Below are 561585 nucleotides of genomic sequence, written 5' to 3' on the forward strand. Positions count from 1 at the left end.
GTTTTCACTATAGAGATCTTTCACTTTGTCGATTAAATTTATTCCTAGGGCTTTGTTTTTGCTTTGGTAGCTAGTATAAATGGGATTGCTTTCCTTTTCAGATTGTTCTCTGTTGACATATATAAATGCTACTGATGGCCAGGCATGGTGGCTCATGCCTGTAATGCAAAAACTTTGCAAGGCCAGGGTGGGAAGATTTCATGAGCTTAGGAGTTCAAGAACAGCCTGGACAACAAAATGAGACTTTATCACTATGAAAATTTTTTTAAAAATTAGCCAGCTGGGACTTTAGTCCCAGCTACTTGGGAGGCTGAGGTAGAAGGATCACTTGAGCCTGGGATGTCTAGGCTTCAGTGAGCTGTGATCCTGCTACTGCATTCCTGCCTGGGTGACTGAGCAAGACCCTGTCTCAAACAAACAAATAACAAATTCCACTGATTTTTGTATATTGATTTTGTATTTTGCAACTTCACCAAATTTGTTCACTAGTTCTAACAGTTTTTTGGTTGAATCTTTAAGTTTTTCTAAATGTAGAATCATGTCATCTGTAAACAAGAATAATTTGACTTGTTTCTATCCCATTTGGATGCCCTTTATTTCTTTCTCTTACCTAATTGCTCTGGCTAGGACTTCCAGGATTATATTGAATAAAAGTGGTGAAAGTGGGCAACCTTGTCTTGTTCCAGATCTTAGAGAAAAGGCTTTTGATTTTTCCCCATTCAGTAGGATGTTAGCTATGGGTTTGCCATATATGACTTTTGGCCATATAAAAGTCATATGGCTTTTATTGTTTTGAGATATATTCCTTCTATACTCAGTTTGTCAAAAGTTTTTATTATGAATAGATGATAAATTTTATTGAATGCTTTTTCAGCATCTATGGTAATTATATGTTTTTTTGTTCTTGACTCTGTTAATGTGATGTATCATGTTTATTGATTTGCATATGTTGAACCATCCTTACATTCCTGGGATACACATGATCATAATGAATGATCTTTGTAATGTGTTGTTGAATTTAGTTTGCTAGTATTCTGGTGAAGATTTCTACATGTATATTAATCAGGAATATTGGTCTGTCATTTTCTTTTTTTGTTGTCTCCTTATCTAGTTTTAGTATCAGATTAATGCTGAAATCACTTTGAATTAATTTTTATATATGGAGTGAGGTAAGAGTGCAGCTACATTCATTTACACATAAAAATCCAGTTGTCTCAGAACCATTTGTTGAAAAGACTACTCTTCCCCCACTGAATGAACCTGGCACCTTTATCAAAAATCCATTCACCATAGATGTATGACTATCAATTCCATTTTGGCCTATATGCCTATCTTTGTAAGTATCACATTGTTTTGATTACTATAACTTTGTATTAAGTTTTGAAATCCAGAAGTGTTAGCTTTCCAATTTTATTCTTTTTTTTTAACTTTTATTTTAGGTTCAGGGGTACATGTCCAGGTTTGTTACATAGGTATATCGAGTGGCATGGGGGTTTGGTGTACAGATTATTTCAGCACCCACATAATAAGCACAGTACCCAATAGGTAGATTTTTAAATTATTTTTCTTTTTCAATATTGTTTTTGTTATTTAGGGGCCCTGTGCAATTACGTATGATTTAACAATTGGCTTTTTCACTTCTGCAAATAAGGCTGCTGGGGAAACTATTTTTCAATAACTAAACTGAAAAGATCTTAACACCTAATGTAACTTTTTTTCAGATACTTATAAGTTTTCTGGAAAACCTAGTGACTGTACATGAATAATCAAGTTAATCAGAGAGCAGATACTACCCGTGACAAAATGTCTAAGTAATGAGACTATTCCTACTCAGGAAATAAAAGCGAAAAAAAAAAAAAACCTGTCTCATTTACATGTTCAATCAATCCAATCAATCACCAGTGTTTATATTTCTATTAAACTTCCGTAAAAGCCCAAAGCAGAGTTTCATTTTTACTTTTTAAAATTCTAGTATCTTTGCTAAAAACAATGCCTATGAAATAATGTCTTTGGGAACGATGTCACCCAAGCCGATACAACCAAATAAGTTTTGATCCCAAAAGTGGTCCCATGGGGAAGAAAGTATATTCCCAAAGAGGATGATTTTACCCAAAAATTCTCTATGGCAACTGCTGCTCTCAGAATAGGCTTAACATATGCATACATACATACATCCACACATCTACACACATGCATTCTAATTCCAATCCGGTCACATCTTGGTTTGGAGTGAAATTTTTTACAAGCGTATTAGCTACTTGTTTATTGTTTCCCACATCAGCTTTGTTGTCTTATATATGAGACTCTGTTTCCAGTCAGCTTGTTTCTGCACAGGCCTTCAGAGCGCCCACCACAGCCCCAAGCTCCTGTGGCAGCCTCACCAGCTCACCTGTTCTACCTGCAGCCTTAGCTTGTTCTGCACCACGGCAACAGTTTTTGTGCATCAGAGTTTGAAAGCCTGAGAAATGGCCGTGCGTGTTGGCTCATGCCTGTAATCCCCGCACTTTGGGAGGCCGAAGTGGGCGGATCACGAGGTCAGGAGATCGAGACCATCCTGGCTAACACGGTGAAACCCTGTCTCTACTAAAAATACAAAAAAAGTTAGCTAGGCATGGTGGTGGGCGCCTGTAATCCCAGCTACTGGGGAGGCTGAGGCAGGAGAATGGCGTGAACCCGGGAGGCGGAGCTTGCAGTGAGCCGAGATCGCGCCACTGCACACCAGCCTGGGCGACAGAGCGAGACTCCCTCTCAAAGAAAAAAAGAAAGAAAGCCTGAAAAATCCAGCACCACCATGTGTTATCTCTACATCGCCCCGGGTGTGTTAGCCAGGGTCCTCTAGAGGGACAGAACTAATAGGATAGATGTATATATACAGGGGAGTTTATTAAGGAGTATTGACTCACACCATCACAAGGTGAGGTCCCAGAACAGACCATCCGCAAGCTGAAGAGCAAGGAAGCCAGTCCAAGTCCCAAAGCCGAAGAACCTGGAGTCTGATGTTTGAGGGCAGGAAGCATCCAGCACGGGAGAAAGATGGAGGCCAGAAGAGTAAGCTAGTCTAGTCTTTCCATGTCCTTCTGCTATTTTTTATTCTGGCCGAGCTAGCCCCTGATTAGATGGTGCTCACCTAGATTGAGGGTGGGTCTGCCTCTCCCAGTTCACTGACGCAAATGTTAATCTTTTCTGGGAACACCCTCACAGACACACCCAGGAATAATACTTGGCATCCTTCAATCCAATCAAGTTGACACTCAGTATTAACCATCACACTGGGTCATAACCCAAAATGTAGTTCCCCGCAATCATCTGACACCGCCTCTCTCCTTGTGTTCTTTCTGCTCTGTGCCCTTTGCTTCTCTTCCTCCCAAATCATCCCCTTGTGCCCTCCAGGATGTTCAAACCCTGATGAAAGGCCGGCTCCATCCTCAGGCTTCATCACGTCACTCACTTCCATATTGCAGCTTCCTGGGTTTGCACCTAACTGAGTAAAGCCCAGCACACACATCTACATTCCAGTTGCAAGGGGTGTGTGGGAGGCCTGGGAAAGGAAGCTGACCAGATTCTACCTTGAGAAAGCAGGACAATGCTCCCGAGGTGAGACGCTATCTATGCAAGGAGGGTGTTCAACATTTGGACAGCCACGGCTGGAAGATGTCCACTACCCAGGTTTTCATAGTCATAGGCAAGGGGAAGTTTTGGCAGTAGAGGATTCAAGATAATTTTTTTTAATTATTTTTATTTTTTTTGAGACAGGGTCTTGCTCTGTCACCCAGGCTGGAGTGCAGTGGCGCAATCTCAGCTCACTGCAATCTCCACTTCCCGGATTCAAGCCATTCTCCTGCCTCAGCCTCTCGAGTAGCTGGGATTATAGGCGCCCACCATCACGCCTAGCTAATTTTTGTATTTTAGTAGAGATGGGGTTTTGCCGTGTTGGCCAGGCTGGTCTCGAACTCCTGACCTCAAGTGATCCGCCCTCCTCAGTCTCCCAAATTGCTGGGATTACAGGCGTGAGCTACTGCACCCGGGCTAAATTTTACAGGAAGCAGGACTCAGTGATGGATTGGATGTGGACTACAGAGAGAGATGACTAGTTGTCCAGCCTGAGCAACCTGAGAGAAGGTGAGGCCATTTACTGAGATGGTGGAAGAAGATAAAGTGAAGGTGGAAATGGTAAGTTCAGTTTGGGACATATTGGCCTTGAGGGGCTTTGTAAATTTTCAGGTTCTGAGGCTCCAGTGGTGGCAGCAGCAATCACCCGCAGCCTTGTGTGTGGCACCCAGCATCTGTTCTAATTCCATCCATCACCAGCTGATTCTCATTTCCCAAGCCTTTGTTCAGGCTATCGAACTCCAGGGATCTGGGTTACCCTCTCCTATTCCTAAACACTGTCCCCAGCCAAACCCCACTTAACCTAATTACTAGGCATGTGAGCCTGGGCAAACCGCTTCACTGCTCTAGGCCTCGGTTCCTCATCTCTAAAATGAGAGGGTTACAAAATATGACGTCCAGGGGTCCTTCTAGGCCCATTCTGGTTCTAAATAAAACGCGGCACTTTGCTGATCCACCGCGAGAGGGCACCAGAGAAACGTCCTCGCACAGGACCGCGCTGAAAGTGCCCCCAGCCAGCCAGGCACGGTACCAGGTGGGATGCTGTGAGGGAGGTGGAAATAAGGTGGAACGCCATCCTTCCGCATCCTTCCTACTCGGGCAAACCCTTAGATTTGGGGAAAACGTTCGATAAGCAGCAACCGCAGCCAACATTCTATTTATCCCCTTTATTTCTTTATCAAGACAAAAATCATCGTCCGGCTCTTCACTGCCAGAATCTGTTAGTTAAATGCATGAATTTTCAAGGTAAATTAGATCCAACTGGCACATTACAATCACCTGGATGCTCTTAAATACATCGATGCTCCGCTCCCAACCCAGAGCAGGGTGAGGGGCCACAGCCCTCCCTTTAGCTAAAAGATGAACTTGGGACAGATTCCTGCTTGGGACGGGTTCCTGCTCATCTCCCACTCCTGGACCCCGGAAACTCACAGCCTGGTTGCTAAGTCAGATTTAACTCCTTTGTGGACATTGCCAAAAAAGCTTGAGACGATCCAACAGGTCTCCAGCAGGGAGCACGGGGGTACACGTCGTACCCTCAAAAGCTAGTTCGGCAAAAAGCCCTTGATGCGTGGCGAGCTTGCTCTGTTATCCTTACTACGAGAAGCAGGGTGGCATCTTGCTCCTTGGATTTCTAGCATACAGTCCTGTTATGATAGCTAATCGATGAACTGTCTGGCTTGGAAATGCACGGTCTTCCAGTCTTTCCCTCTGTGTGCGGTCTAATCCCGGTCATGAACACGAAACACAAAAGCTGCTGTTTGTGGTGTGAGCCACACCTTCCTCCCTCACCTCTAAGATAGTGAGAAAAGATAAGCATATCCGCCCAATTCATCTGACAGGGTTTGGGAGGACCAGATACATGTATATGTACATGTTCTGAAGTGTATAATACAAATGCAATCTCCAAGTGGAATTATTTTAAAGGTGTGATTAATTTTACCGTTGATAATGTCATTATACAAGGGTGTCATTATTTTCAAGGTAATGTTCACATCAAAGTGTTTTATTTACAATAGCTAACATGTAAATGATCTAAATGTCCAACATTATCAAATATCAAGTTGAGACCCTCCCTTTGTTAGCAAGTATTTGAGGACCTATAGCGTGTTAGTCTGTTTTTGCATTGCTATAAAGGAATATCTTGGCCAGGCTCAGTGGCCCACACCTGTAATCCCAGCATTTTGGGAGGCCAAGGTGGGCGGATCATGAGGTCAGGAGTTCAAGACCAGCCTGGCCAATATGGTGAAACCCTGTCTCTACTGAAAATACAAAAATTAGCTGGGCATGTGGCGCATACCTATAGTCCTAGCTACTCGGCAGGCTGAGGCAGAAGAATCGCTTGAACCCAGAAGGCAGAGGTTGCAGTGAACCGAGATCATGCTACTGCACTCCAGCCTGGGTGACAGAGTGAGACTCTGTCTCAAAAAACAAAAACAAAAAAGAAAAAGAAAAGGAATACCTGAGGCTGGTAATTTATAATAAAAGAGGGTTAATTGGCTCATGGTTCTGCAGGCTGTACAAGCATGGCTCCAGCGTCTGCCTCTGGTGAGGCCTCAGGAAGCTTCTAATCATGGCAGGTGGCAAAGGGAGAGAAGGTGATGTCACATGGCAAGATCCAGGGTTGCCGGGAGGTTCCAGACTTTTATACAACCAGGTCTCATGTGAACTCACCGAGCAAGAACTCACTTATCACCTGGGGATGGTGCTAAACCATTCACGAGAGACCTGCCCCCATGATCAAATCACCCCCACCAGGCCTCACCTCCAATATTGAGAATCACATTTCAACATGAGATTTGGAGGGGGCACACGTCCAAACTCTATCATTTGGTGTGTCATCCCAAAGGGAATCTTTGTAACCATTAAAAAGTATGTTATAGGAAGATGCTTAATGATAAGGGGAACTACTCATGATGGATAATAAATGAAGGCAGATAGTACAATAAGGTACAATATGATTCTATTTAAATATGCATTTATATATGTGTATAAGTTAGACACGTGTATACATATGAAAATATAGGAGCAATACCCAAATGTTAGCAATGGTTATGTAGAGGCAAACTGGATCTGCCATATATGGGTGGCTTCTTGTGTCATTTACAGACAGAAGAACAGCTAATATGACAACTAAGTGGGTTTCCCTCCATTTAAATTTATTACTAATTAAATTGTGACCAGGTACAATGGCTCATGCCTGTAATCCCAGTACTTTGGGAGGCCAAGGCAGGAGGATTGCTTGAGGCCAGGAGTTTGAGACCAGCCTGGGCAATACAGTGAGATAGTTTCACTACAAAGAATCTTTTTAAAATCAGCCAGGCATGGTGGCATTTGCCTAGCTACCTGGGGTGGTGGGGCAGTGGGGGGCGTGAGGTGGGGGGGAAGTGGAAGGCTGAGGCAGGAGGATCATTTGAGCCCAGGAGTTTGAGGTTACAGTGAGCTATGATCACTCCACTGCACTCCAGCCTGGGTGACAGAGTGAGACTCTCTTTAAAAAAAAAAAAAAGTGTGTGTCTGTGTATAAATGTGTGTGTATATGTATATATAAGCTGTAAAAATTTGAACTTACATTAATTTTGGAATTTAAAAAACAAAAGAATAATTCAAGCAAATGTACTTCAAAGAATGAAGGACTTTTCAGTTTTACAGCTCTGAAAATCCTCATGTTGCATCTTGCTTTTCCATTCCTATTTCAAATACTGAACTCCTTTCTAGCTCAGAAAAACAATTATTTTCCCTCTACCTATCTTAGATTCTCTGGCTGGTTCTCTAGCCCTGTAACTTAGACTAACAAAAGACAAGTTAACAAAAGAAAATATACAGATTTATTAGATACTGGTTTTATGTGACACGAGATCCTTCATTAGGAAATAAAGACCTAAAAAAAATAGTTAATTCTAAGTATTTTTTATATATACCAGGTTTGATGAAGAGTAGAACCTGGGGTTTGGGGTTTATATGGGTACAGGATAGCGGGATGTAGCAGGCCAAATGGCAACATCTGGCTGTGAAAACAGGAATGTCCCCATTTAGGGCTGCAGGTTTCCAGGCCTGGGGGTGGGGCCTTTGCCAGGGAACTGCCCTCTTCTACCCAGTATTTCCCTGTCTCCTGTCTGTGTATCAGCTTGTTCAGAAGCCCATCACCTTCTCAGGAAGTTCTTGGAGGAGGAAGATAAAACAGCTCTCAGGGAACAGGAATGCTAATGACAGGTGTATATCAGGGGCAGCTCATACACTTGTATCTGCCAGATTATAAGCACCTTTAAACAGAAATCATGCTTATCCATATTATGCCCCCCACCTCTTATATATAATAGGTGCTCAATAAATGTTACATGGATACGTTTCTCAAATCACCAAGGTAAATTAGATCTAAATATTTTCAATACAATTACAAGACAGAGAAGGAAAAAAGGACTAAGTTTCTTGTTAGTCATCGATATTGACCTATAGTTCACTGTTCTACTGGCACATTAGAATCACCTGGAGGAAGCTTTTAAATACAGTGGACTCTGGAACAACATAGGAGTTAGGAACAACTCCCCATGCAGTCAAAAATTCATGTGTAACTCTTGACTTTCCAAAGACTTAACCATTCATAGCCTATTGTTGACCAAAAGACTTATCAATAACATCAAGTCAATTAACACATATTTTGTATGTTATATGTAGTATACACTGTATTCTTACAACAGAATAAGCTGAAGAAAAGAAAATGTTATTAGGAAAATAATAAAGAAAGAAAATATATTTACTATTCATTAAGTGGAAGTGAATTACCATAAAAGTCTTCCTCCTTGTCATCTTCATGTTGAGTAGGCTGAGAAGGAGGAGGAAGAGGAGGGGTTAGTCTTGCTGTCTCAGGGGTGACAGAGGCAGAAGAAGATCCACGAATATGTGGATTCACACAGTTCAAACTTGTGTTGTTCAAGGGCTAAGGTATGCTGATGCTCTGATCTCACCCCCAGAGATTGTGATTTTCTTAGCATGAGGAGGGTCTTGGCATCAGTATATTTTCAAAGCTACTCAGGCTTGAGCATATACAACTGATGTGTATGATTTCCTAATTTCACTGTCCCTCAACACCACCAGAAGAAAACATCAGCTACCTGGAAGCCAAATGGAGGCCATGTCATATTCTGAGCATCTGTCTACATGCACATTAAGCTATCATGTGCTTCCCTTAGACAAAAGGTTGCACCTCTTCTGCAATTGCAGGAAACCCCAAGTGAAAAGGTCCTAATGAGCACAACAGGGAAAGAGCAAGGGTGGGACCTTCCAGTTACCGAGTCCCTCACTATCTATGCATCACTGCCCGCTCCTTGCTCCTAAAGACCTAGGAGTTCCTCCCACTGCCCCTCCTCTTCACCACTGCCACATCCCAAGTGTGGTATCAGTTATTAGTAGCAGAGACACTGAGTACATATCTATGGAACTTTATTACTCTTCACTTTATTGCTGTCCCAGAAAATATCTATGGAAACTTATTTACTCCGAAATCTCATGTCCTCACATTTCAAAACCAATTGTGCCTTCCCAGCAGTCGTCAAAAGTCTTAACTCATTACAGCATTAACTCAAAAGTCCACATTCCAAAGTCTCATCTGAGACAAGGCAAGTCCCTTCACTTATGAGCCTGTAAAATCAAAAGCAAGTTAGTTACTTCCTAGATACAATGAAGGTACAGGCAATGGGTAAATATACCTGCTCCAAATGGGAGAAACTGCCCAAAACAAAGAGGTTACAGGCCCCATGAAGTCCAAAATCCAATAGGTCAGTCATTAAACCTTAAAGTTCCAAAATGATCCCCTTTGACTCCATTTCTCACATCCAGGTCATGCTGATGCAAGAGGTGGGCTCCCATGGCCTTGGACAGCTCCACCCCTGTGGCTTTGCAGGGTATAGCCCACCTCCCAGCTGCTTTCAAGGCCTGGCATTAAGTGTCTGCAGCTTTTCCAGGTACACGGTGCAAGCTGTCAGTTGATCTACCATTCTGGGGTCTGGAGGATGGTGGCCCCCTTTTCACAGTTTCACTAGGCAGTGCCCCAGTGGGGACTCTGTGTGGGGGCTCCCACCCCACATTTCTCTTCCACACTGCCCTAGCAGAGGTTCTCCATGAGGGCCCTGCCCCTGCCGGAAACTTCTGCCTGGACATCCAGGTATTTCCATACATCCTCTGAAATCTAGGCAGAAGTTCCCAAACCTCAATTCTTGACTTCTGTGCACCCGTAGGCTCAACACCACGTGGAAGCTGCCAAGGCTTGGGGTTTGCACCCTCTGAAGCCACAGTCTGAGCTGTTCCTTGGCCCCTTTTAGCTATGGCTAGACCAGCTAGGACAAAACAGGGCACCAAGTCCCTAGGCTGCACTCAGCAGGGGAGCCCTGGACCTGGCCCAGAAAACCATTTTTCCCTCCTAGGCCTCAGGCCTGTGATGGGTGGTACTGCTGTGAAGGTCTCTGACATGCTCTGGAGATATTTTCCCCATTGATTTTTGGTGATTAACATTCAGCTCCTTGTTACTTATGCAAATTTCTGCAACAGGCTTGAATTTCTCCCTAGAAAATGCATTTTTCTTTTCTGTTGCCTCATTAGGCTGCAAATTTTCCAAATGTTTATGCTCTGCTTCCTCTTGAATGCTTTGCCACTTAGTAATTTCTTCCGCCAGATATCCTAAATCATCTCTCTCTAGTTCAAAGTTCCACAGATCTCTAGGGCTGTAGCAAAATGCTGCCAGTCTCTTTGCTAAAGTATAACAAGAGTCACCTTTGCTCCAGTTCTCAACAAGTTCCACATCTCCATCTGAAACCACCTCAGCCTAGACTTTATGGTCCATATCACTGTCAGCATTTTGGTCAAAGCCATTCAACAAGTTTCTAGGAAGTTCCAAACTTTCCCACATCTTTCTGTCTTCTGAGCCCTCCAAATCCCTAGGAAGTTCCAAACTTTCCCACATTTTTCTATTTTCTGAGCCCTCCAAACTGTTCCAACCTCTGCTTGTTACCCATTTCCTTTCTTACTCTTCCCCTCTGTATTGAGACTCCATCTCAAAAAAACAAAACAAAACAAAAAAACAGTGTGTATCACTTCTCCTTTTGCTCTCTTCCTCCTGCTCCAGCTGGCTTCCCCTTTGCCTTCCACCATGATTGTCCATGCTTCCTGTACAGCCTGTGAAGCCGTGAGCCAATTAAGCCTCTTTTCTTTATAAATTACCCAGTCTCATGTAGTTCTTTATAGCAATGTGAGAATGGACTAATACAATTAATAAAACGTTTCAGAGTCATTTCAGAATCTAACCAATGACTTGGACTTTTCCAGCTTGAGATGCCAGCTTTCCTCTTGCCTCCCCAAGACAATTTTATTTTTGCCATGTCAAAATTTCTTAAACATAGTATCTACCAAGGTACAACAGGAACATTTCCTTGTAGAAAGCATGACCATTTCTTAACTTATAAAAACAAGCTCCATGGCAGAGAGGGATCCCCTCTGAGGCCCCACCACATGGCAGTGGCAGCCTGGGATCCCACTCCCGGGATTAATGATATTGCTGGAGTCTGTAGATCTGAAACATAAGAATTATCCTGGACCAGCTGTCTTCATAAGAGAGCTCTTAATAAATAAAAATCAGACCAACTTTTCTGGGCTATTACAGAAAAATGAGCAAAAGAAAATAACAACTGAAGGGTAGCAAATATAACACCTCAAAATATGACACTTTGGCATAAGGAACCTTTCTTTTCTTTTTTATTTTATTTTATTTTATTTTGAGACCAAATCTTGCTCTGTTGCCCAGGCTGGAGTGCAGTGGCACAATCTCGCCTCACTGCAACCTCCGCCTCCCAGGTTCAAGCAATTCTCCTGCCTTAGCCTCCTAAGTAGCTGGGATTACAGGCATGCACCATCACGTCTGGCTAATTTTTGTATTTTTAGTAGAGACGGGGTTTTCCCATGTTGGTCAGGCTGGTCACGAACTCCTGACCTCAAGTGATCTGCTCGCCTTGGCTTCCCAAAATGCTGAGATTACAGGCGTGAGCCACTGTGCCCGGCCGGCATAAGGATTCTTCTGGGATGAAGGCAATTGAGAAGAAGCAGATAGGAGAAAAGCTCTCTGCCCTTCCCCTATTTGCCTAAAAGCAAAACAGATTTACATCAGGGTCCCTCCTCTCGTCTCTACCAAAAAGAGATGACTTTACAGCCTTATCAACCTGAAGATGGCACCAGAGGAATCCACATGACAAACTAGCCTTTATCCACCCTTAGTTTCCTTTCTGTTTATTTGCCTTCCCACAATTTGCCACCCCTAAAGACTGAAGGTCCTTTTCCTTGTCTTGTCACTTCTCTAAAGATGTACTGCTCTTTGTTAAAGGTACTATATACAGCAAAGTTCTCAGCCACCTCTTTGACAGTTACTCTTTCTCTGAGTTTTCTCCCATGTGTATATGAAATATACTTGTTAATCAGCTTCTCTTTGCTTTTAATAATCTGTCTTTTGTTACACAGATCCCAGTTAAAAACTAAGAAGGATAGAAAGAAAAATTATTTTCCTCTCACAGGCAATTACAAGTTTTAAAACTCAAATATAATTTTTTAAGAGAATTTCAAGATCAACTGCTTAAGAAAGAGCAGTATCAATAAAACTCTGGTAGAATTCTCAAGTGTGTTCCTTATAAAAATTGAGTGAATAATATAATTTTAAGTAAAACAAATTGTGTATGCCCTGAACAAGATTAAGAAAAATTTAAAAAAAAATGAAACAGTTGATGGAATTTCATGTGTATTTGTACTATAGATTTTTTTCTGGTGTGCAGAGTTATAGGAGAAATCTGAAATTCAACCAGAAAAAAATATTTTAGTAAATTTTTCCTATCTTAGCTAAGATATAGATTATGGGTTTTAATTCCTTTTTAATTCCCAAACTGGGGTACTTCAGACTCAGCTATCTGAACATGAATTATTGAGTAATACAGCAGTGACACAGGGCTCACCCACAAATTGCTAGTTTGATTACAGCTTCCATATTTGCTTTAAAAATCAGGCCGGGCGCAGTGGCTCACCCCTGTAATCCCAGCACTTTGGGAGGCCGAGGCAGGCAGATCACAAGGTCAGGAGTTCGAGACCATCCTGGCCAACATAGTGAAACCCCGTCCCTACTAAAAATACAAAAATTAGCCAGGCATGGTGGCATCACCTGTAGTCCCAGCTACTTGGGAGGCTGAGGCAGGAGAATCGCTTGAACCTGGGAAGCGGAGGTTGCGGTGAGCCGAGACGGTGCCACTGCACTCCAGCCTGGGCAACAGAGTGAGACTCCGTCTCAAAAAAAAAAAAAACAAAAAAAAAAACCGGTACAAAAATTGAACACACTTTCAAGGTAGCTTTTCCATTATTTAAAATTCAATACGAAAATGTTTATTTTTATTCTAATCACTTAGATCACTTTTAAGTCAAGATTAACTTTTATATATTTAACAGGGTGGTGAATAACTTTACAAGTGGATACAAAACTGTAATTAGAATAAAGGCATTTTCCAGCTTGTTCTCTACAAATGCCAATTTTCACTTGATTTGTCAAAACCAGAGCTAGAAGCTTCCAAAGTGAACTTGGCACCATCTCATCATCTCAGAACACTGAGAACATTGAGGCCCTGTGGCTTTGTCGATGTGGGCTGCAGGAGGGAGAGGGAGACACAGCAGGTGGTGACCACTAATTGGTCACAATGATAAAGTAGGTGTTATTATACCCCACTGCAGAGGTGCAGAAAGAGACACAGAAGCATTGGTGTTTTGCCCAGGTTCACACAGCTGGTCAACGGAAATGTCAAGGTTCAAGCACACAGGGGTCCCACCCCAAAGCCCATGCACTTCCTCTCCATTCAGACGCCCTGTTCTCAATACAGAGGGGAAGAGTAAGAAAGCCTGGACTGCCCTCGACAATAACTCCGACTTCTCTGTAAAAATTTCCAATTTCTTCTCAGAAACTCCCTAAGATAATTTTGAAAATATATTCCTTCTGACAGCTAAATGTCATAATAAATGTTTTTATTACCAATTTAAGGAGTTTCAAAGGATGCTATGTCTGGCTATGGTAGATTACTGCAGTAATGGTCCCTAAGGAGTCACACTTCCCTGGATCCATGACCCTGGAGAGTTCCTTCCCAACTGGACACACGGCTTGCTTTCGCCAAGGGTTATGAAAAGGTGAATCAAGAAGAAGCCTGAAAATCACTTGTGTTCTGGGGCTTGCTCCTGCTACTCTTTGGAACCTGCAGTCACCATGTAAGGAAGCCTATGCTAGTCTACTGGTGGAAGAGAGACCACGTGAAGCTGTCCTGGCTGAGGTTCCTAGACCAAGCAGCCTTCCAACTGACACATACGTGAGGCCACAGGGTGTGAGAACATGCAGCCCCAGCTGAGCTGAACCGCCAGCTGACCATGGAGCTCCACCAACCCAGCCAAGTCCAGAACTACCCAGCTAAACCCCCAGATTCATGAACATCATAAATGCTTGTTGTATTAAGCCACTAAGCCTTAGGGTGCTTTTGTTACCTAGCAATTGATACACTAACATATTATAAAATTTGATATTTTCAAATAAAACTATTATGTCAGTTTTAATGTATCCAGTGTATCCAAAATCCCAAATCAATTTGATGCTCATCATCCATTCAAAGGATACATTTAAAAACTGAAAAATTTCACATCGTTCCTTTTTTCTTTTAGCCCCATTTTCTAATATCCTATTATATCCTATTACCCTATCAAACTTCTCTAGAACAAAGATCTAGATAAATGTCTATGTTAAAAGTTTTGTCATTTCCTATGACGATAAAGCTCCAACTATTTTTTTAAAAAATCACTTATGGATTGTGTTACCACTCCAATTATTATTGGTAGACGATTGACCAATATAAAAATATATCAGCTAGGCACAGTGGCTTATGCCTGTGATCCCAGCACTTTGGGAGGCTAAGGTGGGAAAACTGCTTGAAGCCAGGAGTTCCAGACCAGCTTGGACAACATATGGAGATCCTCTCTCTACAAAAAATGTAAAAATTAGCCCCAGGGGTCATGGCATGTGTCTGCAGTCTCAGCTGTTCAGGAGGCTGAGGTGGGAGGATCGCCTGAATCCGGTTTGAGGCTGCAGTGAGCTATGATTGTGCTCTTGCACTCCAGCCTGGGTGACAGAGCAAGGCCCTGTCCCCCTCTACCGCCAAAAAAAAAAAGTGTATGTATATATATATATATATTTTAGTAAAAGGTACCAAGGTTTATTTCAAGTGAATAACACTCCATCCCTACCTTGACTTTCTATCCATTCCCCAAACTAAACAACTCTGTTCCTGGAGCCATTACCACTTTCCCATCTGCTGGAGTTTATATATATATACACAGAGAGAGAGAGAGAGAGTTTATATATGGGGATATATATATATATATATATGGAGAGAGAGAGAGATACATAAAAATATCAAATATAAAGAGTAAAATTTCACTGGAAATAATCTCTTAATGAAATGGATATTTTTATTTTTCAATTAGTTCATGTATCCAAGTCAGTGGATCTTATTTTTAGCTAGACAGAGTTCTGCATCAATTCTATTTCTACTTTTCATTTTTGTAGATGCAAGCACAGAAAAGCCTTGTTTGAAGACTACTGGCAGTGAAAGAAGTTTAATTATGGCAGTTTTATGTGTCACTCAATTCTCTGACCTCTTGAGTTATCTGCACCAAATCAGAGATATCATCTATAATTAATGATTTATCACCTGACGACTTGATTAGGTCCTTCTTCAAACTGATTAGGAGCAAATAATTAGAAACCACCTGGCTTACCGAAGGATTAGCTCCCTGGTCGGTGGTGTCATTTACTTTCCAAACACACCACTTCTCTGTGACCATTTGTTTGGTATCCCAGAGGTTCTTCCTCTAAGTACAATCCAGGACAGCTGAGAGGAGTCTCTCTCTTTTTTTAATAAAATGGGAGCAAGATGACTGTCAAAAGGGAGGGAGGGAAGAGAATGTGCAGTTTATCACAAGCACATTCCCAAGCAGATCAGTTTTAGGAAAGGGCACTTGACATTGAGTATCTAGATAAGGATTCCCCTTAAACCATCTGCACCCTTGAACCCTTGGAAAGTCACATTTTGGTTCAAGGATCATTGCTCTATCGGGTCTGATGCACCTTACTCCAGCTGGTGGCGAGAAACTCCCTGAGACTTGAAAGGTTAATATGAGACCTGCCAGTCATTGTCTGTTTCCCCTAGTTTTCCACAAAAACGCATCTTTTATGCAAGGGCCCTTAGTAAAAGGTATCAAGATTTGTTTCAAGTGAATGACACTCCGTCCCTACCTTGACTTTCTGTCCATTCCCCAAACTAAACAACTCTATTCCTGGAGCAATTACCACTTTCCCATCTGCTGGAGTTTAGGAGTGAATTGTAAGATTACGGTCACTTGAGACCTAGTCCTGTGACATCACTGGTCCAACTACTGAGTCTATTCAAACCTTAAAAAAAAAAAAAGTCAATAAATCCTTATTCCTCAAAATGGCCATGTCTGTCATATAAAACTGATTTCATCAATATCGTAAAAAACTCAACCTTCATTTAAATCTGGAGGCAAGACATCAGACAGCATGTATGAGGTAGGGGAATGTTTAAAATCTCTGAAACTTTGAAGGGGAGTGCATGGATGCTCAACTCCTGTCACCAGAAACACCCAATACCCTTAAGACTAACAGTAAAACAATGTGCCTGTAATCCCAGCACTTTGGGAGGTTGAGGTGGGTGGATCACGAGGTCAGGAGATCGAGACCATCCTGGCCAACATGGTGAAACCCCGTCTCTACTAAAATACAAAAAAATTAGCCGGGCGTGGTGGCACATGCCTGTAGTCCCAGCTACGCAGGAGGCTGAGGCAAGGGAATCGGTTGAACCTGGGTGGCGGTGGTTGCAGTGAGCCGAGATCGCCCCATTGCACTCCAGCCTGGCGACAGAGCGAGACTCCATCTCAAAACCAAACAAAACAAAACAAAAAAAAAAACTGAGTGTGAACAGAGAAAGGAGGACAGGAGTGGGAGAAGTCCCAGCTCACCAAGCATATCCGGCCCAAATAATCGAAATACAAACTCAGGTGGAAAAGCCATTTCTGTCAAAGTGGACACACTAGACAGGAAGTAGGATCTTGACATCTCATCAGAAGCCAAACAGGAATACAGCATCTTAGAATTTAGAAATGGCAATCAAGATCTTTAAAATGTATATAAATGTTCCCAAAGCTACCTCTTCAGTATTCCCTCAGGAAGCAACTGGACCAGTGCACAGAAATATCCAATATGGGTGTTCATCATGTTTTCTTAATAACGAAATAAAACCCCTGGAATCCTTCATGCCCATCAGCAGGGAATTGGTTATGAAAATTACGGTGAACTATGACCATTATGATGGATGTGGCCATGACTTACAGTGACGCAGACCTTTTTAGAATGTCAAGAAAATGTCTACAACTTGTATCATTAAGAGTAAAAATCAGGTTAACAAAACTGTATGTTAATAAAATATAAACTCATTTTTAAGTGTGTGTGTGCACACATGCACAACCCATGCACATATTCAAGAAACCAATCAAGGACAATCAAACGTTACCATCTTGATTGAAAGTCAGGGGCCTATAATTAACCAACCATTAATGTCTAAAATACAAGGTAATGGCACCACGCAGAACACACAAGCACAGAGTTGAGCAGAACAGAACACAGGACATCCTGTAACCAAATCATTCTTGGGAACAGCCCAGGAAGCCCCAGGTGGTGTTCAAGACAAGAAACTAAGTATCGAAGTTAAAAAGGATGAAGCTGGTGCCCAGAAAGCTGAAAGTAATCCCACTAGGGCCTCATGGGCTAAAAAAAATCTAACTTCGGCTTGACCTGGGTACGAAGTATGTTGAAGAACATGGAAAAAAATTCTGAAGGATTATGTGATTCCTGAATTTTTTAAAAAATATTAGGGACCCTGGATTTGGGTTTTTTAAAAAAGCGTCATACCTCCCCAACCTGAGGGTAGTTGACTGCACAGAAAGTGCAAGGTGTGCACATATAGTCTAAATCCCTTGTCATTTTTAATCCCAAGGGACTGCCTGTAATCACAGCACTTTGCGAGGCCAAGGCAGGTGGCTCACCTGAGGTCAGATGTTCGAGACCAGCCTGGCCAACATGGTGAAACCCTGTCTCTACCAAAATATACAAAAATTAGCTGGGCATGTGATCCTAGCTACTTGGGATGCTGAGGCAGGGACAACTGCTTGAACCTGGGAGGCAGAGGTTGCAGTGAGCCGAGATCACACCACTGCACTCCAACCTGGGCGACAGAGTGAGAAGAGAGAGAGAGAGAGAGACAGACAGACAGACAGACAGACAGAGACAGACAGACAGACAGAGAGAGAGAGAAATAAATCCCAAGTGACAACAGCAGAGGATCCACTGCACACAAGTTAGAAGCCGTCAGCCCAGTTTGACAGCAGTGACATGAAGATGTGCATGACTCACATCTCACTCAGGAACACGGTCGAGGTGGTGGACTCAGTGACAGCAGAAATTGACTTACTAAAACAGTAGAATGTATGGGCTAAAGGTTGCTTCAAGATGTAGAAAGAATAGACCAGAATAAACTCCATTGTCGACGAATGAGGTTTTCTATGGAATGCATTCTATTGGTACATGGTGGAGGCGGAGAGGCATATGACAGGCAGAAGAATGGAAACAAGGTGATCCCAGGAACACGACCTGGGAGGGTTTCTACCCCTGCACTGTTCGGCAGAAGACAGTATCTTGCCAACAGCATCCATACTCCATGTGTTTACAGAAGCCTTACACATTCATGATTTGTGTTCTGAATACTCCTTTTTCCTTCTACCAACAATGACTTCCTTTAGAGAAGCCTAGGGGGATTGTGACACTGCCTTTGTTTTTTTTTTGTTTTTTTTTTTGAGACAGAGTCTTACTCTGTTGCCCAGGCTGGAGTGCAGTGCGGCGCGGCAATCTCAGTTCACTGCAGCCCCACCTCCCGGGTTCAAGTGATTCTTCTGCCTCAGCCTCCCAAGTTGCTGGGATTACAGATGTGTGCCACCACGCCTGGCTAATTTTTGTATTTTTAGTAAAGATGGGATTTCACCACGTTGATCAGGCTGATCTGGAACTCCTGACCTCAAGTGATCCACCCGCCTCGGCCCCCCAAAGTGCTGGGATTACAGGTGCGAGCCACATCACCGGCCATGACACTGCAATTTTGATCTCACACATTCTCTATGTAAGTGGCTGAATATTTTGAGTATTTCTTTCTCTCCTTGTATTTGCACAACTTCCCCCCAACCTGCTCAACACCTCCCTTCTAAGGCAACTGTCACGGGGATTCCCTATCCCAGAATAGGTTTGCATCAAAAAGCAGAACTGCCTATAAAACTTGGGTATCAACAAAAAGTTTGCAAAAAAACACAAGGTAAGGGCTCCCCACTGCAACCCAGCTTCTCTGTCCTCATCCCCATAACCACACACACACAGAAAAAGCAATAGCCAGCAGGGCACGATGGCTCATGCCTGTAATCCCAGCACTTCGGGAGGCTGAGGTGGGTGGATCACGAGGTCAGGCATTCGAGACCAACCTGACCAACATAGTGAAACCTCGTCTCTACTAAAAATACAAAAAAATTAGCCAGGCGTGGTGGCGGGCGACTATAATCCCATCTACTCGGGAGGCTGAGGCAGGAGAATCCCTTGAACCTGGGAGGCGGAGGTTGCAGTGAGCCGAGATCACGCCACTGCACTCCACCCTGGGTGACAGTGTGAGACTCCCTCTCAAGAAAAAAAAAAAAAAAAGGCAATAGCCCCTGGCTAGGGATACAGTCAGGAGAGCTCTGTGGAAGGGGAGGGGCCAGCACTTGGGCGAGGCATCCTGGCAACGTCCCAGAGAGGAGACAGAACACCGGGGACCAGGCTGCAGAAGTATCCTGGGTGAGCAAAAGGATACACTAGAGAGCCCACCATCACGCGTGAAGGAGCTCGTGGATGGATGAGGACACTGGTCACTGCTACAGTTATCTTTGCAGAAGGAAGCACCCCGCCCCCAAACCTCAAGAACAGAAAGGGAGAGGAAAACTGAGGATGTTTTCTGCCAGCCTGGTGGGAGGGAGATGAGCCTGAAAATAAATGAAAACTAGTGGGGAAAGGCATGATTGTTCCTCTATAGTTGACTTTGAGCACTCATTTCCTCTGCACACATAGGCTCAGCTATTGGTGAGGAAAGCAGCCCAAACTGCTAAATCTCATTTACACCAGAGTGCAAACTGCTGGAATAACTTCCTGGAGCAGGTGTTAAAGCTGGCTTCAGTCATCCCCCAAGACGGATGCACTGGCTACAGAGAGACATCTTGTGTCTTAAAGATGTACATATTGTTGCTGTAATGCCTGAATATATTTAAAATAAAGAGGAATGTGCTCCAAATCACTGCTCAACATCAAAATGTTTGGAGGCTACCAAACGAATGTGACTCAAACATGAACATGGATGAGTCATCAGAGGATCCTGTTAAGATGGAAGTTCTGGTTTAGTGCCTCTGGGTGGGGCCCAAGTTTCTGCATTTTTCTTTTCTGAGACAGGGTCTCTGTTTCCCAGGCTGGAGTGCAACAGTATGATCACAGTTCACTGCAAGCCTCAAATTCCTGAGCACACCTCCCACCTCAGCCTCCTGAGTAGCTGGGACTAAAGGTGTGAACCACCAAGACTAGCTAAGTATTTTATTTTTCGTAGAGATGGGGTCTCACTATGTTGCCCAGGCTGGTCTCGAACTTCTAGCCTCAAGTGCTCCTCCTGCCTCCCAGTTTTCTGCACTTCCAACAAGCTCCCAGTGACACTGACGCTGCTGGTGTCAGGACCTCCACGCGAGGAGCAAGTAGCTACACCACAGGGCTCCCCATGCGCCAGGGAGAGGCTCTTCTAGTGACAGGAGACAATCTTTTCACTGAGGGCAGGGATGGATGGGGTAACACTGATGGGTAAGGTTTGTAAGGGACTCGAGAGGCTCAGATCTGGGGACTCTGACAGGAAGAGAAAGGCAGCCCAAGACTGTATTTACCTTGTTTGGTGATTCTGTGAAAGACTCAGGCAGCAGGCCCCCGGTGATGAAATGTGGAGTGATTCAAGAGCTCAGTCAGGCCAGTCGGAGCTCTGCACTTCACCCCAATATTTTCACAGGAACCCCCCCCAGCCTGCTCCCATCGGGATAGGCAGGAGACTGGAAAAGAAACAGTGCCCAGTAGGGGCAACGTTAGGTCAAGATGCCATGCAACTGTAATGCACCTTTTCTTGTTGTTAAAACTTCAAGCGCTACCACAACAGCGTTCTCCTGATGATCACGAGTTATTTCAATAAACGGCATTCCCAGGAATCTTCTCCCACGGCCCCTCTCCCGCCAACAATTCATACTCATCCTCCCATCCAAAAAGGCATAGAACCGCCCAGACACTTTTCATTATTTTTATTGTTTGACAAGCATTTACAACGTTCCATTCATAGACCTAAAAACATAAAAATAGACCTTCTTTCAGCTTATAAAAGAAATATATAAGAACTTCTGACACAGACACGTCATGACCTTATGTACAAGAGACAATGGCACCCTCTCCAAGCACCAGACTTCCGAGTGTTTTCAGATGGATGTGTTGCACTGGAGCCAGTAAATGCGACGATTAGAAGCCTCTGCTTCCGTTTTCCATCTGGACGCGATCAAACCGGAGATGATATGGAAAAATGCAGTGATACAAAGGGTATAGAAACCATTCTAAAGCTTTTTCAGAAAACCGAAGATATAGCAAAAATTTAATAGAATAAAACTTTCAAAAGATCAAGCTCGAAGCCCTGGAAACCCGAAAGGCGGGGGGAATACAGGGTGGGAACGCAGGAAAAGCAGGCAGAGGCACAAGAGCATGATGTACTGAACTCTCTATTGTCTGGAAATATAAAGTCATAACTGATTTTTATAAAATATAACTCCTAAAGCTACTATAAAATTCAGGTCTTTAAAGTACCTACTGATGTGTCAAACACCAAATAGATATTTTCCCCAAAAAGAAAGTTTTCATAGTATTTTAAACCCTTCTTAGGAAGTGGACACTGTGACATGGGAAAAGAAAAAGCTATAAACCTTTTTTTAAAAAAAAAAAAAAAATTGAAAGTGCTATAACTTGTTTTTCTTCTTAGTATTTGGATATCTGTTTAGACTGTTAACGTTTTGAGCATGTTTACCCTGTTTCGTTGGCATGAAGAAAGTGTTAAACACAAGAGAAGTTTTTAAAGAGGTTGTTCTGTTTAAAGGTTTGGTTATGGACTGTCAGGGAAGGGGAAGGTAATCTATGGATGAAGATGCAATTTTGATGGAAAAACCAATGATCACCATGGCAACCCCATGAGAAGGAGGCTCCCCTCCCTGCCATGTGCAACAGACACACACACCGCCCACTTGGGTGTCATGTTTAATCCAACCAAACTCCCATCTCAAATATAGATTCAAACATTAAAAAAAAATCCGCTTTTTGGAAGAAAAGTATATCCTTAGCATGAGCTTGTTGGCCTTTCATATATAAATATAAAACCACCACGCCTCACTCTCTCTGTAAAAGGTTATATCCTCATTTTTTAGGCTCAGGGATACACTAACACTGTAAAATTCTCATCTATTTGTGCCCCTGTATCTCAGGTAAAATACAAAAAATAGTGTTTCTTTTCTTTCTCTCAAGCGATAAATTTGGATCTCTTTTCAAAGAGTTTGGCATCTCTATAATTCTATGCAAAACTAGAGCTTCCGAACATGGACACAGAGTAAGACCAGCCATAGACCAAAACAGGAAGGAAAAAAAAAGAGGCTCATTGAAACATGAATCGCCACCCTCTCCTCACACATTCTTAAAATACACAGAGATTCTCAGACATGGAAGAGGGAAGGGTACAGTCAGAACACTGCAAGCTGTACACATTTCATTTTGTGTGTGAAAGAGGTTTCCCCAACTAGGAGACTGATCGCAGATAGAAGGATCGTGTGTGTGCTACTATCCCTTAAATTAATCTGTTGTACATCCGTTAACTCCTGGGGGTGATTTGCTTTCCAGTGCTATAGAATCTTTTTTCTTTTAATTGTTCAGGCCCTGATTTATTGAGAATAAATAAAAGCCCTTAGTAATATACAGAAGATAGGACTCAAGCTTATTTGGGATTCTGAGGAATTCTTTCTGATGTTGTTGAAAATGACAAAGTTGGGTGGCTACATGGCTTCAGAACCAAGTCAGCTGCCAAAACCGTGTGTGCAAGAGCGCGACCTAAGGGGACATTCTTGTCGACGGTACAGGAGGGTGGGCAGAGTTAGGGCAGGAAGTATCTACACACATTCTCTACGGGGCAGGTGACGCAGTCAGATCTCAGTGTTCAGTTTCCTGGAGGGGGCAAAGTCTTCGCGCCTAACCCAAATGACTTCCTCGCTTGTGCTCTCCAGGCCTCCATTGATCCCCGACAGGGCAGCTTGCTTCTTGAGCTGTGCCATGCGGGACGCGTGACTATCCAGGGTTTTCCGGCCTCTTTCCTGCTGACTGATGGAGGTGGCCTGAAGCCGCTCCTGCAGGTCTCTGTCCACTGAGGCGCCCTTCACGGACTCACAGAACTCATCATCGTCACTGAGGATGTCTGTCTCCTTGATGTCATCTTGCTCCTCATACTGAGCAAGATCAAACTGCTCCTCTACCCATCGGTCAGTGTCCCCACCACCGGGGGGCTGCTGAGACTCTTTCTCCGGGCTGCTTGCGGAGACGGCATCAGAATCAATGGTAAACCTGTTTCGAGCCAGCCGCCGCCTCCTCCTCCCAAGAGACTTGCTTGGGGCAGACACTGCACACACACACAAAAATATAAAAATAAAACCCCCACATGCTTTACGTGAGATGAAAATCCAGAAAGCAAAGGACAGGAGAAAATAAAAACCAAAATGGTATGCATTGACTGCCTTGATGTCTTTTGGGGCTTAAAGTCTACATATCACCAATCTGTCATGGAGCATTTACCTTGTCGAGGTATCTGGACTTAGAGGATGTTCTAGCAACTGATGCAAGGGCAAGGGGGAACCGGGGCACACAGGGGAGGTTGTAGGTTATGGGCAAAGGGGCACTCAACTCCCTCTGAAATAATCTACTGTTCTAGCCTGTGCACCTAAGAGATGGGTAACACAGACAGCAGCTGCTCTCAAGTAGACAGACCACTGATTTGGGGATTAGTTAGTGAGTTAGTGTCCTCAATCCTGGCCATATCCCATGGCCCAGTGCTATGAAGATCCCCAGGGCTGTCCCAGGGTTGTTTAGCTGGAATAGGTCTTTAGTAAGGGTGGGGGTGCATCTATGGTTTTGCTGTCTTTATAGAATATGCATCAAGGAGGCAGAAGCACCGGTCTAAGTTACTTGTTTTCTGGGAACTGGAACATAACATTTCTTGGGATCTGCAGTTAGATTAAGGGCACCACGTCCCTCTTAGAGAGCCTATGAAAAAGAGTGGCTCTCAAAGACATGGGATCTTCAGTTATTTCCCTGTCTGCTTTCTGACAAAGTCCCACATGAGCTAGGAAGCTAAACAAATGTGTGCCTTAGTCTCCCCCAATTACAGTCTGTGTATCACTCATTCTTCTCCAAAGCAATTAACATATCAGTGCCTCATTGGAATGAGAAATAAAAAACCGATGACATCCAAGCAGTTTGATCAACAAAGTGCTGTATAAAGTGACTACCAGTTAAGAAAAATTCATTCTTTCACCTACTGCCCTCTAGGAAGCCAGAATTAAAAACAAGTGAACAAAAGACACCATCCGATCAAGCCAACAATCCCACCACACACATACACGAGACTGCTCACAGGGAAGGCTTCTGCTTCTCCCTCGAGAGTGAAGCGGTTGTTGCATTAGACACGAAAAGGTGAAATGCAACTCGGGCTTTCCAGTGGAGGGAAGAGTCTCAACGCCAACTGGGAGCTGCTTTCCTGAAACCTAAGCCCCAGAACCATCCAATTGCTTCAGTGCTGCTAGAAGATGCCTCGTGTCTCAATTACTGCCAAATGCAGCCTTGACTTCAAACCCAGCAGGCACAAGGTTAGAGTGGTCAACGAGGGGCTGAATTGGCTCTCATGGCAGCCATCCTCTGCTTCAGACCCCTGCATGTCCATCACTATTCCTGAGTGTTCCGCCATCTAAAACTATGGAACAAACGGACACTACTGTTGGTTGAGGATGGGAATAAAAGCCATTTCCAGGCAAAATGGAAAAAGGGAATAGAAAACAGGAAAAAAAAAAAAAAAAAACACTGACTTCTATTAAGAAGAGACAAAAATTCTTGTTCACTTTTATCTCAGTACCAGCAAAATACAGCATCCCTCTCTCCAATCACCACATTAGAAATACCCCAACTCAAAGCTACTGGAAATATTTGTTAATGATTTGCATGCTGAAGTATCTAGGAGTAAGGTGTGTTAATGTCTACATTTTTGAAATATGTCAAAAATAAGATGAGGTGATGGATGACAGATGGATTCTAACAGATGAGTGATAATGAGAATATAGAAAGACATTATAGAATATAGATGGTAGGTATGAATTCTTTCAGCTCTTCTATAAGTTTAAACATTTTCATAAGAAAATAGATAGAACAAAGAAAAATAATTTTAATTGGGTTATGGGCAAACGTATAGTACTTTAGGCTGAATATGGAAGCAGAGTATTTGGCTTTACTATCCTAGCCAAACAGAACAGAGGGAGAAATAAACTACCTGAGTATTCAAGACAAAGCAAAATGAAGCATGAGTATCTGTTCCTAGTATGCTTAAGAACCCGGCTACCATTACTGGGTTCTTCCCAGTCTTTCAGGGACGCAATCTTTGACTATTTCCAGTGGTCACTGTTAAGACTGACCAGCTATGCTGTGCTGATCTACTCAGGCACCATTTTAAAATCCTCTGACATGAAGATTCTGAGGATAGTGAGATGCCTCCAAACAAAGTGATACAGACTTTCTTCAGCCAAAAATGAGCCATCAGGCAGAAAGATCTTTCAATCAGCTAAATCCAACAGGCTATGACATCAAGGCTTTCTCTTGGTAATCATGATGACGGACGATGGTGTTAAATTGTGGGCTGGTTTTGTTTTCTTTCCAAATGGATCTCAGCAGGAAAACTTCTGAGTGACAGACTAACCATGCTTAGTTTCAAAGTAAATGCAGCTCTGAATTTAGGTTCATTGATTAACAACTGAAACAGGTTGAGTTCCCTGAGGTTGAGACACATATTCCCAAACCTTTTTAAACATTTCCCTAGCAAACAAGAAGGGCAGATAAGACAAATCCAAGATAAAAATCTCTAAAGTGAGTTATAAAGGACCAATAAACTATTCTTCCATGGCGACCCCATGAGAAACTGCACATATGGACGTATGAAAGACTCTTAGGATACCTCAGAAAACTTAGCAAAGTGCTGGGTGTTCACTGCACTAAGTTTTCAATAAACATTTATCAATTGATTGGAGAAGAGGTTTACAATAACTAGTCCCCTAAATTAGTTGAAATTAAGGTGCTTAAAGAATGTAATATCCCATGTCAAGCCAGGTAGGTTTTGTCTATGAAAACCTTCAAGCATTCACACTTCTGTCCATCCCTCTTCAATAGGTAGGATGGTAATGGGTACAAAGGCCAGAAACTTTTCTGGCAAGTGCAAAGGGGGCCTTCTTTTAATGAAATCCTCCCTGCAAAATTCTGGGCTGCCTCTTAAGAAAGGTTTGATAAAAATGTTAGTATCTTGATGTCACTAAGTCCCTAAGTATTAAAACAGCCTTCTTCCTAGATACATTTTGCTACCATTGACAGGTGGTAGTATTTATTTTATTTCTCTATTGCTCCACTGTAATGGATTAAGTCCTACAAGAATATTTATGCTGGGACCATTTAAACTCTAGATTCTTGTTTCCAAGAATAGCTCGAGCCTTCTCCAAATTAACATGGAGACTAAAAATAAAGTTGCAGGCACAAGGGCAGGATAAAAACTGGAAGTGTCATGTGGGCTACCAAACCTAGAATCCTTACTACTGAGAGCAGGCATTGCTGTGCTGCCAGGCTGTGAAGCCACCAAGTTCTCAGAACAGAGGGCTGTGACCTTGCTGAAATGTGACACACGGCTTTCTGCTAGACAAAGCTGGCTGTCATGCAAAGCAGCGACTCTCATTCTGCAAGCAGGCTGAGACAGCCTCTCCAGAAAGAGGATGTGTCTGCAACCCGACTTGGCAAATGAGGGAGGAGCTCACCAGCCAAAAGGAGAAGGGAGGCAAAGGGAAGGCCTGAGGGACGACAAGAGGAATGTAGATACAGGGCGGATCCCCAGGAGCCACTGGGAAGGAGGCAAGGGCAAGGAACCTCACACCAGGGAAAAACCGTCCTCCTACATCAGCCCCCACCAGGCCACACCTCACCCCCACTCAACAAGGAGGTCAAGCTCACTGAAGTTCTACTGCGGAGTGGGGGTGATGGGAATCTTGAACGTCCGAATCCCCACAGTACCTGCCCTGCTCATGGCCGGCCTGGCCCCCTTCAGTGCACACAATCTTTTGCCTCCAAAAGGGACATATTGCTGGGATGAGGGAAGGCTCTCGGTTTTGAGGAGCTGTCTTCTGTGCTTATCGCGCAGGATTGAATGCACAGCCTTTAGGAAATCCTTTCGGCTCTCTGGGGAGCTAGGAAAAGAAGATTTACAGATGTTAGAGAATCAGGGCTTAACACATGGGGAACTTCTAAGGTTATCAGGTGCAACCAAATAAATATCCCTTAGGGCCAAAGGCTAACGACTGAGGCCTTGACTCCAATTTCTATGCTGAGCAGTGATTTCACACCAGTGATAAAGAGCACATAACTCCTTTCCCTTCATGCTTTGTGATCTATCTCCTGGCGCTGATGTGGGGCAGAGTAGCCCATTAACGAACAGATCTATGGACAGTGGGAGTTTGCACCAAGAAGCTGCCAAATTCTGCTCCTGGCACTCAAGGCAGAGTTTTTCATTATAAAATGTTCTTGAGGGCAAATGAACCACAAGATTCTTGTGGCTCTGCAGAGCACCCAAAGGCCGACGTCTCAACGTCCTAATGTCCTCTAGAGCTGAGCTCCCTCCTGGTAAATATCAATGGTTCCCATGACACATTTCAACATGTATATATTAAGGCTGTGAAGAACTATAAAATCTTCCCAAGTCCTAATTCTCATGGTTAAAAAAAAAAAAAAAAAAAGTGCTTCCTAGGAAGAGTTATTTTTGTTGTTATATTCCCAATATTTTTACCCAGGTAAGTTTCACCTGGTATTCCTTATTAACAATAAATACGGCATCCGTGTAGGCAGGGCTACTAAACCCCATGGACCTTACCAACAAAATTACAAACAGATGAGCCAAAATAGACGGTAAAGGTGGTGCTCAAACCCCACGAGGTTATACAAACAACATTTCACTTGTAGTCCTGACAGCTTCCCGGGGATCTGCCTTTTGTTGACCTCTGTCACCCAACACAGAGAGATCTGATGTAGCAACACAAAACATGGGTTTTGAGGTTAAACCTACCATTCATTTTCTTTTTCTTTCTTTTTTTGACACAGAGTCTCGCTCTGTCGCCCAGGCTGGAGTGCAGTGGCATGATCTTGGCTCATTGCAACCTCCACCTCCCAGGTTCAAGGGATTGTCCTGCCTCAGCCTCCCAACTAGCTGGGATTAAAGGCGCCTGCCACCAGGCATGGCTAACTTTTGTATTTTTAGTGGAGACGGGGCTTTGCCATGTTGGCCAGGCTGGCCTCGAACTCCTGACCTCAAGTGATCCGCCTGCCTTGGCCTCCCAAAGTGCTGGGATTACAGGCATGAGCCACCATGCCCAGCACCAGTGTTCATTCTCTATAAGGCCTTAGGCAAAGTACCATCTCTAAGCCTTGCTTCCCCGTTTGTAAACTGGAGTAAGAATTGTATTAGGTTGGTGCAAAAAATAATTGCAGTTTTTGCCATTAAAAGTAATGGCACTTTTAATTACTTTTAATGGTAAAAACTGCAGTTTCTTTTTGTACCAACCTAATACCTTGGTCTGACTAAATGAAATAATGAATGTAAGGTGTTTAGCATAGTCCATGCTTGGTAAAGGTACCTTCTTACCATACTAACATTATAAAATATTGCTAACAATCATAATATTGATTCTATTGTCTTTTGTAGGTAACCCATAGTATATTAGTACTCACTGTGTGAGGTACTGGGTAATTACTGAGTAAATCACTGAGTATCTACGATTAAATTAAAGTTGGCCAGACGTGGTGGCTCATGCCTGTAATCCAAGCACTGTGGCAGGCCGAGGCAGGCAGACCACAATGTCAGGAGATCGAGACCATCCTGGCTAACACGGTGAAACCCCGTCTCTATAAAAATACAAAAAATTAGCTGGGCATGGTGGCACATGCCTGTAGTCCCAGCCACTCGGGAGGCTGAGGCAGCAGAATGGCATGAACCCAGGAGGCAGAGGTTGCAGTGAGCCGAGATCATGCCACTGCACTCCAGCCTGGGCGACAGAGCAAGACTCTCTTTCAATAAATAAATAAATAAATAAAAATATAAATAAAAGCATGATTCAATACGGGCACATTTAAAGCCAAATATATTAAACGCCATCTGTTGGAGTCATCTATCTTATATTTTTAGAAAAATAAAAGAATAGGTTTCATATGGGAGAAGACCTCAAATTCTCATGAGGGAGGGAGAGAATAGAAGGAAGGGCAAAAGAGGGTGGCAGGGTAGAAGAAAAACAACAAGAAATAAGTAGAAGCCCACATCATGAACCCAGCTTCCCCTCAAGACGTGCAGGTGATCAACACAGGCTGACCTCCGTATGTGCTCCAAATGATCAGGAATCCCGATAACACCTTCACAAGCTGTCAGCTCCTCCCAGCTGACTCTCCATTTACCGCATCTCAGCGATGTTACAGTACAAACAATGTACCAAACACCAGAACACAACGTAAGACACCAAATCGTTCCAATCTGCAGAAATGTCAACACGGCCTCGACTTTACAGGCCCAGGCTCACCTGCAGCACAAGTGGAAGACCCTCTCCGGCCTCCCTTCAGACTCGGATTTTACATGGACAATTTCACACACGGCATTTGCCTCTGCATCTAAAGAAATTAAAACAACAATGAATCAGGGTATGTTTCAAGTGGATTTATTTACATGTTTGCAAAAGCATTTTTCAGCTGTGATAGAGGATTAATAATGCAGAACTGTATAAGATCAAAGATATTTTCCTACTATTCCACAATCTAAAGAGATGAAGCGACTGAAAGCTTAATGGATGCAAAGAAGAGAACACTTGGAAAATTTCCAGTTGGTAAAATCTTCTAGATGGTCTAAAAGGTCAAGTCAATCATACGGACTGAACTTTTTTTTTTTTTTTTTTTTGAGATGGAGTCTCGTTCTGTCATCCAGGCCGGAGTGCGGTGGTGTCATCTCAGCTCACTGCAACCTCTGCCTCCCGGGTTCAAGTGATTCTCCTGCCTCAGCTTCCTGAGTAGCAGGGATTACAGATGTGCACGCCACGCCCGGCTAATTTTTGTATTTTTGGTAGAGACAGGGTTTCACCATGTTGGTTAGGCTGGTCTCGAACTCCTGATCTCATGATCCACCCGCCTCGGCCTCCCAAAGTGCTGGGATTACAAGCGTGAGCCACCGCGCCCAGCCTGAACTCACTCTTCCAGCCATGCAGTCTGGTTAACTGAACTGTGCATTTCAATTAAATGATTAGTTGTTTTGGCAACAGTTGGACTCAGTGGAGCCAAAGCCTCCTATGCAGATTTCATCCAGCCAGGGATACGACAGGTAAGCCTTTGCTGTCTGTTAAGGGAGGCTTCCCCCAGGTGGCTGGGCCTAAAGCCCTGGAGACCTAATGGGGTTTCTCGTCCCCAGCCTACCCCTGGAGTCTGCTTTGAACACAGCAGAAAATGGTATATCAAGAAGGTAAGGGACAATTTTAAAATAATTTTGAAGCTCTGTAGTGCCTATAATAGCACAGTGCTTTAAGTCATGAATAAAGTGTTTGTGAAAGGAACAATTCACTGCAGACATTCAGGCCATACATTGTGAAGTCTCACTTTTATCCAGTTGTTCAGAACCCTGGTCACAAACCCTCACTGTGGTTGGTTGCATGATTTAACCCTAACCAGAATCTATCTGCAAAAAAATTGTACAAACTTTCCAAACTAAAATAAAAACCTAGAAATTCCACATTCTGATTCTCAAATCCACTAGAGTGGATTTCATAATGAAAGACATCTTGACTAGCCTTTATAACTCAACTAAAATAAGCTTTTATCTTGATGGTTTTAAACTTGACTTGAATGAAAAATAGAGAGTGAGAATGGAATGTCGTATTACAAAGACGGCTTTGTCTTCAAAATTTGAAGTTTTTATGTGTTTACTCCTCAACGCAGGCGAAATTCCTGGCTTAGAAGCTGTCAGTTTGCTACAGAAATAAACTTTCCCATTTGTAAACCTGGCATGAGGAAACAAAGGAACTAGATAATTCATAACCTACGATTCTAAGTAAGACTTTAGTATTTAAGTGCTCAAACCTCAAAATGCTATGTGTAGCTGCCCTAGACTCACAACTTACAGGTGCCTGCAAATTCATGTATAAATCAATTTTGCAAATCACATCATAAGTAAAAGGGCATCCGGCAAATCTCTACTGGAAGCTTAGAGAGAAACCTTCTAAAACAAATAATCATTCCAAATATATTTGCCCTACATGGTTTTTGCATTTGAGTTTTCCTACTGTAAGGCAGAAAAACTGTGAACGAAGAGATGCCTCATTTAATTTGGAAGAGTAACTCAAAGTGTGCAAAATATGGCAAGAGGGTTCTCCTCATGACGTTGGACTAGGGTGGGTTGGTTTTCTGAGGATCAGATCCAGTTTTACTGCTTATGACAAGTGGAAACAAGGAGAGGCTAAAAAACAGAAATTGGATAGTAGGAACTTGTAGATGCCAAAAGCATAAAATAGAAATTCACTTGATCATGCACCTGCAGGTCTCTACCGCTAAGGCTTTTCTTTACCAAAGCTGCACCTGCTGTCCAAGTGCGACAGGGAACAGATGTGGCTAAAGAGTTTCCATTTGACTCTCCAGAGATGCTCATTCCAGGATGTGCCTGGGAGAGCCACACAGTCCATTCCTCCTCTTGAGAACTTGGCTTCAAATTAGGCCCAGAATGGGGAGCTTCTGGGTCACAGAAATATCACTTTTCTTAGTCAGTACCCTGCTACTCATGTGTTTCAAGCATCGTCTAATTATATTATCAAGTATACTTATAGCTACCCAACAACTCACTTCACTGCTATGTGGATCACAGAAAAAGAATCAACATTTCAGGTTGGGCATGGCAGCTCACGTCTGTAATCCCAGCACTTTGGGAGGCCAAGGCGGGAGGCTTGCTTGAGCCCAGGAGTTCAAGCCTAGCCTGGGCAAAATAGCAAAACCCTATTTCTACAAAATATTTAAAAAATTAGCTGGGTGTGCTGGCACATGCCTGTAGTCCCAGGTACTTGGAAAGGATAGCTTGAGCCTAGAAATTTGAGGCTACAGTGAGCTATGATAGCACCACTGCTCTCCAGCCTGAGCAATGGAATGAGACCCCATCTTTAAAAAAATTAAAATAAATGTAAAAAAGAATCAACATTTTAAAAGCCTTCACACTAATAGCAAAGATAAAGATTTGTAATACTTCAGGGAAAAAACATGTGTAGTCGATACTTTTTAGTGCTTTTGGTGGTATTTTTGGATCTCTCAGCTGAAAGGCAAGTGAGTAGTTTACGTGGGCTTTGTTTGCTCAGTCTCAAGGATTCTTTCAAGAAGCACAGGCTCACTGTACTCAGATGGTAGTCACTATAGTATTAATCTATAGAATAGAATAACTAGAATCTTTTCCAGGAATTTTGAAGACATTACACATCCATTCACCCAGTTCATTCATTCACTTGGTTCATTCATTCATTCATTCAATATTTAATCAATGGCTGGGTAAATAAGAGGCAACAGAGAGACCGAGAGACAAGAGAGTTAAGCATAGGAAAAAAAAAAAAAAGACGGTAGAAGAGTTAGACCAGGAGTGTGGATTCAAACAAATAATTCCTACACACATCAGAAATACGTGTGTGAAATACCCAGCACAGGTGAGAGTTTACCTGCACTCGCCAAAGCTCGAACCTGCAGCGCTTCCGTGGGGATCATGTGTCGAAATCTGAAGGGGTCCCAGTCCTCATAAATGGAAAGCCTGTGCGATCCTACCTGCAGAGGAGAAGGAACCAGCTGCATAAGAAGAATCTAACCTGCCCCGGACCAGTTCCCTGCATTTTCTAAACCAGCGACAGACTCTCATGCAGTAACTCCAGGCGTGCCCAAAGGATCTTCACCCCCATGAGCTCCTGTCCATCCAGCAGGAAGTGAGAGGCTGCGTGATAAATACGTTGAGGGGAGGGTGTGCAAAGAAGTTTGCTAAGCAAATGCAGTGAAGAGAGACACACAGAGAAGAGGAGAAAAGGGATCCCAAAAGAAGAACAGGGGCAACAGAGAAGGGGAAAAGTAGCGTTAGGAAGGTTCTGGGCCATGGCAGACCCAATCACCAATTGAGTCCAGTTGGTTCCAATTCACAAAAATGAGACCAATTCATGTTTGTGCTCTAAACATAAGCCTGCCTGAAAAGATGGCAGGATGGGTGATCTCAAGCATCCTTAACAACGCTTAAGAAAGAAAAAAGATCATAAAAAGGCTCATACTGACAAAATGGTAGAATTATGCAGACATAACTGATAAGCAGATAGAGAAATAGTTTCAAACCATGGGGTGACATAAGATGTCTTACAAGTTTCTTCTTCTGTTTGGAACCATCTTTATACACAAGGACCACAGCAGTTTTGAAGACTGGAAAAAATAAAATAAAGACAGTTATGGTATGTCATGTGTAGGGTTTTTCCCTTGACATCACCAACTGGTGGTAATAAACACTACAGTTATGAAGAGGATGTTGAGATCCCAGTTAACTGACTCCCACCCACCTTCCATTCATTCATCACATCTGTGAAAATCAAAAGCCTATTGAGACACAAGTTTCCAGGTTCAAAATAAACATAGAAAGCCTACATAAATGGAATTAACCTATGGCCCAAAAAACTTTTGCGTAAAATATGTTAGGTATGATACCATTTCAAGGTTAAAACTTCAGCTGATACATATTCAACAAAAATGTACTAATTCAGTAGATGGAGGAATAATATAAACGTCTTTCACAATAACAATGCAATTGCTGAAGATGATTTACATTTATGCAAATTAAGGTAATAGTGCACATAGACAGTGATAATTTAGGAAATATAACTCATCTTTTGACCTAAAGAAACAAAAATGGGTTTATGAAATAGAATTCAACTGTACGTCTTCCAGAATGACTGAATCAGAGTAAGCTCTCTAGGAGTGGTAAACATGTAGTTTCATTCTTATATTCTTTCGGGGGTGGGGAGATACAATGGAGTTATGCATAATCTTCCAGAGAATTCGTTAAGCAACGCCAAGCACATTTAACCTGCAGTGATTCTGATTCTTCCTAGAAGGGTAAGTAGAGTTGGCACCCAGAAGGAATAGAAGGGTGACTGACTCCTGCCTGTCCTTTGTTCTCTGTGTCAGCATCTCTGCTATGGTCCAAATGTTTGTGTTTCCCCAAAATTCATACCTTGAAATTAATCACCCTTGTGATGGTTTCAGGAGGTGGGCCTTTGAGAAGTGATCAGGCCCTGAGGACTCTGTCCTCATGAATGGGATAAGTGTCCTTATAAAAGAGACTTGAGAGAGATGCCTTGACCCTTTCACCATATGAAGCCACAGCTAGGAAGTAGGAGAAAGCAGGATCTTGGACTTCCAGCCTCCACAACTGTGAGAAATAAATCTCTGTTGTTTGGAAGCTGGCCAGTTTATGGTATTTTGTTATAGCAGCCCAAATGGACTAAGATAGTCTCCATTATCCCTTCATACTGACCCCAAGGAATAGCCCAGTCACACAGCAGCTGAAGTAGGCACAGCCTTGTACACCAGACACAGAATTACAAAAGGAACAAACATTCAGAGAATTCTCAGGGATGGGCCACCAGGCTCACAGGCCCTTTGGAGGCCAACCGGAAGTATCTGGTTCAATTTCTATCCTACGTAGGGCAGGTCGGTCTTGTCTCCTCTTTGTGTAAGATCACGCTAATCTCCACTGCAGGGAAATAAGCCCTGAGATGCAAAGAAACTGACTCTAGCCACTCGGTCTAGACTGCCCATAGCCCTTCACACCTCACAGCATCTGACCCCTCAAGTTTCCCAGAGCACAGACTGGCAGGTTCCCTCCAAAGGTTCACACTGACCCAAGGAGGCCACACCAGCTCTTCACAGCAGCTGAGCACAAGCAACCTGAGAAGGCCCTTCATTCCCACTATGAAGCCTTCAGAAATCACAGAGGCTGGGACAGCTAGGTCCTCTTAGACATGAAAGAGCTCTACCCCAGTGACTCTAATCTCAGAAGCGTCACCATGCCACTGGGACCACAGCTCAATGCTATGATTCCCTTGATTTCCCTCAATCTTAACCATTGTGGATCACAGCAGGAGGGCCAGAGAGTGAGCTTCAGCCTGGTACCGGGACCTCAGCCTCTCCCTTAAACTTTCCCTAATCCTCAGAGCTAGTGTTACTCAAGTGACTCCACAGTGTTGCCCGATCCCTTCAGACATGGCCTTGATGATCTCCAAAACTCATGCTACCTTTGCCAGCCTAAAGCATCCGCTCTGTGCCCCAAAACGTGAAGGTCAAATACCCTTCAAGGCAGAAGCCTATTTCTATTTTTGTTTGTTTCTGTTTAAGGCAACGATCACCAACATTTGGTACACATGAGCCATCCTGTGAAACATCAAGGTGCTTCGTTGGCAGCAAGTCAACTTCGGTTTCAGAAGAAAGCTGCACTATTTCCTGAGGTTAGAGGTTTAAACCAAAACAAGACGACAACCACATTTTAACCCCAAATCTGCCGACTGAGGGTAACCATGATCCTTCCTTCACAGCACCTCTTCCTTATTTCAACTCCTTGCTCAGCCTTTCTGCTAGTTCTGCCTTGCTACTTGAAATCACACCCAAACCATCAAACTTGTCTCTTTAACGACTGGGAATCCACGGAAGCTCATCATGACTACAGCCTTTGTTCATAATCCCAATTTTAATCCTTCCCCTTCTCTTTCCTATTACTCTGGAGAGGATTCTGAATAATGATAAACACGTCTTGTATCTCAGAGCCTTCAGTTTTTCTCTTATGAACTACAGCCCCTATTGAGTTTGCTGACAGTGTGATGCCCTGAAGCTGGAGTATGCAGTCTCCATTTACACCAGGGACAGGTGCTGTGGGCCCGCCTTCCTGGAAGCAGCACCCACACCGACTTCTCATAAACAGTCCAGGAGGCAGGGAACAGAGTAATGCAGAGTCCACTATCAGAGCCTGTGCAGAAAGTGGCACCTAAATCCCCAACCTCAAAACCAGCATTTTCCTGAATCACTTACGCCATGGGTTGGCAAACAAGGGCCCTCAGGCCAGACCCAGGCCTGCTGCCGCCTGTGTGGTGCAGCTGCTGATCCAGCCATCTCATTCATTTACATGTTATCTATGGCTGCTTCTGGCTCCAGTGGCAAAGCATGTGGCTTCTTGGCCCAAAGCCTAAAATGTACTATGTAGCCTTTAACAGAAAAGAGGGTCGGGCGCGGTGGCTCACACCTGTAATCCCAGCACTTTGGGAGGCCGAGGCGGGCAGATCACAAGGTCAAGAGATTGAGACCATCCTGGCCAACATGGTGAAACTCCATCTCTACCAAAAACACAAAAATTAGCTGGGCGTGGTGGTACGTGCCTGTAGTCCCAGCTACTCGGGAGGCTGAGACAGGACAATCGCTTGAACCTGGGAGGCAGAGGTCGCAGTGAGCCAAGAACGCACCATTGCACTCCAGCCTGGCAACAGAGCGAGACTCCGTCCCCCCCAAAAAAACCAAAAAAACAAAACAAAACAAAACAGAAAAGAGTTTGCCAACCCATTTTCTCCTACTTAAATTATTTTCTTATTCTAAATCTCTTGATTTCTAACTACAGCGAATCTGTAAAACTGAGGGCAAAGCCATGAAAAATCTAAATGTTGACCTCTATGACTGCTATTCTGTAGTCCCACATCACTGTGTGGGTCATTTACATCAATATCCTGCATCCCATGAATGACCCATTAAGCAGCATCCAGGAGATGCCAGACTCCTCCAAGAAGAAATCACTATAGAAGAAACACAAGTGGTGATGTTGAAAAGAAAGCAAATACTACTCCCCCCTCCCCCAAAACACCTACCCCATCAAAAACCAACTTGTTAAAATACCCCCAATATTCCTTTGAATGGCCTATTTAGTCACATGCTTTCTCTGCACTTACATTTGTTTTGTTTTGTTTTTTTGAGAGAGTCTTGCTCTGTCACCCAGGCTGGAGTCCAGTGGAACGATCTCAGCTCACTACAACCTCTGCCTCCCGGGTTCAAGCGAATCTCCTGCCTTAGCCTCCCAAGTAGCTGGGATTACAGGCGCCTGCCACCACATCCACCTAATTTTTGTATTTTTAGTAAGGACGGGGTTTCATCATATTAGCCAGGCTAGTCTTGAACTCCTGACCTCAAGTGATCCGTCCACCTTGGCCTCCCAAAGTGCTGGGATTACAGGTGTGAGCCACCACACCTGGCTTCCTTTGTTAATTTTAAATGAAATGACATCAACAGCTACAGGGGCTCTTTGGAAATTTTGGGAATATCAGTAACTTTTCAATGAAGGCTAAGTGATTGAAATACAAAGTCCAATGGATCTTGCATTAAATACTTTGATTTTAAAATCACTAGGACATTCCATTTGGGGATACTTTGTTCACATCATGGAGGAGAAAAAAAGTTTAGTTAAGAAGGAGAAAGCAACCTCCGTTCCCAGCAAGCCCACAAAAATAATATAAGGCAAGAGAATAAGCCAGATTTCCATTATTATGTTCCTACCCATGAGTCTTTTAGCAAGAGGCTAGGACAAAGCGCAACCTAAAACAAAAGCATGGAGTGTTGATGGTTTTATATTCATGAACAACACAGCAATATGCCAATAAGCATTTACATTGCAACAACAAGCTATGTTTCCTAAATTATATGCTAACCCATGTTTTTTCTCTCTCTCAAAAAGCCTATTACAATACAATCACATGAGATCTCTAATTGTGGCAATTGCATCCATCTAAACTGGTTTATTAAAAAATAAGTCATTCGCAAACATCTCTAATTTCACTAGTGTTGAGTGGCAATGTGATTGAGATGCACCTCACAGCTGATCCAGGCACTCCAGAGTTGCCACAACAGCTCAGCTGAGAACCAGCATCCTAAATCCTGGTCTTAAGACCAAACAGCAACAAAGTCAGGAAGCAAATAAAAGATCTAGGATTGGGGGGGTCTCAGAAACAGAGGCCATTTTGTCTTGATTTTTCACTTTATTTTTCCTTGGTTTATAATTAACCCATTATTTTGAAAAGACACGCAGAGCAGCAGCCAAAAAAAAAAAATTCTTTTCCTGCCTCTGTGTTTATGTCTGGGATAGACTTGGGCACAGCCATTTCCACCCACCCATGTGGCTGAGTGACCACATAGGGCAATTTAACTCGAAGGTTTCATTTAGTGTTTGTGAGATGTTGTGGCTACGGCAGGAAGACCGATTCAAGTAACTGCAATTAACTTTATTTTTAATCAATTGGGTCTTGAAAAAGAAATGTTCTTGTTTTGAAAAATAAGCTAGACTTTTCCCCCTCCATAAAATGCTTTTCTGATACACACCGAATGCTGCCAACTCTGGTTCCTTTTTCCACTTGCCCAGCGAGGCCGGCGGGTTCAGCCAGATCACGGTGGTGTGCAAAAGCAGGTCTCCCATGCTCAGATCTGCAACCTGAAAGCCAGAGACGTGACAAAGCTTACTGGGTGGTGTTATCAATACTCAGATTTTCACGATGTTTGAAAATTCAGCATGCTGATATTAATTTTACTTCAAGAAAATACTGCTCCTAAAAACATTTGCTTAAATATGTGAGATAATGCTAAGTTAAACTGCTGGATTTAGCCATTCCACAATGTAACATATCAAAACATCATGTTGTACACCATAAATATATAAAATTTTTACTTGTCAATTTCATGTTTCTGAGAAAAGAAATCACACCAAAATGACACCTTACATTTTTAAAAAATACTTTCGATTTGTGACTGTCTCAATAAACACCACCTCCCATCTAAGCAGGCTGAAGATACAATATCCAGTTAACCTTTCCAATGGGAAATAATAGTATAATTATGTTCTAGCCAAGTTTGAGCTAGGAACAATACAATGAAATTTTAACGAAAAAAAAATCGTTTAATTCATATGAAATCTCCTAATTGAAAAATAAATCCTCTCCATTCCCAAAGAAACACATGGAATACAGGGGAGAGAAAAGGCTCATCTTTTTTTTCCCCCTTTATTCCATGCTTGTCTACTAGAATTTCAGAAAAGGACGGCAAATAGGTACAAACTGGGGCTCTGAAATTCACATGCAGTTAGTCTGTCAAAACTGATCTACAAAACTGGAGATGTTTTGTGTTCAGAGACAGTTTCCCAAGGAGATGCTAATGGCCGTCCATGACAAAGATCCACCCCCAGATAACTGCAGACATTTCCACCAGTGAGTATCCACTTTTGGGAAGTGTAAGCAAATTATTTCTTCTTCCAATCCATTTCAAAGACGACTTTATTTCACTTTAGATGAGGGAGAGAGAAGCCAATAAAGAGTTTGAAGATTCCTCTATTGACACAGGCAGCGTGAATGCTGGAATCCCAAGAGATCATGAGGTTTAGTCACTCACCCCCAGTGGTCACATGCTAAACTGTCTCAGACAGACAAGTGCTGGTTGCAGAGCCATCTAGACACGCTGATCCAGAGAGTCTGATGCAAGTTCAATGTCTATGCCTCACAACAGTCCCGTCTGCTTTTCTCACTGGAGTCACTGAGCTCCTTCCAAATCTAGCTGGGTATCCTATACAGCAGCAACCTGGCAACCCTCCACTGAACGCAGTGGAGTTGGGATTGCCCTTCTCGAGCCACCAAAACAGGCTACCGTGCTGAGATGTGGCTCCAGCAGTACAGGATATGGAGGTATTGTTGCCTCCCTTGATTGAAATTATTATAATCATCACTGTCATTATTACTAAGCTATAGTACCATTAGTACAACCAAGGGTTAAAATAATTTTTAAGCAGCCATATTATTTTGTCTATAGATATTAAGTAACTCATCAACCAAACTCCCAGGATATGATCAGCCAAGGTAATGACATAGTCTCCACTACCTATCCCCCGAAGACCCACATAGAGGAGGAGGAGTTATATACAAAAGTCAAATTCCCAGAGGCCACAGCCCCTGGGAGTACGTCTTTAAAAGTGATTAAAGGCCAACATGGTAGACTGTCCAAACTCTACTTCCTCCAACAGAATTACATTATCTGCACCTTCTGCCATGTGATTTTCCAGCACCTCCCACTAGACTAGGCAGGGTACACACATCGCTGCCCGGATGACTTTGGGTGTAGGCATGTGACTTAGAGCCCACCTTCCAGCCTTGGGAAGGACTTGCCCAAGACAGCCATTGCTGCTTCAGCCTGGATCCTGGAAGGAAGAGACAAGGAGCACACCAGAACCTTCAGAACTGGAGCTAACCAAGAGAAACCAAACCTTGATTGACCTACAAAGCCACATACGAGATAAATATCTGTTGTAGAGAACCACTGAGATTTCCAGTTATTTGTTACACAACTGAAAATGGGCTGATGCTGTTCCTGTGCACAGGGTTTTTCTCTGGACAAGCTTCCCAGGGCAAGTGGACTAGGGGGTCAGGGTGCTCCCTCTGGCCACAGCCTCTCTCTGGGGCTTCCACTGGTTCCCTTCTGAATCCTCCTCCCAAACCCCAAGAGAGAGTTCTGCTGGGAGGCCTCCACCTTACTAAGGACTGGGATGCCCGACTGAGTCAGCATTTTTAAGGACTTCTTTTAAGGGGAAATGCCCTCTTGCATTCTTCTTCCTCCTAGTTAAGCAAAAGGGATTTCTTAGCCTAACTCCCCAGAGTTTAACATGGGGGTAGGAGGTTGAAGGCCCAGTTTCATCAAAAAGCTGTTTCTTTGCCAGCTTTGTTCTCTGTGAACCTATTTGCCTTCAGAGATATCTTAAGGAATGTTGGTTGAAGACCCAATTCAGGTACCTTGTGTTCCTAGAATGTTACCATTTCACAATAAACCTGCTGTTACCAGCAGATACTGATAAATGTTCCTATTCCTCTTTACAAACTTCATCAATCCATTCTAGGCTGTTACTTCACATTGCCACTAAGAGGGAACCACAAGGATCAGGAATTACTTTTGTGAAAATCTGAATATAATTTGGGTACCTCCACAATCACCCGCCTGAGTCTCCGTAATTCTTCCAATATACTGCTGAGAGCAGTGGAACAGAATTGTCATTGATCTTGGCATAGACCATAATCCTATTTCCCAAGACTCATTCTCCCTAGGGTTTTGTTCTTATGGCATTGAGGCTGCTGCATCCTTTCCAGTTTAAAGGCCATTCTCCTCAATGGAAGAAAAAGAGATGAAATGGGGCTTAAGACTTGAGTAAAACCAACTGCCTTTGAGTAATTGATTCCCACTGGGGGTCTATTTCCTGCTCGTTTGTCTTATCCTTCCGCAACAATATCTTCTCTTGCTCTCTTTGGCATCTTTTCCAAGCCAGAAATTCTCTGGGCTTTGCACCTCCTGGTAAAAGTAGGATTTTCCTCCTCTTCAGTCCTGGTACTCAGCCAGTGTCCCTCCTTCCATCTTTTGCACATTTCTTTTTACAATCTCAGCCCACAAAAAATACTTTGTATAGCACTATATCGCTTTGTTCCTCACTGGAAAGATTTGTTACATATCAGAATTTCATTTTAAAGGACTTCCAGGTTCACTGAAGCCATATTCCCTTTTATAGTCTCTGACTTCTGATCATATTCATCTTTTTTTCTTAAATTCTTTGCAACCCACTATCCATTTCGCCTTCTAATCTTTGGCATCATGGTCATTTTCTCCTAAGGTCATTACAATCTAATAATTAATTTGGCATATAAAGAAAATGTAATATGACGTAATGAAAATGTTCATTTCCATGGCCCCGTAAAATGCACTTCTGTCAGAATGAAATAAACCAAAGGATGGGAGGACTTCTTATAATAAAAAAAAGTTTACAGTATTATTCATATTAGTCAATAACAAAAAGCATTAAAATTCTGTGATCAACATAAAATCAAGGTATAAAATTACCTTCAAGAGATAACTAAACATATACATAGATATTAATTTAAAACAATCAAAATCAACACCAAAATATGGTAAGTTCTATGTCTTGAAACCATAGTTTTCTTCTTGCCTTTTTCTGTATTTTGCCCTCTTCTTTAATAAGCATAATTTTTTTCTTCTTATAAAGTTTTATAAGAAAGTGAGAGCTAAGTCCAGGGTGGCAACCTTCATCTTTTCTATACTCTGATAGATTAAATTATCTGCCAAATAGTCTCAGAACATTCTCATGCTCTGCTTGTAATGTTATGTAAAAACAAAATTGTGTTGCAGTTGAAAACTACATATCCTCTACAGCAGACCTTCCTGGGCTATCAGATCCCGACTGTACACTGTCTTTGAGAGCCTGTGCGATTCTTTGTAAGGTGTAGGTAACAGGCAGATGTGTAAATTCTGTCCAGTCTGATACTGGCCTAGGTGATTTCCTCCAGCTGTGGAAAAACCAGTTTGTCTCATTTACAATTGACCTCAACATTTCTTCACTCCATATGTAAACTTCTGTGATTGTGATTTTTCCAATGAACCTTTACAACACCTGCCTGGGTCCTTCACATCTTATGAGTAAAATAAATTATGAGAGGTCATAATTTTGCCTCTTTCAGAAAATTATCCTTTAACAGCCTGAAAACTTGTTTTGTTTCATTAAGGACAAAAAAATGAGCCTGGATAATGGCCTTTAGTATCTCTGGAGATAAGGTGCTTTCTCTAGCCTACACTAAACAACCAAACTTTGCCCCACCCACACTGCTTTTAACCCTGCTGCTAGTCACAGCAAGAGTGTTTTTCCTCTAGGTTCCTTCCCACATTTTCTCTTTTTTAAGGTGGAAAGAAAAACTGAGTCTAATCTCTAGTTGAATTTCAGCATACAGAGGCATTGATGAATGTTACTATATATCATATCCCTATGATTCCTCTAAGTATTATTGGCATTTTGTAATTGAAAAATAATAATTGTATGTATTCAGGGGTACACAGTGATGCTTTGATATATGTACTGTATAACCCATCAGATCAGAGCAATTAACTTATCCATCATCTCAAACATCTACCACTCCTCTGTGTTGGCAACATACTTTTATTCAGGTAAGTGCTTGTTAATGACTCAGGCACAACTTTTAGCTCACCTTAAGTCTTTCTCAGGTGTATCTGTTCCTGCCACTGCTCTTCTAAGTAGGTTTTTGGGTAGATTTAACTGATTCAGAGTCATTTGAAATTTTCATTCCTTTGACAACTATTTTTTGGGCACCCACTATGTGCCTGGTGTCATTCTAATCTCTGGAGGTAGAGCCTTGGACTTTCATGACACTTCTAGAAACAGCCCAGATTGTGGTAATGGAAGTTCACTTTCACACTTAACACAGAATAAAGCCAGAGATCCCCAGGGTGAGGAGCTGAACATCAGGAAAACATTTCCTACAGGAAGAAATAGTCCAGCTGAGGAAGAAAATTCACATTGCAGCCTTGGATAAAGCACAGATGTTCCACTAAGAAAAACAATAGCATCCTAACTATTTTAGTTACAAGTAACACCTTTTTAAAAAATAAATAAATAAATAAAAGCAAACTCAAACTCGGCTTTCCTGACAGATGTCCTGAGAAGACGGGGACCCTCACCTCTTTTTTCTCACCAGTCTGTTCAGCGATCAGCTGGTCAAACACAGCCCCAAACTCTTCATGGATTTTCTGCATCTCATTGATGTGACTGGCAACCTTGTTCATGGTCTTGATGGCCACTGGAAGAAAACAGGTCGTGAAATGAGAGGCTATTTAGAGACCCTCATGGAGACTCAGGCCTGCCGGGGGTCCCGGGCCGAGGCCTACCGTCCAGGTGGTAGTGCTCCTCGCTCTCCGCATCGGTCAGGGCGAACAGCTCCCTGAGCAGAAGTGGGTACTTGAGGATCCTCTGGATGGGCTTGATGAGGTACGACTCCAGCGTGGATGAGTGCTGCTGCTTCGGGTTCTGGGCATCCAAGAACGCCTTGAAAGCCGTGTCTGTCTTGGCTGGCAGGGTTTAAACACACGTCATGGGGGTGGAACGCCCACGTGACTCCCTTCCCACAATTTCCCTCCCTTCCTCAGTGACTCCAAGGTGCCTTTTTGCAGGACTGAGCAGAGAGTGGGTGGCAGGAAGAGGGACAGGTACGGGAGGGGCAGTCAGGGAGACCACAGGCAGTCAGATCTATGTATTCATGTGTTGGGGGTGGGGTGGGGAGAAGCCTGATGAGTTAAAGGGTGACGGAGTGTAGACTGCAGACACCCGGATTTCCAGCGGCTGCTCTTTATCCTCCTCCTATTACACATGTTTTTTTATCCTGATGTTTTGACACCTGGGGCCTTACTGTCCATGGGGAGACTGCCCCGCCCACGCTGGCCAGTTCCTGGAGATAGTAAAAGACTTGCCAGGAAATGTGCCTTTTATAGAGTCCCCACACACTGCCACCTCCTGTCTGAGGCTCTTACACCCTGGGCCACCATTCCCCTGTCCTAATCATCTCAGGGTGGGGAGCACACATCTCGGCTTCGAGTGCACCACAGAGCCCGGCCTCCCCAGTTCCTTCCCTCAGAAACCCCAAGAAAGGCTCTTGGCCACATTTTCCCCTCGCTCCCTCTGCCTCCTGACTGACACTGCATGTCCTCATCTGGCCCGCATGGCATGGGGTGCCCCTGCCTCTTGGGAACTGTGAGTGACAAACTAATAATCATCCATCCCCTGAGCTGTTGGCCCTGTCATCCCAAAATAATGATAAACCTACATTCTGAACACTCCTTACCCTGGTTTTCCTAATCTTTCAAGCATTTCACTGCTGGAAAAACCTCTTTTGAAAAAGGCAAGCATGCCGTGCACAGTGGCTCATGAATGTAATCCTAGCAGTTTGGGAGGCAGAGGCGAGCGGATCACTTGAGGTCAGGAGTTTGAAACCAGCCTGGCCAACCTGCTAAAATCTCATCTCTACTAAAAATACAAAAAAAAAAAAAAAAAGCCAGGCTGGTGGCAGGCGCCCATAATCCCAGCTACTCAGGAGGTGGAGGCAGGAGAATCACTTGAACCCGGGAGGCGGAGGTTGCAGTGAGCCGAGATCGTGCCACTGCACTCCAGCCTGAGTGACAGAGGGAGACTCCATCTCAAAAAAAAAAAAAAAAAAGAAAAAGGAAAAGAAAAAAAAGGCAAGCAGATGCAGAAGCAGCAGCATCTCGCAGTGCCAGTGAAGCAGAGAGAGGCAGGATCTCCCACAGTGATCTGCTCAAAGTTAACTCGGTGGCACCACCTGTGGGCATCTGTGGGCTCTGATCTGATGCAGCTCAGGCAGCACTTTCCTCACCAGCCTTGCCTCCTTCCTCAGTGTCCCAGCTGGTTTGGGAAGCAGCCCTGGGGAGTTGTGGGACCCCAAACAGAGGTACCTGGCAGGGGATGACAGGAAGCCGTGGCTAATGTCTTCCAGGTGCAAAGGAATGTCAGGGGAGGGCAAAATATGGGAAGAGGAAGGGACAGTGTATCCAAGCAATGTAACAGTGGACACACGCTGCCTCTGGGCTGGTGAGCACCTGGGGGTGATGGGGGCTGTGGCACGTCCAGCGTGGGCACTCTGGAGGTTTCCAGTGTGGAAACTCCACACACCCCTCCCCCATACCTCGCCCAGTCACCTCTCCATTTGGCTATTCCTGAGCAGCATCCTTTATGATAAACCAGTAAATGAACACAATCAACATTGGAAAAAGCACATTCTTCACATTCATCTGGATGACTTTCCCCCATTGGAAATTCATTTCCAGTGAATATTCATCTGGATGACTTTCCCCCACTGGAAATTTAACATGGCACTCCAGTGACTCGATACTTTTCATAACAGCACCTGGAATGTCACAGGAACTCAAAAATCTCTTCAATAAATAAATACCCTCTCCCCGCAAAAAACAGTGGGAGTGTATATATAATTTATATATATATACACACACACGTATATTTTATTAGAAAGTTTAAAATATAGAAATTTAAAAGTTTAATGATATATATATTTTATTAGAAAGCTTAAAATACAAAAATTTAAAAGTTTAATGATATTTATAGATTTTATTAGAAAGTTTAAAATATATAAACATTAAACTTTTAAAATGTCTAATAAAAATGTCTTTCCATCCCCAGTGGTTAGGGGTATGAGCTAAGACTAAAGATGCTATAAAAGGGCATCAGAACATGATTCTTCTGTCTTTATTTTTTTTTTCTGAGACGGAGTCTCGATCTGTTGCCCAGGCTAGAGTGCGATGGCACACTGTGGATCACTGCAACCTCTACCTCCCGAGTTCAAGCAATTGTCCTGCCTCAGCCTCCCGAGTAGCTGGGACTACAGGCATGCACCATCAGGTCTGGCTAATTTTTTTTTTTTTGTATTTTTAGTAGAGACGGAGTTTCACCATGTTGGTCAGGTTGGTCTCGAACTCCTGACCTCAAATGATCTGCCCACCTCGGCCTCCCAAAGGGCTGGGATTATAGGTGTGAGCCACCACACACGGCCCTGTCTTTAATTTTAAAACACAGCAATCATGGGGGAAGACCTCATAAGACCACAATCTTGTTATCCCTTTTAAGCCCCATTAAGAGAACAGACTCCCTGGGTTGGCATCATTTCTTGTCTTTCCAAAGCACAAAATCCTGAAGAGAAAGGACACTGGGAAGAGTGGCCGACTGGCCCCATGTGACAGGAGAGCTGGGCCGGGCTGGGGGCCAGCATATGGGGAACTGATGGATTTTGTGGGGCATCCCAAGTCTAGGGCCACATCTAGAAGGACCTAGGAACTCTTCCCCAACAAAATATTCTCGTCCAAAAATATGGCTGTGGGTATTTCACCCATCGACTGAATTCCATATCAGAGCAAAAGACTGCACAGTTCACAGCGCTTGGCGCAGTCCAGGAGCGTCACTCCTCCAGGCCAGCTGTGAGTCCGCGATGAACATGAACATGCACTTTGTTGTTCTCAGAGTTATCCTGACACTCTGGGCTCATTAGACAATTAGAAAATATGGGTCAGCTGGGCACGGTGGATCACACCTGTAATCCGAGCACTCCGGGAAGCCAAGGCGGGCAGATCACCTGAGGTCAGGAGTTCAAGACCAGCCTGGCCAACATGGTGAGACCCCCGTCTCTACTAAAAATACAAAAATTAGCTGGGCATGGTGGCGTGCACCCGTAATCCCAGCTACTCAGGAGGCTGAGGCAGGATAATCACTTGAACCTGGGAGGCAGAGGTCGCAGGGAGCCGAGATCACACCACTGCGCTCCAGCCTGGGTGACAGAGTGAGACTCCATCTCAGAAAAAAAAAGAAAAAAAAAAAAGAAAAGAAAAATATGGGTCATTCCCACTGTTTTAAGGGATAGTTTTGAAAGATAATATAATTTTTCTTATTGAATTAAGAAAAAATCCATGGGGGCAGAATTTAATCTAATTGAGTGATTAAAAATAACACAAATTGCTCAAGGGCCGAGATGGGTATATAATTTCACTGTGGAGCAAAGCAGTCTAAAACTGTTACTTTAACAATCTCATAACAATTAGCATTCAATAAAGGTTTTAAAAGAAACACACTGCACACAGAGCCATATGCCCAACACAGCACACGGGAAAGGTCAGGCAGCATGACAAGGAGAATCCCAGGTCCCCTTTTCATTTGAGGTTCCACCAGAACTCTGTTGCACAGACCACCACTACCGTTAAGACTGTTTTTATCTGGGGCAGGCTCTTTGTTACCCAGAGATCTGTATTGTGCTAATACTTCCTATAATAGGTTTTAAATTAAGTCAAGCTAGTTCTCTTTGGCAGCAAACATAAACACAACACAAGAACATTATTTACATATCCGGGGACCTGATCAGCAGCTGTTTACTTGGCAGCTACAGTGAAGTGTTAAGGAACAGCAAGCTGATTTCCAGAGATTCTTTAAAATCAAACTTTCTGTTGGTGCAACTGTTTGCCAAGAAAATGTTTCCTTAATCCTTTTACCATCAAAAACCACCATATGCTGAACTATGGCGACATAACCACTTTCTGGAGACTCTGAGAATGTTCCACCGTCTTCTCAGAGCACTTAAGGAAAAGCAGCTTACCCATATAAAAATTCTACTTTGTCCTGCACAAAAATAACTACAAATGCAGCAATTTTCAAGGATAACTGAGACAACTTTAGAAGTGCTTTTGGGAGCTGTTATCACACTCCCAGGAACAAAAGTAGGTGAAGGAAAGATAAAATTCCACAAAAAGGTATACGGTAAGTCCTCACTTAATGTAGTTATAGTAAGTTCTTGGAAACTGCAACTTTATGCAAAATGACATACAATGAAACCAATTTTTTTCCTCATCAACATTATAACGAAATGATGTTGAACAAAATGACGTTAGTTGGGAACCTGCTGTACATCGTGTCACTTAAAAGTCACAGTTTCCAAGAACCTATCAACAACGTGAAGTGAGGACTTAGTTATGAAGTGTGGTAGGTTATAATCGAAATTAAAGAAAAACAGAAATAAAGCAGGGAATTTCTAAACCCCCTACGTTTTCATATAACTGCAAAATGACCCATCAATTCTGGCCCCAAATAGCAAGGTAAAACTTTCATTACAAGAAAATTGACAAAACCATTAATTCAAGATATTGGCCAGGTAATCCCAGCACTGTAGGAGGCCGAGGTGGGCGGATCACATGAGGTCAGGAATTCAAGACCAGCCTGGCCAACATGGTGAAACCCCATCTCTACCAAAAAATACAAAAATTAGCCAGCTGTGGTGGCAGGGGCCTGTAGTCCCAGCTACTCAGGAGGCTGAGGCAGGAGAATCGCTTGACCTGGGAGGTGGAGGTTCCAGCCCAAGTGACAGAGCAAGGCTCTGTCTCCAAAAAAAAAAAAAAAAAAAAACAAGGCAGGGAGCAGTGGCTCACGCCTGTAATCCCAGCACTTTGGGAGGTTGAGGCTGGTGGATCACCTGAGGTCAGGAGTTCGAGACCAGCCTGGCCAACACGGCGAAACCCCATCTCTGCTAAAAATACAAAAATCAGCCAGGTGTGGTGGTGCACACCTGTAATCCCAGCTACTCAGGAGGCTGAGGCAGGAGAATCACTTGAACCTGGGAGGCACAGGTTGCAGTGAGCCGAGATCGTGCCACTGCACTCCAGCCTGGGCAACAGAGTGAGACTCTGTCTCAAAAAAAAAAAAAAAGAAAAAAAAATGAATGCATTACATTGCTCAGCACCCATATCAGTGGCTTGCTGGAACATCTATCTGGCAACCAATGACTCTTAGATTTCTGCCCAAAAGCCCCCAACCACTGTCAGCCACACAGCTGACAAGCAACACACCCCCACCTCCACATCCTCAGAGGCCTTACCTTTCACCAGGACCTTGGGAACTTTTGTGTGGCTGGCGCAGAAGGCACTGTAGAGCTTGAAGCGGTCAGCATAATACAGGAATGATCCCCCCAGAGAGAACAGCACTTTCTGGATTTGACGAGAAAAGGCACAGTTGGTTGTTTCCTTCCTCCACTGGAAATATCAGCAGGTTATGGCAGGGAGCTCACATCTGCCTGGCCCACCCTACAAATCAACATCTTCCGTGCCTGTCAGAGCCTTTCTTTGCTATCAAATGCCCTAAAATTGCCCATTACAAAGTATGTGCTTGTACAAGTTTGTGTAAAAGGTGTTGGACTTTTTGTCTTCTTAGTATTTATAGGGGAGATGTCCCTGGTTTTCCAGGTCTGTGTCTTTTAATAACCTATCCGGGCTGTTTGAATGTTGATGAGAAAGTATATATTTTGGAAAAGTCAGAAATCTCAATTCTCTCATTAGCTCCTGTTGGCAAACTAAACAAAGGCAGGAAATGCTCATACCTCCCGCCCCCGAAGCAGAAAACATGTTCCTCTGATCACTATCTTCATGCCTTCCAAAACCACCCTCTCCTCTAGCAGCTAAGAACATAAGCAATATTAAAGGAAGAAACACGCTCAACTATGGAAGTCAGGTATCATCTCCCCAGCCTCTCTGCCCTGTCCCAGTAGGATCACAACTGGGTAGAGGCCTTCTCATTAAGATTTTACTATGCCTGAGAAGATACTTCGTATCCCACACATTATATATAGAGATATGTTATATATAAATATATAATATATAGATATATAAATATATTTTATATAAAATATATATTTATATATTTTATATATTTTATATAAAATATATTTATATATTCTATAAAATATATATTTTATATAATATATATAATATATAATATATATTATATATTATTATATATATTATATAATATATATTATATATTATATATATTATATATAATATTAATATATATTGTATATTATATAATATATAATATATAATATATATTATCTAAAAATATATAAATATAAATTATCTAATATTATCTAAAATATAAATTATCTAAAAATATATATATATTATATATATAATATAATATATATAATATATATTATCTAAAAATATATATAATTAATATATAGTATAAAATCTATATTATATATAATTAATATATAATATAAAAAAATATATATATGGCCTCAGAAAAACATCTTCTGTGAGTTTCACACTGAAAGAGTCTTGTTTAGAGAGGGACCTTATTTAGCTTATTGAGGCTTAGAATTAAAAGGCAGGGTTCAAGCAAAGAAATAAGGTTTTGAATTTGAGTAACAAACTAGGTTCCCCAAAGTGCAATTTATCTAATGAACAATGCAGAGGATTCTGAGTCTGTCCATGACCAAAAAAAAAAAAAAAAAAAAGGTTTATTTTAAACCATACATAATTGGTAATTAGATGCCTCACTACTCTTCTTAGGTGTTCTCCTTTTCCTCCTTTACTTTCCAAGCCCTCCGCAAATCTCCACCCTGGCTTGGAGGGTGTCAGCAGGAGTACCCTGGGTACTGCCGTCGGACTCTGTGAGGGAGTTATCCTTGGAGCCTGATATGGTTTGGCTGTGTCCTCACTCAAATCTCACCTTGAATTGTAGCTCCCATAATCCCCATATGTTGTGAGAGGTAACTGAATAATGGAGGCAGGTTTTTCCTGTGCTGTTCTCATGATAGCGAATAAGTCTCAGGAGATCTGATGGTTTTTATAAAGGGCAGTTCCCCTGCACACGCTCTCTTGCCTGCTGCCATGTAAGATGTGAGTTTGCTCCTCCTGAGGCCTCCCCAGCCATGAGGGACTGTGAACACATTAAACCTCTTTTTCTTTACAAATTACCCAGTCTCAGGTATTTCTTCATAGCAATGTGAAAATGAACTAATACAGAGTCATACCCAAGAATTAAGCAAAAAAAGTTGTGGAAGAAAATGTGCTAAATGTAACCCCTCCCTTTAGCCATCTAAAGCCATTCATTTATTTAACTTAATATTTACTGTTTATTTACCGTACCATAACCACAGATGAAACACTAAGGTATTCACTTATTCCTCCTGCCTTAAAAATTGATTCTCAGGGAACAATGTGCACACAAATATGAGGGTTTATACACAAAGACTCCACTTCCCCAATGTTTCTGTTCTGTAGGACTTCAGAACGCTTCTCACAGGCTGACGTACATTGCAAATTTCCAAATGAAAATTTTATCAAAACTTATTTGACATCAGAACTAATTATTTCCTTCTGATACTACCTTGAGACTAGTGCTCTATGCAACACAGTTTGAAGATTTTAACAAGTTTTTCTTTTTTTTTTTTTTTTGTCAAATATACAATGAGGATTTTAAAAAGAGCAGCAATTGTGGAAATCAGCAGCAACAGGTTTGGGAGCAAATCTGGAAACCAACTCAGAGAGCCTGGAGAGAATCCTGCAGGCAGGCACACTAGTGTTCATGAGCCATCTCACCTTACAGATGGAATGGAGACAATCAGATTGTGCCATAAACAGCAAAGTGAAGGTATATGAAGAGGGTCCCACTTATGTGGAATTGAGAAGAGTGATGGTTGAGTATGGAAGTACCGGTTTGGTATCCTCGATCCAAAATACTTGTGACCAGAAGTACTTCAGATTTCATATTTTTTCATATTTGGGAATATCTGCATTATATTTACTGGTTGAGCATCAAAAATCGAAAATCCAGAATGCTCCAATGGCCATTTCCTTAGAGCAACATGTTGGCACTCAAAAAGTTTCCAATTTTAGAGCAGTTTGGATTTCAGATTTTCAGATTTGAGATGCTCCACCTGTCACTAAAAGAAGCAATGTACCTGCCTCTCCCTAGAATAACACTGCTCTCAGTACACTCAAGTCTATATCAAAGTTCTGGTACCCAAAGCCTCCTTTTTGTGAATCTTTTTAGTGATTAACTGGACCCAAACTCAAAGAACCAGCCCCACAGCAAAAGACTTATAAATGAATATAATGAATGTTAGCTACTTTAGGTTAAAACGTAGTATTTTAAAGTATGTCTATAACCATATTTTAACCAACCCTGGCCTCCAGAATATATCCATTTTTATTAAGCAGCTTTTTTGTTTATCTAACTACCAGGCCACATTATGTGTTCTACTGTGCAAATTATTAATTTACTAATTTAGAAAACAGGTATCACTACAATGAACCTAACTTATTTCAGATGAAGAGCATAACCACCAACAAGCAATTTTTGAACACAAAAATGAATTATATGGAGTATTTAGGGTGAAAGATATATTATTGTGCCTACAACTTTCTCTTAAATGGTTTTGGAAGAAAATATTTTATATGTACACATAGACAACCATACATGCATAATGTACACACATGCACATATGGATACATATACACATAGGAGACAGGGAGGGAAAGAAAGAATAAAGCAAATGTAGCCCAATGCTACCATTTGGGGAATCTAGATGAAGGGTATTCAGGAATTCTTTGCACTATTCTCGTAACTTTTCTGTAAGTCTGAAATTATACCCAAACAAAAATGAACACCTATAATATATACATATATATTCACATACTTATGTGTGTTTGTATGTAATTCTTAGTAGCTCCTGTTGCAGAGAGGCAATGTAAAGAGATAACACATACACAAAAAAACATATATTGAGGTAGAATATCGAGGTGAGGCAGTCTTTACCCCAGCTCCAAAACTTGGACCCTAACATTACACAGCTAGATTCCTGCAAGTCTTAGAAGGCAAGCAAAGTGTATGGGGGCCTATACACATATGAACAGCTCATTCTTAACACAAACGCAAAAGAAATTGAGTGGAAAAAGGATCAAACGACAGCCATTGCAACAAACAGGATTAGAAAAATTGGATATTCATACACACAAAAATTAACTTTGATTCCTACATTAAACCATAACAAATTTAAGTTCAAATAGATCAGAAGTCTAAATGTGAAACTATAAAACTTCTAAGAGAAAACTACAAAACCTCTAAGAGAAAACACAGTAAAAAATCTTTAGGCAAAGATTTCATAGATAAGACTTTTACCAAAAGTGTGATTCAAAAAGGGAAAATTTGAAAAACTGTACTTCATCAAAATTAAAAACTTCTGCTCTGTGAAGGGCACTGTCAAGAAAATGAAAAGACGGGCCTCAAATACAGAAAAAAATATTTACAAATCATGTATCTGATAAAGGACTTATAAAGGATATACAAAGAACTCTCAAAACTCAATATTAGTAAACAAATAACCCAGTAAAATACATGAGCAAATTATTTGAACAAACACTTCACCAAGGTGGATATACTGAGGGCAAAAAACAAGCACATAACAGAAGACGCTCATCATCATAAGTCATTAGGGAAATTAAAATTAGAACCATAATGAGGTGCTACTACACACCTGTTAGAATAGCTAAAAAGAGAAAGTGACTGTGACCTCAGCAGAACAATGAGGAGGAACTGCTGGAGGGAGCTGCAATGGTATAACCACTTTGTAAAACAGTCGAGCAGTTTCTTAAAAAGTTAAACATACCCTTACCATATGACCCAACCATTCCCTTCCTGGGTACTTAAGAGAAATGAGAGCATATATCCATACTAAAACTTGTACACATATGTTCACAGCAGCTTTATTTGTAATTACCAAAAACTGGAAACAACCCAAATGCCCAAGAAAGGTGAATGGATAACAAAGTGTGGTCTATCCATTCAATGGAAGACAATGCAGCAATGAAAAGGGATGAGCTCTTGATACACACAGCAATATGGACGGATCTCAGTACAACTACGCTGAGTGGAAGCAGCCCCAGAAAAACGGGTACTTGGTATGGGATTCCACCAATATAAAATTCCAGAATGCAAACATACTTATCATAACAGGGAGCAGAGCATGGAGCAGGGGTAGAGTGGGAGGGCAGTAAGAGGCAGGAGAGAAAAACCACAAAAGGGCAGGACAAGACTTTCAGGAGAAATGATTATGTGCATTGTCCTGATTGTGACTATGGTTTCATAGGGGTGTGTGCATGTGAATTCATCAAATTCCACACTAAGTATATGCGGCATATTCTACTGCACAATTATACCCCAATTAATCTGTTAAAGCACATGAGGGTGACATGTAAGCCAACACATGAAGCAATGTGCTTTGTTAATTGGAGGTGCAACACAGGAAATCTGCAATAAAAGAAAGCCGAGCAGGGGAGAGGAAATAAGCATCCTTGCTAAGGCACTAGTCATAAATCCTCATTAGGCTGCAAGGACACCGTGTGCTGGAAGATTGTCTTTCCCCTGGATAATGATAAGCATTTCCATTAAGCAAAGTTTCCCAGAACAGGATAAATTAATTTGTTTACTGGGTAACCAGAAGTGCCTTTTTTTTTTTTTTTTTTAAGACGGAGTCTCGTTCTTGTCCCCTAGACTGGAGAGCAGTGCCGCAATCTCGGCTCACTGCAACCTCTGCATCTCGGGTTCAAGTGATTCTCCTGCCTCAGCCTCCTGAGTAGCTGGAATTACAGGTGCCCGCCACCATGCCCAGCTAATTTTTATACTTTTTGTAGAGATGGGATTTTGCCACGTTGGCCAGGCTGGTCTCAAACTCCTGACCTCGGATGATCTGCCCGCCTTGGCCTCCCAAAGTGCTGGGATTACAGGCGTGAGCCACCATGCCCAGCCAGGAGTGCCTATTCTAATTCACTGATAGCTAAAGCATTAAAGGCCCCCACATAAACCAAACAAAAGGTCAAGGTTGGTACTTCTTCTCACGTAAAAGCCAGCAGCTGCACCAGTTTAATGCAAATTGATGGCACTGGTCTTCCCTCAGCCAGACCAGCAAGACACACTCCATTCCCCTCCCTCTCAGACACCCTTAGGAACGGACGCCACTGTGGCCCTCCAATGAAGACATCAACACGATCAGGGGATTCAACTTGAGCCACACTATAGCCCTGACGCTGGAGGCAGCTTTGCACTATTTACCTTAAATTGATCAACCTTCTCAAGCTTTTCCAAATCAGGTACCAGTCTCACTCCATCTTCTAGAGTTTTAAGGAATTCTACTTGAAACTCTACCATTTCCGTTAAATTTCCAAAAAGCACGTCAAGCTAGAAACAAAACAGAATTTAATGCACCTCATATCTCATTAGTCTTCCTAAACGTTATTTATATCTGATTACAAGGTTTTTCTATCAATTCTTATCAATTAAGAGAATAATCCCACTACCAGAGAGCGGGGCAGTTTTTTACTCTTCATGAGCACACCAAAGCTTAGCAGGCAATAATTTCAGCTAGTTACAATTAAATAAATTTAAAATGTTTTCAGTGTTACGCGTGTCCCCATTTTTACTTTTTACCAACAAGTCAAACCACGGTATGATGGTCACAAAGTTGAAACCATTTCCAGCATACCTCATCCTGGGTGAGAAAAGTTTCTTTTTGAAGAGGCTTTAGGTATCTCTCCATAAGACAGTTTAAATCCTAAGAATTGAAAAGAGAACTCATTAGCTTATGTGTTTTCTTTTATTTTTTATTTATTTTTATTTTTTATATACCCTAGAACTTAAAGTATAAAGCATATGTTAATGTCTATAAAAGGATCTAGAAGAGAACAAACAGATCCTGTCCCGAAGGCTAACATTAGAGACTTTGGGTCGTTAAGGTCCATTTCATGCAGGAGTAAGCCAACCTTTTCTGTCAATATTTTAGGCTTCGAGGACTAAAATACGGTCTCCATTGCAACTTCTTCAACTGTAGCACCCAAGCAGGCATAGACAATACGTCAAGGAATGAGCGTGGCTGTGTTCTCATCAAACTTTATTTGCGAAAACAGGCAGCGAGCTGGATTTGACCTGAGAGCCGTCGTTTGCTAACCCCTGATTTAAAAGACTAAGATATAGATACTTAAACAGATCACCCTGCTTTCGCATAGGAAATGTGACCAGGTGTCAGAACAAGTGATAACACAAAGACAACAGACCTGACACTCTTCTGGCTAGATTCTAATTAGATTATGAAGATCATACCCTCAACTTTTAAAAAAATTAAATTTAGCTTTCTTATTAGGTCAACAACACATACATATATATATAAATGAATTGCTGTGAAAATCGCTAGGCTTCCTTAAAAATCACAAGAAGGCTGGGCGTGGTAGCTCTCACGCCTATAATCCCAGTACTTTGGGAGGCCAAGGTGGGAGGATCGCTTGAGCCCATGAGTTCGAAACCAGCATGGGCAACATGGTGAAACCCCCTCTCTACAAAAAAAAAAAAAAAACAGAAAACGGGGCTGGGCATGGTGGCATGCACCTGTGGTCCCAGCTACTCAGGAGGCTGAGGAGGGAGGATTACTTGAGCGCAGGAAGTAAAGGCTGCAGTGAGCTATGATCACACCACTGTACTCCAGCCTGGCCAACAGAGTGAGACTATCTTAAAAAAAAAAAAAAAAAAAAGAAGAAAAAACAAAAAAACAACTCAAAACAAGCTTTTAACATACAGAGTATAGGCAAAATTCCAGGAGAAACCAAGACACTCTTCATGAACACAGTTTAAATCAGCTGTTAATGAAAACCAGCAGACACACCAACTTCACTCCTTTACGAGGCAGAGGGAGGGCAGGGGGAGAAAGAAACATACCTTCACGTAGGTGCGCTCCGTCTCCAGGAGCTCGCAGATCACCTTGCGCAGCTTATCTGCATCCGAGAGTTGTCTCATGGTCGCCAGCTGAGGCCCCGTGGAGTCCTGAGGAGATGGGCTCTGGTCAGAGGGGTTCATCTCATGCAAACTGCGGCAAAATGCGGCCACCTGTTCTGTACTCTTCGGAGCACAGTGGGGAAGGGAAGGCAGAGGTCATTATCCCTCATTAGACGCACCTGACACCTGGACCGCCTAGAGGTGTTCTCCCTGGTTAATGAACTGTCACATATGAATGTCGTCTTGTGTTTCCACAAATTGCTCCACATTTAGGAGAGCTTCTTGAATGCTCAAAACAACCAGGATAACAATTGCTAACATACACTAATCGCTTACCACACGCCTAGTGCCGGTCTAATGCATTTCATCTGCCCACACGGTAAGGACAACGGAAGCCCAGAGGGGTTAAGTAACTCATCCAAGATGATGCAGTACGTAAGTGGCAGAGCTGGGATTTGAACCAGGCAATCTGGTTTCAAAGCCTATGGATCTTAACCACTCCCCAAGCAAAAAGTTGATAAATCAGGAGACATAAAAGTTAGCTGCATTTCACCCAAGGTACAAGCCTCATTAATTATCAGACTCCCAGTTCAGTAAACTATCTACTTTGCAATGTCGCAAAGATGATTTTACAAGCTAAGGTTCTTCCTGTTAAAAATGGACACTGAGTCAACTTTCTAGATTAAGAAAGATACCCATACTTAAATAAAAGTTTCTCCCTCTCCAGCTTCTCCAAAGGCAAAAAGATACCACTCCCCTTTAAGAATAATGAAATTAGCCCTAAAATAGGCCTCAATGGGAGATCCCAGTCTCCACATCTACCAGGGACGAATCAGGTGTAGACCATAAAGGTTGCACACGTTTTGTCATCCATTTGAAACGTAGGATTCCAGGATTCTAAAATTCCAACTCTTCCAGTTACACAAACAGTTCTCCAAAGCAAGGGCTGCTGTAAAAACCCATGAGACCAGTAGTTCTCCAACTTGGCTGCTTATGAGAATCACCTGGGGAGCTTTTCAACCTCCCGATGCCCGTGCACACCAGAGATCAATTTCATCAGAATCTTTGGGGTGGGATATGCAGATATCAATATGTTTTAAAGCTCTCCGTGTAATTGCTCTAGAGGCTATGTAGCAGCACAAAATTTAATTCACTAATATTTGTTCCAAAGCACCACTCAATGAATGTTTGATGGAAATTTTCTTTTTTTTTTTTTTTTTTGAGACGGAGTCTCGCTCTGTCACCCAGGCTGGAGTGCAGTGGTGCGATCTTGGCTCACAGCAAGCTCCACCTTCCAGGTTCACGCCATTCTCCTGCCTCAGCCTCCCGAGCAGCTGGGACTACAGGCGCCTGCCACCACGCCCGGCTATTTTTTTGTATTTTTAGGAGAGATGGGGTTTCAACATGTTAGCCAGGATGGTCTCAATCTGACCTTGTGATCCGCCCGCCTTGGCCTCCCAAAGTGCTGGGATTACAGGCGTGAGCCACCGCGCACGGCCCCGGAAATTTTCTTGAAGCTAGTGGCTGTCCTTCTCACGCTTCTCTCTCTGCTTCTATTGTCTAATTCAACTCTAGGCACAAAGCATTTCTAGTAAATACTGGTGCAAATAAAGAATAACTTCTTCTATCACCCACCTACCTAGCAAGAACATGAGAATATCCTCCCAAAAACAATCGTTGGTGCACAGAGCTAAAAGTCAAGGCTGGTGTTTTGTGTAGGTCAGAAAAGCTAAAATCAAGTGTATGCCATGGAGGAGTTTTAAACACAGAGGAAGGCAGCCAACACTGAAGAGCCTTTCCCTCATTAGCATATCCAAAAGGGAAGGAAGTCCGGAATAAAGATGAGGCAAGGACAGGGAAAATCAGAACCTAAGAAGGATGCATTAGCTGCAGTGGCATGACAGGACAGAGGAGAGCCAGGACCCACATCCACATAATTATTATTCTAATTCTCTTACAATTACCACAGCTTATTCGTTGCTAGCACTAACCCTGGTCTTATATGCCAGAAGGTGTCAGTCACCTGTCAGTGGCACTATTCAATGTTTTCTGTGGAAATGCATGTTTCTGACACTGAATAACCCCACAAACAATTTTCCCTTAGGTGACTGACTGGAAAAATTGACCAAAATGGGCTCAGCTGTATGGTATGTAAATTATATCTCAACAAGGCTGTTAGAAAAGAAAAACTGTGTTTTTCATCAAAGCTTGTTTCAGTAGAAATAAACTAAACAATTTTATTCAGTTAGCTAGAATTTCACTAACTCAAAATCATCATTAAATATACAGTCAAGTAGGGCTTTGTCTTAAAAATTACAAAGGAACAAATACAACCATTTTAGCAAAAATCTTCATGTGTCTTTTAGATGATCCAGTGATAACTGTAATAGAAAACTCATTATAACACAGTCATAATGAGAAAGAAAGCAAACCCTTGCCAAAATGAAAATCCATGGACAGACAGTGATAACAGCTGACAACTAACTGTGCCCTGTCCCTATCTTATCCCAAACTCTCCTTGGTTGCTTTGATTTGGTACCTGGCAAAGGCACCTAACACAACAAATGTATAATTGGCACCTCGCTTTATACCATCCTTTTCTAAAGCTTCCAACAGTAACCACAGCTGTCTGTTTTTCACAGAATTAATAGGAAAGCTACTGCTCATAACAAATATATTCTTCACTGCAGTCTATTACAGTGAGTCCTCACTTAACATGGTTTATAGGTTCTTGGAAACTGACTTTAAGCTAAACGGCATAAAGAAACCATTTTTACTGTAGGCTAATTGATACAAACAAGTTAAGTTCCTACAGCACATTTCTGGTCACAGAAAAAATCACCACACTTCTAAATAAAGACCAAAAGACTTCTAATATTAAACACTGAAATAAATGTAAGCCAGATATCCATTTAAGTAAGATAAATAAAAACAAGTGAAGAGAACTATTTACCCAGCTTTTGGTGAACTGGTGAGTGACGGTGTTCATAGAGGTAGTGTGTTAAATCAAGCAATAAATGTTTGCAAAGCAAAAATTGTTAAGGGGCACCTCCTACCATCATGCAGTTCAAAAACTAGCAAGAACAACTTTGGCAGGATCTCTGAATACTTTTGTACTGCATAGTTTCCTGCTATGCATTTGTATGATTGTATACTTTACAAGTTTTTATTTTATAATGATTTGTATTCATTTATTCACTCATTTTCCAACCCACTTATTCCAGCTCAGGATCATGGGTGACTGGAGCCTATCTTGACAGCTCAGGGTGCAAGGCAGAAACCAACCCTGAATAGAATGCCATTCTATCACAGGGTGTACACACATACACACTCACTCAGGGACCACTGAGACTTGCCAATTCATCCCATGTGTGCGTTTTTGGGATGTGAGAGCAAACCCGAGTACCCAGAGAAAACCCACGAAGACCTGGATTTAACATGCAAATTCCACGCAGACAGTGGTCCTGGCTAGAAATCAATTTTTTTCACATAAACGGTATGATGAAATGACATTGAACAAAACGTTAATCTGAGGAACTGCCACAGAGGCAGAGCACACCTTTTATCATTTAGGCAAACTGTGTGAAATCGGTGATTCACGAAAGGCAAACATGGGGATCTGACACATATCAAAGGCAGGAAATTCCAAAAGACAAAGGAACCTAACACATTCCTTTGTGCTTCCAATTCACACCTCACTACCTCTGGGTTTTCATTCCATCTGTTCTACCATAAATACTTCGAGAATTCCATTTTTAAGAGTGTGAACAGGGTTTCTGACTTGGTCTATGTAAGTTTACCACGCCTGAGGTTTGGCATCCTTAGTTTGAAGCAGGCCTGTGGGGTGAGCTCAGGTTAGTAGGATGCAGGCTAGGGCTTCAGTGCTCTAAATTCAGCTGTCTCCTACCCCAACCTCACCCTCAGACAGCCAGAGATAAGTTCTGGCTTATATTAGGGAACACCTTTAGCATCTCAGGGGACAGCTAAAATTCCCTTGGGTCCTCTTTGGACATTTCACAGCCTTAAGTATCCCTTCCTTATTAGGTATGACCTAGGCCTAGGATAGACTTAGCTGAGTGGTCTCTCAAGTTGAGCAAGGGGCAAAGCAGTTTCCCCACTGGCAACCCTATTCAATGAATCAAGGCACCAACCCTCAGGTGTAGCACAAGGAACTGAGTCCAGATGGATGTAATCTCTTTACTGTCAACTGCACGTTATTTGAATAAAGAATAAAAAGGTACCATATGCATCATTACAAGTTATAATGCACATACATGTTATTAAGCGGTGTTATATACAAGCCTCTTAAAATTTGCTTGGAAACAAATTAAAAGGATGTCATCAAGTTTGAAAATTCTGTTTTATTAAAATAACACCCCCCAAAATTTTTTTGGAAGGAATTATGAAATGCAGGTTTTCTTTAGAATACCTCTAAGCTAGAGATTTTTCCATACTGTGGGGCTCAGCTTTTAAATCCCCCTCCCTCTTTACTGTGGCCAAACCTCTTTACATCAAAATCCATCAGGCCCTTCTCCACACAGCTTAGCCATGATGTGGAATGCAGGAGGAGTTGGGTTCAAGGCTTTGCCCTGCTCCACCACTGAGTGTTACAGATGGCATCCTAGTCATTCCCACACCAAGCGCTGTAGCCACAAGTGCCAAGAAATGTCGCCTCAATGGGAGCTTCTCAACATGCTCCCAAAAGCCAAGTATCCTGGATGTGGGACAAGCAGCTTAGGACTCCAGCAAGGGGAAGGCAGACCAGGTTTCTCCAGTGGGGAAAGTAAAAACCTCTCCCCTACTTGAGGACCGTAATCAGTCACCCTGGAAACCAAAAAAGTACTTACAGGCATTTTGAGAGTTTAAAACTGTTAAAGGGTAGCAGAGCTTTTCCACTGTCAGGACTAAGAATTATCCAACCAACATACAGACAAGGAGAGGACAATGGCAAGAGGAAATGGGCCACTTTACTGAGACCAGCGTGATGCTCAATGTTTATAATGCTGCTTTCCTCCTGTGGAAGATGAAAAGAAAGTACAAAAAGAGGGGGTAGACTTTTAAGTACACACTATCAACTCAAGCCACCCAGCTGTTTAAGCTCTTCCTGTTATGCAACCACCAAAGGCAATTTCTAACTCTAGATGAGTTCACAGTTCTAAAACTGTTCTTTGAGTCTGACCGATTTAACACATCCCACAGATTTAAAAGGGGCCAGAGTGGCCTAAAATCTTATAGCCTTTACTTAAGCTTTTTTTGGGGACAATGCGCTCCATAATTTCAGAGACACTATGTACAATGGTAATCCCTACAGTTCTCGATCACCTTTTCAGTTTCCTCTTGAACAAACTTCAAAGAAGAAATATCCAAGAAGGAAGAAGGCTTATTTGAGCAAATCAGGTGTACGCATTGTAGAAGTTTAAGTTTGATTAAATGACACAACATCTAATAGTCGACAGACTGAGCTATTAATAATAAACTATTAAAAGGTTGAATCTGATTTTGCTAAATTATTTCTTGCCATTACCCCACTACACTTCCTCATTGGAGAGTGAATATTTACTGTAGGAATAGACCTGTTCAAATAGGTCAGTTGCTGTCAAACCAGTAACACGTCCCCTGAGCCAACCCTTCTATATCTATCTCCTTCTCAAGGAAGCAGAAATAAAGTCAAAAACACCTCAAGCCTTATAAAAGGAAACAAGTTGAACATCCTATTTCCAGACCTCCCTGCCGATCACTCGGACAGCCCGTTCTGAGGGGGGATGGGAGAGTCTCACCATGCACATAACGCAAAACACAATCAGAATCTCAATAACCAAAACAAAGGCAAAAAATGCAACTGACCATTAATTAAACAAAAAAATGCAGATTACATCTTTCTGCCATTTAAGTATAAAAGAGTAGAAAAATGTAAAGATGCTAGGCAAATTCAACTCCATACCAACTCCGAACCTCCCCACGTCCCCCACCAAAAGCCACAATACAGACTTTATGAACAAGGGTATCCAGAGGGTAAAAGGACAGAATACGGGGAAATGGGAAAGGTGTAATCACTGTCATTCGGATTGAAAAACAACTGAGCTAGAAAGTCATAACATAATCAAACCTAGCAAGATAGGATTCAAACAGCAAAGGCGCTCACCAGATGAAGTGTTCGATACATAGAGTCACCGGACTTGTCATTGTTTTCAATCCTGGGCTTGCGCTTTATTTTCCACAGTGCAGACATCATCAGGAATGTATTCTCATGGTAATTAATTCTACCACCTGACGTGTTCAGCACGGAGACAGAAGTTTCTTAAAATATTCCCAGAGCACCAAACGCCTCCTAGCTCTGAAGAGAGCATCCTCTCATATGGACGTCCCATGCTGGTTTTCCCATGCAAATCTACGGCCACGTCTCAACGCAGCAAGGACAGCGACGGTGAGACCCCGGAGCTGCACTCGCTTCCCACCAGTGCCCTCTGGGAAGCTGTCAAAGGCTAAACTGTGGACCAGAACTCAGGCTTTGATTTCACCTGGCTAAACAACAAAAGTTCCAGAAAGGGAGAGCTGAAACTGGCAAGAAAACAAAGCATAAAATGCCTCCCCGGGATGTAAGCGTCTCTGCCCTGCAGCCTGAGATCAGCTGATTGGCCAGCATCCTGCACTGCTCAGGAATATTAAACCTGCCCGGCTCCGACAACTTTCAAGGCATTCCACACTGAGTCAAGAGCAGGCAACTAAGAAAAGTTGTGTGTGTGTGTGTGTGTGTGTGTAACAGTTGATAATTTCACATTTTTCCACTCATGCTTTGTTATAAAAGCAGACATTTCTGAGACAAAAACAATATGGATGAGAAAGAAAAAGTCATTCCTAATGGAAATGTCCTGAAAATTTTTCTAACACATTTGCTAAATGGAAAACACAATCACAGCTGCCAGGAGGCCTGGAATGCATGACACATGACCGCACTGCCCTGAAGCTAATTAGCATTCATCTCCAGAAACAAGAGTTTTCAATGAGAAGCAGAGAAAAAAGTAGCCAGCGATGATGAGGCTTTTGGAGGTTGTCACCCACAGTCACAGGAGAGAGGAGGCGGCTCAGAAAGAGAAAGGCTGCTAGACTGTCCCTGCAGTGTGACGTTCCCCTGCCCCTCCCCAGCGGCTGTGACATTCCAGTACCACCACGCTCAACAACAAGCATACAATTATTTACTTGCTCAACTCTAAAAGGCCACACATAGCAAAAACTGCTATTCAGTACAAGTGCAAAACATACAGAACTCCAACATGCTTTTTCTTTATGCTGACCGATATTATGTAAAACAGTCCATTTAGAAAGAAACCAAGAATATTACACAAAATCAACAGCTCTAACATATTCAGCTGGAATAAAAAGTGATTATTTGTTTCTGTTTATTTAGTTATTTACACATTTACATCTCTACACTCAGCCTCGTGCATTCAGACAAGGCTAAATCATGCTTCCGAGTTTAGACAGCTAACGATTGAAAAATTAATTTTCAGCTTATTCTCAAGAAAAGCTTCACACTTACATAGGAGACGCATCAAAAAATATTTAGCCCTGATCAAGAAACTTAAGGTGTTTGCTTGCTCTTACTTTAAATCATAAAAAGAGACACACAGAAACATTAAGCATTAGGAAAAAATTTAAGTGGTTTATGGCTGTATATATAAATGGCCTACAGCACCACTAATAAATTAATTCCTTCTTTTTATGAAGCCCAGTATTTAAAACCAGATGTTAACAATCTGGACACAAGGTAGTTTTAACATAGCCACTAACAAGACAAGACCTGGAGCCAAACCAGGTTTGCATCCCGGTTTTGTCATCACAGAGCTGTGTGACCTTCAGCAAGTCGCTTAACCTCTCTGTTCCAGTGCCCTCATCTATAAAATAGGGCAAATAATAGTATCTCTCTCAAGAGTGTTGTGAGGCTAAGATGAGTTAATATGGAACAGTGCCTAATATATATAAGACCTTAAATAAGTATTACTTCTCATTTACTATTAATAACACACAGTAGAACTCAGTCACCAAGAACTGCTCATTTAAGCTTTTTGCGTTCAAATACCCTAAGTGAGAAATTTAATTGACCAAAGGTTATTTTAGCTAACTAATTTGAGTTGCATGACAAAATTTCAAATAGAGAGGATGAAGTCTGAATCAAAGCAAAACCAGGAAGTATTTCGGACACAGAATTACACAGTGCTCCTCACATCCAACTTAGCAGAATGAAATACGAACTTATGGTTTGAATGCAGTCTACTGCATGATCTTTAAAAATATTCAAATCATCACCCAAACTTCTTAATTTTTTTTTTTTTTTTGAGATGGAGTCCCACACTGTCTCCCAGGCTGGAGTGCAGTGGCGCGATCTTGACTCACTGCAACCTCTGTCTCCCAGGTTCCAGCATGCCTCAGCCTCCCGAGTAGCTTGTCAATAATTTTGAGAAAATTCTGTCCCTTTTTAGAAAGCCCACTAAGAATTTCTACAAGAAAATCTTCGAACAGCACCATCTATTTCTATATTTGACCCTTCATGTTCCAGATAAGTTCAAGAGCCTTGTTCTCTGGAAAAAGAACCACGGAGTCAGAGCGACACATGGGACCAGTCAACAAAGCCCTGGAGCCTCTTCCGTCCTCTCCACTGCCAGAACCTCATATTATACAGGACTCTGTTTATGACCTCATGACTCACTATATTTAACACGGAAACGATCTCTCTCAAAATCCACAAGGAGATGAGAACACTGACCTATCAAAGTAAAGTAAAAATGACCTAATCATTTTGGATCCAATACTTTTTAAGTGTTCAGAAATAAATGTTTTAGATACAGGAAAAATAGCTATTTGCCTAAATCGAGTTAGAAATTGAAAATTAATATTTTTAGTTCTTATAATACTGTAACTTAATAGATACCCTTCAAATTGTCTTACATCAGTATGGAAATATCTGTTTCTCCTGAGGACAACTGACCGACCCCACAAAAGTAAGTGGGTAAAAGAAATGTAAGGGTCACCTAAATAAAAAGGAACTTTAAGCAGTTGGTTTTTTTAATTTGCCTTAAAAGGAAACATGTGCATTTCCAATGATCTGCTTTTTAATTAACAACCAACAACATAATGCCTTTCAGTCTATAAATATTAATGTTGCTTTCAAATATTAAATTTTATATTGTGCCCAACTTAAAAAGACAGTGAGAATGAAGATCCTACAGTCAGGAAAGAGAAACAAATATGGATAAAAGATACTGAAGAATCAAATATGTGCACACAATAAAGTCCTACAGAATATACACATCCAGGGGGAATCAAAACAGGAAATGTACAAACGTAGGTTTTCAAAATAATAGTTCATGTTTGAAAAGCATTTTTCCATTATCAATGTGCTTTCTCATAGTTATATTATTTGACCCACCCAAAAATCCAATCTCCAAGCAAAGGTAAGAATCACCCTGATTTTGCAGATGAGAAAACAAAAGTATACAGTTATGTGATTTGCTTAGGTTAAGTGACTAGTAAGTGTCAAGCAAAAAAATGAGAGATCGTAGAGAAATATAAATATCTCAACAACATTATAGAAAAAGATGAATAAGTATGGAAACAAAATCACACACAATTGCTTTTTTTGGGGGGGGCAGTGTCGTTTGGATTCAGGTAACACAGAGGTTTTAAGTTGGGTTGTGTTTTGAAGACTGTGGTAAAAGAGGCTACTGACCCATGGAACTCTTTATGAAGTGGAATAGAAGCATGATAAATTATGGGCAACAGGCCGGGTGCAGTGGCTCACGCCTGTAATCCCAGCACTTTGGGAGGCCAAGGCAGGTGGATCACAAGGTCAGGAGATCGAGACCACCCTGGCTAACACGGTGAAACCCCGTCTCTACTAAAAATACAAACAATTAGCAGGGCGTGGTGGCGGGTGCCTGTAGTCCTAGCTACTCGGGAGGCTGAGGCAGAAGAATGGAGTGAACCCGGGAGGCGGAGCTTGCAGTGAGCTGAGATCATGCCACTGCCCTCTAGCCTGGGCGAAAGAGCGAGACTCCGTCTCAAAAAAAAAAAAAAAAAAAAATTATGGGCAACAATTTCAGTGTCTTGCACCAAAAAGTCAGGAGAACGTTCTTACTATCTTCAACTAAGGGAAAGTGTATTTGGATTAATTTTAAAATATGGTTTCTTTCCCTTTAACATAAAAGTTGCTCACTTTTAACAAGAGCTGAATGCAGCTAATTCAAAAGGAGTTCATTACAGAAACCCTAAGTAGCAAGAAAGCATAGCTGACTCAATCCCACATACTTTGGATGCTGTTTCATCCTACACAAATGAAGATGTAATAGGGAAATGGAATAAAATTATGGCATTAACTGGGAGCTCCAGCAGTGGCAGAAATTTAAGAAAAGGGATTTTATTTCATTACGAGTGATTTCTCCCCTATATTCTCACATACAGGTTTGTTACCAAGGCTATAATTTGGATTTCATTTCCTGCTATTCAGCAACATCTCAGAAGCAAAAACACTTCGTCCATGGAGAGGCCTGGTAACCACATACAGCTGTGTAGGTGACATTGTCAGCTGTGATTCTTCAGTGGTTCAAAGCATGGGATGCGAAAATGAAAATCTCTCACCTTGCTGCTGTGATCAGTCTCATCTGAGGATTCCAAGTCTGGCCCCTCGGTCTCCTCTGGAGCAGTCTCAGCACTGCTGCCCTGCTCACTGCAGAGGCTGTGCCCTGTCAGATGAAATCAGAGGAAAATGTGGGTCAACATGGATAGTAATTGCTAAAAGCCACCCCTGTGTGAGGGGGACAAGGAATCTCGCTCATGACATGTACATATACTGTAAGACCCTCCAAGTACAAGCTCCATCACCTGGGCTCAATCAAATTAAAATGATAGTTGTTACTGTTACTACTAGTATTATTACTTTATATTTTTCATAATAAATAATAATTGTTGTGGATTGAATGTCTTTGTCTCCCCCTATACAAATTCTTATGTTGAAGACCTACCCCTCAATGTAATAGTAGTTAGAAGAGGGATGTTTGGGAAGTAATTAAGTTTAGATGAGGTCATGAGGGTGGGGTCCCCATGGATGAGATTAGTGTCATAAGAAGAGATAGAAACCAGAGTTCGTTCTCTCTCTACCATGTAAGGACACAGTAAGAAGGCAGCCATCTGTAAGCCAGGAAAAGAGCCCTCACCAGGAAACTGAATTGGTTAGTACCCAGATGATGGGGCTTCCCAGGCTCTAAAACCATGAGAAATAAATGAGTGTTGTTTAAGCCACTCAGTTTATGGTATTTTGTTACAACAGCCTAAGTTAAGACAATAATAATTTATAATAAAAGAATATATATAATATACTAAAAAATTAACTGATTTTGTTGATTTTACAATTAGCAAATTGATGAATTAATTCATTAATTACTAAAATAATTAAATAAGCCATACTGAGAACAGTACAACAAAAAAAATGACTGTCCCATATCCATTACCTGAAAAATCCTGCAACGTCTGGTTTTGCCAAGTCTGGCAAACTATAAACATCTTATAATACCTGCTCTTCCCATGATATTCTGTGCAAAACTACAAGCAACTTTCTTCCTTTGCTATTTACTGAGTGCCCACCACAGTGGTTCTCTATAGTGGTCCTCTGCATTGAGAAGAGAATATGAGGATCACTTTCCCCTGGGGTGCTTCTCAAACTGACAGAGCATCTGGATCCCCATGGGAACATGTTAAATGCAGATTCTCATTCAACAGGCATGGGGTTGGGCCTAAGATTGTGTGTTCCTTACTAGCTCCGAATGATACTAATCAAAACTGCAGGTCCATGGACCACACTTGGAATAGAAAGACTCTAGAACATTAAAAACCTTCTCTAATTGAATCTGAGAAGACAGTGGATTGAGTACCACTGTCCTAAAATATGAGGCACTGGATCACGGACTAGAGCACTATCAATATAACCAGACAACAGAGAAGGAAAGAGAAGAAATGGGAGCAGAAGGAGCCTCTGATGCTTTAGATGAAAGATTCCGTCTGCAAAGTGGCTACCTTGCTCCAATGACACCATTACAGCCGTAAGCTGCCTGGCAACACTTTCTATTCAGGTCCAAGCTGGCCAGGAAAGTTAGGGAGGAAGTGGACCCCTGAGCAAACTTGGCACCAATGCTGCCTCCTACCATCCCTTTCTTCTCTGGAATGAAGCACCAACTAAGTGAGTGTACCCTGAATGGCTTAGAGGTTTCTGTGTGTTTCCCCACCTTTTGGCTCTGGCTCTTGGATTTTCTTGTGTTACTTTACAGTATTTGATCACTCATTACTTGCTCTTAAGGTGGCAGTGGTCAAAGAAGGAAGCTCAGTTAACTTGGCAGATATCATCTATGCCAACTGCCATTGCCAAAGCAAAAGTGCTTGAATATTTTGCACAGGGGCAATGACCTAGGTACAGGTATTGATCCCTGATGTGGAACAGCTGGGAACACAATGGCAACAGCACTCAGTGCTCTGATCACAGGAACCACAGCATCCTCAGTGGGACGTCGGAGCAGCCAGGAGGCACGACTGACAGGGGCCCCCTTCACACTGTGGTCTGCAGAATCACAACCTCCTGGAGTTGAACAACCCATACACTGTGCAGTGAAATGCTGTAACCCTGCACATCCCATTGCTCACAATGCCTAGGATAGCTGATGCTCATAAAATAGTGGGAAAGCAAATAAAAGGATTTCCTTTTTTTTTTTTTTTTGAGATGGAGTTTCACTCTTGTCACTCAGGCTGGAGTGCAGTGGTGCAATCTCAGCTCACTTCAACTTCTGAGTCCTGGGTTCAAGTGATTCTCCTGCCTCAGCCTCCCCAGTAGCTGGGATTACAGGTGTGCACCACCACGTCTGGCTAACTTTTGTATTTTTAGTAGAGACAGGGTTTCACCATGTTGGCGAGGCTGGTTTTGAACTCCTGAATCCGCCCACCTCGGCCTCCCAAAGTGCTGGGATTACAGGCATGAGCCACAGTGCCCGGCTGGATTTTCATTTTTAATAATACTGTTGAGAGCCAGGTTTCCTGAAGAGCAAACAAATAAATCTACAAAACACTTAGAAATGCTAAATAAAGTAAAACAAAGGTCCTTTTTAAACAAAGCTGAGCTCCAAAAACTCTCCAAAGCCCAAATGAAGAAGATAAAGTTGATAAAGGAAGTGGGGTAGTGTCCATGCTATGGCAGCCTAAGTATATCCATCAATCCCCAAGCCCTAAAACAGCGTTTCCCACAGGGTGTGAGAACCTGTTGGTGTTAGCAGGGGGACAATTCTTTTGGGACAGAATTGTGCACTTGGTAGGTACACTTGGCACTAGGCTCCCTGGCTCCTGAGCACCAAACGATTAGGACTTGATTGCCAATGTGACAATCAAAAATGTACCCACACATTTCCCAACAGCAGCACCACCCAGTTTGAGACCCACTCCCTGAAGCCTTCGGTTTTAACCGTCAGCCCATGATACATGATACAGAAAACAGGGCTTGGGTCAGTACAACTTCAGGAGTTAGAAGTGAATCTCCCACATTCATATGGTTCCCCTGAGGGGCTACACCCCTCAGTCTAAAAAGACATAGACTAAAAGAAAAAAGTGCTCACTGGCAAAAGAAAAAGAGATGGAAAAAGAAATTCTGCCTATACTTTGGGGTAGGAGGGTGGAAAAGGAATACAGCAGGTTTCTTTCCCTGAGATTCTTTTTTTTTTTTTTTTTTTTTTTAGAGACGTAGTTTCACTCTGTAGACCAGGCTGGAGTGCAGTGGTGTGATCTCAGTTCACTGCAACCTCTGCCCCATGGGTTCAAGTGATTCTCCTGCCTCAGCCTCCTGAGTAGCTGAGATTACAGATGCCCGTCACCATGCTGGCTAATTTCTGTATTTTTAGTAGAAATGGGGTTTTGCCATGTTTGCCAGGCTGGTCTTGAACTCTTGACCTCAGGTGATCTGCCTGCCTCGGCCCCCCAAAGTGCTGGGATTACAGGCATGAGCCACCAGGCCCGGCCTGTTCCCTGAGATTCTTTTTCTTTTTCTTTTTCTTTTTTTGAGATGGAGTCTCGCTCTGTGGCCCAGGCTGGAGTGCAGTGGTGCAATCTCGGCTCACTGCCAGCTCTACCTCCTGGGTTCACACCATTCTCCTGCCTCAAGTCTCCTGCGTAGCTGGTACTACAGGCGCCTGCCACCACGCCCTGCTAATTTTTTGTATTTTTAGTAGAGACAGGGTTTCACCGTGTTAGCCAGGATGATCTCGATCTCCTAACCTCGTGATCCGCCTGCCTTGGCCTCCCAAAGTGCTGGGATTACAGGGGTAAGCCACTGTGCCGGGCCCCCTGACATTCTAATCATAGGACTGACTTCATGTGTTTGTATTCCAAGGCATCTGGTAGGAGCAAAAACAAATCTACTTTGGAAGAATTCACTCTTAATGATGATATCATATAATACCCAGCTTTGTCAAAGAAGAACCCATAATCCCATATTATAAAACACAAGAGGCAACACATCACTATGAGCAAGAGGCAACAGACACAATAACTGACAAAATCAGACCCCCAAGGAATGATACTGTAATGATCAGATGTAGAATGTCAAATAAGTATGCTTAAAATATTTTTTTAAAAGAAGAAAGGGGGCTGAACACAGTGGCTCATGCCTGTAATCCCAGCACTTTTGGGAGGCTGAGACGGGTGGATCACCTGAGGTCAGGAGTTCAAGACCAGTCTGGCCAACATGGTGAAATGACATCTCTACTAAAAATACAAAAATTAGCCAGGGGTGGTGGCACATGCCTGTAATCCCAGCTACTTGGGAGGCTGAGGCAGGAGAATCACTTGAACCTGGAAGGCAGAGGTCGCAGTGAGCCAAGATCGCACCACTGCACTTCAGCCTGGCAGACTGAGTGAGACTCCGTCTCAAAAAAAAAAAAAAATAATAATAATAATAATAATAATAATAATAAAACAGAAGAAGAAAGAGATAATTTCAAAAAACACCAAGTAAATTAATAGAATTTTTAGAAATAGAAACTATAACCAATGAACACTCAATAGATGAGATGTAAATTGACGAAATGAGAGAAGACTGGAACATCTATCCGAAGACACTGACTTACTAGAGTTCCTAAAGAAACCTTCAAATGTTAAAATTATCAATATGGAATTGCATTTTCAGCTAAAATATCATCCACGAAGGAGACTTTAAGACTTTTGAGAAACAAAGAATGAGAAAGTTTATCATGAACAGAATCTCACTGAAAAAGTTCGCTAAAGGATGTACTTTCAGGTGGGGAAAGAAAGAAAAAGATCTGGTGTACAAGCGAAAATGATAAACAGCTGATACACACACAGGTAAGTCTTAGTATATATGACAAACCCCCCAACTCCCCAAAAAAGGTACTTGGGGGCAAAAAAAAAATACAAACTGTAACTAAAACAGTGGTGGAAGTGATTATATTTAAAGCCATTTCATAATTTTATGCAAGAGGGAACTAGAAACACTAACTTTGGTTTCTGTTAATAATCATCTTAAAATTTTAAGATCAAACACTAAAAGAACAGAAATAGATTATACAGGTTGAAAGGAGAAAGCAGAATTTATAAATGCAACCTAGAAGAGGACAGGAAAGGAAAAGAAAAACAAGCAAGACAAATTCAGCAAAACAAGATAATAGAAACAAATAAAAATACATAGATATTCTAAATAAATGTAAAACAGGCTAAACGTAATACTTAAACTTCATGTTTAGATTATAGAAAAAAACTGCAAAACAAAGCCCCAGCTGCATGCTATATGGAAGCAATAGACTTAAACACAAAAGACACACAAGATTAAAAGGCTGGAAAACTATATTAGGCAAACATAAAGAAAGCCTCAAAAATGTCAGACACAATCGATTAGTCAGGATACAGAAGATGTAGAAATCAGTAATTATACAGCTTGATCCATGAATGCATTTCAAACCTATTCCCAAGAAATTGGTGAATATACATTTTCCATAAGAATTAGCAATTTATGCAAATAGGCCACATATTAGGCCACAGTGTAAGTTTCAAGCAATACCAAAGAATCTGTATGGATGCAGACCACACTGGCAACATTTTTCTTGGAACTAAATATTTTATGAAAGAAAAAAAGGCCAATAACACCCAAGACAGTTTTAAAAAAGAAAAACAAGATTAGGGTACTTTACCTACCAGATCTCAAAACATATTATAAAATTACAGTAATCTAAAGCAGTGCACAACAGGCTAACAGAACAGAGAGCTCAGAAACAGAGCCTCCATCCCATGCAGATGTTCCTCAACCTATGATGGGGTTATGTCCCAATCAACCCATCATAAAGTCAAAAAATCATTAAGTCAAATCATCATAAATTGGGGACCATCTGGCCAGGTATGGTGGCTCACACCTGTAATCCCAGCACTTTGGGAGGCGGAGGCATGCGGATCATGAGGTCAGGAGTTCGAGACCAGCCTGACCAACATGGTGAAACCCCATCTCTACTAAAAATACAAAAATTAGTCAGGCATGGTGGCACACACCTATAATCCCAGCTACTCAGGAGGCTGAGGCAGGAGAATCGCTTGAACCCAAGAGGCGGAGGTTGCCGTGAGCCAAGATTGTGCCACTGCACTCCAGCCTGGGTGCCAGTGTGAGACTCCATCTCAAAAAAAAAAAAAAAAAAAAAAAATTGGGGGCCATCTGTATATGGAAATGTGAAATACAGCAGTTGTGCCATTGCAGACCAGTGAGAAAGGAATAGAATATTTGATAAATGATGCTAGGACGGTAGATTACCCACGTGAAGAAACATAACATTGGAACCTAACTCACACCATTCACAAAAATCAGTACCAGAGATATAAATCAGTATATGAATAGCCCAAACTGTAAATCTTTTAGAAGAAAATATAGAAGACAGCGTTTATTACTTCAGGGGAGAGAGAGATTTCTTAAACAAGATATAAAGAGTACAAACCGTGTAAGATTGAAAATTCAGATTTTGCTGAAATTAAACACTTTTGTTTGTAAAAAGGCACCATAAATACAAGAAGATATGTCACAGACTGATAAAAGTTATCTTCAATACATATAACTAACAAAATGTTAACATCTAAAATATAAAAGAACTCTTACAAATCAATAATTGGCGGCGTATCTGATTCTAAAGCATATATTTTTTTATCCCCATATGTCATGTTTTCTACCCTTAACTGAAGGTAAAAATCAATAAAATGAATTAAAATGGGCAATGCAGTTTGCAGCAGATCGTTTGCAAAGATGACAGTGATTATTTCTTTCATCTCTTTAAGCACAGACTTTTATGTCTATTTCGCCACTCCATGAATTTGGGCTGGTGTTGTGATTTGCTTTGATAATATGTTAATTGTGATCCAAGGCCTCAAGTGACTTTGCAGTCTCTGGTCTTGCCCTGCTGGGAACTCTGAGCCTACCATACAAAGAAATCTCAAGCTAACCTCCCATGAGAGACCCCAAGGAGAGGAGGCCCAGCTGTTTAGTCACCATACGTGAGAGTGAGTAAGGACATCTTAAACCCTCCAGCCCCAGTCAGGCCACTGGATCACAGAGCCACATGAGTGACTCCAGGGAAGGTTAGCAGAATAACCAACCAGCTGAGCCTGGCCCAAACTGCTGAGCCACAGAACAGTGAGCAAGTAAAACAGTTGTTTCAGAGTGGTTTGTTACGTGGTAGTAGATAACCAATAAGTGGTGAGGGGGAATTTCATGATACCAGAAAGCCAGAAAGCAGGAGGTGACAGCGGTACGCTTCAAGGAAGCTGAGGAGAGACACCAGCATGGCAGGAAGAGGGAATTCAAGTGGGAAAGGGCATTGTTCTCACTCCCATACTTGAGGGCCTTCTCTAAACACTCCCAGCTTAAGAAGTGTAGACAACAACATGGTCAAGTTTGTTTGTTTTTTTTTAATCCCATACAAACAGAGTTTTGCAATTTCCTACTCTAGCCTCCCCTGTGCTACCCACAATAGTAGTAGGTGAGCGGCTTTCCCCTAATGATAGAAATTGGAGGAATTATCCTCTTTGTTCTGGACATTCCTGTCCCCACCTACTTACCAGGAAACAAAGCACGACAGCTCTGCTACCAATCAGAGAGAGAAGAAAGCTGAAGATAAGGCTCAGTTGTGGCCGGAGAAGCAGGCAGAGCCAGCAGGATGCCCATCCACATCCCGGTACTGAGCACACTGCCAGGCATGCAGCAGGTGCCTGGGGAGAGGAAGAGGGCTCGGTCTAGAGAGACAAAGTCTCAGGGAATGAAGAAGCCCAGAGCAGGACTGTGGACTCTCTCAGACAGGGATCACAGGCCAAGTCAAAAGCCGCTATAGAGCCCGGCGCAGTGGCTCACAACTGTAATCCCAAACTCTTGAGAGGTTAGAGCAGGAGATCACTTGAGTCCAGGAGTTCAAGGCTGCAGTGAACCATGATTGTGACACTGCACTCTAGCATGGGTGACAGAGTGAAACCCCAATTCTATTTGAAAGAAAGAAAAAAAAACTGCGGTAACGCTGTAAATAGAATTGATTGTTGTGAACAGGTAAAATCAATGCTTTGCCTTTTAAGTTACCTACAGTAATATTTTTGTGACTGCGAAAACGTTTGCAGTCAGTACCTCTGACGCACCATCAACAGGACAGACAACGAGGAGATCTGGGGAAGTACAAACATATTAGTGCAGTTTACATTGAGATTTACCTTTCATTTACCCAGATTACACACATCTACTTTGGTTTCATTCAAGTCCATGTGGGACTTAAGCTTAAGGAGGAAGAAAAAAAATTCTGGCCTCGTGAGATGTCTTAACAATGTGCTCTAAGCAGACCCTCCAATTCAAACATTGACAAAGAGAAACAATTACAACACTAAACTTTTAAAAGGTCTTTTTAATGCCTGAGTTTAAATCCCTGATGGAAAAAAAAACGATTGGGGGTGGGGGCAAAAGAAAGCTTAGACACTGTCAATAAAGATATTTAGCTGGAACTCAACTGTTAGGATATAATTTTATTTTGCGTTTCAGTCATTTTACTGTTACAAGATTTTAAGAATTCCATCTAAATACCCATAATAACATCAGCATAAACACTCACCCCTCCAACAAAGCTAAAAAACAAACGAAGAAAGAAAGAGCGAGAGAAAGAGAGAGAGAGAGAAAGAAAAGAAAAGAAAGAAAGAAAGGAATGTTACAACTTGAACTTGGTAGACAAATAACTTCTTTTTAATCAAATCTCAGTTTTTGTTTCCTATAAAGAGAAATTTAAAATTCCATTAAAACTGTAGATTTAAAATAGTACTTCTTTTTACTCAAATGTCACAAAATCTCAGTCTTTGTTTCCTATAGAGAGAAATTTAAAAATCCATAAAAACTTACTAATCCTGTTAGCTTGCTGTGAAAGTCAAATATACATTAATAATCTTTAAAAATATCAAAATAGAGCATCTCAGTCTCCGAAACATGTTTTTTTCACATGCAGGATTTGACGGTGTCATCAATCAAATCTCACTGGAAGTAACCCCGCCCCCGGCCATAGCAGGGCCCACACAGGCAGGCCATGTGCTGTGTGACAAGAAGCACAGCAGGCCGACAGTTTACGAGGCGCGCATGTCTCCAAATGTTATCGACAAACAAACAGAGGACCATGTGCTGCCGGGTATCTGTGAGACTTCAGAGAATCTGAAGCCCTGGACCATATTTGTTTGTGGGAAGAGAAATCTGTGCAGTTCCTCTTCCTTTGCCGCCCCTCCCTGCCGCCTGACTGTCTTCGGTTTTCAGAATCGAGCTCCAGGCCATCTCCATGGAACATCAGACCAAAATAGAACCTCACACTTCACGGGTACTGCACAGAGGCACGTCCTGCCCATGCAGACCAAGCGGCTGTCCGTGCTCAGCACTTGGCAATTCCTCACTCTGAAGCAAGTGCCTTCGACTTTCACGGCTATCACAGAGGTCTTTCCTGTTCAACAAATGCTGCTTAATCTACTTCCTGCAGGAGGGACACTGGTCTGGACTGCAGAGCACAAGCTTCCACTTGGCATCAGACAGACACGCCTGAGGTTTATCAAAGGGTCTGACTCTGCAACTCCAGCGTTGGCCCTAATTGCCTTTAACATGCCATGGGCCTGCTGTTAGCCACACGCACTTGGCTTTCTCCAACACAGCAGCAGGAATAACCATTTTTTGAACAAGAAGCAGCTCTTGGAATGCTAGAACTTTTATTATTTTTAAAATTGTTACCTTTTTTTTCTTTTTCTTTTTTTGAGAGAGAGTTTCGCTCTTGTTGTCCAAGCTAGAGTGCAGTGGTGCGATCCCGGCTCACTGCAACCTCCACCTCCCGGGTTCAAGCAATTCTCCTGCCTCAGCCTCCTGAGTAGCTAGGATTACAGGCACCTGCCACCACTCCCAGCTAATTTTGTGTACTTTTAGTAGAGACAGGGTTTCACTGTGTTGGCCAGGCTGGTCTTGAACTCCTGACTTCTGGTGATCCACCCTCAGCCTCCCAACGTGCTGGGATTACAGGCGTGAGCCATCGTGCCCAGCCTGTTACTTTCTTTTTTAGAGATAGGGTCTTGCTTGTCTCACAGGCTGTGTGTAGTGGTATGATCAAGGATCTCTGCATCCTCAACCTTCTGTGCTCAAGTGATCCTCCTGCTTCAGCTGCCTGAGTAGCTGGGACTACTGGTGCACACCACCACGCCTGACTAATTTTTAAATTTTTAGTAGAGACAAGGTCTCATTATGTTGCCCAAGCTGGTCTCGAACTCCTGAGCTCAAGTAATCCTCCCGCCTCAGCCTCCCAAAGTGGTGGGATTACAGGTGTGAGCCACAACGAATGCCTGGCCTCTGGCACTTTTATTGTAATCCTGTGGGCTACTCATTGAGGTAAACCAAGGCAAGGCACCTGCTTCGCCCCAACTGGTCAAGTGGAATTCTAGGGACAATCACAGCACAGCGGTATGAACCACAAAAATAAAGTGAACGTGAACCCAAAGAGAGAGATAAACAGGCGTTTGAAACTTTGGAAAGACACTAATGGTGTCACTTGAACTATGATTCTTATAATTTGCATAAAAGCTGAGGTTTTGCATAATTACTGTTACATAATTCCATTTATTTTTTCTTGGCTTTCTCCTTGATGTAAAAAGGAAAAACAAGGCCATAAATGGGGATTTGTGTTGGAATTCTCTCAATAAATGCTTTATAAAACTTTTTTTTGAGACGGAGTCTCCCTCTGTCGCCCAGGCTGGAGTGCAACGGTACGATCTCGGCTCACAGCAACCTCTGCCTCCCAGGTTCAAGAGAGTCTCCTGCCTCAGCCTCCCAAGCAGCTGGGATTACAGGCGCCCGCCACCACGCCCAGCTAATTTTTGTATGTTTAGTAGAGACGGGGTTCCACCATGTCGGTCAGGCTGGTCTGGAACTCCTGACCTTAGGTGATCCACCTGCCTCGGCCTCCCAAAGTGCTGGGATTACAGGTGTGAGCCACTGCGCCCGGCCTGTAAAACTTTTTTTAAGAACTGTTTTACATCTGGATTTGCTTTGCTTTCCTATATTGATGTTCCCTGCAACATTTCCCTAACAGGGTGATAGAGCTATACCTTTTAATAAATTAGGCCAGTAGTTCTCAACTGGGTAAGATTTGGCTGCCCAGTGGCCTTTTGGCAATGTCTGAAGATATGTTTGATGGGCACAACTTGGGGAGGTGGCGTACTATTGTCTTGTAGTGGCTTGCAGGGGTACTGCTAAACATCAACACACAGGACAGCTCCCCACAGCAAAGCATTACCTAGCCCAGATTGTTAATATTGCTAGATAAGATCAGTATTCAAAATAAATCACACAAGAACACAAGAGAGACTTTTTTGAAACCTCATACAAATACAGTTCTGCAACTTCCTATTCTAGTTTCCCCTTTACTGCTAAGATCTTTTTATAAAAACAGCCACTGAAGGAACTATCTTTTTGTCCTAGACATCCTTCCCTTTTTTTCCTACCAATACGTATGAAAACAAATGCTTAAAAAAAAAAAAAAAACAGATTAAAGTAGCTCCAGTAAGACTGCAACCAGAACTCAGGGATGGCAAACAGCCAAGGATAGGAAACTGAGTCTTACAGAGAACACTCAGCATAGACTCTCCTTATGCAGATCCTGGCTTTCTAAGCCAATGTGGCAACCCATTCAGCAGGCTTCCCTCATAAACCAAGGAACGGGAGAATGGAGAATGTACTACAGGACCACCTAACAAATTTTCATTACAAAAAAATCTCAATGAAGCAGATCACAAAATGTGATCAAGAAACTATAGAAGGTTTGCATGTCACCGTAAAATTCCAATTATCTTATGATTCCATCAAGACAAGAAAAAGGACAGGGAGCAGTAACCAGGAAGAGTTGGTGACCTAAGGCAGTGGCTCCCAACCAGGGCTGGACATTAGAAGCAACCACCAGAACAAATGCAGACCCAGACCCCATCCCACACTAGGTGACTCACGAGCTCTGAAAAAGGGCCCAGGAACCTCAGCATTCTAGACTACAGCATTCAGTTCTTTCTACTCGAGAAAGGAAAATATAAACAAGCTGTAATTCACAAACTTAGTTATCAGGTAATTCACCTGTTGCAGACTGAGGTGGCGTAGAAGGCAGGGAGAATACTGAAAAAGAGCAATCTCTGGTCATAGGCCAGGGAATCCTCATTTCCCCCATAAGAGAATGGCTTCAGGTACAAAACATTTATTGAGCGCTTACTGGGTAATATTCTAAATGCTTTACTTTTATGCCTCATTTGGTCCTCACAACAGCCCAGTGAGATGACAGTGTGGCATTATCCCCATTTTACAGGTGAGGACACTGAGGCACAGACGGATTAAGCATGACCAGGTCAAGGTCATGAAGCTGATGAACATAGAAATGGACTGATTTCTGGCCAGGCATGGTGGCTCATGCCTATAATCCCAGCACTTTCGGAGGGTGAGGCAGGTGGATCACCTGAGGCCAGGAGTTTGAGACCAGCCTGGCCAACATCGTGAAACCCTGTCTCTACTAAAAATACAAAATTTAGCCGGGCGTGGTGGCAGATGCCTGTAATCCCAGCTATTTGGGAGTCTGAGGCAGGAGAATCAGTTGAACCTGGGAGGCAGAGGTTGCAGTGAGCCGAGATCCTGCCACTGCACTCCAGGCTGGGCGACAGAGTGAGACTCTGTCCCCCCTACCAATGACTGAGTTCCAAAGAAATGGACTAAGTTCCAAATAACTTGGTTCCAGGCCCTAATCTTAGCCAGTAGGCTGTGATGCTTCTACATAGAAGAAACAAACCTCTCTATGAGAAAGCAGTTCAGAAATAATCCAACTTTGAAAGCTAATCCCATACTCACTCAGGGTCCTTAAGGGAGGACCTGGCCAAGTCTGATCACTTGAGTTTGTGAGACGGTGGAGCTCTGCAGGACAAGCCTCCAGCAGCCAGGCAGCAGCCAGCACTCACGTGGACCCCAGGGTCCCTGAGACCCAGCAAGGCTCTCTGTCGAGGACACCAATCATCCACCTTAACTTACTCCCATCAAACCTCAAACCTGCCACTCAGGATGTTTCCTATTTTTGTTACTTCTAAATTTAGACTAAGGCTGTAGTCCATCCTGCCCATTGTACAAAATTTTCTTGGTTGTTTTCTATTTTAACTGCAGCGGTCTGCTGATACTGCTTTATCTCTGCCCCATCACAGAGCAATCTTTCAGTTATTTTATCCTGTTTATTTGCCTCCATTTTTATCTTCCACTGTTAAGTGGGGACTAGGAAGCAGAAGCAATTAGAAGGCAGATAGGCAGAGACTCAGCTGGAGAAGTGAAATGCCTTCTCCCCACCAGCAGGTCCAAATGGGCTGCTACTTGACCAAGTATTCAGGAATTCTTTTTTTTTTTTTTTTTGAGACGGAGTCTCGCTATCACCCAGGCTGGAGTGCAGTGGCGCGATCTCGGCTCACTGCAGGCTCTGCCCCCTGGGGTTCATGCCATTCTCCTGCCTCAGTCTCCCGAGTAGCTGGGACTACAGGCACCCGCCACCTCGCCCAGCTAATTTTTTATATTTTTAGTAGAGACGGGGTTTCACCGTGTTAGCCAGGCTGGTCTCGATCTCCTGACCTCGTGATCTGCCTGCCTCGGCCTCCCAAAGTGCTGGGATTACAGGCGTGAGCCACTGCGCCCGGCCAGGAATTCTTCTGAAATTTACTAATTTTGAAGCCAGTTTTAGAAACTTTACCAAAAACAAAAACAACAAAACAATACAGTGGCTTTACTTTCATGCTTTATTCTAGAGTCAGTCTGATTACCTAACTTGACAAAGCAGACTCTGTTCTGAAGGATTTTTCTTTTTTGATGGAGTTTCGCTCTTGTTGCCCAGACTGGAGTGCAATGGCACAATCTTGGCTCACCGCAACCTCTGCCTCCTGGGTTCAAGCGATTCTGCCGCCTCAGCCTCCCTGGTAGCTGGGATTACAGGCATGTGCCGCCACACCTGGCTAATTTTGTATTTTTAGTAGAGACGGGGTTTCTTCATGTTGGTCAGACTGGTCTCGAACTCCCGACCTCAGGTGATCCGCCCACCCTGGCCTCCCAAAGTGCTGGGATTACAGGCGTGAGCCACCACGCCCAGCCTGAAGGATTTTTGATGATCGTAAAACTGCAAAATTTTAAGAGATAAAGCAATGTGGCCGCGCACAGTGGCTCATGCCTGTAACCCAGCTCTTTGGGAGGCCGAGGCAGGCAGATCACCCGATTTCGGGAGTTCGAGACCAGCCTAACCAACATGGTGAAACCCCATCTCTACTAAAAACACAAAAATTAGCCAGGCGAGGTGGCAGGTGCCTGTAATCCCAGCTACTCAAGAGGCTGAGGCAAGAGAATCGCTTGAACCCAGGAGGCGGAGGTTGCAGTGAGCCAAGATGGCGCATTGCACTCCAGCCTGGGCAACAAGACCGCAACTTCGTTTCATAAAAAAAAGATAAAGCAATGAAAAAACAAAAAGCTACACTAAAACATAAACTGGAGAACAAAATTTGAGTCATAGTTATTATCAAACTTTCAGCTCCATGCCTGGCGGCACATAGTGAATACTTAAAAAATATCAGCTCCGAGTTATGGCCGCTTAATTGAAAAAAAAAAAAAACCTTCCAAAGATGATCCCAAAATTGCAGTTTTAATGTGTTTTAAAATAATGGCAGGGTCCATGGATTTAGCGCACAGCCTCCAAAGGTGAGCGGTCTGAAGGAGGTAACGTGGTCAGTTGTAAAGTCCAGTTGTTTAGTTTAAAACTCCACCACACAAAAGACCAGACAGCAACTGTATACACAGAAATACTCAGATATTTCTAAAACAGATATATATAAAATGCATTTTAAAAATCTTTTAAATGCATTCCAAGATTTATTCAATGCATTTTAAACTCTATTAAATGTATTTTAATAGATTTTTAAGCAAACACACGTACACGTACATATACATACACAGATTTTTTTTTTTTTTTTCGAGACGGAATCTTGCTCTGTCGCCCAGGCTGAAGTGCAGTGGTGCGATCTCAGCTCACTGCAACCTCTGCCTCCTGGGTTCAAGCAATTCTTTTGCCTCAGCCTCCCGAGTAGCTGGGATTACAGGCGCCTGCCACCACGGATGGCTAATTTTTGTATTTTTAATAGAGGTGGTGTTTCACCATGTTGGCCAGGCTGGTCTCAAATTCCTGACCTCAGGTGATCCGCCTGCCTTGGCCTCCCAAAGTGCTGGGATTACAGGTGTGAGCCACTGCGCCCGGTAGACTTTTTTTTAAAAAAGAAGAAAGAAATAGACCAAAACATTAACAGTGTCTATCCTTAAAAAAACAAATTGTGAGCAATCTCAGTCATACTTTACATCGGGGACAGCGAATTTGCCATACTTTTGGCTTTGCAGACCCTAAGTCCTTGTCACAACTACTCAACTCTGCCATTACAGAAGGAAAACAGCCAGAGACAAGGTGTAAATGAATGGCATGACTGTGTTCCAATAAAACTTTATTTACAAAAACAGGTGGTGGGCTGCTTTTAGCCTATGGATTATAGTTTACCAACCTCTTTTCTTTTTTTTTTTTTTTTTTTTTTGTATCTGTAACCCAGAAGAAGGGCTCAGACAGAAGAAAAAAATCCAAAGAAAGTTGAGTATACACTGTTGCTTATAGCACATATGTGCAAGCTTATAAAATCCTTTAAATAATCTAATCTAACATAATATGTCTCATTCAAAGTCATATTCCAGAAACAACTGTATCTGTGAACCATTTTATGGGATCGAGCCTGCCATCTTGTGGTCACATGAAATAACAGCCTTTATGGTCTTCATTCTCCTTTATTAAGGGTACACAACTCACTGGAGCCACTTTTCAAAAATTTGATTGGGATGTGGGGACCACAATAACATAATGAGTCAAGGAAGTCAACTGTAACTGAGAGCAATCAATTTTCTGAAGCTTCAACTTGTCAAAATCTTCCAAGGAGCCAATGAACAAAAGAATGAGGGGTCCAACTTCCTTAGCAAGCCAAGCTTCAGAAAATGACTTGAAAAACAACAATAGCAGGGCAAGAATATCCAAGTACCCAAGAGCCTTCCATTTCAGATTTTGAACGGAACGCTCCTTTTGTATCCCAAGCTTTGAAAAGAGAAAATAATGACAAAACCCCTACTTACTAAATCAACCCAAACCCGAGAACCCGGTCATGGAGAAATAAATGATAGTAATCTATGCTGTTCATCTGTTCCATCATTCACTCACTCTCCTGCTGAACAAGAAAGGGCCACCCATGTAGCGAACCACATGTAAAGAGCCGGGAAGACAAAAATGAGGAATATAAACCCAGTCTCAGGAAACACATTTAGGCAAAAAGAGAGACATAAGCAAGTAAGAATCGCATGATCTAATGAGGGCCCATATGGAAGTCAAATTTGCAGGGTTGTGGGGGCCCAGAGAAGAGAGCTAACTCTATGGGGTCCCAGGAAGACTTCGAAAGGCAGGTGGCACTCACGCTGCTTCTAGTAGAATGAGCACAGGTTGCCAGAAGGAGGGGGAGAGGAAGGAAGGGCAGGGCAGGGGGGTCACTGAAGCGCTTGGGTTCAGTCTTCAGGTTGAAAAAGTCCAAAAGACAAACAGAGCTCTGCACACATTTCCACTCTGGGCCTCTCAGCATCTCAGCTCACGTCCTTCTCTCAGACAGCAGGAAAGCAGGGCTGAGTGGTGGTTTGGAAGATGACGATAGAGAAGGCAGGAACAGAGGTAGGACTTAGTCTCAGCATCTTATGTGATTCCCAGCACTTGTTCTTCTTCTTCTTTTTTTTTTTTTTTTTAAGAGACAGGCCTCTGTCTCCCAGGCTGGAATGCAGCAGTGCAATCACAGCTTACTGCAGCCTCAAACTCCTGGGCTCAAGAGATCCTCCTGACTCAGCCTCCCAAGTAGCTGGAACTACAGGTGCTCTCCACTATGCCCAGCTCTTTTTTTTTTTTTGGAGAGATAGAGTCTCGTTATGTTGCCCAGGCTGGTCTCAAACTCCTGACCTCAAGGTATCCTCCTGCTTCCACCTCCCAAGTGCTGGGATTACAGGTGCGAGCCACCATAAGTGGCCCAATTCCCAACACTTCTGTGCCTCTGTATCTCTATCCACAGCAAAGTCTTCTAAATATTCACCTTTCCCCAAAATGAGAAACAGCAGAAGCATTATAAAGCTGCCCATGGGTGACAGGTGGATTTGTAGCAAAACAGTTCTATGAGAAAATAAAGTTCCCTGCGCCTTTGAAATTTCAACAGGAAATGCAGGGCCAGTCATCAGCCCATCTTGCGCACACATTTTATACCACCTGCCAGACAGAGGCACTCACTGAAACACACAAGCCGCATGATAAACTCCCCGGGTCGTGGCACAACGGAGTTCAGACTCGCCCCCAGCACCCTGCACAGCCATACCTGGGTTGCTGGTGAGAAAGGCGAGGGGGCTCTCGCCAAGGTCGGCAGGGCCGTCCACTCGGTGGGGCGGGCTTTCCAGCAGCTCCACTCCTTCCTCCAGCTCGGGGTAGGTCCTCACCAGGAGGCCCAGCGAGGGCTGTGAGAGGAAATCTTTGAGCATAGAAGAGTTCAGGGCGTCAGCAGCACGATTATTGATCTCAAGAATCTCATCTCCCGCTTTCAGGCCTGCCAACGCAAGATGGAAAATTTTTAATTTCACACACATAATCAGAACACAACAGCTTAGGAGCTCTGCTATAAAGGGCACACCTGCTGTGGGTCTCACAGCCCCAGGTGCTGCTGCAGACAGGCTGCGGTGCTCGGGAGTGATCCTCAGGAGAGGACAGGGGCCTCAGGTTCTGAAGGTTCTAGATTTGCAGGTTACAACATGCCTAGCCGGTCCTTCATACATCAAGCAAACAAACTTACTCCTTCATTAATCTGTGTGTTCCAAGCATCTGCAAATTTCTCACAAATGCTAATTAATTCCAGTTATCTTCCTACACTTTTGGGGCGGGGCGAGCGGGGAATGGCAGTGCTCTCTGATGACTGCCATCACTGTGTTTTGTACATGTTCATGCCTCAGTGCACACTTAAGTCACAGCCAGCTAATATCTATTGATTATTTCCAAGGAACCAAAATGCAGGGCGTTCACTCTGGCTTTGAGGGCAGAAGTAAGAATGTCTCATTCCAAATACACTTAGAGATGACAGTTTCAACAACCCAATGCAATCATTTTGTCCTTTTTTGTTTTGTTTTCAAACTACATCTGAACCTTGGGATGAATCTCTTTTGGTAGATCCCCAAAGGATCTGCTAGGGAAATTGCCAAAGTTTGGGACCCAAGGGAACGACCATGAACAAGCCCAACCTAGAAGAAGAGGAAGTTGAGACACCGAGGTGCAGTTCAAACTGGCACTGGAAGAACATTCCAGCAGCCTGAGAAATGGAGAGGTTGGGAAGAACATGAAAGAAAATAAAATAATCCTTTCAGCTAGAGAGAGAAAAGGAGCCCAACTTCTAATTTTATACACCAATATAGAAAAACCAACTTGAAAAAGGGAGTGAGCGAAGGGCAGGCAAAGACAAATGATAAATTGCAGGAACGAGAAGCCTCCCAGACCCTCAGGCATCCCACTCAGATTCTGCAGAAAATGACCCTACAAAGAAGTTCTCACTTCCCAGCTTCACAGAGTCACACGCCCTGGACATCCTTATTCAGGTTTCTAAAATATCTGAAATCAGTTTTTTTTTTTTTTTTGAGACGGAGTCTCACTCTGTTGCCCAGGCTGAAGTGCAGTGGTGCGATCTTGGCTCACTGCAACCTCTGCCTCCCAGGTTCAAGTGATTCTCCTGCCTCAGCCTCCCAAGTAGCTGGGATTACAGGCACTCACCACCACGCCCAGCTATTTTTTGTATTTTCAGTAGGGACGGGGTTTCACCATGTTGGCCAGGCTGGTCTGCTGACCTCAGGCGATCCAAATTTTTTTTAATTTTTATTTATTTATTTATTTATTTATTCATTTATTTATTTATTTATTTATTTTTTCCCAGATGAAGTCTCACTCTGTTGCCCAGGCTGGAGTGCAGTGGCACGATCTTGGCTCACTGCAACCTCTGTCTCCCGGGTTCTCCCATCCTTCTGAGTAGGTGGGACTGCAGTCACATGCCACCATGCCTGGCTAATTTTTGTTTTGTTTTGTTTTTGAAGACGGAGTTTTGCTCTTGTTGCCCAGGCTGGAGTTCAATGGCGCGATCTCAGTTCACTGCAACCTCCGCCTCCCCGGTTCGAGTGATTCTCCTGCCTCAGCCTCCCATGTAGCTAGGATTATAGGTGCGCACCACCATGCCCAGCTAATTTTTGTATTTTTAGTAGAGACAGGGTTTCACCATGTTAGCCAGGCTGGTCTGGAACTCCTCACCTCAGGTGATCCGCCCACCTTGGCCTCCCAAAGTGCTGGGATTACAGGTGTGAGCCACCGTGCCCAGCCAATTCACAGCTAAATTTAACATAAAACACCCCCAATGTCTTTCTAGACACACCAGGTGTTGGGATCGTGTTTGTGGACCAGGAGGACAGAATGGACATCACTCTTGCATCTGTTGAGAACAGAGCAATGGGGTTGGTACAGATGACCGTTCATCTTCATTTAACACCAGGGCTCTCAGATTCAAAGAACTAAAACAGGATGTGACTGAAACCAGAGTGGTAGATTCCCCACCCCCGTGCCACGCAAACCGGCACACTCATTGTGATGAAAGAGATAAAAATCAGTCTTTGGGCTTGAAGGGGAAGAAATCCTGTCATCTCTGCTCTTAGCTGAGATACAGCTCAGTCACTGGGTCAAACTCTGGCCCCAGGCTGCCTATGGCCTAGAAAGTATAGAAGGAAAAAGAAGGAAAATGCTCCTCTGTGACAGTCAGCAGCAGATAAATTATCCTGACTTTATTTCTCACTCGTCACACCTTTGCCTTTCCATGCATAGCCAAGTCCGCGGTTGTGCTTTTCCAGTGTTTACAGGACAGGTCAATATAACCTGCACAGGTAGCTTTGCAAGCCATGAACTACCCAGAACTCAGCTGAACCAGGACAAAAAAGGCAGTGGCGAAGATCAGCACTCAATTTCCCTTCTCTGCTCCATTCAGCAGTAGTTAACACAACAGATGCAAGGTAAGTACATCTAAGCACAGTTGATCTGGATGTGTTGATCTCTGACGTTCAATACGTATTATTTTGCCACTTCTTGGATGAAACTACAAATCCCATAGCAAGAAGAAAGAAACAAAGGTGGATTTCCAGCCCTACCTACCTGTCCCATTTATTTACAGCGAGTATAGTGGGTCGAATAGAGTCCATGTCCACCTAGAATGTCAGAATGCAACCTTCTTTGGAAATAGGGATAGATATATATCACAGATGAAATTGTAATAATATAATCATTGTAATTATATATAATTACACATCATAATTATATATAATTATGCTATATAATTATATATAATTATGTTATATAATTATATATAATTATATTAACGATTATTATATAATGTATTAATATATTCTATATTTATATATTATATGCTTATATTTATATATAATATGCTAATATAATATATTACATGCCATTATATATTATATATTAATATAATATATTATATATCATATAGCTATATATTATATTAATATATTATATATCATTATATAATTATATTATAATAATTACAATATCATCATTATAATTATATAATAATTACACATAATTATATACTATTACACACGAAAGTTACAATGAACTCACAATGATTTAGTGTAGGTCCTAAATCCAATGACTGGTGTTCTTATAAGAAAGTCATGTTAATGACACAGAGACACACACAGGGCAGAAGCCATGTGACTTCAGGCAGAGATTGGAGTGATACAGCCATAAGCCACAGAATGCCACGTGCTGCTTTCACACCAGAAACCAGAAGGAGGCATGAAGCCATTCTTCCCTCAGAGGCTTCAGAGAAATCAATCTTGCCAATACCTTAATTTCAGACTTCTGGCCTCCTAAACGGTGAGAGGATAAATTTCTGTTATTTTAAGCCACCCAGTGTGTAACAGTTTATTGCAGTAGCTCTAAGAAATTAGCACTGTGAGCAAATCATCTAGGTTGCAAAGACTTTCCAGGGGTAGAAAAAGGATGGAGAGTTGGGGTTCCCCAAGTAGCCCAAATGCATTATGGGCCATTTAAGGGCTAAAATGAAACTGGCAGGATGTAGCGGGGAAGCACTCTCTAAGGAAGGGGAGGGAGGCTGGATCTCAAATCCCTAGGTTCTCAACTTTCGCAGATTCTTCTATGAACGGAAGCAACAGAACAACTGGTTTCAAAGAGCTCTGCAGGCTCAGGCAATAGCCAATGTCAGCTTTGACCAGTGTGGACCAAAGTACAGAGGGGTCTTCCCCCATGCTCTGCTCCAGGAAGAACCCCCCCAGGATCCCCACACCATCCGAGAAGATGAAGGAGGACGACCACATGATTAGAATGGAATTTCCCACCAGCCCCATGGTAATGGGCTCAATCAGTTTAAAATCCAAAAATGAGTGACTTGAGAGGCTGAGACAGGAAGATCGCTTGAGCCCAGGAGCTCAAGAACAGCCAGGGCAACACAGCAAGACCCCTGACTCTGAAAAATAAATAAGTAAATAAATTAGTCAGGTGTGGTGGCATGCACCTGTACTCCCCTAGCGACCTGGGGGGCTGAGGTGAGAGGGTGGCTTGAGCCCAGGATTTCGATGCTACAGTGACCTATGATTGCACCACTGGACTCCAGCCTGGGTGATAGAGCAAGACCTTGTCTCTAAAAATTAAAAAAAGAAAAAAAAAGTTCAAGAATATGACCTTTCTGGTACACTTAAGTTAATGGAATAAAATGCATATTCCCTGGAAGGGTTTTCAATGAGAAAATGTTCAAATACTTTCCACAGATGAATCCTTTGGGCATATCTCTCCTTCAAAAACTAGAGAATCCCCAAAGGGCATTTAAGACAGACAGACCAGCCCTCCTTCACTGACTTACCTTTCTTGGAAGCTAAACCGGTTTCCTTCACACTATTCACGTACAGCCTTCGAATACCATCTTCTTCCACAGAAGAAAGTGAAAACCCTGTGAAACACAAAAAGACAGAATGGCAGGGCTCACACCTTCTGAATGTTTAGCAAACAACAGGAAGTGCCTGCTGTGAACTAGGTATATTTCATGTTTGTCATCATAGTTTGGACTGATTGTTTTTTCTTGTTTTACAAAGCAGAAAAGTGTATTTTTAGATCACTCTGGAAGTCACTACTTGTAAAAATAAAGATTACTAGGTACGTCTATCTTCATATTACCTACCAATCAACTCAAAGGAAAGCAAATTATTTTGTTTAATCTTGCTTCCTGGTAAACGCCATCATTTTTTCTTTTCCATACTCTCCTCCAAAGCAGAAAACAGAAAGATTAGCTTACCTCAGAGTCCCCGGACATTTTTCATCAAATCTATGTCCTAGAATATGTTAACAACTGTACTGTTAGAGGGTGTGTGTTCATCCATATGTATGACTATATGGACACTGCTTTAATACAATTCTGCAAACAGGAGCAAGATGCAACTCACATTACGAATCTGTAATGTGAGTTACACATTACCGAAACTGTACCTGATTTCGCACTCTAGCAGTATCTGATCATAAGATTATCTTATACTTCTCTGGGCTCCCAGAGCTCAAAGCCAACTTGCTAATTAACCCTGGGCTCTGCTACATACTTCAGAGAGGAAAGCAGAGTGAGGCCGAGGTATTCTACATGGCTTGAGGATCCTAGGTACCCAAAACTCTGTGGTTACAAGTCCTGGTCACTCCTGTTTCCAGACTGCCTCATGTAAAACTCTTTCCTAATCAATTACTTTGCATGTCCACAGTGAATACCTACTTTGCTAAAGGAAAGAAATACCTTTGCAGATATTTCTAAAAAGGGCAATGGGAACACATGTCATTGTATATATCTGCAATAATTTCAGCTCTGGGAGAAAAATCATCCCATAATATAGATACCCATTGTAATGCTGAGGGGAGAGCAGTGGTTGAAAAAAAAACAAGCAGGCAAACAGCAAAACAGAATTTTGTAAGGTTCCAGGGAGTCATTGAGCCTTTTTAGGACATGTCATGATGAACACATGGTTTTTTGTTTAGTTTACAGGACCAGGAAATGGATAACCTCACATAGGCAAAAAGGCTAATTGCCATCGCCTTCTCAAGTACCGTAACACCCTCAGATAGGGAACGGCAGAGGGCCACCCGTGAGGACTTTCCAAAGTCTTCATTTCATTCTCTTATTTTAAATTCTCTTCTTTCAGCAACTTCTAACTTTCAGATTAAGTGTCAAGAAGCCCTGCTGAAATCAAAATATTTTTACACAAGAACCATTTAAGTTACATTAGCCTTAACACAGGTGTATTTATCTGCATTTTAGTGGAAATTAAAAAAAAAATCTATTAGGAGAGATAGAATCAAGGGCTACGTCATAGGAAAGAATGAATAGGATTCATCTAAATATTGGAATTTCCTTTCTGAAATGCCATCATTCTACTACATTTTGAGACCAATTTTTTTTTGTTTGTTTGTTTGTTTGTTATTAAAGAGACAGGGTCTTGCTCTGTCCCCCAGGCTGGAATGCAGTGGTGTGATCATAGCTCATTGTAGCTTCAAACTCCTGGATTCAGACAATTCCCTACCTCATCTACCAGAAGACCTGGGACTACATGTGAGTGCTACCATGCTTGACTGATTTTTAAATTTTTTTGTAGAGATGGGGTCTTACTATGTTGCCCAGGCTGGTCTCAAACTCCTGGCCTCATGCGATCCTCCCACCTCAGCCTCTCACAGTGTTGGGATTACAGGCGTGCACTACTGAGCATGGCCCCAGTTTTTTTTCTATTAAAAAATTAGCACCCCTGTGGGGTACCAGGAAACGCCTTTGCTTAACTGGAAGATGGCAGGAGAGGCAACATGGTGACAGCCTGCTGCAAGTCACCTGAAGCCAAGTAGATGGAGACATGGAGACACCTCAGGTATGATTTGCTCCATTCCCTTTTTTTTTTTTTTTTTTTTTTTTGAGATGGAGTCTCATTCTGTTGTCTAGGCTGGAGTGCAGTGGTGCGATCTCAGCTCACTACAACCTCTGCCTCCCAGGTTAAAGCGATTCTCCTACCTCAGCCTCCCTAGTAGCTGGGATTACAGGCACACACCACCACACTCAGCTAATTTTTCTAATTTTGGTAGAGATGGGGTTCCGTCATGCTGGCCAGACTGGTCTCAAACTCCTGACTTCAAGTGATCCACCTGCCTCGGCTTCCCAAAGTGCTGGGATTACAGGTGTGAGCCACCATACCCAGCCATTCCCTGTTTTCTTGGTCCTCTTTTTGTATAATCAAAACGTTAAATAGAGGAGACTTCCAGTCTGAGGACTGCAATTGATTATGTAATTTGTACCAAACAACTGGGTGAAAAGACTAGGTCTGAGAAACAGATCAGACATCTCTAATTAGTGGGGAAATCTCTATGATAGGAAAGAGGATGGAAGAAACGATAATGGGCCTAAGTTCCTCTTCTGAAGATCACCCAAATGAAAGCCAAAAATTTACAAAAGTGAATAGCACATTAGCTCTGTACTGGAATTCATATTGGACACCAGTTTAGGGGCCAAACAGGAGCCCCTTTCACTGTTCCAGGAAGGCAGCCCTCCCCACACCTTGCCTTGCAACAAACATGTGAGCGGCTTCCATTTAAAGATGCCAATACTTTGCACACTGGGGGAAAACCTTATAACCATCTTCTATATGAACAAATATAAAGAAAATTATGAAATATCCTACAGCTAGATTATGTGGAGCTGAATGAAGAACATAATGATTTTAACAGTTAATCAGCAAAGTCAGATCTATTTCTTTTAAATAGGACAGCAATGTTCTAACTCTCAGCAGACAACTCTAACATCGTCAAAAATGATTGCCAACAGGGGGCAGAGGGAAATTATTCAATATAAATCGATGTATCCACCAACTGGAAGGCTGTTAGCTTCAAACACAGGAAGGGATCATGAGTGGCAACTGGAATAATGATCAGGAGAATGAAGGAAGTGCTTAAAACTAAGTGATGAAACTAAGGTCGGGCATGGTGGCTCATGCCTATAATCCCAGCACTCTTGGAAGGCTGAGGTGGGAGGAAAGCATGAGCCCAGGAGTTCGAGACCAGCCCTGGCAACACAGTGAGACCCTGTCTCTACAAAATTTTTTAAAAAAAATTAGCTGGGCGTGGTGGCATGTGCCTTGTAGTCCCAGCTACTTGGGAGGCTGAGGTGGGAAGGATGGCTTGAGTCTAGGAGGTTGAGGCTGCAGGGAGTCATGATCCCACCACTGCATTCCAGCCTGGGTGACAGAGTAAGACCCTGTCTCAAAAAAGAAACTAAGAAGAAACTCATGAGATGAACCACCAAAAGATTCCTCACCCTAGAAAAACCATAACATGAAAAACAATAGAGAATTACTCAAAACTAGAGTCCAGGATACAATGAAAATTCAGATAACAAGCACAGGCACCTATAACATGAGAACACACGACTAAAATATATAATAGTACTAGAAGTACCCAGAGAAAAGGAACATTAAGTTGCTGAAATGACGCATCCTTCTACTTCAAGGCAGCCGAGGGTCTCATGCTTAGTCTAAGTATCATGTAACTGGATATGTGAACTAATTTCAACAGTAAGGTGTGGGAGTGAGCTGAGGGCTGAGATGGAGAGAGAGGCAAGAGAGAGAAATTAAGTAAATGTTCCCGCTTTAAGTGTGTTCAGTCAGTTGGATTATTAAACTATATTCTCCTCCCTAAAGTGTTCTAAAATAGAAAGCAGCATATGATCTGTATTGTGAGGTGTTTCTGTGTTTGTGCCGGTAGCTTTTACTTGTACCGAACTCAGTATCTAACCGGAAGCCACTTAGCTAGGTGTTAATATTAGATACAGATGGGCTGAATTTCGACTCTGCGGTAGCTTTTAATCCAGAGGCAATCAGATCTCTGAGGACTGGGGGAATGTTTCACCTCTTCAATCAATACGCTGTTGGAACATCAAATGCCAAAACCAACCCGAGCACAGAGAAGAAATGATTTAACTGAGCTTATTAGCCATGAGTGGCAGGCTTTTCTTTTCTTTTTTTTTCTTTGAGACACAGTCTCACTCTGTCACCAGGCGGGAGTGCAGTGGCACAACCTCAGCTCACTGCAACCTCTGCCTCCCGGGTTCAAGTGATTCTCCTGCCTCCTGAGTACCTGGGACTACAGGTGCGTGTCACCACGCCCATCTAATTTTTTTATCTTTAGTAGAGATGGGGCTTCACCATGTTGGCCAGGATGGTCTCAATCTCTTGACCTCATGATCTGCCCACCTCGGCCTCCCAAAATGCTGGGATTACAGGTGTGAGCCTGTGTCCAGCCTGTGGCAGGGCTTTTCAAAGTGAAGTCCAGGAACAGGTGCCAACTGTTTGCTAATGGCAGTAATCTAAGGACAGAAATCAAGACTAAGCATTGAGAACCTCTTGTAGCTTTGACATTGCCACAACCTCCAAGCATGGGATTTTGTATTTCACAAAAGCAGCAGTGGTCACAAAAGAGTGGAAATTAAAACAAAACAAAATACCTGCTTCTTTACATCGGATGAGTTGGGAAGCACTGTTTGTAATACTCTCAAGATTGATGCCTGGTGCCCTGTCATACCGTCCTCAGGGGGTAAAAGTAAATGGGTTCTGTGAGTAATTCAGTGACTTTAATAAAAAGTATTAAAATGTATACAAACGATAGCAGTTTTATGCCCAGTTCCAATTTCTGAGTCCCTGAATCACTCAATCTTAGAAGCAGAGTCCAAGAGCTTTGAAATTCAGCCTTCTGAACTTGATCTTTGCTAGTTTATCCTTACTCAACAAAAATTAAGTAAACTGAAGAGAAAAAGAATAATCATTATGGAGCATCTAATTTTGGAGGATCCAGGCACTTCACTGCTACCAATTACAGCTCTAATTACTGAGGTCGGCTTTTTGCTGCATAATAAGCCGCTCATAAACATTTATTCCTTGCCATGAGAAATATTCTCCTGGCTTTATTATGTCTTTAGTTTTAAGGTCAAGAAATAAACAGCATAAAGTTATAATGCAAGTGGCCAGGGTTCAAAATTGGGTTCTCTTCATTAGGCCCAAATCCTCTATTGAGTATTCCGAGATGAAGACTGGTGGCCTGCAGGGTAAGGTGCAGAAGGAATATAATATCCCAGCGCTCAGAAAAGAGTTTAAAGATTTTCAAATACTAAAAAGCTTAATAACCCGGGCCAGGCGCAGTGGCTCACGCCTGTAATCCCAGCACTTTGGGAGGCCGAGGTGGGTGGATCAGTTGAGGTCAGGAGTTCAAGACCACCCTGGCCAACATGGTGAAACCCGTCTCTTCTAAAAGTACAAAAATTAGCCAGGCATGGTGGCACACGCCTGTAATCCCAGCTACTTGGGAAGCAGGAGAATCACTTGAACCTGGGAGGCAGAGGTTGGAGTGAGCTGAGATCGCACCACTGCACTTCAGCCTGGGCGACAGAGGGAAACTGTGTCTTAAAAAAAAAAAGAAAGCTTAATAACTTGATTCAGAGATAAATCTTAAGTGAGCATATGCGGTAGTCTTTATGTCTCTCCACCAGGAACTTTGTTCTCCTTCTACCAAACAGTAGAATCACACTTCTGTGCTCCCTCGTAGGTAGGTATGGCTGTGTGACTTGCTTTGGCCAATGAATTAGGAATGGGACAACACCTGCTTTCCCACCTCCCCTTCCCCCTCTGCTGAGTGACAAGCACTGTCCCAGGAGGCAGCTGCTCCAGGCCTGGGTGTGGAATGAGGACAACGTATGGAGTCCCAGCCAACCCACAACGGATGCGTGGTGAATGTGAGAAATAAATGTCACTCTTTCGAGCCACCGGGCTTTGGTGGCTGTCTGTTACCTCAGCTAACCTCGCCTCTCCTGACTGATATAGCACAGTATGGATTTTCCTCACTTAATTTACTCAGGCACCAACTCTGTTACTATTCAAGCCATACAGTGTAATGCTAAGTAAAGAAGACTGGTCTTAAACATATGGAAAGGAATATATATTTAACTCCGCCAGAATGTAGACAACCGCATAGGAAAGCGTTAACACAGCAGGCACGACTGCTATTCTTCGAAAGGCCCGCTTACAAATTTGAACCTTGGCTGGCATCCTGAGAACTTGGATTTTGGGAGGGTTCCCAACACCCTGAGTGGCTCACAGTGCCTAAACTGTGGTACAAACAATGGGATTTATGGTGAACGCCTACTTTCCTCCTGGGAGTCTGGAATTTTGGTGCATGCTAGGCAGAGGGTGCCTAGGGAACCAGCCTCCCCAGAAAGGCCCTGGGCACTGAGTCTCTAACCGCCTTCCCTAGGAGGGAGCATTTCTCAGGTGTCCTCACAACTTGGTGCTGGAGAAGTTATCCTCATTCTACGTGACTCCACTGAAACAGGGCTCGCTGAAGCTCACACCTGGTTTCCCCTAGACTTCACTCCATGCGCCTTTTCCCTTTGCTGATTTTGCTTTGTGTTGATACAGGAGTTAAGATGAAATGATTTAGGCAGAGAGCGAGGAGAAGAAAATCCTCAGTAACATTTTCCTTTTAATGAAAAGCAACCCCCAAATAATTTTTTTTGGTAACAAAAAGCAGCCTGTAAAATCAAGCTGCACACATAGACGAGCAAGCTGGAAGCTTACACCGGTGAATGCCGGCAGTTGTGCCAATAGGAAAAAGCTAGCTGGGACTAAGCATGTTCAAAATGGCGGCTCCATCCTCTCTTCTCTTTGCCAGCCACGCGTACAGTAAGAAGCAGTGAACATGGCCCCCGCCAGGCAAAGACTCCATTTGCATAATAAAGATTAGGATAGGGCAGCCAGCTTCCATGCGTGCTGTGTAGACGTCACACCTGGTTCAAACAATCTGTGGGCCTTATGTAAATCAGACACCGCCTCCTGAAGCCTGGCTATACAATCCAGTGCATTCCGCCGCTGGCCGGAAGACCCACTCGGGCACCCCTCTCTCTCTGCAGGAGAGAGAGCTATTCTCCTTTCTCTTTTTTTTTGCCTATTAAACCTCTACTCCTAAACCCACTTCTTGTGTGTCCGCATCCTCGATTCCCTTGGCGTGAGACAACGAACCGTGGGTATTTACCCAAGACAACGAAGCTGCTTCAGTATAATTTGCTATTAAAAAAATCATAGTTGTGAGTATGACCAGAGGCTGAGCTCTGTGGGTCTTCCTAGTGAATCAGCAAACCTAGGGATGGTCTTGGGGACCCCCCTACACACCACCAAAATAGTTCCTTTAACATTATTTGTATGGGAAGGGAGGATAATGTAGGATAATGGCTTACTTATTTTGAGATTTCTCAAAATTTATAGTTTTCGGGAGAGGGATGTAAAAGAATAATTCCTGCGTTACTAAGGTACATCATCGTATATGTTAAACAAAAATTATGGGAGGCCACTGTTGTGAACTGAGTTCCTGCATTATGCCCGAAAGGCCAGATCAAATAAAAGTGGAATCACTTATGCTGGATGCCACATAATCAAACTAAAACTTTCAGGAAGCAAGTAGATCCCCAAACAGACCAGTTTTTCCTGAAAACATGAGATTCCAGTCTACCTGAGTCAACAAAATAAGTAGGTCCCCTCTGCTTTAACCCTTACAAAAAAGTAACCTGAAGTAAGCTAAGTTAAACAATCAGTTTTCTTCTTCCACTGTTCTGTTTCCTTGTCACCACCTTACAAAAATCACTGTTCTGCCACTGCCCAGAGGGAGCTCTCATTCTATTTTGTAGAATGGAGGCTATCCCATGCATGAGTCACAAATAAAAGCCAGTCAGATTTATAATTAAACGTTGTAATTTTATCTTTTGACATATAAAATAAGCTACCCACTTCCTTTTTAGGACAGTAGAATCCCAGTAATTAAAGTTATGAAATTTAACACCAAAGTCTACATCGTACCCAGAGTAAACATCCCTTTTATTCCCTAGTGTGGCTGCCCTCCACAGAACAGGAGCCAGATATACTATCTGTTTTAGATAGGACTCAAAGGCATTTTGCTGAACTGTAAATAAATGCATGCTTATATAAGAAATACTTTACCTTAAAACACAAAGAAAAATAAACTTACCGTAAGTATCAGCAGCTGTATCTGACTTCTCAATGTGGATGCTCTGAGTGACTTTTGGACAGATTTCAATTTCTTTGTACAGCTGAAAGTTACAAAGGGGAATCTAATTAGAATTTCATTATAACTAACTTTTAAAAATGGTCATCATTTCATAAATCTATTTTTTCACAATTGATACTTATGTGAATTTGCACTTCACAATCTTATCATTAAACGAAACTCATTAAAAGTAAAAAGTAAAAGTAAAAACTTCCAGCTGTCATCCTCAAACATAGCCACAGTTCGGTTTCTAAGTATTTCCTCCACATCACTCTGTCTGTCTATTCCTACCCAGTGTCCATCACAGACCTGAAAAATAATGCTAAAGTAATGGAGATCTCTAGTTGTGGGGAGAAAAAGTTTATTAAAATCAAGAAGAGGTTATAAAGATCTTGGTATGGAATTCATGGAAATAAGATAAATCTCTATGCTTCCATTCAAAAAGTTCATCATAGTACAAATAAGTAGAGACAAATGATAACATTGAAACAGAAAACAAACTACGTAAAGGAGGATATTCTTTTTTTTAGCCACTGAACTGTATCGAAATTAGCTAGAAAACTGAAGTACACAAATTAATCAGCCCTCTAAAAGCCCAAGAAAGGAAATAACTTATGACTAAGTCCTCAAAAGCAATTGCAACAAAAATGAAAATGGAAAAGTGGGACCTAATTAAACTAAAGAGCTTCTGCACAGAAAAAGAAACTGTCAATAAACAGACAATCTACAGTATGGGAGAAAATATTTGCAAACTGTGCATCTGACAAAGGTGTAATATCCAGAAACTATAAGGAACTTAAATCAACAAAAAGTGAATAATCTCATCAAAAAACGGGCAAAAGACATGAACGGGCACTTCTCAAGAGAAGACATATATGTGGCCAATAAACATATGAAAAAATGTACACATCGCTAATTATCAGAGAAAGGTAAACCAAAACCACAATGAGATACCATCTCACACCAATCAGAATGGCTATTACTAAAAAGTCAAAAAACAACAAATGCTGGTGAGGCTGCAGAGAGAAGGGAATGCTTTTCTTTTCTTTCTTTTTTTTTTGACACAGAGTGTTGCTCTGTTGCCCAGGCTGGAGTGCAGTGGCGCGATCTCGGCTCACTGCAACCTCCATCTCCCAGGTTCAAGCAATTCTCCTGCCTCAGCCTCCTGAGTAGCTGGGATTACAGGCGTTTGCTACCACATCTGGCTAATTTTTTTTTTTTTTTTTTGTATTTTTAGTGGAGATGGGGTTTCGCCACGTTGGCCAGGCTGGTCTCGAACTCTGACCTCAAATGATCCGCCCACCTCAGCCTCCCAAAGGGCAGGAATTACAGGCATGAGCCACCATGCCCGGCTGAGAAGGAAACGCTTATACACTGTTGTTGGGAATGTAAATTAGTTCAGCCACTGTGGAAAGCAGTTTGGAGACTTCTCAAAGAACTTAGAACTACCACTTGACGCAGCAATCCCACTACTTGGGATATATCCAAAAGAAAATAAATCATTCTACCAAAAAGACACGTGCACTGTATGTTCATTGCAGCACTATTCACAATAGCAAAGATGTGGAATCAATCTATATGCCCATCCGGGGTGGATTGGATAAAGAAAATGTGGTACATGTATAACACAGAATACTATGTAGCCATGAAAAAGAACAAAATCATGTTCTTTACAGCAACATGGATGCAGCTGGAAGCCATTATCCTACGTGAATTAACACAGGAATAGAAAACCAAATACCTTCTCACTTACAACTAGGGGCTAAACAATGAGTACTCAAGGACATAAAAATGGCAACAATAGATACTGGGGACTACTAGAGGGGGAAGGCAGGAGGAGGACAAGGGTTGTGAGACTAACTGCTGGGCACTAGGCTTACTACCTAGGTGACAGGATCAACAGTACCCTAAACCTCAGCATCATGTGATATATTCAGGTAACAAACCTGCACATGTGCCCCTTGAATCTAAAATAAGAGTTAAAATTATTTAAAAAATTTTTTAAACAAAAAAGGCTGGAAAAAGAGCTTTGTACAAAGTCAAGATAAGAATGATGCAGAGTTCACACATCATAAATGTTGTTTAAATTAATCGATATTTCATTTTCTTTTTTCTTTTTTTTTTTTTTTGAGACAGAGTCTCGCTCTGTTGCCCAGGCTGGAGTGCAGCGGTGCGATCTCGGCTCACTGCAAGTTCCGCCTCCCAGGTTCACGCCATTCTCCTGCCTCAGCCTACCGAGTAGCTGGGACTACAGGCGCCCGCCACCGCGCCTGGCTTTTTTTTTTTTTTTTTTTTTTTTTGGTAATTTTAGTAGAGACAGGGTTTCACCATGGTCTCGATCTCCTGACCTCGTGATCCGCCCGCCTCAGTCTCCCAAAGTGCTGGGATTACAGGCGTGAGCCACCGCGCCCAGCCGGATATTTCATTTTCATATGTCAAGATCTATCATCAAGACAATAACTTACGGAGTTCTGACCATGTGTCACGCCTCTCACACTAACTCCATGAGACAAGCGTGATGTCCATTTTACAAATAAAGGCAAGAGCCTAAAGAGAAAGTACTTTCCTAAATTCAGAAGACCAGTTCATACACAGCTGGGATTATGAACCCAGGTCTCACTGGCTCTAGAGCCGCGTTCTTTCCACTACACTATGATGCCTCCCAGATCAGCCTTCACTGGAACACAGGGTATGAACGCAAAGGGAACCTACCCTCTTAGGTCAGTCAAAGGTTCCAATCCAAAATTTATAATAAAAACTCACAAACAAATAGATGTGTCAAATGCTCATATAGATTTTTAAAATTATTACTCTATCTTAAAATGAAAACCAATTTTGAGCCAAGGTCAATAACAAAAAATGTGGCCGTTAGCACTAAAGAGAAGTCTTGATGATTATCTAAACTTGCCCGTATCCCTGACCACACAGCCATTCGTCCAGAAACGATTTTATTCAGGCAGGTAGAAAAGAGTGGCCAGTTTCCTCTCTTTATTTGCTTGGGGCATTTGAGAGGTCAGCATAATACTTGTGACTCAGGAGCCTGAGAAAGCGTTTGCTATAATAGAATGCCAAGGAGTGTGGGGGATAGGAACGTGGACAGGACAGCTTGGATCCTTTTAAACACCTCAATTTAATGCAATTTCCACCAAATGCAACATGTCAAGGGCATGACTGAATGTGGTTTTAGTGTTATACTTTAGAAATGTTTCACACCAATACATTTACAAATGAGAAGAAATCAGTTATACTACTTTTTCATTCAGAAAATAGCCACCAAAACTCTAAATACTAAATTCAATAAGGTTTACAATATATAACCTAACACCACAGAATGCTCAAGGAAACGTTATCAACTACGTTCACTTCAACTTATTAGGAGCCTTACTTTTATTTTTTAAAATTTTAAGAGCCAAACCCTTCCTCCAGGTGGCAGTATATAACTCTGTTTTAATCATTTCCACAGGATCTAGTGGGACTAGAGCTTTGTGCATAATCTTTCCTATATTTTCATAATACTACTTCCTAGTTTTCTTTGAAATTAGTGTGAATATCACTGTGTCTTTTGCTGGTCTCAGACAATAACTCAGTATCATAAGACAGGCCTGCTGGCCACAACATCCTTAGGCTGGTTGGACTAAAGCCAGGTTTAGTGAACAAAACTAAAACTATATTTCAAGAAGCGTTTGTACTTTAAAATATATTTTCAATGCAACCACAATATCTGGAACTAGAAATCTGGAAATTCAGTAGTTTTATACATAAATGCACTTAATGATGAAATAGCTCACATCTTCCCTTTCTTTTATTAAATCGATAATGTTGCAACTTTCCCTGTTTTCAAAAACTGGATGAGAAGATCACCAGATTTTAAGAAAAAAATTGCTTACCTAGGGCTCTTGAGTTCTCACAAAATCAGGATCATTTCTTTCTCTGTCTCCTTTGGGTGGCTTGGTCTGAGCCACCGTCACGCTCTTGCCTGACGATGACTCTCTACAGCCTTCTATGGGCCCTGGCTGCTCATCCTCTCATGCCCTATGGGCCCACTCATCTGCCATAGTGAGCCTTTCGAAGCCGACAATGCCCTTTCTCTCTGGGGTTTCCTACGACACTTAGGCTCTACATGGCCTATCCTTTTTCCCTCCCCCCCACCATCTCCTGCATCCCCTCTTTCGGGCCCTCTCCGCCAATCCTCCTCAAACACCAGGTAAGCCACCTCCACCAATGGCCACCCTCCCCCTGCCCAGGCCTTAGCCAGCTTTGTTCTCTCAGCCTAGAACTTTTTTTTTTTTTTTTTTTTTTTGAGACAGAATCTGGCTTTGCCACCCAGGCTGGAGTGCAGTGGCACGATATTGGCTCCCTGTAACCTCTGCCTCCCGGGTTCAAGCGATTCTCCTGCCTCAGCTTCCTGAATAGCTGGAACTATAGGCGTGTGCCACCATGCCTGGTTAATTTTTGTATTTTTAGTAGAGATGGAGTTTCAGCATGTTGGCCAAGCTGGTCTCGAACTCCTGACCTCAGGGGATCCACCTGCTCAGCCTCCCAAAGTGCTGGGATTACAGGCGTGAGCCACCGTGCCTGGCCAGCCTAGAACACTTGTCTGCAAAATACCTCTATGATTCCACTCCCTCTCTTCACTCACTCACCCTGTTCGAACATCACATTAAAAAAAAACACACACAAAAAAAATAAATAAAACAAAATAGCAACAAGACCCACTGCAGATGTGCCATCTCCCTCTCTCTACTTGCCCCAACTTCTTGTCTCTCCAGGCTTTGAACATTCCCTGACATATTACACATTCACATGTATTTTTACTTGTTTCTGCAAACTTGAATACAGGTTCCACCAGAAGCAGAATTGTTTTGGTGTATCCCCAGTGCCTAGAACAGCTAGAATAGTGCCAGGCATACAAATGCTAAATAAATATTTGCTAGATGATAGCTGGGTGTGGTCATGGGCAACTCTATTCCCAGCTACTTGGGAGGCTGAGGCAGGAGAATTGCTTGAACCAAGGAGGCAGAGGTTGCAGTGAGCTGAGACTGTCCCACTGGACTCCAGCCTGGGCGACAGAATGAGACTCTATTTCAAAAAAATAAAAAATAATTAAAAAAAATTTGCTGGATGAGTGAATAAATAAATTGATCAGTGTTTCTGTAAACTTTATTTCTACCTGTCACTTTATAAAAAAACACATTTAGTGTGGGTTTTTGAAAAGAGCTTCCATAGACTACAATCAGGTATATGATCATTCCGTGGACCGGATCCAACAAACAAGTCATCATGAAAAAGTGGCCAAACAGGTATTACTTCTATTAGAAACACAACCAGCAAAGCGGATAAATCAACGGCTAACTATTCCTGGTTATTCATAAGCAAGAGAATCCCCTGACCCCCAAAATAAACACACTAGATCCTCCAAAAAGATCTTTAAAATACAGTACATACTTTTGCTAGTAACTACTGGTCTTACTACTAAAGACTGTTTGACAAAACAATGGCATAGAATAAAATAATTTGGGAGAGTCATACATGAATGAGTCATTTATAGGGAAATGGCTTGTAACACTTGAAGTTTCCCATGTCCATCAAAATAAAAATGGAGGTGAGCCAGGGAAACCAATTAACTGTGTGTGGTCTGATGCATATTCAGTAAGGGACAAGACACTGAATACCTGCAGACTCTCAAAAAGCATCCAGGAATGCTGTTCAGAAACCCCCTGTCTCAGAATGATGCTATGCCCAGCTTAATGGCCTAAAGCAGGGATTCAAAACCAGGGACCCATGGATAGAGTTCAAGCGATTTATGAATGTGGATCATAAAAAAACAGTGATATTGGCTGGGCGCGGTGGCTCACGCCTGTAATCCCAGCACTTTCGGAGGCCGAGGCAGGTGGATCACGAGGTCAGGAGTTCAAGACCAGCCTAGCCAAGATGGTGAAACCCCGTCTCTATTAAAAATACAAAAATTAGCCAGGCATGGTGGTGGTCGCCTGTAATCCCAGCTACTCGGGAGGCTGAGGCAGGGAGTTGTTTGAACCTGGGAGGCGGAGGTTGCAGTGAGCCAAGATCGCGCCACTGCACTCCAGACTGGGCAACAGAACAAAACTTCATCATAGAAAAAAAAAAGTGATATCTTTATATTTACAAACCTTAAACTGAAAATCAGCATTTCCTTTTATCCTAAATGAATGTAGGCAACAAACATAGTAATAGTAGCAGTGCCTGTGACTCCGTCACGAATAGAAATCACAGTTATTTTCATATCATGTTTTAGCTGCTGCTAGTGTCTCAAAATATTATTTATGCTCATCATTACCTCAGAACAGTGGTAGCTATTAGATCTACTGCTAGGTCTTGTAATTTAATGGTCTAGCTATTAGGTCTATGTCTACCTATTAAGCCTTATAATTTAATAAGCTAATAAATAAGAATATATATTACCAATAATTCAAAAAATATTTTTGAGAACTATTTCAATATATTTAGGGCACAGGTAAGCCTATGTATTCTATTTTACACGATTGAAAATATCATTCTGGGAAGGGGTGTGGAGGCTCCACCAGGCTACCAAAAGTATCCAAAGGACAAAATAATTAAGAACCTTGGTCGAAACAGAGGTTTTGCAAGACTGTGGCATTTGCATCCTTACAGATCTATGGGCTGGAGACCTTCTGCAACAGGCCAAGAAATAATACTGTGGTCTCCCTGTACTTTAGATTCTTTTAAAATACATATATAGCTATCTGCATACAAAAATTGTAGATCCAAACAGACTAAGGAGACCACACAATGGGCAAGGCTTAAAAATAATAAATGAGTCCATACAATTTCAAAAACTATGTCTGAAGTACCTATACCTCTTATGTGTAAAATATGAGGAACATGGAACCTGGTTAGGCATGATCCCTATAATTCAGGATGCAAAATACTCATTAACCCCAAGATGCAAAATATATAATCTAATAACTCTTCCAGTGTTAGCAGGAAAGCACTTCCCTTTTTTAAGTAAGAAAAAAGGGTTTTCTTTCCTTTAGTCATACAGCAGCACCAAGACTGGCCTTTTCCCCAGGCCAGAAAAAGAATACATCAGCCCTATCTGTTAAATGTACTGAACACAGAACAGTTACTGATTTAAGTGATAGTTGGAAAAGGGCTCATTATTTTGATAATCTTCTATTGCATAACATGCTATAAGTGTTACAAAAGCACACGCTCTCTTACATTTCCTTAAAAGCCCTTAAAGGGGCACAAGGTAACTTTTCAGATAACAGAAATGTTCCAAAGCATGATCACAGCAGTGGAAACAAGACTGTATACATTTGTCAAAACTCATTGGATTGTGTCCTTAAAGTTGGCGAGAGTTTTCTTAAATGTAAAGTATACCTCAATAAAGTTGACTAAAAACACAATTTCCTACTCATTTTTAAATCATGCTTCCCTTTTCCAAAAAGAGCATAATACTTGGGTTTAAACGTTCAGTTCCGCTTTCTGTGGTGAAACCCTGCCTGAAGTCACTGTTATTCACACATCCATGGCAAGCAGTCAGAGCCCCCAGAGGAATGACTAAGTACAGAGAGAGCACAGGAACTCCAACATAGAGGAGCCTTGCTCCCAAAATGTTTCTTTCCTGGAACTGACAAACGCACCACTTCACTAAAGAGCAAAGAGCTTGTCACTAGGCTTACTGCAATAACAAGCATTGTAATTTACCAAGTAAGCATATTATCTCTAATCTTTGTAAAATCCTAGAAATTAAGTATTAGCATTTCATTTTTTTTTCTTGGCTAGTTCCATATGATTAGTAAGCAGGTCTGATTCAGAACCCCAGTCCCATAAGTATGTTCAAACTCAAATATATGTAAATGTCCCCAAGAAGCTATATAAATACAGTTCCAAAAGACTAGGACATAGATGGCAGCTTTTTTCACCCAACAAGATTTGATCCAGCAGTTTCAACATGGCTACGGATGTCACACAAAATTAGAATTAGCACTGTTTTCTGTAACAACAACCAGCTGATTTTTAAGTCATCAATTAAAATAAAAGACTGGCCGTGCGCAGTGGCTCACGCCTGTAATTCCAGCACTTTGGGAGACTGAGGTGGGAGGATCACTTGAGCCCAGGAGTTCAAGACCAGCCTGGGTAACAAAGCAGGATCCTGTCTCTACAAAAAAAAAAAATATTAAAAAATAAAAGTTCGTCAGCCATGGAGCTGCGTGCCTGTGGTTCCAGTTACTCAGGAGGCTGGTACAGGAGGACCACTTAAGCCCAGTAGTTCAAGGTTGAGGTGAGCTATGATCACACCACTGTACTCCATCCAGCCTCAGTGACAGAGTGAGATCCTGACTCTAAACAACAAAATAAAAATACTAAAATACAATAAAATAAAAGATTGCCAATGCAAGGAAAGCTAGTATTATAATAACGACTAAAGTTCTATCTAAGAGATAGCTCTAGATTTTGATTTTTCATGATAGCACTGCACTGCTTCGTGCGTAAACAAAGGTGATCATTCCACCCTGGAATACTGAGCTAAGTAAGGCCATCTCCACCAACTTAAGGGCTATGAATGAAGCTCATTTATTTTTGAACTCGTTCCACTCCACCAACTACAATTAACACGAGAACACTCAGAATTTGAAGATAATCTCCCATAAAATGTGCCTGGACAACAGTCATAACATTACCAGCTCATAGATGTCTTCCTCGGGCTGTGGAACATAGTGCTGCATTTTGTTTTCTATTAGAAATTTCAGGCGCAGATAATGAGCAGAATGATCCAGTTGATGTGTCTGGGACAAAAAAAGAAAGAAAGAAAGAAAACGTCTGTTCAATAGTAAATAGGCACAATTAGTTCTCCACCAATATATGATGTATTCCCATGACCAACAGAGTTTTTTGTTGTTGTTGTTGTTTTGAGATGGAGTTTCACTCTTGTCGCCCTGCCTGGAGTGCAATGGCGCAATCTCGGCTCACTGCAACCTTCGCCTCCTGGGTTCAAGTGATTCTCCTGCCTCAGCTTCCTGAGTAGCTGGGATTACAGGCGCCCACCACCACGCCCAGCTGATTTTTGTGTTTTTAGTGGAGATGGGGTTTCACTATGTTGGCCAGGCTGGTCTCGAACTCCTGACCTCAGGTGATTCACCCGCCTTGGCATCCCAAAGTGCTGGGATTACAGGCGTGGGCCACTGCTCCCGGCCCAATAGAGATTTGATACTGAATGGGGTATAAAGTTTCTACACTTTTTAAAAAGTTAGCATCGTAAATGCAAAGTTTTAAAATAACTTTCATTGAACACATTGGTAACATTCCAAGGGTATCTTAGGATTCAGTGGAAACAACTGACTCACATCTCCACGCCTCCTTATTTGATTCATTGTGCTCTCTAACACTGGTAAAATTTTCAACAAAACACAGCAGATCAAAAAGGTTCTTAAATATAACTTCATAGATAGGTGATTAAAGAAAAGGGTAACAAGAAAGGTAAGAAAATACTGTATTTACAATGAGAGAAAAAAGCTGTGCCCGGGCAAAGTTGTTTTTTTAACCACATAGAGACAGTGGGACAGTTGTTAACAGTTCATTTGCAAGCGAGTCAGTGTGAAGACAAGGCTTTTGGACTTCAATCTTATTTATATACTCCCCAAGTGAGACTCCCTCCGGGGGCAGTGCTAATAGGCGTGTGTCCAACTATGGAAACACACTGAAAGACTCGCTCAAAGAAAACAATTCTAAAATTGAAATTTTCAAGGCTTCTCCTTTAGTCCAGGATGGGACAATAGATTTTTTTTTCCTGTCTAAAAAGTAATCTTTGAATTAATTTTGAGGAATAAGTAATAATACCAACATGGTTTTATAAATCATTCTCAGCAGACAGTCAAGAGGATACAGGGAAAAAAGAAAATGCTCTCCGAAAGTTACACAGCAACATGAAAATATATTGCTAGAGAGAAAATGTTTAAACCAAGTGATTTTTTAAAGCATTCTTATCTTTTAGGGATACATCCTAAAGCGCTAATAGATAGAAAGGATATAATGTCTGGAATTTGCTTCCAAAATAAATAAGAGTTGGGGGTGGGAGTGAGTGAGTAAATTGATAAAACTTAATTTGATCATTACAGATGCTAGGTGATAGATACATGAGAATTTATTACATTGTTCCCTACTTTTATACAAATTGGACATTTTTCACAAAATAAATATAAAACCTCTTCACATTCAAAGCTCTGCAGGTGAGAATTATTTCAAAATAAATAAAATTAATTTTAACTGGTTCAGTACTCTTTCTACTTACCCCACCCTCAAAATAATATTTTTAAAGCCAAACTAACAGCATTCCAATAACCATTCCAGTAATATATATTCAGTTACACTTAACGAACTCTTAGATACGCCAGACACCATGTGCAGTAGTGAGAATACAGAAACTAATACAACATAAATGCAGTCTTCAGGAGTGTCTGCAGCTGCAGGTAAAAGCTATGTAGATGTGGGAGGTGAGGCAGCAGTGGTTTAGCATTTTAAATAAATACGTACATGCAGGACAGGCAACCTGCTTTCTTGCAAAAGCACATTTCCAGAAAGTGGAAATGAGTTCACTCTGAACACATAGCAGAAGGATAAAGTTTTCTATCAGTGATTCTTGGGAACCCCAACCTTTCTCCTCTCCTGAGTAATATGATAGTTTGCAGCCTGCTGTGCCAGACACAGATGCCATTCACCGAACATGTCCCAGTGCACCTGGCTTTTGTCCTTTCACTGCCTATATTTGAGACCAGATGCTCAATGTCTGACAGATCCAAGATTGTTGATGTCAAAGATAATAAGGCTGGAGGCGAAAGCCCAGGGAACATAAAACAGCAACTTTTTAAGTGTGCTACTTACTGCTGGAGAATCAAGATAAATAAACAACAACAAAATACTAATATTTAGGGTGATGTGATGAGCAAGAAAAATTTTCCTAAGAGAGATCGAAGCTGCAAATGTTTCCCACCTACCTGGGTCCTCACTGAAATCTTTAATTAGAAGCAAAAATTTTTGTTCACCATCTGTTTCCGACTGAGGCGGAAGGGAAAGAAATGAAATTTCATGGGTTCTTAGTAACAGGAACAAATTCACTTGGAAACCTTATCATCATCATTAATAAACACTTTGTGGGCACTCCTTAATGAGACTGCCACTGAAACAGACTGTCTTCCAGAAATCAGGCCAAAACAGCAACCTCACCCAAGAAGTTCTGGTTCCTGAAACTTCAGTGTGAGAGACAGCCCACTGTCAGGCACAAATAGCCTAAGGTGGTCCTGGTGTGGACTGCGGAGAACTCCAGCATCCCCTAAATGCTACAGTACTGAAAACATTTATACAAACATGCAGAGAATATCAAGGCACCTCACTTGAATTGTGTAATGCATTGCAGAGAACTAAAGAATGATAAATATAGCAATGGTAATAAGAATGATTCTTGGCTGGGCGTGGTGGCTCATGCCTGTAATCCCATCACTTTGGGAGGCCAAGGTGAGCTAGTTGCTTAAGCCCAGGAGTTTGACCAGCCTGGGTAACATGGTGAAACCCTGTCTGTATCAAAAATACAAAAATTAGCCACGCATGGTGGGGTGAGCCTGTAGTCCCTGTAGGCTACTCAGGAAGTTGAGGCGGGAGGATTGCTTGAGCCTGGGAGGGCAAGGCTGCAGTGAGCTACGACTACACCACTGTACTTCAGCCAGGGGACAGAGTGAGACCCTGTCTCAAAAAAAATTAATAAATAAGTAAAAGGAAAAAAAGATTATTGCAACAAACCATCATATTTTTCAAACTTCTTTAAGTTATAATAATGTCTTGATAACTTTAAAAAATAAAAATCAGCACAAGCAGCAAACATGAAAATTATAATGGTCTTACTTGTAACTTAAGAGCCCTAATTTTGGTCAGTAAATAGTTACTCTCAAAACAGGACATTGGATCAAAATATATGCCAGTGTGTCTTATTATTTTGGTAAAAGTTTCTGAATTATGAGCCCTTGTTAATCACGGCTGGTCTAACATAAAAATAAAATCCTAATGAATTAATTAAATCAGATCATCAGAACGATCAAGAAGAATTTTATGCTCCTTAGATACCTGTTAGTCAATATCAAAGCAAGTCAAACAACTAACCATGTTCAGAATACATCTTTGTGCAAAGGAATTTCAAATGTTAATGAATATTTAAACATAGTAATTCTAAATGTGTGGCCTTGCTTTAGACATAAAACATTCAAGTGAAAATTCAAAAGAAAATTGAGACTCGTAAAACATTCAAGGAAAATTCAGTTAGGAAAAAATTTAAATGGTATAAATTTGTTTTCCAATGTACATGTACTTAAGTTACTTAGCATTTGATTCATTTTGAGGCAATGCAGCCGCAAATTATACCCTAAGTATTATGGTACAACAATTTTTAGTTTAGTTGGCATAATTTTTTAAATTCGCATCTTACTACGACTATTTCAAAGGATGAAACAGCAAAACACAATGTAGATATTTTCAGTAAATAGTTTGCGCCAATTAAAATAGATAACATGTCTCAGAATTTACTGCCTTAGAGCTCCTAATCCATTATGTTTTGCTCTTCTATTTTTCTTCATATTCTTCCATTTCAGTCAAACTTCTAGAAGACATACAAACATGCAATTACTGCATACAGAAATGCAAACATGTAGTCACTGCATACAGAAATATGTATCCACACACACAGACACACACACACACACACACACACACACAAAGTGCTACTGTAGAATTTCTGAAGATATTTTTCCTCCCCTTCAAAGTAACCTTTTCTTTCTCTAAACGCCAATGGTTATAGCATATCCAAAGCCACAGCTGACGTAGTAAAAGCATGAAATAAAACTGACACATGGTCACATGTGAATAATATCAGTAGGTATAAACGAATGAAAATATGTTGCAATTATTTTTGTAGTTGTAACGATCAGAATATATCCAAAACCTATAGGGCAACATGGTTACCTGCTATATTTAGCAACAATCATTCCAGTAACATCTCTGACATGAATTGTATATGAAATGAAGATCTTGAAACATTTACTATACCAGAACTTGACTGGTGCTCAGATGGCAGATGGCAAACTGATGTGAAATGATGTGGATCAGATAGAATAGGAAAGAGAATGAGCTGAATGCAAGAGACAGAAGAAACAGATTGATTATTAAATATTAGAGAAAGCATCTATCACCAAACATTGAGAATAACAATAATGAAACAAAAGACAGGCATTTTTACAATCATCTTTGTTTTCAATGAGGAAAAAAAAAACCACTCGCCATTATATCAGATCGTTAATAACATGGGACACTGTTTTCCCCATTATCTCCTTCCCTCTTAAGAATAAAATCAGATCCACTAATTACAATAAGGTGTTTTCCAAGGAAGAAGCAAGCTTTAGAAGGCACCTGGCCCTGAGCATACTATATCACTTTTCCTACATGGGTGCTTTTCCAAAGACCATCAGTTTCTGAAATGCACACACAAGTCTTCCAGTTTTAAACTCATGAGATTTTTTATGTGTGTGTATTTTTAGTACAGATGGGGTTTTGCCATGTTGGCCAGGCTGCTCTCGAACTCCTGGCCTCAAGTGATCTGCCCTCCTCAGCCTCCCAAAGTGCTGGGATTACAGGCGTGAGCCACCATGCCCGGCATAAACTCATGAGATAGAAGCTTGTTCCACACCACGTTGTTTTTGCTTTTATTTCTATGTCTTGGGAAAAAGAACTGAAGGCCCAGGGAAAATTGGACAGGACTAACTTTTACTGTTGAAGAAAGGGATTTTGTACCTTAATGATGCCATCAGAAACCTTTCAGGTGACAGAAATAAACACTTTAAAGGGGATCAGGTCCACTACATTATCTAGATATAGTCTCTAACTGGCAATGACAATACTATTCTTCATTCCCCTAGTTTCTTCCAAAGCAAAAGCTTGAAACGTACGTAAAGTGGGCCAATCGTTCATTTCTTCACTCACTGATCAATCTTCCACCAATCAATGGTAATCGGAAAACTTTGGCTTAACCTTCGATTCCTGATCGAGTTTAAAGCCAACGTGCACAGGATGCTCCAAAGCCATGTTATTCCTCTAGAAACACCTGCCAGAGTTGGGCTTATACAAAAAAGCCAGAAAGTTCTACTTTTAACACCTTCATCTGCAGATCTGACAATAACTCTTCAGCTCTGCAGAATGTTAACGGGTCTCTAAAGAATTGTGCTAATTATAAATAAAGGAATGCAGAAATCCTCTACAGACCAATTTTGTTAAGTAATTAACAAGAAAAAATTGTGAACTGAGATACCATTATCTCCAAAAGCTAGAACCCTCGTACATGAAGGATTCAAAGCACACAGAGAGGTGATACCATTTATTTTTAGCATCCGTGTCAGGGCTGACTTTAGTTATGGCCCAAAACAAGTGATTCTTCTATTTTTCCTCCACATACATAAGACATTTTAAGAGGCTAATTTGAGCTGAACTGTCCATTTCCCTGATTCACATGAAGAGCCATGTTTTTTTCTTTAAAAAGCCGTCTGTGATTTGCTTTTTTGAAAATACAAAAATTGCTGATAGTAGAACTACAAAATTGAGGTACTTGCGGAGGTAGTGAAAGTCATTCAGTATTTACATTGTGTTGAATGATGAGATCTTTAAAACGTCATTTCATCCATCCAACTTCTTCTAGGATAAAATTGTGATAGAAAAGTTTTTCATTTTTTTTTTAGCAGCCCCAAAGAAGACCAATTCACTCCCCTAAGAATATATTCTAGATTCTTCTGAGCCTTACTGACTGTCCTTCCTGAAGACTAACCCAGGTTCCGAGAGTTCTTGTGGACACTCGGCACTGCAGGATGCACCCAGCTGTAGAGAAGCCAGACGTGGGTTTAGTCTCTCCTTTGCAACTGACTGTGATGTGAGTTCAGGCAAGCAGCTAAGGCCCTCTGAGCTTCACTTCCTCCATGTGTACAATGGCAAAGTCTCAGCTCTTTCTCAGGCTCAGACCTGATACGACTACGACATAGAACTATTAATGCTATTCATTATGTAAAAATAAAAACAAGCATGCAATTAAAGTTCTTCTTTCCTCTCTCTCCCCTCACTCAAGACCATTCACCTGGCTGCCCTTCAGGGGGAAAAATGAAACCAGGTTCACTTTGAAAAAGATCAAGGCATTTCTTCCATGGTTTAAGGTGAAAGTAGAGAAAAGGAGCTCAATCATTTGTCATATTTCTAAAAAGGCTAATTCTGTGTTCACAAAAGAAGAATTTCCCACCAATGGAGGTCAAACTTACATTTCCTTCCATTTTCCCCAATTCTAAAGATGCCCATAGTGTTATCGGTTACTGATTAAAGAGCAGGTGACAGAACAGTACCCATAATATGATGCCATTGAACACATGTATCTGTATGTGTGCGGAAAAAGGAATGAATGGTCAAATGCCAAAATGTTTGCAATGGTTATTTCTGGATTTCGTGAATAAGAGTGGCCTTAATTTTCTGTTGTGTTCTTCACCTAGATTTTCTAAAAGGTTTGCAATGAGCACGTGATACGTGCATTAGAAATCAATCAAACACACACATTGAAAGATGCTACTTAGAAGAGTTCCTCTCCTCCCAAAGGTGAAGCATTCACTAATATAATTTTGAATATTATCACAAAGGAATGCAATGCTGCTCCGAAATGAAAGGCAGGTGTGTTTTAAGCACCTTCCTCTCCCACACGGCTCTGGGTTTCCACATGCGCCTTAGAAGATTCCTACACCCCATTCTGCTCTTCTTGGAGAAACAACCCAAAGCAGCTCCATACCTTGCAAATCAGCTCCAGGGTGTCCCGTGCAGTGTCGCCTGGCCGGACGACCGTCAGGGCAGGCTGATTATTGGGCAGACAGAACCAGGATGGAGTGAAATACTCGTGGACCCAAATGTCGCAGTCAGGATTGTGCTGGTGAACGTTAGGTAAGACCACTTCTTTCTCCCTCTATAACAAAAAATAAAGTTAGCAGGGCAGCAGCAGTGGAGCTCTGACAACCCTAGATCCCCAGACTGCACACAGGAATCACCGATTCCCATGAAAACAGCCCAGGGCAGAAGCGGAGGCAGTGATGGGAGGCAGGGGAACCCTTGGAGAGAGAGAAACTACTGAGAAAGCAGATTTATGGTGCAGTGGAGAGATTTCAAACTTCAGCTGTGAGGCAGGCTTCACAACTGGCCCACAGCATCCATAGGTGATCACGACATGAATGAGCAGGTATCAAAATTTGGAAGAAAAGAAAGAGAGAGAGAGAGAGAGATAGGGAAGGAAGGAAGGAAGAAAAAGAAAGAAAGAAGGAAGGAAGGAATAAAAAGAAAGAGAGAGAAAAAGAAAGAAAGAGAAAGAAAGAAAGAAAGAAAGAAAGAAAGAAAGAAAGAAAGAAAGAAAGAAAAGAAAAGAAAAGAAAAGAAAAGAAAAGAAAAGAAAAGAAAAGAAAGAAAGTCACCATTCAGCTCAGCTTTATGGCTCTTATTTCTTCCACAAACTCATTTCAAGTTTCAAGCAGGGAATTCCTACAACAAGCACATCTGCCATGAGAACTTTACAGTTCAAAGCAATGGTGAAGCCCCAATCATTTTTTTTTTCAAAAAGATCATGTTTTAGCACTACATATTTAAATTTATAGACAGCATCATTTTTGTGCTCTCCTTGGACCTTCAGCACGACCCGGCGCCAGAGACAATTCAATTTTCTGGAGGTCAAAGAACTTGACGGATAACATCATGGCACAATGTAGCAAAAACAAGCCTCCTTTGCTGCCATCACTGTATCCTCTCCATCACTCTGCCTGAGGACCAGGGAGTGGAATGAAGTTTGTGAATGTGGGAGAAGGGTGGGAAGTCCTCCTTTAGCAGCTGGGTTAAACCTAAGCAAGCTAAGCAGATGAAGCAGAGGATGTTCCTTAGATTGATACAATGTTACGTTCCTTAGATTGATACAATGTTACGTTCCTCAGATTGATACAATGTTAGGAGCCCCGCGAAATAAGCAAAGAAAGAATGATGTTAGATTTCAGCAATGTAAACATAATATTGATGCTCAATATATGCTAAGTAATAGGCCTTCATTATTGATTTATAACCAGGCCGCTAGTTGGTAAATATGTATCTACTGATGACCAAGAACAAGGCTGGTATCAGCAAATTACAAGAAGGAACAAATTTCCCAATGAAGGCTGAGAGGTGGTAATATAACCTCCATTCAAAAGAAGAATGGAATCCAAGAATGGGGGAAACGTTTTCGTAAAAGCCATTCAACTAAATCCAGCTGGGGAAGATAATTTCAGCCTCGCCTTTGAACAGAGTTGCTTTAGCAGATAAGTTGGACTCCAGGGAAGGAATTGTCAAAAAGCAATCAACATACCTAAATCCCATTAACTATAATTGGAATATTCAGACTCTGCTCCAGTGTGCCACATTAAATAAATGCCCCTTAGCACTGGATCAACCCAAGTTTTGCATCTAAACAAGGCATTCTAGCCAGGATGTGGGAGAAAGACATATCTTAGAAAAATGGAAAACCAAAAATGCTACACAGAAATCCAATGGAAAAACTTTTGCAGTTTCCAAGTTCTGTGGTCTAGAGAAGATATCTCAGCATTAAAATTGGACTAATAATGGTATGCAAGATGAACTGGCCAACCTCAGAAATGACCGAGTTAACATCAAAAACTATGCTTGGATTGCACATAGGCCCAAAAACTGAATTTCTTCAAATTTCATCATAGAGAGATGCTCAGACAGTGGCCATGGATGAGTATTTCCAAGAACAGTGGACTTTATATCCAGGATAGCATCATTCATGAGTAGTTTGGGTAAGAAGGAAAGAAAAGGCCTTCCCATGGCCACTCTTCTCTCTTCCCCTCCAACAGCAGAACTCCCCATGGCACTCTGGATTCTGAAGCTCAGCTCCATCTACAACATGGGGCTGAGCCACTGATGACTGACACTACTTGGTTGCATGGCAACTGAGGGCTGAATTCTGTCATATTGATTCTGAGCCCGAGAACCAGAGGATCACACCAAGGTCACATTATCAACATCAGACCATCCCCCATCCCCCACACAAACAGGCTCCCAGTATCACTACTAGGGTCTTGAAAACGAGAGACGTCTATTTATTTAGAGGCTGAAAAAAGTGGCCAATTAAAAAACAAATCAGTATTTTTATGGGCTTTCAATCAGAGCAGTTAGAAAGCACCTGTTAAATTCAAGCACAAGGCTGAACCAAGTCTGTGAATCTTTTTTTTTTTTTTTTTTTTTTTTTGAGACAGAGTCTTGCTCTGTCACCCAGGCTGGAGTGCAGTGGCTCCATCTCCGCTCACTGCAAGCTCCGCATCCTGGGTTCACGCCATTCTGCTGCCTCAGCCTCCCAAGTAGCTGGGACTACAGGTGTCCAGCTAATTTTTTTTTTTTTTTTTGTATTTTTAGTAGAGACAGGGTTTCATCGTGTTAGCCAGGATGGTCTCGATCTCCTGACCTCGTGATCCACCCACCTTGGCTTCCCAAAGTGCTGGGATTACAGGCGTAAGTCACCACGCCCGGCCAAATCTTTAATTGAATACTTGACTTGGGAGGCAAATGCGTTTTTGTTGTTTTTCTTTTTTTAAAGAACACGCTATCGGAACAGTTCTTTGAAACTAATGGAAGCAAAACAGCATGTGTGGGCAGAGAGGGAGAGTAGTAAGAACACACCTCTTGGGAAGAGAAGTTGTACATGGAAAGAAATTGGCAATGGCATAAAATATTCAGCTATTCAGAACCCAAATTTCCTCTTACATTCTAGTTAGAAACTCACACATCAAATGGTAAGTATGGGAAATGTTATGTCAGCAGGAGAATGTTCCCTCTACCACTCAGTTTTAAATATAAAATGATTTTCCATCTCTTGTTGACTTATTACATAACTTTTAAAAACTGATTTCAGTTTTTAATATTGAGTTTACTTAATTTTAGTAGCTCAAGACAACACTGCACCATGTATATGTTGATGCACTTGTGGTACTTTTAGAAAAGAAAACACACGTTTATTTTTACCTTGCCATCTGGAACAATGTCATCAAATATTCCCTCTAAAGATTTCTTTACAGCTTCGGTTCCCTCTCCAAACACCTGCATATACAAAAGTACCATCTTAAAAAGCAATCTGGGCAACAGGGCAAACGAAACGTAGGAAGGGGGAAGGAAATGGGCATGGCTATGACAAAACCTTATACACGTGTTCAGATACTCCTACATCAAATCCCAAAGCAGGTACAATAATTTATGGGAGCAGACCTGGAAAAACACATCCCTCTATCTAGATCACTTCCCTACGTGTTTGACAGTTGGAAAAAAAGAAAGTTTGCTCTCAAATCTGGATAATTCATCTCTACTTAAAGAAAATAGGCTGGGCATGGTGGCTCATGCCTATAATCCCTAGCACTTTGGGAAGCTGAGGCGGGAGGACTGCTTGAGCCTAGGAGTTTGAGACCAGCCTGGGCAATATAGTTAGACCTCATCTCTACAAAAAAAAAAAAAAAAAGAATTACATTAAATTAGCCAGGCATGGTGGTGTGCACCTGTAGTCCCAGCTACTCCTGAGGCTAAGGCAGGAGGATCACAAGATCACGTCACTGAACTACAATCTGGGCAATAGAGGGAGACCTTGTCTCAAAAAAAGTAAAGAAAGAAAGACAATAGGCTAGGCGTGGTAGCTCATATCTGCAATCCTAGTACTTTGGGAGGCTGAGGCAGGAGGATTGCTCGAGCCCAGGAGTTTGAGACCAGTTTGCTCAACAGAGTGAGACCCTGTCTCTATAAAAATTTTGAAAATTAGCCATGCATAGTGGCATGCTCCTGTAGTCCCAGCTACTTGGGAAGCTGAGGTGGGAGGATCACTTGTGCCCTGGAGGTCAAGTTTGCAGCGAGCTGAGACCACACCACTGTACTCCAGCCTGGGCAACAGACTGAGACCTTGTCTCAAAAAAAAAAAAAAAAAAAAAAAAAAAAAAAAACCAGAAAGAAAAAGAAAAATATAAATAAAAGAAAAGAAACTAGCAAAAGCAATGAGCTAGATAAACTCACAATGAAGCATTTCTGCTATAGCCTCACATACCTGACCAGATACTTATAAGTAAAAATCTGCTTGCTTTGTAATACATTCTTAAGTAGAATGTGAGAATATTATAGCTTTTTACCTCAACATGGCAACATAGGGGTTTTTTTAATTAAAAAATAGAAAATTATCTCTTCCTTGAAATGTAATCAATCCTGCTAACTTAAAGATGCCATGAAAATTAGAATAGGGTAACAATGCCACTAGGTAAGGAAACTCATGGACATGAGGAATTTTGTGATTATCCCTAAAACAAGAATGTAATATCAGGATAATGTACACAATTAAGAAAAAGCCTTTCCTCCATGCAAATCAAATATACAAAAACATACAATGTTTTTAACTTTTTTTCGGTAGAGAAAGCATGTTGCTATGTTGCCCAGGCTGGTCTCAAACTCCTGGCCTCAAAGAATCCTCCCACCTTGGCCTCCTAAAGTGCTAGGATTACAGGCATGAGCCACCACCCCTGGCCAAAAAAACATAATTTTTGTCCATTTCAAATTATAGAATTAATGACCAAATTCCTACTGGTATGTTTATGGCTAAGCAAAAGGTTCTTAAAAACTCATACTTTTAGAAAAAATACAAGAATTGTTTCTAAGACATTACATTGTGCTTTGATTTTAGAAAAATGTTAAAACATTCTCTTGAATTCATTTAAATTCAGTCATATATTTCAGTAGAAATGGGCGGTAACATAACCTGGTGCCAATCAAGCAGAAGCACATGAACAAAGGGTTTTGTTAGAAAACAAGTCCAAACTGTGAAGTCCAGAGGCAGTGGGCCGAGCCATCTCTCAGGGCAGAAGACACATACACAATGACACCACCACCTCCCGAAAGAAGAAGAGAAATGGGCCAGGCGCAGTGGCTCAGGCCTATAATCCCAGCACTTTGGGAGGCCAAAGCAGGCAGATCACAGGGTCAGGAGTTCGAGACCATCCTGACCAACACAAAAGTTAGCTGGGTGTGGTGGCGGGCGCCTGTAATCCCAGCTACTCAGGAGGCTGAGGCAAGAGAATCGCTTGAACCCAGGAGGCAGAGATTGCAGTGAGCTGAGATCGCGCCATTGCACTCCAGCCTGGGGCAACAGAGTGAGACTCCGTCTCAAAAAAGAAAAAAAAAAAAAAGAAGAAGAAGAAGAGAAATGCTGATGGTTCATGTCCTCCTTTTGCAGGTTTTAACTGAGAACCATCAAGTCTCTTTTGCGATTTTTCTGATGAAATGTTGACTTTCCTCCACAGTTTTTTCTTTAGATTTACATAAAAGTAAAACCCATGGAAGCAAGCTCAACGATCTACTCTCCCCAAAGATCACAGGACAAACTGCGAAACTGCTTCAGTCTCACACTCGCTTAGCATTTGCTCATCTGCTCTCCGCAGGTTCCATCAAGGATAGGGAAATGCCACATTAAAACAGTGAGTATCATCCAGGCACGGTGGCCCACGTCTATAATCCCAGCACTTTGGGAGGCCGAAGTGGGCAGATCACTTGAGGTCAGGAGTTCGAGACCAGCCTGGCCAACATGGTGAAACCCCATCTCTACTAAAAATATAAAAATAATAAGCTATTAGCTGCACGTGGTGGTGAGTGCCTGTAATCCCAGTTACTCAGGAGGCTGAGGCAGGAGAATCACTTGAACTGGGAGGCAGAGGGTGCGGTGAGCCGAGATTGCACCACTGCACTCCATCCTGGGTGACAGAGTGAGACTCCATCACAAACAAAACAAAACAAAACCAAAAAACCAATGAGTATCACAGTCAGCTAAGGGACTCAGGGCATCAGCTTTCAGGACTAATCTCTTTTCTAAAATTCATTTCTTAAGTAAATTAATGGCTGGAACTGTCCGAGCAAACAAGGAGAGATCATTCTATCAAGTCAGTCGATGACGTCGTCTCACTTTTCACAAGGGCATGGGGTGAATAGGTCAAACTAGCAGTCTTAGTCATGACCTCCAAAATGCTGAAGGCCTGACTTTCCAGCCACCGCAGCCCACAAACTGGACATTCTTCTTCCGAAAGACTACAGATGCTCATGTTCCTTTAGTCCCTGAAATCTAAACAAGCAGTTCTGGAGCTACTCATTTCTCAAAGCCGAAGGACAGGGAAGACAATAACAACAGACAGTGGGCTTCACGGAAGTAACCCCAGCAGGAGACTGGCCTTGGCGAGTGAAGAAGTCAAATTTAATGGGCAAGAATTGGGTGGCTGTACATGGTCAGTGGACACCTGTCACGGCACCAGGCTATGTTGCGCCCTCAAGACATACCGAGATCCCATTCCAGCCCCTGGACCTGAGCAGAAGGGGGCTGTGGCAGTGGGCGAGCTCTCACAGATTCCTGTCTCCTCATTCCAGTAGGCAGAGGATCTGCCCATTTAATGTCAGCTCCAAAAAGTCAAGGGCAGAGAATAATCAGAACTCCCTGGAGGCTGTCTTTCATCCAGTGCCAGAGGCAGCTTAAAAAGATTCTGCATGGCCAGCTGCAGTGGCTCATGCCTGTAATCCCAGCACTTGGGGAGGCTGAGGCAGGTGGATCATGAGGGTCAGGAGTTCAAGACCAGCCTGGCCAATATGGTGAAACCCCGTCTCTACTAAAAACACAAAAATTAGCCAGGCATGGTGGTGGGCACCTGTAGTCCCAGCTACTCGGGAGGCTGAGGCAGAAGAATCACTTGAATCAGGGAGGTGGAGGTTGCAGTCAGCCAAGATTGTGCCACTGCACTCCAGCCTGGTGACAGAGCGAGACTCTGTCTCCAAAAAAAAAAAAAAAAGACTGCACTCAGGTACCCACTTGGCTTCATTGCAGAGCCCTGCTTTTTCCTGAAGACTCAGGGTGAATTGTGCGCTTTGAGTAGGTCTGTAATTAATGAAGGTTTGGAAAGGATGCAGGTGGGAAACTGCAGCTTGGTGATAGACTAATAGCAGAGTTCAATGTTATGGGTATGCATTATCTATTAAAAGTGTCTAGCACAGCTAGTTTCTTTGTGCCAACTAGTTGATTTTAAATAACACTCGGCCTCACTGAAGAAACACACACATCCCAAATTGAGGTGGCCACAGAAGTGATTTGTGCGGGCTCGCTTTTCATCTGCTCTGGAACCTACCTGATTGATGCTTGGCCGTCCCTGCTTCTTTTTGGAGGTAGTATCCAGACCCCACAGAGAAGAAAACCTGCTCCTTCGCTTGCTCGCGGATCTGGACATGGCCTGAGTACGTCTTCTCACTCCAGTTTCACCAGTGCGTGCTGCCACCTGAGGATGGCAAGGACAAGCAGCCACAAGGGAGATGCGTCAGGACCACCCACTTGTGACTTGAGGTCCCCATAAGTCCCACCCTTCAAAAAACCCTCCTCCATCATGCCAGCCAACCCCGACCCCAATGCCTAAAGTATTCAATCCATGACCCAGACATATTGGGACTTTGAGAGCCCTTCATGGATTCAGAATGGAAATGAAAAGCTGGCAAATTCAATCCTTGTTTGAAATCATCAGCAAAAATATGTAATATAGGAATAAAATATATGTTCTGTTTCCAAAAATGACATGTCCTTCTGGTCACAGGCTTGAACTACAGCAAGAGAAATGAGCCAGGCTTTCTCTCCAAATGCTACAGAGCTGTTTCTGCATTCTATTGAAAAATGGTGCTAAAGCGTCAGCAACAATAGTGGAAAAACAACAGATTTTGGTTCCTGGGTTTCCAGGTTAAATCTAAAATTACCAATCTCTACTATTTTGTTTTCTTAGGATATATAAAATCACGTTTTAAAATCAGACAAGTGATCACTGGCCCCCAATATCCATTCTCTATTCCATCTTAGTCAGAAAAATCTCAAATGTAGGCCAGGTGCGGTGGCTCCTGCCTGTAATCCCAGCACTTTAGGAGGCAGATGCAGGCAGATCACCTGAGGTCAGGAGTTCGAGACCAGCCTGGCCAACATGGTGAAACCCTGTCTTAACTAAAAAATACAAAAATCAGCTGGGCACAGTGACAGGCACCTGTAATCCTAGCTACTTGGGAAGCTGAGACAGGAGAATTGCTTGAACCCAGGAGGTGGAGGTTGCAGTGAGCTGAGAACACGCCACTGCACTCTAGCCTGGGCGACAGAACGAGACTCTTTCTCAAAAGAAAAAGGGGGGGGGTGGGGAATCTCAAATGTAAGTGAGCATGCAGCCACTAAGTCCAAGATGACTTATTTTCCTTGCAGTAGGGCATGGATTGGGCTTAAGTCCTGGTCAACGGCATACAAGCAAAAAAACTATTTGCAACTTCCAGGAACTGTGCTCAACGGGAGGGGGCTTTCTGTTATCCTTTCCTCTATCCTATCTGTTTTCTTTTTTCCTGATAAAAGGAAGGTCTGTGTTGTGGTCTAGGATGTCCCTACCTAAGCCTTTTCAAGGATGGCAGAATAACAAGACAAAAGGGACTGGGCTCACTGAAGATGAAGGCACCTTACCAGACTTGCATCACTTACATGTCCTATGTTTAGGTAAATGGGAAAGAAAACTTGTATTTTTTTGTTAAACAAAAGCTAAACTCTGTCGAGGTATTACAATGTGCCAGCAACCCAGAGAAGCATTTCCTTTTTTTTTTTTTTTTTTTTTGACGGAGTCTCGCTCTGTCACCCAGGCTGGAGTCCAGTGGTGCGATCCCAGAGAAGCATTTCACAAGGGAACACCCTAAATGTAAATCTGTCACCAGGATAATTGCTCAAGTAGAATCTCCACAAGGACTCCAGAAAGTCCTCCCAGGCAAAACATTCAGGCTTGAACTTTATCCTACAGGTGGCAAGCAAAGTCCCAGGAACTTAAGGGAACTTCTGCCAGAAGGTCTCCATGGGCCACCCACCCGCTCGCCTTTCAAAAAAGAGAGTGGCAGGAGGAACAGCGAGTCAGACTTGAAATGAAACTTCTCCACCCACTCTTTTGTTGCCAGAGGTGAATGTCTTGGAACCTACTTGTAGATTCCCACACAGGCAACTCCCGATGTGACAGATGCCAATTGGCAGCAATGCAGGGGATGAGGCACTGTTGGTAACATGAGGGGCCTCCCCAGCAGTCAGCGTGTTGGTTGGAAGGCACGCCCCTCTGGGGCTTCAGTACTGACAATGTAAACACCGCAGAAGCCCCACGGGTGGCAGGGACCCCTACGTACATTAAAAACAGGAATCAAAACGGCTTCTCTACAAGGGTATTAGAGGGAAGGTTTTTGGACCCAAACAAAAATAGGAAGATGAGGGAGCTGAGAGGTCTTGCATTTTGCATTTTCTCAGCTTAGCATGTTAAAAAAAAAAAAAAAAAAATCCCAGATCAGGGCATAGAAAAATGTGGTATCCAAGACACTGGTGGGAATTTTCATGAGAAAGATTTTAATCTAAGATTACACTGGAGCTGTCACAGGGAACAAAATCACAAGACAAACACACCGTAAAATATGTAAAAATTTTCTCTTCTCTATTTTCATCACTTTCTCAGTTAAAGGTAAACAAAGGTTGTAAAAGGAATAAATTATAACATGCAGACACGCATATGCTCACATGACTATGTCAACACTGAATAGATGGTGTTAAAAAATTTTAAATTCTAGAGGAAAAACATGTCCATTTGGCCTCACAGTCATATAGTCATTTTATAAATAAATCCAGTCATTAATAGTGACACATACATAGAGGCAACCGTATAAAATACGTCGACATATATTACTGTTTGCTTTCTTCATACACACAGCAATACCTGTACTTACCGTGTCTAGTTAATTGTTTACTTATTTCTTACCCTTCTCTCCCACAAGAATATAAGCTTCAAGAGGACAGGATCTCTGTGCTGTTCACTATAGTCCTAATCACAAGGATAAAACTGACGGATGCCAGGCACTTACATATATTTGTTGAACAAATAAATACATAAATACCACAAAGCAAAAGCACATCCTATATAACACGGTGACAACAATGGGTGCATCACACCAACATGGCACATGTATACATATGTAACAAACCTGCACGTTGTGCACATGTACCCTAGAACTTAAAGTATAATGCAAAAAAAAGAAAGAAAAAAGAAAGCTCTTCAGTTTACAATTTCCGGACAAAGACAGCATGAAAGAGAAATTCATACACCCATAAATATTCTCAGTTATCAGCTGATTAGTTAGTTTAGTCTGTTTAACAAACACTTTACTTAAGTTTCTTATAAGCAGTAATTCTAAATTGCTTGGGGCCTTGTAAACTGCAAAAGTAACCACTATCCCCAAGACAATAATGACTCAAAATGAGCAAAGGGATTTAGAAAAAGGGCTGGCAGAAGAACTGCTGGACCAGAGCTCAAGAGTTTCTCAATGATCTTTGCCCAGACAATGCCTCCCTTTGTGGCCTGAACCTGATTACTCTATCATTCTGCTCATCTGTGCAAACAAGAACAATGATAACCTTCTTTCAAAGAGTACAGCGAGGACCCTTCAGTTAATTACTGCAAATCACTCAGCATTATGGGAAGCTTTCTCAGTGAATGCTACTTCAATTGTAGCTCCCCAATCTACCCAGCCCTGTTACCCTCACACCTCCTCCTTCCTCCTCCCCCACTAAAAAGAAGAAAAAAATGTCTGGACAAAGACTAAATTGAAGAATGTTTCAACCCCAAGGAGAAAAAAAAATCCCAGGGGTCAAATGACAAGGAGAGGAGGGAAAGAAAATAAGAGTGCCTAATAAATCAGACTGCAAAATTCCCTGCCCGGGATCTTCCACAGGAGCTAAAGCAACAAATAGGAACAGACATCCAACAGGCTCGCCTGACTTGTTCCAGCTGAAATGAAACCCCTCATAGAAAAGAGAAGTTGCAGGAACATATTGAAAACACCCAGACTTGTATCACTGACAAAGTGAGCAAAAACCCAAGAAAGGAACAGAGAGTTGAACATATGGACTTCAATGTTCTTTAAAACCACTGACCAAAACACCTCAGAGTAACTAACTCTCCCATCCCCATCTTCAGCTGGCCAAATTTTAATAGCCTGCCCCCCGAAAGAAAAGTACACACACATCACAGACATTGAGACGAAGGAAATTAGAGGGTCCGAAGATGAATTATGGAAGAGTAAAACGGTAACCTTCTCAGGGAGGCTGTGCCCAGTGGCTTTGAAGAAAACAATGAAAGCATACAACTTTTAGGGAGAAAGCAAAATTATTTTCTCCAAAATCTAGCAAGGTACAGTACGAGGAGGAAGCCACTTTGATGCTCAGGGTTTGTATTAATACAGATGGTACCTCGATGACATCACGAGTTCCCTTCATAAAAATGCGTCCTCAATGGATGATATTCTGACAAGGAGATAAAGAAGAATTTCTATCCTAGTTTTTTTGTTTATTTTTGGTTTGCAGAATAGGCGAACTGAGATTTGGCTAAGTTAAAAATTGGTGTCCAGGTCTCCGAGAAATAGATGTGGAGTCAAAAACTGAAAACCTTTTGTAAGTTTATTCAACACAGCACTTTGTCCCACCACTACTGAAAAAACAGGATTTAATAGCTGTATGGAGAGGTGGTAGCCAGGGAGACCAAGAGCTGAGCTGTAATTAGCAGAACAAATCAGGATGCCAGTTTTAATAACTCCAGAAATTGGTTTAAGACTTCTTTAAAAATGTAAATCTACCCCTAATTATCTGAATGATGATGCTAATCTATTTATAAAGAATACAAACGCCTCTGACTGAATTATAGCTCTGAATGCAATTGAAGGGTACAGCTGACAAAGCAAGAGAAGAACAGCACAGCTAAGGTTTTACAAAGCAGTTTCTGGAACCTGAGACTTAACATTTAATTCTCTAGCAAATGTGCTAAGGTGCAGTACATTCTAAGTGGGTGTCGACTTGGATAGACTAAAACCATGTTACTCATACAGCAATTTTTGAGAAGGAGCCAAAAGTACACAAAGCTGCTCGCAATTTAGCAAGTACATGAAATTACAGATTATAAACACACAACACAACTATACAATCTGCCGCCCTAGAGGTCAGATGGAAATTCCCTTCCTCAAGCAATGCATATATGTTCAGCTGGCGAATCACAGAGTTCTTCGCCTTGCTCTAATGCATCGGGTATTCGTGGTCATCAAAACAATGGTAAAAATAAAGTGAAATGGAGAGCTCCAAAGAGATCTGTGTTCCATATATGGTGTATGTGTATATGTATATGTGTGTGTATATATATATATATACAGACATATACACATACAAACATATATATATATATATATATATTTTTTTTTTTTTTTTTTTTGAGACAGAGTCTCAATTTGTCGCCCAGGCTGGAGTGCAGTGGTACGATCTTGGCTCACTGTGACAACCTCCTCCTAGCTTCAAGCGATTCTCAGGCTTCAGCCTCCTGAGTAGCTGGGATTACAGGTGTACGCCACCACACTCAGGTAATTTCTGTACACTTAATAGAGACAGGGTTTCACCATGTTGGCCAGGTTGGTCTCGAACTCCTGACCTCAGGTGATCCACCTGCGTCGGCCTCCCAAAGTGCTGGGATTACAGGCATGAGTCACTGCGCCCAGCCTGAGAATGCATTGATGTATGAGAGTGAGCACTCCACTCACCATTCCCACAAAGTTTATATAAAAAATACGTATTTGGGTTCCAAACATGACACTGCCTAAAGATGACAAGAGCTATCAACAAATACTACACGTGAACAACGCTGAAGATGGTACCCTTCATATTTTCTTTGCACAATAGCTTAGGCCCCCCCATCAAGAGATGCTTAAGTAATATATTTCACACAGGTTTAAATGGAAATTTGCATCCACTGCAAAGGGAGGGCATTTCAGAAATCCATACACAGCAGGAAGCTCGAAAAACACTTAGGAGACTCTTGTCAAGTCCTGCTCAGGATTAAGCGTCAAGCTTAATGTTTTTCAAAAATTCATTAGCTTCTACTCACCAGGGCATGAAACGATGATACCGAAAAGATTCCAAGGCGGCCCATGGCCACTTTCGTTGGTCGACTTGCAAAAGCGAGAAGCCTTTTGGGGTTTGGCAGCTCCCCACCCTGAAGGCTGGCTAAATAACAGCGGAAACGAAACAGGTCCATTTGGAACTGCTCGAGATTTTGCTCCCAGACAAAGATCTATGGTAGTGAAAACACGGGAAAAGAAAAAGTGAGAAAATGGGAAACAAATGCTAATATCTTTATCCTATACAGATCTATATGTCGTAAAGGCATTCATTATAATCCTAAGGAATAAACAACAGGTACCTAAGTTTCTTAGTTACTTATGTTTCTTCTGCAAAGATCTATAGCCATAAATTCAGCATCATAAATAGAAAGTGACAAGTTCCTCTGTTCCCTCCTATCTTGGAGTTCGTACTGGGGACATGATAGGTCTATCAACTCCAAGATCTGGGCCACAAACTCTAGACTCCAGAAGTAAAAATGTAGAGATTTCCATCACCAAAGAACTATATGACTTAACGAGATGTAGGTTTTCATACAAAGAAACGTGAGACGAATGAAAGGCTAGAAGCAATCAACCAAGTGCTTTTGGGAAGAGGAGGGTAGCCCAGAACACAGGGTAGAAGTGGAACACAAGATGGTGGAGACCCAGACTCTGGAATACAAAGTTCCAACTGTAGCATGTCTCTGAGACATTCCCTTATTTTTCAAAGTGGCAAAATAATACCTACCTCCTTAGGCTGTTGGGATGTTTGAAAAAGATAATACAAGCATAAGTACAAGGTCTGGCATAGAGTGAAGGCGCAGTGATGCTGACAATGGTACAGATAATGAGGAATGGTTGAAATCTCCCTTTTTGCTTCAACAAAATATATATCACTGTACACACATGTTCATAGCAGCACTGTTTGCAAAAGGTGGAAACAGCTTGAATGTCCATCAAGAAATGGCCAATAAACAAACCATGGTGTATACGGACAACCAGAACCCAGGAGTAAACTGCTGATGTATGCTACCATGTGTATCCACCTCCAAAACATGAAGCTCAGGGAAGGAGCCGGACACAAAAGGCCACGTACTGTGCAATTCCATTCATATGAAATATCTAGAATAGGCAAATTCATGAAGACAGAGTGCCGGGGGCAGAGAGGAGCAACTGCTTCACAGGTACAGGGTTACATTTTGGGCCAGATTAACAATTTCAGGGCTAGATGGGGGAGTGGTTGCACCACATGGTACACGTACTCGATGTTACTGAATTGTTCGTGTTAAAATGGTTGATTTTACATTATGTGATTTTTGCCTCAATTTAAAAAAATACAATGTCAGGTAACAAAGGGAAACCCCAGAGGGAGAGAAATGTGGAAGGCCCATGTCAATTGTTCAATGATTTAAATATCATTTATTCATGCAATTATTTCCTAAGCATTAGGACAAAGTGTCAAAGCACTACCAGATGGCTGTTACTGACAGCTGAATAGCAGGCAAAAATGTGCTTTGTTCATTTCACTAAATATTTTTTCTTTAGCATGAAATATACTTATGCACATATAAAGCAATTATATATCTAGATCTAGATAGATAGATAGATATATCTCTCTCTATATATATATCTAGATATATATAGAGAGAGTCTTGCTCTGTACCCAGGCTGGAGTGCAATGGCACAATCTTGGCCCACCGCACCCTCCGCCTCCCAGGCTCAGGCGATCCTCTCCTCTCGGCCTCCTGTGAGACTACAGTTGCGGCTAATTTTTGTATTTTTTGTGTAGAGATAGGGTTTTGCCATGTTGCCCAGGCTAGTCTTGAAATCCTGGGCTCAAGCGAATATGCCCACCTCAGCCTCCCAAAGTGCTGGGATTACAGGCATGAGCCGCCACACCCGGCCAGATATATTTTTTGAATGTACGTTACCTTTTCCAAATTAAGAATTCAAAATTTACTGAGGAGTCAGAAATGAGTCCCCACCACAAGAGAACTCCAAGTCAGTCTGATAACACGGGAAATGAAATTGCAAACTTTCTAATTACACAGATCCCCTAGAACAGCACATCATTGATGGGAGCCAGGGCTCCTCTATTGGGTTTCTGTCTTTCATTCAATGTAATATTGTTCCGCTTAGCTGTTAACAATCAGCTATGAACAAAGGGTGAAGAACACTGACAGTCACAATAAAGAACTTAGCATCCTGGATGACAGGCTGTCGAGGAGATATCCAATGATGTTTCACGATTCCAAAACAGCAAAAAAAAAAAAAAAAAAACCCTTTTAGAGACCTAACAATTTTGTCCAGACCTAAACACGGAAGAATGATTACCTGATCTAATATTGTTTTCTTTTTCTTTGAGTCAGTGACTGAAGACAGCTGCATTTCACCCATTTTCTTCATCTTTTCATCCATGTCAATCTTCTGTTCCAGTTTTTTGATCTCTGATTTCAGGAGTCGGAGCGTGTCTTCCTTGTGGTGGTGCCTCGCGACCGCAGTGGCGCAGGCAGAGTGGATGGCGGTGATCCAGTTTTCAAGCTCCGTCTGGCTAGTGGTCTGTACCAGGAAGAAGGGGCAGGAAGAAAAAGGCACCTCTTAGGAACTTAAGAGAAATGAACCGGAGCATTTCCAGAGAAGCAATGCCTGGGAGTCGAGGTGACAGGTCTAGACACCCATGGATAAGACTAACCTGACCTCCTCTTCCTTCAGGAAATCAGTAACAAAAAATGAGTCTCAGGTCAGATGCCCACTCTCCCCTCCTCCCTTTCAAGGTCTGTCCTGAATGAAGCCACCATGTCTGCTCACTCAATGTACTTACTGAACTCACTTGTGAAAGTGATACTCCTAACACAGACAACTTGGTGTCTACTCACGAGGGTTGCTGTGAAGCAAAGGTCAGTTTCCAGATAGGATCAGTCAGTTACAGGACATGAGTGGGACTGAGGGACATTACTGACATAGGAAGCTACAACAGCCCTGCCCCTCGTGAACCACTGCAACCCAAATCCGAAGGTCCTATCCTGGTGCTAAGCAGCAAGACAGAACTAGGGTTGGGGAAGTGGTCAGGTAGCTAGAAGAAATACCGTCTTTGGGGACTCTATGGGACCCTCTAAGAATTGCAGCCGCCCAACAACACTCCATGTGCTAAAAGTGGCCTGTTTGAGAAGGGCATTAAGAAAATGGTGAGTGACACCCACCAATGGTGACCTGCATGGGATTGGTGTGACTCGGTGTTCTGAAAGGCAAAAGTCAGAATAGTTTTCAAGAGACAGCACATGTGATAACTCGCTATTAATGATTCTTTAGGAATTCAATCAGTGAGTTTTTACAAGTGAGGAGATACTGGACTTTTCCAGATACTCTCTTAAGCCCAGAGAAGTGAAACAAATGCTCAGAAGTTAGCCCATCTCAAGAAATAGTCTATTCAGCCACTACAATACTAAAGGAGCTACTAACATTCATTTTTCATGCACAAAAACACTTCATTGTTTTTTCTCCTTTGAAGCACCTTCTTAGTTTTCTAACTAATTTGAGTGATGGCTTGTATACAAAATTCTGTTTTGTTTTGGTTTTTTTTTTTTGAGACAGGGTCTTGCTCTGTTGCCCAGGCTGGAGTGCAGTGGCGCGATCTTGGCTCACTGCAGCCTCTGCCTCCCAGGTCCAAGCATTTCTCATACCTCAGCCTCCCGAGTAGCTGGGACTACAGGCGTGTGCCACCATGCCCGGCTAAGTTTTATATTTTTAGTAGAGACAGGGTTTCACCATGTTGCCTAGGCTGGTCTCGAACTCCTGACCTCAAGTGATCCACCCACCTCGGCCTCCCAAAGTGCTGGGATTACAGACGTGAGCCACCTTGCCCAGCCACTTGTAAACAACATTCTATTAACAGGAACCCACCAGCACATGACACTGTGCTGGCTGGCAGCTGGAATTTAAGTCAAGATAGTACTTTATCTTTATTATTTCTGAATCTGATCAGTTTTGTATTCCACAGAAGAAACAGCATCAAATATTAAAAATGGTGTCAGCCAACAAAGTCACCTCCCACTGGGCAAACCTAACTGGTCCAGCAGTTGTTATGTGGATAACAAATATTTTGCCTATGGATAAAGATTTCAATATGCTAGACAATCTGAAGAAGAAACAGCAGAAGTACCACCTGACAAAGCAAATGGAATCACTTTGTAAAGACTGAGTGGGAGGAGGAGAGGCGATAAAGACACCGGAAGCCACAGGTGAGGACTTGTAGACCGAGAAACTTAGGAGGAAAAATGCATGTCTATTTATGAGATTAAATTTGCTTCACTTTATTTTATAGTTGTCTCCTCTTTGCAGGTCATTATCTTATAGTTTGTCCTTATGTATCATCCTGAAGTTCCACCAGAAAAAGAGAGGCCCTCCTGCATCTAATGAGAGCACCAAGCTTGCTCCTGCTGGTGTACTGTACAAAGCTTGATCATTGGATCTCCCAGTGCCTCACAATAAATGGGTATCTCGTCAGGTGGGGCTATACTCCCAGCCCTTTTTTTTTTTTTTTTTGAGAAGGAGTCTGTCTGTCACCAGGCTGGAGTGCAGTGGCACGATCTCAGTTCACTGCAACCTCCGCCTCCCGAGTTCAAGTGATTCTCCTGCCTCAGCCTCCCGAGTAGCTGGGACTACAGGCGTGTGCCACCACGCCCAGCTAATTTTTGTATTTTTTTTTTTTTTAGTAGAGATGGGGTTTCACCACGTTGGCCAGGATGGTCTCAATCTCTTGATCTCATGATCCACCTGCCTCAGCCTCCCAAAGTGCTGGGATTACAGGTGTGAGCCACCATGCCCGGCCTCCTTTTTTTTTTAAAAAAAAAAAAAAAAAAAAAAGGAGAAATAATTTGATAAGGATTTTTCCTTAAAAAAAAAAAAAAAAAAAGGAAGGAAAAAAAAAACTTCCAAGATGAAAATACCCAGTGTTGGCAAAGATATGGAGTAACCAGAACTCCTATGCACTGCTGGCCACTGGCTGGAAAGTAAACTTGTACAACTGCTTTACAAAGCTGTTGGATATTACCTACTAAAGTTGAATATATGCATACCCTGTGACCCAGAAAATGCACTCTGGGTACACACTCAAGAGAAATGCATTCATATGCACAGAAAAATATACACACAAGAACATGCCCAGCAGCAAATCATGGGTGAAACTGGACACCATCCAGATTCCACCAATAGGGCAATGGATGAATATGTGGGATAATCACACAATGAAATACTATACAGCAAGAATGAAGGACCTATAACTATAGATTAACACATATAAACTTGGCACACATCTTGTTGGGGAAGGAATCAGATGCACTGCAGTATATACTGTAGGATTCTATTTATATAAAGTACTGTATTAGTCCATTCTCATGCTGCTAACGAAGACATATCCAAGACTGGGTAATTTATAAAGGAAAGAAGTTTAATTGACTCACAGTTCAGCATGGCTGAGGAGGCCTCAGGAAACTTACAATCATGGCAGAAAGGGAAGCAAACACATCCTTCTTCTCATGGTGGCAGCGAGGAGAAGTGCAGAACAAAGCAGGGGGGAAAGCCCCTTATAAAACCATCAGATCTAGTGAGAACTCACTCACTTTCACAAGAACAGTATGGAGGTAACCGCCCCCATGATTCAATTACCTTCCAATGGGTCCCTCCCACGACAAGTGGGGATTATGGGAACTACAATTCAAGATGAGATTTGGGTGGGGGCACAGCCAAACCATATCAAGCACCAACACAGATAAACTAATATACACTATTAGAAGTCGAGAGGGCAGGTTTTTTTGGTGGGATGAGATGCAATGGGTAGAATCTGGTAAGAAGCACAGTAAGGTTTCTGGGGTGCTGGCCACCTTCTGTTTCTTCATCTGGGTGCTGGTTACATGGTGCTGGGTGCTGATGTACGACAGGGGTGTGTTCAGTTTGTTAAACACCATCAAAATGTGCCTTTTCTGTGTATACGTTAAACTATCATAGAAAGTTTCAAAGAACATCCTTCCAAGGTATATTATCCTAATATTTGAGTATAATTTTTCTATAACTATGCTAAAAATATGATACCTCATATTCCAGTTTTCATTAAAAATTGTCCTTACAAAACTACAAAGGAAGTTCCAAAAAGTTTCACCCTTCTCCACCATTTATTTCTTTGCCCTCCCAAGTTGCCTGGTAGTACCTGATAAAAAGCTGGTTCCTTGACCCGAAACATGCTTTCCATTTTGTTTGTATCGCTCAGTGGAAATGAGGAGCTTTTAGATTTTAGGGGAGTTCGTGTCTTCACCCCCTTTTTTTTTTTTTGAGACGGAATCTTTCTCTGTCGCCCAGGCTGGAGTGCAGTAGCAGTGCAATCTTGGCTCACTGCAACCTCCGCCTCCCAAGTTCAAGAGATTCTCCTGCCTCAGCCTCCAGAGCAGTTGGAATTACAGGCACCTGCCACCACGCCCAGCTGATTTTTGTACTTTTAGTAGAGATGGGGTTTCTCCATGTTGGCCAGGCTGGTCTCGAACTCCTGACCTCAGGCGATCCACCCACCTCGGCCTCCCAAACTGCTGGGATTACAAGCGTGAGCTACTGCGCCCGGCCATCTTCACCCATTTTTAAAGGATAATGTGTGGGCATCCAGATGCAATCCCTGCAGAGGCGCACACAGCACTAAGGAGATGCTATGGTTCCTGCACAAACACCTGGCAGGTGGAAGCTCAGGGGCGGTCCACATCCATCTCTTCAAGGCAAACCTCTCTCATCTCTGCCTCAGTTAGAACCTCCCAGCCCCTACCCTCACCCCCTAACTCACAGAGTAAGAAAAGGAAATACCTACAACCCTGACATAATACCAGAGTAACGGATAGAAAGATCTGAAATTTCTGACAGCAAGCTCGGCTGAATATATGTTATGAACTTAAGAATTTAAATAAAAATATTTATCCAGAAGGGACTCAGATGACCATTTTTCACAGATGGAGGAAAAAAGCCCAGAAAAATTAGGAAGAACACAGTCATTTATCATAAATCCCAATCTCCACCAACCCCGTTCTTAAAAAAAAAAAGTTTCGGTTCTGTGTTTTTCTTGTTTAATATGACATACTGATCCTGACCCCCAGCTCTTGTTAATTGCTCTGAAAGCCAGGCTGCAGAGTCACAAGCATTACCCATTCGATAATTATTATTATTATTTTTTAGACAGAATCTCACTCTGTTGCCCAGGCTGGAGTGCCTGGGCACGATCTCAGCTCACTGCCACCTCCGCCTCCTGGGTTCAAGTGGTTCTCCTGCCTCAGCCTCCCTAGTCCCTAGCTGGGACTACGGGCTACTAGGGAGCCACACACCCAGCTAGTTTTTTTGTATTTTTAGTAGAGACAGGGTTTCACCACGTTGGCCAGTCTGGTCTTGAACTCCTGACCTCAAGTGATCCGCCCGCCTCAGCCTCCCAAAGTGCTGGGATTACAGGCGTACACCACCAAGCCCAGGTAATTTTTGTATTTTTAGTAGAGAGGGGTTTCACCGTGTTGGCCAGGGTGGTCCTAAACTCCCAACCTCAGATGATCACCCTGCCTCAGCCTCCCAAAGTGCTGGGATTGCAGGCATGACCATTCAATATTTTGAGCTCTTCTCATTCTAGGAATATGGGAGAACAGAACTTTCTGGCCCCCTCTGAAGCCAGGCATGGCCATAGCACTTGGCTTTGGCCAGTAAAATGTGAGTAGAAGTGACATCACTACTCAACAAAAGCCTGATTCGCCCCATTCTTGCCCCGTTGCCACAGTCACAGAAGCACTGTGTCAAGATAGAGCTTCTGTCTGCCTGGATCCATAAGAGTCTAGGATGAGTACGGCTCTGGAGCCAGCCTCGATCATGCCAGGAAGGAGAAAGCATGTTAAGCCGCTGAGATTTAAGTGCTCCTTACTTCAGCCTAATTCTATCCATCCTGACTGATCTACCAGCAAAGTAAGAATTCCATTGCAAAACAGGGGATGCCTCAAACATAACGGAGTCTGTGTAGTGCACTTGGAACCCCAAGAAAGACCATAATCTGGTATGTTCTGTGGAACAGCAGCCTTTTGCTCTCCTTATTTAATGAAAGTGGGTCTTCTTTCCCCTGTGAGGACCCCAGCCAAATTCAGCCAATAGCAACACAATCCATTCTGATGTCAGAGAGTTGACGTTTGTCTTCCACGTAAGAAGGAAAAACAAAGGAAGCTGACCAAAGTTAAACACCCTTTGAATGGTATATATTTAATTTTGGCAAAGCAGCTATCCTGGAACTTATAAAGAAAGACAGTGGTTGCTAGGGGCCGGAGTGAAGGGGATATGGAATGTTGTTATGTAATGGGGACCGCATTTAAGCTTTGCATGATGAAAAAGAGTTATGGGCCAGGCGGAATGGTTCATGCCTGTAGTCCCAGCACTTTGGGAGGCCAAGGTGGGCGAATCACTTCAGGCCAGGAGTTCGAGACCAGCCTGAGCGTGGTGAAACCCCGTCTCTACTAACAATACAAAAATTAGCTGGGCATGGTGGCACATGCCTGTAGTCCTAGCTACTCGGGAGGCTGAGGCACAAAATCGCTTGAACCCGGGAGGCGGAGGTTGTAGTGAGCCGAGATTACGCCACTGTACTCTAGCCTGGGCAACAGAGAGAGACTCCATCTCACAAAAAAAAAAAGTTCTGGTGATGAATAATGGTGATAGTTGCACAACAGGGTAATTGTACTTAATGCCACTCAACTGTCCACTGCAAAATGGCTAGATGGTAAATTTTATGTGTGGTGTACCTCAATTTAAAAGAAAAAATAATTATAAAATAAAAAGAGAAAAAGCATAACAATCCCCAAAACCTAGAGAAGCATATATAGAAATGTGTGATGACAGCTGTATGAAACATTTAGCCATCAGCCCTTTTAACTATTAAGTATGCCTCAGCCCCCCAAACTTTTTAAAAACCTGTCAATGGCTGAAGGCAGTTCCATTAGAGAGAACTTTTGCTCCCACTGTCTTGTCTAAATAAAACAACAGTCCCTACCATTCTCTATCATGAAGCCAAATCAATTTCTCAGAAGGACAATTCAATAAATGAGCTTTTCTGCAGTTTGTCCCTTTGCAGTGGCACACAGGGAGCTATGTGTCCATAAGAGAAGACGAACTCTCCACTGACTGCTTTCAAAAGCTAGTTGGGTGGAGAAAAGTCTTGCAACATTTCATGACCATTTACTGGCCTAACACCTCAACTGCTCACAGTGGACTCCTGACCTGACACAATGTTGTTCCTCAAGGTCTCTCCAGGATTTAAATTCTGACATGCTAGAAAAAGCCATCCGAAGCCACTAACCTTGCCTCCCCTTCTTGAACCGGGTGAGGTTAGTTAGGGACATCAGATTCATGATGGGTCCCTTCGTCAGAATTCAGAGGCCAAGAAGGCAGGAAGGAGAGACCACCCAATGGTGCCCTCTCAACTTGCTAACCATAAATCACCTTCCATTAAACAAACAGCAGCAGACAGGTAAAGAGAGAGTGAATTCTGTGATTCTTCCTTTGCCTTCTGGAGATGCTATAAATACTGTATACAGTTCGGTGAAGGGAATAAGCAAAGTTCTTGCCAACAGACAAATATAATCAGCAAAAAAATGCATTTTGTGTAACAGCCCCTTTGAGTGCAGAGATAAGATGAAGCTCAGGGCTTCATTATGTATTTAAATAGATCCAGCTTCAATTATCCAACGGCATGGAGGACACTTGGTGATTTCAGATAATCAATGGTTTATGTAAGTGGCAGGAAAAGGGAAATTCATTTTAAACACGAGAAATACTAGGGAATATATGCCAAATCTAGGAAACTAAAATTTGAGATAATTCAAGTTTATAGAAGCACAAGAATAATTGTAAAGTAGGTCAAATGCTTTCATTTTAAAAGAGAAAAAAAAGAAAGTTACCATTTTTTAAGAGGCTAGATAGGAATAAAGCTCCAGTGTGAATTCTGAAAAGGCTTTTTTCTTGTTGATTCTATACTCATCATATTGTGTTTACATAAGACTTATTTAAGCTATTATTTTTAATATCTGTAAAGAGAACTTAAGGCCAGGCATGGTGGCTCACGCCTGTAATCCCAGCACTTTGGGAGGCTGAGGTGAGATCACTTGAGATCAGGAGTTCAAGACCATCCTGACCAACATGGTGAAAGTCCATCTCTACTAAAAATACAAAAATTAGCCAGGTGTAGTGGTGCATGCCTGTAAACTAAGCTACTTGGGAGGCTGAGGCAGAATTGCTCGAATCTGGGAGGCAGAGGATGCAGTGAGCCAAGATGGCGCCACTGCACTCCAGCCTCAGCAACAAGAGCGAGACTCCGTCCCCAAAAAAAAAAAAGACAACTTTAAATTTGAGGTTTCCCTCCCCCACTGAAAACAGTGATATAATGGATCCCTCTCACCCTCACCCACGCCAGGTTCATTCTTTGGAGAAGAAGGGAAGCTCTGGACTCCAGGAAGACAGACACAAGGAAAACAGGGGCCATGTGCTGCAAAGAGACAAACAGATGGCAGCCTGCCTGATGAAGGGCAGTGGCAGGATTCATCTCTGGCAAAGCTCAGTCGCCTCCAAGAAAAGACTCACAAATAATCATCAACCGGAGTCTCTCCACAAGACCGCTTACTGTCTGTCCATGCTATGAAAGGTCCCAGTACTTCTAATGTGCACAGATGATATAAGCAGCTTTTTCGTATCTCACATGTAAATATGACCAGTCAAGGATCACCAGACATCTGCTGAAAGCCCCCAGCATGAAAGGCAGAGACTAAAGCACACACGAGAAAATGTACTAGGAGAAAGGAGAAGCCATGCCTGAAACAGAGAAAGCTTCCCTAAAATCTACACAACCCTTGGAGATGCAAGGGAATCTAAAACTATAAACAAGTGAACAAAAAGTACAGGTTACAGTAAAAAGGAACAATGAGATTGAAAAGAGAGCAGGAGAGGGGAAGGGAGGGAGGGAAGGAGGAAGGGAGAGAGGAGGTGGGGAAGGAAGGAAGTAAGGAAGGGAGGGAGGGATGAAGGGAAGGAGGGAGAGAAAGCTTCTTTTAGGAATTAAAAAAAATAACCAAAATTAAAATGTCAACAGAAGGAAATCACTATGAAGGATCAGAACACCAGCAAGGTGCAGTGGCTTAAACCTGTAATCCCAGCACTTCGGGAGGCCGAGGGAGGTGGATCACTTGACCCCAGGAGTTCAAGACCAGCCTAGGCAACATGGCAAAACCCCGTCTCTACAAAAACCACAAAAATTAGCAAAGCATGGTGGTGTGCACCTGTCATCCCAGCTATTCAAGAGGCTGAGATGGGAGAACCACCTGAGCCTTGGGAGGCTGAGGCTGCCATCAGCCATGATTACACCACTGCACTCCAGCCTGGGCGACAGAGTGAGACCCTGTCTCCAAAAAAAAGAAAAGAAATTGTGCTTGCTTTGGCAGCATATATACTAAAAAAGGATCAGAACACCAGTGATAAGGAAATGATGCTAAAGAGAAAAAAAAGAAAATAAAACACAAACATGCTAATCAGAAATGGGAACATTATCAGAAAATAATTAAACCAAGGGGAAATGATCTCCAAGCCAAAATTCCAAATTACTCAAATCTTATGCAAGTAAAAGGTAGAATGAAGACATTTTTAAATGTGCATCATTTTATAGGAAGTTACTCCAGGTTATTTTCATGAAAACGAAGCAGCTGGTAATTCTAGGGAGGCTGTTGTACATGAGGCCCGGAGAGCAGCCATATGGGAGCAGGACAATGTGCCAGGGGAGGGCAGGCTTCAAAGGAAAACATCACTGATGAACAATCTAACACGCTGGAGATTTAGAAAATATCACTGCCACATAACCAGGAAAATAAGCAATATGAGCCTTCCTCCCAAAAAAAGGGAGCAGTCATTAACTACAGAAAAAAAAAAACAATTAAGAAATTGTTACAGAAAAGAAATAAGATTACAGTACACTACTTGACTCAGCAGCCAATACTATTTATATGGTCATAACAATGTAATAACACTGATTAGTGCTTTAATCCTAAATGTTCATATACCTATATGGGAAGATGAGGAAAGAAGAATTTATAGCTAACACAGCTAAATGTTCATCTATCATAATAGAAAGTCAGTAGTATCTAAAATCCATTAGAAACAGCAGTATAAACATGTTAATGAGGGCAAATACAAGAAAACAAAAACATCAGCTAAAGTAGTTTTGTATCGTTGCTTCTAGGGAATAAGCTTCATGAGGCGAAGAGGGCAAAAGGAGGAAAATAATTTCACTTTAAGCCTTTTAATGTTAGCTGAATTCTTTTAAACTATGCTGATATTGATTTAATACAAATTTAAACTAATGTAAGAAAAGGAAGAATACAGTTAGTAACATAATTTGCATGATACATAACAGTATAGAAATTGTATAAGAAGATCTAGCTCAACCACAATTATACCTCTGCAGTGTGGGGAAACCTCTGAGGCACCCACAAGAAGGCATAAAATCTAGCTGATTTCCAGCCTTGTATATTCATTTTGCACTTCAACATCCACATTCTCCATTAATAGTCTCCTAAGAGGTAGGCAAGTGGGGCCCCTGCCAGGGCTCTGCACTTCAGGAGGTCCCACAGTTTGGAGGGCTTTTCTTGAAATTTTCCAAGTCTCCCTCTGTCTCCTGGAAGGGGAGGTTTCAGGAGGTTTCTCCCCTTCAGGGAGCTCTCTCACCCTGTACCAGCTATTCAGTGTCAAAAAGATGCCCGAAGCTCTTGAACTTGAGTCTGTGGCTAGTGAGTCGCACCCACCAGACCGTGTGGTATTTCTTTCACCAGATTGCTTGAGATTGGGCCACCAGAATGGTGCTGACAGTTGATCTGGAGTGAGCCAAATTCTTTATATAGATAAAGCCTCCATAAAAAAATATTTGCCTGGGGCTCCACATATCCTAGAGTTGGCCCTTCTCCACAACTAATTCATGCCAAAATCAAAGGTAAATATTTCTACAGTGGCTGGCTAGGGGCAGGGATATAATCTATGGTGTGGGGAAAACAGGACTTAGCTACAGACTAAGTCAACACGGAAACCAACAAAGAGAATGAAGACCTCGCACTCAGCTTGTCATATCAGTGGATAATGTGAAGTTAAGAGGAATATAAACACCAGGGAAGATCAAATAAGGATCCCAGAGGATTTCAACAGTTTATTAGAAGGATAAAAGCCACAAGGATAACATATCAAAGAGGTACATTTAAGTTCTGAGTTGGGTTTTTGAAAAAAAAAATCTATTAAAATAAGATGGGGAAGGCCTTGTTGGGTAAGAATTGATGTTGAGGGTTTAAGATACCACGAGCTCAGTCTGAGTCAACAGTTTGATGTGGCTTTTAATAAAAGGAATTGACTCTGGAGGAAACAAGGACAACGGGAACCTCACTGCAGCCTGCATGGGGCAGACCACACAGAGGCTCACACAGGATGCTGAGCGCCTGGGCACGCTTACAAGTAAGAACAGGGAGAATGGCTTGGGAACCTTAGGCAGGGTAGCCCAAAGAGACGTGGCAGGAGGTAAATGAAAGCCATTTTTAAGTATTTAAAAGGTGATGAGTAAGGATAAGCAGAAGACTTGCACAGGACTCTGTGGGTGAATACAGAAACAAAGAGAAATGGCAAGACTCACCAGAAAGAACATATTATCTCAACATGATGAAGAACTTTCTAGGACTTAGGGCTGACTAACAAAACCGATGGTTGAAAGCTGGGAGATCTCCAGGAATGGGAGAGGCTGCCCAGTGGGCAGGCTCACCTGTTAGCCAGGGTCTTGCAGGGACCATACCTCCTTTGAGAGGGGCACTGGGTCAAGATGCCAAATCCCCATTAAAGTCTCTTCTACCACAAGTCCACTTGACACCTCCTTATGAAAGATGATTTACAGGTTTTTCCCTAACTTGGCTGCCCTTGTCCAGGGCATGTGGCCATGACCTTCCTCAAGTCTGACACACACAGCTAGACATGGCTTCCAAGGTAGTTCTCTTGAGCCTGACGAAACTCAAGACCTTAGCCTTTTCACAGTGAAGCCACACTTAATTTTTGCAAAGATGCTTATTTAAGAGGAGCCCACGGAACTAGTCTTTTTTTCTTTATTACTAAAATGGTAACTGTTAAGCATTTGCTATCTATCAGACACTTACCATCATTATCACACTTAATCTTCAACTCAACTTAATGGCATATGAGTCTCTTAATATGCATACAATACCCTTGCACAAGTGACTTTCTAAATGATGAGAAAACTTTCTATGGAAGGAAAAGGCAATCAATTCCTAGAGATAACATTTTCTATACCCCTTTAGATATATAACTGCATATGATTTTCTACTCTATTGTCTTTCTTATTTGCCTGGTAGCTGTGTTCCCAAGGCATTTAACAGACAAATTAATAACTAATATTAGGATATGTTACCATAAAGGCGGGTGAGCTTTTTGGAATTGTATGTGACATCCTAAGGTAATGAATGAATGAAGGCCCAATAGGAAATTGTACTTTGTAGGTGGTAGGTACTGTCTCTGGCTTCAAGTTGAAGGAAAGAACTTAAATTAAAATAGTGCAGACAGCATAGCACTTCTTCCATATACATGACTCCAACATTCCTGCTCATTCCCACTCTCCCCTGGCCTCACACATATAAATTCCTTTTCTACTTTTGTTGGTAACACGAATCTCCTTTCCATGGGTGAATCTGTGGGTATTTGGGTAACAGTGTCAAATCAGCAGCACACAGGCTCTGGAAACTGTGTGCACTGAATTGAGCCCTGGGGCTGGAATAACCTACACATTACTTCCATAATCATGGCTGATCGCCTGTGCTTTAGCCTCACCCCTACAAACAGGTTTCATTCTGATTTGGCTGCTCCAGAGTTATATGGATTTATAATAAGCAGAAGGCAGAGAATGCCTTCATGGTATCCAAACAGCAGTAATTTCCTCCAAAAGCTTCCTTTTGTGCTCTATCCCTCATAAACGGCATAAAGATTTCACCATAGCAAGAAGACACAAAGGTTTTCAAAAATAAGATCCTATGTTGTCACATGCAAAAAAGTTTATTTCATGTGATCTATTGGGTATTTACATTCTACTAGCAATTTTATGGCCATGAAGGTCCTTTCAAAAGGAATTCACATCAGAAATGTATAAGTGAAAAAGAAAACCTTCTGATTCCACTTGAGGGTTAAAAAAAAATTTTTAAGGGAACCTTTCTGAAATCCATCTGAGAATCATCTAACCTGTGTAGTGAGGCAAGAATAACCAAAATCAGGTTTCACTTTAGAAATATTTCCAATGAGTAGCTTAACTGTAGAAATGAGAAAAAGCTAGTCACTTTTTACTGTAGCCACTGACTCTTGCCCATGTTCTTCTTAGGGTCAATAGTAATAGGACAAATAGTATACTCAGACAATAAAAGGCTTTGGAGAAACATAGGCTTGATTTGAGTTGAGTTTGGGTCCAATTACTAGCTTTTGTAAGCCTCGACTTCAACAAATGGGGTATACAACACACATCAATGGATTAAAATGTGGATACATAATCCAACTAACTACTGCTCTAAGAATTACATGTGACTCACATTAAGATGGTGGTACACAATAAGGGCTAAGTAAAACATAGCCACCGATCTCACAATAATGTTACTGTTGCTGTCAGGTAGTTAGACATTTCCTCATTTGCAAGATTTCTAGTTAACAAATAAAAACTATGTCAGATGCAGAAAAACAATTTTTTTTTTTTTAGATAGGGTCTCGCTCTGCCACCCAGGCTGGAATGCAATGGTGCAACCACGGCTCACTGCAGCCTTGACCTCCTTGGTGCAAGTGATCCTCCCACCTCAGCCTCTCAACTAGCTGGGACTACAGGTAGATGCCATCGTGTCCAGCTAATTTTTTTTATTTTTATTTTTATTTTTTGGTAGAGACAGGGTCTTTCCATGTTGTCCAGGCTGGTCACAACCTCCTGGGCTCAGTGATCTGCCTTGGCCCCCCAAAGTGCTGAGATTACAGGCATGAGCCACCATGCCCAGCCAAAACAATTATTTATAACATATATACAAGAAAATTTTCATGACATTATAGCATGTAGATTTAAAAAATAAGATACTCAAAGCATTACCCATTAAGGAAGGCTTAAGAAGTGAGAATGGGCTACAATTAAGTTTCACTGCAACAAATGACACCATTAAGAGAGTAAAAAGCAAGCCACAGACTAGAAAAAGATACTTGCAATGAATATAATCAACAGCAATGATATACAAAATACACAAAGAGCTGCCATAAATCATTAACAAAGAAACTCTGATGGAAAAAAAATGGACAAGAGAGTAAAATAAGCACTTCACAAAAGATGATATTGAAATGGTCATTAAGCGCATGAATATGTGCTCAATTTCATATTAATATCTTAAAAAGGATTTTTAAAAATCTCAATATCAAGTTTGCAAAGATGAGGAATAACTAGAATTCTCCTAGGCTGCTAATGAGAGTATAAATTACATTAATCATTTTGAAAACTGTTTGGCATATCCTGAATATGTGCCTAACCCATGACCCTGCAATGCCACTCCTAGGTATATGTGTTTTTCCAACAGAAATGTGGACAAACATAACCTGAGAACAGGTACAAGAGTGCTCACAACAACATTGCTTGTGATCCTTAACACCTGGGAACAACTCAAATGTACCTATGGAATGGTTGCTATACGTCCCAGTTGGCCTGGGACTGTCCTCGCTTATACCTGGTATATTGGCATAACTGTTAATAGCTTCTACTCTCAAAAGTGTCCTGGTGAATGCCATCAACATCAATGGGGATTGGGGTGGGGTAGGAGGGTTAAGAACTTCCAAAGAGCCATTCCTTCACAAAAGCAACAAGAACAGTGGTAAAAAATGGTCAAAATCAACTTTTTCACAATTCCAGAAATTAATCTAAGTTCTGCAACAATCTGAGCTGCATTTATTAAAGACAAATGGCTGAACTTCAGTAAAAACAGCAAGTTTTGTGATATTTTCAACTGCTCTATTTCCATCTTTGTCTCCTCATCTATACAATCACATGAAAACCAGCTGCGTAGCACCACAGGAGGGAACAACCTTCCTCAAGTCTGACACATGGAACTAAACATGGCATTCCAAGGTAGATCTCTACATCTTCCCCAAAATACCTTTCTCAGAGAACCATCACTAAACGACCTGTCTAGCAGGTCCCAGAAAAACCTCTTCAAATAGCTTGTTGCTATTTGACCTGACTCAGACCTCATTCATGCAAACACTCTTCACTCCAGGGGGTGCTTGTGAAAAACAATTAATGACAATTGTTTAACACTGCAGTCGCCTGAAGCAGTGATAACAGTCGAACAAATAAGAAGTTGACAAAGAAACTTGAGGAAAAGTTGGGGAATATGATTTCCACAAAAGGCTCTGAAAAGCTATGACACAGTCCTTGGAATCTGGAAGGTCACTGATATGGTTTGGCTGTGTCCCCACCTAATCTCATCTTCAATTGTAGTGCCCATAATTCCCACGTGTCGTGGAAGGGACCCAGTGGTAGGTAATCAAATCATGGGTACAGGTCTTTCCATGCTGTTCTCGTGATAGTAAGTCTCATGAAACCTGGTGGTTTTATAAAGGGGAGTTCCCCTGCACATGCTCTCTCTTGTCTGCTGCCATGTAAGAAGACTTTGCTCCTCCTTTGCCTTCTGCCATGACGGTGAGGCCTCCCCAGCCATGTGGAACTGTGAGTCCATTAAACCTCTTTTCCTTATAAATTACCCAGTCTCGGGTATGTCTTTATTAGCAGCTAAGACAGTCACAACACAGTCTTAGTGAATTGACTAATACAGTCACAAATATGTATAAGGCTGTCCACAAGCCCAGACAGTCCCAAGAAGTTCCTAAGCTCACCCTATGACTGACCCTACAGCTTGGTGAAAGCAGAGATGAAGGCTAAGGCAGAGATGAAAGCTAGTTACCTGAGTGTTGATCATGTGCTTGAACTTGCAAACTTCTGTTCTTAGGAAAGACTAGGAAACTTATTGCTTCTGTACATTTAAGGAAATCTCTCTCTAATAATTAGCTGACTACTAAACTAGCTGAGCAGAGACTTCAGTGGGCACACATAACAAAGCCTAAATATTTTACAGATTTTAAGAAAGTCACTAAACAAAGAGGCACTATCACCACCGATAATCAACAACAATAGCAAATCCTGGAGGACGGGAGGTGGATCTGCTTTCAGAGTTGCCACATTTATATTATTTTAAATGTACAATTTAAACCAAAAAAGTATGAGACATGCAAATAAACAACAAACAACAATAAAGTATGGGCCAGGAATGGTGATTCATGCCTATCATCCCAGTGGGTTGGGAGACCAAAATGGGAGGACTGCTTGAAGCCAAGAGTTTGAGACCAGCCTGGGCAACATAGCAAGATTCTGTCTTTAAAAAATATTTTTAAAAAATCAGCCAGGTGTGGTGGTGTACACCTGTAGTCCCAGCTACTTGACAGGCTGAGGTGGGAAGATTGCTTGAGTCCAGGAGTTCAAGGTTACAGTGAGCTATGATTGCACCACTGTACTCCAGCCTGGGTAATAGAGCAAGACCCTATCTCTAAAACAATTAAATAAAGTATGGCCCACATATAGAAAAAGAAGTAGTCAATAGAAACTGTCTCAGAAAAGTCCCATGTTGAGTGTACTAGACAAAGATTTCAAGCAACTATTTTGAACGTATTCAAAGAACTAAAATAAACCATGTCTAAAGAAATAAAGTATGAGGCTAATATCACATTAAATAGAGAATATCAATAAGGAAATATAACTTTTGTTTGAAAGAACCAGGCCAGGCACAGTGGCTCATGCCTGTAATCCCAGCACTTTAGGAGGCTGAGGCAGGAAGATCACTTGAGGCCAGGGGTTTGAGACCACCCTGGGCAATAAAGCGAGACCTCCATCTCTACAAAAAATAGAAAAAATTAGCTGGCTGTGGTGGTGCACACCTGTAGCCCCAGCTATTCAGGAGGCTGAGCTGGGAGGATTGCTCAGCCCAGGAGGCTGAGGCTGCAGTGAGCTGTGATCAGTGCACTACTGACCCTACAGCTCAGTGAAAGCAGAGATGAAGGCTAAGGCAGAGATGGAAGCTAGTTGCCTGAGCATTGATGATAGGCTTGAACTTGCAAACTTCTGTTCTTAGGAAAGACTAGGAAACTTATTGCTTCTGTACATTTAAGGAAATCTCTTTCTAATAATTAGCTGACTATTAAACTAGCTGAGCAGAGACTTGGCAATTTATGAGACATGCAAATAAACAATAAACAACAATAAGGTGGGTTGGGAGACCAAAACAGGACTGCTTCTATTGACATTCTAGTAGTCAATAGAACCTGTCTCAGAAAAGTCAGATCCAAAATCAGTGCACCACTGCACTGCAGCCTGGGGGACAGAACAAGACTCTGTCTCAAAAAAAAAAAAAAACAGAAAAGAAAAGAAAAGAGAAGAAAAAATGGCCAGGTGCAGTGGCTCAGGCCTGTAATCCCAGCACTTTGGGAGGCCAAGGCAGGTGGATTACCTGAGGTCAGGAGTTTGAGACCAGCCTGACTAACATGGAGAAACCCCACCTCTACTAGAAAAAAAAAACACAAAATTAGCTGGGGTTGGTGGCACATGCCTGTAATCCCAGCTGCTTGGGAGGCTGAGGCAGGAGAATTGCTTGAACCTGGGAGGCAGAGGTTGTGGTGAGCTGAAATTGTGCCATTGCACTCCAGCCTGGGCAACAAAAGCAAAACTCCATCTCAAAAAAAAAAAAAATATATATATATATATATGTATATTTCATATATATGTATATTTTATATATAAATATAAAAAAATAAAAATAACCAGAAGAGCTCAACAGCAGATTTGAGTTGGAAGAAAAAAGAATCAGTGAACTTATGACAGATCAAGTGAGATTAAGGAATAGAATGAAAAAAAAATGAACAGAGTCTCAGAGGCTTGTGGGACTTCATCAAGCATACTAATGTAAACACAACAGGAGTCACCAAAGGAGTGGAGCAAGATAAATGAGCAGGAAGACTATTTGAAGAAATAATAGCTAAAAACTTTCCAAATGTGATTTAAATACACAAACACATGCACACAAATCTACAGATCCAAAAGACACTACCCCATAAATATATACACATTGTATTTTGTGGCTACTAGTACCCACAACAATTTTTAAAATTTAAAGGTATTAAAAGATACATATCTGAAAGACGATAAATTCCAGGTAAAGTAAACTCAAAGAGAATGATACCTAGAAACATAATACTCAAACTGTTTAACGACAAAGTCATGATCTTCAAATCAGCAAGGGAGCCTCATAGGATAAACAGCTGATTTTTCATCAAACACCATGGAGGCCAGAAAGCAGTGGGATTTTCAAAGCACTGAAATAAGATGGTCAATTAAGAATTCTATATCCAGCAAAACTATCCTTCAAAAATGAAGGGGAAATTAAGTCATTCCCAGATAAATAAAAGTGTCCTGGCTTGGATGATAAAAGACATACTCAATTCAACTAGTAGGCTGCATTTGTGAGTGGGGTGGGGTTGGGGAAGGTGGCTTAGGTGCCTGAAACTTCTATTTGTTGTCCTGGTTGGTGGTTGCATAATTACTTTATGATAGCTCACTGAGCAGTACACTTATGTTGTGTGCACTCTTCTTTCTGTGTTTTACATCACAGATTTTTAAAAAAGAAAACACAGATGCTTTGTCTTTATATAATCAAAATTAGCACTTTATATTTCTTACTTTCATTGTCCAAATAGAAACAGCTTCTGAAGCCAAAGCCAGAAACTTGGTGAAATAAATTATTTCTTTCCTCTATACCTTTGTTCTAGCCCCCTCCTTGCATGTTATATTCTTACTGTCCTTGTCATGCGATTTATACCTGCTCTTCCTTTAATAGTCATTGGTAGGCTTTACCACATTATAAAGATTTGCTATGTCTGTCCCCTCTGTTATATGTGAACACTTTTAAGAAGACGAACTGTCAGCTGGGCGCAGTGGCTTACACCTGTAATCCCAGCACTTTGGTAGGCCGAGGTGGGTGGATCACCTGAGATCAGGAGTTCGAGACCAGCCTGACCAATATGGTGAAACCCCGTATCTACTGAAAATACAGAAATTAGCCAGGCGTGGCAGCAGGTGCCTATAGTCCCAGCTACCCAAGAGGCTGAGACAGGAGAATTGCTTGAACCTGGGAGGCAGAGATTGCAGGGAGCTGAGATCATGCCACTGCACTCCAGCATGGGTGACAAAGCAAGGCTTCATCTCAAAAAAAAAGAGGAACTGTCAAAATCTTCTTAGTATTCTCAATAGCACTATGCAGAGCACATAAGAAGCACAGAATAAAGGTTTGAGAAAATAATTCTTCAATGGAATCAATAAAGAAAGCCTTCCTACATAACAACACAAAAAAGTTCTTGCAGAGTATATTACAACTATTCCAAACTCAAAAGATTCCCTATCAAAGAAAATGTTAATCCTGAAGCAGTTAGCAGAGAAGTATTTTTTTAAAAAAATGTTGAAATTCAAGGATGCTGAGTAGAAAGTTCTGATCAGATGAGGAAGAGAAACTGTTTAGGTGATGCCAGTCATTTCTGAGATGTCATTATTTTACTTTATGATTAATATGAGAAAAGAACATACTATAAATAAAACTTTTTGACAGCTCAAATCATGTCTAAAAGAAGAAATTCACGATCCCTTTCTTAAATGCAACAGAAATGGTACTGAGACCACACAAAGCTATCCTTCAACTCATGACAAACAGAGCAAGTTTCTCACATCCAACTCATAGCCCTCCTTAGCCTTCACTTGGAAAACTTCTGAATGTACCTATTCCTGGAATTTAGTATAGATGTTTATTTTGTCATTCACTGTTTTTGTTTTTATAATGAGCAACAGATTAACCTCACCACTAAAAAAAAAAAAAAGCAGTGGCGGGAGACTGGGTGCCTAAGCAAGAAAAGAAGGTAGCCAGTTCAGAGGTTTGAAATGCCCTGCAAAGGAAGTGCCCAACAAACCTGAAAAAGGAAGGCATCACCCAGGGAATTGCTGAGGCAGAAGACAAAGTCCTTCTTGGGGTGTTCAGGCACCGCCTGCACAATGCTGTTCTCCACCCAGACAGCGTGTTTGGGGATGCTGTTGTGGTCTATCCCAGACCTGCCGTCGCTCTCGTAGAAAAATAGCGTGCATCCTGAGGAAACAGAACAGGGGTGTGCATGAGTATTCAGTGCTTGGGAAACAAAAGAACCCATAGTTGAACCTAACACGTGCACCCTGTCAGAGGCTGAAAATTAAAGCACGTGGAACCCAGGAAGTAAAGAGAATGGAGCTAGGCTTGGACTCAAGTCTTGGATGGGCCTAAAGAAGGACAAAGATCTTAAATTGTAGCTTCTCAGCCTGCCCGGGATTCCTTCCTGCATGCCCTCAAGTTCTCTCAAACCCTTCCTTTGGGTTTTAGAATGATTCATTACAGGTCCCCTCACAGACATAGGGTCTTGTGACTCCTCTGTCCCGAGGCGAATACAAACGTGGTCCTCCAGGCCAGAACTTTGCCTGGCACTATGTGAGGATCAGAAGTCACTACCGTCCGATTGAAGCCCATTCAAATATGTCTCGTATGATATGCAACCAGAAAAATCTAGAAAATGTATTTAGTTTCCAGACCATGCCCTTGGATAAAACAATATATAATACCAGCGTTAAGTACTTTAAGGATAAGAAAAACAATGATACATTTTTGGTCTAACATCTTATCTATAAATTTTTTTTTTTCTAGAAGCCAACCATGCCCTTGTTCCTACTGAAAGAGGAAATCTATGGCACACATACAAAGGCCTGGGAGAAGCCGGAGTCCTGGTCCATGCATAACTGCACTGTGAAACTAACAAGATAGTAGCAACAGAATATTTTATAGACTTGTGGCAAGATGGCTTCCATAGATTCCTTCCATTATCATCTAAACTTGAGGCTCACTTTAATAGCACTTATGAGCTGAACATTTACTCCAAACTAACTGAAATCAATTTCAGGGGAAGCCAGGGTATAACTTTATGACTTTTCCTCAACTTCAACATAAGCTGTCCATCCATTTTCACCATTTTCCTTACCACAAACAAGTGCCACACTTCCTGTGAACTGCACAACCCTTGAAAGTTCAATCTATTCGGCTACAATGGGAATCTGTCAAGCAAATTTGCTTATATGTGATTAGTAGTGTAGAATGATGCAGATCAATGGAAAGGTCACACTGGTTCAAGGGCAACTTTTCCTAGCCTATAATATTTCACATTACCACAGAATAGCTGTTGAACTCTACGTCCCTCCACACAGATGAATGTAGCATATTGATATGCCCTGCCCACTCATTTCACATTTTTTTTCTCTTGGTACAGTTTGACCATGGGCTCTGCTTACGAGTCCTTATTGCACGGTGCTGCTGAGCATCATGATTTCATACTTGTGGTCCTTGTCTCCATAATTTAGGATTCTCAATTATTCCTTCTACCCATTCAAGTTACAGTTGCTTCTTTTTTCAAAGGTAAAGCCCTATGCTAATGCTTTTTTGAAAGATAAAGTTTGCCAGGCACAGTGGCTTATGCCTGTAATCGCAGCACTTTGGGAGGTCAAGGTGGAAGGATTACTTGAGCCCAGGAGTTCAACACCAGTGTGGACAATATAGTGAGGCCTCGTCTCTACTAAAAATAAAAAAAATCAGCTGGACATGCCTGCGGTTCCAGCGACTCAGGTGGCTGAGCTGGGAGGATTGTTTGAGCCCAGGAGGTTGAAGCTGCAGTGAGCCATGATCATGTCACTGCACTCCAGCCTGGGAAACAGAGCAAGACCCTGTCACAAAAAAATAAAAATGAAAGATAAAGTTTTATATTGCTTACTGTTAAAAAATTTTAGTGGAGTTCTGCAGGGTTATTTTTATTTTTTATTACTATTATTTTTGTAGATATGGGGTCCCACTGTTGCTCAGGCTGGAGTACAGTGGCACAATCATAGCTCACTGCAGCCTTGAACTCCTGGGCTCAAGTGAACCTCCTATCTCAGCCTCCCAAATAGCTGGAACTACAGGCATATACCACCATACCTGGCTAATTTGTGTATTTTTTTGTAAAGACTGGGTCTCACTATGTTACCCAGGTTGGTCTCAAATTCCTGGCCTCAAGTGATCCTCCTGCCTCAGCCTCCTATAGTGCTGGGATTACAGGAGTGAGGCACCACACCAAGCTAATTTCTTTTAGTTTGGGGTTTAAAAGTTGCATGGTATAACTTAAATACATACCTGTAGAGTAGTCTGCCCCAACTCTATTTTTCTCAAATCCCAAAGATTTTGAGGATCTCAAGGCTTTTCAGGAACACTTGTATCAAAAAGCAGAATAATCTGTACCTCCTATTTCCATGCCTTAGGCTAGCACAGATTAGAGAGATAAAGAAATAACAAAAATGGGAGGGGGAAACTGTTTTCCTCTAAGTCAGAGGTTCTTATGATGGGGCAAACTTGGCAATGTCTGGTGACCTTTCTGGTTGTCACAACTTGGGGGAAGGTGCTATTGGCATCTAGAGGACAGAGCCTAAAGAAGCTGTTAAGCATCTACAATGCCCAGGACAGCCCTCACAACAAATAATTATCCACAAAATGTCAACAGTGTCACCGTTGAGAAACCCTGCTCTAAATAGTTTTTACGACTAATTCAACACTAATGAAAAGTAGATTCCTAACATAAAAGGAGCAACACACGTTGGCATAGCTTAAGAAGAGAGAAAGAAGCCTGTGGATAATGAATTAGGGGACACTCACAAATCCTAACACATGCACCTAGTGAATGTTGTATGGTCCCATCAGGTAATTGTTTGTATAATTTTTCAACTTCGATTTAGAATCATCCACAACAAAGCACCACCAAAAGTGATTAAAATCAGCTTTTACTCATGATCAACTTGTTCCAATTTTAAGATGAACGCGAAGCAGCAAATCTGAGAACCACGTTCTCCCTGGTGAAAGTCTGTTTACCTTCATCTTCCCTGGAACATAATCTGTACGTTCTTCCGTTGTCCATGGAAACACTCCAGAGACTAATTCCAAATGAAATCTTTTTTTAAAAAAAATCAATTACTTTGCCTAATGGGAAAGAATCTTTGGGAAAAAATAAAATCTCTATCCCACAGTTCCAACATGCTCTGCTTTTTATTTCCCAATATTCAAGCATTGCTAAGAAAAAGTCAGCTGCAAGTCTTGCTTTTGAGCAGCAAGGACAAAGCCCTGAGGATGTCAACAAATCCTGGGAACCCATCAGGATGAAGCAAAGAACTCGGTGGCTCCATGTTCTGGGCCTGAATTCCAACAGGTTGTGTCACTCAGATCTGCGTCACCAAGAAAGTAAAGACTCCCTTCCCTAAAGGGCCTGTGGGCTGTGCTCCTGGACACCTGCACCCTGACTTCCTGTGTCATTTACTCTCTGAGGGAATGGCAAAAACAAAATAAACCCCTCTGATATGTCCCAAGTAAAAAAAAAGCCAACTAATCATTTTTATTTTACGCCACTAACATTGCTGCTCTCAAACTGAGAGTGAGAATCCCCTGGGAAGCTTGTTTAAATCACAAAGTCAGGGTCTGTTGAAGGCTGAATTGTGTCCTCCAAACATCCTAAATCCAGTTGGCTCAGAATATGATCATATTTGGAAATAGGGCCTTTAAAGAGGTAATTAAGATAATATGAGGTCACGTGAGTGGTCCCTGATCCAATATAAATGGTGCCATTATAAGAAGGAATTTGAACATAGACAAGTAAACGGAAGACCATGTGAAGACACCGGAAGAAGACAGCCATCTCCAAGTCAAGGAGAGCAGTCTCAGAAGAAACCAACCCTGCCAACACCTTGATCTTGGATTTCCAGCCTCCAGGACTGTGAGATGATACATTTCCGTTATTTCCACCATCCAGTCTGTGGTGCTTTGCTATGGCAGCCACAGCAAACTCATCCAGGGCCTACCTCCAAATCTTGTGATTCAGCAGGTGTGGGGTACAACCCAGAAAGACCCTCAAGAGGCTGTGATGCAGGTGATCTTTGGATCAAGCTATTAAGAACTTGGCACTAATTAATAAAATGAATGCTAAGATGGGCTGCTAAGGGTAAGAGGCTGCAGCGTCCAGAGGTGTGCCCATCTAGGGGAGAAGCGGGAAGTGGAAGAGGAAGAAGCCTTTCCCCTCATCTCCTCTCACTCCCCCAGAGCAGAGCAGCTGGTGTGATTCAGGCCCCTCAGACATAACCCTGTAGCACCTCCAAGTTAAGCCAAGGCACGTCACACATGAGAAAGAACACTGCAGTTCTCCAAAATGCTTCCACACGATGCACATCTATGTCTCACAGGCAAGACCACTAAGCAAAAAATAATCAAAAGATAATGTTCTAGGAGGCCGGGCACCAATGCAACTGTAAACCCAAGGCCGAAGCAGGAGGATCGCCTGAGGCCAAAAGTTGGAGATGAGCCTGGGCAACATAGTAAGACCCTGTCTCAACAAAAAATAAAAACATTAGCCAGGCATGGTGGCACATGCCTGTAGTCCCAGCTACTTGGGAGGCTGAAGCAGGAGGATCACTTGAGCCCAGGAATTTGTGGCTGCAGTGAGCTATAACTGTGCCACTGCATTCCAGCCTGGAAGACAGAGTGAGACCCTGTCTCAAACAGAAAAAAAAAAAGAAAAAGAAAAAGAAAAAGATAATGCTGTAGGAATAGCTGAGCAACAAAACTTCAGAAGGAGCCAGGGCCTCTGAGTGACTTCATAGAAAAGAGTTATCACACAAGCCTTAAATCATCTATTTTTGATAGGTGGGAGGGAAATAAAGTTCTGTCTTGCTTATGGCATTGGGATTGGCATTGCGGGTCTCTGGCACATGCAGCAAAACCTATATCCTGACTAATACCCTCCCTTCCTGTGTCATCAGGCATCTGAGCAACAGCTGGCACCAAGAATAATGGGGCCAACCCAAGTCCTACTTGTGCAAGGGTTGACCTGCACCTGCACATCACTGCATAGGCATTTGTGTTCACCTCACTGAGCAGAGCTCTAGGCTGCTCCATGTCTCTAGGATTGCATGTTCCCAAACCAACCACAGTCTGTGAAATCCAGTATCGAACGGTCTAGTTTGATACTGATAAGCCCAGGCTTCTTCCTCCTGTGCCCTTCCATCGATCCTGTTGACCTATCTAACCTAGCCTGCCACGTATTAAACCTGTTTCAAGTCTAGCTTGGGAAGAAAACTCTGTGTGTTTGAGAAGTGTTTTTCTTTTTAAAATATAGAGCTCACAAATATATTACATTTTCTAGGCTACCAGGATGTATGCAGATACGTGCAACAATACGTACATGTACTTCACGAAAATGTGCAAAATGACAACAAATACCAACAAATACAAGCATGGTTATATAAACAGAAAATAAAGTGATCTACACATGCATGTCTGTATCTATATATACACAGTCAAAAACACAAAGTTTGACTATTAAATAGTGACTGGCTTTTTCATAAACATGATGGTCTATACAATCCATTAATATCAGGTTGAATCCTATGAAATTAACATTATTCTACCAATTTTTTCCTTAAAACATGGCAATTTCATAGAATTCAAGCTAATAAATTTCCCTCCAAAATAGTCACTTTGAAAGACAAAAAGCTGAATGAGTCCAAAAAGATTTGGTTTTTTTGGAACTCATCCTTTGAAACTGTCATGAAACCAGTTGCATACATGCCAAAACTAGACATGAGATGCTCCTCTAGCGTAACTGTGAAAAGAGAAAATCAAACATCATTTGCAGGGGTGGGGATGGGAGAGTTACTAATTAGGGGGCATAAAGTTTCACTTAAATCACATGAATAGGTTCTAGCTTATTTATTTGTTTGTTTGTTTATTACGAGCTGGTGTCTTGCTATGTTGCCCAGGCTGGTCTTGAACTCCTGGGCTCAAGTGAACCTCCTGCCTCAGCCTCCCAAAGTGCTGGGATTACAGGTGTGAGCCACTATGCCCAGCCCAGATGACTAGATTCTAGAAATCTGCCTTACAACATTGCACTTGTAGTCGATAATGCCATATTGCACATTTTAAAATATAAGAGGGTAGATTTCATGCGAAGTGCTCTTACTATGATAAATGTTTTAAATTAGTATGATTTTCAAATTCTGTATAATAACAACAACAACAACAACAAACCCACCCATCCCGTGAGTATGTGCACAACGGGGCACCTCTATTGGTGCATTTGGCACATAGCCGGGGCCCTCCCGCTCTCACCTTTCAGGGACACCCAGTAGTGCTTCCACTTCCTCCGGGTGGCTGACTCCACCTTCTTGTTCTTCTTGTGCACCAGGAAGTTCTTGACGGCCAGGGCGCCGGCCTTGCGCACCGTGCCCTGTGCGGCGGTCAGCAGGATGTCCGACTGGCCCGGAGAGCTCAGGGTGCCGCTGCTCTGCTCATCGCTGTGCGCCGAGCCGGCCTCCTCCAGGCTCTCGCTGTTGGTGGTGCTCATCTCCAGCTCCCGCCGGAAGTTCTCGTACACCCCCTGACGAGCCGCATCCCCGGTGGAGCTGCTGCCGCTGTCGCTGCCCACAAAGGCCCGGCCTGTGGTGGGTGAGTAGCTGGAGTTGGTGGCATTAGATCGCCTGGACAGGAGGTCCGTGTCGGTAGTGGCCCCTTCAATCCCACTGTCTGCAAACTCACTGCCCTCGCCTGCATTAACATCCTTGGGAGCAGAAAGAGAGAGCAAAGAAGACAAGCGTCACGTGGAGAAGGAACCCAGGGTCACGTGGAGAAGAGCCCTGGGTCCAGCCAGGGCTCTGTAGCAGCGGGATACGCATAAGGCACAGCCACTCCCGACGGCTCCTGGACCACGTCCTGCTCAACCCTGGACCCGCACAGACCCAGCAGAGCTGCTCAGGAAACCTTCAGCCGCCCTCCATGAGAGCACACGATTTGGAATGTTCAAGAAATATAAAAGAAATAAGGAACACTTCAAAGAGCTTATTATTTCTCTAAGATAATTAACGAATTGGCAAATTCGCGATTGAGATTCTACCGCTGCCATGCTGAGAACCCAGCATCCTCAGCCTCATCAGCTTATCCTGAACTCCAGGAAATTCTGCAGGCAGATGAGTTAATTGTTCCAGACGTAGGGGGTGACAATGAATAACTAGGTCTTTATAGCTGATATCTTTAAAAATAAATAAATAAAAGGCCTGCTTAGGAGTCTCTTTTATAATGGAGTGACTGAAAAGATAGCTAGTGCACCGCCTCACCCACTCACCCAGCACGGCCCCGTGTTCCAGGAGCAGGCAAGAATCCTCATCCTCTAATCAGATTCGCTTCTTGAAAACAAGCAGCCTCTCACTCTGCATTGTGCTAAATAAGTCTGTGGGGACTACAGCTCCACTGAGCTCTCCAATTACCTTGCCCTTTCAAAGCTGGGATGCTAGGAGCCTTGGGCAGGCTACTTGCTGCCCCAGGGCCAAATGACAGCTCGGGGCAACTGCCAAGATACTGAGGGTATCAGTTCCCAGTTTAAAAACATTGGGAACTTCCAAAGCTGCTTCTGCTCTGAAGCTGAACATTTCCGGGACAGACAGGTCTGCTCTTAAATCAGTATCTTAATTGCTCTAAAGAGCTACAGGCATTTCCATAAACAATAATTAAATAATGGCAGTCATCAAGGAAGGATACTCACTGCAGTATTGGACAGACAGCTCAAAGTCTTATGCATAAGAAAGGAGCCTAATTGTTCTCCAAGGAAGAGAACAGGAGGCTGAGTCTAATATAGAAGATGCCAAAGTAATACACGGTTTGGCGGTTTCACCAATTTGGGGGCCTTTAGTCTCACAAATGGCTAATTCTGGTTCAAACATGTAAAAACTAACCAGATATTCTGAATTACCATACAAATGAATGCTCTGGGCTCCTATCTTTGCTGAGAGGCAATGGGGGCAGTATGAGCCATGCCACAAACTAATACTGGCCTATACAAGGCCCCAGACAGACATTGTGCCCATATCTCCACGAACCTCACTTAGTTCTAAGAATTGCTCAAAGTTCACCTTCATCATGAAGAAATACTAAGTAAGCAACTAAAAGAGATGTATAGCAAGACATGGAAAAAAGAGGGTGGTGGGAGTAGAATGGCAGCAGGAGATTGCTGGGTGAGCTTCTAGGGATCAACTCCATTATAAATGGAGCTTAGACCCCTGGGAGTTAGAGGGACTTAAGGGAAAGAAAGAAACCACGAATGCAGCTCAGATGTAGACCCCTATAACTGCTGGTTCCCACAGCTTTGCTATCTGCTATCCTGCTTATTAACATCCACAGGTGGTCATGAAAGACCGCGAGCCAATTGGTAAAAATCCTCTACACAAACAGGAAAACACTGTTATCAACCCACATTTCTCCTTGGCAGGGACATTGACCATATGCTTCCCTCTTGATACAAGACAAAAGAAAATTTGACAATTGTTGATTATTCAGGATAACCAATGAGTTACACAAGATGAGTCTGTGAATTTTCCAAACTTTTGGATTCATTTTCATGTCTCAGTCCTTCTGAGAAGAAGGTTTGGTATGCGTGAAAAAATCAGCTATTAAGCTCTCTCTAAAATGCAAAGAGGTGAAATGCTTCTCTGCAAGACAGGGAAATTTAGCTACACAGGTAACATCCCTATTCCATAAGAGAGACTTTGGTACAAAGGAGAAAAAATGATCCCAGGCATCTTGTAATTCCCAGAGCTCCAGAAGAGGAAGGGACTTGGCAAAGCTATCTCATTAATGGATTAACAGCCTGCGGCTTATAAAATCACAAGTCTGGTTGGTGGCAGATGGGAAGTTGAAACCTATCCTTCCAAGTACACTTTCCACTATTATATGGTGACCTCATGACTCAGCTGCAGGTAGCACCTGACCAGATTCTGTCTAAATATTCAATCCCAGAAGGGCATGGTGGCTCATGCCTATAATCCCTGCACTTTGGGAGGCTGAAGCGGGTGGATCACCTGAGGTCAAGAGCTTGAGACCAGCCTGGGCAACAAGGTGAAACCCCATCTCTACTAAAACTATAAAAAAATCAGCCACACACGGTGGTGCACACCTGTAGTCCCAGCTACTCGGGAGGTTGAGGCAGGTGGGAGGATCGCTTGAGTCCAGGAAGTGGAGGTTGCAGTGAGCCAAGACTGCACCACTGCACTCCAGCCTGGGCAACAGAGAGAGAGAGACCCTGTCTCAAAACAAAACAAACAAACAAATCAATCCCATGCCTTCCCCCTTTTCTTACCAACAATGGCTCTTCCAGATTTTTTCTGCGAAAGCTGAGTGGCTGTTTATCCAGTTGCCTTGACCTGCCTGGCAAAAAGCTAAAACCTGCAAGTGCAAGAAAGGGGAAGGAGGATGGGAAGAGAGGATAAGGAAAAGCGAGGCAGAAACCCGAAAGACCAACTCTCAAGAGCGTGTCTCATAAGAGTTCACTACATTGCCAACACCATCCATCCCTTTACAGAAGGCCCTCACATCTGTCTCTATTTAAACTAAGAGTAAGGCCTCAATGGACACTCACCTCCGTATAAGACCTGAACATCTGCTCATGCCAACTGATGCTGTAGCTTTGCCATGGCCAGACTATGTGTGTTCAACTCTGGGACAACCACTAAACCAAGCAAGGAAGTGATTACTCCAGGTAAAAGACCTGCGGGCCCCAGGTGAGCTTGCATGCTTTGGAAGCACACAGCTCCGTGTCATCACCAGGGAATGCTCTTGTCATCTGTGATCCAAGACAACTCCACCTTGTCTCCTTAAGTGGTTATTCAGGCTCAGTGGTACACATGCCCCCACTGATATGTGACCCAGCCCATTGAGAAACGGATGCAGGTTGCCCAGCCCCAGCCCTTATTCAGTCATGAAGCTTGGGATGTCTCAAATTCCCAGAAGTCCATTCTCCAGCATTGCTGAAAAGGGTGATGACCCAGCCAGAGGTGCTACTCAACACCGTTCTTTCTTTCCTTCATTGTGTTGCAAACTTACTTAGTGGTCATCTTTCAGAGGGGCTCCTCCTACTACCCACCTGAGAATCCGGATCCTCCCCCTACCCCAGAAGCACCTGTAAACCTCCCCAGTCTTCCCAGCAGTGAGGAATACAGAAGACTGACACCACGGAATAGTCCCAGGGGAGCCTCAGCAGTTTTTGTAGCAACTGCAAGGTAGGTTACCTCTTAGAGTCAAATACTAGATTTTAATCAAAAAAGGCAGAGGACATCAAGGGAGATGGTAAGATCCTGGCTAGACAGAGAAATAATTCTAAACATGGTTCATGATCTAGCCGAGACTTCCAGAAAACAGCTCAAAATAAACTCTCCATGTTAGAACCACTCCGTTGAAGAGATTTCCGATCATGAACAACATTCACAGGGCCGAGAGTCTCTTCAATCCTGTTCTCCCAGGACAAATTCTCTGAAGCCAGATTTTCAGGGCACTCACCAGTTTCCATTCCACTGGCAGCTTCCCCAAAAATGAATGTATGCACAAGTGGCCAGCTGTAGCCTAATACATACAACAGCTGTGGGCAAGAGTTTTCTTAGCATTTGAGCTGGGCAACAAATGCTTAAATAAGCTCCCACGCTAAAATGAGGGAGGCAAGAGGCAAATTCAAAGCCTGTTTTTACTGCCTTGAAAACTGGAGGGTCACGCAGCATGAATGTAGACTAATGACACATTGTGGTAAGGCTCCAGTTGTTTTGACAGGAGACTTCAAATACTACCAAAGGGAGAGGTTTTCTGTGCTAATGATGTGCGAACACAATTTTGAAAATGCAATTAGCCAGAAAGTGCAAAGGCTCTGGGACAATTCCAGGACCAGTAGAATCAATTGGCCACTTGTAGTTAAGTTATAAGTCGAATGCAATTAGATACTGTTTCCTTTGTCACTTGAATTTCCCTGATAGATCCAGCTTAGCTTGAATACACCTGTGTTAAGATGCTAACTACAATGCAGAATTCACTGAATTCCAGGGGGTAAAGAAATGTGGACCTACAGAAACCCTGAATTAGAACTGTTTCTGGCTTGTTAAATTCTAACATGTCCTTCCTCTGATTTATCATCTTCTTCCTAACTCCAAAATGTTAAGTACCCCTCACTACACACACACATACACACACACACACACGAATATCATCCTTGGTTCTCAGTATTATCTCCTTGGTATTCTCAGTATACTCTCCTTTGATAATCTCAGTACAGCAAGTATCAATTCTAGGTAAATGACTCTGAACCAATCCATGCCTCAATTTCTTGATATGTATAATGGGGAGAGCAACATATCTACTTTGTAAGACACTGTATAAGACACTGTGAGATTGAGTTAACCCAGGAAAAGTGTCTTAAACTGAGCCCAGCACATAGTACCTGCTCAAAAATGTTAACTATAATTATGGTCATCTCTACCTTCAGCCCTACTTACATCTTGGCCCAAGGAGAGAAGGCATTGCCTGAACTCAGTTGCTAACTTCCCGCGCCAACATGGAAGAAAGGTCTCTGAGAAACCTGGGAAAAACACAGGCATACCAAGGCTGGTGCCAGCTTAATACTAATTAGGCTTGTTAATTGTTCTCACATTCACAAAACAGCACACTAAACTAGGAAAATGGTGACGTTCTCTACATTGTAAATTAGTAACTACTGGTCACTATTACAAAATACTAATAATTGCCATCCCTGATTTGCCAGAATAGGAAATCAACTCTATTTTCCCTCCCCTTCCTTTCTTAGGGCAAAATCTCTATGCCTTTCTTTTTATGTTTCCAACACCCATTCCTTTTCTTCTAACGATTTCCAATGGGAGTGACTCACAATTTCAGCTACAAGCATTGGAACCAAAATTCTTACTGTTACTAAAAAGGGATTCCAAAGTAAGTCGGCAAAAGCTTGAAATGTTCCTTCAGGTAACTCCTGATTGGAGAAGCTTTACGTCTAAGTTAAAAGAATCATTGCCTCTCCTTTCATCTGCTTTTCTATGTATGTGCTTATACCTTACAGTCATCCCTCCCCTCCCTCCTCACTATCCATAATATATCAGAGACTCAGTTTCTTCTCTTCCCTTCCGAGTGCCACATCACTGGTTGAGCAATAAGCTCTCTCTTCTAACCCATCTTCCTTCCATCAATCCATCCGGCACACCACTGCCAGGTAAATGTTCCAGGAGCAATGTGGAGGACTCCTCAGACTGCTGTTCTCCCCCGGTGTCCCACGTTAAAACTTGAGCTTCGATGTCCCCACCCACCAGTGAAATTGAAGAACTCATTCCAGGGCAGACTCCCAACCTTTCTCGCTCCCAAGAATACTCACGTCCCCCCTTTTACTACAACCAGAAGCCTTCTCTGTGCTTCCTCCAACTACCATGCCAACCTCTCCACAGCATCTCCTCTCCCACCCCCACCCCACCCCAGCCACACTGAGCTCCTCCTCCTTGCTCAAATGTGCTGCGCACCCTCCCACATTGCAACTCAGGAGCCAGCTCCCTCCTCCCCTCCTCTCCTTCCAAGTCCCTATCCAGGTGTGCCCTCACCCTGACCACCCTGTCAGAAATTGCCCCCCACATCCCCCACACCCCATCTTCCTCAGCATGCCCTGTCTTTCTTCCACAGCACATCGCTTACTTACTATGCTAACTGTTTTCTGCCACACACACACCCACTTCACCCCAACGAGCTCCACGAGCTTGTGGATCTTTCCTTGTTGACGCATCCGAAGTGCCAAGAATAGAGCCTGGCATGGGGAAGGCACTTCAAAAATAATTGCTGAATGAACTCACTGCTGCTCATTTTCCACCACAATTTCAAAACAAGGAAAACAGTTTCTCATGGAATGCACTGCAGTTGGAGTTAAAGGTTTTGTCATTTCTAAACTCAGCTCATGCTCAACTAAAGTTGAGGTGACAAATGAGTCCTAGCTATAAAGCTTACATTTATAGGCTTCAAGCAGCCTAGTTGGATTATGTCTTGTGTGGATGCAATCGGAGTTCACTCAAATTTTTGTTCTTTAACTCTTTTAAAAAATTGAGGAAGTAAGAAAGATATATTAGGCTGGACGCGGTGGCTCATGCCTGTAATCCCAGCACTTTGGGAGGCCAAGGCGGGTGGATCACGAAGTCAAGAGATCTAGACCATCCTGGCCAACATGGTGAAACCCCGTCTCTACTAAAAATACAAATATTAATGCACCTGTAGTCCCAGCTACTCCGGAGGCTGAGGCAGGAGAATCGCTTGAACCCGGGAGGCGGAGGTTGCAGCGAGCTGAGATTGCACCACTGCACTCCAGCCTGGCGACAGAGCGAGACTCCGTCTCAAAAAAAAAAAAAAAAAAAAAAAAAAAAAAACCAGAAAGATATATTGAACTATCTTATGGCCCAAGCTAGATACTCGGTCACCTCGTGGTCCAAAGCCAACTGGGCCCAAATGACAATGTGACAGGCCGGTCAGGTGTTTCCTAAGTTCTCCATTGGGATCCATGGAGACCCTGTCAGGCCTTTAGGGCAGGCTGGCTTCATGGCCACATCCAACAGTCACACATTTACAGTTACGCTGTAAAAAAACAATGATTACACATTGTTATGACACAATTTGAGTCAAGGGGCTAAACTTTCCTCTATTCTTATACTAGGAATATGATCTTTTTTTTTTTTCTTTTTTCTTTTTTGAGACAGGGTCTCATTCTGTCATGCAGGCTGGTGGAATACAGTGACATGATCATAGCTTGCTGCAGCCTCAACCTCCCAGGCTGAAGCAATCCTCTCACCTCAGCCCACTACGAAGCTGAGACTACAGGCACACACCACCACACCTGGCTAATTTTTTTGAAATTTGGTAGAGACAAGGTCTCACTATGTTGGCCGGCCTGGTCTTGAACTCCTGAGTTCAAGCGATCCTCCCACCTCGGCCTCCCAAAATGCTGGGATTATAGGCATGAGCCAATGCACCTGACCTAAGAATGTGATCCTCAAAAGCTGAACTGGGGGGCATGGTGGTCCATGCCTGTAGTCCCAGCTACCCAAGAGGCTGAGGCAGGAGGATCACTTGAGCCCAGGAGTTCAAGGCCGCAGTGCACTATGATAATATCTGTAAATAGCCACTGCACTCCAGCCTGGGAAACACAGCGAGACCTGTCTAAAAAAATAAAATAATAATAATAATAATAATCCTGAATGTTCCCAACCTGTATTAGCATAAATGACCAGCTCTCAAAGTATGGACTAGGGTTCCCTAAAATACTTCCAGGGAGTCCGTGAGGCCCTTCCTTTTCCAACTACCCTGTGCAAGTCCAGGTTCTGCTCATAGGGTCCAACCAAACAGTATATTGCAAGAGAGTGAATGCAAAAAGTAGGTATGAGACGCTAGTGTCTTCTGTTAAGCTAGAAATCATAGAGATCTGCAAAAATGGAAAACAATGCCTCTGTCCCACATCTTTTATTTTAGAGAATAAAACATTGTATTACTTTAGAGATAGGGTTCTCATTCTGTCACCCAGGCTGGAGTGCAGTGGTGTGATCTAGCTCATGAAAGCCTCAAATTCCTAGGTTCAAGCCATCTTCCCATCTCAGTCTTGCAAGTAGCTGGGACAACAGGTACTCACCATGGCCAGCTAATTTTTCCTTTTCTTTTTTTAGAGGCGAGGTCTCACTATGTTTCCTAGGCTGGTCAAAAAATATATTTTTAATATAAATAAATAAATATATATTTTTATATAAATATATATTAATAAAATATATATACACATATATATACTTTTTTTTTTTTGAGACGGAGTCTCGCTCTGTCGCCCAGGCTGGAATGCAGTGGTGCAATCTCGGCTCACTGCAACCTCCACCTCCTGGGTTCAAATGATTCTGGTGCCTCAGCCTCTCGAGTAGTTGGGATTACAGGCACCCGCCACCACGCCCAGCTAATTTTTGTATTTTTAGTAGAGACAGGGGTTTCACCATGTAGGCAAGGCTGGTCTCAAACTCCTGACCTGAAATGACCTGCCCACCTCGGCCTCCTGAATTACTTTTTAAGAGTATAAAAAGGTCTAAGAATGGCTAACATAAGCTATCTCTCAACTACCTACCCACCTTCCAACTTCCCAAAAACAGATCTTGGCAAAGAAGATATATATTCTTGTTGAAAATGCATGGGTTTGTTTGCAAAATAAATATCTCATTGCTTAACTTACGTGCCAGAAAAAGAAAGATAAAGAGAAAAGAAAAAAAAAAGCATCAAACAGAAGACAGAGGAGAACAGAAAAAAAAAAAAAGACTGTTTTAAAGATCGATTTTACATGAAAAAATTTGTTTTATAAAAACCTGAGGTTCTTAACCAGAAAGAAGCCTCTAGATGGACTTTAGGGGACCTATGGATCCCTTGAAATGATATGCAGAAGGGTGGTCCCTGTCTTTATCTAAGGAAAACGTCCACATTTTTCATCTGATTCTCAAGAGTCTGTGACCAAAGGTCAAGAATCATATGGTTGTTGATGTGCATTTTCAGCCCAGGAAACAAACTTATCTCTGAGTCATTGAAGCTCAGTTGCAAAATAAAACAAAACTTTAAACATCAAGACAATTTTTCTAGGAACTCAAGCTCCTCCTCTGACAATGCTGCACTCTTTACCTTGTTATTAATGAAATCATCAACGCGACTACTTGCTTATCAAAGAAAGCAGCCGTGAGGGATGGCTCTGCTAGAGTTATCCTGGCCATCTCTCTCCGTAATCAGTGTTTTAGGTGACAAAAGTGGGCAGTAATAATTTTCTTTTCAGCCAAGTCCTTTTTTTTTTTTTTCGTATCTGTACCAAAATTGAGGGTTTTGATTTTAAAATCTGAGGATATTGAGCTGAAACCTTTTCAAGCACGGGGAGGTAGTCAGTGTGGGTGTGTGCTTTGGAAGAAAAGGCCCTCCTTGATTAGCAAGTCAGAAAGAAGACTTGGATTTTTGGCCGGGTGCGGTGGCTCACGCCTGTAATCCTAGCATTTTGGGAGGCTGAGGCGGGAAGATCACCGGAGATCAGGAATTCAAGACCAGCCTGGCCAACATGGTGAAACCCTGTTTCTACTAAAAATACAAAAAATTAGCCAGGCGCAGTGGTGCATGCCTGTAATTCCAGCTACTCAGGGGGCTGAGGCATGAGAATCGCTTGAACCTGGGAGGCAGAGGTTGCAGTGAGCCGAGACCGTGCCACTGCACTCCATCCTGGGCAACAGAGTGAGACTCCATCTCAAAAAAAAGAATACCTGGGTTTTCATCCAGTTGTGACACCTCATCTCCTAATCTCTTTATTTTCTAGGGATGCTGCTGTGTCTGAAACTGGCCAGTGAAACTCACAAACCTATTCACCAGCACCACACCTGGCTAGGGACGCTCCGAGAGCCGGGCTCCTTGCTGGTCTCCTGAGGCCGAGGTTCCCAGAGACATGCTCAGTACAACCTGGCCGTGTTCCTTCATCTCCCAAGTGGATGAATGAAGCTCTCCTCACAAGCATGCACAACTGCTCCACGCCAAAGCTTCCCACAGAACACAGAACCTGGCTATAAGGCTCCATCAAACGGCAGGTTTCTCTCTCTCTCCAACTCACCCACTGAAAGTTTCAGAGACACGGGAGAGCTGAACCCTAGAACAATGAGGCAATCTTCACCATCACAACTAACAACTCCTATTTATCAAGCATTTGTATGTGTAAAACTGTGCCACGAGTTTTCCATTCATTCCCTTGCAGAATCTCCAGCCTCATTTAAGAGGCACTGAGATCCATGGAAGTCAAATAACCAAGAGGTAACAACCTCAAAGTTGCAAGCTCGGATATGCTGCTAACTTCCTTGTCTGACACTAGGCAGCCCCCTCCTCTGTCTGTAACCAAAGAAATTCATAAAGTTCAGGCCCAAAGACGAACTAGCCATCAACTAAATCTAAGGAGTAACCTATTAAGTACTTTTACAGAAACCAACAGAAATAAATTCTGCTTCAAATAGCATGAGGCTTTACTCATATTGACTCCCAAGACAAACTTTTCTGCACAGCGCACATGTGCATGCACAACAAACATGCTCATAAAATACATGAATTAAACCAAAAATTGCCAGCAGACCCTGTAGCACATATGTGCCACCATTCCAGACTTAAATGTGAACTCCTGTGACTTCACATTACAATAATCCATCCAACTACTGAAAAAATCCAAAAACAGGAAAAAGGGCCAAAAACCCATTTTTGATCATTTTCAAATCAAATGAAGTTGTTCACATTATTTCAGATAAAATGTGTTTTCTTCCAGGCTTAGAGGTCATGCTCTTGGGTCAAATGTCTGCCAGGAACTCTTTTCTGGGGAGTAAAACTGCTGACAGGATGATCACAGATTCAACTACATCATCAGGGCAGCCAAGGAGACTTTAATATCTATGATTCAAGCTCACTGGAGAGGTCCCCTGGGTCAAAAACTTTTACCAAAAAAAAGAAAAAAAATTTTTTTTAAAAAAGCATTCTTTTCAAGGAAGCTTCCACACCCACTGCCTCTTAAAATACACTGTTTGGAACATAGTGGGCTCTCAAGAAATCGCGTTGGATGAACACGCCAAACTTAGACTAGGAAATGTGGGCGGGTGGATAGTGTTGTGCATAATTCCGGGGTTTGTTTCAAGTCATTAAAGATCCTCACTCAACATATAAAGTCAATACAAAAATAATACTTCCGTGCATTTTATACGCTCCACAAGAGGTTTCCATGCATGGTATCCTATTTGGTTCTCCTAATGGCCCTGTGGGAGGCTGGTGTCACTCAGCCTGGACAGCAACAGATCCTGGGGCACAGAAGATGGAGTGACTGGCCCAAGGTCACCACTGGGTAAGCACACATGCCAGGATGCAAATGCACTTCTTAGGATTCCTGGCCAATGGCACTTCCCATTACATTAAGCTGCCTAAGCAGTGATTTTATGAGACACCACCTTTAGATGATCTCACTTGCATATATTCACAATTTTAGAAGGTGACAAGCCAAAGAATAGAAATTTTGTATAATAATGACACATGAGAGCTTTCAGTGGTACCAGACCTGGAGGGGAGAACTGTCCTTTGCTTTGCTCATTTTCTGGGGGTAGCCATAACTCAAAGGCTCAAATCCCCATCAGCCATCAAGTGTAGGGGAGAGCCATCCCTAGTGTCAGAACCACAGAGAGCCAAAATACAACAGGGCACCCTTCTGAAATCTTACATAGCATATGCACTAACCGAGCACTGTTCAGGTAGAAATGAAAGTCCAAGGTGATGTTCTGTTTTTAACAGTCTGCGTCACTGTATCCTTCTCTAAGCTCCGAAGGCCCCATAGATCATCTCTTTGAATCAGCCTTGCAGTGCCAATCTGATAATGCCTTCAAGACAGCCCTTCAATCCCTTTCAGGTGACTCTTTAATAGGTCACGTATCTCCATGATCTGTCCAATTGACAGTGCAGAAGTAGCCCTCGCAGGGTAGACAGAGGGGCTGCAGGTGGGTTATCTGGTCATTTGTGTCATTACAATCTCAATTCAGAAGAGATGGGTTTAAAATTCAGGGAGTGCATCTGGAGGCAAGCTTCAGGCTTACCTTCTCAGACCACAGATGCAGCCTTGGTAGCAACTTGGTTTCTAGGACACAAGTGTTTTTTTTCTTTCCTTAGAGTCAAGGGGTACACGTGCATGTTTGTTACACGGATATATTATGCAATACTGAGATTTGGGCTTCTATTGAACCCATCACCCAAACAATGAACACAGTACCCAATAATTCGTTTTTCAACTCTTGCTCCCCTCCCTCCCAGCTTTTGGAGTCCCCAGTGTCTACTGTTTCCACCTTTATGAGGTACTCAAGATATTGATCCAAACAACTACCCCGAGTCCTCAACCCATATGCCTCCACTAACAATGATGAAAATTACAACAGCTAACAAAGTTGCCCTTACTGGCTGCTTCCTAAGAACCAGGCACTATGCTTCACATATTATTTCATTCTACTTTCTCAAAAAACCTTATCATCCCCATTTGACAGATGAAGAAATTAAGGCTACAAGAATGTGAACAACTTACCCAAAGTCACTCAGGTAAGAAGACGTGGAGCCAAGATATCTGGCTTGGACACCATCAGCAAAACCTGTCCTCAGGCAGGAACACAGACAGTCTAATGCCAATTTTCTTTTTCTCGGCTTCCCCTACGTCCTCCATCCTATGCCCATTATATTTAGACCCCCTTTCCAGCAGAACATACCCTCGAAATGCCCATTTGACTTGCACTGGAGCAAGGCTGGAAGGTGCAGTACCACCTCCTACTGGGCAATCAGAGTGCTGACTGCAGGGAAGTTTGCTGGTCAACCTTGAGGCTGCTCCGCCATTCAAGGCAAACGGACCCAGTCTGGAATTTTAACCTGAAGCACCATCTACAAACCACCTCCACATCCTCAGCAAAAGCCAAGACTCCCTGAACTCTGCCTCAGAGAACAGAAGTACCAGAAAAGGCCCAATGCATGCAGGATTACTCCACATTTCTTTCTTTCTTTCTTTTATTGACACAGAGTCTCACTATGTTGCCCAGGTGGGACTTAAACTCCTAGGCTCAAAGCATCCCCCTGCCTCAGCCACCAAGCCGGCTCAACTGCCCAGCATTTTATTATCCTAATCTTAATTATCATTGCCAGCTAAGGTAATGGTGCCTCCATTCACTAGGAAAACACTTTCAAAATCTTTTTTTTTTTTTTTTTTTTTTTTTGAGATGGAGTCTCGCTTTTGTTGCCCAGGCTGGAGCGAAGTCTCTTAGTTTCCTCCCCACAGTTTCATGCACTAGACCCCGAAGCAGGCAAGCTGAGCATCTTTATCCCCATTTTTCAGAGGAATGACTAGAAGTCAGGGTTTGCCCAAGGTCAAACAACTAGCTGGTTGCAAAGTAAGAATTGGAAGCCACCCATGTTATTCCTTCCGCTACACCTCCCTCCAGAGACAGGGCTGGCCAGCATCGCACGGAACAGGAAATTGAAATGGCTCCCGGTAAGGCAGCGAGCCTGCCAACCACCGAGAGAAGCTGACAAGTGACCCAAACCCGCCCAGAATTTAAAATGCCTCCTCAGAGGAGTTGCCGACTAACCTCCTCCCACCTGCTGCAGTGAAGAAATAAGTTCCAAGAGTCTGCAACCCACCATGCCTGTTTTTCCACGGGAAGGACCAAGTTAGAAAGGAAGCTTGAATAAGTGGGATGCTGTTGAAGAACTAAGATGTAGAAGCAGTTTCCCAATATGAACTTACTAGCTTTTTTCCCACTCCTATCACATCGCCACTCCCCCCACACACTTCCCTTAATCCCCACCCCTTAACCACAGAACTACAAGAGGGGCAAAGCAGAAGAGAGAGAAATCCTCCCAAAACAGCACCAGCTGCAGCAACTACCAGGCAAACAGGGTAAAACCCGATTAAAAGATGGAAATCTTCTAAGAGCAAAGTCATGCACTTAAAGAGTCATGCACCATTCCCAAAATATTGAAACAAATTTCAATCACTTTACCTGAGTTGTTTTAGCTCTTCTGCCTTGCATGCTGTTGCTATGGCTAATTTGTGGGTTGGTGGCACCTTCAGAGAGACAGTGAGATTTCCTACAGGGAAGTGTGTTATAATTACTGTACGGAGGAGTCTCTTCAGCAGCAGCTGGTGGCATCTTATGGTTTGCAAGATTGGGAATATCAGACACCAAATTCCGACAGTAGCCTGCAAATTTGCTCCCCGGCCCCCCGTTTGCTGTCACTCCAGAGTTTTTCTGAGCATACAAGTCACCCAAGGAATTGGCTCTCTGACAGGCGCTGAGCTGCCGCGGACTCGCCCGCGTTTCCATCCCCCGAGCCTCCTCGCAGTCCTTCTCTTCGGCGGAACCCAAGATTTCTTCGTTGCTTGTTAAATGTTCTTGGCTCAGATCAGAGAGTGAGAATTCCAGGCTGTCCTCCCGCCAGATGTCTGCAGATTTGGAGCGTTTCTTCTTAAAGCTCGCCGTCTCCATGAAAGTGGGCCCATTGGATGTATAGGAATGCTGCCTCCTGCCTCCCTCAGCCAAATATGTAGCGTCATCCCCGTAAAGCCTGCTCTCCTCAGTGTCTGGCATGCTCTGCACAGAGGCTGCTGTGAGGACGATGCTGCTGTCTACGCTGGGAGTGACAGAAGAGTCAGTGTAAGACACAGGTCTCAAGCCCATGTCCACTCGGTCCACCCAGATGGGGCTCCCGAAGTCTTCTAGGGTACCATCTTGGGAGAAGGGCTCCAGGCCATTTTCAGCCAGGGACTGGGGGATGCTGGGGGTGCTGCTGGATCGGGTGCTCACTTCGGAGTTCCTGTGGATCACCTTCCCCGAGGAAGCGTGCCTGGTCCTCCGCGTCTTGTGCGAGAGGCGCAGGGAGCGGGAAGTGTGCTTGCGCCCCAGGCTGGCATGCTTTTCTCCATAAAACTCGTGCTCTACATGTTGACTTTCTGCGTTTCCCATGGTTTTATGGTCTGCAGCAAAGCGGGGGGAAAGGGGAGAATTGAGTCACTATTAGTACAGGTATAGGCATCTTAGAGAAAGCGCTCAGCCTGCAGGGAGGGCAGAACACCTTGGCTCACGGGGGTTGTTAGGTAAGTAACAGCACAACTTCCCATATGCACCTGGTAGGTTCTTGGACTCTTACCTGGGAGCAGGTGAACAGTAACATCAACTAGTGAGACTGCCCCCTGAGATGTGAAATGAGCTCATAAATATGAGCATCAGAGAGTTAGACTTGTCTCTGCCCAGAGAGAAGATGGCCACAGGCCACAGCTGAGAGCGCTGCTTTTGGACAGCCAGAAACTCCGCTGACCTTGTCTTCCTTACTAAACATTTGAAGTTCTGCTCCTATCTATACATTGAAAACTCTGAAAGTACAAACCAAAATGTTCACCAAGGGAGTAATTTCTGTTTGAAATGATACACATATTTCAAAAAACAAAACTTAGAGGTACATTTGGTAACCTCCTTCCCTCCCTGCCAATGGGTACTTTTCGTTTTTTCTTTTTTTTTTTTTTTGGCTCTATTTGAGCTCTAATGATACTTCAAAATCAATCAAAAACGGAAAACCTCAAGGTGTAAGTCTGATCAACTTTTCCTAGTAAATCAAAGTCAAAAATTAAAAAAAAAAAGCTTTGACCTTTAATGTCACAGCCTTCTGAGAACCTGGATTTTGGGGCATTTTGGGGAGGGCTATGGAGGGGTGGTGGGGATGGGCAAAACAAAATAGAAAAAAATAAAACTCCGCTCTCTGCTTAGCAGTAGATTAATGGGTTTATTTCTGGGAGCAAATCCAACCTGTGAACATTAATCTGGTACAGCGTGCCCTGCAAACAGAAATTCACATTGTGAAACCACTAAGTGTGATTCAGCCTTCTGGGGCCCCCCAGGTTAATTCAAGTCCCTCCTTAATATTTTTACAGTCTCTCTCACTGACCTGATGACACAATTCTGTTACCCACAGTGGGAAAGAGAAAAATCTTCAAAGCTCGACAACTGTGACTCTACTTAGCCTATTCTTGTTCCATGAGGTCTCTCTAGCGCACTTCAAATTGTATGCACTTAAGATAACGCACATGAAAATAGCTGGAAAGGAAAGAAGAAAAACAGAGTAACTGGGCATATCTCTGAGGTGGTTCTTTTAACCACCTATAGAGCCATTCATTCAGAAAATACACATTGAGCACCTACCATGTTCTAGAAGCCAGAGATACAGCAGTGAACAAAAGGGACACATCCCCTACTCTCATGAAGCTAATTTCTAGCCAGGGAAGGCACGCGATAGACAAGAAAGTAAAAGCATCGTGGTGAAGCAGGAAGTGATATTACCATGATCATTGCAAAGAGATCGAAAGAGCCTGGAACACAATATACCTTCACACTGATCCTGGACTTACTCTATAATTCCACTGTTCAGGCTAAAACGTTGCTGAAACTCTCACCAGCACATCTTCACTGAAATAAAATTTGTGGCAACACATAGGGAAACCCTCCATTGAATGTTCCAGTGAGTTCAGGGGTAACTCATACAGACACCAGATGTTAAGCTATTCCCAGGCTGGAATATTCCCCACCAGGTCACACATCACAGGAATCTCAGAGGGAATTTTCCAATAAAGACAATCTCTTTTTTACTAGGAGCAAGTAGATTTCAAAGCAATATGTTCACGCTTCTCTGGTATCTTTAAGAAGCAAGAAAAAAGATAAAAACGAAAAGATCAACGGTCTGTGCACAACCATTTATATTATCTAAATTCCTAAGAATGGCACATGCTACATTTCTTACAAGTAAAATAAATAAATATGCATTTCAAAAACACTAAAGGCTTTGACCAATGCCTTGGAGTTCTTTATTTTTTTAAAGTACATATTAAGATACCTGGATGTGCCTATGTAACTATATGTTTTGCCAATAAATAAAGACTTAGAACCAATGTTAGTCACAGCCCCATTTTAAGACTCACGTAGGTTTAAATTTAAAAGAGTTCTAGAACTATGAGGAAATAAATTGAGTAAAAGAAAAGGCAAAACTGTCGCCTCAAATATGCTAAGATTTACCCTCCTCTAGCACATATATCAAAAGTTTGCAAACATAAATTGACACATATATTTTCAACAACAGCTTTCTGGTAAGGCTTGTTTCTGCCAACAGAAAACTCATCAAGTTAAAAGCCTCAGGAGAGGTTTCCTGAAGGAAATGGCCCCAACCTTCAAGAATTACCGCACTCCATGCATCACGCTGATGGGTCTGTTATATTAATAGCATTTTTAGTAGCAAGATTCTTTTCAGCTGGCCAAGGTAGGAAAGAAGCCACTTTTATCTTCAGAACTAGAATGTAGAGAGGAATGCCAAATCTCCTAAATCCTACTAAGAGAAACTCTCAGGGGATGGCCTAAGGAGAGTGAGCAGGAAGTCTGAAGCAACTGAAGTTAAGAAAAATAAGTTTCTAGGGATTGCTGAAACACCCTTCAATTTGAAAGCTGTTCCTGAGAGGTTAGTAAGAACGATGAAAGCTCATGTGGGATCAGCGGAGGACTCTGAAATAACATCAGCGTGAAAAGTTGAAATTGCTCATTGCATACAGGAGACACAATCTCCACTTCAGGGACAACCCCTGCCCCACTGGCAACCCCCAGAAAGTTGGTGAACTTTAAGTTTTGTTTTGTTTTTTTTTGAGACGGAGTCTTGCTCTGTCGCCCAGGCTGGAGTGCAGTGGCGCGATCTTGGCTCACTACAAGCTCCACCTCCCAGGTTCACGCCATTCTCCTGCCTCAGCCTCCCGAGTAGCTGGGACTACAGGCGCCCGCCACCACACCTGGCTAATTTTTTGTATTTTTATTAGAGACAGGGTTTCACTATGTTAGCCAGGATGGTCTCAATCTCCTGACCTTGTGATCTGCCCACCTAGGCCTCCCAAAGTGCTGGGATTACAGGCGTGAGCCACCGCGCCCGGCCGATGAATTGTAAGTTTTAACCTTTCCATGTACAAATGTAAAATGCCAGCTACTTCCATCATCTTAATTTCTTCCTATTCAATCTTACTTAACCCTTTTTATTTTTATCTTCAACAAACAAAACCTGATTTGCATTTTATATTTGTGTGGGTTTTGTTGTTCCTGTAGCCCAAAGAAAGCAAATTCAGAGCAGAAATTAACTTTTACTTTTTTTACGGCTTCCACAAGACTAGAAATATTCCACGCACGATAAAGCATCAATAAATATCGGTGCCTTTTAGTAACAAAAGCAAAAAGTGAAGGACCAGCACCTCACTAACATCATCACACAGTCACTAGGTAGGAGAGAGAATATTTGGGACAAGGAGGACAGGCTGAAATGCAAAAATTGGGATTGACATTGAAAAGATGGATGCCAGAAAACTGGTACTAGATCTCAAGCTTGGAAACATTACCAGTTTTAAATTCATTAAACTCTTAATTTCAGACTATGATTTACTTCTATAGAATGTTAGTGGTCCCAGATAGCTCTCATGTTTAGGGACTAGGTAGGAGGGAGGGAGGACAAGCTTTTAGCCTAAGAACAACTCTCCATATTCAAACCTCAAGTCTGGCTTCTCGTGCTTTTCTTTCTTTCCAATCTTCTAAGTCAAGCTTGTCCAACCCATAGCCCACAGGCCACATGGATGGCTTTGAATGCAGCCCAACACAAATTCGTATACTTTCTTAAAACACTATGAGATTTTTTTGCGATTTTGGTTTTTTTGGCTCATCCGTTATCGTTAGTGTTAGTGTATCTTATGTGTGGCCCAAGACAATTCTTCTTCTTCCAATGTGGCCCAGGGAAGCCAAAAGACTGGACATCCCTGTTCTAAGTTCTGGCTTCCTTAGCCTGCCTCAGGGCCTGTGCCTGTCCCTCTGCCTAGAATGCTCTGCCTTTCTGCCTACTCCACCAAGTTCCTTCAGACCTTCAATCAAATGTCCCCTGGTCAAGGAGGCCTTTCCTGACCCCTCCATCTAAAATGACAACCAGTGCTGCAGCACTCAACATTTCTTACCCCTCCTTCTTTTGCTTCGCCTTCACATTGATCATAATTGTAACCAACATATATTTCACTTACTGGTCTTTCTTATTCTCTATCCTTTCCCACTAGAGCCTAAGCTTCAGGAGGGCTGGAAGTGTCTTGTTTCCTGCTGTATCCTCATTGCCTAGAACCCAGCCTGAAAGGTTGTAGGTGGTCCATTAAAAAAAACACCAAAAACCCAAAAGAAAAAAAAATACTGGAATGAATGAATGACAAAGACACTTTAATCTAAGATGTGAAAACTCATACAACTACAATGCAACATAGGTGAGAACATGACCACAATGCTAATGAGACACAGCACACATCAGTCTTAAATACGCTAGCCTCTTCTCTCAGGATGCCTGGAAGAAACTTCCCAATCAGCTCTCTGCTCTCTGGGTCCCTTCCACCTGCAGGTCTGTGTCAGTCCCTTACTCTGGACCACTGGGTTGAAGGTCATCCTGATCCATGAACTTAGGGGTGAGGGTGTTCAGCTTGTGCTCCAGTGTGTTCCCCTCCCCACCCCCAGTTCTTCCTGGGGAAAGAATTAAGGGCTTGCACCTGTCTAATTCCACTGAACTCTTGCCTCCAGTTCCTATCTTCCTCTTCCTTTTGGAGCCACAGTGCAGAGGTTCAGGAATGAGGTTAAGAGTTGAGAGGGCACCTCTCCCCATAGTCAGGGTAATAAGTGTAGAATTGCTCAGGCCTAGGACGATCCAGAGAAAGTGAGAGCAAAGGAGGCTTAGTGGCATGATGGGCAAGAGTGTCATCTGAAAGTGGTATGGGGTCAAAGCATCAGGAGTTCCTAGGGGAGTGCTCAGGGCCAGGGATCAAAGACAATAGGATGAGTGTGATTTTTCTATTCTTACCAACACCATGATCCCTCTCTTAAAGTGATGAGTTAAACTTTTCAATAAGTAGTCACCTTAAGGGCCTTTAAATCCCATCAAATTAAATGCAGATGCTCCTCCATTTATGATGGGGTCATGTCCTCATAAACCCATTGTAAGGTGAAAATATCCTAAGTCAAAAGTTCACTTAATACACCTAACCTACCAAACATCATAGCTCAGCATAGCTTACCCTAAATGGCTCAGAACACTTACATTAGCCTACAGTTGAGCAAAATCATCTGACACAAACCTATTTTAAGTATTGAATGTTTGTTGAATATTTATTTATAATAAGTGTTGAATATTTCATGTAACTTACTGAATACTGTGCTGAAAGTGAAAAACAAAATGATTATATGTGTACCACTGTAAAGTTAAAAAAACACAAGTCAAACCACCCTAAGTTGGGGACTGTCTATACATAGTAAAGGAGTTAAAAGGTATTTTAAGAAACTTTATCAATATACACAAATACTTATTAGTTAGGGTGGTTCATATATATATATATATATCAGGTATGCGGTCATTTCTCAGGGGCTGCTTTTATAGATTTATTAGGCTACTAAGCCTTTTGTAAAAAAAAAAAAAAGATATAGAACTATACACATACATTGAAACAATGTCAAATTCCTGGCTTTAGTATTTTACTATAATCATGTAAGATGCAACCATTAGAAAAAACTGGGTGATGGTTACATTTCCTGCATACAATTTCCTGTGAATCATAATTATTTTGAAATAAAAAGTTGAACAAACAAAACGAGCCTTAACTAACTAACTGAATATTCTAATGAAACTGTAGTTTAAAGTAAGGGTTCTTCCAAAAGAAATATAGTTGAATCCCCTTTTATTTTTAGCTGAAAAGCATCTAGAATATTCTAACATAATTTCAATGAATTAGGCAACAACAACAACAAAAAAGCAAGCATTTAGCATCATCTAGCAAAATGTGATCAGAAAGTACAAAGCAAACAGAACAGTGGTCCAAAATGAGGTTAAATAAAGAGGTGATGTTGATTATCTGAGGATAAAGCTTCTGTCTTAATAAACTAGTGAAAAAAAAAAAAGTTGTTAATATCTGGTGCCAGCAAGTTGGAGTAAACCAACTAAGGCCTATCTTGCCCCAGCTAATGACAACTAAAAACTCTGGACCAAAAAGTAAACAAAAGCAAACAAATAAAAATAAAAATAAAAAAAGATCAAAACCTGAGGATGCCACCCATTTAAGGGTGAGTTTCCTATTTTGTTTTTGTTGTCCTAATTTCTCACCCAGCCTTATACCAAGGGTGAGTATGGCTCCAGTGAAGCTATGGCACAGGCAACAAAAACTCTGGATCAGACCTTGTTGCTCCACCCAGAGGAATCAAGAACGGTCCCTGTAAGCCAGAGAGAGTGTGGAGATCTTAGAGAAAAGTGAACTGGAAAAGAACATCTCATAATGGTGTGTATATATCTGCACAAGTGCCAGGCTCTCTCCTCAGATGCACATGCCTAGGACTGACCCAAAGCAAGACAGCAAAAGCTTTGAGAACTGAATCATGACATAAACCACAGCCCAACCCTCAGACTAACCCCTGAGTGGCACAAAAACGGGACAAACTCAAAGCAGTATACCAAAGGCTTTGAAAACTGAACTGACATTAGAGCCTCCACCCACGGAGGTGAGACAGCACTTACAATCTGAACCAAGTCAGGTTGACTGCCTGCAAAATAACAACAAGGAAAAATCAATATTCTCCAGATGATGTAACAATACCTGGAGTATCACAACATAATATTCAAAATGCCCACAATGCATTCCAAAGAACCAGGAAAATTTAATTAGCTCTCAGGGGTAAGGACAATCAATAGATGCCAATCCCAAGGTTGCCCAGATGTTGGAATTATCACACAAAGACTTTTAAAGCAACTATTACAAGTGTGCTTCCTGAGTAAATGTAAACACCCTTGAAATTAATGAGAAACTTAACTGCTTGCAATGCCTGTGCAAGATCATTATGAACATCAATGATGATATTAATACATGAGTAAATGCTGGGCATGGTGGCTCATGCCTGATCCCAGCACTCTGGGGGGCCGAGGTAGGTGGATCACTTGAGGTCAGGAGTTCGAGACCAGCCTGGCCAACATGGCAAAAACCCATCTCTACAAAAATACAAAAATTAGCCAGGCATGGTACACACCTGTAATCCCAGCTCTACTTGGGAGGCTGGGGCAGGAGAATCACTTGAACCCAGGAGGCAGAGGCTGCAGTGAGCCAAGATCGTGCCACTGCACTCCAGCCTGGGAAATAGTGCGAGACTCCTTCTCAAAGAAAAAGTACATGAGTAAACAAACAGAACACACATAAAAAAGAAAGGTCAACCCTATATGACCCAAGATACAGCATGTACCTTGCATTTTTAAACCACCTGTACTGCATAAGAAAATATTCCAGTTAATAGAAAGCCACCCTGTGTTCAAAGTCCTGGGCGTAAAGAACATAGAAAAATATTTCCACAACCACAGATTGTTGAGGGAAAACAGGAAAGAAAAAGACACAAAGGAATCTGGAAACAACTTCATCACCTTGAGGACTAAGGAGGTTATAATAATATTTTTATGGTTTAGGATGTCTAATGCCCTCAATTATACCAGCGGTTCCAGTGGTGCTCCTAGCAGACAGCAGGACAGGATGCCTCACCCCCTAGCTGAAGAACAGGAAACTTCCACGTGAACAATGCCCAGCCCTGTGGGTCAGCTGGCCAGGGCCTGCCCCATGTTGGAGTAAATAATCCAAAAGGTGATTCTACCACTGGGGTCAAACATCTCTAGTGCAAAATTCTTCTCATCTTCCAGAATTAAAATCTGAGATTTGAGATGCACGTTCAACATACAGACCTTGAGACAGCTAAAAATTTTCTCCAAGAATATTAAGATGTGGCTGGGGGTGGTGGCTCACACCTGTAATCCCAGCACTTTGAGAGGCTGAGGCAGGTGGATCACTTGAGGTCACGAGTTTGAGACTAGTCTGGCCAGTATGGTGAAACCCTATCTCTACTAAAAACTACAAAAATTAGCTGGGTGTGGTGAGGGCGGGGGGCGGGGGTGCCTGTAATCCCAGCTACTCGGGAGGCTGAGGCACGAGAATCTCTTGAACCCTGGAGGCGGATATTGCAGTGAGCCGAGATTGCACCATTGCACTCCAGCCTGGGTGACAGAGCAAAATGCTGTCTCAAGTTAAAAAAAAAAAAAGAATATTAATATGTAAATATTTCACATGCATATACACATGATAAATCTGCGTAAGAATTTTAAAAAGCAATTATTCCGGATGGATTGCTTGTAGGGCGTTTTAATTTTCACAATTATACCTTTTTTTGGTATTTTCTAATGTTTTTATACTAAATACGTAATTCATTTTAAGGAAAGTAAAATAAATAGAACATGCCAACAGGTTTTTAAGTCACTGAATTTTTTTTTACAGTTGAAGAGAGTAAGGATGTGGGCACTATGCTGACAGCTACAACAAAACGGCATCAAACCCAAACTCTAAAACAGATGGCCTGGGAAAATTACCTAAGATGAGGAAAATACTACCTAGCTTGGACTTATTCTACTTTTTCGCTATATTTCAATGGCACACTGACCTCCTCTCATTGTATCTATGGCAGGGTTATTTGTACACTGGCACATTTGTCTTGTTTTTAAGTACCCTCTTCTCATTTTATTATAAAATCTCAATGGCAGAAACCATCTCTTACTTCTGATGGTAACCTAAATATACGGAAGTTTTCGTCTAGCTCTTCTGAGTGGGAATGTTCAACACCGACATTGCCTTATAACAAGGGCACTTCAAATACATAAAACCTTAGATCTCACTGGTGGGTCCATGATCATCCAATTCATATCATATTCAAGTCAAAAGTTAACTGTGAAAGCAAGGTTTCTCTGTCGTTGGGAAGGACATTGTGAAATCTGACCATAAGGCATTTAACGATGTAAGTTATAATGATTAATAATATAAATTTTCACTCCCCTGAGGTATTTAAAAACTTATTAAAATAAACGTAATCATTACCCTTCTATGACTTGAAAACAGGCCTCCAAAACTGCAGGAGAAAGGATGAAATGTATTTATTTCTAAGTTAAATTTGAAGCGAAATCACAAGACAACAGATTGCAAATGTAAAATTAGATTCTAGTGGGAGGTCTTGGTTTCAAGCCTGTTTTTTCCCTACTGGAGGCTGAGCTTGAAGACGGTGTTGGGGGGTGGGGGTGAGGGAGAGCTAAGATTAAATTGAGACAAAGTTCTGAAAGTTTTCGCTAAATCGTTACAACCCATGAAAAGAGTTTTGCCAAGTCACACACAAATACCCTGAACACCAGAGACTAAGCAGGAAAGTTTTGCAACAAATATAAGATGATCTTTGATTTTGAAAAGATTATTATTTTGACTGTGTTTATTTTTACTTTTCAAAGATTATCCAAAGCAGAAACAAAACATATCATTGTTTTCAAGTCAGATTTTGAAGCTCGGGTTTGCCTTTTTCAAACATAATCCAATATAAAGATGGTGAAGCCCAGGGATAAATTTACGAGATCCTGACGGCAATTCACAGCGAAGAAAGGATTTCATAGGCACCTACTTTGTCTTTTCTGTTTTGTTTTAACGCTAATGCTTTTGAATTGTCAGATAGGTGTAACCCTAATCCAAGGAAGTGATTCCAAATTCTTTTTCCCAGGAGCGACACACAACAATGATAGTAAAACGTATCTGTCCCACCACCTTTGAAGCATTTCCATTAATTCATACAAACATATAGGCTCAAATATACATATGCAAACCTACCTTAAAAGGCAACAGTGGTCCCCAGCCCAACTTGCTCCAAGAGCACTGTGGCATTTAGATATTGAGGTTGGAAATGATGTCCGGATGAACAGCCACAGGGCTGGGGACGATGTCAGCACCTGCCCCCTGCGGTGGCCATCACAGTTTCATCTAAGTCTGTGAGAATGCGCCAAAAACCTGGAGAGGAGCAGGTCAGAGGAGATAGAAAAACAGAAAGAAAATGATGAGGCAGAAGGAAGGAAATGGGCATTTTCTGTCAAACCCATTTCATCAATTCTATGACATCAACTTTTTGTGAAATACTGTCAGAGACGTTTGAACCACAACAACTCCATCTTAAATAGGAGCTGGGTAAAATGAGCCTAAAACCTACTGGTCTGCATTCCCAGATGCTTAAGGCATTCTAACTCATGGGATGAGGCAGGAGGTCAGCACAAGATACAGGTCATAAAGACTTTGCTGATAAAACAGATTGCAGTAAAGAAGTCCGCTAAAACCCACCAAAACCAAGATCGTGACAAGAGTGACCTCTGGTCATCCTCACTGCTACACTCCCACCAGCACCATGATAGTTTACAATGCCATGGCAATGTCAGGAAATTACCTTATATGGTCTAGAAAGGGGAGGCATGGGCTGGGCGTGGTGGCTCACGCCTGTAATCCCAGCACTTTGGGAGGCCAAGGCAGACGGATCACCTGAGGTCAGGAGTTCAAGACCAGCCTGGCCAACATGGTGAAACCCCATCTTTACTAAAATACAAAAATTACCCAGGCATGATGGTAGGTGCCTGTAATCCCAGATACTCAGGAGGCTGTGGCGGGAGAATCGCTGGAACCCGGGAGGTGGAGGTTGCAGTGAGCCAAGATCACACCTTTGCACTCCAGCCTGGGAGGCATGAATAATCCACCCCGTTTAGCATATCATCAAGAAATAACCATGAAAATGGGCAACCAGCAACCCTCGGGGCTGCTCTGTCTATGGAGTAGCCATTCTTTTATTCCTTCACTTTCTTCATAAACTTGCTTTCACTTTATAGACTCTCCCTGAATTCTTTCTTGTGCGAGATCCAAGAACCCTCTCTTAGAGTCTGGATCGGGACCTCTTTCCTGTAACAATATGACATCCCAAATCAAATGATGCAACATTTGGATAGAGGCATAAAATGACAGGCTTAAATCAGATAAATAAATAAATACATACCAGCCTATTTACATTTAGGGTAATACATAGCCCTACAGACTAAGTTATCTTATTATTTTAATCTATCTGTGTATATTAAGGTGTTGGACAACAGAAACAGGTTACTACAGAATGATTCCCATGTCCCACTCAATCTTCAGAGTCTCAAGAAACAGAAATGAAAGGAAACCAGCAACCCTCAGTTATTCTCAAAGTAGTGCTGTATTTATAACAAACATTGAAGAAAATGCTGAAAGACAGTAAAACAGAAGCCCAAATCACTTACATAGAACTTTCCATTGTATACACGTTTTCTTACGAAGGCAAACATCAAATTCAGAGAAAATGCATGAAGAATATGCACAGGAAAAAATTTAGGTAAAAGATCCAAACTGCAATTTAACATGGAAAATCAATGGACAAGAGCTCCAGGAACACGTGGGGTTAATGGGGTTGTTTTATTTCCTTCATCTTTTTAAAGCCTGCTGGTAGAGGTGAAATTACAAATACCAAGGCAAGCAAAAGAAAGGCCTGAAGGGCCTCTTTGGGTGGCTTCATTTTGGTACTTTCTTCCCAGACATTCCCCTGGGGCTGCCCGCTGCTGGTGGTTTCAGCAGGTGGGAACCTGAGATGACAAATACTTTGAGCAGGAATATGAAGAAAACTGCCTATTTTGTAAAGGAAAGGAGCCACATACAGGCAGTAAATAAATATATACATCTATCCAGAATGGAACAATAAGCAAAGACAGTTCTTCCTTATCTTGGAAAATATGCTATTTAACCATGAAGTTAGTGACTCATGCTTGCAGGGAAAGGAGCACGAGTTCTCAGCAATACCCCATTATTACCCCACAATATATTCCCTTTCCACAATTCCCCATTGCTACCCGGTTGGCTCCCTTTCCCTGGGCATCCTCCTTAAACGGCTCTCTGCGAATTTCCGAATTTCCAAAGCAGTTCCTGAATTGCTTAGGAACTGGCAGAAATTAATAAGCAATAGCCCATTTATGCTGAAATGGACTCATTACGGTGCCAGCTGCCAATAATTTGCAAGGCTGGATTCTTGCTGGCAAAGGAGGCCGGCAGGCGGCTGTCCTTCCACCTGCACAACGGAGGCTGATAATGCATTTTCTATACTTTAAAAAAATTACGTATTCAGATAGAATAAAATTTTTTCTCTATCTATATTCTTCTAGTCCCTAAACAAAAAAATATATAAATAAATAAACAAAAATAACTATACAGAGAGAAAGGGCATTATTTGAAAAACACGAAGGAAAGCAAAACAGAGTCGATTTGGTATAACTTCTTTCTGATTTTGGTGGGGAAAAAATTTGCCTATGACCCTGGTTGCGGAACTGATCCACGACATGGACTAATGAAGAGCTCCACAATCAGCAGATATGCTAAGGTCACAATGTGCCAACAAGTACGTATCCATTTCCCTTACAGCAGGTTAATTGTGTCATGGCCTTGTGAATGGATGCCACCATGGCAATTTGGGAACTATCAGTACTCTGCGTTTTCTCCAAGAGCTGCAAAGAACTCAGTTTCACTGGGAGACAGCTATGTACCAAGCTCAGTGTTGGGAGTCCAAGCTGGGAGTCCGGCTGCACGCATCCGGTCATATCTTGGCTTTGCAAGTCAAACCTTTACTTTCAGCGTGACTTGGGGCAAACTCTAAATGTCCTATCCCTCTAACAGGTGGGGATGATAAGATTCCTAAATCGTTGGGTTGTCATGAGCATTAAATGAGATCATCTATGTTACAGAATTTGCCTCGTGCCTATCCCATTATCGTTTCTCAATAAATGTTACCCTATCTCAGGATCGGTTCTCAATAAACATTAGCTATTATTTCCACTACTATTTAAAATGTTTAAACCATAAGGAATGTGCTACAGAATGGGCCAGTATTATGCAGGCTTCCTTAGCAAAATGATACCCAATTCATTGAAACTGAATCATATGTTATAAATTGAATGACATCAGTCACCTTAAATTTGCTGTGGAACAAGGAGAATTAACTAATCCAGCTAGAAGATGCATGCGGTCTACTCAATTGGCTACAGCTCACACAGACACACAGACACACACAGACATACTGATGAAATCCAGCAGTACCAGTAGGCCTGCTTACATTACGTTAAGATGACTCCTAGGGAAGTGAACGCTGAAATTACCAAGTTTTTCAGTCTCACTCTGAGGCATCCTTGATATGGTTTGGCAGTGTCCCCACCCAAATCTCATCTTGAATTGATGTAACTCCCACATTCCCATGTGTCATGGGAGGGACCCAGTGTAACGTAGTTGAATCATGGGGGTGGGTCTTTCTTGTGCTGTTCTCCCAGTTGGTGAGTGAGTCTCATGAGAGCTGATGGTTTTAAAAAGAGGAGTTTCCCTGCACGAGCTCTCTCTTTGCCTGCGGCCATCCAGGTGAGATGTGACTTTCTCCTCCCTGCCTTCCGCCTTGATTGTGAGGCATCCCCAGCCACGTGGAACTGTGAGTCCAATTAAACCTCTTTCTTTTGTAAATTGCCCAGTCTGGGGTATGTGTTTATCAGCAGGATGAAAATGGACTAATACAATCCTCAATTCACATGGCCAATTTCTGTGTCACGTGTCAAATAACCAGTTTTCACAGGAAAATGTGTGTACTGGAAGTATTACAAAAACCAATCTCAGGCTTCAAATACCCGCAAAAATTGATGGGGCTGAGAAGTCCCACTGCTCCACTCCTGTAATATTATTTAAGATGAAAATATGGTGTCAGAAATACTGTGTCCACAGCATTTAATCCTTGGCTTTTCCAAAAATGTCTGCCAAACCAGAACTTTCTTTTTCACCTTCAAAGTGTCAAAGACACTTGGGGGTGGGGGGCAGGGGACAGACACAGTGACTCATGCCTGTAACCATAGTGCTTTGGGAGGTTGAGGTGGGAGGATGGCTTGAGGACAGGAGTTCAAGACCAGCCTGGGCAAAACAGTGAGACACCCACCTCTACAAAAAATAAAAAAAATTAGCTGGGTGTGGTGGCATATGTGTACTCCCAGCTACTTGGGAGGCTGAGGTCAGAGGATCCCTTGAGCCCAGGAGTTTGAGGTTATAGCCTGGGCAACAAAGTGAGACCCTAACTCAAAAAACAAACAAACAACGACAAAACAACACACTCATAAGGGAAATTCTGTCATTTTTAAGTCCTTGCAAGTTCCAGGCATCAGTGTGTAGAGAAAAGGATACTGTATTGTTTTTGCCCTCAAAATACCCAGGTTCAATTACCAGGTGCTATTACTTCATAAATAAAGTGACTTTTGGATAGTAAATTACCCATTCTGAAAACCATCAGAAAAAATGAGGACGTAAATATTATTTGCCTTATCAATACTTACCTCTAATATCTTTTCTTATAGGAAAGAAATTAGATAATCAACATGTAACACTATAAACTATAAAATTTATGTAAGTATGGAAATTCTTACTGTGTTTACTACGATTTAGTGTCCCCAAATTTTCCATAACCAGTAGCTTAATGACAATCAGGAGGTTTTCCTTTACATTGAGCTTAAACAGTGGGGGCAGAGGTCTTGGATCAAAATCCTAAACATGTATTTCATATGCAATAAGCACCAACAGCCTTTAGCTTTTAACAGTCATACTCAGACCCCAAATCAGTACTGACAGATAAATAGGTGGATGGTAGATGGGTAGATGAATGGACGGATAAGTGGATGGATGGATGGATGGATGGATGGATGGATGGATGGATGGATGGACAGACGGTGATGGATAGTAGATATATGGATGAATGGTGGATGGATGGGTGGTGGATGGAGATAGAGATATGGATGAATGGTAGATGGGTGGATGGATGGATAGAGGGACAGTGGATGGTGAATGGATAACTGATGGGTGGTAGGTGGATAGATGGATGGTAGATGGGCAGATGGATGGATGTAGATGGATGGATCTAGCACATCAGAAAATTTTAAGTGGCTCAGGAATTAAAGAAGTTTCATCACTTTTTAAACTGTTACTTAAGAAAAAACTTGGGAATGACTTCTAAGGATACACAATTTAAAAAGTAATAGGAGGAATGAGGGTAACCATGCATATCCTGTTGAGCTACACACCTAGCTCCATTTAACAGTAAGCTTTATAACAGCCAAGTCAAATAGGAAAAACATGGCAGTTGTAAAATTCACAATGTCCAAATCGATGGCTCAAAGGAAGCACAAAAGTTCTTGGTTCTTGGTACTCGGATCCAACAGGCATCTCCACTGGTGGTCCTCTGAGGCCACTGTGATATGATGAGCAATGCTCTAGACCTCATCCTTCCACGGAGGCTCAGTGACAAATTTCATAGGAATGTTTCTTGTCTTGAAAATTATTTTTTTAAAAACCGCAATTCAGCAGCAAGCAGCCGTCTTGAAGATGCAGGATACTGCTGCAGAGTGGACAGACAGTGTTCCTTCCAGGAAATTCTTCTTGAGCACTGCCTGCCCTCCACGGAGTGCAGAAGCATGACTGAGTGGGGGTGACCTTGAGATGGACTCTCTGGCTCACAGCTGATTGTAGCTGGGACATGCTGACAGATGACCACACCCCATCTGGTGTAAAGCCACTGTTTCACCAAGGGTGTGTCTGTCTGGCTTCTGTGAAAGCTGAGATAGCAATAAGGATTCATGCACAAAGCTTCCTACCTTCCCACTGACGGCCCTGGGGCAGGGCCAGGACTCCCAGTGAAAAACCAATCCCTCCGAACAGATGAATGAGCCATGATAAGGGCCCCAAGTTCCTACTCCATAAAGCATGAATGAAATAGTTTTAGCCCCACCATATTTCAAAGGCAGGTATAAAAAGACACCCAAATCAGAAAATTATTAAAAAGTCCCCAGAACTTTCCATATCCACAGACTGCCCTAGTTTTGGGCAATGTTACTTCCTAATGTATCCAAATATATCCTAAATAAACTAAGCAAGAAAACAGATTCATACAATCAATATGTTTAAGTCAACCACAAGTTGGGAACTATCTAAAATCATAACTTTAATTTTAGAGTGGTAAATCTTTGACAATACTTAACCAACAGGTTCAGCCAGGACAGACATTACCATATTTCTTAGAAGTAAAGTCGGTACATTTCAAAGTGAAGTTACTATGTATCTCAACTTAGTGCGAGCTACCATTTATGGAAAGCTTACTATCTGGCTGGCACTGTGTTCATGGCATCAGGCCAAAGTGCTCTTTAGACTTCCCCTAAGTTCTTGGTGTTTATCACCTTGCAACTACACCTTTGACTGACAGCTGCCAACATACTGCAACACTGACACCACATCACTTCCTGCAAAGCTTCCTCCCAACAGGGTTTGGAAGCCACCAGACCCCCAAGGGCTGTGTCACATGGCCAGTGTCCAAATCTCCCAAATACTCATACAGCCTGACTCTAGGAATGGTTCAAATGAGGCCCCAGCTCGCTGAAATGGATGTAATAACTTTCTCAGGACACACCATGAGAATCATGTGCTTTCTCCAAAATCCAAGCAGCATCTCTTTTCCCATTTCTTTCTTTCTTTCTTTTCTTTCCTCCTTTTTTTTTTTTTTGAGATGAAGTGTTGCTCTGTCGCCCAGGCTGGAGTGCAGTGGCATGATCTCTGCTCACTGCAACCTCTGCCTCCGGGATTCAAGCAATTCTCCTGCCTCAGCCTCCCAAGTAGCTGGGACTACAAGCTCACATCATGCCCAGTTAATTTTTGTATTTTTAGTAGAAACGGAGTTTCATCATATTGGTCAGGCTGGTCTCAAACTCCTGACCTCAGGTGATCCACCCTTCTCGGCTTCCCAAAGTGCTGAGATTACAGGCATGAGTCACCGCGCCCATCCCCTTTTCCCATTTCTTAAAGCCGCAAAGCTACTGAACACTTGGGAATTCCACCCAACACTCCAAGAGTAGTTTCCATGGAATGCTAGAACACAGCTTTGGGCTCGCTCTTGGCTCCTAAATTCCAAGTTTCAGTCACATCAAAAAAGCACGCTTACATCGTAAGGCAGGGTAGAACATTTGATCCCCAAAGAAAATAGAAATGGAGCTGAATGTCATTAACTTCTAATGCTTAGATCTGTCCTTTGCTATTTCACCACACTGGCTTAACGTACAGGGTGTTCCCTGTGAGAGAACTAGGTAATCTAAGCTCGTGCAAGAAGACAGCGGGAGAGGACAGTATTCATTCTCAGTGTTTTCATACCTCCTATGAAACATAAGAGAGTAATAATCCTTAAACCGCACACCAAAATAATCGCCTCAAGAACATATCAACACCTTGGTTTAGAAGAGATGTCAAAATCAAATCACTTTATCCAACAACTCATTTTCCAAAATTGAGCCACCCTTAGGTCTCTTCCCTTGGACAGAGCTGCCTCCCACTCCCATGTAAGTTGTAGAAGCTGCAGCAGGCACAGGAGGAAGCCACACTTCCTAGGACACAAAGCAGGGTGGGTGGAGGGTAAACAGAGCTCCTCTTTCACTGTCAAAGACTGAAGTTCCAGGAAAGGAATTTTTTTATTTTGTATTTTTTTGAGATGGAGTCTCGCACTGTCACCCAGGCTGGAGTGCAGTGGTGCGATCTTGGCTCACCGCAACCTCCACCTCTCAAGTTCAAGTGATTCTCTTGCCTCAACCTCCCGAGTAGCTGGGACTACAGGCATGTGCCACCACACCCAGCTAATCTTTTTTTGTATTTTGTTTAGTAGTGATGGGGTTTCACCAAGTTAGCCAGGCTGGTCTTGAACTCCTGACCTCAAGTGATCAGCCCACTTTGGCTTCCCAAAGTGAGGAATTTGGTTCTAATTATCTGTTTTCCAAGCCTGAAGTTCAGCCTTGAGCCAGCCTGGAGACAAGAGAGTCTCCATTCTAAGGGACATGGCCCAACATGGGAAGTCAGGGAAAAAGGCACCGCAAGGGACTCTCAGACTCAGCAGCTTCTGTCTACCTCCAAGACATTCTCCAGACCTGCCCCAGTGACCCAAAAGCACGAAAGTGCAACCTGCAATTTCCCTGATGGCCTCTGACCCCTACAGCCTGGCTTCCCCTAACCTGTTCCCTTACCATGCAGCCAAGAGGAAAGTCTTTCAGCCAAAAATACAGTCAGGATATCAAGAGGTCCCCTTCCTTCATCAGGAAGCAGAACAGGATGTGGTCATCAGCTATGATTTCATTCCCCAAGCCACCCCCCCAAGCCAATTCCCAACCCAGAGCTGCCTTCGCACACAGAGGGGTGTGGCCACTCTGGAATCAGGGAAGAGCTTGTCGGGGGGCGGTGAGGCCATGAACTCAAGAGGCCAGGGTGGCAACTAAGCCTGTTTGCAACAAGGGCTGGGACTGCCTGCATCCAGACAACAGAGAAGATAATCCCAAGCCCTGCTGGAAAGGTCACGGGGATGGGGTGTGAAAATCTGCCTTGTTGTCCCTGGATGCTTTGAGCCTAAAGGGCCCATCCAAAAAGAATCACTCCCCCCATGGACTTGCTGCTTTCACCTTGGGGCTGTCTCTGCTGCTGTTGCACTTGTGTTGACGGCATGAAATTCTTTTAACAGAACATGGTTAAGGAGAGATTTCACGCCAGGCGTGGTGGCTCACATCTGTAATCCCAGCACTTTGGGGGGCCAAGGTGGGTGGATAACTTGAGGTCAGGAGTTAAGAGTCCAGCCTGTCCAACATGGTGAAACCCTGTCTCTACTAAAAATACAAAAATTAGCTGAGTGTGGTGGCCCACACCTGTAATCTCAGCTACTCGGGAGGCTGAGGCAGGAGAATCGCTTGAACCCAGGAGGTGGAGGCTGCAGTGAGCGAAGATCAACCATTGCACTCCAGCCTCGGCACAGAGTGAGATTCTGTCTCAACAAATAAATAAATTAATTAATTAATTAAAATAAAAGAGAGAGTTCAATCTTCCAGATAATGAGAAAGCTTTTAAGGCTATGACATTGTAAGTGGAGAGGAAGAAAGAGAATCTAGAAATATTAAGTATGTAAGTGTGTGTATATCATTGATCAGCAACTTAATTTAATAACTAAAAGGCATTGGGCAAGTATGATAGTTGGGAAATAAGAGTTTCCATATGTAAAAAGTGAAATTGTAATAGGATCCTGTGTTGCACCATTGCTAGGGGTATATTATGAATATCATCAACCTTGATATGTGTTTAGGTAGCATAACCTAACAGAAGGATTTTAATCAAAGACTAAATAAACATCGCAGTGCAGCAAAGAATATTGCACTTTAAAGTTAATGATTTAAAAAAATATTTAAAGGGTCCAGGCACAGTGAGTGGCTCATGCCTGTAATCCTAGCATGTTGGGAGGCTGAGGCAGGAGGACGACTTGGGCCCAGGAGTTCGAGACCAGTCTGGGCAACACGGTAAGACCTCATGTCTATTTCTTTAAAATAAAAATATTTAAAGGACTGGGCTTGGTGGCTCATGCCTGCAATCTTAGCACTTTGGGAGGCCGAAACGGGAAGATCACTTGAGCTCAGAAGTTCGAGACCAGCCTGGGAAACACAGTAAGACACCATCTGTACAAGCAATTAAAAAAAAAAAATTAGTCAGGTGTGGTGGCATGCACCTGTAATCCCAGCTACTGGGATGGCTTGCCCGGGAGGATCACTTAAGCCCAGGAGATCAAGGCTGCAATGAGCTGTGGCTGTGCCATGGTACTCCACCCTAGGCAACAGAGAGAGATCCTGTCTCAACAAATTGTGTGTGTGTGTGCATTTATTTATTTAAAGAAATTCTCCCCACAGATTTTCAAAATACAGATGATTCTTTTGAAAGAGAAGAACTGAGGTTGAAACTTGAGGACTTTGTCAGAGGTACCACAAGATAGAGTGACGTAACCACGGTCAAAAGGCCTTGAGTCCCAAGTCACTCCCTGGGCACTTGGTCCCAAATTCTCCTTTAGTCACTCCTCATTTTAAAATGGAAAAAAAAAATGACCTTAAGTTTTTACTTGCAAATCATTTCAAGTTGTTTCACAGTTATACAATTAAGACTACAAGCTCTAACATGTAAAAACATAATTCTTTATTTCATTGATTTTAAGAAACACTATTTTTGACTCTTAACATCTTTGAAATTGAATATATCTTACAATCACAATGGTGTATTGGGGTTTAGTGGTGCCATTTTCTCTGCTTCTTAGTGGTATGCAAAATAGTGGTGCATTTTACAAATGACAGCATCTTATGAAAAAGAGTATATAAAAATAGGCTTCTAAATAGCTACACTTAGGACTATCTAAAAACTGCTTACGAATTGTTTGGGTAAGGCAGAGTATCTATGTAGAATTTTACTGATGATCACACATTCAGTTCAACTCAACCGACATTTTACTGGGCACCTGTTATATGTTTGGAATGAGGAAATAGACCATTTCTTTATGATGTACATAATCTGGGAAGACAGTGGGCATTTACCCACTCAGACAGGGCTGTAACAGCTAGTCTGGCATTATTAATAGTGAAGGATGTGAAGAAATAGACTAATTCTGCTAGGAGAGGCTCTCGGTTGAACCTGGTCCTGACAGGTTAATAGGATTTGGCTTAGCTTAGGAGGATGAGAGGAAATGAACAGGGATAGGAGAGAGTTTACACAAAGAGAAGGACAGAAATTTCCAGTAAAAGAGAAGGGTATAAGCAAAGACTCTGAGGAATGAAAGTATCATTAGCCCAATGTTGCAGCGAGGCGAGTGCATGGGAAAAAGCTGGAGATGATGAAGCTAAAAAGATGGGCTGGGGCTATGGATGCTACACAAAGGAACTGAACATGATTATATTTGATGGGATTACACGATGAGATTTTATTATGGGAGTTACATGATCAAACATAGTTTTCCCGCCTGGGTAGCTTGGAAGAGAAGGGAAAGACTTATTGCAAGCCATCAATAAGTTGGGATGGCCCAACGGGGACAGTGAGTGCCTTGGAGTAGTGAGAATGACAGGTAGGATCACCAGGACTCGGTGGCCACATACATCCTTTGAGGAAAGAAGGAGGAAGAACAAGGAGGCATAGACTTCTCTGAAGTTCCTGGCTTGGTAACTGAAATGGAAGGTGACAATAACACCTTCCACTCTGAGGTATAATCAAGCACCAGATTCAAATGTTATCCCTGAGAGGCCACAATTCACTCACAGTGATCTTACTGGAAATTTGGTGTCCATTCCATAAAGGACCTCAAAAACAAAGGACTGGAACCCACTAGAACAGCAATACAGTTAAAAAAAACAAAACAAACAAACAAAAAAAAACAACCTTCCTGCTTTAGTATGTTTGGGCTGCTATAACAAAATACCTTAGACTGAGTAATTTATAAACAACAGAAATTTCTTGCTCACAGTTCTAGGGGCTGGGAAGTCCAAGTTCAGGTTGCTAGCAGATTCAGCATCTCACGAGGGCCTGTTCCTCACAGATGGCACCTTCCTGATACATCCTCTCCTGATAGAAAGGGCAAACAGGCTCCTTCAAGTCTCTTTCATAAGGGCACGAATCCCATTTATGAGGGCAGAGCTCTCGTGACCTAATCACGTCCTAAAGTCCCCACCACATGATACTATCACATTCAGGTATTAGGTTCCAACATATGAATTTATACCAACATTCAGAGCATAGCAACTCCCAAAAAACTTAGATCAGGGAGGATATTGGAATGGAGACACAAATAATGGCCAATTCCAATGCAGATTTATGGAACTTAAAACACACACAAAAACAAAACCAAACCCTCTAATTATCCATGAGAGGCCAGAAGTTTCAAACATTATCTCAACCACACTTTGTATGGACTAAATCAATACCTGTAATAATAAATGGATTTAACAGCTTCAATAATTTAATGCAAAAATTAAAATTAAAATATGATGCCTTGGCATCATAAAATTAAAAAGTAAATCAGATTTGGGTTCAGTCTCCAAAATACTCTCAGGCTGCAGGAAACCCACCATGCTGTTGACTCACACCTTGAACTCACTCTTATTATTTAAATAAGATCATTGAATGCAGGCAATGATCAAAGCTGTACAAATCACAGTGCTATATATCTGCAATGCATAAATAAGCATGCCCAAGTGCCACTTAAACACATGTAGTATTTAAGAACAATCATTTAACTTTTCTGTGAGTGTATAAAATAAGAAGTCAATAGCTTTGCAACACCAAGCAGATCTCAGGCAATGCCCTGGTTTATGTGAGTGACCAGACCAGCAAAGGATGAGAGTGGAGCACATGGTGATGGGCACAGAGGGATGGCAAGAAAGACATGGGTTAACTATGGGACACAAGTGACTCGGCCCAACTCTCCTAAGCACCCATTCTTTTTAAAGTTAGGTGGATGGTCTGGAAGTTTTTGTGCTCCCTACGCCTGGAAAGAAGTCCATATTTCTTTAACTTTCTCAAGTCAAAACCCACGGGCATCACAATGGTAACCACCATGAGATTTTTCTCTACTGGGTATTCTTTTTTCAGTATAGGTGATTCAATTAAGGCAAAAGTACCACTGAGCTGGACCCCAGAAAAGTGACCTAAGCTCATTTAAAAGCCAGTGCAAGATATTTTGGCTGTACAACAATTACTGTTCATCCTAGCCAAATGACAAATTGGGAGAGAATAAAAAGCATATGAAGTCATTGCGAATCAGATTTGTTAAGTAGAAGAAAACAAAAATCAAACGGAGCCCATATTCCCCTCCCTAAAAATCATAAGAGGATAATCAGCCTCTTTTAATATAAAGGCAATTCCTGGGGAGTCATGGGAACGTTTCTCAAACAGTGATACATCAAAGTCCCCATGCAGAAAACCGATACATAAAATCACAAAGCAAATCTGTTTCTAGTATGACAGCAACAGGCTTTAAAAGCCTGACATTCACTGCCAAGTAATATCTATGGGACCACACACAAGGCAAGTGAAACAGACACTAGGCTTGCCCTCTAAGAATCAATGAGTATACTCCTGTCCAGGGCACTATGATGCAAATGGTTTTATTGGCATCACCATTCAAAAAAATAGTTCTAAGCATGCCCACCCCGAAGAGTATGCCTACCACTGCTTATTTATTTAATGTATATATACATGAAGTACTGTTCAAATACATTATGCACATTTCAATTTTCTGTATGTATTTATATAGCACACAATTTATTTGAACCAACAGAAATCTAAAGGCAAAAGATGAAACATAAATTTTGAAATTTCCTTTCATGCCCTGATGAATTCATCTTGCACATTCATCTGATATTGAAGGCCAGTGCTCAAGGAAATACAGGGCCGATCTGGGACCTACCAAAAAAAATCAGGAAAGGCAACTCGTGGAGAACTCAGGCTCAAAAAACAAACATTGGCTGGGCATGGTGACTCACACCTATAATTCTATCACTTTGGGAGGCCACAGCAGGCAGATCACTTGAGGTCAGGAGTTCAAGACCAGCCTGGCCAACATGGTGAAACCTCATCTCTACTAAAAAAAAGAAGAAAAAATACAAAAATTATCCAGGAATGGCGGCGCGTGCCTGTAATCCCAGCTACTCTGGAGGCTGAGGCAGGACAATTGCTTGAACCCGGAAGGCAGAGGTTGCAGTGAGCCAAGGTTGCCCCACTACACTCTGGCCCCGGTAACAGAGCAAGACTCTATCTCAGAAAAAAAAAAAAAAAAAAATTAGAAACAGATTGTGGAATAGCTTTTTACCAAAAAGGATCTGTTTTCTGCTGATGGCGACTGCTTTTGCAACTAGCAAACCCCACCTGTGTTTCCTCAGTTTCCCCATCTGTACAGTCAAAATATTATCTACATTTTAGCCTTATTACGAAGTCACACCATGTGCGAGGGCCAAAATCTCCCAGAATCTTCAGGAAGGTAGCACATCACCATTAAGGAGACATGTGCTGATATCCTCTGGCTGCTCTGAAATCATCTGGTGTTAGCACTAGCGCTCACTAGGGACCACTAAATTCAGCTGTGCTTTTGCAACAATGATAATAACAAATTATCCCTTCACCAGTAGTTAATAAAACCGCACCATATGTAGAAGAAGAAAATTATAAGACAGAAGGGCTCATCCCCACCCACCACAAGTCAAGACAATACTGTGTATTGTGATTCACCAAGATGCAGTAAACAAAAAAACACCTTTCCAACCATAACTGCATTTCTCAGTGTGGGTGATTTCAGACACAGCCAGGGTAAGAAGCCAAGAAATTTCAGTTCTACAGTCTGGAAGAATAAAGGCTACAATAACAGGCAATGAAAAATTATTTTTAAAAAAGTTATACAAAACTTTTCTCCTCATAGATAGAAAAAACAACAACAACAAAAAAGCTTAATCTTCCAGAAACCTGTCTCTGGCCAGCTTCCAATACAGAAAGTCACTGCTGATGATGGAAGGAGCTCTCCTTAGGAACTCATATGGCTATGACCTCCCATCTGCATCTGATCCTGCTGATCTGCACCCCCTCCAAAATACACACCCTTCCCTCAAATTCCATGCCTTTATTTATTTATTTGTTTATTTATTTATTTATTGAGATGGAGTCTCGCTCTGTCGCCCAGGCGACAACACAATGGCGCGATCTCGGCTCACTGCAACCTCCACTCCCAGGTTCAAGTGATTCTCCTGCCTCAGCCTCCTGAGTAGCTGGGACTACAGGCATGCGCTACAACACCTGGCTAATTTTTGTATTTTTAGTTGAGACAGAGTTTTGCCACGTTGGCCAGGCTGGTCTTGAACTCCTGGCCTCAGGTGATCTGCCCGCCTCGGCCTCCCAAAGTGCTGGAATTACAGGCGTGAGCCACCGTGCCCAGCCGAATTCCATGCCTGTATAACCCTCAGATATTCCTCTTGCCCCAACTGTAGGTTCTGCCCACAGCCTTCTACATGGCTCCATCTAGTTCCTTCCAGACTCTCCTTCTTCAGCACAAATCCCTCTTTCTCACCTCCTGGGATTATCCTACAGATGATCCACCACTTAGGGTCAAAACCTTTCACCCTTATGAGGGCAGCGTGATTGGTAAATGTAACATAGGCTTAGGATCTGAGAGACCTGATCCTAACCTGCCATTCACTGCATCTGTGACCTTAAGCCAGCCACTTAATATCCCTACGAATCACTTTCTCCATCTGCAAAACAGGATACCTGCCTGCAGGTTTGTGCTGGGAATTAAGTGAGGCAATGTATGTAAACACACTTTTTCTTGGTATTTAGTCGGAGCTTCATGAATATTCATTTCTTTCTTTCCTCTTGTGTCCTTCTTCCCCTTGTTCTTCCCCCAAGGTCCCTGAAGTATCTTCTACATCTTGTCTCTTCTATTCCTACCCTTCTAATCCAGGTCAGGTCACCTTGCTTTCAATTTCCTTTTTTTTTTTTTTTTTGAGACAGAGTCTTGCTCTGTGGCCTAGGCTGCAGTGCAGTGATGCGATCTCGGCTCGCTGCAGCCTCTGCCTCCTGGGTTCAAGTGATTCTCATGCCTCAGCCTCCCGAGTAGCTGGGATTACAAGCATGCGCCACTAGGCCAGGATAATTTTTGTATTTTTAGTAGAGACGGAGTTTCACTATGTTGGCTAGGCTGGTCTCAAACTCCTGGCCTCAAGTGATCCACCCGCCTCAGCCTCCCAAAGTGCTGGTATTACAGGCATGAGCCACCGTGCCTGGCACTTTTTTTTTTTTTAAGACAAGGTCTCACTTTGTTACCCAGGCTGGAGTGCAACGATGTGATCTCAGCTCACTTGCAACCTCCACCTCCTGGGTTCAAGTGATTCTCATGCCTCAGCCCTCCAGGTAGCTGGGATGACAGGTGCGCACCACCACGCCTGGCTAATTTTTGTATTTTTAGTAGAGACATGGTTTCACCATGTTGGCCAGGCTGGTCTCGAACTCCTGACCTGAAATGATCTGCCCTGACCTCAGGTGATCCACCTACCTCAGCCTCCCAAAGTGCTGGGATTACAGGCGCCCGCCACCATGTGCAGCTAATTTTTGTATCTGTAGTAGAGACGGAGTTTCGCCATGTTGGCCAGGATGGTCTTGAGCTACTGACCTCAAGTGATTTGCCCTTCTGGGCCTCCCAAAGTGTTGGGATTACAGGTGTGAGCCACCGTGCCCAGCCAAGATTTACTTTAAAGAATTGGCTCATGCATTTGCGGGGGCTGCCAAGTTTGAAATCTGCAAGGTAGGGTTGGAGACCCAGGGAAAAAATGATGCTGCAGTTTGAGTCCAAGGGCATCTGGAGGCAGAACTTCTTCCTTCTTGGGGACCTCAGTCTTCTGTCTTAAGATCTTTGACTGATTGGATGAGGCCTACCAATGTTATGAATGGTCATTTGCTTTACTCAACCCCTACTGATGTAGATGTTAATTACATCCAAACATAACTGACAGCAACATCTAGACATCTAGACTGGTATTTGACCAAACGACTAGGCACCACAACCTACCAAGTTGACAGATCAAATGAACCATCATTCCCCACACAAAAGACTTTTTCTCCAGTGCCTAGTAATGCCATCAATATTAGCCAAAGGAAGAAAGAGAATAAAATGTATTCCCACAGAATGTCTACAATGCAATATCCAACAGGTGCTCCTGACAGACTCTCTTCCATCCCACAAGGCCACCTGTCCTGTGCTCTGAAGGGAGGTCAGCTCAGGTGTTCCAGGTAGCCACAGTCTCCGGGGCATGAAGAGGTCGCTGCGAAGAGCGGCAAGTCTTGCAGAATGTCTTCCTTTCCATATATTTCAAGACAATTGCAACCATCCAAGCTTTTGTCTCTTGGTAGCCAACATCATCAAGAGTGGTGACTACCTTTTATTTCAACATGGAAAACTGTATTAAAATATATTTACAGATTGGAAAACACACATATCCAGGAACAATGTGGTAGTTTATACCACAGCTTCTGATTCTTGAAACAGCCCCTACTTTTAACCACCCTCCCTCCCCTCCCAAAAAACATAAATTATGGAGGTCCTGGGTCCATAAGCTACCCTGTTGGTGTTATTTCTGCTTTAGTCTTGGATCTGAAATCATCACCCTCTCCCACCTCTAAGCCAAGACTTCAAGCACACAGCATGGTGAGGGTGGGGGGTGTCCCCAGCAAGTCCTCAATTCCAATGCAGCTGGGCTTAAAGTTCAGCATGAAAGGCCAGCAGTGGGGAGGGAGGTTGGAATGATTGTTCAACAGCCTCCCACTCCCTGCTCATGACTAATGCATCATACTGGCAGAGCATTTCCTCCCAGCTAGTAAGAACTGACAAGTCACATTTAAACCAAACCAATCCCAAGAAGGCTCAGGAGGCACTCAGCCCCTCCAAGCCCTAACTATACCCCTTTCTGAAAATATCCATCTAGAGAGAAAGCAAGCTGAGAGTGTTGGCTTAGGAGTCCTTTCTAACTCTGCTTCTCCACCACGGAGCAGGGAGTTTGAATTTTCAAGGGTCAAATCAAAGAACATACATAGTGGGTAAGCAATTGGTATTCCATTTTGAGCACCAGGGTAACCTGTTAACTTGGGGAAAATCAGTTAATTTCTCTGTGGTTTCAGGTTCTTCCTCAGTAAAATTTAGCACCTAGTAAGGGCTTTAAAAATGTTGGGCTTCACAGAAAAGAGAGCCGTTGGGTATGGTATGTAAAGAGAAAAAACAGGATTGTGGGCATCATTAATGTAGAGATTTATTTTTCCAGTAGTGATTTTCCATTCAAAATAGCATCCATGAGAAGAAGGAGGGAAATTAATCAAGTGTATTCACTAAATAGAGCTTGGTGATCAAAATAACATCAGCCTTCTGGTTCTGCGGCTGCCTCACTCACACAAGCACGGGGAAGGGGGCCCCACACACGGCCTGAACGCATGTTGGCACCAGGGTGGCAGCTCTTGAGCCACCTGTTTGGTTCTGTTTCTCTCACTCCGTCCTCACACTCACAGGAACAGCCTGCCATCTGCGCTGCACCACCCAGCACAGCTCGGTTTTCCATAAAGGTAAATAAGATCCTGACGCTAGTTTTCATCTAAAATTTCCCTTCAATTTATGGCTTCCAGACCTCCATCTCAATTCAGCTCAACCCCACTCACTGTCACCATATGCTCAGCACCCCCCTTGTGGATGGCATGGTTCAAGATTCCACACAGCATGGTAGGACAAGGAAGGTTTAAGACTTCTTAAAGGGTCTTAAAGGGCCAGGTGCGGTGGCTTACGCCTGCAATCCCAGCACTTTGGGAGGCCAAGGCGGGTGGATCACGAGGTCAGGAAATCGAGACCATCCTGGCTAACACGGTGAAACCCTGTCTCTACTAAAAATACAAAAAATTAGTTGGGCGTGGTGGCAGGTGCCTGTAGTCCCAGCTACTCGGGAGGCTGAGGCAGGAGAATGGTGTGAACCCAGGAGGCAGAGCTTGCAGTGCGCCGAGATCACACCACTGCACTCCAGCCTGGGTGACAGAGTGAGACTCCATCTCAAAAAAAAAAAAAAAAAGGGTCTTAAAGATTATTTGGGTGGGCAGCAATGAAGAAATGAGATGGGGACCCCAAAAATGTAATCTAAGGCTCAAAAGTTAGGTGCCATACGATAAACTCAGAGGCTATGAAGAGGGAGGCATGCAACTTAATGAAATTCTTTATGATGAACAGTTAACAGGTTATCCTAGTGCTCAAAAGGAATACCAATTGCCACAGTATGGTAATACAGCTGAGAGTCTCTACAATTCAATAGATGCCCTTAACAGGACAAAGGTAAAGAATACACGTACCTTTTGAGAATATGCATATTAGGATTCTGAGATTCTTGACTCTGATTATTATTATTATTATTATTATTATTATTATTATTATTATTATTTTGAGACGGAGTTTCACTCTTGTCGTCCAGGCTGGAGTGCAGTGGAGCGATCTTGGCTCACTGCAAGCTCTGCCTCCTGGGTTCAAGCGATTCTCCTGCCTCAGCCTCCTGAGTAGCTAGGATTACAGGCATCCAACACCGCTCCTGGCTAATTTTTTGTATGTTTACTAGAGACGGGTTTTCGCCATGTTGGGCAGACTGGTCTCGAACTCCTGACCTCAGGTGACCCGCCCGCCTCAGCCTCCCAAAGTATTGGGATTACAGGCGTGAGCCACTGCACCTGGCCAACTCTGAATTTTTAACCTGGATTTGATGATTATTCAGGAAAATAATATGATCATTTTGGTATACTATTTAATGTATAATCCGAATACTACTGAAATCCTTGGGAAAGGAAACATTTCTATTTCTGGGGATAATGAGTATTTGGATATACTTTTACCCTAAAATCCTGGTATAGAAGAGAATACTTATTCCAAAAAAAATATGCACACCTCAAAAGGTTTAAACTTTATTTAAATGAACAAAAACAGATAATTTCAAATTTTCGACTATTTATATTTGAAGTGGATGATCTTCACCTAAAAGTGACAGAGGACTTCCCCAACGGAGCCCCAAATCAAAAATAACCATTTTAAGACAGGTAGAAATGACAAAATACATAATTTTTGAAACTCCTGCTTATGCATGAATCATCTGCAAGATAATCCACAAGAGAAAAAGATAATACTTAGGTGCTGACACTCATGTCTCTTCTATTTCAAATCCCTGGCTGAAGAAGAAACAAAATGAGTCTTCTTATCAGGGGAGTCCAGGGTCCTTTCAGTTTCAATTTGAGATTGGACTGGAATTTTTTTTTTTTTTTTTTGAGACAGAGTCTCGCTCTGTCACCCAGGCTGGAGTGCAGTGGTGCGATCTCAGCTTACTGCAACCTCTGCCTCCTGGGTTCAAGCAATTCTCCTGCCTCAGCCTCCAGAGTAGCTGGGACTACAGGCATGTGCCACCACGCCCAGCTAATTTTTTTGTATTTTTAGTAGAGATGGGGTTTCATCGTGTTAGCCAGGACGGTCTTGATTTCCTGACCTCATAATCCGCCTGCCTTGGCCTCCCAAAATGCTGGGATTACAGGCATGACCCACTGCATCTGGCCTGGACTGGATTTCTGACCTGCATTTCTCAAAGGCATATCCTTGACATCCCTTCTCCTAAACTCATGCTACTAACTCTTCAGGGCTGTTCTAGAGGAACGTTCTAGGGATACATGCACCCTTCCAACTTCATGCTATGTAAAAGAATGGCACTAGGGGTGAGTAAATTAAGAAAATGAATAAAACTCAATTAAAACTTCACATTATATAAAATTAGAGGGTATACTTGAAAACATTATGCTAATTGAATAAACCAGACAAAAGAGGACAAATACTGTATGATTCCACTAATGCGGGGTACCTAGAACAGTCAAACTCACTGAGGCAGAAATAGAAAGGTGGATGGCAAGCTGTTGGTGAATGGGTACACAGTTTTGGTTCTGCAAGATGAAAAGAGTTCTGGAGACGGATGGTGGTGATGGCCACATAACAGTGTGAACGTACTTTCTTTTGAGACGGAGTCTCGCTCTGTCACCCAGGCTGGAGTGCAATGGCGAGATCTCGGCTCACTGCAATCTCCGTCTCCTGGGTTCAGGAGATTCTCCTGCCTCAGCCTCCTGAGTAGCTGGGATTACAGGCACCTGCCACAACGCACGGCTAATTTTTGTATTTTAGGTATCACCATGTTGGCCAGGCTGGTTTTGAACTCCTGACCTCAGGTGATCCACCCGCCTCGGCCTCCCAAAGTGCTGGGATTACAGGCATGAGCCACCGCGCCCGGCCAGTGGGAATGTACTTAATGCCACTGAGCTGTTCACCTGAAAACAGTTACAATGGCCAATTTTGTGTTTTACGTTAGGGTTTTGAGACCCCAAAAATATAATATAATGCTCAGAGTTAAGTGCTACACGATGAACTCAGAGGGCTATGAAGAGGGAGGGGTGCAACTTAATGAAATTCTTTATGATGAACAGTTAACAGGTTATCCTAGTGCTCAAAAGGAATACCAATTGCCCGAGTATGACGATACATATATTATGGCAATAAAAACATTAGAGGGTGTAATAATAACTACTATTTGCAGGGTGCTTCATAATTTGAAAAACGTTTCTATGTACATTAGATAATCTAATCATCACGGCCACCTGGGTGGGGGAGGGCACGACTTACTCTTACACCCATTTCTGTGTAAGTGGCCTGTCCACAGCTGAGCAGATGGAGTGGCTTGACTGTCATGAGAACCCAGGTGGGCTTCCTTCCAAACCTGCAGTGCCCATTTCACCACCCTGCCTTCCAATAACTGTGCATATTTCTGTAGAAATACAGGAATGTTACCAGGTGCTCCAAGAAATATGCATTCTATGGCCAAAGTTGGGCACTCCAACTCCAACAGTAAAGAAATGGATCTCACTTTATTTAACCTAGTGTTTTCTAAACTTTCTTAATCATGAAAACTGATTTTGTAAACTGTCTATTGAAAACCTGTGAAAGAGTTAGTGTGTCATGGTGACTACCGTGGGAAATAATCTTAATGAAATGTGCTCAGTTCTACTCCTACAGATTCCATCTACTTGTAATAATCAAGTGATCAAGGTGTTTACTTAATTGGCATTTCCAAATATCAGTGTCATGGCTGGCCAGCTCTACTCTCATCTGGTATTCTTCCCTCTCTAATTGTCTGTCTTCCCTCATCTAAAACTTTCCATCAACCATAAAAGTACCACACATAATAGACCATGAAGAAGGTAATCACTAACCTGACAGACGTCATCCTTGGCTCCTGTACTTCTTACTCACCAAGCATGGATCAGATCAGATCCAACTGAGGGTGTGTGTGTGTGTGTGTGTGTGTGTGAAACAGAGAGAGAGAGAGAGAGAAACAATGAGAGAGAGAGAGAGAGAGAGAAACAGACGGAGAGAGAACTGGGCCATGAGAAGTATAATGGTATATATCCTCCCCACCTCAAATCCCTTTTCACAGGCCTGCTACAAATGAGTCAGAGAAAGAAGCAAATATATCACTCCGTGTTAAATAAATGTTATCGGAGGAGGGAGGCGTAGGGCGAACAGGAACACAGGTTCAACAACAATACTTAGATTTGGAGTTTAATATACCTCATTAGCAGTTTCTTCACACTAATGGAAACAAAAACATCAGCAACCACAGACCAAAATTTCTAATCATGGGTTTCTTGTCTTGTTTTGTTTTGAACACAGTGCATCCAAAAACCTTTAAGACAAAGCAACAATTTGTTCAAAAATAATTTATAATATGATAGGCATATTTAATTATTGAAAAGACTTCAATAGCTCCTTCTGGGATTCAGTTAAAAATAAATGCCCTCCCTATGCCTTTCGCAGCCCTCCTTTTTAAGTTGTAAACCTGGCCATGCTACCACGTCACCACCTTCTCCCTTCCATGACATTTCTGAGAAGGCATTAACTGCTGACACTGGCCCAGGCTTCAGTGGAGAAAACACTAAACCTATCAACTGTTATTTCTTGTTGGGACTTGCACTGTTTGTTACGTATGTTCAATTTATAATGGAGTTTGTCAGCTTATTTTGTTTGAACTTGACACAATGGGAAAAGCCCTTACGGGTTAATTATTAATCTTGAAATCTGAAACAGATAATGAACAGGTCTTGAGCAACTGTGAAAGAGACCCAACAGCATTAGTCAAAATAGGGACTGTTCCCAGACGACAGCAGTCTCAAGCCCCAAGGCACGACGTTACCCATTACGTGGTAGGGAGTAAGGGATTCGTGCTTGGGGAATGGACTTCAGAGCCACACAGAATCGGTGGGGATTTTGCCTCTGCTGCTTGATGCCCAAATGACAGTGGAAAGTCACTTCACATCACCAAGCCTCGGTTTCCTCACTGGTAAAATGGGAATAATAAGAGTACATGGAACAAACAATCTGTTGGAAATCACAGTCCGCTGCCTGAGCCACAGAAGTGATCAATAAATGGCAGCCCGGAAAAAACAAAAGGTCGGATCTTTCCTTACATCTGCATGTTGATTGGTCATCATAATCTCCAGTCTCCTGAGCTGACAGAGCTTGGATGTTGTCCTTGCCCAAATCTGATATTGAAATGTCATTCCCAGTGTTGGAGGTGGGGCCTGGTGAAGGTGACTGGATCACGGGGGAGGATTTCTCATGAATGGGTTAGTACCAGCCCCCCTTGGTACTGTCTTTGTGACAGTGAGTGAGTTCTCGTGAGATCTATTCATTTAAAAATGTGTAGCACCTCCCCACTCGTTATCTTGCTCCTGCTCCCCTGACTCCACACTCTGCCATCAATGGAAGTTTCCTAAGGTCTCCCCAGAAGCAGATGCCAGCATCATGCTTCCTGTACAGAACTGTGAGCCAATTAAACCTCTTTTCTTTATAAATTACCCAGTCTCAGGTATTTCTTTATAGCAATGCAAGAATGGCATGAGCCATAATAACTGGAATTTTTCAAAAAATAAACAAGTATGGAAAATGCTCTCTGAAATTAGTGCCTGAATTCACAGAATCTCATTCCTTATTGATTACAATGAAAATACACAAACTCTTTCATGGCCAGAGGAAGGCACAACATAGAACAGAGATGGGGGCATCCTGAACCCCTCATCAATGATAAACGTCAAGGATAAGAAGTGTCAATGCAAAGGACCACTGACTTGTAAAGTAATAATACATCAATTCTCTAGCTTCTTCACATCTTTACTACAAGTTTTTGCAAAAGATTATTGTTGCTAAAGATTAAAGTCACAGACAGTTCATCTTCTAAACATAAGTAACTATTGTTGACTAAAGATGAAAAGAAGCAAAAATGTAAGGATCTTGGAAAGAACATTGCCAATGGCAAACATTATTTATTGCTCCAGAACTTATCAGAAAGGCACAAAGCAAATCAGAGTTACCAAATAGAGATATGGTAAAATGCTAATTCTATAATACTTAGATTTTAAAAGTCACACCTTTGAGGCATAATCAAATTCCAGCTATCTCATGGTAGGAGGTGCCAGTAGTAAAATGTATTTGCTGCTAAGTTGACTCAAGAAAGGCAGCACCAAAAACATGGCTTATAGTAGACAACCCCCAGTTATGTATGAAAGTAACAGCAAGGATGAAACTGCGTTGTGAATTTTGGAGCCGAGTGAGATTATAAGATGTGATCACTTTTTCTTAACAACCATACACAACAGCTATTACGAATATTCCCAGTGCTTAGGACAGGGGCGAGAACGGAAGTTGTATCAACTCGAATACAGATGTGCTATCCTCACGAGTTCTCCTGGAAGGACCCAGACCATAACAAGGCCAGGAAGCCAGTGGCCTGTTTCTAGAAGGCCTAATTCCTAAGAACTAGATTAATACAGTGGAATTTAAAATTCTACAATAAAAACCCTGGGTTCAATTTCTCATTCTTCTCTAGATTCTCTTAATAACAGCCCATAACTATGGAACACAGATGAGGGTATTAAAACAAGACACCATTGGGATTCTACAGCACAAAAGTAAGACCAGACAGGAATTACATTCTAGGTAAATTAATCAAAACATAGAATAAATAGGTAGTTATCCATCCATGCAATCTAGGTGGGATTTTGGCTTAGAGAATAAAAACATTATTCAACATATAATGGAGGCCAGGCACAGTGGCTCACACCTGTAATCCCAACACTTTGGGAGGCAGAGGAGAGTGGATCACCTGAGGTCAGGAGTTCGAGACAAGCCTGGCCAACATGGCGAAACCCCCTCTTTACTAAAAATATAAAAATTAGCTGGGCATGGTGGCACACAACTGTAATCCCAGCTACTCAGGAGGCTAAGGCAGGAGAATTGCTTGAACCCAGGAGGCAGAGGTTGCAGTGAGCTGAGATTGCGTCATTGCACTCCAGTCTGGGCAACAAGAGTGAAACTCCATCTCAAAATAAATAGATAAATAGATAAATAAATAAATAAATAAAATATATATAATTATATATAATGTGTGTGTATATATACGTGTAATAAATAAGATATATATGTAATATATATAAAATGTGTGTGTATATATGTGTGCGTGTATATATATATGTGCATATATAAAACATATATAAAATGGAGATGTAAATAGCCTGCAATGCTATCCAGAGTCAATTTTAAGTTACTTTTTGTTTCTCTAAAATTGTATTTTAATTTAAATTACAGGGCCAGCCTGAATTCTGATAAGAAATTCACTTTTCCTCAGGAGAAAATGTTTTCATGGCATTGTTAAAAAATGTATATATCTCCACTTTTTTAAGGGTTAAAAATCACTTTAAGTAACTGTCTTCTATAAAATTAAACCTTTACAACACAAAAAGAAACCACTTCCAGTAAACTAGTCTTGGTAATATGAATATATTTAACTATCATAACTTCAAATGCAACATTTCAACCTTGAATGTTTTCACATTGTTGTTTAAAAACAAAACCCAAGAAGTCTTAATGACCTTCAGATTCCAACACAAGAGCAACACATTAATGCTGTATTAATGAATGCTGTCTTTGACATACCGCAACCCCTCATTCTCTTCCATGTAAAAGGCTCTAGTGCTACAACATAATTGCCAAAGTAGAAGCTGTTGTGTTGTTTAAGTTCTAAGAATGAGCTGGGCAAGAAGACACTTCTTCCACTTAGTGTAATCCATGTTTTCACACTAACTCCAAACGCACAACACTACACCACAAAAGCCAGGATGCTGCATAACGGCCAAGTCTGCCTTCCTAAACATCCAAGAGATTTTCTTTTCAAGGAGACTAGACTGCTTTCACTGCTTTCTGTAGAAAAAGATGAATTATTTCACACAGATTCTGGTAAAGACAGTCTCAGGAAAAGATCATTATGATGTAGACTGCCATTTTAATAAAAATAAAATCTATCTATATTTTCTGGAGCTATTTTCCTAATTGATGTTCCTTGAAGATTTTAAAATCTCCTGAAACAGCAATTGGGAGGCCCATTTTACTGGCCAATATATAATTCCATTAGTAAGACAGACTAGCAAAGAATAATCATATCAATTTCCTAATCAGCTGCAGCCATGCTGAATTTGAACTGGCAAACTCTGATGTGTAAGTTGCTAGCTGTGATCTTCATATCACTAAAATGAACAAGATACCATTCTAACAACTTTACACAGATATAGTCTAGGAGACATTGTTCTGCCATGGTCACAGTAACAAAAAAGTGGTATAAAATCAGTTACTTTATAAATACTGATAATTTGCAGCAATAAGGAACAAGACATTAAAAAAAGTAAATTTTCCCATAGGACACCTATGACTAGGAACTCTTCCTAAGAGAAGCCAAAGTTTTAATTATTCAGTTTCACAACTACTGTACTGGGTTACCTACTCTAAGAAGGAAAAGGTGCTCTACAGAGGTTTCCTACACACACAAAGAATCAGCATTAATTGAGCATGATCTCTGTCATTCACAGATCTGTCAGATTCATTAACTCATTTTAAATGAATAAGGCCAACAGGATGCGGGAAGGTGTGGCTGATTGAGTTCCAGGGCTGTATCTCAGCTTATTGATGGCACCCCATTAGGAAATTGAATACAAAGAATTGGTTTTTTTTTTTCTTGTAATGTTGTCATATTTAAATAACTTTTGAACTTAAACCTTCTGGCTTACAGGGCAGCATTGTCTTCATTATAATTAGCATCAAAATGATTTATAATTTTCAAAATAAAAAAGAACTAGACCTTTAAAAAAACACCCTCAGGGAAAAAAATCACCAAAAGAAAACAAAAAGTGGTCGGGCATGGTGGCTTACTCTTGTAATCCCAGCACTCTGGGAGGCTGAGGCGGGTGGATCACCTGAGGTCGGGAGTTCGAGACCAGCCTGGCCAACATAGTGAAACCTTGTCTCTACTAAAAATACAAAAATTAGCCAGGCGTGGTGGCATGCACCTGTAATCCCAGCTACTCAGGAGGCTGAGGCAGGATAATTGCTTGAACCCTGGAGGCGGAGGTTGCAGTGAGCCGAGATCGCACTACTGCGCTCCAGCCTCGGCAATAGAGTGAGACGCCATCTCAAAAAAAAAAAAGAAAAGAAAAAGAAAAAGAAAATGAGATAGTGAATATGACATAGCTCTGTCCCAAGGTTCTACTTTCAAAAGCAACGAAATAGAAGATGCTGGCTTGGTGGGGCTTCTGAGAGCTCTGGCCTTCATTTGGCTGTGAGAGCTACACACATGTTCATATACTTCACTTACTCCTCTAGCAAAGAAAAAGTTCTTTTTCCAATTTTCTCAGAAACTCCAGGCCAACTTAAAGGTTTCCTATCTAAGTTAGTATCAGAGGCTTAAGAAATGGTAAATATAGCAACCATGCAAATAATGTGTAGTTAGAGGGAAGGAAAACGAAGGGAAGGAAGAAAATAAAATTAAAAAGTAAAAGACAAAATAATCTTGGAAGCTTTTGTCAAAAGGGAATCAGGATACACAGATTAAATCCCAGTCTGAAGTTTTGAAACGCTCTTTATTCATTGGAAGCTATCAGGAAAAGCTGCTTTTAAGAAATCCATCTTACAGCCTCAAAATTAGGGGCCCAGTTCAATTCCACTCAGCCAAACAAGTACCGTATGCCACAGGTAAGAGCACTGTGCTAAAATATGAACGTGGTTAAGATTCTTTTTAAAATGTGGTTGTGGTTGCTGAAAATTCAATAAGACAAAAAGAATTTTTCAGTCTTAGTAAATCCTGACAACAGATTAGAATATTGTATCATTGGTATGTCTTGAATTTTTTATTTTTGAGACCGAGTCTCACTCTATCGCCCAGGCTGGAGTGCAGTGACACACCCAGTGGCATGATCTCAGCTCACTGCAACCTCCGCCTCCTGGGTTTAAGCGATTCTCGTGCCTCAGCCTCCCAAGTAGCTGGGAGTACAGGTGCCCACCACCATGCCCGGCTAATTTTTGTATTTTTAGTAGAGATGGGTTTTCACCATGTTGGCCAAGCTGGTCTCAAACTCCTGACCTCAAAAGATCTACCCGCCTCGGCCTCCCAAAGTGCTGGGATTATAGGCGTGAGCCCACCATACCCAGCCCATTGAATTTCTAAATTCACGGAACTCCTGTCTCCAATAAATATCTTTCATCACACTGTTCTGTAGTAACTGTATATGTGTGCAAGAGACAGACAGACAACATTTATAAAATAAATGGTAAAAATTTAAAATATTTTGCTCAACAAAGATGTGCAACTGGAAGTGTTCATTCGGCCCTCACTCCACTAAAATGCTGACTTTTAAAAAATCTATCTATAAACAATGTTTTAAATTAAATTTGGAGCCAACAGTTTTCACTAATTACTTTCAATGTGATAAATGAGAATAAACCATATAGAAAATTAGATGATACCGAATAAGCGATTGGTTCTACAACTGGCCAAAAAGGCTGGATCTCAGGACTCAGCAGCAAGGGGGTAGCAAATGGATTAGGGAAGGAGCGATGGGCATTAACTCTGAAATAAAAAAAAAAAAAAAAAGCAGTTCTCAGCCTTTTTCCTTCCTTACAGGACCTTGGATGAGAATTTTAAAACAATCTCCAAAGGTTCCACTGACAGCTGCCCCTCACGGGGGCTCACCTCCTTCTCTCTCACCCACACCTCTCTTTAAAAAGCTGCCCTCCTAGCTCCCTGGAAATTCTATCAACAGCCAGTTGCTGACAGAAAAGTGATTACGACATTTTCAAACTGGGGTTTTAACATGACTGAACCCCTCCTGAGTCTTTTAATAATTTGTATGAGAATTTGCCTGGAGGCGCAGAGCTACCCTTCTGTGCCAGTTTATGAATTCTAAACAGGCCTCATTTTTTCAATTTAGGCACAAAAACAATTCTCCCTAAAACCTCCAGGAAAAAAAAAATGTCTATGGCTTATTTAACCCAACCTAACCACAAGATATACTTTTTTTAAAAACGTGGTGACTGGAGCCAGAAGGTGTCTGCTCCCGGGGGTGACTGCCATGGTGGTGTCAGAAGCCCCAAAGGGCAAGTCCCCCAGGGGAGGAACCACCAGTGTCCTCACAATCCAGGCAGAGCACAGGATGGTGGCACACAACGAGACAGAGGAACACACTTGAAGGGGTGCCTGCAGGCCAAATCAGGGACAATTTGAGTACCAAAATAAATAACAGAATGGCCTGACAACCCACCAAGACCTCATCTCTACAAAAAATTTAAAAATAAGCCAGGCATGGTGACATGCACCTGTAGTCCCAGCTATTTAAGAGGCTGAAGGAGGAGGATTGCTCGAGCCCAGGAGTTTGAGGCTGTGGTGAGTTCTGATTGCACCACTGCACTCTGGCTTGGATGAAAGAGCAAGACCCTGTCTCTAAAAAAAAAATCAATAAATAATACTACTAGCAGATTATAACCCACTGAATAAAATAGGAAACTACAAGTCCATATAGAGAGAAATAAAATTGGAAATCTGATGAGAAAGAAGAGACTTATATAATTTCAAAGTATCCCCCCACAAAACATTTACTAACATTTCTTTCCTTCACAAAGAGGAAAAGAATAACTTCACAAGTGGGAAGGCTGGCAATGCTGTCTTAACCAAGTGGCCAAGGTGAGTAGACAGTATCAGAAGTAGGACAGGCCAACTTCGGGAGCACTCAGAGAAGACACAGGAGGAGGACACCCTACATCGTGGCCTGTGATGTGTCTGCCAGTGATGCAACGATCCAATGTGGAGTGAATCATGAGAAAACACCTGGGCAAACCAAACTGAGGGGCATCCTACACAACAACTTGCCTGGACTCTTCCAAAGTATCAAGGTTGTAAGTCCAGGAAAGACTGTGCAACTGTTCCTGACTGAAGGAGTCTAAAGACACGAGACAATCACGTGCAAGGCATGATCCTCCACTGGAAACCTTCGCCGTTTTCCAGCGCCCCAACTGACTGGCAGGAATGGCTCAGCTCATGCTGTGACTCTGACCCCTGTATGGTGGCTGTATAGAACAGTTGCCTTGAAAAACACTAATGTCTTTGGTAAGAGCCATGTACTCTCGAATGATTTAGAGAAAATAAAATTCTTGACACTGCATTGCATCGCCAACTTTTCTAGAAGTTTGTGTCAATTTCAAAACAAAAACAAAATCTTAAACCCGACGGCTGATTTATTCTTAGTTATGAATACAGGTGAAAACAGATATGGATAACTGATATAATGAAATGAGGCACAAATTACCACATCACTTATTCTACTAATGTGAGAATTAATGACAATGTATAAAATTTGCTAATTTTGTATTAGAAAAAACAAAAGGCCCTTTAGCCACTTGGGTTAATGTGCTCTTCTTGTCCTCACCAGAGTATCCACACCCTCAGCCAGCAGGTTGTGCAAATTCAGGGCTTTGCTCTGTCTTTTCATGCCAAGCCACTCTTATGACCATTACCAACCCTCTGAGTACACGGAGGGCTCAGAAACACCTCCTGCATCCAAGAGTCCCAGGACACCATCCAGAACACGGCCAGAACTAAGGAACCAAATAGGAATCCCTGTCAGGTCTTCTGCTTTCAAAGGCCATGCTGTCACAGACTGAACAAACACATGGGTTCTAGTCCCGGATCTACCCCGGAGAACTCTGTGGCAGCATCACACTGGGCCTTGGTTTTGCTATCTGGAAATTGGGGAGGTGGGTGCGATCATCTAATTCTGATCAACTCCACCAGCATTTAATAAAGGTCTCCCCTTTTGCCAGGTCCTGGTTCTGTCTTCAAGGAGCTCAAGTCTAGCAAGGAGGGGCTTGCAAACAGATGCCTCTGGACAACTGAGGGGTAAGGGGAGAGGGGCCATTATCTCATTAGATGGCACAGGCTCCATCCTATTCAGGAAGAAGACACTGGAGAGGAGGGAAGGTTACAGGAAGATGGAGAATCTCAGTTGAATTTACAAGACAAAAAATAGAGGTTTCCCTAAGTGAAATAAAAGGATGGGGAGAAGAGAGCCAAGTTACTTCAATCAGAATCAATACTACACAATGGGCTGGGTGCAGCAGCTCACACCTGTAATCCTAGCATTTTGGGAGGCCAAGGCAGGCAGATCACTTAAGAAACGAAATCGGAATCCCTGTCAGGGTTCAAGACCAGCCTGGGTAACATGGCAAAACCTCATCTCTACAAAAACTACAAAAATTAGTTGGGTGTGGTGGTGTGCACCTGTAGACCCAGCTATTCGGGAGGCTAAAGTAGGAGGACTGATTGAGCCCAGGAGGTGGAAGTTGCAGTGAGCTAAGATCGCGCCACTGCACTCCAGCCTGGGAGATGGAGTGAAATGTCATCTCAAAACAAAAAACTAAAAGCTGCACAATGGTTCGTCTGCATGACCTTAGGCAAGGTAGGTAACCTCCGTCTCATTTCCTCGTTTGTATAAGGAAGATAATGGCATTATCTAACTCATCCTTGGGATGAGGGTTAAATGTTTTCATATATTCTATATGCCTATATATTTTATATATTTAATATTTAACCTATATTTAATTATTAAATCACTAATATATGGTTTATATTATATATTAATTACATATAATTATTTTAAACATTTCATAATTTAATCTACATTTACTATATTCTAAATGCTTCAGTCGCCACGAATGTTTACTATAGTATACTCTACAAAAGGACCTGGCACATTGTATGCGCGCAATAAATGTGTGTTGTAATTTGTTATGATGATATTGATAATATCCATTATAATTTGGTGTGATTCGGGAAGGGGATGCAGTGTGTGCGTGATGGGGGTGGGAGGGTTGCAGCAACTCGTGCAACCAGCTAAGGCCAGATGAGCCAGCTGCCAGAGGCCAACAGACGCCAGGACAAGGAGTTTGAACTTGATTCTGTCAATAATGATCGTCATTCTGTTGTAGTCCCTATGTACAGCCTATTGATTCTCAATTTAACAAGCTTGGTTATCTGGTTTGACAGCCTACAGCAAACTAAAGGCTGGGAGTTGGGGGGGTTAGTGCTGATGCAGAGGAGGAAACAGGGATGAAAAATGAAGCAACTATAGGAAGCAAATGCAATTAGTTTGAAAACTTCACCATTCTGGGCCTTACAAGCTCAATGACCTCCACTTCACCAAATCTCTGCACGATATACCGATCAATTCTGTGGGAGGGGGAAAAAACTGACTAAAGATCAATTTAGAGTAATTTAACATTCTGTGGAAGACGACTAGTAACAGATGAAAGGTTTAAAGGTCTTCCAAAATTAAGCTGGGTGGGGTGGCACAACCTGTAATCCCAGCACTTTGGGAGGCTGAGGTGGACAAATCACCTGTGGTCAAGAGTCCAAGACCAGCCTGGCCAACATGGTAAAACCCTGTCTCTACTAAAAATACAAAAATTAGCCGGGCACGGTGGCATGCACCTGTAATCTCAGCCACTCAGGAGGCTGAGGCAGGAGAATCACTTGAACCTCCGAGGCTGAGGTTGCAGGGAGCCAAGATTGCACCACTGCACTCCATCCTGGGCGACAGAGTGAGACTCCGTCTCAAAACTAAATAAATAAATGAATAAATAAATAAAACAAAACTCTTGCAAAATTATTTGAAAGATGAGAAGCTTTTAAACTTATTGGGAAAAAAATCTTTCAGCAGGAAGAGTCATGTGCCTAGAATTCTAGAGTCCTAGACCGGAGAGTCTGGCTGGCGTCCTTCTGAAAAGTCATGAGAATGCTTCACAAATGAAAAAAATGAAGATGTGGCCTACAAGCCCTGGAAAGCTAGGATCAGTGAGAAACTCAGGACAAACTTAAGGGCATCTCTGAAGTCAGCATAGATCCCTATAAGAAACTATATGAAAAACCCAAATCTGATTTCAACTAAAATCCATCATGCGTGACCAGACATTCATTCTGGCTCTCTGAGCTGGATATAAAGACATCATCAGGCAAAGAAGAAAAGTCTCCAGCATTTTAAAAAGTAAAAAACCCAAATCCCCTTCTTTCCCATCTGTGAGAAGCTCATAACCACCTAAGGCAAAAATAAGTCCAGAAATGCAAATCAAATACCCAGCTACCAAGTGAAGTAAATTCCACAGCTAATGTCTTCCTAATAGATACACTTCACCTTAAGATTAAGTTTAAATACCCAACAGTGGCAGAGATGCTAAATCAATTCCTTTTTCACCTGGGAAGTAAGGAAATGTACATTTCCAGGCCCATCACAGCTATGTGGGGGCCACACGCCTGAGTTCAGGCCAGTGAAATGTGGGTGCAAGGAATGATGGCCACTTCCAGACCCTGTCCCAGTCACGTCCCTGGAAGGCCTCCAAGCTCTATCTCTAGTATTCCCTGCACACCAAATGCAGAGAAGCCAGGTGAGGATTCTGAGAGCTTAGAACCAACTAGATAGAGGAAGCTTGGGTCCTTGTATGACCACATGGCGAGAGAGAAAGCAGTCCCCTCCCACAGCCAGCCAGCTTTGGCCTGTGACATAGGCAGTAAGTAAACCTATAAATCCATGAAGCCACTGAAATTCGGGGTTGTGCGTTACAAGAGTCAGCCAACCTGGGTGAAAAATGGCCTTGGGTTAACGAACTTTTGTGAGAATCTTCTAGGTGTCACAAAGCTACCAAAACCACTCCAATAAAGTCTGGGAAATTTACCCCCATGGAGGTTAAACTAATTTCACATACTTACATCTTGGACACACCTGATTCCTAAAAATCCAGGTCACTCGCTGCCTTTCAGACGCAGAAGGTAACCACTCCCTGATGGAAAATGCTACCTACTGCATTTCCTTCTACTACCAATTTGGTGACCCCAAAATGACAAAGCAGACAATTTAGAAAAGTGCTCTTGTTAGCGTAGCCAAAAACCCTAAAGGAAAGGTTACACAATGCAGGACGAGAGAAGAAGGATGGCACTAACAACCGTCATTGAGGAAAATCATTTAAGGCAGGATGTCAAAATGTTTATTTCTACAGCAAAGCATAATTTGCATTTTCGGATATTTACATTTAGCTCAGTGACTCGCGCAATGCAATCCTCTGACAAAGGGCCGCATTCCAATTTTTCTTAAGAGAAAATAGAGTGCAAACTTGTCTTAGCAAGTCAGCAACACCTGCATTGGCTTGGCAGGACTCTCTCACGATATGTAAATAATGAACTGCCAATAAGCTCGTTCCAGAACAAAGGAGAAGAAATTTGATTCCTCTCCCTGATGTCTCTGCGATCAGGAAATGGTTTTTTTGTTTATTTGTTTGTTTTGTTTGTTTTTGTCAAATTTGGAGGAATATTGTCAAAACTGCTAACTCAAGGAGGAACAAAGACCCTCCAAAGGGGAGCAGGAGGGCCTGGATTGGGCTGCCAGTTTCCTAAAAACGGGATGGACTTCAGTTTGGGAACAATTCATATTACTAAGAAATTGTTTTCTCTAAGACATTACCCAATGAAAGACTAAAGCTTTAAACATTTAAATCAAATCATTTCAAATATGCCCACCATGGGTTCCAGGGATTATGGCCCAAACAGAATGGGAGGTGATTTATCATCACCCTTGTCCAAAGAATTTCCTGAAGACCATCTGACACCTGGGTCTGAGCAAAAATGCCAAAACAGCTCCATTTCTGCCACATTGGAATGTATCAAGTGTGTGATGAGCAGTCCATGAATTGAGGGGGAGAAGAGGATTCTCTACATCTCCTCACTAGCCTATTTATGCCTGGTACTTACTTCTACAAAAGTCTCTAGTACCCACTTCTTCATATGAACTGAGCAGTGATTGAGAATTTAACCTCTGCGGCCAGAAAGACGATGAGAGGTGTGATAGTTAATACTGAGTGTCAACTTGATTGGATTGAAGGATGCAAAGTATTGTTCTGGGTGCGTCTGTGAGGGTGTTGCCAAAGGAGATTAACATTTGATTCAGTGGACTGGGAGAGGCAGACCCACCCTCAATCTGGGTGGGCACCATCTAATCAGCTGCCAGCACGGCCAGAATAAAAGCAGGCAGAAGAACATGGAGGGGACTAGACTGGCTAAGTCTTCTGGCCTCCATCTTTCTCCCATGCTGGATGCTTCCTGCCCTCGAACATCAGACTCCAAGTTCCTCAGCTTTTGGACTCTTGGACTTACACCAGTGATTTGCCAGGGGCTCTTGGGCCTTCGGCCACAGACTGAAGGATGCACTGTTGGCTTCCCTACTTTTGAGGTTTGGGGACTCAAACTGGCTTCCTGGCTCCTCAGCTTGCAGAAAGCCTGTTGAGGGACTTCACCTTGTGACAGTGTGAGTCAATTCTCCCAATAAACTCCCCTTCATATATACATCTATTCTATTATTTCTGTCCCTCTAGAGAACCCTAATACAAGGGAGTTAACCACACTAAACATCAGTTTTTCATCCATATATGAGCTTCCTAATAATGACCCCCTCCCAGGTGAGCCATGAGAGTTAAGCACATAATACTGGTCTTGGAAGGGAAACAATATCACAGGTGAGTTAGCGTCATTAGTATACGCAGCAGGTAGTGACAGATCCCTTACAGATCATGGGAACATGAGGAATAATGAGATTTCAGGAGTTCTAAAAAAGACCCTTCTTGTTCACAAAACACTTTCCCTAACCAAAAATTTCACTGTTTGATTTTTAAATTATTTCTCTTCTTAAGAAACATACATACACCCAAAAGGAAAAAAATCTGAGCCTTATCCGTATGAAGGTGTTTTCACTGAATCCATCCATAATAATAGGGTCACTTTACAATGAGCAAACTGAGGCTTGGAGAGGTCAACTATATGGCCCAAGTTCTCGAAAGTAGCTGAGTAGAAATTCCAACGCAGGTCCACCTGCTCTTAAGTTCACGCTCCTTTCCCGGAGGATTCTGCTAGATACAGTAACTGCATTCTCCCTAAGGGAAGGTTTTTATAGCCAGACAGAATGACGGGAAGAAAAGAAAAAAAGAATATGAAAATAGGTAAAAAAGACGAATGAAAGAGGTTAGGTTATGATACAGAAATGTGTGCCGGGGGGCATCCTTTTAACAAAGGTCAAGCCCTCTGAGACATAGCTCAGCAATCTTCTCCAGCCCACATCACACACAACCCTTAAATTACGGCAGCTACTCACCTGCCTGGTGCAAAAAGAATGTTTCTGTGCATAGTGTGTCCAATATATTATTTAATAAGATACGACAAGCCCAAACATTCTTCTTGCAAATTGTTCAGAGTGGTACAGAAGCAAAGTTTTCATGCGTAATTTTCTTTTCTAAGAATGTGAATACATTTATTTGCAGCAGACATTTGCTTTTAGTATACTTAATAATCCTGTAAATTCAGTATGTTTCTTTCCTTAAAAATCAACATGATACCTACAAAAAGTACTTCCGGAGGGGGATGGGGGTGGGGAGGAGTACACCAGGAAAATTGTTTAGCTCTTTGTGTGTTTTTTTTCCACTACATTTACTTTAATAACAAATCCTTGCAGTTGAGCTTCAATGTTATTCTGAGTCTTCTGGGAGGCTCCCATCTGGGTTCCAAATAATCACCATTTGCAACATTTGTAGGTGAACAGACTGTTGGTTCACAATATAGAGAAAAGAAAGATTGTTCTTTTAATGTCATTCATGATATGTGGGGGCAAAATAATTTATTAAAAAATTCAGGAGTTCAATAGAGCACACTTTATTTTTTTTGAGACAGTCTTGCTCTGTTGCCCAGGCTGCCATCCAGTGCCGCAATCTTGGCTCACCGCAACCTCCGCCTCCCAGGTTCAACCAATTCTCCTGCCTCAGCCTCCCAAGTAACTGGGATTTGCAAGCATGCACCTCCACACCCAGCTAATTTTTTGTACTTTCAGTAGAGATGCGGTTTCACCATGTTGGCCAGGCTGATCTCAAACTCCTGACCTCAAGTAATCTGTCCGCCTCGGCCTCCCAGAGTGCTGGGATTACAGGCATGAGCCACTGTGCCCAGCACACTTTTTTTAAAAAGATTAAACAGATGCTTTTGAAACAAGGCCAGAGTGCCCATTCACTTAGTTAATGCAGTCAGAATGGACAACTTAACAGATTCTCAGAAATCCTAATGGGAGTGTAAGATGTGATTCCTGCATGGTAGACAAACAGTACAACTGCTACTAAGAAGAACAATGTTTATGGAAGAATTACGCTATGAATTTTACATATAAAATCTCATTCAGTCTTCCCAACAATCCAGAGAGAAAAATATCATTATTATCAGGACCATTTCTCACTTACAAATGAGAAAAGTGAGGCCAAGGAGGAGAAGTCTCCCACGTGAAATGGTTAACTAGTGGCCAATCACACTGACCCTTGGCGAGGATATTTTTTTTTTAAGTTTTACTATCACAGAAAATCAGAACATTCAGCAGATTTAAGCTCACTGATATTAGAGGTATCCTGAGAATAACTGTGGATAAATGATGATTGGCAGTAGGATATATTATATAAAATGTTAGTAAGCCCACTAAACTCTTTGACCCTACCTATGAAGAAGAAAAAGGGCCAACATAGTCAAAGCATATAATGAAAAGAAAGCAAATATTTCTTTAAATTGCTCCCACTGCCCTAAATATATAGTAAAACAAGCTGCACATACACCAGTTTTTCTTAAACAGGGACCCATATTTTTATTTCTCAACCCCAGTACACACACATAATAGCTTGGTTTATTTTTTATCCTATTCCAATATATTTTTTTTTAGAAATATTGGCTGCAAACCACTAAAATTATTTTATAAACTCCCAAAAGGTTTCAACCCTCAGTTGAAAAGCGCTACCCAGACGGAAATTACAATTTTGCACACGGAGCTATTTGTATTTTTAAAACGTGCATGCTTGTAAAGGGTAGGGGTCACACAGACTTGCTAATTTCAGCGCTTCTGCATAGGCCCTGGGAATGGACCCAGGACAAGGATGCTTAGCACACGATCCCTGGAGGACTTTCAAAGGTATCTGAACCTTCTGGAATTGAGTGTAAAAATTATGTGCAGGGACGTACCTGCATTTGTATAAAGAGCAGTTCCATGGCTTCTACCAGCTTTATAAAGGTGGGGTCCATCCAAGTTTCACGTATTTATTTATTTAACTACTTTAATTTTTTGGTGAGAGTCGCCAAACCTCGCATCAAAACCACATTTTGGTTAAATATAAATAAAATTAACATGCAATGAGGCTGGGCGTGGTGGCTCACTGTAATCCCAGCACTTTGGGAGGCCATGGCGGATGGATCACCTGAAGTCAAGAGTTGGAGACCAGACTGACCAACATGGTGAAACTCCATCTCTACTAAATACAAAAAAGTAGCTGCGCATGGCCGGGTGCGGTGGCTCATGCCTGTAATCCCAGCACTTTGGGAGGCCGAAGTGGGCAGATCACGAGGTCAGGAGATCGAGACCATCCTGGCTAACACGGTGAAACCCCTTCTCTACTAAAAATACAAAAAAATTATCCGGGCGTGGTGGCGGGTGCCGGTAGTCCCAGCTACTGGGGAGCCTGAGGCAGAAGAATGGCGTGAACCCGGGAGGTGGAGCTTGCAGTGAGCCAAGATCGTGCCACCACACTCTAGCCTGGGCAACAGAGCAAGACTCCCTCTCAAAAAAAAAAGTAGCCGGGTGTGGTGGCGCATACCTGTAATCCCAACTACTTGGGAGGCTGAGGCAGGAGAATCACTTGAACCAGGGAGGCGGAGGTTGTAAGTGAGCCAACATAGCGCCCCTGCACTCCTCCAGCCTGGGCAACAAGAGCAAAACTCCATCTCAAAAAAAAAAAAAAAAAAAGGACAGGCGCAGTGGCTCACTACTGTAATCCCAGCACTTTGGAAGGCAGAGGCAGGCGGATCACTAGGTCAGGAGATTGAGGCCATCCTGGCCAACACGGTGAAACCCCGTCTCTACTAAAAATACAAAAAGGCGGGCGTGGTGGCGCACGCCTGTAGTCCCAGCTACTTGGGAGGCTGAGGCAGGAGAATCACTCGAACCCGGGAGGCGGACGTTGCAGTGAGCCCAGATCGCGCCACTGCACTCCAGTCTGGGAGACAGAGCGAGACTTGGTCTCAAAAAATAAACCTGCGATGAAAGGAGATCATCCCAATCATGATGACCCTGAAATTTTGTCACAAAACAAAGAGTGACAATACGGCCGACTGTCAATAACCTTCACTCATTTCTTCTACATATTGAGTGCCTACCAAGGGTGATCCACTGTATTAAGATTCTGGGTTAAACTGGAAAAGGAGGAAGTTAAATGAGAGGTACCCTGATGTCCTCTGCAGTGTTCTAGTATAATTACACTACAATTCTGAAATCCACAAAATTGAAGATTGTCACCTAGCTATTTCCTGCCTCCCACAGAGAAGCTGACAGAATGCTCTTAAAGAGGATGAGTTTAAACCAAAAATCGTTATCGTTTTATCACTGCTTGTTCCCAATTAACAGCCAAAATATTTCAAGGAAAGGTTTATACCGATTGAGACAATGGTGAGATGTAGCCACCCTCAGATGAAAAGGCATGAGCATTTTTCATAAAGGAGAGTATTTTGTGAGGGCTAAATCAAAAACTGCATTTCCACTTGAAAGACCTTTAAAACACTAACAGTGCATTCTTCTCCTCACCCTATGGTTGGGACACAATAAGCTCTGTCGCTAAGAAGTAATCAGGACTGTGTGGTTTGACCCTTATCGGATCTAAGGTGTTCTGAGCCCAGATAGGATTGTGTGATGGGCATGCCTATGCCTCTTGTTTCCTTCCACATCAAGGATTCGCAACTACAGCAAACTTCCTGGCCTCTCTGAGCCCTCAGGATGGCTCTGGGAAGGTGAGTCATTGATGTCAACAGAGGAGAGAGTTTGGGAGAATGACCCACACATGCCTAGATAAAACCCTTCTATTTCACTTGCTTAGGAATCCAGGCCTCTGGGGAACTCAAGGTTGGACCACCGTGGATCGTGAGGTAACTGGAAAGATCCTGCCCCCCAGGAGGGAGGCCTGTTATCCAGTGCCAGGTCTGCCTAGGTGGGTAAGTCTACCTAACTCAAATGGCCAGGGATGTCCAGGAAACCTACATTGCTGTACCTCTGAGTCACAACCTCAAATCCTATATTTACCAATAATAAAGCTGAGCTTTTGGTCTCCACTTGCTGAACCCTTTGTTTGTCTCAGTTGGTCCAGAAATTAAGCAGGAAAAAGAGCTTCTCAAATCCCCGTAAGCTCTGTCCTCTCCATCTTCTCAATTTCAAGTGGATTGACAACACTTAAAACACTGCTTGGCTGGGCATGGTGGCTCAAGCCTGTACTCCCAGCACTTTGGGAGGCCGAAGTGGGTGGATCACCTGAGGTCAGGAGTTTGAGACCAGCCTGACCAACATGGAAAAACACCGTCTCTACTAAAAATACAAAATTAGCCAGGCATGGTGGCACATGCTTGTCATCCCAGCTACTCGGGAGGCTGAGGCAGGAGAATTGCTTGAACTCGGGAGGCGGAGGTTGTGGTGAGCCAAGATCGCGCCATTGTACTCCAGCCTGGGTAACAAGAGTGAAACTCCATCTCAAAAAAACAGGCCGGGCGCGGTGGCTCACGCCTGTAATCCCAGCACTTTGGGAGGCCGAGGCGGGCGGATCACAAGGTCAGGAGATCGAGACCATCCTGGCTAACACGGTGAAACCCCGTCTCTACTAAAAATACAAAAAATTAGCCGGGCGTGGTAGTGGGCGCCTGTAGTCCCAGCTACTCGGGAGGCTGAGGCAGGAGAATGGCGTGAACCCGGGAGGTGGAGCTTGCAGTGAGCCGAGATCGCGCCACTGCACTCCAGCCTGGGTGACAAAGCAAGACTCTGTCTCAAAAAAAAACAAAAACAAAAAACAAAAACCAAACAAACATAAAACACTGCTTGGTCGGGCACAGCGGCTCACGCCTGTAATCCCAGCACTTTGGGAGGCCGAAGTGGGTGGATGACCTGAGGTCAAGAGTTTGAGACTACCCTGGCCAACACAGTGAAACCCAGTCTCTACTATAAACACGAAAATCAGCCGGGCATGGCAGCACGCACTTGTAGTCCCAGCTACTTGGGAAGCTGAGGCAGAAGAATCCCTAGAACCCAGGAGGCAGAGGGTGTAGTGAGCCGACATCACACCACTACATTCCAACCTGGGCAACAGAGTGAGACTCTGCCTCAAAGAAAACCCCAAAAAACAAACAAACAAGAAAAACCCCACCACTGCTTAACTCATCTGTGACTTTCCAATTTTAGGACAAAAGTACATGTGCCTACTTGATGAGACAACTATAGGTCTTATTCATATTCTCAGGCAGCCCCAACACAGCAGAGAAGTTCCTAGAAATCAAAACATAACTAATGACCCAGCTCAACAGGATTTCAAAATGAAGATATTTTTCTTTAGGTTACTGCACAATCACAGAGTAACAGCAGCTTTGCAGAGTGAGTTAAACAGTAATTTGGGTACAGCTCCCAGGTCTTTGCAGAAAGAGGATCAAATTCTTTTTTATTTTTTGAGACGGTCTCAGTCTGTCACCCAGGTGGGAGTGCGGTGGCACCATCTCAGCTCACTGCAACTTCTGCCTCCCAGGCTCAAGTGATTCTCCCACCCAAGGTTCCCGAGTAGCTGGGACCACAGGCACATGCCACCACACCCGGCTATGTTTTGTATTTTTCATAGAGACAGGAGAAAGGGTTTCACCATGTTGGCCACGCTGGTTTCGAACTCCTGAGCTCAAGTGATCTGCCTGCCTCAGCCTCCCAAAGTGCTGGGATTACAGGCGTGAGCCACCGTGCCCAGCCACAGGATAAAATTCTGTCATTCAAAGTGAATTTCCAAAATAACAATAACAAATATCAAGGGTGAGTGTCCCAACACATTCCCACAGCCTAATAAAATCCAGGATGAATTATCAACAATTTGGTAGTTAGTCAAGAGACTCTACTCTGTATATAGAGCATCCAAGAACCCAAAACCTACTGGTTCCTACTTAGATTTTCTATTTACGAATCTGATTAGCAAAATCTGTCAATTTTATCATGGTAAAGCCAACAAAATTTACTACTTTGGAAATAGTTCTTTTTGGCTTTGAGTCTGGGAGGGGAAAAAATGGAAAGAGTTCTGCACATAAATCTTCCTGATGTTATTTTGTCTTTATCTTGATAATGTTACTAGAAAGATAAAATCTGATTCAGCCTGGTTTCTCATTCAGGATGCTTCCTCCGTAACACAACATTACAAGATGCCCTTCGAGTTGGTGGTTTTTGTTTTTGTTGTTTTATACAAAGACAGGGTCTCGCTCTGTCACTCAGGCTGGAGTGCAGTAGCACAATCACAGCTCACTGCAACCTCGAACTCCTACGCTCCTGAGACCCTCCTGCTCCAGCCTCCCAGCTGGCTACAATTACAGGCCTATACCACCACGCCCAGCTAAACCTCTGAGTTTTGAATCAAATTTTTTTGTGTCTCCAGCACATCACAATTGGGCCTCAGTTTCTACTCATTTGGCTTCCCATCATGAAGTACAGCATAAAGGTTGCCAGGCCTCTTGTTTCTGGAGCTTTACTTTCTGCTGTGCAACAAGCTAAACACCCAGACAGTGACTAACCAGCCTTGAGAAGGGTGAACTGATAAAAAAAAAAAATACATGTTCCAAAGCTGCTCAACTGGTGTACAAGTGCATAGTTGAGTCCCCGTTTTCAATTCTTTTGGGCATATACGTGGAAGTGGAATTGTGGGGTCACATAGTAATTCTATGTTTAACATTTGGAGGAAGCAGTAAATTCTTTTTCACAGTAGCTGTGCTATTTTATGCTCCCACCAACAATGCACAAGGGTTCCAATTTCTCCACATTCCTTCCAATACTTTATTATTTTCCATTAAAAAAAATTACTATACCCTGGCCGGGCACGGTGCCTCATACCTGTAATCCCAGCACTTTGGGAGGCCAAGACGGGTGGATCATGAGGTCAGGAGATCGAGACCATCCTGGCTAACACAGTGAAACCCTGTCTGTACTAAAAATACAAAAAAAATTAGTCGGGCATGGTGGCGGGCACCTGTGGTCCCAGCTACTCGGGAGGCTGAGGCAGGAGAATGGCATGAACCCGGGAGGCGGAGCTTGCAGTGAGCCGAGATCGCACCACCGCACTCCAGCCTGGGTGACAGAGTGAGACTCTATCTCAAAAAAAAAAAAAAAAAAAAAAAATTACTATAACCTTTCTAGTGAGCATAAGGTGGTACCTCACGATGGTTTTGATTTGCAATCCCCTACAGATATTGAGCATCTTTTCATGTGCTGATTTGGCTATGTGTATATTTTCTTTGGAGAAGTGTCTATCCAAGTCCTATGCTTATTTTTTAAATTACATGTTTTGTTGTTGTTGCTGAGTTGTTTCATCACTGTTTATAGCAGCATTATTCACAATAGCCAAAAAACTGAAACAACCCAAATGCTCATTTACAGATGAATAAACAAAACATATGTATATATACACCTATGCTTACATGTATATAAACATATATATAAAAGATACATATATATCATCAACCCAAAACAGGAATGAAATTCTGACACATACTACAACATGAATGAACCTTAAAAACACGATGCTAAGTATGATGTATGATTCCACTTAGACGAGGTACCTGGAATAGGCAAATTCATAAACAGAAAGTAGAATAGAGGTTACCAGGGCAGGGAGGTGGAGGATGAGAAATGGGAGCTATTGCTTGCTGGGTACATTTTCTGTTTGGGATGATGAAAAAGTTCTAGAAATAGATCACGGTAATGGTTGTGCAATTGTTCACTTAAAAATGGCTACAGTGGCAAATTTTATTATAGATATTTTATCAAATGCAAAAAATTCACTTTGTACTTCTGAATATCATTAGTCAAAAAAAATCCACAACATTACAAAAAATAATGGCTTTGGTCAATGACGGTTGAGTCTGAGGTCTCCAAGGCAGGAATGAGCCAGAAAATGGCATTCAGGGTATGTGGTATCAGAAGCTTAGGACAACCCCAGCTGCACACTGACCAGTGAGCAATGGTAGGTGACTCCCTCTACCTCTCAGAGCCTCGCTAAATGTGGAATTGAAGAAAAGGAGAGTTGGGCTGGGCGCGGTGGCTCACGCCTGTAATCCCAGCACTTTGGGAGGCCGAAGCAGGCGGATCACTTGATGCCACAAGTTTGAGACCAGCCTGGCCAACATGGTGAAACCCGTCTCCACTAAAAATACAATAATTAGCCAGCGTGGTGGCACACACCTGTAATCCCAGCTACTTGAGAGGCTGAGGCTGCAGAATTGCTTGAACCTGGGAGGTGGAGGCTGCAGTGAGCTGAGATCATACCATTGCACTCCAGCCTGGGTGACAGAGTGACTCTGTCTCAAAAAAAAAAAAAAAAGAGATCTGGGTACAGTGGTGTGCACCTGTTGTCCCAGCTACTTGGGAGGCTGAGGCAAGAGGATCACCTGAGTCCAGGAGTTTGAGGCTACAGTGAGCTATGATTGTGCTACCGCGCTCCAGCCTGAGCCACAGAAAGAAGGGGAGGGGGGGATGACCTGAGAGTTACAGGACAGATAGAGGAAATTCCCTATGTGCTCAGTGCAGGGACTGGCCAAAGAAGCCATTCAGCATCAGCAGGCCTACACCTCTGCCTCAGACTCAGCATCCTCCACATAATCTGAGGCCGGTCCACATTGCCTTCTTAGAGTACGTTATTTCCCATGCTCTACTGTTTGTTTGTTTGTTTGTTTGTTTGTTTGTTTGTTTGTTTTTGAGACGGAGTTTCGCTCTTGTTGCCCAGGCTGGAGTGCAATGGCGCGATCTTGGCTCACTGCAACCTCCACCTCCTGGGCTCAAGCGATTCTCCTTCCTCAGCCTCCAGGGTAGATGGGATTATGGGCACGTGCCACCATACCCAGCTAATTTTGTATTTTTGGTACAGACAGGGTTTTGTCATGTTGGCCAGGCTGGTCTCAAACTCCTGACCTCAGGTGATCCACCTGCCTCGGCCTCCCTAAGTGTTGGGATTACAGGCATAAGCCACCACACCCAGCCTCTTCTGTGTTTTAAAAATAGTTCAGGACAGAATTTTAAAAGCAAGTAAAAATTGCTCCTTATAACATAAGAAGCCAAACTGATTGAAACTTTAACCCTCCTTGACAGCCTTCAAAAACCATCTCAGGCCAGGCACGGTGGCTCACATCTGTAATCCCAGCACTTTGGGAGGTGGACAGATCACCTGAGGTCAGGAGTTCAAGACCAGCCTGGCCAAAATGGTGAAACCCCATCTCTACTAAAAATACAAAAATTAGCCAGGTACGGTAGCGGGCACCTGTAATCCCAGCTACTCGGGAGGCTGAGGCACAAGAATCGCTTGAACTTGGGAGGCAGAAGTTGCAGTGAGCCAAGATCGTGCCACCTGCATGAGACTCCATATCAAAACAAACAAACAAACAAAAAAACAAAACAACCAACTCAGCAGAGAAAGAAATAAAAATCTAGAAAGAAATCATCTAAATAGGAATAGTGAATACCTTTGATAGTTTTGATTGCCATCTTTTTGCTTAGCCATATATTCTAGTGTTCCTATAATGAATATGCATGATTATCTAAGAATATCATATGCAAAAAGGAAAGAAAATACTAGCTTGGAGTTCAGCTTCTCCCAAGTCTCCTTGCTCCTTCTTCTCCTCCTGGACCACAGTCTTCCCTCTCACTCTGTGTGTTGCATCTGCCTCATAATGATGGGGAGGACAATTCTAGCTCGTATTCACAAAGGTGTACCTGTGGAGAGCACTCCTCTAAGTCATGACACGCGTAAATTCATGTCCTACTCACGATACCTCTATGGGGGGGGGGGGGGTGCCATCATCTGCCATCTTATAGGGGAAGGAACTGAAGCCTGGAGAATGACAGCAACTTGCCCCCTGGGCACCCTGCTCGCCTGTGACAGCCCTGGCTTCAAACCCACACTGAATCCTGAAGCCAGTCTCATGGCCTCAACAACCTGGCCCCTCCTGTGGGTGTTTCTGCTTTTGCCACTGCCTGTCTCTGTGTCACGATGCATTGACTTTTCTGCCACCTCCGCCACACTGTGAAGCAGGGGCTGTGGCCCTACCCGAAACAGCTAACCCACAGTCTGTCCACTGAATTGAGTTATGGCTGAATATTAGGTCCCAAACGCAATGACATTTTAAACCTATCTACACATGCAATTGTATTTCTATTTCCACAAGGGGGTCAAGCAATCACTGGTCACTTCAGCAAGGCGGGGCCCACTTCATGGTTTTCCCACAGAACTCCCACAGGTGAGACAAAGCACCCCTCAGGGAACTCGGTTCCTTGGTGGAGTCCATGGTAGAACGCTGTAGGTGCACTTCAGGGCTCCACAGCCAAAGTAAAGAAAGATGAGAGGCCGGGCACAGTGGCTCACGCCTGTAATCCCAGCACTTTGGGAGGCCGAGGCAGGTGGATCATGAGGTCAAGAGATCGAGACCATCCTGGCCAACACGGTGAAACCCTGTCTCTACTAAAAATACAAAAATTAGCAGGTCATGGTGGTGCCCGCCTGTAGTCCCAGCTACTCGGGAGGCTGAGGCAGGAGAATTGCTTGAACCCGGGAGGCGGAGCTTGCAGTGAGCCAAGATCACGCCACTGTACTCCAGCCTGGGCAACAGAGCGAGACTTTGATTCAAAAAAAAAAAAGAAAGAAAGTGCATGAAGCCATAAAAAAAGTGGTGCTAAACCAGTCTGAAAAGACTACACATTGTAGGATTCCAAGTATATGACGTTCCAGAAAAAACAAAACTATTTAGAGACATCAGTGGTAGGCCAGGCGCAGTGGCTCGTGCCTGTAATCCCAGCCACTTTGGGAGGCCAACGTGGGCGAATCACTTCAGCCCTGGAGTTCAAGACCAACCTGGGCAACAAGATAAAACACCGTCCTTATAAAAAATTTAAAAATTAGGCTGGGTGTGATGGCTCACGCCTGTAACCCCAGCACTTTGGGAGGCCGAGGCGGGTGGATCACCTGAGGTCAGGAGTTTGAGACCAGCCTGGCCAACATGACAAAACCCCGTCTCTACTAAAAATAAAAAAATTAGCTGGGTATGGTGGTGCAGGCCTGTAATCCCAGCTACTTGGGAGGCTAAGGCAAGAGAATCGCTAGAGCCCGGGAGGCAGAGGTTGCAGTGAGCCGGGATCACGCCATTGCACTCCAGTCTGGGTGACAGAGTGGGACTCTGTCTCAAAAAAGAAACAAACAAAAATTTAAAAATTAGCTGGGTGTGGTGGTGTGTGCTTGTAGTCCCAGCTACTCAGGTGGCTGAGGTGGGAGGATCACTGGAACCCAGGAGTTCAAGGCTACAGTGAGCTATGATCACACCACTTCATTCCAGCCTGGGCAACGGAGCAAGACCCTATCTCAAAAAAAAAAAAAAAAAATCAGTGACTTCCTGGAATTAGCAAGAAAAGAGAAGAATTGGTGGAGCACAGAGGATTTTAGGGCAGTGAAACTATTCTGAATGATACTGTAATGGTGGGTACAGTAATGGCTGCTTGACCCCCTTAAAAACAGAACAATGACTGCGTGCGTGGATAAGTTTAATTCATTGCGTTTGGGACCCAACATTCAACAATAACTCAATTCAGTGGACAGACTGTGGGTGGATACTGTAAAGGAGAATCACTTGAACCTGGGAGGCGGAGGTTGCAGTGAGCTTAGATGGCACCACTGCACTCCAGCCTGGGCGACGGAGAGAAACTCTGTCTCAAAAAAAAAAAAAAAAAAAAAAAATTTCATTTGGTGCCTGCTTATGGGCAGAGGGATGCTGTCCATGATGGTGATAACAACAGTAATAGTAATTGACACTTGTAGAGGACCTACTATAAGTCAGACGCTGAAGAAGTTTCTTAATTTTCTAACAATTCTATCAGGAAAGTACTTGTCCCCATTTATAAATGAAGAATCCAAAGCACAGAGAACTTAGGCAACTTATCCAAGGCCACACAGCCTATAAGTGATGGAGCTAGTGATTTTTATTCCCACAGTGCTGCTCTCAGCCATCTTTTCTGCCTGTACCTTTCAGACAGCTGCCTCTAGCCTACCTCTGAATTCTAGGATTCCATCCACAGGGCTCCTAACATTGCCAAAAGCAAAGAGATTAACTGCCCAACTAGAATATGTGACATTCAGGCTGGAGACAAAGATTTTGGCTTGATTTGGTTTCCAAACAACAAAATCATTTCTTTAAATATTTCAAAAATATTTAAGAAATATTTTGGTGGCCGGGCGCGGTGGCTCACGCCTGTAATCCCAGTACTTTGGGAGGCTGAAGCAGGTGGATCACGAGGTCACGAGATCGAGACCAGCCTGACCAACATGGTGAAACCCGGTCTCTACTAAAAATAGAAAAATTAGCTGGGCGTGGTGGCACGCGCCTGTAATCCCAGCTACTCGGGAGGCTGAGGCAGGAGAATTGCTTGAACCTGGGAAGCGGAGGTTGCAGTGAGCCGAGATTGTGCCACTGCACTCCAGCCTGGTGACGGAGCGAGACTCCATCTCAAAAAAAAAATTAAAAAAAAAAGAAATATTTTGGTAATGTTTCCCTGTACTGTACCCAAAGTACAGGGAAATGGTGAATACCTACTCCATACCAGCATCCCTCAGTAGGGCCACAAGGGTAAACAATGAGTACACCAACACTATAATAACCAAAGGAAAGAACAGAAGTATTTTTTTACAGGCCAGGCACGGTGGCTCACACCTGTAATCCCAGCATTTTGGGAGGCCGAGGCAGGCAGATCACTTGAGCCCAGGAGTTCGAGACCAGCCTGGACAACATGGCAAGACGCCATCTCTACAAAAAAAAATACAAAAATTAGCCAGGAATGGTGGTGTGCAGCTGTTAGTCCCACCTACTCGGGAGGCAGAGGTAGGAAGACCACTTGAGCCTAGGAGGTTGAGGTGCGGTAAGCTGTGATCAGTCATGCCACTGCACTCTAGCCTGGGTGACAGAGGGAGGCCCTGTCTCAAAAAAAAAAAAAAAATTAGTTTTTACAGTTTCATACTACTAGAGAAGGAATCATGGAAAGATACATTCTCATAGAGTATGTTTTTAGAATTTACTCAGAAGGGGCCAGGTGCAGTGGCTCATGCCTATAATCCCAGCACTTTGGGATGCCGAGGCAGGTGGATCACTTGAGGTCAGGAGTTCGAGACCAGCCTGGCCAACATGGCAAAACCCTGTCTTTACTAAAAATAAAAAAATTAGCCAGGTGTAGTGGCGCTCACCTGTAATCCCAGCTACTCGGGAAGCTGAGGCATGAGAAACACTTGAACCCGGGATGCAGAGGTTGCAGTGAGCCAAGATGGCACCACTGCACTACAGCCTGGGCGACAGAGCAAGACTCTGTCTCAAAAAAAAGAAAAAAAAAAGAATGTACTCAGAAGAATGTTCATCTAAAATAACATAAATATTCATCATGTATCTGGGGAAATATAGATATGTTTCTACCTTTTAAGTCAAAACGCTGGAAAGAAACCAGCCATCAGTGAGTTAAGAGGTGTCACACAGAGGGGGCATTGAAGAACCCACACTTTTCAATATTTTTCCCCTATACTGTTTACTTTCACATGCAACTGCGAATAAAAGCAGTAGATATACTACACACTACCATTTTAATGGTAATACTACCATTTTAAACATTTAGAAATTGTTTAAAATGGAGCTAAAGACATTACATTTAAAATTGAAGAAGAGCATCCCTTTGCAAACCAACCGTGTTTCTCATGCCCTCCAGACCCTCCAGACCCTGCTGAGGCCTCTGCTTTTCCACTGTCAGGCAGAGTCCCCCTGGAGCAAAACTGCTGTGCATCTGAACACCCTGACCCCAGCGAGACCCCAACTCCCCTCCCGCAGGTGAGCCACTGAATTCCTCACCTATTAATGACATGTCCTGATTTTGTTTTGGTTTTGTTCTGTTCCATTTTTCTTATAGAACGGCCCATTGTCTAGGAATGGAGTTGAGCAGCTGCCACTCTGTCCTCTGATCAAAGTCATGGTCCTCTCCTGTCTTTCTGTTGTCCCAGCTCACCTGAGAGACTTTCTGGGAAGAGACTCTTAGAGGGAAGGGGAGTACCATGCCATTCATGGAGAATTCCCAATGACCAGCTTGGAAGGCAGCTGAAATTTTCAAAGGAACTTCCTGCCTATCTGTATACCAAACTAAAAAGATAGAAAGAAAACAAAACAGCTTTACCAGTTAACAATACCATCCTTCAGTGCACACCATCAGACTCCAAATAATCCATATTAAGTGGTAAAAGCCCATGAACTGGAAAGAAAGAAGGCTTCTGCAATGACAACAACAAAAAGATAGGGCAAGTCCCTAGTATCTCAGGGTATTCCCCACGCCCTGCAGATGTGCGTGATCATACACTTCCCACCAGGTAATACTCGGGAAGTATTTAAGATGCCAGATGAAAGGCATTTGTCACCCAGGGGCAATCCCTCTAAGTTTCTTGCAGTGGTGATTAAAGCGATTGCCCTCCATCCCTTCCCTACCTTCCAGTGATGTGAGGTTTAATTAATGTGCGCTTGGGGTTTTAAGATCCCTAGATGAAAAGAGGACCAGATGTGAAAGTTATTATTATTTTGTTCAAAGTAGACGGGTATACTAACATCTGTGGGCAAGTTTACCACACGCCACTTAAAACAGGCTAACAGGGTCATATGCCAAAACGTTCAGGTTTGCATTTTTGAAAAGCTCAGAGATCTGACAGATGTGTTCTGGCCGCGATTTAACATGCGGCTCCAGTGAAAAGGAAGCAGATATGACAAATGGTTCACTTATTTCTGAACTAAAACCCCAGAGGAGCAGCCTGAACCAAAAAGGGAAGTGATCAATGGAAAAGACGGTCGAATCTGCTCACGGGCAAGGCAAGGGGGCAACACAGAGCATGTGCAGGGAGGAGGAGCTTTCTGTTTGGAAGGTAAATGAAACATTGGGCTGCAGAGAACCCGAAATTATCTTCAAGCATTTTTTAGCCACGCTTGAACTCATTCTAGAATTCATCAGCTAAGTACCCTTATAGGATAAAAAGTCCCTTTCTTCTTCTATAAAGAAAGAGATCTGTGGGCTGGGCGCAGTGGCTCATGCCTGTAATCTCAACACTTTGGGAGGCTGAGGTGGGCAGATCATTTGAGGTCAGGAGTTCGAGACCAATCTGGCCAACATAGCAAAACCCATCTCTACTAAAAATAGAAAAAATTAGCCTGGTGTGGTGATGCACACCTGTGACCCCAGCTACTTGGGAGGCTGAGGCATGAGAATCGCTTGAACCCAGGAGAGGCAGAGGTTGCAGTGAGCTGAGATGTGCCACTGCACTCCAGCCTGGGCAACAGAGTGAAACGCCGCCATCTCAAAAAAAAAAAAAAAAGAAAGAAAGAAAGAAAAGAAAACAGAAAAGAAGAAAAAAGATTTGTGCCTAGAGAAGTTGCAAAAATAAAGACCACCCCACCACCACCCTGCACCAGTGGGATCCAGACTGTGTGAGCAATAAGAAAGTCTAATCGATGCCCAAACACAGACTTACTGAGAACCATGGTCCACATGAAATGGTGCGTAGTCTCCTCCCAACGCAGCTGTCAGGGAGAACCTATGGACCTAAACCAGATCGTGTCTCCCTAGTCCTACCCACAACCCTCAAAGGCTCCCCATCTCACCAGCAGTCCCGCAGACCCTGCCCTGACGACCCTCCTCTGTCTTCATCTCCTTGGCTCTCCCACTTTGCTCTTTCCACCCAAACTTCCAACATGCCCAGCCCAGCCCTCTGCCCTCTGCCTCGATGCTCCCTCTGTCAGCACAGGGCTCGCTTCCTCAACCCCTTGCCATCTTGGCTCCAATGTCACCCACGCAGTGGGGCCTTCCTAACTCCCCTATGTTCAAAAGCTCAAACACCCAACACTTCCTTGCTTCAAGGGCCTCCACTGTAACAATCACCTTCCCACATGGTACATGTTGTAACTACAGTCGCCATTCCCTATCCACGGGTTCAGTATCCATGGCTTCCATATCCGTGGACTCAACCAACCGTAGATCAAAAATATTCAAAATAAATCAAGAAATGATTGTGCCTGTACTTAACACGTACATATTTTATTTTATTTTTTGAGACAAGGTGTCACTCTGTCGCCCAGGCTGGAAAGCAGCAGCACAATCACAGCTCACTGCAGCCTCAGCTTCCTAGGCTCACATGATCCTCCCACCTCAGCCTCCTGCGTAGCTGGGAACACAGGCACACGGCACCACGACTGGCTTATTATTATTATTATTTTTTATTTTGCTCTAAGTTCTGGGATACATGTGCAGAACGTGCAGGTTGGTTACACAGGTATACATGTGTCATGGTGGTTTGCTGCACCGATCAACCCGTCATCTAGGTTTTAAGCCCCGCATGCATTAGGTATTTGTCCTAATGCTCTCCCTCCCCTTGACCCCCACCCCCCGACAGGCCCAGGTGTGTGATGCTCCCCTCCCTGTGTCCATGTGTTCTCATTGATCAGCTCCCACTTATGAGTGAGAACCTGTGGTGAATTTTTCTATTTTTTGTAGAGATGGGGTCTCGCTATGTTGCTCAGACTGGTCTCGAACTCCCAGGCTCAAGTGATATTCCTGCCTTGGCCTCCCAAAGTGCTGGAATTACAGGTGTGAGCTACCATGCCCTGTCCAGACATTTTTTCTTGTCATCATTCCCTAAACAATACAGTATAACAACTATTACCTAGCATTTATTTTGTTTTAGGTATCCGGAGATGATTTTAAATGTGTGGAAGGATGTGCCTAAATTATATGCAAATGCTATGCCATTTTCCAAAAGAGATTAAGCATCTATGGATTTTGGTGTCCTCGGGGCAGGGAGGGGATGTCCTGGAACCAACCCCCCACAGATACGCAGGGACAACATCTCTTGATATTGTCTGTATCCAGAATGTCAGTTCCCTGAGGGTAAGGATGCTTCCCAGCCTTCTGCCCTATTGTCTCCTTACTACCTGCAACTGAGCACGTGAATGCAGTGAACACACAGACGCTGACTTCAAAAGTCAAAGACAACCCGCAAGAAGAAACGCTGAGGTCGGCTCCCAGAAAAATCCTCGTAATTGCTCACTTTCGCGCTAAGGTGCCTGTGCACACAGCCCTGACGACTCCTTGTGGGAAGGGTGATAAGACTGAGGCAGGATTTGACCATTTCTGGTCCCCAGGTCACAGTACTTTCAAATACGACCAAATCCCTGCTGTCCGTAACCACCCTTGATGCAGGAAAGTGTGGCTAACACGGCATCTACCATATGAATCAGCTCACCAGAAAATGCATCCTTAGTGTCCACAGCGCAGCACATGGCCAGAAGGAAGAAAACAGGAACGTGAAGTCAGTGCTTTCACAGCTATGAAGCCGCCAGGGAAAATCCCATTCTTAGAGTATCAGAGCCTCCTGCTTGATGAGGGATTCTCCCCTGCTGCCCAGTGACTGCTGCCCAAGCCGACAGGCTGCAAAGAACTTCAAGAAGTACTATAGGTCAAAAGACACTTTACTAGATGTCATGAGTAGAATGCAGTCCTGTGTCTCCTCAATTCAGTTTGAATGTTGTTGCTGTTTCATAATACCATTTTATAGAGCAGTTTAAGGTTCACAGCAAAATTACGCAGAAAGCACAGAGATTTCCCATATACCTCCTGCCCCACACGCACAGCCTCCTGACTACCAAGATCTTTCAACAGAATGGTCTGTTTGTTGCAATCAATAAACATATATTGACACATCATTATTACCCAAAGTCCATAGTTTACATTAGGGTTCAGTCTTGGAGCTGTAGATTCCATGGCTTTGGATGAATGTATAATGACATGTATCTACCATCACAGTCTCATACAGAGTAGTTTCACCACCCTGGGAGCACCAGTCCTGTGTGCCCTGCCTGTTCATCCCTCTCTCCTCCCTAGCCCCTGGCAACCACCTTGATGGTTCTTCCATGTTCTTTCATGACTAGCTCATTTCTTTTCAGTGCTGAATAATATTCCATTATCTGGATGTACCACAGTTTATACATTCACTTACTGAAGGGCATCTTGGTCGTTTCCAAGTTTCCAATAAACCTGCCATAAACATCCGTGTGCAGAGTTGTTTTTGGTTTTTTGCATGGTTCTTTGTATTTTTTGTTTGTTTTTGTTTTTCTTTTTGGGGGGACAGAGTTTCCTTCTGTTGCCCAGGCTGGAGTACAGTGGTGCAATCTCAGCTCACTGCAACCTCCCCATCCCAGGCTCAAGTGATTCTCATGCCTTAGCCTCCCAAGTAGCTGGGATTACAGGCGTGCGCCACCATGCCTGGCTAATTTTTGTATTTTTGTGGAGATGGGGTTTCACCATGTTGGCCAGGCTGGTCTCGAACTCCTGACCTCAAGTGATCTACCTGCCTCAGCCTCCCAAGGTTCTCTGTATGTTTTTAATAGCAGTTTGATGTGGGGAGACACACCGAAAGAGAAATGAAAAGAATGACCTTAGTGAGTTAGAGACAAAATAGACTTCATACTCTCCAAGAAAGTCCCTCTTTCTAAGAACACTTTTGAGAAGTTAAATTTGCAAAGAATTCTAGTGTTAGTTTTATATACACATGCATCCATTTCTAATACTATGATTTTTTTTCAAGCACTTCAGATGGATTTATAAACTCGGAAAGGTAAAATGTGATTTGAACATTTTCTTTTGTCCCTATTAAATAAACATGTCTGTGGAACTTCGCTGTAGATTCCATTACACTTAGGCTGTGTTTTCCCAACTGGTACTACCAGCCCACGTGTTCTCTGAGGGATCCACTGTTGTGACATACAGAGCCAGTGCTAAAAAAACAAAAATGCTGGGTTGAATGCATTTCAAAGATTCAACCAAGTAGTCAACGAAGATGATGACAAACTTTAAAACAAAGATGCCTACAAATTTCTGGACACAGGAGTAGAAATGAATTATGAAAGTAAGCATCCATCCCACCAATTATGTCTCAAAATCCATATATAATTATTAAACTGAAGTTGCAAAACTGTAGGCATCTCAAGGCAGATAGGTTCATCCCTTGGAAAAGGGGAGCTCACCACATCAAACACAGCCTGCAGGCCCATAGGCCCAACCAGCCACAGTGACTCCCAGGGGAAAAATGGGGAAGGAGGATGTCCCAGAACCCAAATGTGTCTTAAATGTTATTCCAAAAGAAACTACTTCTCAATTATCTCTAAAATCCAAATGCATTCCTGGTAGGACAGAGCCTACCCTACCACACTCCTGAGGACTGGGAATCTCTGGCTATGCCACACCAGCTTGAAACATCCAACCAAAAGGCATTTGACCAGGCCTTCCATTGGACAGCACTACTTTCCTACTGAGGGCTGACATTCTGCAGATAAATTTCCCAAATCCTGTATTTACCACTCTAAGTATTCCTGGGCACTCACACCCACTGCCATTTGTGAGTCAAAAAGAGGGTTGGCAAGGAAGCCTGGTGGATACACAGACAGGGGTCACAGAATGAGGGTCCCACGTGCAGGATTTCAGTCTGATTTCAAACGATGGAAATAAGAGGCAGGCAACTCACATTTCAATACCAACTTCATGTGCTCTTGAGAAAAGGGAAATATTGAACATCCAGACCTGCTTTTTGCTTTCTTTTAACTACAAGGTCCCAGCGAAGACATAATCCGTGTCTAACATATCCAATTACTGAGAAAAAGCACGTACATGCTCCTGTGTTCTCTTCACCTGGCTAGTAACAAAATGGTATATTTTCCCATTTTGTTTAATTGTTCTGCTCTCAAAATTACTTCCAGATCCTATTTTTTCTTTAGTTTTCATTTTCATCCTACATGAAACCCCCTACTCCTGGAGTAAAAAGGAAAGAAAGAAAAGGAAACAACCAGAAGTTAACACGGTATTTTAAAGTACAACACCAAAAATATAAAATCCAGCCACGGCATCTGAGACTGAAAGAAAAAATAAATAATGTGTAAATAAATAATGCAGCACTCTCAAGCTAAAAGGTAAAAGTCTTGGTACATAATATCCATATTACAGGCTTTGCCAACTATACAGAGAGAAACTTCTATACACTCAAGGAACCTAAGGATGCAACTCACAGCCCTGAAGCAACAGGCTCAACTAAGGTTGAAGAGTCAGGAAGAGCCCAGGATAAGAATTTTGGTCTCCTGACCTCTTTCTAGCCCAGTGCTCACCCTCTCATATTTCATATTAATGAAATACTAACTAGCAAATAATGATAATCATTTTGTTTAAACATACATGACTGAGCTTACCAGAAATACCCTCACTCACCTCACTCAAAAAAACTTTTTTTTTTCACCAAAAGAGAAAAATCACTGTGCCCTGAGCAGGAACCATTTCTAGCAGTATCAACACTGCCACTGGAACCACCCAGAGAAAATGCTCAAACCACCACCAGGGAACTCGCGATAAAACACCCACACTCACATTCACACTATGTATGTGATCATTAAAATCACCCTCCAATGATCTACAAAAAAAAAAAGTCTGTTGGTTAGAGCTCTTCATGACTAAATGGCTCATCAGACATCTGTGCAAACTAGATTCCTCTAAATATTGAGAAAGGTGAAGCAGAAACACTAACAGTCCACATTGGTTTTCTGTCCCAACTCTTAAAAAGAACTAAATAAACCAGGCATGGTGATGTATGACTGCAGTCCCAGCCACTCAGGAGGCTGAGGCAGGAGGATTGCTTGAGGTCAGGATTTCAAGGCCAGCCTGGGCAACATGGCAAGACCCCATCTCTCAAAAGCAATTTTTATTTTAAATAAATAAATGAATTAAAGATTGTAGATGCACTGTTCACTGCTTGAGCTACCAACACAGGGAAATCAGGACCACAGAGGCTGGGGTTTCTCAGCTGCCCCGAAGGCTGAGGATCTGGGTAGGTGTGGTTTGTCCACCTGGGGGCTGCTGAGCCTAGTCCAGGCACTTTACTTCTCTCCAACTCCGTTTTTTTCAGCAGTAAAACTGGAATGATAACAGCTCATTGGATTACTTTGAAGATTAAATGTCCTGACTCTTCAAATTTATCAAACTTCTAGTTTATACCTCTCATTTGAACCCTTCTAAACTTATAGTTTATACCTCTCATTTGAACCCTTCTGTGAACTCTCTTTTTGTTTTTTCTTTTGAGACAGGGTCTGGCTCTGTCTCCCAGGCCGGAGTGCAGTGGCGCAAACATGGCTCACTGCAGCCTCAACCTTCTGGGCTCAAGCAATCCTCCTGCCTCAGCTTCCTGCGTAGCTGGGACCACAGGCATGCACCACCACACCCTGGCTAAGTTTTTTATTTTCTTGTAGAGATGAGGCCTCACTTTATTGCCCAGGCTGGTCTCGAATCTCTAGGCTCAAGTGATCTTCCCACTTCAGCCTCCCAAAGTGCTGGGACTATGGGCATGGGCCATCACGCCTGGCCTGAACACTTATGAATTCTTGATGGTATATCTTTTCCTTTTCTTCCCTTCTACACTGTAAGCTATGCTGTACCCCAAAGATGATATTCATAGCTACCCAACAAATGATTTGTTGAAAGAATGAATAAATGAGCTAACCATACCACCCTCCCCCCAAAAAAATTAATATGAAGCATAGTAACTAGATGTCACTCTCCTAACCTGAATACATTACCTTATCTTGGCTTGTTGAGACTTCTGCAAATACATTAGAAAGATAAATAGCAACAGTTACTACGTAGAGGTGAGAATCGGAAACGCTTCCAATCAACGCTTATGGCTATAGGCTTTTCCACGATTCAACCCCACGCTTGGTTTGCATGCAGGCAATTGCAACAGCCCCTAGTGCTCCATTCTAAAGCTGAAACCACGAAAAATCCATTTTATTTTCACTTAATGTCAACTCTTGTGCTTTCTTTGAAGAGGGATTCTGCTGCCTCCAGCCCTCCCCACCTGGGTGCTGTTTCTTTATTATCCCCACCCCCCTGCCTTTTATTTTTTGACTTGGGATCTCACTCTGTTGCCCAGGCTTGAGTGCAATGGCGTGGTTCTGACTCACTGCAGCCTCAAAGTCCTTGGCTCAAGGGATTCTCCCCCTGCTCAGCCTCCAGAATCGATGGGATTTTATGCAGGAAACACTGCACTCGGCTGTTCTTCATCAATACTTCAGTCCTCGTTACACATATTGATGCTGTTAGATCAGCAAAAAAATCCCACTGATAAGGGCACCTAACTGCTCTATCTTGACTCTCCGGGGATTTCAGATACCCTCACCTGCGCCTCCAGTAAAGCTAACCCAGGCCTCTGGAAAGAACTGTTTTCTAGCTCTGAAAGTAGTTATCTGCAGCCCATCCCTCCCTTCACAGCCCCCACATGGTTCCTTCCCATCCCCATAAGCAAACCGAACTCTGCTGAGCATCAATTCGGAGCAGAGAGAAAAGGCTGTGTGCTTTGAGCAGACTGGCTCCTTCCCAAGCTAAACACACTTATGTGCATCTGACTCCATTACCGCCCCAGCCTGCACACGTACCAGGGCGCCCAGCCTTTCCGGAGGTGAGCTTGTGTTTACCCACTGCCATGGGAGTATTTCCCAGTCGGCCTCTCCTTCCCGCAGTGGAGACTGGCTGCAACCACCCGACCCCCAACCCAGGCAACCAAATGTGACATCCAAGGAGTTCCCGGAGTGGCCATCTGTCCCTGCCATGCCAATGTTTACGCGACATGGGCAGGAGAAGGACAGGCCAGGGAAGCCTCCAGGGTATCTTGCATCAGACCCAAGGCATCCACATCCCAGGCCGTTTGTGCCACAAAACAAGACAGTGAAAGAAGAGTCCTCCGTCTAACTGGAGAGGTTCCCGGTTCCTAAAGAGAAGCATCCATCTCTTTTACTTTCCTGAGGGTGTTCAAAGAACCAGCCTGATACATTTCACCTGTGCATGAGCATCTAAAAATAAAATGAGATCCCTAATTTTGCAGTTTTTAAAATATTACCTCACCCTCCCCACCCTCCACAAAGTTAAACCTACACATGGTATTTCAGACAATAATGACTTCAACAAGTTCATGAACGGTGAAATGCTAGGAGGAATTGGCTAACGTAGAAAAGATTTAGATCAGAAATAAACTCAAGCCAGGTGCGGTGGCTCATGCTTGTAATCCCAGCACTTTGGGAGGCCAAGGCGGGTGGATCACCTGAGGTCAGGCGTTCAAGACCATCCTGGCCAACATGGTGAAACCCTGTCTCTATTAAAAATACAAAAATTAGCTGGGCATGGTGGTGCACACCTGTAATCCCAGCTACTTGGGAGGCTGAGGTGGGAGAATTGCTTGAACCTGGGAGGCGGAGGTTGCAGTGAGCCGAGATCATACCACTGCACTCCAGCCTGGGTGACAGAGCGAGACTCTGTCTCAAAAAAAAAAAAAAGAAAGAAAGAAACTCAAGAGTCTCCAAATTCTAGAGTTAATATGACCATGAGACATCCTCATCTGAATGTCTCTGTTTATATTCACAACCGGAGCTCAAGACGTGTGGGAACAGTCACGAGTTTAGAAATCAGATAACACACAGTTCAACTCCAAGGTCACTGCCACAATAGAGTGATTTTAGTCAAGCTACCTAGGTTCCACCAAGTAGACTTGGAGATGAGAATACGCACAGGCCCAGAGGGGCTGTGAGGTGCAATCAGGTATTCTGTTAGAGATAACAAAGCAGAAGAATGCCAGGCACACAGTAGGTGCTCAATGTTTGCATCTTCCTTTCCAGCTCTAGCCCTCCTTCCATAGCCTTACAATGTGGGGGGCACACCCAGGAGGCAGAAGATGTCCAAGACAGCACAAGTGAAGACAGACGCCACTGGGGAGCGTTTGGCCGGCCATCAGCTAAGACTCAGCGCACTGACTCTGCTGGGACATATTTCTGTTATCTTTCGAATGGGGACAAAAGATGCTTGACATGTTTCACCTACCATTTGCATGAAATCTGTTGAACTACATCCCAAGTATTAGGGGAGAATCCACATTATTCATCACATAAATGTGCTTAAACTCCCTCCGGGGGGAAGATGGGCTAGCCACTGTGCCTGAAGCCAAGAGATGACACATCCATTCTATGACTCAACTTGAGCAGCTGCAGTGTGAAAATACACACACAGGCTCACAAAGAAATGGGCTAACAATTTTTAGAATTGCCCCTTGCTTTTTTTTTTTTTTTTTTTTTTTTTTAGTTTTGCTCTTTAACCTCATTACTTTCCTTTGCTCACAGAACCTGGAAGCAACGTTGACATTTCTTTGGACAGCTCTGACCGGGTTTTAATCCCAAAAAGAATCCCTCAACGCTGTGGCACATGAGGCACAGGGCACAGTCACAGCTCTCAGGGACTCATGATCCTACTTCGGGGAGAGCTCGGAAGGGTAACATCATCTGAGAAGGAACACTGGTTCCGAGGGGCAAAAATCACAGTGGCTGGGGCAGTCCAGAAAGACAGCCGGGAGGAGGTGGACTTGAACTGACCCTGAAGGAGAGGTAAAATCTGAATCGGCAGAGAGCAGGCAGGAGGCCAATGGGGGTAACCAACAAGGACAGGTGCCCTGAGACAGGACTCAGGAAAGCTGACTCTGGCGGGCTGTGTGGCCACTCGTTCAGCTAACATTTACTAGGCACGCCATGGCAGTCACTATAGCCATGCTGGGGCAAGTATAAAGAGAATCCAAGCAACCCACCCTGGAGGAACACACAATAGCACAGTGATCAAGAGACTAGACTCCATAGGCCAGGCTGCCTGGTTCAAATCCTGGTACCTCACTTTCCAATGCTATTGCTTTGAATAGGTTACTTAGGCCAGAGGTGAGAAGTCATGTATACATTTTTGATTAGGAAGTGTTTTCAGAGAAAATCAGAAAGTAGGTAGGGGAGATCTTGAAGGGAAGGAAGCCCTGGGGGCACTCTAGACCCAGGGCAGATAAGACCTCAGCCTTGGCCTGGAATATGTGCACCCTTCTCAGGGTCAGCCCTTGCTAGGGATGCCCTGGGGGTATAGGGACTACCAGGTAGTTGGCCAAAGGGAATCCAGCCCCTAAAGGCACCCTCCACCAAAGACAGCAGGAGCGAAAGCACTCAGGGAGAGGGAATTTACTAGACAGGTGAAGGGGACCCAAAGGGATAGGGGCTGAACGTGGGCAGCCGGTGCTCCAAAGGGTTAATAATTGTTGTTGTTTTATTATTATTATTATTTTGAGACAGAGTCTTGCTCTATTGCCCAGGCTGGAGTGCGGTAGTGTGATCTCAGTTCACTGCAACCTCCACCTCCTGGGTTCAAGTGATTCTCCCGCCTCAGCCTCCCGCGTAGCTGAGATTACAGGTATGCGCCACCACACCGGGCTAATTTTTGTATTTTAGTGGAGACAGGGTTTCACCATGTTGGCCAGACTGGCTCGGACTCTTGACCTCAAGTAATCTGCCCACCTCGGCCTCCCTAACTGCTGGGATTACGGGTGTGAGCCACCACACCCGGCCTATTATTATTTATATGATTATTTTTACCCCTTGAAAAAGGCATGTAGCCTAATTATGATAATACAATGTGTCTGTATTATCACAGGGAAAGTGAGTGCTTTGGCTCCGCTCTCTGTTGGAGGGTGCCCTTAGGGACTGGATTCCCTTTAACCAGCTACCTGGGAGTCCCTGTACCCCCAGGGCATCCCTAGCAAGGGCTAACCCTGAGGAGGGTGCACATATTCCAGGTCAACCCGGAGGTTTTATCTGCTCCGTGTCCAGACAGCCCTTGAAAGAAAGGTTTCTCCAAGCCACTGTGTACATGCGGAGAAAGGAGTGGCTACGCCGCTGTGCGTCTGGATGCAGGCAGAGCGGAGCAGCAGGTAAGACTGGAGGAACAAGTCACAGCAAGATCTGCAAAGCAGGACCCGGAATGCAGGGTGGGAAACTCTAAAAGTTACAGGAATCATGCATTCCTCAGGAAGCACCTGTGATTCTTGCCCTCTCTCAAGTCCACAGTCTCCTATTGTGTTCAATTTCTGGACCAACCAACATAGGAGCCCAACCTGGTAAAGGTTAAATAATGCATCCCGATGTCACCTGCTAACAAGGTCGAGGTGCGTTTGTCCATGAGAGGAAGGCAAAGTTGAAAAGAACAAGAGCAACTTCACATAGCTAGAAAGCCCCTTTTGGTCTACGTCATCCTCCTCCTAGGAAGTAAACGGGGACTGCATGGGCTAACGTGACCGTTCCCACTTAGAAGGGAAACTGAAGTACCCACAGCCCTTTCTGCTGGAATTCCCTAGAAGGGGTCTGTGCCACATACAGGAAGTAGGGAGGGTGTCTTTGCAGCATATTTCTTCTCTTGGAGTTAACTGCGAATGTTGCACGGCGACCGCTTGATCCATTCTGTGAAAGCCCCAAGCCTGTCATGCAATAAAGATGTCCAGTTTCACCGCAGCAGGGAGGCCGCATGAAATATTCCACTTGAACAAAACCACTTAGCAGTTTACATCAATGCTTACCCTGTCGCGTTGAAAGTGATGTGAACCCACACCCAAGAGCCCCCAAACCAGCACGTTGATACCAAGTTTCCCCAGCTGCATCCAAATCAATTCCTTCTTCCCCTTTCCTAGTATCATGGGGGCAGACAAAAGAGAAGTCAGAAAGACAGAGGATTACCCGCAGCCAACTCCAAAATAAAATAACCATGGGAACCACCCAGGAAGAATGGGAAAGGTTCCCAGGAAACCCATTTCAAAGCCTCAGATTGCAAGTGGGGAGACTCAGCAACCCTTTAACCACCAAAACAATCGTCACAAACAATGAACTTTCTATTGTCCCAAAAAAGGTGGATTTGGGCAGGATCAAGATAATAAAGACTTTAAAAGCTTCAATCCTCATTCCCCAGCCTTTTGCAAATGCCACACTTACCCCATTGGAAACAGAAGAGGCTTTGTCAAGATCTCCAAATGGGCCATCTGCAGGGACTGCTCACATACTAGGTGAGAGACTAGGATTCAGAGCATTATGCCCATGGTACCAACCAGCCTCCTCTTCCTCCTCCTGGGCTTCAGGTCTAGAAAGGTGGGTCTCAGTCCACAGTGATTCTACCTATAAGAGCAACATAAGAAAATAATGGGTTTTGTGCTTCGTTTTTACATACCTCTAGAGATTGCAAGATTATCCTCAGAAACATTAACGTGATAACACAGGAAAAGTACCTTACATGTTGTAGACACTCGATACATTAGAGTACGGATATTTTGATAAGCAGTTCATATTTTAATAAAGAAGCATTTACCAGGCTTAGTTATCTATAGCTTTGTAGAAAGCACCTCGACTGTAGAGATTCTTGCCCACCAAAATCTCATAGTTAATGGAAACACTGAAGCATGTGGCTGCAAGGTACTAGAGGAAGCTCTACGATTCAGTACAAGAGCTCACAAATCAATCCACCCTGAACCATTCAAGAAACAAAACTTTCCAAAAGTGAAGATCTCTTCCCTAAAAGTGTTACCAATGAAAGCCATGCTAACACTTGTTTTCAAGCAACGGCATCAAAATAAACTGGAGAAGCGGGTGTTGCAAAATACTCATGATAACGACGCCTCCTTGTTCTCTATTCTCATGAAAGCATTGGCTAGAACAAAATAGCACCACTGGGTCATAGCGGGCAGGCCAGACCAGGTGCAGCTAGTCAATCTGTCTTCGTTGAAAATAACTCCACACTTGAAACTGATTCACTACCCAAAATGTACACCAAGACTCACTCCTTGAGCAAAGCAGAACTTTAGCATAGCACCATAAAGCAAATGAAGCCTTTTCCCAGCTCACAATCCCTTTCCATCCCCAGTCCAGTCCCTTGCAATACTAGATGCATAAATAAATGCTAAGCAATTATGCCATTACATAGGACAAGGTCCTAATACCCTAGGACCTTGTCAACTGAGAGACCCTAAGAAGAACCAATGGCTCAGGGTTGGGCAAACTCAATAATGCTACATTCCCTTGTCGGGGAATATTAACCAGCCAAGTTCCTCTGTCCTGTGCTCTTATTGTCCCTTTTTGGTTACAGCATCAACCATAATATCAAACAATCAACATTTCCCCAAAAATGCTTAGAAACTCCAAGGTCTGAAAAAGTACTCCAAGGTCTGTGGCACGAAACTGCTATGGCAGTCACCAGCATCGTCTATCTTCAAGTTTAATTCTTTTCCTGTTTTAATTTAATTTTTAGAGATGGGGTCTCACTATGTTGCCCAGGACAGCCTCAAACTCCTGGGCTCAAGGAACCCTCCTGTCTCAGCCTCCTGAGTAGCTGGGACTACAGGCACACACCGCCATGACCAGCTTCCAAGTTAAATTCTTGAGTAACTAAATTTAACACACTTTGCCTTCATAGAAGCAACCCACTAACTTACATCTCAGTCGCTGCCAAGTTTCGGGCTTTGTACTCATTTCATTTTTACACTAAAGGCAGGCAAAAAAAAAAAAAAAAAAAAGGAAAGAAAAAAATAACAGAGCAGAGCACTGGGTAAGATCCTCAGGAGATGAGACAAACTGAGAGGAAAAAAAAAAAACAACCCTGGGAAAGTAAGATAAAAATTGGAGGGAAGAAATGGTAAGATAATCAACTAGGAAAACAAGATAAAAATACTGAAAATATGGAACTTGCCCATAATGAAGAGAGAACAAATGGGGGAAGTGGTTTTTGTTTTATTCTACGGCAGTAACTTCACCTTCCTTCACCTTCCTTCACCTTCCATTGACAGAAGTGGAAAGGTTGGAGGTAGGACAAGAAAGGGTAGGAGGCAGAAAATACTAATCGTTACACTGAAAACACTAAGTGTCACTATTAAATGCCTACTTTGTGCCAAACGAAGGATAGAAACCTTACATGAATATTCATAATGAAATCTCATTATACGCTGAATTCACAGTGCAATTTCACAATCAGTTTCCAGATCACATTTGGGGAAATACAAGTTCAGAGAGGTTAGGCAATTTTCCTGAGGCCACACAGTCAAAAGTGGCAGAGCAAGAATTCAAAGCCAGGTCTTTCTGACTCCAGCATCCTTTGTGATATACTCAGAAAGAATCTGTTCTGAGAAAACTTTAAAATGCTCAGACTCATGCATTAAATATGAACCAAAATGAAGTGTCTTCTCCAGTCACTACAGCAAATTTGTTCTGCTGTCGTACAAGGTAAATCTGTATTGTCAAGTGGGTTGAAAGTACCTACAATTCACTTTAAATTACCAGTAAGTCTTATGTAAATTCTAGTTACATTTTTCCAGAACAATATCACAGGGTGTGCCTCAATTAATACACAAAATCCACCTTGGAACAATTTGGTCCACTGTGTGTGGTGTTCACAAACAGAAAGTATATTTTAATAAAACTGAAAAAACATAATCTACGTCAAAGATACAAAGACAAATACATGGTGTCCTCCTACTTGCAGCTAACGAACTCAGTTGCTAATTTTCAAAGGCTGTTTAAGGCCTTTTTCGACAGAGTTCCACTGGGCAGAATTTTAAAAATGAATATAAACTCAAGAAAGGAGGTGGCCTTTGTTTGTGTTCCAATTAAGATACCATCAAAAATCGAAGTTGGTTCTTCCAAAAGACCAATAAAATTGATAATACATTAGCAAGACTGATGGGGAAAAGGTACAAATAACGCCATGAATGAAAAAGGAAACATATCTACAGATACTACAGTCTTTAAAAATATTATGAGGACAGCATGTTCAATATTATACCAAACAATTTTAAATTGTACATAAAATGGGAAAATTTCTGTAAAAATTAGGTATTAAAACAAACAATTTTAATGATCTAGTATCTATTAAACAAATTTACAATTTAAAAACAGTCAGATAAAGTGGCACATGCCTATAGTCCTAGCTATACAGGAGGTTGGGGCGGGAGGATCACTTGAGCCCAGGAGCTCCAGTCCAGCCTGGGCAACAGAGCAAGACTCCATCTCTAAAAAGAAGAAATAAGTGAATAAAATTTAAAAATATAACCAACCAGAGACAAACCAGCTTATTTACTGGGAGAGGTGGGGAGACAATATGAAAAGATAATGATACAGAAATTGCCACTTTCTCTCACATCTACACGGTCATATACTAGCATTAACCCCAATTTCAAATGTCCTCATGATGGTATCTTCTAACAGTCACATGTGACAATATCTAAAAACCTTTGCTCTATGAACAATGCAGTTCCCCTTTTTGTAGCTAAGAATTATTGTTGCATAAAACTCCGTCTATTAGTCAGTTTCACCAGCATTATCATGAGATCCAATTTGGTTGTCTTTCCTGTTGAGTGAGTTACTAAAGGTTCCTTGTGGGGTGGAGGGGCGTGAGGGAGTAGGTCACAGACCTCATGTCAGCATCAATTTCACATCTACCTGCTGCTGGGTCCTTTCTTGAGCTCAAAATGAGCTAGAACTCAGGGCTCTAGCCCTGGATCATGCAACCTGTTGTTCTTCCCTAAGCCACGTCTGATTTGGTTTAAAAGTAATTTCCTCTCCATCTGTATCTTTAACTTCAAGGAAGTGGGAGAGTCAGAGCAAGCTAAGCAAACTGCGGCCCCAGCAACCTGCCTCCCGACCCCCAAAGTTCAAGGGAAGGTATGCTGAGAGAGTCAGCCAATTCCGCTTTGATATAAGAAAAATGATAAAATCAGCTACTGACATTTTCCTGATTGTACCCACCCCAGACCCGGGAAAGAACATTTGGCTTGCTACAAATACAACAGGAGCCACACATTTTTCACCTTCATTTCTTCCCCTAAAAGTAAGATGATTCTGTAAACATTCTCATGAAGGATTCGCTTACAAAAAAACAAAAACCAGCTCCTGCTGCTGGTGTACTATTAAGTTGTTGATCAGGTATGAAACAAGTGCAACAGGTAACAGTTAACCCAATAGCCTCCCTCTGACCCCTACACACTGAGCAAAAGCTACAACAGGCCAAATGGAAGCCCAGTGACCAGCTCCAGACTTGAAATAAAACCTAAAGCCTGTCTGTGAGAAGCCTCGTTTGAGCTAAGTTTATCCTTTGCTGGGACATACTGCCACTTGCAATGATCCCAGCCCCCAGCGCCACCTTCCACCCAAACTTCCTCTCACAAAATTGACTTAGGCAATCGATCCAAAGATAAGTTAGCTTTCACAAAAAGACAGACATTAAAAAAAATGATCCAGATAAACAAATCACACCTCCACAGCCAGGAACCTAGAGTCGAACTAATTTAATCAGATGTAAAATTAATGAGAACCCCGAGACTTCCGATGTCCCACTCCAGAACTCCCATCCAGGTGCGGTCGGGAGCCACAGCTTCTGAATATTCCTTCGGAACTTTTTTCTCACTTGATTCCCAAGCCTGTCATGGGGTTCTTTTTCAATGGCACTGACCTGCAATTACCCAACGAGCAGCGGGACAGCCCCGGGCAGGACGCATCCTGGGTGGGTGACGTGATGCCGCAGTCTCCTCCCCGACCCCATATCCCATACAATGATCCTCGCTTACAGAAGTCAAGGGGGAAAGATGACGCTTTCAAAGCCCGAATCTCTTTACCCTGGAGCCAGAACCAACGTCGCCGGCGTCCCCTGCAGCTCAGCCGGCAACGCGCGCCGAGCCTCGGGGCGCAGCTTGGAGACGCGCTTGCTCGTTCTGGGAAGGGGCACGGGGCGCACGGTTCCCCGGCCCCAGCTGCACAGCTCAGCTCGGGGCTCTCACCTATCCTCGTTCAGAGCCACATTCGGCTGCCTCCCCTGACCACCCGACACAAAGAGATTCGCCGGTGGAAAGAATCGATTTCAAAATTCAAGCTCACCCCTGCTCAACAAGGCGCGCACGTTTCTCCCCGTCTGGCTTCACATGTCTCAAACTTCCAGTAACAGAAATGAGGAAGCAGCAGCCTTCCCCGGCTGCTGGCGGAGGCAGTGGGTGTAACTTGTGAAGTTTCGTGCTATGATGAATCTGGTCACTTGGGTGTGTTGGAGAGGGTTGGTCGCTCCTCCCTTCCTCCTCCCACCATCACCTCCCTCCTCTCCGCCTCCCTCTCCAATTTAATTCTTCCCTCTGGCATTCGCCGGCTGTCACTCAGAATCCCAGCACCCTCCCCACCACATCCTTGGGGGCAATGTATTTCGAAAAGGTCTTAACCATTTTACAGATGAACCTGGTCACCCTGCACAAAGCGTGAGTGCTTGTCAAATAATTTTCTACAGCACATGGCAAAAAAGCAGCGCCTCTTAAAAGATATAAAAGGCCAGCAATGTTACATAAGCGCCCCCCACCAGCCCTTCAAGGGCAGAAACGTGGGTAGCTCATTCAGTGGAGACCTAACTCCCAAACATCTATTGAAAAGGAGTGGAGGACAGAAAAACAGAAACCAAACTTTCAGTTGGCTGCCTTTTCTTTAATATGTACTAGAAAGTATTTCCAATATACAACATATATTTGAAAAGAATATAATGAACACCCACGTGCCCACCATGTAGCATAAAAAAATTAAAATTACTCACATAGTGGAAACTATCTGTCAACCTCTTCCTCGCTGAAATACATCCCTCTTTCCTTCCCCCGGAAAGAAAACTGCCCCAAATTTGATTTCCCATGAGCAATTTTTATATCAGTTTCTAAAAATGTTAAAGGGAACATGCTAACTTAAAGTTTACCAGAAAGCCATGCAATGAACATCCCTCTGCTGTGCTTGACCTTGGTTTCCAAACAGAAGTTTCTTTAAATAAAACTTTAAATGACCTCAGGTTAAATGAAGCCTCAGGTGGCTGGTTAAAGAGAATGAAAGAAATCACAAAAGAAGAAAACGGTAAATCTGAAGTGACAAGTGAGAGGCTATATCTGAAAGGGTTGAAGCATTCATGGATGAAATTGATAGATTAATAGAGTATTATCATTTTATAAGGTTAAAAGCTGTGCCAAAAACTAAGGATACTCATCCATACTGCAAGGGACTTTCCTCAAAGACACAGGCTACAAAAATAAAAACCCAACATTCACTAAAGAAGTCATAATGACTCAAATGCCAGCCAGGGATGCAGCCTGGAAACAGTACTCCAAAAAGGGAACTTTCAGATACATTTAAACTTGACTCAAATATATATGTATATATATCCATATATATATTTTATATATATTCATATATATCCACACGGATTCACACATATATATATTCATATGTATATGAACATGAAGAAAGAGATGCCTGGTTCATCTTTATATTCTTGGAAAAGAATATAGGCTGGTACAAAGGCTGGTATAGCAGAAAATTTAATAACTACCTGATAAATGAATTAAGCAAATAAACAAAAGAGTGCACACAAACACATCTAAAGGAACAGAATGGGCACGGTGGCTCACGCCTATAATCCCAGCACTTTGGGAGGCCGAGGCAGGTGGATCACCTGAGGTCAGAAGTTTGAGACCAGGCTGGAAACACGGTGAAACCCCGTCTCTACTAAAAATACAAAAATTAGTCAGGCATGCTGGTGTGTGCCTGTAATTCCAGCTACTCAGGGGGCTGAGGCATGAGAATTGCTTGAACCTGGGAGGTGGAGGTTGCAGTGAGCCAAGATCACACCACTGCACTTCCAGCCTGGGTGACGGAGTGAGACTCTGTCTTGAAAATAAATAAATAAACAAACAGAATGAAGAAAGAGAAGAATGTTTGGATAGAGCAATGGTCCTTAGTTGGAGGTGAATTTGCCTCCGGGGAACATTTGGCAATATCTGGAGGCATTTTTGGTTGTCACAGCTGGGGGTTGCTACTGACATCTAGTAGGCAGAGTCCGGAGATGCTGCTCTACATCCTATCATGCATATAACAGGCCCCCACGACAAAGAATTATCCAGCCACAAATGCCAATAGTGCTGCTGCTGCTGAGAAACCCTGATTTAGAAGTTTCACTATCACCTGTCATTTAATTAATGTATTCCATCTATTCCATATAGCATCATCAATTTGAAGAGACTCTCCAGGGACTTAGAAAAACATGAAACAACACTTCTCCTTTTGCACTGTGCAGCATTCAATCGCTGAGAACCATACATATGGGCACAGAAGAAAGCAGACACTGAGATCAGAGGCAGGAAAGCATTCCGTGGTTTTGGGTGCAGCCTTGGCATCCATGCACTCACCAAGCTACTGACTTACGCTGAATCTGGATGAAAACAATCATGAAGGGGATGGGAGAAGGAGGATGTAAAGCCAGGCGGGACTGTCTTGAGAATCAGAGATCGCGTACTTCGGGGAAGCCGACATGGTGTGCAGCGAGAGATGTGACAGATACTGAGACAAAGCAGCCCCATCGAGGCCCATCAGTCATTTCTCCATTGACAATTATGAGTCTCCGCTGGAACTACTCCACACACAACAGGAAGGCGCTTCATCTCATTACAGCATATAGAAAAGAATGTTACAAATCACTCGTGGGAAGAGGAAGGCAAGCACCATGAAGTCAGTGGTCAGAGCATCAGAGCAGTGGGCTTACACGGGGAGCACATCTTGCCTACAGGTTTTCTGGTCTCATGATTACCTAAGAAGGTTTCTTTTAGCTCTGGGTCGGTGGTGGGCATATACTTTTTTTTCACCTTCTTTCTGATATTATTATTTAATTTCTGCATGGAGGGGGAGAAGAGCTTTTTGTTGTTACTTAGTGTTTCTCTAAAGGGGAGGTGGGGAACAGTAGGTTTGCTCATCTTGAATTTTCTTAAAGCCACATATATGGTGGGGATGCAATACATACATGTTGGATTAAACCAAACAGTCCCCACCTTCTTCCTTATCTCTCAGGCCTAAAAATAAAGGGTCCCCTGTAGATGCTTCTAGAGAAGAATACCTTGAGATCAAGAGTCTGAGCAACATGTGAACACGTTACATAAACCCTGCTGGCTCCATACAGTGGCAGGCAGGTTTTCACAGATCTGAACAGAACGGCTTACCTGATAGTGGTGAAAATACAGCAATATCAGAACTGGAGAGGCCCCAGGCATTGGCCTTGGGCCTCGGAGGGAAGCAGGACTTAGCATCCAAGAATTTATTGCTATAGCAGAAGGGCTGTGTCCTCCTGCCCAGGAAGATTCCCCCACAACACTAGTAGACAAGTGGGCAGTAAGGAAGACGCCTGTCCCTCTAAAGGTACCAGTTTCTTAACCTGCAGTTCTGAAAGCCACTAGTTTTGCTTTTTAAGTCATGCGAATTTTGGAAAAGAAAATGTGAACACAGGTCCGAGCCCCATCAGCAGCAATGAACTTATACACAAATGTACAGTATTTCTGCTCCAAAGAAATGCAACCAGTAGAGGGAGCACAGCTGACTTTTGTTGTTAATTTCTCAAGATCGGGATGAACCTGGGGATGATGCTAAATGATTCAAAAATAATACGCATCACCGCAAAAGAAAAGATGTACTCACGAACATTTAGAGAAACTGTAAACCCTGACACCCTTAGAAGGTATGTGAATTGTTAGTGGATATTTGCACAAGAGCTGGCTAAACAGACAGAAGAGGACTATATAAAAAATAAATTCATGTTGGAAAACAGTATGTGCCATGTGGAGAAAAGGTCACAAAGGGTTAAACCTCTTTTTCCCTTTGTCAAGTGGATTTACACTCAGAAATGAAAACGTATGGAGAGTTTATTTAAGCGTATTCTCTCCAAAAATTTTAACTCAGTGTTTAGCTTGCTCACTCTCTCTATATATATTAGATCTATAATAGCTGGGCTTTAAAATTCCTTTCAAATTACATTCTCAGTGACAGAGATGACTTCCAAAAGCAAGCATTTTCTGGATTTCTCTTCAGGGGTCTCCAGAACTAACTTGGTCAGGAATCAAGGTGTCTTCACGGTCTGCGAATTTGAAGCCATCAGCCACAATGGAGCTTACCTCCACCTTTTCAAGCCTTCATAGAACAAAAACAAGGTAAGAAGTGCTGGCACCAACCCGTCCTCACCTATGTCACCTAGTAACAATGTTATCAGCAGCAAGGCCAGGGAAGAGTCTCCTCCTCCTCCTCGTGTTAGGTGATACGCAACAGGGGTGTTAACACCGTCAAATTACTTGAACCCAAACACGATTTCCCAGCATAACTGCAGTTCCAAATATGCATCCTGTTAATGGAATCCATATTTGGACTGCTATGGAAATGCAGAAGGTTTTTCATAACTACATTTTGTGGTTGACTACCAACGGATTACCAAAATCAATTTTTTATATTTGAAACTGATGAAAGGTCTAAATATGGATCCATCCCACACACTCCCATGCTGGGTAATCTGAGGGTCTGCTCGGGAATACAGACATGTTTGAAAACACTGCAAACACTTGTTTCAGCCCTGGATGGGGTCTTTCTTTTCTCTGAGAGACAAACAAGGTTCACCTTTCTAGGCAAAGTTTTAAAACACAGTCTTCATTAAATTTGATTTGATACAAGAATGTTTTACAACTTGAAAGGAAACCTTATGCCAACCAAACTTAGAGACTCTTTACATAGGTTTCTCTATCTGAAAACAGAATACCTAACAAATACATATTCTTAAAAAATAGAGGGCCAGCCAAAAAGAGGCCAGGAAACTCTAATAGCTTTTAAACACCACCTCCAGAATGCATTGCAGGGACTGTGTGGCAAATTCCCTAAAATCCAAGGGCTTCAATTTCCTTGACTATAAAATGATGATGTTCGATTTAATTTTCTCTGCCTTCTGAGCTCTATCTTCCAATTGTAAGTTTCCATGATTTTAAAGCCCCCATTGTTTTCATTACCCCAAATTAGATTTCCTTACAGAAGAACAACTTTTATCTAACAAGTCAAAGTCAACAGGGTCAGGACTCCTTGGTAGCCCACATTCTTGTAAGTGAAGCCAGGTTTGTAACCGAAAGGGTGAAGGGAAGAGGGAGGAAGTGCAACCAGAGTTAGATAAAGGTAACAAAGAAGGCCAAGGAAGCATCCGTGAGCTCTTAGCTCCCACCAGCAATAAACCATATGGGGCCAGATGCTGTCCCACCCACACACACAGTAAGGCTTTTGATTTCAAGGGCCCTGGGTGCCTTGAACAAATGGTGCATGTGTTCACGGGGGTAAAAGCATCGAAGTTTTTCCTAGTTTGGGACCTTTCAGATACCTCCCTGCCCGGCAGCAATAAACAATAATAATTGTTATTGGCACTAGAAGTAAGATAATACAGAATAACTAAGAAGACAAAAAGTCAAGTTCTAATTTCAGTCCTGCCATTTCTTCAAAGAATGCCAGGATAGCTTGATAATCCCCAGTATAGCCTCTTGAAAAAGCTGGGTCAGGGAGTATCCCATCGGGGAGGCCTCATTTGGTCATGAGAGAAGCAAGGATACAAAATGAGAAGAGCCGGTTCAAGTCCAGGGTCCAGCGACAACCAGAAAAGTAACTCAGAGCAAGTCCCTCTGCCTACCCTTCGGTAAAGTGGGAACTTAAAATAATAGATGCCTATTGGCAATGGAATGCATGGGTTAACAGGCTTTGGACTGGGCACATGCCCAACACTGTCTCTAAATGGGCGAATGGGCACTAAACATGTCAAGACAATTTTCAATCAGGAAATAAGCCAACCCTGTTTCTTAAACGATCTTAGCATTTATAATGTTCTCAATGTTTTCACATTGACGGTGCTATTTTGGCAAAAAGTACAGTTCTGGCACTAGTTACGTGTCGGATAACAGAAGGGAGGTCCTTCCCAATGGGGTCACAGAGGGCTCACCCTCTTGAGCCCTAAGCCTTCCCCAGAGAGTCCCTACTGTGGGGAAGTAGCAGGCCATCCTTGTGAGGGTAGACGCAGTGAGCCACAAAGGCCCGACACTAACCAGGTCTAACCAATTTAATGGTATTTAATGGTATTCATGGGTGGGAATCATTTTGATTTTTATTTTATACTAAGATACAGTAACTGTCACTTTAAAATTTTGGGGGGCCAAAACATACTGGGGCAGGGAGTGGAGAATGACACTGGCTAAGAAGGTGATATAGTTTGGATATTTGTACCCACCCAAATCTCATGTTGAATTGTAATTTTTGGTGTTACAGGTGGGGCCTGGTGGGAGGTGATTAGATCATGGGGGTAGATTTCTCATGTATAGTTCAGCACCATCCCCTTGGTGCTGTTCTCGTGATAGTGAGTCAGTTCTCGCAAGATCTGGTTGTATAAAAGTTTGTGGCATCTCCCCACATCTCTCTTTTGCTCCTGCTCTGGCACGTGACATGTCTGCTCCTGCTTCTCTTTCTGCCATAACTGTAAGTTTTCTGAGGTCTCCCCAGAAGCCAAGCAGATGCCAGCATCATGCTTCCTGTACAGCCTGCAGAACCATGAGCCAATTAAACCTCTTTTCTTTATAAATTACCCAGTGTCAGGTATTTCTTTATAGCAATGCAAGAATGGCCCAATACACGATGAGACATCTAGCACAGGGGTAGGATGGTGAAGTGAAAAGGACCCCACCTATAGACCTGCTTGTAACACATGACACCTTACAGAGTTTTGTACTAACCACAGGCACAAAATCAATTAAAATTAGGTGACTTCTAATGAATAATGGCTAGGAAAACGTGTTGATGAGAATCCACTTGCCTTGTGTTCCCTTCCACTAACATAGGCATTTGATTTCACTCTAGGAGTACTTGCTGCCATCTTCCCTAATGTAAACGAAAACCAAACATGTAAAAGTTACTTTCAATCAGAGAATACGACAAACCTGTATCTCAAAATATTAAAGGGTCTAACATAGGGGTGACACATTTAGGGTCATAGACCTCTACATGTAAGAGCAGAAAGGAGGTCTTATAAATCACTCATTCATCTGAAGTCAGAAGGAGTAAGTGACTTGTTCAAGCTCACATAATAAAACCATGACAACTTCAGCCCAGTACCCCGGTCAACAGAAATAAACTTGCTGTATGTTCCACTCAATTATTACCTCCTTTAAAAAAATATTTCCATAAAATGAACATTCAATGCAGTGTATGCACATATAATTTCGGGGCCCCAACCTAGTACAAAAGGCACATACAAATAAAAAACAATATAAATTGAGCCCATCTAGAATTAATAAGCAAACCATAAAAAGTGGGTACATGAGAAATTCTTGGCTAAGCTCCAGACAAGCAAGAAAGGGGCCCAGAGACCTGGGAGGGAGGACGCAGTCAAACCCGGATGGCTGGAGGCAGTCTGACTCACCAGCAGCCAGCGTCCTCCCAAACAAATTACAGAGGCAGGCTCTGCAAGAATGCAGGGGAAAGATCCACATGTGCCCAAGGGGTTAAGATAGCAACCTGGTCAAAGATACAGACTTCCTCAGTTAGGAAAGCTCTACCCCTGGAATACCAAGAAATTAAAGTTCATCTCTGGCAGGGCGTGGTGGCTCATGCCTATAATCCTAGCACTTTGGGAGGCCGAGGCGGGCAGATCACCTGAGGTCAGGAGTTCAAGACCAGCCTGGCCAACACGGTGAAACCCCATCTCTACTAAAAACACAAAAATTAGCCGGGTGTGGTGGTGTGTGCCTGTACTCCCAGCTACTTAGGAGGCTGAGGCAGGAGAATCGCTTGAACCCAGGAGGCAGAGGTTGCAGTAAGCCAGGATCACACCACTGTACTCCAACCTAGGCAACAGAGCAAGAGTCCGTCTCAAAAAAAAAAAAAAAAAAAAAGTGCATCTTTGCTAATGCCACAAAATACCATCATTTTCACTTGTCTGTGAATATTCATTGCAGCATTACTCACAATAGCCAAGAGGTGGAAACAATCTATGTGCCCATCAGCAGATGAATGAATAAACAAAATGTGGTATATCTCTGCAATGGAATATTACTCAGCCATTTAAATACTGAAGTTCTGATCTGTGCTGCTACATGGATGAACCTTCAAAATATTATGTAAAGTGAAAGAAGTCAGACACAAAAGGACAAATATTGCATAATTCCACTTACATCCAAGTTTTGGACATAGATAGTGGTGATGGTTGTACAACATTGTGAATGTAATTAATGCCAATGAAGTGTGTACTTAAAAATAGTTAAAATGCCAACTTTTATGTTATATATATTTTACCACAACTTTTAAAAAAGATTCCAAAAATATCATTTTCAACGTTTTGGCTCACATATATGTAGCTTTAAAAAAAAAAAAAAAAAAAAAGCTGCTGGCCTGGTACAGTGGCTCATGCCTAAAATCCCAGCACTTTGGGAAGCTGAGGTGGGCGGATCACTTGAGGTCAGGAGTTCAAGACCAGCCTGGCCAACACAATTGAAACCTCATCTCTACTTAAAAATTAAATAAATAAATAAATAAATAAATATTAGCCAGGGATGGTAAAGCACACCTGTAATCTCAGCTATTTGGGTGGCTGAGGCACAAGAATAGCTTGAACCCGGGAGGCGAAGGTTGCAGTGAGCTGTAATCATGCCACTGCACTGTAGCCTGGGCAAAAGAGCAAGACTCTGTCTCAAAAAAAAAAAAAAAAAAAAAGTTGCTGCTAAAAACAAAAGTAATCAAAACTTTACACACATTAACCAAGCCTTCCAATAAGCCAACTCTTCCTGTCATATCACCATGATCTTCACACGCCCAGATAAGTGATTTTCTCTGATTGTAAGAGATAAAATGACATTGCCTCACCTATCAAGGTAAATCTTTCACAACTATGAAGATAAAACAAGGCACACCTTTGCACAGCATGCTGGAGGCACAGCAGTAGGGAACAGCTGCTTCCACCAACCCATCCCAACCCCAAATTTCAAAGCATATCAAGAAACCAAAAAGGGTCAGATATGAGTCCAAAACCCTAACAGTGGGGGAAATGAATCAAACCCAAATTCTTAATTGTAAATATTAAATGTTACACATGTTAACTGACCACATTCAGGTGTACCCTCAACTCGCAGTAATTTCAGCAGTTAAGACGTAAGCAGGGGTGCCAGGCAGTCTAAGTGAGAATTGCGGGTCAGCCAGGAATTCCTCTTCCAGTCACAGGCCTATCCCTTAATCTTCATAAAGCCTCAGTCCCTCATCTGTAAAATGGGAATAAGAGCATTTCCCTCATAAAGCTATGTGAAGACAACTTTGATGACAATGAGTTGCTGACATTTCCTGAGCACTTTCTCTGTGAAAGCCACTAGGCTAGGGGCTGCTCATTCAATTTTATACCTGGTCCTCATGACAACTCAGCAAGGTACTACTTATTACTAGACCCATTTAACAGATAAAGAAAACTGAGGCACGGAGAGGTTAAATGAACTGCCCAAAGCCACTCAACAAGTAAGAGGCAGGTCTAAAATTCTAACCTAGTCTCTGTGAAGCTGGAACCCCAGCTCTCTCCAACCTCACTACTGCATTTGGGCTACAATCTTGTCATTAACAACCTTGACATCCTTACATTTGATTTATTTGTTTTTATTTATTTATTTATTTATCTTTTTTTTTTTTTTGAGACAGAGTCTCACTCTGTTGCCCAGGCTGGAGTGCAGTGGAATGATTTCAGCTCACTGCAACCTCTGCCTCCCGGGTTCAAGCGATTCTGTGTCTCAGACTCCCAAGTAACTGGAATTACAGGTGCCCGCCACCAAACCCAGCTAATTTGTGTATTTTTAGTAGAGATGGGATTTCACCATGTTGGCCAGGCTGGTCTCGAACACCCGACCTCACACAATCTGCCCACCTCGGCCTCCCAAAGTGCTGGATTATAGGTGTGAGCCACCATGCCCGGCCTTATTATTACTAATATTACCCTTTGTATCATGAATCTCAGCTTCTGGGTTCACAAAGTCAGAGGGCTGAGTGTGACTCCCAAAGCCTACACTTACTTATGGAGAATCTCATCCCCTCTTAAGGACAAATGTGGCAGGCAAGCAACATATTTTAGGGTTTGTCATGAAGCTCCTGGAAGTTAATTGTCACTCCGTCTGAGAAAGGTGAGTGAACAAGGTATCTAACGTGAGCCAGCTCAATTGCACAAGAGGCAAATAATATGCATAATGCATGTGTGGGAGATTCCTAAATGTATTCCCGGGGCCCTTTCACAGAACCAAGGACCCCCCCCTCCACACCCCCACCACACGAAGAGGCAAGTTCAAACTCTGGACTGAGATAATTAACGGATGGTGGATATTTTACACTGACCTATTTATAATACCTCCCTGAAGTACTAATGTTGGTTCACAATCAAAAGAAATACATACTGAACAGAATCTTGCTCGCAGCTGAACCACCCAACTTCCCGGTAAAACATGCATGACAGGTGACTCACAAGGATGACACAGTTCCTGGCACAGGCACCAAGAGTTACTACTGGTGTGGAGTAGGCTCAGCCAGCAAGTTGACAAATACTTCACCACATCACCTAAAACACCAAAGTTCAACCCTATACTCTCAGATGCCTGGTTTCTGAGAAAGGGAATTTCTCAGCATGGGACCACAACGCTGACAACCTGCCCAGCTGAGAATCCTTGCTGTGGGCTGGCAGACGCCAAGATAAGTCATCTCTGACTTTTATTTTTCTCAGCCTCAACAACTTCACACACCTTGCTTAGGCTCAGGCTTATGATTCAGACTTCTCACCCCTCCCAAAGCCCTGTACCCTGGGAGCCTTTGTTCTTTTTCTGGCCACAGATGAACTCAGCCCATTAAAGAAGAGCTGTAATCCCTTACACATATAACTTTCCATTGGCAAAAATTAGTCAGGTCGGCTGGGTCTGAGGTCAGCAGTCTCCTGCAGAAACACCCACCAGACACTGTTCCCCCACCACCAAAAAGAAAAAAAAAGGTAGCAGCTAATGAACTGCCCATTAACCATCTGGTAGACACATACACACAGATACTACTGACTCATTCCATTTCAATAACCAAAAACAATATTCTTGGCCTTTGGCATGAATATGGGTTTTTGTTTTCTTAAGGATAGTGGCCACCTTGGTCTATTTGCTCCCGTGCAAACTTGTTCTTCTTCCGCATATGAAGGCAACCTTAGACTTGAGGTCTTTGTTCAACATCACCTTCTCAATGAAGGTGTCCTCCTGGCCAGTGGCCCCACCCCACCACCTCTGCCCCTCATCCCTGGCACATTTCCTTTCTTACTTCCCTGATTTATTTTTCTCTCCTTTATTTTTTATTTATTTATTTATTGAGAAAGAGTCTCACCCTGTTGCTCAGGCTGGAGTGCAGTGATGTGATCTCGGCTCACTGCCACCTCCACATCCCAGGTTCAAGCAATGCTCTTGCCTCAGCCTCCTGAGTAGCTGGGACTACAGGTGCGTGCCACCACACTGGGCTAATTTTTGTATTTTTAGTAGAGACAGGGTTTTGTCATGTTGGCCAGGCTGGTCTCAAACTCCTGGACTCAAGTGATCTGCCCGCCTCGGCTTCCCAAAGTGCTGGGATTCAGGCGTGAGCCACTGCGCGCCCAGCTATTTTTCTCTCCTTTGTACACATGCTGAATATTTTCTTAGTTTACTCTTTTTCTTGTTTCTCTCCTCCACTAGAACATAAGCCCCACAAGAGCAGGCACTTTTATCCATTTTGCTCACAATTCTATTGCAAGTGCCTAGAAGAGGGCTTCATACGTGGTAGACTCTCAACAAATATTGCATGATTTGAATAACGGTCATTCATTACCCCGAGATGATAATTCAAGACAAGAAGCATGATCAAAACCACCCAGGTCTGAGGTCTCTTCTTTAACCATAGAAAAAAAGTCCTTTTAACCAATTCCTTCTGAATCCTTAACAGCAAAGAAAGAAATAAGGAACAATAGGAGAAATAGACATTTATGTCAATAATACACAAACACTTGGAGTTTTCAACTTATACATTCACCAAGGATGTTCAAGACACTGCATGCCAAATCTCTGAAATACACAGATTATTAACAATAAAGGGTCAAGATACCAATTGCCCGTGTGCCATCATTGACATGCATCCCCCACAAAGCTCACACCTCCCATCTTTTCAGACCACACAATCTCATACTCTGTTAGGGTCTGAATGTTTGTGTCCCCTCAAAATTCATATGTTGAAATCCTAACCCCCAAAGTGATGGTATTCTAAGGTGGGGGCCTTTGGGAGAGGATTAGATCATGAGAGCAGAGCCCCCAGGACTGGGATTAGTGCTCTTTTAAAAAGAGGTCTCGGAGTTCATTCATCTCTTTCACTGTGTAAGGACATAGCCATAAGGCGCTGTCCAGAGGAAGCAGCCCCTCACTAAACACTCAATCTGCTGTTGCCTAGATCTTAGACTTCTCAGCCTCCAGACTGTGAAATACATTTCTGTTGTTTATAAATTATCCAGTCTGTGGTATTCTGTTATAGCAGCACCAATGGAATAAGACACACTCCAAGAATCCCTTCATATCTTCAATGTTTCATGCTCCTCCTTAAGAAATGTAGATTCCAGCTGGGTGCAGTGGCTCAGGCCTGTAATCTTAGCACTTTGGGACACCGAGACAGGAGGATGGGGCTTGAGCCCATGGGTTCGAGACCAGCCTGGGCAACACAGCAAGAGCCCATCTTTAAAAAATAAATGAATGAATAAACATTTTTAAAATTTTTAAAAGAGAAGTGTAGATTCCATCATCTGTCATTAATTTCCCTCCCTCAACTCCCTGGCCCATCTTTTACTTGGTCATATCCTTTTGGCAAAAACATCTGGTTAAATCCATCAGACTGCCCAGTTCACACCTGTACCCAGACAGCTGACTGTGGCTAGAGAAAACAGAAGAAAGCATGCAAACATGTTGGCTGGTCTCACTTTAAATCCCTGACCCCTAATGTCAAGTGTCCCCTTAAATGCCACTGGCAATCACACCAAAATTCTCTGTCTATTCCCTCACCCACACTCACGAAGTTTATGTCTTCTGCCTTCCTTCCAGATTCCCAACAATTTCTTCCCATCTGATGACCTTTTGTTCTACTTCTCTGAGAAAAATGAAGCAATCAGAGAGGATTACCACAAACTTCTAAGACTGCATATATTCTCTGGTGATCTATCTGCATGCAGGTATATACACTCTACCTTTCTGCCTGTTGATGTAGACAACTATCCATGCTCCTCTCTAAAGCCAACCCCTCCACTTGTGATGAGGTCCAATCTCCACCCCTTGCTCACTCAAGGGCAATGTTTTAGCAATTTTCCTGTCTTTTCTCCACATCATCAAATTATAACTACGAAAATTTGCTGCTTTCTCCCTCTCCTTTGCAGAAATATTAAAAGAGGCATCTGTATTTGCCATGTTCCCTTATTTTCCCCATTCTCTCTTAAACCCACTCCAGTGTGTCTTCTATCCAACCACGTGCTGTTCTCAAGGGCACTAACGATCTCCCGGTTTACAAAGCCAATGTTTCTCTCTTGTCTTCATTGTACTTGACCTATTCTATCAGCAGCATTTGACACCACTGATTACTCATTCTGCTCTGGTGTACTTTCTTCAATTGCTTCCAAGACACCACAAATTCTTCTGCCTTGCTGGCTGCCTTTGCTGGTTCCTCCTCTTCTCCCTGACCTCTTAATGGTGGAGAACCACAGGGCTTAGTCCTTGGTCCTCTTCTCTCTTTTCTTTACACTGTGGTCCTCAGTGAGGGAGATAGGTAGATCCACTGTCCCGATCTTAACCCAAAGAAAGACTTGTTGTCCAGCTACAGGGGCTGTGGTCAGAAGGCAGCCTAGAGCCTTCAGTTCCTGCAGGACCTGTCTCAGGGCAGAGGGCGGCATCCCAGGGTAGGCCATATCTGGTGACTGAGTGAGGCAGGGATAAAGGACTGGTCATATCAGCCTCTGCAGGACAAGGATGATGGGTAGTATTAATTCCAGAGCTTCCAGCCAGGTTGTTCTACATCACTGTTTGACTTCTCCACACAGTCCTGCTTCCTTCCTCTTTCTTTTGCAGATCATCTAAATGCCATCTTCTTGCCTGTTTCTGGAGAAATCAACCTACAACTCTTGGAGATCCCCTCCAGTCTCATGACTGTGAATACTGTCCACATGCTAACAACTCCCAATGTATGTCTCTAGCCAGTGCTTTTTCCCCTAGACTCCACAATCAAATACCGCACTGTGCACTTACACCCTCTGGGTATCTTCCAGGCGCCTTTCCCAGCTGAGCTAAGGGCAATTGAACCCTCCCAACTATTCAGACCAAAATACTTGGTGCCATACTTGCCTTCCCTTTCCTTTCACATCCCACATCAAATCAGTCAGAAAATTCTGTTGCATCCACTCTCCAAATATGTGCAAATCCAAATCTCTTCTCACCCACTCCTGCTGCTGCCACTATAATCCGAGCCACCATTCTCTTTCTACTAGATTACGACAAAGCCTCTTAACAAGTCTCCCTGTTTCTACTCTTGTCCTTCTACAATCCATCCTCATCCAGGACCATGGGGATCCTTTTAAAGTATAAATCAGATCACAGCATTCCTCTGCTCAAGGGGTAAAAGCCAAACTCCCTAGAGGGACCCACAAAGCATATCACTCCTCTGGCCTCGTTATTACTTCTCTGTCTTCATCTCCTGCTGCTTCTCCCCTTGTGCATGCCACTGAAGCCACACTTGGCCTCCTCGATGTTCCCTGAACTTTCCAGACACACTCCCTCTTTCTGGAACATTCCAGGTAGGCTGCTAGCTAATTTCTTTATATCCTTTTAGTCTTCATTCAAATGGTACCATCTCATCACTATACCCTAATCTACCCTGCTTACCTCCCAGAACTGCCCACCCACCCAAAGCAGGTCTACTTTGCTTTTTAAAAATATCATTTCCCACTTCCAACACACTGAATCATTAAGTTAAACTTAATTAATTCATTTAAAATGAAGACATAACTCATTACAATTAATAAACAATTATTTATTTTTTAATAGTAATTCACAAAGACAAGGGTCTTTGCCTCTTTTGATCACCAAAGTATCCCAAGTACCTAGGACACTGCCTAGCACACAGTAGGACCTAAAAATAAATACATTTGTTGAGTGAACAAATAGTATTTCCTCTTCACAAGATTAGGTTGGCAGAATGAAGCATAACGGGACAAAAATAAAACAAAGAAAGAAAGAGAAGGTAGGAGACATAGAAAATACAGTGAAAGGGCAGGGCATGGTGGCTCACGCTTGTAATCCCAGCACTTTGGGAGGCCGAGGCAGGAGGATCACGAGGTCAAGAGTTTGAGACCAGCCAACATAGTGAAATCCTGTCTCTACTAAAAATACAAAAATTTAGCAGGGCATGGTGGCGGGTGCCTGTAATCCTGGCTATTCAGGAGGCTGAGGCAGGAGAATTGCTTGAACCCGGGAGGCGGAGGTTGCAACAAGTCGAGATCACACCATTGCACACCACCTGGGAGACAGTCCACAACTCTGTCAAAAGAGAAAAAGAAAGAAAAAGGAAGGAAGGAAGGAAGGAAGGAAGGGAGGGAGGGAGGGAGGGAGGGAGGGAGGGACGGAGGGAGGAAAGACAATGAAAGGATGTAATATGAAGAAAAAAAGAGAACTGGACTGAAGAGATACAGGTTGGAAATTTCCCAAAATGCAAAGAAGATACCAACCCATAGATTCAAGAAGTCCTACAAACCCTGAACAGAATAAATAAAAATATATTTACACCTAGACATGTCATAGTGGAACTGGAAAGCCAAAGGCAGAGAGAAAAACCATAAAAGCAACAAGAAGGAGACTGATGAGCTATTGTACTAAGAAGCAACAATTAGGCAGAGAGCCGACTTCTCAGCAAGAACAGATGCCAGAAGATAATGAACTGGTATCTTCTAAGTGTTTGAAGAAAATCACCGCCAACTGAGAATTCTATATGCAGCAGAAATAAAGATAATTTAAGATGGACAGAAGTATAATAATAATAATAATTAACAATAATGTCTTAGATGTTTAGAATAGTATGAAAGAAAAAAATTTACTATATATTATAATCCAGTAGAGAATAAAAGGAGTTAATATACTCTAATGTCCTTGTATTATCTAGGAAGGCTAATGTCCTTGTATTATCTAGGAAGGCTTCAAAGTACTAATTTATATTAGACTTTGCAATCCAAGGTAGCTATGGGTAATCCTGAGGTTTTTTTAATAGGATAGACATTAAAAAGCCAGTAACTGATCATTCTGACTACATTCCGGGTAAAAACTTAGTTGTTTACTTAAAAAATAAACAAGACAATAAAATGCAAGCCACACGGTGAGACAATATTTGCGACTCATGCAACCAACAAGGAGATATTATGCAGAATAATTTAAAACACACACATGCACACAACTGTACAAATCAATAAGAAAAACATCAACTACCAAATAAAAAATGACAAGTGACATTTGTCAGGCAGTTCACAAAAGAAAATATTCCAATGACCAATAAACCTATGAATAGGAGCTTGGCCATGCTGGTTTTTCAATTTACAAAATGTAAATTCAAACCAGGAAATCCACTTATTACCAGAAGAGCTAGAATTGAAATGACTAATAACACCAAGGTTTTCTGAGGGCATAATGCAAGAGGAACTCCCTTATCCTACCAGGGAGAGTGTAATTGGGTCAGGCACTTTAGTAAAGATGAAAAATCAGCAATTTCAATTCCAGAAATACACCCCAAGAAATACATGGACATGAGTGCTGGGGAAGGTATCTCCAAAAAAAGTCCATTGTAGCACTATTCACAACAGTCAAACATTGGAACTAATCCAAATGATCATCAGCAGTAGAATGGATTATGAAGTTATAGCCTATTTATACCATGAAATTGTATAATAATTAAAGTGTACAAACTAGAGCTACACCCAAGAGAAAAGTTGAGGAAATAAAGCCAGACCCAGAATACTTAATAAAGTATGATTCCACTGATATACAGTTCAAAAACAAGCAAAATTAAACTACAGTGCTTAAGAATCTACACTCAAGCACTAAATGTGAGACAAGAAGCAAAAATATGATTCCATAAAAATCAAGCCCGGTTGTTATCTTTAGGAGGCAGGGAGAAAATTGTGATTGAGGATGGGAGGGGAGGCTTTCTTGGGGGCTGCCAATGTTGCATTTCTCGAGCTGGTGATGGCCACATTACCCAGTAGGCTGTACAGTCACGTGTTGTGCACTGTTCTGAATGTGTGGCATGTTTCACAATTTAAGAAGAGTTTATAAAATCCACATAAACTATCCTGTAGATGAATATTTCCCACTGAATAGTAACCCCTCCCCAAATAAGAAAGCCTTTTAGATTTTGGCTATAGATATAAAATCTTGTATAAATATCACTGCTTCATTAAACCACTCAAAAGCCCAATGAGTAACACATTTAATGACAGATAAGACAACTAAAGGTGATACTTAGTTCATTAAGACATTCTCCTCTTCCAAGTATTAAACTAATAGCAGATGATATTATCATAGATTCCTTTGAGGAAGAAAGATTAGATAGATAGATAGATAGATAGATAGATAGATAGATAGATAGATAGATAGATAGACAGACAGACATGTGTATACATTTGGCATGTATACATATACACATATATACATATACATGTATGTAAGTGTATATACACATACACATATATGTGCATGCAAGTATACATATATGACTGACATAAAAACATGCTCCTTGGCTGGGCACAGTGGCTCATGCTTATAGTCCCAGCTACCAGGGAGGCTAGACAGAGAGATTGCTTGAGCCCAGGAATCCAAGGTTACAGTGAGGTATGATTGTGCCACTGTACTACAGCTTGGGTGACAGAGCTGTCACCCTGCCCCTTTAAAAAAAAAAAAGATATACTCTTTACTGTGACTTTATTTGAAAATGAAGGCAGCATAAGAATGAGTTCAGTGCATCCACCCTCTTCCTTCACTCTCTCTCTGGTGTCACTGGACTGGATGAGTTATGGACATGACAATTCCAGCCCAAGAGCACTAGAAAGTAAGTGAGAAGGGAAGAGCTGACTTATCCCACACTGAGCCCAGAGATTCAAACCAGCCACCCAAGGTTCGCCTTTCTCTTCATGATGAGTCATAGATCCATTACCCATTAATACGGTGACAATTATTATTATTATTATTATTATTATTATTATTATTATATTTGAGAAAAGGTCTCGCTTTGTCACCCAGGCTGGAGGGCAGTGGTACAATCTTGGCTCACTGCAACATCTAGCTCCCGGGTTCAAGCGATTCTCCTGCCTCAGCCTCCCGAGCAGCTGTGACTACAGGCACCCACTACCACACCCGGCTAATTTTTGTATTTTTAGTAGAGATGGGGTTTCACCATGTTGGCCAGGCTGGTCACGAACTCTTGACCTCAAGTGATCCACCTACCTCAGCCTCCCAAAGTGCTTGTATTACAGGCATGAGCCACTGTGCTCAGCCAACAATTATTTTTAAAGCAATGCTAGTCCATCACCCCTTAGGGCAGGCAGCGCTCACTCTCATTCTTACTTACACTGTGAGGGGGTTTATCATTGTATTTTCTGATTAGGATGCCCTACAGAACAGGACATCGAGTTCTCTGATGGGTATTTTTTTTGCATAGGATTGGTGGAAGAGACTATTCCTTTCCTCCTTTATTTGTAATGTTTTCCTCTGTACTGCACCTCCATACTTCTTCCACCATCCTTAACCGCAAGATGGGCATAGGATCCAGCTGGGATCATTGTTGAACCTCAAGCCCTGTACACAGTGATTGGTCCAGAGGTGGGTTCACGATCGATATTAGCTAATCAGAGAAATTCCTTGGGAATTTTTTTATTTTAAAACTGTGGACGTCAGCCTAAAACTGCTGGCAGCCATGCTTCTGTTTGGTTCGAGCTGGCCTGAGAAGAACTAATCTGATCCAGGGAAAACAGGGATGAAAGACAGAGAGCATTTGATCGTGTTAACTTTCCTGGGTCCAGCTGTCCCCTAACCCCAGCCTAACCCTGATTGGTACACAGACAAACGTATTCCCACTTTGGCCCTAAATCAACTTAGGTTTCTGATCCTTACAACCCAACATTCTAACAGGACCGGGATTTTGTTTTTTTTCTGGGTTTTTTAAATGGTTTTACTGCTGATGTTGTTTTGCAGGGGTAAGAAGCAGAGAAGATCTGCTCCTGTGATCCACAACACTCCTCCATACCACATATTTGTGCTAAAACATCTTGTTAGTCCCTAAGCTTCCTCTAATGATGTCTTTTAAAACTGCACCTTACATGTCTTCTCCTTGATTAACACCCTTGTTTATTACCTCATTCAATCCTCCTTTTCCCTTTTCCAAATGCTGAATGATCACACGATGAATGTCTTAGATTTTTCTCTCTTCTGTGAAACTGCTGATCACTCCCAAATTAAGAATTAAAAATGGAGCAGCTGCAGACGCTTTGCTAGCATCCAGATTACAATCTTAGAGTTCTTCCAGAAGAAAGCTCTCTGTTTCTGAGGAAACTCTGGTTGGTTGGGGGCAACCCAAGGAAGTACCTCCGAAACCACATAACATGCAATGAAACCACAGGAAAAAAAGGGGGAGGGGGCTCTTCCTGTGTATTTGCTGAAGCATTTTGCTTTAAGAGAGATCAGTGGTGTTCAATTTCGAGAAAGAAACACCCATGAGAAAAAGTGCAGAGCAAGACAGCCCCAGGACATCTCTACCCAACACACAGGCCTGCTGGTGTCACTTGCATTGAACTTATACATTTCTTCATTATCATAGTAATAAAGTCTGTGATTTCAGCATTTTACAGGAAGGTAAAAACACATTCACAATAGAACTAGCCGGTAGCTTTCTTAAGTAACTGTCTGGTGAGCTTCATAGTATCCCCCGTTCCTAAAGACAGATTAGAGGCCCCAGCACTGCACTGTTTCAGGTTTCTGTGGGCCACCAAAAATAAAAAGCATCCCAGGTGGAGTAAACTTGTTAACCAAAGGGCTACTTAAAAATAAAATCGCTTGTAGAGAGCTCTCTTACAGCTTAATGGATGAGGCACCATTTCTCAAACTAAGATTGTGATCAAATGAGAAACCCTCCAAAGACCTCTGCTGAATACCTCACTTACACTCAAGCCTCTGCAGAGGGAGCCAATGAATGAGCCCCCAGCAACTGAAGTGGGTGTGGGGGAGTGGAGAAGGTTATATTTCAGCATGTGATGGTAGAATTGAGAAAGCACTGAGACATCAGCCACAGATGGAGAGGAAAGACCAGCTCTACCTATAGGAATTGTTAATAAGAGTTCTGTACTCTCTATTAACAAATCTTGGAACAGCTGACACCATGATGGCCAGGGACCATGGATGGACGGATGGATGGGTGGATGGATGGATGGATGGCTGCATGGATTGATTGATGGACAGATGGATGAACGGACAGACTGAGTAAAGAATGGTGGCAGTTACAGCTGAGTGGGTGTGTGTTGATGGGGGAGGAAGGACAGAGGACAGGCCAACCACACCATAATTGTTGAGTAATGGCACAGTCCAGAGTGGGCAAAGTTTTTCTTTAAAGAATCAGATAAATATTTCAACCTTTGCGAGCCATATACTCTCTATTGTGACTGTTGAGCTCTGCCCTTGTTATGTAAAAGCAACCAAAGACAGTAAGTAAATGAAAATGACTTTGTTCCAATAAAACTTTATTCATGAATGCTGAAATCTGAATTTCATGATTTTTACATGACACCAATTATTCTTCTTTTCCCCCCAGCCGCTTAAAAATGTAAAAGACATTTTTAGTTCAAGGATCTTACAAGAATCAGTGGAATTTGGCCCTCAGGCCAGAATTCAACGACCCCAGATCTAGTCTCCAAACACGCCAGTCACTCAGTATAGTGATCAGGAAAGAAGATCTCACCAGCAGATCCTGGGAAGAGATCTAACACAACGCACATTTTCTATTCTGTGCTCTGTATATACTTCTCCTACTGTCTTTATTGCATAATTCTCCATGGATGCGCTGATGTTTCCGTCTTGTCCAATGGGATATAGGAAGCACCTGCTGGCAGGGTCTGTGTCTCACTTATTTCTTTTTTTTTTTTTTTTTTTTTTTTTTGAGAGGGAGTCTCGCTCTGTCGCCCAGGCTGGAGTGCAGGGGCATGATCTCGGCTCACTGCAAGCTTTGCTTCCCGGGTTCACGCCATTCTCCTGCCTCAGCCCCCCGAGCAGCTGGGACTACAGGCACCCGCCACCACGCCTGGCTAATTTTTTGTATTTTTTAGTAGAGATGGGGTTTCACACCATGTTAGCCAGGATGGTCTCGATCTCCTGACCTCGTGATCCACCTGCCTCGGCCTCCCAAAGTGCTGGGATTACAGGCGTGAGCCACTGCGCCCAGCCTGTGTCTCACATATTTCTAAATCTTCAGCACTTGGCATAGTACCTGGAACATAACAGGTGCTTGAGAGATATTCCCTGAATCAAACCATATTCCCCAACAACTGCAAGATTTCACTGTCAAAGTATGACATAAGGCCGGGCACGGAGGCTTATGCCTGTAATCCCGGCACTTTGGAAGGCTCAGGCAGGTGGATCACGAAGTCAAGAGATTGAGACCATCCTGGCCAACATGGTGAAACCCTGTCTGCACTAAAATATACAAAAATTAGCTGCACCTATAGTCCCAGCTACTCAGGAGGCTGAGGCAGGAGAATCACTTAACCCGGGAGGTGGAGGTTGCAGTGAGCCGAGATAGCTCCACTGCACTCCAGCCTGGAGACAGAGCAAGACTCTGTTTCAAAAAAAAAAAAAAAAAAGTGTGACTTGAAAGGCAATCCACCTTGATACCAGGCATCCCCTATCTGATGTCACAGCCATGAATACTATGCCCTTGGGATGGTTGACAGAGGTCATAGGAAGTAAACCGTACTCATAACCTTGAAGCTGGATTTCACCCTTTGCCAAAAGCAACTCTTAGTTTGTCACATTGTAAAAGGCAGGAAACCAGTTACCTTATTCTTGCCATGACCACACAGATGTTACTTAACTTACGCATGTCCCAAATGGAAAGAAACATATCCATCCGTTAGCAGAGAATGAAAAACATGTCACCCTTTGGCTCCTCAGTTTGGGAATTGATGGGCAATGAACACACTCCTGGTTCCTTTTCTTTCCCATCCGTCTCTCCCTCCAGGCCATCCATCAGGAGAAAGCTCAATGTCATCTTCATGGTGAGCACTATGTAGCCATATCCTACAGGCTTTCTTTGCAATACTTAAGTTTCCAACGAAGGCAGAGACTATTAAAAAGAGGATGCTCAGGGGCTTTCTTTTTTCAGACAGAGTCTTGCTCTGTCACCCAGGCTGGAGTGCAGTGGCGCCATCTTGGCTCACTGCAACCTCCACATCCCAGGTTCAAGCAATTCTCCTGCCTCAACCTCCCGAGTAGCTGGGAATTACAGGCATGTGCCACCATGCCTGGCTAATTTATCTATTTTTAACGGAGACGGGGTTTCGCCATGTTGGCCAGGCTGGTCTTGAACTCTTAACCTCATGTGATCCACCCGCCTCAGCCTACCAAAGTGCTGGGGTTACAGGTGTGAGTCACCATGCCCAGCCTCTTTTTAACACTTTACTGGAAATCTTGAATAGAAGTATGCCAGGGTCAAATCTGTATACAAAGGGAATACAAAGAACCACAGGAGAATCTGTAAGGAAATGACTCATGAGTATTCAGATTTGGACGGGTCCCAGAAAATAGCTCCAGAAACATAATTGCAATCCCAGGCAGGAAGCCAGGCAGGCAGGTAAGCAGGCAAGAAGTAAGGAGAGAAGGAAGGAGGGAGGGAGAGAGGAAAGGAGGAAGTGAAGAAGAGAAGGGCGCCAACAGAGCAACTCACCAGGTTCATCCTCAACCTCCAGCTGCCCCAGCAGTATCTTTCAGTTGCAAGCCCTATGAACAGCAAAGGGGACACAGAGCTGGAAGAACGCCACTATTGCCTTTCTTTAGGTAGGTCTGTCAGTAACTCTTTGCTTGAGTTGCACCAAGACTTAGTTTCCCAGTCAACAGAATGGGACTAGAAGTACCCAGACCAACAGGCCGAAATAACCTCATTCTGTACATTTTTGAAATTCATTAGTTATCCATTTTAAATGGTATTTGGATTCTCTTTTTCTTTGTGAAGAAGTCTCCACAGCAACTGAACTTGAATACCTTGGTATTCAACCCAAACTTACCTACCTAATAAGTTTGGCAAGAATGTTTTTATTCTTTTCTTACCAAAGGCCACATTTAAGAGGATCCAGAAATTCTGACAGGCCTTGTGCATTCTATCTGAGACCAAAGAGCAGACAACCAAGAGACCTGTTAATCAGCAAAAGCAGCAACATTCCATTTCTTCGCCATTTGGGTAACTCCGTCCTTTATCAATTACAGTCCTTGACAGGCTCATTCCTATTCGTCACTTATTTGTTCTTGTGTGTTGGTATTATATTTTCCACATCCTCATGGGCCACTAAATTATAATATTTTAACTTCAAATGACATCTAACTTGGAATCACGCAATCAATATTACTTTACTGAGTGTTTATCTTCCCTAAACTGCTTCATGGACCACAAAAGACCTAAAAAACAACATCTGATGCTCAGTTTCAATGGATCAATGAGCTGAACCCAAAAATAGCCACTCTAGAATATTCATGAGAGGCCTCTCAGTATAACTGGAAACTTCATACCAAGTTTCACTTTCAAAGAATTCATTTTAAAACACGTTCTCTGATTTTAAACTCAGGTATTTATATGATGTTAAAGAGACTTTAACCAGCTTGATGGCAAACCTAACAAAAGATGTCTACCAATTATTTTAACTTCATCAAAGGTTTTAAGGGGAACTATTTAAGACATATTAACAACTTCCTATTTTGTTCCATAGGCCCCATTCTTAAAAGGCTCCTCAGGGCTTTAATATTCCATAATATTAAAAGGGCTTTAATATTCCATAATATTAAAAGGGCTTTAATATTCCATAATAATTTATTTTACGCTTTCTTAATAACCTTTTCTCAAACTCCAGGTGAATCATTTCTGCAATTTGTTACTGTTTGTAGCTCAACAAATTATTCACTTGAGCTGGCTGAGCCACACGCATAACATTTTTAATTAGAGTGCCACAGTTGACTTCAAATCCAAAATATCCCAATCCAAAATTATTCTGTAGGCTTCGGATTTGCTGCCAGGAGTCTAAAAAGCTAAAAATAGCGACCAAACTTTCACATCACAAGGCAGAAAAAAGCATTTCAAGAAAGTGTACAGGCTTCAAATAGATTCGTGAACAGATCCCAAAAGGCAGGCATAGGCTGACGAGACTTCAGATTTGACCGTCCCCAGTATACTTATATTTGTAAGAAGAAAAGGATGGGAGAAAAACTCAGTAAAACAGCAGCTCATAATGATAAACTACATAAGAGTAGCAGCAGGGGGAAATATGGCAAAACTGGTAAAATACAAGCGTCTAGACTCTCTTTAGTATAAAACTAAAGATATTAAATTAGCATGTCAATTTTGAACAAATCTATAATAATGCAATCAGCAAACTTCAGAATGTAAGATACTTTACAAAGCAAAGGACTTGGACTCTTAAGTAAAGAGAAAAGAGAAGAAAGGGATGATAGGCCGGGCGCGGTGGCTCACGCCTGTAATCCCAGCACTTTGGGAGGCCGAGGCAGGCGGATCACGAGGTCGGGAGATAGAGAACATCCTAGCTAACATGGTGAAACCCCATCTCTACCAAAAATACAGAAAATTAGCCGGCCGTGGTGGCGGGAGCCTGTAGTCTCAGCTACTTGGGAGGCTGAGGCAGGAGAACAGCGTGAACCCGGGAGGCGGAGCTTGCAGTGAGCCGAGATTGTGCCACTGCACTCCAGCCTGGGCGACAGAGCGAGAATCCATCTCAAAAAAAAAGAAAGAAAGAAACAAAGAAAGAAAGGGATGATAATGAGGAAGCTACATGAGACTGAAGGTACACATGCATCAGTTGCAAGGTGCTTTGGTCTCAATGTCTGTGTGCCCTTCAGATTCATATGCTGAAATCCCAACCTCCAAGGCAATGGTATTAGAAGGTAAAATATTAGATGGTGGGAAGGGTAGGAGGGAAGGGAGGATAAGGAAAGGTTGCTTAACAGATACCAAATTACAGCTAAATGGCAGGAATAAGTTCTAGAGATCTATACCACTATAGGGTGACTATAGTTAACAATAATTTATTGTACATTTTCAAAAAGCTTGAAGAAAGGATTCTGAATGTTCCCAACGTAAAAAAATAATAAATGTTTGAAATGATGGATATGGTACTTTGATTTGATCATCACACATTGTATACTTGTATCAAAATATCACTCTGTGTCCCATAAATATGTACAATTATTACATGTCAACTAAAAATAAAAGGAAAAATACATTTAAAAGAAGAAGAAGGGTTAGGAGGCTGAGGCGGGTGGATCACAAGGTCAGGAGTTTGAGACCAGCCTGATCAACATGGTGAAACCCCGTCTCTACTAATACAAAAATTAGCTGGGCATGGTGGCACGTGCCTGTAATCCCATCTACTCAGGAGGCTGAGGCAGGAGAATCGCTTGAACCCAGGAGGCAGAGGTTGCAATGAGCCAAGATCGCGCCACTGCACTCCAGCCTGGGGTAGGACTTTTGGGAAATAATTGGTGTCCTTATAAAGGGGGCCTAAGAGAGACCCCTTTCCCTTCCACCACATGAGGACACAGTGAAAAGACAGTAGTCTATGAACCAGGAAGCAGGCCCTCACCAGGCACTGAATCTGCCTTGGTTTTGGACTTCCAATACCCAAGAACCATGAGAAATAAATTTCTGTTCTATCTAAGTTACCCAGATTAGGGTGCTTTGTTATAGGAGCCGAATGGACTGAGACACAATGTATGGGTGTTATTCGGATCATGATTCAAAAAGATGAGCTGTTAAAAAATTATGAGACAGAGGTTAAGTTTGAAAACTGACCATATGCTTGATAATATTGAGATACATAGGCAATATGGCTTTTCTTTTTCTTTTTTGAACCCAGACAGAGGCTGGAACAATATGGCTTTTTTATGTTCTTATCTTTAGCAGTATATACAGATGAAATGAGAGCATATCTGTGATTCATATACAGACAATCCAGTATGGGTATGTGGGTGTGTTTGTGTGTGTGCACGTGCATGTGTGTGTAGTTGACTGCAGGCCAAAGTAGATTGGCCACAGGTTGATATTCCCCGAAGGTGGGTGATGAATATGTGAGAGTTTCTGTGGGGGTTTATATACTATCCTCTCAATGTGTAAATGTTTGAAATTACCCACAATAAAAAGGTTTTCAAAAAACAATATGTACAAGACATACTGCGGTCTATATGCCCAGACTATACCTCTGGGTGGCCTGAGGGTGTGTGTGGCCTGCAGACATATTTTGTTTGGACAGTGGACTGTTTAAAAAAATGTTGTTTCCTTTTTGATCCAATATTTAAAAATAAGAAGACTTCACATAAAAATTAGGATTTCCAACTAATCTTGAAAAAATAGAAAGATCTGGCAACAGTGGGCTATAGCAACAAGCCCTGGAATGCAGCCTGTGCCGCCCTCTCTCAGACCCAGCACCCACACATTTCTGGGGCCTCCCTGGTCTGTGGCCATTTGAGTTTGGCCCCCAGTGTCCCGGGCTTTTCAGAGCAGCCACTCAGTGCCAACCTCCAGGGACAAACTTTCCAGAATGACTGTGTTCTTCTCTCAGCCCAGACTCCTAGAGCTTTGTTTTCTGACCAGTCATCAAAAGTTCCTGACAACAACTTCAATTCAAGCACTTGAAGAGTTTTAGTTTATATTACACAAAGCGGTGATTCAAAACATATGGGTAGTCAACAGACTGGAAAAGAAAACCCCAGAGTTTCTGAAGTTTATTTGGCTTGAGGACCTCTGGCCGGTTCTGCCGACTCTCCTTATCATTCAGGCAACAGGACTGGCTCCTGTCTTGCTCCACAGACTCCCAGAATGCAAAGTCAGGAAGGCGGCTAAGAGCTCATTTAGTACCTTCCTCCTCATTTTACGATGAGACCCAAGCCAAGGGAGGTTGAGTAATTCACCCAATCACTTTCCAAGGGGTCTCTGGAGGAAGGGATGGGAAAGAAAATGTAATGTGAGATGGAGTGCTGACAGCTCCTATACATATCCCAGAGTTACTGGATGACAATTTATTCCTGCATGTTTTTACTCCCTGCAAAATACTTTTCCAGTATGATTATGGAACAAGAGCAACGTTTCTCTAGAAAAAGATAGATTTTCAACCTTAAAAAGAACTAAGGGTTGAACCACTTGGGTCCTGATATTCCTGTTTAATGGACCACTCTAAGAGAAATGACCGTTGATGAGGTCTCCTGGCACCTAACTGATGTTCCTCACTTGTACAATTACTTGTCATCAGGCAAGAAGACAAATAAGAGCAAGGACAGGAAAGTCCTTCTAACTCCTCAGGTTCTCTGAAGACTCTTTTAGACCCTAGACTCTTCATAACGGCTCTCAGACTCATTCACCCCTTCAGCCCGGCTGAGTCAAAGGAAATTCTCAAGGTCATGCAGTGGCCACCATATTTGCAGAGCCCACCCTCGGTGAACTTGGGTTCTTCCCAAAGTGAACTCACCCAGTTAACAATAGACTATTCTTGAAATTTAATTAATTCAATGGCAGACAAGTCGAAAGAAGAGAAATTAAAGCAACCCTGAGGCAATATGAGTTTGCACAGTGGAGTACATGTAATACTCCCAGCTCCCCAACGCGGAAGGCTCATTTTCCTCTAGTTCCACCTCATGGGCTGGCACATCCCATCAGCTTTCTCATCACTTCTGATGGGCTTTCAGTTAGCAACTCTTTTCTCCCATTAAAAATGTAGGAAAACATCATCAGATTTTGCCATCCAAGGTCTATAGGCACCATAGCAATCACTTAGCTGGGGTTCCCCGGCTTTCTGGGCATCAAAAACTGGGCTTGAGGCGCTCCTTCTGGGCCAGTGGTCACAGGTTATATCACATTAATTAGTCTGACAAATGAACGGGTTATGACTCATAATTGCTCACCACCACTGTTAAGCTGAAAAGGTTTGAACTGAGTGCCCAGTAGGAAATATGGAGGCTTTGGAGCCTTAGGGGGGCATCTGTGACCAACCCCTGCTCAGCCGGAACCTAAGAACCACGAGAGCAGTGGGAGAGAAGCCACAGAAATCAGTCTGGCAAGAGAGGGCCAAAGTTGAAACTGAGACAGTGGCCACAGAGGTAAAGAGACGATGTGGACGGGAAGGGGCAGGGGAGGGTAGGGGTGGGGTCAAGGTTTGAAAAACTAGGTAGCTAGAGAGGCTATGTACCAACATGACATAAAAGATACAAAACTGGCTGGGTAGGTGGCTTACACCTGTAATCCCCCAGCACATTGGAAGGCCAAGGCAGGAGGATCACTTGAGAGCAGCCTGGGCAACTCAGTGGTGCGGTGGCTCACACCTGTAATCCCGGCACTTTGGGAGGCCAAGGCAGGCAGATTTCCTGAGGTTGGGAGTTCGAGACCAGCTTGACCAACATGAAGAAACCCCATCTCTACTAAAAATACAAAATTAGCCAGGCGTGGTGGCGCATGCCTGTAACAGCAGCTACTCGGGAGGGTGAGGCAGGAGAATCACTTGAACCCGGGAGGCAGAGGTTGCGGTGAGCCGAGATTGCACCATTGCACTCCAGCCTGGGCAACAAGAGCGAAACTCTGTCTCAAAAAAAAAAAAAAAAAAAAAGGAAAAAGAAAGAAAAGAAATTCCTTCTCTACCAAAAACAAAAACAAACACAAAAATTAGCTGGGCATGGTGGCACGTGCCTGTGGTCCCCCAGCTACTCAGGAGGCTGAAGCAGGAGGATCATTTGAGCCCGGGAGGCAGAGGTTGCAGTAAGGTGAGACTGTACCACTGCACTCCAGCTTGGGATACAGGATGAGACCCTGTCATAAAATTCCTTTCTTTTGCTCTGTATTAGTCTCTTTTCACACTGCTGATAAAGACATACCCGAAACTGGGAACAAAGAGAGATTTAATTGGACTTACAGTTCCACATGGCTGGGGAGGCCTCAGAATCATGGCAGGAAGTGAAAGGCACTTCTTTCGTGGTGGCGGCAAGAGAAAAATGAGAGAGAAGCAAAAGCAGAAACCCCTGATAAACCCATCGGATCTCGTGAGACTTATTTATAAGCCAAACCATATCATGCTCATATAACAAATATGCCTTGAGCACCTAACATATGGCAGGTACTGTGCAAAGCACTAAGATACAAGAGACAGCAGAAAAGAACAGGGAAGAAACAGAAAGAGAGGCAGGAGGGTGTCTGGAATTTTTTTCTTTCAGGGGAGTACTAGAGATGAGAGAAGAGTAATAAGCCCATTCAGAGAGATGCTGAGTTAAAGAGAAAGCTGATGAGCAGAAGAAACTAGAGAAAACTAATTCAAGAAAATGATCAAATCTAGCCATGCGTCTACATAAATATACTTCCTTTTCCCCCATCGTTTAAATCAAAATCCCTCTTACCTGGTCGTTCCTTCTTCCTCTCCCCACTCCTCCCATATCCTCAAAGCCGCCATCACCTACAACAGCTCCCTCTGGAAGCAGCAGCATCCTCTCTTCTCACTCAAGCACAGCCCCAACCAAGGTCACCAGAAGCCCCACCCCCACCACATCTGTCACTCTAAATGGCCTTTCCCCTCCTTGGTATCTGGGTAGCCCCTGAAACCACCAGCCATGCCCTTGTTGGGGAAGCCTCTCATTTAAATTCTGTACCAATTACAGAAAATTCCATGTAAGTTCCAGGCCCAACTCGCTCAGTGCTTGGCGCTGTGAAGAATGCCAACACCGAGTATGGAACCCATTCCTCCCAAATGGCACAGCTTGTGTGCAGCGGGCAGGGGGCGATCCCATAAAACAGATACTGGGTGCTGGTAAGAAGAGAATGGGAAACGACCACTGGGCAAACGATCAAAAAATATCCACTACAGCATCCAAGTTTCCTTCCTGTAGCTTTGACAATTTCTTCCCAAACTTCCTCCGGCTCCCTTTCTTTCTCCCACCTCATATACCTACATATACGGAATATTCTGCATCTGTCCCTCCAAATGCCCATTGGAACTCTCAGCAACTTCACACATCTACTGGAATCCAGCACTCAGGACTAAAGGATCAGATATCCTCCCTCCCTGACTCCTCAAATTGACCTGAATCTCAGGGCGGAAGGAAGAGATGGACAGGAACAGGAGGGGCTGTGAAACCCAAGACTCCCTGGGACAAGCTGACACTTGCTCTGGGTTCCCACCCATCATGCTGCTCCTGCAAAGAAGTTCATCCCATCAATGTGAAGGAAAACATCAGGTTCCCAGCAGGGGGACAGATTGTTCCAAGGCAATATGGGATAAGACTTGGTTCCCAGAATTTATTTATTCAACTTCTAGGACCAAAGCGACAACTAGCCAACTGATAATTTTGGAATATATTTATAAAACAAAAACAAATATTCGTTATTCCTCTGGGCCATTAAATTATTTTAAACAGATAATACCCTCCTTTAAAAAAAGATTAAATTTCTATTTTCAACCACTAAAAATGAAGTTTGGCATAGGTTCAGTGATGAGGGGAAGCAGAGAGAAATTTAGCAAGAAATGGCAGAGAAAGGGTGAAATTTCTGGTCTTTACATTAGACACAGTGGCTCAGATTCTTTAGTTTTTGACCTTGTACTAGAATTCTCTGTATGTTTTTTACACACAGCAGAGAAATATGCCCACTTTTGAACTCTTAATTTTGGCTCTTTATTCTTTACTACTAAATAATATTCAAAGAAACATCCAGTATGCAGTTGGCTTTCACAAACATTTCAGATAAATAAAACATCAGAAAGTCACTGTTTAATAGAAAAAAAGTAATTTCCAATTACCACCAACATTCTAACAAACACTAACAGAGCAAAGTCATCTACATTCAGGCAAATGTGGTGCTTGGGTACAAAAATGTACATGCATTTGTGCATGAATATGTATATATCTCCGTGTAGTATACACATATACATGTGTATGTTCAAGTAATAAAGACTAAACAATGGGCAAAATACCAAAATTATCAGAATCACTTTCAGTGGTAAGTAAATAACAATTATTTTCCCCTTCTTCCACCTTTTCTGTTTTTTGAAACTTCCCACCATGATCATTCATATATAGAAAAGGAAAAATCAACAACTTTATTTTTATCACACATATGAAGATGTATGTTCCTATAAGGTATGCTCATCTTCTTATATCAAAAAAGCCAGGTACTAAATAGAAACCCATACACCCTGTGCCACCAAAAAAACCCATAAATTGCAAAGTGAAGCTGAGTTTCTCTTTTTTTTACTATATGCAAACCTTTTTATTAAGAGTAGAAAAAAGGCCAGGTGTGGTGGCTCACGCCTGTAATCCCAGCACTTTGGGAGGCTGAGGCAGGAGGATCACAAGGTCAGGAGTTCGAGACCAGCCTGACCAACATGGTGAAACCCCATCTCTACTAAAAATACAAAAATTAGCCGGGCGTGATGGTGGGCGCCTGTAATCCCAGCTACTCGGGAGGCTGAGGCAGGAGAATCACTGGAATCCAGGAGGCAGAGGTTGCAGTGAGCTGAGATTGTGCCACTGCACTCCGGCCTAGGTGACAGAGTGAGACTCCACCTCAAAAAAAAATTTAAAAAAAAGAGTAGAAAAAAATAGAGTCCTTTGTGTCAAATTGCTATGTATATGCTTAAGGGCAAGTGTTTCATAAACGATACTGCCACATCCTACCCTCTGTTTTTTGAGATCTCTGGTTCTCTATTTCCTTAATTGTGCTTCCCCACATACAGCTAAAATGAGTAGCATGAACAGATGTATACACTCACACACGCATGTACACATGTGCACACTCACACACCATCCCTGATAAATGCATCTCAGTCTCTGACCATAACACCAATCACCAAGAACATGATTCTCCCCAAACCATAGGTGCTATCTCAGGGCTCACTGTCTCGCACTCCACGGTATGCAGGGCACCCAGGTCTCCGTCTGCACCCTCTCCATTTCATGTTTCCACAGGGAAAGACATACAGTGTTTAAAGCAAACTCCTGATTATGCGCGCTAATGAAGGCAAACATTGGCACAGATGCGTGTTTGGCACGAGATTTCCCTAATTGCATTTTGCTTAGGCTACCATCAAAATTAGTTAGTGCTCCCCCAAACACACGCACAGCAGAGGGAGGAGGAGATGCCAACTGAAAGGACTTGTGGGTGATGGAGGGATGGCTAAACTGTGACATCGGCCTCAAATAAAAGAACCTTTTCCATACTCAATGCCTACATGCTGACTAATGTCATGTTCAACTGGTCTTTAAAGTGCAGAGGAAATCTAGAATGCCTTCTATAATATCCTGGATGAATGGTAAGTGATGGAGCTCCAATCTAGAAAGCACAAAATTTTAGGCTACTCCTTGCTCTGCTTCTGAGATAGGAATTTTTACTTTATTTTATTTTATTTTATTTTTTGAATCAGAGTCTCACTCTGTCACCCGGGCTGGGGTGCAGTGGCAGGATCTCAGCTCACTGCAACCTCTGCCTCCCGGGTTCAAGCGATTCTCCTGCCTTAGCCTCAAGAGCAGCTGGGATAACAGGCAGACGCCACCATGCCTGGCTCATTTTTGTCTTTTTTTTTCAGTAGACACAGGGTTTTACCATGTTGGCCAAGCTGGTCTTGAACTCCTGACCTCAAGTGATCTGCCCACCTCAGCTTCCCAAAGTGCTACGATTACAGGTGTGAGCCACTGCACCCGGCTGAAGCATTTTTTTTTTTTTTAGATAGATTTAAGAGATGCCTTTCTGCAACTCCCACCTGCTGGAGAAACTCAGACCAATTCTCTATCATTTCTGTATGGTAAGCCTTCAAATAACAGAAGAAAGTGGTCCTGTCTTCCCTCACTGCTTCCTCCTCCGGGTAAGCTGCTACCCTTGGCAGGGTTTCCTGTCACCATTTTGGTTCTGCTCGTCTGACTACTTAACTCACTCAAGGTCTTCCTTAAAACACTGACCATGGAGCTGGCTCTAGTCCTCAAGGGCTGGAGTGCCCTCCTGAAAATTCAGTGGGATCAGGACACTATGCTCCCCTTAGCCCAAGAGTGGGCTCATTCATCTGCAGTGACTACATCACGCCTCTGACAGACACTGATGCCAAGCCAAACCCTTCTGTATATGCACAACAATTTATTTCTTGTCTCATCATCCTCAAACTGTACAGGACATCACATTCCTGCTTTTTAAAGGTTATCTAGCAGGTTTCTGTCTGCCATCCTAGGCTACTAAGGGTATTTAGACTTTGTACTGAAGATCCCGCAGGGGTCTTCTTGGATACCACATCTCCCATCCAGATGCGATATCCAGTTCAGAAACAGTCAGCAGCTACATTTTTCACTGTGTCCGTTGAGGAATAAGAAAAAAAAAAAAAGTGGGCCAGGTGCGGTGGCTCACACCTGTAATCCCAGCACTTTGGGAGGCCGAGGTGGGCAGATCACCTGAAGACGGGAGTTCAAGACCTGCCTGACCAACATGGAGAAACCCCGTCTCTACTAAAAATACAAAATTAGTCGAGCGTGGTGGTACATGCCTGTAATCCCAGCTATTCAGGAGGCTGAGGCAGGAGAATCGCTTGAACCTGGGAGGTGGAGGTTGCAGTGAGCTGAGATCATGCCATTGCACTCCAGCCTGGGTAACAAGAGAGAAACTCTGTCTCAAAAAAAAAAAAGTCATTAAAAGCTGCAGGAGAGAGAATGACATAAATAAGCAGAAACAAGATAAGCCAAAAGAGCCACAGAGCCCAGAATCCTGGGGACCTCACCATCCAGCACAATCCCTAGATAGGTAACATTACTGTTCATGTTAGCCAGGAGGCACCTTATGTCTTCAAAAAAAAATTAACACCAACCTCCTTTAAAAAAAATTCACATGATCTTGGCTTGATGTATGTTATTTGCAAACAGGAGTCCTATGTAACATAGAAATTATTCTGGTAGAAAAAGTCAGTGTCCCACATAAAGTACCTTGCCAATTTCTATTAACGTATTGGGCAGTCTGTCCTACCAGTGTGATTCACTAATTAACTTTCTTTGGTACATTCCAGCCTGCTTCAAATCCGCAAGGATCCCTGCTCTCCAAAGGGCATTTTAGTATCTTAACCCTCAAGGCTTTTAACCATTTTACTCCCATTTCTACTTGGCTTCCCTGATTCCCTGAAGACAATCTTTTTCCCACTCATACTCGCTGCCACACAATTTGGCCAAGAGAGTTGGTCTTCGGTATCCGTAGGTTCTGCATCCCTGAGTTCCACCAACTGCAGATCCAAAATATTTTAAAAAAGAAAAAATAGATGGTTGCATTGCGTCCGTACTGCATTATGTACAGGCTTGTTTTGCTTGTCACTATTCCCTAAATAATACAGTATAACAACAATTTACATAGCATTTACATTGCATTAGGTATTATAAGTAATCTAGAGATTGCTTATAATATATTGGAGAATGTGCATAGGTTTTGTGCAAATACTAAACTAATTTATTTGTTTTATTTTGTTTTTTCAATTGAGATGGAGTCTCGCTCTGTCGCCCAGCTGACAATGCAATGGCGCAATCTCGGCTCACTGCAACCTCCATTGCCCGGGTTCAAGCGATTCTCCTGCCTCAGCCTCCCAAGTAGCTGAGATTACAGGCACCCGCCACCACACCCGGCTAATTTTTGTATTTTTAGTAAAGACAAGGCTTCGCCATGTTGGCTAGGCTGGTCTTGAACTCCTGACCTCAGGTGATCTGCCCGCCTCAGCCTCCCAAAGTGCTGATATTACAGGCATGAGCCACCTCGCCTGGCCTACACTATTTTATATAAGGAACTTGAGCAGCCATGGATTTTAGTATCTGTGGGGGAGCAGAGGTCTGGATCCAATTCCCCACGAATACCAAGGGATGACTATACAGTGACATTAATGAAATAATATCAATGAATAATTTCTGCTTCCAAAAACACTGCACTGTGCCCTAGCCAAAGAATCACCCAAGGTTGGACTTTAAGCAAGTTATAAGTAACTCTAGACTCCAAATGGATAATAGAAGACCCAGTCCTTAAGAAAAAAAAAAAAAATGTGAAAACGTATGTCCACACAAAAGCTTGTACACAAGTTTTGTAGCAGCATTAGCTGTTATAGCCAAAAAGAAAAATAACCCAAATGTCCATCAATTAATGAGTGGATAAATAAAATATGGTACAGCCATACAATAGAGTATTACACAGCAATAAAAAGAAATGAAGTACTGAGACACAATACAACAAAGATCAACCTCAAAAACATGCCAAGTGAAAGAAGCCAGTCAAAAAAGACTCCATACTGCATAATTCCTTTTATATAAAATGCCCAGAACAGGAAATCTATGGAGACAAATTAAATGGTTGGGGTTGGGGATTGGGTGGGAAGAGCTGGAGGGAAATACGGATGGCTGGTAATGGGTACAGAGTTTCTTCTGTCCTAAGAACAATTTTGAGGATGGTGGCAAAACTTTATAAATGTACTAAAATTATGGAACTGGCTGTATGTTGGTTCATGCCTGTAATCCCAGCACTTTTGGGAGGCTAAGGCAGGCGGATCATTTGACTCAGGAGTTCAAGATCAGCATGACTAACATGGTAAAACCCTGTCTCTACTAAAAATACAAAAAATTGGCCAGGCATGGTGGTGCACACCCGTAATCTCAGCTACTCAGGAGGCTGGGCAGGAGAATCGCTTGAACCTGAGAGGTAGAGGTTGCAATGAGATCACGCCACCGCACTCTAGCCTGGGCGAAACAGTGAGACTTTGTCTCAAACAATAAATGTTAAGTGGCTCATGCTGTAATCCCAGCACTTTGGGAGGCCGAGGCAGGTGGATCACTTGAGGCCAGGAGTTCGGGACAGCCTGGCCAACATGGTGAATCCCTGTCTCTACTAAAAATACAAAAATTATCTGGGCATGATGGTACACGCCTGTACTCCCAGCTACTCGAGAGGCTGAGGCACAGGAATCACTTGAACATGGGAGGCGGAGGTTGCAGTGAGCTGAGATCACGCCACTGCACTCCAGCCTGGGCAACAGAGTAAGACTCTGTCTCAAAGAAAACAAAAAAATAGCCAGACATGGTGGTGCACACCTGTAGTCCCAGCTACTTGGGAGGCTGTGGTGGGAGGATCACCTGAGGCTGGGAGGTCGAGGCTGCAGTGAGCCATCATCACACCATTGCACTCCAGTCTGGGTGACAGAGTAAGACCCTGTCTCAAAAATAAAAAACAAAAAGAACAGACACTAGAGACATCCTCTCTCTCTGCCATGTCAGGATATATATAGAGAGAGGCTGTCTTCAAACCAGGAACCCAGTCATCAGGGACCTTGGTCTTGGACTTCCTCACCTTCAGAACTGTGAGAAATAAATGGTTGTTGATTAAGCTGCCCAGTTTGTGGTATTTCATTATAGCAGTTCAAACTGCCTAAGACAAAGACCAATAAAGCATTATGAGGAGAGACTTGTGCAGAAGACATTTAAACTGGGTCAAGCGGAAATTCTTGAATTAGAGAATGAAAAGAGGGAAGGAAAGGAACAAAATGATAAGCACATCTCCCATGCAATATGCTTTTGCTAACTCTTATCCAAACACCAGAGACCTCTGGGGCTAGATGTTTGAACGCTTATCAGCGCACTGTATATCCGTATGAAAAACCACAAGGTAACTAGAAACCATTGGCTAAAATCATAGATGACAAAAGGCATGACTTGAGATTTACGCCGTGTCTAGAACATAAGGGCAGAAGAAAATAAAAAGCAGACAGATTAATTGTGTATTTTGACCAAGGTACAAGGATCAAATACATACATTTCAATTTCCAATTTCCACATTTCTGATCATTAGCTACCACACTCCTATGTATCTCATGAAAGAAAGCAAGAAATGAATTATCTCAGAGCCAAACAACCTCCTGACAACTCTTTGATCTGTTTTTTTCCGAAAGACTGATTACCTCCAATGACACTGCTCTCTGAAAAGGCAATTAATGAGACGGATGTAGCACACTGAATGAGAGGATTGAAGTACCTATGCTTTTTCTTTTGACAGTTTATAAAACAGATTTTTTTAACATGTCAGTCAATTGGTGATATTTTAAATGAGATCACAAAAGTCAAGGTCTTTGCTACAAAAAACACGGCAAACAAACTAAAAAAATTAATGAAAGCATGTGATTCTAGTGTGAAACAACGACCCATGTGTCATTATTGGTTCAAGAAGTATGCTTTTATGACTTCAATATGGAAAAGTAATCCATTTCACCTTGGCGAATTACCATTATGCACTTAGGTTTAAACTAGATGTCTCAATATTATCAATATCTTTTAGAAGTGTAAAACATAGGCCAGGCGTGGTGGCTCACACCTGTAACCCCAGCACTTTGGAAGGCCAAGGCGGGAAGATCACCTGAGGTCAGGAGTTCAAGACCAACCTGGCCAACATGGTGAAACCCCGTCTCTACTAAAACCATGAAAATTAGCCTGGCGTGGTGGTGGGCACCTGTAATCCCAGCTACTCGGGAGGCTGAGGCAGGAGAATCACTTGAACCCAACAGGCAGAGGTTGCAGTGAGCAGAGATCGTGCCATTGCAGTCTACCCTGGGCAACAGAGCAAGACTCCCTCTCAAAAAAAAAAGTGTAAAACATAATAGTTCCATAAATTCAGAATACTTAAAAGAGTAAAGCTTTTAATCCCAGCCCTGTCATGATCTAAACATACAGTGATTCTCTCAGTGCCAGGGGCCACTAAGCATTACAAGGATTGTGCAAAATGATGTTCAGTGAATACCTATTATGTGCCCGACCCTAGGCTATATCCCACTCCCCAGGAACTCAAAAGTTAGTAGGATGAGTCCTTTCCCAGGCACCTCTTCACACTTCAACAGTTCTTTCACTCAACCTTACAAACAGGCTCAAAATGGGCTTTCACAGATTCGCCAAACTGATACTGGCTTGTCCACCAACACTGCACACCTATCTCTTTCAGGCTGTCATTTCCACGGACAATTCCTGACATGCCTTGGGAAAGAAAACCTCATGTATCTACATGGGACTACAGGTATCACATCGTATATATGTATCTCCATACCTTGTATCTATCTACTACATAAGGTTACACACCAACAGGACGTGTCCATGTAAACAAGGTAGGCATGAGAAATGAAAAGCGAGCTCATTACAGTATGTGGGGCACTCGATTTCTTTAAGACCAGCTTCATTTGCTGTGATTTTCCACTTTCCAGAGTGAAAACCTGGAACGGAAAATGAAACGACATTTCCAAGGTTATGCTGCAAATCATCAGAACAATCTGGGCCAATGGACAGGTTTCTAGATCTGACAGCTGCTCCTCTATCTGCTGGGACCTGCTGTTTCCAAATTATCATATGCAATCGAGCACCTCAGGAGCAATGCAAATTGCTAAAATCTAAGTAGAGCAGGTGAAGACATTTGCTGGCGGAGGACCATATTCTTGTAACGCACTCTGGGGCCACATATCCTGTGGTGTTCATAGATGCACTTCCAGTCTCAAGTAGGGGACTGGGCACCTCGTAAGTTTAATGAACAAATAAGGCAATTAAGATACTCAAGGAAATATATAACATCTGAAGAGGATGGAAATAGAAGTAATCAAGCAAACACATCATCAAATGAAAAAAAAAATGTCAAAGATCAAGGCGGAAGTTACCCAAATTAAAAATGTTTTTCCTGGGAGGCCAAAGCAGAAGAACTGCCTGCAGCCAAGAGTTCAAGACCAGCCTGAGCAACATGGCAAGACCCCATCCCTACAAAAAAAAAAAAAAAAAAAAATTTAATTAGCTGGCATGGTGGCACGCATTAGTAGTCCCAGCTACTCAGGAGGCTGAGGTGGGAGGATTGTTTGAGCACAGCAGCTTGAGGCTGCAGTGAGCTATGATCACACCACTGCACTCCAGCCTGGGTGACAAAGCAAGACCCTGTCTCTAAAAAACAAAAGAAAGAAAGCTTTCCCAACCTCCTTGAATTATTCTGTATCGTCTCTTGTACTTCAGGATCATACAGCTTGAGTTTGCTTTAAATTTGAAAACCAGAATCTACAAAATATCTTACCTTAAGTCCCACAAACAGGTCAAGAGCTGTGAGTGGAGACCCAAGAGGGTTGCACAGAAGTGCTACACATACCACTAATGGAACAGGAAACCATTTTTAGTGGTACATGGAAAACCATGTTTCATCTTTATAGTTATAATTATTTTTCAATGTGTATTAAAAAATGTATTAGTAGCACATTAAGCCCATGACATCAGGACTAGGTAAAGTAACCTCACACCCACACAAGCATACACACACATTGATATGATTTGAATGCTGTCCCCTCTAAATCCTTTGTTGAAATGGAATCCCCACTGTTGGAGGTGGGGGCTAGTGGGAGGTGTTTGGGTCATAGGAGGAGATGCCACATGGCTTCATGCTGTCTTTTTGTGTGTGTGTGAAACATAGTTTCGCTCTTACTGTCCAGGCTGAAGTGCAATGGCGCGATCTAGGTTCACTGCAACCTCCGCCTCCCAGGTTCAAGCGATTCTTCTGCCTCAGCCTCACAAGCAGCTGGGATTACAGGCACCTGCCACCATGCCTGGCTAACTTCTAGTATTTTTAGTAGAGACGGGGTTTCACCATTTGACCAGGCAATGCTGTCCTTTCAATAGTGTGTTCTTTATAGATAGATAGATATAGATTTTTAAAAAACAAACTTTATGAGGTTAATGACTATTATCAACCATCATAAAATAGAATGGGACTTTCAAAATCATACAAGCCACAAGGCTGTGGGCTGGTACCAAAGAAGGGTGGGGTCAAGGGTCCCAAGGCATTTTGGGGTGGGAGATGCAGGGAGAGCCTGAGAGTCACCCAGTGTCTGTAGGGACGGTTGGGTTAAGGCAATAAGCTAGGATCTGTACAAGTGAAACATTCATCAGAATGTGACCCACCCTGAAATAGGAGGGAGGAAAATCTTTAAGAGTCTTACAGGTAAGGTCCCAAAACTACAAAATAATAACGGGGTAATGTATATTCCTCACCCAGTCTTGGCATCAATTTGTGCTTTAAAAAATATACTGCACTGGAAGATTTATTTTAAAAAAAAGGCACCCTACACCAGCTGTTTAAAACATAAATCTTATGAACAAATATGTATATATAATAAATTTTTAATAATATTTAATTTAAAATTAAAATGTTATTATATATTTATATATAATACATATTGATTATATATTATGTTAGTTAATATAATTAATTAGTTAATATAATTAATATATTAATTGATAATATATTAATGTTATTTATACTGGTATTAATATATTATATATAATATACATAATAAACATTTTAAACAAATAAATCTATTGTACCTATGCAGAAATGAACCAAAGTTAAACTCTAAGAGAGTTAACTTCAAGGTCAAAGCAAGGACGAAGGTGGTGGCAGATGCTGGGGTATGCTATGTGGAGGGGCTGCCAGGGACAGGGCATCCCTCTCCTGCCAGCAGCCTGCGCCAGCTGTCTCGAGGCTCTGAGAGGGGCTGTGATGAAATGGGGCTGTTTCCCTGGGCCCGCAGCCCTGGCACAGGTGCTGAGCAGAGACTTGTGTTGGCTTCTGTGAGGCTCAACTCTGCTCCTGGTCTCCCCTATCCTGCCCTGCCCCTGGCTTCTCAGGGAATGGAGACCCACTCACCCTCCCTTCTTGGTTCTGGGGGTCCCCTGGCATGCCCAGAGCTTCTGAGGATGCACTTGGGAAATCTCACCTAGAAAAGCAAAAGCAAAATCAAACCCACACCAAAAGTCCCATAGAAGATTAAAGAAATGCAACCATGTGCAAAGGTGTCTAAGCCCAAGAGGTAAGTGGCTACCTGGAGACATGGAGGAACTGCCGCAGCCCTTCCAGATGGGCCGCTAAGACACCCATATTGCATGTGAGGCTATTTCTCCCTGAGGGGACTGCTCGGGAACTCGGACCAGAGACCCCTGGAAACTGCAGGGCAAGGGACCCAAAGACATCCTTGTGCCTGTGCAAGTGTGCAACATGTGCCACAGGTATGGCCCAGGGAGGACAGGCCAGGTACATACATCCTAGGGAGGGCGCGGGTGGAAGGAAAGTAACAGCCAGAGAGAGGTGACTGAAACAAGCTTTTGCTTCTAGATGGAATCCATAAATGGCTTTTGTTATTAAAAGAATAACTACAGGATACAGGGGCACTGACAGCCGGAATGGATGCTGGGAGCTTATTTGCCTGCGGAAGGTCCTTGGTTTCTGTCTTGGTGTCCAGGGTGTTTTTGACGTCCTGAGCTTTATCTGCTGCGGCATGGCCCCGCTGGGCTGGGCACCCATGGCCTGGCACCAGCCCTTGTCTAAGCACCTCTTAGAACTTCTGGTATCTGCTCTCTTAGCTGTGGCACCACCTGCCAGACCCACCACCCTGGGCCCCCCAGGTGGCTACAGCCTTCTCTTCTCCCAGAGATGTGGGGAGCCCCCGTCCCACCCTGAGAGCAGACTGAAGCTCAATACAGGGCTTTTGTTTGTAGAAGCTTATTCTCTTTTTTTTTTTTGGAGGTGGGGGGCACAGTTGAGACAGGGTCTCGCTCTTGTCGTCCAGGCTGGAGTGCAGTGGTGCCATCTCAATTCGCTGCAACCTCTGCCTCCCAGGTTCAACCAATTCTCCTGACTCAGCCTCCCGAGTAGCTGGGATTATAGGCACCCACTACCACACCCGGCTAATTTTTATATCATGGGGTTTCGCCATGTTGACCAGGCTGGTCTCGAACTCCTGACCTGAAATGATCCGCCCACCTCGGCCTCCCAAAGTGCTGGGATTACAGGCGTGAGCCACCCAGCCTGGCCTGTCTTTTTTCAAGGAGGGGCTGTATATGGATGGTGTGCAGGGACGCTGTCTTCTGACGATGTTGGGAAGGGGAAAAGAGGAACCGGTGTTGGAATCAGTCCTTGTCCCACGGAGGCAGCCAGCAAGGATGAAGGGGAAGACCAAGGACTTCTCTCTACGGCTGCGGATGCTGGTCCAAGGCACAGGGTGCCAGCCCCAGTGGTGGGCGGCTCTGTAAGTTGGTGCCAGGTAGCCGTGCATGGTGGCCCGTGGTGAGTGTCACGTGGGGAGGAGGTGGGCCTGGAGGGAAGCTGGCAGCAGCAGTGTGTGGGTCTCTCCCAGGCGCACCTTCCCCAGGGGCAGGTGCATGGAGTGAAGTCGCCTCCTCCCAGTGGCCCTGATGAGGAGGCCTAGAGCCTGGTTCCTGCTGCAAGCACGCAGGCTGCCCGAGCACGACTTCTGTGACACAATGGTGAGTTCTCATGAGATCTGGTTGTTTAAAAGTGTGTGGCACCTTCTCTCACTCTGTTGCTCAGGCTTTCACCGCGTGACATGCCTGTTCCCCCTTCACTCTCCGCCACAATTATAGGTTTCCTGAGGCCTCCCTAGAAGCCTAGCAGACGCCAGCAAAAAGCTTCTTGTGCTATCTGCAAAACAACGAGCCAATTAAAGCCCTTTTCTTTATAAATTACCCAGTCTTAGGTATTTCTTTATCCAACGCAAGAAGACCCTAATACACACACACACACACACACACACACACACACACACACACACACATACATACACACGTCTTACGTGAATACGGTGAATCTGATAAAGAAGGGTACAAATGCCAGAAGTTGATCTCCAAGATGCAGGGGACAGGGTGGTCAAGAGAAAGTGCAGAGCCAGCCATGGTGGCTCACACCTATAAGCCCAACACTTTGGGAGGCTGAGGCAGGAGGATCACTTCAGACCAGGAGTTCAAGACCAGCCTGGGCAATAAAGCAACACCCCATCTCTACAAAAAATAAATGAAATAAAATAAAATAAAATAAAGCCAAGCATGGTGATGCACACCTATAGTCCCAGCTCCTCAAGAGGCTGAGGCAGGAGGATCATTTGAGCCGAGGACTTGGCGGCTACAGTAAGCCATGATCATGCCACTGCATTCCAGCCTGGGTGACTGAGCAAAACCTTGTCTCTTAAAAAATAAAAAATAAAAATAAAAACAGAGAAAGTGGAGGGAGCCAGGAGGCTGGATGTTAAGCCCTGCTGCTTATGTTTTTATGCCTCAATTTCTTCATCTGTAAAATGGGGATAATAATTGAATCTACATCACAGAGTTCATATGAGAATTGAAGAAATTAAAAATAGTAAGCACTCAGAAAAAGCATTACCTATCACTATAATTTAACACAAATTTAAGGTAAAAGCAAGAAGACAAGGGGAAAGAAGGGGCAACCACGGGCTGCCAGCAGCAAGAAGCACTGGCTCTGCTAAGCCAGGGTTCAGAAAACTTTCTCTGCAAAGGGCCAGATGGTAAATATTTCAGGCCTTCCTGGCCATAAGGTCTGTGTCACACGCACTCAACTCCACCACTGGCGCATGAAACGAGCCACGGGTAATACATACGTGAATGGGTGTGGCTACATTCCAACAAAATCTTATCCGTGGATGCTGACATTTGAATTTCATATAACTTTCCCATATCACAAAGTATACTTCTTATGATGTTTTCCCCAACCATTTATTTTATTATTTTTATTTTATTTTATTGAGATGGAGGCTCTCTCTGTCACCCAGGCTGGAGTGCGGTGGCACGATCTCAGCTTACTGCAACCTCTGCCTCCCGGGTCCAAGCAATTCTCAGCCTCCCGAGTAGCTGTGATTACAGGTGCCTTCCACCACACCCAGCTAATTTTAGTATTTTTAGTAGAGACAGGGTTTCGCCATGTTGGCCAGGCTGGTCTGGAACTCCCGACCCCAGGTGATCTGCCTGCCTCGGCCTCCCAAAGTGCTAGGATTACAGACGTGAGCCACCGCCCCCAAGCTTCCCAATCATTTAAAACCATAAAGTCTATTCTTAGCCTAAGTAACAAAACAAGGCAGTGGCCGGCTAGGTTGCTGAGCCACATGCTACACACTAGGCATACACAGGCTGCCCAACTACATTTATATTCATTTGAACAGACTGGTCGGCTAGACAATCAAAGTCCCATGCGTTGGACACTACCATTTAATCTCTCTAGAGAGAGAAAGATTTTAACCAATATTTGATGAACTGTCTAACCTACTTAGTGAGAACAAGCTTCAATTTATCTATCTTAGCCCTGGTATTTTTCTATATAAATCAATTCCTAAAGCACATATTTATAACTATAAATGTCAAGCCTCCACTCTGAGTTTTGGGCTCTTCATTCTGCACTCCACCACACATTATGTCCAACATGACAAATTTATTTCATTACATTCAGTAATCAGGAATATTTCCAGTGGTGGGAAAAAGCCTTGGAACATATCACTTTTCAGTATGGCTTCCTCATTTTAAAGATATATTTTTTAAAAATCTATTAAGAGGAATTTTTTAGAAAGCACAAAGACTTTCTTAAGCAAGAATGAGGGAACGTGAGAGATTTTTGGAGAATTTATACTTACTCATTCCTCAGTACCCACTTTGTGGATGCAGTATTATGGACATAATGTTTTCAGTTTTGATTAAATAATTAATGATGTAAAAACAAGGTATTATTTAGATTCTCTCCAATCACCAGGAGAACAGAACCTCAGGACTCCAACTTTCTTGTTTTTCTATATTCTCTAAAGCAATTTGAGAATCTCCCTAATGGACAAGTTGTAAAACTTTTGTATTACTGTTATCAAAAATGACAAGTGATTTACCAGTATACACGTTCACTTCACTACTGTACCCTTTAAGATAATATCTTCCAATTTAAACTTGATCTTGGCTTTGCCTTTTCCTATGTATTGAAATTACATTAGCTCTTCTCATCAGCATCCCCCCGAAAGTAAGAATTAAGAATGCAGGAGCACCTATACAATCACAGATGTTATGAGCAGGAAGAAGGCCATCAGACAAGATTCCAGGAGGTGAAACATTGTATCAGCTCAGAAGAGAACCATGATCCGTGCGACCAAAGACTGAAATTTTTAAGCAAAACTTCATTATGGTTCTTGAAAAGTAAAGTCTAAAAACAACAACAAACCACCTTGTATAAATGTATATTTTGCTGTTTGATCGAGCCCAGAGCTTTTTAAATGAACCTATGCCAGGAAACACTGATGTTCACCCATTAAAAACAACTTTTTAATTGCATGCTGCTGAATTCTAATACATTCCAAATGGAGGCTCCTCATTCTCCTTTCTTCATGCTGAAAGTGACGACTAGCTTTTCCAGGATCAAAACCAGACCAATATTCAAAGATTCGTAGTAGGACCTGGGCACTCACATCAAACGGACTTCTCTGGCCTTCTACCAGCCACGCCTCTTCTTAAAGGGGCAAGGTTTCCCAGGCAGACAGGCAGATACCTTTCAAGATGATACCAGGGCACCCTGGACCCAATGCCCACGTCCAGGCCTTCTAGGGGCTCTTTCTTAGTTCTGACCTGGCAAGGTAGAGGACGATACTACGTGTGCACTCATAGGCCCGAGGGCAGCTCTTGGTGGGGATTTTAAAGGGGGCTTCTTTGTGTACGCTGTTGTGTCCATAAAACCTTTCATTGTCCAAGATGGAGCCAGGGGTGGGAGGATAAGGAAGGGTCATGGCTGGGGCTGGCTTTTCCCTACCTTACGTTCCCACATGGTATTCCAAGGAGTCTGACAATTGTAACTCTGAATCCAGCTTTCCAAGTCGTTATGAAAGTCTAGGCCGGGCGCAATGGCTCACCCCTGTAATCCTAGCACTTTGGGAGGCTGAGACAGGCAGATCACCTGAGGTCAGGAGTTCGAGACCAGCCTGGCCAACATGGCAAAACCCCGGCTCTACTAAAAATACAAAAATTAGCTGGGCGTGGTGGCAGGCGCCTATAATCCCAGCTACTCGGGAGGCTGAGGCAGGAGAATCGCTTGAACCCAGGACGTGGAGGTTGCAGTGAGCTAAGATCGCACCATTGCACTCCAGCCTGGGTGACAGAATAAGACTCTGTCTTAAAAAAAACAAAACAAAACAACGGAAAGTCTATTTGTCAAGGTGGGAGAATATATTTTATTTTACAATTTGTTAGCTGGACTTACAACTTTTACGTATCCAGACAAAGGTTATATGTGCCTTCATTTGTATTCTTGCCCGCAGGCCTGCTTCCTTCCACCAAAAAGAGACCATGAATACCTAACTTTTTTTAAAATTAAAAGCTGCTAGACATATAAAGAGAGTCCCTGATTTAGGATGGTTAGACTTACAGTTTTTGACTTGACAATGGCACAAAAGCAATAAGCATTCAGTAGAAATCATACTTTAAGTACCCATACGCCCATGCTGTTTTTCACTTTCAGTACAGTACTTAATACATTACATGAGATATTCAACACTTTATTATAAAATAGGCTTTGTGTTAGATAATTCTGCCTAACTGTAGGCTAATGTAAGTGTTTTGAGCACATTTAAGGTAGGCTAGGCTAAGCTAGGATGTTCGGTAGATTAGGTGTATTAAATGTATTTTCAACTTAAGGTATTTTCATCTTACGATGGGTTTACTGAGTCGTATCCTCATTGTAAGTTGATGAGCATCTGTACTCCCATTCTCAGAAGCCATGAAAACACGGTATTTTAAGGTTAACTTGGTATTGCCTGCCTTGTTAAAAAGTCGAAAATGAGGCTGGGTGCAGTGGCTCACGCCTGTAATCCCAGCACTTTGGGAGGCAGAGGCGGGTAGATCACCTGAGGTCAGGAGTTCAAGACCAGCCTGACCAATGTGATGAAACCCCGTCTCTACTAAAAATACAAAATTAGCCGGGCATGGTGGCAGGCGCCTGTAATCTCAGCTACTCAAGAGGCTGAGGCAGGAGAATCGCTTGAACCCGGGAGGCAAAGGTTGTGGTGAGCTGAGATCGCGCCATCGCACTCCAGCCTGGGCAACAAGAGCAAAACTCTGTCTCAAAAAAAAAAGAAAAAAAAAAGTCGAAAATGATCTTCAATACCTGATATAGTGTTGTCATTTGTCCCCTCCAAATCCCATACTGAAATGTGACCTCCAATATTGGAGGTGGGGCCAGGTAGGAGGTGTTCTGGTCAAGGCAAGGGCAGATCCCTTGGCTTGGTGTCATCCTTGCAGTCATGAGTGAGTTCTTGCTCTGTTAGTTCAAGCGAGAGTGGGTTAAGAGAGACTGGCACCTCCTACTCTCTCTCTTGCTCCCTTTCGCCATGTGACATGCTTGCCCCTTCATCTTCTGCCATGAGTAAAAGCTTCTTGCGGCCTCACAGAAGCCAAGCAGATGCTGGTGCCTTGCTTATACAGAACCGTGAGCCAAATAAACCTGTCTTCTTTTTTTTTTTTGAGACTGAGTCTCACTCTGTTGCCCGGGCTAGAGTGCAGTGGTGCGATGTCAGCTCACAGCAACTTCCCCCTCCTGGGCGCAAGCAATTCTCATGCCTCAGCCTCCCAAGTAGCTGGGACTACAGGTGCCCACCACCATGTCCGGCTAATTTTTGTATTTTTAGTTGGGACAGGGTTTCACCATGTTGGCCAGGCTGGTCTCGAACTCCTGACCTCAAGTGATCCGCCCACTTTGGCCTCCCAAAGTTCTGGGATTACAGGCATGAGTTACTGTGCCCAGCCCTCGCTTTAAAAATTACCAAGCCTCAGGTATTGCTTTATAGCAATGAAAAACCGATTAACACAGTACTTTGCCAGAATTCTTAAAAATGAAAAACAAATGCAACAGGCTGTCCACTGACGTCCACTTCTGAGGCTGCTTTTGAGGTATTACTATTCCATGAGCTCAACACCACCCTGTCCTCCCCAGCAGCATCCTCTGCCTCTGCACCCAGAACACGCCCAAGAGACATGGAGGCTCCCAGAGCTGAATGCAGTCACACCGAGCCTTATAAAACCTGTGTGTGTCCAAACTGCTGGATTCCACATGAATGTCGGGAATCCTCTCCACCACCACTGAGAACCATGGCTAAAGTATATCTGAATTTTTTAAGAGAAGAATTTCAGTACCTCCTTGGACTTCAGTTGTTTGTGAGGACTTCTAAATAGCCATTTTCTAAAGCTGAGAATGTCTGTTTGAATGTGGAGAATCATAAAAAGTCACTTAAGGAGTGGTTTTAATGGAAACAGAACCAGCACTCAGAATGCCCTAAATCTTTCCTGTCTTTACCACTGACTGTTATACTATATAATAACCATATGGCCTGCATTTCCAGGAGAGTTCCAATTTCATGTATCTTATTACATTAAATTAATAAATAGGCTTATACTGATTCTTAAAGATTTTCTTCTTTTTTAATATTTTCCAAATGTTATACAATAAAGCACGTTTTTTCATAATCAGAAACAAATAAATTTCACTTATATATTATGTGAATATACATTTATATTTATATTATGTGCATACAAAAACCCACATGTGAATGCTTATAGAAATGTTATTCATAATTGCTAAAACTAGGAAGCAGCCACAATGTCCTTCAGTAGGTGAAGGGATAAATAATCAATGGTATATCACACAAAGGAATATTATCCGGCACTGAGAAGAAATGAGCTAGCAAGCCACAGAAAAATATGGAAGAACCTTGAAGACATATTACTAAGTGAAAGAAGCCCATCTGAAAAAGCTACACACTGTATGACTCCAACTACACGACATCCTGGAAAAGGTGAAACTATAGAGACAGTAACAAGAGCAGTGGCTGCCAGGGGATGGGGGAAAGGAGGGATGAACAGGCAGAGCACAAAAGATTTTTAGGGCAGTGAAACTAATTCTGTGGGATACTATGTGGTGAACACACGTCATTATACATTGGTCCAAACGCACAGAAGGTACAACACTGAGAGTGAAGCCTGGTGTAAACTATGAACTCTGGGTGGTGATGACAGTTGAATGTTGGTTTTCTGTTTGTAAGAAATGCACCAGTCTGGGGCAGGATGTTGGTGGTGGGAGAGGTGGGCCAGGAGTGAGAGAGGAAGGGGTGTACAGGAACTCTGCGCTTTCCACCCAATTTGGCTGGCAACCTAACACTGCTCTAAAAATGAAAATCTACTCATTCTCTCTCTCTCTCTCTCTCTCGCTCTCTATCTCTCTCTCTCTCTCTCTCTCTCTCACACACACACACACACACACACACACACTGCCAGAGGAGCCAGGGCAAACACACAGGGCTCCTGTTTATGGCCACTTGCCTGAAGCAGTGGGCAATCATTCCCTCCACCTCCTTGCCCACAGCCTTGGTTTCTTCTTCCTTCCATAGTATAAAGTGATTCTAGTTGCTACCCACGAGCTACAGGCATTATTATAAAACTAGTAAGTGGGGCCAGGCATGATGGCTCATACCTGTAACCCCAGCACTTTGGGAGGCCAAGGTGGGCGGATCACTTGAGGTCAGAAGTTCAAGACTAGCCTGGCCAACACAGTGAAACCCCGTATCTACCAAAAATACAAACATTAGCCAGGCATGGTGGCACGTGCCTGTAGTCCCAGCTACTTGGGAGGCTGCGGCACCGGAATTGCTTGAGCCTGGGAGGCAGAGGTTGCAGTAAGCTGAGATCGCGCCACCACACTCCAGCCTGGGCAACAGAGTGAGACTCTGTCTCAAAAAAAAAGAGGAGGTGGGGGGAGAACAAAACTAGTAATTGGAGCTCTCTGGAGATGTCACTACGTCTCAGGGGGCTACTTCTAGAGAAGTGACAAATGGCCCCACACACAGATCACTGCTTGCCTCCAGAGAGAAGCAGTCCACTGGGGACACAGTGCCACTGCAGCCATGTGACAATAAGGATGGCTTTCACACCAGAGCAGCAGGGAAAATTGGACAAGAGGGGCCCTCGGAGACCGAGGTCATCTAAACACAGCCAATCACCAGATACGCCACAGAGGCGAAGAGAAGGGCCAACCCTGCATTTTCTGCCACAGGAGAATGTATTGTTCTCTCCAACTGAGAAAGCAGATTGCGTTACATTTCTGCACATAAATGAACCTACACAGAGGGCATGGGGGTAGTAAAAGGTGCTGGACGAGAGAATAAATATTGACTAAAACATCTATTTTGGGGAGGGGATGCATGCGTTCCCCTGGCTGTCACGTGAAAATTTTTGCTTTATAAATTGGGGAGGTTATTAAAAGGACATGAGATGCATGGAATTCGTGAACAACTATCTGTGAAAATCTATCCTAATTAGGAAACAACATGTACATGCCTGAAACAGCAGGCCAGCAGGGAGGGCCTGAACAGAAAGAAAATAAGGAGCGAGAACAAAATAAGGCTGTCTAGCAAATGAGGGCATCATTCTCCCGCTAGATTTAAAATTCAACAGGAACATGGCTTTTTTCCTCCGTAATGGCTGTGAAATTGATTGGGATATAGGCTAACGGAGGTCCCCAGAGTGCTAAACTAAATTAGAGGAAGTCCTATAATTACAGCTAGCAGTTAATTATTATATGATGGGAATTGTAATCAAAGTAACAGATACACTATTATTTTCCATCTTCTCTGCAAAACACATCTAACAAAGTCTCTTAAGAGGAATAGAGGGGCTTGTTTTGTGGTTCAACTTATGCTGATTCCTACCGCCCAAAATCCAAACAAGAACCTCGCTCCTGCAGGTGACTTGGGCTGTGACCTCTTGGGCGCCTGCCCCATTCCTGCCTTTCCCACGCATGCCTCCTGCCAATCTTCAATACATTCGCGGGTCCCTCTGCCTGGAATGCTCTTTCTCTAGATTTCCACAGGGTCTCTCCCTCCACGCAGACCTCAGGATCACATCTCCTGGGAGAAGTATCCACTGACCACCCTGTCTAAAATAGATACCTATCACCCCCTCCATGTTTATTCTCCTACCTGCCCCACTGTAGCTCCCGAAACACTGTCTGGTTCTGAGTTGGTCCTCAATAAATATAAAAAATCATAATAATAAATGTAAAATGTTTAACATTAATATAATAATATGAAATATTATATAATATCAATTATATTATCAATTATAACAATATTATATTTAATAATATTAATATAAAACAAAATATTGGGCCAGGCGCGGTGGCTCATGCCTGTAATGCCAGCGCTTTGGGAGGCCAAGGTGGGCGGATCACTTGAGGTCAGGAGCTCAAGACCAGCCTGGCTTCACACGGTGAAACCCCACCTTTACTAAAAATACAAAAATTAGCCGGGCCTGGTAGCAGATGCCTGTAATCCGAGCTACTCAGGAGGCTGAGACAGGAGAATCACTTGAACCTGGGGTGGAGGTTGCAGTGAACCGAGATCGCGCCACTGCACTCCAGCCTGGACGACAGAGTGAGACTCTGTCACACACACACACAAATTAAATAATATTTTATGCCCTTCCACTTTTCTAATAGTGGGAAGAAACCAAAGCAAAGGGATCCTTCGATCGCTGTGATATGATTGTATTTAAGTGAACAACATTCTAGCAAGACCTATATTCAGACCAGCCTGGAAGTGATAAAGTCTGTGTTCAACTTAGCAGCAGATCTTTAGATGTAACATCAAAGAGGTAATGAAAGGGAATTAGGATTTTTTAGGTATCTTTTATATTCTAAGCACTATGTTTGGCTCTGAAGAGATATGATCTCTTAACAAAGAACTATCATGCCCATTTATAAGTGTCATTTTATAAACAGCAAAAAACTGAGGCAGAGAAGTTGTTCAAAGTCACATATACAGCAAGTGCCAAATTCCTATACAGATCTTTTTGCATCCAAAAGCTCTAAGGGTCCATGTTTCAAACCGCTTCCTTCCTCTTTTCCTTTCTCTCCTCTTTTCCTCCCATTTTAATTCCTTTGAAAAAAATTCAGAAGTAGAAACCAATATACAAAAATCTTGATACCTGCCACCCAAAATGAACATTTCTAATTTAAATCATGAAAATCACATTGGCCAAATCAGCTCCTGGTTTAAGTTGCCCAATATCCCTGCGCCAGAAATGAGATAACAGGACAAAGAGCTGGTGAAACCTCATTCAAATTACAATTTATGGCCATCCTTCCTGGCTTGGTGCCAACACGTTATGATCCAAATCTGTTAGGGGGAGTCTTCCCAGTCAAAGGCAGCTCTGTGTAAAACAAACCTCTCTATACAGAAAGAACGCTTTCATTCCATTCCAGAAGTCAGAATGTGAAGATGCTGGGCTGCTTTCTGCCAGGGCAGAACGAAAGACATGGAAAACAGGGAAATGAGAAGGGGCAGAGGCAACAGGTCTCACACTAACCATTTACGGATAACAAAGGAACTTCAGAATTCTTCCCTGCTACCTTGTAGAATGGATGAACCATGGAATACCTGATAAACTTCTAAGCAAGCTTCAGCCTGCCCCTGTGCAGATTTGCACAGACTCCAAGTACCTCCCACTGCCACGGGATGTACATGGACCAATGTGTTGGCTTCCCTTTGACCTCCCCGCTACAACCTCCCCCAACCTCCCCTCTGCACCAGCAGAAGGGGACCCAGGGGCACAGGAAGTGCCTAATCTCTGCAAGCAAATGTCAATCTTCAGGGCAAAAAAAAAAAAAAAAAAAAAAAAAAAGCTTTGTTCTTTAGAACCAGAGTTGAAACTAGGTTGAAATGACCACATCAATTCACTAACTTGAATTCACAAAGGAAGCACCTGTTTTCAGAAATGCGTGGAAAATTGTAAAACAATCTTACTTTTTATGCCATCCTTCTGAATCAAGAACTGTGGATAAGCTGGGCCTGGGGGAGACCTGGTCAGTTTTCCCACACAGTGGTAATGGTTTGTGTTACTGAAGAAAATGTCAAAAATTTTTTCTTAAATAAGCCACCACATAATTTTACTCCACTAAAAATGAGAAATAACATAGCCATGGGAAGTAGCCCACATCTTTTGTATTCTCCATCACACTTCAAATATCTAAACACCTGACCAAGCACATAAAGAAATGGTGGATGTGCTATCACTGCAAAATTCCAACTGTAGGCAGAAGTTTGCCATCCTCATAGCACAGTACACAGTTCCCAGACAGGAAAATTCTTTGTGCTCCCTCAGTAAAGGAGAAAAATTATGACCAATTACAATAACAAGGGCATTAGCCACTTTGATAAATATCTAAGCAGGCTTCCGTCTGTGCCTGGGCAGATATGGAGAACGATTTAGTGTGATATGAGAATACAGAGTTGATCACTTATCTTGTGAAACTGAAGAAGAAAGAGAAATGTAAACGTCAGCATCTCTTATCACCCAGGCTCTGACTCTTCTCAAACTATTAAAAATAGCCTTTGGGATGGGCCCGGTGGCTCACGCCTATAATCCCAGCACTTTGGGAGGCTGAGGCTGGCAGCTCACTTGAGGCCAGGAGTTCGAGACCAGCTTAGCCAACATGGAGAAACCCCATCTCCACTAAAAATATAAAATAAATAGATAAATAAAATAAAATAAAAATAGCCTTTGCCAGAAACTAAAAAGAAACAGCAAAGCCAAAATCAATTCCACAAGGCGGAATTGGTTGCTTTACTCATTTATACTATGTATAATAAAGAGTAATAAATTTCTATTATTATAAATCTTACTTTGACATTTTAGATATAACATTAATGCCCCCTGAGATATACTAAAATTTGTCTATAAAGCAAGGAAATTTTTTTTTTTAATATTGGCTTGGATAAGTTCTCTCTTTAAAATTTATACGAGAATATCCTTAAATACTTCGTGCCATTTCAAACCGATTTTGATTTAAGATATATTACAATCTATTAAAGTTTTAAAAATAATAAATTAACGTTTAGGTCAACTAAATTAAATAATTATATACAATACATTATTGCTTTAAATCCCAAGGCAAAGAAAGGAAATTGCTTCTTCTGGCTGACAGAATGAATTGTATGCATCCACTGTGGGGGGAAATACTTTCTTCATCTAAAAGAGCTTGCCCCAAAAGTTTCTATTGCTCACAGCAAAGGTTGCAAAATGTGAACATTTCTAAAATGGAGGATTTTGTGTCTTGAGATATATGTTATAGCCCAAGAGATGAGTAAACCATAGCTGTTACAAAGAGGTGTTATCTGAAATTTTCCAAGCTTAAATTCAATATGACATTTAGCATTATTAAAACCCATTAAGATTTTTGACTTTGAGTTGATACAAGCGAAATGAGTGGCCCCCTGCACAAATAGACATGCCTTTCCCTGGATCATCAAAGCCAATATACCAGCTCATAAATGTCTCACAAGTTTTCTTTATTCCCCTAACTCAAATAAAGCTAACTTCACGGTTGCCTTGGAAAACAGACCTTTTTCAGAGAATGTTGACACTTTCATTGATTTCTAAGGGCTCCTGATAGCATATGGGCACACACATACACTCACTCACACATATAAGTCAGAGAAGCCTGACTGTCAGCTGTATATGATCCTATCTACCAAAAAAACAAACAAACAAAAAAACAGAAGCTAAACCAGAATTTTAAAGAATTGGAAGGAAATATAAGGGGAAATATAAGGACAACACTCTTTCTTTTTTTTTTTTTCCTTTTCTTTTTTTGAGACAGAGTCTAGCTCTGCCACCCAGGCTAGAGTGCAGTGGCGTGATCTTGGCTCACTGCAACCTCCACCCCCTGGGTTCAAGCAATTCTCCTACCTCAGCCTCCCCAGTAGCTGGGACTACAGGCACCTGCCACCACACCCGGCAAATTATTTTTGTATTTTTAGTAGAGACAGGATTTCACCATGTTAGCCAAGCTGGTCTCAAACTCCTGACCTCAGGTGATCTGCCCACCTCAGCCTCTCAAAGTGCTGGGATTGCAGGCATGAGCCACCGCACCCGGCCAGACACCACACTTTCTGATTTATAAATTAGAGCAGTGGCAGCACATGCTGAAATATACACTCCAGGAGAGCAAGATCTTTGTGGATTTTCTGCACACCTATATCCCAACTGCCTAGTAAAGTGCCTTTGAATGGATTTCAGCTCATGGAATCCTCTCAACGACATTATGAGACAGGTACTATTCCTACCCCATTTTACAGATAAGGAACTGAAATTCAAAGAACTTCGTTACCAAAGTGACACAGCTGGTTAGTGGGGCATAGAAGCCTTTAGGTCTTGCCCAGTCCTCTTCTCTGTCTTTACCATTTGGTTACTGTATACCTGTCATCCAGTGACTTCAACACACATCAGAAGTCCTTGACTATTAAAGTGGAATCCCGGCCGGGCACAGTGGCTCATGCCTGTAATCCCAGCACTTTGGGAGGCCGAGGCGGGTGGATCACCTGAGGTCAGCAGTTCGAGACCAGCCTGACCAACATGGAGAAACCCCGGCTCTACTAAAAATACAAAAATTAGCTGGGCGTGGTGGCAGGCTCTTGTAATCCCAGCTACTCAGGAGGCTGGGCAACAAGAGCAAAACTACTCTTGCCTGGGCTACTCCAGCCTGGGCAACAAGAGCAAAACTTCATCTCGAAATAAATAAATAAATGAATAAATAAATAAATAAATAAAGTGGAATCACTGCAGGGTGAGTCTGCATTTTTTAAGTCGAAGTTAGGAACTCAAAAAGTAAACAAGTGCATACGAAAAGATGAATTCATATGCACTAAGTTAATTCAAAAGCATGAATGAGAGTATTTTTTAAACTAAATATTCATTGGTGATGTCATGTATCCAATGACCTCTGCCCCTAGTCAGTGTTAGTAACCAGCTCTTCATCAGCTACAGATAGACTCCAGCACTTCTGTACCTCTTCCTCATTCTACTGTCTAGACCTGAAATTTTAACTGGGAAAAGCTGGAAGCTAACACTAGGCAGGAAAAAATGGGCCCTGCCCTCCTATTGTAGCCTAGAGCCGAATATAAACAATGGTAAACTGTTCCTTTATTGGGATATGGCAGCCATGTCAATCATTGCTTCCCAACAATCCCACCTTTTGGAGAGCCTGCCTGGGCAAGTCTCAGACCACCCATCATACATACACCCTTGCATCCCAGCAGAGGCTAAGTGAATACATGACTCAGTATTGGCCAAACAGACTCTCACTTAAAAATTTGGAATTAAGATTGGGCTCATGCCTGTAATCCCAGCACTTTGAAAGGCTGAGGCTAAAGGATCGCTTGAGCCCAGGAGTTCGAGACCAGCGAGACCCCATCTCTACAAAAAATATAAAAATTAGCTGGTCATGGTGGTATGCACGCCTGGAACCCTAGCTACTCAGGGGGCTGAGGCAAGAGGATTGCTTGAACCCAGAAGTTCGAGGTTGCAGTTAGCTAGAACCGCACCACCGCCCTCCAGCCTGGGAAACAAGGCAAGACTCTATCTCTTAAAAAAAAAAAAAAAATTGGAGCCCGGGCATGGTGGCTCACACCTGTAATCCCAGCACTTTGGGAGGCCGACGCAGGTGGATCACGAAGTCAGGAGATCGACACCATCCTGGCCAACATGGTGAAACCCCGTCTCTACTAAAATACAAAAAATTAGCCAGGCGTGGTGGTGCGCACCTGCAATTCCAGCTACTCGGGAGGCTGAGGCAGGAGAATCACTTGAACCCAGAAGGCGGAGATTGCAGTGAGCCGAGATTGAGCCACTGCACTCCAGCCTGGCGACAGAGTGAGACTCTGTCTCAAAAACAACAACAACAACAAAAAATTGGAATTGAGACACTGGGAGACTAAGACAGTTACCTAGAGGAAAGGTCAGGTAGTATTGGACTAGAGCAACATTGCACCAAATCAAAGCCATTTGGTAAGCAGTAAATCTGAGATGTCGTCGGAGACCAACCAAGAAAGTCAGTCTGCAAGTAGGAACAAGAAAATGGCAAAACCTTGCAGAGAAAAGCAAAAATTGACACTATGGGGGCCTCTGAGAGATGCAGGACCAGCGTTTCTTCCTGATTTTCCTGCTTTACAAGGCCCGCACAACCCTGGCCGTCCACGACATTTCCCATATCCCTTCAGTAACACCATTTTTACATGAGTTCACTTGAGAGAGCTTCTTCACATTTCATCATAACCAAAAGATCCCAAGAACATAGTACTTCCCCTCTCAGTTTCTCCCCGTTAGAAAAACTGACTAAAGGCCGGGCGTGGTGGCTCACGCCTGTAATCCCAGCACTTTTGAGAGGCCGAGGCGGGGGTATCATGAGGTCAGGAGAGCGAGACCATCCTGGCTAACGTGGTGAAACCCTGTCTCTACTAAAAACACACAAAAAAATTAGCCGGGCACGGTAGCAGGCACCTGTAGTCCCAGCTACTCGGAAGGCTGAGGCAGGAGAATGGCGTGAACCTGGGAGGCAGAGCTTGCAGTGAGCCAAGATCATGCCACTGCACTCCAGCCTGGGCGACAGAGTGAGACTCTGTCTCAAAAAGAAAAAGTGACTAAACAATGTATCTTCCTGTATGTCTCCAAGAAGACAGGGGCTCACAGCACCACGGCTGATGAGCAGGGCTCATAATCACAGACCACTGCCAACATCCCTGAAATGCCGAATCCCAAAAGGCAGCATGACTCAGAAGAATTTGAATTATCCCAAGGTTAACAGTTAAGTATAAAGATGATATACTTTATTATTTTTTTAAGACAGAGTCTCGCTCTGTCATCCAGGCTGGAGTGCAGTGGCACAGTCTTGGCTCACTGCAACCTCCGCCTCTCCGGTTCAAATGATTCTCCTGCCTCAGACTCCTAAGTAGCTGGGACTACAGACGCGTGCCACCACACCCAGCTAATTTTTTGTATTTTTAGTAGAGACGGGGTTTCACCATGTTAGCCAGGATGGTCTCGATCTCTTGACCTTGTGATCCGCCCGCCTAGGCCTCCCAAAGTGCTGGGATTACAGGCGTGAGCCACTGCTCCCAGCCGATGACATACTTTTTTAAGAAAAAATTCCATAGTACAGAGAAAACAAAAACAACTCCCCGCTGCTTTTTTTGAAGAAAATCTACCAAGCTCTCAGGCTGTTTTTCAGCTATTCAGGTAGCGCTACAGAACAAGGCCAGTCTGACTCATGATAGCTCAAAATTATAAAATAATCTACCATGGATTCAGCCTTACTGGTTTCAAATACACATAACATACAAACAGATGCCCAGATAAACACATAAAGAAGTGAAGCTAGAATAAGGAATAGTCTAAAAATTGCTGGGGGCTGGAGAATAGAGAGATCCCTTCTGCTTGATGCATCTTGCTTGATACTGGGAGAAAGAACAAGGAGAAAAGTCAAAAAATGAATTAGACAGTCCCTGCCCTCAAAGACTTCCTAGTCTAGCTGAGAAGACAGTCACCCTCACAAATAGCTCAAATCCAGGGCAGATAGTGACAGAGGCTAATTGGAAGTCTCAGCAAAGCGTGATGGGATCACGGAGGCAGGAGCAATTAATCACAGGCAAGCCAGGCAGGCGACACTTAGCCGCAACTCACACAGGGCTGTCATTGTAAAAGGAAATCCACTCTAACAGTTACCATGAAATTGCATCCATGATCTTTGAGTCTTCTCAGTCCATACCTTTTATCTGATTAATCGAAATCCCACCCTTTTCCAGGAAAAACAACATTTGTTTATCATTCCCTCCAAGAGCTCTTAAGATGACACAATGACCTTGAATTATCCTTTTATCTTTAGAAAATATCCTCCCTCTGAAAAGGCAACAAAAACGTGAAGATAATAACCCCAAGGAGTTCAAGACCATAAATGAAAATAACCAAATTGCTTGGTCTCTATCCCATAACTGAGCTGCTGGACTTCACATTCCACTCAACTGTTTGCCGTGTTAAAAACACTTAAGCAAACAGAGCTATGCTAAAAAGCCATGTGTCTGTAAAACATTTATTACAGTCTTAGACAGAGGTTCTGTCCCTCATCAAAAAACACTGGTCAAATTCTACACTAAGTCCTATTTTAAAGATGAAAAAAAAAGTGTATGCCAAACTAATGAAATTCCAGTATGGTCTTTTTTTTTTTTTTAAGAGATGGGTCTCTTTATATTGCCCAGTCTGGTCTGGAATTCCTAACTCAAGTGGTCCTCCTACCTCAGCCTCCTGAGTAGCGGGGATTACAGACTTGAGCTACCACTTCCACCTATTTATTGTCTGCAATTCTGTGACTTGCATTGTGCCAATTTCAATTTCCTGGTTTTGATAATGCAGTATAGCTAAGTAAGATGTCACCACTGGGGAAAGCTGGGTGGTGGGTACCCAGGACCTGTCTATTATTTTTCAACTTCTTGTAAGTCAGTCCACAATTATTTAAAAATAAAGTTTAAAAAAACACTCATGACATTTATCATTTTGCAGAGCTCTACCAATATCCAACAGCTCCCTGTTCCTCCTAGATCCTAATATTTTGATATCAGCCCTTAAAACTTGCAGATACAGGCCAGGCATAGTGGGCATGCCTGTAATCTCAGCACTTTGGGAGGCCGAGGCAGGAGGAATGCTTGAGCCCAGGAGTTTGAGACCAACCTGGGCGAGAGAGTGAGAACCCCCAATCTCTACACAGAAATAAAAAATTAGCCAGATATGGTGGTGCACAAACTGTGGTCCCAGGTACTCGGAAGGCTAAAGGCAGGAGGATCACTTGATCCTAGGAGGTCAAGGTTACAGTGAGCCATGATCATGCCACTGCACTCCAACCTGGGTGACAGGGCGAGACCGTGTCTCAAAAATAAATAAATGAATAAATCACAATAACAAAAAACTTGCAGGTACAATTCAGCAAACACATGACCCTGCTCCTGGGAGGGGCAGCCAGAAAGGGGCATTTCCAGCACAGTTCACTCTCTTCAAGAGTCCAAGAAACTCAATGTCCTCAGCCTATCCCCACCCTGGACCGGTTCCTTTGCTTTGCTCTGCCACTAATCTCCCTTCCCGAGCCCACTTCCCCTGTATTCGTCCATTTTCACACTGCTGATAAAGACATAACTGAGACTGGGCAATTTACAAAAGAAAGGTTTATTGGACTTAACAGTTCCACATGGCTGGGGAGGCCTCACAATCATGGTGGAAGACAAGGAGGAGCAAGTCACATCTTTCATGGATTGCAGCAGGCAAAAAAAAGAGCTTGTGCAGAGAAAGTCCCGTTTTTAAAACCATCAGATCTCGTGAGACCCATTCACTATCACAAGAACAGCACGGGACAGCCCCGCCCCCATGATTTAATCATCTCCCACTGGGTCCCTCCCACAACACGTGGGAATTATGGGAGCCATAAGATGAGATTTGGGTAGGTGACACAGAGCCAAACCATATCACCTCCCAACACACACAACACAGATGGGAGACATTTAAAAGTGATATTAAGAAAAGCAAAACCAAGTCAGAGTCTCCAGCCACAAAACTCACCTCCACCTTCCTAAGCCTTAACTCTAATAAACCTCAACCATATTTGCTTTAAAAGTATAAAAGACTGGGCTCCTATGGAATTCAAAACACAAGACATACTCAAAGAGATTGCCGTCATCCTAAATTCTTCTCAAAGATACACAAACGTGCAAGCCCTGCTGGTGATCACTGGCTTAGCAGTGATTAATATGGTTCAACACCCACCCCCACCCCACTCAACACAAATTGAGTCCCATGGCTTAAATGTTCTCTTAAAAAAAGGAAAAAAATCACTCCTAACATTGTCACTCTTGAGCAGGTTCCCAAGATAAAATCCAGACATCATTATAATTTATTAAACTTTTGAGAACTTTAATACTAGGCCTATAGAGCAATGATTAAGAGAAGGAATTTGATGCTAAAGAGGTCAAATCCCTTTAGCTGGATGGATATATAACACACCCTTTAAGACCTGAATAACCTTAAGCAAGTTACTTAAACTTTCTCTATAAAATGGAGATGATGATAGGATTAGTTAGAATCCTGCTTCATTATAATTCTCGGGAAGATTAAATAATTAATACAAAAAAGCTTTAGAACAGGGCCTGCCCTAACAGCAAGCATGTGTTGTCTATTATTATTACTAACGCAATAAGCTTTCATCAAGCACCTGGGTCCCAAACTCTACGAATGCAAGATAAAAGAAGGCACAGCCATGATTCTGGAAGAATCTGCATGTTACTAAATATTCAGACAGAGAAAAGTCAGACCATGCTGGTGCCACCAGCCCATCGGAGCTCTCAGCCCTGTAGGTAGAACTTACGAGTCACAAATAAAACTCCAACAAAGCAGACGTGAAATGTCAGTGGTATGTGTCACTCTACCCCTCCTCATCCAACTTTCACCTTAAAAAAAAATCAACAAACTCCCAAATACACTGCCCTGTTTCACACAAAGTGTGTGCCATTAGATGAGTTTTTTAAGTTCTGCAGATCACTCTATTAAAACACCAGACATACCAATAACACTGCAACTACTGGCCACAACCATTCTCCTCCCTTGTCCTTCTTTCCCAGGACACTTTTACGGTCATACACCAATGACATCCCCAACATTCCCATGAGCAAGGGAAGGATTCCCGGGAAAGTGACAGCTCTCACTAGGAGGCAGAGCTCCGAGCCATATTGATGAGGTTCTCTCGAAACATCTCAAAAGCAGGGATCCTTGTGGTTTCTGAAGTGTTGCCAATCACACAAAGAAAGCCTAATGCATGGTTTTCAAGTCAGTTTTATAAAACGATTCCAAACCTCTAAGTGTGTGAAGCCAAAATTGTAAACGCTGCTAAAATCCCTGGAGTTGTTTAATATTGTTTATTAAGATTCCTCTTGGCACCTCCAAAGTCTCTCATCCTGGGCTCACGGAGCATTTTATTAATTTACACACCATCAGTGGAGTTCACAGATGGTGGGACCGAAACATGAAGAAGCGGCTCAAGCACCTCGGCAAAGATCCCAACAACTTGTAAATAAACATAGCTCTAAAAGACCCAGAAGTCTCAACCTTCCCTCCCAAGCACTACTGCTACCACTGGTGCTGAGGTGAGCCACTGGATACCCTGGTTAAAACCAAAAGAAAGTCTGTGGCTCGACCCATCGGGAGCAGGCTCCAGTTCTAAGGTTAAGGATTTCAATACTGTCCTTTTCAAATGAGTCATTTGCTTTTAAATTTTTTTTTTTTTTTTTTTTGGACAGAGTCTCGCTCTGTCACCCAGGCTGGAGTGCAGTGGTGCAATCTTGGCTTGCTGCAACCTCCACCTCCCCGGTTTACGCAGTTCTCCTGCCTCAGTCTCCAGAGTAGCTGGGATTACAGGCGCCCGCCACCACGCCTGGGTAATTTTTTTGTATTTTCAGTAGAGACGGGGTTTCACCATGTTGGCCAGGCTGGTTTTGAACTCCTGACCTCAGGTGATCAGCCAGCCTCAGCCTCCCAAAATGGTAGGATAACAGGCGTCAGCCACCGGGCCCGGCCTAAATCAATCCTTTTAAGGATATTTAAGGAATCAGTGAATGGCTGACCTGTCCAATGTGCCCACAGAAGGAAGTAAGAGCTCTTTGGAAATTTGCATGCTTGCAATTGAAAAGGCTCCTTGAAATTTTGCTGTATCTCACATTACAGAAAACAAATCCAAACTTAGGGCAAAGACATCAGTTCTGTTAAAAACCTAGGATTTACTTCCACATCATTCAGGGTATTCTTGAAGCACCTGGTTATACTGTTTACTATGTGTCTGTCTATCCTTCTTTTGTTTATATTTTAGTTATTTTTACATTTGTGGCCAAAATCTTACACTTGTAAAGAAAAGAGAAAGACAAAGAGAAGAAATGAGAGTCTGTCAACTGAAAATTTAGGTCACTGACATCAAGTGGTCATCCTGATATCAAGGGGACAAGCCAGGATGGTGAAAGATGGGAACCACTCAGGCCCTTGAATTCTCTTCTTTAATAAAGAAAAGTTCAAATTACGGACTCTCTTTCCCGAGTCAGCTAAAAGGATTCAAAATTACAAAGAGCCAAAACTCCAGTTTTGAAACACTCTTCCTGTTTATAGTGAATAAATTCCCCAAATGCAGAGGAATTAGATTTTAATGAAAGTCTCCACTATCATGCTATTGCTCAATAACATTTTGGCTAAACTGGCTTAACCCTTCCCACAACTTAGAAAATTCTGACACTCTCATCAACGTGAATGGGGAGCAAATTCCTATTCTTAATATCTAATCACTTTTATTTTTCATCTTCTCCTCATGTCTTAGATTAGTTCTATTTTGAGGACATTGATGAGCTCTGTTTACCATTCTCACACGAAGACAATGGTTCTCTAAGTATGGTCCCCACAAGAGCGTCAGCAGCACTCAGGAACTGTTAGACATGCACATTTTCGGGCCTGACCTGGGACCTAATAAATCGGAAACCTAGAAGTGGGGCAATCTATGGTTTACAAAGCTTCCAGGTGGCTGTGATGCAACACACTTTGAGTGCCACCGCTCTCAGCCACCGAAACACCATCACCTGTGTCACCCACATGCCCCCCCTCCAGGCTTCATCAGTGTGGTGGGTCCTAAGAATGTCTCTGTAAACACATTGCTCCCACACTCATGCTCCTCACTCCCCTAAATGGCAGCAACTCAGACCTTCTCCTTTTCTTTTTTTTTTCAGACGGAGTCTCGCACTGTCACCCAGGCTGGAGTGCAATGGTGCCATCTCAGCTCACTGCAACCACCACCTCCTGGGTTCAAGGATTCTCCCGCCTCAGCCTCTCGAGTAGCTGGGATTACAGGCATCCGCCACCACACCCGGTATTTTTAGTAGAGACGGGGTTTCACTATGTTGGCCAGGCTGGTCTTGAACTCCTGACCTCGTGATCCACCCGCCTCGGCCTCCCAAAGTGCTGGGATTACAGGCGTGAGCCACCACACTCAGCCAGACCTTCTCCTTTCTTAGATCTCTCTGACAGTCTCAAAGTTGGGTTTTCTCACAGGCTGCCCCTCCACCCCACCTCCTGCTCCCCACATCTCTCTAGATTGAGGTTCCACAGCCCACAGTCACTCTGCACACCGATTTCCTGCTCCTCGGATGCCAAGCACATGGGACTCCATGCTCAGCTCCACACACCAGCATCACCACCCCTCTCAAAGCCCCATTCAGACCTCCGCACCACCGGCCCGCTTCCCTTGCAGCCACGGCTTGTCCTCCAAGTTCTGCAAATACACCTCTGCCCCTCTCCATCTCTCCTCCAGTGGCCTTGCAGCCTTCTCTGGGCTGGAGGAAAAATCCATGCTCTCCCAAAGGCCTCCCTCCCTGGTGGGGGGCAGGGGACAGCTGGCTTTTTTTGGCTAAAAGTTCTAACCCTGTCCCCAAAAGCAATGAGAGCTAGGTGAAGGGCAAAGGGTTAAGGAGGCCTTTTTTTTTTTTTATTTGGGGGTTTGGGGTTTTGTTTTAAGCAGGATTTATAAAGGCTGGCTGTTGATTCCTTTGAGAGAAAAAAGGAGATCCAAGTTTTCTCTGGCACTACACGAGACAGCCAGGGAAACGCAGCAACATCCTGTCCTGGGAACTGACTGAAGCAGTTATTAAAGTCAATGGAGGCAGCACTGAGGGCGTAGCAGTGTGTGTGTGTGAGTGTGAGATTGTGAGTGTGTGTGACAGTGTGGAGAGTGTACATGTGAAAGAGCATATATGTGTGTGAGAAAGGGTGTATGTGTGAGTGTGAAACAGTGTGAGTATGTGTGTGTGAGACTGCATTATGTGATTGTGAGCATGTGTGTGAAGTGTATATATTTATGTGGGTGTGTCAGACTGATAGTGTATGTGTGATATGAGACTGTGTGTGTGAGTATATGTATGAGACTGCGAGTGTGTGTGTATGTGTGAGCAACTGTGTGTAAGAGTGTGTGTGACGATATGTAAATGAGACAGTGAGAGTATGTGAGTGCGTATGTGTATAAGACTGTGTTTGGGTGAGTGTTACGTATGTGAGCGTGTGTGAGCGACTGCGTAAGTGTGTGTGATAGTGTGTATGTGTATGTGAGACAGTGCATGAGACTGAGTTTATGTATAAGTGTGAGTATGTGTGAGCAACTGTGTAAGAGTTTGTGTATATGTGTATGAGACTGTGTGTGAGTGAATTGAGTGTTAGCGTGTTGTCAGTGACTATGTGTAAGTGTGTGTGCTGATGTGTATATGTACGAGACAGGGTGTGAGAGTGTGTGTGAGTGTGTATGTGAGAGAGACACAGAGAGAAAGGGAGGAGAGAGAGGCAGAGGGAGGGGAGAGAGAAGAGAGAGACCAACAGAGACAGAAAGGGAGAGTCTGAATCCAGTCAACGTGAGTCCTCCCACTGGCAGGCAGATAAATTACCTGGTGGTTTCCTGTGTCTGACAGCAACTAAAATAAGGCATACAAAAGCATGAACTCAGCTGAAGTGAGAGCATTAGGGGCCCGCCCCTCACTGGACGATGTTACAAAGAGCCCCTGAAAAACATTCCATGTTACATCACGGCCACAAGGCAAGTGGCTCCAAGGGTGAGTGGGCTCCTGACATTGAGGACGGGACTGTCCTGCACACTGGGGATGATTTAGAACCTCTCTCTGCCTCCCACCTCAATCATAAAAGCACCCCCACCCCCATGATCCTAAATGTCCTCAAAAGGGAAGTAGCACCCCACAGAAAATGAAACTCCTGAAATAATCCAAGGGCAAAGAGGAGAGTAAGAAGCTGGGGCTGTGCCTTGAATTTAAAATAATAATAATAACAAAATGCAGCAAATATTAAAAGCTAGAGATTTTAAATACAGGGGATGTCCTAGATTTCACTGTCTGGATAAAGGTGACTACAGAGCAGAAGTTAGCAAACTTCTTGTAAGAGGCCAGCAAAGAAGTATCTCAAACTCCAGGAGCCATTCAGCATTCTCAACCCTGCCACAGAGGAGCAAAAGCAGCCGTGGAAGATAAATGTATACATGTGGCCATTTCCCAAGAAACTTTTTTTTTTTTTTTTTTTGGAGATAGGGTCTCACTCCCTTGCCCAGGCTGGAGTGCAATGGCGCCATCTCGGCTCACTGCAACCTCTGCCTCCCAGGTTCAAGCAATTCTCCTGCCTCAGCCTCCTGAGTAGCTGGGATTACAGGTGCTTGCCACCATGCCCAGCTAATTTTTGTATTTTTAATAGAGATGAGGTTTCACCATGTTGGCTAGGCCAGTCTCAAACTCCTGGCCTCAAGTGATCCATCCGTCTTGGCCTCCCAAAGGGCTGGGATTACAGGCATGAGCTACCGTGCCCAGCCCCAATAAACGTTATTTACAAAAACAGATGACAGGCGGGATCTGGCCTGCGGGCGGGCTGTGGTTTGCCGACTGCTGGGTATCAAGTGTAAGAATGTATGTAATGGGCAATCGGACAGCACTAGAAAGTGCATTTCGTCGGCTCTTTTAAAGAAACAAGACGGCTACCCAAAGGAAAAGAAATCATTATATCATAAAGACACCTGCATTTTATATTTATTGCAGCAGGATTCACAGTAGCAAAGATACAGAATCCACCTCGGTGTCTATCAACAGATGACTGGATAAAGGAAATGTGACATATATACACAATGGAATAGTATTCAGTTGTACAAATGAATGAAATCATGTCTTCTGCAGCAACCTAGATGGAACTGGACGCCGTTATCTTAAGTCAGACACAGAAAGACAAGTATTGCCAAGTGCTCACTTCTAAGTCGGAGCTAAATAATGTGTACTCATGGCTGTAGAGTGTGGAACGATAGACAATGAAGACTTGAAAGGATGGCGGGGTGCAAAGCGGGTAGATGATGAGAAATTACTTATGGGCACAATGTATGTTATTTGGGCCATTGGTACTCCATAACAGCAGTCCCCAGCCTTTTTGGCACCAGGCACTGGTTTCATGGAAGACAGTTTTTCCATGGATGAGGGGGTGGGGGATGGTTTCGGGATGAAACTGCTCCACCTCAGATCATCAGGCATTAGATTCTTATAAGGGGCACGAAGCCAGGCACAGTGGCTCACGCCTATAATCCCAGCACTTTGGGAGGCTGAGGCAGGTGGATCACCTGAGGTCAGGAGTTCGAGACCAACCTGGCCAACATGGTGAAACCCTATCTCTACTAAAAATACAAAAATTAGCCGGGCATGATAGTGCATGCCTGGAATCCCAGCTACTCGGGAGGCTGAGGCAAGAGAATCACTTGAACCTGGGAGGGAGAGGTTGCAGTGAGCTGGGATCACGCCACTGCAAGACTGTCTCAGGTTAAAAAAAAAAAAAAAAAAAAGGGAGCATGCAACCTAGATCCCTCGCATGTGCAGTTCACAATAGGGCTCATGCTCCTATGAGAATCTCATGCTGACCTGACAGGAGGCAGAGCTCAGGTGGTAATGCTCACTCACAGGCTGCACACCTCCTGCTGCGTGGCCTGGTTCCTAACAGACCATAGACAGGTACTGGTCCATGGCCTGGGGATTGGGGACCCCTCCCCTAAAAGCCCTGACTTCACCACTATGCTGCAATCTATGCATGTAACAAAATCGGACATGTATTCCATAAATTTAGACCACTAAACTAAAATATAAAGAAACAAAATAATACCGTAATTCTCCTTTCTCAGATGCTTCTGTTTCTGGATGGGAAGATCTCCCCACATCCACTAATTTGTATCTCCCTTACTCCTGGCTTGTGCATGTCTTCCTCTTTCTGCGTATTTCTTTTTTCTTTTCTTTTCTTTTTTTTTTTTTTGAGACAGAGTCTCACTCTGTCGCCCAGGCTGGAGTGCAGTGGCACGATCTCAGCTCACTGCAACCTCCGCCTCCCGGGTTCACGCCATTCTCCTGCCTCAGCCTCCCAAGTAGCTGGGACTACAGGCACGTGCCAACATGCCCGGCCAATTTTTTTGTATTTGCAGTAGAGACGGGGTTTCACCGTGTTAGGCAGGATGGTCTCGATTTCCTGACGTCATGATCCACCCGCCCCGGCCTCCCAAAGTGCTGGGATTATAGGCATGAGCCACCACACCCGGCCCTCTTTCTGCATGTTTCATTGCACTCCATTCTCCCCTCAGTTTTGCTCCTTTGTCCCCTGAGAAATGAATACGATTAAATGATTATCATTCTGCTCCATTAAAAAACAATGGGTAAAATGTATTATCTAGCATTCGCCAGGCCCCTCATCACAGATATGCTGTTTCTTGATACCAGCTCCAGATCAGATCTGAAGTCCCAGGCAAAGAACGTGCAAACAGACCAGCCAGATGCCATCTCCTTCCACAGGGTTCCAGTGCCGCTAAATGAGATGAAGACCCACTCCCAAAGCTGTGAGTGTGACTCAGCCAGTCCCCCTGCAACACTAGCTGGGGTTACGTCACCTGCACAAGGTCAACATCTGGAAAGCAGCAGAGCAACCGTGGTGATGGGAGTGGTGCTCGGGGAGCATTCTTCCAAGTTCAAGGCAACTGCAAACATGACATTTGGCGGATGACAAAGGCCTAAAAGGAGAGTTAGGATTTGGTTCAACTCTGTACTTCATCCCCTACCACCTCAGGCTCTCAGGATCCCATGGATTTTGCCACTCTGAAAGCACAAGAAAGAGAATTCCAGAGTTGCAGAGAAAAATCTTTGGCAAGCCTCGAAAATGGCCAGAACTCATTTTCTTTGTGACAGTGGAACACACAAGCTAAGGGTCCCCATGTAAAGGTTCCCGTCCTCTTGTGAATCTCCTTAACAACAAGAAGCAGTCAAGTGTCCGTAAGAAAAGCATAAATATACAGCTTATGTACACATGTCTTCTGCAGGTGGTTTTCATCAGACTCAAAAGCGAAGCTGTCCTTTTTCTTCTCGAATCTAACAGTGAAGAATCCCAAAGGATATGAAAAGCTCTCAGAATGAATCAGCCACCACTGGGAAAAGCTTACTAACAGGGCTAATTCCAGGGGCCAGTGGCAGATGGAGGTGGGAGCAACGGCCCCTTTCTATGTGGCCAGTGAACAATCAAAAAAGCATCCCAGGTCAGCTGAGGACCCTCCACCGTTTCCTCCTGTCTCTTGTCCAACTTGATGACTTCCAGAACTAAAATATTAAAGAGTGTCTACGTCAGGAAGTGACATCAACCAGAACAATATGAGCCTCTGAAGGACAGGTGTCTGGGCAGTTGGACCCAAACCATAGAAAAAAGAAATTCTCTCTTCTGTTGCCACCGGTGCAGATGGATGAGATCCGAGGATCATTTCCTCAGCGGGCAAAAACCCAGGGAAGAGGAACTGGAAAAAGGTCACGTCCAAACAAATATGTCAACCAAACGAAGAGAGTCCCAAAAGGCACAGGCGGACACACACCGCCCACAATAGGAGAAAGCCACCACTGATTTGAAATCATCACGCACTCCAAGGAACACTCCCACAAATGGCCCCTGGGAAAGTTTGTGTGGTCAGGTGGTTAGATGGCCCTAGAAGGCAGGAAGTCACAGAAAGGGTGTACCCCTGAGGGATGGGGAATGTTCTGTGACTCTTCCAACATTGAGGGTCTCCTTCCACCTATAAAACTAAAGCTAGGGCAAAATCAGCAGTCCATGTAAAACAAATGGGAGAGCCTCAGCTATAGAACGTCTTCTTACCCAAAGGCCCCAAAGTGTAAGAGCAAATCCCACTATCCCATATAAGATGTCTCTACAAAGTGCTTAGCACAAGGTCAGGAATCCTCAGTAAATTTAACCAAAATTTATAATGTTATTGGTTATCTTATTAACAACAACAATAATATTCATAGCTGCCAATGAAGCAGGTGTTCCCTCCAGAGATTAAAAACTCAGTTACCATCTAAGCAAACCCATTGAGTTCGCTAATGAACCACTTTCTGGAAATCATAGCTATTCAAAATATTCTTTCAAAGTCCAGTATCACCCACGTGCAAATACTTGCAGTGTCTGCCCCTTCTTCCCCTCCCATTTCTAACCCAGCAATCAGGGATATGGGTGATCAGTTACTGATGCTAGGACCCAATGTCCTCATTGCAACTAAAATACAACACACTACCTTCACCCAGCTTGCTTTTCTCTGTCGCCACAATTTTTATCTCCTTTACTTCTCCACTATATGAAGAAATGGTAGGATTGTTGTGGCCTCTTCTGATTTTACCATTCTCAGCTTCTACGCCCTTTTCTTCACATTGCTTTGTTTCCAAGGGCTCCATGACTCCATTTTACTGGTCAGGGAAGATAATTTGAACGTTTGAGCTCCTGGGTGATGTGGGGACAAAACTGGCCTCTCATTCATTTTTGGCCATGACCCCACAGAATGCCTTCCCCACACTGTCTCCTCCATGTCTCTGTCTCGGCCACCTCCCAGGTCAAGCTCATCTTTATCCTAGTTTATGACCACAGGCTCCTAACAGACATCCTGCCTTCTAGGCCTCCTCCCACCAACCAGCCTTCCCAATGCTACCCAAGGGATTTCTCTCCAAGGCAGGACATAGATTTCATTCTTCCCTAATGAGAAGCTTTCAGTGGCTTTAACTTTCTGCTAGTAAAATTCAAGCTCTTTGGGGTTACCTTTAAAAAGGCCTCCATAACGTGACGCCAGTGGGGCTCTCTCTTCTCCCCTCTCACCAAATCCTCACAAATCCTATATACCAGCCCCATAGGACAACTCCTCTCCTATCGTGCCCTGCACCTTCACACTCCACCATTTCCCTGCATGCCTCTGCCACCCAATGCCTCCCAACTCTGGCTAGTCTTCGAAGCACCCTGCAAGATATGCCTCAAATACTGTGCATTCCACATAGTGAAATTTTTTTAATTTCAATAGTTTTGGGAGTACAGGTGGTTTTTGGTTACATGGATAAGTTCTTCAGTGTTGATTTCTGAGATTTTGGTGCAGCCATCACCCAAAGAGTATACACTGTACCCCATATGTAGTCTTTTATCCCTTACCCCCTTCCCAACCTTTCCCCCTGAGTCCCCAGAATCCATTATGTCACTCTTATGCCTTTGCATCCTCATAGCCTAGTGCCCACTTATAAGTGAGAACATACAATATTTGGTTTTCCATTCCTGAGTTACTTCACCTAGAATAATGGCCTCCAGCTCCATCCAAGTTGTGCAAAAGACACGATTTCATTCCTTTTTGTGGCTGTTCCAAGGCATATATATGCCACATTTTCTTTATCTACTCATTGGCTAACATGCACACAAAGTGAAGTTTAATATCCAGATCAAAGTGATCACTTGCTCAGCACTCTCAACTGCTTTGCTTACATGACACATATTAAGGGGGACTCCTTAAACTATGTTGGGACATCATGTAGTGGGCCCTAAAGTGAATCAAATTAACATCTGATATGATCCAAGCAAAGATCTTGGTGTGGGACCGAATCACACAAGTCAAAGGAATGTCTTTAATGGGGACGCTGCCTGTATTCATCTGTTTTGACGCTGCTGATAAAGACCTATCCAAGATTCAGTAATTATTTTATTTTATTGTATTTCATTTTATTTTATTTTTTTGAGACAGAGTTTCACTCTTGCTGCCCAGGCTGGAGTGCAATGGCACAATCTCGGATCACTGCAACCTCTGCCTCCCGGGTTCAAGCAATTCTCTCCTGCCTCAGCCTCCCAAGTAGCTGGGACTACAGGCATGCGCCACCACGTCTGGCTAATTTTTTGTATTTAGTAGAGACGTGGTTTCACTATGTTTGTCAGGCTAGTCTTGAACTCCTGACCTCAGGTGATATGCTCACCCTGGCCTCCCAAAGTGCTGGGATTACAGTTGTGAGCCACCGTGCCTGGCCGACTGAGTAATTTATAAACAAAAAGAGATTTAAATGGACTCATAGTTCCACATGGCTGGGGTGGCCTCACAATCACGGCAGAAGGCAAAAGGCACGCCTTACATGGTGGCAGGCAAAAGGAAAAAATGAGAATCAAGCAAAAGGGGAAATCCCTTATAAAAACATCAGATCTCATGAGACTTACTACCATGAGAACAGTACGGGGGAAACCACCCCCATGATTCAATTATCTCCCACTGGGTCCCTCTCACAATACGTGAGAATTATGGGAGCTACAATTCAAGATGAGATTTGGGTGGGGACACAGCCAAACTATATCAGTGCCCTAATAAGCAAAAAGCAAGCACTTGCCATCAGGGACAGAAGAGAACAGATGTACACCTGCAGGTCAATTCCTGCCGCACTCTACCTGCGCAGTCAGGGACATGGAGGTTTTCAACAGGATGACCAGGGACAGTCTCGCTGAAAAAGAAACATGACAGAACCCACACCTGAAGGGGGTACATTATGTAACTACCTGGGGAAGAGTGTTCCAGGTGGAGAGACAGCAAGGACAAGAGGCTTGAGGCTGGCATTTGCCATATGACGGAGCAACAGCTGAGTGGAGAGAGAAAGAGAAATTGAAGATGGGAAAGGGCAGCTCAAGTCAGCCAGGAACCAACCACTGTGAGCCCTTCAGTTTTTATTTCGGGGCAATTGGAAAGGCCCAAAAGGTACTGAGCAGAGTGACACTATCTGACTTTTAAAAAGGTGCCCTCTAGGCCAGGTGCGGTGGCTCATACCTGTAATCCCAGCACTTTGGCAGATCACTTGAGGTCAGGAGTTTGAGACCAGCCTGGCCAACATGGCAAAACCCCATCTCTACTGAAAGTACAAAAATTAGCAGGGCGTGGTGGCACACGCCTGTAATCCCAGCTACTCAGGAGGCTGAGACAGGAGAATCACTTGAACCCGGCAGGCGGAAGTTGAGGTGAGCCGAGATCACGCCACTGCACTCCAGCCTGGGCGACAGAGCGAGACTCTGTCTCAAAAAAAAAAAAAAAAAAAGTTGCCCTCTGGCTACTGTTTAGAGACAGGGTGGTGGGAAGGCAAGAGAAAAAGCAGCATCCAAACGCAAATAAACAGCTGCTGTTTTCAGGCAGGGACTGAAAACACCAGCTACCAACTTGGATTTAAGAAAATGGCCAAGGGTGTCCACTCTCCCCTACGCCGGCGGCTGCAGATACAAAGACCTGCAGCACCCTGGCGAGGGATGAAAGGAGAGCTCTCTGTAGTTTTTCAGGCCAACTCCACAGAAGCTATTAGAAAGGTTAGCAATAAGCGGGGCCCAGCTTTAAACACAGGAGTTAGAGGGGTCACCTCAAATGAAAAGGAGACTGAGAGACAACCTTCTCTTGGGAGCTCCCCTGGAAACAGAGGAAAACACACCGCCAGAGAAGAAAGGCGCCCTGAAAATACCAACGACACTGGACTTTGCACAGAATCAGCTTCAGAGAGAGGACTTTTGTAGCAAGCAGGGTGGCGAGGCCTCTTAGAACTACCGCTTCTTTTACTGCAGTTGAAGGAAAGAAAAAGGAGTCAAGGTCACACACTCAGGTGGCTTTGAAGCCCAGCCCCCACCGAGCGGTCTAGCCCAGTAATCCTAGGTTGAAGATGTGTGCAAATTACTCTTCTCTGCGCCTCCCATGTTCTCCACGAGATCTGCCGGGTACACCAGGGCTGGCCAGTGACCCTCCTGAAGGAGCTTCAGCTCTGGAATCAACTCAGCCTGAGACCCTGGTAACTAAACTCCTCCAACCTCCTCGCTTCTCCTCCAAAAATCGGTATTCAGTGAGATTCACGTATGAAGAGCACTCAGCACAAGGATGGTACTCAGCAAAGGGGAGTTATTATTGGGATCATTATTGCTACTTCTCTTCAGCTGCACATGAATGCGTGAGAAATTCATGTTAAGTAAAGTAAAATAATGGAAACATTCACTGGTACCATAAGCAATAGATGCATCATCATTAAACAATACAGTGATAAAAACAGGACGGTGACGCACCTTGTATAGTGATGTGTCATCTAAAACATCTATTCAAAGAACAGAAGACTCACCTTCAGTTAAATGCCATCCTCCCCAAGATCTTGATCCTTCAGAGATACAAAATCTTCAGCCACACTTACAGGTGAGCTGTTAATACCAGTATGTTCAGACGCTGATGACAGCATGTAAAACCCTCTTTCTGGACACTAATTCAGCAATAAGATGCATTAGATGCATTTAACAGTTTAAACTCTTTTTCCAGTAAATCTGTGTTTAAAATTTTTAATCTAAGGATGGAATAAAAGATACAAAGATTTACACACAAAGAAGTTAATACACCCCACAAGTAGAAAAACAAAAGTGGAAAACAAAATGATGAGCAAAAAGAAGCAATTAAATAAACTACGCCTGTAATCCCAGCATTTTGGGAGGTCAAGGCGAGTGGATCACCTGAGGTCAGGAGTTCAAGACCAGCCTAGCCAACATGGTGAAACCCCGTCTCTACTAAAAATACAAAAATTATCCAAGCGTGGTGGCGCGTCTGTGGTCCCAGCTACGTGGGAGGCTGAGGCAGGAGAATCGCTTGAACCCAAGAGGTGGAGGTTGCAGCGAGCCAAGATCGTGCTATTGCACTCCAGCCTGGGCAACAAAAGCAAAACTCCGTCTCAAAAACTAAAAATAAAAAATAAATAAACTATATAACATCCTTATAAGAAACTTCTCTGCAATTTTTGAAAAAGTGACTTTAGGAAAAATATCTGTCAGGAGAACCTGAGCTACCTGAGAACCTAGCAAATGGGCAAGGTTGGATGAGATGCAATTTCCTGACTTTGCCACATAATAATAAGGATATGTCATGGTATAGAAAACAAGCCGTGAAAGGGACAAAACAGCTCATAGCCCAGGACAGTCACATCAGCCTCCATGTCTGTAAAAAATACCCATGCGCCAGAGCCTCCTCCTCTTCTGTTGCATCTCCTCTGGATATCAGAACACAAGCTCCACAGAAATTCCAGGAACTAATAGAACCAGTTGACCTTTCCAGGGAGGCTTACTTAAGGGAAATTTGTGAAAAACTTTTCCAGTATCCCAGACCCTAAAGAGTCTAAAGGTGAGTACATGCAATAAAGCCTCGAAGCAAAGCATATCAGGTTGTCCAAAATGGTGCAACCATTTAGAATTCATTGAAATGACCACCTGACTTGTTTTACTGTTGTCTACATCATTGTTCGTGTTGGATGTGGTTTTAACCAAGTGTGTATTTTTCAAACTTTGTCCAGCAGAGTAGAATTGCCTTCAGAACTCAAACTTCTATATAGGGGGTCAAATAGGGTCTCCCTCAAAATGGTCAAATAGGGTCTCCCCAAAAAATTCACATCCACTCAGAACTTCAGAATGTGACGTTGCTTGGAAATAGTGCCTTTGCAGGTGTAATTAAGATGAAGTCGGCCAGGTGCGGTGACTCACACCTGTAATCCCAGCACTTTGGGAGGCCAAGGTGGATGGACCACCTGAGGTCAGGAGTTCGAGACCAGCCTGGCCAACATGGTGAAGCCCTGTCTCTACTAAAAATACAAAAACTAGCCGGGTATGGTGGCGGGTGCCTGTAATCCCAGCTACTTGGGAGGCTGAGGCAGGGGAATCGCTTGAACCTGGGAGGTAGAGGTTGCAGTGAGTGCAGTGAGCCGACATCATGCCACTACACTCCAGCCTGGGCAACAGAGTGAGACTTCGTCTTAAAAAAAAAAAAGAAAAGAAAAGAAAAAAAAAGATGAGGTCATACTGAATTAGAATGGCCCCTAAATCCAATGACTAGTGGCCTTTAAAGAAGAGAGGACATACAGAGAAGGCCAAGTGAAGAGAGAGGCAGTGACTGGACGTTGCAGCTACAAGCCAAGAAATGCTAAAGATTGCTAGGAGCCACCAGAAGAAGAGTCGGGAAGAATTCCTCCATAGAGCAGGGGTCCCTAACCCCCGGGCTGCTGACCGATACCAGTCTATGGCCTGTTAGGAGCTGGGCCACACAGCAGGAGGTGGGCAGTGGGCAAGCGGGCGAGCATTACCACCTGAGCTCCGCCTCCTGTCAGATCAGCGGTGACATCAGATTCTCATAGGAGCATGAACCCTGTTGTGAACGGCGCATGCGAGGGATCTAGGTTGCGCACTCCTTATGAGAATCGAATACCGATGATCTGAGATGGAACAGTTTCATGAAACCTTGGGTCCGTGGGAAAAACTGTCTTCCATGAAACTTGTCCCTGGTGCCAAAAAGCTCGGGGAACACTGCCCTAGAGCATTCAGAAGGAGCATGCCAGCCGGCTGCAGTGGCCACGCCTGTAATCCCAATGTTGTGGAAGGCCATGGCAGGAGGACGGCTTGAGGCCAGACTTTTAAGACTAGCCTGAGCAACACAGTGAGACCCTATCTCTACAAAAGAAAAAAAAATTAGTCAGGCATGGTAGTGCGCACCAGTACTCCTAGCTACTCTCGAGGCTGAAGCAGGAGGATCTCCTGAGCCCAGGAGGTCGAGACTGCAGTGAGTTATAATCACACCACTGCACTCTAGTCGAGCTGCTGCAGGTAAACAAGAGTTCCATAGGCCTAGATAGGTGACAGAATGACCCTGTCTCTAAAAAAAACAAACAACAACAACAAAAAAAAGGTAGCATGCCTTGCCAACACCTTGACTTCAGGCTTCTGGCTTCCAGAGAACTGCGAGAGAATATATTCCTGTTTTTGTAAGCCACCAAGTTGGTGGTAATATGTGATGGCAGCCCTAGAAAACTAATACAACCTACATACAAAAGTCTCAAAGTAAAGACAAGAAAATCACACAAAAGAGGGATTATTGAGAGGAGAGAATATTAAGAACACATGTTACTTTACAGCTCCGTCTCAGGATACGTATCAAGGATAGAAGATACTCCTGAAGAAATGCTGAAAGCTAAAATTAAGATTTTATAAGCAGTTTTCTTGTTCCTCTGAGCAGTGGTTCCGAAGCATTGGTGTGCATAAGCGTTATGTGGCAAGAGCATTAGAGTGCAGACTCCCAAGCCCCCACCCAAGATCCTGATGCAACAGATGGTATTTTTAACAAGGAACCCTAGATTCCAGTGACACTGGCCTCCCGATCACATTTACGAGAAGTCTGTTGGGAGCTGAACATACATATAACAAAAACATCCTCTGGGGATGTTCATCAAACTCCCTATCCAGCAACCCAAAACCAGATGACCCCTTGATGCCTGCGCTCACACCATCCACGACTGCCACCAGCAATGTCCTGTGCCTCCACCTGCACTCCACCTTTGCACCAATGAGCACCTCTCATGAACACATTGAGTATCTTTGTACCTTTGCTCATGATCTCTACTCAGGAGTTCCTCTCCCCACCATGGACATATTGGCTTTCTAAAGAAATTTTGTTCACCTTCCAAAATCCCAATTAAGCATCATTGCTCCCTAAAGATTCCCTAGCATGCTTAAGGGAGAATCATCCATTGCTCCTGCAGCACACTGGACCAGCCTGCAGCATAGACAGCTGTCTGCCCCATGACATGGGGCGCTCCCTACAGCCCAGTCTCTGTCTCTCTTTACTGTATCACTGTCACCTAACAGAGTCACTTAAAAGTCACTTAATACACACTGATTGAGGGGGTTCCTGATAAAAGAACTGTGAACAGCACTTTTTTTTTTTTTTTTGAGACGGAGTCTGGCTCTGTCACCCAGGCTGGAGTGCAGTGGCATGATCTCCGCTCACTGCAAGCTCCGCCTCCCGGGTTCACGCCATTCTCCTGCCTCAGCCTCCCGAGTAGCTGGGACTACAGGCGCCCACCACCACACCCGGCTAATTTTTTGTATTTTTAGTAGAGACAGGGTTTCACCATGTTAGCCAGGATGGTCTCGATCTCCTGACCTCGTGATCCGCCCGCCTCGGCCTCCCAAAGTGCTGGGATTACAGACATGAGCCACCGCGCCCGGCCTGGCACTATCTTGAAGATGTGAAATAAAAGTCAAGAGTAGCCTACCCTCGCTGTCCCTGCCCCATCATTATACACATTCAGAGAATCCACAGTTTCTCCATTATAGAAACTAGCACACTTGTGATTAATATCAGCGTACTAATTCACTTAATGTCCATCTTCCCCACAAGCCTGTGAGCTCTCTGCAGCCAGGGGCTGTGTCTGCTATTTACTGCTGTACCTCTAGGCCCTAGCCCTATAACAAGTTCATGGTGATAAATGAATCCTTCACATGTGAGATCATTTGGCATCCTAGAAAGTTGTAAAAAAAAAAAAAACCTTGAAAACATTATGCTACGTGAAAGAAGCCAGTCACAAAAGACCACACATTTTATGATCCCATTTATATGAAACGTCCGGAATAGGCAAGGCCACAGAGAAAGAAAGTACATTAATGATTATCGGGGGTGGGGGGGGGGGCAAGGGAGTTGGGGAGAAATAGGGAATGATTTGGGGCATGATGAGAGTGTTCTGAAGTTGATTGTAGTGATGATTGCACAACACTGAGAATATACTAAAAAACCACTGAATTATACACTTTACGTGCATGAATTGCATGGTGTGTGAATTATATCTCAATAAAGCTGTTAAAGTTATAGAAGTTCTGCTGTTACAGATACTTGAAAATTAAGTTTGCTCAGAAAAGGAAAATGGTCTAATTGGGAGAAACCATGGAAATCTTTTAGAAGACGCATGGTCTTCTTTCTTTTTCGTTTTTAATAGATGCAGATTCGGTTTTATTTAGTAGCCTGTAACTAGAGCTTAAATGCTTGTGAACATCTGGTCTGAGCTGCTCATTTCTAAAGAAATAAAAACTGAGACTCAGAAGTTCAGTGATTTGTCTACGATCTCACAGCCAGTGTGAGGAAGCTTAAGATTCAAACTCAATCACAGCTATTCACAGAAGAAAAAGGGTGGATTTGTGGATGCCACCCAAGTACCCATCAACAGGTGTGTGGATAAACGAAATGCGGTATAGACATTCCATGGAATATTATTCAGCCTTAAAAGGAAAAATATTCTGACACATGCTACAATATGGATGAACCTTGAAGACATTATGCTAACTGAAATAAACCAGTTGCAAAAAGAGAAATCCTGTGTGCTTCCACTTACGTGAGGTACCTAGAGTACCAAATTCATAGAGAAGGAAGGAAAATGGTGGTTGCCAGGGGCTGGGGGAGCAGAGGGAGAATGTGGAGTAATTATTTATTAAACACAGAGTTTCCGTTTTGCAAGATGAAAAGAGTTCTGGAAACTGACTGCACAGGAATGTAAATTAACTTTACTGAACTGTACACATCAAAAGTGCTAAGATGGGCTGGCGCAGTGGCTCACGCCTATAATCCCAGCACTTTTGGAGGCCAAGGCAGGCGGATCACTTGAGGCCAGGAGTTCGAGACCAGCCTGACCAATATGGTAAAATCCTGTCTCCACTTACAAAATACAAAAATGAGCTGGGTGTGGTGGTGCATGCCTGTAATCCCAGCTACTACAGAGGCTGAGGCAGGAGAATCACTTGAACTGGGGAGGCAGAGGTTGCAGTGAGCCAAGATCACACCACTGCACTCCAGTCCAGGCAACAGAGCAAGACTTCGTCTCAAACAAAAAAAAAAAAAGAAAACAAAACAAAATAGCTAAGATGGTGAATTTTATATTATTTTACCGTAATTAAAAATAAACAATTTTTTTAAATCCAAAGTCAAGTCTCCTAACTCTCATCCTGAACTCTCTTCCACGGTGGCCCTTCCCGGACCCAGTGGAATGCACAGATGGAAAGGAAAGCAGGCTGCATGCTCAGACTTCACAATGGAGAAATCAGAGAGGCCCAAGTCACTGCTTCCAAGGAATTTCGAGAATTTTAACAAATCTCAGCAGGAGCAATCAGTACACAGATCAATAAAATGGAGGCCACTCCACAGGTCTGAGTCTTCCCAAAACACAGCCCTGCCAAGAGGTAAATGGATGGCAGCAAAAGATAATCTGGTACTGAGTGCCAAGCAGGTCTGACCGCTTCTCAGACTTAAATGAGTTTAAGTCAACTAGGGATCTTGAGATTCTGTGATTCTGGTTTAGTTGGTCTGCAATTATGCATTTCTAACAAACTCCTACATGATGCTGGTCCAGGGACTGCTTTTTTTTTTTTTTTTTTTTACATTTTTATTTCAATTCCCTCCCTCCCTCTCTCTCTCTTTCTTTCTCTCTCTCTCTTTCTTTCTCTCTCTCTCTTCCTTTTTGAGACAGAGTCTCGCTCTGTCGCCCAGGCTGGGTTGCAATGGCGAGATCTCAGCTCATTGCAACCTCCGCCTCCCAGGTTCAAGCAATTCTCCTGCCTCATCTTCCCGAGTAGCTGGGATTACAAGCACATGCCACCACACCCACCTAATTTTTTGTACTTTTAATAGAGATGGGGTTTTGCTAATTTTTGTATTTTTAGTAGAGATGAGGTCTCGTCATGTTGGCCAGGCTGGTCTCAAACTCCTGACCTCAGGTGATCCACCTGCCTGGGCTTCCCAAAGTGCTGGGATTACAGGCGTAAGCCACCGCGCCCAGACCATTTTAATAGTTTTTGGGGATCAGGCAGTTTTTGGTTACATGGATAAGTCCTTTAGTGGTGATTTCTGAGATTTTGGTGTAACCATCACCCGAGCAGTGTACACTGTACCCAGTATGTGGTCTTTTATCCCTCACCCACCTCCCACCCTTTCTCCTGAGTCCCCAAAGTCCATTCTATCACTCTTATGTCTTTGCATAAGGGCCCGCTTTTTGACACTTTGAGTAGCTGGCGTAGCAATGAAACTACATCACATTCCTTACCCCAAATGAGAAGCCACCTTCTCAGACTTGGGGCTCCATCGGATCATTCTATTTTCAGTAGCTCTAAGCACACGATGACAAGCCAACACATTTCAGCTCACTTTAGGTTGAGTTAGAAAACATACATATTTCACTTCCACGGTCTGTGAAAAATGAAATCTTCATTATGTTAAAATCAGGCCAGTGGATTGGTTGCTTGATTGCAGGGGAAGGAAAGAAACCAACTGTGGTCTGTTTCTAAAGGAAATATAAAATAGGACTTGAAACTCAGAAGTCAGTGGAATGTGGTCTAATAACTGATTCAGAAACTCACTCAGGTCCCTTGGTAAGCCACAATGTCAGGAGCTACAACTGAAAGAGAGCCGAAACATTCCGCTTTGCAGAGAGTCATAGCACGGTTTTTTTCAACTTTGGTTTTCATGAAGTCTGGGGTTTCATGCCAGTTCTTAGTGAAAATTAACTTGAAAGAAAAGTCATCAGAACAGCAAGAAAAACCGATTTGTAAGGCCCAGAGCCTCATCAACCAACAAGACAGATGCTATAAAGACAAGCACTTGAAGGAAATTAGAATATTTAATAACATGCTATGTTTTTGAGGGGCTTGGGTGGGTGTTTTTAGTTTTTATTTTTATTTTATTATTACTTTTTTATACATAGTGTTTGTTGCCCAGGCGGAAGTGCAGTGGCACAATCATATCTCATTGCAGCCTCCAACTCCTGGGCTCAAGCAATCCTCCCACCTCAGCCTCCTGAGTAGCTAAGACTACAGGTGTGTGCCACCATGCCTGGCTCATGTCTTATCTTCTGTAATGACAAGAGCTCGCAATGTTGCCCAGGTGGGACAAATTCCTGGCCTCAAGCAATCCTCCCGCCTTGGCAATATACTATGTCTTTAAGATTAAAGGTCATCGGCCAGGCACAGTGGCTCACACCTGTAATCCCAGCACTTTGGGAGGCTGAGGCGGGTGGATCACGAGGTCAGGGGATCGAGACCGTCCTGGCTAACATGGTGAAACCCTGTCTCTACTAAAATATGCAAAAAATTGGCCGGGCGTGGTGGTGGGCGCCTGTAGTCCCAGCTACTCGGGAGGCTGAGGCAGGAGAATGGCGTGAACCTGGAAGGTGGAGGTTGCAGTGAGCCGAGATCCATGCCACTGCACTCCAGCCTGGGGGACAGAGCGAGACTCTGTCTAAAAAAAATAACAATAAATTAAAATAAATTTTAAAAAAGATTAAAGATCACCAATTAAAATTAAAAACATGGAGCCAGACGCAGTGGCTAATGCCTATAAGCCCAGTATTTTAGGAGGCCGAGGTCAGAAGTTCAAGACCAGACTGGGCATCATAATGAGACCTCATATCTATGAAAAATTTTTTAAAAAAATTAAAAATAGCTAGGTGTGGTGGTGTGCACCTATAGTCCCAGCTACTCAGGAGGCTGAGGCGGGAGGATTGCTTGAGCCCAGGAGATTGAGGCTGCAGTGAGCTGTGATCACACCAGTGCACTCCAGCCTGGACAATAGAGCAATACCCCATCTCAAAAACAATAAATAAATTTAAATACATTAAATTAAAAGCAGTCTTCTTGTAGAAAGGGAAAGAAAAACTTTTTAAAAAGAGAAAGCAAACAATCAATTCCTTGCAACCAAAAACCATCCCAAAAATCCTCTATAGAAACTGAATGCGGCCAGGCGCAGTGGCTCATGCCTGTAATCCCAGCACTTTGGGAGGCCGAAGCGGGTGGATCACCTGAGGTAAGAAGTTCGATACCAGCCTGATCAACATGGTGAAACCCTGTCTCTACTAAAAATACAAAATTAGCCAGGCCTAGTGGCCTGTAATCTCAGCTACTTGGGAGGCTGAGGCAGCAGAATCGCTTGAACCCAGGAGGCAGAGGTTGCAGTGAGCCGACATCACACCATTGCACTCTAGCCTGGGTAACAGGAGTGAAATCCCATCTCAACAAAAAAAAAAAAAAAAGAAAGAAACTGAATGTGGCAAAGTAACTCTGCACCAAATAAGCTTCTAACTTCCACTGCACTTGTTAATACCCCTTCCTATATATGTGTCAGCTAATTTACCTTCTCGTTTTATTGTTATTATGATTAGTAAGTCCCCAGGACAGGAGAGGGTGGTATACCTATTACTCATGATATACATTAAGCGATTCTCTCAAGGTTCAAAGCCACTAATGTTTACTTGTTGCAAAGTCAATTTAATTAAATATATATACACACAATACACACAACTCTTCTCTTTAAAGGTTGGAAATAAACAATTCAAATGGAAACCTCAAGATGTAAAAGGAGAGACCTGGCACAGTGGCTCATGCCTGTAATTCCAGCACTTTGGGAGGTTGAGGCAGGCAAATGGCTTGAGGCCAGGAGTTTGAGACCAGCCTGGGAAACATGGCAAAACCCCACCTCTACAAAAAATACAAAAATTAGCCAGGCATAATGGCACATGCCTGTAGTCTCAGCTACTGGGGAGGCTGAGGTGGGAGGCCTTCTTGAGCCCAGGAGGCCAAGGCTGCAGTGAGCTGAGATCATGCCACTGTACTCCAGCCTGGGTGACAGAGCCAGACCCTGTCTCAAAAAAAAAAAGTAAAAGTAGAGCAGATACAGTGCTCAGCACTATCCAAGGCGAGGTAAGATAACGTGCTTCATATCCTACTCTGGTGGCAGAATTGATACAACCTAACTTTGTTTGTTTGTTTGTTTAAGGCAGGGTCTCACTCTGTCCCCCAGGCTGGAGTGCAGTGGTGCGATCATGCCTCACTGCAACCTCTGCCTCCTGGGCTCACACCATCCTCCCACCTCAGCCTCCCCAGTCGCTGGGACCACAGGTGTGCACATGACCACGCCCAGCTGGGTTTCGTAATTTTGTAGAGACGGGGTTTCATTATGTTGCCGAGCCTGGTCTCGAACTCCTGGGCTCAAGTGATCCGCCTGCCTTGGCCTCCCGAAGTGTTGGGATTGCATGGGATTGCAGACGTAAGCCACAGCACTGGCCAACCTACCTTTGTGGAAAGTAAATTGGCAACATCTAAAGACTCAAAAATATTCAGACCCTTTGACCCATTAATTCTTTTTCTGAGGATCTGTCCCAAGGAAATGATCCAAGATTCAGAAAACGTTGCACATGGAAACAAAGACATCCACTGCAGTATTTCCTAAGAAGAGAATAAAAATTGGAAATACACCCTGGGGAGGCGGAGGGGTGTGCCCTGCCACTGTAGCTAAGTGGGACCTCATTTCCCAGAATTCCCTCTCCTGGACGGCAGGGAGTGAGTGGCAGCCATGGGGGAGTTTGCACAGTATGTGAAGGCAGGAGGGGAGAAGCAGGTCAAGCAGAGTTAGGCAGGGGCGCACCACCTGTGGCTGCAGCCTCCCACAGTCCCTTGGGCTCCTGGGTCAGGCACTGTGCAGTCCAACGGCCAGGGCGTGGAGTCTTCTGTGCGCCGCTCCCAGTCATCCAGATGGGAAGTGGAAGAAACAGACATGGGCTCCAGCGCGAACTGGCTCCGCCTACTCCACATGTTACTTTTCTTCTTGACTCCTGGCCCAGCCAGAGGCAGAGACAACAGTCTTCCACAGACTTCTTTCGGCTCCCAAAGTTGCACAGGGGGAGCCGGGAGTGGTGGCACACGCCTGTCCTAGCACTTTGGGAGGCCTAGGCAGGTGGATCACTTGAGGTCAGGAGTTCAAGACCAGCCTGGCCAACATGGTGAAACCCCGTCTCTACTAAAAATACAAAAAATTAGCCAGGCGTGGTGGCGGGTACCTGTAATCCGGCTACTCCGGAGGCTGAGGCAGGAGAATCGCTTGAACCCGGGAGATGGAGGTTGCAGTGAGCCGAGGTCGCGTCATTGCACTCCAGCCTGGGCAACAAGAGCGAAACTCCGTCTCAAAGAAAAAAAAAAAAATATATATATATATACACACACACACACACACACACACACACACACACACACACACATATATTGCACAGTGGGGAATCCCCATGATAAATCCCTCTGCCATGCGCCTCACCGAACCCAAACTGATAATTACCATACATGCAAACAAGAGCTAAGTAAACCCCAGTGCAGCACCCATGGAATAGGAAACACTTGTTAAATGAATATTTACAAATGATTTAAGGCCACCTGCAACACAACCATTTTTACCATTAAATGGGAAAAACATCAAGCTAGCATTTATACTTATGTATTATGTATAATAAACAAAGACCAGACAAAGGGGAAAAAAAGATGAAATCAAAGTATACCTCCAAAATAAAAATAGTTTCAGTCTAGGCTGAACTGAGTTAGCTTTTGTTTCTTCCGTTCTTAAAGTTTTCTGTAGATTTTCTGTATGGATTTGTTTTAGAATTAAAATTCTTTGAAGATTTTGTATGACTTTTTAAGAATTAGGTTCTAAATTCTTTATTGTTTTCTTCATTTAAATTCCTTATTGTTCTGTATCTTTTCCTCCACTCTCACCTTAGATTTTGAGTCTATCATAAAGTAATTTTTCTAATTTAAAAAAGACTCTATTTTTTGTATATATGCAACAGAATTGCAAATATGACTACTTCATTTCACTGCTAAAAATATCTTTGGTTGTTTTCCAGAAGAAAAGCCAAACTTCTTGGCATGATCTGGCCACTGATCTTGCCAGCTTAGCTCATCTTATAACCCTGACTTAAGCATATGTAATAGTAATAATAAGGATATAATGACAATAATAATAATTGTCATCCCCAGAGGTGACCAGGTCCTTTGATTGTTCTGTACTTCTGCATGTATGGGTCTCCTGGCTTGAAAATGTTTTCCTTCTCCCCCTTATCCACTGGAAGAACAACCACTCATCATGTAAGACTTAACTTGAACTTGGCTCATCTGAAGACCTACCTAATTCTGCACTGCCTTCAACTTCACCTCCCAAACTACTCTGAGATGCACTCCACGTATGTTCAGTAGCTCTTACCAGACTGTACTGAATGTGTCCATCTCTCCAGCTGTAGGGCTTGTTAAATCTCAAGTTGTTGGGCTATACCCCTAGAATTTCTGATTCAGTAGATTGGGGGTGGATGGGGGTGGGCAAGAATGTGCATTTCTAGCAAGTTCCAAGATGATGCTGATGTTGCTGGTCTGGGAACCACAGTGGGAGAACCACTGAGATAGAATCTGAGACTCCTGAAGGTGGGGACTTTTATTCAATGTTGCATCCTAAGGCCCAAGAACAGTACCTGACACTTAGTGCAAGATTGGTCAGAAATCATTTTATTTATTTTACTTTTTAAAATACAGTCATATATAGTCACACATCACTTAACAACAGATACACGTTCTGAGAAATGCCGTTAGGCAATTACGTCACTTTACGAACACTAGAGAGTGTACTTAGACAAACCCAGATGGTACAGCCTTTTGCTCGTAGGCCAAAGCCTGTACAGTATGGTACTGTCCTGAATACTGTAGGCAACAGTAATACAATGGTATTCGTGTATCTAAACATATCCCAATAAAGAAAAAAATACAGTCAAAATATGAGATCACCATCATATATGCAATCTTATGGGACCACCATCATGTATGTGATCCATTAACCGAAATGCAACATGCACAGCAAAATGACTGTAAACAAAATCCTTTCCCATACACATGGCTGCCATCACTAGAATGCCACATCGCATGCTATGCAGAGTTACGTGCCATCTTACAACTAATTCCTTGATCATATCTTTGTGAAATCTGGAAACCTTAATAAATATGGGGTGAACATGTCAAAAATCTAAGATTCCTTTTTTTTTTTTTTTTGAGACGGAGTCTCGCTCTGTCACCAGGCTGGAGTGCAGTGGCGTAATCTCAACTCACTGCAACCTCCACCTCCCGGGTTCAAGCGATTCTCCTGCCTCAGCCTCCTGAGTAGCTGGGACTACAGGCACGTGCCACCATGCCCAGCTAATTTTTGTATTTTTAGTGGAGACAGGATTTCACTATGTTGGCCAGCATGGTCTCGATCTCCTGACCTCATGATCTGCCCGCCTCAGGCTCCCAAAGTGCTGGGATTACAGGCGTGAGACACCACGCCCCGCCCTTCCATACTCTTTATTCTGCCCCTGCGTTTCTACCTCTATAATGATGACAGGCTGGCAGTACCAAAGGGAGGAGCCAGACTTGGGTGATCTGGCCTGCTTTCTAAATTACCTTCCTGGTAACAGTGACCATGGCCTTCCCAGACACACTCTCTGGCCAGTTTGTGAAAAAGCCATAGGAATGCAGAGAAGAAAAGCAACTCCACTTGTAAAGACTGGAAAGATGCGGCAACATGCATGAAGTGGGAGGGGAAGGCACAGTAAGAAAGATTTTCCAGGGAAACAGTAGAAACAAACACAGGGGTGTTAAAATAAATGACATGCCCCTGCAGTGTCAAGAAATGTGCCTTGTGGATGAAATAGAATGTGTGATGGGAGATGGGAGCAGAAAATAATTTGGGGCCAGACTGTGGAAGGTCTGAAGTGCCGTATCACAAAGATCAGACTTTAATCTGTATGTGGTCGCTCCCGTCAAAGGGGAGTGGCAATGATCAGAATTACATGTCGGAAAACAACTCTAATGGCTGGATGAATGATAAAAGGGGCATTGGAGGGGACATTCTGTGCATTACAGATAAAGAAATGCCAAATGAAACTGCAAGGGAAACATGTAACAAATTAAAATGTATGTGGGTATGTCTTTTTCCAACATTGAAGTAAAGGCCTTTTGTGTTCTCTTTTCAGTCTCTCTCATTTCATTTCCAAAACAACATAAGGTAGATAAATAACCAATTGAAGCAATAGGTACTAGAGAAATTGAGAGCCAGAGCTCTTCAGAGCAGGGGAGTCGCCCAAGCCTTCCTAGATTTGATCCTAGCCTTTAAAAAGTAAGAAAGGCTTCACCAGTATGAATGATGCCATTTACAGTTATTGGTATCATTTAGAGCTATGCAGAAGAGCTAAGTTTGCCTTGCTCTTTACAGCCAAAATCTTCTGAAATGTGCCTTAAACCCAAATTAACATCATCCAGGTGATTAGGTTGAGCAAACTGGGTAGAAGGAGAATGAAAACGAATACATCAGTTATGCCATTTGCAGATACAACCTCTGAAAGTAAATGGAATAATTAGATTTATACTTCAACTGCAATAATGCTTTATGGTCCATTCTTTTAGTTGGAAGCTAGGGCAATGCATACCAAACTCTGGAAACTCAAATCATTCCTTTTAGAACAATTTCTCAGAATATAAGAAGAAAAGGAAGCAAATTAAAAAAAGGATTGATCCCTTGGAGGCTGAGAGATTTTAATTATCCTTTAAGATGAGGGTGGTAATTGACTTATACTCTGAAACATCTTAACTCAGCGCTCATACACAGACACAACTTAATGATCAGACTGTCAGGGAATACGTTATTCCACACATGTGAATTTACCACATAACTGAAGCTTAATATTTCTAAATGTCCTTTTTTTTTTTTGAGACGAAGTCTCGCTCTGTCTCCCAGGCTGGAGTGCAGTGGTTTGATCTCGGCTCACTGCAACCTTCACCTCCCAGGCTCCAGCGATCCTCGCACCTCAGCCTCCTGAGTAGCTGGGACCACAGGCATGTACCCACCACACCCGGCTAATTTTTGTATTTTTGTTAGAGACAGGGTTTTGCCATGTTGCCCAGGCTGGTCTCAAACTCCTGAGCTCAAGCGATCCACCCACCTCGGCCTCCCAAAGTGCTAGGATTATAGCAACCATGCCTGGCCTAAATGTCCAAATATTTGTTTAAATGTGTTTAAATCCCTATTTTTAAAGAAAAAAAAAGGCATTGTAAAATATATTGCAGAACTTCTACATCCAGCTAAGATGAAGTAACAAGGACCAGATTTATACTCCCACCTGAAACAATTTAAAAATTGGACAAAATCTATGAAACAATGGTTTTCAGACACTGAACAACAGGTAGCACAGGACACTGATCTCTAACAGACTAAATACCAAACAGATGAGCATTACGATCTGCCCCAGTGTCCCAGCTGCTAGGCCTTAGCACAGGGAGAGGGAACTCGAGCAGAACCTGTGGTGCCCTGGAGTTGAGAAGTTGAAGCTGAAATAGATAACCATGCCACCATTTGAAATGGGCATGCTAAAGCGTTTGCTTCTTGATGGCAAATGGTCACTTGTATACTATGTTATGCTCGAATATTGTGAAGACCATGGTTAAGAGCTGGAAAGATCTCTTCTCAATACTGTTAAACTTTCAAAAATTCAGACATGCTCTTATAATGAATTTTTACTTCCTCACTTCCTAACAGGCCATCACTGCAACTAACCACAACCGTGTTTTAATTGCAGTTATAGTTAATTGCACCTTCCATCTTTTGAGTCCCAAACGCAGTAGCTCTAAGTGTGTGGACAGGCTCTAGGTGAGACACACAGTGACCCTCCAGAGTGAAGCACTACTACAAGGACTGTGGTGAGCTCTGTGTTAACAGCTTGGCCGTCCCAGTTCTCTGTAATGTCCCACGGAGACTTTTGCCAACAAGTGACCTCTGGCCTGGCACTCAGTAGGCATGCAATGAATAACCACTGAACTAATTAATTACTTAGTAAACGAATGAAGTATTATGGTTAAAAGTCTCAGGCAGCATGTATCCTCTTTGCTAAATTCATATGCTGTTCATATTTAGATCAGTCTGAACAGACTACGGAGATGTCTTTGGTACTGAGCAGATTCTTGGCTTCCTTCCCTAAGAGTGATCCCCAACGTTCTTGCCAAGAACTATGGGGCCACTGGCCACACCACCCCTTTGCCTGAACTGAACCTGTTTGTAAAAGAACACTGGAACCCACATTGCACACCAGCAGTCTCAGCCTTCATGTCTTTAAAACTAACATCCTGCTTCATTCAAGTTAGTCTTTAAAATGCTCTTCGTCTTCAAGTTTAAGGCAAGAAGATAAAAAGGGTTTACTTTATGCACCCAGGAATTACTCTAAAGATACATGCTTATAGAGTAACTTTAAAGTTACTCTAAAGATACATGCTTATAAGGTCACAAGATGCCTTGTCAATTGTTGTAAACAAGATTTTAATTAATTCCAGGAAATTGATGAATCTAATTTTCATATAAAAAGGCCCAGTGGAATTTGAGCCCTGCATCATTCATACACGTTTGCTGCATGTAGTACTAATGACAATAGTACTAATTTTCATTCACACAGCAACTTATAGATTATGGGATGAAACTAAGTAGGCAGCTCCCATTCACATTACAGAAAGCAAATGAAAAACTGGCCTAGTGTTTCTTGGCCCCACTTTGGTTTATAAACTTCTACACTGCCATCAAGATCTGCCATGGTTTGAATGTGTTCCCCAACATTCAAGGGTTAGAAATTTAATCTCCAATGCAACAATGTTGAGAGGTGGGACCTTTAAGAGGTAACTAGGTCAAGAGGGTTCTGCTCTCATGAATGGATTAATGTCACTGTCTCGGAAGTGGGTTCGTTATAAAAACAAGCTCGGCCCTTTCTTGTTCTCTCTCACTCTCTCTCACCATGTGATGCCTTGCATCAGGGCAGCAAGAAGGCCCTCGCCAGATGCAGCCCCTTGATCTTGGACTTCCCAGCCTCCAGAATCATGAGCCAAATAACCTTATATTGTTTATAAATTATGCAGTCTGTGGTATTTTGTTATAGCAGCCCAAAACTAAGACAAGATCCTTCACATATGCCACCTCCTCCATAAAGCCTCATTTTATATCTGTGAAGAAACTTGGCTATTCAACCTCTATTGTCCCACAGAACTTTGTTCTCATCCCTACAGCAACACTTACTGCACTATGGTGGGATCTATCTATTCATTTATCAGCCTCCACTATAGACTGCAGGCTCCTCCAAGGACAAGCACCACGTAATATACACGTCATTCAATCACCAGTGTCCACCACTGCCTCTGGCACATGGCAGCCACTTAATAAGCAAAGGACTCTTGTTCCCAAAAGATAAATTCATTTATCTAAAGTATATGCCAGAGCCAGGTGCGGTGGCTCATGCCTGTAATCTCAGCACTTTGGGAGACTAAGGCAGGCAGTCAGCAGTTTGAGACCAACCTGGCCAATATGGTGAAACCCCATCTCAACTAAAAATGCAAAAATTAGCCAGGCATGGTTACGCATGCCTGTAATCCCAGCTACTCAGGAGACTGAGGCATAAGAATCGCTTGAACCTGGGAGGTAGAGGTTGCAGTGAGCTGAGATGGAGATCACACCACTGCACTCCACCCTGGGTGACAGAGCAAGACTCGGTCTCAAATAAAAATTAATTAATTAATTGATTAATTTAAAAAAATATAGGCCAGGAGCAGTGGCTCACACCTGTAATTCCAGCACTTTGGGAGGCCAATGCAGGCAGATCGTCTGAGGTTAGGAGTTTGAGACCAGCCTAGCCAACATGGTGAAACCCCATCTTTACTAAAAATACAAAAATTTGCTGGGTGTGGTGGTGCATGCCTGTGATCCCAGCTACTCAGGAGGCTGACACAGGAGAATCGCTTGCACCCAGGAGGTGGAGGTTGCACTGAGCTGAGATCACTCCACTGTACTCCAACCTGGGTGACACAGTGAGATTCCATCTCAACAATAAAAATAAAAATAAAAAACGATACAATATAAAAACTTCGCCACTGTAGCAAACTCTGAAATATTTACATTTTTCTTATCTCAAAAGTAATGTCTTTGTAAAAGAAAAAATTTGGTAAAATATCACATTATGGAGAAAATAGTTCTCCACTGTTCAAACTATAGGTTTCCAGTCTATTTTTAATGTAAATATATCAAAGTTAAGCTCATATTATACATAGTTATTGATCTAATTTATTTTATATCCAATATCTTAAACATACTCCCATGTCACTAAAATATTATGGCTGGGCACACTGGTGCACACTTGTAATCCTAAGGATTGCTTGAGCCCAGTTCAAAACCAGCCTGTGCAACATGGTGAAACCCATCTCTACTAAAAGTACAAAAATTAGCTGGACGTGGTGGCAGGCACCTGTAATCCCAGCTACTCAGGGGGGCTGTGGTAGGAGGATCAATTGACCCTGGGAGGTTGAGGCTGGAGTGAATCATGATTGTGTCACTGCACTCTATCCTTGGTGACAGAGAGAGACCCTGTCTCAAAAAAAAAAAAAAAAAAAAGCAACTACATAATAGGGTGGTATGGTTTGGATTTGTGTTCCCACCCAAATCTCATGTTGAATTATAATCCCCAATGTTGGAGAAAGGGCCTGTGGGAGGTGACTGGATCACGAGGGTGGACATCCCCCTTGTTGTTCTCATGACAGTGAGTGAGTTCTCACAAGATCTGGTTGTTTGAAAGTGTATAGCACCTCCACCCTCTCTCTCTCTTCCACCTGCTCTGGCCACGTAAGAGTTGCCTGCTTCACCTTCTGCCATGAAAGTAAGTTTCCCGAGATCCCCCAGCCATGCTTCCAGTATAGCCTGGAGCACCATAAGCCAATTAAACCTCTTCTTTTTATAAATTACCAAATTTCAGATATTTCTTTATAGCAGTGTGAGAACAGACTAATACGTATGGATATTCCATAACTTACTTAACCATTTCTTTCTTTTTGGACAGTTAGATCACCTCTGGTAGTTGAACATTCAAAAAATTATCTCAGCTTGCTTTCTTAATAAGAGGTTAACCTTTCCAAGATGATGCTGCAGGAATTCATGAATGGAGCAGCTACCCTCATCAACTACTTTTTACTAACCCCTTAAGCACAAGACAACAAAAGGTCCCAAGACGTGACCATGTTACTAGGCCACACATACATATGTAATTGATATGTAATTGCGTATTTGTGATCTTTTTTTTTTTTTTTTTTTTTGAGACAGAGTCTCACTGTGTTGCCCAGACTGGAGTGCAGTGGCATGATCTGGGCCCACCACAACCTCCACCTCCCAGGTTCAAGTGATTCTCCTGTCTCAGCCTCCCAAGTAGCTGGGATTACAGGCGCCTGCCACCATGCCCAGCTAATTTTTGTATTTTTAGTAGAGACAGGGTTTTGCCATGTTGGACAGGCTGGTCTCGAACTCCTGACCTCAAGTGACCCACCCACCTCAGTCTCCCAAAGTGATGGGATTACCAGTGTGAGCCACTGCACCCAGCATATTTGTGATCTTTTCCATGAGCTGACACTCTGTGCTGTGTTTGTCCAATAGGGCACTGGAGAGAATGAAAAGATCTGTGCACAAACGTACCATAAGCTAACCTGTCATGATGTAACCGTTTTCCCTCTTTTTCTTGCATGTGTCCTGCTCTCTCCCCCAAGTCCTCTTTTGTATCCCACTTCTTACTACCAACTACCTGTTAAGAAACCCTCCAAAGGTCAAAAGTCTCTGTCTCAGTGCTATTGACATTTTGGGCTGAATAATTCGTTGTCACAGGGAAAGAGAGAAGTTCTGTGCATTGCAGGATGTTTAGCAGCATCCCTGGCCTCCATCCACTGGGATGCCAGTAGCAACCCACAACAACCCCATTATGACAACCAAAACCAACTCTAGACATTGCCAACTGTCTATCTCCTAGAAGGCAGTTTCATCCCCAGTTGAGAAACAATAATCTAAATTGATCATTTACTTATTTGATAATAAAGGCAAGGATGAGATCCACTAGAGCTGTGAGAATTCAGTTTCAATTACATTAACATGCTGACTATAATCACTTGGTAGCGATTACCTGATGTCATGCAGGAGAAAGTGCTATCGTTGATTAGGGATGTCTGCCACAGGTTGGGGAAGGGCAGCCTGCCATCCCCACCACCTCACCAGAGGCAGCTGAACAGGAACAGGGGGTGGCCACAGTGATTAAAACTAGACTTGGCCCCAAGAGACCCAGACCCAATACCATCTTTCCTTGAACCCAAAGAAGAATAACAGAAACCTTAAAAGCATTGTATTCTTTGTTTTTGTTTGTCTGTTTGTTTGAGATGGCATCTTACTCTGTTGCCCAGGCTGGAGTGCAGTGGCACAATCTCGGCTCACTGCAACCTCCGTTTCCTGGGTTCAAGCGACTCTTGTGCCTCAGCCTCCTGGGTAGCTGGGATTACAGGCATGCACCACCATGTCCAGCTAATTTTTGTATTTTTACTAGAGACAGTGTTTCACCATGTTGGCCAGGCTGGTCTTGAACTCCTGACCTCAAGTAATTCACCCGCGTTGGCCTCCCAAAGTGCTGGCATTACAGGCATGAGCCACCACACCCATACAGTATTGTATTCTTTAACATGCATTTGATTATAACATCCTACGAAATGATCCCCAGAAGAAACTACAGTTGACCAGTCATTAATATGTATAAGCTTCCTATTCTATCCAAGCACGCTGTACGCCATCAAAGGCTGGTAAGAAATAGAACTTACTTTACCCACATCCTCAAAAAGTTGGCAGCACTGAGTGCTAACCCAGAAACCATAATTATCACGAAAGGAAATAGAACCACTTTCTGCTGAACCATGTAATCTATGTTTAAAAAAGAGGGAGGGCTCTCTCGAAGAACCACTGGTTGTCTAAGAATATAACGGCTAGTGTAGAACAAACCAGACTGAGATGGAACAAAACCATGGATGGCTGATGCTTCCGATTGTCAATAGGGTCTTGATCACCGGCAATGTAACCCTGCAGTTACCTAACCTCTCTGTGTCTCAGTTTCCCTCGTTTGGTAAAACAGGGATAAAATAGTACTCATACCTCCTAGTGTTGTTAGGATGAAGAAATAAGAGAATAACAAAAGCCATACGCAGTAAGTATTCTACAAATGTTAGCTAATATTGTGTGATGTCAGAACAATATTCAATCGAGAAAGCATCCAAAAGCTTGTGTCATATTTGCCAGCAGCGTAGCAACTGAAGGTGTTAAGAAATGAGAAACTCAGAAAAAGTCTCACTCAAAGGCTGTATTCACAATCTAACTTTCCCTTATAATTTCAGTGTGCTCAAACTACATCTCATGCAGGTCCAAATATTTCTTCTTACCTAGTCCTTAGTGGAATTAAGAAAATCTGATCACCACACTGCTGACTCCCCCAGTCCCCAAATATCTGATTATAGCCTAATTCCTGACACAAAATAAACCTAAATTCTTGGCCTTTAAAAAAAAGTCACAACACAAATGACCAAGTTAATACAGATGCTATCAGGGTTGTCCTGGTCCCAGATCAGTGACTCTTAGCAGAATAGGTTAAGAAAACCTTTAGATTTCCAATGGATTGAAAGATAAATGGCTGGGCATGGTGGCTCATGCCTGTAATCCCAGCACTTTGGGAGGCCGAGGCGGGTGGATCATGAGGTCAGAGCATCGAGACCATCCTGGCCAACATGGTGAAACCCCGTCTCTACTAAAAATACAAAAATTAGCTGGGTGTGGTGGCATGTGCCTGTAATCCCAGCTACTGGGGAGGCTGAGGTGGGAGAATCGCTTGAACCAGGGAGGCAGAGGTTGCGGTGAGCAGAGATCATGCCATTGCACTCCAGCCTGGCAACAGAGTGAGACTGTTTCAAAAAAAAAGAAAAAAAGACAAATGAAGTGGTAAACTGTCCACTTTAATTAGTTGCAAAGGAAAACAAGCATTTACATTTTCTGTGTTCCCCATTCTAGTTCCCAGCACCCCATCGTGGAAGGAAACACATAAGGTAATAACTCAGTGGGTTCCCAGAGCAGAAGAGTCACAGCAAGATGATTATGGTGCCTATTTAATCAGCTGGTCTTAACAAGTCACCATGTTTTTATGAACTCAGGATATGGGAAGAATCCATTGTGATTTTGCTGGTTCAATTTCTCTCTTCATCTTAGAGGGAAATGCTTGCCTTTTTCCATGTGAAAAGTCACAGCACAACAGAATCATGGCCTATTAGGGTTGGAAGGAACTTAGCAAATATTATAAACAGCATTTACCAAGGTGTGGCCCAAGCATCCCCCTGCATAAGAATCACATGTGACACTTGTTTAAAATGCAGATTCATGTGTTGGTATTCAACAAATTCATTCCTTCTTAAATGTGGCTGCATGGCTTGACTCTAGCCAATAACGGATGTGAGTGGGAAAGATGTGTCTGCCCCTCTCACAAACCTGTAAGCACTTTCCCCTTCTAGGACTTGAGTCCCAGGAATATGGCAATGTTGGAAGGCACAAGTTGGCGATAGCAGAGCCACAATATGGAAGGAGCCTGGGTCCTGGAATCACCATTTGGTAAAGAACTTTTATGTGGACAAGAAATAACCTTTTGTTGGGTTAAGCCACTGTAATTTCAGACTTTGTTCCAGGACTGAGCCTTCCCTACCTAACATACAGGCTTCCTATCTTAGACACAGCAAGTAAGATCTGGAGGTCACTGAAGAAAAAAATTGACACTTGTTAAAAGAGTAATGAAGACTTAATTCAAAACTATTGTTGAGCATGGTAGCTCATGCCTATAATCCCAGCACTTTGGGAGGCCAAAGTGGGTGGATCACTTGAGCCCACAAGTTCGAGACTAGCCTGGGCAGCATGGTGAAACCCCATCTTTACAAAAAAAAAAATACAAAAATTAGCCAGGCAGGGTGGCACATGCCTGGAGTCTCAGCTACTCAGGAGGCTGAGGTGGGAGGATCATTTGAGCTGAAGAGGTGGGAATTATAGTGAGCTGAGACAGTGCCATTGCACTCCAGCCTGAGCAATGAAATGAGACCCTATCTCAAAACAAACAAATATATGTGTATATATATATATATATATATAAAACAATAAGGGTATTGTAATAGGGAAAAGAGATCAAGCTCAACTCCAAACACAGCAAGGACAAGTGAGAACTTACAGCCAAGGAGTGAAGCTGAGAGGGTCAGTCAATGGACAATTACTAAGACGTAACATCAGGAGTAGGGAGATTTTTTTTTTTTTTTTTGAAACAGAGTCTCCCTCTGTTGCCTAGGCTGGAGTGCAGTGGCACGATCTTGGCTCACTGCAACCTCCGCCTCCTGGGCTCAAGTGATTCTCCCACCTCAGCCTCCTGAGTAGCTGAGGCTACAGGTGCACGCCACCATGCCTGGGTAATTTTTGTATTTTTAGTGGAGACAGGGTTTCACCATGTTGGCCAGGCTGGTATGGAACGTCTGACTTCAAGTTATCTGCCTGCCTCAGCCTCCCAAGGCGCTGGGATTACAGGCATGAGCTACCACGCCCGGCCGGGAGATTCTTGCAATCTTGCAAAACTGGCCTAACAGAATTCTTGCTAAAGACAGGCCAAGGACTTACACATCAAAGGTGGAAAATGAGGAACTTGATCAGATTATCAAGGGGGGTCAGATATCAAGAATGAAAGGATAACCTAGCAGGATTCTTTGCGAAGACTGGAATGGATAAGCCAAAGAGAGGATGGGGCCAGGGTCACAGCCTAGTCAAAAAGAGGGCTCAGAGGAGCCTGACTACAGTTTCATCAAGGAGGGAATTATTGTCAAGGTAGGGCTCTGGAATTCTGTATTTAACAAGCTCATTAAGATTTAGAAAGAAAAATAAGCTGAGGAAGGAGAAAGACCATGCACCAGGTCACATATGCAAATACGAGACGGCCAGGACCTGAAGAAGTCCCCAGGGACTGGTCAGGTTGGATCCAGTGTTTCAATGAACTAGTGTATTAAATAGCAAATTGCAATGCGGCTCCTATGTACATGTAACCCAGGATTGAAAGCAACTTTGAACTGCCTTGGAGCAATTTCCACAGAAAGCGTATCTGCCTGAAAAGTAGAAACCTTGGACTGTGGAGTTTCATTTTACAACTTTAACTCTGAAAAAACAAAGGGAAAAGAGGATGGAAAGGAATGGGTTACAAAAGTGCCCAACATGGGACAAGGCCAGGCCTGTTGGACTCCCCAGCTGCTTTTGGTCATTGGGAATAATTAAACCCCCTAGTAACAGACAAGAAATAATGAACAGACATATCAGGGCCAGCTCCCCAGATATTATAAAAGCATGGGAAGTAGGGGAGGCAACATCTTCCCACAAGACAATTACAATAGAGATGCGTCCATAACCCAGAGTCTGTGGACCACACTGCTGTACGTCAGTGGTTTAATTCTTTTCCTTTTAAGGAAAGATCTGATATTTTAATGGTTTTTTAAACGTTATCATGCAGAGCTAAGTGTTAATATTCTTTCAATGCATTCTCCTGCTTTTTAGCCTCTCTTGCCTTCCTTGCAAATCTGCCTGTTGAAGCCCTCCTTGACCATCAAGGACCAGTTTAAACGCCCTCATGTAAGAAGTCTCACCTGACCCACAACCACCACCACCCACCACTGGAATAAAATCCCCTGATATCAGACTCCTGTGGTCCATCAGTGGTGAATCTCTTTTAGCTTCTGAAATATAATTTCTGATGTTTATTAGAGGCAAAAAGAATCATATTTTATAGCCATGGTTTCTACAATCAGCCCTGAACTATTGTGGTTTTCCAAGTTTTCATTCTCAAATAAGCTCAGAGCATCCCTATCCCTCCTGCAAATCCCTAAAAACTGGAATTTGAAATTCATTGTATGCAACATAAATCTGACTGGTTACATAATATAAAACATCAGACAGAGCTGGCTTCCATTCAAGTCATTTAGAACATGTTTCATAAAAGCTGAACCTCATGGGAGGCAGCCTCTCAAAGCCAAAGCAAAGCTGCAGTTCATCCTTAGACCCTCCCTGGTCTCAAATTAAAATATCCAGGAGGATAGAAATTGATGAGATTTCATTAAGTAAAAAATTTCATGAAAATCAATCCTAACCTCTGTAGCTCCCAGCAGCGGGACCTGTGTTTATATGAACAGCATTAAAGATAAGCTGTCCCACGGAAATTACAGCAGCAGTTATCAAACAACTTTAATGCACTCTTAAGTAGAGGCACTAAAATTTAGAATTCGCACTGGCTTTTCTGTCGTTCACGGCGTGGCGCTGAGTCAGCCTGCAACCACACAAGAAAACAGCTGTTGAGAAATACAGCTTCCTGATTTAAAAATAAATCAGTAAATTTCTACTAAAAGTTTCTGCTAAATTCCTTATTGCATTCTATTTCAAAGGAGGGGTGAAATATCTAGAATGCCACAATGGTTTTTAAGCATAAGGGGTTGGATCTGATGAATTTCATGTTTGTGCTCTGGGACTTTACTAGAAAAAAATGAGGGATAGATGACTAATTGCTACAATATTAATTTCATACTTACATTCCCCATAAGGCATGAAGCAAAATTTGTCAGCTTGAGGGAAATGAGACTGGACTAATTATCAGGACCTCAGCAAATAATGATCCAATATGCAAAGAACTGCAGTCTGCCATTAAATATTTGACAATTCTTTTAAAAAGTCAGCAAACTTTTCTAAGAAGAGAATGCAGGCCAGGCGCGGTGGCTCACGCCTGTAATGCCAGCACTTTGGGAGGCCAAGGTGGGCGGAACACCTGAGGTCGGGAGCTTGAGACCAGCCTGACCAACATGGTGAAACCCCATCTATACTAAAAATACAAAATTAGCAGTGCATGGTCGCACATGCCTGTAATCCCAAGTACTTGGGAAGCTGAGGCAGGAGAACTGCTTGAACCTGGGAGGCGGAGATTGCAGTGAGCTGAGATCACGCCATTGCACTTCAGCCTGGGCAACAAGAGCGAAATTACATCTAAAAAAAAAGGGAAAACAAAAGAACAGAAGAGAAGAGAAGAGAAGAGAAAAGAAAGAACAGAATGCAAAGACAACTACTGCTTTTGATATAGGCAATTTTATGACCAGTAACAAGTAGATGTTTCTGTGGAAAATGTCTCCTAGCATATGAGATACAACATCAAATGTCGCAGGTTAATGTGAGAAACAGTCTATGATGATGAGTGAATCTTGACTTTGAGCAACACACGGAAACTCCAAGGCCTCAGGTTTTGTTTTTAAATCTATTAAATAAAGAATCTAGGCTCATTGTATTACTGTGCCCCTGCTGGCTTCAACCTTCTGTAATGCTAAGACCAGCCTTACTCTGTTTAATACATGTGTCTTCCAGAATGTTCTTTAACCACAGTTCTTCTGTATGACATTTCCTCTGGTTTTGCTGAAAGAGGGGCAATGGCTACTCCAAAAGACTCCTTTATGTAAGTTCCAAACTTTGTGGAAAATAATCTGGTAAATCCAGGAGATGTTATATTCCCACTTGCCATTCTGGATGTCGTCTATAATTCCAATTAATAGGGACACAGCTCATTGGTGACTGCATGGAATTCTATCACCCCAAATGCTCACCTCTCACTGCCTACCCTGCAGAAATATCAGGCACTCAAACTGCAGGCAGTATCCAAAGACCTGTTCTCTTCATCAGGAGACCCAGGAGATCCCCAATCCTTGTAAAATTCAAGAGTTTACTCAAGACTATCAACCATTGTTTCCTGGATCGGACTATACCCATTACATTTTAACAGCCCTCTCTGACTCAGGGACATGAGTACAGCCAGGGGGAGGAGGGGAGGAGAGATGCTAAAGGAGAGATTGGGGTTTTGTTGGTTGTATTTTAACGTTTGAGTTTTGGGAAGGTTGGTTTCATGGTTTTACTTTTGGTTTTTTGAGGACTATGTTTGTTTTTATTTTTATTTTTTTATTTTTTTATTTTTGAGACAGAGTTTTGCTATTGTTGCCCAGGCTGGAGTGCAGGGGCACGATCTCAGCTCACTGCAATCTCCGCCTCCCAGGTTCAAAATATTCTCCTGCCTCAGCCTCCCAAGTAGCTGGCATTACAGGCACCCGCCACCACACCTGGCTAATTTTTGTATTTGGGGTAGAGGCAGGGTTTCACCATGTTGGCCAGGCTGGTCTTGAACTCCTGACCTCAGGTGATCCACCTGCCTCAGCCTCCCAAAGTTCTGGGATTACAGGTGTGAGCCACCTCGCCCTGCCACTGTGTTTGTTTTTTAACTTACCCTACCATTGGCTGAAATTTCTGCAGCTGAAAAATAGAAACAAGCTCTAGTTGCTCTCTACTTAAGATAGGTATGTAAGTCCTGGCTACATCATGCCTCATGACCCAAACAGCCATTCTAGGGGCACAGGCAGCAGGCAGCATGCATAATTCCATCTGTCTCATGCTAAGATTCACGGGTGATCACTTTCAGAGAGCATGCTGAACTTCTAGTGAAACTTTACACACTGAAAACTTACGCAGCACACTTTCATGGTGGACTGCAAGGTCAGTGTTTATGGACACTACTGAGAGAAGGCCAGGGAGAGTGATGAAATATGAACATGAAAGATGCAGAGAAGGCAAAGAAAACAGAAAAGAAACACAAAGCTTATGTCCCTGACATAACGATGGGAGACAGTCACTCACCACAAACAGGAAATAGAACAAGAAAGACCTCTAGCCACAGTGGCAGGCACCATAGCAGCAGCCGGGCCACGCTCAGCCAACCCACCAGAGCCTTTTCGTGCAAAATGTTATCGATGTGCTGCACATCTTCAGTGAAAACAAATGCTAAGCACAGAAAAGTTGCAAATCTTGCAGTAAAAGCAAAACAGTAAAGTTCACATACAAATACTTTATTCACCTTAAAGAAAAGATTTACTTTGAAGAAAGTAGGGTAGCTGGAGACATTCTTGGAAATTCTGGTTTGCAAAACCATTGGTTTTGTTTACTATCAGGGATTTTGTGTTAAGACAAATGATATCAGTATCATTCTTACCCCTATGAACCACAATTATTATGGCCATTGTGGGCCTTAAGGTAGGACAGGATAAGGTAGGATAATAAGAAAGATGGAAAAGTAGGCCAGACACAGTGGCTCACACCTGTAATCCCAGCACTCTGGGAGGCTGAGGAAGGGGGATCACTTGAGCCCAGGAGTTCCAGACCAGCCTGACCAACAAAGGGAAACCCCAACTCTACAAAATTTTTCTTTCTTTATTTTACTATAGCTGCTAGCAACTGGGAAAAAAAATTTTTTTTAATTAGCGGGGTGTAGTGGTGTGCACCTGTAGTCCCAGCTCTCAGGAGGCTGAGGTGGCAAGACTGCTTGAGCACAGGAGGTCAAGCTTGCAGTGAGCTGTGTTCATGCCACTGCACTCCAGCCTGGGCAGCAGAGCAAGACTCTATCTCAAGAAGATTTTAAAAAGGAAGAAAAGGAGAAGGAAAAAAGGAAAGAAAAATGGAGAAAGCAGAGAAATAGGAAAGAAATTCTCTGAAGATCAATAAATTAGAATAAAGGAGGAAGAATATGAGAATGATCTGAACGTGTTAAAAACTGAACTGTGATTTTGGAGATAAGAGGGGCAAAAGCAAATGGAAGTGAAGAGACTGTGGCTCATGTGTTTCCCTGAAGCATCTGCAGGAATGTTGGTCAGATGCCTGCTGGCCTGAGAAATGAGGAGGTGGACAGTGACCAGGGATGAGTGCTTGTACTAGTCAGGGTTCTCATGATAAACAGAATCTATACATATGTACATATATGCACAACACACATGTATATATCTGCATAAAGAGATTTATTATAAGGAATTGACTCGTGTGATTATGGAGGTTAACATATCTGAAGATCTGCAGTTGGCAAACTGGAGAACTAGGAGAGCAATGGTGGAGTTCCAGACCAAGGCCGAAAGCAGGAGGGAAAAAATGATGTCCTAGCTCCAAAGAAAGTCAGGCAGGAGAAATTCCCCCTCACTCAGGGGTAGGGCCAGAGTTTTGTTCCATTCAGGCCTTCAACTGAAAGGAGAGGAGGAGAGACGAGGCCAATATCTTTCACTCAGTCTACTGATTTCAAGGTTCATCTCATCCAAAAACACCCTCATAGAAACAACCAGAATATCTGACCACATATCTGGGCACCTTGTGGCCCAGTCAAACTGACACACAAAATTAACCATCGCAGCACTCACTGTGTAACAGGCCCCAACAAAAACACATGAGGAACACTGGTTACTCCTAAAACATCTACATTGACCAAGATTAGAGGACAGAGTCTAAATTAGAAGTGCAACTTGGAGGCCAGGCGCGGTGGCTCATGCCTGTAATCCCAGCACTTTGAGAGGAGGAGGCGGGCGGATCACCTGAGGCCAGGAGTTCGAGACCAGTCCGGCCAACATGGCAAAACCCCATCTCTATTAAAATACAAAAGAATTAGCTAGGCGTGGTAATGCGTGCCTGTAGTCCCAGCTACTCAGGAGGCTGAGGGATGAGAATTGCTTGAGCCTAGGCAGCAGAGATTGCAGTGAGCCAAGATTGTGCCACTGCACTCCAGCCTGGGTGACAGAGCGAGACTCCATCTCAATCAAAAAAAAAAAGTGCAACTTGGAGAAGCCCAAGGAACGTGCTGAGCATGGAGGTGTCTTGCAAATATTCCTTTCCAGCTCCACCACAGACCTCAGGCTGCAACTTCCCTGTCACTCAAGACTCCACAATCAGAACTGTGGCAGCTCTCAGAACCTCTGCAAGACAGGATGGCAAATCCTCAAATTATAGGCATGGGTTTCAGGTCAGAAAGTCCAGCTCTGCCAAGTGGAGTCCCCTAGCATCTACTTCTGAAAGTCCCTGTGGGCTAGGTACTTGATCTCTCCCAACCTCAGTTTCCCCATTTGCAACAGCAAATATAACAGTGCCCACCTGCTAGGATTGGCCTGTTTTGGTTTTTTTTTCTGAGACAGGGTCACTCTGTCACCCAGGCTGGAGTGCCATGGTACCATCATGGCTCACTGCAGCCTCAACTTCCCAGGCCAGGTGATCCTCCCACCTCAGCCTCCTGAGTAGCTAGGACTACAGGCACACACCACCACATCCAGCTAATTTTTGTATTTTTTGTAAAGATGGGGTTTCACCATGTTGCCCAGGCTGGTCTTGAACTCCTGGGCTCAAGTGATCGTCATACTGTTGTTTCCCAAAGTGCTGGGATCACAGGTGCGAGCCACCGTGGCTGGTCAGGATTGTTATGAGATGAGAAAGAAGCAACGGATACTAAGGAATTAGCCCAATACCAGACACATACTAGGTGCTCAAAAAAACAGTCATAGTTCTTTTTGTTTTGTTTCTTATTTTTTTTATTTATTTATTTGAGACAGAGTCTTGCTCTGTCTCCCAGGCTGGAGTACAGTGGCACAATCTCAGTGCACTGCAACCTCCAATTCCCAGGTTCAAGCGATTCTCCTGCCTCGGCCTCCTGAGTAGCTGGGATTACAGGCATGCGCCACCACACCCAGCTAATTTTTTATTTTTAGTAAAGATGGGGTTTCACCATGTTGGTCAGGCTGGTCTCGAACTCCTGACCTCAGATGATCTGCCCGCCTCGGCCTCCCAAAGTGCTGGCATTACAGGTGGGAGCCACTGAGCCTGGTCTGTTTTTTAATTAAATGTTTGTTCCCTCCACAAAGTTTCTGCCCAGAAAAACACCAGCCACTTCCACAGAGAAATCTTCCTGGCAACTGTCACAACTCCCTTTTCTTTCTATCCAGGGTAGGCCTGGTTTGCAGTCAGGCAACTGACTATGTCAAGTACCAAAAGAGGTCCCTGCAGATTGACCAAGCCTAGGCAGAAAATGTTCACACTGAGGCATAATTGAATTAGGCAGAAAAGCAAATGCCTGGCAGGTTGGTTGAGAGGAAGGTCAGAGGGGCCTGGGGGACTTCCTTTGGGCAGCCAGGCCGATAATCAGGCAGCAACCACGTAACTGGCCTTGCCTCTTCCCTCCCCACAGAATATAAGGGATAATGGAAGGAGCTGCTCGTGAATCGTGCAGCTGCAGCACACAGGCCTCCTGGGCCCCGAAAGCATTGCTACCCTTTTCCCCACTGCCTGTTATTGGACAAAGGCAGGATGCAATTTCCCTTCTTCCCAGAATATACAAGACAACTCTGTATCCTATCATAACTGGAATCCTCCAAATTACCTCTTTTCAGAGAGGCCCCATCCAACTTCCCTACAGAAACAACAGTGCCTCTCTCCTACTCCAAGGAGAAGCACATCCGAGATGTTTTCTTGGAATGTTTCCTTGACTTTCTGCAAGAAGCAGGTCGTGTTTAACGGTGCCAGCTCCTCCTGTAGCTCTATTGTTAGGAAGTGTCACTCTTGCCCCTGGGCACCCTGCCTCCCACCCAGATCCGAGATTCTTCAAGGCAGAACAGGTGCTTTCTCTCTGCACATTGCTTTCCTGGGCCTGGAAAATGCAGAGCACATACTCAAACACCTCAGTGAAGGGCAGCATTGACCCACAGAGGCACCAGGGGGACAGGGGGACTCTCTTCCCTCCTTGAGAGTTGTGTTAGTCTGTTTTCATGCCGCTGATAAAGATATACCTGAGACTGAGTAATTTATAAGAACAAAGTGTAATGGACTCACAGTTCCACATGGCTGGGGAGGCCTCACAATCATGGCAGAAGGCGAAACGCGTGCCTTACATTGGTGTCAGGCAAGAGAGAGAATGAGAGCCAAGCGGAAAGGGTTTCCCCTTTTAAAACCATCAGATCTCGTGAGACTTATTCACTACCATGAGAACAGTATAGAGGAAACCGTCTCCATGATTCAATTACCTCCCACCAGGTCCCTTCCACAACCTGTGGGAATTACAGGAGCTACACTTCAAGATGAGATTTGGGTGGGGACACAGCCAAACCATATCAAGAGTCTATCAAAACAGTCCTTGTGGGCTTCAGACATCATTAAGCAGCTCCTAATCCATCTAGTGGTCAATTAAGCTAAGAAGCTAAACTGAGATTCTCAGACGAAAAAAAAAAAAAGGTTCGCTCTGGATGGATATGGCTGAGGTCCCACATGCTAGGACAGGCCCTGGCATCTGCGTCATCCTGTGGAGCAATATGCGGCTCCGAGGCCAGCATAAATCAGGCCCAGAGCCACAGGTGCGGCCAGCCCACCTGGCCACAGGCATGCCACAGCACTATCCATCACACTGTGGCTGCCCAGCCACCAGCAGAGTCGGCCACAGGGACAGGAGGGCTTGGTGACTGGCTGCCAAACAGCAGCATGTTTGATTTAGTATTATCATATTTTTCTCATGAATTTTTAGATTCAGATAATTCACCCCGCATTACTTTTATAGATGTATATATACACACTGCATACAGGGAAGTTAGCCAAGTCTACACATGACTGAGTAATCCAATTTCAATGACCTTGATGATTCTAACATAAAGAAAGTCACTGGGCCTAAGTTGACCAGAGTCTGTAGTTCAGAGAAAGAGCAAATGCGGTGGCTTGGGAGGGGTAATGGGAAATGTGGCCAAGGACATCCCAGGAAGGACAGACAAGCTCCAAACCAACACAGCACAAATGTGGAAGTGAAGCAATTTGTTCATAGAGAAAAGGATGGACAATTAAGCCAACACCAGGCACCAGGCTCTGGGAGAAACTCAGTACCAGACAGAGTGAAAGCGTGCGTGTGTGTGTGTGTGTGTGTGTGTGTGTGTGTGTCACAGAAAGAGAGAGAGAAAGAGAGATAAAGAGAGAGTGAGAGATACAAAAACTAGTGTTTAGGAAGATGGTTTACAAAGGACATGTCCAGGAAAGTTTGAGAGTACTTCGTAAGTGCAAGGATACTGAAAATGACAAAGAAAAAGAAGGGTCAGTGCTAACACCCAGACTAAAAATCTGGTGGCTGGAAGACTGGAGGTGATGCTAATAGAGATGAAGAAGTTGGAAGAGGGAAAACAGTAAGTTTGGGTTTCAAGTTGAACTTCCAAGATTGGCAGACCACCTTACAGAGGGCACATCCTAAGGTGATCGATCCCAAATGATCCATGTTCTTATATAACCCCTCCCCTTGAATGTGGGCAGGACATGACAAAATGATGAGGTGTCACTCCACTGATTATATTTCATTATGTAAGATTTCATCTAAGCAGGCTTGGCCTTGAAAAAGCAAACTGCCGAGCTCAGGAGTTCAAGACCAGCCGAGCCAACATGATGAAATCCTGTCTCTACTAAAAATACAAAATGTTGGCCAGGCATGGTGGCACACACCTATAGTCCCAGCTACTCGGGAGGCTGAGGCATGAGAATCACTTGAGCCCGGGAGGCAGAGATTGCAGTGAGCCAAGATCGCACTCCGGCCTGGGCCACAGAGCAAGACCCTATTTCGAAACAACAACAACAAAAGAAAGGTTATAAGCGCCATGGCTATGACTAGTGTCAAATTGCTTGCCGTTGTTTTAAGAAAGCCAGATACCTGGATTGGACTCTGGGGTGTTCTCCGAGGGACACCTTCGTCACACAAACTCTGTACTTCCTGGAATCGATATAGCACTAAGTTACGTGCACCAAATTATAAAAGACTTATCCATAATATTTTCTCACTGAAATTCTCAGGGCTTTTAATATCTCCAGAATATATTTTTCCATTTTCCATAAGACTCAAAAGTAATAAAAGCTCTAATAAATCTACTACAAAGTCACCGCAAAAAGTAGAAGATGAAGAGGACTCTGATGAAGACAGCGATCATGATGAGATGAGTGAGCAGGAAGAGGAGCTTGAGGATGACCCTACGATAGTCAAAGACTATCAAGACCTGGAAAAAGCAGTGCAGTCTTTTTGGTATGACGATGTCCTGAAGACAGGCCTAGATATTGGGAGAAACAAAGTGGAAGATGCATTCTACAAAGGTGAACTCAGGCTGAATGGGGAAAAGTTATGGAAGAAAAACAGAACGGTCAAAGTGGGAGATACACTGAATCTTCTCATTGGAGATCTTCTGGATCCAATGTATCTGGGAGACATATTGGATCTTCTCTTTGGAGAGGATAAAGAAGGAGGAACCGAGACAGTGATGAGGATTCTCCTGAAAAAAGTGTTTGAAGACTGAAAGTGAAAAACACAGTGGTGTTACGGCGGTGGAAAAACTTAAAGTTGCCTAGGAAGAGAATGTCTAAATAAACGGAATTGCTTTTTGCAATACAGCTGCTTTCTAGTGGTACAGGAAGCAGTCAAAAAAAAAAAGAAAAAAGAAAAAAAGAAAATTGCCATGTTGGAACTGCCTATGAAGGGGCTGTGTGGCAGGAACTGTGGGTGTTTATAGGTAGGGAGAACGGCCTCTAAGCACTGAGGTGGCCTCCAGCTGACAGCCATTAAGAAGCCAGGGGGCAGGGCATGGTGGCTCACGTCTGTAATCCCAGCACTTTGGGAGGTCAAGGTGACCTGAGGTCAGGAGTTCGAGACCAGCCTGACCAACATGGCGAAACTCCATGTCTGCAAAAATGCAAAAATTAGCCAGGTGTGGTGGCGCACGCCTGTAGTCCCAGCTACTCGGGAGGCTGAGGCAGGAGAATTGCTTGAACCCAGGAGGCAGAGGTTGCAGTGAGATTGCACCACTGCACTCCAACCTGGGCAATAGAGTGAGACTCCATCTCCAAATAAATAAATAAATTTTAAAAAATAAAAAAAAGAAAGTGCAGTAAAATGAATACATTTCCATGGGTTAAAAAGGAAATGGCCAAAAATGGGGGAAAAATAAATGTGCTACAAAGACCAACATGACCTGGCCTGCTTGACCTCACTGAACCTTCTATACACTCCTTCTTGCTCAGCCTGGTCCAGGCACACTGGCCACCTTTCTGTTGCTCCCACTCCAGCACGAGCTGTTATTACCTCTTCCCAGAATGCTCTTCCCTATCCATAGACACATTTCCTTCCATTGTTTGCCCAAAGCCTTTCCCATAAATGCCTACCCTGACCAATGTATTTTTAATTGCACTCCAGTTACCTCATGAGCTGCTGTACTTTTATCCAGACCATTTATCACCTTCTGCCATGCTATAAGATTTACTATTTGTTATGTTGATTGTTTTTGTCTCCCCCTGCTAGAATGCAAGTTCCACAAAGACCGATTTTTGTCTGTATTTTTTTGCTGATAAATTCCAAGATTTCAGAACAATACATAGTACAAAACACATGCTCAGGAAAATATTTACTGAATGGTTCAAGGCAGTCATTAAGCAATGAGATTGGTCTACATGTATTACTGTAGTAAGACCATGAGATCTCATAAGGTTAAAAATTTTAAGAGCATGTCAGAAAACAACATGTGTACTACGATCCTTTCTTATATATGTAAAAAACAAAAACTCTCCTTTCCAAGCAATCCATTCCTGAAGTCTTAACACGGGCCAGAGCAAGGTAGGCGTTCACACAGGAAGGAGAGGCCATGATGTCACTGAGTAGGGTTTCCAACCCAACCCAGCAGGGTGAGGAAGGGGCCACGTGGAACAGCAGCCCAGCACGCGTGTCCAAGCCAAGCATGACAAGGAGGGCATCCACGTGGGAGGAGGTAGAGCCAGGAAATAGAGATTGGTTACAAACATGCCAGTTGGCCAAATAAGTAAAGATATGAAGGATAATGGGCACCAGAGTTTTGCTTGTTGGAGAAGCCATTTAAATGTGGAAAAGGAGAAAACTAGAATGAACCTTGTGGAGCTGAATCAGAATTAAAGGCATCAGTGTGAATTCATGTGTGTGAAGATGTAACTCCCTAGTGAGCGTCTGGGGACAGCGACTCCCCAATAAGCAGGGAGCACACCTTAAGCCCAGATTTTGGTTTCTACGTCCTGGTGTCCACTAAAACAAACCACGACTCCTTAGAGAAAAGGCTGGTTCCCCTGCTGGGGCAAGCAAAGAATAAGATGAGCCTAGAGTCCAGGCACGGTGGCTCACACCTGTAATCCTAGCACTTTGGGAGGCTGAGAGGGGTAGATCACCTGAGGTCAGGAGTTCGAGACCAGCCTGACCAACGTGGAGAAACCCCATTTCTACTAAAAAATACAAAATCAGCCAGGCATGGTGGCACATGCCTGTAATCCCAGATACTTGGGTGGCTGAGGCAGGAGAACTGCTTGAATCCAAGAGGCAGAGGTTGCAGTGAGGTGAGATCATACCATTGCACTCCAGCCTGGGCAACAAGAGTGAAACTCTGCCTCAAAAAAAAAAGACCCTAGAACATAGGCTAGAAAGTAAGGAAGTACTTAAAGAATGATAGCACAGAGAAACAAGCTGCTCTCAGCCAGATGAGTGGCAATACGAGTATCAAAATAATTTAATTTTAATTTTTTTTTTTGAGACGGAGTCTCACTCTTGTCGCCCAGACTGGAGTGCAGTGGTATGATCTCAGCTCACTTCAACCTCCGCCTCCCAGGCTCAAGCTGTTCTCCTACCTCAGCCTCCTGAGTAGCTGGGATTACAGGCACCCGCCATCACGCCCAGCTAATTTTTGTACTTTTAGTAGAATGAGAGTAATGGAATATAGGCCACTGAACAAGACACAGTAAACTATGAGTTAATAGTAGAACAGCTCAAAATCTGGACCACCAGATGGGAAGCGCTAGAACACAGCAATTCTGTGACGCTGCTGCCAAAAATGCAGAACCAGATTCTAATTGTGGAAAAATTATCAGGCAAACCAAAATTGAGGAATCTTCTAGAAAACAATAGCCTGCCATCCTCAAAAGTGTTAAGGAAAATCATGGCTGTCAAGGAAAAACTGAGGAACTGATCTCAACTGAAGGAAACCACTAAATGTGATGCATGATTCTGAACTAGATCCTTTTGCTTACAAAGGACATTCCAGGCACAAGGGGAGAAATCTGACTGGGGTCTGAGGACTAGAGGGTGGCAATGTCCGTGTTCATTTCCGGATATCAACGGCTATCTTGCGATTACACAGGAGAATGTTCCTGGTTGTGGGAAGCACACACTGAGAATTCCAGGGTAGCAGAACATCAATATGTCACTACACCCAAGTGGTTCCAGAAGGGGGTTGTTGGAAGAGAAATCTCTTTTGCATTATATTCTTATCTTTCTGTGACTGTTTAAAATTTGTATATTATCTAAAGAATAAAACATTTGCAAAAAAAGGTAGGCTGGTCCACAGATCATTTCTGGAAGGGTGCAGGAGAGATGGAGGAGGCTCAGGAAGGAAGACTCTCCTATCAGCTCCGCAGGGACACTGTGGCACAGAGAGGGTCATACCTGGCGGAACCCAGGACCAGGTGCGTGAGGATCAGTAGCCTCCCTGCAGCCCTGGCAAGGGTGAGCTTCCTCGAGCTCCTGTTCCCATATCCGCTTGTCACTCAGGGCAAAGGGTCTTTGCCAGGGAAACTGGGAAACGTCTGCTGCATTTGGAAGATTTTTTAAGATAAGATGAAAAAGTTGGCAAATTTCTCACACTGCTTCTTTCATTATTATTTTAGGTTGCAAAGAGGTTTGTGATGTGCTACAGTTGATCAACTTTCATGTTTTTAAAACTTTTTACTTGGAAATGTTTTATGGTAGGTACATAATCCCCATGTACTCACGATATAGCTTCAACTATTCAATCCTAGTTTGCTATACTCCCCCAACACTGGCTTATTTATTTTGAAGAAAATAAGCATCCTATTCTATCATCCATTAATACCTCAACACTTATTTCTAAAAGAGAAGGACCTTTTACTTAAACATCATCCCACCCACCACCCAAAAATCCTTAACACCACCAATTTAACCACTCCCTGTTTAAATGTCCCTGATTCTGTCTCCCTCTCTCTCCTTCTCTCACAGTTGTTGTGTTCAAATCAGGATCCATACGAGACCCAACATTGCACTTGGTTGATTTGATTCTTCCACAGATTCCTTCTATTTCTTTTCCTTTTGCAATGTTTTTCATAGTTTTCCTTTTCCAGTTCAACATCTTTGCAGTTTAAGATACTCCTCTCTCCCTCCTTTTTACTGACTCCCCATGTCTCCTCCCTGATCATTTTTTTAGAAAATTTCTTATTAACAAATCTTCCATGGGCCCAGAATACGAGCACTTTATGTTCAGGCTCCGGCAGGGAGCTCAGAGGAGGAGGTAGAGAGCTCTGCTAATCCCAGCACGAACTTCACAGAAAACAAAAGTGCAAGTAAATTCCACAGAAACACCCAGACGGTCATTGCTCTACCATTAGCCAAGATTTGGGTGCACCACTGTCCCCTTAGCTTCCTCATCTTTAAATTAAAGGCATTGAAAAAAGATCATGATAATGACAGCAATGACAACGACATTAACAGGAAATTTAATATTTGTCCAAAGGTCCCTCAAGATTCCTTCCAGTCAAGACTTTCTCTGTGATTTTAACCATCAAACACACTTCAATATATCAGTGAAGAGCAACATTCTGGTTAGGGGGGAGATATTTCATAAATGACAAATGAAAAGTAAGACAATGATAACAAAGGAACGGAGACCACAAATGTAGATGACAAAAGAAAACTACAGTCATTGTCTTATGTAAATTTGAATAACATGCTATGTTTCAAAGCACTTTCTTATACATTAGCAAATCTCAGCCACACTAATAGGTAAATGAATAAAGAATGGTATAAAAGGTTAATAATGGTGGAACCTTGGGTATGCAGGTGTTTCACTAAGCCAGTGGATCTCAACCAGGGTGATCTTGTGTCCCCCCACCTCCTGCCTCCAGGGGTCATTTAGCAATGTTTGGGGACATTTTGGTTGTCCCAGCTAGGAAGGTGTCCTGACCTGTACTGGGCAGAGGCCAAAGCTGCACTGAAATATCCTTCAATACTTGGCACAGACTGCACCACAAAGAATTATCCAGCCCACAATGTCAGTAGTTCAGAAACTGAGAGATCCTGAGATAGGCAAGTCCTCTTGTTACCCAACAGAAACTGTACTAGACCAGGGGACTGGGGAGGCTACTGAGGCCTGAAGGCACAGGAAGTCAGACACCTTGTATTACAATCCTCCACACTGTGGGCTACCCTAACACATGAGGTTCGATAAAACAATCGGCCGGGTGCAGGGGCTCACGCCTGTAATCCCAACACTTTGGGATGCCAAGGTGGGTAGATCACCTGAGGTCAGGAGTTCAAGACCAGCCTAGCCAACATAGTGAACTCCGTCCCTACTAAAAATACAAAAATTAGCTGGGCATAGGGGGCGGGCGCCTGTAATCCCAGCTACTCAGGAGGCTGTGGCAGGAGAATCGTTTGAACCCGGGAGACGGAGGTTGCAGTGAGCCAAGATCACACCATTGCACTCCAGCCTGGGCAACAAGAGCGAAACTCCATCTCAAAAAAAAAAAAAAAAGGAAAAAAAAAAAAAACTGTCCTGGTTTGGTTTCGTTACCGAGATAGATCACAATATATATTTCTGAGTCTGAACTATTCCCTCAATGTATTCTTCCTGGGAAACTGTACTTACCAGACACTGTCCAACTGAAGAATTTACCTGCTTAGCAGACCTGTCGCTGAATGACAGCACCTGCCCTGATTTAGACAATGGGCACCTGCATCCTTGGGAACCCTTTACTCTAATGGGAGCGACTGACAATGAATACATCCATGAGAAAGAGTCAGATGGCCATGAGTGCCATGACGAGAACAGAGCCGGAACAGGAAGGGGAGGGGAGGGAGGGGTCTGGGGAGAGGGCTGCTACTTCAGCTTAGGTTCTCAGGGAAGCCTGTCCGGGGAGGCGATATTTGAGCCAAGACCTGAAGGAAGTGAATGGCTAGCCAGGCAGAGCTTGGAAGGAGAGTACTGGGGGCATGCAGTGGGAAGGCCTGCAGCAGGGGCACGCTGTGTGTATTCTAGTCCCAGAAGGAAGGCCTCTGAAGTGCCCTAAATGAGGAGGACAGGAGGTGAGAGAGAGGCGGGGCCAAATCCCTTGAGGCCTCCTAGTCCCAGCAGAAAGTCTAGCTTTCAAACAAACTATAATGGGAAGCCATTGGAAGTTCAACCAGAGGAGTAAGGAGACTTGATTGCTATTGATTGATTGATTGATTGACTGAGACAGGGTCTTGTTCTGTCACCCAGGCTGACTGCAGATCAAAGCTCACTGTGGCCTCAACCTCCCAGGCTCACACGATCCTCCCACCTCAGCCTCCTGAGTAACTAGGACTACAGGCACGTGCCACCATGCCCAGTTAATTTTTTTTATTTTTTCATAGAGATTGTCTGGCTATGTTGCCCAGGCTGGTCTCGAACTTCTGGATGCAAACTATTCAGATCCCTCTAGCTATTGTGTGGAGAATGGACATTATGCAGGCAAGAATGAAGAAGAAAACCAACTGAGAGGCAACTGCATTAAGAATTTTACTGAAAATCAAAACCACCCAAAAAGAGAAATATCTGCCATTGATGAAGATATTCCAAAGAAGAATTCACTCCTAAAAGCTATTTCAAAAGAAGAGAAAAGGCCCCAGATGTTTAATTATTAGTGGTCTCTTTCCAGTAAGGGTGCTGGGCAGTGTTGCCTCCCCACCCTAGATGGCGTCCGCAACCAGAAACTCTGGTGTGAAGCTATTAATAACTTTCTCCAACAGGCTGGGACTCTGGGATTTTACCATCGGGGGTGATGAAGAGCACCCACCATCTGGGAGAAGCCTGGCCAGAGGGAGCAATGCACAAGGAACTTTTGGACCAGAGTAACAGTGAATATAAGCTCAGATCTGCGTGGTATACTCTCTCTCATATTTTATTTGTGTTCTTGAGTGTTCTGGTCTCCCAGTCTTCAAAGAGCCAACTGGAGCCGGATGGTGCATGGGAAAAACGGAGGCTGAGACTCTCAGCCTGAGGTTCCATTATCTTCCCCTCTTTTTCCTCAGGGTGCTTTTCCTCGTACTTATTATTCCCAGCCAGCATGTTAACAAGATCCATGGGGGACCCACACCCAGATTACAGTGTGGATCTAGAAAATGCACCAAGGAAGCTCCTCTGCAGGTTTTAAACAAGCCCCAGATCAGTCTAGCACGTGGTAGACTCCAACTCCCCAGGAAGTTAGCCTGAGACCTGAAGCTGAAGCCACTGCCCATATTAAGGAGTTTGTCCTCTCCTCCCTGACAAACCCCAGGCAGTAGTGGGTGGGTGGTCAAGCATCGGAGGATGATCCTCTGTCCCTGCCTTTCTTCTACCATCTCCTTCGACCACACACACATAAAGGCAGGTAGCAAAACCCCACAATCTGGGCACCACTTCGGAAGTGCCACTGTTCAAGGTTGGGCGTGGTGGCTCACACTTGTAATCCCAGCACTTTGCGAAGCTGAGGCAGGTGGATCACCTGAGGTCAGGAGTTCAAGATGAGCCTGGCCAACATAGTGAAACCCCATCTCTACTAAAAATACAAAAATTAGCCGGGCGTGGTGGTGGGCACCTGCAATCCCAGCTACTCGAGAGGCTGAGGCTAGAGAATTGCTTGAACTGAGAGGCAGAGGTTGCAGTGAGCCAAGATCGTGCCACTGCATTCCTGCCTGGGCAACAGAGCGAGACTCTGTCTCAAAAACAAAAATGAAAAAGGAAGTGCTACTGTTCAAGAGCAAGTACAGACATCCCCGCATCCTAAGAGGTCCTTCATCCACCCAAACTTAAGCTTCACACTTCAAAGACTGTTAATTACACATTATGACACCAATTATATCTGAATGCATTATAAAACAGAATCTTTGCTAAGCAATTTTACTGTTTTAATTCTTTTCTTCCACCATTTTTAATAATTAAACTCCTGTTTTTATATTAAGATGCAATTAAAAAGGAAAAGTCCTTTAAATTTTCAATCTATTTCATTTTTTTTACATAAAGAATTCAATAGCCATCCATTATAATGTAGCACACAATATAGCCAAAGGAAAAATGAATAACTTAGATAAAACAAGATGAATTCCATTTGGGGGGAAAAAATACAAGTCTACTTATTTTAAAAGCCCTTAGCATGAAATAGTCAATAAAAATATGGGGAACTCCTGACCAAACACAGATAAAACAAACCACATGGTAGCTATACGCCTATGAAAGAGAAAGCTTTACTCTGTAAAAGAAGAGGGCACAGCGAATCGGGTCTCAAAATGCTGAATTTCAGGCCAGGTGCGGTGGCTCATACCTGTAATCCCAGCACCTTGCAAGGCCGAGGCGGGCAGATCACTGGAGGTCAGGAGTTCGAAACCAGCCTGGTCAACATGGTGTAACCCCACCTCTACTAAAAACACAAAAAATTAGCTGGGGATGATGTGCATGTCTGGAATCCCAGCTACTCAGGAGGCTGAGGCAGAAGAATTGTTTGAACCCGGGAGGCGGAGGTTGGAGTAAACCGAGACCACGCCACTGCACTGCAGCCTGGGCAACAGAGAGAGGCCCTCTCTCAAAAAAATAAAAATTAAAAAAATTTAAAATGCTGAATTTGGGGACTGCCAGCATTCAATTATCGATGAAGTAAAAGGACACCATTATTTAGTGTGAGCCTACCCATGCTGAATTACATTTCAAATATAAGGATAATGTCTCACATGTACAAGAGTAAACAAGGAAAATTAAATAATTTTGATCCTTTTGTGTGTCTGTGTGAGACACCTGATCTCGCTCTATTGCCCATGCTGGAGCGCAGTAGTGTGATCATGGCTCACTGCAGCCTCAACTTCCCAGGCTCAGGTGATTTTCCCACCTCAGCCTCCCGGCCAGCTGGGACCACAGGCATGCGCCACTATGCCTGGCTAATTTTTCTATATTTTTTGTAGAGACGGGGTCTCTCCATGTTGCCCAGGCTGGTCTCAAGCTCCTGGGCTCAAGCGATCCTCCCGCCTCAGCCTCCCAAAGTGCCGGGATTACAGGCATGGGCCACCATGTGCAGCCAGTTTTGATACTTTAAAGCCACAGTTTGTGAGCTACAAATTTCACATTCACATGTACTAAGGCTGAACGATGTGTCGAGGACGAGAAGTATTCCTGTGTGATCCATCTACTACAGCCTTATTCATCCTTTGTTTCTCTTCTAACCCAAAGATCAGCAAACTTTTTTTTAAAATAAAGGGCCAAATAGTAACGATCTCAGGCTTCACAGGCCATATTTCACAACTACTCAACTCTGCTGTTGTACCAAGAAAGCACAGCTATAAACAACAGGTACACAAAGGAGTATGGCTGTGTTCCAAATAAAACTTTATTTACAAAAACAGGCCCATGGGCTGTGATTTGCTGACCCCTATTCTAGTTCTCAGGGTGCTAGAAAGGAGGAGTGAAGCAGAGATACACTTAAGACACTCCTGTAAGAATACAGTAGGAATAAGCAAAGAGATCCAGTTGATCCGAATGTATCCACCAGGCATAGCTGATTACACCCAGGAGTATTCTTGTAAGACAAAAACCAAGTCTAGAGGTATTAGGTTAGTGCAAAAGTAATTGCGGTTTTTGCCCCTGAAAGTAATGGGAAAACTGCAATTACTTCTGCACCAATCTAATACCAGGGAGGCATCATTTCTCAACAACCACAACTCTCAAGACACGAGGGCCTCTCCCTCACAGAAGCAGCAACATTCCGTCATGGGGTTTATCCCCTGAACTGTATGTCCACTGGAGATTCTATAGTGACCTCTCCAAACTGCCTACCTAACCCCACTTTTTTGTTTTTTTGTTTTTTTTTTTTTTGAGACCGAGTCTCACTCTATTGCCCAGGCTGGAGTGCAGCGATGCAATCTTGGCTCACTGCAACCTCCGCCTCCCAGGTTCAAGCCATTCTCCTGCCTCAGCCTCCCAAGTAGCTGGGATTACAGGCACCTGCCACCATGCCCAACTAATTTTTGTATTTGGAGTAAAGATAGGGTTTCACCATGTTGGCCAGGCTGGTCTCCAACTCCTGACGTCAGGTGATCCACCCACCTCGGCCTCCCAAAGTGCTGGGATTACAGGGGCATGAGCCACCACGCCCAGCCAGCCTGCCTCTTCTTATGTCTAGCAGCACACCAGGGCTGGGGACGCAGGCTGTCCCCAGGCAATTCAAAAGAGGTAACTGCTCTACCAGGGAATAACCTTACCCAGGAACTAATCAAAAACTCGATGAGAGCTCAAGACATAAGCCTTTCCACTCCAGCTTTGAACTCTTACCTGCCGAAGGGCCAAGAAGAGCCCACTGAGCCCAGAGCAGCCGTGATCAACCACTGATACTTCACAAACCCCAAATACATGGGTTCTTCCTTCTCCTGGACACATCTTCCTCTCACACTTCACACTCCGCCCGGAGCAAACCCTGTCAATTCAACCCTCAAAGGGTTTCAGAATCTGCTGCATCTCCATCGCCAGCAGCCCATTGCCAGTACCAGCTACATCGCCAGCACCCTCATCACTGTCACCTCCTAATTGGTCTCCCTGACTTTGCTCTTGCCTCACTTCCAACAGAATATTGTCATGTTAAAAAAGAAGTAAGAGGCCGGGTGCAGCAGCTCATGCCTGTAATCCCAGCACTTTGGGAGGCCGAGGCAGACGGATCACCTGAGGTAAGGAGTTCGAGACCAGCCTGGCCAACATGACGAGACCTCATCTCTACTAAAAATACAAAAATCAGCCAGGCATTGTGGCGGGCACCTGTAATCCCAGCTACTCAGGAGGCTGAAGCAGGGGAATGGCTTAAACCCAGGAAGCGGAGGTTGCAGTGAGCCAAGATAGCGCCATTGCACTCCAGCAACAGAGTAAGGCTCCGTCTCCAAAAAAAAAAAAAAAAAAAAAGATAGGGGGTGAAAATCAACAAACAGCAGGCACAGATTTGGGGCTACATAATAGACAAATAAGTGAAAAAGCAAATATATTCACATACCCTTGATGCCCCTAGAAAGTCCTTCAAAGCACATGACAGGGCGTATATGAAAGTGTAAACTGCTCACCATATGACCGTCAGGCTTCTGAAGCTGTTTACATCTGGAATGCAACCATCAACCTGGAAGGTAAGAAAAACAAACAAAACAAAAAAACTTCTGAGTGACAAACAGCTTCCACAAAGCCCATCCATTTTATTCCACAGAAGAAAAAGAAGTGCATCATTTATAAAACTCTACCAGAAGAGGCAACAGCCATCGCTAATAACAGAGGAAAGAAACAAAGGCCTTAAAATTAGAAGCAGAGGAGCAGAACCATCCCGGACCTTGAAATAAAGATGGAGTCCACACAGAGTCAACCCCGGCACATCACCCTAACAGCCTTCTACAGTAACAATATTCCTAGGTCGGCAACACAGGCTCAACCAGGCTCAGAATCCTGTTCAAGGACACAAGATGAGTAATACGTTTTTATTCTATTTTTATTTTTATTTTCTTAAGATGGTTAAAATTGCACCAGGCGCAGTGGTTCACACCCTAATCCCAGCATTTTGAGAGGCTGAGGCTGGAAGATCACTTGACCCCAGGAGTTCAAGACCAGTCTCGGCAACACGGCAAAACACTGTCTCTACAAAAAATAAAAATACAGGCCGGGTGCGGTGGCTCATGCCTGTAATCCTAGCACTTTGGAAGGCCGAGGTGGGTGGATCACTTGAGGTCAGAAGTTCAAGACCAGCCTGGCCAACATGGTGAAACCCTGTCTCTACTAAAGATACAAAAATTAGCGAGGCGTGGGGGCATGCACCTGTAATCCCAGCTACTTGGGTGGCTGAAGCAGGAGACTCCCTTGAACTCAGGAGGCGGAGATTGCAGTGAGCCAAGATCGAGTCACTGCACTCCAGCCTGGGTGATGATAGAGCAAGCTTCCGTCTCGGGAAAAAAAAAAAAAAAAGCCAGATGCGGTGGCTCACGCCTGTAATCCCAGCACTTTGAGAGGCTGAGACACCAGAATTGATTGAACCCAGGAGGCGGAGGTTGCAATAAGCTGAGATGGCACCACCGCACTCCAGCCTGGGGGACAGAGTGAGACTCTGCCTAAAAAAATAAAAATAAATTTAAAAATAAAAATGAAAAATATCAGCCTGGTGCAGTGGTATGCAACTGTAGTCCCAGCTACTAGGAAGGCTGCGGTGAGAGGATTCCCTCAACCTGGGAGGTCAAGGCTGCAGTGAACGGTGATTGCGTGATTGCACCACAGCACTCCAGCCTGGGCAACAGAGCAAGAACCTATCTCAAAAAAAAAATTTTTTTTTCAAAGCTAATATATTCTTATTTTATTTTATTATTTTTATTTATTTATTTATTTTTAGTGCAGAGTGCAGTGGCAAGATCTGTATGTAGTCTTGAACTCCAGAGCTCACACGATCCTCCCGCCGCAGCCTCCCAAGTAGCTGGGACTACAGGCATGTGCCACTATGCTTGGTTAAAAGCTAATATATTCTCTTAATAAGGGAGGGAACAGCTTTCAAAGACAGAATTAAGATGAATGAGTAAAAGCTGAGGCAGATTTCAGCCCTTGCTTGAGACCAAGGCAGGGCTTCTTAACAAGGAGAACCATCCTATAAGGGCGGTGACTGTGCCCCTGGCAGTGAGTAGTGATCTTCTTTTTTTTTTTTTTTTTTTTTTTTTTGAGACAGAGTCTCACTCTGTCACCCAGGCTGGAGTGCAGTGGCGCGATCTTGGCTCACTGCAAGCTCCGCCTCCCGGGTTCACGCCATTCTCCTGCCTCAGCCTCCGGAGTAGCTGGGACTACAGGCGCCCGCCACCACGCCCAGCTAATTTTTTGTATTTTTAGTAGAGACGGGGTTTCACCGTGTTAGTCAGGATGGTCTCAATCTCCTGACCTCATGATCTGCCCTCCTCGGCCTCCCAAAGTGCTGGGTTTACCGGCATGAGCCACCGCACCTGGCTAATTTTTTTGTATTTTTAGTAGAGACGGGGTTTCACCGTGTTGGCCTGGCTGGACTCGATCTCCTGCCCTTGTGATCCGCCCGCCTCGGCCTCCCAAAGTGCTGGGATTACAGGCGTGAGCCACGGCGCCCGGCCTTCTTACAGGTCTTGATATTCAGGCGAGGTTGAACTAGAGGTCCTTGAGGATCCCAATCAATTCCAAGGTTTTATGATGGGTCATGTCAAAGCAAAAAATTATTCTGACATTTTTTACAAATGGTAAGGCAGACTTTATTTAGGATTACAACAACAGGTGTCAAGGTCATTGCAATAGGGAGAAAGATTGGGCTCAACTCCAAATACAGCAAAGACGTCTGGAGATCAGTAGCCAATGAGCGGGGGAGGCATCTGTGGAGTGGAAATTACTAAGAGATATTAAAGTCAGGGGGATTCTTGCTAAATCAACTTAACAGGATTCCTGCTGAAGGCAGGTTGACTTAGACGACAAGGATAGGGACAAGGAACTTGATCAGGTGTGATCAGATATCCAGAATAGAGGATATCTCTCTAAACTCATCTAGCAGCTCTCTAACTTGAGCAGGATTCTTGCTAAAACTAACTGGGAAGGCCTGGAAGGTGGGGGTGGGCTAAAGGCCTAGCTGAGAAGGGGGCTCAGAGAAGGCGGATTCAAGTTTGGTCAAGGAGCAAGTCTTCATCAGTAATAGTAACTCCAGGGAACAGAGGTCCTGATACCTCGAGGTGGTGCCCAAGGCAACAGGGAAGTACTAGCCAGAGCAAAGAGCAGAATCTAGACGTCCTGGCCCCAAGCTCAGTGGGGTGAGTTGTAGCTGGTGCCCAGTAATACCTGACACCACATAACACCTTCTAGTTTCTCCATTTCTTCCCACGTATAATTGCGCTTTTTTGCACAATCTAGAAATGGCCGTTTCTAAACATCATGCTACCGTACAGTAAGGGGAAACTACCTTTGCACATAATGCCACGTGAGCAATTTATATACAATTCCCTGTGATATCGAGGCAGATTGAGTCATCATCATGAAGACAATGAGGCTTTTCAAAGTGGCCTTGTAATGACAGGCATATAAATAAAATAGGCCAAAAAAAAAAAAACTGAAACTAAAAGACTGGATTTAAAAGCCTCTGGCAAAAACCAGGAAGCTTGCGATCACTAACAGAATTACTAAACTACCCTAGCAAAGTTAAACAAAGTTCCATAATCCCCAAATCCAAAGGAGAGCATTTAAAGCTGACCCCAGCCTGGTCAACATAGCAAGACCCCATCTCCACAAAAACTTCTTTTAAAGATTAAGTGGGCGTGGTGGCACATGCCTGTTGCCCTGGCTACTTCAGAGGCTGAGGCAAGAGGATCATTTGAGTCCGGGAGTTCCAGGCTGCAATGAACTACGTTCACAACACTGCACTCCAGCCTGAGTGGCACAGTGAGAGTCCCTGTTTCTTAAAAAATAAAAATAAGGCCGGGCACAGTGGCTCACACCTGTAATCCCGGCACTCTGGGAGGCCGAGGTGGGCGGGTAACGAGGAGTTCGAGACCAGCCTAGCCAATATGGTGAAACCCCGTGTCTACTAAAAATACAAAAATTAGCTGGGCGTGGCGACACATGCCTATAATCCCAGCCACTTGGGAGGCTGAGGCAGAAGAATCCCTTGAACCCAGGAGGCAGAGGTTGCAGTGAGCCAAGATTGGGCCACTGCACTCCAGCTTGGGCAACAAAGTGAGGCTCCATCTCAAAAAAAAAAAGAATAAATAAATAAAAATAAAATAAATAAATAAAATTAGCCAGGCATGGTGGCATGCCTGTAGTCCCAGCTACTTGAGACGCTGATGTAGGAGGATTGCTCGAGTCCAGGGTTCAAGGTAACAGAATATCCGTTTCTAAAATAATAATAAAAGTAAAAATAGGCCAGGTGCGGCAGCTCATGCCTGTAATCCTAGCACTTTAGGAGGCCAAGGCAGGTGGATCACCTGAGGTCAGGAGTTCGAGACCAGCCTGGCCAACATGGTGAAACCCTGTCTATACTAAAAATATGAAAATTAGCTGGACGTGGTGGTGGGCACCTGTAATCCCAGCTACTCAGGAGACTGAGGCAGGAGAATTGCTCGAACCTGGGAGGCGGAGGTTGCAGTGAGCCAGGATCATCACACCATTGCACTCCACCCTGGGCGACAAGAGCGAAACTCTTAAAAAAAAAAAAAGTAGAAATAAATAAAACGACACAGCTGCCTTCCTTGATCTCAAAAGTGCGATCTACTTGCTGGGCAGAGGTTATTTAAGAATCCAGAAGGGTTGGTCACACGCAGTGGCTCACACATGTAATCCCAGTACTTTGGGAGGCCAAGGCAGGCGGATCAGTGGAGGTGAGGAGTTCAAGACTAGCCTAGCCAACATGGTGAAACCCTGACTCTACTGAAAAAATAGAAAAAAAAAATTAGCCGGGTGTGGTGGTGCATGCCTGTAATCCCAGCTACTTGGGAGGCTGAGGCAGGAGAATCGCTCGAGCCCGCAAGGTGGAGGTTTCAGTGAGCCAAGATCACACCACTGCACTCCAGCCTGGACAACAAAGTGAGACTACCTCTCAAAAAAAAAAAAAAGGCCGGGCACGGTGACTCAGGCCTGTAATCCCAGCACTTTGGGAGACCAAAGCGGGCGGATCACGAGGTCAGGAGGTGGAGACCATCCTAGCTAACACGGTGAAACCCGTCTCTACTAAAAATACAAAAAAATTAGCCAGGCGTGGTGTTGGGTGCCTGTCGTCCCAGTGACTCGGGAGGCTGAGGCAGGAGAATGGCGTGAACCCAGGAGGCGGAACTTGCAGTGAGCCGAGATGGTGCCACTGAACTCCAGCCTGGGTGACAGAGCGAGACTCCATCTCAAAAAAAACGAACCTAGAAGGGCGACGTGCTAAATACTCTCAGATTGCCCTTCAAATGACTTTTCCTCTTTTTCCTCTGGGATCTGTGCCTGGGAGGCTGCCCTTCCACACCTTCTGGCCCTGGGGAGGCACCACGGGCAGGGATGACGGTAGGGAGAGGGTCAAGACAGTAGGAACACTGACCCCCTGCTTCCTCCCCACAGCAGCACCTGGAGGTCTCTCGATCACAAGTCCCTTTTTCTCTCAGGCTTCAGTTCTAGGGAACAAAGGGGCTTCCTCCTGCTGCCCCAGTGGAACCAATCCCTGTCTTTTTTTTTTTTTTTTTTTTTTGAGACAGGGTCTCATTCTGTCACCCAGGCTGGAGTACAGTGGCACGATCATAGTTCACTGCAGCCTTGAACTCCCGTGCTGAGCTTACATGATCTTGCCCCTCAGCCTCCCAAGTAGCTGGGACTACAGGCACACGCCACCACACCATACCTGGCTAATCTGGGAAGCAGCGGGGAGGGGGGGTGGGGGTTGGTAGAGAAAGGGTCTCATTATGTTGCCCAGGCTGCTCTCAAACTCCAGGGCTCAAGCAATCCTCCTGCCTCAGCCTCCCAAAGTGCTGAGATTAGAGGTGTGAGCCACTGCACCCAGCCTGTCTGCTTTTCTTAACTCCGTGAAAACACTTTCTCTCGTGACTCTCTTCTGTCACCTGTGAGTGTGCGATATACTTTCCTGCCAAGCCTCTGACTGACAACAGTAGAAGAAGAAGAGGGGCAGAGAATTTAACATTCAATTTTCTGGCCGGGCACGGTGGCTCACGCCTGTAATCCCAGCACTTTGGGAGGCCAAGGCAGGCAGATCACGAGGTCAGGAGATGGAGACCATCCTGGCTAACACGGTGAAACCCCATTTCTACTAAAAAAATACAAAAAAATTAGCCGGGTGTGGTGGCGGGCGCCTGTAGTCCCAGCTACTCAGGAGGCTGAGGCAGGAGAATGGTGTGAACCCGGGAGGCAGAGGTTGCAGTGAGCCGAGATCGCGCCACTGCCCTCCAGCCTGGGTGACAGAGCGAGACTCCGTCTCAAAAAAAAAAAAAAAAATCAATTTTCTATCTTTGCCCTCAATGGACAGGGAAGAAACAGAGAACCTGATTTTTAAGCTAGATTTCCAGGCATGGGTAGGGGCAGGTGTGGCGCACTGTCTGAGGAGGCTCCGAGTGTTACGAGTGTCAGTGAAAACCTTGCGTTTTTTTTTTTTTTTTCTGAGACACAGTCTGGCTCTGTCACCCAGGCTGGAGTGCAGTGGCACGATCTCAGCTCACTGCAACCCCTGGCCCCCTAGGTTCAAGTGATTCTCCTGCCTCAGCCTCTCAAGTAGCTGGGACTACAGGTGTGTGCCACCACACCTGGCCAATTTTTATATTTTTGGTAGAGACAGGGTTTCACCATATTGGCCAGGCTGGGCTCAAACTCCTAACCTCAGGCGATCTGCCCACCTCAGCCTCCCATAGTGCTGGGATTACAGGTGTGAGCCCCCACGCCAGGCTGAAAACTTCAAATGTTATTTATTTATTTATTTATATTTCCTTGAGACAGAGTTTCGTTCTTGTTGCCCAGGCTGGAGTGCAGTGGCATGATCTCGGCTCACTGCAACCTCTACCTCCAGGGTTCAAGCGATGCTCCTGCCTCAGCCTCCCAACTAGCTGAGATTACAGGCATATGCCACCAGGCCTGGCTAATCTTGTATTTTTAGTAGAGACAGGGTTTCACCATGTTGGTCAGGCTCGTCTCGAACTCTTGACCTCAGGTGATCCACCCACCTCAGCCTCCCAAAGTGCTGGGATTACAGGTGTGAGCCACCACACCTGCCTAAAACCTCGAATTTTCTACACAAAATTGTGTGTATGTGTGCATTTTTCTGAAAAGAGAAATCCAGAAAGGAAAAGGTCAAAATGTTTCTATATCCTCAAAAGGTGACCAAAAATTTTAAGAGACAATGCTGCCGGGAAAACCACGTAGAAACAGCCACTGTCTCCCCAGGAGAAGAGAGAGGAACCGGCAGGTGGTGGGTACCCAGGTCAGCTCCATGAGCAGGAATGCCACCTCTTCCCTTGCCAAGGGGAGCTGGGCTAGAGGAAGGACCAGCACCACCCCTCCAGCCGCCGCCCACCCCCGAGGGGGCAGCTGGGATGGTGCGTTCCTGCAAATCTCTCACAGCTGCCTCTCAACACTCAGTGACATTTGCAAAGCTCATCAGCCCAGCAGGTGTCGGATGCACAAGCAACAGCAAAAGCAGTTCCGGGGCTGGGGAAAATCTCATCGTGTTGTTCTGAAAACCTCCGGGCTGCTGAGAGTCTCCAGGCAGCAAACCAGGAGGGAAAAAATACTCAGGAGACAAGAGAACAGCAGAGCGGACCACACAGGAAATGCCCAGGTGGGCACAATGAAGCCCGGAGCTGTCTGCAGATTCCTGCCCCGGTGGGCATCGGTCAGCCCTTCCGGAGCCCAGATCCGCCCCTCGGGAGCTGTGTGGGGAGGATCAGCGGCCCCCTCCCACTAGGCTCGGTTCCCCCTTTACCACACAGACACGATCATTCAGAATGAATCTCATAGGGCTATTGTGGGGTCAAGGAGAAAATGTGCTTTGCATGTCACCAAGACCCAGTAAATGCCTTCAGATGTGTTTTGGGATTCGTATCAGAGCTCTTCTCTGTTTTCTTCCCTGCAGGGGTGATCACGGGTACAAACAAACAGCAGGTGACAAGGGAGGTTGATGGAATCAACTTCCCAGTTCCACAGGGCCCTTGCCCAAAGGGAGTGGCAAGGGCTAGGTGAGGTGGCTTATACCTGTAATCCCAGCACTTTGGGAGGCTGAGACGGGTGATCACCTGAGGTCAGGAGTTAGAGACCAGCCTGACCAACATGGAGAAACCCTATCTCTACTGAAAATACAAAATTAGCCAGGCATGGTGGCACGTGCCTGTAATCCCAGCTACTCGGGAGGCTGAGGCAGGAGAATCACTTAAACCCAGGAGGCAGAGGTTGCAGTGAGCTGAGATTGCGCCATTGCATTCCAGCCTGGGCAACAACAGCGAAACTCCATCTCGAATAATAATAATAATAATAAATAAATAAAGGGAGTGGCAAGCCAGCCAGGCAATGCCACCTGAGAGGGGCGGGAGCCTTGAGTCCACAGGGAGCCCTACAATGATCTCCATCTCCCATGCCGTGGTCCCTTTTCCAGCTGTGTCAGTGTCCTCAGCTCAGAGGCACAAGGCTGTTGTGGTTAAGAGCCTGGATGGGGAGCCTTGGTGCACACTTGGTCTCGCCATGAACTGACTGGACGGCCGTGTGCAAGTTATATCATCTCTCTGTGACTTAGTTTCCTCATCTATAAATCAGGATGATCATAATCATAGTACCTGTGTTTCTGTGAGGTTTAAATAAATTCAAACAAAGTTCTCAGAATAGTGTCTGGGCCAGGCTCAATGTCTCACGCTTGTAATCCCAGCACTTTGGGAGGCTGAGGTGGGCAGATCACTTGAAGTCAGGAGTTTGAGACCAGCCTGGCCAACATGGCTAAACCCCATCTCTACTAAAAATACAAAAATCAGCTGGGCGTGGTAGCACATGCCTGTAGTCCCAGCTACTCGGGAGGCTGAGACAGGAGAATCGCTTGAACACAGGGGGCAGAGGTTTCAGTGAGCCGAGATGGTGCCACTGCACTCCAGCCTGGGCAACAAAGCAAGACTCTGTCTGAAAAAAAATAAATAAATAAAAATAGTGTCTGGTGTGCAGCAATAACTCAATAGATGCTGGCTGTCATATGCTCCGCATGTTTCAGTGAGTTTCCAAGGACCATTAACAAAGAGGCCTCTGTGCTCCAGATACTGGCACCACCAGCCCATGAGCCTACTACCATATGGCCTTGATCCTAAGATGGGTTTTGTAATTTAATGTTCGTAAAATTACAATAGACATGCACATTCCACATAGATTTTCTCATCTGTTAAATGGGGATAATAACAGCATCTAGCTAACAAGATTAGTGGAGGATTAAGGATTAATATAAGCAGAATGCTTTGAACAGAGTTTGGCATGGCGTACGCATCAGAAATTGTCCTCTGCAGGTATTTTCACCGTCATTATAGTAATTGATCTGATCTGCTGCAAGTCTTCGCACTCCAGTCAAATGTGGAAATTCTTCCTCATCCCTCACTCAATCCAGGCATCACCTGACCCTGGTACCAAAGATGCACGGTCTGGGGCTAGCAAGGGAATGGCCTCGGTAAACAGAAAGATGCTGTGGAGTTTCAGGCATTTTCTGGGGTTTTCCCACTCTGTTGGCTTCCCAGAATCAGTTCTTACAAAAAGAACACGGCAGCCAGGCACGGTGGCTCACGCCTGTAATCCCAGCACTTTGGGAGGCCAAGCGGGAGGATCACGAGGCCAGGAGATTGAGACCATCCTGGCTAACACGGTGAAACCCCATCTCTACTAAAAAATACAAAAAATTAGCTGGGCGTGGTGGCGGGTGCCTGTAGTCCCAGCTACTCGGGCGGCTGAGGCAGGAGAATAGCGTAAGCCTGGGAGGCAGAGCTTGCCGTGAGCCATGATCGTGCCACTGCACTCTACGCTGGGGGACAGAGCAAGACTCCATCTCAAAAAAAAAAAAAAAAAAAGAACATGGCTTAGAAGTTGCTGAGTTGCATATTAGATCCCAGGTTGATTTAAGGTTAATTTTGGTTTTTTTTTGCTGTTGGAGTAATTTTCAGGTCACTATGTTGGCTTCTTGGTGGCCCCTGGTGCACAGCTGGCCTCCCGTCAGTCTGAGGGCCTCATGGAAAATAAACCTTTAGCAGGGGCACACAAGGAAAACAACCGGAAGTGGAGAGAAAAAGTAGTAGGAAAGGCGTCCCAGTACAGTCAAAGATCAGTGAGTGAGCCAGGAATTGAGACAATCACTAAATCAGTGGCCTCCACTGTCCGTAACAAAGTCTGAAATAAGTTCCATAAAATCACTATTTTCCCCTCCTCTGTCACCTTAGCTGGTGCCTCGCTGCACTGGAGACTTGCAGAATCATTAATCTGTTCCTGCACTGCTATAAAAAAACACCAGAGACTGGGTAACTTTCAAAGAAAAGAGGTTTATTTGGCGCACAGTTCTGCAGGCTGCACAAGAGTATGGCACCAGCATCTGTTTCTGGTGAGGCCTCAAGAAGCTTCCACTTGTGGCAGAGGCAAAGGGGGAGCAGACATGTCACAAGGCGAGAGAGAGCACAAGAGAGAGAAGGAAGTGCCAAGCTCTTCAAACAATCAGTTCTCCCATGAACTAACAGAGTGAGAGCTCTCCTCACACCTCCTGCCAGGTCCCACCTCCAATACTGGAGATCACATTTCAACATGAGATTTGGAGGGAACAAGCATCCAAATCGTATTAGAGAATATTAAACCAATTAGGGTACAGTCAATGAAAGGCAGAATCCTAAGAGCACGGACTCTGGGTCAGGACACCTGGATTCAAATCCTGGTTCCCTCAACATTTAGCCATGTGACCATGGTCCAGCCCCAGGCACTCTGTGCCTCAGTTTCCTCATCTGTAAGATGAGGATGGCAGCAGCTAACAGGCAAGTGAGGTGTAAATGAATTAATATATATGAAGCTCTTGGAAAAGTGGCAGACACACAACAAGCACTCACAAACCTTTAGTCTTTTTTTTTTTTTGAGACGGAGTTTCACTCTTGTTGCCCAGGCTGCAGTGCAATGACGCGATCTCGGCTCACCGCAACCTCCGCCTCCCGGGTTCAAGCGATTATCCTGCCTCAGCCTCCCGAGTAGCTGGGACTACAGGCATGCGCCACCACGCCCAGCTAATTTTGTATTTTTAGTAGAGACGGGGTTTCCTCCATGTTGGTCAGGCTGGTCTCGAACTCCCGACCTCAGTTGATCCGCCTGCCTTGGCCTCTCAAAGTGGTGGGATTACAGGCCACCGCTCCCAGACAACCTTTAGCCTTTATTATTCTTCAGTTCCTGCGCCCTGGGAGCCCTACAGGGAAAACCTGTTTAGGCTAAGGAGGGGAACTTTTCCAGCTTCCTGCAGCCGGTGAAATGGGAAGATAATTGGAGACCCACAGAACAGGATTTGAATTGCAGCCACTTCACATATAAGTTGCTGTGAGCTAGTTTTATTATTATTATTATTATTATTATTAGTTTTAGACAAGGTCTTACTCTGTCTCCCAGGCTGGAGTGCAGTGGTTTGATCACAGCTCACTGCAGCATCGACCTCCCCAGGTTCAGGTGATTCTCCCACCTCAGCCCTGCAAGTAGCTGGGACTACAGGTGCACATCATCACATCCAGGTGATTTTTGTATTCCTTTGTAGAGACAGGGTTTCTCCACGTTGCCCAGGCTGGTCTCAAACTCCTGGGCTCAAGTGATCCACCCTCCTCAGCCTCCCAAAGTGTTAGGATTACTGATTACAGGAGTAAGCCACTGCATCCGGCACTGTGAGCTATTCTAGTTATGAAGTTCTCTGAAACTCGTCTTCTTCATCAGCTACATAGGGTTTGGCGACTTCCTGGAATTGTTGTAAGAAATGAGACTACACCATGTAGGTATTAAATAAATGTTATTTTCTTCATCTCTTCCCCTTCCTTAGGGTGCAAAGGAGGCAATCAAAGCAAACGCTACATTCTTGCAACTCTCAGAAAGCTTGTCACCCACCCAGATCAAGGCCTCAGGGTGCCCTGATACATCATGGCCAGCTGGGACTAGTGATGTTTTCTTGCCAAGAAACCAAGAATCAGTGCACTTCACCAAGGCACACCCATGTGGCCTGTCCTCCAGTGCTGAGATGTCAGCCATTTTCCACCCATGGCCCAGAGAGCAGGAATCAGGAAACGCAGAGAAAACAGCGAAACGATCTGGGCCTGGAGTTCTCTTGAGCAAATCCTAATCCTAACCAAAAGTTATGGGAACAACTTGACAACTACTTCATGAGGTGATGTCCGAATCATTAGCAAGAAAGGGTAGGGCAGGTCATTTTTATATAAACATCTGAAGGATAAAGAGTGTAGATAAATGTCAAAAACAATGCCTAAAACGGCTGCCTACTGCCTGCTTACACAGCTTTTTCCTTCTTTAGACAAATGATAAAACATCAGCACTTCTGAATATAAATCATCTTCAATTAAGACATTTCTGTTGGAAAAGCACTTTTGGCAGGACAAACGAAATATCTGCCACTGTTCTCCAACTTGGGTCTTTCAAGGTTGGCAGGGCGATTTATTTTTGTTGATTAAACAAAATACAAATGGAAAGGGCCTAAAAATTGATTAGCCAATTAAACTCAATGATTCTCAACAATGAAATGTGCATTATTAGCTTTGCCAGAGTTATAAAAATGTCTCCTAGCTTTACTGCCATTTTCACGATTTACACCATTGATATTTGTGCTGACAGAAAGATTAAGGACTGGCTGATGCAAAATTTGTCTTCTCTTTTGCTGGAACGGAAGGAAGAGAAACGATTAAGGGCTTGGGCCATTTCAGGAAGAACATCTGCACTGCATTGGTAATTCTTGAAAGAACGATCTGGGTTGAGCGAGGGAGCTGTTGTCACTCATTTTGTGTGTACTTGTTCTTTAGTAAATTACAGATTCACTAATAGGGGCCAATTTGTTGAGATGACAACAATCATAAATATCCAGATTCTTCATTTTCTCTTCTCATTTTCCGTGGGGATGAGTGTCCAGACAGGCAGCCAACCAAATGATGGGTGTCAGATGCTTTTGCAAAATCGATCCATGCACGGAGGGGCGCCATGAGCCTATTTCAGTCCCGAACAGTTTTTCTTAATTGCCACCATGAGGTCAAGATCACAACTGCAATAAATTTACTTACAATAGCCCAAAACCCAGGGCAGTAGAATGCTGATGCTTCCTGGTGGTCAGAGCAGAAATGTTGCTGGCTGCTATGCATTTTTAAACTTGATTGTATATAATTGTTAATCACTGACCCATTCTGCAACCCTTCTGGGCTGGAACATGTTGCTAGGCGACCAATTTTGCTCTAGATACTTTCTGAAAGCTAGTGAGGCAACAACCAAGTGTCAACTAAGTAAACACTAACCATTAGAGACAGGTTCAAATAAAAAAGGGATGCCTGACTTCCTTAGAGCACATGCACCTCATGTCCTTTCTTAATGTAGACATGTATTTCCTGCACTTACGACTTAGCAAATAAGCAATCTTAGGTTGAACTGGGGGAAATTGCCCTTTTGGTAGCTCAATTTGGCAATTCATATGGGTCAACCTAATCAGAGGGAGGTTTCCACAGTCTGTGAAATAGAAGAACTATTTTCCTCCACAAGCGTAATCATAATTGGGCTTTGCATCAATAACACATCACTTACCTAAGTCACATATTTCCTGAAATTCTTTTTATAAGAAAGAGTTGGGAGAGGCAATCTGCTGGCAAATGCCTGAATAAGAAGTCACAGTTATTTTTCCATTTTAGACTAACACAATCTGATTTGACCGACTCTTGTACAATATCCACGCGTTCCCCACCTTTTCAAATGTTCAGCAACTCAGGAAAGGGAACTAAATGCATTCTTTTTTTTTTTTTTTTTTTTTTTTGAAATGGAATCTGGCTTTGTCACCCAGGCTGCAGTGCAGTGGCGCAATCTCGGCTCACTGCAACCTCCACTTCCCAGGTTCAAGCAATTCTTCTGCCTCAGCCTCCCAAGTAGTTAGGATTATAGGTGCACGCCACCAAGCCCAGCTGATTTTTGTATTTTTAGGAGAGACGGGGGTTTCACCCTGTTGGCCAGGCTGGTCTCAAACTCTAAATACATTTTTTTAAATTGAGATCAGGAACCCCAGAGGACATCCTGAAGATGAGGACGGAACTGCCAACTGCACGAAAGAAGTTCATTTAGGAGGAAAGAGGAAGGAAGGCAGTACGTTGGTATCATGGCATGATGCTATCCTTGGGAAGCAAGTGAAGTCTAATGACTCGCCGTGTCCCAGGCAGCTGAGAGCCTCACAGTCAAGAAATGCTAAAGAAACAGAATGGCCCTATGTTAGTTTACAGAATATCTCCAGGAGGTTCTTAGAATGAATTACCACTGGGAGTACAGAATAACAACCAGCTTAGACAGTGCATGCACACAGGTGATTAACCTCATTAGGAAAGAATTGGGAAAAAATTATGAGGTGAAGGGAGAACTCGCAGTGAAGTTTAAGGTTAGATTGCTGGCCTTATTGAGCAGGTGTGAACAGCTATGCAATTTTAATTTTTAGCAAGCAAAATCAATTGTTTCTAGGATTACTACGTAACAATTTATAAACTAGACACACGTAAACTTTGCATTGGGCAAATGGCAAACTGCCTTAAAAGGACAATAGAAAGTTTGTCACCCATTCCCAGATGAGTCCTCTTAAAATAGAACCAAGCTTTCTGTTTAGTCTGGATTTGCTTTACTACCTACTTGTAATTAAAAAGTTTAAAAAAATCAATCCATACAGAAACATGTAGAGTTAAAAGTGAACAAATTATATCCTCATTGTCACTCCCCAGAGGTAACTGCCAATTTGTTTGCCTACTTTTCACAAAGTCACATCGTAATACACATCCTGGCGACTTGCTTTTTCACTCAACATTATAGCACAGAAACTACTTTTAAATGGAGTCGTCTGGAACATTGCAGTATTCACCAGCCAATGTGTCCACAATTTCAAAATAAAGCTTCTTTTTGTTTTTCTTTTTTTGTCTTTTTTGTTCAAAATAAAGCTTCTTAGTTGGTAAGAATCATCCCCTACCCATGAGTTTACAACAATGTAAAGACCACCAAAACAATGATCAATTATTCATCTTTCCAAAAGCTCCAAAGCACGCTGTCAGAAGCCAAAGTGTTTCAACTCCATAGATGTGTCAAGGAAATCCAGCCCAACACAAATGGGGTGGAGGCAGCTAGCTGACACCCCAAATGCGTGGCTTAAGTTGGAATCCTAAAGGAAAGATGACTACATCACCCAAAAAGAGATAAATGAAATCCAGAAACATCGAAGACTCAAGAAATATTAAGAGCCAACTGATAAATTAGATTCTGAAACTATCTGCTATGCACTAGGAAAAGAATGTGATTTCTACAAGGACATTTTTAACTACCTGTGAAAGAAATCGTGAGCCTGGTGGGAACAAGCAACTATTGAGACAAGGAACAAAAACAGCTTCGTGAGCATTAGGACTGTCACAACTGTGGTCTGCACAACTTAGATTCCACATTGCTTCAACTCAAGAATTGCTAAACCATATTCTTTACTTGAATTCTGGAGAAAACGGTCCTAATAGCTCAATGAACAGAATTTTAAAAAGCCACTTCCCCTCTCTAGACATTAGTTTTCTTGTCTATAAAATGAGAGGACTTGATTTAAAAAAACTCTAAAATCTGCAACATGATTTATTCCTGTGATTCTGTCTGGTTATAATTATGCATGTGGATGGATGATTGGATGGATGGATGGATGGATGGATGGATGGATGGATGGATGGACGGATGGATGGACGGAGGGGCGGGCGGATGGACAGAGGGGTGGGCGGATGGACGGACGGATGAATGGAAGGATGGATGGATAGATGGATGGATGGATGGATGAATGGATGGAAGGATGGATGAGAGGCAGAGGTCTGCTGGAGTGGGATTGTATAGGCTTGTGACCAATTGTTACAGTTTTAGGAATTTTGTAGACCAGTTGATATCATGCTGATAGCTTGGAATTGGCCATGATGGGAAAATTTATACCATAGAAATCGACAAAACACTACAAATCAGGCCTCTTTATTCACCTTGGGAGCCAATTTACTAACACACCACTGATGGAAGTGAAAAAGGAAGGATAAGAAGAGGAGAAGAAAGACAAAGAAACAGTACCTGTAAGTGCCTACAAAGTCCTCCAAGTGGGCTGTTCCCCCATATCTCCACATTGATACACTTCATATTTTCTCTGCTTGAAACCCTATTCCCCACTGGGAGTCCCTGCCTGTTTTCCCTCTTTTAGAAAAGCCATTCCCGGCGTCTGCCCTCCACCTGAGATGCCCCTACACGTGCTCTCACAGCATGCAGTAATCACCCCTCTCCACCCTCCTAGGGAACACCTACTATACAGTGCGGCCATTGTCCATTTAGTCAGCCCTGCTAAAGCATCAGCTAATTCTGCACAGCAACTATGCATTTTAGCTCTTGGTGCTTAACGCCCAGCACAAAGACAGGCACATAGCCGCCATCCAATCAATCGATCTTAAATTAAAGCAACGGTTTTAGCTGCAAGGCAGAGCAAAAACATCTGATGATAAAAGGTTCAGCCTCCAAGAACAGCACTTCTATCCTGGTCATCATTGGGTAGCTTAAGCTTTTCGGGTCCACTTTCCCTTACATTGTGATTTTACCATTAAATCAGTTAACCTACTCTTGTCACAAAGCAGTGTAGTGTGTCACTGGCCCACTTTGTTTATTTCTTTGCTACTCAATGACATCCACATGTCACTATGAGTTGCATTTTTAAACAAGAAATTAACTATCTCTGTCCTGGATTTGCCCAAGGGAGGCTTGGGATGCACCCTTGGGCTCTATTGCCTAATACACTAAAGTGACTTGGAGCAAACTGCTTAAACTTTCTCATCCTTAGCTACCCAATCCACTAAATGAAGACAGAAGACTAGAAATAGCACAGACAGGAAAGAAACCACCACATTGCCGCATGCCAGAGTAAAGGCAGGGACACCAGCCAGCCCTGACCTTGGCAGTGGCTGCAAATGGAGCCACACCCTTCTATCACCTTTGGAAGGAAGGAGAGAAAGTGTCTTAGTCTCCCTGGGCTGCCATAACAAAATAGTACAGACTGGGGGATTCAACAACATTCATTCATTCATTCATTCATTCGTTCGTTCATTCATTTATTTTTGAGACAGAGTAGTCTCACTCTGTTACCCAAGCTGGAGTGCACTGGCACAATCTTGGCTTACTGCAACCTCCGTCTCCCAGGTTCAGACAATTCTCCTGCCTCAGGCTCCCGAGTAGCTGTGATTACAGACATGAGCCCCCATGCCCAACTAATTTTTTTGTACTTTTAGTAGAGATGGGGTTTCACCGTGTTGGTCAGGCTGGTTTCGAACTCCTGACCTCATATGATCCACCACTTCAGGATCCCAAAGTGCTGGGATTACAGGCATGAACCACTGCGCCCAGCCAACAGACATTTATTTTCTTACAGTCCTAGAGGCTGGTAGTCCATGATTGAGGTGCTGTCTGCATTGGTTTCTGGTGAGGCCTTTCTTCTTGGCTTGTGGATGGCCACCTTCTTTCTGTGTCCTCACATGGCCTTTCCTCTGTACACACAAGTGTGTACAGGTCCTATACACTCAACAATAAGATTTAACCCAGATGCCAAAGGTATAGTCAACACTTCCAAGTTAAGCCATAGCTCCTTGTTGGGGTACCTGTTTCTATCCTACATCATGAACTGCTTTTACTCACACTTCTGACACCAAATGTGTGGGGTTTTTCCTCACACCAACCAATGCTCCAACTCTCTGGACGCCAACTGAGGGTCCTACAATTCAATTCAAGACTGACGCTAACTACCCACAGTTAGCAGAGAACCCACAGGTTAAGGGCTCAGTCCCACAAGATTGCCCCCATTTCAGACACCAGCTACAGATGGAGTGCCCACACTTCGGCTTGACCAACTACAAGTTCTGGGGTTCCCATGATCCTCTCCCCAGGCTCAATAATTTGCTACAATGGCTGGCAGAACTCAGGAAGACACCTGACTTACTATTACTGTTTTATGATCAAGGACACAACTCAGAAACAGCCAAATGTTAGAGATGCACAGGGCAAGGTGTGGGGGAGAGCACCCAGCTCCCACGCCCTCTCTGGACACGCCACCTCACAGGACCAACATGTGTTCACCAACCCAGAAGCTCTCTGAATTCTGTTGTTTAGAGATCTTACAGCATGAGTGAGTAAATCATTGGCCACTGATGATTAATTCAATCTCTCGCCCCTCTCTCCTCTCCCTAAGGAGAGGATGGAGCTGAAAGTTTCAACCCTCTAATCACATGGTTTGGTCTTTCTGGAAACCAGCCCTCATCCCAAAGCTATCAAGAGGTCCCCAGTGTACCAAAGAAAGACATTCTATCGCTCCAGAGATTCCAAGGGTTTGGAGAACTGTGTGCCAGGAACTGGGACAAAGTGTGTGTGTGTGTGTGTGTGTGTGTGTATACATATATGTATACACACATATATATTTATATACGTATATATATATTTTTTCTTACCATAACAAACATCCTTTTTTTTTTTTTTTGAGTCGGAATCTTGCTCTGTTGCCCAGGCTGGAGTACAGTGGCGCAATCTCGGCTCACTGCAACCTCCATCTCCCAGGTTCAAGTGATTCTCCTGCCTCAGCCTCCCGAGTAGCTGGGATTACAGGCTCCCGCCACCATGCCTGGCTAATTTTTGTACTTATAGTAGAGACAGGGTTTCACCACGCTGTCCAGGCTGGTCTCGAACTCCTGACCTCAGGTGATCCACCCCCCTCGGCCTCCCAAAGTGCTGTGATTACAGGCACGCACCTGGCCCATCACACCCATCTTAACCAGAAATTCTGCCTTGCACACCAACCTAAAGATGGTGCCCTCTTGTCACCTGGGCTAAATCAGCCTAGCATGAGGGAATCAAGAAAGGGCTTATTTTCTGGCTCTGAGGCAGTACCAGTTTGTTTTGCTTCTGTCTAGTGATGGCTTCTGGTGGGAGGTGGGAGGAGAGAGTGCAGAGTGGGAGCCCAGAAGCACAACAGAAGGGTGATGCAATATGCAAGTTGATGCTCAGGACACGCCCACCTGCCTGCCCATGTGCATCTGGTAAAGTGAATTTGAAGCTTGCCAGTCCTCAGCTGAACCAGAAGCACCCCTAGTCAAGGCCAACGTAACACTGAAAACAGCGTGGGAGCCCTTGGCAGTGACCCAGAGCAACGTAAGGACTGTGCTAATCATGAGATTATAAGAAGAACAGATACCATTTACTGAGTAGCTACTGTGCCAGGCCCTGGGCACTGTGTATATATAATCATGGTCAAACTGGTAATGAAAGTGTTGCACCCATTTTACAGATGAGGATACAGAGGCTCAGACACTAAGCAGCCTGCCCCAGGTCACACAGCTGGTAAATGAAGGACAGGAACCCAAGTTTATCTGGCTGCAAAGGCCATGGTCTTGGCATCACACCATGGCGGGCTGTCTCTCTGGCTCCTTCCATGAAGTCCTCAGACTTATGTTTAGAAAAAAGGAGATATTTTATAAACATAAGCAAACATAAGTAGGCCAAAACTAACAGGACTTGCAGCAAATGGTGCTGCAGTCCCCACCACCATGGGATCAAGCACCCTCCCACTCCTTTGTTTTATGAAATCTGAGGTCTTGAAAAGACACATATGCACTGCACCCCACGCTTCAACCCGAGATTCAGCGTGTAAAAGACAGAGTAGGTCTTGTGCCAAGAAGTTGGAGCCAGTTTATTTTAGTCTCAATGTTAAGACAGCCAGCACCAGGTTGAGGCTGAGAAATGCTCCTTCTAATTAAAACTTTATTTTCAAACACATGTCACAGTTTCAACATGGTGAGACTCATTTTTTGCTATGTGGATTTCTAAGAGTAGAAGCAGCTGCTTCTACTGACAGTCTCTTCCATTCATTTTGGGACAACCAGAGGATCCCAAGGGGCCAAGATTGGTTTTATATGCAGGACAGGAGCAATGTGAGCTCTGCGAGCATTCAAGATACCTACAAAATCAAGAAAAATGAGACACTATCATCAATCTAGCTGATATCGCAAGAGGCACTGCTTCATGACAGAGTCCGTGCATCCAGTCGAGGAGCAGCCTGACAAATCTGCACATAGGACCAGAGACAATGTCCCTTGTCCCCATCTGGTGGGAAAGTAGGGTCCAATATAAGAAACTCCCAAGCAGATCCAAGGCAGCCTTGGAAAAAGGGAGTGAACCAAGGCATTATGGAACCCTGGTCATTGCTGGAAAAGGAGTCAGAAAATCCAATGCCATAGGCCGAAAGGTTGGGTCCCCTGCAGAACTCACACTTTCAAATCCTCATCTGAAATGTGATGGCCTTTGAAAGGTGATCAGTCATAAGGTGCAATCCTCATGTATGGGATTAGTGCTCTTATAAAACAGACCCCAAAGAACACCCTCACTCTTCTACCAGGTGAGGACATGGCAAAAGTTGGCTGTCTATGAGCCAGGAAGCCAGCCCTCACCAGACACAAATCTGCTGGCTCCCTGATCTTGGACTTCCCAGCCACCAGAACTGTGTTGTTTACATGCCACCCAGTCTGTGGTATTCTGTGACAGCAACCCAAACAGATGAAGACACCCACTAAGAACACTGTACCCCAACTGCCTGTCACTTTGCGTGTCCCCCACAGGACTCCACAAAGAGGCTTCCGGGGTGGGGACTGTGTGTGCTTTGCTCCCCGGTTCATCTGCAGGCACATACCCGCAGGTATGAGCTCAATACGTCAACACCTGCTGGTTGAATTGGCACCACGGAGCTAGCACTGTGGGTGGCCTCCAAACCCAGCTTGCCTCTGCCTCCGGGGCAGGGACATTACTTAAACAGCAGCTCTTAACCAATGTGAAAATCAGGGAGAAACACACAAAGAAAGGACTGAGGAAGCCTGAAAGAGCAAACTACTATGGGTTTCAAATCCTTTAGCAGTAAACCTACTCAAGGCCCAGCTATTAAAGCAGGCCCCAAAGTCCACAGCACTGTGCATCCTGTAATCTCAGCTTCCTGCTCCTCCAGGAAGGGAGGCCTGAGAGACTTTCTAAGACCCTGACCCCAGCCATGGCCATCTTCACGTTCTGAGGCTCCCCCAGTACAGCCAGTGCTGTGACCTAAATGTTTGTGCCCCACCTCTCCAAATTCCTATCTCCCTGAAATCCTAGCCCCTTAGGTGATGGTATCAGGAGGTGGGGCCTTTTGGAGGTGACTGGGTAGGAGGGCAGAGCCCTTGTGAATGGGATTAGTGTGCTTATACAAGAGGCCTCAGAGTACAAGCCAGTCCCTTCCACCATGTGAGGACTCAGTGAGAAGACAGTCTTCTACAAACCAGGAAGCAGGTCTTCACCAGACACCAAATCTGCCAGTGCCTTGATCTTGGACTTTCCAGCCTCCAGAACCATGAGCCAAATAAACTTCTGTTCTTTATAAATTACCCAATCTCTGAATAATTTCTATTCTTTCAGAGTAGCAAAACACAGACTAAGACAAGCACCAATCGTAGCATAACACATCCACTGAGGAACAGAGACTGAAGAGCAAGTGTAGAGCAACACGCTGCCTTCCCACAAACCAGGGCATGCCTCACTCCATGCCTCGCACACATTCCAACTGGTCCCCAGACAGGAGTCCCAGGGGCTTCTCAGACATGGGCTATTCTCATCCTCACATCTTACAACACAGAACATAAAATAACTCTGATCCCAAGAGGTGGCGCTACTGGGTGGACAATTTTTAACTCACTGTAGCATTGTCCAGGAGCCTATAAAATTCACGTGCTCATTCCGAGACAAAAAAATGAAAACATTTAATACACTGTTGCCTGAGAGTGTGGAGAGAGGAGGCAGAGAGAAAGCAAAATGCTAACTCTGGGATAACGGATCAAAATTCAGACCTGGAATCTCCAACACCTAATGACCATATTCTCTCTGTTGGACTCCAGCAGCCGCCATTGTATCAGGAACCTCAATAAGCTCTCACATCCTCAGAGACAGCCTGCCCTCTAGAGACAGCACACTCCTGAAGGGAGGGGCTTGCACGGCTTGTGTCCCAGGGAAGCAGCAAGGTGCCAACAATTCCAACACCACCACCACCAACAGCCACTGGGTGCCAACCACGGCCAGATACTGGTCTAAGCCCCCACATGTATTAGCACACTAAAGCTTCGCACCTGCCTGAGGGGTAGGTGCTACTAATGTTCCTACTTTGCAGATGAGGAAACCCAGGCACGAAGGGGATGAGTTCCCTGTACAAGGTCACGGTCCAGCTCCAGAACCTTTCCTCTTAGCTCTACGCCCTGCCTAACCACATGTTCACAGTGCCTGGTTCTCTGATTCCCTGATTCCAAGCAACCATCTTCACATACACGATCTGCTCCCCTGTGGGCTCAGGAACAAGCTGCACGCCACTGAGTGGAAACCAATAGCACATCTCACCCCTCTTCCACCTGAGAATTCACCATTCAAAACCAGTTCTTGTCCACAATAAAATATGAACTGTGGCGAGGGAGGTGCCATAGGGCACTGTGAAACCAGTGTCCCTTTAGGAGGACTGGGAGTCCCAGCCATCCAGCACTGGAACACAGGACACTTTCCACTCTGGATCATCCTGGGGAAAAAATGAAAACGCTCGCCCTCTGTCAGCCAGTCAGCGGCCCCCAAGGAACTCCCCACCATCCCTCTGAAAGCCAGCTGCACCAGCGTCATCCTGCCCTCAAATCTGAGGCTGCATTTAGAACCTGAAGCAGCAGAAATGAGCGTCCCGCTGTCCTGCATCATCCTACAGGGTCAGGACGAAGGGGACAAAGGGTGCGTCAGCAGCTCCACCAGCCTGTCCCTCCTTGGGCAGCAAGATTTACAAAGCATTTCATTTAGGTCCGACAAATATTCTGTGTCTTGAGGTGCTGCTCTGGGCTTGGTTGTGCCTTTTTACATTCATCTGCTCCTCAGTGACCACTGCCCAATCACCCATGTCACGGGCTTGGCAGCCAGGCTCAGGTGGAAGCTTCCTGCATCCGCCCTCTCCACTGAGGAGGGGAACAGGCTGGGCCATCCTTCCTGATGGGAAGCCCAAGGACCAGTAAAGCCTGGTGGTCTTTGATGTGGGGCAGTCCCAGGGCAGAAGCACTTCGTGCAAAGCTGCCTCGTCCATAGCCTGAGATGTAATGAGAGTCATATCACCACTCAGGCCCCTGCATGTCACATGAGGGAGCACTGAGACCTTTCTGCTGTGTGGCCGCTTTGCCCAACTCCTCACCGGGGCCACAGGAGTCTCCACCTAGGGTCAGGAGAGGACAGGCAGTGGTGCTAGCTAAGACTTGGTGACACAGCCACGGCAGGTCTCTCCTTGGAACGTGGGATGGCAGATCTTCAGGGGCTGGGAAAGGAGGCACTGGAGGTCACGCCTGGCTTCACAGGTGCTCGACAACCTGGTTGCCCATCAGTTTTGTTCAGGGCTGGGGGCAATCCAGGTGATAAATCCTGACTGGTCCAGTCCAGGGGTTTAAAACTCAAGGAGCTTTTTCTGACAGGGCACATTTGATGGTGTCTGAAAACAGCTGGAGGTGGGGGCTGTTAGTAATGAGCAGAGCCCTACAAGACACAGGACACGACAAAGAATCCTCCAGCCCAAAAGCTCTATACTGCCACGGTTCACACGTCCCAGTCTAAGCAACTCATGACATCCAGTTTTCCTTTGCTAGAAACCAGGATTTTCTTTTTCTTTTTTCTTTTTTTGAGAAGGAGTATCACTCTGTCGCCCAGGCTGAAGTGCAGTGGTGCGATCTCGGCTCACCATAACCTCCGCCTCCTGGGTTCAAGCGATTCTCCTGCCTCAGCCTCCCAAGTAGCTGGGATTACAGGTGCCCGCCACCATGCCCGCTAATTTTTTTTTTTTTTTTGGTATTTTTAGTAGAGATGAGGTTTCACCATGTTGGCCAGGCTGGTCTCAAGCATCTGGGCTCAAGTGATCCGTCCGCCTTGGCCTCCCAAAGTGCTAGGATTACAGGCACGAGCCACTGCGCCCGGCCACTTGATCCTTTTAAAACACAAAAATGTAGGAAGAAATCTATAGTCTATTTGTAACTCCTGACCTCAGGTGATCCACCCACTTCGGTCTCCCGAAGTGCTGGGATTACAGGAAACCAGGGTTTTCATCCCCACTTCACAGCAGAGGGAGGGCATGTGAAAGAGTAGTCGCTGAGAAGGCAGGAGACTGTCAGGCAGGAATGTCTATGCCGACGCTGGGCACAGGACTGAGTACTCCAGGGAGCTTTACAATTGGTCCTCATAGCTACCCTTATTCTCGTTTCACAGACTGGGAAACTGAGGCACATAATGAACACATTCTGCTTAGAAGAGCTGGGATTTGAATCCAGGCAGTCCGACCCCAGTCAGTCTATTCAGGGGGATGGGGAGGGAGATACAAAATTATATCTGTATTCTGTGTGATCCTCATATGTACAGACAGAAAAAAGAAAAGGAAGAGGAGGAAGGGGAAACGGGAGGTGTATTAATCCGCTCTCACACTGCTAATAAAGACATACATGAGACTGGGTAATTTATAAAGGAAAGAAGTTTCATGGACTCAGTTCCACATGGCTGGGGAGGCCTCACTATCACAGCGGAAGGTGAAGGAGGAGCAAACTCATGTCTTACATGGTGACGGGCAAAAGAGCGTATGCCAGGGAACTGCCATTTATAAAACCATCAGACCTCGTGAGACTTATTCACTACCAGAACAGTATGAGGGAAACCATCCCCATGATTCAATTATCTCCACCTGGCCCCATCCTTGGCATGTGGGGATTATTATAATTCAAGGTGAGATTTGGGTGGGGACACAAATCTTATCCGGAAGGGAGAGGAGGAAAGAGGAGAACAAGGGAAAAACATAGATATATAAGAGAAAAAAAGACAGGAAAACATAGGTGAAAAATGTTCACAGCAGCTATTCATAAGTGGTAAAATTATGGATAACTTTTGTTTTCTTCTCTATGCCTTCCTGTATTGTATTCTCTCCAAGGAAAATGCATGCTACAATCAGAAAAAAGAAAAAAAAAATACTTGCCAAGCATATATTTCAAGATTTTCGTCAGCACCAGCCAACTAAATGGTAACAATAATAACTGTGGGCTGGGTGCAGCAGCTCACGCCTGCAATTGCAGCAATTTGGGAGGCTGAGGCAGGAGGAATGCTTGAGTCTAGGAGTTTGAGAACAGCCTGGGCAACATAGAGACCTTATCTCTACAAGAATTTTTGCAACCTTGGCCAAGCATAGTGGTGCACACCCACAGTCCCAGCTACTTGGGAGGCTGAGGGAGGAGGATGGCTTGAACCCAGGAGTTCAAGGCTGCAACGAGCTATGATTACACCACTGCACTCCAGTGTTGGTGACAGAGAAGGTCGCGGGGGAGGGGGGGAGGAGGAGGAGGAGAGGGAGGGGAGGGGGAGGGAAGAAGAACAACAAGAGAAGAACAAGAAGGAGGAGGAGAAGAAGAAAGAAAGAGAAAGAAAGTGAGAAGGAGACGAAAGAAAGAAAGAGAGAGAGAGAGGGAGAGAGACGGAGTGAGGGAAGGAAGGAAGGGAGGAAGGGAGGGAGGGAGGGAGGGAGGGAGGGAGGGAAAATTGTGCTAAGGGAAAAGTGCAGACCCCCCCCTTGGCAGACGGGAGGGGCCACCCTGGGTCTCTTGGACCCATCATACCTCTACAACCATGACCTTAGGAAGCCATCCCCAGGAGGCCACTCTCACAGCACACCTGTAAGGGATCCGGTCCTGAAGAAAAACACTCCCTGGAGTCTGAGACAGCATGTCAGCTCCTCATCCATCTCAGGGCAGAAAGTGCCCAGAGGGAGAGCCCCGGAGGGGAAGGTCAAATCCCCCTCCCCTCCCCATCCCACTTCATCTGGCTGTTCATGCCCATGCTCAATGCACTTGAAGAAACTTCCAGAAAAACAAGGTTTCCGGATCATTACAATTGTCTTTCAGCAGTTTTATTAACTGGCAGGAGTAAGAGGAAAAAGAAGACTTTTTTATCCAGCCCTTCATATGAAAGTTTGTTTTAGGAAAAAAAGGAAAAGAATTCTAGCGTTCACTGAAAAGTGTGCCTTTCCAATTTTTTTCCCAAAAAAACTTGTACATGTGTTACTGTTAATTCTGTTTGGAGTCTCCTTCCACCATAAAAACCTACTGTATGCAGAGGTGCCCATTATCTAATAAATCTTTTTTGTTATTATTCTTGTTAACTCAGAGAGGCAAATTCTTCTATTCCTGCCCTGTGACCATGACTTGGGGTCACTGTGAGGCCCTCTCTAATTCTACTTTATGTAAAATAATTAAGTGGCTTTATAAAAAAATTCTTACAGATATCCTCAAGTTTAAAGAAGAATCTCTAAAGTTTAAGATACCACACCCAAAAATGCAGAGATTCAAAATACCCAAATGGCACCATTGATTAAAGCACGAAATAAAATGATTTTTTTTAGACTGCCAGCAGGACTGGACCTAGCCTTTACATAATAATAATAATAAATCCCTAGTTGCCTTCCCAAGAGCACCCCTTGGATGCCTCCCTCCCTGTCAACAGAACACTGATCATCCAAGTTCATTCTCAGGCCAGGACAGACTCAGGGAACCGACGCTGCCCAGCCCCAGCCTGAAATAAGCCAGATATAAACCAATGAGAGCCTCCCATTACTCCTTGCCTGTGATTGGGTTAGGGCTGGCCATGTGACTCAGCTGCCACCAATGGAACAAGACAGGAAGTAGACTGGGGAGTTCCAGGAAGGATTCTTTGCAGATGAAAAGAGGCCAACTGGTAGAAATGCCTGCCTCTTCATTCAAGTGTTGTTGCAATTACTGGCAGTGCTGCAACTCCAGCTGCCACCCCTGCTACTGTGTAGAAATAAGCCCAAGGATTGGCCGAGCGTGGTGGCTCATGCCTATAATCCCAGCACTTTGGGAGGCCGAGGCGGGCGGATCGTGAGGTCTGGAGATTCAGACCATCCTGGCCAACATGGTGAAACCCCGTCTCTACTAAAAATACAAAAATTAGCCGGGCATGGTGGTGCGTGCCTGTAATCCCAACTACTCCAGAGGCGGAGGCTGAGGCAGGAGAATCACTTGACCCAGGGAGTCGGAGGTTGCAGTGAGCCGGGATTGCGCCACTGCACTCCAACCTGGCTACACAGTGAAATTCCGTCGAAAGAAAGAAAGAACGAAAGAAAGGAAGGGAAGGAAGGAGCCCAAGGATCAAGCAAAGAACCTGAGGACAGTGGAGTAGAAAAGTGGAAAGAACTCATGATTCTGATGCCATCACTGCATTAATGAATTAACCTTGGAACCATCATGTGAGATACTAAACCCCATATTGTTTAAGGTATGTTTGGTTGGGTGTTTTGTTTCTAGCAGCCAAAACCATCCTAACTGATAGAACCCTATACCAAGGCTCATTACTAAGAGTCTGGAATCTTACAAACATATTAAAGCCAAAAGACAATGTGTCAGATTGTCTGGAGCTGATCCCCAGCAAGGCACAGAGAAGAACGGAGAGGACAGGTGACCAGGACCTTCACGATGACTTCCTGTCAGTCACCAACCTGTTTTCCAACCCTCCTTTCTTCACACTCTGTCTGTAACTCATCCTAACAGAAGGCTGACCAACTGATATCTTTTATGACATATTCAAGAGGTAGCAAATTGATGCTTTTGTGGCCATCTGAGAAGGAGCAGTGAAAGCCAGGATTCAAAAGCTCTCTTTGCTTTCGCAATTTATAGACTACCCACTGCTAAATGTCATCCCCAACTTTAGACATTAAATAAAACTGATTGATGAATCTACGAGACTTTGGAGAAGAAAATCTTCCAAAGCAATTTTTTCAAGGATGGAGGTTGGTGGGGGAGACAGTGCTAGATAAATCAGTACATAAATCATCTTGTTAAAGATAAGAATTTCACGTAGGACTCTCCATGCTTAGGAAACAGACGTAAACAAAAGATAACACCATCTGACTGGAGAGAAAATTTCTCTACTATGTGCCTGCAAGGCTATTCTTCAAGAACTAACTTCCTGAGACTACATAAGCATTAAAAATAATTACTTATATATGTGTGTGTATATATATGTGATGTGTGTATATACGTATGTATATGTATATGCATACGTATGTGTATATGAACACACAGAGAGAGAGAAAGAGAGGAAAATGAATCTCAAGACCCCAAAATCATTAAGCCAAGGGAGAAGTCAAGCTGGGAACTACATCAGGTAAACCTGCCTCCCATTTTATTCCTAAATAAGACAGCTAAAAATATTTTAAAAAGCTACATACCTCCCTCACAATTTGGAATTTCCTGGTGGGCCTCAAGATCTTTACCCTAAAACAGTTCTGAACTGAAAGCTGATCTTCACAGGTGCAGGAATGAAAGTCATCCCTCTGCTCACCTGAGACGAAGGCATATCTGATTGCTTCCTCCACCACACTGTTTATGTAAGAATGTAGATTCACTGAGCCAGACTGAATTGTGTAAATTTACACAAAGAACAGAAAACTTTAAAGACTGATCAAGGACTCAAAAGAATGCAACCTTTTGTCTCTTATCTACCTATGACCTGGAAGCCCCTCGCTTAGAGTTCTCCCACCTTACCAGACCAAACCAATGTACATCTTACACATATTGATTGCTGTCTCATTTCTCCCTAAAATGTATAAAAGCAACCTGTGCCCCGACCACCTTGGGCACAGGTCATCAGGACCTCCTGAGGCTGTGTCATGGGCACGTTGTTAACCTTGGCAAAATAAACTTTCTAAATTGATTGAGACCTGAGATATTTTGGGTTACACACACACACACACACACACACACACACATGTTAAGTGAAAAAAATCCATCTATCACATATATACTGATTCCAAAAGAAGGTACATACGTGCTCAGTGAAAAGACCAGAAAGAATCTGGAGGAATAAATAATTTTTTAAGGTGTGTTTTAATGAAGTTGCCTTTTTAATGAAGTTAATAGTTATGTATTTTTTTTAATGAAGTCGTTTAAGTTGATGATGAGTATCTGTATGTTCTCAGATATCTCCAGTGCTTGGAACTGTCTGTTCATCAAAACCACTCACTGACCTTCTTACCTTTATTAAGCTCAATCCTATGTAATCTGAGGGCCAACTACATTCCAGGTACCATGCAGGCTCTGCAAAGAATTCAGTTATATTTCAGATACAGCCCTAGTGGCCTTGAACTCTTTCTGGAAGGTGAGAAATGAGGGAAAGCATGAAGGAAGATGAATTTTACCTTCTAAGAATGCATAATCTAATTAGGAGCAGGGAGGGGTAAGTGAAGGGTAAATAAAGACACATATAACCTAAGACACACAATCAATCAATGATAAAAAGAGATATAAAATGATAGCTTTAAATGAGGAAGAGATCGCATTGAGAATTTCAGGAAAGGTATCATGAGAGAGGTGGCATCGGAAATGGAAACCAAAGGATGGAAATTAGGTAGACTGGCATTTTCAGAGGGTACCAACAGCTTAAGCAAAGACAAAAAACAGAAAACCTTAACAAGAATTCTGGGAACAATGTAGAGTATCAAGATAAGCTGGAGTGCAGGGTATGTATAGGCAAGTCATGGGTTTAGAAAAAAAGCAGATGGCAAGACCTGCAGGACCAGATGCCAGGCTGCCTTGGTTTGAGAGGCAACGAAGGGTTAGGAGAACAGCCTGGCTTGGCAGTGACACGTTGGAGCTGTGCTTTAGAAATAAATGGATCCAGCAGCAGCAGGTGACCTGGTCTGGAGCTGGAGAAGGGACCAGCTGGTGGCGTCTGCATTCACTCAGGGCAGAAGTAGGGAGTGTATAACCACAGCTGGCAGCACAGTGGGTAGAGCGTAGACAGCTCCACAGATATTTGTTAAAGTGAGTTAGGTTTCTTGTGGGCAGGAATTAGATCTATTTCTTTTTAAAAAAAAAGACAGAGTGTCACTCTGTCACCTGGGCTGGAGTACAGTGGCGCAATCTCAGCTCGCTGCAACCTCCACCTCCCAGGTTCAAGCAATTCTCATGCCTCAGCCTCCCCAGTAGCTGGGATTACAGGTGTGTGCCACTACGCCCAGCTAATTTTTGTATTTTTATAGAGACAGGGTTTTGCCATGTTAGCCAGGCTGGTCTCGAACTCCTGATCTCAAGTGATCCACCCACCCTGGCCTCCCAAAGTGCTGGGATTACAGGTGTAAGCCACTGTGCCTGGCCCATCTAATAATTTATTTCTGTACCCTCTACAGGCTCTGAACACACATAAGGCACTAACTAATGATGCCAGCTCCTCTTGCCCCCTTCCTCTTCCACAAGTGATCCAATCCAAAAAGCACACAGATGAAGCACCAAGATCAAGACAAACCCTCCCTTTTCCTATTTCCAATGAAGAATCCTCTTTCTCCCAAAGCAAACATGAGGAAAGCACAGAAGCTGAACAAACACTCCAGGAAAGGGCTATGGGTCCAAGAAAGAATACCTTATCAGCTTGATATGAAAAAGTAAGATGCTTTCCACCTCTCTGCTCCTACGCAGGAAAAGTCAGCGTACAAGACTCCTAAAAATCAGCCGGGCACAGTGGCTTACGCCTGTAATCCCAGCACTTTGGGAGGCCGAGGCAGGTGGATCACACGGTCAAGAGATCGAGACCATCCTGGCCAACACGGTGAAAACCTGTCTCTACTAAAAATACAAGAATTAGCCGGGTGTGGTGGCACATGCCTGTAGTCCCAGCTACTCAGGAGGCTGAGGCAGGAGAACTGCTTGAACCTCGGAGGCAGAGATTGCAATAAGCCGAGATCGCACCACTGAACTCCAGCCTGGCGACAGAGTGAGACTCTGTCTCAAAAAAAAGGAGTCCTAAAAATTAACCAAAATGTATACCCACCTAACTAGCACAAAGCAACACCTGCAGAAAAGTGCAATAGAATTAGAGGTTCTCTGAGAACGTGCAAGGATGTCCTCATTCTTCAGGCCACCACACTGAAGTACTTAGGCAGCAAAGGGACGTGATGTTGCCAAAATACTCTAAAATAGGTCAGGGAAAAAACAGTGTGTGTATAAGTGTGCATATATAAATGTGTATGAGGATAAATGTGTTAGGCGTAAAAGTGTGTGGATACACATTTAGATATATAGAGAGAGAATTATAAAGCAAATGGGATGAAATGCAAACAACTGGTGAATTTTGGTAACGTGTATGTCTTAATCAGCTTGTGCAGCTGCAACAAAATACCTGAGACTAGGTAATTTATAAAGAAGAGAAATTTATTTTCTCACAGTTCCGGAGGCTGGGAAGTCCAAGATCAAGGCACCGGCAGATTCAGTTGTCTGGGGAGAACTGCTTTCTGCCTCCAAGATGGCACCTTTTGATGTGGCATCCTCCAGAGAGGAGCAGCGCTGTGTTCTCACCTGGCAGAAGGTGGAATGGCAAGAGAGCCAAATGCCGCGTAAAGTCTCCTTTATAAGGGCCTTAATGCCATTCACGACAGAGGAGCCTCCACGGCAGAGGAGCCTCCACAGCCTGATCGCCTCTTAAAGGCCCCACCTCCCAACACCATCATACTGGAAACACCTGAATTTTGGAGGGGCCACATTCAAACCACAGCAACACATTCATGCACTGCACGAAGACATTTCAGTCAGTGACAGTGGTCTGAACCATATACGACAGTGCTCTTATTACAATGGAGGCCAGGCGCAGTGGCTCACGCCTGTAATCCCGGCACTTTGGGAGGCCAAGGCGAGGCGGGGGGGGATCACCTGAGGTCAGGAGTTCAAGACTAGCTTGGCCATAGTGAAACCCCGTCTCTACTAAAAATACAAAATTTAGCCAGGTGCAGGGGCAGGCGCCTATAAGCCCAGCTACTCAGGAGGCTGAGGTAGGAGAATCACTTGAACCCAGGGGTTGGAGGTTGCAGTGAGCCGAGATCGCTCCACTGCACTCCAGCCTGAGTGACAGAGTGAGGGTCTCAAAAAAAAAAAGATTACAATGGAGCTCTCACTGCCCCTGAAGAGTTTCCCAAAAGACAAGGACAAGACGTGGAGGTGGACAACAGTGATACTGCTGGCCTGCTCCTGTGTAGGCCTAGGCCAATGAGTATGTCCGTATCTTGGTTTTTAACTAAAAGTTTAAAAAGTTAAAAAAATAAAATGTTTAAAAGTAGAAAAAAGTGTACAGAAAAAGGATGTAAAGAAAGAGAATACTGGCCAAGCACGGTGGCTCACGCCTGTAATCCCAACACATTGGGAGGCTGAGGCAGGTGGATCACTTGAGATCAGGTGGTCGAGACCAACCTGACCAACATGGTGAAACCCCATCTCTACCAAAAACACAAAAATTAGCTGAGTGTGATGGCATGCACCAGTAGTACCAGTTACTTGGGAGGCTGGGGTGGGAGAATCGCCTGAATCCAGGAGACGAAGTTTGCAGTGAGCCAAGATTACATCACTGCACTCCAGCCTGGGCGACTCTGTCTCAAAAAAAAAAAAAAAAAAAAAAATGGAGAATGTCTTTTGTACAGCTGTACATTGTGCTTATGTTTTAAACAGGTTACAACAGAGTCAAGTTTTTAAAAAATTAAAGTCTGTGAAGTTAAAAAGCTACAGTAAGCTATTGTTATTCTTAAAGAAAAAAATTTTTTTATACATTTAGTGTAGCCTAAGTGTCCAATATTTATAGTCTATTTTAGTGTCCAGAATGTCCTAGGCCTTTACATTCACTCACCACTCACTCACTGACCCACTCACCGCAACTTCCAGTCCTGCAAGCTCCACTCATGGCAAGCACCCTATACGGGTGTAGCACTTTTTCTCTTTCATTCTGTATTTTGCTGTATCTTTCCTTTGTTTAGATGCACAATTTTTCCATGGACTGGGGTGGGGGGTCGGGGAGGATGGTTTCAGGATGAAGCTGCTCCACCTCAGATCAAGCATTAGTTAGATTCTCATAAGGAGCACGCAACCTACATCCCTCGCATGAGCAGTTCACAATAAGAGTTCGCACTCCTATGAGAATCTAATACCACCACTGGATCTGAAAAAAGGCAGAGTTCAGGCCGTAATGCTCACCCACCTGCCGCTCACCTCCAGCTGTGCGGCCCTGTTCCTAACAGGCCATTGACCGGTATCGGTCAGGGGTTGGGGATCCCCTAGGCTATCATCCAGCGTAGGTGTGTTGTAGGCTATACCATCTAGGTTTAGGAAAATACACCCTATGTTGTCTGTACCATGATGAAATTGCCTAACAACACATTTCTCAGAACATATCCCAAGCGTTAAGCAACGCGTAACTGTGTATGAAAGTTTTTTACATTATTCTTGCTACTTTTCTGTAAGTCTGAAATTGAAATAATATCAAAACAAATAGTTATAAGAGTAAGGAAGCGTTATACTGATAAGATCTTTAAAATATGCAAAATAAAAAAATGCAAAATGAGATGTATGGAATATTACCATTCATTTCAGAAGTGGAGAGGAAAAGGTACTGATACGTATTTATTTGGATGTTATATCTGTAATGGCAGATAAGAAACTGGTACCATTACTACCTCTTTGTAGAAGGGAACAGGGTAGTTGGAGATGGAGAGGAATGGAGATTTTTCACTATTTACTTTTATATATTTTGAATTTTGAACCACGTGAACATATTGTGTATTCAAAATATAAATAAAAGAAATAAAATTACTGTGAAAATATGTTCAAGGAAAATAATAAAATAATAGCGCGAGCAGACAGTTTGGAGTGGCTTAGGCCGGAGACACATAAGAAATCAGCTAAAAGCCACCTGGCAGGGTGCTGCCCAGATGTCACCTCATGAGCCACTGTGCTTGGAGAGTTGCCTGTTTAGAAAGGGCGCATTCCAGACAAGTAAAGCTGGGGGCTTGGAAAAACATGTTCTATCAAGTTTCAGCCTAAATTGGACAGAACTTTCACATAAAATAAATTATGTGATTGACTTACGAGCCACAATTCCCCATAGCCCTGTTCCCCCAAGCTGATATTGCTGGTTCTGTGACTGAATCATGTGACACACTGCACATCTGTCCTCCATGTGACTGTCACAACCTGCTAAAGCCCTCAGGAGGATATCCCATTCCTTGGAAGGACAAACCCGAATGTAAACAGCATCCAACCCTCTTCAGTGGCAGCCTCCCTCCCTTGGAGGTAACAGCCAACAAGCCATTTGGTGGTGTGTCACTGAAGTAAAGAGATTCTTGGATCTACGCAAGAGCTTTCCAAGATGATCACAGATGATTCCAGCAGCGAGCAATTCTGAATGGAGAAATGAACCTTCTCACCAGCCTAGACTCACCACGTTAAACTTCATGGGACTTGAGCAAGCTCTCAGACAACCATAGAGAGGTAAGAAGGTACTACTGTCTGCAGAAGCCAGACTGAGAAGATGGTGAGCTCATCTGGCTTTCCAATTGTCAGAACACCAGGCAAGGGACCCCGCAGCACCCCCACTCTCCCTTAAGGAAACCCACAGTTGCTCTCCTAGCCAAGATCCCGGCTCCATGACCCAGTCTCTAGTGCTTTGGGGAAGGATTTGATTGGGCACACCTGTGCATGTTTGTACCACATGAACTGTAGCCTGAAATGTGATTGATATTTGTATTTGAAAAAGGGTGTGGGACTAGTGAGAAGTCAAGACATGGGATGAGAAAATAGGGTCCTGGCCAGGCACGGTGGCTCACGCCTGTACTGCCAGCACTTTGGAAGGCTGAGGCAGGTGGATCACCTGAGGTCAGGAGTTCGAGACCAGCCTAGCCAACATGGTGAAACCCCATCTCTATTAAAATTACAAAAATTAGCCGGGCGTGATGGCGGGTGCCTGGAATCCCAGCTACTTGGGAGGCTGAGGCAGGAGAATTGCTTGAACCCGGGAGGCGGAGGTTGCAGTGAGCCGAGATCGTGCCACTGCACTCCAGCCTGGGCTACAGAGCGAGACTCCATCAAAAGAAGAAAGAAAAGAAAAGAAAAGAGCGAAGAGAAGAGAAGGGAGGGGAGGGGAGGGGGAAAGGAAGAAAGGAAAGAAAAGAGGGTCCTTTTCCCCCAGAACATTAAGATGATGGGATCTATTTATTTGGCAAAGATACCTTGAGCATTGGCTCTGTCAGTCAGTGAGCAAAGCCTGGAAAGACAGAGCTGAGGAGCTCCTAGTCCAGTGGAGGGAGACAAACACCAATCACAAGGGATGGGGAAGGTCCTCACCCCATCTCCCTGGGGTGCTATGAAGGAGACACATTTACACATAAATGACATACTTTAACAAAGATACAGCCAGGCACAGTGGCTCACACCTGTAATCTCAGCACTTTGGGAGGCTGAGGTGGACAAATCACTTGAGCCCAGGAGTTTGAGACCAGCCTGGGCAACACGGTGAAATCGCATCTCTATAAAAAATACCAAAAATTAGCCAGGCATGGCAGTACACGCTGCACGGGGGCATGAGGATCACTTGAGACCAGGAGTTCAAGGTTACGGTGAGCAACGGTCACGCTGCTGCTCTCCAGCCCGGACCAGAAAGCAAGACCCTGTCTCTGAAAAAAAATTAAGACTAAAAAAAAAAAACACTGAGCGCGGTGGCTCACGCCTGTAATCTCAGCACTTTGGGAGGCCGAGGCAGGCGGATAACAAGGTCAGGAGTTCAAAACCAGACTGGCCAACATGGTGAAACCCCATCTCTACTAAAAATACAAAAATTAGCCAGGTGTGGTGGTGTGTCCCTGTAATCCCAGCTACTCAGGAGGCTGAGGCAGGAGAATTGCTTGAACCTGGGAGGCAGAGGTTGCAGTGAGCCAAGATCAAGCTACTGCACTCCAGCCTGGGCAAGAGAACAAGACTCCGTCTTAGGAAAAAAAAAAGAAAAAGAAAACAAAAAAAAAAAAAACCAGCTGGATGCAGTGGCTCACGCCTGTAATCCCAGCACTTTGGGAGGTCAAGGCGGCAAATCCCCTGAGGTCAGGAGTTCAAGACCAGCCTGGCCAACATGGTGAAACCCTGTCTCCACTAAAATACAAAAATTAGCTGGGCATGGTGGCGGGCACCTGTAATCCCAGCTACTCAGAGGCTGAGGCAGGAGAATCACTTGAACCCAGGAGACAGAGGTTGCAGTGAGCCAAGATCGCACCATTGCACTCCAGCCTGGGTGACAGAGCGAGACTCCATCTCAAAAAATAAAATAAAATAAATAAAAACAAAGAGGAGTGGTAGCAAAGGAGGACAAGTACACCCTTGGAAAGGCCAGCTTGCTGTCAGAAAGCTGGATTCGGGCCCAGCTCTTCACTGACAGGCAGCATATGACTGGGTCAGCTACTTCACTCCTGAAACTCAGTTTTCTCTGGAAAGAACAACAGCGACCTTCAAAAAGGTGAAGCTGCAAGGGTCTAACACAGCATCCGCCATGTAGTAGACCCTTGGCCAACGAGGCTTTTCCCCTTTGTCAGCTGACATCAGGCCAAGCACGCAAGTCCTCTGTTACGGGTTTAACCGGGTCTCCCAGAAAGATATGTTGAAGTCCTTACTTTACATCCCCAGTAGCTTGGAATATGACCTTATCTGGAAACAAGGTCACTGCAGATGTGGTCAAGCTAAGAAGAGGTCACCCTGGGGCACAGCAGTCTTTTAATCCAGTATGTTTAGCATCCTCAGGAGGAGGACAAGGAAAGACAGAGACACACAGGGATGATGGAGGCACAAAATGGAGGGAGGCCTCTACAAGTCAAGGAACTCCAAAGCTTTCAGAGAAACCACCAGAAACTAGGAAGAGGCACGGAACTGACGGTCCCACGGAGCTGTCAGAATGAACCTACCTGGCCGACATCTTGATTTTGGACTTCTGGCCTCCAGAATTGTGAGAGGATCCATTTCTGCTGTTGGAAGCTACCAGTTTGTGCTATGTTATAACGGCAGTCCGAGGAAACAGCTACATCCTCCTCCCCTCTACAAAAACCAAATTCTTGACTTGCCTGAGAAAACAGGACACTTTTACAAAGGCAACTAATAAATAACATTTCAGGAAAGGCTATCTTTGCTAACACGCCCTGGCAGCAGAAAGAGAAATGTGGGTATTTTGTTGGTTCTTTTTTTTTCCCTCTCTCCTCCTCCCTGCCCCTCTCATATTGGACTCGCCACCATTTGGGGTTAATGATTCCCGCAAGGGATAAAGATACAGCTAAAGAAGGACCTTCAGATGCAGTCCAGAAGGTCAGGACCACACATTCCATTACTGCAGGGGCTGGTTCACACCCCACGTACATTGCACCCTCCAGGAGCCCCTTACCAATGCTGCTCAGTTACAACGGTGAAGAACCGGGGGGCTGGATTTTTTTTGTTTTTAAAAACGTAATGGGCTCTCAGCAAGCCACAGGTCAATCAGGATGGAAAGAAGAGAGGGGTAAGAGAGTCAACGCAAAGCAGAAAATCATTTTTCTAGGCATCTACACAACTAGGAGGAAAAAAAGTGACCTTTGGGCCTGATTGACCAAAGTGACCCAAGCTCGACGGCTTTCTTTGGCCTTTCATATCTATCTGTTGTTCTCTCAAGACAAAACTGGTATTTCTCACTGGAACCCACCAAATCCATGAAGTGGTTTTTGTTTGTTTGTTTGTTTGTTTGTTTTTTGAGACAGGGTCTCGCTCTGTTGCCCAGGCTGGAGTGCAGTGGTGCGATCTCGGCTCGCTGCAACCTCCACCTCCCAGGTTCAAGCGATTCTCCTGCCGCAGCCTCCAGAGTAGCTGGGATTACAGGCATCTACCACCACGCCTGGCTAATTTTTGTATTTTTAGTAGAGACGGAGTTTCACCATGTTGGCCAGGCTGGTCTCGAACTCCTGACCTCAGGTGATCTGTCCACCTCGGCCTCCCAAAGTGCTGGGATTACAGGCGTGAGCCACTGCACCCAGCCTTGTAAAGTGGTTTTTACCAACAACAAAGAAGCCATTTGCTTGGAAATGTAGGACCAACGGGCTGAATGCCCCATCCGCAGCCACCTGGGAATTTAATCAGGGTAAGACTAAGAGCAGGCACTGCCTTGTCCATCCTATTTATTCTCCCCGAGGTTTCACTTAGCTGTTTTGAGAGCTGGGGGAAAGTTCCAGTGTCAAGGAATTCAACTGGCAGAATTAATGACTCAATAGCTTCAGTTCTAATAAGGTTACCAAACCAGTCCGCCAAGTAACATATCTTAAAGAAAAAAAAAGGTAAAAGGAGAAATACCAGAGAGGACATTTTAGGGGCCCACAAACTCTGTCAGGAAGGAAGCAATTTTATTATTTGTTTTTTATTTATCTTTTGAGACAGGGTCTCGGCTCTGTCGCCCAGGCAGGAGTGCAGTGAGGTAATCTAGGCTCACGGCAGCCTCGAACTCCTGGCCTCACGCAATTATCCCGGCCTCAGCCTCCCAAGTGGCTGGGATTACAGGTGTAAGCCACCGCACCCAGCCTGGAAGCAATTTTAAGAGAGGACTGACTTCCATGTCCATTACTACCACAACCACCACCATCACCTACCACTTCCTACCACCCTCCCCCAAATCTGGGTCAGCACCAAGCATGAGGAAAATGGAACTAAGGACAGGATTTCAGCTAGAAAAAAAAGGAGATCACGAAGCCTAGATAATGAGTCAGGTGAGAGGAGTTTCTGCTCCATTCAGGACGCTGCCTTAAGATGTATTATGCCTAGATCATCCGTCTTGAGTTTCCTGGTTCACTCCGGATTGCACCCTTTAAAGCATTTCGTAGTTTCCCTTTACAATCAGATCCTAATGATTCAAGGATTGCTAATCCAGGTGGCTGTACTCTCCAATTTTGGTTGCCTGCCATTTCTCTGCTTAGGAGCATCTCATCAAAGGGAGAGCAAAGGAAGTTTAAAGAAAGCCAATCAGTCAAGCAAGGCACCCTCACATTCCAAGCTCTTACTTGAGTTAGGATGATGAAATTGACTTGGCAGGGGCCAAATCAAAAATAGAGGAAAAAAAAGGATGGGCGCAGTGGCTCACGCCTGCTGTGAGAGCCACACCCTGGGCTCTGATGTATGTTGCAGTGACATGGCTAAATGCACCAAGGTCAAAATTGTCCATAATCCGCTATTGTGTCTCCCTTAGGAAAATGGTGAAGAAGGCTGGGTGCGGTGGCTCACGCCTGTAATCCCAGCACTTTGGGAGGCTGAGGCGGGTGGGTCGTTTTAGGTCAGGAGTTCAAGACCAGCCTGGCCAACACGGCAAAACCCCGTCTCTACTAAAAATAAAAAAATTAGCCAGGTGTGATGGTGCATGCCCGTAATCCCAGCTACTCAGGAGGCTGAGGTGCAAGAATCACTTGAACCAGGGAGGTGGAGGTTGCAGTGAGCCAATATTGTGCCACAGCAGTCCAGCCTGGCCAACAGAGTAAACTAAGGAAAGAAAAGAAAAAGAAGAGACAAGACGAGGAGAGAGAGGAAGGAAAGAAGGAAGGAAGGAAGGAAGAGAGGGAGGGAGGGAGGGAGGGAAAGGAGGGAGGGAGGGAAAGAGAGAAAGAAAAAGAGAAAAAGAGAGAAAGAGAAAGAGAAAAAGAGAGAAAGGAAGGAAGGAAGGAAGGAAGGGAGGGAGGGAAGGAGGGAAAGAAGAGAGAAAGAGAAAGAGAGGAGGGGAAGGGGGAGGGGAGGGGAGGGGAAGGACCTGAAATCAGCACTCCAAAGTACACTTGCTTTTTCTCTGACAAAACCAAGATGGCAGGCTGTAGGGATCCAGCACTGTGCATCCTGCATGAAAACAGTGGCTGACAGTGTCAGGACACACAATACCTCTTCATCATCACAGTAAAGTCCGCCCTCAGAAGACTGGAGAGGTTGAAAGACCAGGAGAAACACCACCATTTGAGACATCACTAGCCTAAAATAAATAGGTTAATTTATGTTTTTTTTTAAAAAAAAAGTGAGGACCAGACTATGACCCCTTCCACGTCCAAAATTCTAAGCACGATTTGATAGACTAACTATCCTAGGTATTCCAATGGAAGAGTTGGGATCAGCCCATCCACTTTCCCAGAGCAGATCTCTAATGCTTATATGGTATCATTCACAAAAGGATAAAAGAGTAACTGTCCCTCCTGCCAATCCCTGCCCAACCTTACAGTGAACAAGAGCCTGGATCTTCCAGATGAAGCATGAGCGCTCTCCAAGTTAAGCATGGGCGTGCAAAGGGCTGGCATGCTGTCTGTCTTGACTTGCTGAGGACTGACAGGTTCCTGCTTGCTGGCATATGTGTTACAAGGCAACCCAGGCCTACAACGAACAACAGCCTGAGAGGGGTTGACTTTGCAGGTAAAAGGGAGATCTGATTTAATCTTCACAGAGATGCAAGGGTGCATCCAGAAGAGAGGGCATGGCCGCTGAGAAGTGAGGAATCCAACCCTTTCGGGTAATTCATTCCCCGATACTTTTCAAGGATGGGCTGCCACTATGTCAAAAAGAAGGTACAACAAGTTCGCTACCTGGCAATTTCAGAAGCCACCTTGAGAGCAACGCACCCCTCCTCCAAGTTCAAGAATGCCACTGTAAGAAGCAGAAGCAATATGGGGAGCTGGGATCTAGGTCGCTCCTCTGTTAGATCTGAAAAGACTAAAACATGAAAACTTCCAAAGTTGGGAAAGCTCCTACTTCCCACTTAGCTCAACCCAGTGGAACCAAGGGTAGTTCTCCAGGTCAATGTCTCTGACTGCACCAGGGGCTGATGACTTCTGCAGTGGAGGGGGAAATGCAGAACTCAGTTTGGTTTTTTTCTACGTTCAGATCCCAAGTCATCCCTTTCTTCTTTGGATGTTAAAGTAGTATTTATCGGCCTGCATTTTTTCAGGATCTCATGCTTGCTAATAACCACTGTTACTAAAAAAAAAAATAAAAACTTCTAGAGAAACCTGACCCTTCTCCCAGAAGCTAAGAACTTAACAGCTATGGTCTCTTCCACATAATAGATACTCCTGCCCTGATACTGCAAGACAGAAATGACCTCTTTTAAAGAAATTACCAAGTACCTTCAACAAATTTGTTATTAGCCTCTGACAGTCCCGCACTGGAGACCTCAGAAACACTAAAAATAAAAAGATACAATACCTGTCATAAAGGGACTTAGGACGCAGAATGAGTGAGGACCCCATGGGCCTAAAGCAGCATCCCATGGTGTGTAGCTAAGAACAAACCAGATTCAATCACAACTCAGCCACTGATTGGCCGGGCGACCACAAGGCCAAGCAAGCTACTTAACCCTCAGTTTCCTCACCTACAAGATAGAGATCGTGAATGCACCTCACAGTGTTGACATAGGATTCAATGATATAACTCATGCAAAAAAGCTTAGCTCTCTACAGGAAATATTATCATCAGCATGAAAAATTAGATTCTAAGACCAAGAAGTATAAATGTTAAAAGATATGAAAGGTCAAGGAAATTTTAAAACTAGAAGACCTGGAAACTGGATAAACAAAGAGCAAAGAGAGATCAAGAAAAAAAAAAAAGTAAATGTATTCTTCTTAAGCCAAGCTCACTGGTGTCATTCACAAACACAGGGAACTCTTGACCAAAAAGATGACTAAGATAACTACTTCAACCAGCACACTCTGGAGCCCATGGAATTGGAAGAGCACCCATTGAGTGTAGACATTGCAGAGAATTGTGGGGGGAAAAATCAGTGAATCAGCATTACCGTCTTAGATGTTTAAAGCCTCTGAAGTTTTCTTAGCCGGAAAGATCATCAAAGGTTACTATTCCAGCTCCTTTTAAAAGCTGACGCCAGGCCGGGCACGGCATCAGCTTTTTTTTGTAATCCTAGCAGTTTGAGAGGCTGAAGCGGGCGGATCACCTGAGGTCGGGAGTTCGAGACGAGCATGGCCAACACAGTGTATGAAACCCCGTCTCTACTAAAATTACAAAAATTAGCTGGACGTGGTGGCGGGTGCCTGTAGTCCCAGCTACTTGGGAGGCTGAGGCAGGAAAAATGCTTGAACCCGGGAGGCGGAGGTTGCAGTGAGCCAAGATCTTGGGCCACTGCACTCCAGCCTGGGCGACACGGTGAGACTCTGCCTCAAAAAAAAAAAAAAAAAAGCTGATGCGCACAACAGGAAACGACCAACTTGCTCAAGGTCCCACAGTTTGCTGGAGACAAAGCTCTGATTACAACCCAGGCACTGATGGCTGCCCTCATAGTTTTCTGCCCAGCATGACTCCTCTTCACAGCAGGAAATCAGCCACCTACACAGGCTCCCTCCCCATTTCCATCTCTCTTCCCATCCTTAATAGCACTCTCTCTAAACTCACGCACTCTCACACACGTACACACACACACACACACACACACACATGCATATGCATCTTTTTCCTCCCTTCCATATCTTTTTTTAAGGTATAGGAAATACATACCATAACATTTATCATCTGAACCCTTCTTCAGTGTACAGTTCAGTGCTATTAAGTACATTCACATTATTGTGCAACTATCACCAACATCCATCTTCCGAACTCTTTCCATCTTGCTAAACTGAAAGTCTATACCCGTCCAACACAAACTCCCTTGAATTTCACTACTCTAGGTCCCTCATACAAGTGGAATCACATAGTATTTCTCTTTCTGTGTCTAGCTTATTTTACCTAACGTAATGTCTTCAAGGTTCATCCATGTTGTAGCGTGTGTCAGAATTTCCTTCCTTTTTGGCCAGGCACAGTGGCTCATGCCTGTAATCCCAGCACTTTGGGAGGCTGAGGCAGTTGGATCACTCAAGGTCAGGAGTTCAAGACCAGCCTGGGCAACATGGCGAAACCCCATCTCTATTAAAAATACAGAACTCGCTCTCGCTCTCCCTCTCCCTCTCCCTCTCCCTGTCCCTCTCCCCACGGTCTCCCTCTCCCGCTCTTTCCACGGTCTCCCTCTGATGCCGAACCGAAGCTGGACGGTACTGCTGCCATCTCAGCTCACTACAACCTCCCTGCCTGATTCTCCTGCCTCAGCCTGCCGAGTGCCTGCGATTGCAGGCGCGCGCCGCCACGCCTGACTGGTTTTCGTGTTTTTTTGGTGGAGACGGGGTTTCGCTGTGTTGGCCGGGCTGGTCTCCAGCTCCTAACCGCGAGTGATCGGCCAGCCTCGGCCTCCCGAGGTGCCGGGATTGCAGATGGAGTCTCGTTCACTCGGTGCTCAATGGTGCCCAGGCTGGAGTGCAGTGGCGTGATCTCGGCCCGCTACAACCACCTCCCAGCCGCCTGCCTTGGCCTCCCAAAGTGCCGAGATTGCAGCCTCTGCCCGGCTGCCGCCCCGTCTGGGAAGTGAGGAGCGTCTCCGCCTGGCCGCCCATCGTCCGGGATGTGAGGAGCCCCTCTGCCTGGCTGCCCAGTCTGGAAAGTGAGGAGTGTCTCTGCCCGGCCGCCATCCCATCTAGGAAAGGAGGAGCGCCTCTTCCCCGCCGCCATCACATCTGGGAAGTGAGGAGCGTCTCTGCCCGGCCGCCCATCGTCTGAGATGTGGGGAGCACCTCTGCCCTGCCGCCCCGTCCAGGATGTGAGGAGCATCTCTGCCCGGCCGCCCCATCTGAGAAGTGAGGAGACCCTCTGCCTGGCAACCGCCCCATCTGAGAAGTGAGGAGCCCCTCCGCCCAGCAGCCACCCCGTCTGGGAAGTGATGAGCGTCTCCGCCCAGCAGCCACCTCGTCCGGGAGGGAGGTGGGGGGGTCAGCCCCCCGCCCGGCCAGCCGCCCCGTCCGGGAGGGAGGTGGGGGGGTCAGCCCCCCGCCCGGCCAGCCGCCCCGTCCGGGAGGGAAGTGGGGGGGTCAGCCCCCCGCCCGGCCAGCCGCCCCGTCCAGAAGGGAGGTGGGGGGGTTAGCCCCCCGCCTGGCCGGCCACCCGGTCCGAGAGGTGAGGGGCACCTCTGCCCGGCCAGCCGCCCCGTCCGGAAGGGAGGTGGGGGGGTTAGCCCCCCGCCTGGCCGGCCACCCGGTCCGAGAGGTGAGGGGCACCTCTGCCCGGCCGCCCCTACTGGGAAGTGAGGAGCTCCTCTGCCCGGCCAGCCGCTCCGTCCGGGAGGGAGGTGGGGGGGTCAGCCCCCCGCCCGGCCAGCCGCCCCGTCCGGGAGGTGAGGGGCGCCTCTGCCCGGCCGCCCCTACTGGGAAGTGAGGAGCCCCTCAGCCCGGCCAGCCGCCCCATCCGGGAGGGAGGTGGGGGGGTCAGCCCACCGCCCAGCCTGCCGCCCTGTCCAGGAGGGAGGTGGGGGGTCAGCCCCCCGCCTGGCCAGCCGCCCCGTCCGGGAGGGAGGTGGGGGTTCAGCCCCCCACCTGGCCAGCCGCCCCATCCCGGAGGTGAGGGGCGCCTCTGCCCGGCCGCCCCTACTGGGAAGTGAGGAGCCCCTCTGCCCGGCCACCACCCCGTCTGGGAGGTGTACCCAACAGCTCATTGAGAACGGGCCATGATGACAATGGCGGTTTTGTGGAATGGAAAGGGGGGAAAGGTGGGGAAAAGATTGAGAAATCGGATGGTTGCCGTGTCTGTGTAGAAAGAGGTAGACATGGGAGACTTTTCATTTTGTTCTGTACTAAGAAAAAATTCTTCTGCCTTGGGATCCTGTTGATCTGTGACCCTACCCCCAACCCTGTGCTCTCTGAAACATGTGCTGTATCCACTCAGGGTTGAATGGATTAAGGGCGGTGCAAGATGTGCTTTGTTAAACAGATGCTTGAAGGCAGCATGCTTGTTAAGAGCCATCATCACCACTCCCTAATCTCAAGTACCCAGGGACACAAACACTGCGGAAGGCCGCAGGGTCCTCTGCCTAGGAAAACCAGAGAACTTTGTTCACTTGTTTATCTGCTGACCTTCCCTCCACTATTGTCCTGTAACCCTGCCAAATCCCCCTCTGCGAGAAACACCCAAGAATGATCAATAAAAAATAAAAAGAAAAAGAAAAAAAAAATACAGAACTTAACCAGGCATGGTGGCGCAAGCCTGTAATCCTAGCTACTTGGGTGGCTGAGGCAGGAGAATCACTTTAACCGGGAGGCAGAGGTTGCAGTGAGCCGAGATTGTGCCACTATACTCCAGCCTGGGCGACAGAGGGAGACCCTGTCTCAAACAAACAAACAAAAAACTTCCTTCTTAAGGCTAAATCATATTCCACTGTACGTATACACATTATGTTGACCCATTCAATCAACAGACACTTGGGTTGCTTCCTCTTTTGGCTATTGTGAATAATGCTGTTATGTGCGTGGGTATGCAGATATGTCTCTAAGTGTCTGCTTTCAATTCTTTTGGGTAGAGACCCAGAAGTGAAATTGCTAGATCATATGGTAATTCTATTTTTAATTTTTTGAGGTGCATGCACCTTTTTTTTTTTGGAGACAGAGTCTTTCTCTGTCGCCCAGGATGGAGTGCAGTGCAAGGATCTCAGCTCATGAAACCTCTGCCTCCCAGGTTCAAGCAATTCTCTTGCCTCAGCCGCCTGAGTAGCTGGGATTACAGGCACCTGCCACCATGCCCCACTAATTTTTTTGTATTCTTAGTAGAGACGGGGTTTCACCATGTTGGCCAGGCTGGTCTTGAACTCCTGACCTCAAGTGATCTGCCCACCTCAGCCTCTCAAAGTGCTGGGATTACAGGTGTGAGCCTGTAAAAGGGACCATGTCTGGTCCCTTTTAAAATTATATCACACTTCTCCATAACTACAACTAATAGCAAAATATGTTTTCTTTTTTATTCAACTAATGTTTATTCAGCACCAATTATATGGTAGGCCTTGGGCTATGTACCAGGGATACGATCAATCATGACCTACAGTCATGGTCCCCGTCCTCTTGGGACTCACAGTCTAGCAGGAGGGACAGACAGGAATCAGATCACAGGCAGCTATCTGGAGCAGACAGACAACAGTGAAACTGACGCAGGCAGCAGTAACTCTGCCATCAATCATATTATGGGAAGGTGTTTTAGGGTGGTAGCCCAGGGGTGGGTGTGTGCTGTGGGTTGAACTGAGTGCCTTCAAAGATATGCTGAAGTCCTACCTGTCCTACCTCCCAGAACCTGTGACTGTGACCCAACTGGAAATAGGGTCTTTGTAGACATAATCAAGTTAAGATGAAGTCATACTGGCTTAAGGTGGGCCCTAGTCTAATGACCAATGTCCTAATAAAAAGAGGGAGACTTGGACACAGACAGACATGGGGAAGAAGGACATGGAAGACACAGACAGGGACAGGAAGGACGCAGCTGCACACTGAGGAAGCCACCAGAAGCTGGAAGAGGCAAGGACAGGTTCTTCCTTAGAGCCTTCAGAGTGAACGTGGCCCTGCTCACACCTCAGTCGTGGACTTCGAGCCTCCTGAACTGTGGGAGACTACATTTGCATTGCTTGACGCTTCCCCTCCATGGTACTCTGTTAGCACAGCCCTAGGAAACCCTACAGGGTGGAACGTAGTCCTAGGTTGGATTCTTTTCTACCTTTCCTTGGAGTGGGGAGGAGAGAGATAGAGAAATAAAGAACTAGGTTTTCATATTGAAATTTCTTTTTTTTTTTTTTTTTGAGACAGAATTTGGCTCTTGTTGCCCAGGATGGAGTGCAATGGCACAATCTCGGCTCACCGCAACCTCCGCCTCCCGGGTTCAAGCGATTCTCCTGCCTCAGCCTCCTAAGTAGCTGGGATTACAGGCATAAGCCACCACCACACCCAGCTAATTTTGTATTTTCAGTAGAGATGGGGTTTCTCCATGTTGCCAGGCTGGTCTCAAACTCCTGACCTCAGGTGATCTGCCCGCCTCTGCTTCCCAAAGTGCTAGGATTACAGGCATAAGCCACCGCGCCCAGACTCATCTTGAAATTTCTAACCAACTTTTGATCCTGGCCCGTGGATCTGAGTCTCAGCTTCTGACTCTGTAGGGTGAGTGTGCCCTTAGACTATATCCGAGATCCTAACGTTGAAGTGGTCCTAAGGTTTCCACGGAGTCTTTTTCAAGCTAGCCCACAGGGCAGTTCCTGATTATCCCCATGGGAGACCAATGGGCACACTATTGGTATTAAGATATGACTTGCTGCAGGACATTTAGCAAACTGGGCTGTACTACGAACTCACCCTGCCCCTCCCCCGTGCCTTGTCATGAACAAAAATGCCTCCACCCATATGTCTAGAGAAGCCAGCAAGAGGTGAGACCCCCTGGAGGGAATGAGTCTTAAAGCTGGGTCATAGAGCAGGCCACTGATTTTCCATGAGATCTATGTTTGAATGCATTTGGAGTATCTGCGTGCCTCAGTGGCAGAGATTATGAGGTATGGAGGGCACCCTGCACAATGGTTCTTCAGGACTGCCCAACAAACCCTACCTGCTGAGACTGGGAGGTCACCCCAGGGAGACTCACCCATTTAGGGAACCACTACTACAGCTGGGAGTGTCTCACCCTGTTGGATGGATCAGGCATGGCATGGGGAAGACTCCTGAATATGACATGGAAAAAGGAAGCAGACATCCCCCAGCAGAGGTGCAAACCCAGCTCTCCTGGAGTCCTGCAAGCCCCCAGGACCCACTCAAGGGCCATGTGAGCACCAAGTCACCTGCCTGGCACAGGCGCCACTTCCCACCCGCTCTTCGGGCACCCAACTGTTCCAGCACCCATCACTGCACCTCCTCCGCCACTGTCAACACAAACACCCACACCCAGGCAGGAAGTAAAAATAACCAGCCGTTTCATAGCATGTCTCATGCCTCATCTCCTTCCCGAGGCACGCCTCTCTCAGTCCCCTGCAGGCATCAAGGAACCACAGAGAGGGGAGAGAGGCAGGGAGTTAAGACAGTTCCATGCCCTGTGCTTTGTCTACACTGTCAGACAGAGATCATCTCTAAAAGGGATAAAAGTCAGAGGCCCTTCCCTTGCAACAAAGACCGGGCTGCATGTTTCTCTCTCAGGGGCGCCCCCTACCTGAAAGGACAGTTCTTTCTACCAGTAAATTCCACGTGCCTGGAGAGCCGCAGAACTTCAGGGATGAGTCAGCCAATTACCGCCGGGCCCCTCCCCACCACGAGAGTGTGTTTATCTATCTCAAGCAGAGGTATTAGTGCCCAGGCAGAAAAGACATGAAAATCATAACCCCAGACCAGAACTAGCATCTTTTATGAGGCACAGCCATCAAAGGACCTCCTAACAGCAAACCCTGGTGCTATGGTTCTGAAGTGTATCCCCCAAAAAGATATGCTGAAGTCCTAACCCAGGGTACCTGTAAATGTAACTGCATCAGTTTGCTAGGCTTGCCATAACAAAATACCAGAGGCTAGGTGGTTTGAACAACAGCAACTTATTATCTTACAGTTCTGGAGACTGGAGTCCGCGACCAAAGGGCCAGCAGGGTGGTTTCTCCTGAGGCCTCTCCTCGGCTGGCAGATGGCTGCCTTCTTTCTCGCTGTGTCCTCACACAGCCTCTCCTCTGTGCGTGCACATCCCTGGTGCCTCTATGTCCAAATTTCCTCTACTCATAAGGACAACGGTCAGATGGATTAGAGCCCACCCTAAGGACCTCATTTGCACTTCATCATCTCTTTAGAAGTCCTATCTCCAAATACAATCACATTCTGGCATAATGAGGGTTCGGGATTCAACATATGAAGTTTCAACATAGGAAGTTTTGGGGGAACACATTTCAGCTCATAACAGACCTCATTTGAAAACTGTTGGGCTCCCACCTGTAATCCCAGCACTTTGGGAGGCCAAGGCAGATGGATCACCTGAGGTCAGGAGTTTGAGACCAGTCTGGCCAACAAGGTGAAACCTCGTTTCTACTAAAAATACAAAAAATTAGCCGGGCGTGGTGACAGGCACCTGTAATCCCAGCTACTCAGGAGGCTGAGACGGGAGAATTGCTTGAACCCAGGAGGCGGAGGTTGCAGTGAGTTGAGATCATGCCACTACAGTCCAGCCTGGGCTACAAGAGTAAAACTCCATCTCAAAATAAAAATAAAAAAACTGTTTACTTTTTATGATCATGTCTTGCAGATGTAATTCATTAAGATGAGGACATATTGGAGTAGGGTGGTCCCTGAGTTCCTATGACTGCTGTATTTGCAAGAAGAAAAAAGACACAAAGATACACACAGTGAAGGTAACCATTTGAAAGCAGAGACACACAGGACAACGCCATGTGGCAACAGAAGAGAGACAAGTCAAAGAATGCCACAGGTTGCTGGGAAGCACCAAAAGTTAGGAAAAGGCAAAGAAGGATTCTACACAGCATCACAGGAGGAACCAATGCCGCGGGCACCCTGAGTCTGGGCTTGTGCCCTCCAGAACAACAAGAGAATAAACTTGTGTTGTTCTAAGTCGCCCTGTTGGTGGCACTTTGTTAGGGCAACCCTAGGACACTCAGCCCTAGGAAACCAGGGTGAGCAGTTGGCTGGGCACTAAAGGTTCAGACCTCTTGAGGCCGCTTAGCCATACATAGAAAGCCTCCGTCAACATTATTTCCTTCTAATAAAAGTCAATAATTGACTTGCAATGCAGCCTAGCAGAGGAATTCTCAGTGCGGACTCTGTGGCCGACTGCCTGGGTTCAGAACCTTGCTCTGTCCCTTACCAGACATCTGACCTTGGCCAAGACACACCCCCAAGACCTCAGTTTTCCTCATCTGTAAAAAGTGCATGATAATAATAGTATCTAGCTCATCCTGCTAGGAAAATCACATGAGGCAATACTTACGCAGCAATCAATGCCTGGCACCGAGTCCAAGCTATGCAAGGGTTTGATAAGTCCTGACAAAGAGTTATGTCACCAAAGTATGCTTCTCTCAGTTGTATGTGAAATCCCGAAGAATCCTGGGTCGGGCCTCCCCGATCCTGGACTGATCATGTGTAACCTTAAAATTCACCAAAGTTCCAGGAAGGCACTTTGCAGAAAGAGAAAATGTAATAATACAAAAGAAATATTCCTAAATGATTAAAATGTCCCAAACTTACACCTCGTTGCTAGGGCAAGGGAAAAATATTATAACAACAAAATTTAATTTGAGAATCTATTTGAAAAATCAGCTGGAAGTGACAGGCAGAAATAGACAAGAGAGACACCATCTCAGCCATGGGCACGAAGGAGAGTGGCAGGTTAGGGTCAAGTGGCAAACCACGGCCCGTGGCAAACTCCTGGGAATGTCACACACAAAAACGCTGACAAGACATTTACCTAAGCTGCCTGGGATGCACTGAATTTCCTTATCCTACTGCAATTTATTTTATTTGTTTATTTTATTTTTTGAGATAGGGTCTCACTCTGTTGCCCAGGCTGGAGTACAGTGGTACAATCTTGGCTCACTGCAGCCTTGACCTCCTAGGTTCAAGCAATCCTCCCACCTCAGCCTCCCAAGTAGCTGCGACTGCAGGCACATATCACCATGCCCACCTAATTTTTTTTTCATTTTTTGTAGAGGTGGGGCCTCCCCTGTGTTGCCCAGGCTGGTCTCAAACTCCTGGGCTCAAGTCATCCAGCCGCCTCGGCCTCCCAAGGTGCTGGAATTACAGGTATGAGCCATCTCATCTGGCCACAATGTTATTTTTACTGTTGTCACAACAGCACTACATAAATCAATGAATGGCCTGTGACCCAGTTTGAAAACTACCGACACGGCCCTCTGCAAAATCCTTCCTACTTCATTTTTTCAGAATATTTAACTCCAGGGACTAAATTCTGGGGAAAACTCCCGGGACCTTCTTTTCTTTTCCAGAGTCAAATACAGTCCTGTCTTTTTCTTTTTTCTTTTCTTTTTCTTTTTTTTTTTGAGACAGGGTCTCACTCTGTCACCCAGACTAAAGTGCAGTGGCGTGATCTTGGCTCACTGCAACCTCCACCTCCCAGGCTCAAGCAATCCTCCCACCTCAGACTCCCAAGTAGCTGGGACAACCGTTGCAAGCCACCATGCCTAGTTAGGTGTTTGTTTGTTTGTTTGTTTGTTTGTTTTGTATTTTTGGTAGAGACGGGATTTCACCATGTTGCCCAGACTGGTCTCAGACTCCTGAGCTCAAGTGATCCTCCTACCTCAGCCTCCCAAAGTGCTGTGATTACAGCCACGATACACGGCACCCTGCCAAAGAGTCTTTCTAACCATAGGGAAAACTATAATGTTCTAAAATAAACAATATGAGACTGGCCATTAAAGACTATGAGGAAACAGGGCTTCCAGAGGGCTAACTGCTGTATGCTGAAAATTCAGTGAAGTTTAACATTTACTCTTTTTTAACATAATTCTTCTAAAGCAATGCTATTTATTTTGTTTAATAAACATTTCCACACGTGCCATATATATGTTCCATACATATACACGTACCATGTTCCAGACACTATTTTAAACCCTTCACAAATATTAACTCATTTAATCCTCACAATGACCCTATGAAATAGGTAAACTGTATGACACCATTTTACAGGTGGGGAAACTGAGGCCCAGAGAAGCTACCTGCCCAAAGTTAAGAGCGGGATTCCAGTCCACTAGTCTGTGCTGCTCTAATTGATTTCTTCATCAATTTTCTCACTATCTCAGGTGCCCCTGTTCGCTATTAAGCGAACTTCCTCTTGAGTTTCAATGCTACCATGTTGTGAAATGCAAACTCTTAAACAAACAGCCCTGCCATTCAGGAGGGTGACCCACAAGCTCTCACCCTTTCAGCAGTCATCATCCCTTCCATGTTCTTTAGCAGTAGAATCAGACTGCCAAAATTAGCTCCTTAGAAACCAGAATATACCTATATTGAAAGAGCTAACTTCTGGATCTGTTTTAATGGAAACTCTTGTGCAGATACCATGCCCTTCAGTTGTTTTCTTTAGGGTCAATCTAGACCTACTTGTAAAAATAAGGTTCTGGAGCCAGATGCAGTGACTCATGCCTGTAATTCCAGCACTTTGGGAAGCTGAGGCGGGTGGATCACCTGAGGTCAGGAGTTCAAGACCAGCCTGGCCAACACAGCGAAACCCCATCTCTACTAAAAATACAAAATTAGCCGGGCATGGTGGCATATGCCTGTAATCCCAGCTACTCCGGAGGCTCAGGCAGGAGAATCACTTGAACCTGGGAGGCAGAGGATGTAGTGAGCCGAGATCGTGCCATCACACTCCAGCCTGAGCAACAAGAGCGAAACTCCATCTCAAAAAAATAATAATAATAAGGTTCTGGCACATCCCCCAAAAGCCTGCGACAGAGGGACATTTCTGGAAGGAAAATTCCCTTGTATTTCAAAAGCGGCTCTGACCCCATCCTCCTGCCTCATCCCACCCTCAATTGTATTTCATGATCTAAGAGGTGAAATTAAGAACAGACTCCCTGACTTGTAGAATCAAACATGTTTGCCCCCAAACATAATGCAAACCCAAGATTAAAGAAAGTAAAAACCGTTTAAGACCAAAAAGGCAATTATCCAACCAATCTGGTTTAATGAGAGAATTTACAAATTCTAGGTTCTTCCTTCTAGGGTTCTAAAGATTAGCCACCAATTGCTCAGGGCCAGCAAAGCAGCTGCCGCAAACGTTAAGTTCCAAGCTGGAAAGTTAAAAAAATCATATTGATTTTTGAACTTTGGGAGGCCAAAATGGGCAGATCACCTGGGGTCAGAAGTTTGAGACCAGCCTGACCAAGATGGTAAAACCCCATCTCTACTAAAAATACAAAAAAAAAAAAAAAAAAAAAAGCCAGGTGTGGTGGCAGGCATCGCGCCTGTAAACCCAGCTACTCAGCAGGCTGAGGCACGAGAATCGCTTAAACCTGGGAGGTGGAGATTGCAGTGAGCCAAGATTGCACCACTGTACTCCAGCCTGGGTGACAGAGTGAGACGCTTATCTCAAAAAAAAAAAAAAAAAAAAAAAAATTGATCTGAGTTTGGATACAACCACAGTCCTCCAAACCTCCAGCGTTCTGAACTGCAGAGTGCACGCCTGGAGGTCTGGAGTGTGGTCCCTGCTGATGCAGCTGCGCTGCCCTCTCTCTGCAAGAAACAGGCCTCCTGCAGCCCGCAGCTGGGTGGAACCACGGGACAAAGCAGACTTTGTTCCAGCGGAAAGCCGATGTTAGGAGTTGGGAGAGATGGAAAGCAAGATAGAGTCACTTTATTTCTTGCTTCCAACTCTCATTATGTCTATTACACAGGCACACAACAGCTTCCAGACCCAGAAGTAGGCAGACGGGCCTTGCCTGGTTCGGTGACTCTTTTGCCAAAGGACATTGTGGATTTGACTACACTTTTGCAGAAACCCAAGTTTGGCCCTGGACCAAAAACCACTCCTACCCTTTCTTATCCACCTTTTACCTTTCTTCGCTATCGACCCACAGGCCCCAACTCCAAAATCATGACCCACCCTCCCCACGCAGCCCTCATGTGCCTGGAGGGCCCCTTCTTCTTTTGTCCCTCTAGGAAAATCTCACCATCCTCTAGGTTGAGTTAGATACTCTATCCTCCATCCTATTGCACAGAAATCCTCAAAGTGTGGTCCCTGGACCAGTGGCATCAATATCAAAATCTGTGCACTGCACCCCAGATCTACTGAAACAGAAGCTTGGGGTGAACCAGCAACCTGTGCTTTCACAAGCCCTCCGGGGGTGTTGATGCCCACTCAAGCTTTGCCCACTTCAACAGCCATAATCACTACTTTACCTCCTCCCTACTTAGCTTAGGACTCTGTCATTGTAAGTCCCTCAGAGCCTGGCACAAGCTAGGCACCCTATAAACACCCAATTGTTGAATTAAGCTAAATAATCTCTTCTAAAACTGGAAAGGGCAGTGTGAAATCGACAACTTTACAGGCTGCTGAACCTCCACCACCATCTTCAGGCATGCAGCGCCAGCAACACCCAGGAATCCTGCAGAATAAAATCCTGCAGAATAAAACCAGACTCGGTCAGAATTTCCATGGAGCAAGTGATTTGAGAAAAATTAATATGTGGCTCCTGTTCATGACCATTGTCTGCGGTAAGATTCTAAAACACACCAGGGACTGGGCACATGGCTCACACCTGTACTCCCAGAACTTTGAGAGGCCAAGGCAGGCGGATCACCTGAGGTCAGGAGTTCGAGACCAGCCTGGCCAACATGGCAAAACCCCGTCTGTACTAAAAATAGAAAAATTAGCTGGGTGTGGTGGTGTGCACCTGTAATCCCAGCTACTCAGAAGGCTGAGGTAGGAGAATCACTTGAACCCAGGAGGCAGAGGTTGCAGTGAGCCAAGAAGGCGTCACCACACTCCGGCCTGGGAGACACAGCGAGACTCCATCTCAAAAAAAAAAAAAAAAAAAAAAAATAGGGGCTGGGCACAGTGGCTCACACCTGTAATCCCAGCACTCTGAGAGGCCAAGGCAGGCAGATCACCTGAGGCCAGGAGTTCAAGACCAGCCTGGCCAACACGGTGAAACCCCATCTCTACTAAAAATACAAAAATTAGCCGGGAGTGGTGGCATGTGCCTGTAATCCCAGCTACTAGTGAGGCTGAGGCAGGAGAATTGTTTGAACCCAGGAGGTGGAGGTTGCACTGAGCTGAGATCTCACCACTGCACTCCAGTCTGGGTGACAAAGAGAGACTCTGTCTCAAAAAAATAAATAAAATTAAAAAATAAAACACACTAGGGAAATGTTGGGAATGACACTGGTTTATGTCTCAAAAGGAGTCTTCACTGGCTCCATCGGGACAGCAGAGTTGAACCACTCCCTAAGGAAGAGAATTCTCTAAGAGAAATTAACCCACAGTATTTGGTGTAACGTCCTCTTGCCTCATTAGAGCCACTGATTCCAAGCTTCCACCCTGCAAAACTCAACACACTATTGGTGCTCACACAACTGGACTTACCCAAAAAAAAAAAAAAAATAAGAAGAAGAAAAGATAGATAAACATCAGAATAAAATTGAATAACAGGGCAGCACAGCACAAAATCCTTAGAAATATAACGAATTCAGGCCGGGCTCGGTGGCTCACACCTGTAATCCCAACACTTTGGGAGGCCGAGGCGGATCACGAGGTCAGGAGTTGAAGACCAGCCTGACCAATATGGTAAAACCCCATCTCTACTAAAAATACAAAAATTAGCTGGGCGTGGTGGCGGGCACCTGTAGTCCAGCTACTTGGGAGGCTGAGGCAGGAGAATCACTTGAACATAGGAGGTGGAGGTTGCAGTGAGCCAAGATCACGCCGGTGCACTCCAGCCTCGGCGACAGAGCAAGACTCTGTCTCAAAAAAAAAAAAAAAAAAAAGAAAAGAATACAATGAATTCACATGTTCTAGGCTTCTCTCTTTGCCAAGCACTATGTCAGTGTCTTCAAGGCTCACAGTGCAGCGGTTAAGGCTATAACTCTAAAGGCAGACCACACAAGTGTTCCCTGCTCCATCACACGATCTCAGGAGATCTGTGTAAAGAGCTTTAAAACAACTGAGGGTCATGGCTCGTGCCTGTAATCCCAGCACTTTAGGAGGCCAGAACAGGAGAATCACTTGAGGCCAGGAGTTCAAGACAGCCTGAGCAACATGACGAAACCCCGTCTCTGTAAATAAATAAATTGTTAAAACTTTAAAACGGTCCTATAATATAAAAATATTAATGGATGATACTATTACTATGATTACTCATTGTGGAAGACTAAAACTGTCCCCAAAGGTATCCCCAGGCCCTAAAGAGGGAGGCAGAGGGAGAGTCCACGTAGATCTAAGAGAAGAAAACACACGCAGAAGAGGAAAAAGCTATGTGACCACAGCGGCAGAGATGGAGCAATACAGTCACAGGCCAAGGAATGCCGGTACCATGGTAGAATATGAAACCCCCAAATATGCCACTTTGGCTTAAGGAAAGTTTTGAATTAAAGACACTTAAACAACAGATGCAAGAAGGGCACTCTGACCTCCTTTTTCTTCCTGCAAGCCAGAAATAAAACCATGCAAAAGATGTCCTTCTTGTACCAGGAGGAAGGAAACTTTCTTATCAACAGAGATGGCGAGTCGAGGCCAAGAGAAATCTGTACAAACAAACCTTGTTAAACTAACCCTTATCTTCCTAGTCATTCCTCCATGATCAGCTTCCTTAGCCCAAACCCCTCTGCCTAGCCACGTTTCCATAGTTTAATGCACTTGGTTCAAACAAGTATATGAGCTCTCAGCCCTCACCGCCCCTTCGAGTCTTCATTTTTCTCATGAGGGCTCCCATGGACTTGTAAAAATAACTCAATAAAATATGCATGCTTTTCTCCTGTTAATCTGTCTTTTGCTAGTCTAACGTACAAGGCCTCAGCCAGAAATCCTAAGATGGGTAGAGGAAAAAGATCTCCCTCTCTCATACCAGAAGCTGGAGAGGCAAGGGTTCTCCCCTGGTGCCTTGGGTATGAGCATAGCCCTGCCAATTACAGTTGGGGCCAGTGGAACTCATTTGGGACTTCTGGTCTCAGAACTTAAAAAGAATAAATGAGTGGGGTTTTTTTGTGGGTTTTTTGGGTTTTTTTTTGTAAATGAAGTTTCACTCTTGTTGCCCAAGCTGCAGTGCAATGGCACGATCTCGACTCACCACAACCTCCACCTCCCGGGTTCAAGTGATTCTCCTGCCTCAGCCTCCCGAGTAGCTGAGATTACAGGCATGCGCCACCACGCCCAGCTAATTTTGTATTTTTAGTAGACACGGGATTTCTCCATGTTGGTCAGGCTGGTCTCAAACTCCCGACCTGAGGTGTTCCGCCCGCCTCAGCCTCCCAAAGTGCTGGGATTACAGGTGTTAGCCACTGCGCCCGGCCCTAAATGAGTGTTTTTTAAGCTACTGAATTTGTGGCTTAGGAAACGAATACCACCATCAATCACTTCATCTTTTTCAACAATAATGCAGGCGAGCCAGTATCACCCCCACTGTAAGCACAGGAATGCTTACACTGGGAAGGTGGGGTGGCAGCTCACATCATGGAGATAGGACAAAGCCAGGTGCAAGCAACAGCAATCTGATCTTCCCAGCATGCCTGGCCGGCTCCAGTGAATCCACATGTTGCTTTCTGGCCTTTAGGGATAGCCTGGAAAACAATCACCCTGGTAACATTGTTTTTACAGAAAATGTAGTCTGGATTTCAAATAAAAGACAAATGGCTCATGCCTGTAATCCCAACACTTTGGGAGGACAAGGCAAGAGGATCACTTGAGGTCAGGAGTTCGAGACCAGCCTGGCCAACATGGTGAAACCCCGCCTTGGCCGGGCGCAGTGGTTCACGCTTGTAATCCCAGCACTTTGGGAGGCTGAGGCGGGCAGATCACCTGAGGTCAGGAGTTCGAGACCAGCCTCAACATGGAGAAACCCCGTCTCTACTAAAAATACAAAATTAGCCAGCGTAGTGGTACATGCCTGTAATCTCAGCTACTCAGGAGGCTGAGGCAGGAGAATTGCTTGAACCTGCGAGGCGGAGGTTGCGGTGAGCCGAGATCGCGCCATTGCACTCCAGCCTGGGCAACAAGAGTGAAACTCTGTCTCAAAAAAAAAAAAAAAAAAAGAAAGAAACCTCACCTCTACTAAAAATACAAAATATTAGCCAGGCGTTGTGGCCCATGTCTGTCATCCCAGCTACTCAGGAGGTTGAGGCAGGAGAATTGATTGAACCCGGGAAGCAGAGGTTGCAGTGAGCTGAGATCGCACTACTGCACTCCAGCCTGAGCCACAGAGTGAGATTCTGTCTCAAAAAAAAAAAAAAAAAAAATTAAACAGAATTACCACATGATCCAACAAATCCACTTCAGAGTAAACACCCAAAAGAAAGCAAGAAATTGAACAGATATTTGTACACCCCTGTTAACAACAGCCAAAAGATGGAGGTAACCCAAGCGTGCTTTGACGCATGAACAGATAAGCAAAATGTGGCATCTCCATACAATGGAATACTATTCAGCCTTAAAAGGGAAGTAAATTCTGGCACGCACTGCAACACAGAACCCTAAAAACATCATGCTTAGAGAAATAAGCCAAAAAAGACAAATACTGTTAAGATTCCACTTACATGAGGTCCCTAGAGCAGTCGAATACATAGAGATAGAAAGTAGAATGGCGGTGCCAGGGCCTGGAGGGAGGGTGGAAATGGGAGTTATTGTTGAATGGGTACGGAGTTTCGGAGTTTCCGTTTGGGAAGATGAAAAGTTCTGGAGATGGCTGCTGGTGAGGCAACGTTACATTGTAAATGTACTCAAAGCCACTGAACTTGACACTTTAAAATGGTTAAAATGGGCCGGGCGCGGTGGCCACGCCTTGAATCCCAGCACTCTGGGAGGCTGAGGCACGCGGATCACCTGAGGTCGGGAGTTCGAGACCAGCCTGACCAACATGGAAAAACCCTATCTCTACTAACAATACAAAAATTAGCTGGGTGTGGTGGCGCATGCCTATAATCCCAGCTACTCGGGAGGCTGGGACAGGAGAATCGCTTGAACCTGGGAGGTGGAGGTTGTGGCAAGCTGAGATCGCGCCACTGCACTCCAGCCTGGGCAACAAGAGCTAAACTCTGTCTCAAAAAAAAAAAAAAAAAAGAAATGGTTACAATGACAAACGATGTTATACATATTTTACTGCAATAAAAAAAAGAAGTACTAGCAATAACTGTTTAAGAATAATAGGTTTTTGAGTGCAGTTTTACTTTTTCCTTTGAGTCCTAAATTTTCATTCATGAAATTTCTCTTTAAAAAGAGAAAAGGCATTTGTGGTATAAACAGCTAAAGGAAAGAAATGTGCTGTCCTAAGGCAGGCCAACTCATTGAGGACCCACAGCTTCAGGGATTAATGGGATTCCTGTGGCAATGACCTTCCCCACTTCTGTAATATGAATGATCGCAAAGCGAAAATCCAATTCCCTCTCTGTGTTTATGAAAGCCATTCCTTTAGGACAGCTGAAGCAACAAAGCCAGTCAAAAGCACTTCCCAGCCATGCGATTGGAGATTTATATTGCACATCAACATAAAGAAACATTATGTAACTTAAGCTGTGGGCCAGGAGGCGTGGGTCAGAAGCTGAATTCAAGACGTGCTTCGCCCTCCAATTCCCACCACTGGACCAATTAAAAACTCCCCAGGCTTCTGCTGCCTTTTCCGTAAGGTGAAAGAACACCTGCTTCATAAGGTAACCGTAAATCCTGCAAAGAACCCATGCCTGGCAAATGTCAGGGGTTTAGACACAGCATGTGTGAAAGAACACAGCCTGCCACAGAGCAGGTGCTTAATAAATGCCCAAGGCTTGCTTCCTTTCACTCCATCCATGCAGGCACTCACGCGTCAGGTGGCTTTATGCTTGCTTGTTCCTTAACTTCTGAAGAAGGAATAGATTGCCAGATTTACTCTTAATTGCCTCAACTCCACCACCTTCTCTAAAAAGAAACCCTCATCCTAAAACTCTTAATGAGGTCGGCTTTCTATTTTATGGCCAGATAACTGGAAATGACCAGAGAGCTGGCAAAATGACAAGCTGGAAGGCTTCATTTAAATTAGAAAAAGGTTTCTAGAGTTTCTCTTCAAGATTATATTCTAGAGATCCAGAAAACCTAAGGTTCCGGCAGGCACTAGCTGCATGACCCTGGGCAAAGTACTCATCCTCAGAGCACTGATATTCACATCACAAATGATGCAAACCAGATATACACAATTGAGTCTCTTAAAAAGTTAAAAGAGTGCACACCTGTAATCCCAGTGATTTGGTAGGTGGAGGCGGGAGGATCACATGAGGCTAGGAGTTGAAGACCAGCCTGGGTAATACAGCAATACCCCATCTCGACAAAAAATTTAAAAACTTAGCCAGTAGTGGTGGTGTGCACCTGTAGTCCCAGCTATTCAGGAAGCTGAGGTGGAAGGATCGCTTGAGCCCAGGAGTTCAAGGCTGTAGTGAGCCATGACTTGTACCACTGCATGCCAGCCTGGGCAACAGAGCAAGACCCTGCCTCACACACACACACACACACACATACAAAGTAAAGGACAGTAAGAACTCTAATAGTTTTTTTTGTTTGTTAGACAGAGTATCACTCTGGCCCAGGCTAGAATGCAGTGGTGCAATGTTGGCTCTTAATAATTATTTTTTTTGGAGACAGAGTCTCCCTCTGTCGCCCAGGCTGGAGTGCAGTGGTGCGATCTCGGCTCACTGCAAGCTCCGCCTCCCGGGTTCAGGCCATTCTCCAGCCTCAGCCTCCCAAGTAGCTGGGACTAGAGGCGCCTGCAACCATGCCCGGATAATTTTTTGTATTTTTAGTAGAGACAGGGTTTCACTGTGTTAGCCAGGATGGTCTCAATCTCCTGACCTCGTGATCCACCCGCCTCGGCCTCCCAAAATGCTGGGATTACAGGCGTGAGCCACCGCGCCTGGCCAGCTCTTAATAATTCTTAATTATTCTTAATAATTTTTAATTATTAAGAAACTATTGCTGGGCCCGGTGGCTCATGCCTGTAATTTTAACACTTTGGGAGGCCAAGGTGGGCGGATCACCTGAGGTCAAAAGTTCGAGACCAGTCTGGCCAACATAGAGAAACCCCGACTCTACTAAAAATACAAAAAAACTCAGCCAGGCATGGTGGCGCATGCCTGTAATCCCAGCTACTCAGTAGGCTGAGGCAGGAGAATCGCTTGAACCCGGGAGGCAGAGGATGCGGTGAGCCGAGATCACACCGTTGCACTCCAGCCTGGGCAAGAAGAGTGAAACTCCATCCCCAAAAAAATAAATAAATAAATAATAATAATAATAATAATAATTAATCATGTCCCCACCATGAAACTATTAAACATAATTGTTTATGGTCAGGGAGCCCTTGTTCCTGGGGTGGGCCTCAGGCTTCCCATCAGTAGTAAATGGGCCAAACCACCAGTTCTCTCAAAGGAGGCTTCTAACACGAATGTTCCACAACACTTGTAAGGCCCATCTGTCCAACCGAAGCAGTCCTTTATAAAGTTCTATCCAAATGGGATCACTGGCTATAACATATCAAGAATTGGAAATAGTGATGACCAGGAAGTTTCTTTTGATTTGACCAATTAAAACAACATTTTTTTCTCATATCTAACACTCATTCTCATATCTAACACTACCCCGTATTTCAATGTCATAGGTTTTTAAGCTACAACCACAAATTCTGTCGTTTAAATTTAGGAGCAATCACAATAATTCACCATCCAGCTATAAAATAAATGTTTAGCACATCCTCAAGAAACTGTCATCATTCACGGATTTCAACAGCATCCAATGCCATGTTTTTAAGCAGCAGTAACTCCTCTGCAAAGCAATATTTCTCTTTGCAACTTATCACACCTTACAAAAGATACCTGCAAAGAGAGGTAAATCAAACAAAACATGCAAGTTATGTTTATTTTCCCATTACAAACGGTATCAAAGTACAGAGCTACAGCATCGAGACATAAAAAGGATGCCCTGAAATTTTACCGGGTGCAATTTTCACTAAATATAGCCTAATGAACTGAATAGTTCAATGCTTTTGCAGAAAAAGTCCCAAGCAGTGCAATTAAGAAAAATCTAAAACAACACAATGCTTTGATATAAGCAGCAGAAATCTTCTTCCCAAATGAGAACAAGTCATATGCACCACTCATTTAAGACTCTTCGAAATGCAGAAAGATGTCTGGGTTTTGAAAGTGAGGAAGGAAGACTAATAGTTCAGGGCAGCAGCATGAAATAGCAAAAGCTCCCAGCCATCAGGGATACAGCCTGAAGCCTCTAGGCTCAACCTAGCTGTTTACTAATTGTGTGACTGTGGGCAAATCTCTTCATCTCTGAACCTCAGTTTGCTCATCAATAAAGTGGAGATAATAGTACGTACTCAGTGGGGCAAGGTGGCTCACGCCTGTGATCCCAGCACTTTGGGAGGCCAAGGCGGGCAGATCACCCGAGGTCAGGAGTTCGAGAACAGCCTGGCCAACAAGGCGAAACCCCATCTCTACTAAAAATACAAAAATTAGCCAGGCATGGTGGCCTGTAATCTCAGCTACCCGGGAGGCTAAGGCACAAGAATCACTTGAACCCGGGAGGTGGAGGTTGCAGTGAGCTGAGATCGTGCCAGTGCACTCCAGCCTGGGTGACAGAGCCAGACTCCATCTCAAAAAAAAATAGTATGTACTCTGCCTGCTCTGCAGGCATGATAATTCCCAATGCTCACTCCAGCCTGGGTGACGAAGCCAAACCCCAACTCAAAAAAAAAAAAAAATAGTATGTACTCTGCCTGCTCTGCAGGGGTGATAATTACCAATGCTCAGGTGAAAAAGAAGCTAAGACTCAGGATACACTTCCAAGACTATTATGTCAGGCCACTTTTGCATTGCTATAAGGAAATACCTAAGGCTGGGTAATTTATATAGAAAAGAGGTTTAATTGGCTCATGGTTCTGCAGATTGTACAAGAAGCACGGCTTCTGGGAAAGCCTCAGGGAGCTTTTACTCATGGTGCAAGGTGAAGTGGGGGTAGGAGTCTCACATGGCAGAGGAGGAGCAAGAGAGAGTAGAGGGAGGTGCCACACTTTACAACAGCCAGATCTTGTGAGAACTGGCTCACTATGGCAAGAACTGCACCAAGCCAAGAGGGATCTGCCCCCACAACACAAACACCTCCCACAAGGCCCCTCCTCCAACACCGGGAGTTAATCTTAACAAGAGATTTGGAGGGGACATCCAACTATATTAGCTAGTGAATCCCAGAACCTGGACTCAAAAGTATATTCTCTTGCTAGATGGCAAAAAGCATTTGCTGGTGAAGGGTTCAATCCTGAGAGCTTTGAAATAGAAAAATGGAAAATCTAATGGGAAATCAGGAGGAATAATTAGAGTTTACTCTCTCTCTGCCAAGGTTATAAGCAAAAGAGCTGAAGTGTATTGAACACTATGCCCAAGAGTTTTATATCCATTTTATCATGCAATGCTCCTTTAGCTAGATAATTACAGCAAAAACTTACATAGCATTTAGTGTGTGCCTTGTACCATTCCAAACTTCTATCATGTGATTCATCTGCTCTTCCCAACATCTCAGGGAGGCAGATACATCCTTGTCTTAGTCCATTTGTGCTGCTACAAAGGAATGCCTGAGACTGTGTAATTACAAAGAAAAGGGGTCTATTTGGCTCATGGTTCTGCATACTGTACAAGAAAAATGGCAGCAACATCTGCTTCTGGGGAGGCCTCAGGAAGCTTCCACTCATGGTGGAAGGAAAAGGGGGAGCGAGCATGTCACATGGCAAGGAGGAGGAAAAGAGAGAGGGGCCAGACTCTTTTTAATAATCAGATCTGAGGCTGGGCGCGGTGGCTCATACCTGTAATCTCAGCACTTTGGGAGGCCGATCACCTGAGGTCAAGAGTTCAAGACCAGCCTGGCCAACATGGTGAAACCTGTCTCTAATAAAAACATAAAAATTAGCCAGGCGTGGTGGCGCACACCTGTAATCTCAGCTACTTCGGAGGCTGAGGCAGGAGAATCACCTGAACCCGGGAGGTAGAGGTTGCAGTGAGCTGAGATTGCGCCACGCACTCCAACCTGGGCGACAGAGCCAGACTCCGTCTCAAAAAAAAAAAAAAATGAGATCTGACGGGAACTCATAGAGCGAGAACTCGCTCCTCGTGAGGATGGCACCAAGGCATTCATGAGGGATCCACCCCCAAGACCCAAACACCTCCCACTAGGCCCCACCTCCAACACTAGGAAACAAATTTCAGCATGAGATTTGGAGGGGACAAATACCCCAACTATTAGGAATCATCATTTTATAGACAAGGCACTTGAGGCACAGAGCCAAGTGACTTCCCCAAAGTCACACTGCTGGCAGGGCCAGAATTCAAACCCAGGCAGTCTGGCACCAGAGTCCATGCTATTAACCCCTGTACCAGGGACTCTTATTATATGAAGAAATAAAATGAGAGGGTGACACATTAATTATGTCATCCGACGCCGGGCACGGGGGCTCATGTCTGTAACCCCAGCACTTTGGAAGGCTGAGATGGGTGGATCATTTGAAGTCAGGAGTTCGAGGCCAGCCTGGCCAACATGGTGAAATCCCGCCTTTACTAAAAATACAAAAATTAGCTGGGCTTGGTGGCAGGCGCCTGTAGTCCCAGCTACTCGAGAGGCTGAGGCAGGAGAATCGCTTGAACCCGGGAGGCAGAGGTTGCAGTGAGCCGAGATCACGCCACTGCACTCAAGCCTGGGTGGCAGAGCAAGACTCCATCTCAAAAAAAAAAAAAAAAAAAAAAAAAATTATCTCATCCAAGTGAGCACAACTTGCTTTGAACCTGGTCTGCAGTTCTCCCTGTCTGGGCACTCACCACCATGCTGTGTGTTCAGGCCTGGCAGGCAGGGGTGCCACCCCCATAGCAGCACTGAGCCCTGGGGCAGATGAGTAAGCAAACAGGAGGATGAGATCTGGGTCTTCATAGCAGGAGACTGAAGAGGGAAGGACAAGAAACAAGTGACCAGGGAAGATGGAAGGCAGCGGGAAGCAAGCAGCAAAACCAAAAGAGGTCAAAGGCTCCACTGACTGTTTCTGCTGACTTTGATGAGTGCATGCACGGCGGAAACTTCTGGAAACTTCTTGTTTCCGTAACTATTTTTTCTATGCTCGGGGCTCCATGAGCTGAGTTCATTTAGCAAATTAACGACCTTCTAAGCCTTTTAAGTCATTCTGAACAGAAAAAGAATTGCTCAGCAAATCACTTGGAGAGGAAATCTCATGAGGAAACTCCCTTTTTTTCTAAGATGATATGACAATGCTTTCCCACGACAATGCAGACCCCACGTGGCCACAGGTGGGAATCGTGATAGTGAGCCTGGGGTCACATATCTCATCATGTACTTTACCTTCATCATATATCTATGGGAATCTCAAAAGCTGTATTCTCTTTTTTTGTTGTTTGTTTGTGACAGAGTCTCCCTATGTCACCCAGGCTGGAGTAGAGGGGCATGATCTCAGCTCACTAAAACCTCTGCCTCCCAGGTTCGTGCGATTTTCCTGCCTCAACCTCCCAAGTAGCTGGGACTACAGGCACGCACCACCATGCCAAGCTAATTTTGGTATTTTTAGTAGAGACGAGGTTTTGCCATGTTGACCAGGCTGGTCTCAAACTCCTGACCTCAGGTGATCCACCTGCCTCAGCCTCCCAAACTGCTGGGATTATAGGCGTGAGCCACCACACCTGGCCAAAAGCTGTATACTCTTTCCTGATCTTCCATCAAGCTTCCAAAGACTTCCAAAGATATCCGGGCCACACACTGTGGAACAGACACCGGAGAAACTGGGCTCCAACACAGAGACTAGATTTAACTCCTGCTTGGCAACAGCTGGAGCCTAGAAGCTCTGCACACCAGTACAGAGCCTGCAAAACCCTCCATGCCTCCTGCCTCTGTTAACCCAGCTTCCTCCCCCTGTCTTAAGCTGAAACTCCTCCGTGGGACTTACTCATGCTGACACACAAGCATTTTCTAAATAGAAAATTTTGGTAGAGAATGAGTAGGGTAAACTCAGGTTATCAGAATCTTAGAGGAGGCCCAGAGACACAAAAAGACCACATTTAGGTGCCTCTCAACTTTGCAGGAAAGTTCTAAAAATAGAGGGCCTGATTTCAAGCGGAAGTGATTTTAAACTACAATCTATTATTTAAATAGCAAACACTTACGTTGAGTATCTAAAAGATCAAGACAAAGATGAGTGAGACATTCGAAGAGCATGGGGACCTAGCTCTCCATCTGCCCTGATGGATTACTAAATTCACAGCTGACTCTCCAGTTTTAACCATTTTCTTCTGATTGGATGTTAAGACATTCCCAGAGGGAAGGGATGGAGCTAAAATCACCCATCTATCAGCCACCTGCCCCACCCCATCCCACCCTGTCACTTATCACAAAATCCTAAAATACAGATATGATCTTAAAGGCCACCAGTCCCAACCCAATGCTTAGAATCTCCTCAGTGTGTCCCAGTCTCCACTCACCTGGGCCACTTGTGGTCAACAGTCTCTCAATGTTGATCACATTGAGTCCCCTGATCAAGCCCATCACTACCCTTCAGAAACAGATTTGCTCCCAAGGAAATGTCTGCTTCTCCCTACACAAACAGGAACAGAGTGGGAGCACCATGTGTGTTAATTCCAACAGGATGCTAGACTGTTGTTGATACAAGTGTTACAGTGTTAATATAGCTGAGACGGGAAGCCCTAAACTAGTGATTCTAGGCTTTCCAGCGTACAAGATTGATGAGACTTCAGTGTTTAAACAACATTCATTGACAGAGAGAAAGAGATAACTAGGGAGATTAAGGGAGCAGGGAGGGGGGATGCCGATCAATGAAAATATTTCTTCCAGGGAATAGGCAGCACTATCAATGCACTAAGTATGTGACCTCTATTTAAAATACTTCCCAAAGCCAGGCACAGTGGCTCATCCCTATACTCACAGCACTTTGGGAGGCCAAGGCAGGAGGATTGCTTGAGGCCAGGAGTCCAAGACCAGCCTGAGCAACATACCAAGACCCTGTCTCTACAAAAAATTTGAAAATTATCTGGGCATAGTGGTGCATCTAGCTACTCAGTCCTAGCTACTCAGGAGGCTGAGGCAGGAAGCTCCCTGAGCCCAAGAGATGGAGGCTGCAGTGAGCTAGGATCGCACCTCCATACTCCAGCCTGGGCAACAGAAATAAAAATTAAAATAAATAGGCAGGTCACAGTGGCTCACACCTGTAATCCCAGCACTTTGGGAGGCCGAGGCGGGCGGATCACATGGTCAGCAGTTTGAGACCAGCCTGGTCAACATGGTGAAACCCTGTCTCTACTAAAAAAATAAAAAAATTAGCCGGGCGTGGTGTGGTGTGGTGTGCCTGTAATCCCAGCTACTCGGGAGGCTGAGGCAGGAGAATTGCTTGAACCCGGGAGGCGGAGGTTGCAGTGAGTGGAGATTGTACCACTGAACTCCAGCCTGGACAACAGAGCAAGACTCTAAATAAATAGATAAATAAACAAACAAATTTAAAAAAAAACTCTCAAGATTAAAATTCAGTTCTATTTATCATATCCTTTCAGGAAACTGGAAGAATAGGTATTATGAAAATGAAATGTCTTTTTATTCTTTTTTTTTTTTTTTGAGACAGAGTCTCACTCAGTCGCCCAGGCTGGAGTGCAGTGGCACGATCTCGGCTCACTGCAAGCTCCGCCTCCCGGGTTCACGCCATTCTCCCACCTCAGCCTCCCGAGCAGCCGGGACTACAGGCGCCCACCCTGCCCAGCTAATTTTTTTGTATTTTTAGTAGAGACGGGGTTTCACCGTGTTAGCCAGGATGGTCTCAATCTCCTGACCTCATGATCTGCCCGCCTCGGCCTCCCAAAGTGCTGGGATTACAGGCGTGAGCCACCGCGCCCGGCCGAAATGTCTTTTTATTCTTTGAAACAGATACTTGAGTCCAATGGGGAAAGGTGGGAAAAAAAAGTCACAAAACCTGTCCTCAAAAAGCCCTCCATCCTATTAGGTTGGGGAGAGAAAATTAATGCAGATAAAACAATTAGAAAACAATAACTAATGTAATTATGGGTTGTTACTACTGTAACAATTACTAGTGTAATTTTAAGTTCCAAGGATAAGATTTCAGAAACGAGGAGTATGTTCCCTTCAGTAGCTCTTGAATACCTTGAGTAAACAGAGAAGGAAGCAGGAAACCAAACATTCTCTTCTTTATCTCTTCAATGTATCTTCTTTATCAGCAAATGGATTTCCTTTCAGGGAGTTTAAGACCTTGTGGGTCAGGGCTACCTGCCCAGTTCAGGCCAGAAGGAAACAAAGGAAATAAATTAGGTCACCCATCCAGCATTGCTCCTTCCCAAATACCTCCTCCTCAAATGCAGAGAGCAACTGTCATTGCAAGACAGCTGTGCAGACATGTGTTTATAAACTTAAAGTCCATGAACTCCAACCTGGTATCATCTCTCCTCTTTTAACTCCAGAGAAAATTCACCTCATGCCCCCTTCCCTCTCAAGGGAAGGTCCGCAGAGACAATGTAAGATGTTCTCACCAGGGAAGATTCCACCTTGCTTGGCCTCCTGTCAGTTTCTGTCATCTCCGGGGAAGTGTCATGGACATTACAGCATTCTCTTGTTGCCATCTTTGCTGGAGCCAGGACCTAGCACTGCTTTTGCGAACCCCCTGCAAATGTTTATTTCTACTAACATGTTGGAAGGCAAGAAGACAACTTGGCATTCAAACAACCCTATGAGGAAACTCAAGGAGGAACTTAACTCCTTTCTTAGAGCCTGATGTCACCACTATTCTCCCAGTTCCAGGCTACCGTCAATGCCATCTCCCAAGGCAACCTCATCTGGGAAGGTCTCCTCTGAATTCATACTGAAAAGGTTTTGAAGATGACCTCCACATATTTCAAGAATAGCTATCATCGATCTGCCTGAAGTTTGCTGCCAAGCAAAGTTATCTCTACACAACATTTCTTTAACCCTCCCACCACCACTTTTTAGACAAGGCAATTGAGGCTGAGACATTCAGCAACTTGGCCAAGAGGCCTGAACACTGTCCAGAGGCCTGAACAGTGATGGAATTCCAAAAATCCCAAAATCCCCAAATGCCTGCTCTTCACCGTCAATGCTATTCTGTCTCCCTTCACAACAGTGTAGCTTTTCAGTCTGGCAAATGGAAACCAGCTCAACGTACTAAAGCATATTTGTGTGGCTATGAAACTCCTAGAGGAAGCAGAGCCACGAAGATGAATGGAGATCTACAAATAAAACTGTGGGGCACCCCAGCGCCCGACTGTATGATCCCCCCTGGTGGGCACACACCTGGACGCCTCCTGGTGGAAGCAAGGCGCCTTCTGATCCACACTGAGCCATCAGCTGTCCCCACCAGCTGGTCAGCCGCACTTCGCATCCCCAGAACCAACCTCCAAGACCCCGGACCCCTGGCCTGGAAATGTAAGTGGGCAGGCAATGTTTCTGGAAGACACTCTCCTATCTGTTCACTCGTATACCCAAGCTTTATAATCCCCAGAATACAGTAGGATTGGCTTCATTCCTGAGTAATAAATTTAGAGGTTAAAAAAAAATGATTCCTAGTGAGTATCAAGAACAAGAAACAGGACTGAACAGTCCTGGCTCCAAGTCAATCACAGCGCCACTGACTTACGCCCCACAGAGCAGCAACCATGGCTAATTTCTCTCCAGATGGCAGCTTGTACTTTTCCAAGCAGAATCTCATCTCCCCAAGCCTTGCCTCACCTTTCTACAGCTCTTTGTGTTTTCCCAACGTCCTCTCTGTGCACAGAGGGCTTTGCAACACCTCCAAATTTATTGCCACCCACAGATTTAATTAGCAGACTGTTTACTCCCCCCTTCTCTGATTGGAATATCTTAAGTAAAACCAGGCCTCCACTGAGCCCGTGGGTACTCCACCCTGGGCCTCTGTCCAATCGGCTCCCCAGTGAAAAACAGTGTTTGCTCAGCTCCAACTGTAGGGTTGGCCCCGGTCCAAGGCAGGTCTATGCTGTGAGCCAGCCACCGGTGCCACACAAGGGCCGCAACCCCTGGGGGCTGCCTAGTGAGAGGAGACTGTATGGAAGAAAGGGCAGAGGTGACCAAATAAAAAGAAACAAAACGACACCCTGGTAAGCAAGGCATTAGTAGTAAAAGTTAGGGTACAGAGACAAACTGGCTAAACACATATTTCTCTTGACTTCTCCATGTGATCGCTATAGTGAAAGAAAAAAGAAGAGGAAGAAACAGTAGCATACATTATAGAAGGGAATGAGATGGTGAAAGAAATGGAAAAAGGAGGATCAAAGAGGACCCAGAGAAGAAAGGAGGGCAGGAGAGAAGGGAAGGGAATAATCTGCTTTTTTTTACTCACCATTAAGTAAACTAATTAAAAACCACTAAACTGAATATCCATTTTACGTTCAACTATACAGGAGTTAAAAAAAAAAAAAAAAAGATGCCTCCTTGGGAGAAACAAAATCAACAGCAAGAGAAACAAATATGAAACCAACAGAAGGCCAGGCACTGTGGCTCACGCTTATAATCCCAGCACTTTGGGAGGCCGAGGCAGGCAGATTGCGTGAGTCCAGGAGTTTGAGACCAGCCTGGGCAACAGAGGGGAACCCCATCTCTATGAAAAATTTAAAAATTAACCAGGCATGGTGGCGTGTGCCTGCAGTCCCAGCTACTTAGGGAGCTGAGGCAGGAGGATTCCTTGAGCCTGGGAGTTCCAGGCTGCAATGAGCCATGATTGTGCCACTGCATTCCAGCCTGGGTGACAGAGCAAGACCCTGTCTCAAAAAGAAAAAAAGAAACCAACAGCAAGCAATGCAAACAGGCCTACAGTTCACTCTCCTACAGAGCCATTTAATGATGCAAGGACTGACATGCTATCTCTGGCTGTGGAGTAAGAGTGGAGGAGATTACACAGAAGCACCTCCATCGTCCAACTAAAACTAGGCACAGCCTTGGCTGCACACACCAAAACAGCCCAGTGCTGACGGTAATTACACACATGACCAACCAACACACAAAATCTCTTCTTGATATGCTGAGCCTCCCCGTCCAATGCTATGCTGCTTGCTTTCATGTCCTTCATTAATTTTTCCTAAACTATTTTAAGGTTTTATGACTACTCTTACTTCTTTATTCTTAGACTTTTAAAGGGGAGTCAAGCAATTAAATACACAGAGCTATTGTTACTCACAATAGGCACTGATATAATGTCTACCTAATCTTTTAAATGTGCCTACATTAATTTTGCTGCAGAGAAAATTCCTATCTTTCCAATATGCTAGTGATGAAAATTCATTTTTGGAAACCACTTAGCCTTGTACTTTTTAATCTCCCCACACTCTAGCTTCAAACACGCTTTGTGGGGTGAAGGGGCCCATTAAAATTAATAAATTCCTGAAATAAGAGAAATTTCCCCATCCTATCCAGCATGGGCAACATGGCCAAATCCCAACTCTACAAAAAATTAGCCCGCGTGGTGGCGCATGCCTGCAGTCCCAGCTGCTCAGGAGGGGGAGGTAAAAGGATCCTTGTGTCCTGGAGGTCGAGGCCACAGTGAGTTGTGGTTACACCACTACACTCCAGCCTGGGCAACAAAGAGAAAAAAATAAATAAATATACCTACCATAGCAGGTTATCCCAGCAAGATAGGTGGACAGCCTTTCTCTAGGCCAGGGGAAAACATAATTTAAAATTTTCAGGCCAGGCATATCTCAACATAATCATGCCTGTAATCTCAGCACTCTGGGAGGCTGAGGTGGGCAGGTCACTTGAGGCCAAGAGTTCAAGACCAGCCTGGCCAACATGGTGAAACCCTGTCTCTACTAAAACCACAAAAATTAGCCACGCATGGTGGCACGCGCCTGTAATCCCAGCTACTCGGGAGGCTGAGGCAGGAGAATCGCTTGAACATGGGAGGCAGAGGGTGCAGTGAGCTGAGATAGTACCACTGCACTCCAGCTTAGGCAACAGAGTGAGACTCTGTCTCAAAAATAATAATAATAAAATAAATTTTCTAGTAGCCACATGTTTTTAAAAGTTAAAAGGTTAAACAGAATTTCATAACCTATTTTATTCAACCAGGTATATCACGGATACTATCATTTCAACATATAATCAACACAAAAAATTATTCACGTGGCTGGGTGTAGTGGCTCACACCTGTCATCCCAGCACTTAGGAAGGCCAACCCAGGAGGCTCACTTGAGGTCGGGAGTTCAAGACAAGCCCACTTACAAAAATTTTTTTTAATTAGCCAGGGGTGGTGGTGCACACCTGTAGTCTCAGCTACCAGGGAGGCTGAGGTGGCAGGATCACTTGAGCCCAGAAGTTCGAGGCTGCACGAGCTGTGTTCATGCCACTGCTCTCCAGCCTGGGTGACAGAGCAAGACCCTGTCTCTAAAAAAATAAAATAAAAAATTATTACTGAGATAGCAAACATTCTTCTCCTTCTTCCTGTGTCTTTGAAATCTGGTTTGTAGTTTATGCTGACAGTACTTCCCAATTCAGACTAGCCACATGTCAACATAGTGGGCAGTACAGCTACAGACCCTCTGATGGAAATGTGCGGACAGGAGGGAATAGGGTTAGATAAAGAAGTTCCTAAGTACGAGGGATTCGGGATCTCTTAAGTGCTCAATTACAGGATGTGCTTAGCTTTCCTTTCACACAGCCCCTCCAAAGGACACACATGCCCTGTGGTCTTTCGGAAATACCCGCCTGGCATCCAGAGAATCTCTCTAGGGCTCTGAGTTGCAGTTCCAAAACCTCACCCACTCCATATAATGGAAAACACAATGAAGAGAAAGCGAGTACCTCCAAGGTACAAAAACCACGCTAGGCGCTGACACTAAGCATATTCAAACTCACCATTAACATCTAAGCCTAACATGCTGGCCAGGAGACACTGTCTTCTATGGATCTCCATGCCTTATTAAAAAGTCACTAAATCCAGTGCCTACATTGAGAACAACCAGACTTAACAACAGGAAACTGAGCTCCCTGGCCTAATGGCCTGTCTTGTTCTAAGTTCCAGGACAAACCAAAGAAGCACTTAAGAATCCAAAATCAACTGGGTTCATGCCTGTAATCCCAGCACTTTGGGAGGCCGAGGTGGGTGGATCACCCAAGGTCAGGAGTTCAAGACCAGCCCAGCCTGGCCAACATAGTGAAACCCATCTCTTTTAAAAATACAAAAATTAGCTGGGCATGGTGGTGTGTATCTGTAATCCCAGCTACTCGGGAAGCTGAGACAGAAGAATTGTTGAACCCAGGAGGCAGAGGTTGCAGTGAGTCGAGATCACGCCATTGTACTCCAGCCTGGGCAACAGAGCAAGACTCTCTCTCAAAAAAAGAATCCAAAATCAGCACTTAAGAATCTTAATTTCTACCTGCCTGGTCAAAACCGCTGCCCATCACTGAATCTTGACTGCCCCCAAAATCCTAGAAGAGTAATCATTGTGAGCATTTGACATATTTTCTCAGTATCTTTGTTGTCATAAAATTAATCCAGGGCCAGGCATGGTGCAAACACTTTGGGAGACCAAGGTGGGAGGATTACTGAGCCCAGGAGTTCAAGAACAGCTTGGGCAACATGACGAAACCCCATCTCTACAAAAAATTAGGCAGGTGTGGTGGCACCTGCCCTGGCTACTTGGGAAGCTGAGGTGGGAGGATCACCTGAACCCAGGAGGTCAAAGCTGCAGTGAGCCGTGACTGCGCCACTGCACTCCAGCCTGGGTGACAGAGGAAGACCCTGTCTCAAAAAAAAAAAAAAAAAAAAAGGCTGGGCGCAGTGGCTCACGCCTGTAATCCCAGCGCTTTGGGAGGCCAAGGCAGGCGAATCACAAGGTCAGGAGTTCGAGACCAGCCTGGCCAATATGGTGAAACCCTGTCTCTACTAAAAATACAACAATTAGCTGGGCATGGTGGCAGGCGCCTGTAGTCCCAGCTGCTCAGGAGGCTGAGGCAGAAGAATCGCTTGACCTTGGGAGGAGGAGATTGCAGTGAGCCGAGATCGTGCCACTGCACTCCAGCCTGGGCGACAGAGGAAGGCTCCATCTCAAAAAAAAAAAAAAAGTTTATCCAGAAAGTTCTTGTTCCCCCAATTTTTTCTCTTATCACTTTAAAACTAAAGCACATGCAAATGGGCTCTGATTCCTTAAATTAATTGAAAAACATGGACCCCAACCTTTACAGAGCTTCATGCACAAGGTTATCAATGAGTATGGCCTGCCCATCTAAAGATTTTCTAAGAGGCTGTCCACCTAAAGGGGATGTCAGAGCTCCTGGAGCTTTGGGACAGCCACAAGCCCTCTACCTGGTTCTCTATCCAGGTCTTTTCCTCCTTCCCATTGCCCCAGTCTCTCCCAGAGCTCAGACACACTCTATACCTCCCCATGGGAACAAAAAAGCCCCCAGGTGAGTGTTTTTGGCTCATGTGTGAGTTTGACGTCCAGCACTGGCACATCCACCGTGTGACACTTGGGACATCACTCATCACTTGCTCTTTTCCCAAGCAAGTACCAAACTGAAGGCCCATCATGTGCCAGCAGCCATGCCAGGGATAGGGATGACAAAACACCAGAATGAGCCTGCTCTCAAGAATTAGAAGCACGCCAACAGATGAATGGAAGACGATGGGTTACTATGCCAGCAGAAAAGGTCCTGGGAGGCTTCTTAGAGGCGATGGTGCCTGTGTTGGGCCTTTAAAAATAAGCAAGAATGGACCAGAAGGGGAGAAAACGCAGCACAGGCAGAGAGGCCGGGGGTTGATGCTTCCTGGGCCCACACCAGGCACCAGGCCTGTTCAAAGCATCTACAGGAATCAGCTCATTCACTCCTCACAACCATCCCTATGAAATAGGTTCTATTATTTTCCCCATTTGATAGACGAGGAAACTGAGGCGCAAGGCAAATTGCATTGTCCAAGGTCATTCTATTCATAAGTGGCTAGCAATGCAGTCTGGCTCAGATTGGGGGTTTCCCCTATGGTCTGTGAGATGACTGCCCTTAACCACTGCACACCATGGCACCTGCACATGCAAGAGCATGCTGTGCTTGTGAACTGCAAGCAAATGGTGCAATCTGGACCACCCCGGGTACCCCAAAGGTCAGCCAAATGCAGGAAGCTGAAGGAAGGGAGTCTTCAGGACAGCCGGGACCCACTAGAGATCCAAACTCTCACCCGATACTCTTCAATCCAAACATATTAGGTTGGTTAAAAGTAATGGCGAACGTCACAATTACTTTTACACCAACCTAAAAACCTATAGTCACCCCACAGGTATCTGCCGACTTGTGTCCCCCAGCAGAGCTGAGTGGGCAGGGCTGGGGTGAGCAAGGAGTGAGGAGGAACGGGTGGAACAGGGCATGGGCATGAGCCCTATGGCCTCAGACCTCATCTCAAGCCACGGGGAAGATGATGAATTCTAAACCCCAACACTCAGACACATACTAGGGAGACAGCTGACCTCCCATGGAAGTCACATTGAAAGGTTAGGACAAGATGGCAGGGACCAGGAGGCCATGTTCAGGAGAGAGGGCAAGAAGAGGGCATTAGCTTCCTAGGTCTGTCATGACAGAGACATTGATTGTCACAGTTCTGGACACTAGAAGTCCAAAATCCAAAGTGTTGGCAGGACTGCACTCCCTCAAGAGACTCTGGGGAAGGATCCTTCCTTGCCTCTTCCAACTTCTGGTGGCTCCGGGCAGCTTCTTGGCTTGTGGCTGCATTGCTGCAATTCTGCCTCTGTCTTCATGTGGCATTCTCTGTGTGCCCACACCTCTGTATCTGAACCATTGGATCTGGGGTCCACTATAATCCAGTAGGACCCCTTCTTATCTGATGACAACTGCAAAGACCCTATGTCCAAAGGCAGCCACATTCTGAAGTTCCAGTGACATGAGTGTTTGGAGGGACAGTATTCAACTCACCCGCATAGGGCTGAACATAGGTCAAGGGTCTTGGGACTGAAGAGGAGCAAACAAAGGGAAAAAATATAGCAAGGTGTATGACAGTAAAGAAGATGTGCTATCTTTTTGGTTGGGGGGGATGCAAAAATTAGCACGCCTGTGCTTATATAAACCAATACTGCAAGAAATCGCAGAAAAAAAGTATTAATAGGGCCGAGAGCAGTGGCTCATGCCTGTTATCCCAGCACTTTGGGAGGCTAAGGTGGGTGGATCGCTTGAGGCCATGAGTTCAAGACCAGCCTGGACAACATGACGAAACCCTGTCTCTACTAAAAATACAAAAATTGCCCAGGCATGGTGGTGGATGCGTGTATTCCCAGCTACTTGAAAGGCTGAGACACAAGAATTGCTCGAACCTGGAAGGCGGAGGTTGCCGTGATCCAAGATCGCACCACTGCACTCCAGCCTGGGCAACAGAGCAAGTCTGTCTCCAAAAGAAAAAAAAAAAAAAAGAGAAAAGTATTAATATTTACCTAAGAGGATAGAAAACTAGGGTATTAAGGGATGGGGTGAGCACAAGACTGCTCTATGTGTACTTCATTATAATCTTTTTAATCCTGAAACCATGTAAAGGCATTATTTATCCAAACAAAGAAAACTTAAAAACAATGTTTTGGAGGTGAAAATTACAAATGGATGAATCTCACAAACATAACAGTGAACGAAAGACACCAAATACAATCAAGTACATCCTGTGCGATTCCTTACTATCAAGTACAAAAATACATCGATGGGGTTAGAAATCAGGATTGGGGTTGCCCTGAAGGGGGCGCAACAGGAAAGTTTCTGGGGTCTCAGCATGTTCTGTTTCTAGATCTATGTGCTGGTTACATGGTTTTATCCCATTTGTAAGAATTCATCAAGCTGTACAAATATAATAATGTACACTTTTCTGTATGTATGTTATATTTAATTTCAATAATTTTTTAATTAAATACATATGTGGCCAGATGCGGTTACTCACGCCTATAATCCCAGTACTTTGGGAGGTTGAGACAGAAGGAATGCATGAGGCCAGAAGTTTGAGACCAGCCTGGGCAACATAGTGAGACCCTGTCTCTATAAAAAATTTTTTAAATAGCCGGGTGTCATGGCATGTGCCTGTAGTCTCAGCTACTCAGGAGGCTGAGATGGGAGAAGACCGTATCTCTATATAAATTAAAAAGTATTTTTTAAAATAAGTAAATATATACATAATGTTAGTGTATAGCTTCCTTTCTGTAAAATGGGGATGATATCACCCCGTTTACAGCAAAGTTCTCCTGCCTGAGGACGCCCAGAATTCCAAGGAAGAACACAGAATGCTGTCATCATTCAAGCTCAATGTCATGCACGTCCATGTCACATGCTCTAAAAGATTTTTCCAAAAGAAATATGGACATGACAATGTTTTCATTAACGCTGCCTTGGTTTCGAAAGAGATTTGGCCCTTATTGTCAAAGCCTGAAATTTTAGCTGCAAAGCAAGCGGGGAGGGGTCCCTGAAAACGTTTTTATGCATTTCTCGCTGAAACAAAAGACCAAAAATGGACTTTCCCCAAGAAGTGGTGGGAGGAGGGGCAGCCTGCACGCATCGTCCCTGCACGGCCGCTCATTCCAGCCACCTACCATGCCTCCCGTAATGGAAACACCACATTTAAACAGGTGTCGTAACAGTAAAGGGGCCCCATAAATGGGAAACCCAGGAGGCCTCTCAGAGCTGGACAGCTGGTGCGAAAGGGAGGGTTACAGACCTAAGTGGTCCCCAGACTTCCGGAGTCTGCTATCCTTCACCTCACACACTCTTAAACGTCCATTTGCCTCCAAGAGCACACACACACACCACATACATTAAATCTCTCAACAGGAAATTTCTTCCATTCTTAAATGGTCTCGACTAAATAAAATACCTTTGACAGAGTATTCTGAGGCACTGGATTGTATTAAATGACAGGGGAAGAGAGGGAATGGGTTAGTTATTCTTTTTTTTTTTTTTTTTTTTTTTGAGACGGAGTCGCGCTCTGTGGCCCAGGCTGGAGTGCAGTGGCGCGATCTCGGCTCACTGCAAGCTCCGCCTCCTGGGTTCACGCCATTCTCGTGCCTCAGCCTCCCGAGTAGCTGGGACTACAGGCGCCTGCCACCACGCCCAGCTAATTTTTTGTATTTTTAGTAGAGACGGGGTTTCACCGCGTTAGCCAGGATGGTCTCGATCTCCTGACCTCGTGATCCGCCCGTCTCGGCCTCCCAAAGTGCTGGTATCACAGGCGTGAGCCACCGCGCCCGGCCGGAATGGATTAGTTATTCTGTACTAAACATTCTGCTCAGTTTAGCAGAGTCACAGGGACACTCCGGACTGCTTCACAGAGGGACACGAAATGAGAAGGGGGAGGGCAATGTGGTGGCCCTGGCAGACGCAGAATTCAGGGGAGGGTGAGAATCAGTGAATCCCAGCCACATAAGCACCCAAGTGCTGCTAGCAGTTGATGAGAGTGGATTTCATCGCACCCAGGTTGTGTGGCCTGTCACGGATCTAATCTCTTTGCTTCTCCAATTTTTCATCTGTAAGATGGGATGGCAGTACTCACCTTTTGAGGACTTCTTAATGATAACATGTAAAGTATCAAAAAGGCCCAGTGCAAGCTGTGGTACGCACCTGTAATATCAGCTACTTGGGAGGCTGAGGCACAAGGATCACTTGAGCCCAGGAGTTCAAGACCAGCCTAAGCAACATAGTGAAACCTCGTCTCAAAAAAACATAAAAAAAAAAAAAAATTAAGGCCTAGCACAAAGGAAAGGATCAATAAAAGGTAGGAAGTACAGGCCGGGCGCAGTGGCTCACGCCTATAATCCCAGCACTTTGGGAAGCCAAGGCAGATGGATTACTGGAGGTCGGGAGTTCAAGTCTACCTTGGCCAACGTGGTGAAACCTCATCTCTACTAAAAATACAAAATTAGCTGGATGTCGTGGCATGCGCCTGTAATCCCAGCTACTCGGGAGGCTGAGGCAGGAGAATCACTTGAACCCAGGAGAAGGAGGTTGCAGTGAGCCAAGATCACGCCATTGCACTCCAGCCTAGGCAAAAAGAGCAATACTCCATCTCAAAAAAAAAAAAAAGGTAGCAAGTACAATGGTTATAGTCCTAAACACCACTTATAAAAGTATTCAAGTGGCCGGGAGAGGTGGCTCATGCCTATAATCCCGGCACTTTGGGAAGCTGAGGCAGGAGGATCGCTTAAGCCTGGGAGTTTGTGATCAGCTTGGGCAACATACGGGGACCCCCATCTCTGCAGATGAGGCTCTCTTAATGTCCAGCCTGCTCACTTCTTAAACTTCTGGTTCATAAAATCAAAGACTCAAGACACTGGAAGCTAGAAAGGACCTCAGAAACAACATCTCACAGATGAGGAATCCAAAGACAGTTGTTTATAGTTTTCTTTTGTTTGTTTTTTTTGCTCTGAGGCGTAAGAAAGATTTAAGTGATAAGATAATGATAGTGTTTTGTAAACATTTAAAACAATGTTTAAAGTAATAAACACGAAAAGTAAAGTCTACCTGAAAAGTAAAGAAACGGAGAAAGAGAGAGAGCGGGAGATACTGTTCAATTAACAGCAACAAAATAAAGTGAAATGATTAAGATTCCGTTGCTAGTTAGGCTGTGGTGAGTCCAATATACTTATTATTGATAAATTCATATATGGATATATACATCAACTGATGAAGACCAATCAAGCTTCTGGAAGGCAGTTTGGCAATTCAAATCAAGAGCTATTTTTTACAGTGTCATATTTAATACATATTGAATACAGATCCCACATCCTGGGAATTTATCCTGAGAAAAATATGTTTAGAAAAGAAAGCAAGCAAACAATATATACTTAAAGAATGTCAGGCTGGGCATGGTGGCTCATGCCTTAATCCCATCACTTTGGGAGGCTGAGGCGGGCAGATCACTTGAGGCTAGGAGTCTGAGGCTAGATTGGGCAACGTGGCAAAACCCCTTCTCTACAAAAAATACGAAAGTTAGCCAGGTGTGGTGGTGCCCGCCTGTAGTCCCAGCTACCCGGAAGACTGAGGTGGGAGGATCGCTTCAGCCCCAGAGGTTGAGGCTGCACTGAGCCAAGATCATGCCACTGCACTCCAGCCTGGGCAACAGAGTGAGACCCTGTCTCAAAAAAAAAAGGAAAAAGAAAGAAAAGAAAAAGGTCAAAAAAGATTATTAAAATAGTGATGAAAATAATACTACATAAATGTTCAATTACAGGAGAATAGTTAAGTAAATTATGAACTCACTGAAATGTATGACCATTATAAATGAGAAATATGAGGATAAAGTGGCTACAATATACAGGCTGATGGTGTAACATTACCTGAAAAGAAACAAAATACAAAGCTGTATCTATTTAAGAGTTACAATTATATAAAAAGTACATCCAAAATATGGATAAGAAAAAACAGAGAAAACCAAAAGCAACCAATGTGTTCCTATCCTAGGAATGCAGAAGAATGTCTCCTTTTAAATGCATTTTATTGTTCTTACAAAAATCATGCAGTCAATAAAAATACATTTTAAAAGAGTAAGCTGATCCATGTGCAGCACAAAATCCCTTTTGAAGCTAAGTGCTTGCCCAACTGCCTAGAAAAATACGTTGGGAAAGTCAAGCAAAGGCCTGAATCCTTATCAGATCTCAATTAGCAATTTTCCTCACTTTCCCTAAAACCAGTGCCCTCACCCCTCCCTCTGTGGTCATTCGCAATGAAGACTATGCCCTCAACCCTTGACCCAACCACAGGCATTCGAGCCAGGCTCCTCCCATGAAGATCTCCTTCATTCTTCTGAATGCTTAGTAATGGGTACAGCAGGCCAGGTGCGGGGCTCACGCCTGTAATCCCAGCACTTTAGGAGGCCAAGGCGGGCGGATGACAAAGTCAGGAGTTCGAGACCATCCTGGCTAACACAGTGAAACTCCGTCTCTACTAAAAATAAAAAAAAAAAAATTAGCCGGGCGTGGCGGTGTGTGCCTGTATTCCCAGCTTCTGGGGAGGCTGAGGCAGGAGAATGGCGTGAACCCAGGAGGAGGAGCTTACAGTGAGCTGAGACCGCGCCACTGCACTCCAGCCTGGGAGATAGAGCGAGACTCCGTCTCAAAAAAAAAAAAAAAAAAAAAAAAAAAAGTAATAGGTACAGCATTGTGGGATCATCTCACCTCCCAGGCAAAATGTTTTCTCCTTGAGGTTACGGAACTCAGCTTCTCTCTATTTCTACTTGCCCCCCAACCCTTACTACTCCCTCAAGGATCATCCATGATTTTCTACACATAGGCTCAGTATCCAGGTACAAATTCTTCTGCAACCATTTGCAGGTTAGGTCCTGGGCTGCTCAGTCCCTGTGACACTTTTTAAAAACCCAGGTCCACGGTTGGGCACAGTAATGCCTGTAATCCCAGCACTTTGGGAGACTGAGCAGGGCAGATCACTTGAGGTCAGGGGTTCAAGACCAAGGCCTGGTCAACATGGCAAAACCCTGTCTCTACTAAAAACACAAAAATTAGCCAGGATGGTGGTGCGCACCTGTAGTCCCAGATACTCGGGAGGCTGAGGTAGAAGAATCACTCAAACTCGGGAGGCGGAGGTTGCAGTGGACCGAGATTGCGCCACGGAACTCCAGCCTGGGTGACAGAGCAAGACTCCATCTCAAAATAAATAAAAAATAAATAAAAATAAAAACAGGTCCAGAAGGGCTCACCTTGGAATCAAAGGCATATCGGTGCGATGTTTTTCTTGGTTTTCTGGTTTCTGTTTATCTGCTGGTTCCAAACTGCTTGCCTACCCTGCTTGCCCCTCAGAGTACATGCTGCCTCATGTTGCCTCTTCCTATACATCAGTTTCACCCTGGCTGGAAACTGCTCATCAGCAACTAAGAGAAACTTTCTTCTCCAATGGGCCCATAGGGAAGTTGCCCTCTCTGATCTCTCCTGAGTAAAATCCCCTTTTCACTTTGGGCTTCTCGTCCCACAGCCGCCACCATTCCAAGCTCGTGCTCTTGGCAATGACCTGTGCATCATGCGTACGTACAGACTGCTGAGTTACAAATCGGGGCAAGTTTATCCACACACAGGCCAAGCTCCTCCACAGCAGTGCCATGGGAGATGAATGTGGCTGAGACCTTGCCATCTAAGAGTCTGCGGTCTAGCAAGTGTCCACAGAGACCCAAGCTAGACTATAACAACACACAGAAAAGAGTCATGAAACATTATAACGATTCAGAAGGGAAGGGACGACTTCAAGTCACGGAGGAAGCAGAACATTGAGGAAAACTGTAAGAAGATGGCTGATTTCAACCAGACCTAGAAGAGGAGGTAGATTTTGACATGCAGAAATAGGAATGTCCCAGATCTGGAAACAGTGTGAGCAAAAGAATAAGAAAACAGGATATATCCCCGAGGAGAAGTAACTCCTGTTTCACTGGCTCAAAGGATTTGAACAAGGAGTCCTGTCAGACAAGATTGAAAAACAAGGTCTGGACCAGTAGGGCTAGCCATAGCCACTGAAAGTTTAAAACACAGGTGGCATATCAGAGCTAAGCTTTCAGAAAATCAAGCTTCTTAGCACTGAGGACACATCCATATTACACGTCCTTAACCAATTTAAATAGGCAGTCTAAGACCCAGCACAGTGGCTCACGCCTGTAATTCCAGGACTTTGGGAGGCCAAGGTGGGCAGATCGTTTGAGGTCAGGAGTTCAAGACCAACCTGGCGAACACAGCGAAAACCCATCTCTGTTAAAAATATAAAAATTAGCTGGGCATGGTGGCAAGTGCCTGTAATCCCAGCTACTCAGGAGGCTGAGACGGGAGAATTGCTTGAACCCGGGAGGCGGAGGTTGCAGTGCCAAGATCATATCACTGCACTCCAGCCAGGGCGGCAGAGGGAGACGGTCTCAAAAAATAAATAATAAATAAATACATAAAAATAGGCCACGTGTGGTGGCTCACACCTGTAATCCCAGCACTTTGGGAGGCCCAGGTAGGCAGATTACATGAGGTCAGGAGTTCAAGAGCAGCCTGGCCAACATGGTGAAACCCACCCCTACAAAAATACAAAAATTAGCCGGGCACGATGGTGGGCGCCTGTAATCCCAGGTACTCAGGAGGCTGAGGCAGGAGAATCACTTGAACCCCGGTGGCAAAGGTTGCAGTCAGCTGAGATCGCGCCATTGCACTCCAGCCTGGGTAACAGAGCAAGACTCCATCTCAAAATAAATAAATAAACAAGCAAACAAACAGGCAGTCTTAACAGAGCAGCTGGGCATGGTTATGGGTTGAACTGTAGCCCTCAAAAAAAGATATGTCAAAATCCTGGCCAGGCGCGGTGGCTCATGCCTGTAATCCCAGCACTTTGGGAGGCCGAGGCAGGTGGATCACAAGGTCAGGAGATCGAGACCATCCTGGCTAACATGGTGAAACCCCATCTCTACTAAAAATACAAAAAATTAGCCAGGCGTGGCAGCATGCGCCTGTATTCCCAGCTTCTGGGGAGGCTGAGGCAGGAGAATGGCGTGAACCCAGGAGGCGGAGCTTGCAGTAAGCCAAGATCACGCCACTGTACTCCAGCCTGGGTGACAGAGACTCCATCTCAAAAAAAAAAGATATGCCAAAACCTTAATCCCTGGTACCTGTGAATGTGAGCTTCTTTGGAAACAGGGTCTTTGCAGATATAATCAAGTTAAGAAGAGGTCATACTGAATTAGGCTGGGCCCTACAGCCAATAGCTGATAACCTTATAAGAGAAAGGGGGAGATGTGGAAACAGACACACAGACACACATGGAGAATGCAGCCATGTGATAATGTCAGAGATTGGAATGATAATGTGACAAGCCAAGGATTGCCTGGAGCCACCAAAAGCTGGAAGAGGCAAGAAAAGAATTTTCCCTAGGGCCCTCAGAGGGAGTGTGGCCCTGTTGACAACTTGATTACAGACTTCTAGCCTCCAGTTCTGTGAAAGAATAAACTTCTGTTGTCTTAAGTCACCAGATTGAGGTACCTTGTTACGGGGAGGAAACTAACAAAGACATGAATTAAATGTCTTGGAAATCATCAATGCTTTGGGACATTCAGAGAAGATGGGATCATTCATGAACCAGGAGGCAATCCTAGAGAAAAGCTGAGGTCATGAGACACAACCATGATTGGGACTGTGGATATAAGACTAGTGTCTAAGGAGAAAGGGGAAAAAAGGGGAGGCACTCAACCCTCCAAGGTCAACAATGTTCTGATGACTGAGGGTCTTGGTTCAATCCCAGCCTGAAAGGATCCATTAATAGCGCTAATCCTTCCATTGAGGTTTAATCACTGGGCTCCTCTGTGGCCCCCACTGGCTTTCTCATCTTTGTTCACTCTGACAGAGCCCACATATTCTTTATTCTTCCCAAGGTCCTTGTTGTTAAGAGGAACACTTTGTGATTAATCTCCATGTGTAAAGTGGATTACAAAATGAGAAAATATGACTTTGGGGGGCTTAAGTGTCCACTAGTCACACCCATTCAAAGATGAAGGTGTATATTCATTAATGTGATTTTTCTGATTATACAAGTAACTACTACTCATCGCAAAATCTTTCAAAGTTAGAGAAAATCATACAGAAGAAAATAAGTTGCTTTTATACAGGAAGAGAAAAAAATTGTTTTAATTTATTTTTTAAAAATTTTTTAAATAAAAGAAAATAACAACCACCCTTAATCTCAACACTAAAGAATATTTATAATGGGTATTCTGGCACACTTTATGTAATGAAAAGAGGTATTTGTAATTTAAAAAAAAAAACTGTGATGGAATCTTCCAGAAGAATTACCCAGGCAGAAGGGAAAAAAAATGTTAAAAAGAAACCAGAGGCCAGGCTCAGTGGCTCACACCTGTAATCTCAGCACTTTGGGAGGTCCAGGCAGGCAGATCACAAGGTCAGGAGTTCGAGACCAGCCTGGCCAACATGGCGAAACCCCATGTCTACTAAAAATACAAAAATGAGCCAGGCATGGTGGCGCACGCCTGTAATCCCAGCTACTCAGGAGGCTGAGGCAGGAGAATAGCTTGAAACCAGGAAGCGGAGGTTGCAGTGAGGTGAGATCGCACCATTGCACTCCAGCCTGGGTGACAGAGCAAGACTCCATCTCAAAAAAAAAAAAAAAAAAGAAAGAAAGAAAGAAAGAAACCAGAGCATGCCTGAGAAAAATGGAGAAGGGTGGGCCCATGTAATCAAAGGCTATTAACCATTTTAACACTGCTAGAGGTCAGAAATATTTTATTCATGGCAAAGGAAAAAATTCAAGGATATGCATGTCACAGCATCTACAGTGGGAGTAAAAACTATTAAACCTGACTCTCCTCTGCTCCAGAATTCCACCAAGTAACTTGTTGAAGCTTGAAAAACCTTGAGTTTTCAAGTTTTTCCCAAATTAAAGTTCTCTAGCAACCATAATGCAGCAACCAAGACCATACCTTATACCCTTGAAACAACTTTCCCCAAAGCCCTGTCACTGTCTCAGCTGTCTCAGCTGCAGGGCTGTGCCCCAAAATAGTGGGGAGGCTGGCTCCTATGTTGTAATAAAGATAAGGGCCAGACATTCCAGCTTACTAGTTGCTAGTTGCTAGGAGGCTCATAAATTCACTTTTCCTGACTTGGATGAGATTCAGAACTGCTGTATCACAGGCTGAGAAGACATGGATCACTACAATTAAAATTCGGTCTGTCCAAAAGGAACAATTTTAGCCCTTCCCACTCTAATAAGCTACATTAACTGGTCCTATTTTAAAGAATGGGCAGTTAACTGGGATCTCTAAAGTCTTTGTCATGAAGACTGCAGGTTCCTCATGCTAACCGGCAACTTTTATAAACAAAGTATATCTGGTTTTGAGCCCATCTTCCAAGAAAGAGACAGTCATTTGTGTATTCTTACTTGAAGTGCACTGAAATTGTGGCAACAGACTCCCACAAACCTTTAAGATAATTTGAATTGTTTGATACAATTGGTGAGGTTTCACAGGGCCAAGGTTGTAGGCAGATCCAACCCTCAAAATTAAAGCAATTAGCTGTCCGTCAGCAGGGGGAAAAAAAGGAAAAAAAACTACAGTGTGAGGATTTTCAATCTACTTTTAAGGAATTCGATTGTTAAATTGTTTAGTTAACTAAGAACCACAGTTACAAGGTTTTAATTTTTATAATTACAATGAAATGTTAAAGTTCAATTGATATAATTGTGGCACTGAAATTGTAACTTCTAATCACAGAGATTTCAGGATGAGATAATTATTTGAACATTCACACATCTTTTCTAAAATGTCATGGTAGACCATGCACCACGCTCGGAACGTTTTCTGAAAATATTTTCAATGCTCGACAAACTGCTTAAGAGGAGTAATTTTGTAATAATCACCCAGCAATATATTAACCATAACAGATTTGAGGGTTAAGGATGAGCTTTGCATGACACAGTTATTAGCAATATCCAGAAGACATTAATTGAAAGAACTTGCTCAAGCACAGAAAAGCCCAAAACACCTGAAATTATTATCTAGCTTTAAAGAACTTTCTATTGTATAAAAGGAAGATATACTTTCTTAATTTGATTCCAGCTAAAATAATAACCAAAAGCTGATGCCTCAAGATAGCTCAGTTCCAAATATCTAGAAAGTACAAGATTCTTTCCTAAGACAGTTAAACATGTGATCTCGAATAGTATTTGTTATTTGTGTCTTTTTTTTTTTTTTGCTGAGAGAGTCCCGCTGTGTCACCCAGGCTGGAGTACAGTGGCGAGATCTCAGCTCACTGCAACCTCCGCCTCCTGGGTTCAAGCAATTCTCACGTGCCTCAGCCTCCTCAGAGCTGAGATTACAGGTGTGTGCCACCACACCCGGCCAATTTTTGTATTTTTAGTAGGGACGGGTTTCACCATGTTGGCCAGGCTGGTCTCGAACTCCTGACCTCAAGTGATCCAACCACCTCAGCCTCTCAAAGTGTTGGGATTACAGGCGTGACCCACCGTGCCAGGCCATCTGTGTCTTTTAAATGTGGGGTTTCTCAACCTCAACCTTTTGTTGTTGTTTTTTTTTTTTTGAGACGAGAGCCTCGTTCTGTCACTCAGGCTGGAGTGCAATGGCACAATCTCAGCTCACTGCAAACTCTGCCTCCTGGGCTTAAACAATCGTCCTGCCTCAGCCTCCCAAGTAGCTGGGACTACAGGCATGCACCACCATGCCCAGCTAATTTTTGTATTTTTTTCTAGAGATGGGGCTTCACCATGTTGGCCAGGCTGGTCTCGAACTCCTGGCCACAAGTGATCCACCCACCTCAGCCTCCCCAAGTGCCAGCATTGCAGGCATGAGCCACCGTGCCAAGCCAAGCTGAACATTATTGACTATGGACCTGATGACTGTCCTGGTGGGTTGTTCTATGCACTGGAGGATGTTCAGCAGCATCACTGGCCTTTACCCACTAGATGCCACTAGAACCTCTCTAGCCATGACAACCAAAAATATCTCCAGACATTGCCAAATGTTTGGAGGCAAGGCTGCCCCCAGTTGAGAGCCTCTGTATTAATAAAACACAACAAAAACTACCACCCAGCAAAAGTTTAACACCCAAAAGCTGATACCAAAGGTAGTTCACTTCCAAATCTCATTGCAAATATTTCCTTCAAGAAGCTCTGATAAATAAAATAACTGAGTGATTCAGAGTTTTTTAAGTAAACAAAGTTTTGCTTTTTTTAAGTGTGAAATTGGTGTTTTAAAACAAAATGTTTCCTGTGTTCCTTTTCTTGATCTATAACTTAATTAGTCATGCCAGAAGTGTAGAAAAGGAAATGTAAATTAGCATACCACCTACATATGTAGTGAAAAGTATTGGCAGAATCATGACTAAGTAAACATTTTTTATTGACTTTCAGCTTTTAAAAATAAATATGCATAGGGCATCATCAAGAAAATTAAATGACAACCCACAGAATGGAGAAAATGTTTGCAAATCATATATTTGATAAGGGACTTATAACTAGAATAGATAAAGAATTCTTACAACTTACTAATAAAAAACAAAAAAAATTAAAAATGAGCAACATGTCTGAAGATACATTTCTTCAAAGAAAATATACAATTAGCCTACAAGCACATGAAACGATGTTCTGTTCAATGACATTATTTATTGGAGAAATGCATATCAAAACCATGAGAAGATACAGCCGCTCATCCAATAGGATGGCTATAATCAAAAAGACAGACAATAACAAGTGTTGGCAAAGATGTAGGAAAATTGGACTCTTTATGCACTGCTGGTGGGATGTAAAATGGTGCACCCACTTTGGGAAATAATCTGGTAGTTCCTCAATACGTTAAACATAGAATTACGTATGACGTAGCAACTCCATTCTTAGGTTTACATCCAAAAGAATATTTTTTTAAAAGGCCGGGCGTGGTGGCTCACGCCTGTAATCTCAGCACTTTGGGAGGCCAAGGCAGGCAGGTGGCCTGAGGTCAGGAGTTCGAGACCAGCCTGGCCAACATGGTGAAACTCTGTCTCTACTAAAAACACAAAAATTAGCCAGGCATGGTGGCATGCATCTGTAGTCTCAGCTACTCAGGAGGCAGAGGCAGGAGAATTGCTTGAACCTGGGAGGTGGAGGCTACAGTGAGCCGAAATCGTGCCTCTGCACTCCAGCCTGGGTGACAGAGCGAGATTCCGTCTCAAAAGAAAAAAAAAAAAAGAATTAAAAAAAAAGATATTCAAACAAATACTTGTGCCATATTCATTCATAACAGTAACTACACACAAAGGCCAAAAGGTGGAAATAACCCAATGTCTATCAACTGATACATGGATAAACAAAATGTAGTATACCCATACGATGGAATATTATTCAGCCAGAAAAAGGAGTGAAGTACTGATACACATCACACTACAGATGAACCTTGAAAACATGATGCTAAATGAAAGAAGCCGGTCACAAAAGACCACATATTATAGGATTCTATTTCTCAGTAATGTCCAGACTAAGCAAATCCATGGTGACAGAAAGTAGATTAGTGGTAGCCAAGTGCTGGGAGGAAGGGTAGAGAAAGGAAGTGACTGTGAATGGGTACAGGGTTTCTTTTGGGGTGATGAAAGTGTCCTAAAATCTACTGTGGTGATGGTTGTACAACTCTGTAAATTTATCAAAAACCACTGAAATGTCTACTTTAAAAAGAGGTGGAAGTATATCTTAATAATACTGTTATAAAAATAAAAACAATCTATAGAGAAAACCTAGAAGACTTAATCATGATTACAGAAATACAATGTACCAACACAACATTACCACTCCTGACTGCTGACGGAGCTGGGGGTAGAGCCAGGAAGAAAGTTAAGGAGAAAAAGAGAAGATCAGGACATCCATTTCTAATTTCACAAGGGCAGGGAGGGATTAAAAGTCACTGTCATTGGTTGATGTAACTAAATTAAAGGTCTATGTCAGTAATATAAAGACTGAAGAATAATCAATTCAAGAACCATAAGGCCAGGCGCAGTGGCTCACGCCTGTAATCCCAGCACTTTGGGAGGCTTGGAGGAGGGTGGATCATGAGGTCAGGAGTTCAAGACCAGCCTGGCCAAGATGGTGAAACCTCATCTCTACTAAAAATACAAAAAAAATTAGCCAGGCACAGTGGCAGGCGCCTGTAATCCCAGCCACTTGGGAGGCTGAGGCAAGAGAATTGCTTGAACCTGGGAGGCAGAGGTTGCAGTGAGCCGAGATCATGCCACTGCACTCCAGTCTGGGCAACAGAGTGAGACTCCATCTCAAAACAAAAACAAAAACAAGAATAAAAGAAAAAGGAGAACCACGGCCGGACGTGGTGGCTCACACCTGTAATCCCAGCTACTTGGGAGGTTGAGACAGGAGAACTGCTTGAACCCGGGAGGTGGAGAGATTGCACCGAGCCGCGATCATGCCATTGCACTCCAGCCTGGGGAACAGAGCGAGGCTCTGTCTCAAAAAAGAAAAAAAGAAAAACAACCATTAAAAAAAATGCCATGGCTCACACCTGTAATCCAGAACTTTGGGAGGCTGAGGCAGGAGGATCGCTTGAGTCCAGGAGTTCAAGACCAGCCTGAGCACTATAGTAGAACCCCTATCTCTATAGCAAAAAATTAAAAAATTAGCCGGCCATACTGGCATGCACCTGTAGTCCCAGCTACTCCAAAGGCTGAGGCAGGAGGATCGCTTGAGCCTGGGTGCTTGAGGCTGCAGTGAGCCGTGACTGCACTACAGTCTAGGCAGCAGAGCGAGACCCTATCTCAAAGAAAAGAAAAAAAGAACCATAAGTATCACTATCAAAAAATGTGGAGAATGAAGGAAGTAGGTGAGATGCAATTGTCACTCATTATAACAGGAAGCTGAGAATTAAATCATATATTCATACTATTTAGAGATATAAAGATAATCACTAGAAGCACTAAAAACAAAAATGAACAAATGTAATTGTTTCCAGAGAATATCAGGCTGGATGGGAATAAAACAGGACCGGGGCAGAAGACTGTTACAATACTTTTCAAGAGAAGCGCATCTGTTCTGAGTCTCTTAATGCTATATGGAATTTTTACTCTGCACTACTTTTTTTTTTTTTTTGAGACGGAGGCTCACTCTGTCACCCAGGCTGGAGTGCAGTGGCGTGATCTCGGCTCACTGCAACCTCCACCTCCCAGGTTCAAGCAATTCTCCTGCCTCAGCCTCCTGAGTAGCTGGGATTACAGGTATGCGCCACCACACCCAGCTAATTTTTGTATTTTTAGTAGAGACAGCGCCCAGCCTGCACATTATTTTTACAATCAAATCGAACTTTGCATTACTTGAGTCGAAGTATCTGCATGAAATAAAAATATAATTTATGTCAGAAAAAATATTAAACTAGATCATTACTACTGAGTAAAATTGTGAATTAAGTGTGATTTAAGCAAAACCAACTCAAGTTTGATAGACAAAAACTGCGTCCCTACTACAAAGGTAGCTGAGAGATGTAGGCTGGATCCTTAAGAGAACAAGAAATCTCCGCCAGGCGCGGTGGCTCACACCTGTAATCCCAGCACTTTGGGAAGCCGAGGCAGGCAGATCACCTGAGGTCAGGAGTTCGAGACCAGCCTGGCCAACATGGTGAAACCCTGCCTCTCCTAAAAATACAGAAATTAGCCAGGCGTGGTGGTAGGCACCTGTATAGCTACTAGGGAGGCTGAGGCACAAGAATTGCTTGAACCTGGGAGACGGAGGTTGCAGTGAGCCGAGATTGTGCCACTGCACTCTAGCCTGGGTGACTAGAGTAAGACTCTATCTCCAAAAAGAAAAAAAGAGAGACAATAAGAAACCTGTTGGAAGTCCCTACCACACCACATGTAGGGCAGACAGTAAGAATCATCATAAAAAGGTCAAAACTCTGCCATGGCAAGAATGAGCATCCAAATACCTTAATAACTTTGGAATCCAAAGAAAATTTCAGGTGAAAGGAAGTGCACGTGGCACCGCCTTGATCTCTCCACCAACCAGCACAGCCGATCCCAGTTAGAACACACTTTGAAACCAAAAGGCAGATGCTGCTAACCACCAGAACAAAGCAGAATCTGCCATCAGAACAGTACTAGATAGAGTTATTTAAAACATACTCAGAGTTACAGCTGGGACACTTCGGACACAGGATTCTGAGAGACCAAAGTGGGTCATTTTTGAGCATGTCAGGTGGTAGAATTAATAGTGACACCAGGCAACAGGCATGAGGAGGAGTGTCCTGAGGTACCCCAGGGAGCTTGGGGCCTTAGCAGTGTGGAGATGCACCCCTGTGGTTATCAGTACCCAGGTAGCCCATATTATGCTAAAGAACTTGCCCTCCAAATTATCACTTTCCAAAGATATCCTGTGTCCTGTGAGGAGATGGAGATGCACATTCTGCAAGAAGGAAAGAGCTTACACTTCACTCCAGTTGGTCGGGTGAGGGTCCTGTTAAGTTTCAAACAAAACAAAACCCACAGAAGGTCATGGCAAGAATAAACTCCGTGGTTCTGAGCCTCTGAAAACACTGCCCAAAGAGTGAGTGGGAACGAGCTCATGAGACCCTCCTGGACTTTCCTGCAAGAAATTATCATTTGCCTGGAATGCGGCCACCCAGCCCAGGTGATGGCCAAAAGAGGGTTGGGTTGATAGAGATCTTGCCCCAGGATCTGAAGAAGCCCTGGAAGGTGAGGCCTGGGGCTGCAATCTTTCCCAACAGACACTGGAGGCCTCCAACAAGGCTCAGAGGAGAGGTTTTGCAGGGCAGACCCTCACCGCTACCTCAAGGCCCCTCAACAAGCAGACGTCACTATTGTCCCGATCCCACCTTCCCTCCTGAGCAAGCAATGGGTAGCAAATCCTGTTCACCCCATTTCCATGGTCCTGACATCTCCCCTTCCCCTAGCGAAGAGGATTCCAAGACCCACTACTCATCGTGACCTCCCCCTGCCCCCAGATGACGTGGTGGCTTTCTGGGGCTCATTATTACCCCTGCAGAGTGGGCAGAGGAAACCAAGAGCAGGAACTAGGATTGATGGATTGACCTATGTTTACCAGGTTAGCAGCTCTCAGGCAAGGTGGGAGGGACAGTGGAAGGGAGGCAGGAGAACGCTCCTTTGGAAACAGGCTTTGCAAAGCCAGGATTTTTTGGCAGGATATCCTGTCTTCCTCATGGTCACAGAGAAGTGTGTTTTGGGTCTTTAAGGAAAAGCAACTGAATCCTCATAGCCCAATCTCCAATCAGTTTCTCCACCCATTCCGAGCTTGGACACTCAGCCCCACTGCCTCCCAATTATATCTTTTTCCCAGCACAACTGCATTAGAATCCTTTGCTCTTTAATAAAATCATACTCTAGCGGGGCAGAAGCTGGAATAAATAATACAGGTGTTATTTTCTTAAAACCAAAGACACTTCCCCCTCCCTTTCATCTTTCTTTCATGAATTCAAAGTGGTCCCAAACAGAAAACATCCATATTATACTTCGGTTTTGCTAGGTTCCAAAAGGCTAGGATGCCCCCACTCCAGCTACACCCAAGTCTTCCTTTAAGGAAAGAAATACTTGGTGACAGGACCAAGCCTCAAAGGGCCCTGGGCCCATTCTGAAACTGAGATTGTGCTCAGCTGAAAGAAACTTCCTCCTACAGAGTTCTTCGATGAATCATCACTCTTTGTTTAACATCCTCTGAAAGCAGACAATTGATCGGCTCTCAGATCATGCCTGCGTAGTACCCCCACCCCCTCCACCTCTGCAATCGTTTCAGTGAGCTGAGACCCCACTCCAGGGCTCCGTGGTAGGATGCAGTCTCCCAGCTCTGCCTCAGCCCAGAGGGAGAAGAACCTCTTCACCTAGTGAAAGAGCTTCAAGGTCTTCTAGAAGAATCTCACACACGCACTGGAGGAATCTCTGCGGCTTCCCATGCCCACAGTCTAGGCCCTTATGAATTTCTTAATGAGGTCCCTGGAGACCGCAGGAACAGGGAAGGTCTTATGCTGGAGGGTGTGGAGGATGGTGCCAGAGGCTGGGAAGGGAATGGAAGGGGAAAACTCCACCTAACTATTAATATCGTGTACCCTTTTACACTAGAACATTGTTTTATTTTAAAAAACACTCTGTTCCTTGCTGAGTACTGCTTTATTTCTGAATGTCTCTTTTATTATTTTTTTAATAAATGATTTGGCCTACAATGATGATGAGAGAGAATTTGTTCTTTTTTTTTTTTTACACAGGAGTTATAGCTTATATAAAATGGAGTACTTAGAGATGAAAAGACCTGAAGTTTGGAATTGGGAAAAACAGAAACGTTTACTAGAGCCCTGCTAATCTGATTTTTCTGGTCCAGAATTGAGGGAAAAACAAAAGGAGAGTTACCCTTAGAAACATACCTTCTACCTACTTGCTTAATTTAGAAAGAAAATGTACATGTAAATATACATGTGTGTATATAATATACACACACACATCCCCAGTGAAAGTGTGTTTTTGATACAGAAGACCAAATGACTGGAGATCATAAAATGAGGCTCTTTCTTAACCACGAGCCTGAGTCCGTGGTGTTCAGCACTTTCATGAGAATCTGTACCTGGCCCAGAAGAACCGAATTTTCTTCCTGGCTTCTCACTCCCACTCCTCTGCCCTCCTCAAGCAGACAGAAGCCGCCTCTCCCAGCACAGATTTCTAGGCAAGGCTTTGATGTGGTTCCCATGCTCTCACCTGCCTTCCTCATTTGGAAAAACCAGAGGCTTCTACTGCACATCTATGAAAGTGTTGTCTCACAAAACGTGTTTCTCCTTTAGACAGTATGATCCTTGCAGAAATCGCAGAAGTGTTAATACATGCACCTAGTAGGCCCTCAGCAAACTCTTCCAAGGAATTCCTGCTCAGGGCTCCAGGGTTTCAGTCGGCACACTAGAACTGCAGGAATCTGGGGGGAAGGAGACAGGCCCAACGCTGCTTTTCCTTTCTGGTTTAGAGGGGGAGGGGAGAAGAGAGGAGCAAGGAGAAAGAACTGCAAAGGGAAAGGAGAGGAAGTCTTTGTCTGGGCTCTTTGGACGAGCATTAGAGTGGAGTTAAATTGTCAGCTAATGAGATTTCCTAACCACGTGCTCCCTTTTAAGTCTAGGCCCCCAACTGATTTGATCCCCACACAACAGCAGGGGGGAAAGAGGCCTTCAGCATCCCTAAGGGCGCGAGAATTCCCAGAACAAGTACAAGAAGGATGAGAATCATTTCTGGGAGTTCAACTTTAAATAGGTTATCATATTTATTAATTGACATCTAGCAACAATGCTACTGGCCGCGTTCCACATCAACAGCCAAATAGGGGTTCACGGGAGTCAGATTCCACTCGGGGTAACTGAGGCAGGCCCAGGGGAACAGAAGAGACAGAGCGCAATCCTGAGGGCTTCTCCAACCACTGGACAGCCTACAAGTCGAGTTTATGTTTGTTTGTTTGCCTGTTTTGGCCGGCAAAGGCCCCTGGGGCCTACATTCAAAGAATGTGTTGTTGGACCCAATAATTTATTCCAACAGGCAAAAGGATGTTAAAACAGGAAGTTTTATTTTTTCAATAAAATCTTTGTCGTTAAGCCTGAGATCATCTGATCTGATTATGGACTGTTATTATTTTGTGTTGTTTATTTCTATATGAAACTGATTTCTCTTTTTGCCTAAAGAAAAGTAGCAGTGCAGAGCTAGTGGAGGAAAAACAACTCAAAACACATTCACAACATTTTGAAGATATTCAATGAAATTGATTCTCTTCTACCTTCCCTGCTTAGTCAACAGCCTCTTCCTTAAGTTTTATTTCTCCTCTATTCAAAGATAATTACTTAGCAACGTCGGTGTTTACCACGCAAAGGCATCCACCCTCCCTAGCCCAGCTTTTTACCTTGAGATACAAAAAAGCATATGCTGGAAACCAACAATTTACCAAACTTCTTCAGCTACAAGGCATAGCTTAAATTTCATCTCTCCTAGAAAGTGTTCCCTCCTAACCTCCAGACATCTCTTTGTTCAAACCTCCCTCCTTCCTGGACTTAATCACTTTCCACAGCAGTCATTGGTTCACTGGCAACTGCTTTCCACCTGGAAGGGTTTTTCCTTCTCCAAACCCAGGTCTGGGTCCCAGCAGAATCTTGAAGAAGAAAGAAGAAACAACTAAAACCTAATGGAAATTCAAACACATTTTTAAAAGGGCTGCAAGCGATTAGATAAATCTAATTAAAACTAAGGCCAAGTAAAACAAGTCCTGTTTGAAGCTGAGAACAGCAGTCCTTCATGCCTTTTATAATAAAAAGAAATTGGGACTGGGGGAGTGAAGAACGCAGAAAAGGAAAGCGACAAGGGGCCATCCTCTATTACAGATTTCCTCTAACACAGAATCAACAGGACTCTAATATTTCATACGTGGCTGTCACTGTGCTTTGAGGTTAATCTATATGGTCGTTTAAGCCCCGCCCCCCTAGAGGTTACTCCTTATCCCCACTTTACAGATGGGCAAACTGAGACAAAGGAAGATAGAATAGCTCGGCCGGGATCACCCAGCTTGTGAGTGACACCGAGCAGGTACTGGAACCCGGGTTTGTTTGACCTCAGCGCACAGGCTCTAAACCTCTGCTCCAACTCAAAGTATGCGCCAAGTCAGCGTGCATGGGTAACCCGATCCGGACGGCTCTGACTCGGGATGCGGCACAGCTGCCCTGCGGGGCCGCGCGGGTGTCACCGAGGCGGGCACAGACTGCACAGTGTCCCCAAGGGCTCGCTCACGTCCTTCAAGACCTGCCAGCGCGCGGGAAAAGGCAGGCTCCGAGTCAACCAGGGCTGACCCGGGGGCAAGACCAGGAGATGCGACGACTGGAACCGGGTGAGTGTGGCCGAGTCGGCGCCCCGAGGGCCGCCAGCCTGGACCCCAGGCTGGGAGACGGGCGCCCCCGGGTGCAGGGGACCTAGAGGCGCCGTGCGCGGCGGGGGCTGGGCGCGAAGGCGCCGAGACGGCATCTTTCCCCTGCAGCATCCCGCCCCGCGGCCGGGGGGAGGGGGCGTCACCTGACAGCGCGCACCAACTTCTCCAGGTTCGGAGGGGGCAGGCGGCAGCCGCCGGGGCTGGGGGGCGCACGGCGCGCTGCTCTCGCCCAATGGCGAGGTCTGTAAACAAAAGCGGGCCCCACGCGGGTCCCCAGCCGGGTGGCGAGGGGCGCGGCGCATCAGCATCGCAGCGGCAGAGCTGGTGAGAGGGCGAGGCGGGGACGGGATAGGGCGCGGGGACCCAGGGCACAGCCCCCGGGACCCGACCGCTCGGATGAGGCATTGTCTGCGCAACCGCAGGATTCCGCTTTTAATGCCCCCCTCCGGGGGTTCGTCGCGGGTCCCCAGCTCCGTGCGTCGGCCCCCGGGCTTTCCGCCCGGTGAGCCCGGCCCCGAGCGCGGCACGGATCGCCAAGGTGAGCGCCCAGGACGCGTCGCCGAAAAGCCAGGCCCGGAGGTGCCTAAGTCAGAGACCGAGACGCAAACATAGACACAAGGATGCACACGCACGCCCTCCCCGAAGTTGACAAAAATCAGCCGATAAAATACAAAGTGCCGCGGCCGCCGCAGGTCAGCGCTGACCTCCTGCTGCCGAGAGGACCGAATGCCGACGTCCGGACGCTGTCATTTCCATCCAGCGAAGGCACCTGGGCTGCACGGTCTCGTCTCCCTCCTTCGCGCGAGGGATGCCTCCTCCTGCCTCCCCTCCCCGCATCTCCCCACCTCCCAAGTGTGTGAACACGAAAACAATACGTGGAAAGCCCGATCTGGGGGAGCTAGGACCCGCCGGGAGCCCCAGTGTGCGGGAGACGGGGGTCAGAACGTGCCCGGCACGGGCACCGAGGCTCCGGGCATCCTCCCCGCCGTCTCCCGGGGCGGCTCCGGCCGGACGCCCGCGCACCCCAGGCCGGCGGTACTCACCCGCGACGGTCGTCCGGGATCTCCGCGACGGGGCCGGGCACCATGCGGGGCAGCCGTGCCCCTGGGGCTGCGGGCGCCAAGGCGTTCGCGGAGCTGCAGAGCTGCGCGCCCGACGGCGGCGGCGCTGCTCTGCCGGCCGCGCTCGAACCCGCTCGTGGTCTGCCAATCGGAGCTGTCAGGGCGCCTCCGCCTGCGGCCTCGGGGGCCGGGCCGCGGGAGCCCGTGGGAAACCGAGCTCCGATTGGGCCGCCTGACAATCGCTCCGCCTCCGGCCAGCCAATCCGAGGCGGTGGATGCAGGAGCGGGGCGTTCGGAGTTGGGCTGGAGAGCGACTATGGGCGCACGCCGGGTATCCGCGCCGCAGCCAGGCTCGGAGCGCGCGGCTGGAGGGCCGCGGACGGCGCGCGCTCCAGAGATGCCTTCCTGCGAGGCTCCGGCAGCGCGGCCCGGGGAGATCGCCCGCAGGCAGCGGAGGCGCGGCGGGCCGGGGGACGACCAGGGAGCCCCTAACAAAGCAGCTTTGGGAGGGCCGGAGGCCTCTGCCTCCCTCGGCGATAGGTCCACGAAGCTGCCTCTCATCTCGCATAGGTGGAGGTGGCCAATGGCGTGCACAGACGGAGCTCTAGTTGGCGCGCGCGCGCGGCTCGGCATCGGTGGGATTGGTCGGAGGTAAAGGATTTTCCTGCCACCTAAGGCGGAGAGGAAGGGGGATCGAAACGGGGGAGGCGAAGAGTCAAAAAACGTTGTGCCTGGGACAAGTGGTCTGGCGCGGGAGGCGTGTGCCTGGCTCTAGGGGGAGACAGGAACTTTTTTACGAGAGAAAAAAATCCTAACGCAATCCCTTCCCGTGGATGCTAGAGGATGTTAGACCCTGAGCAGCCTCCAGGTAGGGCATGGTGGCCTTCACCAGAGTCCAGGACTCCCAGGGTTCACTTACCGTGCCCAGCAAGCGAACTTGGAATAACAGCGTGGGGTTTGGGCCTTACGCTTACCTGCTGGGCAGAGTAAGTGACTCGGGCAGGGTTCACGCAGGCCTCCTGGGCTCCTCTGTAAAATCCGGAAACGACAGTTGCAGTTTACCTCTCGCAAGGTTGTGGAGAACGCGGAAACGGAGACGCTGGCGGTACAGCCTCGAGCGAAACCTTTCCCTACACGAGGCCAGAGCTTCCTCCTCTCCTGAAGAGCTCTAGACTTCCCCATTTACAACAAAGGCTGGGATGTATGTTCCTTACACCTTGATTCCATACACACATGTTCGCCCCGGGAGCTGGGAAGGTCTGCGCTCCCGGGGTGATCTTGTTGAAAACAAAAAGAATTGCCCACGCTGTGGAAGATAAACCTAAACCGGAAAATTGAAAGTCATCCCTGATTCCTCCTTCTTCTTAACCCTCTCCCATCCATTTTTGTTAACCTCCCAAACCCATTCCTCCCATCCTGTCTCACCTGGACCTCAGTAAAGGGCTCCCATCGTCCTTCTGTCCCAGGCCTTGCCCCCTGAAATCTGTTCTCCACTTTGCAGAATGATCCTTCTAAGCAGAAAAATCTCATTTTGCGCTCCCAACTCTGGGTCTCTTTTCCTTCCCCAGAACACGTCAACCCCCCGCCCCTCCCTTCACTTCACTAATTCCTACCCTTCTTCAGATCCCAGCTTGGCCGCCAAGGCATCCATGCAGTAGGCATTGCTGAACTACTGCTCTTACAGACCCCGGGAAGCCTCCTGTACCCTGTCAAGGTTAGATGCCACATTTCCACTTCCAGTGCTTCCACCCCCTGTGCTCCCCTCACAGCCTGTATGATACGGAGCTGAAGTTGCCTGTTGCACTGCAGCCTTCCATGGAAGCCGGAATCTTATCTATCTTCCCTGCTGGATCCCAGTCCTAGCACAGTGTTTGGCACATTTGGGGCACTGAAAAAACATGGAATCCATGAATTATAGAGGAGCTATAATTATAGGCAAGAGCTTTAAGGATTTGAAGTGCTTCTAAAACATCAGTTTGAGAAGAACGGGTAGCATGGTAGCTGTTGAACGGATGCGTCCACCAGGTTCCATGATCAGTATTACAGGGAGGTTTTTGAGTCAAGTTTGAGAGATTTTCCAAAGACACCCCTTCCAAAACCAGCCTCGTTTCAGCCAACAGCTTGGAATGGAGAATAATTCCCTTGAGAAGCTTTTCATCCCAGGACAAAGAGCCATTTCTTCACCTGTTACAAGCCACCATCTAGGGGAAATACATATATTTGAAAATGAGTAGAGGGTTTTTCCCTAAGGAAGTTTAGAAGTACATCTGGCCATCCTTAAAAGAACAGACCCTGGAGTGAGGCTGCCTAATTTCAAGCCCGGTTCCTTTCTAGCTGTTACCTAGGGCAAGTTACTTCAGGCCTCCGTGCCTCGGTTTCCCCATTTATATAAATGAGATAACAATAGTGCTTCATACCACATACAGTTGGTACGAGGATGAATGAGTTAATATTAACAATGTGCTGGCCAGGCGCGGTGGCTCACTCCTGTAATCCTAGCACTTTGGGAGGCCAAGATGGTCAGATTGCCTGAGCTTAGGAGTTTGAGACCAGCCTGGGCAACACGGTGAAACCCCGTCTCTACTAAAAATACAAAAAATTAGCCGGGCATGGCGGTGTACGCCTGTGGTCCCAGCTACTCAGGAGGCTGAGGGCAGGAGAATTGCTTGAACCCGGAAGGCAGTGGTTGCAGTAAGCCAAGATTGCGCCACTGCACTCCAGCCTGGGCAACAGAACGAGACTCCGTCTCCAAAAAAATAAATAAATAAATAAATAAATAAAATAAAAAAAAAATGTGTTTAGAAGAGTACCTGGCACATAGTAGCATTTAATAATGTTTACTGAATAAATAAACAGCTTCCACTGGACATGTGTGTGATGGGTAGGGAGTCCTCATGAGTGAGTGGTGGGTTACTAGAGGCTTCCCTGAAGGTGAGTAATGGGATCTCTCTTCCCTGCCTCATCTGAGGGCTGCTGCCTTAGGGTCTCCTGTTAAGGAGGTGACATTATTGTAAGGAGAACCTCAGATGAATCATCACAGCAGCCATCTGATTGCCTTGTGCCTAAGACGTCTGAAAAGCACTTTGAGATGCAGACTCCTGGCGGTAGGTTGGCTGGGTTGAATCTGAGCTCTACCACCTACCAGCTCTGTAGCCTTGAGAAGGTTACTTAATCTTTCTTAAGCCTCAGTTTATTGATCTCTGAAATAAGGGTAGTAACACCTAACCCGTAAGGATACGGAGACAGTTAAAAAGAGGTCACGCGTAGCATATGGTACAAACTCATCAAAGTTGGTGATCGGGTTCAGCTAAGTTAGTGAAAAACAGGATAATAACATTTCATTAAATGGTTGAAAAACCTGGATGAGGCCGGGTGTGGTGGCTCACCCCTGTAATCTCAGCACTTTTTGAGGCCAAGGCATGTGGATCACTTGAGGCCAGGAGTTAGAGATAAGCCTGGCCAACATGGTGAAATCCCTTCTCTACTAAAAATACAAAAATTAGCCAGGCGTGATGGTGCATACCTGTAATCCCAGCTACTCGGGAGGCTGAGGCAGGAGAATCACTTGAACCCTGGAGGCAGCAGATGCAGTGAGCCGAGATCCAGCCACGGCACTCCAACCTGGGCAACAGAGTGAGACTGTCTCAAAAAAAAAAAAAAAAAAAAGAAAAGAAAGAAAGAAAGAAAAACCTGGATGAGACAATGCCGGAGAAATACTCACTGCCCATTGGGGAGATAGATACATAGGGAACCACTGTTTGGGCCCTTTCTCTCATTCACTTTCTCCCTGAACCCCACTTACTTCAACATGTTAGTACTTTGGCTCTCAGAATCTGCTCACAGCTGACTGTGGGAGGCTTCGTTCCCACAATCATGGTGCTGGGTTCTGCCACTGAGGTTGACAGAATTAAGCCAATCCAGCCTTTGGGTACCTTTATTTTTATTGTACTTATTTATTTATTTATTTATTTTTTGAGACGGAGTCTTACCCTGTCGCCCAGGCTGGAGTGCAATGGCACAATCTCAGCTCACCACAACCTCCACCTCCCGAGTTCAAGCAATTCTCCTGCCTCAGCCTCCCGAGTAGCTGGTATTACAGGCGCGTGCCACCAGGCCTGGCTAATTTTTTGTATCTTTAGTAGAGACGGGGTTTCACCATGTTGGCCAGGCTGGTCTCGAACTCCTGACCTTGTGATCTGCCCACCTTGGCCTCCCAGAGTGCTGGGATTACAGGTGTGAGCCACCGCACCTGGCCTGGGTATCTTTCTTGACCTCGCAAACCTAAAAAGCTACTGCAGGCTTCAGTGCTGTTTCTTGTCTCCGCCCTACACGGTACATCGCTACTTCACACTGGCAAAGAGAACGGGGCATTTTGATTAAAATACAGACAAATGCCATCTGGCCGAGTATTCTGACATCTTGTCTCCTGAGGGCACTGTTGACATCTAAAGAGAACATGGAATTGGCATTAAAGGAAAAAATGGGGTGGTCAAAGGCAGAATCAAGGTTTAGGGCAGGAGAATGAGCAGAAGTTACATTTCTAGTACATGACCCTAGCTGCAACTAAGAGTCAACATTTTCTTCCCCACTGGTTATTGAAAGGCTGACTAAACAATCGTAGCTGAGTTACAACAAATGGTCTTCCCCAGTACGAAGATACCTACACATGCGCTCTGGGCAGCCCTGCCTCACTTGTGTTCCTGAGCTGGTCTTTCTAACAGATGCTCCCTCAGGGTTAGACTTTGGCCTGTTTAATTCACTGCTCTATTCATAAAGTGTCTCGAACAGTGCCAAGCACATAGTACGTGCTCAATAAATATCTATTGGATGAATGAAGTTTAGCCTTCCGCAGTCTCTACGAGGAGTTTGGCACTGAATTATTTTCTTTTCTGTCATCTATTTGTGGATGCCCTCTTTAAAGAAAGGACAGGAGGCAGCTTATACAAAAATAGATCTTGGGCTAGGCGTGGTGGCTCACACCTGTAATCCCAGCACTTTGGGAGGCCGAGGCAGATGGATCACCTGAGGTCAGGAGTTCGAGACCAGCCTGGCCAACAAGGCAAAACTCCATCTCTACTAAAAATACAAAAGTTAGCCAGGCATGGTGGCAGGTGCCTGTATTCCCAGCTTCTTGGGAGTCTGAGGCAGGAGAATCACTTGAACCTGGGAGGCGGAGGTTGCAGTGAGCCAGGATCACACCACTGCACTCCAGCCTGGCAACAAAGCAAGACTGCATCTCTAAAAAATATATATATATATATATATGCATATATATATTTATATATATTTTTATATATGTGTGTATATATATGCATATATATATTTTTATATTTTTATATATGCGTATATATATGCATATATATTTATATATATATATATATATATATATATATATATATGCATGCCAGGCATGGTGGCTTATGCCTGTAATCCCAGCACTTTGGGAGGCTGAGGTGGGTGGATCACCTGAGGTCAGGAGTTCAAGACCAGCCTGGCCAACGTGGTGAAGCCCCATCTCTCTTAAAAATACAAAAAAAAAGTAGCCAGGCATGGTGGCGGGTGCCTGTAATCCCAGCTACTCGAAAGGCTGAGGCAGGAGAATCACTTGAACCCAGGAGGCGGAGCTTGCAGTGAGCCGAGAGAGCACCACTGCACTCCAGCCTGGGCAATGGAGTAACATAACACTGTCTCAAAAAAAAAAAAAAAAAAAAATACACAGGCAGCCAAATTAACCTTCCTTCGGAGGGTCTTGTGATGCCTGGCAACGTCTTTTCCCTGGGTAAAGAACCTTGTCGCGAGTTCCTCAGATTGTTGATGTGCTGATTAATGCATAGCCCACTGACACTGAAAAGTATGCTGACTTCTTTCTGAGTCATAAACTTTCACTGACTGTCTTTCAGGGGTACATTTTAGCTGGTATGTTGCAGTCTGTAGCCAGTTCTTACAACCTCTGTATTGCACCCTCTAATGAAAAAGGACAACCCCAGTATAAGGAGTCTCCCTCCCTTCTCCCAAACACCTTGTAACAGACTCCAGAACACTCCCAACTTTGTTGATGTGACTTCCCCCGTCACATTTGGCTTCCAAGAAGCCTTTATCAAATTATTTCAGTCTTAATTTTGGTTGACATTTTATATATATATATGTACGTGTATGTCTTCTGTTGGTTCTGTTTTTTTTTTTTTTTTTGGAGAACCCTAATGCACATCCCAATAGTTTTTCCCATAACCATTCAATATTCCTCTGCAGACTTGCTACCCAAAGTATAGTCTGCGGATCAGCAGCAGTGGCATCGCCTGGTGTCAGAAACACAATCCCAGACACCAAGCCAGACACTTAACTCAAATCTACGTCTTAACACTCAGGTGATATATCTGTGTATAAAGTTTGAGAAGTACCTCATAACTTCTTTGGGGTTTATTTATTTATTTATTTATTTATATTGAAACAGGGTCTTGCTCTGCCACCCAGGCTAGAGTGCAATGGTGGAACTCGACTCACTGCAACTTCTGCCTCCCGGATTCAAGCGGTTCTCCTGCCTCAGCCTCTCAAGTAGCTGGGATTCCAGGCGCATGCCACCATGCCCAGCTAATTTTTTGTACTTTTAGTAGAGACGAGGTTTCACCATGTGGCCCAGGCTGGTCTTGAACTCCTGAGCTCAGCTGATCCGCCCGCCTCGGCCTCCCAAAGTGCTAGGATTACTGGTGTGAACCACCGTGCCCGGACACTTTGGGGTTTTTTGTTTGTTTGTTTTTGTTTTTGAGACAAGGTCTCACTCTGTTGCCCAGGCTGGAGTACAGTGGTGTGATCTCAGCTCACTGCAACCTCCACCTCCTGGGTTCAAGCAATTCTCCTGCCTCAGCCTCCCAAGTAGCAGCGACTACAGGCACGCGCCATCATGCCCGGATAATTTTTTTGTATTTTTTTTGGTAGGGATAGCGTTTCACTGTGTTGGCCAGGCTGGTCTCAAACTCGTGGCCTCAAGTGATCTGCCCACCTTGGCCCCCCAAAGTGCTAGGATTACAGGCATTAGCCACCGCACCAGGCCACATCATCACTTCTTTGAAAATGCAAAACCACCTGGGAATAATAACAATATTAAAAACAACTGCTTGGTAAAGGAATTTGTTTAATCAAGGCTTTCTTACCTGAGGACAGATTTTTGGGAGTCGGGTGAAAGGACCTAGAAAAGAAATCAAGAAGTCAGGATATTTTCCCAGCAATGATAGGTCTTCAAATATAAAGAAGAGAGCAAGGAAGCCTCAATATGCAAACTAGCATATCCAACTAATACAGATAAACTCAAGGTCAGAGAGGCAGGACTGGGCAAATCAGGCCACACTACATTCACAGAGCTAAGCAGTGCCCCCTCTTTGTAATTTGCTTTATTGCATTTTATTTTCTGTGTTTTCACTGAAATGGCAGTTTATGGAGAAACTCTCCCACTTGGCTGTGAACAGGCTCTAAGCAACAGCAACACTTCTGCAGAATTGGCAGGGACAGTGCTATGGAATATTTCAGAAACTTCAAGGCAAAGGGACAAACAAACAACCAAAAAAAAAAAAAAACACCCTCAAAATGTATTTTCAGAGGAAAGAACTTTCACTGGGCAGGGACCCATGGGTCTCCAAAAGAAAACCAATTTGGTTTCATTTTTTCTGCTTCTGCACTCCAGCCTGATGATTAATTCATCAGAATGGGACAGAACAAAAGCTCCTCTTAACAAACTGTAACTACTACATGGGGTGGGTTTCTATGATGATGTTGCAGATCTTGGCCTAATGGGCTTTCTCTTCACTGACACACAAGGTTCAGTATTCCTGCCCCACCCACCATGAGGTGAGAGTTGAAGCTGCCCCCTTTCCCACCTCCTCCAGCACCCGGACAAGGCACGATGCAGGGACACGCAGGGCACGTGCCTGCAACTCCACCTGCCTCAAACCATGTGTTTACTCTCTATCCTGTAGAAGTGTCATCGCTCCCCCAGCCTAACAGAATGACATGGAAAAGGCTGGAATGTAGCCACACTGCCTCAGCAAAACAATCACTAGGCTTAGAGATGCTGCTCTCCACAGGCAGGCAAACTGGGACAGTGGAGCCACAGAAATGTGCCTCTCTTCTTGGGGGTAGGGTGACAGCTTCAGTTTCTATCTATATGGAGTTATTGCCCTTTCTCTGTCTCTCTCTCTCCCCCACCTCTCTCCTTCTCTCCCTAAAGAGGCAGTAGTTAAAGGCAAAGAGCCTGGTGATTAAAAAAGCAGACTCTGCCCTAAATCAGACCTTTCTTCTGTCCCTTGCCAGCTGTGTGACCTTGGCAAGTTAGTTAACATCTCTGTGCTTCATTGCCCTCATCTGTAAAATGAGGCTTATAGGCCGGGCACGGTGGCTCACGCCTGTAATCCCAGTACTTTGGGAGGCCGAGGCGAGCGGATCACAAGGTCAGGAGATCGAGACCATCCTGGCTACCATGGTGAAACCCCGTCTCTACTAAAAATACATTAAAAAAAAAATTAGCTGGGCGTGGTGGTGGGCGCCTGTAGTCCCAGCTACTCGGGAGGTTGAGCAGGAGAATGGCGTGAACCCAGGAGGCAGCGCTTGCAGTGAGCCAGGATCACACTCACTGCACTCCAGCCTGGGAGACAGAGCGAGACTCCGTTTCAAAAAAAAAAAAAAAAAAAAATGAGGCTTATAATAGTAGTGTACTTCTGATAGGGATGTTATAGGGATGGAATGAGTTGATGCAGTAAAGAACTTAGTACCTGGCCTGTGTTAGAGACACTATGGATCCCTGGCTCATCTACAAAAAGCCAGACTCACTATCCAAAGGCATAGTAAGGCCAGGTGTGGTGGCCTCCCAAATCCTAGCACTTTGGGAGGCCAAGGTGGGCAGACCACTTGAGGTCAGGAGCTTGAGACCAGCCTGACCAACATAGTGAAACCTCCTCTCTACAAAAAATACAAAAATTAGCAGGGCATGGTGATGGACACTTGTGGTCCCGGCTACTCAGGAGGCTGAGGCAGGAGAATCGCTTGAACCTGGGAGGCAGAGGTTGCAGTGAGCCGAGATTGCACCACTGCACTCCAGCCTGGGCGACAGAGTAAGACTCAGTCTCAAAAAAATAAAATAAATGCGTACTAGGTTCCTCTCTCTAGAGCCCCCAAAAGTCTCCTGAAATCAACCTGTCCATAATCTCATCATATTCACCCCACCCCATTCCCCAAACAAGAATAAACAAATCCCACTGATCTCTTCTTCCATTTTTCAGGCAGGCAGTTCTTAGCCTTACCATCTAATGGAGGTACTGCCCAGGCTGGAAGAATGGGAGGCAGCTTTGACTTAACCTCCCCCTTTACCTTTCATCTGATAAATGCTGAAGCAGTTTCTGGATCTCTCTTCAGAATGACTCTGGACCCCATTTCTCCACAGGCCTCTGCTGCTCCCTGAGCCTCCTTTATTTTAGATTTTAGATTTAGGACAGGGTCTCGTTCTGTCACCCAGGCTGGAGTGTGGTGGCACGATCACGGCTCACTGCAGCCTTAACTTCCCAGGTTCAAGTGATCCTCCCACCTCAACCTCCTGAGTAGCTGGGACTACAGGCAGGAGCTACCAAGCCTGGCCAATTTTTTAATTTTTTTGTAGAAAGGCAGGTCACATAAGGTTCCCCAGGCTGGTCTTGAACTCCTGTGCTCAAGCAGTCCTCCCACCTCCATCTCCCAAAGTGCTGGGATGACAGGTGTGACACACCGCGCCCCGAGCCTTCTTTAGAAGGTACAGAATGTGCACTGATTAGAGATGTGTGGTGATTTAACAAACATTTAAAACTGCCTGTTTTGTGCAATGTAACAGACCGGGGCTGAAGGAAAGGAGAAATACAGAGACGCACTACAGACGCACACGGTGATAGAGGAGGGTCAGCAGGGAAAGCAAGAACCAACATACTGCCAGGCCAGGCAGCTCAGCGCTGTGCAGGGGCTGATGTGGTGGGCACTTGCTTCAGTTTCCCACATCAGCAATGTCCTCCCGATGATGGTGCCCAACAGCAGCGTCCTTAGATAGTAAGGCTAAGAACTGCCTGCCTGGGAAACCAAAGAAGAGATCAGTGGGATTTGTTTGTTCTCGTTTGGGGAATGGGGTGAGGTGGATATGAGATGACGGACAGGTTGATTTCAGGAGATTTTGGGGGGCTCTAGGAAGAGAATCCTAGTATGCCTTTTAATTTTTTTTTTTTTTAGACTGAATCTCACTCTGTTGAGGTTTGAGTTTACTAGTTAAGTACTAGATTACTTGCTGCAGGCTACCATAACAGAAGACCTTAGACCGCGTGGCTTAAACAACAGACATTCACTGTCTCCCAGTTCTGGAGACTAGAAGTTCAAGATCAAGGTGCCAGCAGATTTGGTTTCTCCCAAGGCCTCTCTTCTTGCTAGCCAAGAAGAGAGGCCTTCTTGCCTTCTCGCTGTGTCCTCACGTGGCCAGGTGTCTCTCTATGTCCAAACTTCCTCTTCTTATAAGGACACCAGTCAGATTGGATTAGGGCCCACCATCATGGCCTCATTTTCACTGAATCACCTCTTTAAAAGGCTTATCTCTGGCCAGGCGCGGTGGCTCACGCCTGTAATTCCAGCACTTTGGGAGGCTGAGGTGGGCTGATCATGAGGTCAGGAGATCGAGACCATCCTGGTGAAATCCCATCTCTACTAAAAATACAAAAATAGCTGGGTGTGGTGGCACATGCCTGTAGTCCCAGCTACTCGGGAAGCTGAGGCAGGAGAGTCCCTTAAACCAGGGAAGCAGAGGTTGCAGTGAGTTAAGATTGCGCCACTGCACCCCAGCCTGGCGACAGAGCAAGACTCCATCTCAAATAAATAAATAAAAGGCTTATCTCCAAATACAGCCATATTATGAGGAACTGGGGGTTAGGGCTTCAACGGATGAATTTTGAAGGGGCACAATTCAAGCCATAACAAGTACCCAACACCCCACCCGTGTCTTCTATATGCTGTAAAGAATAAGCATGCAGTCTGGGTGTTGCGGCTCACACCTATAATCCCAGAACTTTTGGAGGCCGAGGCGGGTGAATCCCTTGAGCCTAGGGAGTTTGAGACCAGCCTGGGCAATATGGTGAAACCCCGTTTCTACCAAAAATAGAAAAATTAGCCAGATGTGGTGGTGTGCACCTGTGGGCCCAGCTACTTGGGGGGCTGAGGTGGGAGGATTGCTGGAGCCCAGAAGTCGAGGCTGCAGTGAGCTGTGATAGTGCCACTGCACTCCCGTGTGGGCAACAGAGTGAGACCCTGTCTCAAAATAAATAAGAGAAAGAATAGGCCGGGCACGGTGGCTCACTCCTGTAATCCCAGCACTTTGGGAGGCCGAGGTGGTTGGATCACCTGAGGTCGGGAGTTGGAGACCAGCCTGACCAACATAGAGAAACCCCGTCTCTACTAAAAATACAAAATTAGCCGGGTGTGGTGGCGCATGCCTGTAATCCCAGCTACTCAGGAGGCTGAGGGAGGAGAACCGCTTGAACCCAGGAGGCGGAGGTTGCAGTGAGCTGAGATCGCGCCATTGCACTCCAGCCTGGGCAACAAGAGTGAAACTACTCTGTCTAAAAAAAAAAAGAAAGAAGAAGAAGAAGGAGGAGGAGGAAAGAAGAAAAAGAAGAAAGACACCACAGCTGAGTATTTGGAGCTATATAGATACCCCTTCCCTTCGAGTTTCTTCCTGTTTTTTTTAGTTGAGTAACTGCTGAATTGAATTGAATTCTTTGGTTGGTTAGCAAAGGGTCCTGGAAAAAGTGTCCTCTCTTCTCAGAGGCGTTTCTTTAAATAAAAAAAAATAAAAATAAAAAGAATGGGAAAATACATTATTGAGATTTCCAAGGGTTTCATTTAAAAGCCTGTGAGTAAAGGAGAACAATGGTTATGAAGATTCGTATCAAAAAAGAGAAGGGCCCAAGGCAGCGTGCAGGAGCACAGTGCCTGGAGCCTCAGGGCAGAGACCTCCTCTGCTTGGAAAAGGAGCCCTTTCTGACTGCCCTCCACATATCCCGCATTAATCCATGGCTGTGACTCCGCTACCGTCTATAGGTGCCCTTCAATAGCTACATTATTCATTCCTTTCAGCATGTAAGTTAATTTTTCCCCGTCTAAAACAAGTGCTGCTTTTATCCTCTCAAAACTCATGGTATGTAAGAAGCAACATTCCAGGCCCTGTTATTGCAAATGATCGGTCAAGCCTCAGTATTCTAACATATAAGCTGGTAGCTGAAAAGTGTAGCAAACCACAGCTAGCCAGACATTTTCCCCTCTATTTGCTTCTCATTCCTGTGTCATTTCTCTGGCCAGCTGATGGAAATCTAAAAGATGAGTGACTTTTCCTTCCCCTCATTCATTACTCCAAGATAATTCCTGACTGAAAATGCAGAACTTGGACATTACTGTAATTCATTTTTAATAGCCAGCTAGACCGGGTGTGGTGGTTCACGCCTGCAATCCCTGCAGCTGGAGAGGCTGGGGTGGGAGGATCACTTGAGCTCAAGAATTCGACACCAGCCTGGGCAACAGAGCGAAACCCCATCTCTGCAAAAAAATACAAAAATGAACTCAGCATGGTGGTGCATGCCTGTAGTCCTAGCTAATCAGGAGGCTGAGGCAGGAGGATCAGATGAGCCCAGGATTCAAGGCTGCAGTGATCTAGGATTGTACCACTGCATTCCAGCCTGGGTGACAGAATAAGACCCTATCTTTCAAAAAAAAAAAAAAAAAGGAGCCAGCTAATACAGGACAAAATAATTATCTCTCTCTCTCTCTTTTTTTTTTTTTTTGAGAAGGACTCTCGCTGTGTCACCCAGGCTGGAGTGCAGTGGTGTGATTTCGGCTCACTGCAACCTGCAACCTCTGCCTCCCGGGTTCAAGCAATTCTCCCACCTCAGGCTCTCGATTCACCACATCCAGCTAATTTTTTTATTTTTAGTAGAGACTGGGTTTCATCATGTTGGTTGGTCAGGCTGGTCTTGAACCCCTGACCTCAGGTGATCCACCTGCCTCAGCCCCCCCAAAGTGCTAGGATTACAGGAATGAGCCACTGCGCCCTGCCTAAAATAATCCTTTCTGTCAGAAAAAAAAAAGTGTTTCATGTAATAAACACTGGTTCTAATCCTAAGAGAAAATATATAGAAAACAGAACTCACAGGTGTTTCTTGAAAGTAGATCACATGGCACCCAGTGGCTGAGCACAGAACACTACACTTATCTTGATTGTCTGATAAATATTATTTTGAATTTTGTTTCTACTTGACCCATCTACTGTCTTTGCTTCCTATTACTGCTGTAACTAGTGACTACAGTAGTGGCTGAAAACAACACAAATACACCACCTTAAAGTTCTGGAAGCCACAAGTCCAAAATGAGTGTTCCAAGCTAAAATCAGGGAGTCAGCCAGGATGCGTTCTTCTGGAATTACCTAGCCCCTGTGTGCATCTTCTGGGCAACCAATAGATTTTAACTAATATTCAATTATTTGAGCATGGCTACTAAGTTAACTCTCCTTTGTTTTTTGTTTTGTTGTTGTTGTTTTGTTTGTTTGTTTGAGATGGAGTCTTGCTCTGTCACCCAGGCTGGAGTGCAATGGCACAATCTCGGCTCACTGCAACCTCCGCCTCCCAGGTTTCAGCGATTCTCCTGCCTCAGCCTCCCAGGAAGCTGAGATTATAGGCATGTGCCACCACGTCCATCTAATTTTTGTATTTTTAGTAGAGACAGGGTTTCACCATGTTGGCCAGGCTGGTCTCAAACTCCTGACCTCAGGTGATCTGCCTGCCTCAGCCTCCCAAAGTGCTATGATTACAGGCATGAGCCACTGCCGGCAACTCTCCATTGTTTTTAATGTCAACAAATCAGACAACCTTTTAGTCAACCAAAAATAATCTCTCAATTACACATACCTAGATATGTAGTGAATATGAATTTGAAAATGAGGAGAAATCCAATGCAATATACCCCATCCAGCACAGCCACTGTGTAAATGGCGCTGGTAAACATTTGTAAAGAAACCAACTTCAGCTCTCGCTCTCGCTCTCGCTCTCCCTCTCCCTCTCCCTCTCCCTCTCTCTCCCTCTCCCTCTCCCTCTCCCCACGGTCTCCCTCTCCCTCTCTTTCCACGGTCTCCCTCTGATGCCGAGCCGAAGCTGGACTGTACTGCTGCCATTTCGGCTCACTGCAACCTCCCTGCCTGATTCTCCTGCCTCAGCTTGCCGAGTGCCTGCGATTGCAGGCGCGCGCCGCCACGCCTGACTGGTTTTCATGTTTTTTTGGTGGAGACGGGGTTTCGCTGTGTTGGCCAGGCTGGTCTCCAGCTCCTGACCGCGAGTGATCCGCCAGCCTCGGCCTCCCGAGGTGCCGGGATTGCAGACGGAATCTGGTTCACTCAGTGCTCAATGGTGCCCAGGCTGGAGTGCAGTGGCGTGATCTCGGCTTGCTACAACCTCCACCTCCCAGCCGCCTGCCTTGGCCTGCCAAAGTGCCGAGAGTGCAGCCTCTGCCCGGCCGCCACCCCGTCTGGGAAGTGAAAAGCGTCTCTGCCTGGCCGCCCATCGTCTGGGACGTGAGGAGCCCCTCTGCCTGGCTGCCCAGTCTGGAAAGTGAGGAGCGTCTCTGCCCGGCCGCCATCCCGTCTAGGAAGTGAGGAGCGTCTCTGCCCGGCCGCCATCCCATCTAGGAAGTGAGGAGCGCCTCTTCCCGGCCGCCATCCCATCTAGGAAGTGAGGAACGTCTCTGCCCGGCCGCCCATCGTCTGAGATGTGGGGAGCGCCTCTGCCCCGCCGCCCCGTCTGGGATGTGAGGAGCACCTCTGCCCGGCCGCGACCCCGTCTGGGAGGTGAGGAGCATCTCTGCCCGGCCGCCCCGTCTGAGAAGTGAGGAGACCCTCCGCCTGGCAACCGCCCCATCTGAGAAGTGAGGAGCCCCTCCGCCCGGCAACCACCCCGTCTGGGAAGTGAGGAGCGTCTCCGCCCGGCAGCCACCCCGTCCAGGAGGGAGGTGGGGGTCAGCCCCCGCCAGGCCAGCCGCCCCGTCTGGGAGGGAGGTGGGAGGGTCAGCCCCCCACCCGGCCAGCCGCCCCGTCCGGGAGGTGAGGGGCGCCTCTGCCCGGCCACCCCTACTGGGAAGTGAGGAGCCCCTCTGCCCGGCCGCCACCCCGTCTGGGAGGTGTACCCAGCAGCTCATTGAGAACGGGCCATGATGACAGTGGCGGTTTTGTGGAATAGAAAGGGGGGAAAGGTGGGGAAAAGATTGAGAAATCGGATGGTTGTCCTGTCTGTGTAGAAAGAAGTAGACATGGGAAACTTTTCATTTTGTTCTGTACTAAGAAAAATTCTTCGGCCTTGGGATCCTGTTGATCTGTGACCTTACCCCCAACCCTGTGCTCTCTGAATCATGTGCTGTGTCCACTCAGGGTTAAATGGATTAAGGGCGGTGCAAGATGTGCTTTGTTAAACAGATGCTTGAAGGCAGCATGCTCATTAAGAGTCATCACCACTCCCTAATCTCAAGTACCCAGGGACACAAACACTGCGGAAGGCCACAGGGTCCTCTGCCTAGGAAAACCAGAGACCTTTGTTCACTTGTTTATCTGCTGACCTTCCCTCCACTATTGTCCTATGACCCTGCCAAATCCCCCTCTGTGAGAAACACCCAAGAATGATCAATAAAAAAAAAAAAAATAAAATAAAATAAAAAAAGAAACCAACTTCAGTGACATTTGTGACATTATAAAGAGTAATTGGATGTTTGTTATGGATCTGAGTCTTTAATATGAACCAACCATAAGAAATGTCAGTTTAAAATCATTACTCTTTTTGCTAGAGAGCACTATATCTGCAAACCCAAGCTATTCAAGTTTCACAAATAGGTGTTTTGATGCATCCCCTGGTGATTTATGTTGAAATATGATTTACTCCAAAGCTTAACAGTGTCAGTTTGATTCAGGCACATGAACCAATCAATGCAATGTGCAAATCCTTCAGTGTTGTTTGTCTCCACTGTGAGGAGGCTCACTGTTCAAGTGGTGTCCCTAATATAGATCAGTGGCTGTGAAAGACATTCTTGGTGGCTTCACTCTTTCTTCCATGCTAATGGAATGTGGATTTTGCTCAGGTGGTAATGTGCCCAATGCAGGCATATCCCCAAGGGATGAATCATGATTGGGCTAAGTCTGTCATGGATATCACATTCCAACTTGACAGATAGTCACATTCCTGGCTTCCCTTGCAGCTACATTGACTGTTAACTAATAATGAACTAGTATCATTACTGAGACAGGGGACATCTACTGGAATGCTTCTGAAAAATATTATTTTCCCCCACTAAAAAGGAACAAGAAGAGAGTTTGCTGGCGTCTCTCTCCTCCTTTCCGTAAGAGTTGTGGCAGCCATCATGAAGTTCTGAAGTGAAAATCCAACTAACCAGGAGTAAAGTGAAAAAGAGAGTATGGATATGGGATAACATGGTCGATTACCAGACTATCTCTGGAAATGTTTACTTCCACCCTTTTTACTGAGAGAGAGGAATATATGTACACTATTATCTAAGCTGGTTTTAATTATATTTCCTGTCATGAACAACTGAGAACATTCCTAATTGATAAAGAGTTTGGGGGAGCAAAATCCATTTAAAATAACAAAAAATAAGAGAATTCAGCCAGGCATGGTGGCTCACACCTATAATCCCAGCACTCTGGGAGGCCGAGGCGGGCAGATCACTTGAGACCAGGAGTTCGAGACCTGCCTAGCCAACATGGCGAAACCTCATCTCTACTAAAACTGCAAAAACTTAGCTGGGTGTGGTGGCGCATGCCTGTGGTCCCAACTGCTTGGGAGGCTGAGACATGAGAATCGCTTAAATTCAGGAGGCGGAGGTTGCAGTGAGCCAAGATCGCCCCAGGACACTCCAGTCTGGCAACAGAGTGAGACTCTGTCTCAAAAAAAAAAAAAAAAAAAAAAGAGAATTCCCTACAATTTAGAAAAAGCTTTTCCTGTGTTAATAATAATCTCTTCAGGCCGGGCTCAGTGGTTCACACCTGTAATCCTAACATTTCAGGAGGCCGAGGCGGGTAGATGTCTTAAGCTCAAGAGTTCAAGACCAACCTGGGCAAGATGGCAAAACTCCGTCTCTACAAAAAATTAGCCACAGGTGGTGGTGTGTGCCTGTAGTCTGAGCTACTCGGGAGGCTGAGGTGGTAGGATCACCTAAACCCAGGAGGAGGTCAAGGGTGCAATGAGCCATGACCATATCACTGCACTCCATCCTGGGTGACAAAGTGAGACACCGTCTTAAGAGACAATAACAATAACCTCTTTAATAGAGTTGGCAACTTGTTTTGAGCTCTAGTCTTTTAAATGCACCCTTTCTCTCTCTCTTTTTTTTTTTTTTTTTTGAGACGGAGTCTCACTCTGTCACCTAGGCTGGAGTGCAGTGGCGCGATCTCAGCTCACCGCAACCTCTGCCTCCCAGGTTCAAGCGATTCTCCCACCTCAGCCTCCCAAGTAGCTGGGATTACATGTGCCTGCCACCATGCCCAGCTAACTTTTGTATTTTTGGTAGAGACAGAGTTTCACCATATTGGCCAGGCTGGTCTCGAACTCCTGACCTTGTGATCCGCCTGCCTCAGCCTCCCAAAGTGCTGGGATTACAGGCATGAGCCACTGTGCCCGGCCTAAATGCACCCTTTCAACCCAAATCATATTTAATACATACTTCCTAGATTTTCTGAAGTATAGCAGAGTCTGAAGACTTAATGTTTATTTAGGTGGCAAATTGAGGACTTCCTTCCATTCATTTTTAACCCAATGACTGGACAGTGCACTATTTCAGAATTTATTTATTTGAGACGGAGTCTCGCTCTGTCACCCAGGCTGGAGTGTGGCGCGATCTTGGCTCCCTGCAACCTCTGCCTCCCAGGCTCACATGATTCTCCTGCCTCAACCTTCTGAGTAGCTGGGATTACAGGTATGTGCCACCACGCCCGGCTAATTTTTTGTATTTTTAGCAGCCTTTTGTATTTTAGCAGTCTTTTGTATATTAGCAACCTTTTTAGCCGGGGAAAATAATGATATTTTTCAGAAGCATTCCAGTAGATGTCCACTGTCTCAGTAAAGGTACTAGTTCACTAGTAGTTAACAGTTTAATAGAAATGGGGTTTCACCATGTCAGCCAGGTTGCTCTCAAACTCCTGACCTCAGGTGATCTGCCCTCCTTGGCCTCCCAAAGTGCTGAGGTTACAGGCATGAGCCACCATGCCCAGCCCCAGAATTTCTTATAATATGGTGGAGCAGAAAGCACAATCCACAATGCCAAACCATGGACCAAGGCTTCACCATTGTTGTTTCTGATCATCCATTTCTCCCCTTTATTCCATTTCTTGGCATCCTTTCTTCACTTCCCCTATCACTCCATGGTCAATTTCTAGTCCCTCCTGAAATTGCTTCTTTAAAAATCAACAAGGCCCTTCCAGTCAAATTCAAAGGCTTTACTCAGCTTCTCTCCACTTGAGTGCCTGTATTCATTGCTACTGTAGGTTCAGAAGAGCCCAACCTCTTTCTTGGACTCCTGTCCCCACAACCTTGCTCCCTCAGAGAGATAGTCCATGCCTAGGGCTTCGGACATCCCCCTCTTCATTAGAAGTGGTAGGAAAGCAGTGGTCAGAGCACCTGATTTGAAGACCAACCTTTATCTCTCACTGGCTGGGAGGCCTTGCATGAGTCAGCTTCTCTGAGCTTTAATTGATGAACTTGTGAAACAGCTGGTCTACCTGTCCTTAAGAGGTATGTTTTGAGGTGCTTTCCAGCCCCTCGTCTGAGACCTCCTCCCTGCTCCATGACCTGGGCAACCATGACCCTGATGGGTAGATTATTGGCCTAAAGGGGAATGCCCAAGGAGAGGCAATATATTGACTGGTCAATAATCAAAAGTATTCTCTCTCTCAAAAACCTGGGCAAAGGGCCGGGTGTTGTGGCTCACGCCTGTAATCCCAGCACTTTGGGAGGCCGAGGTGGGCGGATCACGAGGTCAAGAGATCGAGACCATCCTGGCCAACGTGGTGGAACCCTGTCTCTACTGAAAATACAAAAATTAGCTGGGCGTGGTGGCACGCGCCTATAGTCCCAGCTACTGGGGAGGCTAAGGCAGGAGAATCACTTGAACCCTGGAGGCAGAGGTTGCAGTGAGCTAAGATCGCACCACTGCACTCCAGTCTGGCGTCAGAGCGAGACTCTGTCACAAAAAAACAAACAAAAAACCTGAGCAAAGAGACCTAGAGCATGTAGTCTAATGGCAGGCATGGGGAAAAAAAAGGTGAGGATATCAGGCTGGCAGGCTGGGGCAATATGAGCACATTGCCCCATTGTCCTCACTGGGACACACTGATGAGTAATGAGACTCTAATAGCAGCCTGCTGAGGAAAGCAGGAGAGCACTACGGTCACAGAGAGGTCTAGGATGGGAGGCCATCCTGGGTCTGAGTCTCATCCTAGTTCCTGTGTCCTTTGGTTCCGTGAGACATCCTTGAAACCCTTCAGTCTACCCCTTTTATTTGTACCGACTCCTCTATCTGATCCTGTCAGAAAGCCTTGACCACTCAGAGCCTCACAGAACAGTGATGAGAACAGGTAACTAGAATACAGCCAACTAATTTCAATTCAACAAAAGATCTGCCTCCCTCAGGAAACCTCTTCCGTGTTCCACGGGCCCCCATAAAAGTCCATAAAGTACTTTCTGAGCATTTAGTGTGGGCTCAGGTTGATGGCCTGACGGGATTTGGGAAAGGGGAAGGAGGGACGTGATAAGAGTTAGACCAAGGCAGATGTAACCCTAGCGAAGCGGCTACGTTTTCTCGGGTATATACCCTGGGGTTTGTTGTTGCGCGCCAGGAAAATTTAGGACACAGACACACACGAGTTTAGGAGCGGAGGTTTAATAGGTAGAAGAGAAGAAAAAGAGAAACAGCTCCCTCCATAGAGGAAAGGGCCTCTGAGCAGAAAGGACTGAGCAGAAAAGGAGCAGCAGTGGTGAATGCCCTAAATTTTATAGTCCGGTTTGAGCAGGTGGTGTCTGATTTACATAGGGCTCATAGATTGGTTCAATCAGGTACGACATTTACATAGTGAGTGGGGAACGCTGGTCCCCCTACCCTAATCTTACGCAAATGGGCTTTCCAGTTGATGGCACCATCTTGTCTGCTCCTTACAATACGCATGACTGACAGAGAAGAGAAGATGGAGCCGCCATCTTGAAAAAGTCTAGTCCTTAGTTCCTCCCCACATTCCCCCAGGCAAGCTCCCAGCTTGCTTGTCTATGTCTGCAGCTTGACTTTACAGGCTGCTCTTTGTTAGAAAAATGATTTGGGGCTGCTTTTCATTAAAAAGAAAAGCCTGCCGGGCGGGGTACAGGCTCAAGCCTGTAATCCCAGCCCTTTGGGAGGCGGAGGCGAGCAGATTACCTGAGGTCGGGAGTTCGAGACCAGTCTGACCAACATGGAGAAACCTCATCTCTACTAAAAATACAAAATTAGCCAGGCGTTGTGGCACATGCCTGTAATCCCAGCTACTTGGGAGGCTGAGGCAGGAGAATCGCTTGAACCCGGGAGGCGGAGGTTGTGGTGAGCCGAGATCATGCCATTGCACTCCAGCCTGGGCAACAAGAGCGAAACTCCGTCTCAATCAATCAATCAATAGAAAAGCCTTACGGAGGACTCCCGTGCCCTTACTATCTGCGTAAGTAATTTCTTTTTTTAAATTTTTTTTGAAACGGAGTCTCACTTTGTCAGCCAGGCTGTGGTGTAATGGTGCGATCTCGGCTCACTGCAACCTCTGCCTCCTGGGATCAAGCGATTCTCCTGCCTCAGCCTCCCGAGTAGCTGGGATTACAGGCGCCTGCCACCACACCCGGCTAATTTTTGTATTTTTAGTAGAGACGGGGTTTCACCATGTTGGCCAGGCTGGTCTCGAACTCCCGACCTCATGTAATCCACCCACCTCGGCCTCCCAAAGTGCTGGGATTACAGGCGTGAGCCACTGTTTCCGGCCAGTAATTTCTTCTTAACTCCTGTATCACTAGTGTGGGAGGAGGGGAGGAGGCAAGGAACAAGACAGAGAAGGTACAGTCGCCTACAGTTGTCATTGTTTTGTCCACTTGGCACATATCTCCTCCCTTTCTTCTAGTATTAGGAACTTTCTTTCTCACGGAGAACCCATTAACCCGTTCCCGTGTGATTTAGCTGGAGTTCTTCCAGCAGCATCATACAAGTGGGCACATGGCCAACCCTCCCAGGCCAATCAGAGTGCATGCCATTTTCCGGGTTACTCTGATGGGTTGAGAGGTGGGCTCAAAAGCTGTGAGTCAGAACCTGGCTGGGCCAGTCGGAATTGCTCCTCCAGTTTTCCTATGGAACTCTTGGGAGAATGACATGTTCTCTAGAGCAGAAGCCATGAAGAAAGCTAAGCTGAGAGCTGTCAGAGATGATCTTGGCTTCCATGTGGAGCTATCTGGCCAGAGAATATGGCCCAAAGGAAAGCAGAAATGACAGAGAAGCAGGGGTACAGGAAAGGGGTCTAAATGGCATAATTTGGCTTCCTGAATCCAACTCTACCTGAAGCCATTCCCATTCCTTACTTATGCTGCCCAGATATGGGGAACTAATACATCTCTTTTTTTCCTTACAGTGGTTTGAATTGCATTTATATCACCGGCAAAAAAAAAAAAAAAAAAAAAAAAAACACCTTGACAAAGATGGAAAGTAAAGGAGAAAGATGGAGACTGGGTTGGACAGGATGGGTGGTCTCTGAGGGCTCTAAATGCCAGGCAGAGAAGCTTGCCTTATTATGATACATAAATCCTTTCTGGAAAGAGGTGAGAAATGCTGTTATCCACCTTTAGCTCTGATTCTTCCCTTCATGTGCTGAGGGGCACTAAGAAGACTCTTTCCTTTAACTGTAAGAAGAGGGAAACAGCCACATTTCACTCCAAACCATTAATTTAATAAGTTTAGACAGAAGAGATTATTAGCCTCAGAAGGTGTTGCTTTCATTATCATTGAAATGTGCTTTTTCTGCTTTCTACTATGTTCTATTCTCCCCTCCCTGAATGCCCACATGCAAATTAGGGAATGTTGCAATGCCCAGAGCAGAGTTATAACATCCAGCTGTACTACAACAGCAGTTTTACATAAATGGCCATCCTCTAAACTGTGGACATTTGATAAAGTATGTGGGCTCTTCTCATAATTAAAAGCCCAAAAGGGAACCAAGGAAACACAGAGAACATTATTCTAGTGACTTATAAAACTGGGCTGGAGAAAATCTCCTATGTCTAGAGGTGGAAGAGAAAGGATAAAAAAGGAAAAGGAGTAGAACAGAAAATGCAAATGAGAAAAAGAGATGGTGGTGGAAAGAAGGGCTGCAGTAGAAGATAGGAGAGAATAGAGCAAGCAGAGGCAGGAAGCCAAGTCCGAAAAGGAAGAGAAGAGTGGGGAGTGTTTAGATCAAGACTTTTCTCTTGGTTGGGCGCAGTGGCTCACACCTGTAATCCCAGCACTTTGGGCGGCTGAGGCGGGCGGATCACCTGAGGTCAGGAGTTCGAGACTAGCCTGGCCAACATGGTGAAACCCCATCTCTACTAAAAATACAAAGATTAGCTGGGCATGGTGGCACACACCTGTAGTGCCAGCTACTTGGGGAGGCTGAGGCAGGAGAATCGCTTGAACCTGGGAGGCGGAGGTTGCGGTGAGCCAAGATCATGCCACTGCAGTCCAGCGTGGGTAACAGAGGGAGACTCCATCTCAGAAAAAAAAAAAAAAAAAAAAAAAAGCCGGGCAAGGTGGCTTTCGCCTATAATCCCAGCACTTTGGGAGGCCAAGACAGGTGGATCACCTGAGGTCAGGAGTTCGAGACTAGCCTGGCCAACATGGTGAAACCCCATCTCTACTAAAAACGCAAAGATTAGCTGGGCATGGTGGCGTACACCTGTCGTCCCAGCTACTTGGGGAGGCTGAGGCAGGAGAATTGCTTGAACCTGGGAGGCAGAGGTTGCAGTGAGCCAAGATCGCACCACTGCACTCCAGCCTGGGCAACAGACAGAGACTCTATCTTAGAAAAAAAATAAAAATAAAAAATAAGGCCAGGCAAGGTGCCTCACGCCTGTAATCCCAGCACTTTGGGAGGCCAAGGCGTGTGGATCACGAGGTCAGGAGTTCAAGACCAGCCTGGTCAACATGGTGAAACTCCGTCTCTACTAAAAATACAAAAATTAGCCAGGTGTGGTGGCGGATGCTGTTAGTCTCAGCTACTCGGGAGGCTGAGACAGGAGAATCGCTTGAACCCAGGAGGTGGAGGTTGCAGTGAGTCGAGATGGCACCATTGCACTCCAGCCTGGGCAACAAGAGTGAAACTCCATCTCAAGACCCTTCTCTTCTCTGGACCTCCATTTCCTCCTCTGGGGCATCCATAGGCAGGGCCAACTACATAATTTGCAGGGCCCGATACAAAATCGAAATGTGGAGCCCTTTGTTCAAAATGTACTCAAAATTTGGAGGCAGCAGCAGCACAGCATTAAACCAACTGTGGGGACCTGTGCAACCATGGAGGTCACATGCCCATGAAGCTGGCTCTAATAAATTAGATCAGGATTTTCAGAAGGTGTTCTGTAAACTCCAGATATTCCAAAAACAAAAGATTCCTTATTCTCATCTCTAGGAAGTGGGGCACATTTCCCCATCCCTTCATTGAAGATTCAAAATGCGCATGAACTGCTCCAGAAAGCCCTGCTGAAAGCAAGAAACGTGTGTGCCTTCATTTCAACCAGTTTCTCAAATGTATTTGACCATAGCAACATTTTTTCCCCAATTCTCCATATTAATACCCCATATAACCCATTTTGCAAAATGCTTGAAGTCGATGGTCTTGAGGTCCCTGGAGCTAGAAAAGGCATTAGCAGTCACCCACAGCAGCCCCTCCTGCCCTGAGATTGGATGCTCACAAATCTGCTCTTCTTGGCCTTGATGATGACAGTGGTCTCTTTCTTCCAGATTTGATGAGTGTGGGGCATGGGAGGAGATTACTGGGGTTGCAAAACCTGCAGCAGGTTCTCAAAGATGACATATCAACTCCCCTAAATGCCCCTCCACTCAGGCACCATGAAAGCCTTTGTTTTAATACACTCAAAATGTTACCTCTTCACGGCCGGGAACAGTGGCTTATGCCTATAATCCCAGCACTTCGGGAGGCTAAGGCGGGTGGATCATGAGGTCAAGAGATCGAGACCATCCTGACCAACATAGTGAAACCCTGTCTCTACTAAAAATACAAAAAAAAAATCAGCTGGGCGTGGTGGTGCATGCCTGTAGTCCCAGCTACTCAGGAGGCTGAGGCAGGAGAATCACTTAAACCCGGGAGGCGGAGGTTGCAGTGAGCCGAGATCACGCCACTGCACTCCAGCCTGGGTTACAGAGTTAGACTCTGTCTCAAAAAAAAAAAAAACAAAAAAAAGTTACCTCTTCACTAATTTCTAATCTCCACAGAAAATTTGTAAGGGGGTTTTGATACCATATGTAGGACAGGAATAAATACAATGTTTATAGAACTCTTGCATCTCAGATCATTGTATTCAATTCAAAGTGTGTAATTTTATTTGGGGAGGATTTATGCTGAGAACTATCAGTATCCCAGCGCCTTTGATCAGGAACCCAGGAACTCCTAAAGTGTAGACCATTATCCCCTATAGAGGTTAGTTAACTTTCAATCTGGGCAAGAAGAATAAAGTTTTTTTGCAAAAGAAAGCCCAAATGCCATCTTTTTCCTTCTCCATAAACACTAGGATAAGAAGAGACTTATAAGTAGAAGCTTGAGGTTGAATCTCATCTCTATCTTTGTTGCACTGAACTAATCACTACATCCTCCTCTCTGCCTTTGTTTTCTCATCTGTAAAGTGGGAATAATAATAGTAGCAAAGATTCTTCTAGCGATAAGATAAATGCATGAGAAAGCTGTCTAAAAATTGAACTGTAGCAAGCATGGCTAAAGCACTTCTTACCTATTACAAATGTCTAGAGCCAAATTTCCACAGTACGGCATGGACAGATGATTTTAAAATCAGAAAGAAAAAAACAGTTATAAAAATACTTAGTGAGATTCAGCCAGGCATGGTGGCTCACACCTGTAATCCCAGCACTTTGGGAGGCCAAGGCGGGCAGATCACGAGGTCAGGAGATCCAGACCATCCTGGCCAACATGGTGAAACCCCGTCTCTATTAAAAATGCAAAAATTAGCCAGGTGTGGTGGCAGATGCCTGTAATCCCAGCTACTTGGGAGGCTGAGGCAGGAGAATCGCTTGAACCCAGAGGCGGAGGTTGCAGTGAGCTGAGATCGTGCCACTGCACTCCAGCCTGGGTGACAGAGCGAGACTCCGTCTCAAAAAATAAATAAATAAATAAAAATAAATACTTAGTGAGAGTCTCCCTCACTGGTCACTTTGCTTGGGGGTTCAAATTATAACCCAAAGCTATGGAATATGCTTACTTGGGAGATTCTTACAGCTCCTATACATGAATCTCTTTGAAACATATCAAGGGTCCTTAGAAATCTGATCTGGTGTGACTCTCAGAGCACTCTGATGACACCTGCTGGCTAGGCATGGTGTGACAAGTGTGTTCTAGTCTGGACAGACAGAGATGGTCTGGAACCCGTGAGTGGAGTACCTGGGAAGCTGAGGCTGGAGAGAAATCCTGACCTTCAATCTTGCTGTGCAAAGTGTGGTCCTAGGGCCTGCAGTATCGGGATCACTAGGAGCTTGTAAATGTGGGATCAGACTCTACATTTTTTTTTTTAGAGACCGGGTCTTGCTGTGTTACCCAGGCTGGTCTCAAACTCCTAAGCTCAAGCAATCCTCCCGCCTCAGCCTCCTGAGTTGCTGGGAATACAGGCACTGGCTCAGACTCTACATCTTCATGAGATCCTCCAAGTGATTCGTGTGTGCTTTAGAGTGAAAGAAACATGTTCTAGTGTTCTAGAGGACTTAATCTAGTGACTAAGCGACAAAGGGGGACTCTAGGGAGGAAGCTATGTCAAAGAAAAAAATTTTTTTTTCTTTTTTTGAGACAAGAATCTCACTCTGTCACCCAGACGGTAGTGTTATTGTGCCATCCCAGTTCACTACAACCTCCGCCTCCCAGGCTCAAGCGATCTGCCCACCTCAGCCACCCAAGTAGCTGGGACCACAGGCACGAGCCACCACGCCTGGCTAATTTTTGTATTTTTTGTAGAGACAAGGTTTCACCATGTTACCCAGACTGGTCTTGAACTCCTGAGCTCAAGCAATCCACCCACATCAGCCTCCTGAAGTGCTGGGATTACAGGCATGAGCCACTGTGCCTGGCTGAAAAAAAAATTTTAGCTCCACATAGGGCTAGCAACTCACAGAAAGCTTGGCACTTCTGCTGTTTCTGGTCCAAGCCTTTCGTTACACCAGTGCATAAACAGGCCCATTGCCCCACAACAGTTTTTCTTATTTTCATTTTTATCCTGTTTTCTACTTATTCTACTGAAGACATTTTTCCTCCCAGAGGAATATTCCTACAATTCTGTAACAAAATGATAGGAAAACAGGATTCCCATTACAGAAAATTTGCTTTAAGATTGTATTTTTCAAAATACAAAGGTTTCTTAGAAGTGTTTTTGTGCTTTTTTTAAATGTTCTGTGTACTGGTCATATCTACAAATAACAAATAATAATAATAGCACGGCCAGGCGCAGTGGCTCACTCCTGTAATCCTAACACTTTGGGAGGCCGAGGCAGGCGGATCACGAAGTCAGGAGTTTGAGACCAGCCTGGCCAACAGTGAAACCCCGTCTCTACTAAAAATACAAAAATTAGTTGGGCATGGTGGCACGCACCTGTAGTCCCAGCTACTCAGGAGGCTGAGGCAAGAGAATCACTTGAACCCGGGAGGCGGAGGTTGCAGTGAGCTGAATTTGCACCACTGTACTCCTGTCTGGGCCACAGAGCGAGAATCCATCTCAATAATAATAACAATAACAATAATAATAATAACAGCACAAGGGAAGCAGGACTGGTGCTCTCCCCACAAACACCTGATACATTCATTTCTGTTGCCTTGTTTGTAATAGAAATAGATTCTAGGTAATATAAGCAAAAAAGAAATAAACAAAGGAAATGTATTAGATGGATATGGTGGTGGCTTATAGAAAAACAGTACAAGCTGAACAACGACATCTCACAAAGGACAGGAAACGGTATTAGGTGTCCAGGAAGCTGGTGTTTCCAGGGCAACACCTTTGGGACAATTGTTTTCAGCCCTGCCTGTGTCACTGATCAGTATACAAATTCTGGGGATAGAGAGTCTGTTAGGCCTCACTTGGTTCATGTCCAGCCTTTGGATAAAGAAGGGCAGGACATTCTGATTTCAGGACTCCCCAAAAGTGTATCTGCGGAGGAAGGCAGGGTTGAGCATCCATTCTGGTTGGTTGAATGTGGTCATGCCCAAGTCATTCCAGTTGTTGCAGATTTTGACTATCACCCTGAGAGAGGGGTAAATCCCCAGAGGAAAACTGAGGTTTTCAACGGGGTGTGGTGGCTCACGCCTGTAATCCCGGCATTTTGGGAGACTGAGGTGGGCGGATCACCTGAGGTCAGGAGTTTGAGACCAGCCTGGCCAACATGGTGAAGCACTGTCTCTACTACAAAATACAAAAATTAGCCAGATGCGGTGGTGGGCACCTGTAATCCCAGCTACTTGGGAGGCTGAGGCAGGAGAATCGCTTGAGCCTGGGAGGTGGGGGTTGCAGTGAGCCAAGATCATGCCACTGCACTCCAGCCTGGGCGACAGAGTGAAACTCTATTTTAAAAAAAAAGAAAGAAAAAGAAAATTGACGTTTTCAAGCTGAAAAGAAGAAAAGGTTAATAGGCAGGTGAAACCACGCCTCTGTATTGTGAGATACATATCCCCCATAGTATTGATTGGTAAGAATATTTATAGCCTATTTACTCTAAAGCCCATGTATTATTATTATTCCAAACCCATTGATTATTATTATTCCAAAACATATCTATTTTTAACTGTTTAAGCACATTATTGGAACATGCACTGAGAGCTTGATGGTCTTTGATTCTTCAAGGCAAATCAACTTTCTACCACATCATCGGAATAAAACAGAAATTAAACAGTTGAAAGGGCCTCTACTCTCCCAAGACCTCTGGTGTCCACCCCCATCTAATATTCTTATGTATTCATAGGCGATGTTAAATAAATGGCAAGAATCTCCTATTTCTTTTTTACATAAGAAGAAAGACTGCGTAGCTATGAAAAATACACTCTGTCACCAGAGCCACGCAAGAGATCTTTAGAGGAATAAATAGCCGCAGTCTCATAGCAACATTCAGATGAACAACGCTGAGAGCTGAAAGATGTTCTTCGGTTAGAAATTCATGCCTACAAAAGAATACCATCCACGAAGTTCCTCACTGTTAATTACAGATAGTAAAGCCAGTCCACAGGCAATGGAAATGAGGGTCCATCATGCAGCTGGCTTCTTGGGAAGGACTGACCAATATCCTCAGAAAGCTAAAATGAATGAATACGCTTTTTTTTTTTTTTTTTTTTTTTTGAGACAAGGTCTCTCTCTGTCCCCCAGGCTGGAATGCAGTGGCACGATCTCGGCTCACTGCAACCTCCGCCTCCTAGGTTTCAGCAATTCTCCTGCCTCAGCCTCCCAAGTAGCTGGGATTACAAGTACCTGCCACCACGTCTGGCTAATTTTTGTTTTTTTAGTAGAGACGGGTTTCACCATGTTGGCCAGGTTGGTCTCGAACTCCTCACCTCAGGCGATGCGCCCATATTGGCCTCACAAAGTGTTGGGATTACAGGCGTGAGCCACTGCGCCCAGCCAAATCTGCATATTATAGAGAGGTCTCAGTAACCAGACCCATAACCTCACAGAGGCTTCTTCAGTGTTTTCTTTCATATTCTGTGCCCTGGTCACACCTACAAATAACAAATAATAATGATAACAGCACAAGGGAAACGAGGATGGTTTCCCTCTCCTACTTGCTACAGACCTACCTCCACAAATAGAGCTGATACATTCGTGGAGCCTATTTGAAGGCTTAATTCTCTGCTTAAAAACTCTTCCATAAAGTAAAATAATCGACTTTTGTACTCTCTGGGGGATCTGGCATCCATGGCCCAAGTAGTTAGTAAATGCACATTTTTTCTTTTTTTCTTTTTTCTTTTTTTTTTTTTTGAGACAGAGTTTCGCTCTTGTTGCCCAGGCTGGAGTGCAATGGTGCTGTCTCTGCTCACTGCAACCCTGCCTCCCAGGTTCAAATGAGTCTCCTGCCTCAGCCTCTCAAGTAGCTGGGGATTACAGGTGCCCACCACCATGCCCGACTCATTTTTGTATTTTTAGTAGAGACAGGGTTTCACTTTGTTGGTCAGGCTGTTCTCAAACTCCTGACTTCAGGTGATCCACCCACCTCGGCCTCCCAAAGAGCTGGGATTATAGTGTGAGCCATCAAGTCCGGACTATCCTCATATGTTTTAATAAGAAGCTAATGTTTTCCCCCAGATTCTGGAGACACAGTGACCCTCTAGGAAGCGGTGGCAGGTATACAGCCATGGTTACCTGACTGAGACAGCTCAGGGCAGAGCAATGGAACTGGAGTCCCCTCCTGGCTTTGTCATCTTATTCCAGAGTGGGCTAGCCCAGGAACCTGACTTCACTGCACCTCAGTTTCCCCATTTAGACAATTAAGTGGCAGATTTCTGTTCACTCCTAATGCAGCTCTAAAAGCCTGCCTTTCTAGTTATCTTCTAGGAGTAGAAAAGAGAGTCAGAAGAGGCCGGGCACAGTGACTCATGTCTGTAATCCCAGCACTTTGGGGGGCTGAGGTGGGCTGATCACTTGAGGTCAGGAATTTGAGACCAGCCTGACCAGCACGGTAAAACCCCATCTCTACTAAAAATGAAAAAAAAAAAAAAAAATTAGCCGGGTGCGTGCCTGTAATCCCAGCTACTTGGGAGGCTGAGGCAGGAGACTCACTTGAACCCAGGAGGCGGAGGTTGCAGTAAGCTGAGATTGCATCACTGCACTCCAGCCTGGGCAACAAAGCAAGTCTCCATCCTAAAAAAAAAAAAAAAGGAGAGGTGGGGAGGGGGAGTCAAAATAAATGAACAGAAAGCCACCTCTCCCACTTTAAATATATCCGGGCCCTCTCAAAAAAAACCTCACATTTGAAACTTTCCTTTAGGTTCCCCATCTCTGGCCCATGGACTTTGAGGGAGCAGGTCCAGGAAATAAGTCCTTGAATTGGAAGCCAGAAGTATAAGAAAAATGGATCCAGGAGTTTATCCTTTAAATACCAAATCCTTGATTGGGCCTCCTTATACCAACTGTTCTTTTTTTATCTGAACAAAACAGCAGTGGTCGGTACCAAAAGGCACCGTCCACCGTGCTGGTCTATTTCTGTCCTGCATTGTCATTCTGAATGCTGAGATGATGGCTTATCAGGACCTTGGAGAGATCAACGCTATCCTGAGAGATTGAATTAAGGTATTGGTAAATGCCTGCCAAGATTGAATTAAGATTGGTAAATACCTTGGTAGGCTAGAACAATGGATGAAATCTAACAATTGAAATTTAATCGGAAAAAAAAGAAATTTAATCAGGATAAATGTACATTCTGGTCCACAGAATACCAAGTGCATAAAAATAACTGATACTATGGAAAGAGGTTGTTGGTCTAGAATGTTCAGGTTACTACAATCTCAATCTGCGCCAATAGGATGACTTAGCGCCCCTACTCAACTCAAACGTAGCATAGTGTGGGCTTTGATGAACAAAGCTGATCCAAGCAAGAGAAGAAAAATCCCCCCGTCCTTTGCTCAGGCCACATCTATGTCATTAGCATGACTTGAGTGTCAGGAAGGAAAGCCAGATAGACTCCAGTCAGGTGAGCGGTGGCCCTGCTGGATGGAGAGACCATGAAAAGAATACAAAATTCAGCCAGGGCCTGAAAAGGTGAATGAAGACAGCAGCAACCTTAATGCAGAATCTCAGCCACCAAAATCAGGTGCTAAAATTAAAAGGGGTTGAGAAAGAATCACACACGAATGTGAAAGAGTTGATGGGATGGAAGTGCCAGATGGCAGGACATTAAGGTATCTTAAAAGAGCTAAAAGAAAGGCAATCAAGGCCGGGCATGGTGGCTCACGCCTGTAATCCCAGCACTTTGGGAGGCCGAGGTGGGTGGATCACCTGAGGTCAGGAGTTCAAGACCAGCCTGGCCAACATGGTGAAACCCCATCTCTACTAAAAATACAAAAATTAGCTGGGGGTGGTGGCAGGCGACTGTCATCCCAGCTACTCAGGAGGCTGAGGCAGGAGAATTGCTTGAACCCAGGAGGCGGAGGTTGCAGTGAGCTGAGATTGCGCCATTGCACTCCAGCATGGGACTCTGTCTCAGAAAAAAAAAGAGAGAAATAGACTTTCTGAAGAGAAGAGAGAAATAGACTTTCTGAAGAGTTCATCTGAAGAGCTATCCTGCAGGTGACAATGTGGTGAGGCTGTGATGATAATGTCCCATGAGGACCATGGAAGAAAATGAGCTTGCTGAGCTGGGGAAGAGATGGAGGTGAGATCTTCAAATCTGGGGAAGACATGTTCAAATGTGTGAAGGGCTGTAACATCAGAAGGACTTCCAAATAAACATGGCAGATTGAACACATATATACATATACATATATATCTATACGTAGATAGAGAAATGGAATATGTTGATAAATAATATTGGTCTTTTAAGAGATTTCAGTATTGGAAGTTTGATTTATTAGATTTTGAAGAGTTGTTTAAGCACCTGGAGAGGTTTTGCTTTTTAAGTTGGAAAATCAAGCCTAACAACTCTGTAGTAGACATAAAGTATAATGATCAAAGACCGTGGGAGACCAGGCAACAGCAGACAGGATGTATCAACAAAATGTCTGAAAATGGTAAGTTCTGACTGGGTGCAGTGGCGCACGCTTATAATCCCAGCACTTTGGGAGGCCAAGGTGGGAGGATCACTTGAGCTCAAAAGTTCAAGACCAGCCTGGGCAGTATGGCAAAACCCCATCTCTCAAAAAAAAAAAAAAAAAAAAAAAAAGCCAGATATGGTGGTGCATGCTTGTGGTCCCAGCTACTTGGGAGGCTGAAGTGGGAGCATTGCGTGACCCTGGGAGGTCTCAGTGAGCCAAGATCACACCACTGCACTCCAGTATGGGCAACAGAGGAAGACCCTGTCAAAAAAAAAAAAAAAAGTAAAGTAAAGAAAAGAAAAGCAACAAGGAAGGGGAAGCGAAGGGGAGGGGAAGGGGAGGGGAAGAGGAGGGAAGGGGAGGGAAGGGAAGGTTAGGTTCTGATGGTGAAGGGAAGGTTCTGATGGTTACTTCACCAAGCAAGAGAAGCTCTGGTTGCTGAAGAAGTTCCTACAGAGGGGGATCCTGCTATGGTCTGAATGTTTGTTTCCCTCCCAAATTCATATGTTGAAATCCTAACCCCATGGTGATGGCATTATTTAATAGAAGGTGGGGGTCAGGCGTGGTGACTCACGCCTGCAATCCCAGCACTTTGGGAGGTCTAGGAGGGCGGATCACAAGGTCAGGAGATCAAGACCATCCTGGCTAACATGGTGAAGCCCCGTCTCTACTAAAAATACAAAAAATTAGCCGGGCATGGTGGTGGGTGCCTGTAGTCCCAACTACTTGGGAGGCTGAGGCAGGAGAATGGTGGGAACCTGGGAAGCGGAGCTTGCAGTGAGCCAAGATCGGGCCACAGCACTCCAGCCTGGGCGACAGAGCAAGACTCCGTCTCAAAAAATAAATAAATAAAATAAAAGAGAAAAAATAGAAGGTGGGGCCTTTTGGGAGAAGTAGTCAGAATCAAAATGGACTCACTAATGTTAAAAAAAAACTAAACAAACAAACCAACAAAAAAACCCCTGGCACATAGAGCCGGGGAAGACCATGAAGAGAGGATTCTCTTGCTTAGACGCCTAGTAACAAAACTATCACAAAGACTGCAAAACTCACAACCTAGCACAATGGCCATGATAACCTCACACAAAAGAATACTTTTGTGACTGGGCACGGTGGCTCACCTGTAATCTCAGCATTTTGGGAGGCCAAGGCAGGAAGGATTGCTTGAGCCCAGGAGTTTGAGACCAGCCTGGGCAACATAGGGTGACTCCGTCTCTACAAAAAACACAAAAACAAAAAACTTTTGCAACGACATCTACTCAGCAACTGTGTCCAACCTTGTACTGGCATCACCTTTGTTACTGATCTTTGCAGCCAAGAATAATTATTTCAAAACAATTATGTAATCTTCTTCACTTTTTCCTTTAAAAACCTTTGTTTTCTTTTACCTCCCTGAATACGTACCTAGTTTACTATGGCATGCATATGCCCATTGTAATGCTCTTTTCCCAAGTAAACATCATTTTCTTTTGGAGAGCCTCTGTTTATTTAGGTTGACAGTCATAAGAGTGGGGCCCTTATGAATGGGACTAGTGCCCTATAAAACTGATTTATGGGCCAGGCATGGTGGCTCACGCCTGTAATCTCAGCACTTTGGGAGGCCGAGGTGGGTGGATTACCTGAGGTCAGGAGTTCAGCATAGTGAAACCCCCAACATAGTGAAACCCCCATCTCTACTAAAAATACAAAAATTAGCCGGGCGTGGTGGCATACCCTTGTAATCCCAGCTACTCGGGAGGCTGAGGCAGGAGAATTGCTTGAGCCCACGAGGCAGAGGTTGCAGTGAGCCGAGATCGTGACACTGCACACCAGCCCAGCCGACAGAGCGAGACTCAGTCTCAAAAAAAAAAAACCAAAAACTGATTTATGGTAACAGAAATATGAATGGGCTGGGCATGGTGGCTCATGACTGTAATGCCAACATTTTAGGAGTCCAAAGTGGGAGCATCACTAGTGCCCAGGAGTCTGAGATCAGCGTGGGCGACATCCCTATAAAAATAAAAATAAAACATCTCTACAACATCTCTACAAAAATAAAAATAAAAAATTGGCCAGGGGTGGTGGTGCGTGCCTGTAATCCCAGCTAGTTGAGAGGCAGAGGTGGGAAGATTGCACCAGGAGGTTGAGGCCACAGTGAGTCTTGATCACACCACTGCATTCCAGCTTGGGCAGCAGAACGAGAGCGTGACACACACACATACACACACACACATACACACACACACACACACACACAGAAGTCAGAATGATGGTTGGCCTTGGGGATGGAGGTGATTGCTGGATGAAAAGGCACAGCATGCAGTGGCGGAGCTTCTAGGATGATGGCAATGTCCTAAAATTTGATTTGGTCAGCAGTTACACAAGTGTGGACATATGTAAACGTAGCAAACTAGACATTTAATATTAGCGCACTCTATGTAAGTTACAGCGCAACAAAAAAGCAATTAAAACTCTTGCGTGTGGGGAAAGATGACCCAGGATACAGAAAACCTAGGCTGCAACTCAAGAAGTCCTGGGGGGTAGTTATTGTGCAGACAGCCTGAGGAGCAACCATTCTGCCCCCACTCCCCCAACAGCAGGAGGATGGGGCGAGAAAAACTAGGTACCAATAATAAAGCAGGTGTAGTTGGCCATGTGGAAAATAGTGTTCAGATGAGTTTTATAATTCAGTTGGAGAATTTGGCAAGAATTAGTAATGGCAGCTTAACCCACATCCAAACTAGTATCCTCAATTTTCTATATCTTCTCTGCCACATTTGGCAGAAGAAAAAGAGATACTTAGAAAAGATATAGAAAACTGAGGGTACTAGTTTGGATACAGGTTAAACTGCTATTAAAAAACAGACTGGGGCCAGGCACGGTGGCTCATGCCTGTAATCCCAGCACTTTGGGAGGCCGAGGCAGACAGATCACTTGAGGTCAGAAGTTTGAGACCAGCCTGACCAACATGGTGACACCTTGTCTCTACTAAAAATGCAAAAATTCCTGTAATCCCAGCACTTTGGGAGGCCAAGGGGTGGGGGGCAGGGGGGAGGGGGTGGATCACGACGTCAAGAGTTCGAGACCATCCTGGCCAACATGGTAAAACTCCGTCTCTACTAGAAATACAAAAAATTAGCTGGGCATGGTGGTGCATGCCTGTAGTCCTAGCTACTCCGGAGGCTAAAGCAGGAGATCGCTGGAACCCAAGAGGCTAAGGTTGCAGTGAGTAGAGATAGTGCCATTGCACTCCAGCCAGGAGAGAGAGCAAGACTCCATCTCAAAAAAAAAAAAAGCAAAAATTAACCAGGCGCAGTGGTATGCACCTGTAGTCCCAGCTACTCAGGAAGCTGAGGAAGGAGAATCGCTTGAACCCGGGAGGCAGAGGTTGCAGTGAGCTGAGATCCTGCCACTGCACTCCAGCCTGGGCAACAAAGTGAGACTCCATCTCAAAAACAAAACAAACAAACAAAAACCCCAAAACAGGCTGGGCACAGTGGCTCACACCTGTAATCCCAGCACTTTGGGAGGCTGAGGAGAGCAGATCACTTGAGGTCAGGGGTTGGAGACCATCCTGGCCAACATGGTGAAACCCCATCTCTACCAAAAATACAAAAATTAGCCTGGTGTGGTGGTGCACACCTGTAGTCCCAGCTACTTGGGAAGCTGAGACAGGAGAATTGCTTGAACCCAGGGGGTGGAGGTTGCAGTGAGCCAAGATCATGCCCCTGCACTCCAGACTGGGCAACAGACGGAGACTCTGTCTCAAAAAAAAAAAAAAAAAAAAAAAAGGAGTAGCTATATTTCAAGCATTTTAGGTGAAATAATATGATGTCTTAGATGTCTTGGATCCAGTGGTAAGAGAAAAGGATGGGGTTATGTGTGTAGTTATATCTGCCTGATTTAGCCAGAATAAGTCAGAGAGGCCTCCCTGGAGGAGGCAGCATCAGAGTTGGGACTGTAGAGGGTTTGCCACATGAAGAGGGGAGAGGGCTTTCCACAAAGAGGAAACAGCTGGAAGAAAGACATATAAGCCACAGAGTGGGTGGTATTGAGATCTTGAGAAGATGGTATAATTATAGCAAAGAGTAAGGGGACAGAGAAGGGGACATGTTTAGAGATGGGAAAGGGTCTGAGAGGACCTTCTAAGGGTGTTGAGTCTATTCCTATAGGAACTGAGTTTGGTGTGTGTACGGAGGAAACAGGGCTTCTTTGTACGTGAAGATGATGCTGTCTACTAAGCTATACTCTTTTCAGATGTTTTCTTGAGGGTGGTCATTTGCTCTCAAAAAGGTACATAGATTGAGCTCAGGAGTTCAAGACCAGCATGGGCAACATAGCAAAAGCACATCTCTAAAAAAAATTTTTAAATTAGCCAGGCATGGTGGCACATGCCTGTATTCCCAGCTACTCAGCAGGCTAAGGCAAGAGGATGGCTTGAGCCCAGGAGTTTGAGGCTGCAGTGAGCTATGATCATGCCACTGTGGTTCAGCATGGGGGACAGAGCAAGACCCTGTCTCTTAAAAAAAAAAAAAAGTACATAGAGAATCGAGTGCTCTAGAACCTGAAGAATCCCAGCAATCCAAATGATCTGATCTGATCCACTCTTTATGATGAGGTAAGGGCCTCAGAGAGGTCCCCCAACTAGATATCAGTGGAGCTGGGATTAGAACTGGGTCTCCTGACTTCCAAATTACCTCATTAAACAGGGATGCCAGGTTACAACTGGGACTGGGGGCACCTTTCTCATTGTATACATAAAACCATGAAAAATGTAAAACACAAGAATACATCAGCACACATTCATTGGCTGTCAGAACAAAAACATCATCACGTTGGACAACCTCTGGAAAACTCCACTACACACTCATGAGTGAATGAGAGTGAAAAAAGCAAACACTGTCTTAGTACTGTTACCAAACAGTATTTGACCTATTTGGAGCATGAAGGTACATAGTCCAGGGGCACCCATCTCTATGGAATAAAATGCAAGCGGCACCTCCTAGAGTTGTGCAGTGGCCCTGTGCCCAAACCTGGCATTCAAGCCATCCCCCAGGAGTAATCCTAAAAGCACATTCTTGAGGCTGACCTGGGTGGGTAATGGAGGCAGTGACTGAGAAAACATTGTTTCTCTATATGCAGCCAAGTCGCCCCTGTAGAACTCAACCCCCAGATCCTGGCTCGATCAACTCTGCTCTAAGGCTCTCTTCTGCTAACAAAGGTCCAGAGAATGAAGGAGTCACATGTTTCTCAGAGGATACATGGATAACAAAAACAACACCATCCAGTTTGCCAAAACAAAGTCTCCCTGTGGCCCTGCTGTCACTTTCCAAGCTACAGACAAGTGCCTTTTCCCCCCTAACTCTCAACTCAGCATTGCGGGAACTAAACATCACAATCAGCTTCAGGAGCCTCACTGTTGCCATGGGTTACATGAATTCAAATCTAAGGATGGAACCAAAACAGGCCCTTAAATATCAGCCCTCGAGTGGGAGGTGAAATGAAGTGCTCTAACACCTTAAAGGAAAACAGGAGACGCGTGGCAAGGGGTGGGTCCCGCTACAGCAGGATGGGTGGTTGCTGCCTGGAGCCTCGATTTGTTAACAGCTGCTAAAAATATTCTCTGTGTATAGGGCTTGCAAGTCTTGGCAGATACCCAGAGAAATAAGAACGAATGTCTGAAACTAGACCTGCGCTGTCCAATGATAGCCACTGGCCACAGGTGGCCATTAAGCACTTGAAACATGGCTAGTCTGATTTAAGATGTGCTATAAGCGTAAAACCCACACCAGATGGCAAAGACTCAGGATGAAAAAGGAATGTAAAAGTCACTTTAATAATTTTAGGTTATTTTGTACAGTAGTCACTGTATTGGGTTATCTTAAATATACCATATAGTGAGTTATCATACAGAACTAAATAAATCAGGTTAAATAAAATATATTACTAGAATTAATTTCACCTGTCTCTTTTTACTTTTTAAATGTGGGTACTGGAAAATTTTAAGTTACATATATGGCTTACATTTGTGGCTTTCATTTGTGAATTACATTCTGTTTCTGCTGGGCTGCAAACTGTGGGTACCTTTTTCCAAACTCATCCCAACTCCCATTCAAATCCTTCCCTTTCTTTTTCCTTTTCCACATTTCTCTCTCTCTCCTTTTTTTTTTTTTTTTCTTTTTTTTTGAGATGGAGTCTTGCTTTGTCGCCCAGGCTGGAGTGCAATGGCATGATCTCGGCTCACTGCAACCTCTTCCTCCCGGATTCGAGCAACTCTCTCGCCTCAGCCTCCTGAGTAGCTGGGATTATAGGCACCACCATCATGCCCGGCTAACTTTTGTATTTTTGTAGAGACGGGGATTTCTCCATGTTGGCCAGGCTGGTCTTGAACTCCTGACCTCAGGTGATCCACCTGCCTCCGCCTCACAAAGTGCTGGGATTACAGGTGTGAGCCACCGTGCCCAGCTCACATTTCTCTTTTAGTATCACATTTTCTATTTTTTTGACAGGAAAAATGGCTCACTTGTATCATTAAATAGGAAGACTAATAAATAGTTAACATTATTTAAAAGACTAAATGCTAATGCTTTACCTGATTTATGGCATATAATCTCCCCCAACTATCTTATAAGGTAGGTATTGTTATTAGCACAGAGAGGTTGAGCTATATGCCCAAAGTCACACAGCTAGTAAATAGAAAAACTAGGATTCAAACCCCAGGAAGTCTGTCTCCCAAGCCCTCGCTACTCTACCTACCATAAAAGAAATGGGAAATTCTATTAGACATCTCTTGTGAACAGTTGATTGTTTTTTCCGCATTTGCAGTGCCCTGGAGCCCTAGGTAAGATGGCAGTGAAGCTTAAAAGCTAGTGGTGGGCTCCTAAAATGTGTCCACCGGTGCTCTGAACTGAATTGTGCCCCCTCCCCATCTTTACCCACAATATGATGGTATTTGGAGATGGAGCCTTTGGGAGGTGATGAGGTTCAGTTGAGGTCATGAGGGTGAGCCTCTCTTGATGGGATTAGCGTCCTTATAAGAAGAACCCCCAGGAGCTTGCATGCACTCTCTCTCCTGCTCCAATACACACTGAGGAAAGGCCACATCAGCACACGGCAAGCCAGGAGGAGTGCCCCCACCAGAACCTGACCATGCTGGCACCCTGATCGCAGACTTCCAGCCTCCAGAACTGTGACAAATACATTCCTGTTGCTGAAGCCACCCAGCCTGTTGTTTTGTTATGGTAGCTCAAGCAGATGAAAACATCAGACCCCCGAGTTTGGTCACTGCGGCTGAAACAGCCGATCTCTGAGAACTTGTTATGCATTAAGAGCCTATTGAGGGGGCTCTTAGCCTTGGAGGATGCGAACAGGCAGGAAAGACTCAATGAAAGAGCTTATAGAGTCTTCAAGTGGCAGAGGACAAAGGAATGACATAGCCAGGAGGGGACAGGGATGCTGGGCTGAAGATGAGGGAATAGAAGGAGGTTAGGGGCACACTGTATACCATAAAAGATCCACAGTTTTTAATGAGGAAAAGCTGTAAGATGTGTGCACAACAGAAGAACCAATATAGGGATGGTTGTAAGTGGGATTTAGAGAAAGAGAATTTACCTATTGACCTAGTGAGGCTACCATATCCGATTATCTTTTTTTTTCTTTTTTTTTTTTTTTTGAGACAGAGTCTTACTCTGTCACCCAGGCTGGAGTGCAGAGTGCAATGGCTGGGATTACAGGCACATGTCACCAAGCCTGGCTAATTTTTGTATTTTTAGTGAAGATGGGGTTTCACCATGTTGGCTAGGTTGGTCTCAAACTCCTGACCTTAGGTGATCCACCCACCTTGAACTCCCAAAGTGCTGGGATTATAGGTGTGAGCCACCACCCCCAGCCCATATCTGATTATCTTAAGCTCTGGGCTCAAACCATGGTGCTTCCACCAGTTACAAAGTTGGCTGCTTATAATTATTAGAAAAAGTATTTAAGCAGTCAACATGGTAAGGATTTGCTTCCTGTATATTTAATGTGGATTGCAGTCTTATCCCAATAAAAGTTCCCTCTCCCTGCTTGTGTTCCTGAGGGCTTTGGGGATGGAAGAGAAAAGGGTAGGATTGATGTCAGCCCCATGGCACATCCCGGGAGCCCCCTCATCACAGCATGTGATCTGGGATCCCAGAGGGAGCATGCTGCATATGGAGTCACAACTGTGCTTTGTTTATTGGCAGAAATGAAGTTTGAAAACAAATGGTTTATAGCAGGTGTCCCCATCCCCTGGGCAGCAGCAGCACCTGCCAGGTACCGTTCTGTGGCCTGTTAGGAACCAGGCCGCATGGCAGGAGGTAAGTCGTGGAACAGTGAGTGAAGCTTTATCTGTATTTACAGCCGCTCCTCATCGTTCGTATTACCATGTGAGCTCTGCCTCCTGTCAGATGAGCGGCAGCATTAGATTCCCATAGGAGCATGAACCCTACTGTCAACTGCAAATGCAAGGCATAGATCTAGGCTGCACGCTCCTTATGAGAACCTAATGCCTGATGATCTGTCACTGTCTCCCATGACCCCCAGATGGGACCACCTAGTTTCAGGAAGACAAGCTCAGGGATCCCACTGATTCTACATTACGGTGGGTTGTATAATTATTTCATTATATATTACAGTGGAATCACAATATAAATAAGGTGTACAATAAATGGAATGTGCTCAAATCATCCCCAAACCATCCCTCCCACCCCCATGTATGGAAAAATTGTCTCCCATGAAACTGGTCCCTGGTGCCTAAAAGGTTGAGGACCGTTGGTTTAAACATGATAAAGGAGAATCAAAGCACATCAGAGTGATCAAGAGGAAGTGAAATGATGGTTAGAGGGCAATTACGAGGGAGAAAGTAACATGCAAAGGAAACCCAAAGGCACCAGGGGTTTCAGCGTCAGGGTGCAGTCATGCGGATAGGAAAGTGCCTTGAACCCAAGTGGCTCGAGTGCAGATCCCAGAGCTGGCACTTAAAAGCTGTGGAACTGCGGCCGGGTGCGGTGGCTCACACCTGTAATCCCAGCACTTTGGGAGGCCGAGGCGGGTGGATGATTTGAGGTCAGGAGTTCAAAACCAGCCTGGCTAACATGATGAAACCCTGTGTCTACTAAAAAAACAAAAAAATTAGCCATGCGTGGTGGCAGGCGCCTGTAATCCCAGCTACTCAGGAGGCTGAGGCAGGAGAATTGCTTGAACTTGGGAGGCAGAGGTTGCAGTGAGCCGAGATTGCACCACTGCACTCCAGCCTGGGTGACAGAGCGAGACTCTGTCTCAAAAAACAAAACAAAACAAAACAAAAACAGCTGTGGAACTGCTGAACCTTCTCCCTTCCCCTTCCCCTCCCTCCCTCCTTCCCTCCCTCCCTGCCTGCCTCCCTCCCTCCCTCCTTCCCTCCCTCCCTCCCTTCTTCCTTCCTTCCTTCCTTCCTTCCTCCCTCCCTCCCTTCTTCCTTCCTTCCTTCCTTCCTCCCTCCCTCCCTCCCTTTCTCCCTTGCTTCCTTTCCTTCTTTCTTTCTTTTGAGACAGGATCTTGCTCTGTTGCCCAGATTGGAGTGCATGATCATAGCTCACTGCTTGAACTCCTGGGCTGAAGCAATCCTCCAACCTCAGTGTCCAAAGTAGCTGGAACTACAGGCGCGTGCCACCACACCCAGCTAGTTTTTAAATGGTTTATAGAGACAGGGTCTTGCTATGTTACCCAGGCTACTCTCAAACACCTGGCCTCAAGTGGTCCATGGAACCCTTCGAGTCTGCATTACCTTCCATTCGAACAAGAATCGTGGCAGAAAAAATGTCCAACGGTGACCGCGACAACATCTCCCATCCACGGGCTCTTCTTACAAGGACACTTTAACTCTCCTCCTGCGGAGAGGTGAACTTGAATCTCAGGAAGAGTAGAAGTGATGCTGTGTGACTTCCACGTCTATAGAAGGCGGTACAGCTTGCATCCGGCTCCCTTTCCCGGGACATTCCTTCTTGGAACTTGCAATGCTGTGAGGAAGCTCAGTCCCGTGGAGGGGCCTCACGCAGGCGCACTGCAGACATCCCCGGCAGAGGGTGCAGCCGGCGGCAGCAGCAGCTGCAAGGCATGGAGGTGATGAACCTCGGGATGGATCTGGCCCCAGCCACTGGACCTCTCCTGTGCTCTAAGTCTTCCCAGCTCAGACATCATGGAGCAGAGACAAGCCCCTTCCAAACCCTGACCCAGAGAAGCCGTGAGCATCATAAAGCAGTTATGGCTTCCCACCACTGTGGTTTGAGTCATTTGTTATGCAGTCATAGATAAATGGAACGAGTGTAATAAAAACCACCTTGGAGGCTGGGCGAGGTGGCTCATGCCTGTAGTTCCAGCACTTTAGGAGGATGAGGTGGGAGGATCGCTTGAGACCAGTGGGAGACCAGCCTGTGGGCAACATAGCAAGACCTTGTTTCTACAGAAAATAATAATAAATAAATAAAATAAAAGCCACCTTGAGAGTTGTGAGAACCAGAGATAACATGACAAACACCTAATTTGCTGCCTTACAGCCAAAGCTCAGAAATGCTAACTATTATCACCATTATTGAGAGGTGAGAGGATCCGGATCAACTAGCTCTATTTATCTTGTCCTGTCAATCATCTTTTCCCCACTCCCCACTGTCCCCTACACTTCCAAGAAACCTGAGAGTCAACCCAGTGTAGCAAACCCTCCTCCTCTATAAGCTCAAGCCACTTTCTTCTACCTGGAAGCAATGAAGGTCTTTTTAGGGGTCAGGAGAGGTGGGGGCGGCCTGCGCCTGAAGCCAGCTGTATGTTATGCCAAGCCCTTCGGTCCAACTGGCCAAATCTCCTTAGCCCATTGCGTCATGTAGATCACATGTCTTTATTCGTTTGCCTTTTGAATACCACGATTCATTTGGATCTGAGGCTGACCCTAAATTATTATTATTATTATTATTTTTGACGCAGAGTGTCATTCTGTCACCCAGGCTGGAGTACAGTGGTACAATCTCAGCTCACTGCAACCTCTGCCTCGCGGGTTCAAGCGATTCTCCTGCCTCAGCCTCCTGAGTAGCTGGGATTACACGCACGTGCCACCATGCCCAGCTAATTTTTGTATTTTTAGTAGAGACAAGGTTTCACCATGTTGGCCAGGCTGGTCTCAAACTCCTGACCTTGTGATCCACCTGCCTCGGCCTCCCAAAGTGCTGGGATCACAGATGTGAGGCTGACACTAAAATTATTGCAGGGTCTCTGTTGACCCAGGTGCATGAGAATCGGCCCAGGGATGCCAGGGGAGGAGCCAGCACAGCCTTGGTTGAGAATGTAAATAGCTACAATGTCAACTCACTCTCCCCTCAGTTGGCCGCAACCAGTGGAATCCTGCTGCAAATCACTTCACTATGTGTTGTGACATGATGCAGGTTTAGGGAACAAAGGTTCTCTACCCTCTCTTGGAGCTGTTAGGCGGACCCACCCACCCACTCTACCATGTGTCTTGAACAAGGTGTGTCTCTTGCAAAGTAGCTCTCCCTCCCTCTGTTTTCTTTCTTTTTTTTCCTCTCCAAATTGAGTTGTGAAACAAATGCAGAAACAAAGACCCAACATCCAAGGTCAAACAATTCAAGGCAAAGTTTACAACCATGGAAATGAACTCTTGCATTTAGATGATCACTGAATTCAGGTTAATAAAGCCCCAGAGGCAGCCTTCCTTCGATGTTCACATTCACGGCCGTCGTGAGAAACTTGTCAAATGAGTGTTACGGCTGGGCAAGTGTGTGTGGGAAATCCAGGCACCCCACTATGTTCTACGATCCAAACCGAAATGCTGGAAGGTAAATATATTTCCAGAGTGGGGACATTGTGTTGCTGTGCGGTTCAAGTCAACACACATTCCCTGAGTGCCCAACTGCAGTGTTCATGAGGCACCTGTCATGAGCCAGGCCCTCTGCTGAGCACCATATGTGCATTACATCATTTTGTCCTTATAGAAACCACAAAGGGTAGATACTCTGAGAGTTTCCATTTTACAGATGAGCAAATAGAGGCTTGGAGGGTTAATTCAGGGCCACCAGAGTTATCACAAAACAAATTTAGGATTTGAACCTGGTCTGTGTAATACGGACGTCAACCTCTATTTCACTAGCCTCGACCACAACCTCTGCTGTAAGTGCCAGGCACTGCCTATGCTGCTGGGGGGGCTCGGTAAACTCCATGGACCTTTATTAAGGCCCTATTTTGTACTATGTTAAATGTATGGAGAATAAAAAATGACTAAGGCTGGAGAATAAAAAATGACTAAGGCTCAAGACAGCTCCCTACATAATAGAGAAAGGAATAGAAAATCTTTCTTTTTTAAAGACTATTGTATAGGTGGGGCACGGTGGCTCGTGCCTGTAATCCCAGCACTTTGGGAGGCCGAGGTGGGCAGATCACCTGAGGTCAGGAGTTCGAGACCAGCCTGGCCAACATGGTGAAACCCTGTCTACTAAAAATACAGAAATTAGCCGGGCGTGGTGGCAGGTGCCTGTAATCCCAGCTACTCAGGGGGCTGACGCAGGAGAACCCCTTGAATCCGGGAGACGGAGGTTGCAGGCAGCCGAGATCTCACCATTGCACTCTAGCCTGGGTGATAGAGTGAGATTCTGTCTCAAAAAAAAAAAAAAAAAAAAGACTATTGTATAAAATGTTGTGAAAATTCCCCTCCCCAACTGTGACCAACCAGGATATCCCGTTAGGCTTGCAAGAGCACTCCCAAAGTGGCCAACTGTTGTGGGTTGAATTGGGCCTCCCAAAAACATAAGTTGAAGTTCTAACATGCACGGAGGGAAGAGGATATGAAGAGACACAGGGAGAAGGCAGCCATCTGACACAAGCCGAGGAGAGGGGCCTGGAACAGATCCTTCCCTCACAGCCTCTGGAGGAGCCAGCTTGGGATCTTGATGTTGGACTTCTGGCATCCAGGACTGTGCGAGAATACATTGCTATTGCTTAAGCCACTCAGTTTATGGTGTCACAGTGGCCCTAGCAAACCAACACAGATTTTGGGACTGGTACCTGTGAATTTGGCCTTTTTTGGAAATAGGTCCATTGCATATGTAAATAAAATGTATGTTAAGATAAGGTCATTCTGGAATAGGATGGGTCCTTATAAAAAGAGAAGAGGCCGGGTGTGGTGGCTCATGCCTGTAATCCCAGTACTTTGGGAAGCTGAGGTGGGTGGATCACTAGAGCCCAGGAGTTCGAGTCCAACCTGGGTAACATAGTGAGACCTTGTCTTTTTTCTTTTTTTTAATTTTTTTTAGACAGAGTCTTCCTCTATTGCCCAGGCTGGAGTGCAGTGGTGTGATCTTGGCTCACTGCAACCTCTGCCTCACGGGTTCAAGTGATTATTTTGCCTCAGCCTCCTCAATAGCTGAGATTACAGGCACATGCCACCACGCCCTGCTAATTTTTCTATTTTTAGTAGAGATGGTGTTTTGCCATGTTAACCAGGCTGGTCTCGAACTCCTGACCTTAAGTTATCCACCCATCTCGACCTCCTAAAGTGCTGGGATTATAGGTGTGAGCCACCGCACCTGGCTGAGACTTCGTCTTTAAAAAAAAAAAAAAAAAAAATTAGCCAAGCATGGTGGCATGTGCCTGTAGTCCCAGCCACTCAAAAGGCTAAGGTGGGAGGATCCCTTGAGCCAGGGAGGCAGAGGCTGCAGTGAGCTGTGATTGCACCACTGCACTCCAGCCTGGGTGACAGAGGAAGATCCAGTCTCAAAAGAAAAGAAAGCAAAAGAAAAGAAATACTTCCCACATATATGTCAACTCCTTTCTCCCTTGTCTTTCTCAGCTGAAGAGAGTGGACAGTGAAACACTAATTCCAAGCCTCCTTTGAAGCTAGGTGTGACCATGTGATGCAGCTTTGAGATGTAGGCAATGAGATGTCAGTTGAAAGCCCTGGGAAGCTTTCTTTTCCTGAATATAAAGGCAAATGCTTAAGAGGAGAAGGTTTTTGCTCTCTGCAAAAATGCAAAGGCCATGCCTCATTTTTCACACCTGGAATATGGATATGATGGTTTAAGGTACTGCAGCTATTCAGTGTCAGGAGAAGAAAATGACAGGCTGGGCGTGGTGGCTCACGCCTGTAATCCCCCACTTGGGGAGGCCAAGGCGGGCAGATCTCCTGAGGTCAGGAATTTAAGACCAGCCTGGCCAACATAGCAAAACCCCATCTCTACTAAGAATACAAAAATTAGCTGAGTATGGTGGCGTGCACCTGTGATTCCAGCTATGTGGGAGGCTGAGGCAGGAGAATCACTTGAACCCGGGAGGCGGAGGTTGCAGTGAGCCGAGATCGAAATTGCGCCACTGCACTCCAGCCTAGGGGACAGAATGAGACTCCGGAGTCCAAAAAAAAAAGAAGCAGCAGCAGCAGAAGAAAACTGGATGCTAAAGAGAGGGAAAGGAGGCAGGGCCGGACGCAGTGGCTCAGGCCTGTAATCCCAGCACTTTGGGAGGCCAAGGCGGGTGGACCACAAGGTCAGGAGTTCAAGACCAGCCTGGCCAACATGGTGAAACCCCGTCTCTACTCAAAATACAAAAATTCCCTGGGTGTGGTGGCGCGTACCTGTAATCCCAGCTACTCAGGAGGCTGAGGCCAGAGAATCGCTTGAACCCAGGAGGTGGAGGTTGCAGTGAGCCGAGATTGTGCCACTGCACTCCAACACTCCAACCTGGACAACAAGAGTGAGACTCTGTTTAAAAAAAAAAAAAAAATGGAGAGAGATAGAGAGAGGGAAAGGAAAAGAGAAGGGTTCCATCAGCAGCTGCAGCAGTCCTTGGTTACCTGCTCCTGGATTGCTTGTTACATGCTTAAGCCATTGTTTGTTGTATTTCCTGCTGCTCACGGCTAGAAGCTATTCCAATGGACATATGTTAGATAAATCAATTTGTAGCAGGTTGAATGATTGAAACCAAGGGATTTAATCAGAGCTGGTTTCATAGGGGTGTGACCAGTGCAGTCACACAGGGCCCCACATTCAGAAGGGCATATGCTTGACTTAAACCTCCACTGTCTCCACTTTGCCTGCATTTTCATTTTGCGCTGGACCCTATAAATTATGTAGCCAGCCAGTCCTGGGTTTAATGAATCAGTAGGATCCTAAATGAAATTTGTAAATGATCAATAAGCTCTGTCCTCAAAGTTGACCATTCGACATTTTTATTAAAGTCACAGAAGAGGACATAGAAGACACTATCAGATTTGTAAGTAGCACAAAATTTCATAAATGGCCAGTTAGTTAGATGACATATTTAATATTTTTTTAAAAATCTGAATAGTCAGGAAACTCAAATCTAAAAGAAGATATCTAACAAGAGATAAATGAGAACCCCTGTATTTGGATTTATTGTTTTTTCAAACACAAGGGCAGAACAGTTCATGTGGAAGGAGCTTTGTTGTAGGGTCAGGGGGTTGGGGTCTTGCAATTGCAACACTATGTGTCTCAAGTCAATCACTCCTTCTTTGGGTCACAATGCCTTCATTTGCATGCTAAGGGGTTTAGGTGGCTGATACAGGATCAGTCGCATGATTCTAAGTGAGCGATTGCCCTGGATTTGAAAATCTTGCCATATAGTGATACTTGGTAATAATATTTCATGTAGGAAGGAGTCATGTATATATCGTCTTAAAACTTGGAGCTGGTTGGTATCAGGTGAGTGGGTTAGGATTGATACCCCCCGGCCTTTTACCCTAGTGACACACACACACACACACACACACACGTACAATATTAATGTGCATATAATGGTTATAAATGAAGATATCATATACATGATTTATAAGTCACTTTATTTTTATCACATTTTATTATAGTCACCCAGAATATACATTATCAAATAAAGGTTTGTATATAATACACTCCTAATGAGAAAAACTCATGTAATATTACCCTAACATTTATTGTTTAAAATTGATGTAATATTTTTCTAACATTCAAAAACCTGTTGGAATTTGGGTTGTCTTTTTGCCCATTTGTGGACATCAGAAATTGCCTTGTGTGTTACAATTGCTAATGATGTTAATACTACTTGTGGAGCATACCAGGACTGGGAAAGATTGGTTGTACAAAAACACAAGGAAAACATTCATCATTCATTTTTTTCTCATCATCATACTCCCCAGCCCCACAAGAAATCAAGCCTCAATTGTCACGGAATTATTGGCTAGTGACCAGCAATAAAAGAGTGAAACAATTAAATAGAATCCAGTGCCCTCAGGCTTGTGCTATTAACATCAAAACAGAACTTGGCTGGGTGTGGTGGCTCACGCCTGTAATCCCAGCACTTTGGGAGGCTGAGGCAAGGGGATCACCTGAGGTCAAGAGTTCGAGACCAGCCTGGCCAATATGGTGAAACTCCATCTCTACTAAAAATACAAAAATTAGCTGGGCATGGTGGTATGCGCTTGTAATTCCAGCTACTAGGGAGGCTAAGGCAGGAGAATTGCTTGACCCCAGGAGGTGGAGGTTGCAGTGAGCTGCGATTGTGCCACTGCACTCCAGCCTGGGAGACAGAGGGAAACTGTGTCTCAAAACAAAATAAAACAAAACCAGAACTCACCTCCTTTTCTTATTGCAACAATTAAATGAGATGATTCAAGCAAAGTGCTGGGTGCAAGGTAAGCCCTCAGTAAATGAATTCTTATAATCATGCCTCCACCTCATGGCCAAAACTACCAGCTAAATCCTTTTCAGTGTCAAAGAAATGAAATTCAAGGAAACTAAATCAATTAGAGCCAGACAGGAGGCTACCCGTCTTTGAACCGAAACAAGAGGAACAAGGCCAGGGTGGGAAAGAAGGCCAGGGGTGTAAACTTCGTTTGCATTTACACTAGAGTTACCTACAAAATGAAATTCTCCCAATGTCAAAACAACACTGAGGTGGTGGTGCCACCTGCTGGTCACTAAGACACAATTCTGTGACAACTGAGGCTTGATTTCTTAGGGGTTGTGAGGAGGAGAAAATGAATGATGAATGATTTCCTTGTATTTTTGTACAACCAATCTTTCCAGGCCCTTTTGTGCTCAGCAGGTAGTAATAACATTGTTAGCAATTTTAACACACAAAGCAATTTCCGATGTCCACAAACGGGTAATTTTGCACTTAGATGATACTAGGGAAAACACACAAGCCTTGTTTTCATAGGACAGCCTGGTCGAAAGAAAATGGATTTTGTAGTTCATCCCAAGTTCTAATTCCAGTGCAGCCACTTGCCAGGTGGTCTTGGGTAAATTACTTAACCACCCTTAGCTTTTTTTCTCTGCTGTAGAGTGACTAACAGAGCCTTCGAACAGGGTCTGGGTAGACTTGGGGGCGGTGGAGAGTATCTCGAAGACTTTCCAAAGGCTTCGAAAGCACATGGGTGGTTTTAAGAGAAGCAGTGTGCAGATTCCCAACCTCCACTTTCTCCCTGATACGGTTTGGAACTGTGATCTCACCCAAATCTCCTGTCGAATGGTAATCCCCAGTGTTGAAGGTGGGGCCTGGTGGGAGGCGATGGGATCTTGGGGGTGGATTTCTCATCAAGGGCTTAGCACCATCCCCTTGGTGCTGTTCTCCTGATGGTGAGTGTGTCCTTGCGAGACCTGGTCGTTTAAAAGTGTGTGGCGCATCCTCCTTCACTTTCTGTCTTGCTCCTGCCGTGTAAGACGAGCCTGCTCCCCCTTTGCATCCACTATGAGTAAAAGTTTCCTGAGGCCTCCCCAGAAGCAAAAGCTGCCATGCTTCCTGTACAGCCTGCAGAACTGTGGGCCACTTAAGCCTCTTTTCTTTTCTTTTTTTTTGAGACAGAGTTGCACTCTGTCGCCCAGGCTGGAGTGCAGTGGCAAGATCTTGGCTCACCACAACCTCCCCTTCCTGGGTTCAAGAGATTCTCCTGCCTCAGCCTCTTGAGTAGCTAAGATTACAGGTGTGCGCCATGATGCCCTGCTAATTTTTTTTTCTTTTTTTGAGACAGAGTCTTGCTCTATCACCCAGGCTAGAGTGCAGTGGTGCGATCTCGGCTCACTGAAACCTCTGCCTCCCAGGTTCGAGCAATTCTCCTGCCTCAGCCTCCCAAGTAGCTGGGATTTCAGGCACCCGCCATTGTGCCTGGCTAATTTTTGTACTTTTAGTAGAGACGGGGTTTCACCATGTTGGCCAGACTGGTCTTGAACTCCTGACCTCAAGCGATCTGTCCACCTCGGCCTCCCAGAGTGCTGGGATTACAGGTGTGAGCCACCGCGTCCTGCCTCGAGCTGCTTTTTAGACTTCATGATCCTTCCTCCCCTTTACTGGAGGAACGCATGCCAGTCACTTGCCCTCAGTTTTACTAAAGTTCACTTTCTTCCCAGGTAACCCCTGGGCACTAAACAAAGGCACAAATGGAAATACCTGTGCAGGGGATGAAAATGTGAATGACTAATAATAGGGTAACAAGCCCTGATGAGTCATTTTATTTCCCAAGCATTGTTTTACCCCAAATTGAAGGAAGACCTAATTGAGTTTCCTGCTATTTAAAGTATTGAAAGTTATTTCACTAAATGATTTCTGACATATAATACTGAAGGAATTCAAAGGATTGATTAACGTCACTGTAATAAGCCTCTTTCCAGACCATCTCTTGATTTACGACAGGCTGGTTTCTCAGAGCGTACATCTTTTTAAAATTATTATTAAATAATTATAGATTCACTGGAAATTGCAAAGATAGACAGGACTGATGTACCCTTCACCTAGTTTTCTGCAATGACTAATCTTATCAAAGGAGAATAGCAAAACCAGGAAATTGACATTGGTATGACATATGTGTGTAGTTCTGTGTCATTTGCTTACATGTGTAGATTCACAGAAGGCATGGTGGCTCATGGCTGTAATCCCAGCACTTTGGGAGCCCAAGGCAGGCAGATCACCCCAGGTCAGGAGTTCGAAATCAGCCCATGGTGAAACCCCGTCTGTACTAAAAATATGAATATTAGCTGGGCATGGTGGTGTGCGCCTGTAATCCCAGCTACTCAGGAGGCTGAGGCAGGAGAATAGCTTGAACCCAGGAAGTGGAGGTTGCAGTGACCTGAGATCACGCCACTGCACTCCAGCCTAGGTGACAGAGCAAGACTCCATCTCAAAAAAAAAAAGAAAATGTGGAATGATTTCATCTAAAAGATCTCCCTCGTGGTGCCCCTTTATTGTCACACCCACCCCATGCCCCCACCATCCCTCATCCCTGGCAACTACTGATTTGTAATCCATCTCTATAATGTTGTCATTTCAAGGACATTATAAAAATAGAATTATACATATATGCAACTTTTTTTTGAGACAGGGTCTCACTCTGTTGCTCAGGCTGGAGGGCATTGGAGCAATCTTGGCTCACTGCAGCCTCCAACTCCTGGCCTCAAGCAATCCTCCTCCTTCAGCCTCCCAAGTAGCTGGAACTACAGGCACACGCCACCACGCCTAGCTAATTATTTTATTTTTTGTAAAGATGGGGTCTTACTTTGTTGCCCAGGCTTGTCTTGAACTCCTAGGCTCAAGCAGTCTCCTGCCTTGGCCTGCCAAAGTGCTGGGATTATAGCTATGAGCCACCCCACCACCTGCAACTTTTTGAGATTGGCTTTTTTCAACCTTCATAATGCTCTTGAGATCCATCCAAGTTGTTGCAGGTATCTATGGTTCTTTTTTTGTAATGCTGAGTAGCTTCTCACAGGGCATACCTCTTTATGTATAAAAAATGAGGATAGGCTGGGTGCAGTGCCTCACACCTGTAATCCCAGGATTTTGGGAGACTGAAGTGGGTGGATGGCTTGAGATCAGGAGTTCGAGACCATCCTGGCCAACATGGTGAAACCCTGTCTCTACAAAAAATTAGGCGTGATGTCATGTGACTACAGTCCCAACTACTTGGGAGGCTGAGGTGAGAGGATCATTTGAGCCAAGGAAGTCGAGTCTGCAGTGAACCGAGATCATGCCACTGCACTCCAGCCTGGGTGACAAAGTGAGACCCTGAAGAAAAAAAAAAAGAAAGAAAGAAATAAAGAAAGAGAGAGATGGACAGAGAGAAAGAAAGAAAGAAAGAAAGAAGAAAGAGAGAGAGGGAGGGAGGGAGGGAGGAAGGGAAAAGAAAGGAAAAGAAAGAAAAGAAAGAAGGAAAGAAAGACAAGAAAATAAAGAAAAAAAACTAAGGAGTGCTGGGATTACAGGCATTAGCCACCTTGCCAGGCCCACAATCTTTTATCTTAACCTGAACATTCCCTTTACTTATTTATTTATTTTTCATTTTTTTGAGACGGAGTCTCGCTCTTGTCACCCAGGCTGGAGGGCAATGGTGCAATCTCAGCTCACTGCAAACTCCACCTCCCAGATTCAAGAGATTCTCCTGTGTCAGCCTCCCGAGTAGTTGGGATTACAGGTGACCACGACCATGCCCAGCACATTTTTGCTTTTTTAGTAGAGACGGGGTTTTGCCATGTTGGCCAGGCCGGTCTCGAACTCCTGACCTCAGGTGATCTGCCCGATTCTGCCTCCCAAAGTGCTAGGATTACAGGCACAAGCCACCGCGCCTAGCCTGAAAATTCCCTTTCTAGCAATCCCAGGTCTTTAGACAAACTCAACCAATTGTCAACCAGAAAATGCTTAAATTCACCTGGAGGCGCCTCCCCCCCCCCACACACACACTTCATCCCCTGCTTTGAGTTGTCCCTCTTTTCTGGGCCAGACCAATGAATTCAATGAATTTCTTAAATGTATTTGATTGATGTCTCATGTCTCTCTAAAATGTATAAAACCAAGCTATGCCCCGACCATCTTGGTCACATGTTCTGAGGACCTCCTGAGGGCTGTGTCACGGGCCATGGTCACTCATATTTGGCTCAAAATAACTCTCTTCAAATATTTTACAGAGTTCGACTCTTTTCCTCGACAATAGTAAACACCGTAATATATTTTTGTTGTTTTAATCAATTGTATACTACTGATTATAATTATAAATTCATCCAAATTAAAGGACCTTATAATTTTATAATCAAAGGAAATTGAAAATATTTAAATATACATATATAATATAAATGAATATTTGGCCAGGTGTGGTGGCTCATGCCTGTAATCCCAGCACTTTGGGGGACAGATTACCTGATATAAGTCATGAATCCTGGTCGTTATTTAAGGTATGTTTTTTGGATGAATTCATGTAGGTAGAGTGCTTAGAATAATAACTAGTAAAAAGCAGGTACGTGTTAGCTGATGTCTTAGGTCAGCTTCTCCAGAAGCAGAGGCTGAGAGAGGGATTCTTGTTCCAGTGACTTACTGCAGGAGGATCTTGGGAGGAGGGGGTGAGGGAGCAGGCTGGGCAGGGGAGTGAGTTAACTGAGGAAGGCTGTGGTTTTAGCTGGAGACTGACTTCAGGCTGACCCCAGGGGGAGCTCTGGGGCATGAACTGCGCTGCAGAGGGGTTCCACTTCGAGGCAAGGGAAACGGCCTTTTGCAAGCTGTGAGCTGCAGCTGACACTTGCTGCCCAAGTGACTAAGGCATCAACAGCATCTGCTACGGCTCATATAATTTTTTACTGGGGACGTGGAAACGAGAAATAAGGAAGAGTTCCTGTATTCCATGTAGAAAGCTTATTTTCACTTGGGCATAAAAGGAGCAAATGACGCAATTACAGACTATTCGCCTATGGAGTGCTGCTGACCATCAAGACAGAAAGGCTCAGAGAGAAGAGGGCCCACCAGGCCAGCTCAAGGGCCTGGAGAAGGTGCTGGAAAAAATTACTCTTGGTGCCGAGACCAGCTCGGTCAGGGAGACCCTAACCCAGCGGCACTAGAGGAATTAAAGACACACACACAGAAATACAGAGGTGTGAAGTGGAAAATCAGGGGTCTCATGGCCTCCAGAGCTGAGAGCATCAAACAGAGATTTACCCACGTATTTATTAAAAGCAAAGCAGTCATTAGCATTGTTTCTATAGATATTAAATTAACTAAAATTTTCTAAACTAAAATTAACTAACTAAATTAACTAAAAGTTTCTATAGATATTAATTAAATTAACTAAAAGTATCCCTTATGAGAAACGAAGGGATGGGCCGAATTAAAGGAATAGAATAGAATTAAAGGATAGAATAGAATTAAAGGAATAGAATAGAAGGGATGGGCCGAATTAAAGGGCTAGTTAACTGCAGCAGGAGGATACCCTTAAGGCATAAATCGCTCATGCTATTGTTTGTGGCTTAAGAATGCCTTTAAGAGGTTTTCCTGCCCTGGGCGGGCCAGGTGTCCCTTGCCCTCATTCCCGTAAGCCCACAACCTTCCAGCTTGGGCATTAGGGCCATTACGAACATGTCACAGTGCTGCAGAGATTTTGTTTATGGCCAGTCTTGGGGCCAGTTTATGGCTGGATTTTGGGGGGCTTGCTCCCAACAACTTGGAATGGCACTTGAAGGGTTCCAGGAGCTTTGGATGATTGGCAGGGGAGAAGGGGGAAGGTAGGGTGGGTGTGGGGTAAAGAAGAGAGGCAAAGAGCATCAGATGGAATCAGTTCTGTCTGGGAGCTTGCCCTTAGTGGGTGGACCTCTGACAGGAGAGGGACAGGGGACTGAGGAGGGGCCCATGTGTATACAGAGACTGCAGTGAGTACAAAGGAGGGTCACCAGACAGGCAGAGGGGAACATTTGACAGTGTCACCTTGAACTCCCTGACAAGATCCTTTGAGATACTTTGTTTGTTTGTTTGTTTAGACAGCCTCACTCTATCGCCCAGGCTGGAGTGCAGTGGTGTGATCTCGTCTCACTGCAACCTCCGTCTCCCAGGTTCAAGTGATTTTCCTGCCTCGGCCTCCTGAGTAGATGGAATTACAGGCACGCACCACCACTCCCAGCTAATTTTTGTATTTTTAGTAGAGACGGGGTTTCACCATGTTGGCCTGGCTAGTCTTGAACTCCTGACCTCAGGTGATCCACCTGCCTCTGCCTCCCAAGGTGCTGGGATTACAGGCGTGAGCCACTGTGCCCAGCCTGAGACACATCTGTTATTGCTATGTCACAGACTAGAACATTGAGGCACAGAGAGGTCAACTTATTGCTCAAGGTTTCACAGCCGATAAGCAGTGGAGCAGAGAATAACTCAGGCCAGCCGGCTCTAGGGTTGCACTCTGAGCCCCCATCTTGTACTGGTACCACCTTAGAGTGTGGCAGGGGCAATGGAAGAGCAGCATGGCCCAGGCATGGGGGCTCTGAGCTGTGGGCAATGGTGTCAGGTGAGCGTGAGGCCAAGTGGGCCAAGCCAGTCCTGATACACAGGGCAGAGCCCCAGCTCCTACCTTTAGCCAACATCAGGCAGGCATTGCCAAAACTTCAGCTAAGCCTTCTTCAGCCCTGCTGCAGCTCAAGGGGTGAAAAGCTAGATTAGGCAACTGGGCTGGCAAGGTGAGGACAAGAGGAAGGAAAGGGAGGAGGAAGCCCAGGAGGCTGGAGCTGGGAAGCAGGGAGAAGCCTGGGGCCTGGGAGGGCAAAAGAGTGCAGGGCTTCAAAGGGGTGGTGAGATCAGATGACATCGCTGAAACCATGTGATGTGGTTTGGCTGTGTCCCCACCCAAAATCTCAACTTGAATTATAATCTGAATTATAATCCCCATGTGTTGGGGGAAGGACCTGGTGGGAAGTGATTGGATCATAAGGGCGGTTGCCCCATGCTGTTCTTGTGGCAGCGAGTTCTCCTGCGATGTGCTGGTTTTATAAGAGACCTTCCCCACTTCATTCTGCACTTCCCTCTCCTGCCGCCATGTGAAGAAGGACGTGTTTGCTTCCCCTTCCTCTATGATTGTAAGTTTCCTGAGGCTTCCCCAGCAATGCAGAACTGTGAGTCAATTAAGCCTCTTTCCTTTATACATTACCCAGTCTCAGGCAGTTGTTTAAAGCAGCGTGAGAATGAACTAATACGCTGTGGAAACCAAGTGAAATGATTTGAGCTCCCAAGGAGAGATGGCAGCAGGGATAGCCAAACCCTGGGGCAGTGCCCGCTCTGAAGACAGAGCCCTGGCTGTGCCTCCCTATGGGAAGCAGCTAGGGAGGTTTTGTTTTAATTTTTTTTTTACTGTGGTAAGATACACACAACATAAAATTTACAAATTTAACTATTTTTAAGGGTACAAAGTATCATTAAATACCTTCACATTGTTGTTCAGCCATCACCACCACCCATCTCCAGAACTTTCCATCATCCTAAGCTAAAACTCTGTACCCATTTAACAATAACCCAACATTTTCGTGCTCCTCCAGCTCCCAGAAACCTTTATTCTACTTTCTGTGTCTATAAATTTGCCTCCTCTAAGTGCCTTATGTAAGTGGAATCATAAAGTATTTGCCCTTCTGTGACAGGCTTATGTCACTTAGCATAATGTCCGCAAGGTCCATCTATGTTGCAGCATGTGTCAGATTATCATTTTTTTTGGCTGAGTATGCTAGCTCACACATGTAATCCCAGCACTCTGGGAGGCCAAGGCAGGAGGATCACTTGAGGCCAGGAGTTCGAGACCAGCCTGGCCAACATGGTGAAACCCTGTCTCTAATAAAAATACAAAAATGGGCTGGGTGTGGTCGCAGGTGCCTGTAACCCCAGCTACTCGGGAGGCTGAGGCAGGAGAATTGCTTGAACCTGGGAGGCAGAGGTTGCAGTGAGCCGAGATCACGCCATTGCACTCTAGCCTGGGCAACAGAGTGAGACTGTCTCAAAAAAAAAAAAAAAAAAAAAAAAAAGAGAATGAGAGAGAGAAGGAGAACTAGCAGAGGTGAGGTGAGGTCCTTGCTTAGTTAACTCTCCCCTGCCTCGTTCCCCTTCTTTTGTGAGCCCCTCCTTGGTAAAGCCTGCACAAGGGATTTGGAGGTGTAGGTAGGATAAAAAGGCACCACCAGAGCCCTTCTCAGTGACATTGGACCCCAAGGCACAAGCACCCCACCCACACCCCGCAAGCCTGCCCCTCTGAGGACACGGTAATTTGGCACAGTAACACTTTCGTAGGTATTGGCCTTTCTAAGTTAACAATACAGATGACAGCCCACGATACAGATGACAGCCCACAATACAGATGACAGCCCACAATACAGATGACAGCCCACTTTAACCAGGACTTGCTGGAGGGTTGGGGCTGTCTCCTAAGCCGCTGGGCATAAGGGCTTTGAGCTTCTGTGAAGCGTGAATCACTGAGTGTGAGTCGCTGAGCTGATTATTCTCCGTGCCCTCCTTATGCTTTCTTCCTCCTTCCCAGCCCTGCTCTGCACCCTGTGGGCTTGACCTCTGTGGACACATTTTCTGAGTTCCTTTCCCCTTTGTCTTCCTGTGGGTTTGGCTAATGAGAGGCCCTGAGAAGAGGTCGGAGGGCAAGAGAAGCAGCTGGGGTCTTTCTTCCCCGTCCCTCCCTACTTCTTGTAGTGATGCTGCCTGTGGCTTGGGGCTCTTCCTCCCCAGATCCGGCTCTCACCCAGCTCAGTCACGCTCTCTCCTCCCCTGACCTCTACTACAGTGAGTGGTGTCGAGGGGCTTCACCATCCCACTTTGTAAAAATTAGCCCCGCACGCTAGTTTGTAAACAGACGCTCTGTTGAATTCTTTCCAGAATTCCATTTGAGTGTGCCTAAGGGTGCCCTGCTGGAGCTCTGATGCTACAGATATCCCCATGAGAAATTTCTGCCCGTGGGCAAGGGCAGGAAGGGGTCACGCGATCGTGGTGTGATTTCTCTGCCTTAAATTAGTTCCTAATATGTTGTAATATTGTTGATGTCAGTAAGATCCAGGATGGGGCCGGGCACAGTGGCTGATGCCTGTAATTGCAGCACTTTGGGAGGCCGAGGTGGGCGGATCACCTAAGGTCAGGAGTTCGAGACCAGCCTGGCCAACATGGTGAAACCCTGTCTCTACTAAAAATACAAAAATTAGCTGGGCATGGTGGCAGGCGCCTGTAATCCCAGCTACCCTGGAGGATGAGGCAGGAGAGTCCCTGGAACCCAGGAGGCGGGGGTTGCAGTGAGCTGAGATCGCACCACTGCACTCCAGCCTGGGTGACAGAGCACGACTCCATCTAAAAAAAAAAAATTATAATAATAATAAAAAAATAAAAGGTCCAGGATGGAAAATGGAGACTGAGGATTTGAGAGGGGCCTGGTTCTGTGTGAACTCATTCTTCTCTCCATCTGCTGAGCATATCAGGAAGATGGACTCACAGGAGGATGTTGAGCGTGGAGGAGAAATCCATTAACCTGACAAACTCATCCAATCCAGGAGCAATGGTGGAATCAATCTTTTTATTTGTTGTTGAGAGTTCCTGACTCGGTGCCACCACTACTGGAATGCTTGTGATCCACAAAGCCCCCGACAAGATCAGCAAATGTTTCATGCCTGATGGGCTTGGCATTCTGTCAGGCTGTAGCTGGTAATTACAAATAGACTATAGATTTCCTCCTACATTTTTGTTTTTTAAAAGGATCAAGTGGCTGGGTGCGGTGGCTCACACCTGTAATCCCAGCACTTTGGGAGGCCAAGGCGGACAGATCACCTGAGGTCAGGAGTTTGAGACCAGCCTGGCCAACATGGTGAAACCCCATCTCTAATAAAAATACAACAATTAGCCGGTCGTGGTGGTGGGCGCCTGTAGTCCTAGCTACTTGGGAGGCTGAGGTAGGAGAATCACTTGAACCTGGCAGGCAGAGGTTCCAGTGAGCCAAGATCGTGCCACTGCACTCCACCCTGGGTGACAGAGTGAGATTCCAGCTCAAAAAAAAAAAAAAAGAAGTGCTCAGCAGACATTGTGCCCTTTGCCCTTTGGCTAATCATGTTTTAAAAATACCTTTTTCTTTTTTGTTTTAAAAAAAGAAGAAGAAGAGGAATTCTCCTTGGGGACCTGGTCTGCAAACTCCACTTCTGTTCCCACTTCTAAAGGCACAGCTGTTGTCCATGGAGAGTTCCAAAGATGTGTCTTGATGACAATAATGGAAAGTAGTTGGTGTTTTTCTTCCTTTATTTGGATTTCAGTTTTGTATACTAAACAGAAGTAATTGCATTTGATGACAAAGGAAAAAGAATGAAATCAGCAAAGGGATCATTTGGGGTTTTTTGGCTCAGTGATTCCTGTGGTAGCCGTTGTGGTGGTTAATTTTCTGTGTCTATTTGCCTAGGCCATGGTACCCAGTTGTTTGGTCAGGTACCGGTCCAGATGTTGTAAAGGTATAGGTATATTTTTTTTCTTGAGATAGAGTCTCACTCTGTCGCCCAGGCTGGAGTGCAGTGGTGCAATCTCGGCTCACTACAACCTCTGCCTCCTGGGTTCTGCCTCCTGGGTTCAAGTGATTCTTGTGCCTCAGGCTCCCAAGTAGCTGGGACTACAGGTATGTGCCACCATGCCCGGCTAATTTTTTTTGTATTTTAAGTAGAGACGGAGTTTCACCATGTTGGCCAGACTGGTCTCGAACTCCTGGACTCAAGTGATCTGTCCACCTTGGCCTCCCGAAGTCCTGGGATTATAGGGGTGAGCCACCGTGCCTGGCCTGTAAAGGTATTTTTAAAACGTGATTAGCAGGATGTGGTGGTTCACACCTGTAATCCCAGCACTTTAGAAGACCGAGGCAGGAGGTTGGCTTGAGGCCAGGAATTTGATACCAACCTGGCAAGATGGTGAGTCTCTACAAAAAAATATACAAAAATTATCCAGGTGTGGTGGTGTGTGCCTGTGGCCCCAGTTACTCGGGAAGCTGATGTGGGAGTATGGCTTGAACCCAGGAGTTCGAGGCTGCAGTGAGCCATGTTTGTGCTACTGCACGCCAGGCTGGGCGACAGAGTGAGACCCTGACTCACAAAAAAATGTGATTAATATTTCAATATATGTAGTATACTCTGAGTAAAGAAAATTACCTTCCATAATGTGGGTATACGGTATCTATCAGTTGAACATCTTAAGAGAAAAGACTGATGTCCCCTGAAGAGGAGGGAATTCTGTCTCCAGCCTACCTTGGGACTGAAGGCTGCAATATCAACTTTTTCCTGGCCTGCACTGCAGATTTAGGACTTGCAGCCCCTACAATTTTTTCTTTTTCTTTTTCTTTATTTTTTTTTGAGACGGAGTCCTGCTCTGTCGCCCAGGCTGGAATGCAGTGGCACGATCTTGGCTCACTGCAACCTCTGCCTCCCAGGTTCAAGCGATTCTCCTGCCTCAGCCTCCCAAGTAGCTGGGATTACACGTGCCCTCCATCACATCTGGCTAATTTTGTATTTTTAGTAGAGACAGGTTTTCACCATATTGACTAGGCCAGTCTTGAACTCCTGACCTCAGGTGATCCCGCCCACCTCGGCCTCCCAAAGTGCTGGGACTACAGGCGTGAGCCTGCAGCCCATACAATTACATGAGCCAGTTCCTCAAAACAATCTCTCTCTGTCTCAAACACACGCGCCCGCCACACATGTACACACACACGCCTGCATGTATGCACGTATACACAACTATTTCTGTAGAGAACTCTACCTAGAACAGCCATTTTGCCGGCTGAAAACAGCAGTCTGCTTTCTCAGGAACTTAGTTATTACTATTATTTGAGACAGGGTCTCACTCTGTCACCCAGGCTGGAGTGCAGTGATGTGATCATAGCTCACTGCAGCCTCTACCTCCTGGGCTCAAGTGATCCTTCCATCTCATCCTCCCAAGTAACTGAGACCAAAGGTACACGTTACCATGCCCAGCTAATTTTTAAATTTTTTTGTAGAGACAGGGTCTCGCTATGATGCCAGGCTGGTCTTGAACTCCTGGGCTCAAGTGATCATCCTGCCTTGGTCTCCCAAAATGCTGGGATTACAGTCGTGAGCCACTTTGCCCGACCAGGAACTTAGTTTTAAAGAATATATGCCTGTAAGGCTGGAATTTAGTATTGCCAAAATTACTCTTATGAATCTTTGGTTCTCAATAAGGTCTGGTGTATGGAGCCATCTTTACACAATATGTTGTTGGGTGGCATGTCAACCCAAAAATAGTCCTTTTCTCCGCTCTTAGAGATGAACAGATTGCTGTTTCTGTGTGTTTGTTTTCAGTTGAGCATCAGTTGAAGGAATTGCTTGGTTATGTAGGGCCTTGTTGTATCAAAAATACATACTTACAATAGCAGAATCAACTCACAAGGTGAGATGCTCACACCATGAGTGGTATCTACAGACTGACAGTGTGTGAAGGAATTTTGGATTCAAATCTCTAGTCTTCCTCCTACTACAGGGTATAAAATTGTTGATAGGAATAGCAGACAAAATCTCTTTTATGATGTAAACTCATATTCTCTACCTCTCTCTGCCTCTGCCCTCAACATGCATATATATAGTTGATTTAAGTTATATGAAAATGTAAGCTGGGTGCAACTCTCCTGTCCAGTAAGAATGAGGGCCTGGCCTACTGTCAGATTTCACTAAACACATTTCTGGACAGTGGTGTGCATTAAGAGGTCTCTTCATAACCCTCCCCAAACAAGTCTTCAGTCATTTGAGTTTGCATAGCAATGCGAAAGAGACCACTCTCTTCCTTTTTTTTTTTTTTTGAGATGGAGTTTTGCTCTGGTTGCCCAGGCTGGAGTGCAATGGTACGATCTTGGCTCACTGCAACCTCCGCCTCCCAGGTTCAAGCACTTCTACTGCCTCAGCCTCCCAAGTAGCTGAGATTACAGGTGCCCACCACCACACTTGGCTACTTTTTGTATTTTTAGTAGAGATGGGGTTTCACCATGTTGACCAGGCTGGTCTTGAACTCCTGACCTCAAGTGAGGAGGCCTCAGCCTCCCAAAGTGCTGGGATTATAGGTGTGAGCCACCATGCCTGGCCCTCAGACATCGAATTTAACTCTTGTGAATATTATTTATTATATGACACTGTGATAGCAGCTGCTAAGATGGCCCTCAGTGATCCTTGCCTCCTTGTGTGAAAAAGGGGTTTATGCCTCAGTGTGCCCCCCCCAGTATTGGCTGACCATTGTGGTGAACAGAATTCTGGGAAAATGATGGTGTGGGGCTGATATGGTTCAGCTCTGTGTCCCCACCCAAATCTCATCTCAAATTGTAATCCCCATATGTCAAGGGAGTGACTGGATGGGAGGTGATTGCATCATGGGGGCAGGTTCCCTCATCCTGTTCTCATGATAGTGAGTGGCTTCTCATGAGATCTGATGCTTTTAGAAGTGTTTGGCAGTTCCTCCTTCACTATTTCTCTTTTCCTGCCACCTTGTGAAGAAAATACTTGTTTCTCCTTTGCCTTCCGCCATGATTGTAAGTTTCCTGAGGCCTCCCCAGCCATGCAGCCATGCAACCTCTTTCCTTTATAAATTACCCATTCTCAAGTATTTCTTTATAGCAGTGTGAAAATGGACCAATACAGACAGTGGCTTCCAGGGCTAAGTCATCAAAGACACTGTGGCTTCCGTCTTGCTCTCTTGGATTACTCATTCTGAGGGAAGCCAGCTGCCATGTTGCAAGGCCACTCAGTGCACCTTCTGAGAGGCTCATGCAGAGAGGACCTGAGGCCTCCCATCAACAGCCAGCACCAACATACCAGCCATGTGGGGGGACCATCCTGGAAGTGCATGCTGCAGCCCCAGTCCAACCTTCAAATGACTGCAGCCCACTTCAGCCAATATCTGACTATAACTTTATGAGAGAATTTGAAACGGAATTGCCCAGCCAACCCACGCTTGATATTCTGAGCCACTGAAATCATGACAGAGAACAAGTGATGATTGTTATTATAAATCACTATAAATGGAGTAATTTGTTAGCAGCAATAACTAATTAATATAGAAACATTATCTTTTTTAATTATTTATTATGTTATTTTATTTTTTGAGACTGAGTCTTGCTCTGTCATCCAGGCTGTAGTGCAGTGGTGCAATCTTGGCTCACTGCAACCTCCGCCTCCTGGGTTCAAATGATTCTCCTGCCTCAGCCTCCTAACTGGCTGAGATTACAGGTGCCCACCACCACACCTGACTAATTTTTTTGTATTTTTAGTAGAGACGGTGTTTCACCATGTTGGCCAGGTTAGTCTCGAACTCCAGGCTGGAGTGCAGTCGTACAATCATAGCTCACTGCCGCCTCCACCACCTAGGCTCAAGCAATCCTCCAGCCTCAGCCTCCCAAGTATCTGGGATAGCAGATGCACACCACCATGCCCAGCTAATTTGATGTGAGTTTGACTACTTTAGTTACCACATGTAAGTGCAATCATGCAGTATTTGTCCTTTTGTGACTGGCTTATGTCACTAAGCATAATGTCCTCAAGCTTCATCCATATTGTAGTGAAACGGCGTTATTTGTCTGGGGTAAATATCCAAGGTTCGTTGTTTCATGACCACGGAAAACTAAGATGCAGACATACAAGAATGAGGTTCAGAGTGGAAGATTAATAGGTGAAAGAGAAGAGCTTGCTGCAGCAGAGAGGCGTCCCGAAAAAATGGGTTGCTGCTTCTGCGAATGTAAGGGGTTTTATAAATGAGCTTGAGGAGGCGCTGTCTGATTTACATAGGGCATGAAAGATTGGTTGGACCAGGTGTGCCCTTTGCATAGGGTGCAAAAACCTGGCTGCCCCCACCCTAATCTTTTATGATGCAGATATGTTCTCTGGCCTGTGCCATGTTGCCTGTTTCTTTACTGTACACGTGGTGACAAAGAAAAGGGAAGATGGAGCCTCCATGTTGAACATACCTGGCCCCCAGGTAGCCCTTTTCTATTGGCACAGCTGCCGGCGTTCACCTGTGCAAGCTTCCAGCTTGCTTATCTATGTCTGCAGCTTGATTTTTCAGGCTGCTCCTTGTTAGAAATGATTTGGGGGCTGCTTTTGTTAAAAGGGAAATTCCGCTGATGACTGTTTTATGTTTTACCCACTATCTGCCTAAATAATTTTTCTTTTTTTTTTTTTTTTGAGACGGAGTCTGGTTCTGTTGCCAGGCTGGAGTGCAGTGGTGCAATCCTGGCTCACTGCAACCTCCGCCTCCCAGGTTCAAGCGATTCTCCTGCCTCAGCCTCCCAAGTAGCTGGGACTACTACGTGGCGCGCGCCACCACGTCCAGCTAGTATTTGTATTTTTAATAAAGACAGGGTTCCACCATGTTGGCCATGATGGTCTTGATCTCCTGACCTTGTGATCCACCTGCCTCAGCCTCCCAAAGTGCTGGGATTACAGGCATGAGCCACCACGCCCGGCCCAGTTCTTTGGGTTTTTTTTTAGACAGGGTCTCACTCTGTTGCCCAGGCTGGAGTGCAGTGATGTGATTTCAGCTCATTGCAACCTCTGCCTCCCAGGTTCAAGTGATTTTCCTGCTTCAGCCCCCCAGATACAGGCACCCGCCACCATGCCTGGTCAATTTTTGTGTTTTTGGTAGAGACAGGGTTTCACCATGTTGGCCAGGCTAGTCTTGAACTCCTTACCTCAGGTGATCCGCCCACCTTGGCCTCCCAAAGTGCTGGGATTAAAGGTGTGAGCCACTGCGCCCGGCTCCGTTCCTCTACATTTGTTAGTGAGCATTTTACTTTCCCTGATAGTGAAAGATCTTTCCTTTTTCTTCCTATTTGTGTTTGGTGTCACTCTGATTCATGGATTCTTTTTTTAATCAAATGTAATATTATACCGATAGTCATTCTGATGAACTTTGGGTTTTTTTTTTTTAACCTAACAATATATTCTGGATATCACTCTGTGTCAGTTCATAGAGATCTTCATCGTTGCTTTTTACAGTGACATGGTATTCCATTGTGTAGACATACCATAATTTATTCAAACAATTTCTTACATATGGACATTGAGGTTGTTTTTAATATTTTGCAATTACAAATTATGCTTGAATAAATAGCCTTGTACACAAGCACATATATATGTATAAAAATATATATGTAGGCCAGGTGTGGTGGCTCACACCTGTAATCCCAGCATTTTGGGAGGTCAAGATGGGCAGATAATGAGGTCAGGAGATCGAGACCATCCTGGTTAACACATTGAAACCCCGTCTCTACTAAAAATACAAAAAATTGGCCGGGCGTGGTGGCTCACACCTGTAATCCCAGCACTTTGGGAGGCTGAGGCAGGTGGATCACGAGGTCAGGAGATCAACACCAGCCTGGCTAACACGGTGAAACCCGTCTCTACTAAAAATACAAAAAATTAGCTGGACCTGGTGGCACGTGCCTGTAGTCCCAGCTACTCGGGAGGCTGAAGCAGGAGAATCACTTGAACCTGGGGGGCAGAAGTTGCAGTGAGCCAAGATCACGCCACTGCAATCCAGCCTGGGCAACAAAGCAAGACTCCATCTCAAAGAAAAAAAAAAAAAATATATATATATATATATATATATAATTGTTAGAGGTCATTCAGGAATTCAGGATAAGTACCCAGAAGTAAGATTTCCGCATCAGAGGGTAAATGCTGTGTAATTTTGTTGAATATTACTCAGTTCCCCTCAATGGGATTGCACCATTGTGTGAATCCCACAGCCTCATCCACAGCCTCACCGCATAATGGTTTGTAAAGATTTTGAGTTTTTGCCATTCTGATGGGCAATAGGTGCATTGCAATTTAAATTTCTGTTTATATTATTATGTAACTAGAGCTTGCATTCACCCACCATGTGAGTGGTTCCTAAGACTTTAATTTTGAGAAATGACTTCTACTCAGGCTCCAGGTCCTTATTCTTCAGCCCCGACCCCTCTTTCCTCCCTCTAGACACTTCCTTCCATCTAAACCGCCACGGCAGCCTCCTTCAGCACACAGATAACATCCTCCTCACTGAGTGGGCAGGAAAGGAGGTTCAAAGAATGAAGTGGTTTACCCAGCCAGTAAGTGGAGAATCCAAGACTAGAGACCATCTGTTCCTTTTTGTTTGTTTGCATTTTTTTCCTTTCTTTTCTTTCTTTCTTTTTCATTTCCTTCCTTCCTTCCTTCTTTTTCTTCCTTCCTCTTTCTTTCCTTTCTTTCTCTTCTCTTTCTTTTCTTGCTCTCTTTCTTCTTTCTTGTTGTTTTTGTTGAGACCATGTGCTCAGATTCCTAGTACATGACTAAAGTTAGGAAAGAGTCCCCAAGACCACTTTCCCCTCTGATACCAATTTAAAGTTTAGGGGTCCCCACAACCACCTTCAATAATCCACTTGGTGGACTTGCAGAACTTACTGAAAGCTATTATACTTACACTTACAGTTTATCATAGCAAAAGGACACAGATTAACATCAGCCAAGGGAAGACACACATAGGGCAGTGTCCAGGAGAGCTTCCAGCAGTCCTCTCCCAGTGGAGTAATGGACTCCTTCTGGAAACTATATGCACGGACTATATACATGGAGTATTGCCAACCAAGGAAACTCACCAGGCTGTTGGTGTCCAGAGTGTATAGTAGGGCTTGGTCTTGTGGACATGGCTGGCTTGACCTTAGTCTATTCCTTCAGGGGTCAAGCTGATATGGTGTGGCCAAATCTCCCACCATAAATCACATTGGTCTAACATGTTGTGTCTGTTTGGCATGGCCCATGGCCTCCAGGTAAACACAGTGCTATTATCCAGCAGGACATCTAAGGGCTTAGAGATCACCTCCCAAGAGCCAAGAGCAAAGCCCAGATCTCACTTCAAGTAAGCTTAAAATTCTTTACTACACAACACCCTTTCCTTGTTACAGGAGAGTGGGGGTGCCCTGCTGGCCCTCACAGAGGAAGAGCTCATAACTCATAACCCACAAAACTGTAATGAAGGGCAATCCCATCCGACTGAAAAATGGGACTGGAAACAGGCACTGAACATTCCAGAAGGAAAGAGAGGGGCACAGGGGAGCGCGTAAGTGGATTTAATGACGGCTAGTCTACAAGAAAAAGTGCAATCAATTCAGGTTATTGAAAATTCACCCCCAATATTTTCCTCTACTCATCAAATGTGGAAGAAAGGGGCTCATTGGAGCTTGCTCATGGCTCGCATCAGGGCCAGCCGGCCTCAGTCTTGTTCTCTGATTATAACATCGAGGACCCCTAGGTGGCGCTGATTTCCAGCTTGGGTGGCAAATAGTTAACAACAACAAAAAAGGAATCTGAAAGTTCAGCAAACCTCTTTTTTTTTCAAACTTTTTTGTTTTTGATTAAGCACATTCCACAGTACAAAGCTGTCATGAATAATATCTGTACAATTGAACAGTTTCAATAGCTGTTCAGACACAAATTTATTTCAAACAAATAATTGGCAAACATAATTAACTACAAGTTAGACTATCCCAGTGCTTTAAAACATTAATATAGCAGTAATTTACATTTGCTCAATTATGGTTAGCAAAATAAAGTCCAGAGTATGGCTGGGAATTTACTATTATAATCCCAGAAAGTCAGAATTCCTTGGGTGCCAAAGTCCCTTGCTATAATTTAGTAGGAACAATTCAAAGGTTGTGTACATATTCAAAGGCCATGATCTCCCAAGGAACAAGGGGGACTTCTATATTAAACATGCAAAAACAACAAAAAATCTATTCATTCATTCCGAATTGCCTCCTTCTCTGCCCCTACCTTCCCCCTGGGCTTTTCTGACCAGTTTGATATCGAAGTTGTAGGATGAAAAGAGGTCAAAGCTAAATCACTTTCACAACCACCATCAAGCTTACAACATCTGCCTTATGAATGGAGGTTTATTGTTTATGCTTTGAGACTCAACTTCTCAAAAACATAAATTAATTTAGTAACATGGGAAGGAAGGATTTTTTTTAAGAAAAACTAAAAAAGCAAAGCCAACTCGATAAATCACATACACACATATTGATCCCCACACCGTTCTCAATGCAAAGGACAAATCGGAGCCCAGGGACCTTCCCTTTAGTAGTAGAGCATGCTTCCACGGGAAGAGGTTTAATTTATAGGAGACTGTTTATTGGTCCTTCAAAATGCTATTGATGGCCGGGCACAGTGGCTCACACCTGTAATCCCAGCACTTTGGGAGCCCGAGGCAGGCGGATCACAAGGTCAGGAGTTCGAGACCAGTTCGGTCAATATAGTGAAACCCCGTCTCTACTAAAAATGCAAAAATTAGCCGGGTGTGGTGGCACGTGCCTGTAGTCCCAGCTACTTGGGAGGCTGAGGCAGGAGAATCACTTGAACCTGGAGGCGAGGAGGTTGCAGTGATCTGAGATTGCGCCACTGCACTCCAGCCCGGGCTACAATGCGAGACTCTGTCTCAAAAAAAAAAAAAAAGTTATTGACATTCCTTGATCTTTGGAAACAATGGCAAAGGGCAAATCAAACCTAATATTGAATAAGGGAGAAGGAGTGCCAATTGGATGCCAATGTCCTTTCCATGCACCGTCAGGGTGATAGTGCCAGATACCAACGTCCTTTCCATGCACCGTCAGGGAGACAGTGCCATTTACACATTTGGGCTGTGTACTCGGGAGTACTTGGGAGCTTTGAGAACCTGCTGAGGCCGCAGCAGCAGGTGACACCAGAGATGACTGGGGTGGGATTCATGGACTTGAGGCTTTACACCACTTAGGAGTGCCCTCCCCTCAGCATGGGCCTCTGAACCAGCCTGACCTGACCTGCAGGCTCCAACACACCAGCGGGTCCTGCCAGAACCTTGGCAAGGACAGGATGCATGAATTCCAGAGCCAGGACAGCCCGTCAATAGGGCCTTATTATTTCCCCTTCCCAGGGCCACAACTGCACAGAATAATGATTTTTGACAGTGAAGCCAAATGAATACTACGGGAAGTGACCACTAGTACTCAGGAGTACTTATGAGAAAAAGAATAAGAACAAAAATGTTTAAGTTACCTCTCTATTGTATAATATATACTGTACAACAAATAAAACATTCATGTTCAACTTTAGAAATTACATTTTAAAACAAGATTCTCATTAAAAACACACACAAACCACACACACAATGACAACAAAATAAAAACACTGTAGGAATACTGCAGGAAGGGTTCCAGGTAATCCACATCAACCCTGGTATCAGGTTCTTGAGTCCAGTCCATGGCTAAGCGCGAACACACTCTGTATTAGTGTCTCAAGTGCAGGGGGCCCTGACCCCAGCAACTTTGAAGTTAAACTGTTATGTACATTATATCTACATGTGAATACAGTATTTTAAATTAGGAGGCAAGCACACATATAAAGGTGTTACTCTACCAAATATCAGGAGATGGTTGTGGGACAGAGAACAGTTAATAAAAGGGCTAACCCCCATGGCACGTGTATACCTATGTAACAAAACTGCACGTTCTGCACATGTACTCCAGAACTTAAAATATAATTTAAAAAAATTAAAAATAAAATAAAAGAGTTATGTTGGGAGATAATAACTGACTTATAGTTCTTTTTTTTTTTTTTGAGACGGAGTCTCGCTCTGTCGCTCAGGCTGGAGTGCAGTGGTGCAATCTTGACTCACTGCAACCTCCACCTCCAGAGTTCTGGCCATTCTCCTGCCTCAGCCTCCCAAGTAGCTGGGACTAGAGGCGCCCACCACCACATCCGGCTAATTTTTTGTATTTTTAGTAGAGACGGGGTTTCACCGTGTTAGCCAGGATGGTCTCAATCTCCTGACCTCGTGATCCACCCGCCTTGGCCTTCCAAAGTGCTGGGATTACAGGGGTGAGCCACTGCGCTCGGCCAACTGACTTACAGTTCTTTAAATTAAAAGAAATTGGTACAGAAAGGAAGTATAATCCAAAACATATTACTAAAACGACCCAGAGAGATTTTTCCATTGTCCAACATGTTCCTAATACAGCAAGTCAAAATTCATAATGACTTGGACGGTCAAAAGGAGAATGTTAACTTTTGAAAATGAAAGCCGTGGACATTCTGAGTAGGTGTTTGGCATCCAAAATTTCACTGAAGAAGAATGCTGTTTCTTAGTATCAAACCAAAGTGCAAAGCAATATAAATTAGAGGCCAAGACTTCTCTTGGTGTCAATTTACTTCTGTAAAACAGATTCTATGTTCCTTTTCTATGATCAGTTTACATTTGAAACATTAGATTTTTTCACTAATGAGGGAAGGAAATGGGCTTCTGTGCTACTTTCAAGTCAGTGAAGCTAAGGTCTCCTTCTCAAAGTAGAGCCGGAATCAGAGGTGAGAAATGTCGGGACTTGAAGAGTTAGGCTGCTTTGCATCTACCCAGCGTCTAGAACCAATTCCAGCTTCATAACTCAGCTGTGAACGAACTCCCTTAGGCATTGGTAGCCACGTAGCCAGTAGTTCAAGACTAGAAAACCTGGAAACGGGTGAAAGTGCAGACTGTTATCTAGAGATGTAAGTGTATGTTCTGGAGGGGGAATGGGTCTCATTCTGGGCACTGGGAGGCACATTTAAGAAATCACAAATCAAAATAGTGTCATCATGGGAGCTGCTGACGATTTGAAACTCATCAAACTGTAGGCAAAACACATGTCCAGAATGTTCCACCAGTGTGCGCAAACACAATGTGCTTGCTGGGGCTCGAGGGTCAAGAGCGGCTTGCAAGTCCTAAACTTTAATTTTCCCATCATAGGCCCTGCTGACCATCCTCTTGTTATCAAACTGGATGCATCGGACCAATTCTTCATGTCCCTCTAGGACTCTTAAACAGGAGCCACATTCAATATCCAAGAGCCTAATGGTATGATCTGATGATCCACTAACAACCAGCCCATCCCTGTACTGGAGACAAGACTCGCTTGTGCCCATTAAGAGTACGAGCAAATTCACAGGTGCTCATGCTCCAGACTTTGATGGTCCTGTCACCAGAGGCAGACACGATGTATTTCTCGTCAAAGTCTACTACGTTGACAGCAGCTCAGTGGCCAACCAGGACACCGCGTAAAGTGATATCGGTCGCAGAAGCCATGTCCCACACAGCAATGGAGCGGTCCTTGAACAGGTCACCATCAGTCCACTGCTGAAGCGTAAGTGCAGTACATCCTCATTGTGGTGGATTAATGTGTTAAGAACTTCACCCGTGTTCACTTCCCACACTCTCACCGTAGAATCCGAAGAGCCAGTTACAATGACACGCTCATCCTACTGCAGACAGAGGACAGAGCCTGTGTGGTCATTAACACTTTCAAACATTCGAGGCTGGTTTTATCCCAAATCTTAATATAATTATCTTGTAGGCCACTGATAATTTTTTCATCATTGTACTGTAAACCATAGACACCTTTACTATTTTCAGAGTGGTACTGAATCCTCTGCAAGCTGTGGCGGCCACACCGCTAGGTGGATTCTATAGTCTCTATATCCTGGATAATGTTTGGGTATAATGACCTATAAAATGAATTTGGAGGGCTAGATGTGGGTCTGTTTTGAAACAGGTACTGATCCCACCCTCTTCTTTCTGAAAGTCCTTTCCATAGGGGATCAGTGTATACCATTCATTCAATCAGCTTCTTCCAAAGCATTCATTCTGAGATCAATCCCTGCCATCCTTTACATACCAGCTCTGCTGCACACAGAGACCTGGTAACCAGGTACAAAAGAATGTTTTCTGCTATGTGATCTAAGCCTTGCTCGGGTAAAGCAGTAGTAAAGTCTTGCTGCAACATGGGCTTCAGGTAAGAGTTGATACGTCCATGCTGATAATGACACATTCGTGAAATAAGATGTTCCACAAATTCCAACTGATCTGATTCAGACCACTGGTTAAAATATTGAATATACAAGTCTTTTTCTTTTTGATAGTTTCCTTCTGATGGCCTCTTTCTGGAGATGATCACAAATGATGTTCCATTACTTATCTGCCAAGGAGTATTTTTCTTTGGGGACTTATCTTCATCTCGATCTTCCAGAACTGAAGTGTTAGTTCCACATGGCTGGGGAGGCCTCATAATCACGGCAGAAGGCAAGGAGGAGCAGGTCACATCTTACGTGCAATGGCAGCAAGCAAAGAGAGAGAAGCTTGTGCAGGGAAACTCCCCTTTTTTAAAAACATCCGATCTCAACCAGGTGCGGTGGCTCATGCCTGTAATCCCAGCACTTTGGGAGGCTGAGGCAGGTGGATCCCGACCTAAGGTCGGGAGTTTCAGACCAGCCTAACCAACATGGCGAAACCCCGTCTCTACTAAAAATACAAAATTAGCCAGGTGTGGTGGTGCATGTCTGTAATCCCACCTACTCGGGACGCTGAGGCAGGAGAATCGCTTGAACCCGGGAGGTAGAGGTTGCAGTGAGCCGAGATCGTGCCATTGCACTCCAGCCTTCAACAAACCTATTCTATCAAATTACATTTCCCAGTGAGGTAAGATTACAATAAGAATTGGCTTTCAATTTGTGCAGTTGGTGTAAGTTCACCTCTTGATTCACTTTGTAAATCTTTGCCACGGGACTGCTGTGGTGGTTGGAAAGATACTCCAGTGCCAATAGGACAAAGTTCAACAGGGATGGGGCCAACGCGTGCTATTTAGGGAGGGAGGAGGGGAGAAGAAGACAAATATGGGCAGAGGGTGGCACAGAACAAATACCAGGCATTTTTCCACAAGGGCAGGGCTTCCTACAAAACTAACTGAGTTTAGCCTGCAGGGGTGCCTGAGTGAGGCCCCCCTGTGGTGCAGCGGGAGAATGGGGCAGTGGGAAGGTGGAGGGTGCAGGGGCAAGGTGGGGAGGGAGGGCTAGGGAGTTTGGACTGAGGAAAGAAAGCTTTTTCTGCTTTGTCCCCTGCTGCCTTCTCTACACCGACTGGGCTGTCTTCAACAAGGAGGGGAGATATTTCTCTTCGCTCTGGTTTCCCTCCACACCCCATTGGTCTTTTTCAGGATTTCCAGTCTCCTCCCGCCTTCTTGGATAGGAAGCCTGGGCTACAAGCAGCTGTTTTATTTCTTTATGCCGTAGACAAAAGCTAAATAAGTCCCAAACTCAAAACTTGGGTAGCAAAGCCTTGATGGGTCTTATTTTAGGCACAAGAGTAAAATAAAGAGAAGTGAAGCATTGTTTGGAGTGGTGATGAGACACAGATGGTAAAAATGAACAGGAAATTATCCGACAGTGACTATTGCTTACGAAGGAGTGAAATTGAGTGTCTGATAGCGGAAGAGTGGGTGGGCATTCTTAGCTATGTCAGGAATGGTTGTTTTAAGAAGGTGACATTTAAACAAAGAGCCGAAAGACAAGAATGAGCCAGTAATGTTAACAGCTTCTGTTGGGGAAAAATCCCTTGAAGTGATTAAGGAAGTCTGGACTTGCCCTAGAACATGTGGAACCAACTAGACTAAGCAAACTGGCTAAGGATGGAGTTTACACAGCCAGTGGAAGGAGTGTTTGAAATAATAACACATTTCACTTTTAGGAAAATTAAGAAAGCTACAATCCTCACCACTAAGGGAGAGGCTGGCAAAAGAACTGGGTCTTGGGTGGCTCTACTGAAACCCATCAGAAAGCCTCCCAAAGCTTTCTCTAAGACTTGCCCCTAACTTGGTGAGCCGTATCATTTCCAGTATAGTGGGGTGGGGACAAGTGAGGACTCTGGCATCAGAGACAAAGCACTGAATTCTAGGTGTGTGACCTTAGGCAAATATTAATGATGTGGAGCCTCAGTTTCCTCATCTGTAAAAGGGTATGAGAACCCTCCCATTCAGGGAGATTGTGAGGGTTCAGTGTGATGATGTGTGCAGAGTATTGCCATAGAGTTGGCATGAAGCACCTTAAAAGGTAGTGTTCAGGCCGGGTGCGGTGGCTCAGGCATGTAATCCCAGCACTTCAGGAGGCCAAGACGGGTGGAGCGCCTGAGGTCAGGAGTTCAAGACCAGCCTGACCAACATGGTGAAACCCCGTCTCTACTGAAAATACAAAAATTAGCTGGGCGTGGTGGTGGGCGCCTGTAATCCCAGCTACTTAGGAGGCTGAGGCAAGAGAATTGCTTGAACCCGGGAGGCGGAGGTTGTAGTGAGCCAAGATCATGCCATTGCACTCCAGCCTGGGTGACAAAGTGAGACTCCACCTCAAAAAAAAAAAAAAAGGCGGGGGGGCTGGGCATGGTGGCTCATGCCTGTAATCCCAGCATTTTGGGAGGCTGAGGCGGGCGGATCACGAGGTCAGGAGATCGAGACCATCCTTGCTAACACAGTGAAACCCCGTCTGTACTAAAAATACAAAAAATTAGCTGGGCGTGGTGGCAGGCGCCTGTAGTCCCAGCTACTTGGGAGGCTGAGGCAGGAGAATGGCGTGAACCCGGGAGGTGGAGTTTGCATGCAATGAGCCGAGATTGCGCCACTGCACTCCAGCCTGGGCGACAAAGCAAGATAACATCTCAAAAAAAAAAAAAAAAAAAAAAAGAAGAAGAAGAAGAAAGAAAATTAGCCGAGCGTAATGGCGCACGCCTGTAGTCCCAGCTACTCAGAAGGCTGAGGCAGGATAATCACTTGAATCCGGGAGGCGGAGTTTGCAGTGAGCTGAGATTGTCCCACTGCACTCTAGCCTGGGCGACAGAGTGAGACTCTATCTCAAAAAAAAAGAAAAAAAGAAGGTGGTGTGCAGCCACACATCAGAGGTTCTTGACATGGCCCAAGCAGATTGCTCGGTGGGATAAGCAGGTGCTTTCTGTAGCCCCAGGTCTTGGAAGGGAGGAAGCCTTTACTACTTGGAGGACTCTTTCCTAGCAAACTCCTTCTTGCAAAGGACAAATGGCATTATCTCACGCAGCTGTTGCATAACAGGTTATGTAACTACTTAAGGGGAAACACAACTCTGTGGATGGCTGAGATTTCACAGAATCACACATCATTGTTTTAAATATAAACACTTTCCCACATCAACATGGAAATAGCCAGCACAGAAGACGATGCAGGTGGCTTGTCACCATCTACATGGTTCTGATTTCCAGCTGGTGGTCAACATAAGCAGAGAAAAAGGCAAGAGTAAGTTCATCTTGTTTTGGGAGGCAGGAGATCCGAATTCTAGTCCTGGCTGGGCAGCCTTGGGCAAGTCACTGAACTCTTGTTACTCCAAATGTGGTACCTGGGCCAGCAGTATCCATGTCCCCTGGGAACTTGTTGGAAATGCAGAATTTCCAGATTTACCGAATCAGAGCCTGCACTATTAGCAAGATCTTCAGGTGGTTTTATGCACATTGAAGTGTGGGAAGCATTAACTTCACATCTCTGAGCCTTTCTCTCCTAAATAAGGGGCCAAAGTGTCTTTCTTTTTTTCCTTTGTTTGTTTGTTTGAGACTGAGTCTCACTCTCTGGCCAGGCTGCAGTGCAGTGGCATGATCTCGGCTCACTGCAATCTCCACCTCCCGGGTTCAAGCGATTCTCCTGCCTTAGCCTCCCGAGTAGCTGGAATTACAGGTGTGCACCACCATGCCAAGCTAATTTTTGTATTTTTAGTAGAGACGGAGTTTCACCATATTGGCCAGGATGGTCTCGAACTCCTGACCTTGTGATCCACCCTCTTTGGCCTCCCAAAGTGCTGGGATTACAGGTGTGAGCCACCACGCTCGGCCCAAAGTGTCTTTCAAATTGAATATAAATATAACTAGCTTCGGCCAGGCGTGGTGGCTCATGCCTGTAATCCCAGCAGTTTGGGAGGCCGAGGTGGGTGGATCACCTGAGGTCAGGAGTTTGAGACCAGCCTGACAAATAGAGAAACCCCATCTCTACTAAAAATACAAAATTAGCCGGGCATGGTGGTACATACCTGTAATCCCAGCAACTTGGGAGGCTGAGGCAGGAGAATCGCTTGAACTTGGGAGATAGAGGTTGCAGTGAGCCAAGATTGTGCCACTGCACTCCAGCCTGGGTGACAGAGTGAGACTCCATCTCAAAAAAAAAAAAAATTACAAAAGTAATACATATTCACAATTAAGAAAAACAATTAAATAGAAAAAAGAGCAAAAATGATTACCTGGGCATGGTGGCAGGCGCCTGTAATCCCAGCTACTTGGGAGGCTGAGGTAGAAAAATTGCTTGAACCCAGGAGGTGGAGGTTGCAGTGAGCTGAGACTGCACCATTGCACTCCAGCCTGGGCAACAAGAGCGAAACTTCATCTCAAAAGAAGAAGAAGAAGACAAAGAACAGAGAGCAAAAATAAAATGTACAAGTCCTTCTCCTTCCCATAACTCCCCCTCGCAGGCCTGCCTTCCGCTAGCCATCTCCTGGACTTCCTCAGGCTTGACCCTGGCATCCAGGGTTTCTCCCTTACTGGCAGGCAACACCCACACTCCAGGTGGACTTCTTTGGAAGCAGAGTTACTTGCCTTGAGTTGGAGGGGTGGGGTGGAAAATCACCCCTTCCCCACAAGCTAACCACACTCTTCACAGAAAGGATTGCTCTGATGTGCCTATGGATCCTCCCTTTCCCCTTGACAGCCTGCAGGAAAGGAATGGGTTCCAGGTCAGAGAATTGGTCCTGCCACCTCTTAGCAAGTTATGTGGGGTTGCCTTTACTCCTCACTTTGAAATGTCAGCGGCTTGTCACTTGTCACTTATATTCTCGGTTTGAGGCTTCAGCTGACATCCTCAGACAAGAGTCTGTTATGCTCTTTCAAATCTAGGGGTCCGTAGATTGACCCCATAAGACCATATTTGTCCCAGTGGCCATTTCATAGTTGGCTCGCTCTTTCTCCAGCATGAACGTGACATGATCAAAATTATGACTGCCCTTCATAAGGGTCATTCTGGCTGCCCTAAAGGGACTTTGCTAGCATCTCTGGCTTCCATGCCTACTCAATTAGAAACTTTCCATCTTTGTCCAGTTTTAACAGACTGAGATCTTGGCCAAGCCTAAAATCTGAGGTTCTCACCTATCATCTCCATGAATGAACAACAAATACTACCTACTTTGCTGATTTCTATGACTCAAATATCCTTTCATTAGCAAAATGCGGAATTACAGAATGGAAGCAGCTTGCATTTTGTTTTGATATGGACTTATTCATCAAATATTTATTAGAGTTGACTCTGTGCTGGCACTATGCCTGGACTGGAGGTTTAATAATGAACAAGACAGGCAAGGTTAAATTTGACAAAAGGCCAGATGCGGTGGCTCATGCCTGTAATCCTAGCACTTTGAGAGGCCAAGGCGGGTGGATCACTTAAGCCCAGGAGCTCGAGACCTGCCTGGGCAACATGGCAAGACCTTGTCTCTACAAAAAATACAAAAATTAGCTGGGCATGGTAGTGTGCGCCTGTAGTCCCAGCTACTTGGAAGACTGAGGTGGGAAGTTCCTTTAAGTCTGGGAGGCAGTGAGCTGAGACCATGCCACTGCACTCCAGCCTGGGAGACAGAGTGAGACCTTGTCTCAAAAAACAAATGGACAAAAGATACCCCTGTGAGCTAGCTTTCAGTTCTGGAGGAAAAAATTCTCTAGGAACTGAAAATCTTAACTTAGTCTCCATGATAACTGAATCTTACCTCTTGTAAAATTTGCCTTAATAGTATTTTTAATAGTTAAAGCATTTAAAATTTTTATGTTGGATTTATTTTATTTCATTTTGGAACTCGGGTTCCAAAGGTAGATTTAATCATACTCCTCAATTTGTGGCACACTTAAAAAAAAGAATAACTTTATTGTGGTAAGAATACTTAACATGAAAGCTACCCTCTTAATATGTTTTCAAGTGTACAATACAGTATTGCTAAATATAAGTACAGTGTTGTACAGCAGGTCTCTAGGGCTCATTCATCTTGCTTAACTGACACTTTATGCCTGTTGATTAGAAACTTTCCATTGAGGCCGGGCATAGTGGCTCGTGCCTGTAATCCTAGCACTTTGGGAGGCCGAGGCAGGTGGATCACCTGAGGTCAGGAGTTTGAGACCAGCCTGGCCAACATGGTGAAACCCCATCTCTACTAAAAATACAAAAATTAGCCAGGTGTGGTGGTGCGCACCTGTAATCCCAGCTACTCGGGAGGCTGAGGCGGGAGGATCACTTGAACCTGAGAGGCTGAGCTTGAAGTGAGCCAAGATCACACCACTGCACTCCAGCCTGGGTGAGATAGCAAGACTCTGTCTCAAAAAAAAAAGAAAAAAGAAACTTTCCATTGATCTTTCCCCAGCCCCTGGCAACTACCGTTTCACTTTTGTATTCCATGAATTGGCCTATTTTAGACACTAATTTTAAGTGGAATCATGCAGTATTTGTTCTTCTGTGACTGGCTTATTTCACTTAGCATAATGTCTCAAAGTTCATCCATGTAGTCTCATATTGCAGAAGTTTCTTCTTTTCTAAGGCTGAATAATAATATTCCACTGCATGTGTATTCCACATTTTCTTTATCCACTCATTCGCTAATGGACAGTTGGGCTGTTTCTGCATCTTGGCTATTATGAATAATTCTGCAATGAATATGGCAGTGTTAATAACTCTTGGAGATTCCAGTTTCAATCCTTTTGGATCAATACCCATAAGTTGAATTGCTGGGTCATATGATAGTTCTATTTTTAATTAATTAATTAATTAATTTTTTTTTTTAGAAGGAGTCTCGCTCTTGTTGCCCAGGCTGATGTGCAATGGCACGATCTCGGCTCACTGCAACCCCCACCTCCTGGGTTCAATCGATTCTCCTGCCTCAGCCTTCTGAGTAGCTAGGATTACAGGCATGCCCCGAGCTAATTTTTTTTTTTTTTTTTTTTTTTTTTGTATTTTTAGTAGAGATGGGGTTTCACCATGTTGGTCAGGCTGGTATGGAACTCCTGACCTCAGGTGATTCGCCCACCCTGGCCTCCCAAAGTGCTGGAATTACAGGCATGAGCCACTGCGCCCGGCCCTATCTTTAATTTTTTGAGGAACCTCTATGCTATTTCTCATAGCGGTTGCACCATTTTGCATTCCCATCTACAGCGTAAGAGGATTCCAGTTTCTTCATATCCTCACCAGAGCTTTTTGTCTTTTGTCTGATAATAGCCATCCTGACAGGTGTAAGGTGATATCTCATTGTGGTTTGGATTTGCATTTCTTTGATGGTTAGTGATATAGTTTGGATATTTGTCCCCACTCAAATCTCAGGTTGAATTGTAATCCCCAATGCTGGAGGTGGGGCCTAGTGGGAGGTGTTTGGGTTATAAGGGTGGATCCTTCATGGCTTGGTGCTATCTTCAAAATAATAAATGAGGTCTCACAGGATCTGGTTGTGTGGCTTTGGGAGGCTGGGGTGGTGGATCTCTTGAGCCCAGGAGTTTGAGACCAGCCTGGGCAACATGGTGAAACCCAATCTCTACAAAAAATACAAAAATTAGCTGGGTGTGGTGGTGCATGCCTGTGGGCCTAGCTACTGGAGAGGCTGAGGTGGGAAGATTGCTTGAGCCAGGGAAGTCAAGGCTGCAGTGAGCTGAGATCGTGCCACTGCACTCCAGCCTGGGTGACAGAGCAAGACCTTGTCAAAAAAAAAAAAAAAAAAAAGTATGTGGCACCTCCCCCGAATCTCTCCCACTCTTGCTCCCATTCTTGCCTTGTGATGTGCCTGCTCCCTCTTTGTCTTCTGCCATGATTGGAAGCTTCCTGGGCCCTCCCCAGAAGCAGAAACTGCTATGCTTCCTGTACAGCCTCCAGAACCGTGAGCCAATTAAAACCCTTTTCTTATATATAACCCAGTCTTAGGATTTCTTTATAGTAGTGCAAGAATAGCCTTACACAATTAGTGACAGAGTGTCTTTCTGTTGGGCATTTGGATGGCTTCTTTGGAGAACTGTCTATTCAAGTCTTTAGCCCATTTTAAAATTGGGTTATCATTATTTTTTTTGCTATCAAGTTGTAGGTAGTCCCTATGTATTTTGGAAATTATCCCCTTATCAGATGTATGGTCTGCCAACATTTCTCCACCCTGTAGATTGCCTTTTTTACTCTGTTGATTATTTCCTTTGCTTTGCAGAATTTTTTTAGTTTGGTGTAGAACCACTTATTTATTTCTGCTTTTGTTGCCTGTGCTTTTGGTGTCATAGCCATGAAATCGCTGCCAAGACTAATAGCATGAAGATTTCCCCTATGTGTTCTTCTACGAGTTTTATAGTTTAGGTCTAATATTTAAGTCTTTAATCCATTTTTAGTTGATTTTTGGGATAGTGTAAATTAAGGCTGCGATTTCATTCTTTTCCATGTGAATATCGAGTTTTCCCGACACTATTTGTTGAGGAGACTTTTGTCATTATGTATTCTTGGCATCCCTGTCAAAGATCAGTTGACCATTATTTGCAGATTCTGTTAAGTCTCTCTCTATTGTGTTCCACTGGTCTATATGGCTGTCAGTACCATATTGTTTTCATTTCTGTAGTTTTGTAAAATATTTTGTAATCAGGAAGTGTGATGCCTTCAGCTTTGCTCTTCATTTTCAAGATTAGTTTGGCTATTTGGGGTCTTTTTTGGCCTCACATGAATTTTAGAATTGCTTTTTTTTTAAATTCTGTAAAAAATGCCATTGCAGTTTTGATAGGGAATGCATTCAATCTGTAGATGACTTTGGGTAGCATTGGACATTTTAACAATATTAAGTTTTCTAATCCATGACCATGGGAAGTCTTTCCATTTATTTGGATCTTCTTCAATTTCATTTATCAATGTTTTGTAGTTTTCTGTTTATAAGTGTTTCACCCCTTAGTTAAATTTGTTCCTAAATATTGAACGGGGTCTTGCTATGTTGCCTAGGCTGGTCTTGAACTCCTGAGCTCAAGCGATACTCCCACCTCAGCCTTTGTGACCTGACCGCCTCAGCCTCCCAAAGTGCTGGGATTACAGGCATGAGCCACTGTGCCTGGCCAATTTTTTTCTATTTTTTATTCTCTATATTGTTGATTTCTCCTCTAATTTTTATTATTTCATTTCTTCTGTTAACTTTGGGCATAGCTTGTTCTTCTTCTTCTAGTGTTTTTTTTCTTTTTTTTTTTTTTTGAGACGGAGTCTCGCTCTCTCACCCAGGCTGGAGTGCAGTGGCGCGATCTCGGCTCACTGCAAGCTCTGCCTCCCAGGTTCACGCCACTTCTTCTAGTTTTTTGAGATGTAAAGTTTGGTTGTTTGAGATGTTTTCTCTTTTTAATATAGGCATTCATTGCTATAAACTTCCCTGTTAGTACTGCTTTTGATTCATCCCATAAGTTTTGGTATGTAGTATTTTGTTTTTAATTTAATTTAGTTTTTTCAGAGATGGAGTCTCACTCTGTTGCCCAGGCTGGAGCACAGTGGTGCAATCATAGCTCACTGCATCCTTGATCTCCCTGGCTCTATAAATCTTACTGCCTCAGCCTCCCAAGTAGCTGGGACTACAGGTATTTGCCACAATGCCTGGCTAATTTTTTGTTAGTTAGTTTGTTTCTGTACAGAAGGGGTCTCACTATCTTGCCCAGGCTGTTCTAAGACTCCTGGGCTCACATAATCCTTCTGTCTTGGCCTCCCAAAGTGCTGGGATTACAGGTGTGAGCCACTGCACCCAGCTGGTATGTAGAATTTCCATTTCTATTCATCTTAAGATTTTTTTGGATTTACCTTTTTTTTGAGACAGAGTCTTGCTGTCCCAGGCTGGAGTGCAGTGGTGCAATTATGGCTCACTGAAGCCTCAGTCCTCCAGGCTCAAGCGATCCTCTTGCCTCAGCCTCCAGAGCAGCTGGGACTATCGGCATATGCCACCACACCTGGCTAATTTTCTTGATTTTCTTTTCTTCCTTTTTTTTTTTTTTAGTAGAGATGAGACCTCACTTTGTTGCCCAGGCTGGTCTTGAACTCCTGAGCTCAACTGATCCTCCTGCTTTGGCCTCCCAAAGTGCTGGGATTACAGGCCTGAGCCACCATGCCTGGCCTCAGAGCTGTTTTTTTCTGCTATTGGCTTCTAGTTTTATTTCACTGTGGTCAGAAAAGATACTTGGTATGACTTCAGTCTTCTTAAACTTGTTAAGACTTGTTCATGACTGTTATGGTTTGAATGTTTGTCCCCTCCTAAACTTATATGTTGGAGATTTAATCACCAATGCAACAGTTTTGGGAAGGGAGGCCTAATGGGAGGTGTTCAGGTCATGAGGGCTTTATCCTTGTGAGTGGATTAATGCTGCACTTGAACAAGCTATTTGGAGTGGGTTCATCGTCTTCTGCACTTTTGCCATGTGAGGAACAGCGTTCTTCCCCTCTGAAGGATGCAGCCAAACTTCCCAGCACCCCAGCACCTTGATCTTTCACTTCCCAGCCTCCAGAGTTGTGAGAAATCAATGTCTATTCTTTACAAATTATCCATCCTCAGCTATTCTCATATAGCAGCACAACATGGATGAAGGCAGTGGCCTAACACTACAATTTACTCTGGAGAATATTCCACGTGCACTTGAAAAGGATGTGGATTCTGCTGCTGTTGGGTGGAATGTTCTCTGTATGTCTGTCAGGTCCATTTAGTGTACAGTGTTCAAATCATTTGTTTCCTTATCAATAGTCTATCTGGATGTTCTATCCACTATTGAAAGTGGGGTATTGAAGTCTGTTACTGTAATTGTATTGCTTTTTTTTTCCTTTTTACAAAGTAGCCAGAGGCTCAGATATTATCGTATTGCTTTCTCTCTTTAGTTCTATCAGCATTTGCTTTACATATTTAGGTGTTCTGATGTTGAGTGAATATTTATAATTGTTATGTCTTCCTAGTGAATTGGCCATTTTATCATTATATAATGTCCTTCCTTGTCTCTTATGACAGTTTTAAATTTTAACTCTATTTTGTCTGATCCAAGTATAACCACTTCTGCACTCGTTTACCAGTTGCATGGAATATGTTTAAGGACACACATTGCTCTATGTGTGTCCTTAAATCTAAAGTGAGTTTCTTATAGACAGCATGTAGTCTTGTTTTTTTATCCACTCAGCCATTCTATATCTTTTGATTAGGGAGTTTAATCAATTTACATTTAAAGTAATTATTTATAGGGAAGAATTTACTACAGCCATTTTATTGTTTTTTTGTTTTTGCTTTTGTTTTTTTGAGACAGAGTCTTGCTCTGTCACCCAGGCTGGAGTGTCGTGGCACGATCTCAGCTCACTGCAACCTCTGCCTCATGGGTTCAAGTGAGCACGTCTGGCTAATTTTTGTATTTTTAGTAGAGATGGGGTTTCACCATGTTGGCCCGGCTGGTATCAAACTCCTGACCTCAAGTGATCTGCCTACCTTCACCTCCCAAAGTGTTGGGATTACAGGCATGAGCCACCATGCCCAGCCTTATTAATTGGTTTGTGTTAGTCTTATAATTCTTTTGTCCATCTGTTCCTCTCTTGCTGTCTTCCTTTTTGTTTTGTTTTGTTTTTTTTTTGTATTGATATGCTTTTATTCCTTCCTCTTTTTCTTTTGTGTAATTTTTACAGATATTTTCTTTGTCATCATCATGGGGTTTATAAAAACAATCTTATGGTTAGAACAGTCTATTTTAAGCTGATAACAACTTAAGTTCAATTGTATACAAAACATAATACTTTTATTACCCCCTACACACGCTTTATGTTGTCATAATTTACATGTACTTATCTTATGTATCTATTAATGTATCCTTTAACTATAGGTATTTATAATGCTTTTGTCTTTTAACTTTTATACTAGAATCAAAAGTGATTTACCCACAACCATAACAGTATTGCAGTATTCTGTATTTGTCTTTGTATTTACCTTTACCAGTAAGTTTTATATTTTCATATGCAACTGTTTTGCTGTTTTAGCATCCTTTCGTTTCAACTTGAAGAACTCCCTTTAGCATTTTTTTGTACGGCAAGTTTAGTGGTAATAAAATCTTGTAGCTTTTGTTTTTCATGGGAAAACTTCATTTCTCCTTCATTTTGGAAGGAGTATTTTGCCAGGCATAGTATTCTTAGTTGACAAGTTTTTTTTTTTCCTTTCAGTACTTTGATTATATTACCCTATTCCCTTCTGGCCTACAAAGTTTCCACTGAGAAATCAACTTATAGTCTTATAGGGGCTCCCTTGTACATGTCCTTATAATTCTCCTCTTAACCATTTATTATTTATTATTATTAATATTATTATTAGAGATAGGGCTCACTCCGTGGCCAAGACTTCAATGCAGTGGTGTGATAATAGTTCAATGAAGCCTCGAATGCCTGGGCAAAAGGGATCCTCCCATCTCAGCCTCCAGATTAGCTGGGACTACAGGCACAGGCCACAATGTCCCACTAATTATTTTATTTTTCGTAGACACAGGGTCTTGCTTTGTTGCCCAGGCTGGTCTCAAACTCCTGGGCTCAAGTGATCCTCCTGCCCTGACCTCTCAAAGTGCTGGAATTACAGGCATGAACCACCACACCAGGCACTTCTTGACCATTTTTAAGTGTATAATTCAGTAGCATTAAGTATTTCATATTGTTGTTGAACCAGTCTCCAGTCTTCTTTTCATCCTGTAAATCTAAAACTCTATACCCATTAAATGATAACTCTTCATCCCTCCCTTGCCTTAGCACCTGTCAGCCACCATTCCACTCTTTGTCTCTATGGATTTGACTACTCTGTTTATCTCATATAAGTGAAATCATATGATATTTGTCATTTAATTTTATTGTATTGTAGAGATGGATCTCACTCTGTTGCCCAGACTGGAGTTCAGTGGCATGGTCATAGCCCCCTGCAGCCTTGACCTCCTGGGCTCAAGCAATTCTCTTGCCTCAGCCTCCCAAGTAGCTGGAACTACAGGCATGCATTACCTTGCATGGCTAATTAATTTTTTTTGTAGAGACAGGATCTCATTATGTTGGCCAGGTTGTTTCCAAACTCCTGGTTTCAAGCAATCCTCCTGCCTTGGCCTCCCAAAATGCTGGGATTATAGGCATGAGCCACCTCACCTGGACTATTTTGTTCTTTTTTGTCTGGCACATATTGCTTAACATAAGGTCTTCAAAGTTTATCAGTGATGTAGCATGTTTCAAAATTTCCTTCTGTTTTAAGAATAAATAACATTCTGTTGAATAGATACTCTACATTTTACTTATTCATTCATCGGACAATAGAAACTTGGGTTGCTTACACCTTTTGGTTATTGTGAATACTGCTGCTATGAACACAGGTGTACACATATCTACTCATGTCCTACTTTCAATCCTTGTAGGTATATATCCAGAAGCGGAATTGCCCCCTCACTATTTATTTTTACTTTTATTTTTGAAACAGAGTCTTGTTCTGTTGCCCAGGCTGGAGTACAGTGGTGCAATCTTGGCTCACTGCAACCTCTGCCTCCCAGGTTCAAGCAATTCTCCTGCGTCAGCCTCCCAAGTAGCTGGGATTACAGGTGCCTGCCACCACGTCTGGCTAGTTTTTGTATTTTTAGTAGAGACAGGGTTTTACTATGTTGGCCAGACTGGTCTTGAACTCTTGACCTCAAATGATCTGCCTGCCCCAGCCTCCCAAAGTGCTGGGATTACAGGTGTGAGCCACCGCGCCTGGCCACCCCCTCACTATTTTTAATTATAAACTAAATGGCTCTGTGTTGAAAAAAGAAAGTCAGGATGGGCACACAGTCTGTTGAATATTTACCACCAGTTTGATATCTTAACTGGAGGTCCTCATTTAAAATGAAGAAAAGGGGCCAGGTAAGGTAGCTCACACCTCTAATCCCAAGACTTTAGGAGGCCTAGGTGGACAGATCATTTGAGGTCAGGAGTTCGAGACCAGCCTGGCCAACACTGTGAAGCTCCGTCTCTACTAAAAAAGTACAAAAATTATCTGGGCATGGTGGTGTGTGCCTGTAGTCCCAGCTACTTGGGAGGCTGAGGCAGGAGAATCATTTGAACCTGGGAGGCAGAGGTTGCAGTGAGCCGAGATCACACCACTGCACTCCAGCCTGGGTGACAGGGTGAGACTCAGTCTCAAATAAAATAAAATAGCCGGTGTGGTGGCTCATGCCTGTAATCCCAGCACTTTGGGAGGCTGAGGCAGGCAGATCACGAGGTCAGGAGTTCAAGACCAACCTGACCAATATGGTGAAACCCCATCTCTACTAAAAATACAAAAACTAGCTGGGCGTGGTGGCACGCGCCTGTAGTCCCAGCTACTCGGGAGGCTGAGACAGAAGAATCACTTGAACCTGAGAGGTGGAGGGTGCAGTGAGCCAAGATCGTGCCACTGTACTCCAGCCTGAGCAACAGAGTGAGACTCTGTCTCAAAAAATAAAATAAAGTAAATAAAATGAAGGAAAGGGATTTTTTTTTTGAGACAAGTTATTGCTTTGTTGCCCAGGCTAGAGTGCAGTGGCACAATCTTGGCTCACTGCAACCTCAGTCTCCTAGGTTCAAGTGATTCTCCTGCTTCAGCCTCCCAAGTAGCTGGGATTACAGGTGACCATCATCATGCCTGGCTAATTTTTGTATTTTTAGTAGAGACAGTGTTTCACCATGTTGGCCAAGTAGGTCTCGAACTCCTGACCTCAAGTGATCCACCTGCCTTGGCCTCCCAAAGTACTGGACTATTTTGGAAGGTGTGAGCCACCATGCCTGGCTAGGAAATGGATTTTTTTTTTTTACCTTCTCACAGATTCATATAAGGTCCCACTCACTGACATTCTTTCAATCACATCTTGTTTCTGGTGTAACTGTTTACACTTCTCTCTCTCTCTCTGTGTTCATAAATTGTACCCATCACAAGTATCATAATCTTATTAAACACTTCCCATACTCACATAGCTAATAGCCTTACATTGTAGATATGTAATTTCACACAATCTGTTGCTTTAGGTTTATATAAAAGATGAAGTTCCTTTCAATAAAAGAACAACAACAATAAAAAGATTATGACCTTACAAAAAGCCCTTGAAATGTCTAAAATAGATTAAATAAAATATAGACCAGCACCTCAACAGGGAATAAGAAACAGCTAGCATTTCACAGACTTACACAAAGCCAGTGAACACATGAACATGTACTCATTAGCATGAATAATCAAATAAGTAGAAATTTAAAATGAGGTTTTCTTTTTCACCTCTCAGATTGGTAGGTAGAGAGACTGGTATTATGGTTTGGTGAGGCTGTAGGGAAATAAACAGAGTAGGAATGGAATTAAGCACAACCATTTTGTTTTTTAAATTCATTTTATTATTTTTATATATTTTGAGACAAGATCTCACTCTGTCTCCCAGGCTGGAGTGCAGTGGCGTGATCTCGGCTCACTGCAACCTCCGCCTCCTGGGTTCAAGCGACTCTTGTGCCTCAGCCTCCCGAGTAGCTGAGATTACAGGTGCGCCACCACGCCCTGCTAATTTTTGTATTTTTTAGTAGAGATGCGGTTTTGTCATGTTGGCCAGGCTGTAAGCACAACCATTTTGAAACACAATTTGGCAAAAACTTGTGAGCTGGCATATATACTTTTAGCAATTTATATCTCAGAAGCATTCCACAAGTCCATAACAATATATACACGTCCATAGAAAATACACATCTGTTCTAATAGCAAATAATTGAAAACATCTACAAGTCCATCCATAGGTGTGATATGTTGAATTGTGTCCCCTAAAAAGATAAGTTTAAGTCCTAATCCATGGCATACTTGTGAATGTGACCTTACTTAGAAATACAGTCTGTGCAGATGTGATTAGTTAAGACAATGGTCCCCAACCTTTTTTGCACCAGGGACTGATATGAGAATCTAATGCTGCCACTGATTTGACAGGAGGCGGAGTTCAGGTGATACTTGTCACCACTCACCTCCTGCCATGTGGCCCGGTTCCTAGCAGGCCACAGACTGGTACTGGTCTGCAGCCCAGGGATTGGGGACCCTTGAGTTAAGATGAGGGCATACTGATATGGCTCCAATGAGTGGAGGAACACAAGGGTTCTTGGTCCTCATGCCGGCTTAGATAAAACGACATGGACACAAGTGGAGTGGTTTTAATAGGCCAAGAAGAGAGAAGGCAGAAGGAAGAAGCTCCCTCGTACAGAGACAAGAGGCAGAGAGGCTCCAAAGCTGAAAGAGTAGACACCAAGTGGAGTGGAAACCAGCTAAGTTTATATAGAGGCTGGAGGAGGCAGTGTCTGATTTGCATAGGGCTCAGGGGATTGGTTTGACTAGGCATGTCATTCACGCAGCCCGGGAAAAAGCTGGTCCTCCCACCCTAGCCTTTTAATATGCAAATGCAGAGCACCATGATGTTCTACACACGTGGGGATATGTGGGGGTGGCCATGTTTGCCAGGCACATGTGGGGCAAGGGCAAGAAGAAGAGGGTGGGAATTGTCATGTTTGGGTAGACCCAGTTTCTAATGGCCAGCATGTGCATATCAAAGGTTGCTGGCCTGGCTCTAAGAGCCTGGGCTTTACAAGAAACCTTTCTGAAACAGCTTTAAAAATGAAAACTTCCCAAGGACCCCTTTTCCTCTCTATCTGCCTAAAATAATTTCTTAATAACTCCTACCACAATACGGGATTAGAGTTGACCCTAAACCCAACGATGGGTGTCCTTGGAAGAAGAGGAGAGGACACACAGAAACAAGACACATATAGAGAGGAAGACCATGTGACCACATTGGCAGAGATTGGTGTGATGGGGCCATAAGCCAACGAACACCAGGAGCCACCAGAAGCTGGAAGAGGCAAGGGAGGATTCATTTCTAGAGCTGTTAGAGAGACTGCAGCCCCACTGAGACCTTGATTTTGCAAATCTGCCCTCTAGAAATGTGGGAAAATAAATTTCTGTTGTTTTAAGCCACCCAATTTGTGGTAATTTGTTATGGCAGCCCCAAAAAAATATTGTAATAAGGGTTAGTTCAATAAATAGTGGTACAGGCCAGGTGTGGTGGCCTGTACAAAAATTAGCTGGGCATGGTGGCACGTGCCTGTAGTCCCAGCTACTCTGGAGGCTGAGGCAGGAGAATCGCTTGAACCCAGGTGCAAGTTGCAGTGAGCCAAGATTGTGCCACTGCGCTCCAGCCTGGACGACAGAGTGAGACTCTGTCTCAAATAAATAAATAAACAAATAAATAAATAAATAGTGGTACATACACATGACTAAAGATGGAAGTGAAAACCTCCCATCTATTCCCTTTTTCTCGTTTTTTTTTTTTTTTTTTTTTTGAGACGCAGTCTTTGCCCTGTTGCTCAGGCTGGAGTCCAGTGGTGCAATCTCGGCTCACCTCTGCTTCCTGGGTTCCGGAGATTCTCCTGCCTCAGCCTCCGAGTAGTTGGAATTACAAGCCCACACCACGCCCGGCTGATTTTTGTATTTTTACTAGAGAGGGGGGTTTCACTATGTTGGCCAGGCTGGTCTCAAACTCCTGACCTCGAGTGATCCACTCGCCTCGGCCTCCCAAAGTGCTGGGATTACAGGCATGAGCCACCGTGCCCAGCCTATTCTCTTTTATGTTTCGGTTTCTGAACTATGTGAAAATAATTTATTTCACGAAAATAAAGTACAATTTAAGGGCTGGGTGTGGTGGCTCATGCCTGTAATCCTAGCACTTTGGGAGGCGGAGGCAGGAGTATTGCTTAAGCCCAGGGGTTTGATACCAGCCTGGGCAACATCGTGAAACCCCATCTCTACAAAAACTAGCCATCTGTAGTCTCAGCTGCTCAGGAGGCTGAACAGGTAGGATTGCTTGAGCCTGAGAGGCTGGGGTTGCAATGAGTGGTGATCGTGCCACTGTACTCCAGCTTGGGGGACAGAGTGAGACGTGAGACCTTGTCTCAAAAAATAAATAAGTAAATATGGCTCACGCCTGTAATCCCAGCAGTTTGTGAAGCTGAGCCGGGCGGATCACCTAAGGTCAGGAGTTCAAGACCAGCCTGGCCAACATGGTAAAACCCCATCTCTACTAAAAATACAAAAATTAGCCTGACGTGGTGGTGTGTGCCTGTAGTCCCAGCTATTCAGGATGCTAAGGCAAGAGAATTGCTTCAACTTGGGAGGCGGAGGTTGCAGTGAGCCAAGATGGCGCCATTGTACTCCAGCCTGGGCAACAAGAGCAAAACTCCGTCTTGAAAATAAATAAATGAATAAATAAAATAAAGTAAATGTGATTCTGAGCCTTGTTCTATACAGCACTAAAAGATTAACTCAAAGCACATGTTGTAAGAAAACTGGAAGAGGAACAGAGTCCTGATCAAGTAGCATAGGAAGAAGAGTTTTTATTTTTATGAATATAAGAAAACCAGCCTGGGCAACATGGTGAAACCCCATCTCTACAAAAAAGTACAAAAGTACTTTTTTTCAGATGTGGTGGCACATGCCCGTAGTCCCAGCTACTCCAGAGGCTAAGGTGGGAGGATCTCTTGAGCCTGGGAGAGGGAGGCTGCAGTGAGCTGTAATTGTGCCACTGCACTCCAGCCTGGGCAACAAAGCAAGACCCTTTCTCCAAAAAAAAAAAAAAAAAAAAAAAAAGAAAAGAGAAAATAAGATAAGCAAGCATACCCTAGAAGGCCTGGGTACTTAGCATACATTCTGTTGAATCAAGATGCATGAAAGTCTTAATGATAGTTTACTCATACTGTACTTAACATGCAAAATTAGAATAATCAAGTAAGAACAATGATTAGATGCCATTTTTAAATTCTAAAATGAATGCCATGTGGGGATGAGAGTGCTGGCCTTGAACTCAGAAAACCTCGGTTCAAGTCTGGGTTTTTCCCATTTCTAGGTTGTGATCACTTCCCTCCCTGAGTCCTTAATTAAAATATCCAGTTTAGGCTGGGCGTGGTGGCTCACGCCTGTAATACCAGCACTTTGGAGGGCCGAGGCGGGCGGATCATGAGGTCAGGAGATCGAAACCATCCTGGCTAACACAGTGAAACCCTGTCTCTACTAAAAAATACAAAAAATTAGCCGGGCGTGGTGGTGAGCACTCCCGAGTAGTTCCAGCTACTCAGGAGGCTGAGGCAGGAGAATGGTGTGAACCTGGGAGGCGGAGCTTGCAGTGAGCTGAGATCACGCCACTGTACTCCAGCCTGGGCGACAGAGTGAGACTCCGTCTCAAAAATAAAATAAAATAAAATAAAATATACAGTTTATAAATAGGGATAACAATATCTGCCTGGCCTGATAACAAGGGCTTGTTAAATACAAAATGCAATAAGGAGAAAGCAATTCATGGACTTTGACTCTCAGTGCCCAGGAAAAGTCTTGTGCGTGAAGGAAGAACATAGAGGAAGTCATTAGTGATAAGGACCACAGGTGCAGTTGCAATTCCTGCCCTTTCTGGCAAAGAAAAAGGAGAGACCTGTGCCAAAATAAGCAGCTTCTAACTCAAGTCATACACCAAGTCAGTCCCTTGCACTGCACATTGTCCTGCTGCTGGCACCATCCTGGTCTTGCCAGTAACAGGTTGGGTATCCTAATCTACTGCCCGGAACTTTCAGTGGTTTCCTCTTCAGTTTATCTAGTTAAATGTTCGGGATAATCCTTCCCCTCGGCCCCCTCCCCCACAAGTGAAGAAACTCTGTCTCAAAATGGCTTCACCAATGCTGAGGTGTATTATCTCGCAGAAGAAGAAATCCAGAGAAAGTGTGGCTTCGTGTTAACAAATACATGGACTGGAAGATGATGTCTGTTAGCTCTACCACTTTTGGCTCGTTTTATGCAGTCTAACTCTCATTACAACTGCAAGATGATTGCTCTAGATGTCCAGGAGAAGAAGCGAGACCAAGTTTTCTTTTTGTGTATCTTTTTTGTTTGTTTGTTTTTTGAGACAGAGTCTTCCTCTGTCACCCAGGCTGGAGTGCAGTGATGGGATCTCGGCTCACTGCAACCTCTGTCTCCCGGGTTCAAGTGTTCTTCCTGCCTCAGCTTCCCGAGTAGCTAGGACTACAGGTGCCCGCCACCATGCCCAGCTTACTTTTGTATGTTTTAATGGAGACACGGTTCCGCCATGTTGGCCAGGCTGGTCTCGAACTCCTGGCCTCAGGTGATCCGCCTGCCTCGGACTTCCAAAGTGCTGGGATTACAGGCATGAGCCACCATGCCCAACCTTATATATCATTTTTTTTGTTGTTTGTTTTTTGAGACAGGGTCTCACTCTGTCACCCAGGCTGGAGTGCAGTGGCACGATCTTGGCTCACTGCAGCCTCCACCTCCCAGGTTCAAGCAATTCTCCCACCTCAGCCTCCCGAGTAGCTGGGATTACAGGGGTGTGCCACCATGCCTGGCTTTTTTTTTTTTTTTTTGAGACAGAGTCTCACACTGTTGCCCAGGCTGGAGTGCAGTGGCATGATCTTGGCTCACTGCAGTTCAAGCGATTCTCCTGCCTTAGCCCCCTGAGTAGCTGGGATTACAGGCACCTGCCACCACCCTCAGCTAATTTTTTGTATTTTTAGTAGAGACGGGGTTTCACCATGTTGGCCAGGCTGGTCTCGAACTCCTGACCTCGTGATTCGTCCGCCTCGGCCTTCCAAAGTGCTGGGAGTACAGGCATGAGCCACAGCACCCGGCCTATATATCTTTTTTAAAAGGAAAAGAACATATCCCAGAAGTTTCCAACTGAGTTCCCCTCTGGGTCAATACCAGAATTGGGTGGGGGTCTTCAGCTCACCCCTAAACTCATCATTGATAAGCAGAATGAATGACCATGGCTGGTTTAGACAACTGAAATTTCCGCTGGCCACATAAAGAAGGATAGACACTAGAACAAAATCAGGTCTATCAGAGTGGAAGAAAGGGAAAAGGGCTGGTGGGGAGGCAATGAATAGTGCCAGCGAACTGGAAAATCATCTTGACATTTCGGTTCTGCTCTTTGACTACGGTAACTGTGTGTAAGTTAAAAGGGGAGGTCCATCCATCATTACCTTTCTTATCTCAGATAGCTAAGAGACATCATGAACTTAACTGTGTCCAAAATGAAACTACTGGTCTTCTTCCTCACACCTGCTCCACTGGCAGCCTCTTTGGCCATATTAATTAACAACAACTCCTTCTATTGAACCAACACCTTGGAGTTATCCTGGACTCTTGTCCTCTTGCATTCAATGTCTTAACCATTGGCAAATCCTACTGGCATGGCCTTTGAAATACTGTACCCAACTTGGGGCCCAGGGAACTGTGGCAGGGATTTGAGGGAAGGCTGTAACTCTCTACCTCAGCATGAAACCCAGCCATGCTCCAGTACCAGAGAAACAGGGGGTATCTGGAGGTAGCACCCTTGGCATGGAATTGGGTGTCCTCATGATGACAGTGGCAGTGGTAAAACTTCACGTGGCTCTGTGAATGATGGACAGGAACAAGAAACCAGACCAGAAGAGGAGGAACAAGACAGAGGCTGATATGGATTGGCTGTGTCCCCACCCAAATCTCACCTTGAATTGTGACTCCCACAATTCCCACGTATCATGGGAGAAACCTGGTGGGAGGTGTGGGCGCGGGTCTTTCCCATGTAGTTCTTGTGATTGTGAATAAGTCTCATGAGATCTGGTGGTTTTAAAAATGGGAGTTTCCAGCTGGGCACAGTGGCTCATGCCTGTAATCCTAGCACTTTGGGAGGCCGAGGTGGGTGGATCACCTGAGGTCAGGCGTTTGAGACCAGCCTGGCCAACATGGCAAAACCCCGTCTCTAGTGAAGAAACAAAAAAATTAGCTGGGCCTGGTGGCACGTCCCTGTAGTCCCAACTACCCGGGAGGCTGAGGCAGGAAAATCCCCTGAATCCGGGAGGTGGAGGCTGCAGTGAGCCAAGATCGCATCATTGCACCCCAGCCTGGGCAACAAGAGTGAAACTCCATCTCAACAAAAAAAAAAAAAAAAAAAAAAGGCCGGGCACGGTGGCTCACACTTCTAATCCCAGCACTTTGGGAGGCCGAGGTGGGCAGATCATGAGGTCAGGAGATTGAGACCATCCTGGCTAACATGGTGAAACCCCGTCTCTACTAAAAATACAAAAAATTAGCTGGGCGTGGTGGCGGGAGCCTGTAGTCTCAGCTACTCGGGAGGCTGATGCAGGAGAATGGGTTTGAATCCCGGAGGTGGAGCTTGCAGTGAGCCGAGATAGCACCACTGCACTCCAGCCTGGGCGACAGAGTGAGACTCCATCTCAAAAAAAAAAAAAAAAAAAAGAAAAAAAGAAATACCTGAGACTGGAAAATTTATAAAGAAAAGAAGTTTAATTGGCTCCCGGTTCTGCAGGCTGTACAAGCATGGCACCAATATCACTCAGCTTCATGGGGGGCCTCAGGGAGCTTTTATTCATGGCAGAAGGCAACGTGGGAGCAGGCATTTCACATGGTGAAAGCAGGAGCAAGAGAGAGAGTGGGGGAGGAACTGTAACACACTTCTCTTTTGGGCTATGCAAATTCTCCAGTTGCACCCCGGGTCTAATGAATCAGAAACACTGGGGGTGGAAGCGTATTTCCAGCTACAGCCATGTGAAAAGTCAGCAAATCCTCTCCCCAGAAAGCAACTATAAGTCTGAACAAAATTGACAAGAACAACTATTTTGGTGCTCTGGAAATCAATAAAACTCATACAACAATCTGAGAAGTGTTTAAGCTTGACAACATGCTGAACGTTGGGTAAGAACAGTGGATGTCTGAGGCGTTCTTTCCTAGGACTGCTCCCATCTCCTCTAGCCGACTGGGTGTGGAGGCTCTGCCAGGGCAGGACCAGGCATGAGGACCTGCAGTGGTGCTGCCAGGTTGGAGGGGGCTTACTGGATTTGCTGTAGCAGGTGATACCCACACCTATGGCACTGTCAGTGGAAGTGATGACAGTTTTGCCTTTCAAGAAACGCCATAGGAAGTCCTTTAGAGTGAAAGAAAGCAACATCAGAGAGCAACTTTAATGCACAGGACAAAAATAGGCCGGGCGCGGTGGCTCACACCTGTAATCCCAGCACTTTGGGAGACCGAGGTGGGTGGATCATGAGGTCAAGAGATCGAGACCATCCTGGCCAACATGGTGAAATCCCATCTCTCTAAAAATACAAAAATTAGCTAGGTGTGGTGGTGCATGCCTGTAGTCCCAGCTACTCGGGAGGCTGGGGCAGGAGAATTGCTTGAATCCAGGAGGCGGAGGTTGCAGTGAGCCAAGATCACGCCACTGCACTCCAGCCTGGGCGACAGAGCGAGACTCCGTCACCAAAAAAAAAAAAAAAAAAGGAAAGAAAAAAAGAAAACCATTGGAATTGTTAAATATGTGGGCTGATAGAAAAGACTCCATAAATATATTTTTCTCATTTCTTCTGTTACCTTTTAAAAAAGACATAATATTGTGTAAAGCAATAATTATAACATTGTATTGTTGGGTTTACAGCACGTATAAATGTAATACATATGATAATACAAAAAAGAGGGAAGAGAATTGAGCTTTATTAAAGCAAAATTTCTATGTTTTATCTGAATTAAATTAGTGTTAATCTGAACTATATTTAGATAAGATGCATATTGTTATCAAAATATCAAGTTGTACCCCTTAAATATATAGTTTTGTCAATTATACCTCAATAAAGCTGAAAAAATTACTTTGAGATGGCTCTTATTAAAAAATACATATCCATACAGCAATGACTAAGAAAATAAATTTTTAAATAGTTAAAAAAAGAATTTAAATGGTGTACTACAAAATATGTAACACAGAAATCAGTGAAAGAGGGGCAGAGAAACAAAAATAGGAGACATACGGAAAACAAATAGCAGGTTGGGTATGGTGGCTCATGCCTGCAATGCTAGTATTTTGGGAGGCTGAGGTGAGAAGATTGCTTGAGCTCAGGAATTCAAGACCAGACTGGGCAACATAATGAGACCCCATCTCTATAAAATTATAAAAAGAAAAATTAGTGGGGTGTAGTGGTGTTTGCCTGTAGTCCTAGCTACTTGGGAGGCTAAGATGGGAAGATCTCTTGAGCCCAGGAGTTCGAGGCTGCAGTGAGCTATGATCACGTCACTGCACTTTAGCCTGGGCTATAGAATGAGACCCTGCTTCTAAAATAATAAAAAATAAAAAAACAAAGAGAAGTAAATTAAGCAACAACAAAAGAAAACAAATAGCAAATGGTAAATGTAAATCCAAACTTATCATTAATTACATTAAATGTGAATGGTCTAAACATTCCAATAAAAAACAAGATATTTGGATTGGATAAAAAAGGCAAAAGCTAACTATAGGCAGTCTGCAAGAGTTACACCTTAGGTTCAAAGACACAAATAGGTGGAAAGTAAAAACATGGAAAAAGATACGCTATGAAAATAGTAGGCTGGACATGGCAGCACATGCATCTAAAATCCTAGCACTTTGGGAGGCCAAGGTGGGAGGACTGCTTGAGCTCAGGAGTTTAAGATCAACCTGGGCAATACAGCAAAACCCCATCTCTACAAAAAATACAAAAATTAGGGCCTGTTGGTACGTGCCTGTAGTCCCAGCTACTCAGAGACTGAGGTGCGAAGATCCTTGAGCCTCAGAGATCAAGGCTGCAGTGAGCCATAATTGGGCCACTGCACTACAGCCTGGGAGACAGAGACAGAGTGAGACCCTGTCTCAAAAAAAAAAAAAATAGTAACCATAAGAGAGTTGCAGTCATTAGTTATGTGGCTATCAGCTAACATAAACTTTAAGTCAAGAAATATTACCGGAGACAATGAGGAACATTTAGTAATGATAAAAGAGTCAATATGCCAGGAATGTACAAGTCATAAATATGTACATTGCTAATAAAGCCTCAAAAACATGAAACAAAACTGGCAGAATTAAAAGAGATATAAGGAGATATGGACAGTTCAGCAACAATAGTTGAAGATATCAATATTCTATTCTCATTAATTGATGAAAAAATTAGACAATAAATCAGCAAGGATATTAAAGACTTAGAAAACATTATTAACCTATGTGACCTAATTGATATATGTCCAATGAGTCTCAACTCATTCAGTGAGAACAGTTAATAAAGACATTTTTATTACCAGAAAATAAAATTACGGAATAATATCCCTTAACAAAATATTAATACACCAAATTCTGCAACATATATAAAGGATTATATACTCTGAACAAGTGGGATTTATTATAGGAATTCAAGGTTGGTTAATATCCGAAACTTGACCAGTGTAATATACTATACTGATAGAACAAAGGACAAAAACTACATGATCCTCTCAATAATAGATGCAGAAATGCCTTCTAACAAAATCTAACACTCTTTCATGTTAAAAACTCTCAACAAACTAGGAATAGATGGGAACTTCCTCAACCTGGATAAAGTGCATCTATGAAACACCCACAGTTAACATTATACTTAACAGTAAAAGACTGAACATTTCCCTGAAATGTCAGGAACAATGCAAAATGTCAGTTCTTGCTACTTCTATTCAACACTGCCCTGGCGGTCCCAGACAGTGTTATAAGGCCATAAAGATGAAAAAAGACTGAAGTGGACATTTCATTAAAGAAGATATACAAATTGCTAATCAGCATTATGATAAGGTGCTCAACATCATTAGTCATTAGAAAAATGCAAATTACAGTTACAATGAAATACTACCATACGTTCATTAGAATGGCTGTAATCAAAAAAGAAAAACAATACCAAGTGTTGGTGAGGATGGGGAGAAAATGGAACCATCATACGTTGCTGATGGAAATGTAAAGTGATGTAGACACTTGGAAAAGCTAATTGGCAGTTTTTTTAAAAAGTTAAACAAAAGTTAAAAAACCAAAGAGAAATAAAACCATATGTGTTCACAGGCATGAATGCCAGTGTTTACAGCAGCATTATTCATAATATTCAAGAACTGGAAATACTCCTGTATGCCTGTCTAAGGCTGTTGTAACAAACTACCATGAACACAGCTGGATGCGGTAGC

The 561585-nt window shown here is 44.2% G+C and overlaps 2 protein-coding genes and 1 pseudogene across 12 annotated transcripts; 1 reads left to right on the forward strand and 2 right to left on the reverse strand.

Annotated features, from left to right (window-relative positions):
• Nucleotides 1–21117: 21117 nt before the first annotated feature.
• Nucleotides 21118–464358, reverse strand: TIAM1 (TIAM Rac1 associated GEF 1). Of its 11 annotated transcripts, none has more exons than XM_063702592.1 (30): nt 463843–464100; nt 367238–367290; nt 243865–244044; nt 192307–192406; nt 180737–180913; nt 169989–170962; nt 155710–156157; nt 149429–149601; nt 129620–129844; nt 127291–127476; nt 121462–121608; nt 117299–117373; nt 114039–114209; nt 106873–106977; nt 98147–98228; nt 89934–90020; nt 85335–85559; nt 67932–68035; nt 57243–57422; nt 56020–56088; nt 55590–55715; nt 49576–49684; nt 44027–44206; nt 43820–43938; nt 38633–38741; nt 33594–33652; nt 32917–33019; nt 29767–29854; nt 27221–27393; nt 21118–23528 (listed from the first exon to the last, which is right to left on the reverse strand). In XM_063702592.1, exons 6-30 carry the CDS (start codon nt 170949–170951, stop codon nt 23059–23061), a joined length of 4776 nt encoding a protein of 1591 aa, XP_063558662.1. In that variant the 5' UTR covers nt 170952–170962; nt 180737–180913; nt 192307–192406; nt 243865–244044; nt 367238–367290; nt 463843–464100; the 3' UTR covers nt 21118–23058. The 11 variants fall into 11 exon arrangements, with proteins under 11 accessions (XP_063558662.1, XP_055229916.1, XP_063558665.1 ...); XM_055373941.2 differs by having other exon boundaries at nt 367171–367290; XM_063702595.1 differs by lacking the exon at nt 192307–192406 and having other exon boundaries at nt 463843–464358.
• Nucleotides 355740–356429, forward strand: LOC109024444 (mitochondrial transcription rescue factor 1-like). The gene has a single exon (XM_055373944.2). The coding sequence runs from the start codon at nt 355743–355745 to the stop codon at nt 356427–356429; it is 687 nt and encodes a 228-aa protein (XP_055229919.1). The 5' UTR covers nt 355740–355742.
• Nucleotides 464359–533931: 69573 nt separating the features above from the next.
• On the reverse strand, nt 533932–536394 carry LOC101126775 (F-box/WD repeat-containing protein 11-like; annotated as a pseudogene).
• Nucleotides 536395–561585: the final 25191 nt, after the last annotated feature.

Source organism: Gorilla gorilla, chromosome 22 (genome assembly GCF_029281585.2).
Source record: "Gorilla gorilla gorilla isolate KB3781 chromosome 22, NHGRI_mGorGor1-v2.1_pri, whole genome shotgun sequence".
NCBI classification, from domain to species: Eukaryota; Metazoa; Chordata; class Mammalia; order Primates; family Hominidae; genus Gorilla; species Gorilla gorilla.

Excerpts from the sequence above, each read along its gene's own strand:
- TIAM1 (XM_063702595.1), bottom strand. The coding sequence starts at position 170,951 with ATGGGAAACGCAGAAAGTCAACATGTAGAGCACGAGTTTTATGGAGAA. Across the intron at positions 121,609-127,290 it reads TATCATCGTTTCATGCCCTG|GTGGCAGCACGCACTGGTGA; the intron begins GTGAGTAGAAGC and ends TGCCATCCTCAG. Across the intron at positions 98,229-106,872 it reads AGGAAGACATCTATGAGCTG|CTGTACAAAGAAATTGAAAT; the intron begins GTAATGTTATGA and ends TGTAACTTTCAG.
- LOC109024444 (XM_055373944.2), top strand. The coding sequence starts at position 355,743 with ATGGCTATGACTAGTGTCAAATTGCTTGCCGTTGTTTTAAGAAAGCCA.